Source organism: Podarcis vaucheri (assembly GCF_965113315.1).
Source record: "Podarcis vaucheri genome assembly, chromosome: 2".
Classification (NCBI taxonomy): domain Eukaryota; kingdom Metazoa; phylum Chordata; class Lepidosauria; order Squamata; family Lacertidae; genus Podarcis; species Podarcis vaucheri.
Genome location: NC_138760.1, coordinates 326,038 through 875,505, shown reverse-complemented (window position 1 = coordinate 875,505; position 549,468 = coordinate 326,038). Strand labels below are relative to the sequence as shown.

Genomic DNA, 549,468 nt, shown 5'->3' with positions numbered 1-549,468 from the left:
TGCCTGTTGTTTGGGAGAATAATATTCTGCAAGTGAAAATAGGACCTGCTCTCTATATTTTGGATAGCTGAGGATACATAATGTTCACTGGTGATCAGTCCATGCCCTGCCTTCCCCAACCCGGTGCCTTCCAGATATTGTTGGACTGCAACTCTCATCTGTCCCAGCCAGCCTGGCCAATGCTCTGTGTGTGTGTATGTGTGTGTGTGTGTGTGTGTGAGAGAGAGAGAGAGAGAGAGAGAGAGAGAGGTCACCAGGCTGGAGAAGGCTGTGCTAGACCCACAAAGACACCTGCCTGCTTGCAGTACCAGATTTAGGATAAGCTAAACAAGCTATAGCTTAGGGCCTCACTCATTTGGGGCCCCCCAAAAAACTCAGAAAACAAAACAAAACTGGATGTACATTTCCAAAATATGAGATAAAAATAAAATAAAACCTACATACAGCAACAGTGTTTTGTGTTGTGTAGGCTCCTGTGATGTAAGTAATGGGCCCCACCTGCTAGCCGGCTCCCTAAAATACCGCTGGTTTGTTGTTGATAAAGGACAGCTGGACATATAAAGGGCCCCATTACCTTCAGTAGCTGAAGCAGGCTTCCTCAACCTCGGCCCTCCAGATGTTTTTGGCCTACAACTCCCATGATCCCTAGCTAGCAGGACCAGTGGTCAGGGATGATGGGAATTGTAGTCTCAAAACATCTGGAGGGCTGAGGTTGAGGAAGCCTGGCTTAGGCCCTCATCAAACCTAAATCCGGCCCTGCCTGCCTAGATGTGTCCATGGAAGAAGAATCTGGCCAGGGAGAGTGAGAGAAAGAACCAGGAGGTTTTGGAGCTAGCTGGCAAGAAGAAGGCTGCTCTACCCTGCCTCTTCTTAACACTTGGGGGAAGTCGCTGGGGCCGGGGGGGGGGGGGTGGAGCATGAAGCAATACATTTTAGGTTTCAACCAGATTGCTGTGGTTGGGGGAGGTTGCTGACACATTGCCTGAGCACCCGCTGCTGTGCCAGCACAGATATCTGATCCTATGAACTCTGTGTAGATATTTCAGAAACCCATGCAGGCTGTGAGCCCATTCCTACCCTTGGGCTAGGGAGGGAGGGGAAGAAAAAATCTAGCTGTTTTCACATCTAACAGAACAGCACACTGTTAAGCGGAAGATCAAAACTTGATTGCAGCAATGACTTGCTCTATTAAAATGTATCATAACCTCCTCTAAGGTAAGAAGGTTCAGAGCCCAGGGAGTGATGGTGGGACAATAATGAGTAGCCAGAGGGAAAAGAGGGAGAAGACTGGGAAGAGACAGTGTCAGAAGCTGAAGAGTGAACAGGCCTTAATGAGCTGGAGAGACTGTGGCAGAGAGAAGTTCAGACTCAGAGGCAAAAGCTGAAGCAGGAGAGGAGGGAGGTCAAGAGGCAGAGATGAGTCTGGCTGGGGAAGAGTCACAGATGTCTCCACCTCCTACTGTGACAAGTGCCCCTTGCCCTGTCTCCCAGAACCAGAAGAGAGCTGAAATGAGCGGAGCAATGACAGGCTGAACACAGACACAGTCTCCAATCGCTTGGAAAAAGCTCTGGAGAGGAGGGGACTTAGGCAGCTGTGCGGAGGCAGTGACTTTTAGTCTCAGCAACTGATGCATGGAGTAAGACCTACCAGGGATGAGCTGCTATGCCCGTTAGGCCTGTCACTCTGCAAAATCTGTGAAGATCCTGGTTTTGCTAATAAAGAGTTGAGTCCAACTTTGAGCTGTGTGATTTACTGCTGGCTCTGTGACAGTAGGGGTTCCTGTGAGCAGGCTGCATGGACCCCAGAGGATCGGGGGGGGGGGGTGCAGACTCAGAAAAGAGGGAGATACAGGCACACTCCCCAAGATGGCCAAGTACTTAGTCCCTTTCCTGGTCCAGTAACATTTTGTCTACACTCATATAACATTTCCTTTTAAATAAGTACGACAGTTTTTTCATATTTTTTTAATGCTATACCCTTTTCACATAGTGGAGTGGGGATGATATACATAAACCACCTTTTCCCTGCTCACAGATAATCATGTCTCTACTGGATAATGAAATGAAAAGGAATTAAATTGTAGGGCAATAGTTCACATGGATACTGCTGAGGGAGCAGGGAGACCTATTTTCTAGTCCTGTGATGAATCACCTGCGCTTATACAAAATGGACAGGGGTATAATTAACAAGTGAATTCTTGCATGTCAGCACAACAGAAGAAAGTTCATTCTCAAGCTGAAGCCGGAAGCAGGCAACTGACCGAAGTACACAAACCTGTACATCTTGAATGCAGATCCACCCTCTTTCCTTGTGGGACCACACCTTTCCTCCAAAAACCTCTATAAATTGAATTAATATTTAAGCCATAGGGCAGTGTTTCCCAACTGGTGTTCCGCGGCACACTAGTGTGCCGTGAGACATTGGCTGGTGTGCCGTGGGAGGGAGGCGGGCGAGTCGGGCGGTGAGAGGCGGCGGCGGCGAGGATCCGCGTCGAGCTGGGGGCGGCCCCGCGGTGGTGGTGCCGAGGTTTCTCTCTCCATTCTCCCCTCACACACACACACAGGAAATAACACAGGATCAGCTGACAGGACCCAGCCAATGGGGCGGCGGCGGGGCAGCGCGTGCAAAAGGGAGGAGCGCGAGACAGCGGACGAGGAGGAGGCCGGCATGTCCGGGCAGCAGCAGCAACAACAGCAGCAGCAACTCCCGGCGGCGGCTCCTCAAGCCCCGGGCAACCCTACTCCCTCACCGGCCTCGGCCGCCCTCCTGCTCCACCCGCCGCCGCCTCCCCCGCCGCCGCCGACCACCTCGGCCCCGCCGCCGCCCCTCCTCTGCCCGCTATCGCCACCACCACCACAACAGCCGCCATCGCCTCAGCTGCCGCCGTTCCTCAGTCCCTCGCTCTGCTGCCTCCTCCCCCCCCACCCCCAAAGCTTGGAGGTTCCCCGGCAAGGGGGAGGGGAAAAAATTGAAAACTTTCACTTTCGTGCGTCCCTCCCGGCGTGACGCTGCGCGCTGACATCACGGGGCTGTAATGGTGGTGTGCCGTGAGATTTTTTTCATTAAACAGGTGTGCCGTTGCCCAAAAAAGGTTGGGAAACACTGCCATAGGGAAAGATTTTTGATGCAGAAAATGAGTGTACTTGGATTATTCCAGTAGTCCATGGCTTTGTGCTGGGCCATGGGACTCATTCTTATTTTTTAAAAAATAAATAAATACTACCTGCTGCTTAATTGCCCACTTTCTCTAGTTCCTTTTGTATGCTCCTGTTCCACGCAGGCAGTGTTAGTGTCACTATTGAGTAGGGGCTTAACATCACCAGAGATGATGGGATGCAGGAGCTCCCTGTGCAATTTGGGAATGTCTTCTGAAAATGTCTCTTCCCCGTCTGGCAAAGGAAGATACCAGACACATCTGATCAGATGCAGCTGCATAAATTAATGCTCATCTAATCCCACTGGACGTAATGAGCACACTGGATGCAGATGGGCTTGTCATTTCCCATTCAAGGCCACTAGGTGCCTGCAACAACTTGCAACTAGAGGTGGATCAAAGCACAGAGAGAGTGAAATTCAGCAAAGCAGGAATACCTGTGCTTTTGAGAATGTTCATGAAACTAAAAAATAAAATAAGATCCAGAACTTTAAAGCCGACATATTCCCACAATGACAATGCTTAACTATTCAAATAAACTTTTCTTACATTACAAAGTGTACACGGCATACATTTAAAGCAAATTATTTCCTCCAAGAATCCTGGTAACTCTAGTTTTCCCCTCACAGAGCTACAATTTCCAGCACCCTTAACCTCTGTCAGGATTATTTGGAGAAATTCATGGGGGGAGTTCAATGTAGCGCTCAGCAGATGGCCCCATCAGCGCAATCATTTCTGCTCGCCTGACAAAAAAAATCTGCCTTCTCCTCCCTTGTTTTGTTGACCCCTTCCAGAGCCAATTTGGGAGGTATGCACGGGGAAATGGGGAAAGGCGCTGTGCACTAGCAGAAGTCCTTGCATGGGCTTCTGTTGGCAGGACTAAGTAGTTGACCCCATCCCCATGTACTTTAAATGTGCGTTGTGTGTTCAGACTTTCTTGGGGGGACTTCTTCTCTCTACCTTTAGGGCTGAACCTATCTGAAGCTGCCTTATACCAAGTCAGCCTATAGTTCTTCATCTCGTCCAATATTGTCTGCTCTGTCTTGGCAGCGACTCTCAAAGGTTTCTGCGAGAGGTCTTTCATACCACCTTAGGACTACCTGGTCCTTTTAACTGAAGATGTCAGGAGCTGAGCTTGGGACTTTCTGTATACAGATAGTTCCTAAAGGGCCAAGATGCCATCCCCACTGTGACAATGTTTGCAGGGTTTTTAAACTCATGTTGCAGAATCAGGGGTAGCACTATCGCAGCATAACGGGGACAACGGTTAGAAAGCAATCCTCTAGGAAGGCTCTATGGATCCTTCACTTTGGTGCCCAGAACTGATAAAAGAATGACCACATCTTTCCCATGTACTCATCCTCAAGAATGTGATGAAGGGTTCAGCTAAAGCATCCACAAACTCTCTTTAATTACTGGATGAGTGTCTGGCTTTAGAAGCAGATAAATCTAGTTCTGTGTGCCCTTCCCAGATTATGTAAGACAAAAGCGTCATTTATTGAAAGAAAAATCAAGTAAGGTCAAAGGATTTTTATTTTTATTTTAAGTAATGCACGACAGCTCTTAGCTTCAACTTCTCTGTTTCTTAACAGGGGATGGGTTAGGGACAATCATTGGCAAGACAGCAAAAGAAGAAACACACATTCACCAGAAAATTCTATGATCTAAAGCCATCATACCCTGAACTGGTCTAGTCATAGCTGCCCAGAGTAGAACTGCCAACATTTGATGCGAAAAACACTGTCCCTTAGGCAGGAACTGGAGGCAGAGAAAGGACAGGAAGAAGTATAACTGAGATAGCCTCCAGATGACCTGTTTACTGAGGCTTCACATTTAATTATTTGCACAATGTTTGCAGGGAGGTTGATGCTGCAGCCTGATTACTGATTAGTTTGAGGGGAGCCATTACGATGCTGTGTCACCCAGTTGTTATCCTGTACCTTTCAGTGCTTTGGCCCCTCACTTTCTCATTGGAAAAAGTTGTGTTTGCTTGTTGTGCCCAAACTACTTTCAGCTGTGCAACCTGAATGTACCAGTACAGTATGTGATTGAATCCACCCCGAAATACCAACAGTCCTGGAAGTGCCCAGAACCTGTCAAGTCAGGTGAAGCCAATATGGAATCTGGTGGGTTGAGGGCAGAAATGGGGAGAACCTGGGGGTGGAGCCCAGCACAATCTGGGAAGTCAGGGTGGAGCTTCCTGGCTTTTCAGATCCCAGCACTGGCTAGCAAATAGAACTGATTGCACAGAAAAAATACTGCCTGGTTTGCAGCTTTGAAGTCAGAGGTTTCCAGATGCATGCGCGAAACAAGCTGGAGACTTTGAGCTCAGAATAAAAGAATATACTTAATGATCCCTTCCAAGCCATTTACATGAGGAGACTGAAGCACAGAGATGGCTCCAGGAGGCAGAGAGGAGGAGTGTGCCCACAGGAGACCCACCACCCAATTTGCCACCCTAGCTTTCAGTCAAGCAACATTGAATGTTGATGTTGGTATCTGTCTCGACAAACAGTGGAGTGAGCCTCTGTGTGCTGGTCTCGGGGGCTAACCGAGAGGCGAGGTCCGAGTCCAGTCCGAGGTCGATGGTGCAATATGAAGGCAGTCTGTAGAAGTTGAAGCTGGGTGCAGGGCAGGGTGTCGGGTGAGGTCAGGAGCTCCGGCAGGGAAGCAAGTCAGGGATCAGGCTGGAACCAACAACCAACGATGTTGCCCACAACTTGGGACTGGGGCTGGCTGGCTTTTATCTCCCCCGAGGCATAGGGCGGACCCGATCCTCAGGTGACTCGCCTCCCCTGGCCTGGAGGCGAGCACTCCTCCTGCAGGAACTTAGCTCCCTCCGCCTCTCTGCCCTGAGCCTCTGCAGCTCAGGAGAGGCTGGAGGGTTACTGGACCCAGAGGCAACCTCTGCTTCCTCTGACAGGGCTGAGGGTGGAGCACCTGCAGGCAATGGGTCCTCCATCCCCTCAGGAGCCAGAGCAGACTCAGCTGGTGCCTTCACCTGAGGATCCAGCACAGGTGAGGACCCTTCAGGCTCATGCCCCAGCCCCGGCTCAGCTGGTTCTGGAGGCAGGTAATCCTGTGCAGGCTGGGATTCCTCAGGTTCAGCCTCCGAATCAGATTCCCAGGCCATCACACTCTGGGGGTGAAGTTGAACTGCTCTGTTAGCAGCACCAAAATGACTTCCCTGGGGCACAAACCTGGGCAGTGTGTATGGAGCTCGTGGGCTGCCTAAACGACACGGCTCTCCTCTTGGCTTCCTAAATGTGGTCCAGAGGAAAGCAAAGCAAGATGTTGGGCACCAGCTTGGCTGCAGGAGTTGCCAGAAGGAGGCACACAAGGTGTCACCCAACCGCCTTAGGGACCCCACCCTGGATATGTGTAGGTTAGCCTTTTCTTCTCCTGAAGATGTCCCACGAGGCAGCAGAGGTTTAGGATCAGAGTTTTCCTTCTCCTAGACGGGCTGCCTTCCCAGCTTCATGAACCCCATGTGCCCCTCACTTCCCTCTACAGCAAGTGCAGAAACCGCCTTCTTGACCCTTGGACCCACTCTTGGTCTCATCTGCTCAGACCGCCAGAGCTTGTCTTTGCACACAGGAAAAGTCCCTAACTCACTGAGGGTTTCAGACCCATTGGCTACCCTAACCTGTTTTAGCCAGCCAGTCAAAGCCATTTCCCGGAATTGTGGCTGCTATCTCATGCTGACAGCTTCTCATGCTGACAGGTGAGAGCTGAGTGCAGGGCGGGGAGTTCCAAAGTCAGACAAACTGCCCCAGAAGGAGCACAATGTGCCCCCCACCAAAGGTACTGCCTGTCCCCTCGGCTAACATTCCATGCACCCCTGAATGAATTTACTGCCCTAATAATAGTCTTTACCCTCTGCTTCACTCCCACAAACTAGTCCCCAGCTTGTCCCAAAAAATATGACAGACACCCCTGCATTGGTAGTTGCTGTAAGATGAGAAAAATTAAGTGAAGTATTTACACTTTTTCAGAGTCACAACTAGTAGTCCAGCAATATCTGGTGGTTCCCCACCCCTAGACTAGCAACACTGCAATTACCTGGGGCCACACACAACGGGGAAACATTTCCAAGTGCAATGGATCTTCCTCTTCACTTCCTCATGAATTCCTCCTCTGTGCCCCCAAAATCTGATCTGGAGGGTTGGAGGACCAAATTTGTGGGTGCACAGGGCGGGGGCAAGAAGGGATAGTTGTGTCACACAAAGAAAGGTACATTGCACTTGCACATGGGCAGTGCTGGATTCAACCCCAAGTCTTAATCTGGAATCGATATGTGAAGTAGAACTGAAACTGAATTTGGAGAAACAATGAATTGGATCATAAATTTTCATCCTGCAAGTCAAACAATGCATAAAAGCAAGCTTTAATATCATCCATCCAAAATGTAGTTATGTAATCCTTCCCAATGAAATGCAGATTTTGCAATGGGGGGAACTGAAGCCACCTGAAGAGAAATCTGAATTTAAGGTTTTACATTTTCAATTTTGGAAAAAACTGAGAGACTTGTATTGTGTGACTCTTCCATTTGGCACTATGGTTATCCACCTGCTACTGGAGCAAGAATGGATTATTATGACCAAAAGTCATGGAGAGCAAATCCTAAACATTGTTTCTAATCTATCCTATCCACCCTGAGAGAATAAAGGCAGCTGCCTCTGGTTTATAGTTCAACAGTACTTGACTACCTTATCTACCAACAGGGTATCATTACGTTCCCCATAAAGTATGGAAAGATAACAGCTGCCAAAAGTAATTGTTCCCCCAACTGGTATTATAGTTCTTGTTTACTACTATGCATGCTTAGATGCTAGCACAGGGAAGGCCAGCAGGGTGAATGCAGGCTGGATCCAGCCCATGAAGCAAATTTGCCCAGCCTCTGGCAATCCTTCCAAATTGTAATCAATATAAACGTTTGCCTACAGCTTTGTTTTGTTTAAATAAAAATGTCTGTTTCAGCTTTACTTCGAATAAAAAAACCATTTTGCAAAAGTTGATAGCTGAAGATACTCCAAATTAGTGGTGCATCTCTCTTTGTGGCCAAATTCATATGCTTACTGAACTGTAATACTCTTCCAGCTAAGTAACACCGACTACATTGTAGAATTTGAGACAGTTTCATATCAAACAAACCATGAACTGGAGCCAAGGTTTGGGAGAAACAAATCAGGAGCTTGGTGCGACACCAAGCTAGACACTTTGCGAATTGTCCTGCTGGAGGAAGGAGCAAAGTGGGAGTGTTTAAGCTTAGGGCACAGACTGACTGGAGCGGACACCTCACGGTGTGTGAGCACGGTCATTATCTCCCTATTCCTTACAGCAGCAATGCAAAGTAGGTTGGTCTTATTCTTGCCATTATTGCAGGTGGAAGTGTGATGGGTTACTAGCTTGCCTAAGGCGACTTATTTCATTCATGACAGAGGTGATATTTGAGGACTTCCTCGCCCATGGCACACACTCCTAGAGGCTAACAAAATGTTATGGGGACGGACATGGCTGACAAAGAGCAGCGTCTCCTCAGTAAGTCTAGCAACAAAAATGCATGCTGTGATGTCATTGTGTTTTGCATTTCTTGACTCCAGTTCATGGCTTCCCACTTGCACAGAGCAAGGGAAATACAAGATGCCTTGCTGTGTCATATAGCACATGATTATTTCACTAGACATTGCCAAGGGACCATGCAGAAGACATGCAGGGCAGCGGAAGCCACACATTTCCCCGTAATGTCTAGTTAGGCCTATGCTGTACTAATTTTGGCCATCCTTGCTCTCATAAATGGAGGTTAAGTTATATATATATAGTTCTGAACGGAGCTACTCCTCTTTTATGCCAACACCACTGAATGTTGGATTGTTTCCAGGCTCAATTCAAAATGCTGTTTAGGAACAGGATTGTTAAAGAATCGTCTCCTCCCTTAGGATTCTGCCCATCCAGTGTGGCTGCGTACAGAGTAGTACCACTTTGGAAGCTGCAGCTAAACTGAGGTGCATTCATTTCAGGGCAGCTGTTGTGAAGCTGTTGACAGCATCAGTGAATTGCAGTTTGGTGCTGGAAAACTAGCCAGGTACTGGGCATAGGATGGAGACCTTCTGTGGGGTGAACAGAACGGCTGAGGTGTGCATAGCCTTAGATCAGTTGGAGAGTCATTTTTGCAAAGCCTCCCTCCATCTGAGATGTGGATGGAAGGAAGGCACAGAAACACATTCATCGGACAGGCTTAGACTGCTCCATTGGGCCGCCCTTTCTATCGAACACCAAATGAGATAAAATTGTTCCATTACATCTCTGGCGTATGTAGTTCTTGAATATTGTTATCCATCTGGCCACATCTGCATGTGACATTTAAAGCACTATTATCCCATTTTAACACCCATGGCTTCCTGGGAACTGTAGTTTGTGAAAGTGTTGCTGAGAATTGTTATGAGATGCTTATTCTCCTCATACAGCTTTATCTCTCAGAGTTTGCTGGGGACAGATGCTTAAACCACTCTGGAAATGTGAGGGGAATGGCGAGGGGTCCTCCTAGCGACTCTCAACAACCTTAACAAACAACCACAGTTCCCAGGATCTTTGGGGGGAAGCCATGATGGCTGCTTAAAGCAGTACAGTCGTACCTCCTCGGTTACATAAACTTTGGGATATGTAAGCCACAAACCCGGAAGTATATTTCCAGGTTTTTGCCGCACATGCATGTGCAGAAGCACTCTACCGCTGTGCGGGCGTGCGTGCACAGAAGCAGTCTCTCCAGGATCCGGCTGGACCTCTGGAAGGGATCCCATCTGCAACCGGAAGTACCACTGTATAATACTGCTCTAACTGTACAGTGCAGATGGGGCCTGAGATTGTCCATCTAGGTCAGTACTGCCTACTCTGACTGGCAGTGGCTTCCCATAGATTCAGGCAGGGGCCTCGCCCAACTCCTACCTGGAATCGCCAGAGACTGAACCTGGGACCTTCTGCATGCTGAGCTTGAGGCATCTGATCAAGGCCTGTATTTTAAAATGAGCTTAAAGATATATTTGCAAATGTTTGTATGTTTCATGCCAGGCATAAAGCAGCTGGCTGAGTACTCTGGCACTTGTTTATCTTCCTGCTCTCCTGGAAAGGGCCCCCCTGATTTATAGCAGTACCTCAAAGTTGTAAAAGGGAAATACAGGCTGCAAAGGTCACATTGACCCTACATATTACAGAAAACAATCAAGCTGCAAAAACACTAATTAAGAGTTGGTAAATAGTAAGACTTATTGTTTAACAGAAAATAATACCATGTGCCTCCCATTAGACTTGAGCCATATTTTCCTAAGGTTAAAGGGCAAGAGCTAATGGGGAAAGCAGCTGGCTGGAAAAGAGGGTTGTAAATTGAAGAGGCTGCTTTTGAAGCTGTTTTACTGAGTTCCTTTTTTTACTTTGAAAAGGCCTTTTCTTCTAAAAAGCTATCTATGTTAATGTATGAAATTTATTGGCTAAATGTAATTATGCAAAGGATTTAGAAAGTAAGAAATGTTAGATTCTTATTTCATTGATGGTGTGTGAGAAGGTGAACCCAAGATCTCTGTTTAAGACAAAATTTAAAACCATGAGCCATCTGTTTTAGCCATTTGTTTTTGGAATGCCAGGGGCAAAAGGGCAAAAGGTGATCTGGTAATTAAGGTGCCTTGTCGAGGCAAATGTAAGATATATGGCTACTTGTCTGCCATTTATGGATAGAAGGAAATATAGCTCTTTGTCTCCCCTAAAAGGTAATAGGAAGTGGGTGTATCTTTTGTGATTGGTTCTAGCAAACAGCCAATAGGAATTTCAACCAGGCTGATTGGACAGAGGCAGCCAAAGGAGGAGCAAGGGGGCTGGGCTGAGGAAATATAAGTGCTGGCCATCAGGGCTAGAGTGGGCAGAGCTTTGGTAACCATATACCACTGTGTCTCTCATTTATTTGTCTGACAAATAAATTATTATTTTAATTTCTCTATTGCTGCGTTGAATATTTCATTCCAGCTAAGCGTTAACCACAAGCAGGGTGCTACAAGCTCTGCCACTGAGAAGCAGCCCTTCCCTAAGTTAGGGCCCTCCTGTCAGCTGCAGCTGAGCTGCATTCAGGAGTGCCAGCTTGGCTCCACAATAGTGGGTGCCCGGGGTCGTGGGTGCCATGCAGCATGTATGGCTCTGATGCTAAAATTTGTGGGTGCCCAGTCCCTTCGTGGGGAATTTTGTGGGTGCTTGGACACCCTGGCACCTATGGCTGCGCTGGTCCACTGCAGAGCAGGAAGATAGGAGGGAGATCCAGCAACATGAAGCCCCATGACTCACCACAGGGGGCAGCTTCGCACAGACCCAAAAGCTCCCTGGTCCAGCTCTGCAAGGAGACCATTTGCAGCCTGCAAAAATGTCAAGCGAGAAGGAGATCGGAGGGTGGACCTCCAACGTTGCATCTCTTCTGGAGCAGCTCAATCAGGCTGTTTATAACAAAACACTCAACAGTTCACTTTGCACTTCTTCGTTTTAAGCAAAAAATAGCCCAGAGAAAAGTCAAAATGGTTCCTCGCCCAAGTAGCATATGTAATTTTGTTTTTAATTGTTTGCAAAATCGAACATTTGTGGATCGGGGACATTTCAAAGGCCAATTGCAACTGTAGGGATGAATATAGCCAGGGCTTTAGGGGGCAATGCTACACAAAATGGCAGGAAACTACTGTATAATCAGGGTAATCAGAAAAGACAGATTTGGATCTGCCTTGGAAAGGCCTTTCTGGCCATCAGAAGCAGCTTCCGGCTCTTGAGCTCCTGGGCTCCTGTCGCTCTGCGATTAGGACTGGCCGCCTGCACCCTGGCTGGCTGGCTTCCTCACCTGTACATTTTTAAAAAACAGTTTATTACAATTCTCACCAGGACTGTAAAGCTGTTGTTGGAACTGGGGGAAGCGGAGAGTGTGAAACAATAATTCAATACTCGCTCTTACTCAGTGGAAATTTCCCCTAATATATAACCCAAATCATCCTTTCTGCAACTTCAACCTTCGTACTCTTGTTCCACACTCATTGACAAGTGGGAACAATTCTTGTCGCTTTGCTTTATGGCAGCCTTGGCTAGCCATCGTGGGCCTCTTAATCTTCTTTACCCTATGCTAAAATGTATGGTTCTCTTGGCATTTCCTTATATGCAAGGCTCTGTGCATTCGCACTGTGAAAAGATTTAATTTCTGTATCCAGGGAATGAAGTAAATTGAAATAAATGAGACTTAGTTCTGAATAAACCTGGTTAGAATCAGGCTTCGGGTACCGTAATTTTCATCATATATATATATATATAATCTACGAAAGCAAATATATATATATATATATATATATATATATATATATATATATGTATATCTGACTTGCATTCTAAAACCAGCCTCAATCATCTTTGTTTCTCTCCTCGGAATCTCTAATTTCCTTTTGCTACTTTTGTGAATTCAGACAGATTACCATTTTCATCATCTGCAGAATTTTAATATGACCAGTATTAATCTTCCTATATGATGACAATGTGGTTTTATTGTCACAAACTCCCTCCGGGTTCAGTGACTTGCTAAAACAGATTTTGAGTAGGCAGTGCAAGAGATTAAATGAATCCCCTTCCCCAGCAGCGCTGATTCCCAAACGACATCCCCATGGGGTCTCGGCAACAGGCAGGTCCTCCTTGCACATTCCACAGGCGTGAGGCCAGACATTCTTCTAGTAAGTCATGCTAGCGCTGCACAGAACTCCTGACCTGCAGAGACATACCATGCCTGTGAGATCTGGGGATCCCCGGGGTGCCATCAGAAAAGAGCAGGGGGCGAGGCCCCAAACGCAGCAGAGATGGCTTGCAGCATTGTGGAGGGAGCGAAGCAACAACACATCCTAAAATAGTGCTGATTTTAAAGTGTTGTTGGAAGGGATGGGTGGATCCTAAAGAGGTGGGAGACAAGATCGGGGAGCTGGAGAAAGGCAACCAGAGCAGAGCCAGGGAGGTGTGAGAGATGGCAGAAGAAGACAGTGATCTAGAGAGTCAGGGGCTGAATCCTGGAAGAGGTTGTCGGAGAGGAGTCCCATGCCCAAGGGCCACTGCCAGCCCCTCCTGTCAGAGTCAGTCAGATTGCCAAGGACATGGAGATGCTGGCACCAACCCAAACAAACCTCACGGGCCCAACCCACTTGCAAAAGGGCCCCTTCGCTTGCCCAGAGCAGAAACGCTGGCCATTTGCCACACCAAGACTTAAGCCCACTCTGCTCTTCAAAAGGAAGGGTGGGGCGCCTTCAACCCTTGCCCTGCCTGTCTACTGCTCAGATTTATGCCAGAAAGAATGTGACAGGAACCCAAATCCCAAGTTCTTCAACTGGCAGCGAGGGCCAGGACACAAAGTCTAGAGAAGAGAGGGGCTCCCATAAGACCATTTAGCCCAGAGTCTAAAATTGCCAAACTGCACCACTAGGCTGCACTAGTACCATTGGTGCATAAATTGGCATGTTTGTGTAAGCAGATGAGCAAAAGCACAACCATGCCCCATCTCTTTGGCTATAATTACACAGCCTGTAAATCAGGGTTGGCTAGCCTGAAATTCAGGTGTCATAAATATCACAGGCGAAGAGTTTGTGGCAAGCCCAGGCAGCAACAGGAAGGCCTGCTGAGAGCATCACTTTAGACCTACTGTCACACCTGCTTCTCCCTTTCAGAATCAAAAGCAGCCTCTTGGGGCAAAGGGGGGCTATAGTGTTGTCCTTTGGACTAAACTGATCTCTATTCTATGGGATTCCTGAGGTCCCACCCGCACCATAGAGCACATGGCTCCCCCCAACCCCAAATCCAGGAACCGGTAGTTTGCTATAGATACTGGGCATTGTAACTCTGTGAGGGGTAAACTACAGTTCCCAGGATTCTTTGGAGAAAGTCAGGTGCTTTAAACATTTGGCGCAGCTGTGACCTATGGGGCTCAGAACTCAGGTGTACTGAATTATTCATGTCAGAAAGGAATTTTCCCCAGACCTGAGATATGCCATTGGGTTTTCCTACCTGCCACACCCATTTCTTCGGAGACATCAATAACTGTTTGCAGCATTGTGCTAGGAGTATGACTCAGGGTTCAAGTCCTGCCCCCATTATAAATTAGCTGCAACCTCTTCTCCTTTTCATCCTGGAGAAGAGTGACTAGTGGGGTGCCACAGGGTTCTGTCTTGGGCCCGGTCTTATTCAACATCTTTATCAACGACTTGGATGATGGACTCAAGGGCATCCTGATCAAATTTGCAGATGACACCAAACTGGGAGGGGTGGCTAACACCCCAGAGGACAGGATCACACTTCAAAACGACCTTGACAGATTAGAGAACTGGGCAAAAATAAACAAGATGAATTTTAACAGGGAGAAATGTAAAGTATTGCACTTGGGCAAAAAAAATGAGAGGCACAAATACAAGATGGGTGACACCTGGCTTGAGAGCAGTACATGTGAAAAGGATCTAGGAGTCTTGGTTGACCACAAACTTGACATGAGCCAACAGTGGGACGCGGCAGCTAAAAAAGCCAATGCAATTCTGGGCTGCATCAATAGGAGCATAGCATCTAGATCAAGGGAAGTAATAGTGCCACTGTATTCCGCTCTGGTCAGACCACACCTGGAGTACTGTGTCCAGTTCTGGGCACCACAATTCAAGAAGGACACTGACAAACTGGAACGTGTCCAGAGGAGGGCAACCAAAATGGCCAAAGGCCTGGAAACGATGCCTTATGAGGAACGGCTAAGGGAGCTGGGCATGTTTAGCCTGGAGAAGAGGAGGTTAAGGGGTGATATGATAGCCATGTTCAAATATATAAAAGGATGTCACATAGAGGAGGGAGAAAGGTTGTTTTCTGCTGCTCCAGAGAAGCGGACACGGAGCAATGGATCCAAACTACAAGAAAGAAGATTCCACCTAAGCATTAGGAAGAACTTCCTGACAGTAAGAGCTGTTTGACAGTGGAATTTGCTGCCAAGGAGTGTGGTGGAGTCTCCTAATTTGGAGGTCTTTAAGCAGAGGCTTGACAACCATATGTCAGGAGTGCTCTGATGGTGTTTCCTGCTTGGCAGGGGGTTGGACTCGATGGCCCTTGTGGTCTCTTCCAACTCTATGATTCTATGATTCAAGCTGGTGGGGAGGGATTGTGTTTGGAGGTTGAACTAGATGACCCTCAGGATCCCTTCCAACTCTACAATCCTTTGATCCTATAAGCCCAGTTCCACCAGCGTCCATGAGTCCTGCTTTACAGAGAAGATTCCTCTATTTCAGGGTAGAAGATATATTTTGATCAACCAGTGGATCTCTGGGTGATTTGCAGTCGACTGCCAAGAGGTTCTGACTCCCAATTTCTTAACAATGGCAGCAACACTTTCCCCCACCTAAATTAGGTTGCTAAAACAGGAACAGGTAGCTAGTTGGGAGTAAGCTGAAATTCATTTCAATTCTGGCAATGGAAACACATTTCTAGACCTCGAATGTGCTCAATGATCCTGTCTTTTGCACCTGGTTCTTGCTGGTAGCGCTTCATACAGCATCCACCCCCCTCTGTGCATTTGGATGTGCATCTGATTTACTTGGGCCCGTGGCAGCCAGCACTTGATCTAGCAGGCCATGGATGCAGGCAAGGGATCGTGTGGGGAAGGGAGGGTGCAAGGGGAGATCCAGGGATTGTCTCCCTTCTCTTCTTTTTTCTTGTTTAATAAAAACAAATGAAGGTAAGAGCCAAATACTGCATATAAAATTGGGTAAAGGTTCTTATAGCAACAACATCAACTGTTCAAGGACAAAACCCCTTAACCTTTAGCTTCCCTTTCCTTGTATCACGATTTGTATATTCCATACAGGAAGAGAATCTTATTAAAGATTCAAGCCACTCCATAAAGCTCCCCCACCCCCATTAGAGTGAGTGGCAGCTGTCAGTCTGTGTCTTCCCTCTGCAGATTGTTTTATCTGTGCCTGTTTTTCTTAATTCCCTGTTTGTGTCAATGGAGACACTCCCTTTGGTTCCAGTAAAAACAAATCACAGGCTGAGGGTTTTTTAAAAAATAAAAAAGGCTTTGTGTATTGGGACAAACCTTTAAAATGCTATCATGTCAGTGTAAGTTTTAAAATCTTAGTGGGAGAGGCACGTAACCGTCATTGGGCAAAGCTTAAACAAACAGGGCATGCAATGCTTCATTGCTAATATTTATTACAGGGTTGTCACTTGAAGATTGCTATAAATAAATGTGTTGTAAAATACAGAAGAGTGCACAGAGCTGTAGCAAGTTGTTAAATAAACACAGAAACTGCCATTTTTATTTCTTCAAATGCTGCTCTAGCATCACTCAGCAGCCTGAGCTCATAGATCTGCACATGATCCACACCTCTGTGGATTCCCAGGCCTTCCTCTCCCCTTTGAGCGATTCTGCACCATTTACAAAGTTTCAGACATGCACAGGATTGTGCCACAAAGCAGCTTTGCTAGGTACTTTTGAATGACACGGATGCTTTTTGATGGAAGGTTTTTTGAAAAGGTTTGCCTGCTTTCTTCATAGCCTGCTCCTGAGACTTTAACAGCAGCCTTGCTGACAGAAATCAAGCAACAATTCTGGTCTTGCCACAAGGAACAAATGTGAGGAGTTGGCTGCCTTTGTGTGTGAGCCAGAGTGCTGTTAAACACTCGGGAATAGTAGAAATAAAAGATAGCAGGCCTTGTTCAAAAGAACTGCCTTAGAATGGGCACACTGTTTACAAAAATTAGAGAGTGACAGGGAGTCTACTTCAGACTTATTCACTTTTATTTTAAAAGGGTATCTGGAATTGACAGGGGATATTACTGGGTCTGGAGGTAAGCCATCGATTTATGAATTACTTGAACAAAGAAGGGGAGGCAAAAGGGGGTGAAATTGCAGCCAGTTTAGTTAGAGCAAGGGTTCCTAAAGGGCAGTGCCTGGACCATCCAGGGCGCATGAGCTTCGTTCACGTGATCCATGGCATCTCTGTGGATTTGTGGTTGAAGCTGGAAGCTGGCACATCAATTGCATTAAATACTCATATTGCTTTTTATTATATTTTTATTTTATTACTTATATTGTGTTACAATTTAAATTCTATAGAATTCAAATTGTAATACAGTAACATACAATATTTAAGAAATAAAAGAAGCAAAAAAATAAGAGTTGGAAATCATGCAGCACCTAGCACCGTGCACTGCAATTGCTATAATGGGGGCAGAGAGGATTACGTGGTCTGCCAAGAAACCTTAGCAATTTTCAAGTGGTCTGGGGGAGGGAAGCGTGGGGACCACTGGTTTAGAGGGTAGTTTGAATGTTCAAAATAGTTTTCCATTTGAGAGGTGGACTGATAGCAACCAAATGAAATTCAATGAGGACTAACCTTAAATGTTTACACACAGGAAAAGAAAGCCAAGAAGAGAAGTATAAGATGCATCATTTGTTTTAATAGTACCTTAGAGCATATGCCTTTTCTGCTCAGAGCACTGGCCAGCAACCAGCAGGGTTGGATTTGTGCCAAGCAGCTATTTTCAGTGCCACTGCTGACCCGTGGGACATAAAAAGCAAGAAGACCTAACTCTGCCCACAAGCAAATGCAGAGTGCATCCCCCCACCCACCACAGAAAAACTACAATAAAGTTCCCATACAGCAGGGTGGGGGGGGGGCTTGGGAAGAAGTCGTGGGAGATCTTCCTGATCAGAGGATGGTGTTTCTCAATGGACCGGAGCCACAACGTGTGGTTTTTTTCTGGCAGTTAACCACAAGCATCCAGAGCACTTTTCAATAAATGTTTCACAATGGCAGCACTGTGCTGATCCTTCTAGTTTATCTGGGTTATCAGCAAGCAGTGTAGGGGGAAGTAAGGTGCCCCAGTTTTGAGTGTCAATGACCCACAAAATATGACACGTAGGAAAGCAGAAAGCAGCTTTCTAGCGAGTCAGCCCTTGGTCCATCTAGCTCTATATTGTCCCTAGTGGCTTCCTAGTTTCAGACAGACCTTCCTGGAGAAGCCAGGGATTGAACCTGGGACCTTCTGCATACAAAGCAGATGTTCTGCCCCTGCCCTACAGCCCACCCGGAAGTATCATTTGGATCTGAATGGAGAAATGCTGACTGATGAGCTGATGTGATCAAGAAGCAAAGAAGGAGGAAACAGGTAAGGGAATTCTACAGACAAGGTGGTGGGTAAAAGTCCCTCACGTCTCCCATGTGTTTCCGTAAATCCACATCTGGCATCATCTGCTGGTCTTGCTTGATATACAAGGTATCCTGACACCTATATCAGCTCTCTGTTTTCAGAGCTGGAACTGCATTTGGATATATTATTTAGAATCATAGAATCCCAGAGTTGGAAGAGACCACAAGGGCCATCGAGTCCAACCCCCTGCCAAGCAGGAAACACCATCAGAGCACTCCTGACATATGGTTGTCAAGCCTCTGCTTAAAGACCTCCAAAGTAGGAGACTCCACCACACTCCTTGGCAGCAAATTCCACTGTCGAACAGCTCTTACTGTCAGGAAGTTCTTCTTAATGTTTAGGTGGAATCTTCTTTCTTGTAGTTTGGATCCATTGCTCCGTGTCCGCTTCTCCGGAGCAGCAGAAAACAACCTTTCTCCCTCCTCTATGTGACATCCTTTTATCTATTTGAACATGGCTATCATATCACCCCTTAACCTCCTCTTCTCCAGGCTAAACATGCCCAGCTCCCTTTATGCCACTTCTTTTGGTCATAGAGCTATTGGGGTATGCAAATCATCCAGGAGGAAGCAGGGGACAACAGTTGCAGCCCTTTTACTCCCAAACCCAGTCTTCTTTATGAAATACAGTGGTACCTTGGGTTAAGAACATAATTAATTCTGGAGGTCTGTTCTTAACCCGAAACCGTTCTTAACCTGAAGCACCACTTTAGCTAATGGGGCCTCCTGCTGCCGCCATGCCACCGGAGCACGATTTCTGTTCTCATCCTGAAGCAAAGTTCTTAACCCGAGGTAATGTTTCTGGGTTAGCGGAGTCTGTAACCTGAAGCGTATGTAACCTGAAGCGTATGTAACCCAAGGTACCACTGTAAAGAGAAGCTGAGCTAAACAGAGCCTGTAGCTTTTGAAACCCCTGATTTATGTTCCAACAGCTCAAATGTTTCAAAAATTAGCATCCTGTAATGCCTAGGAAAAGGTGGGGCTGTGCGCAATTTGTGGGAAGGGTTGCCATAGAGAAGGTGTGCTGGCCAGTGTGGTGGGGAGCCTGTGCCTGCCAGATGTTGTTGAACTCCAGCTTCCATCAGCTGTGGCCAGCATGGCTGTTGGTGGGGGATGATAGGAGTTGTGGTTCTGCAACGTCTGGAGGGCCAGAGATTCCCCACCCCACCTCTGGTTCCACATCTGCAGCCCAACAGAGCAAGGGTGAGGTCAGAAGGCTCTTGGAGAGCTCTCCTTCTCCAGTCCCAGAAGCAATACAAACTGCTCATTGGACCCTCCTGAAAGCCAAGTGAGGTATTAGGGAGAGAAGAACGTAGCTCATCTCTCACTACAAGGATCCGTTCACAAACAGTGGAGAGCCATGGTTTAGGCAGCTGGTCATTTGGCTCTCCCACAAACAGCACACCCTTTAAAAGTGTCCACATGTCCTGTTAATAAATGAGGTAATCTGGAAAAGAAACACAAGAGACTTTCTAAAATCAGTTTGGCGTAATCAGCTTAATTTTTCCAAGGGTCATTTGGGGAAGCACCAAGCAACCTGTGCAGATTTGTCCCTGTGCACAACTGTCAAGCATCCATGACAGACTCTTGAGACTGAAGAAAACGCAGCCAGTTTCTTGTAAGCAGCTGTCCAGTTACCTTTATCCACATCCAGCTCTTACTTCCGTGCCAGAAAGCAAACTGGACTCCATTTTAAGCATCAAGCTGCACTAGTCCCCCAGCCATAGTTTCTGATAACTCCAGCCCTGCTTAAGCCCCAAACATTTGAGGGATTGAGGACTGGAAGGTGACTGGAGAGGCCACTTCACAATCAACTGGGAAGTTGTCCTGCACATGTCTAAACAGAAATGGAAGTGAACTGAACAAGACCAGCGATCCCATCCATCTCAGTGGGGTTTGCCCTGGGAGGAAATGCCAGTGGGTCATTTGCCCACGGGGCTGATCCGCCTGCTCTTAATGGTACCTAGACTCTACTCCAGCTCAGTTTTGGATTATCATTATTATATTTATTTAGTTATAGCCCACCTTTTCATCAGACGGGCTCAAGACAGCTTACAGATAGAAACAGCCAAAAACATAAGGGGGGGGGGTAGTAATTAAACAGCAGTTAAACACTAATAGAATCAAACCACCATAGCCTGATAGCAGTATTGCACAGCTCCTGTTCATTCTCGTGGGGCTTGTCTAGGAAATCCTCCTGCTCTGTTGCACCCAGTGTATGAATGATGGGACCTAAAATCTGGGGAGGGGCTGCAGCTCAGTGGTAAAACCTCTGCAGGTGGTCAGTCCCACGTCCCATCCCTGCCACCTCCAGTTAAAAGGCTAAAGCAGCAGATGAGGTACCCCTCATCTCTCATGCCTGAAACACAGACAAGCAGCCGCCAGTCAGCATAGTTGAGCTTAGATGGAGAGTCTGAGCAGGACAAAGGCAGTTCCCTCTGTTTGTGCTTTAAGTGAAATGGGGGCAAGGCAATAGCTTTGGGAACTGGTAGGAACCAACCGTCTCCCAAGGAGTATTCACAAGCAGAAGACACAGAGACTGAGAGGGACAGAGCTTGACTAAGCTAGGACAGTGTCAGGTGGTGGAACATTAATGTGCAAGGCAGCAGAGTGCTGTGCTGTCATGCATCTCCTTTGCCCTGTGCCATGTTCGATGTTGAGGAGCCCCTAGTGTTCTGCAGGCTCTCAGTGCAGTTCACCCATGTCATCTGCTGCCACAAGGCTGCCCTTCCTTCAGCGGCATCTTCTCCCCTCTGGCAAGTGCTGCTTCTTTCCCCATCCCTTTGCTAGCAATGCCTACCAGGGATGAGGGAAGCTCATGTGGTGTCGGATGGCAGCTGCCATCACCCCTGACCAAGCTGGCTGGGGAAGGAGGGCCACAGGCTCCCTATCCTTACAGGTGCAAGTGGTGGGGACGGAATCAGCTGCATTCCACCTGCACTACTTTACTGTCAAAGTGGGCCCTCCCTTTGTCTTGCCACTGCAGCCCAGCTCTCCCCCCCCCCGGCATTTGCCCTTTGTACTGGGTTTCAGTTCCACTGCTCCTTCGCCACGCTGGTGCCCTCCACATGCTGTTGGGACTACGAGGCTCACCTGGAGAGTACCAGGTTAAAAGGCTGCATTCTGTCCTTGTCTCCTGATGGAGAATTGTCAGCCCTCCCTTTCCCCTTTAACCATTTTGCCTCATTCACAAAAATATTTTGGGCAGGCTCTCTCACCAGTACCCTATGACAGAGCCAAGTGCTCAACCTACTTCCAGGGCCAACTGAAATGTAGTTTGTCATACAGTTTGCCTTGGAGTAACCGATTTCTCTTTAACAAATAGCTAGCACTGTTTGTTTGTTTGTTTGTTTGTTTGTGTGTGTGTGTGTGTGTGTGCGCGCGCTCCCAAGCTAAACCTTAGTGAGGGGGAACGGGGTATTTACAGAGGCTCACCCATCCAGCCCAGTTTGCAGCATGCTCTCCCCAAGGAAGCTCACCTGGCATTACTTAACTAACGTTACTCCAGTACCAGGCAAAGACTTTCCACTTCTCCCACACCTTTTGAATAAGCCTTTCAAATATAATAATAATAATAATAATAATAATAATAATAATAATAATAATAATAATAATGGGGACGCGGGTGGCGCTGTGGGTAAAAGCCTCAGCGCCTAGGGCTTGCCGATCGAAAGGTCGGCGGTTCGAATCCCCGCGGCGGGGTGCGCTCCCGCTGCTCGGTCCCAGCGCCTGCCAACCTAGCAGTTCGAAAGCACCCCCGGGTGCAAGTAGATAAATAGGAACCGCTTACCAGCGGGAAGGTAAACGGCGTTCCGTGTGCTGTGCTGGCTCGCCAGATGCAGCTTTGTCACGCTGGCCACGTGACCCGGAAGTGTCTCCAGACAGCGCTGGCCCCCGGCCTATAGATGTGAGATGGGTGCACAAACCCCAGAGTCTGTCAAGACTGGCCCGTTCGGGCAGGGGTACCTTTACCTTTACCTTTACTATCATGCTTCCTGTAAACTGATGCTTGGCTCATGTGTTCATTTTTTGAGTTACTCTGTTATATTGGATTGTTTTAAGATTGCATTGTACATCACCTAGAGGCTGCAGCAGCATTGGCAACCAACGTATGCAATAAAACACAGCTTTTATAAAACCCTTCCTGCTGCAGCTTTGGTAAGAATCACTGCCTCCTTCCACGCTGAAAAGTGGTGAGAATGAATGGTGGAGCCCATGACATTCTCTGCCCACCCTGAACAGCTTCTTCCAGTCACAACCACAGCAGGGACAAAACCTCCATAGTGCACCTGTGCATGCACAACATAAGACACTTGCTGACTTACACAATGGTCTAGGCTCACCATCCCTTTGGAGTGAGGACTGATCCTGTGCCTTTAACAGCAGCTTCTTCTGCAGACATTGACAGGGAACAGTCTTACCTCTATGCCATGAAAAGTGCCACCAGCTGATAGGTGCAGGGCAGGAGGAGAGGCCAGTTTCCCCCCTTCCCCTGCTTAGGTGGCAACATGAGCAGAAGGGAGAAGGACACCTTCGCATCAGTCCAGGCTAACCATATTATTCCAATCATTTTTGTCAGTCTACCAACATATTATTTTATTCTTGGCATATATGATATATTAAAAAACCCTTCACAGTTTTCCAGAGAAGGTGTTGGGGTGTGTGTGCATTACAAATTGTGATATTTACACAGTGGAAAAGAAGCATGGGTTCTTCCAACTCATATTTTTGCATGTTGATGGGCCAACTCAGAAGAGTGAATGCTTATAGGGGCTGCTGGCTTTGGGACACCTGGGTTCAACTGTGCACATCTGGAAGAAAAGCTGAAGCACAGTTAGCATCGTAATCTCCCTGAGGGGGTGGGCTGAGTTCAGCCACCAAACTTCTGCTTGCTATGCAATTATTCAAGGCACAGGAGCAAACCTGCTGACTGACTCTTCACCCAGTGACTCTAAAGCAACTCAAGGCCAAGCCTGTGGGGGGAAACAATGGCATTTTACAGACAAGACCTCATGATGGAACCAGCCCTCTAACTGGGCATCATGCCCATCATACCCCCATCATGCAGGGGGTCCATTTCCTACAGCAAATGAGTTGTGGGAGCAAACAAAGCCTGGGCAGAAGAATATGATACTTAGCAAGCTAAACTATTCAGTCATCAGCTGGTGGGTGGCCAACACAGGACCTTCCAGTTGTGAGACTACAAATCCCATCATCCCCAGTTAGCATGGGCAATGGGCAGGGATGATGGGAGCTGTAGTCCCACAACACCTGGAGGGCACCACACTATCTGAGTGTCAGCTAAGCTGCCAAACTCCACCTCTAAGCATCAGCCTTCAAAAAAAGAGAAAAGAATAATTGCTCTTGGCATGCTTCATTCTTGCCTATTGCTGCTGCGGTGTTTGTTCCTAGATAGAATGGGACCATTAATTCAACCTAATTGTTATTGTGGATGTTGCCAGAAGGACAGCTGGCAACTGGGCCATCTTGACCTGGAATCTCCAAGAGCATAAAACACAGAGGGGGGTAGAGGTTGTAACAGATTATTGGGGAGTTTGTGCAGTAGCAGAAGTCATGTGGGCTTTTGGGTCTCAGCCCTAGAATGGCTGTGCCAAGAAGGCAGTAATACTGAACAGGCTGGTGACAGAAAGTCCTTCACCCTACACAGAAACATTCTAGACGAGCACCTTGACATAGCAGGCAATGGCCCCCCTCAGGACACTGCACAAGAACAGAAAGGCAGGTATCCCGGTGGTTTCATTCCACCATTTTTCAAAGACTGTCCAAACATTTGTGTGCTTAAAAGAACTAGAAAAACAAGAGTCTGTCTTAAGAGCCCCCCCCCCAGTGTTAACAGACAGAGGGAGACTTGCTTGTTAGCTTGGGAAAGAAGCAGCTGTGGTACAAACCAGTTTTGAACAGGTTCTTAACACAACAGCATTTTAAGGTGCCTTTCAAGGTGTCATGCAAAGCAAGTGTGCTGATTCATTCCTTGGCTCTGTGAACAGTCACTGCATCCCAGATATGTGGTCTCTACAGTTACAATACAGCACCATCTGTCGGGGGGGGGCGCACATCCTCACAGTTGGGTGCTACAAACCAAGATGGCTGTCCTCATCCACAGATACAACAATGTCTCCTACAGACCCTGGCTGATAACCTTGGTCACAGCGCTTTCCCAGTCGCACCGCAGCCATGGTCTCTAGCCTCAAGACAGGCTGGTCTCCCATTGATTACCAAAAAGTTGGCTTCAGACAACCAGCATGAAGGAGCCTGAAAATGGCAGATTAGAGTGTGGAGTCCATCACTGGATGGCCATTCTGAGGCAATATCTTGTGCTCTGTGGTGCTGGACTTGACTGACGCAGGTGAGTACTTTGGCATCCTGTGACAGGCAAAGCAGAGAATCTTCCGGAAAGTGCTGCGCATCTCATTGTCCCGGTAGGAGTAGACAACGGCATTAATGAGTGAATTTATTTCAGCCAGAAGCAGGACATATTTCTCCACCGACAACACGTCACAGCTTTCACAGCCGAGGCCGTCCAACAGGAGCACCACCTGTCCAGGGGTCCAGCAGATAACAAAGGCACCTAAGAACAGGAGAGAGGAATCTCTTTAGAATTTGGAAGAGATCAGAGGCCTCCTGGTTCCAAGGGGTGGGACACTTCTTTGATATGCTCAGCACTTTTTAAAAAAATGTGGGAAATGCTTGCATGGTGGATGAGCACACACTTCTGCTCCCACACTGCTCTGAAAGCAGCAGGAGGAGCCGCCCTCAATGGTATTCCCCGGTTAAGAACAAGATTCTTGCATCAGTCATTCCATCAGAGTTCAGCACAGAGAAAGGGCACAGGACGACCCCATCAGCTCTGCTGCCAGGACCTCTGGCCATTCCTCTCTCAACTGATGCCTAGCCATTGCTGTTCCATAATAATAATAATACCTGCCCCTTCACCAGCAGGTCCCAGGGCAGGTTGCAATTTAAAATTCAGAATTAAAAAGATCTAGAGCATACTAGGCTACATGAACAATTTTCATCCCAGCTGGTTCTAATAAGAACTGTAACTTTTAAAAGAACTGCTACTTAAACTTGCATTTCTGCTTCTCTCCCCATCCCTTTTTCCTTTTGTGTCATGACTTTTGAGGGGGCTGCCTGACTACTGATCTTTGTGAGTTGTTCTGGGAGCCTTTTCAGCTGACGAGTGGAGTAAATATGCTTCAAAATGACAAAACCTGCAGAAATTCCCTCATCTACGTCATTATGAAAAGCTGCAGGAGCCTTGTCTTCTTCTCCTGGTGATCCTAGACAGCTGCTGGGTAAACTTTAAGAGGAAAAGGCTAGAATTCTCCATCTCTTCTCATGGCTATCAGACTTTCATGGTCTTTATAAAGAGATGCTTTTGCACTACTTTTTTATACAGTATATATATTTAGTGTTGAATCTATCTCAAAAATAGGGTCTGCAAAGTTGCACCCCTTATCCTCAGGTTGCCAACTGACCAGGGGAAAACATGTTCAAACCTGGATCTTGTGCCTCCACAAAAGTAGCCAGGAAACTTTTTGACCACATGAAAATAAGCATCACCATCCCTCAAAACCACAAACAATCTGCCCTGCTCCTCTAAACACAAATAAGTGTGCATGAAAAATATCCATGCAAGCCTCCCTGGTGATTCTTTTTCTACTCAAATCAAGGTTAATTACAGGACCCCACCCTGTTCTTAGCTGGAGCTCATTACAGCTGGAGCTCCCCTCTTGCTTCAGCCCACCCCCACACTGACCACTCAGTTTCCCCAGCAGAACTCATCCAAGGGTCCTTCATAACTCAGGCTTGCTAGAGAGGTTAAAAGCAACAAAAAGGGCTTTTATGGGTATGTTCGTAGCAAAAGGAAGAACAAAGAAACAGTGGGGTCACTCAGAGGAGAAGATGGGGAAATGCAAACAGGGGACACAGAAAGGGCTGAACTCCTCAATGCCTTCTTTGCCTCAGTCTTCTCTGATAAAGAAAACAATGCCCGACCTGAAGAATTTGGAGCAAATGATTCAGCAAAGGAAACACAGCCCAGAATAACTAAGGAGATAGTACAAGAATACTTGGCTAGTTTAGATGTATTCAAGTCTCCAGGGTCAGATGAACTGCATCCAAGAGTATTAAAAGAACTGGCAGATGTGATCTCAGAACCACTGGCAGTCATCTTTGAGAATTCCTGGAGAACAGGCGAAGTCCCGGCAGACTGGAGGAGGGCAAATGTTGTCCCTATTTTCAAAAAGGGGGAAAGAGAGGACCCAAATAATTACCGCCCAGTCAGTCTGACATCAATACCAGGGAAGATTCTGGAGCAGATCATTAAGCAAACAGTCTGTGAGCACCTAGAAAGGAATGCTGTGATCACCAATAGTCAGCATGGATTTCTGAAAAATAAGTCATGTCAGACTAACCTGATCTCGTTTTTTGACAGAATTACAAGCCTGGTAGATGAAGGGAACGCAGTGGATGTAGCCTACCTTGATTTCAGCAAGGCATTTGACAAGGTGCCCCATGATATTCTTGTAAAGAAGCTGGTAAAATGCGGTCTTGACTATGCTACCACTCAGTGGATTTGTAACTGGCTGACTGACCGAACCCAAAGGGTGCTCATCAATGGTTCCCCTTCATCCTGGAGAAGAGTGACTAGTGGGGTGCCACAGGGTTCTGTCTTGGGCCCGGTCTTATTCAACATCTTTATCAACGACTTGGATGATGGACCCAAGGGCATCCTGATCAAATTTGCAGATGACACCAAACTGGGAGGGGTGGCTAACACCCCAGAGGACAGGATCACACTTCAAAACGACCTTGACAGATTAGAGAACTGGGCAAAAACAAACAAGATGAACTTTAACAGGGAGAAATGTAAAGTATTGCACTTGGGCAAAAAAAATGAGAGGCACAAATACAAGATGGGTGACACCTGGCTTGAGAGCAGTACATGTGAAAAGGATCTAGGAGTCTTGGTTGACCACAAACTTGACATGAGCCAACAGTGTGACGCGGCAGCTAAAAATGCCAATGCAATTCTGGGCCGCATCAATAGGAGTATAGCATCTAGATCAAGGGAAGTAGTAGTGCCACTGTATTCTGCTCTGGTCAGACCACACCTGGAGTACTGTGTCCAGTTCTGGGCACCACAATTCAAGAAGGACACTGACAAACTGGAACGTGTCCAGAGGAGGGCAACCAAAATGGTCAAAGGCCTGGAAACGATGCCTTATGAGGAACGGTTAAGGGAGCTGGGCATGTTTAGCCTGGAGAAGAGGAGGTTAAGGGGTGATATGATAGCCATGTTCAAATATATAAAAGGATGTCACATAGAGGAGGGAGAAAGGTTGTTTTCTGCTGCTCCAGAGAAGCGGACACGGAGCAATGGATCCAAAAGGAGGGAGGGAGGGAGGGAGCCCAAAAAGGGTCAGCCCACACACCCCAAGGAGCATACGGAGTGCACCATAACAAACACATTCCTGCTCAAGAACATGTTATCTGCACTGAACCTCTCACACACAAATGCTTCCTCAGGACCCTCGGGATCTAAACCACTAATTTTCTAGGCACCAAGTACATAACTGTGCTGTCAACTGGCTAAAGGACTCTTAAGACAATTTCTCAGAAGAGTTTCAACTGGTGACAGCCTCAAGCTATAAACATGGGAAGTATCTACAAATTGGGGGAAGCCGCCAGGTTTCCAGAAGTACCAATACCAAACAAAAATTAAGGTGAGAAACTACCCCATGAGGACTGAGCATGGGTTTACAGCAGAGCTCAGCGAGGGCCAGTGCATGCCCAGGAGGAAGGAAGCAACCAGGGGGAAAGGGCAAAGGGGGCTTCAGGATGGAATGGCGTACGTATCCTGACAAGGACGTGGCTAGCTGGAACCCCAAGGGCAGCACTCTGCACTGAAACATACTCTTGCAAGATCCACTTGTGCTGGAAGGCAAACAGCAAGGGAGGCCTGTGACCCTCATGTCATCCTTGTGGTCTGTTCAGGGAGCTCAGGATCAGGTTCGCCAGATGAATCTGATTTCTCCAGCCCCCATTTCAGCTTTTGGAAAATGCTAATTTCAACAAGTCACCCACACCAAGTAATGCTTCCAAAACAAATAAAAACACACAATTTTTGTAACTGTATGGGAACTGTAGTGATCAGAATACTGACCCCTTTAATATTTTTAACTCTGATTATGAGGTGTATTTAACTAGAAGTCTGCTTAAAGCAGTGCACAAACTACTGTCATCCAGCAAAAGGTTTTATCTGAAAACATTCCACCCATCCTCTCCAGAAGAAAGGTCAAGATCATTCTTCCTTTGTGAAGTTCCTAGCTGCATGAGGTGTCTTAAAAGCTCATACAAACCCAGGCAGATAGAATTACACCATACATAACACCCCTCCCCCCCAAAAAAAAACCCTAGAGAAGGGATTCTTGTCACTGGTAGTACATCACAGAGAGTTTTATTGGTTTGAGAGAATGAATAAAGAATGACTAAAGAATGAATAAAGGTGCCTTTATTCATGCACCTTTAGCAGCACCTACATGTGACCCTGTAAGCAGGTACCATGACTATTTCTATACAGTAGAAAGTGCAACTTGCCAGTTACCCTACTATCCATCAAGAGGTTAAAAGAGGTTAATCTTCAAAATGGTTTACTGAAGCAAGACAATGAAGCAGCTGGCTTTAAAAAACCATAGATAAAATTAACAACAGTTGACAGTTTGGACATAATGGAACTGAAAATGGAAGCGGAGACTTCTGGCCTCTTTTTTGCAGCCTCTACTGCAGAAAGGATGTGTGTAGAGCAGCCATTCCCAACCCAGTGTGCCAGCCGCTTTGCACTACAACTCCCATCAGCAGGACACTGGGCTGGGCGAGACAGGTGTAGAGTCTCATCTATCTCAAAGACAGAAAACAGCTATACCATATTATACCATAATACCATGTTATGGAGCCAAACTGAATTTCTCCATCCATCCATCCATGAAGCTAGGCAAGCAGATTGTAAGACCATGCCCCCCCCCACTTAAAGGGCTTAGGATCCAGGATCCAAGGCAAGGGAAGAAACAACAGCACTAAAATAGTGATGGAAACCAGAGTGCACGAGGCAGTACCACCATCACATTCAGTTAATCAGTTCCAGCCGCCTCCACATTCGTCCTGGAAGCAAGTCCTCTCTGCAAGTGGCTTGTGGGATGAGGGAGGGATGGAGGGGCACAAACCCACTGGTTTCTTATGCCTGAGCACCATCATGCCAGGACTGTCTTCCTTCGAAACCTCCTCACTGTTCCCGATAAGTACTAGGTGTTCACCTACCCTAGGTGAAAATGAAGCTCCAGTATATATAACAGCACTTGTTTCATCCCCAGACAAAATGTGCATTATAAATTCCTGGGGAATCTTCTGCTTTTGCTGGTGGTGCAATGCAAAGCAAACAGCTGGCAGGCCACAGGCTTGATACACAGTACAGTAAACCTAGGGACGCAGGTGGTGCTGTGGTTTGAACCTTCTGATCGGAAGGTTGGTGTTTCAACTGCACATGACAGGGTGAGCTCCTGTTGCTCCATCCCAGCTTCTGCCAACCTATCAGTCCGAAAGCACACTAGTGCAAGTAGATAAATAGGTACCACTGCAGTGGGAAGGTAAACAGCATTTCTGTGCACTCTGGTTTCCATCACGGTGTTCTGTTGCACCAGAAGCGGTTTAGTCCTGCTGGCCACATGACCTGGAAAGATGTCTGTGGACAAACACCGGCTTCCTCGGCCTGAAGGTGAGATGAGTGCCACTCCTCATAGCCACCTTTGATTGGAATTAACCATCCAGGGGTCCTTTAGCTTTTTACAGAATCACAGAATCATAGAGTTGGAAGAGACCACAAGGGCCATCGAGTCCAACCCCCTGCCAAGCAGGAAACACCATCAGAGCACTCCTGACATATGGTTGTCAAGTCTCTGCTTAAAGACCTCCAAAGAAGGAGACTCCACCACACTCCTTGGCAGCAAATTCCACTGTCAAACAGCTCTTACTGTCAGGAAGTTCTTCCTAATGCTTAGGTGGAATCTTCTTTCTTGTAGTTTGGATCCATTGCTCCGTGTCCGCTTCTCTGGAGCAGCAGAAAACAACCTTTCTCCCTCCTCTATGTGACATCCTTTTATATATTTGAACATGGCTATCATATCACCCCTTAACCTCCTCTTCTCCAGGCTAAACATGCCCAGCTCCCTTAACCGTTCCTCATAAGGCATCGTTTCCAGGCCTTTGACCATTTTGGTTGCCCTCCTCTGGACACGTTCCAGTTTGTCAGTGTCCTTCTTGAATTGTGGTGCCCAGAACTGGACACAGTACTCCAGGTGAGGTCTGACCAGAGCAGAATACAGTGGCACTATTACTTCCCTTGATCTAGATGCTATACTCCTATTGATGCAGCCCAGAATTGCATTGACTTTTTTAGCTGCCGCATCACACTGTTGGCTCATGTCAAGTTTGTGGTCAACCAAGACTCCTAGATCCTTTTCACATGTACTGCTCTCAAGCCAGGTGTCACCCATCTTGTATTTGTGCCTCTCATTTTTTTTGCCCAAGTGCAATACTTTACATTTCTCCCTGTTAAAATTCATCTTGTTTGTTTTTGCCCAGTTCTCTAGTCTGTCAAGGTCGTTTTGAAGTGTGATCCTGTCCTCTGGGGTGTTAGCCACCCCTCCCAGTTTGGTGTCATCTGCAAATTTGATCAGGATGCCCTTGAGTCCATCATCCAAGTCGTTGATAAAGATGTTGAATAAGACCGGGCCCAAGACAGAACCCTGTGGCACCCCACTAGTCACTCTTCTCCAGGATGAAGAGGAACCATTGATGAGCACTCTTTGGGTTCGGTCAGTCAGCCAGTTACAAATCCACTTACTTTACAATAAGGCTGCAAATTACACACATTTAACTTGTACACATTCAGCTTTATGTGTGTGGCAAAAAAACCCAAACAAAACAAAACCCTAAGGGCAGAGCTTTGAGAAAAATGACTTTGGCAATCCCACCTGCCCTTGACCCAGTGGGTTTTGATTTTGGCTTTAGTTGTGATCCCCAGAAAGTAACCCTTGTGTAAGTTGTGGGCTTACTATACACTGATGGCACTAAATCCGATGACTATCCCCAGTTCCAGGGGCCTGGACATCATGTAACTAACATAATACAACTTTTGCATTACTTGAATATTTGAACTTCGCATTTCTCCTCCTGGTTAACTGCTCATTTTGGCTCTGGCTGCCTAGTTTAAAAAGTCCTGATTCCCCCCCCCCCGCCCCTTGGCCACCCTCATTGGCCACCCTCACTCTAAAGCAGCAATAGGAGCAAAGAACTGAATGAAGATATGGGACCACCACTCCGTCTGGCGGCACAAAAACCAGCAGGGCATGCTGCTCCTGCTGCCGTTGTCAATGAGGCTCATTTGGCGAGGAGTAGGGGTGGGGCCCTCTGGACTGGCTGGCACTACCAGGAGCAAGGCTGGCTCTGCTCCCAGTGTACAGCCAGACACAGCACCACAGCTTGGCTCATCCCAAACCTGGAGCCGGGCCTATGGACATCCTTAACTATTCAAAGGGGAAAGCTGCTAAAGCCAATATTCTCAAAGAATCAGCGTGGCTACAGAGTTTGGCTATCCGCTTCCTAAAGCTTTATCCTCTGAGGAAAAGCTATTCTGCATGAAGAATGAAATTCATTTCCCCTCTGGTGCTGTCATACATTCCTCAGATCATCATCATCTGGCATTCCAAGACCTCAGGGAGATCCTGTCACACATCCACACGCGCCAACACAGCCAAGATGCTGCATCCACACAGCAGGGGGCCTGGCAGCGTTCTCCTGACTCCCTCCAGGCTCTCGGGGAGCCAACTTTGGCAGACTTCTCTGGTGCAACCCTGTCAAGGCCTGGCTCAATTCCAGCCCTGCTTCCTTTGGGCAAAGTCAAATATTGTGTGCACCACCCCACCAGAAAAAAGAAGAAAAAGCTTAGCCACTTCTGGGGTGAATCATAGTAGCTGGCTCTTTCAATTCATGCTAACTTGGCTTTATGTCTTGAAAGTCACTAATTCAAAAGCCCACATCACCACAGATGCTTCCTGCTAGCTAGGGATAATGGGAGTTGTAGTCCAACAACAGCTGGGGACCCAACTCTGATGCAACATGGCCCCTGCACACTTAATCAATGGATGGCATGGATCCCACTTTACTTCTTAGCCCAGGCATTGCAAAGCCAGCCACTGCACACTTCAGTAGCCCTGTGAACTGGTCATCTTGGAGAATCATTTGGAGAAACACAAGCCAGCAGCTGATCACTACAAGGATAAACATGGAAAGAGGAGAGCACAAACTCAACCAAAGTCCAGTGGGGGACTCCATGCACACTTTCTGGAGGGCCATCAATACTCTTTTGAAGACCAAAAGGTTAAACAGAGATGAAAATAAGTAAGACCTTGATCATCCCAAGAGTATGCATGCAGACACATGGGAAGATCTAGGGTGGCATAATGTACACCTTCTGGAAGTCAGTCTTGAAATTATCAAACCAGTTAGTTGTCTGTGGAGAGTAAGAATTACCTCCTGGCAGGTAAGAGTTACAGAAGCAAGTTCTTCCACCACCATTTAAGCCCACAGAAAACTAAAGTAAGGGTGTAGTAGACTCAACTAAAATAAGGCTGGGTAGAGGAAGAAAAAGAAGTGTGGACTAGTACAATTTGTAATGCAAATCCCCCAGTAACCACCGTTATAAACTATCAAGGGTTAAACTATAGATTTCAAAGGGAGACTGCAAAGAGACAAAAAGATGGATAAGGACAGATAAAAAAATAATGTTTATATTCTCAGGACTGCTGTACATTCCAAGACAGTGGTCTGGGGGACAGAAGTGTATTTTGCCAGACAAAATGTCTGTTGCCTTGCAAAATAAACCCCTGGGTGTGCACGAGCCAGAGGTTCACTGAGGCATGTTTCAGATAATCTAGGTGACAATTTGGCATGAGTGACTATCTTGACATAATCTGCTAAAGGCATAAAACCTTGCCTTGGTTTGGAGATGAGTGGGTTCAAAGGGTGGCTTCCCTGAAGGCAGCCCTGTTTAGCAAAGCTTTTAACGTGTGACATTTTAATGTATCACAACGGTTGGGAGAAATGTTTTTGCCAAAAATCTCAGAAACCTCATCAGGAGGGCTTTAAACTGACTAATGTGGGGGAGGGAGACAGTGCTCCTGAAGGTAGGAGTCTATCAATTAATGAAGATGATCATCCAAATGTCATAGACCAAATGGAGCAAACAGCACGCGGACCTAGTGGTGGGAGGAAAAAATCCTTAAATAAGAGACACGGGGGAATGATTAATGGACTTCAATGTCTGTACACTAATGCGCAAAGCATGGGAAATAAACAAGATGAGCTTGAGCTCTTGGTACAGCAAACTAAATATGACATAATAGGCATCACTGAAACCTGGTGGGATAAGTCCCACGATTGGAATGTAATAATGGGGGGATACAATCTATTTCAGAGAAACAGACCAGACAAGAAAGGAGGAGGAGTGGCGTTATATGTCAGGGATGTGTATACCTGTGAAGAGATCCAAGATTTAGATCCTCAAAGCCAAAGTGAGAGCATTTGGGTCAAAATTAAGGGAGAGAAGAATAACAGAGACCTCATTGTGGGAGTTTACTATAGATCCCCAAGCCAAACGGAGGACATAGATGATGCCTTCCTGGAACAGATGGCCAAGCATGCAAAAGGAAGGGAGATAGTAGTAATGGGGGACTTCAATTACCCGGATATTTGTTGGACGTCAAACTCAGCCAAGAGCATAAGGTCAAACAGATTCCTCACTGGCCTTGCAGACAACTTCATTGTCCAGAAAGTGGGAGAAGCAACAAGAGGAACAGCCATTTTAGATCTGGTCCTAACCAATGTTGATGACCTGGTTAGTGGGGTAGAAGTGGAAGGATCATTAGGCGCGAGTGATCATGCTCTTCTGAAGTTTACTATACAGCGGAAAGGAGCAGCCAAGCATACTAGGACTCAATTTCTTGACTTTAAGAAAGCCGACTTCATAAAACTTAGGGAAGTGCTGGGTGAGATCCCAAGGACAACAATACTAAAAGGAAAGGGAGTTCATGATGGCTGGGAGTTTGTTAAGAGGGAGATACTAAAAGCACAACGTCAGGCAATACCAATGAGACGGAAACATGGAAGGTGCCTAAAGAAGCCAGGGTGGCTATCTAAAGAACTTTTAACTGAATTAAGATTAAAAAAGGATGTGTACAAAAAATGGAAAAGGGGGGAAACCACCAAAGAGGAATTCAAACAAATAGCCAGCACGTGTAGACACAAAGTCAGAAAAGCTAAAGCACAGAATGAACTCAGGCTTGCTAGAGAGGTTAAAAGCAACAAAAAAGGCTTTTATGGGTATGTTCGTAGCAAAAGGAAGAACAAAGAAACAATGGGGTCACTCAGAGGAGAAGATGGTAAAATGCAAACAGGGGACACAGAAAGGGCTGAACTCCTCAATGCCTTCTTTGCCTCAGTCTTCTCCGATAAAGAAAACAATGCCCGACCTGAAGAATTTGGAGCAAATGATTCAGCAAAGGAAACACAGCCCAGAATAACTAAGGAGATAGTACAAGAATATTTGGCTAGTTTAGATGTATTCAAGTCTCCAGGGCCAGATGAACTGCATCCAAGAGTATTAAAAGAACTGGCAGATGTGATCTCAGAACCACTGGCAGTCATCTTTGAGAATTCCTGGAGAACAGGCGAAGTCCCGGCAGACTGGAGGAGGGCAAATGTTGTCCCTATTTTCAAAAAGGGGAAAAGAGAGGACCCAAATAATTACCGCCCAGTCAGTCTGACATCAATACCAGGGAAGATTCTGGAGCAGATCATTAAGCAAACAGTCTGTGAACACCTAGAAAGGAATGCTGTGATCACCAATAGTCAGCATGGATTTCTGAAAAATAAGTCATGTCAGACTAACCTGATCTCGTTTTTTGACAGAATTACAAGCCTGGTAGATGAAGGGAACGCAGTGGATGTAGCCTACCTTGATTTCAGCAAGGCATTTGACAAGGTGCCCCATGATATTCTTGTAAAGAAGCTGGTAAAATGCGGTCTTGACTATGCTACCACTCAGTGGATTTGTAACTGGCTGACTGACCGAACCCAAAGGGTGCTCATCAATGGTTCCTCTTCATCCTGGAGAAGAGTGACTAGTGGGGTGCCACAGGGTTCTGTCTTGGGCCCGGTCTTATTCAACATCTTTATCAACAACTTGGATGATGGACTCAAGGGCATCCTGATCAAATTTGCAGATGACACCAAACTGGGAGGGGTGGCTAACACCCCAGAGGACAGGATCACACTTCAAAACGACCTTGACAGATTAGAGAACTGGGCAAAAATAAACAAGATGAATTTTAACAGGGAGAAATGTAAAGTATTGCACTTGGGCAAAAAAAATGAGAGGCACAAATACAAGATGGGTGACACCTGGCTTGAGAGCAGTACATGTGAAAAGGATCTAGGAGTCTTGGTTGACCACAAACTTGACATGAGCCAACAGTGTGATGCGGCAGCTAAAAAAGCCAATGCAATTCTGGGCTGCATCAATAGGAGTATAGCATCTAGATCAAGGGAAGTAATAGTGCCACTGTATTCCGCTCTGGTCAGACCACACCTGGAGTACTGTGTCCAGTTCTGGGCACCACAATTCAAGAAGGACACTGACAAACTGGAACGTGTCCAGAGGAGGGCAACCAAAATGGTCAAAGGCCTGGAAACGATGCCTTATGAGGAACGGCTAAGGGAGCTGGGCATGTTTAGCCTGGAGAAGAGGAGGTTAAGGGGTGATATGATAGCCATGTTCAAATATATAAAAGGATGTCATATAGAGGAGGGAGAAAGGTTGTTTTCTGCTGCTCCAGAGAAGCGGACACGGAGCAATGGATCCAAACTACAAGAAAGAAGATTCCACCTAAACATTAGGAAGAACTTCCTGACAGTAAGAGCTGTTGGACAGTGGAATTTGCTGCCAAGGGGTGTGGTGGAGTCTCCTACTTTGGAGGTCTTTAAGCAGAGGCTTGACAACCATATGTCAGGAGTGCTCTGATGGTGTTTCCTGCTTGGCAGGGGGTTGGACTCGATGGCCCTTGTGGTCTCTTCCAACTCTATGATTCTATGATTCTAAATCTTTGTTGGAAGTCACCCAGAGTGGCTGGGGAGACCCAGCCAGATGGGCGGTGTACAAATAATATATTTATTATTATTATTATTATTATTATTATTATTATTATTATTATTATTAAAGCCACATTCGAACGGGGATCATCTCTCATTTCTAGTTTATGGGCCACCAGAAGGCAATCCTTGGGATAGACCCACCGAAGGATCAACCTGGTGCATTATATGTTGAGATTGTAACCAACAGACCAAGCTAATCTCTGTCTAGAACAGAGATATCCTCCATTCATTTTCGTTCCTTGAAGCTGGCATTTCAAACAGCCAACAACAAGGGACACCTACCAATCCATAGCAAAGGAAGGTATCAGCAGCAGCAAGTAGTCTGCATCTGCATCTTTCCCAGAAAGAAATTCTTGACTGCAGAGAAACTGGAGGTCTGATGAGACATTTACTTACTGAGGATAATGATAACTGTCTTGATGAGATTGATCATGGTCTCCCTGTAACGCGGATGGAAGCTGGTGTGCCTGGACATGCGAGCCATCTTCCTCTTGACGTAGATGAAAATGTGAGTGTAGACGACCACCATGATGAGGAAGATGAAGAGGTTGGAGATGGCCCAAAAGGTCAAGTACCTTCGGCTGTAGAGCGGAGCCATCCTTGAGCAGTCCTTCAGGCTACACAGACAGTGCCAGCCGTACGAGGGGATGAGGCCAAGCAGCAGAGCTGTTAGCCAGATGCAGACAATGAGGATTATGACTCGCTGGTTGGACATCTTGCTATGGAGCTGCATGGTGAACACTGTCTGGTGTCGCTCCACCGCAATGGCCAGGAGGTTGACCACAGAGGCTGTCAGGCTGGTATCCAGGAGGCTCTGCCTGACAAACCAAGTCTTGAGAGAAAGCTGGGCTGTGTTGGGTCCCGTGTGGAACATCAGGAACAAATAAGCAATGCCGGCAAAGAGGTCGGCAGCAGCCAGATTCCCCAGCAGGTAATAGATCGGATAATGGAAGCGCTTGTTGATCGCAATGGCTGTAATGACCAGCAGGTTGGTGAGAAGCACAATGATGCTGACCGTCAGGCCCAGAACAACCACTAGAACATCCTTGTTCCTCCACACTCGGGACAGCTCCTTGCCACTGTTGTTGTAGAAGAACTCAATGGTCTCGTTGTAGTAACACCTGGTCATCTTTTCAAATCGTCGGTCCCTGTGGTAGAGAGAGAAACAAAAAGGAAACAAGTCTTCTGTTCAGCTTGCCTTTAACCTTGGAGAGAGGGCAGGGAGGCAGGGCCAGCTGGCATAACATTTCCTGCTCATCTGAGGCACAAATTGCTCTCCAGTTTCTCATCCCCAAGATAAGCACAAACTGAGTTCCCCCCAATCTGGCTGTCACCACAAGGCCTGGCTCATTTAAGATAAACTTGTGTATTGTATGGCTGCCAGCAGCGTTGGCCCAAGACATTTTGCCACTTGAGGCAAAACAGAAAATGGTGCCCCCTGCCTCCTCCTCCTGAGGCCACTGGATGCGGCCTGGGGAAGCCCTGGGGTGCTGGAAGGAGGCAGAGGAGGAAAACGGCCAGAGAGGCCAGATGGCAGCACCATCAAAGGTACTGGTGGGCACCCAGCCCCAACCTCCCCCCCCCCCGGGTGACATGCTGGCAATCCCTGCAGTTGCTTCATTCATTGTTTACTGCATACTTTCATCTTTCTCCAATTCCCCTTCTCACATGCTTAATTTTTTTTTAAGAAGAGAAAAAGAAAAGTACAGGAAACAACCACTTTGTGTGCATTCAAAGCATGTGTGATCATGCATGACTGCATTGCTGTGACCTCAAAGTGGCTGGAAAAGGGGGAAGAAGCAGAACGGGAGGGGGAGGGGGCAGAGTGGGCAGAGTGGACTCATGTAAGCTCCACCCACATCTGCAATGAACCGCAACACAACCCCCACGCAAATCAACCAACTGAAAGGCAAATAGTTTAATCTATTGCCCCCCCAAAAAAACCTGGAGCCTACCAGATGTTTTGTGCTACAATTCCGATCAGACCCAGCATAGTGCTGGCTGAGGCTGATGGAAGTTGCCGTCCAAAACATCCAGCGCGCACCCAATTGGGGAGGGAAGGCTGAGTTTCCTGTTCCCCAGAACTCTTCTATCTGGTGTCCAGGACATGTGCCACAGCCACTGAAGCCGTCCGCACATAGGACAGGATGCAGTTGTCACCGCCAAATCTGTTTCAAACACAAAAACCAGGATTAAACGCCAGCTAGTGAATGAGAGGTAAGTTTGGGAATCAAGCCTACATGCCTCTTCTGTTTCCAAAAGATACCCTTCTAAAACCAAACCTATTTTTTAAAAATACAAATTCAAACCTTTATCTCAGCAAGTTCACAATTCAAGCTTTGACATTTACCATTTGTGCTACAATTGTGCATACAAACAAAAAAGGAACAATCCCATGTATAAGCAAAATTATACAACTCCCTGGTATTCCATCACCCCTTTTGAATCTGTTCCACATAGATATGTGAGGAGAGGTTAGCTAGTAATCTTACAACTGCCCCCAACTATTTATTTATTTTTCAAAAAATGCTGACAAAAGAAGCAAAAAGAATTCTCTTTGGAGTAGCTAATGGAGTAAATTACCGTAGGTGCCTGTTTCATTAAAAAATGGGCAGAGGTTTTAAATAATACACCTCACTGGAAGTAACCTTATTATGGAAGGAATTTAGGACATTGTAAAAGAGTTGGCGTCTAGTTATATTAAGGCTGCCATCCACAGCATGGATTGGGCAAAGTTCCAACTGAATTTAGATGTCAGCATGCAACAGATCAAGTGTTTTGCATGTAATGTGTTTAACATCAGGTTCTGTCCCTGTACTCTTAGCAATGCATGAAGGAGGCTATTACATGAGATATTTAATAATGGAAATTAATCTCTTGTATTAATAGGATTAATTAGCTGTTTATGGACAAACTCCTCGTGGAACATTTGATCCCTAGGGCATGCATGTGCATGTCTATTACATTCCATTTAGTATTAGCTGAAGCAGTTACACAAAGGAATGCTATTTGGGGGGCTACATGGAATACTAAGTGTGCCGGGAAGGGGTGGGGACATAATAACTGTGCTTAGAATAAGCTGCACAACATTTGTATAACTGAAGTGTAGAAGCTGGGTGTTTGGAAGAATTGCAGATGTTTTGGCAGGGATACATAGTGAAGGCAAAGGGCAAGGAAGAGGAGACTCCAATGTCTTCGGCACGCAGAGAAAAAACTTGAAGCCTTAGCTAACACCTCTTGCGGCTTCCTAGCCGTGTTTGAAATTAGCCAGGCACATTTCAACAAACTCAGGATTATTTCAAAAGTTGTTTGAGGAACTATGAAACACACCCCACCAATTATCCAGGAATTGTTATTCAAGCATCTCACATCCCAGCTAGCTAGATCTTCCACCAGCCCATGGATCAGCCCAAACCTTCTCTCCACTTACATGGAAATGGGTGCAATTGGAGCACCAGGGCTGTTGTAAGGCTGCCCTTTAACAGGCATGGCTTACCCCAAAGAATCCTGGGAACAGGGATGGATTATGAAAACCATTCTGGGGTTGCTGTTCTGTGCAGAGAATAGGGCTCTCCTAAGAATGATCTGCAGTTTCCAGGAGTGTGATGGAAGCCACTATGTGGTATAAAAACACTTTCGATGTCTGGTGTAGGTGTGGTTAAGACTGCTCTCCCCACTTTGATAGGTTCTGCTCAAGTAGCAGATGGAAAGCAGGAGTAGATTCAACCGGTCACTGAAAGTGCTATTTGCTCCAATCCCTCATGAACTTCTAGCTGCTATAGGCCCATCCACTCTTTGAGAGAGGGAAACAAAAAGGAGCCTCCTATGCTAGGAGCCCAACTACAATTTGTACTTAAACATCTAATCTGTGTTAAGGGGAATAAACGGGATAAGAGTTTTCCACTTTGGGCCTAAATCCTTTCTAATCTTTTGCTAGAAGCCACCCAGAGTGGCTGGGGAAACCCAGCCAGATGGGCAGGGTAGAAATAATACATTATTATAATATTATTATTATCCTTGAACTTGGGGGGGGGGGAACAGTCCCACCCACCGAATGTGGCTTGCAGAAAATGAGAAGCCTGCAGAGGATGAGGAACGCCAGAGAGTCAGGCTTCAACCTTTGCTTCACCCACAGTTTTGCTGAAGAGGCAAAACTCTTGGGACAAGATAGAGGCCAAGCCTGGAAAATTTGCCCAGATCTGATAAGAAGAAAGCCTTCCTCAGGAATATTTCCTCCCCAAGTTGTGGGTGTGGGAGATGCTGCCGCCAACATTTTCTGTTGCCACAGCTGTTCTGCCTCAAAAAATTATCAAGCAGTAATGATCTGGGTTTGCTTATCTCTCCAGGGCCAAGCAGCAGTCCAAGGGCACTTTGCTGCCTAGGGGGCTTCAGCTGCAGGATTTTCTCTGGCGTTCATGGCAAGTGGCTGATTCCAGGACAGGCGCCTGCTAAAGAGCCCCCGGGAGGCAGAGAAGGCAGAAGAGAGAATGGGTGTTTCAGGGACAAGATACTGGGTGTTGGTCAGGGTTTCACCTACATCATCTCTACACAGATGTAGGAAAGCTATTATGAAATCTATTCTGTATTTTTCATTCTCTTCTTTAATTTTAAAAGAAGAAGCAGCTAATAAAACAAATGGATAAGTTCCTCTATTTGAAAAGTGTGCTTGTTTTAATTCTATTTTTGCAGAATTTTAATATTCTAACTGTATTTTATTGTAATTCCTAATTACATAAAAAGTTATATTACATAGGAAATTGGGATAAAGTTGTATGACGGGTCATATGCAAATATCTTCACACACCCACACACCCTTTATCAACCGTTAAAAAAGAACCCAGCACAGGTAATTTGCAAGGAGGACTGTAGCTAGGTAGCAGAGCACATGTGTTGTGTGCAAAAGGTCCCAGAGGGAGAAGAGTAGGGATGTACAGTAATCCTGCAACCTTCACACATTTAATTTGTGCACATTCAGCTTTACACGCTTGGCAAAACTTTAACAAATACTGTGGTACCTCGAGTTACAGATGCTGCAGATTACAGACGCTTCAGGTTACAGACTCCACTAACCCAGAAATAGTACCTCGGGTTAAGAACTTTGCTTCAGGATGAGAACATAAATTGTGCTCCGGCGGCGCAGCAGCAGCAGCAGGAGGCCCCATTAGCTAAAGTGGTACCTCAGGTTAAGAACAGTTTCAGGTTAAGAACGGACCTACAGAACAACTTAAGTATTTGACCCAAGGTACCACTGCAGATAAAAAGGGGGCACAAAGGAGGAAAAAACTTTGGCAATCCCATCCACCATTGCAGCCAATGAGTTTTGGCTATACATGATTTTGGCTTCAGGCGCAATGTTTGGCACACAACCCCTGCAAAGGTTGAGGGCTTCCTGTATGTTACTCATTATCAATTGCACCACAGTCATTATGCAAGAAGTGTCTCGACAGGAGCACTGCAGTAACTAACCTTGATTCCAGTTTTTGCTCTAGAGAAATCATATTGCTCAGTTCACAGGTTATAGTTCTGACTTAGTGGTGAAGTACCACAGGATTCAACTATAACTACAATGTTCATACTATTATCATAATGTACAAATACTTCTCAGAGCTTCTAAGGTAACTGTGGAGGTCTGGTCTTCCATGCCATGAATGGAAGATGGCCAAGTATACATTATTCTGTTCTGTATTTACATCTTCTGTTGAACCCATCCTCATGAGGTTCCTCAGCCCCCATATATCTTAAAGGTAAAGGGACCCCTGACCATTAGGTCCAGCCGTGGACGACTCTGGGGTTGCGGCGCTCATCTCGCTTTATTGGCTGAGGGAGCCGGTGTACAGCTTCCGGGTCATGTGGCCAGCATGACTAAGCCGCTTCTGGCGAACCAGAGCAGCGCAAGGAAACGCCGTTTACCTTCCCGGCGGAGCGGTACCTATTTGTCTACTTGCACTTTGACGTGCTTTCGAACTGCTAGGTGGGTAGGAGCTGGGACCGAGCAATGGGAGCTCACCCCGTTGCGGGGATTCGAACCGCCGACCTGATCAACAAGTCCTAGGCCCTGTGGTTTAACCCACAGCGCCACCTGCGTCTTAAGTCTCAGGAAATAGTGTAAAAAGGAGACTTTTGAATGCTGCTTGAGCACAAAACAATTTCTCTGATCCTGTACATGGATTCCAAACCGTGCTGAACAGTTGATTCCTTTTATCAGAAATACCACATATCATTTAGACTGATCAACAAAGCAGAAATATGAAAATGTGGGTGCAAGGGCTGCCCCCCCACTTGTAAATCAGTTTCGACCCAACTGGCTCAAAGCCAAGGATGCTGACTAAACCTATTTATGGATTGCTGTGATTCACCCCAAGTGTTTTGAGTTCTAGCATAGTGAGTCGTAACTCAGCTAAGCAGCCCTAACTATAAACACCCCCCAAAAAAGAAAGGAAAGGAAAAAAGATCATTTTGTGTTATGAGCATTTTATCTGGGCTTGACCATTCACAGATTGGCCATGGGCATTTACGTTAAAAAGAGACAAGAGAGAGGGGCCTCTAATTCTTGGGCTTTAAAGAAATCTATTCAATGTGATTAAAAAAACAACAACAATTAAGCACATCACAAGCCTTAACAGCTAGCAATACAAAACTCCTCATTCCAGTCTGTTAGAGTCAGTACTAATGTGTGGCATTTTAAATGCATCTGCAACTGCCCTAACTGGCAATGCAACGTCCATCATTCCGTCCAGGGTTAGCAGAATCGGAGAGAGCAAGCAAGGCCGCTGCTGGGGGTGTAGAATTCTAGCTGGATAAGTGTCTTAGACCCACATTTTAGTCTCTAGCTAGGCTTATGGATGAACTGGAGATTCTGTATACAGAGCATAGCAGTCAGGTCCAGATTAACTAATGTGGAGCAGAACTGGAATCCCAGTGAACTTTTTATAGTCTAAACTGCTATTATTTTGCTGCTGAGCATTCCATAATAATCCGGGAAGGGAGCCCAGTTCCAGTTTGCCTGGTCCCAATCCATGGCCTTGTCACAGAGAAGCCTTGGTCCTCAACTGCTGGGGTTTCCAAGGTCAGGGAATCAAATCCAGAATAGCCATCTGAGGGCACCCCTTTCTTTTTTCCTGATGCCACATGTGAAGGGGCCATCCGTGGTGACACCCTTGGGTGGAGGCACCCACTCCCACATGCCAATTGCCCACAGACACACACTTCAGCCCTCAAGGGGCGCACAACACCAGCCCCCCCCCCGCACTGCACACCTGTGGCAAGATGAGGGCCATGCTAATAATCTTCAACCACTTTTATCAAATGTACTGTAAGTGTTGGAAGAACTTCTCTCTCTCTCTCTCCCCCCCCCTCTCTCTCCACACACACACACACACACACACACACACACAGAGCTACCTTCACAGCAACCCTGTAAAATAGGTCAGTATCTCATCCTTACTTTTACTGTAAGATGCTGAAACGCACCCACAAGATAAGGCTTTAATTTTTAAAAAAACAACAGCTACTCTGAAGTAGCCTGCAGTTAATTCCTGAGGGCTGGTCTGTGTATGAACTACAAATTCTGGCAGACTGTATATGAACTACAAATTCAGTGATAACTAAATGCCTTCTGCACATGCGTAGAAGCATAAAGTTAAAGGTAAAGGACCCCTGACAATTAAGTCCAGTCACAGACGACTCTGGGGTTGCGGTGCTCATCTCGTTTTACAGGCCAAGGGAGCCAGTGTTTGTCCGCTCCACAGACAGTTTTTCTGGGTTTTGTGGCCAGCATGACTAAGCCGCTTCTGGCGTAATGGAACATCGAAATCAGAGCAGCGCTCGGAAATGCCATTTACCTTCCTGCTGGAGCAGTACCTATTTATCTACTTGTACTTTTTTGGGGGGTGCTTTCAAACTGCTAGGTTGGCAGGAGCTGGGACTGAGCAACGGGAGCTCACCCCATTGCAAGGATTCGAACCACTGACCTTCTGATCGGCAAGCCGTAGGCTCAGTGGTTTAGACCACAACACCACCCATGTCCCTTAATGCCTAGAAGCATACTTACCATATTCTAGGGCTGACATCTAGCAAGATCCTCAGAGGGACATATAACAATGATATGAGGCTGACATCACAAGAATGCCAGTTCCACCAATAACAAAGTTGGTAAATAAATCCCAAAGCTATTCTGAGAAAAGCACCAAGAAAGGATCGGCCCAGAATATGAGGGCTATCCCTGGGAACAGTTTAAACTCACACCAGATCTGAGAACTGAGAACTGAGAACTGAGAGCTGAGTTTTGCAGCTCTTGTTGGCTAGGCAGATAACATCCTTGCAGCAAACAACATCTGGGGCCAAATGGGATGAATAACTGAGTCTTTGTCCCTGGAGGATCAGTTAATCCCCTACCAGATAGAAATGACCTCTCCTCCAAATATCCCCAATGCAATAAGGGCAAGAAAGAGGCTTTTCTTATGGACAGTTGTGTCTACAGGCTGCCTGCCCCCTCCAGCCCTAGGACGGAGAGCAGGATCATGGAAGCCTCCATCCGACAAGAGAACAGCCAAATAAAAACCTTCACTCTTGGGCCCCATCTGTACTAAACCTTTAAAGCAGCATCATACCACTTTAAACAGCCATGGCTTCTCCCCAAGATTCCCAAGTTTGCTGACAACTCTCAGCAGCCTTAACCAACAACAGTCCCTGGAAAAGCCAGGACTCTTTTAAAGTGGCATGAAACTGCTTCAAAGGGATAGGGAAGACGGGGCCTTGTACAGTTAACTGTACTGAATGGGAGCGTAATGGCACAGCACTGCAGAACATGAGGAGCATCACCTGCTGAAACCCTCTCCAAGATGCGGGACTCTGTTCTTCCAGTCACCACGCCAACTACTCCAACAGCCACTCCCAAGGCACAGGGTGCCGACCTTAGCACACAGAGAGGGAACCTGCGGCCACCAGACATGATCAGATTCTGCTCCCATGAGCCTTGCCAGCCTTCTCAGTGGTCAGGGATGGAGCAGGCTGAAATCGGGCAACACCCGGCCTGCCACGAGGGTTAATTCTAGAGTTTATAGAGCGGAGATTGCCCCTGCCCTCAAGCTCACAATAGAAGAAGACATGGCATCCAGGGGAAAGGAGCAGGAGGGATGCTCACCTCCAAAATGTGAAAAGCTTCCTCTCCTGTTTTCCCTGCTAGGATCAGGAGCCTCTTCCAACCAGATCAGGAACTAATTGAACCAGGAACACAGTTGGGGCTGCCTAGTGGGTCAAAGTTTTGGGCAGGACTGGCTCCACATATTGAACAGGCAAAGGGCTCTTTAACTCCTTCCCTCCCATGGGAACAGCAGCAAGGAGCCGGGTGGTGCTATGTTGATAGAAACTCTTCTGCATGGTCACAAGTGAGGGGAAGAGAAGGAGTTAAAGCGTCCTTTCTGACAGAGTGAGGGTCCCAGTAAAGGGAGGCTTCTTCTAAAGGACTTTGTTTCTTTAATTGTGTTATTAAATTACTACCCCGCCTTTTCTCCAAAAGGAGCCCAGGTCTGCGAACACCAACAGAAAGCAACAATATAATTAAAACTAAGAATAAAAAAATACATTTAAGACATTTAAAAACAATTAAAGATAATTAAAAACAACTAAAAACATGTAAAATGTCCACATACACTTACAGCTCATAATTTCAAGATTGTCAGGAACAGAATCTGTTGTTTCAAGTGCCTCATGAAAGTGAATGATAGGGACCGATGCACCAGGGAGGACATTTTGCCAATGAGGAAATGCTACCTGGAGGGCCCTGTCATGAATTCACACCAACTGGGCAGCACCCAGAGCTTTTCTGATGGTTATTGGGGACACTGGGGCATGCACTCTTTTAGGTACTTGGTCCCAAGCAATTTAGGTCCTTGTATGCCAATATGAGCCCCTTGAATTGGGCCTGGCAGCTTACTGGCAGCCAGCGCTGAACTTTTGGGACTGGTGACACATGGTCCCATCAAGCTGCCCCATTTACCAACCTAGCAGCCAGTTTCTGCAGTAGCTGCAGCCTCTGAGGCATCTTCAAGGGCAGTCCCAAGTGGGGCACATGGCAGGAGTCTAGGAAGGAGGTCACCAGAGCAAGGACAGCTGAGGCCAAGGTGTCCGAATTCAGAACTGTCTGCAGCTCTTTCGAGACAGCGGCCATAACTCCCTCCTGTCGTGAGGCATGAACAGCTCCCTGGCCCAATCCTGAACCCACTTGTTGCTGTAGAAGACTGCTTGTGTGGAAGCTAAAATGAGCCCTTGGGTTGCCAATTGCTTACCCATTGCAGACAATTAAGTCCTAGAATGGTATCACTGCAGTCTACTATCTCAGCTGCTGAAACACTTGCAAAAGTGTATTCGCATTTACTGCAGTGGAAACTTACTTGTGAGAAAATAGGCTACCAATTTCTGTTTTCTTCTTGCTTGGTCTGAACAGAAACCTGAGCAGGACTGAGAAATCCATGAACACCCACAGTTTAGCTATGCGCTGCCTGAAATTCCCTCTCTACATGATGATGGCAGCATATGTACCATACCTTCAAAATGCATTTACAAATGCAGCTTGTTAAGGGTGCTGGGACGTGTACCTCTGTGAGGGGTACTCTGGTTCCCAGGATTCTCTGGTGTAGTCATGTGCTTTAAATGTAGGATGTCTTAAGTAAAGGGACCCCTGACCATTAGGTCCAGTTGTGACAGACTCTGGGGTTGCACTGCTCATCTCGCTTTATTGGCCGAGGGAGCCGGCGTACAGCTTCTGGGTCAAGATCCAGGAGCCTAGCAAAGTCCCTTGGAGCAGCCTTTCTCAACTTGTGGGTCCCCAGATGTTGTTGAACTACAACTCCCATCACCCCTAGCTAGCAAGGCCAGAGGTCAGGGATGATGGGAGTTGTAGTCCTGGGGACTGGGGACCCACAGGTTGAGAACCACTGCGGTCTGGGGACCCACAGGTTGAGAACCACTGCGGCTTGGAGTAAGGACAAACTGTTGTAATCTTCTCTCTCAACCCTGATGTGGTGCATTTGCGTCTTCCCTTTCTCTCCTCTGCCAGGGAGTCAAACGCATTCATGCTGAGTAACAGGAAACCCCTGAGAGGGCTTTGCCATCCCAAAGCCAGTGTTTGTTTGGTTGCAGATTATTTCCCTTGGCACCTGGCTTTCTCAGCCAAGTTGCTTGATGAACTAATTAGGTAGGCAAAGTACATTCTGTAACTGGGAAATAACACAAGACAGCAAACAAATGAGAGGAAGATCAAAAACGATGTGCCAAACCCAGCAGCTCCCTTCTTTCCATCTCCTAGTGAGATGTCGCATGTGCAAATTCAGTTCAGATATTTGTTTGTTTTCAACTGGTGCCTGGATACCAGTGTTTAGTGGTTTGGTTTCTAAACGATTTTCGAGACCTGCCCAGAAGTACACCGACTGGGAAGAGCTGACTTAAGAACACAAGAAAAGCCTACTGGATCAGGCCAGAGACCTAACTAGTCCAGCATCCTGTTCTCAGAGTTGCCAACCAGACGCCCAAGGGAAGCCTGAAAGCAGGATCTGAGCACAGCAGCAGCAACTCTACCCACTTGAGATTCCCAGCCACTGGCCTCCTTGAGGGGAGGCAGAACATAGCTGCCATTGAGAGGCTTCTCCTCCATGCATGTGTCTAATCCTCTTGCAAAGCCATCCAGCCTTGATTTCAGCCGTGGCTTTGTGGACTGCTCTTGAGCAAGTTCCTTTCCCTAACCAGAGAACCTAAACTGCATAATGAAAAGGATTTCCCGAGTCGCAGGATTCATTTGCTGCCAAGGAGTGTGGTGGAGTCTCCTTCTTTGGAGGTCTTTAAGCAGAGGCTTGACAACCATATGTCAGGAGTGCTCTGATGGTGTTTCCTGCCCTTGTGGTCTATTCCAACTCTATGATTCTATGATTCTATGAAATGCACGCTACTAGTTTATATTATGTATCCTTTATCATTGTAAGTCACATAGAAGCGAATGAATGCAAATAAATAAGAATTAGATTATACCATCCAAGGCTGGTCAAGTTATTTGGGGCCCTGAGGCAGCGAATCCCGCAACAGCTTTTCCCTGCTGGTCCTCCGGATAACATTGGACTGCAGCTGGTAGAGGCTGCTCCATCAGGGCACAGAGGGCACTGCTCCACCCCCCACAACCTGCCCTTAGCCAGCCTCTTCCTGGCTGCCCCAGGTTCAGGGGGCAGCACTGCCCGCCAGCTCCTTCCTCCTTCATTTCCACATTGCCCTGCAGAATTCAGGATGGGTGGGGGGCAAAACTCAAATGAGTGGCTGTGCCTGTTGTTGGTTCTGGTTCTCCCTAGGTCTGGAAACCAAGCCCCATGAAGAAAGATGCAGGGAGCTGGGTAGGTTTAGCCTGGAAGAGGGGAGTCTGAGAGAAGAGAGGAGAGCCATCTTCAAATATCTCAAGGGCTATCACGTGGAAGAGGGAATAAGCTTATTTTCTGCCGTTCCAGGGGGCAGGACCCAAAGCAATGGCTTCTTGGCTTACAAGAAAGGAGATTCCAACTCAACATCAGGAAGAACTTTCTGATGATAAGAGCTTCCGGGTTAGCGCCATCGGCTAATGGCGGATTCCCCCCAAGCTCCGGAGGGAATCGGCTCCGCAGGATTTGGGTCTAGCCGCTGCGGCGACACGGGGACCCTTAAAAATCACAGGCGGTGCAGCCTGTGAACCTGGTGACTCGGCGGGCACCATTTGCGCCCCCCCGACCCGCGAAGGCTTCGGAACAGGGGGCGGGGTGAGTGGTGCGGTGCTGAGAGTCGACTGCTTCTCCTGCAGAGTGAAGCTGCATGCCATGGTCGGAGAGCGCTGACTTCTTCTTGTGAACAATTGGATTTTAAAGCAGCAACCCGTGAGTAGTATGGAAATTGGATTTTTAAAGGAAAAAAAATTTTTTTAATTAGGCACGATTGGGGAAGGCGCAAACAGGAAGTCCGTCTCCCCGTCTTGTATATAATCTAAAGCAAGGACCAGCTAACTAAGGTCGAGAGGATTTTTTCTTTTTTATTGGGTAAAGACATTAATTTCACAATTTGGCAGTTTAAGTAATCTTACTGGAAGATAAGAGCTAATTTTGGGAGCTGAAGTGCCACCCCCCCGGACCCGGGAGTGATCCGTGAGAGAGCCTGTTGAAGAGATATTGAAGAGTTTGACAGCTGTCAAATTAGCTGTCAAGACGGGAAAAGAGAACTTTGTTTTCTATTTACAGATAGGTAGCCGCGTTGGTCTGCCATAGTCAAAATAAAAAGATTCCTTCCAGTAGCACCTTAAAGACCAACTAAGTTAGTTCTTGGTATGAGCTTTCGTGTGCATGCACACTTCTTCAGATACACATGTATCTGTTAAGTCCAGAGTTGCAACGTTAACAGATACATGTGTATCTGAAGAAGTGTGCATGCACACGAAAGTTCATACCAAGAACTAACTTAGTTGGTCTTTAAGGTGCTACTGGAAGGAATCTTTTTATTTTGTTTTCTATTGTCTCTGCTGGTTATATTCGTTACAATTTGGCTATATTTTGCCGAAAACAAGGAAAAACTGATACAAACTAACTTGATTTTTGGATTTGAACTGGAAGGAATACTAGTAACTAAGTAACCAAAATCCCTCTAGAGGGGGTTTTGGGACATTACAAGAATGACTGAAGGAGGGAAAATTCAAGCTAAATTGGACAGAGTTTTTTTTTCTCTTGGGAAAGTTACAAGGCCAAATTGATGTTTTGGCTACCAACGTTGCAACTCTGGACTTAACAGTAAACAAATTCATTGAATTTGATAAGGACTTGATCCAGGAAGTTCATGCAGCTGGACAAGAGGAGAAATTTGAGAACTTTGAGAGTGTGGAGAGATACATGTTGTTTCTGAGGAAAAGGAAGGAGGAGATGCAATGTTGCAGATGACAAAGGAGAGCCAGAGGCCTGACATGATGGTTATAAAGGAAAATAAGAACTTGATGATGAAAATCTGGTCTGAGTTGGAGATTGAAGAATGAAGAGATCTCCTTATGTGGAGATCTGAAGACCCAAGGATTACAAATTTGATTAAGGTGAAAGTTGGAGCTTTGGGGACATTTGGACTTGAAAAGAGTAAGAAACAAGATTTGGGCTCCACTTTTAAGTATGGAGGTCTGGCTGGAAGAAACATTGTCCCTATCGGGCCAGAGAGTCTCCGAGATTTGGTGTTTAATACTAAGGACTATCAAAAAAACCAGCAGAGAGGAACTGAGAGAGAATTAAGAGCCTCGGACGTGAGATCTCCAGGCTGATAGTAGATTAAGACTGATGGACATTTGTTGGGGATTGAAACCGGGAAAGGGGATGGGGTGGGGTTTGGGGATCCAAAGGGTGTATAATTATAATCCGTCTTTTTTCTTTTTATTCTGTTTTGTTATTAGTATGAAAAGTGGGGAATTCGTGGAAGGGAATTTGGGTTGACTTTAGAAAAAGGATTTAAGATTTAAGAATGAGCACTGATATATAAATTTTGATGTTGTAAAACTGGTTTTTTAAATTGAACTAAATATAAAAAGGTTAAAAATTGGGGATAAGAACTTGTTGAATTAACAATTTGAATTGGAATATAAGAAGGGGAGGTGTGGGGAAGTCAGGGAAATATGTTATAGAAAAATAAGGATTGTAAATTGTATATGTTTTCTTTTCTTTTTTGTTTTTTTCTTTTTGGTTTTTTAATGTATTAAAATGGAAAATTCTTAATAAATATCTATTAAAAAAGAGCTATTAGACAGTGAAACAGGCAGCAGCAGAGCAAGCCAATTGGGTGCCCAGGGTCAGGCCCAGGTGGGGCAGGATGCTCCACGGGGCCACGGAGGAGTCTCCCTGCCTCCACCCACTCAGCCGCCCTACAGCAGTGGGTGGGCTTTCTGGGCAGTACAGAGCCTGCGGGCACTCAAGCCACCACATCTCTCCCAGGATAGATGTGTGGTTCAGGTGTGCTGCAGGCCCCATGGTGTGTGCCGCTTGGCATTTTGTCACCCCCCTGAGTGGTGACACCCGGGGCATCCCCCCCCACACCCCTTCCTCCGCCCCTGGGAACAGGTTCCCTTGAAAGGTGGGAGATTCTCCTTCACGGGAGGTTTTTAAGCAGAAGTTGGATGGCCACGTGTCATGAATGCTTTGAGATTCCTGCATTGCAGAAGGTTGGCCTAGATGATCCCCAGGGTCCCTTCCAACTCTACAGTTCTGTGATTCTCTGTTGGTCTCCTTGCCTTTCACTCTTCCACTTCTAAAGGGCACCAGCCACCACTGCGACAGCTCACATTCTGGCTGTAGCTGATGGGAACTAGAGTCTGACAACCGTGGGCGCCACAGATTCCCCATCCTTGTTCCATAACATGAACAAGGCCACCTAAGGGCACAGGAGAAAGAAAGCAGAAGCCGCCTCCATCACCTGGGCCCAGAGAAGGGAGGCTCTGGCAAGTGCCACTGTTCTTCCTTGAAAAAAGAACACAGCTAGGCCTCTTCATCCCTGGCACCACTGAAGCATGGAGAAAGCCCACCAAACCTCGCCTTTCGGGTCACCGCTCAAATCCTTCACACCTTACACCAAACTACCGCTTGATGCACTCAGCTCACACCACCCATTTAAAGCACATTGCTTTCCACTGCCACCCAGAAATCCTGGGAAGTGTAGTTTATGGAAGGTGTTGGGGATTGCAGCCCTGCGAGAGGTAAACTGCTGCTCCCAGCCAGGGTTCTTTGGGGGAAGCCATGCGCTTGAGTTGTGTGGTGCAGACAACCTTGGAGTGCCAGGAAAGTAAAAAATAAGTAGAAAGGGCTGGATTCAACCATGAAACTCTCCCTTGCATGGGGCTGTGCTGGGAGCCCATAGGTAGGGTACAGGGCCCTGAGCCAACAGCTCCTTCCCTTAGCAACAGAGAAAAGAGGCTGCCATTGGTTCACTTCCCCGTGACATCATAACAATGGCAGCAGCAACAGCCAGCACAGCAGGGTCTGTCATGGAATGTGGAAAGAGCAGTTGGATGGGTGAGGTGGCTGCTCTGACCATCCAAGAACCGGGGATTGGTTTCCATAAACCACGTACCATCTGGCCTTCTTCTTAATCCCAATTATGCTTATTGGAGAGCTACTGTATGTTACAACCCTGAATGGAAGGAAGGACAGCTGGGTGAGTCAGATTTCTGCTCCCTAGTGTACAGTGGTACCCCGCAAGACGAATGCCTCGCAAGACGGAAAACCCGCAAGACGAAAGGGTTTTCTGTTTTGGAGGCGCTTCGCAAGACGAATTTCCCTATGGGCTTGCATCGCAAGACGAAAGCCCATAGGGAAATGCTGGCGGTCGGGAGCAAAGACTTTCGCCCACAGCCGGCCTTCAGAAGAGGACCTCTTCTGAAGGCCGGCGGGGGGCAAAAGTCTTTGCTCCCCCCCGCCTGCCTTCCCCCCCGCCTGCCCCGGGCGATCTTAAAATGCTGGCGGGCGGGAGCAAAGCGTTCGCTGCCGACCCCCAGCATTTTAAAATCTCCAAGGGACAGCAGAGAAGTCTCTGTCCCGGGGAGGTTTTAAAATGCTGGGGGTCGGGAGCGAAGCGCTGCCGACCCCCAGCATTTTAAAATCTCCCCGTGTCCCGGGGAGGTTTTAAAATGCTGGGGGTCGGGAGCGAAGCGCTGCCGAACCCCAGCATTTTAAAACGCTGTTCCGAAGGGGGGGGCGGGGACACCTGCCCCAGCCGCCCCACTTCGGAAAGCTGTTCCGAAGTGGGGCGGGGGGGCGGGGACACCTGCCCCAGCCGCCCCACTTCGGAAAGCTGTTCCGAAGTGGGGAGGGGGGGCGGGGACACCTGCCCCAGCCGCCCCACTTCGGAAAGCTGTTCCGAAGTGGGGCGGGGACACCTGCCCCAGCCGCCCCACTTGGGAAAGCTGTTCCGAAGTGGGGCGGGGGGCGGGAACACCTTCTGAAGGCGGGCAGGGGGCGAAAGTCTTTGTCCCCCCTGCCTGCCTTCCCAGGGGCTTTTAAATCGCCCCGGACAGCGGAGAAGTCCTCCGCTGTCCGGGGCGATTTTAAAATGCCGCCCGCCAGCATTTTAAGATCGCCCCGGACAGCGGAGAAGTCCTCCGCTGTCCCAGGGTTTTTTAAAATGCTGGGGGTGGGAAGAAAAGCCCTTGTCCCCCCCCCCAGCCTTCAGAAGAGGTCCGGGGACAGACTGTCCCTGGACCTGGTCTGAAGGCGGTTTCCCTAAGAACGCATTAATTGATTTTCAATGCATTCCTATGGGAAACCGTGCATCGCAAGACGAAAAAACCGCAAGACGAAGAGACTTGCGGAACGAATTAATTTCGTCTTGCGAGGCTCCACTGTATTTCCATCTGAAGAGGGATGGAGAAATAGCAGACCTTCAAGGCAACAATAAAATCCTTTTTCTGACTATGCCCTGTTTCATGGCCATGACTGATTTGACCCAACCATACTTTTCCTGTTCCAGCTGTGCAAGCTACAACCAGGTTTGCATGCAAGACTGAGCCAATCCATGGCCAAATGTGAATGTGCAAGTGTGAAGGTGTGCACAATAAAAATCATGTCTGCTCCATTCCTCCCCTTGTCCTGCTGCCACACTATCTAGAATTGCCATGGCTTGGCTTCGTGTTACATCTAAACCTGAGCTTAGGGTTTGTCTCACTCTATACAAGCCACAAGCTGCAGCCAAGGTTTGCTGTTGGCTTGCTACTTATGGTTTGTCTGGGGGAGACAAACTATGAGCTCGGGCTTGGAAGTAGCACTGAGCCAAACCATGGCTTAGTTTGGGGGGGGGGCACAGCAGCAGCTGTGGGGAGGAGGGAAGCTGAAAGATTTCCACTAGCAAAAAGGGGCTTCCTCCCCCATCCTCCAAATGAGCTCAGGGGAGGAGTTCAGGAGAACCTGCACATGGCAGGGGGAGAGGAGTAATCATTCTTGCACTGATGGAACAATTCCCATAGCACCATGCTGAATTTCTGCCTTTGTGTGTGAGAGAATGTGGGCAGATCTACAGTTTGAACAACAAATGTATTTGCTGAGTGTTTGCTGACCCCACAGCAAACGTGCATGTGTGTAGATAGAACTTCAAAAGCCCAAGTCTGTGGACCCTGGCCCAGCCATTGCTATAAACATATGCAGCTATGTAGCTCAGCCCCACTTTCCAGATGCTGGTGTAGAAGGGGGGGACCTCAGGCCTGGGGCCCCTTCAACTGTGGCCCTTCCCTGTCTGGTCTTCTGAACCTCTCAGGCCCACCCTCTCTCCCCAGGCCATGCCTCTTCCTGGCTTGACCCTCAAATTGCATGGTTTTGCCTGGCAGAAACACATCCATGAACTCTGACAGGGCCTATTTGCTTTTCTGGGTGGAGGATAGTGAGATGCTTGTGTTTGTGCAGAAATTGTTCCACCCACTACTGACATGTGGCCCCCCAAAAGGTCTCTCTGAAGGGAATGTGGCCCTTGGACTGATAAAAGTTTCCCCACCTCTCTGCTAGTAGAAATTCATCAGGCAAGTCTGCCACTTAAGGCTTTGGCTTGGGATATGTAGCCCACAGCTGATCGGCATCGGATCACATGGACCTCCAGTGCAAAAGAGGCTTCTTTGGCTGTCATGTGGCCAGGCTGGGCCAGGGACTCCTGAAGGCACATCCACACATTGCAGTTCCTTGTGTTGCCTTCAGATCCTGACATTACAACGGCAGAGTCCCTGAGCAGGTCTGGGTGTTTTACTTGACAGTCTCACCCAGGAAAGATGATCAAACATTCCAGATGCCAACTATTGCCATGGGATGGATGGAGTTCATTTTAATCGTTTCAGGGAAATAATAGTTCCACTCAGGACCTACCCATCACTAAGCAGTGAACGCAGCAGTCCTATAACGCACTAAGGGAGTGAACGCAGCAGTCCTATAATCTCACTCCTTATAATCAGTACCAGAAACTGTCATAGGGAGATATGAGGTGTGTGTTTTAAATAGTCATTGTATATTTGCCAAAGGTGATGACAATAGGTATTAGTAATTCAAAGTTGCCACTCAGGTTTTAAAAGAGGAAGTGTTTGAGCTCATTTCTGTTGCTACCTGCTGATTCCCCACCCCCAAAGTATACCCGAGAACAGCAGTCACTGCACAGATGCCTTTGTGAGTCCCATAACCCCACCTCCCACCCCCAAGAGCATCAGCACCTACTCTGGCGTGACACCCTGAGTAAACACCCATTTTTCTACAGAGCCTTCCTTGGTTCTCTCTGGGGATGGACTAGAGAGGGAAGGCTACACCATCACCACAGAAAGTCCCACGGCTTCTGCTTCTTACATTTCTCCCCCTCCCTTGCTTAGGAGGCAGAAACTCAGGTGGTGACCCCCACCAGGCTGCATTTGGTCCACAGGCCGTTGGTTACTGATCACGGCTCTATGTTTTCTTTCTCTGCTGCTTGTTATCAGCTTACACTCTCAGCTTCTCCTATGTCAAGGTCTCACCCTTAGGATTCTTCCTCCCCATTTCTGTGTATCAAGGAGAAAACCTAACTAGGGTTTTAATAAGGGTCTCACATTGCTCTGGGCTTAGTGATGTCTAAGAGGCTCATTGAAGGTCTGCCTGAGGAATGCTTGGGCAATGATCGGTGCAGACACATAAGACCGTATCCAGTGTTGGTCTTACTTAGAGTAGACACACTGAAATTAATGAACTTAACGTAGCCAGGTCCATTAGCTTCAATTGGTCTACTCTGAGCATTGATACAACTCATAGTCAGAATCCTCATCTGCTTGTCAAAAGTGTAACAATTGACTATGCAATCAAGTCATAACAGCCAAAATTCAATGTAGTGCTGAGTGGGGTATGTGCATGGAAAGTGAGTTTCACTCACACAGTGAGTTTCCTACTCTCTCCCTCATGCCTCCTGAGTGCCCCCTTAAACTCTCCTGGGGATCCTCCTCTAGAGTAGATCTAGGGAGTGCAGGGCCTGTACCAAAGTGGGGAGTCTTCAGTTGCCAGAAAAAAAGTGTTCAGCAGACGCTGAACGATGCCATCAAAAGGGATTCCGTCAAGGAGAGATTCAGAATTTGTAGAGGCCTCGGACCTCCTAGAACAGTGCTTTCTCCAGGTGGGGAGCTCTTGTTCTGACTCACAGATGCTCCAAAAGAAAGGCACCCATGACGGCCCTGCAGCCACTGCTCATGGCAACTCAGACTGGCAACGGAAAATGTCAGCTGTGAATGAAGTTGCTGTTTCCTAGTGTGGTGACATATGTGGCTTGATCACTGAGAAGATGATGAGATTTCCCACAAAACAAAAATTGGTACCAGCAGAAATGCTGCCTGAATCCCCCACTAAAAAGATGCTTGAGTCCCCCGCAATGACTATGGAGTGGATGTACACCACAAAAAACAAATACCCACCTGCCAGTTTTTCTCAGAAGTCCCCGTTTCCTCTTCTGTCCCCCCCCCCACAGTAGCTCTGCTCACATTCTCAAAGCATATTTAAAGTACTGTTATATCACTGTTAACGGTCATGGAGAATCCTGGGAACTGCACCTTCGAAAGGGTGCTGGCCTCATAGAGCTACAGTTCCCAGCACCCTTAACAAACTACAGCTCCCAGGATTCTCCAGGACTGCTCAAGTGGTATAAGAGTGCTTTAAATGTGTGATGTGGCTGAGACCTCTGTGCTTAAGGAAAATCTTTGCAACTAGATCAGCTGATATCCAAAGTCATTCAAGCACAAGAAAGCTCAGAATGAGATCAGGCTTGCAAAAGAGGCTAAGAACAACAACAATGGTTTCTTTAGCTAAGAGGAAGAACCAGCAAGTGGTAGGTCCTCTGCTTGGAGAAAGTGGAGAAATGTTTTTGGGTGACAGAGAGAAGGTTGAACTACTCAACACCTACTTTGCTTCTGTCTTCACCCAAAAGGAAAGCAATGCCTGACCGGGTGATAACAGAATAAATGATGGAAAGAGGGAGCTGCAGACCAAAATAGGAAAAGAGGTAGAAAGGGAACACCTAGCTACTTAAATGAATTAAAATCTCCAGGACCTGATGAGCTGTATCCAAGAGTTTTAAAGGAGTTTGCAGATGTAATTTCAGAGCCTTTGTCTATGATCTTTGAGAATTCTTTCAGAACAGGTGAGGTCCCTGCTGACTGGAGGTGGGCAAATGTTGTCCCCATCTTAAAAAAGGGGGAAAGGGAAGACCCAAGTAACTACTGACCAGTGAGCTTGACCCTGATACCAGGAAAGGTCCTAGAACAGATAATTCAACATTCGGTCTGTGAGCACTCAGAAAGGATGCTGTGATTACTAAGACCAGCATGGGTTTCTAAAAAACAAGTCATGTCAAACGAATCTCATTTTTTTTTTAAATGGAGTTACCAGCTGGGTGGATCACAGGAATGCTGTGGACATAGTGTACCTTGATTTCAGTAAGGATTTTGACGAAGTCCGCCATGATATTCTTGTGAGGATGCTGGTAAAATGTGGGTTGAAAGAGGTAACGGTTAGGTGAATTTGTAGCTGATCAAACCCAAAGAGTACTCATTAATGGTTCCTTGTCATCCTGGAAAAAAGTGACAAGTGGGGTGCCACAGGGTTCAGTCCTGGGCCTGTTGTTGTTCAACATCTTTATAAATGACTTGGATGAAGGAATTGATCAACTTTGCAGATGACACCAATCTGGGAGTGGTGGCTAATGCTGCAGAAGACAGAATCAGAATTCAAAATGACCTTAACAGATTAGAGAACTAGGCTCAGGCTAACAAAATGTATTTCAGTAGGGACAAATGTACGGTTCTGCACTTAGGCAGGAAGAACCAGATGTATGAATACGGTGGCACCTCGGGTTAAAAACGTAATTCGTTCTGGAGGTCTGTTCTTAACCTGAGGTACCACTTTAGCTAATGGGGCCTCCCGCTACTGCCACTGTGCAATTTCTGTTCTTATCCTGAAGCAAAGTTCTTAACCCGAGGTACTATTTTTGGGTTAGCAGAGTCTGTAACCTGAAGCGTCTGTAACCTGAAGCATCTGTAACCCGAGATACCACTGTATAAGATGAGGAACACCTGGCTTACTAGCAGTATATGTGAAAGAGATCTGGGGGTCTTGGTGGACCACAAAGCTTAACCTGAGTGAACAGTGTTATGCAGCAGCAAAAAATAGCTAATGCTATTCTAGGCTGCATCAACAGAAGTCTAGTGTTAAGATCCCACTCTTCTGCCTTGGTCAGACCACACCTGGAATACTGTGTCCTATTCTGGGCACCACAATATAAGGATATTGAGAGAGGGCAACCAAGATGATCATTGGTCTAGAAAGCAAGACTTTTGAGGAACGGTAGAAGGAGCTGGGTATGTTTAGCCTGGAAAAGAGGAGACTGGGAGGAGATATGACAGCCGTCTTCAAATACCTCAATACCGCAAATTTGTTTGCTCCTGCTCTGGCGGGCAGGACTTGAACCAATAGCTTCAAGTTACAAGAAAAAAGATTCCAACTAAACATCAGGAAAAACCTTCTGACAGTAGGAGTTGTTCAACAGTGAAACAGTCTCCCTCAGGAGGTTGTGAACTCTCTTTCCTTAGAGGTTTTTAAGCAGAGGTTGGAGGGCCATCTGTCATGGATGCTTTAGCAGAGATTCTTGCATTGCAGGGGGCTGGACTAAATGACTCTTGGGGTCCCTTCCAACTCTGTAATCCTATGATTCTATTATATTTTAAGGTGTTCAAAGGACAGAGGTAGGTCCATTTCCTCTATTTTGTCCATTTTAATACCACCTGACATTGTGCAAAGCTTATTTTGTTCGTTAGGACCTGAGAGCTTGCAAAGCTTATCTTTCGGGTTTTACAGTGCCATCCTTCACAGAAGGAAGAAATCCACCTGGGCTTACTCCCAGGTGAAGTTGTAAGGGACTGCAGCCTTAATCACCAGTGCCATATAATGCAATCCTAACCATGGTTACTCAGAAGAAAGAACAGGGAACCAACCCTTTCTCAAACCACTTTCAACTTTCTTTCAATAACAAACTATGGTCTATCTTCATCCACGGATAAAAACATCTAGGGTCTCACTTTATCCATTGATGGCAAGACAGACTTCACTTCCAGATACTTTGACTGCTCATATGGGCCCTGGTTTCCTCTGTATGAAAGCATGCATCCTATGTGGTGCCTTTGCTTTGTGCCCAGAGGATTGAAAAGGATCCCAGGGGCTGCATAAGCCAGCAGCTCAGCTGAGGAGAGGAACAATTGCAGGAGGGATAGTTACCACATCCCTTTGAAATGCAAGGAAGTGAAAGAGCGGGGTGGGGGTGGGGCAGCCTCAGTGCTGACAGGTAAATAATGCTTCCCTGGCTTTTGTCTGGCCTTGCTTTCAGTTGGGCAACATCTGACCTTGCAACTTAGCCTCAAGGGTGGAGGTGCTCACAAACAAGACTAGGAGACTCAACAATAAGGCTGCACAGCTGCTCCCTGGCTCTCAGGATAAGCCTACTGTTCAGGGTGGTGAAATCTGGGGCCGAAGTAAAGTGTGCCAACAACATCACCTCTATCAGTGCATCAAATCTGAGGCCAGCTCAAGATATTCTGGTCCCTGAGTTGTAAGATCCAAAAGGTCACTCCACCATCTCCAATTAGGATGGGACAGTCCACTTGGAATATCTCTCTCACAAAGCCTTGCTGAAATACATGAGACCAGCAATGATCTACCCCCTCCAACAGCATATGAATCCATATGGCTAATGTGACCCAACAACCCAGCCGGCTTCCCTCACACAGAGCTACTCCACAATCTACTAAACATGACTAACCAAGCTCAGAAACCCCTAACCTCTTGCAATATCAATAAAGAAAAAATAAAAACACAAAGGACCTACCCATGTGATGCTGACACAACCCCTCCCAAACACACCAAGAATAGGCAATAGAAGGAAAGAACAATCTTTCTCTCCACCTCTCCTTTCCCTCAACTGCAAGATGGCTATGACAAAAATGTCTCTCACCAAATGTAAATGAACTGTGAAAAACTATGAATTGAAAGTGGAGACATTCCCTGTTTATCTGTTTGCTTTGTAACACAAAACCCCCCAATAAAAACTAGTTTAGAAAAAAAATATCCATGAGACCAGGACTACTGAGCTTTTGCAGGGCTCACACTTACATTGCCAGGATTTGTTCAGGAGAAGTTGCTGACTGGCTGCACCCCCCTAGTGTCAGCTCTGTCTGTCACTCACCCTGCCACACTGAATGGAGAGAAAAAACAGACATCCCCCATTGCTCTTGGAAACACCCCTAAGGGCCAGCATGGCCAGCCGTGGCCCATCCCACTGGAGTATGCAGGCAGCTTTCCCACAACAACTTGGAATTGTTTGCTGCTGCTGCTGCTGCTGCTGCTGCTGCTGCTGACCTGGAGGCATTGGTTGCTCAAGTACCCCCCCCCCCACGCTATTAACCAAACCAAGCACTTCCCCATATTGGGCCAAACAGCTGTGCTAAAGTGCACTTGTGGGGTTTGTGCGCAGATATGGCAATAGGAGAAAGAGGCACACGCTCTTCCAAGAATGCTGAGGTTACACCCCAACTCCATTTTACACTTACTATATAAAGACAATCATGTACCCCACAATTTCTCTCTGGTATTGAAGCACAACTTTTTAAAACAATACACAGCAGACACCTATCAGTCCAGTCGCAAGTTCCATCAAGATCCTTCAGCCCTCCCCATTCCTCCTCATGATTCACAAGAAACAAATTGTTCCTTGTTCCCCTGAGAAGACCATTGAGGAGTTGAGAAAAAGGATTTATGGGCTCCATCTCCAGGGCTTCATGACTGGAAGAGTTAGGAGCACAGGTAGGAACCCAGGACTCCTAGCCAAGAAGCAGTTTGATTCAAAGGCTGCCTCCCAATCCGGAAGGCTAGAAACCTCCTCCTTGCCCCAAAGAAATGCTGAAATTGTTAGAATTCCAGCCAACTGGGAAGAAGCCAGCTCTGCTTATGTGTGATCACAATGCCTCCCTCCTTTATGGGCTGGACAAACCCAGCCCATTCTTTAAACACTGCTCTTAAACAAGTTCAGACTCCTTCTCCAAATGCAGCATTTTTCAAATACAGTAATCTCAAATTTCCATGCCCTTCCTGCAACTCCCTGCCCCCCATTAGAAAGATGCAACTCCAAGTAAAGAGAAAATGCTGCACATGGACACACTGACAACCACCGTCCCTCCTCTCAAACGGAGTCATTTGGAGTAATTCAGGAGCACCTTTCCACCAGGTCAGGCAGGAGAAGCCCACCCATGAGGCAAGGTGAGGCGACTGCCTCAGGCGAGAGGATTCACAGGGGCAGTAGATCCCAATGTAGATCTTTACCTCCTCCCTGTCCCTTTGTTCCTGATGTACAGTGAGGGGGGAAAGTATTTGATCCCCTGCTAAATTTGCCCGTTTGCCCTCTGACGAAGAAATGACCAGTCCATAATTTTAATGGTAGTTTTATTGTAGCTGTGAGAGACAGAATAACAACAGGAAAACCCCCAGAAACCCAGAAGACAAAAGTCAGAGATTGATGTGCATTATAATGAGTGAAATAAGTATTTGATCCCTTTGCAAAAGATGACTTACCATAATCTTCGCCCTATAGGACACACTTTTTCCCCTCCAAAAATGAAGGGGAAATGTGTGTGCGTCCTATGGGGCGAATGCAGGCTTTCGCTGAAGCCTGGAGAGCGAGGGGGGTCGGTACGCACCGACCCCTCTCGCTCTCCAGGCTTCAGGAAGCTCTGCACAACACTCGGGAGACCGGCTCCGAGGGTTGCGCAGAGCTGCCTGCCGTCCCGGGATCAGGGGGGCGGGGGCGAAGCTCCGCCCCGCTCCCGGTAGCCGCACAGAGCTGCCTGCAGTCCTGGGACCAGCGCAGCTCTGCGCTGCCATCCGGAGCGGGGCGCCCCGCTCTGGATGGTGGTGCAGAGCTGCCTGCCGTCCCGGGACCAGCGCAGCTTTGCGCGGCCACCGGGAGCCGGGGGCGAAGCTCTGCCCCGCTCCCGGTGGCCACGCAGAGCTGCCTGCCGTCCCGGGATCAGCGCAGCTCTGCGCGGCCACGGGAGCCGGGGGCGAAGCTCCGCCCCGCTCCCGGTGACCGCGCAGAGCTGCCTGCAGTCCTGGGATCAGCGCTGCTCTGCGCGGCCATTGGGAGCGGGGCGCGAACTTCTCCCCATCGCCAGCCCCACAAGCTCTGGGGACAGAGGGGAGGCAGAGCGTGCCTTCCCACTGTTCCCCAACCTGGTTCTTCCAGCCCCGCACCTGGGGGGGAAATAATTTTTCCCCCTTTATTTCCCCCCCAAAAAACTAGGTGCGTCCTATGGGCCGGAGCGTCCTATGGGGCGCAAAATATGGTAGTACATGGTGGCAAAACCCTTGTTGGCAATTACTGAGGTCAACCGTTCCTTGTAGGTGGCCACCAGGTTTGCACACATCTCAGGAGGTATTTTGTTTCACACACTGAGATGTGTGAAGTTGTTAAACTGCCACAGGGGCCAGATTAAACCGACCAGTGGGCCAGATTAGGTCCCCAAAACGGACTTTGGACATGCCTGCTCTAGGCCAGTGTTTCCCAACCACTGTTCCGTGGCACACTAGTGTGCCGCGAGATGTTGCCTGGTGTGCCGCGGGAAAAATTAAAAAAATTGAAAGATTTTTTTTTAAAAAAAAGTCAAATTTTCGATTGGGGCGCTATCACTAGATGACCCCTGGGGTTCCCTCCCTCCCTCCCGCTCTGCGCCTCCCTCCTCCTCCGGGGAGGCCCTTCCTGGCTCTCGGCCAAGGCTTGGCAGCTGCCACTCACTCACTCGCTCGCCCACCCGTCCCTCCATCCCTGCACCCGGCCTCTCCCCCTCCGTCCCCGGCACGGGGGCTGCTGGGATCCGTAGTCCCCTCGCCCTTGGGCTCCGTGGGGTGCGCGAACTATGTTTCCCAGCGTGGCCTGGCGGGCCGGGCGTTTTGTTTGAAGCGGTCTTCTCCCGGCCATGGAATGAGCGCAGCGGCGGCGGCTGGGCAGGCAGGGGCTCTTCCGCGCAGACCCCGCGCAGCCTGCCTGCGCCCCCGCAGAGATCGGACGGCAGGATGGAGCCCGGGGATCCCCGCGGAGGCGGAGCGGCGGAGGCGGAGGCTGCCCCCCAGGTAGGGCTGCGTCGGGGTGTTTTTATTTTTGCAATGCTGCATCCGCGCCAGAGGGGACGCATCGGACCGCGGGGAGACCCCTTGGCGGGCGTGCAAGGCAATGCATGCGTGCAGGCGTTGCATGGAGTGCAGTGCAATGCAATGGCAACGCGGCGCCCTGCATGCATGCATGCAACTTCCACCGGCGCTCCGGACTTGGCAGGTGAGGGGGGTCCCTAGTGGGCGGCAGAGAGAGCCGGGAGGGCGAAGGGGAGCCGGGGGAGAGCAGCGCTGCTCCCCGAGCTGAGCCCGGGGGGAAACTTCGGCATCGTTGCGCCGGGTGTTGGAAGTGGAGGCTGGCGGGGGCCCCTCACCTGCAAAACCTGGTCGCCTCTCATATATTTCGTGCATTGCATTCATCGCCCGCTTTCTCCTCCAAGGAGCTCCCGGGGGCACGCGTGGTTCTCCCCGTGTTATCCTCGCAACAACAGCCCTGCGAGGTGGGTCAGGCGAGTGGCCCAAGGGAGCACCCAGGGATTGTCCTGGCCAGGTGGGGTGATTTGAACCCTGCTCTCTGCCCGGTCTTCGTCCTCATTTAGCCCCCACATGTGCATGACTGTGCATGACTGAGGTTTTCCCCCCTCGTCTTGGCTATGGTGTGAGTCTGTGCTGTTAATTAATGGGGTTCTGCCTTCGGAGAAGATGAGCCAGCCCTCAAGGAGGTGATTATGTAATTTGCTAGCAATTCATGTCCCTCCCGGCGTGACGCTGCGCGCTGACGTCACGGGGCTGTAATGGTGGTGTGCCTCGAGATTTTTTTCATGAAACAAGTGTGCCTTTGCCCCAAAAAGGTTGGGAAACACTGCTCTAGGCTTTCTAGAACACTTGCAAACCGCTCTCTGGCTGCAGATCTGGTGAGGGTTCACCACAAGGTGCAGCTCCTACATGGAGCTGTTTTAAGCAGCCTGTACATCCGAGGCAAACGATAATAGTCAAGGAAAACAATTCCCTGGACTTTTGCCAGATCTGTCACTGTGGTTAATTAATAGCGGTTAATTAATAGTTAAGTCAAGGGTATCAAAAATGTATAAATTATTACTTGAGTGGCATACAAAGGATGAGGAAGTAAAATCAGTTATGATTCAGTGGGCCAAAGATTTCGGTTATAATATACAATTTGATGAGTGGATAAAATTGTGGAAAGAAGGAATGAAATTCACTGCATGCACTACAATAAAAGAAAATGTTATGAAAATGATGTATAGATGGTATGTAACACCAGTGAAACTTGGTAAGATGTATAAAGTTAGTAATAAATGTTGGAAATGTCAGGATAAAGAAGGAACATTTTATCACATGTGGTGGGAGTGTAAGAAAGTGAAAGGCTTCTGGGAAATGATTTATAATGAGATGAAGAAAATGTTGAAATATACTTTTGTTAAGAAACCAGAAGCATTTTTATTAGGAATATTAGGGAATGAAATCAAAAAGAAGGTTGTGAAATTATTTAGGTATGCAGTGACAGCAGCTAGAATTTGGATGGCTCAGAAATGGAAACAGGAAGAAATGCCGACGAGGGAAGAATGGAGAATGAAACTGATGGAATATGCAGAAATGGACAAATTAACCGGGAAAATTCGGAATCAACGTGATCAGAGATTCACCGAGGACTGAAATAAATTCACAGAGTATACCAAAAATATATGTGAGAAGCAAATAACGCTTGTTGGCTTTCAAGAAGCTCTGTGAAAACAATGGATAGAAATGTTGCTTAAAAGATATGATAAGATTAAGATTGTCAAAGCACAATATAAATTTAAGAAATGTGAGTAATTGTGATTATATGGAAAATTGTCAGATAGGCTGAGGAAAGCCTAGAAGATGTATATGTTAGAAATGGATGTTAAATATGGATGGAATGTATATTGGAAACTGAATAAAAATTATTATAAAAAAAAATAGTTAAGTCAAGGGTGATTTGAAGTTTGCTTCGCCCAAATTTGTCAATTACTTTTCTGCTGGAAAAACAGAGAAGTTTGAGCGATGTCACTCTAAGCTGTTTTTGTTTGTGCAAAAAGAACAACAGTTCTTTGAACTGTTGCGTGAGAGGACGGTGAAAGACCATTTGTTGGAAAGGAGGATTTCTGAATTTTTGCTTCATGTTAGCAAGATTACTCAGTTGCCACTGACTATGCTGATCCTGATATCGAGCAACATCTGTGCCGCTGCCATTTGGTAGCACATTATTTTTGCAAGACAGGTAATTTTCAGCAGTGACTGCTCTGAAGAAAAAATACAACCATATGAGGCGACTTACTGGCAAAATGCAATCTCTGGCACCCCACAGATACTTTCCCAAAAGGATATTATTGTGAACAAAACTACGGCAAATACTCACACTTAGTTCTATCTAACACAGCTTTAGCTCGTGAAGCGATAATAGGGTTGTTCTTAGATTCTCATGGAAGAAACAACCCGTGAATAACTTCTGTTGCATTTCTATCCCCGCCTTCCCTGCCAAGAGCTCGAGGTGGGGCGCGGAAGCCTGTCTTCCCACCAACTCCGCGTTCCGAGGACTGAGGAGAGAAGGTTTGCTTGGACCGCGCAGGCAGGCTCGCGGGGAGCCGGGGGCGGCCGAAGTCCGCGTCCCAGTGGGTCCCCTCCCCCGAAGTGGCCCTTCCCGGGAGCCGCCCGCCTTTGTTGCTTCCGCAACTCCTTCTCCCCCACCGAGGGCAAGAGCTCCGCAGTCCTTCCCCGCCGCCGCCGCCTTGCCTCCCGCTTCCCGCGCGGCCCCGAAGCCGAAAGGCAGCGCTTACCTGCGCGCCCCGAGCCCGCTGCTCTCCGCCCTCCGCCGCCGCCGCCGCCGCGCTCTAGTGGTGGGCGCCGCGCTCCCGCCGCGGCTGCTTCCTGGAGCGGCGCCCGGGAGGCATCGCGGAGCAGCGCCGGCCTGGCCGCTCTCGCGCGCGGAACAAAGCCGGAGCAAGAGGGAAGCGCCGCCTCGGCCCGCCAAGCGCCGACTGCGCCCCGGCCGGCGGGCGCGCCTCTCTCCGCCTCGGGCGGCCTCCTTGGGCCCGCCTTCCTCGCCTCGCCCTCGGAGCCACCCAGCCCGGCAAGCGGGCGCCTCCGAGAGGATTGCAGGGGGCGGCATCTCTGTGGCCCCCAGGAGGAAGACGCCTCTCGGGCCCCTGGCCGGCCACTTGCGGCCACGGCAGGTTTCGGCATCCCGGGGGGGGGGAGGAATGGGGGGGTCGCGGGATAAGGGGAGAGGGCGGGGGGCAGAAGAGGGACCCAGAGATTTCCCCCCTGCCCCAGTCTAGAGGGGCACAGGTTCCCAAGGGCGCACCTGAATGTGATACTCCGCTTAGGCGGGGCTGAGCTGCATCCCTCGCTATCAGGCCAGTGGCAGTGAGGGCAGGACGGGGTCCACAGCCACCGCCTCAGGCAGCAGATGTTGGGCGCAACTGAAGACCATGCATTTAAAGCACATGGCTACGCCCCAAAATCCTAGGAGATCTCATTTGCTCCTCATGGAGCTACAAGTCCCAACACATTTCACAAACTGTCATGCCCAGGATTTGGGAAGAAGTCATATGATTTAATTCATGGTATATACATAGCAAGGTGTGTGGGGGGTACCTCTGGTGACATGTTCCTTCCGGGGTTGTTTGTCCACCTTTGGTCCCCACCCTGCACTCCGCTCTCACCTGTGGTTCCTCTCACCTGTTGGCTGTTGTGAACAGAGTGCAAAGCTTGGAGACGTTCGGTTTACTGTTAGGCGAGTCAGTCAGTCATGTTGGGATATTGTGGTTCTTGCCTGGCCTGATGAAGCTATTGATTATGCAGGAGTATGGTTGCAGTCCTATGGCGGAAGCCCCACTGAATGCCGTGAAAGGCCATAAGGCAGAATAGAGGAGCCTGTAGCCCTCCAGCTGTCGAAGGACTCCATCCCACCAGTCCACCCCGCCAGCCCTAGCCCAGTGGTCTGGGATGCTGGAAGGGCAGCAACAACATCTGGAGGGTGTCGGGTTCCCCATCCCTGCCCTAAGGCCTGCAGCTCATGTTTACTCCCAGTTGCTTTTAAAAGAATGTGCAACCCAGTCCTGGGTCTGTTTACCTAGAAGGACGTCCCACTGTGCTCAGTGGAGCTCACATCCCAGTTTGTGTGCATAAGCAAATTGACTCGAAAGTCAGTGAAACCCCAGAGGTCAGTCGGCAGCCTTAGGATCTTTGACTTACCTCCGGATTAGAGGGGCTTTAGAGCAGTGGGTGTCTTGCCAACCAGGACAATCCAGTCCAGGGGTCAGCAAGGTTTACCTCACCTGGGGCGGTTCACTCCAGCAGAGATCCCTCCATGGGCTGGATCGCACATGGGCGCATGCGCCTGCCATTTCCAGCATCTGCATCTGTGCAGATGTGATTTCTAGTGACACGGAAGCAAGTCCCCACGTCACGCCAATTTAGCGCAGCGCGTGGGGACTCGCTGAGCGCGTGGCTCGGTTTGGGGGCAGCTCATAGGGTGGTTAAACCCCGTGGCCCATGGGCCTTGGGTTGCCGACCTCTGATCCAGTCTATCTGGGCGGTCACACACACAAACATGCAATTTAAAAAAACACCACTGTCCATGCATCCTCTGATCATACAGTTTAGCATTGATTGTTTTGGCCTGAGCAGAGTAGTTAGGGAAAGGGAACTCAGACTCTTGGATTCAGTCTTTCATTCACAGGAGATGGGGGGGGGAGGAGGAGGAAATGTTAATGTGTTTGGACGTGTACACATGTTAGATCACACTCTGATTGTAGGTTGGTTTTGGGGGAATAGGGGTGATAGATTCACTGCAAAGACACACCTGTACTTGTGTATAAAATGTTTGCAGATATCTGTATTACAGTCATGGCAGCTAGAAAAGTTAGGAGGTAACAAAACAAAGCTGACATTCCCTCCATTGCATAAAACGTTTGCCCCGAGGATGAATGCTTACGAGAGCGATCATAATAGAGGGGCAACATCAGGGACGCGGACTTATAAAAAATATTGGGGGGGCCCGGGAAAGCTCATGAATAATAAATAAGCTCATGAATATGCAAATAAAGTGGCGCCGCCTCCTCGTGAGCGAATAGGGGAGAGTGTGCTGCGCCTATTAATCAGCTCCGGAACAGCTGATATGCGGGAAACGTGGGGCTAGCCGGAGAAGAGAGGGCGAGCCCCCTCCGCTCCGGCCCTAAACCGCTGAAACCGCCAGGAGGAAGGAAATTTCCCCCGGCAGTGCCTTGGCAGTGGCGGTGGTGCTGCGAAGCAGCGAGGCAGGAGCCCCCGCCCCCGGGGATTCCCTAATCTCGCGGGGGACGGCCGGGGCTCTCCGACTAGGGCGCGCGGCTGGCTGGCTGGCGAGGGAGCAGGTGGGGAGGAGGCGGGGGACGGCGGCGGCGCTCTGCTGGAAGGGCGCCCGAGATTATTGGGGGGGCTGAGCCCCCCCAAAAAATTTTTTGAGGGGGCTCGAGCCCCCTCAGGCCCCATGGAGTTGGCGCCTATGGGCAACATTCTGGAAACATTCTGGGTGGTTGTAATCACTTCTGTCCATATCTGTAGGAAAGGCTTTAGTTTGGGGGCAAAACAGGGCCAGCAGAATGAGGCATCTGCAGTCTCTGGCTATTCCTCCTGAGTCCTCCCCGCCCATTCCCAGTGTTGGGGGGCAGAGCTGTGTGTGCCATATGGCTGGCCCTGCATCCCTTAAGCCAGACTCATACCCTCAGGTACAGGGCAGGGCACGACCCCAGTGCCGGGCTAAGTAAGACTGGGCTGCCATTCCTATCCACTTCTGTGCCTGAAAATGAGAGATTTCGTCATTCCTCCCAGGCAGCACGATATTTTGGCCCAGGCCTGAGGACAGTTTAAAGGATAATTGTGGAGTGAAACCAGGCCTTCCCTTACACCCTCTGGATGGCGGCTGCTACCTACACCCACTTCCAGATAGTGGTTCTCAGGCACAGAGACAATGGCGGCAAATCCGGAACTCAGCATTTCTTTTGCCCACTGGTTCCTTGTTGGTTCATTGCACACTTACACTGAGGCAAGTGCAGCTGGCATCTCCCTCCACTTCTTACCCTGGAGACACAGGATGGGTAAATGGGAACTGGCCTTCCCATCATGCCTGCAGTTTAACCTTTCCAATGATTGAGAATGTTGCTCCCTCAGCCTCTCTCTTGCCTCCTTAGTTGGTCATCACTTAGCATAGGTTTGATAGGGTTGCCTCCTTACTGTTGTCTTTACTTGAAGGTGACTGGTTTTTGCATCCAGAGAGAGCCTGCTGCAGCTCTGCTCATGTCCCCCACTACCACCTTTCTTCTTCTTTACTATCACATTTCTCTGTTGCTATTCAGCTCCTGGTAGAAACCGCAGCAGGAGTTTTTATTCTCCAGCTTACAAGTTTTCCGTTGCTGTCCCATCCCCCACCCTTTAACAAGCCAGTGAATTATGGCCCCCCTCCTGGCCAAAAATCTCTCCAGGGCAGGCAGGAAGTGGAATGGGGCTTTTCCATGAGGCCTTGAAGATGCTGGGGCTCCCCTCTCCGCTTCCCTACCTCCTCCCCGTTTTAGCCAGCTGTAGCAGAGAGAGTAATTTAAAACCAGCTTTCTTTAATCACTGCCACATGTGTGAGGCTCCGCCATTCATCTTGCCTTTGCAGGGTGTGAGTCACTCAGCTCCAGTGGGGGCTGACATGAAGAAGAGCTTCCTGAAAACAATAGCAATAACCAGAAGAGTGGCAGGTTTGCAGGTAGACCAGGGTAGGCTCCCAGATGGAAGGAGGGCCAGGGAGAATCATAGAATCATAGAGTTGGAAGAGACCACAAGGGCCATCGAGTCCAACCCCCTGCCAAGCAGGAAACACCATCAGAGCACTCCTGACATATGGTTGTCAAGCCTCTGCTTAAAGACTTCCAAAGTAGGAGACTCCACCACACTCCTTGGTAGCAAATTCCACTGTCGAACAGAGAAGATGCTCTGGCTTCCTAAGCACCAGCAAAACAATTATGTTTAGCCCCTTTATACTCTACCTTTCAGACCATCCCTGAGAAAGAATGAGATACAGATGCTTAGCAACGTACGAAGCACCCAATCCCTAGATGTCCAGGTTCTGATTTGGGATTCCTCAGCCCTCTGGTGCCTCATAGGGAATATACCACAGAATAAATAGTGACCTGTCCATGTTTAGATGAAAAGGACAAGGATAACAAGACATTCTGATGCCTGAGATGGAAAATCCTAACTGATCCTGCCTGCACTCACAGGGCCTGGAAAAGTTCTTCCAGGCAAGTCCTGTTGAAACCAATGCAAGCTGCGCAAGAGCATAGTGGCTTATTTCAGTGAAGCTTGTGCAGGAGAACTTCTCCATGGAATATATCGCACAGTTGGGTCACCTCAGTCTGCTACTCTTCTGGGCCTTCAAAATCTGCAGCCTGAGTTGGCCAACTCCCCTTGCCCAGCAGAAGGTCTGAGTGGGACAGTTGTGATTAACTGACAGATCACTCAATGTTTAATTTATGACCTCCCTTCCAATATGGTGCCCAGTGTGGCTTGCAACCAGCATCAGCCCCATCATAAAAGTAGACTAAACCCATTTTGTTAGTGAGGTGAGCATTCCTAAGTTATGGCTGCTCAGTGCCCATCACAAGGAGGCGGAGGGTGCATTGTTGGCAGAGATGCTGAACCTCAGGCAAAGGGGGTTGGAGATCCTTAGCCTTTCCCCAGACTAATCCCCTCTCCAGCCCTGTCTTGCCCCCTCCTTGATTGCTAAGCTTTGGCTGGGTGGAATATGTCCTTAGACGCCGACAATGCTACTTGTTCACCTGGAGGGGGAGACAGAGAAGGGTAGGGCTGTGTGCATAAAATAACCTGCTAGACCTCATTGCTGCAGGGGAGGTAAAATCTGCAGCCATTGCTCTGCCCACTTCTGCCCCTGACCCTGCCCACCCCTGGCATGTGCCCCTCCCTCAAAAAAGTTGGCCTACAGGAGAATGTGGCCCTTGGGCCGAAAAGCATTGCCCACCCACCCATGCCATGGATCACTTGATTGCATGAGCCTGATGCCCCGGCTGGCCTTGCACTTGCTGCAAGCCAAGACCCTCTTGGTCAGGACACACAGCACTGCAAGGGGCTCCGCCTGCTCCCCTGCAGCAATGAGGCACATCCACCCTGATCAGCACCAAGTTCTTCCACACCAACATCCACATGGCTCCCTCTGCTTCATTCACAGCCGTGACTGGAGGGCACTGCAGATTGTCTCAGGACAGTGATAACCATGTGCTGAAAGGCCCTGAATTCGGGGGGTGGGGGTGGGGGGGTGCTAGAGTGGCATGAATGAGCATGGGAAGGGGAGCAGAGTCTGTCAAGGATTAAGGCTGCAATCCTATCCAGGGTTTCTTAGGAATAAGCTCAATTGGACTCAGTGACACTTGGCATCAGAAGACTGTGCACACCCAAATACCTGCACCTCCCCACCTCAGAAGGAGGATGGGGAATCCCCAACATAGAAGCATATTACATTGCCAACCAAATACGCCATATAATCCCATATATACTAGAAGATGAGACAAAACAATGGGTACACCTAGAGAGGGACACAATTGAAAACACATGCACCACAACATACCCACTCCTCCCAAACAAACTAAAGAAAATTCCCACAACACTTAACAGGTACACACAGACCATGCTCAAAGCATGGAAAACACAAATAGGCAAACTATACCCAACTCCATCCCCACTAATCCCCCATTAATCCACCATGCAGCACAAAACCTCCAGATAAAAACCTGGCGAGCCAAAGGCTTATATCGCCTAATAGACTTTTATAAAAATATCAAACCCCTGTCAACACAAGAAATACAAGACAAACTAGAAGACACCCAAATGCCCTGGTTAACACAACACCAACTACATGCCCTCTTAAACAACCCAACAGTAAAATCAGCAGTAACTAGGCCCCTGACAACCTTCGAAAACCTTCTCCTAACAACAAAGGGAAATGGTAAAGGGACGGTATCCGCAATATACAAAATAATACTCCAAAATCCCGCAAATCCCCTAGACGCAATCAAAAAACAATGGGAGAATGACATAGGCTATGAGATTAACCCCACTCAATGGACCAGAATGTGGTCTAAACCACCCTTTAAATCCATATCAACGAAAAGAAAAGAACTCACACTGAAACTCACCTACAGGTGGTACCTAACACCAAGGAAACTAGCGCTAATACACCAGGAACCTCATCAAAATGCTGGAGAGGGTGCACCTCCACAGGCACATACCTCCACATGTGGTGGGAGTGCCCCAAAATCCAACTATTCTGGACAACAGCCATACAAGAAATATGTACAATAACTAAGCAAGTAATAGACATCACCCCAGAATTGGCCCTACTAAACATCTTCCAAGACAACAATGCCCATTTACACCACAAAGAACTCATAACCCACCTGCTCTCAGCAGCCAGAAATACCATAACCAGACACTGGAGAGACCTGTCAGGAGTAAGCATGGACCAATGGTACCAAATAGTATGGGAAACAGCCCTACTAGAAAAATTAACTAATAAACTGAAACTGACATGGGGACAAACAGAAGAAGACACCTTCACCCCGGTATGGCTCCCCTTTATTACACACACAGCCCAACAGGACATTGACAATAATCCACCAACAGCATACAAATCAATATGGCTAACCTGATCCAAAACACCCACCCACCTCACCCACCCACGAAAACAAAGATCACCACAGCCAATCACAAGCAAACAATCGCACCCTAGGCCAACCTCAACCTCTCTCACCACCAAAGGAACACAAGTGAACAACACAAACAACGCTGACACCAAACTCTACACATATTAAACATAATAGAAACACCGCCACCCGACCCCACCCCCATCCATCTTCCCTCTCTCCACCCCCCCTTTTCTTCTCTCTTTCTTTTTTCTTCTCCCCCTAATGCCTCAACAAATGAAATGGATTTGTAAAAATGTTACATGAAAAAAACAAACCAAAAACGAGGCACTACACTTCTGTAAAACAAGAAAATCCTTAATAAAATATTTTAAAAAAAGGAAGACTGTACACACCCATAGGATTGGGTTGCACACACAGTGGTACCTCGGGTTAAGAACTTAATTCTTTCCAGAGGTCCGTCCTTAACCTGAAACTGTTCTTAACCTGAGACACCACTTTAGCTAATGGGGCCTCCCACTGCCACTGTGCGATTTCTGTTCTCATCCTGAAGCAAAGTTCTTAACCCGAGGTACTATTTCTGGGTTAGTGGAGTCTGTAACCTGAAGCGTCTGTAACCTGAAGCATCTGTAACTCGAGGTACCACTGTATTTCAATGTTCTCCCTATTTTCAAAAAGGGGGAAAGAGAGGACCCAAATAATTACCGCCCAGTCAGTCTGACATCAATACCAGGGAAGATTCTGGAACAGATCATTAAGCAAACAGTCTGTGAGCACCTAGAAAGGAATGCTGTGATCACCAATAGTCAGCATGGATTTCTGAAAAATAAGTCATGTCAGACTAACCTGATCTCATTTTTTGACAGAATTACAAGCCTGGTAGATGAAGGGAATGCAGTGGATGTAGCCTACCTTGATTTCAGCAAGGCATTTGACAAGGTGCCCCATGATATTCTTGTAAAGAAGCTGGTAAAATGGGGTCTTGACTATGCTACCACTCAGTGGATTTGTAACTGGCTGACTGACCGAACCCAAAGGGTGCTCATCAATGGTTCCTCTTCATCCTGGAGAAGAGTGACTAGTGGGGTGCCACAGGGTTCTGTCTTGGGCCCGGTCTTATTCAACATCTTTATCAACGACTTGGATGATGGACTCAAGGGCATCCTGATCAAATTTGCAGATGACACCAAACTGGGAGGGGTGGCTAACACCCCAGAGGACAGGATCACACTTCAAAACGACCTTGACAGATTAGAGAACTGGGCCAAAACAAACAAGATGAACTTTAACAGGGAGAAATGTAAAGTATTGCACTTGGGCAAAAAAAAATGAGAGGCACAAATACAAGATGGGGAACACCTGGCTTGAGAGCAGTACATGTGAAAAGTCTTGGTTGACCACAAACTTGACAAGAGCCAACAGTGTGACGCGGCAGCTAAAAAAGCCGATGCAATTCTGCGCTGCATCAATAGGAGTATAGCATCTAGATCAAGGGAAGTAATAGTGCCACTGTATTCTGCTCTGGTCAGACCTCACCTGGAGTACTGTGTCCACTTCTGGGCACCACAATTCAAGAAGGACACTGACAAACTGGAACGTGTCCAGAGGAGGGCAACCAAAATGGTCAAAGGCCTGGAAACGATGCCTTATGAGGAATGGCTAAGGGAGCTGGGCATGTTTAGCCTGGAGAAGAGGAGGTTAAGGGGTGATATGATAGTCATGTTCAAATATATAAAAGGATGTCATATAGAGGAGGGAGAAAGGTTGTTTTCTGCTGCTCCAGAGAAGCGGACACGGAGCAATGGATCCAAACTACAAGAAAGAAGATTCCACCTAAACATTAGGAAGAACTTCCTGACAGTAAGAGCTGTTTGACAGTGGAATTTGCTGCCAAGGAGTGTGGTGGAGTCTCCTACTTTGGAGGTCTTTAAGCAGAGGCTTGACAACCATATGTCAGGAGTGCTCTGATGGTGTTTCCTGCTTGGCAGGGGGTTGGACTCGATGGCCCTTGTGATCTATTCCAACTCTATGATTCTATGATTCTCTGTGGCTACTGCCTGCTTGAGTTCAGTCTGATCACCTCTGCTTGGCTTTGTTGACTATCTGAATCCACCCATGCCGAGGGCTGGAATTTCAGGGGGTGTGCTCAGAAGACGGCCCCTCCCAGGTCCGGCTTATAGAAGACTACAAGGAAAACATGACTTGACTAAACCTGGGAGGAGTCAGAAATGGGGCTCCTGGGTTTTCTAAAGGACTCGCTATCTTTCTCCCCATAATCAAAGCACTGCCCAGCTGCCAAGAGCACTTGGGGATGGGAAGCCTTCCTGGTTGCAACTGAGGATAAGAGGCTTCCGAGAAGTTCTGGGGGTGTTTGACTGCAGGAAATACCTCCATCCCAGACTAGAAAATTCCAGTTATACCTGATCACTCGCATTGCACTGGCATGTGGTATAAGCAAGCATCTCTGTTAAAAAGGCATCTATGTTTTGATCTCAACACACACACACACACACACACACACACACACACACACACACCCCACCCTGGTCAGACTGCAACCATTGAAAAAGGACAGTTCCTCATTTTTAAAGGCAACTTGTTTGATTAGATCCTGGTTCTGCCTCCCACACAGGCAAGCTGACTGTAAACACATTTCCTTTGCAGTAAGTGCTGTCTGTTTCCCTGGACCTTGGATTGCATCCCTAAGGAGCTTTCCCTAGAGAGCCCAGATTACTTCCTTCTCTGGAGCTCATCCAATTTCACTCTGCACAGTTTGCATTCTTGCGCTTGAATCATTCCTGTAGCTCTCCTCTGCACAACAAGCTTTGAAGATCTTACAACAACATATGAAAAACATGAAAAACTGCCCTGTTGGATCAAGCCAAGGTCCATCTTGCCCAGAATGGTGTATCTGACAATAGGCAGCCCCTGCCTGATTCCTCCCCCACTGTGTGAAAACCAGTGTCTGGTGTTCTAAGGTAAACTGTTCCTATACAGGGAGGTTCCATTGAGGCTAAGAGTAGACCTAACGTCCTTTAAAAGTTGCAGTGAGAGGAGAGTAGTGAGAACTGCAATGTACACTACACCGTGTTGTGTTGTGGGGTCTACATTGTGAGATTATGGCATGGAGGGTATTTGCAGTATGCTGGCTCCTCCAAATGTGAGATTTCATTTGCTCTGGTGGCTATCATAATTTTCTTACATTTACACCCCAACTTTCCTTCACTGTGGAACCCAAGGTAATGCGAATTGGGCTTCCAAGGTGGTCTTCCTTCCAGGCACTAACCAGACTCAGACCTTGCATGTCTAAGAGCGTGTTGAGCATCCTTGCAGGCTGAAGGTGGGCGATATCTTTGCAATCAGCCGCTGAAGGAAGCTGGCAGTTCTTTCTCACTTGTCACTTCAAAGGCAGGCCTAGCATCTTGACTTCATGACGTGCAAATTGCTAGGAGGGTGGGATCAGAGATCATTCACATCCCCTTCCCCAGGGAACTGACTCTGATTCCAACTCCTCTGTTTATGAGGTTGCTTCTTTTTTGCCCATTTTCTGCAAAGACATCTGAGTTAACTGCAGCCAGCTTGCCTTGTGACCTTTTCTGTCTTTCAATAGCACTGTGCTGGGAATGACTGCAGTACTTACTGCTTGCAGTTTGGGAATATTCTAAAAGAAAGAAAAGAAAACACAAACACATACTCCAGCTCAGAGGTTTTGAGATTTCTCACCTGGAGTGGGCTCTTCTCCATATGGATTTGTTTCTAAAGCCAGTTCCTATCTGCAGGGCAGCCCAGGTATGTTAGAGTATGGCCACAGAGTATGGACCAAGAACAGGGCCGGATTGAGGTTTGATGAGGCCCTCAGCTCCTGAAGGTAATGGGGCCCTTTATATGTCCAATTTTTGTTGTTGTTTTTTTGTAAAATATTTATTGAGATTTTAAACAATAAAACCAACCTTCCAATCAAACCAAAAAGGAAACAACATTATCACACACAAAGCAAAACAGATAAATACAGTAAAAACATATAAAAAGTAAGAAACAAAGAGAAAAAGCATAAAAAAGACATAAAAATCCAAATTTTTACTTATTGTTTTCATAACCCTACTTCCTGACTTCCTCACATCTCCCTTTTCTGTGTTCCTTTTTTCACAAATCATATTCAGCAATATCTTACCCTCTTTCAAATCTTAGTCTATATTATGCATTTCAACCCATTGTGTCTCCAATTTTTCCCTTTATATCCTTTTGATTACGTTTGACACAGTGTATTCTAATTTTTTCACCCTTATCTTTTGAAACATTTGTTACATACTCCTTTTACTTATATCACTAATGCCACCTTGTCTTTATATCTTGCATCATTTTAGCATTCCAACATTTTAACATTCCAACATTTTACAATGTTTTTGCAAGTAGTCTTTAAACTTCTTCCAATCCTCTTCCACTAACTCTTCTCCCAGGTCTCGGATTCTGCCAGTCATTTCTGCCAACTCCATGTAGTCTATCACTTGCATCTGCCATTCTTCCAAGGTGGGCAAATCTTGTGTCTTCCAGTATTTTGCAATCAGTATTCTTGCTGCTGTTGTCGCATACATAAAGAAAGTTCTGTCCTTCTTTGGCACCATTTGGCCGACAATGCCCAAAAGGAAGGCCTCTGGTTTCTTAAGGAAGGTATATTTAAATACCTTTTTTAGTTCATTATAGATCATTTCCCAGAAGGCCTTAACCTTTGGGCATGTCCACCAAAGGTGAAAGAATGTTCCTTCAGTTTCCTTACATTTCCAACATTTATTATCAGGCAAATGATATACTTTTGCAAGCTTGACTGGGGTCATGTACCACCTATATATCATTTTCATAATATTTTCTTTTAAGGCATTACATGCCGTAAATTTCACACTGGTGGTCCATAACCGTTCCCAGTCAGCTAACATAATATTATAACCAATGTCTTGCACCCATTTAATCATAGCTGATTTGACCGTTTCATCCTGAGTGTTCCATTTTAACAGCAAGTTATACATTCTTGAAAGTACCTTAGTTTTAGGTTCTAACAATTCTGTTTCTAGTTTCAATTTTTCCACCTGGAAGCCTAGTTTTTTGTCCATATTAAAAACTTCTCTAATTTGATAATAATGTAACCAGTCTCGCACTTTGTCTTTAAGTTTCTCAAAACTCTGCAATCTCAAAGTGTCTCCATCTTGTTCTACTATCTCCCAATATTTTGACCACTTGGCCTCCATATTGAGTTTTTCCAGAGCCTTAGCTTCCATGGGTGACAACCACCTTGGGGTCTTGCTTTCTAATAAGTCTTTATATTTTGTCCAGACATTAAACACTGCTTTCCTGACAATATGGTTCTTGAATGCTTTATGAGCTGTAACCTTGTCGTACCACAGATATGCATGCCACCCAAACGCATTATTAAACCCTTCCAAATCCAAAATGTCAGTGTTTTCAAGAAGTAGCCAGTCTTTCAACCAGCAGAATGCTGCTGATTCATAGTACAACTTCATGTCTGGCAGGGCAAACCCCCCTCTTTCCTTAGCATCAGTCAATATTTTGAATTTTATTCTGGGCTTTTTGCCCTGCCAGACAAATTTAGAAATGTCTCTTTGCCACCCCCTGAAACAGTCCATCCTGTCAACAATCTGCAGAGTTTGAAACAGAAACAACATTTTTGGCAATACATTCATCTTTATAGCAGCAATTAGACCCAACAAGGAAAGCTTCAATTTTGACCAAATTTCTAAATCTTTTTTAACCCCTGACCAACATTTCTCATAGTTATCTTTAAACAAATTCAAATTTTTGGCCGTCATATTTATCCCTAGGTATTTCACTTTCTTTACCACATTTAAGTCTGTCTCCTTCTGAAACCTTTCTTTTTCCATTGTCAAATTTTTCTCCAAGACCTTAGTTTTCTGCTTATTTAATTTAAATCCTGCCACCTGACCAAATTCTTGAATCAGTTCTAAAACTCTTTTCGTACTAGGTTCCGGCTCCTGTAATGTCAAAACCAAGTCATCTGCAAAAGCCTTAAGCTTATATTGTTGAGCTCCGACCTGAATTCCTTTGATCAACGGGTCCCTCCTAATCATGTTCAAGAGCACCTCCAGAACCGAAATAAATAGCAATGGAGAGATAGGGCAACCCTGTCATGTTCCTTTTTCAATTTTAAACTCTTCTGACACCACATTATTAACTATCAATTTAGCTTTTTGTTCTGAATAGATTGCATCTATCCCATTTTCAAACCCCCGTCCCACTCTCATTCCCTTAAGATTTTTCTTCATAAAATTCCAAGAAATATTTTCAAAGTCCTTCTCCGCATCAATAAAAATCAAAATTGCTTTTGTGTTGATATTCGTTTGTAATAACTCCAAAATGTCAATGATGTTCCTTGTGTTATCAGCCAAATGTCTGCCTGGGAGAAAGCCTGCCTGATCTTTGTGTATCACTTCATTTAACACTCTTTTTAATCTGCTGGCTAAAATATCTGCAAAAATTTTGTAATCCACATTTAAAAGGGAAATGGGACGGTAGTTCTTAAGTTGTCTTTTCAGCTTCCGATTTTGGTATAAGAGTGATGAAAGCTTCTTTCCACGACTCCGGTGCCTTCTTCCCCTCCATAATCTCGTTGCACACCTCCTTTAGTGGTTGAATTAAATAGTCCTTCAAAGTCTTATAATATTTGGAGGTTAACCCGTCCGGCCCTGGAGATTTGCCCAGTTGCATGTTCTGAATGGCACCTTCAATCTCCTGTTCTGTTATCTTATGATTCAATATTGTCTTATTTTCTTGAGATAGTTCTTGTAGTCCATTAATTCTTAAAAACTGATCTATATCAGTCTCTTTCTGCAGCCCCTGGGTGTAGAGTTGTTTGAAATATCTCTGGAAGCATTTTCTAATCTCCACAGGATTCTGAATGTTTCTCCCTTGAACCTCAAGATTAGTGACCGTGTTCAGCTTCTGTCTTTTTTTCAACTGCCATGCCAGCAGTTTTCCACACTTATTAGCCGATTCAAAAGTCTTTTGTCTCATTTGTTTAATTTTCCATTCGACTTCCTGATTTATCAATTTCATATATTGTACTTGATATAATTTAATTTCTCTCAGAATCTCCTGTGACTTTGGTTTCGATCTTAATTTTTTCTCTCCTTTTATTTTTTCCAAAATTCTGTCTTTTTTCTCATTTTGAGTTCTCTTTTTTATTGCATTCTGCTGTATCAGAAACCCCCTCATCACCGCTTTGCTTGCATCCCAGATTATTCTTTTTTCCACTGTAGTTTTCAAGTTTACTTCAAAGTAGTCCCGTATGTTTTTTTTGGCCTTCTTAACAATCTCTTGATCTCTTAATAAGGTGTCATTCATCTTCCATCTGAAGGAGCCAGTTGAGATTAGTCTCATTTCCATCTTTACTGCATTATGGTCGGAGCAGGTTTTTGGGCAGATTTCCACCTTTCTAGTCTTAGGTGCCAGTCCTCTAGTTATCCATATTTGGTCAATTCTTGTCCATGTCATTTTGGCTTCAGAGAAGAATGTCCCTTCTCTTCCTAGGGGTTTTTTTATTCTCCAGATGTCAATCAGATCCATGTTGTCAGTTAGTTCAAAGAAAGTTTTTGGTAGCCTGCCCTCTTTTGTTATGCTTTGACTTTGCGCTTTGTCCATGTTCGTAGATACCACCCCATTCATGTCACCCATCATGATGATGTTGTTGTAGTCCATATAATCCAGCAATGTCTCATGCAGCTTCTTGTAAAATTCCGACTTCCCCTCATTTGGTGCATAAATTCCCAAAATCAAAAATTTTTCTCCTTGTATTTGAATTTCAATTGCCAAGATTCTTCCTTGTTCATCTTTGAAAAGAAACTTTGGTGATAGGCTTTCTATTGCGTAAATAACAATTCCTCTCTTCTTGACTCTATCAGATGAGATAAATTCTTGACCCAGTCTCTTATTAATTAAAACTTTCCTATGAAGCCTGATCACATGGGTTTCTTGTAGACAAATTAGATCTAATTGCTCCTTTTTTAGTAAATGGAAAATCTTCCTCCTTTTCTCAGGGGAGTTAAAGCCGTGAACATTCCAACTTAAAAGTTGCAGAGACATGTTGGAGTAGTTCTATTCTCCCTTTGGTGGTGGTATCACTTTCTCAGGCTCAACAGGACCCAAAGGTGTAGGTACAGAACCTAATGGTCCAGATCCTAAGGCTCTTGCTTCACCTTCAATCCCTTTCTGAAGGTCTTCTCCATAGTCACTCAAAAAATTTTCCTTGTCTTCAGCTGTTTTGATTTTGACTTTCTTCCCCCTAAACGTAAAAGATAGTCCCTGGGGGAACTCCCATCTAAAAATGATTCTGTTGCTTCTCAGTAGTTTCACCAAGTCTCCGTAGTTAGATCTAAGTTCCAATAAGTGTTTCGGAATGTCCTTGTAGATTTCCACTTTAAAATCCTGAGTTTCAAGGGTCTTTTGAAAATGTGCACTCAGTATCTTATCTCTTTCTGCCTTAGTTCTGAGGGAAATCAGGCAGTCTCTAGACTTAGCCTTCGTCCCTCCCTTTCCAAGTCTGAATGCACTTACAATTTTAAAATCTTTGTCTTCTTCCAAAGGCCAAAATTCTGCAAATTCTTTTGTCAAATATTCGATTAAATCTCCCTTTTCAAGTTCTGGGACTGACCTCAATCTCAAATTATTTTCCTTGCTTTTTAGTTCCACCATAGACAGATATGCCTGATGTTCACCAATCTGTTTACGCATGAGTTTTATTTCCTCTTGCACAGCCTCTGCTTTCTGTTTAGCCTCTTCAGCTATTTTACAATTCTCTGTGGTAGATTCCAACAGTTTCCCAATTGCTTGAGCATTTAAACTCACTTGTTGAGTCAAGTTGTTAACACTAGCCATGTTTTGATCAATCTTAGATGATTGTTCAGTCACTTGCTTACTCAGGCCATCCAATTTTGCAAAGATTTTATCTAATACTGAAGTAAAATCCCCTCCTGTGGCCATTCCTTCCGGCCTAGCCTGCTCTGGCTCTTCCTCTTGTGCCACAGAGACAATAGGAACAGATGATCTTCGCAGCTGTGAAGTTATAGTAGTTTGTTGTGTTTTGGCTTTGCCTGATCTTGTTTTGCCACTCATCCCACTTCTGTCTATGCGTCAAGGTCAGTCTCACGGTTTATAATTCCCATGGGAATCCGCAAGTCCAAAGATGGAAAGAAAGCCCCCAGTGATTGCAAATTTTCAGTAGTCCTCTAGAGAGAATTAAGTTTGTCTTAAAAGAGAAGGTTGCAATTTTTCCAAATTACTCAAGATCCCTTAAGCATTAAAAACAGTCTCAAACAGCGTCAAAGTCCCTTGCAGAGTTGATCCTAAAGTACTTACATTGTCTCTAGAAAGTTCAGGTTCAATGTAGCAGTTCAATGTAACAGTCCAATATAACAGCTCAATGTAACAATTCCAACAGCCTAGCAGTTCTAGTAGTCTGGCAGCCCGATTGCCGGGATTTCTCAGTGCTTTTTGTAAATCCACAAAAGAAGAGGTAAAACAAAATATCCACCGATCGAAAAGTAAATTCCACAAATAACAAGTTGCAATTCAGGTTTTCTTCCGGCACCTCAACTTAATTGATGCTCAGATTAGTTCCTTCTAAGATCGCAATTTCAAAGGCATTAGAAAGTACAACGTCCTTGCTTTAAGTCTTTAAACAGAGCCGGGAGACGGACTTCCTGGTTGCGTCTCCCGCTTCAGTGCCAAATTTTTAAATCAATTTAGTCCCGAATTCCATAAACTTCACCTACTCACGGGAAGTTGTTTTAAGCCGAATAGTCCCAGGAAAAGAGGTCAGCACTCACCGACAGCAGCTTTGTGGCTTCACTCCACAGAAAGAGCGATCGACTCACAGCACCGCGCCAGCCCTTTCACGCTCCGGAGCCCCTTACGAGGTCCCTTCAATGTTTCGAGGGGCACTTATGGTGCCCGCCGAGTCCCACAGCCACAGGCGATTGCTGCCTGTGGATTTCCAGCCTGGGTCTCCGCTTCGCTGTAGCGGACGACCCGTTTCTGCGGAGCTTCCCCTTCACAGATGGAAGGAGACCGCCATTGCCGTTCGCGCCGCCCCCGGAAGTCCGAATTTTAAATTTTTGTTGGGGGGTACCCATATTTCAAGTTCCGAAGGGGATCCAATCATCTTCTTGCTTCTTATTACTGCTTTAATGTCCACAAATCTGACCATATGATGTTCACAGTACTATCCAGTCCTTTCTTATTGTTTTTCCACATCTCTTCTTATTATTTTCATATATTTTTCCTTTCTCTTTGTGACCTCTGATAATCTCCACAAGCGGGTTAAAACAGTTTGTAATCCTGTGTGGATATTTTTTTTTATCCAAGAGCCATATCCAGACGTTTTCCATATAACATCACTTCCATAAATCAAAACAGTCTCAGCCTCGTTAATCTTCACAAATCTGTTGCCTTTCTCAACCTCTGAGGAGATTCACCAGGAAAGCAGTCCGAAAACAAATCCATTCCTCCTCCCGGTTATAAATCGGCAAAACCTGCCAAGATGGCGACTCTGTATTTTTTGCTGTGCCATTCCAAAAGCTCTTGTTCTTTACTCAATCTCCATAAAGCATACTTTTGGTTAAAATTCATTTCCACACAGTCCTTAATCATCCTGCTTGGGTCAGTTAACTGACGGTTCTAATGAGGAGGGGTTCTTGGTTCATCACATAGAAGAAAAGAAAAATTGTCCCCCCCCCAATCCAGGTCCGTTGCCGACATACCCAGCCTTTGATGTATCTTCTTCGTAAAATATTCCTGTTGCTCCAACCCGTCGTCTTCTTTCACAGAGGTCCCTTCTGTTAGCAGTCTTCACTCCCCTTCTCCTGAAGCAAAGTTCTTAGCCCAAGGTACTATTTCTGGGTTAGTGGAGTCTGTAACCTGAAGCATCTGTAACCTGAAGCGTATGTAACCTGAGGTACCACTGTAGGTATCTAAAGCCACTTGCGCATAACAAAATATGTATTTTATCAAAGTAATTGTTGAACTGAAACCAGTGATATTTTAGGGAGCAGGTGAGCAGGCGGGGCCCATTACTTACATCATAGGAGCCTACATGTACATCCAGTTTTTACCCCTTTACATTTTTTTTGGGGGGGGGGGCCCTTGGCACTAAACTGTAGCTTATGGCACTGACCAAGAGGCATTACATGTAAAGGAGTATAATGAATCTCTGACTGTGACAAATGAAAAGCAGCCCTAGGAGGCTATATTTTTTGGTGGGGTAGTTGTGGGGAGGATATGGCTATTTGTCCCTTTCCCTGCCAGTTGTATCTTCATTCAGAACTGTCCCCCAGCTGCCTTTCTTCCATGGGGTTCCCAATGCTGGTATGCATCTGTAGCCATGGGAGAGGAAGAGCAGGTAGGGAGGTGGCCTTAACTGGGAAACCATGGCTGCCTGGGAAAGGACTAATTATTCAGGGTGGTGCCCTGTAGACTTGAGGACTACAGCCCTAACCAGCATGGCCAGTGCTCAGGGATGATGGGGACCACATTGGCTACCCCTGGATTAAGCAGCCCCTGTCCTCTCACTGCTCCCTCCTGCCACTGTGTGCAAAAACCACATACTTCTTTTTTCAAACCCCCCCAAAAACATCAGATGACACACATCAGGACATCTAGCAGGGCTTGGACAGGAGACTTTCCTAGTGGATGATGGGGATCAAGCCTCTTATTAATCGGTGTGTGTGCAGGTGCCATTTATCGCTTCTGCCCCAGGCACCAAAATGGGCCCGGTTTTGCGCCTCAAGCATGGATTGGCAATAAAATCCAACTCACTTGCTTCTTGGGCTTTGCAGTTCTCCCTCGTTGGCACATAAAGGCGATGCATAGTGTTGGTGCCTCCCCTGTTTAGAACAAGAAGTCTGCTGCTTTTGCACACAGGAGAGTAGATAAACACAGCATCTTGCATGGGTCAATATTAGTTCCTGGCACAAAACAAGCCCCTATTGCAGCCCTAATAAAGGTGCCTGTGTGCCTGAGGAAGGATCAATAACTTGTCTTATCACCAAGTCAACAAGGGGCCTTCAGACTTCACAGCTGATCAAAACTCTGATTGGGTGAAACATGCTGACCTCTGGTGGAATTAGAACTTGGTTCAATCGCACTCCTTGCAGCAGGGCCTGAGCCACCAGCTGAGCTGCCCTGGCACTGCCAGTGTGCGACAGAAGGGCAGGCGCCTCCAGGCTGCGAAGACGCAGAGGAAATGAGACCTACCAAAACGGGGTCAGGACCCATGGCTGTGTCTGTGCGCACTTCGCCCTGCCGCTGCAACCTGCTTTTGATCCAGTGGCAGCTGATGGCTGAGGCTCCTTTCTCACAAACAGCAGATAAGAGGGCAGACCTCTTTTTCTGGAGTGAGCCACTTCAGGGCCAAAGGGCACCTGGGAGGTTAAAGGCATTTTGGCATCTAACCTGCAGGCTTAAAACAAAATGAAAAAAGCATCAGCTGTGGGGTAGGTGATAATTAATGGGATCAAAGTAGGTGTGGAGAAGGATTTAAGCTATTGTCGCCTCCTGAGGGGGGGGGGAATGCCTCATCTGAAAACAGGGATTTGGTTTGGCTTCAGGGAGGCATTTTCCCCACATCCCCAAAGTAAGTACAGTGGTACCTCTGGTTACGAACTTAATTCATTCTGGAGATCCGTTCTTAACGTGAAACTGTTCTTAAACTGAGGTACCACTTTAGTTTAACAGGGCCTCCCGCTGCCACCGCACGATTTCTGTTCTCATCCTGAGGTAAAGTTCTCATCTTGAGGTAAAGTTCTCAACCCAAGGTACTACTTCTGGGTTAGCGGAGTTTGTAACCTGAAGTGTTTGTAACCCGAGGTGCTGGTAACCCGAGGTACCACTGTAGTGGCTTCAAAAGAGGGATTTTGCTCAGGAGGTCAGCTGGTGAGGGTTAAATTCCCCCCATTCCATGCTCTTTTTCTCATTAATTATTAGACTCCTACCTGATATGATTAAATGCTTTCTTTATATATATAAAAAAAGCAGGTCAGATGCAAAGAGGCATTTTATGCCGAGGGTCCTTTGGCCCGCAGAGTGCAGAAGAGGGTAGATTCCAGATGACAAGGACATTCCATGTGGTGAAGAAGAAGAAGAAGAAGAAGAAGAAGAAGAAGAAGAAGAAGAAGAAGAAGAAGAGTAGTTTGGATTTGATATCCCGCCTTTCACTCCCCTTCAGGAGTCTCAAAGCGGCTAACAATCTCCTTTCCCTTCCTCCCCCACAACAAACACTCTGTGAGGTGAGTGGGGCTGAGAGACTTCACAGAAGTGTGACTGGCCCAAGGTCACCCAGCAGCTGCAGGTGGAGGAGCGGAGACGCGAACCCGGTTCCCCAGATTACGAGACTACCACTCTTAACCACTACACCACACTGGCTCTCGAGGGAAATGAATTTAGCCCAGCTTAGGGATGCTGATTGACTACTGAAGAATATTAATGTTAGAAAGAATAAGATGTAAATGGCATTTCCGTGTGCTGCTCTGGTTTGCCAGAAGCGGCTTAGTCATGCTGGCCACATGATCCGGAAGCTGTATGCCAACTCCCTCGGGCAATAAAGCGAGATGAGCGCCGCAACCCCAGAGTCGTCCACGGCTGGACCTAATGGTCAAGGGTCCCTTTACCTTTACAATTCATTCTTATATGCTGTCTTCCTATGCTGAATTGATTAATCAGTTGGAGACATTGATTTTTTTAAAAAATTGCTTGATAAAAAAGTGCTCTCAAGTCTTTGACTTTCCCTTTCCCCTTTCTCAGATGTAAGGGGATTCTTCTCCTAGATAGAGCCTGGAGCCCTTGGATTGTACGCTCCCAACTCTTTCCTCTGAAGTTGGATCACCTGACGTCATGGTGACGCCAGGTGTCTGTCAAAATGGTTCACAGGGAGGGAGGTGGCTCAAGATCTGGCCCCTCAGCCAGATCCTTTCCCAAACCCCTTCTATCCACCCCTCCTTGACAGAAAGCCCCATTGAGCACAGAGGGAATTTTTCTGAGTAAACATACTTTGGCTTGGACTCTATAAGTCATAGGATTAATACCAGCTGGTGCATTTTGAATTGGGTCGGAATGGGTCACAACAGCAGGAGGAGAGGCTTCCCCAGGTACCACTCCCCCCCCCTTGCCCACCGCAGGGGTTGTGAACTTGGCTAGGTGCAGATGCGGACAGGATTCTTCCAGCATCCTTCACAGCTACGTAGGAGGCAGTTCAGCAAGGGAAGCCAGCAGGACAAGCTGAAGCTGCTGAAATTCCCCTTTTGCCTGGCTATTAAAGGTCTTTTATTGCACCTGGTCTTACTACAGCAGGGCAACTTGGTTACAGTGAAGTTTTTTTGTTTGTTTTTTAAGGGGGACAGTTTTACACGAACCCTCCGGGACAGACTCTTTGTCTCTCTAGCCCAGCTATGTCTGTTTGGACTGGCAGAGGCTTTTGCTATCAGCTGTCACTTGATCCTTTTTAAATAGAGTTGCCAGGAATTGAACCAGGGATTTTTTGAATGCAAAACATCTTGCTCTACTGTTGACCTAAGTTCCTCCCCAGATGAGGCCTCCTTTCTCAGAGATACCACTGGGTTCATAATATGTGGTAGCATCATAACCCCGTTGCAGGTTATTCTGTCCTACTGATGCTGAATAACCCCTAGTTCTCCTTCCATGGGTTTTACCCCCATTTTATCCCTAAAACAGTCTGGTGGGGTAGGTAAGGCTGAGAGAGAGAGAGAGAGAGAGAGAGAGAGAGAGAGAGAGAGAATGACTGGCCCAAGGTCACCCAAATGCGCTCTAGAGCTAAATGAGGATTTGAACCTAAGTCCTTGTCTGGCACACTGACCTTATCCGATGATTCAAGCAGTCATGTTCTGAGTCTTGTGGCTCCTTTAGGGCAAGGGACAGAAACTTTTCCTGGATTTGTTTGGTTATGCTATGACAAATAAATGCCTTTATTTATATTAAAAAAATACTTGTACATCACAATGTCATTTAAAAATCATTTTATAACAGTAAAAATACACGCCCTACATTTTAAAATTACAGAGCAGCAGCTAATAACTATTGAAAATGTTTTTCTTAATTGGCTGCAAGAGTCTGACGATAGAAAGGTTTTATGGCAAACATGCTAAGGTTAATGTACAAGGCACCTGCCAAATCTCTCTGGGAAGAGGATTTCACAGGACTGGGCTGGTGACATTGAAGGTTTCAGTTTGTCAATTGAATCTCAACAACCACTGAGGCTCCTAGAGATGATCTCAGTGGTCAAGCTGGGATAGAAGAGATCTAGTAGTCCCTAAGATATCCTAGAGCTCAGGGCTTTGTAGATGTATTAATCTTTAAGTACTGTAAGTCTTGTGATGGTTTCTTTTTTTCTTTTTTCTTTCTGTTTTGCTGCAGAATGTCTAATGGAATTAGTTAGTTATTAAATTGACTGCTTGTCCACACTTTTGTGGAAATCTAAAGCAGGGTGGAGGCGGGGTGGGGGGTGTAGAGGAGGAGAGGCCCAGCCCAAGAGAGCAATGCTGCTGAAACAGCCAAGGTTCAGCTGAAAACATAATGTATGAACCCCAGGGCAGGACCCAGGAGAAGCTGCCGGCCGTTCCCTGCAAGGAATGTGGGCAGGTACTACCCTGTTCTGCAGTGTGCAAAAGGTGGCCCACACACCGGCCACGGCAGAGCACTGTCCTCTCCTTGAATGGTTGCTGGGTCCAAGTCTGCTTTAAAGATAAAAGATAAGAAGGGAGAGCCTTGAAGCTGCCCATAAAGAGAACCCGGATGTCAGATTGAGCAGGTCACCTGGAGCACAGTCTTCCCCAGCGTGATGGGATGCATGTTATTTCTGTTTAGATGATACACATTACTTCAAAGTGTGCATTAAGCCATATAAATTAGCAGATGCAAATTTGATGTAAAATGCTCTTAGAGTCAGGCCTTTGTTTCCCTTTCAGACTTAGCTGCAGGACTGACAGTCTAGTGTTCTCTTACACACACATGCGCACACACACACACACACACACACACACACACAGTGTGTACACCCTACCTACCTCGGGATCTCCTCTGGCTGCGCATGATTTCCAGCTGTTTGGTTTCTGGGGCAAGATGTTGCCCTGGCTTCCATTACAAAAGGGGATAGTACTTCACAGGCCTTGCAGAACTATTCACTTAACAAAAGGAAGGGTTTGATCATTTTAGTTGTCCTTTTCTGCAGGTCCCAGTCTGGAGGCAGGGAAGACCCTGAGGACATTCAGCCACAAGGCAGTCCAGTTGGGTGGCATCAACAAACAGAACAAAAAATACTTCATAGAATCCTAGAATCCTAGAGTTGGAATAGACCACAAGGGCCATCGAGTCCAACCCCCTGCCAAGCAGGAAACACCATCAGAGCACTCCTGACATATGGTTGTCAAGCCTCTGCTTAAAGACCTCCAAAGTAGGAGACTCCACCACACTCCTTCGTCAGAAAAGAGGTCGCAGATTTGATTGAAATGGGTATATGCTAATTGCAAATTGGGAAATAATTAACAGGGGGGAAATTTCACCCATATGTGCCTGATCCAGGTGCTGTCTTCTTCTGTTGTGCAGTCCAGGTGTTGGCTTCTTTATCTTTAATGTGGAGCACGTAGCCTTTCAAACAGAGGATATTTCCAAAGAGAGAGCTGTCCTCTGAAACCCCTTCCGAGAGAGGACACAGGGCCTCCCCAAACACCAACCAAGGCTTGGTTGGTGTGTGTGTGTGTGTGTGTGTGTGTGATAGAATCATAGAGAATCATAGAATCATAGAGTTGGAAGAGACCACAAGGGCCATCGAGTCCAACCCCCTGCCAAGCAGGAAACACCATCAGAGCACTCCTGACATATGGTTGTCAAGCCTCTGCTTAAAGACCTCCAAAGTAGGAGACTCCACCACACTCCTTGGCAGCAAATTCCACTGTCAAACAGCTCTTACTGTCAGGAAGTTCTTCCTAATGTTTAGGTGGAATCTTCTTTCTTGTAGTTTGGATCCATTGCTCCGTGTCCGCTTCTCCGGAGCAGCAGAAAACAACCTTTCTCCCTCCTCTATGTGACATCCTTTTATATATTTGAACATGGCTATCATATCACCCCTTAACCTCCTCTTCTCCAGGCTAAACATGCCCAGCTCCCTTAGCCGTTCCTCATAAGGCATCGTTTCCAGGCCTTTGACCATTTTGGTTGCCCTCCTCTGGACACGTTCCAGTTTGTCAGTGTCCTTCTTGAATTGTGGTGCCCAGAACTGGACACAGTACTCCAGGTGTGGTCTGACCAGAGCAGAATACAGTGGCACTATTACTTCCCTTGATCTAGATGCTATACTCCTATTGATGCAGCCCAGAATTGCATTGGCTTTTTTAGCTGCCGCGTCACACTGTTGGCTCATGTCAAGTTTGTGGTCAACCAAGACTCCTAGATCCTTTTCACATGTACTGCTCTCAAGCCAGGTGTCACCCATCTTGTATTTGTGCCTCTCATTTTTTTTACCCAAGTGCAATACTTTACATTTCTCCCTGTTAAAATTCATCTTGTTTATTTTTGCCCAGTTCTCTAATCTGTCAAGGTCGTTTTGAAGTGTGATCCTGTCCTCTGGAGTGTTAGCCACCCCTCCCAGTTTGGTGTCATCTGCAAATTTGATCAGGATGCCCTTGAGTCCATCATCCAAGTCGTTGATAAAGATGTTGAATAAGACCGGGCCCAATACAGAACCCTGTGGCACCCCACTAGTCACTCTTCTCCAGGATGAAGAGGAACCATTGATGAGCACCCTTTGGGTTCGGTCAGTCAGCCAGTTACAAATCCACTGAGTGGTAGCATAGTCAAGACTGCATTTTACCAGCTTCTTTACAAGAATATCATGGGGCACCTTGTCAAATGCCTTGCTGAAATCAAGGTAGGCTACATCCACTGCGTTCCCTTCATCTACCAGGCTTGTAATTCTGTCAAAAATCGAGATCAGGTTAGTCTGACATGACTTATTTTTCAGAAATCCATGCTGACTATTGGTGATCACAGCATTCCTTTCTAGGTGCTCACAGACTGTTTGCTTAATGATCTGCTCCAGAATCTTCCCTGCTATTGATGTCAGACTGACTGGGCGGTAATTATTTGGGTCCTCTCTTTTCCTCTTTTTGAAAATAGGGACAACATTTGCCCTCCTCCAGTCTGCCGGGACTTCACCTGTTCTCCAGGAATTCTCAAAGATGACTGCCAGTGGTTCTGAGATCACATCTGCCAGTTCTTTTAATACTCTTGGATGCAGTTCATCTGGCCCTGGAGACTTGAATACATCTAAACTAGCCAAATATTCTTGTACTATCTCCTTAGTTATTCTGGGCTGTGTTTCCTTTGCTGAATCATTTGCTCCAAATTCTTCAGGTCGGGCATTGTTTTCTTTATCGGAGAAGACTGAGGCAAAGAAGGCATTGAGTAGTTCAGCCCTTTCTGTGTCCCCTGTTTGCATTTCACCATCTTCTCCTCTGAGTGATCCCATTGTTTCTTTGTTCTTCCTTTTGCTACGAACATACCCATAAAAGCCTTTTTTGTTGCTTTTAACCTCTCTAGCAAGCCTGAGTTCATTCTGTGCTTTAGCTTTTCTGACTTTGTGTCTACACGTGCTGGCTATTTGTTTGAATTCCTCTTTGGTGGTTTCCCCCCTTTTCCATTTTTTGTACACATCCTTTTTTAATCTTAATTCAGTTAAAAGTTCTTTAGATAGCCACCCTGGCTTCTTTAGGCACCTTCCATGTTTCCGTCTCATTGGTATTGCCTGATGTTGTGCTTTTAGTATCTCCCTCTTAACAAACTCCCAGCCATCATGAACTCCCTTTCCTTTTAGTATTGTTGTCCATGGGATCTCACCCAGCACTTCCCTAAGTTTTATGAAGTCGGCTTTCTTAAAGTCAAGAAATTGAGTCCTAGTATGCTTGGCTGCTCCTTTCCGCTGTATAGTAAACTTCAGAAGAGCATGATCACTCGCGCCTAATGATCCTTCCACTTCTACCCCACTAACCAGGTCATCAACATTGGTTAGGACCAGATCTAAAATGGCTGTTCCTCTTGTTGCTTCTCCCACTTTCTGGACAATGAAGTTGTCTGCAAGGCCAGTGAGGAATCTGTTTGACCTTATGCTCTTGGCTGAGTTTGACGTCCAACAAATATCCGGGTAATTGAAGTCCCCCATTACTACTATCTCCCTTCCTTTTGCATGCTTGGCCATCTGTTCCAGGAAGGCATCATCTATGTCCTCCGTTTGGCTTGGGGATCTATAGTGTGTGTGTGTCGCCCTTCATCTGTAGAACTCAGGGCGGCTCAGCACATAAAAATACAATATAGAATCATAGAATCATGGAATCATAGAGATGGAAGAGACCACAAGGGCCATCGAGTCCAACCCCCTGCCAAGCAGGAAACACCATCAGAGCACTCCTGACATATGGTTGTCAAGCCTCTGCTTAAAGACCTCCAAAGTAGGAGACTCCACCACACTCCTTGGCAGCAAATTCCACTGTCAAACAGCTCTTACTGTCAGGAAGTTCTTCCTAATGTTTAGGTGGAATCTTCTTTCTTGTAGTTTGGATCCATTGCTCCGTGTCCGCTTCTCTGGAGCAGCAGAAAACAACCTTTCTCCCTCCTCTATGTGACATCCTTTTATATATTTGAACATGGCTATCATATCACCCCTTAACCTCCTCTTCTCCAGGCTAAACATGCCCAGCTCCCTTAGCCGTTCCTCATAAGGCATCGTTTCCAGGCCTTTGACCATTTTGGTTGCCCTCCTCTGGACACGTTCCAGTTTGTCAGTGTCCTTCTTGAACTGTGGTGCCCAGAACTGGACACAGTACTCCAGGTGAGGTCTGACCAGAGCAGAATACAGTGGCACTATTACTTCCCTTGATCTAGATGCTATACTCCTATTGATGCGGCCCAGAATTGCATTGGCTTTTTTAGCTGCCGCGTCACACTGTTGGCTCATGTCAAGTTTGTGGTCAACCAAGACTCCTAGATCCTTTTCACATGTACTGCTCTCAAGCCAGGTGTCACCCATCTTGTATTTGTGCCTCTCATTTTTTTTGCCCAAGTGCAATACTTTACATTTCTCCCTGTTAAAGTTCATCTTGTTTGTTTTTGCCCAGTTCTCTAATCTGTCAAGGTTGTTTTGAAGTGTGATCCTGTCCTCTGGGGTGTTAGCCACCCCTCCCAGTTTGGTGTCATCTGCAAATTTGATCAGGATGCCCTTGAGTCCATCATCCAAGTCGTTGATAAAGATGTTGAATAAGACCGGGCCCAAGACAGAACCCTGTGGCACCCCACTAGTCACTCTTCTCCAGGATGAAGAGGAACCATTGATGAGCACCCTTTGGGTTCGGTCAGTCAGCCAGTTACAAATCCACTGAGTGGTAACATAGTCAAAAACAAGAACAAAAAAACTGTACAAACCAATATCCCCTCCCACAACCACATCTAAAAGTGTTTTAAGATGTTAATCAGCCCAAGACCTGATGGAAGGGGAATGTTTTCGCCTGATACCTAAAGGTGTACAATGAAGGCTCCAGGCAAACCTCCCTGGGGAGAGCATTCCTCCAATGGGAGGCATGCAAAGAAGGGCTTCAGAAGATGATCTTGGGGTCTGCGTAGGCTTGGCAATGAGATAGGCTTTTCCTCTGGCATCTTGGGCAGACAGGTACCATGTGAGGCATTCCTTTAGATACTGGGACACCTGGAGTCTGCATTCAGAGGCAGCAGCTGCATCTGACCTAAAAGACTGAGGATGGTGCAAAAGTTATTGTTGTTGTTAGCAGCTATATTTTTACAGATGTCTACTGAGAAGGTCCATAAAAAGCAACTGTCCCAAAAAGGAATGATTGTGAAAATAAAAAATAGTTTGGGGGGCAAAAATTTTGCCTTGCTCAGGGCACCATATTACCAAAGTCCACCTCTTACTGGAGCCCTTTTGGGGTGATGGCAGCAGAGAGACGGGCAATAGTACTTATGGGAAACGCACGGAAACACTGTTTAGCAAGATGAGCACCACACCCCATAGTGGCCTTTGACTGGACTTAAGCGTCCAGGGACCTTTTTTAAAAAAACTACTTATGGAATGCTCTGCTAGGAAAGCTGCTGCATGCAGGTGGGGGTTCCAAAATCCCAGTCATTTCCACAGATTTGGCAACAGCTCCGCTTACAAATCTGGCACCTTTCCTTCCAGGCGAATGAGCCTGGCAAACTCTAATATTGAGCCAGAGCTGACAATAAGGCCTGGCACTCCCAGGAACAGGATTGTCAGATCCCGTGGGTTGATGGGTTTCTGCAGAAGCCATCGTCTGTCATTTCTGCCACAGATTTAGAAAATGCCCTTGGCTGTTGTTTGCTTCAGCGAAAACAAGTTGAGAGTGTGCTGAAGAGCAGATTTGGAGAGGATCAAGTTAGACGTCCTTTTCAACCAGCTGTTTGTGGTTGCTCCTTGCTCTATCATTTATTTTAAAAAAAGAACTTGCAAAGCTGCAATTCTGGCTTTGCTTAGGCAGCAGGTTTCAGATCGTTAGCAACAAGGGCCCTGGAGATGCACTGGCTTCAACAGACAACACTTTCAGAACAAATTTACCTTTCTCCGTACGTGTCAGATTAATGAATGCCGTTGACTTGTTTCTTGCTGCCGAGCAAAGGAGAGTGGCTGTTTGTCACAGGGAGACGCAGGGCTGCTGGAAGGCAAAAATCCATTTCAGAAATAAAAATGCAGAATGAAATCCTTCTCGCAAGAGCTGAATGATCTTGTGTGTGTGTTTAGATTGGCTTCTATTGGGCAGAGAAAAGAAAGTCTTTTAATCAAGGATACTTACAAGAATACTACAAAATAAAATGAATTATTATGAATGGCATCATTCAGATGTATGAGAGACCAGCAAGCATTCAGTGTGTTTCTGTGGCACAAGGGTCAGATGAACCGCACATTAAGAGTTTCAGTGCTTTCCTACCTGTAGCTGAAAACCCAAAGAGATAAAGTTTGAGTTGCAGCAAGACTGATGGGACCAGAATTGAAGTGAAGCCCTTGAGCACAGTCAGCGCGGTCCTCCGGGGGCAGAGTCAAGTCAGTTGAGGAGTCCTTCAAAGGAAGGCTGGAACAAGGATGGAGGCAGGCAGATGAGGGAGATGGCAAACAACTACAGAGCATGTGAGAAGGGAGAAAGAGGAGGAACCAAAACAAGCCAAGCCAGAGTCTGGCTGTGGCTGAAGCAAAGGAAAAACTTGACTTGAACCCTTTATAACCAAGCCAAGTTGTGAGGGATCAGTGAAGTTGCCTGGGGCAAGGGGGCCACCCCAGGAGCTGGGAGGATAATACCCATCCTTTACTCTGCAGCCTTGAGTAGGTCATCAGAAGATGCATCAGTTCATAGACCAGGGGGGCTCAAAGATCACGTTCCAGCTGAGCAGATTTTATCCTTGGAGATAAAATCCACATGGATATGTCTAGAAGCAGCCACTTTTCTTCTTGTGGCCTCCCCACCCACCCCAGGACAAGACTGGTGCCAGGGCTGAGGCACAAAGTGCCCTACACTGGAAGACCCTCCTGGGGGCTGTTGGTGGTGGGATCTGCAGCAGCATCCCATTTGGCTGGGGGGCTTTAAGCCGCCTGCCAGTTTCATGGCTCCCAATGCCTTTGACATAGCATTGCTTCAAGGTGGTGTTCTTTTAATGATGGTGGCTATTCTTTTAATGTTCCACAATGCTCTGGAGCGATTCTACATCAAGGGCATTGTAGGGAATTAAAATGGCAGGTGGCTTATAGACCCAGCCTCCCGGTGCCAGCTGCGGATGCAGCCATGGCTTGGAAGCCCCGGCAGCTGCTCCTTTTGCTGCCTGTTCTCTCCACAGCTGAGCACATCTAAAGCACATCTCCCTACTCACATGATCTTGTGAATGGTAGTTTGTTAAGGGTTCTGGAAAGTTTGGCTCTGGGAGGGGTAAGCTGCAGCTCCCAGGATTCTTGGGAGGAGGAAAATGTGCTTTAAATGTATGGTGTGAACATCCCAGGGCCCAGCTAGGAGAAATAGAAGCATCGAGGGAAAGAGGCTGAGTGGTGCAAGCAGCTGGTGGAGGGAGAGTTGCATGCCCCCCTGTGAGCAGTGATAATGTTGCTTTTTCACACAAGCTGCAACGGCTAGGCAACCACAAACGGCCTAGACTGCTTATACTCATAGTTAGAGCAGCTTGTGGCTAAGATGCTCGTTAATAGGACAGCTTGTGGCTGGAATATGATTTATTCATAGGCCTCAGTAGATACAAAAGTCGCTTACGCTTCTGACACCCCCTTTGCTCTTTTACATGGATTGCAGGGGCTTCTTTGCCTTGCGTTACCTGCAGACATGCTTTGGGCCTAAGCAAAGAGGGGCCTGGCTCTTTCCACCATGGGGGCCAGCGCTGCAGATTTGCCTGGAGGGCTGTTCTGCAGGAGACAACTTTGAAGGCCGTGAGTGGCGTCCGCAGCTGAGCCGAGCCAAGCGAGCATCTCAGTGTCCCATCATGCATTTTGGGAGGGAGGGAGACGTACTTATGCTTTAGCCCTCTGGCCACCGGATGCCACACACGGCCTGTTGTTTTTCTTTTACAGACATTAAGCAGAAAGGCACGCTAAATGACTTTTTAGGGCACTGCAGGCGTCTGACACTAAAGCTGATAGAGAGGGGGAGGGAAAGGCGGCTTTTGCAGACATAATTCTTGCAAAAGCGAACAGGCATGTGGAGTCTGGTGCCTCATATTGTTTCTTTTCTCCCTCCCAAAAAAATGGGAAGCCTCCACCCCACTGGATCTCAGCCATGGCCTGAGTGGTTTGAAGCTATGTGGGTTTGGGGAGGGCCGTATCCACCTAATTTTTGTTTTCATTGACAATAGCAAATGGAGCCAGAGAAAATGAACTCTCAATTGAAAAGAACTGTCCCGCATGTTACAATTTCACAAACACCACACTTCACCTCAAGGTGACTGCTGTGTCTCCACACAAAGCCATGGATCATGGGCTCCCTCATTTGAGCTGTCCAACACGGGCTTAATGGATGCAGTTACATCCACACCATCCATCCAAGAATGCTGGGAAGCAAAGTTTGTTAGGAATGCCAGGAACTGTAGTTCTGTGAGGAGTAAATTGCATTTCCCAGTCTCCAGTCTCCAAGGAAGGCGGCAGGAGCAGGAGCAAGCGCTGCATTCCTTGGAGGCTGGATCTGCTGCCCCTGCGGATCCTGCTGCCTGAGGCAGCCGCCTCACTTTGCTTCCTGGGTGGCTTTGCCTCTCGATTCTCTTGACTGCACCAAATGGCTCTGAATTCCTTGCTGCACAAGCCAGCTGCAAAGGAAACAAACAAACTGAAGGCTGCTTGCAGTGAGCTGTTTAGCCCTGAACCTTGAACAATGGCAAAGGGCTTGTTGCCAGAAGCATTTGTTTGGATATAGTCATAAAAGGACTGAGGATTATCTTGCCCAAGGCTGATATATCAAAGGTGGAGAGGAGGAGGAAGAATCTGTGTGCAAACTGCAGTATTCCCCTCCCCTGGTCTTGGAAATGCCCAATTTGTTGTACATGGCGCGTAATCCAGATGGACTTTGGGTGCTTCCATTCCATCATAATGCTCCCGATACATTATTTTCTGTTGTGTTGCCATTGGTTTTGTTCCACTTCACCCCACACTTCCTGATTCAGTGCTGTTCCCTTTGCCCTCTCACAAACTCTGTCTCCACAGTCATTCTTGAAAAGGCTAGAGCTGAGTGATGCAGGATTGGTATGTGGTCTCTGACCAAGTTCTTCTTTTTAATCTGACTTTCAAGTTTTGTGGAAATCCATATTGTGATGATTCATGCAGCATTGATCCTGGATCTTCTGTTCTGCCTCAAATGTCAAGAAGTACCAAAACCTCTCGGTTGCTCCAAATAACCCAGCTGCAGCAGCTACTACTGCCAGCTAGAGTCATTCTTTGCACAAAACCAAGAACTTGCTGACTTGCCTGCCCCCCCCCCAAGCCACAGACCCAGAGCATGATGTTTGCTCAGAGGAGTTTGAGATGCTGCTTTCCCCACCAAAGTGTAAATAAATGATCCCTTCGTAAAGGTACAGGAGCCCTCTTCTCTAATAATAATAATAATAATAATAATTTTATTTATAATTGTATTTTATTTATACTGCTTATGGCTCCTGTATTGCAGGAATGGGGAAATCTGTGGTCCTCCATCTGTTGCCTGACCAAAGGCTCCCCACCTCTGCCTCTGGGGCTACAGCTTCTTTCTTTGGGAAGCGAACCCCATCTGATACTTTAAAGAGGGACCTGAGGATGCTGTGCCTCTAAGCAAGTGAAGAGTACCCAAATATCGGGGGTCGGGGGCCGGCTGTGGCCGCATTGTCCTTCTGTATCTTTTAAGTTGTGCAGTGACTGCAATCTTTTAAAAAATACAGTTAAAATTGGCATTTTCCACACTGCTACAGCAGGGGAAGAAACCAGATGACATTTTTTCCCTCGCAGCCAAGTTTGATTCAGGAAAAACTCAGAATGGATATTTATTTGACCTGGCTCCCTAGAAACACACAGCAAGGTTGGGAGGAGGCAGACTGCCCCAAACACGAATCCAAATATTAAAAGGCGCCTACTTCCACATGTGCGCACTGTGGCCAAAAACTTAACACCTCCATCACCCAATCAGAGAGATGGGGGAATGACCAGTGCAAAATGAGAACATTTCCCTCTGAAAGGAAGGGGTGGGCGGGCACACATTGAACAACTAGAAGTTTGTTATAAAATCAAGCAAAGTTATGTTACGACTCTTGCAAAGCAATAATTCATTTAAGTGCTTATCCAACACTTCCTCTCTCTCTCTCTCTCTCTCTCTCTCTCTCTCTCTCTCACACACACACACACACACACACACACACACTTTCCCTCAGGGAAAACTGCTCTTTAACAGTTAGAGAAAACACCCTGGATTGCCACATGTTCCTAGAGAGGAGCCCTCAGTTAAGCTGCTATAGGACTACTTCCCGAGAGGCCTAACTCCTCATCCAGCAGCTTTAATTTGCCCAAAGGTTGTGAGGGTAACTTCACCATGCCTCTCCTCTAAGGTAGGCCATAGTTTTACTTTCAGGGGTGTCAGGTGAGTGGGGGAAGAATGCTTCACAAGTATGTGTGCCCCAGTATGGAAGAGTTTACAGCCTTGAAATAACGGAGTTGTCAGGGGTTCAGGAGCTGAGGCACAGGAAAGGGAGGAAACGGAGAGCGAAGGGGAGGAATACGAAGGAAACATGAGCGATGACGGCGGCCCAAGATCTCCGAGTCTTTCCAGTGAATCGGAAGATTCACAGAAAGGAGCGCCAGTGGTCAGAGCAAGGGGGGCGCCTAGGGGGACACCCCAGGAAGAAGGGACCAGAGGGGACTCAGAGAGCAGCAGTTGGAAATCGGGGCCAGCTTCCCCAACAGAGCGCAGTAGGGAGGAAGGGTCCCAGGTATTGGGATCCGGCGACTCGCCACAGGCGGGAGGGCTTGAGTCAGGATTGGCCACACCTCCGTCGGGGAGCGAGGAAACGGTCAAGAGGAAGGTGAAAAGTTGGGCGTGCGCGCCAAGTTCAAATGTGCAGGAAGGCGGCACAGTAAGCAGCCCGGAAAGGGAGCCAGGTCCTAAAGCCCGCCGCAAAGAGGGAGAAGGGTCCGGGGGGTCGGCGTCGGAAGAGTCTAGGAAGGAAGAGACCACGGGGGGCAGAGGGACCCAGAGAATGAAGGAGAGGCGGAAGAGGTGGAGTAAGGCTAGGGTATTAAGTTGGTGTACAGGAGGCGGGGACTCAGACGGAGCTTCGCCGGTCTAGCTTCTAAGACGTAGGGCTGCACGCTGCAGCCTGGAAATGGAAACTGTAACTCAATAAAGACTTTTATAAAGTGGACGCTGGCTAGCGTGATCCTCTGTGAGCTGGGATCTGGAAGCAGCTCTGACAGGAGTTAAAATGAAAAAGCAAACCCTGTACATTAATCTAACTTTCTTAATCAGGGAGTGCAGGCACATAAGCCCAAACAAAGCATGATGTGTGAGATGAACATGTTTTTCTTGTACAAAAAACAGCCCAGTTTGGATTTAGGACCCACCCTGGTGCAAAGCAGGATTTAGCCTTTTTCTGGCACCAATTCCTCAAGGCACCTCACCTCAAGCTGCAATTGACCACCGAGGAGAAATGATACAGGCACTTCCTTGATGAACTGACTATACACATAGGCGCCGACTCCATGGGGCTTGAGGGGGCTTGAGCCCCCTCAAAAAAATTTTTTGGGGGGCTCAGCCCCCCCAATAATCTCGGGCGCCGCCGCCGTCCCCCGCCTCCTCCCCACCTGCTCCCTCGCCAGCCAGCCAGCCAGCCGCGCGCCCTAGCCAGAGAGCCCCAGCCGTCCCCCGTGAGATTAGGGAATCCCCAGGGGCGGGGGCTCCAGCCTCTAGCCCCAGGTTTCCCGCCTATCAGCTGTTCCGGAGCTGATTAATAGGCAGCAGCACGCTCTCCCCTATTCGCTCACGAGGGGGCGGCGCCACTTTATTTGCATATTCATGAGCTTATTTGCATATTCATGAGCTTATTTACATTTCACGAGCTTTCCCGGGCCCCCCCAATATTTTTTATAAGTCCGCGTCCCTGCCTATACAAATGGGCAGGGGAAGAAGAAAGGGCATTCCCTGAAGATAAAGTTGCTTCTCCATGTCTTTCCTTTAAGTGTCTAAGAAACATACCAGGAGGACCTCATATGATCCTGATCCATGCCCTTCCCTTCTGGCGCCTTTAACCCTGGGCTGCACATCAGTAGGAACTGCCAGTCAAACAGTCTTAGGTTTTGTCTTAAGGTTGGTTGGAGAGGCCCAAACAGCTGCTCTCCTCTCCCCACCCCTGAACTGGCACTCAAGGCAACGGTGTCCTTTGCCCTGTTGGTGGCTGAGGCTCAACCAGGGTTAACCATGATTTTTTGACAGAATTACAAGCCTGGTAGATGAAGGGAACGCAGTGGATGTAGCCTGCCCCATGATATTCTTGTAAAGAAGCTGGTAAAATGCGGTCTTGACTATGCTACCACTCAGTGGATTTGTAACTGGCTGACTGACCGAACCCAAAGGGTGCTCATCAATGGTTCCTCTTCATCCTGGAGAAGAGTGACTAGTGGGGTGCCACAGGGTTCTGTCTTGGGCCCGGTCTTATTCAACATCTTTATCAACGACTTGGATGATGGACTCAAGGGCATCCTGATCAGATTTGCAGATGACACCAAACTGGGAGGGGTGGCTAACACCCCAGAGGACAGGATCACACTTCAAAACGACCTTGACAGATTAGAGAACTGGGCCAAAACAAACAAGATGAACTTTAACAGGGAGAAATGTAAAATATTGCACTTGGGCAAAAAAAAATGAGAGGCACAAATACAAGATGGGTGACACCTGGCTTGAGAGCAGTACATGTGAAAAGGATCTAGGAGTCTTGGTTGACCACAAACTTGACATGAGCCAACAGTGTGACGCGGCAGCTAAAAAAGCCAATGCAATTCTGCGCTGCATCAATAGGAGTATAGCATCTAGATCAAGGGAAGTAATAGTGCCACTGTATTCTGCTCTGGTCAGACCTCACCTGGAGTACTGTGTCCAGTTCTGGGCACCACAGTTCAAGAAGGTCACTGACAAACTGGAACGTGTCCAGAGGAGGGCAACCAAAATGGTCAAAGGTCTGGAAACGATGCCTTATGAGGAACGGCTAAGGGAGCTGGGCATGTTTAGCCTGGAGAAGAGGAGGTTAAGGGGTGATATGATAGTCATGTTCAAATATATAAAAGGATGTCATATAGAGGAGGGAGAAAGGTTGTTTTCTGCTGCTCCAGAGAAGCGGACACGGAGCAATGGATCCAAACTACAAGAAAGAAGATTCCACCTAAACATTAGGAAGAACTTCCTGACAGTAAGAGCTGTTTGACAGTGGAATTTGCTGCCAAGGAGTGTGGTGGAGTCTCCTGCTTTGGAGGTCTTTAAGCAGAGGCTTGACAACCATATGTCAGGAGTGCTCTGATGGTGTTTCCTGCTTGGCAGGGGGTTGGACTCGATGGCCCTTGTGGTCTATTCCAACTCTATGATAAATTCAGGTATTAACATTACATACAGGTTTAGCAGAGAATTTAAGAGATTGGGAGTCCAGGCAATCACAGGACTCTTCTACTTCCCCCCTTTTAATATTATATATAACTGCTAGGAAGGAATTTGTAACACTATCTTGATCCAACGTGAAGCTAGTTAAGTGTGAAACATGGAGATGGCCTGGGAGACACCCTGACAGAATGGAAAATATATGTACACACCCCACCCTCTGACTTTAGAGTTCTTGTGAGTCTGGGGCAGCTCCAGTTCAAGAAATAATTTTTAAGTCTACAGCCCTCCCTCCAGTGGTATATGTGTGGTGGTCAACATAACAAAGTTTGTTCAAAGCTGAAGGAAATCCATGCTACCTTGGCCAAGACATTGAGGGGAGCAACCAATGTCCCAATATTTACTACTTGATTTACATTTCTAGCTTGCTATATCCTTCAGGAAATGTGAGATAATAAGACCATTTGTTTCAGCACATTCACAGTATCACTATGCTCAACAGACAGTACACTTCTAAAAGATGAAGAAGCGATGGCATTGCACTGGAAAGAACATTACGACCATACCATACCAGCCTAAGTGGCCCAGAGTGCCTTCCTTCAGCTTTGGCTGTTGGCCCAACTACTGTTGTCAGGCAAGTCTTTAGCATATGCCAAGGGGCAAAGATCCTCCCAGTGCCCCCAAATTTAGTTGTGAGCACTGTCGTTGAGTCTGACAAGCACCACCGTTGTGAATGACAAGCACCACCACTGGAGCAGCACATCTTTGGTAAAAGAGTGCACAAAGTCGAAAGTCCTTTAGTGAAATAGTAGGTATACATTTTGGTAATACCTAGGTATATACAGTATGCATTTTTTCTAGCTTGATCAAAATTATTTATTATTTCATAATAGGTAGATAGTTAAGAGCTTAGGTGGCTTCAGCGGCGGGCGCCTGGCACCCCCCAGAATTTGGCGCCTGGGTACCCCGCACCCCAGGTAAAAACGGCCCTGACTGTTGTCTATGCTCTGGTAACCTCAAGGTTAGATTTACTGCAATGGTTCTACGTAGGGCTTTCTCTGAAGACGGTTCAGAAACTTCAGTTAGTGCAGAATTCAGTGGCCAGGTTGCTCACCGGAGCAAGATGGTTTGAGCATATTTCACCAATCCTGGTCTGATTGCACTGGCTACTGATTAGTTTCCGGGCCCAATTCAAAGTGCTGGTTTTGACCCATGAAGCCTCAAATGGCTCAGGACTGCAATACTTCAAGGACCGCCTCTTTCCATATGAACCTACCTGGACCCTGAGATCATCTTCTGAGGCCTTTTGTCATGTGCCTCCTCCTCAAGAGGTCCGGAGGGTGGCAACACGAGAATGGGCCTTCTCTGCAGTGGCTCCCCATCTGTGGAATGCTCTCCCCAGGGAAGTTCATTGGGGGGGGAGGGTTATTGGGTTGCTGTTTTTATTTTGATTATGTATTTTGTGGTTTTAGATTTAGATTTTATTCTGTGAACTGCCCTGAGACCTCCAGGTATAGGGTGGTATATAAATTCAATCAATCATCATCATCTCCTTAATTGCAACTCCCCTGTAGCTGCTGAGGTCCTCCTCTCAAAAATCCCGCAAAAACAAATGATAGATGGCCCTGCAATATCTCCAAATCTGGGAGAGCTATGTGCAGCTATTAACGAAATGAAAAACAACAAAGCCAGTGGACCTGATGGGATACCTGCCAAAGTTTTCAAAGTGGGCCGGATTAAATTTACACAACCACTTCACAAGCTCATCAAAAAAATCTGGGAGAGAGAGGAGATCCCGGCAGACTTTATGGATGCCAGAGTTATCAATCTTTTTTAAAAAAAGGTGATAGAACTGCAGAAATTATTGAGACATCTCTTTATTAGCTGCAGCCTGCAAACCTCTTGCAAGGATCTTAGCAAACTGTCTCTTAACAATATCTGGGGCGACCTTTCCTAAATCCCAAAATGGTTTTAGACCTTCTAGGACAGGCATCCCCAACCTGCGCCCCTCCAGATGTTTTGGCCTACAATTCCCATGATTCCTAGCTAACAGGACCAGTGGTGATTGGTAGTCCAAAAATCTGGAGGGCCAAAGGTTGGGGATGCCTGTTCTAGGGGGCAGTGGGCATGATTTTCACTGCTCGACAGCTTCAAGAAAAATGCAGCTAGCAAAACCAACCTCTGTATATGGCGTTTATTGACCTTACTAAGGCCTTCGACACTGTAAATCGTAATGCCCTGTGGACTGTTCTTCTGAAAATCGACGGTCCAGATATATTTGTGAACACCCTTTGGCTCCTCCATGATAATACGACAGCAACTATTGCGGATAACACTTGCTCTCAAAGTGAACCATTCACAGTGGAATTGGGCATTAAACAGGGATGTGTTATCGCCCTTCATTGCCATGATCCTACACATTGTCGAAGCGAAACTTCCCACCAGGGTAGAAATCATATATCAAACAGATGGAAAGTTCTTTAATCTGAGTAGGCTGAAAGCAAAGAGTAAAGTTACTGTAACTTCTGTCATAGAACTTCAATATGCTGATGACAACATAGTGTGTGCACACTCGGAGGATGACCTCCAAACCATCCTAAATATCTTCACAGAAGCTTACAAAAAGCTTGGCCTGTTGCTCAAAATCCAAAAAACCAAAGTGCTGCACCAACAAGCACAAAACAACCCTTCCGCAGCACCACAGATCCAACTCAATGGTGTAACTTTGGAAAGTGTCAATCACTTCTCCTACCTGGGCAGTTATCCTTCCACAAGGACCGACATTGATGCTGAAATCCAGCATCGCCTGAGCTCTGTGAGCGCAGCTATCTCCTGATTGAAGTGCAGAGCATTTGAGTAGTGGGACATTTGCAGGGAAACCAAAGCTATTGTACTACCAAGCTTGCTGTATGCTTGTCAAACATGGACCACTTATAAATGCCATCTCTGACTCCTTGAAAGATTTCATCAATGGTGTCTCCAAAATTTTTTACACATCACTTGGAAAGACAGGTGAACTAAGATCAGCAGTGTTGAAGCAATGATTCTTCAACATCAACTTCATTGGACTGGTCATGTTGTTTGGATGCCTCACTATCGTCTTCCAAAGCAACTACTCTATTCTGAACTCAAGAATGGAAAGTGAAATACTGATGGACAACAATCTAAAAGAATGTAACATAAGCACTGATAACTGGGCAACGCTGGCCTGTGAGCCTTTACCGAAGGTGTCATAGGCTTTGAAGAAGCGTGAACTCAGGGCAAAAGGGAGAAATGTGTTAAGAGGAAGGCACTCTTGGCAAATCCTCATCCTGATCAACTCCCGCCTGGAAACCTGTGTCTCCACTGTGGAAGGACGTGTGGATCCAGAACTGGCCTCCACAGTCACTTACGGTCTCACTGTTAAAACTGTGTTCATGGAAGACCATCTTAGTCGTCTACAAGTGATCTCCTGAGAAGAAAATGATGTTTGCATTAATTGATAAATATGTGTAACGCTAGCTATGCGCAGATGTGTAGCTGGCTGTGGCACCATTGCACCCTGACTGCATGTGGATTTAGACTGAAGGTGCAGGACGGGGGGGGGGGATGGCTGTTTTGAGATCTGCCTTGAGACCGGCATGACTTCAGCCCAAGGTTGCTTCCTGCCACTTTGTGAGCTACTCACAAGCCACCTCCTTTCTTCTCCTGCCTCCTGTTACCAGAATCCAGTGCCCCCTTTCTATTCCCAGTTACCACCACCTGCGGCTACACGGTTACGCCTTGAGAAAGATCCGTCCCGTCTCTTCAAATAAAGGCATCGTCGCCTACGGGCAAGATTGAAAGGGATCAGCTGTCCCACTTCAACATCCTTGCTCCACAGCGCCCCTAGTGGCTGGCTTCCTGGTACTGCAGCTATGGAACGTTCTGCAAGACTAAGAGCGGCAAAGTAGCACTCTCTCGAAACCAGAGCTTTCACTAGGAACTGCTCAGCTAAGAAAATGTCGCATCTCTCTTCGAAAAATTGTTTTTCTTCCTGTAACCTTGTGTAAAATCACTTGTAAAGGTATGATTTTGTTCCTAAACTGTAGACCAAGTGTGTTACGCCTTGCATCGTGGGAATCCTAATGCCATCCATAATCCCTAAAGTCACGCAGGCAGACTCTCCGGGGAAATCCCACCTTTAAGGGCTCTGGCAATTGTTTAACGATTACCACTCTTATCCAGGGGCTTTTGCATAATGGGGACCTCTGGGTGCTGTATTGTTGCCTTAATGGGTCACAGGAAAAACCTGTTTCTAGCCCAAACTCCAGAATGTAGCTTCTCCACCTGCAGGTGTGATGCATCTGTGACACTGACCCCATGGGACTTGGATGTTTGGGAAAGAAGAAGACTTAATTTTTTCTCCTCAATGTAAAGTTATAAAAAAAACATGCACACTTTCTCCAACTTTGGTTGACCAATAAACTGACCAAAGGCTTAATAGCCCGCTTTGCAGTGCATTACACCTGGTTGTCTCTTGTTTCTTCTCCGCTCTGATCGAGGAACCTAGCATCCAGCCGGGAGTCGCCTCAGGTGCTCTCTGGCAACACTAGAGACAATTGCTTCACTTGTGGCAAATTTCCCATTCTGCTAGCATTACACTCTGTGTCAGAAATGGCATGTAGCCAGCAGGCGCATACAAAGGCATGTACTTCAGGGCATGCATACAGGGCTGGAACTCCCAACTGGTAGCAGGTTCCCCTGCACATGAAGTAGCTTGCCAGCCTGCAACCAAGGCTTGAACCTTTACTTTACCTTTTGACCTGTGGGACAGACAAGGCAGACATGGATCTGCCCACTCCTTCACTGCCCACTTCTGCCATCCACAGAGGTCACACAGAGAGCCAGTGTGGTGTAGTGGTTAAGAGCGGTAGTCTCGTAATCTGGGGAACCAGGTTTGCGTCTCCGCTCCTCCACATGCAGCTGCTGGGTGACCTTGGGCCAGTCACACTTCTTTGAAGTCTCTCAGCCCCACTCACCTCACAGAGTGTTTGTTGTGGGGGAGGAAGGGAAAGGAGAATGTTAGCCACTTTGAGACTCCTTAAAGGGAGTGAAAGGCGGGATATCAAATCCAAACTCTTCCTCTTCTTCTTCTTCACCTGCTGTGGTGAGAGGACTCAAAGCAGGCAAGGAGGGGGGCTTACTACACTCCCCTTTCCTTTGCTCTTTCCAGGCATTGTCCACACTTTAAAGCTCTATGTCCGAGTGGTCTTTTTTCTATTTGGTCTGGAGCTCTGCCCACCAAAACCCACTCTTTAAAGTTCAATCAGAGCAAATGGAAATCCACAGAAAACCTGACTTGATGTTTGCTTCAACTGAGCGTGAAAGAGCGGGTTTTTTCAGGCAAAGCTGGGAAGGGGGGGGGGGGAGAGAGAGAGAACCACCATGCTGGGACATGGAGCTTTTAAGCATGGACTTGTGCCTGGAAAGAGAGGAGCTAAAGGTAAGTGTGTCTGAGCCCTAAGCATGGAGGACAGAACTGGGGAAGAAATGGTGGGAGGAGTCGCAGTCGCCTTGTTGTCTCCTACTCCATGGATGGCAGAAACATGCAGTACCTGCAACTTCCTGCAAGGAACTGAACAAAGGAATTCTATCATCTATGAAGCAGCCAAAGCTGCACAGAGAACCTAAATATAGATGAGTGCGATCAGGCTGATGTTGAAACACCCTAGCAGCACCTTCACCACCCACCTCTGCAGCAGGCAGCCTCCCAAGGACAGTAGCTGTCCTGCCTCCATGTGTCCTCTGCCAGTCACGCTTCCCTCCTCACTTATAGCATTGCAACTTACCTTTGCCCCAAACACTGCAATTCTAGGCAGGCACAGAAAATGACACTGCAAAGCTTTGCTTCCTGAGAATCTGTTCTCTTTTGTAAAAAAAAAAAAAAAAAAAAACAAAAAAAAACAAAAAACAGAACAAAAACAGTTTGTAGCTCTGAAGACTGCAAAGATGTGTTTGAATTTTTTGGGCAATACCCCCTGAAAGCTCAGAAGCAAGAGAGGTAGCTGTTACAAGATTTCCAAAGCTCAGGCAGTGGGGCTCCACTGCCCCCTCGGTATGAGCAGCAGTAGAATAAATAATGCACAAAAATGAGAAATAAAAATAATAGAAGTATGCAAAGTAAGAGAAGTTATGAAACTTTGCAAAATTTGCAAAATTTATATAGGTCACGGAACTCACCTTTCTCAATATTTTGGTATCTTTCAACCTGCATGTGGCAGTCTGGTCTGGTTGAGCCCCCCCCCCCCTCATGTAGTCTCAGCGTAATGTCATCACCTTTTCAAACCATACCCAGCCCAGGTGGAAAAACCACCCCTGAACCACCCTGGATTTTACTTGAACAGTCATGCCCTGCCCCCAAACACCCCAAATGTGTTTTATCCCCAACACGACCCCTGGAAAAACAGCCACCCCATGCTGACAAACGACTCCCCTGGGACCTCAAGCAACATCCTGCTATGCCTTAGGCTCTGCCCTTGACTCTTCTTCCCACCAAATGCTCCTGGCTGCCCCCTGGAAGTCACCCTTCAGCATCAGCCCCATTTCGAGAGACTGCACCAATGGCTTTGTAGCTTACAGCAACCCAGCAGCTCCGCACTGGCTCCTCGCCTCCATTGCAAAGGCATTGCAAAGCAAGAAATGCAACAGTTAAATCTGGAGGGGGCATCATCCCTCCTAGGTTTCTGTGAGATACACCCAGGGCTGTTTCTTCCCCAGTTCTCAAGTGTACTCTTAGGTGAACAGCAGTTTTTCCTGCTTTTGCAAAGTTAGGGTCTAGTTATTCCAAATTGTTCCTGGAACTAGAATTCAAGCCCTTTGTTTGGTTTGCTTCCTAAAAAATTAAAACAAAAACATTTAAGGCTCAAGATTCAGTCCTGCTTCCTCCCAATGCATCCACAGGCTCTCCCTCCAGTGGGTTTTCCAGCCCTGCAGGACAGCAGTCTTGGTTCCCATTCTGAGTCTGGAACTTGGAGACAATCCTGGCAGTCTCCGGAGTGATCTCAAAGTGCTTGCGCTGCCCTCGAGTGTCTGGCGAGTTGCTGCGGCTATTTGTACCTTGCTCCAGGAGACGGCCTCCTGCCTCTGAGCCAGACATGGTAGCAGCCAGCAGGGGCAGACTGGACACTATGGGGGTGACAGTGCGAGGGTGCTTCACAGGCATCCGGCTGAAGCGCCCCCTGGTCTGTGGGCTGACATTGGCAACTTCAGGGTCAAGTATAGCGTCATTCTGTTTGGTGCCATCACTGCTGTTCAACTCTGAGTGAGGAGAAGAGACATTATGGAGAATTAGGGAAGCAGACAACCTATTGAATGTATCATCCCAGGAAGCAACAAATCTTAACTTGAAAGATGTCCCAAATCTAAGGATTTAGATATCTTATGGCTAAAAATAAAGGAGAAATTCAAACAGAGTGAAATACATATGGAGAAAAAGCTAGGAGAGATGCATGAGTTGATAGACAAGAAAATAGAGGGAGTAGTAGGCAAACTGTCTAGTAAAATTAAAGACTTAACAGTTCGATCAAAGACTATGGAAGAAACAAACAAAAAAATACAAAAAGAAATGAAAGAACAAAGGAAGGAGACAGATAATAATAATAATAATATCTTTATTGTCATTGCCCCCTCTCGGGGACAACGAAATTACTTGGCTGCTCCATCCACCCAGGTAGGGCACTCCACACAAAATCAAAACAACTATAAAAACACTAATTAAAACAATACAGTATAAAATAGCAAGGAAGATTAGATGACTTTCAAAGTCCGGGCTTCCCATTCAGGGCCGAGATCGCTCTGGGGAAGAAGCTATTCTTAAGACGGCTCGTTCTTGTCTTCATCGTCCTGTATCTCCGTCCCGACGGCAGGAGCTCGAAGAGACAGTGACCAGGATGCGATGGATCTTTTACTATGTCCAGTGCCTTCCTATGGCACCTTGTGGCATAAATCTGCTCTAAGGTGGAGTGTGGGCAGCCAACAATGCTCTCTGCTGCCTTAACAACTCTGCACAACCCCAACCTGTCCCGGGTAGTACAGCTTCCGTACCACACACATAAGCCATAAGTGAGCACGCTCTCAATGGCACAGTGATAGAAGGCAAGCAGCAGTTTCTGCGGAAGATGGTTTTTCCTTAGAATTCTCAAAAAGTACAGTCTCTGCTGCGCCTTCTTCACAAGCCCCCTTGTGTTGACACTCCAGGACTGATCCTCTTGTAATTCAATGCCCAAAAATCTGAACGTTGTTACCCTCTCCACACAGACCCCATCAATCAAAAGTGGCTGGACGTTGCTCTTCTGTCTCCTGAAGTCCACCACAAGCTCCTTTGTCTTCCTTGTATTTATGAGCAAGTTGCTAGCTCTGCACCACTCTGTCAGCCGCTCCACCTCATCTCTATAGTCCATTTCACACTCCCTTTCAGAGATGAGCCCAATCACGGTTGTGTCATCTGCAAATTTGACAACCCTATTACTAGGGTGAGCAGCGACACAATCGTACGTGTAGAGAATATAAAGGAGCGGACTGAGTACGCATCCCTGTGGTGTTCCTGTGTTAGTCCTAAGCATACTAGAGGTATAAGGGCCCAACCGAACCCTCTGGGGGCGGTCTGACAAAAAGTCCAATATCCACCCACGAAGTGATAACAGAAGCCCCAGATCTTCCAGTTTAGACATCAGACGTTGTGGTAGAATGGTATTAAATGCCGAGCTGAAATCTAAAAAAAGCAGTCTGGCATAACCCCCCCGCTGCTCCAAATGTGCAAGAACGGCATGGAGGGCAATCGCCACAGCGTCCTCTGTCGATCTTTTCGTTTTATAAGCAAATTGGAATGTGTCCAGTCCCTCTGGTAGGCAGGCAATGACATAATTTCGTACCAGCTTTTCAAAGCACTTCATGATTATAGGTGTAGTGCTACTGGACGATAGGATAAAAGATGAAATAGGAGAACTGAATAGAAATCAAGATCAAGTTCTGGATAATTTAGCGATGATTGAAATGAAACAGAAAGAGCTAAACCTAAAGTTTAGAGGAGTAGGAGAAGAAGCAAATGAGAACATTAAAGAAAAAATGACTAAAGAACTAGCGAAATGGTTGGAATTGAAAGAAGAGGTCGCATATACGATGGAAAATGCTTTTAGAATAAAAATGAGGTCTAAAGAAGTAAAATCAAAAAAAGTTCCAGGAGACTGTTTAGTCATATTCAATTTGATAGAGATGAAAAATACAATATTAAGAACAAGCTATCAAAAGAAATTAATAATTGAAGGCAGACCAATTATCATTTTTAAAGAAATACCAACCAGACTCCTACGCAAAAGAGAAGGTTACAAACAGCTAGTAAGTGTTCTGAAAAAAAACGGCATACAACATAGATGGGAGTTCCCAGAAGGGATCTCCTTCTTCTATAAAGATAAAAGATTCAGGATTACCGAGACCCAAGAAGTGAAGAAATTTCTGTGGAGATATGAGAAAGATCTTGGAAAAGTAGAGGAGAGATATGGAGGAAGAAATGGAGATGTAGAGGAGAGAAGAAGAAAAAGAGAGAAAGGGAAAGAACAGGAAGATAAAGGAAGGGAAGAAGAAGTAGAAGAAGAGGAAGAAGAAGAGAGAGTAGTGGAAGAAGAGGAAGAGCATATAGAAAACAAAACCACTCGAATTTAAATTATTAGTTGTTTGTAGATTGGAAAGTAAGCATAATACAGTGGTGCCTCGCAAGACGAAATTAATTCGTTTCGCGAGTTTGTTCGTCTAGCGAAGCACGGTGTTAGAAAAGTTTTGGAAAAGCTTCAAAAATCACCAAAAACCTCAAAAAAGGCTACCACACCACGTTCAATGAGTTGCTCCTCGAAGTCAAGTCACAACTGTATTAACGGTGTTAAGAAAAAGAAAACAAACTTGCAAGACGTTTTGTCTTGCAAAGCAAGCCCATAGGGAAATTCGTCTTGCGAAGCAGCTCAAAAACCGCAAAACCCTTTCGTCTAGCGAGTTTTTTGTCTTGCGAGGCACTCGTTTTGCGGGGCACCACTGTAATGAATCTGAAAATTTTGTCATGGAATGTGAACGGTTTGAATGAAAAAACCAAAAGGAATAAAATTGTGAATGCCATGAAAAGAAAGAATCTTGATTTAATCTGTATACAGGAGACACACGTGACCAAAAAGCATAAACATATTTTGATAAACAAAAAACTGGGGGTTGAGTTTATAAATTCTATTGCGGGGGGGGGGGAGAGGGGTAGCGATATATGTCAAAGAAAAACGGGAACCCAAATTAATCTGTAAAGACAATGAAGGAAGGATTTTGGGGGTACAAATTAATTTCCAGGGTGAAAAATTTAACGTGATAAACATATATGCCCCGAATCTGAACAAATTTGATTTTTTTAAGAAACTGGAACAAATATTGCTAGAGTTAGAGTGTAACAAGACAATATTATTGGGAGTGCCGGCACCAGAAATAGATAGACAATCAGAAAAGAAAAACGTAACCAAGGGAAACTGCCAAGATCCTTTAATAACCTGGAGGAAAATTTAGATTTAATAGACATCTGGAGATACAAACACCCAATAAGGAAGCAATTCACCTTCTTTTCAGAACCACATAAGAGTTGGGGCAGAATTGATCAAATCTGGGTCTCAAGAGAACTAACATTAAGAACTCTGGCCCTGTAAAATCATAGGATCATAGAAAAGTCTTCAAGCTTTTTATGATGGAGGACCTCTGTAGCCACCCCCAACGACACGATCTCAAGATGGAAGGGGAGGGAACAGCTGCAGTCGCCTGCGATTCCTGCGCAATGTTTGCCATCTTGCCAAAGGTTGCAGGCAGCTTTACCTGCAGCAATTGCATGTTGATTGCCCTTTTAAAAGACAAAGTCCAGCAACTGGAGGAACGTGTAGCTACGCTCCAAAGAATTAGAGAGCTGGAGCTCTTCTTGGAAGCAACAGAGCACACCGTCCCCACCAAGGAGGAGACAGGGGACTCCCCTGAGAAGGAGGCTAGTTCACCAACACAGGAGCCAGATATATGGAGAAACGTGACTCAAAGAAGTAGGAGGCCCAGGGTTCACTCTGATTGTTTAGAAATACACAATCGCTTTGAGGTCCTCTCCCCTAGCATGGAAGACGAAGAGCAGACTCCATTTGAGGATCTCTCCCTCATTACAGTCGATCAGGTATATGAAGACGAGCAGCAAAGTCAGTCCTCAGGGAATGTGCAGGCGACCTTGGAACGGACAGCTCACGGAAGAACCCCGACCAAACCCAAGAGGAGGCGTGTAGTGGTGATAGGGGATTCCCTACTGAGGGGAACAGAAGCAGTGATCTGTGGGCCTGACAAGATGTCTTGGGAAGTGTGCTGTCTCCCCGGGGCTAATATCCAAGATGTAACTGAACGACTGCAAGGAATCATAAAACCCACTGACAAATACCCCTTCCTCTTGGTTCATGTGGGAACCAATGAAATTGCAAGCTATAGCCTCCAGAAGATCAAAAGAGACTACGAGGCTCTTGGAAGGAAATTGAAGCAACTAAATGCACAAATTGTCATCTCGTCTGTCCTCCCAGTTGAACGACGTGGCCCAGGGAGAGAGGGGAAAATAGTGGAAGTGAACAGCTGGCTTCGCAAATGGTGTAAACAGGAACGGTTTGGATTCTTAGATCACGGACTGCAGTTTCTTGAAGATGGACTTCTGGCAAGTGATGGGCTGCACCTCACAATGGTTGGGAGAAATGTTTTTGCCAAAAATCTCAGAAACCTCATCAGGAGGGCTTTAAACTGACTAATGTGGGGGAGGGAGACAGTGCTCCTGAAGGTAGGAGTCTATCAATTAATGAAGATGATCATCCAAATGTCATAGACCAAATGGAGCAAACAGCACGCAGTGGTGGGAGGAAAAAATCCTTAAATAAGAGACACGGGGGAATGATTAATGGACTTCAATGTCTGTACACTAATGCGCAAAGCATGGGAAATAAACAAGATGAGCTTGAGCTCTTGGTACAGCAAACTAAATATGACATAATAGGCATCACTGAAACCTGGTGGGATAAGTCCCACGATTGGAATGTAATAATGGGGGGATACAATCTATTTCAGAGAAACAGACCAGACAAGAAAGGAGGAGGAGTGGCGTTATATGTCAGGGATGTGTATACCTGTGAAGAGATCCAAGATTTAGAACCTCAAAGCCAAAGTGAGAGCATTTGGGTCAAAATTAAGGGAGAGAAGAATAACAGAGACCTCATTGTGGGAGTTTACTATAGATCCCCAAGCCAAACGGAGGACATAGATGATGCCTTCCTGGAACAGATGGCCAAGCATGCAAAAGGAAGGGAGATAGTAGTAATGGGGGACTTCAATTACCCGGATATTTGTTGGACATCAAACTCAGCCAAGAGCATAAGGTCAAACAGATTCCTCACTGGCCTTGCAGACAACTTCATTGTCCAGAAAGTGGGAGAAGCAACAAGAGGAACAGCCATTTTAGATCTGGTCCTAACCAATGTTGATGACCTGGTTAGTGGGGTAGAAGTGGAAGGATCATTAGGCGCGAGTGATCATGCTCTTCTGAAGTTTACTATACAGCGGAAAGGAGCAGCCAAGCATACTAGGACTCAATTTCTTGACTTTAAGAAAGCCGACTTCATAAAACTTAGGGAAGTGCTGGGTGAGATCCCATGGACAACAATACTAAAAGGAAAGGGAGTTCATGATGGCTGGGAGTTTGTTAAGAGGGAGATACTAAAAGCACAACATCAGGCAATACCAATGAGACGGAAACATGGAAGGTGCCTAAAGAAGCCAGGGTGGCTATCTAAAGAACTTTTAACTGAATTAAGATTAAAAAAGGATGTGTCAAAAAATGGAAAAGGGGGGAAACCACCAAAGAGGAATTCAAACAAATAGCCAGCACGTGTAGACACAAAGTCAGAAAAGCTAAAGCACAGAATGAACTCAGGCTTGCTAGAGAGGTTAAAAGCAACAAAAAAGGCTTTTATGGGTATGTTCGTAGCAAAAGGAAGAACAAAGAAACAATGGGATCACTCAGAGGAGAAGATGGTGAAATGCAAACAGGGGACACAGAAAGGGCTGAACTACTCAATGCCTTCTTTGCCTCAGTCTTCTCCGATAAAGAAAACAATGCCCAACCTGAAGAATTTGGAGCAAATGATTCAGCAAAGGAAACACAGCCCAGAATAACTAAGGAGATAGTACAAGAATATTTGGCTAGTTTAGATGTATTCAAGTCTCCAGGGCCAGATGAACTGCATCCAAGAGTATTAAAAGAACTGGCAGATGTGATCTCAGAACCACTGGCAGTCATCTTTGAGAATTCCTGGAGAACAGGCGAAGTCCCGGCAGACTGGAGGAGGGCAAATGTTGTCCCTATTTTCAAAAAGGGGGAAAGAGAGGACCCAAATAATTACCGCCCAGTCAGTCTGACATCAATACCAGGGAAGATTCTGGAGCAGATCATTAAGCAAACAGTCTGTGAGCACCTAGAAAGGAATGCTGTGATCACCAATAGTCAGCATGGATTTCTGAAAAATAAGTCATGTCAGACTAACCTGATCTCGTTTTTTGACAGAATTACAAGCCTGGTAGATGAAGGGAACGCAGTGGATGTAGCCTACCTTGATTTCAGCAAGGCATTTGACAAGGTGCCCCATGATATTCTTGTAAAGAAGCTGGTAAAATGTGGTCTTGACTATGCTACCACTCAGTGGATTTGTAACTGGCTGACTGACCGAACCCAAAGGGTGCTCATCAATGGTTCCTCTTCATCCTGCAGAAGAGTGACTAGTGGGGTGCCACAGGGTTCTGTCTTGGGCCCGGTCTTATTCAACATATTTATCAACGACTTGGATGATGGACTCAAGGGCATCCTGATCAAATTTGCAGATGACACCAAACTGGGAGGGGTGGCTAACACCCCAGAGGACAGGATCACACTTCAAAACGACCTTGACAGATTAGAGAACTGGGCCAAAACAAACAAGATGAATTTTAACAGGGAGAAATGTAAAGTATTGCACTTGGGCAAAAAAAATGAGAGGCACAAATACAAGATGGGTGACACCTGGCTTGAGAGCAGTACATGTGAAAAGGATCTAGGAGTCTTGGTTGACCACAAACTTGACATGAGCCAACAGTGTGACGCGGCAGCTAAAAAAGCCAATGCAATTCTGGGCTGCATCAATAGGAGTATAGCATCTTAGAATCATAGAATCATAGAATCATAGAATCATAGAGTTGGAAGAGACCACAAGGGCCATCGAGTCCAACCCCCTGCCAAGCAGGAAACACCATCAGAGCACTCCTGACATATGGTTGTCAAGCCTCTGCTTAAAGACCTCCAAAGTAGGAGACTCCACCACACTCCTTGGCAGCAAATTCCACCGTCGAACAGCTCTTACTGTCAGGAAGTTCTTCCTAATGTTTAGGTGGAATCTTCTTTCTTGTAGTTTGGCTCCATTGCTCCGTGTCCGCTTCTCTGGAGCAGCAGAAAACAACCTTTCTCCCTCCTCTATGTGACATCCTTTTATATATTTGAACATGGCTATCATATCACCCCTTAACCTCCTCTTCTCCAGGCTAAACATGCCCAGCTCCCTTAGCCGTTCCTCATAAGGCATCGTTTCCAGGCCTTTGACCATTTTGGTTGCCCTCCTCTGGACACGTTCCAGTTTGTCAGTGTCCTTCTTGAATTGTGGTGCCCAGAACTGGACACAGTACTCCAGGTGTGGTCTGACCAGAGCAGAATACAGTGGCACTATTACTTCATCTAGATCAAGGGAAGTAATAGTGCCACTGTATTCTGCTCTGGTCAGACCACACCTGGAGTACTGTGTCCAGTTCTGGGCACCACAATTCAAGAAGGACACTGACCACAATTTAATGACCACAAGGGCCATCGAGTCCAACCCCCTGCCAAGCAGGAAACACCATCAGAGCACTCCTGACATATGGATGTCAAGCCTCTGCTTAAAGACCTCCAAAGTAGGAGACTCCACCACACTCCTTGGCAGCAAATTCCACTGTCGAACAGCTCTTACTGTCAGGAAGTTCTTCCTAATGTTTAGGTGGAATCTTCTTTCTTGTAGTTTGGATCCATTGCTCCATGTCCGCTTCTCTGGAGCAGCAGAAAACAACCTTTCTCCCTCCTCTATGTGACATCCTTTTATATATTTGAACATGGCTATCATATCACCCCTTAACCTCCTCTTCTCCAGGCTAAACATGCCCAGCTCCCTTAGCCGTTCCTCATAAGGTATCGTTTCCAGGCCTTTGACCATTTTGGTTGCCCTCCTCTGTTCACGTTCCAGTTTGTCAGTGTCCTTCTTGAACTGTGGTGCCCAGAACTGAACACAGTGCTCCAGGTGAGGTCTGACCAGAGCAGAATACAGAGCAGAATACAGAATGAAATACCTGCAGCGCTGATTTTCATCGATGCTGAGAAGGCATTCAATAATGTTTCATGGCAGTTCCTACTAAAAAGCATGGAGAAAGCAGGCCTAGAGGGCGAATTCATGGAAGGAATAAAAGCGATTTATTCGAACCAATCTGCTAAATTGATTATAAACAACAATTTAACAAATTCATTCAAAATTGAAAAAGGAACAAGACAGGGATGCCCTCTATCCCCGCTTTTATTCATTATGGTATTGGAGGTAATCATGAACAAAAAAAGAGTAACACCAGAGATTCAATGGATCAAAGTAGGAACGAAAGAATACAAACTAAAAGCGTACACAGATGATTTGATGTTATCCTGAGAAGAGCCGCAAAAAAGTGTTAGTAAGGCTTTGGAAATACTAGAAGAGTATGGTAAACTATCTGGTTTTAAGTTAAATAAATTAAAGACAAAAATGTTGACCAAAAATTTGGGAAAAGATGAAAGAGAAAAATTAGAGATACAGAATGGAATCAAGTTGGTTAAAAAAATAAAGTATTTGGGAATTTGGCTAATTACAAAAAACATAAACTTAATTCAGGACAATTATTTTACAACATGGAAGGAAATTAAAAAAGATCTAGATACGTGGAACAGAGTAAAACTTTCGTGGTCGGGAAGGATGGCGGCAATAAAAATGAACATACTCCCAAAAATGTTATTTTTATTCCAAAACATTCCAGTGATTAGAGGTTCCACAATGTTTAAAGATTGGCAAAAAACTCTTTCGAAATTTATATGGCAAGGGAAAAGACCGAGAATTAGATTCAAATTACTCACAGATCGGAAAGAAAGAGGGGGATTCTCAGTGCCAAACCTGAAATTATATTTCGAAGCCTCCTGCCTTTGCTGGATCAAAGATTGGATTAATATGGAAAACACTGACCTGCTAGACCTAGAAGGCTTCAACAACAGATTCGGTTGGCATGCCTATTTGTGGCTAAATAAAGAAAAGGTACATAAAGGTTTTTCAAACCATATTATCAGAGGGCCACTATATGAAGTTTGGGAGAAAAATAAAAAACTTTTGGAATGGAAAACACCCTGGTGGCTATCACCAATTGACATCCTAACAACCAAAAAAGCAAACACGGAAGGAGAAAGGCTGACTTATGAAGACCTACTGATAAGATCAGAAAGCGGCTGGAAATTGAGAACATATGAGGAGTTGAAAGATAAATTAACAGGCTGGCTGCAATTTCATCAAATAAATGCAGTATGGAAGGAAGATAAAAAAGTAGGGATAAATGAGAAAAAAATCTAAATTTCAGAAATAATTGAAGGTAAAACCAAGTTATTATCTAAAATGTATAACATATTATTAGAATGGGACACTAAAGATGAAGAAATAAAGGACGTCATGACAAAATGGGCAATGGACTTGGGATACAATATAGAATATGATAAGTGGTTGAAATTATGGAGCAGTGCAATGAAATTCACAGCATGCGTTACGCTTAGAGAAAATTTGGAAAAAATTATGTATAGGTCATCACACCGGCAAAACTAGGGAAAATGTACAAAACAGGAAATAAGGCTTGCTGGAAGTGTAAAATCAAAGAAGGCAATTTCTACCATATGTGGTGGACCTGCGAAGAAATGAAGAAGTTCTGGGAACTTGTTTATAATGAGTTAAAAAAAATATTTAAATACACTTTCCCTAAAAGACCAGAAGCCTTCTTACTAGGAATAATTGGGGATGAAATTAAAAAAGAAGATAAGACACTATTCCAATACGCAACAGTAGCGGCTAGAATATTAATAGCACAAAATTGGAAAAGCCCAAACACCCCAACTATCAGAGATTGGCAAACAAAATTATTATTTGAATATGTTGAACTAGCAAAAATGACGCAAAAAAATAGAAACCAAAAAAATACAAAGTTTATTAGTGACTGGAATAAATTTATGGTATACATTGAAGGAAACTATAGAAACTTAAAAACTACAGCAGGTTTGATATAAATCTTACGATGCGCAAACCATTAACAATTAAAGCTGCAGAAAAAAGAAAGAAGTTTTATTCAGAAGCCCGAAATCGGGAGGGAAGGAGGTCAATAGGTATGTAGAGAAAAGATTTAAAGATTTAAAGATATAAAGATTTAAGGAAGAAGACAAAGAATTGTAATGGAAACTGATGCTATTTTTGTGTTATGTATGGATATTTCTTTTGAAATTGTTGATTTGTTTTTTCTTTTGGTTATTTAAGTGAAATTCAATAAAAAAAATTAAAAAAAATGTCCCAAAGCAATGCTTATTAAAAGTTAATGACGAGGAAAGCTCCTCTTTGATCACTTCCTTTGTTGGGCTTCCCCAAGCACTGGAGTTGAGGTGGAGAGACACTGGGAGGAAAATGGTGGTTTTAATCCATGGCAGAGATTTAAATAAAGCAGGAATGATGGGACAAGGAGTTGTTTTTTTTTTTTAAAAAAACAAAATAAAACCTAGTTTTATGATGGAAAAATAGCAGAGATGGATGCAACACAGAAACTAACACAACAGAGCCTTTCTAAACTTCCTTCTTGCTGTACTCAAACCTTGTTTTAATTTAAACTGCCACCCCCCCCGCAGTGTCACTTCTGCCTGCTCTATTCAAACCTCTGCCATTATTTAAAATCACCAGTGTTCCTCCATCCCTGCTTTATTGAAACCTCTGCCATTGTTTAAAACAACCACTTTTTTCCTCTCTGTGTGACTTTACTGCCCTGTTTCACTCATTTCTCTGCCATTGTTTAAAACTGCAATTTTCCTCTCAGTGTCTTTTATCTCCCTTTACTCAAAACTTCTGTCATTGTTCAGAACAGTCCCTTCCCCCTGCTTTCGGTGTATCTCCCTGTATCTCCAGTACGCAAACTTCTCCCTTTCCAATTCCCTAGCTGCCTCATGTGAGAGATATAAAATATGCAAGCTCTAAAATACTCCATAGTACTTTCATACAATGTTTTGACAATGAAGGTCCTTTAGTCAAACCTCTGCTGTGGTTTAAAATCACCATTTTTCTTTCAGCTCTCTCTATCTCTGCTTTACTCACATGTCTGCCATTTCTTTAACCACTTCCCCCCTCTCCCTGTCTCTCCCTTCCTACTCCTATGCCATGGCCTCTGCTGTTGCGCAACCTGCCTTCACTTTTGCACCCCCACAGCACCATGACTTCACGCCAAACCAGGAGTGATGTGGCAATACAAATCCTCCTATGGGGGGGGTCATACCTTTCTTATTATAGCGAGATATATCATTTGGGTTTGGCCATTCTAATACTAGAGCAGGCAAAATTTAGAATGCAGTGGCTTCTCGAAATGTTGCTATAGAAACATTATCTAGAGAGACAGGGTGTCTGGAAGTTATGAGGGAGACATTGTGGATCTTAATGGTTTGGAGGAAGTGTGGGGCACTGTTGAACCTGAAGAATACAATATTCTTTCCCCAAAATAGGAACCAATATTCTTTAAATGCCTGATCAGGATCTAGGAAAGAACTTTACCTATAGTTGCCCCACTTTCAGGAAAGGGGGTTTGCTCCATACACTGCTTCTGCCTGGCAGGATCCACAGCAGTGCTATTGTCTTCATCCAGATACGGCTTAGAGGAGGACTTCTGCTGGAAGGAAAAGCCATGTTTGTGAATCTGTGTATTGCGCTCCCCATATAGCCACACCTGTATGAAGGTGTGGCTGCTGCAAGAAAAGCAAACTTGCAAAAGGACTTTCAAAAAGTTAGAATCAGAGTCAGAGGGAAAGAATCCCATTACTGTGTGTGTATATAATCATTCAATTGCAGAATTTCATTTAAAAGTTTTAAATTCAAGTGCCACATTTTTTAAAAAAAATGTGGGGGGGGGAGTATTTTCATTATTTTATAAATATTTTTGTTTCAGAATCTTCCCTGTTGAAACATCCATTTTGCTCACATTTTGTTTTCAGAATTTGAAACTGGTCACTGCCATTTGTTGTATTATGTGCTTTTGAAATGTCAAAAAATGGATCTATTCTGATAAAGTGGAAATGTTGGCAAAATTTCGCTCCCCCCACCCCCATACACTGCTTGGCAATTTATTTTTTAAAATTGAGATCCTTGTAAAATGTAGAACATTGGTGTCTCCATCGCAGTTTGCACCACAGAGGTCAACCACATGCAGACTGACAAGCTCAGAGGAAAAGATGGAGGGAACAGAATATGAGAAATGAGGGATCCTTGTATGCCCAGTAATCATAAGGCCTGTTAATCATATTGGCAGTGGTCTTAGAACCAAGGTATGCGCTGAGCAGAAGGACGTGGATTCTACTGCGTCAAACTACAGATCAGGGACTGCATTTTGAATTTTCTCCCATAAAACACTGCTTGCATATATAAAGCTTAGGAGAAGAGTTCTAGGCTAATTTTTCCCTTGACATGTTAGGTTTTCATGTGCAAAAGGTCATGCATATGTGACTCAAACATGCAATTCCTTTACCTGTAGCAAAAAGGGGTTCAGTCCAAAACAAAACCATCATGTGATTCTTCCACAGCTCAGCTCTTACAGTAAATTCAGAAATGGTCCACATTACCTAGTACCATCAACCTTGACTAGTAACAGCTTGATATGTCTCAAAAAATAAAAAATAAAATAAAAATCACCAGAGATCCTTTAGCTATAGAAACCAATGGTAGCTGTCAGTGAGGTGCCCTGGCTCTCCCAGCTTCCAAGCACCATATGCCGCATGTACTTATGGAAGGAGCTTGGCCCTGGGCAATACAGTGGAGCCAGTCCATTGCTCTTGCCCTTCTGGGCCTGCACAGGGCTGAGCTCCCCGAGCTCCCTGGGCCTCAGCTGCCTCCCTCCAGGAAGCTGGGAGAGCAGCAGCATCTCAGCCCACCAACAGCGACTGGATACCAAGGACGGAACATGTGGCCACATGTAGGGAAGGCATTTGTACTATAACCTGGCCATTTTCACCCCTGTCCTGACCTTAGCAGCTACAGGACAACAACATGGTATGATCATTTTTCTCCTGACCTGGATACAGTCATGTTGTCCCACCAATGTCAAATACTCCTTTTATACATGATGATTTCTGTATTGAATCTGGCATCCTGTGTTTTTGCAATTACCATATTTTTCCATGTATAAGACAATGTTTTTGGCTAATTTTTAAAGTCATAAATTGGGGTTTGGTTTATACAGAGATGGGGGACGCGGGTGGCGCTGTGGGTAAAACCTCAGTGCCTAGGACTTGCCGATCGCATGGTCGGCGGTTCGAATCCCCGCGGCAGGGTGAGCTCTCGTCTTTCGGTCCCAGCTCCTGTCCACCTAGCAGTTTGAAAGCACCCCTAAGTGCAAGTAGATAAATAGATACAGCTTTATAGCGGGAAGGTAAACGGTGTTTCCGTGTGCTGCGCTGGTGCTGGCTCACCAGAGCAGCTTCGTCACGCTGGCCACGTGACCCGGAAGTGTCTTCGGACAGCGCTGGCCCCCGGCCTCTTAAGCGAGATGGGCGCACAACCCTAGAGTCGGACACGACTGACCCGTACGGGCAGGGGTACCTTTACCTTATACAGAGATGGTGAATGCACAGGAGTTTTAAGAAACACTACATACCTTCCTGCGGCTGCCATGAAAAAGCTGCCAGAACCAGTTCTGCCAGCCATTACAGGCTGATTGCCGGGAGGATCTTTAAATTTTCTAGCAAATGTCTGGGTTGGATTGTGTGTTTGGCGGGGGGACTGGGGGTTACACTTTGCCCACTTGGCCAAAAAAAGCTCAACAACCTTCTGCTGCCACCAATCATCCAGATTTTCACTTCTAGAGATATGGCAACCCTAAAATATCGATTTCTTAATTTTGGGTTCAAAAAAATAGGGGTCGTCTTCTACATGGGAGCATCTTATACACAGAAAAATACGGTACTTCCCCTATTCTTAGCACCACCATTTTGAGGGGTGCCCATGGAAGTATATCTGTAGAGGCAATGTGGGAAGGAGTAGGGAAATGAAGGGAAGCATGTGCTTGGGAATACCGCCCCCACTCCTACCTCAGAAGGCGCATCAACATCTCTTTCGCTGCTTGAAAGAGCTTCATTGGTAATTGCTTCTTTCAAAGAGTTTTCACGTTCACAAAGCACAGATGGAGGCAGGTCATCCATCCCAAAAATCCTTTCGTAGTTGAGGATGAGAAACTCAATCAGCTGGGACTGGTACCCTGAGTCCACGAGGCACGACATGGAAACTTCATTGCTCAAGGGAGGGTGGATTAGTGTGGGCCCAAATATGATCCCCAGGTTGTTGGGAGACATCTTGTTATCCTCATATCTCTCAGCCACTCTTGAGCGGGGAGGAGAGAGAATGAATCATCAAAGGTCTGAACCTAAACATTTTCCAGAAATGGGAGACACTGAGGTGCTTAGGCTACATTTTCAGTAAGGTAGGTAGTCATTTTCATTTTGTGACTTTGTGGATTCAGGGCTTCTCCACTTCATTCTGAAAAGCATCTCCATGGTTGGCATGCATGGGATGGGCCCTTCATCACTGGTGCCATTCAATAGGGGCTGTGACACTTAGGCAACTGAATTCCACATGGTACAGCAATGATGATAATGTCACAGAAGGGATCACATTTTCCCAGCAGTATAATATTGCTGCTTGAGTACTGGAAAAATACAATACCCCTTCAGGAGTGCTACCTTGAGGGAAGAGCCTAGACCCTACATAAAACATGAATAACCATTATAGCTTTATACTATTGGTGCAAAAGTAGTTGTGCTAACCTATCACCTGAGGCTCCCCTCACCTTGCAAGGATTTACTCTGGAGTTACCCTCTTCTCTTTTTTGTAGAAACACAGGAATCTTCCTTATACAAAGTCAGATTATTTGTCAATCTAGCCTAATATTGTCTACTTTGACTGGCAGCAGCTCTCCAGGCAGAGATCTTCTCCATCATCTGCTCCCCAATTGTTTGAACTAGAGATGCTGGGGATTGAAAACATGCGTTCTGCACATGAGCCTAGCCAGGATTTTTGTTGTGGGAGCAGTCAAAGTTGTTGAGCCCCCCTTGGCTATGCCCATGGTTCTGCAACTGAGCTGTGAATCTCCCTGCATAAGAATTCCCAAATCATTAGTTGCAGAACTTTAGCAAGATGGAGAGGTTTTTGTATGAGGTTTGGGGCTGACTGGGTCTCACGTGAATGGACTAAGTGGTCTGAATCCTATTCCATGACTGATCTTCTTATAGAGCAACCCCGGGGAAGCTTCTGAGGAACTTCAAGGATCACTGGATTCAGGTTGACCACCATTTCCCTAGAAGAAGATGCCACTAAGGTTGTGTGACATATGTTTGCATCAATGCGCAGCTCTGCCCTTAAGGAAGATGCAAACAGGTTTTTGTGGCTTGTAGAAGCTATTCTCAATTTTTGAATTCTTGATCAGATACCATTTTAAAAAGCATCTGGGGATGGAAAACATAAATTTCATACAGCACTATAGCTTCGGGGGTGGGGGCTAGCTAGGTTGAAGCCTCCACTGAGGCTCCCAGTCTACGTGTGTGTGAACATAAATGCACATGGGGTGTCAAACTGGGTCTGACTTGCATGAAATAAAGTCTAGCTTTGCCCCTGGTTTTATATGTTCTACTGGTAGCCTGAGCCCTTGGGAGAAAGCAGGACACCCAAGTATCATGCAGATAAACACAGGCAGTGGCGTAGGGAGCCCCAATGAGACCTGGGGTGGGTGGGCGCACACTGCTTCATAGGACCCTGGGCTTTCTAGGTATGAGTGGCTTTGTGTTTCCCCTGCAGCTTTCCCCTGCAAAACACTCTTTATTGCTGAATTGGAACAAATGGCAATCTGCAGAAAACCCAGTTGCCATTTGGTCCATTTCAGAAGGAAACAGCAGGTTTTCCCAGGGGAAAGTGGCAGGGCAAACAGAGGTGTGGACCAATGGATCTGTATTGAAACTGGATACCTAACTCTTAAGGATATTTATACCCCACTTTAGAGCTTTGCAAAGAGCATCCAAAGCGGCCCTTATTCCTACAAGAAAAGAGCTCAGGAGTCACTGCTGGTCTCCCTGTTACCTGTAGAGGTGAGCAATGAGGTGCCGTAATGTGTTATAATTTGTTGGTAGCAGTTTGCGCAGTAAATCCTTTGTACTCTTGATGGGATCTGCCAAGGTCTTGGCATCAGCCCCTGTTCTGTATTCCATTCTCTGCACGCTCCTGGAGAGAGCCATGAAATCATCATACAGCTCGTACGGGAGCACAGGACTGGAAAGCTGTAAAAAGAAGGGAGGAGAAGATTTAGAAACCCCCCCTTTACATGCGACTGCAAACGTTTTCAGAGAAATGAGCGAACCACTTCCAGCAGAAGGTAAAGGTAAAAGCTCTTGTTTTCAAATATACCTTCCTTTTATTTTAATTGTATTGTTTTATTGTGTCATCGTTTGCTGTCCTGGGCTCCTTTGGAAGAGCGAGATAGAAAATAATTAATTGATCATCACAATCTTGTGAAAAATGCTGGTCTCTCAGGAGAAGAGCCTTCCTCCCTCAGCCACAGATCTACCATAGCATCTGGAGAGCCTACAGCTGCTTTCGACAGTACAAAGTACAATGGAAAATTGAGAGCAGAGCAGATGCAACAGAACCACGGGCAGTCATGGGATGCCCTAACTACTCCAGGCAGGGGTCACCGACATTTTGGGGGGCCATTGGAAAATTGTTTTGGTCACCATAAACCCACACCCACATGCACAAACACTTCAACCAAACCCTAGAGATGGGAAGGGAAATTGATTCAGTTTGCATTTAAAGAAGAAGATACCTAATTCACACACTGTGAAAAAATGCAGGTTCTGGAACAGAGCCATGCTTCAAAATTCACACTTTTCTGTAATTAGCAGCACAGTTCTCCAGCCCTGCAATGTGCACAAAAATACATATAGTTGAGAAAAATGTGCGCAAAACTGCCTATATTAGAGAAAATCACAAGCAAAAATGCATTATATTAGAGGAAACAGCACAGCTCTGGGGGGAAATGTGCATAGTAGAAGTAAGATGGTATACAAGCACATGCATATGAGGAGAAGTTTGCCCTAAAACACTTATGATTTTTATGAGGACTTTAATTTTTTTAAAAAAAATTGCAAAGAAATGTGGAATTGTGGAGAACTGAATGTTGGAAAAATGTGAAACCGAAATTGCCCATTTTGCCCATTTCTACTAAGCACATACCACAACCTATTCTACTGGCCACAACAGAATGCTTCTTTCGAGCCTAATTTCAGTGAAAGCTGAGGATCCTGGTGACCCCTGAATTAAGGGTTACTGTGCACATACGCAATAAATAAAAATACCTAATAAAACTAGTTAGAAATATCAGGGAATAAAGGAACAGAAGGAGCAGAATAACTACAGATTGGGGCACGTGCTGTGCAACTCATGAGCAAGCAAGAAGGAGCAGCAATGCCACAATAAACAAGACTAATGTAGAGTGTCTAGGACTTGCCAATCAGAAGGTCGGCGGTTCGAATCCCTGTGACGGGGTGAGCTCCCGTTGCTCGGTCCCTGCCCCTGCCAACCTAGCAGTTTGAAAGCACGTCAAAGTGCAAGTATATAAATAGGTACTGCTCCGGCGGGAAGGTAAACGCTGTTTCCGTGTGCTGCTCTGGTTCGCCAGAAGCGGCTTAGTCATGCTGGCCACATGATCCAGAAGCTGTACGCCGGCTCCCTTGGCCAGTAAAGCGAGATGAGCGCCGCAACCCCAGAGTCAGCCACGACTGGATCTAATGGTCGGGGTCCCTTTACCTTTAACGTAGAGTGTGTGGGAGTTTTGTAGTCAAACCTAACAATGCATACCTGTGCTAGTTAGTATGTGAAGGGGTTAAGGACTACAGAGTTCCAAATTACTAGAGTAGACTCTGTGATGTCACATCCCCTTTCCTCCAAGGAGGGAGGAACTAAAGGTTTCATATTCCTTCCCCTCTCCCTTTAAACCATGTAAGTTGAGCAGATGTCTGAGCCTGGGACTTCAGACTCAGTCCACATGTTTGAGAATCACTTCTGCATTTTTGTAAGCAAGAATACCTTACTTGTGTTGTTTCTGCTATAGCATTGAACAACGCATGAGTGAGACCTGTGATTACTGAAATAAAGCATTTAAACTTACTAAAAGTTGTGGTCTATTAAGCTCAAGAGGGGCAGAGGCAGGGGAGAACTGTAAGCACTCATATTGGGACATTTAAAAGTCTAACGACCTATATTTCCCATGCTTTGTAAACGCAGTCTAGATCTGTGTTTTAAACTCTGCTGGGGGCTGCTTTGGCTGAAGTCAAGCCCCACACCCTATTTCTGAATTCATGCAGTCAGCTGTTTTTCTTTGTAGTTCCCCACACATCTGGGACTTCAGGATTTATTGGTATTCACCAGTTATTTCCCAACAGATTGAACCCAGTTGCATGTTTATTTTTTTATATTACATTTGTTTCCACCTTTAGATAAAATAGCACACGCACCCGAAAAGGGTTGGGGATGTGTAGCTTGATGAGTTCCCAGAGTCTGCTAAAGACATAAACTTTGGGAAACCACTCTCAGGTTTAGAGAAAGGAAATTCTAAGGATGTCTCCCCCTCCATTTCTTACCTCCTTAAGAAAATGTTTAAGGACTCCAGTGATGTCATGGGGTGAATGATCCGAGAGCTCCACCAGCCTCCAGCCACTCTCAAAGGCCTGACACAGCCTCTCCACCCGTGATTTGGCTCCACTGATGCGGTAAATGCCCTGCGTCAAGGACAAAAAAGAGACTGGGCCTGAGGCCACCACACATGATGTATGTGTCAGAAAGGGACCTGGGATTTCTCTCTGACTCCGCAGGGAGGCGGAAGTGTGTGTGCACGAGACTGGACTGCTAGCACATGAAACTGGGAAATCCACATGGACTGAAACTCTGAGGCAGCTCTTGAAGGCCATAAGCAGACGCCTTAGCTCACCAGGAAGTTAGGGCTACCGCGCAGAGTGAAAGAAAGAGTCTAGGGATGCCTCACAACTCTCTGACCCCCCTCCGCTGTTTCCACCCCCCACTTTCTACGCCTTCCCTGAACTGCTGCAATACAGACACGCAAAGAAGCAGGCAACCTGTCTTTTCTTCATAGGTAAGCACCTAGATCCTGCCACAGCGCAGTCTGCTCCTCATTAGAGGTGAGGCTGTTCATCACCTTAAAAATTCCCAATAACTGGGAACTCCCACCACTGTCTCCTTCTTACTGTGATAAGAGAATGGCGGATATAAAATGCTGCACCAGCAGAAAAGCTCAATTCTTCACCAGAAATCCTGTTCTGGTCCCTGCTTATTTGTGGGATTTCACCAGGCATGACTCACGCATTTCTTTAGGATTAATGTCTAGAATTTTTTTTGCTCTGGTTTGCTGCACTTGCACAGAACTGAGGAATACAAATGAGCCAATCATAGTCTAATAGTTACTCAATTAATTCAGCCTTTATGTTTGGGCAGCAGACATATGTTTATGTCTTTATGTTTTGCTGCTCACTCTGGGTTCTGAGAGGTATGCAGTTTGAGCACTGATGGATTTCTGCATGCAGGGACAAGTTACCTGCACTCCCAGGGCACGCCTTTCTATTTCCGAGGTACACTTTGCCACAATGAATGGCACTTCTTCTGGGAAATCCCGTGACACTTGAAGGAAGTCGATCCCAAAGAGCGATGCCCGTGCCGGCAGTTTCTGGTGACCACAGCTGATGAGGAGGCTCTCCAGGCATTTCTTGTGACAGGTCAGGCAGCACTGCAAATGGCCCAAAGATCCTGTGTTACTCTGGCTGAACTCTTTCCCAGCCCCAAAGGGGCCCCTTGCTAATTTCTCACATCTCAGTACTCTGAGGAAGGTGTAATGCACCAACAGCAGAGGAAAAGCATTTCCATTTGTGCTTCATTCTCTTTTCCAGGTTCCACATCCAGACACAGGGGGAGTCAGAGCACAAACTCCATCTTCTTTTGCATGTCTCATTCACAATGGCAATCAAATCTCATTGAAAAACATTCATCAAGTGGAGTTAACTTCACACAAGTGGAGTGTGTGAGGATATGGCGAATGTTCAGGACAGCCTGTCTCAGGGCAAAACACGGAACTAGATTAGTAAATTTACAGCAGCATCCTATTTATGTTCGCACAGAAGTAGTGCTAAGTATACATACAGTGGCGGAGGAAACCGCTTGGGCGCCTGGGGCGGCGTGCCCAGGGGCGAGGCAAGGGCGGGGCGCACTGTGGGGCCTCTAGAGTCTGCCTGCCTCCTCCCACTCAGCCCCCCTGCAGCTGGGGGGGGGCAGTGGGTGGAACTTTTGGGCAGTGCGGAGCCTGCGGGCGCTCAAGCCACCGCGTCTCTCTCAGGAAAGACACATGGCTCGGGCGGCCGACAGACCCCGCAGTGAGTGCTGCCTGGCATTTTGTCACCTACCTCAGTGGTGACACCTGGGGTGCACCACACCCCCCGCACCCCACTTCCTCTCCCCTTGTATACATACGATCGCAACCAAAATCCTAATTATTTCCAGACTTAAAAGTCTAAGAATCTGCCTCAGGGCTTTATGCTGTAAGCTGGGGCCAATTTGTGTGCCTCTCCCTTTCCAGTGCCCAAGTGGCAGCCTGCCTCTTCTTGTAGCAAAGCAGTTCCCTTTAATGCGCACTGACCTCTTCACATTCTACGCCTTTGACCACCACGTTCTCACATTCTCTGCATTTTGAAGGGCCCCTCAGCTTCCGCAGATGGTGGGTCTGAGCAGCACTGGACAGGTTGATGTTCTTAAAGTGGTAATGGGACAAGCCATTTTCAGAGGCAGCATCAGTGAGATCTGAAAAGAGGGTCAGGCATGTGACTGTTGTCCTCCGTTAGACTGCAGACATGGCTTCTAGATTAATAGTTAAACATGCACCTTCTACACAGAGAACAGATAGCAGAGGGTGGGAAGGACTAGAATACACAAAGGAAGGTTTCTTCAAACTCAGGCTCAAAAGGCTCTCAAGTGCCAGGGGGCTGGGAAAGCTGGAGAAGGTAAAGCAGGAACCTCGCCCCTTCTTAACCAGATACATGGAAGTGCAGCAGCCCCCTGGGCTGGCCCTCACACGGCGGGTTCACTCACATTTCCACTTGCCTCATGTCAAGAAAGTGATTCAAATGTGGTTAAATTTCTTGTGGCTTGACTTTCCATTCTGCTTTTTTGCTGTTGATTTCATTGTGATTAGGCCAAGAGACATTGCTACCTTGCAATTTGTCCCTCCAATCCTCTTCAGATATTGAGTCCACACAGAAATCCCAGCATCCATAAAGCCCCTTTAATTCTGGCATGGCAGAGGAGATCACGTGGTAAAATCGTTCCTGAACAGTACCATTACATGATCAAATTTCCCCCTCCCCTGTATGAAACATATTACCTTTCCGTAGAAAAATATGCATCAGAAAAAGGACACGAGCCCTTCATTCCCCCCAAAATGTAGGTTTTCTCCTGGGAGGCGTTTTTGCTTTTATGTGGGAACATTCAACATGCAGTCTTCAGTCTGCAGTCTAAAGCTGTACATGCCCAGAACTGATTAACCTCATGATCTGCCATTTGTCTAGCATTTGCAGTTATAGGACTCTTCCCTCCCTCGTTCATTTCCCCAGTCTGTGGCTTGTTTCTCACCATGGTCATAGGCTTGCATTAAATCTTTGCCTTCACAGTCCTCAGAGGACACAGTGCCTGTGGATGGAGCTTTCAACAACTTCTTGTGGCCTAGACATGAATAACAGATTAAAAACAGAAAAGGAAGCCACTTAAGAGCCAGAAACCAGTTAAATTCAAAGTCACACAGGATTCTGCTTAGGATGCTTCTTCTGTGAAAAAAGAAATTACTTCCTTGAAAAGGAAAGAGTGCTCTACAGTTTTAGGAACTGGGTTCAGTTTAACCTAGAGACAGCTTTGTTGAAAATTTAGACCATCTTTGTTTCACTGCAATATTAACAATTTGAAGTGGTTTTTCCCCTAATGCTCCAGCTACTTATCTCAAGGTAAATATAGAGATGCTCATGGTAACTGGCTCTAGAACTGGAAAAGTTAATTGGTGGAATTCAGCATTGAGTTACTACAGATGTTCCGTCTGTACAAACATCCCTCTTCTGTTCTGGGGTTCTCCTGCTCTCCCAGAGTGAATTGCGGGGGGGGGGGCACATGGAGTGAGGAGAGTGGAGGGAAAGCCAGTTGGACAAGCAAAAGCCCTTGTACATCCCACCCAACGAAAATGCCCATCCATTACAGTTCCTGAGTATAGGCTTTCTCCTGGATACAACCAGGAGAGCTTTCTTATCAGCTTCAGCATACAGTGGGCGCTCGGGTTGTGAATGTGATCCGTGCGGGATGCACGCTCACAACCTGCAGCGTTCGCAACCCGCAGCGGCGCGTCTGCGCATGTGCGGGTTGTGATTTGGTGCTTCTGCGCATGTGCGGCCGCCAAAACCCAGAAGTAACCCATTCCGGTACTTCTGGGTTTTGGCTGGTCCATAACCCCCAAAAAAGCAACCTGAAGCACCTGTAACCTGAGGCATGACCGTATTTCTTTGAGAGAAAGAGTGATGTTGACACTACCAAGCATACCCTGGCAAACTCTCAACGGGACCACTGCAATGCACGGTATTGAAGAAAGTTCAGAAACTTTTATTGGTCCAGATTTGTTTATTTACATTAAAGTTTATACCTGGATTTCCCTCTCCATACTAAAGAAGTGTAAAGCCACTAACATCAATTAAAGTAAATTTACACAAATAACCTAGTATTTAATCTTTTATTGTTTGCAACATAAGGAATGTTTTAAACAGAAAATCACAGTGTAGAACTTATGTAAGATGATGATGAAATAGACAAGTGGGAATTCCATGGGTGAGATTTGCCTAAGGAGCCCTGTCAGAGGAAGCCCTGAGTCAGGGTCTCCGCAGAGGGGCTTTCCGCTTCCTCCCCCCACCCCACCCCCAAAGTTGGGTCCCAGCTGGGGTGTCAGGAAAACCCCCAGAACAGTGCATGGAGGAGCGGAGATAGCTTTATCTGGCAAGCTTGCAGGGAGGCATTGTTTGCAAGAGATGACACTGAACTCCACCCCAAGTTTCTGGCACTGTCTAAGTTCAGAAAACAAAAGATATGCAATTCTGTATAGACATCAATTGTGACGTGGGGTGGTATTCAGCTAAGCTTTAATCATAGTAGATTCACTGAAACTAATGAACATGACTAATCTGAGGCCATTAATTACTCTTGAGTAAAATGAAGCTAAATACCATTCATGTTTTCCTGCCTGCTATTTTTACATATATTTTTATAGCTTACGTTTCAAGGATGGAGAGTGTGGGTGCTTAAAGCATTGCCCACCCCCAAAACAGAAAATGCATCACCCCCCCAAAAAAAAGGACAAAGGAAATGCATAAAATTTGCAGATGCTAATTTATATGTATAGACGCAAATTTAGAAATAATTGCTATAATATAAATAGACTCAGTGCCTTTGCTTTCCCTTCTTAGGGATCTTTATTTGTCAATTGGACTTGGGCTGCATAGACCTTCAAATTGCCCTCTGTAAAGCAGGACATGGGGCCACACTAAGAATGGGTTCCCAGTACCTGCGTGCTGCAGGCTTGTACGTCAGTCTCTGCAGGCAACATTTGCAGATCTGTGCTCTCTTTAATATCTTTTCCTTTAGATATGGATACTGCTGACATGAAATTAGAGTATCAATTCAGAATTTTGTTTTAATATTATGGGTATTTTATTTACAGCACACTCTTCCTGCAGACTCCTGGTGGTTTTCCATTCAGGTCCATAGTTACATAGCTGCAGTGAATCTGCGGCATCACTTCCTCCCAGACCATTCATGGGGCCTCCAATTCAGAATGTATTAATGCATTAATTCAATTTTTAAAAGATAATTTAGGGATTGCAAAGGAAGCACAAATTAAATTGCCATTCAGTTTTTTTAAAAGGCATATTTGAAATTCAAAGCCCACTTTTGAAAAACAAATTAAAACCTGGTATTTTAAAGTGATTTGTTTGCCCTTAATAGAAGAGGCACATTGCAAAAAAACAATCAAGCATGCAGATTTATATGTGCTGAAAAACAAAGTTATGTGGAAAAACTTGAAGGCCTCGTTTTAATGGATGTTTATTATTTTGCAACATTTCATACTTTCCTCTCACCTGGGCTGGAGGCAGGTGACTCTAAGGACTGGCCCTCAGTACTCCCTCCCAGACTCTCCGTGTCACTGTGGGAGGATTTGCTGCCACCTGGATAACAGATTGAAACAAAAGCTGTGTGCAGCTCATATTTTCACTGTGATGTAGGCAATATGAGAGCGCTGTCATCGCCCACAGTTTCAATTCATGCATGCAGCTCAAATGTGTTTTAAGGTTTCATAACCCAGTCAAACTGAACCTGTAAACATCCAATTCCCTTTGCTAATGAAGGAGGATTGGGGCCGGCACCACTGTAACAGACAGGGGTAAATCACTGGGGAAATGTGATGTCTTTACATAGTCAAAGAAATGAGGAGCAGCAGCCAGGAAGACTTGTCTGACTTAAAGGAAGCAGAGAACAGCTGCTGGACAGTTCACAGGTCAGAAGGCATGACGAAAACTGTTCACTTTGGCCAGTGCCTACACTACTTGGGAGAATTCAGTCTGACTTCTACTAGATTGAGGTAATTTCATTGCAGCAAGCTGCAGCAATCTTATAGAGGAGATGCCCTGTTGCGATTCAGTGGCGAATCTACCCTCTAGGCAGTTTCTCCAGAGTTAATCACCTTCTGTCTTTCAGGACAGTATGAAGTTACTTTTTCAGCCAAATAATATACCGTATTTTTCGCCCCATAAGATGCACCGGCCCATAAGATGCACCTAGTGTTTTGGGGGGGAAATAAAGGGGGGGAAAATTATTTCCCCCCCAGGTGCGCTGCGCTAATCCCGAAGCTTGGGGCGTGCGGAGCTCAGCACGCCCCAAGCTTCTGGGTGCCGGCAAGGTCTCCGCTAGCGTGGGAGAGCCGGGCGCCTCTCCCAGGGGTAGCGGACAGCTGCGCTAATCCTGAAGCTTGGGGCGTGCGGAGCTCAGCGCGCCCCAAGCTTCTGGGTGCCGGCAAGCAATCTGCTAGCCCTGGGAGAGCCGCGCGGCTCTCCCAGTGCTAGCGGATCGCTGCGCTACACCAGAAGCTTGGGGCGTGTGGAGCTCAGCGCGCCCCAAGCTTCTGGGTGCGGGCAAGCAGTCTGCTAGCCGTGGGAGATCCGCGCGGCTCTCCCATGGCTAGCGGAGCGCTGCACTAATCCTGAAGCTTGGGGCGTGCGGAGCTCAGCGCGCCCCAAGCTTCTCGGTGCAGGCAAGCTCTCCGCTAGCCCTGGGAGAGCTGGGTCTCCCACAGCTAGCGGATGGCTTCCTGAAGCCTGGAGAGTGAGAGGGGTCAGTGCGTACCGACCCCCCTCGCTCTCCAGGCTTCAGCGAAAGCCTGCATTCGCCCCATAGGACGCACACACATTTCCCCTTCATTTTTGGAGGGGAAAAAGTGCGTCTTATAGGGCGAAAAATACGGTAATAATATAACAATAGTTTGGGTGGGGGGAGAGGTGATATGGCTAGCTTTCAAATCTTTCATGAAGATAGGAAACAAAAGAAAACAAAAAATAGAATTGTAAAATGTTGGGTGAGGGTGTCTGAGGTAGACATTAGAAATTTTCAGCTGCTGATCCTTGTTCTGTCTCCACCTTATTTCCACTAAGGTCTGAAAGGAGCATCCAAGAAACAGGTCTAAGAAGTGAGGATCCAGGAGACGGAAAAGGAAGTCTGGGGGCTCCTGAAATGACTAGTTAGGACCTGGAACAGGCAGCTGGTGGCCCACAAGCTGGACTCAAGAAGCATTTTTGTGGCCCTGCCGACTCTCAGTCAAAGTATGTTTAAGACACTGATCTCTCAGTTTGACGTGCTAGGAAAATAAGATTTTCAAATGGTAACAAATAGAGATATCCTTCACTTTAAGAATACACCCCCTCTCTCATTTTTTATCTTTTTATGTGTGAAATCATATCTATAAGTTCTGCTAAATCTGAACTTTTATGTCCTCCTTAATATCCAAGCTGTTACTGTTAGAAGACGCCAGAGTTTTAAATGAAGTCGACCAATGCATGGAGAAGAGGGTTTTCCCTGATACTACAAAGTTGCCCCCCCCACCTCAAACTAGCAATCCCAAGGTAGAGTGACCACCTTGACCCCAGTCACTGAAGGGAGAGCATGGGGTTTGGGCAGCCCTGGTCTGTGCGTCGGGGCGCAGCGGTGGTGCCACCCTGTGAGCACTTGCGGTGCTGCGGATCCCTGGACAGGGCAAGGCCACAGTGAGGCCAGGGCATGACAGGAGCCCTGGACTGGCTCTGCACGAAAGCAGGCCCAACCTCAGCCCCGCCCTGCCCCTTCCAGGAAACCTGTGGTGATGCCAAGCTGGCCCCACCACACAGGCTGGTGCTGGGTTCTGGACGGGGTGGTCCTTGAAATGCGTCATTGTCTTTCCTTGGCCCTTCTCTCCACTCCAGCCCTGTGAGAACCATTCACGGATCTAGTTGGGCCATGGCAAGAATTATGGAACAAAACTGAAGGACAATAAAACAGAAAATTGACTTTAATGTAAACATAACTTACTTTGCTCACTGCCTGAGGACGATGGCTTTCCAGAGGCATCTTCTGAGGAGCTGCTGAGGTCAGCTGCAGATGATGAGATACGAGTATTGTGTGAAGCATTCTTTCTTCTGGCATTGGTGGGGGGTGACCTGAGAAAGCAATGCATCTGTCAAGCACTTCAGTTTTCTCAAAGGATGCAAACATTTAATGGTCAGTAAAGAACTTGTTCATGAGTTGGTGCGATGGTTCAATGGTTTTGCCACTGCAGGTGGCAGGCTGGTGCATTTGCTGCTCCCATCATGTGTAGGCACACTAGCCTTCATCAAGCAGCTAGCTGGAAGAAGATATTTCTTGTTTTAAAAGGACAGAAGAGCACCTCTACCTGTGGAGATGGTGCTGCACTTCCACCATTCTCCAACAAGCCAGACTATGTGCAGTAAGAAAAAGATGGAAGATGTACTGGCAAACCATAGGCAGACGGCAAATGGAGGACAGCTTTGTGTGGACCCTTCTAAGATATCCGTGAACCCTTGTTCCATACTCAGTGCCTGGTGTAGAAGCAGCTCTTGTCTCATAAGTTATTGTCCTGGGCCAGGGCGTAGCTAGCTGCTAGGGTGCCCGGTGCAGCGTGCGCGTCCTGGGGGTGGGGCACGCTGCATGGACCCTCTCCGCTGTCTCCCCCTCAGCTGTAGGAAGAGGCGGTGGGCAGACGCAAGCCCCACGCTGCCGTTTCAGGCAGCGCTGAGCCTGCAGGCGCTCAAGCCACCACGTCATTCCCAGGAGAGACGCGTGGCTCAAACACACTGCAGGCCCTGCCGTAAGTACCAGCCCCCATGGTGTGGCACCCAGTGCCAGTTGCGTTTCATTATGTTTGTTTCTAAAAAGTTTCGTGAGCCCATTTTTTTAAAAAAAGTTTTAACTAATATTTTTGTCATTTTGTCACACAACCCCCCCCCCCACTGATGACACCCGGGGCGGTTCACACACCCCTTCCTCTGTCACTGCCCTGGGCTATGACCACCCTAAATGAAGAAAGGTACCTACACAATCACTAACCATTACACAAGCATCACCTTCAACAAATGAAATGGATTCTCCTACAACCTGTGCCTACTTTATCAAGCAGTCTTTGACATCACCATTTCCCAGACAGTGGACCACTATGGGCCTCAGTCCACTTTCAGGTAGGTCTCCCTTTCAGCTCAGCGCCTCTTCCCTTGGGGTTGGATGGGTGCCAGCACCAGTGACTCCCCCCATACTGAGCAAAGGTGGCTGGGAGGGAGAGGAGAGAAGGAAGGTTTCCTTCCTGTGAGAGGAAAAGGCCAGAGGAAGGAGGGCTGAAGGAAATTAGAATAAGAGATAAAAAGTTAATTTTAAAAATAACAACAGCAACGATAACTTGGGAATAAAAATGACATTTATAGGAGGAATAAGTGAACATAATAGAAGCAGGGAGAAGGGATGAAAAACACTAGTAGTTCATCAGAGATAAGAAGTGTGAAAGGAGAAGAAATCACAGAGGGGGTAGGGAAAACATTAAAAAACAAAACTTCTCCACTTAAAACCCCTGTGACTGAGTCACCTTGCCTCCAGGGCTAATATCTGTACTTAGCTTGAGGAAAACTGAAGAATGAAACTCCTTGCCATGATAAAATTGCTCTGGCCAAGAATCTAGCAATTTCTAAAAAGTGCTATCAGCAGAAAATGCTGTCAGCAATTGTCAGCTGATTATGCTGAACTCTGCCTCCATCTGCCACCACTTTAGGACCCCCCCCCCCCCAATTTATGATGAGGGACAGCCATCGCTTTCAGCCCTGCCAAGTAGGCCTCTGGGGCAGAAAGTTTCAAAACTCTTGCTTGGCATGTTTCAGTTCACTCTGCTGGCCTGACTTGCCTCAGGGTTCTGGGCTCTGGCTAGGGACAAAATGATTCTAAAAATGGCCAGGGGTGGCCTTTGCAAAGGAGAATCTGCTGAATCTGTTTTCCTCATAACATGTAGTTTTGCTCTCAGGCTCTGTGAAAGGTCAATAGCAAATCTATGTTGAAGCAACTTAATTTCTTGCTTGGACATTTTATCTTAATTTAAATTTATTTATCCCCTCTCCAACCCCCAACACCCAGCAAATTCAGAGATGGCTGGAAAATAAAAATAATGCAATAGATAAAATAGGATGTATTGTAGTAAGATTTTCCCCATAGTACTAACTATATGACATAGTATTGACTTTGCGCCACTAGTAAAGATTTGGCAGTCTTTCTCATGCATCTTTGGCATATCCCGAACCTGTGGATTTTTCTGCATCTTGTGCTCCCATGGATAGTTGTTGTTTTTTAGCCCCAAAGGAATTCTGTTTTGTACACATGTGTAGGTGTGACATCCAAAGTCCGCGGCATTACATTGCTTGAGGTGTGGAGGAGGAGTAAGAAATGTGCTTCCTTACCTCTGCCCTGAGGATATAAACTCCTCAAATTTGTACACCTCCATCGGAAGCTCGTTTTTCTGCAGGTTCTGAATGAACTCCAGGTACTTTGCCCCAACCTTGTAGGGCTTGCAGATCTCAGTCAGGTTCTGGTATCCTGCAGGGATTCGCTCTGCCTGGGCTTTCTGGAACATGAACATCCTCAAGGTGACCTTAGGGAAACAAAATATGGCAATATGACCATAAATGACTTTTCGTCATTTGGAAGTTGAGATCTGGGATTTCTCCTAAATTCTCCTAAACAGTTAATTGATTAATAACTATTTTAAAAAGAACCCTAAATCTAGATATTATAGTTTTCATAAAAATGAAATTTAAATGTAATGTAAAGTTAGCTGAAAACTGCAGTCCTGGAGAAGGACCAAAGACACCTTTCTATTGGCTGCCACAATTATGGCATCACTTCTCTCGTTCCACACCTCCTGCTGATGAAGCTTATCGCTATTCCGTGCTTGTTTCACTCTCTTTTTTTTGCTTGAGAGCTCTGCTGTCAGCTGTTAGGGCTCAAAATCAGATTCCTACAACAAGCAAGGTGAATGATATTAGAGGGAAGGAAGATGTGGGCTCTGTTCCTCAGCTGCTGTGTGTTTGTCTCCTGCTTTTCTTGTTCACCTGCTTTTACTTTGTTTTTCATCTGGTGGAAGCTTGCACAAGGTGTCCGCACATGTCATTTACATTCCTCCCTTTCTCTCACCTCACTTCAGCTACTCAGTGGTGTTTTGAAGCTGCCAGGCTGCCATAGCTGTTCCTCCTCCCCACCAGCAAGCTTCTTCTGAGTCATTGGTGTTGCTGGGAAGGTGTTGCTGTTTCCTTGTGCCTACAGATGCTCTCCAACAGCCACAGGCAGGCCAGGACCAGCCAAGGGCAGTGAGGCCTCCTAAAGACAGGCACCCTCAGGAAGTACCCCATGACACCAATCCTTGAGGCTGGCCCCATCTATGATGACGGTTGTCACACACACATCATGAATAAGTGGAAGGAGGTTGAATCCATCCACCATCTCCATATCCCCACAACTCCTAGGCAGCCCAACTTCTGTCCACATCTCTTTTGAACACCCAGCCAAGGAGGTTTCCCCCTTGCAACTTCGGAGGTGGTCCAGACACCATACAGCACAGCTTCCATGGTCTCTCTTTCCACTTCAGTCTAGTTCTTTCCCTGGGTGCTGCTTTCTGTTTTCTGTTCTCCACCCCCCCCCCAAGCGAGCTCCCAAAGTCCTCCCCTCTAAAGTCTTCCTCATCTTGGGGCTTGGCTGTGGCAACTAGCAAAAGAAGACTAAAGGAGACTGAAACCCAAATAGAACAAGCTGCAAAATGTATCGAGATTGCTGGAGAAAGGGAACAGTGAAAATCATGTCAGCCAACAGGAGGTGTTTTCAATCTATTCTGTTGCTAGGCTCACTTTAAACTAAATGTTCTTGAAAACCATAGCAAGCAATGGTAATGATTCTTGTTCCTCCACCGACTGTGTAGTAATAGAATGCAATTCAGACTGATGCTGAAATCGGACAGTTGGAGGTGCCTGTTGTTTTTGAAAACTGCAAAATCCAACACAGGTTTTACCTGTTGGTTAATGATGGGAGCTGTAATTAAAATTCCAAAGCTCACAGGTGTCCATAGGCAAGCTGTTGTCTCTCACTCTCCCCCCGCCGCCCTCAAATACACAACAGGGGCAAAGCAGTGTTGATCATCAGTGTCACAGGGTAATACTTGCAAATTTATCTAAACACGCCAAAACCATGGTACAGTGGTACCTCTGGATGCAAATGGGATCCTTTTCAGAGCCCCGTTCACATCCTGAAGCGAACGCAACCCGTGTCTGTGTGTCTGCGTGTCACGATTCGCAGCTTCTGCCCAAGCGCGTGACATCATTTTGAGCATCTGCACATGCGCAAGCAGCGAAACCCGGAAGTAACGTGTTCCGTTACTTCCGGGTCACCGCGGAGCGCAACCTCAAGCAACTTTAACCCAAGGTATGACTGTACGTATACGTTGATGGGATGCTGTCTATGAGTGTTCTGAGGAATTCACCTAAATGCCCTTTGCTGCAATACAGATAATCAGCATTACTTTCCCCGATCATTTCTCTCAAGCCTGTGCATTTCTCCAACTGCAGCAGCTGTGCAAGTCTCTCAAAAGTATTTTCCATTGTGTCTCTGTGTTTGACCTGCCTGGCTCTTTAGTTCCGTTACTTATGTTGTTATTCCTCCTCCTTCCTGCTTTTTCTCTCCCTTTCACTTCTTCAACTGCCCTTTTCCAATTCCCCTTTTCCCTTCCAAACAAAGGCCCAAAGTTCTGTTCCGTCCCCTGTCTGCCTTGGCCTCTCATTGGAGAGCTGTGTCCCATCCTTCTCCAGACAGTTCCAGGTGAGGACTGAGAATCCAGCTTCATGGGGGCCAAACAAAAGGGATACATAGGACTCACCTTATTTTTGTGGTGTTAAGTTGCTTTAAACTGCTTCTTAATATTGTGTTTTAACTGCTGTGACCCGCCTTGGGACCTTAGGCCAAAGGCTAGGGTAATAATAATAAGTAGAATAATGTAAGATCAGCTTGCTGCATCAGACCAATGGTCCATCTTATTCAGCGTCCTGTTTAGAGCATCCCAGGGGTCAACAAGGGGCCTGTGGGAAATCTGCGGCAAGCTGGATGTGGGCACAACAACACTCTGCCCTGTCTGATTCCCAGCAACAGGCGTTCTGAGGCAGATGACCTCTGACAGGGGAGGGGGAACATTGCCAGGGGGCTGGTAGCCGTAGAAGCCTTGTCATCCATGGATTTGTCTAATCCTCTTTTAAAGGCATCCGGGTTGGTAGCCAACACTCCCTCCTGTGGGAGGGAGTTCCATAGTTTAACTGTGTGCTGCGTGAACAAGGACTTTCTTTTGTTTTCCAATATTCAGCTTCATTGGATGTTGATGAGTTCTAGTGTTATGAGAGAGGGAGAAAAACTTTCTCTCTCCACTTTCTCTATGCCATGCATAATTTTATAAACTTCTGTCATGTCACCTCTTACTTGCCTTTTCTCTAAGTCAAAAAGGCCCAACTGCCACAACCTTTTCTCAAGGGGAGTTGCCCTCTCCCCTTGATCATTTTATTGCCCTTTTCTGAGATTCTTCCAACAGAGCAGAACTGTACACAGTATTCCAAATGCGGTTGCACCATAGATTTGTAAAACCATTTACGTTAAATAGTGGACAGCCAGACAAGCAGCATAGTATTTAACGGAAACTGAACTGCAGCAGAATGGAAACAGTTATGACAAATGGAAATTGCTGCCTTCTGCACTCAAGTTTCCTGCCTCCCTTAATTGGTAGGTAATTAATTGGGGTGAGGCCTCCTTGAGTCACTTCTGTCTTTGCACCTGGAGAAGAGTAGGAAAGGGCCAGGGATATTCCCTCAGCACAGATCATGACTTACCCGCCTCAGCACCTCATCTCCTTGGTACACAAGTTTGCGAATGTGGGAGATGATTCTCTCCCTGACTTTCTCCAGTTCCTGCCGGTGGATGTTAGCATCATAGACACAGCTTCGATAGACAACTTCCAGTTCCTGAACCTGTGGGCAGTGAAATAAAAACTGAGGGAAGGAATGGAAAGTGCTGACTTGGAGATGCAAGAAGGGGGTACTTACACATTTCTGAGGGTACCTGAGGAAGTGCCCTATGTAGATACCTCTACCACAAAAGCCAAATTATGCACCCAAAATAAATTTTGTAAAATTTCCTTTAAAACTAAGCTGAAATCATACATGCAGTTTTAGTTTGAGGTTCATTGTCACATAAAAAAACGACGCCGTTTGTTGCAGCCTTCCTCTGATCCCTTTGTTAATTTCCTTTGGAGTTTCAAAGTCACTGGGCAAACCCCAAATTTCCTTCAATATCCACATTAGGCAATTGGCTTCTTGAGAGAGGTTACTCAGGGAGGTAGTTGATAAAAGTCTGACGAGAGCAGCCAGAAAGACATGCAGTAACCTTTTGGTTACACACAAGCTGAAATCTTCAAACAAAATAATAATAATAATAATAATAATAATAATAATAATAATAATAATAATAATAATTTATTATTATTATTATTATTATTATTATTATTATTATTATTATTATTATTTTGTTATTTGTACCCTGCCCATCTGACTGGGTTGCCCCAGCCACTCTAGGCAGCTTCCAACCAATATAAAAGCATAATAAAAACACCAAACATAAAAAACTTCCCTAAACAGCTCTGCCTTCAGGTGTCTTCTAAAAGTCAGATAGTTGTTTATTTCTTTGACATCTGGTGGGAGGGCCTTCAACAGGGTGGGCGCCACTACTGAGAAGGCCCTCTGCCTGGTTCCCTGCAACCTCACTTCTTGCAGTGAGGAACCAGCAGAAGACCCTCGGAGGAAGACTTCAGTGTCTGGGCTGAAGAATGGGGGTGGAGATGCTCCTCCAGATATACTGGGCCAAGGCTGTTTAGGGCTTTAACACTTTGAATTGTGCTTGGAAACTCCTCTTCAGAGGAAAGGCGAAACAAAATTCTTCTGGAGTGAAACTGCATATCTTATTGTTAGAGTGACCTGTATATCTTCTGAGTTGACTTTTCCATTGAAATGTGTTACCTAATGAATTATATAAAGTCTGCACATGTAAATAGCCACCCAGAGTACCGTATTTTTCGCTCTATAGGACGCACTTTTTCCCCTTCAAAAATGAAGGGGAAATGTGTGTGCGTCCTATGGAGCGAAGACGCCATAGCCCCGCGACCCTCTCCCAGCTGGAGAGATGACGCGCAGCTATGGCAGGAACCTCTACAGCCCCGTGTCACCTCTCCAGCCGGGAGAGCGCGCGCGGGGGGCTAAAGCAGCCCCCCGCGACCCTCTCCCGGCTGCAGAGGTGACGTGCGGCTATAGAGGCTCCTGCCATAGCCGCGCGTCACCTCTCCAGCCAGGAGAGCACTCGCGGGGCTAAAGCAGCCCCCCCCCGAAACCCTCTCCCAGCTGGAGAGGTGACGCGCGGCTATGGCAGGAGCCTCTCCGCTGCGCCTTTCCGCTGCTCCCTGACCTGCTCTTTGGGGCTGGTGGTGGGCTTCCTGAACCTGAAGCCTGGAGAGCAAGAGGGGTCTGTGCACACTGACCCCTCTCGCTCTCCAGGCTTCTAAGGTAGCCGCCTGAACGCACCTTAAACGACACCTTGTTTTAGAGCAGGAAAACAAGAGGGGGAAAGTTCTCCGCCTCTCTGTGCAGCGCCTCCTGCCGCTTCACTGAAGGGGCGCTGGGCAGAGAGGCGGAGAATTTTTTTTCTTGTTCTCCCCCCTCTAAAACAAAGTGCGTCCTATTGTCCGGTGCGTCCTATGGTGCGAAAAATACGGTAGCTGGGGAAACCCAGTCATCTATAAATTATATCTGGGTATAAATAATTTGTTGTTGTTGTTGTACTGGGAGCCCATCTAGATCCTTTAGGACCTGTGTTATATGGTCCCGGTGGCTACTCCCAGTCACCATTCTAGCTGCCACATTCTGGATTAGTTGTAGTTTTCAAATCACCTTCAAAGGTGATTGCAGTAGTCCAAGCGAGAGATAACTAGAACATGCACCACTCTGGTGAGACAGTCTGCGGACAGGGAGGGTCTCAGCCCGCATACCAGATGGAGCTGGTAGACAGCTGCCCTGGACATATAATTGACCTGGGCCTCCATGGACAGCACTTAATAAAAGAATACAATAGAGGAGGGAGAAAGGTTGTTTTCTGCTGCTCCAGAGAAGTGGACACGGAGCAATGGATCCAAACTACAAGAAAGAAGATTCCACCTAAACATTAGGAAGAACTTCCTGACAGTAAGAGCTGTTCGACAGTGGAATTTGCTGCCAAGGAGTGTGGTGGAGTCTCCTACTTTGGAGGTCTTTAAGCAGAGGCTTGACAACCATATGTCAGGAGTGCTCTGATGGTGTTTCCTGCTTGGCAGGGGGTTGGACTCGATGGCCCTCGTGGTCTCTTCCAACTCTATGATTCTATGATTCTATGATTCTATGATTCTATGATTCTATGAAATACTGGCATATTCTGAAGGGCCTTCTAGGCTTTGCAAACAAAACTGTTTATTACGGTCATAGATGTAGGGTGGAGTACAATCATTTAAAATCTATAAAACATTTTGGAGATCTAAAGAGAAGGTATATATAAAAGACTATAAAAATATAAAAGAAGCTAAAAGAAGGGTTAGGAGCATTAAATGGATAAGGGAAAGCATAAAGGTTTAGTATATAAAAGGCTATGACTACAAACAGACCAAAGATAATAGAGATTTTAACCAACTAATACACCCTGTCTTACCAGGGGTGACCAGACCAATAGGCCATCAACCTTTCTGTGTGAGTTGCTTTGCTGTCATTTGGTCTCCCATGCAGAGATCCTCCACACCCAGTTTTGTAGCCCACAAAAACTTGTCATTGGCCCTCTTTCCCATCTGAGTCTTTGCCACACATTTACAGGCTCTTCGTTAGGAGGACCTGAATTCCAAAATCCGAGGTCTGAACTAGACCCCAGATTGCAAATGACAAAGGGACAAACTGCATAGGCTTTAGGATCTCAGACTGATACCTTTGACTGCAGCTCATCACGACATCGACGCCGCTTCTCCAGTTGCTTGTTGCCGCTGCCTGCAGTGGTCTGCCATTCTTCTTCTGCTCTGGCACTTAGCACTTTAGCTTTCTCCAGATCCTCGCAGCGCTGGAGATAGTGGAGCCGTGCCTTCTGCATCGAGGACCTGGAATCATTCTGCAATTGAAGGAGGAGTTACAAGGGCATGTCTGACCAGCTGTGGCTCTGGGTCATTTTTTCATTTAGAAGCTCAGACCTGCATTAGGAGGCATCTAGGGAGCTTTTCTTTCCTTCCTGATTAAAGTGCTAAAACCAAATTGCAATAAACTTTGGGGGGGAAAGCACATTTTTGTGGATTTAAAGTGTGGTTCCCGGCTGTAACCCTTCTAAATCAGGCTTGAAAATAGCTATAGGCTTAGTGTCCTTAGCAAGTAAAATTTGCTTCCAGTTGATGGAGCAGGAGAAGTATCCTACAACTGGAAGCCCCCCAGAGTGTCATAAATGACGATGGGCTCCTTGCCCCACTGCTTCCCACCCCAAAGAAAACCGCTGAATCAAAGCAAATGTCAATGAAGTTTTCTCCAGATTAATGCTTGCTTTGATTTATGGCTAGAGAGTGGATTTTCTGGGGGAAAGGGGTGGGTGAAGAGCAAAACCACTCAGACCTATGACTAGTAAGCAGGGGACAAGCAAAGAAACCCTCGGACCTATGCTTTTTAAAGTGTCTTTTAAGAAGCACAAGTCTGGATGAGCCCTGAAGGAGGTATCTCTGGGAACTGGGCAAGCAAAACCTTTTGTGAGCTAGTAACTAATTAGTAAAAACAAAAGGCTACATTGGAAGTAGCTCAAGAGGGGGGGCCATCCAGCACTACTTGCAGATTCATTCTATATTTGTCACCGGCTTATAAGGCTTGGTTCCCCCCGTCCACACCATAGGAAACAGCAGCTGCACAAACAGCACCTCACAGGAGTTGCTCACATTGCACTTCTAATCACATTTAATAGACATGGAGGTAGAAGAGCAGCCGGAGAAGCAGGGGAAGTCAGTGCAATCTAAATACACTTTTCCTACATCTGTTTGCTAATAGTCTGGAGTTCTTCCCCCCATATTCGTAAAAGCGTTGTTTAGAATATAGGATGTTAATAATTGTTTTATTGATTTCTAGAAAGTTTATTTTCCTTCTTTTTTGTTCTATGAGTTTAAGGAGTTTTTTTTTGGCTTCTGTTTGTTTGTAGTGTGATGAGAGGGTTGTAATGTCTTGTTCGAATTTATCAATTTTTGAGGAGGTTTTTTTTTTAAAATGGATGCCCTCTTCTTTATGAAGGCTCCTCTGTTGACCGCTTTCATTGTGTCCCAAAGGAAGGGGGTTGTAATGTTAACCACATCATTGTCCTTAAAGCAGTTCTGGAGAGTTTTCAAGAGACTCTCTCTAGCTAGTTGGTTTGCGGTTAGGATGGGGCTGAAGGACCATGATGAGATAGTTTGTGCTTCTTCTCCTATTTTGAGGGTAGCTTCTACTGGGGCATGGTTTGTGATTTTAATGTTACCAATGTTTGCTGTTTCTACTGGGGGATCAGGCCTTGTGTGAGCAGAATGCTGTCCAATCTGGACATTGGGACAGGACGGGCCAGTCCCTCCCCCCATGGCAGCTGCAGCAGCATGGAGACCAGGCAAGCAGCACAGTTGGGGCTGGCGGTCCTCAGGAGCCCTGCGCAGCTGTGGCACTCGCCACCTTGCCCTGCTGGAAGTCAGCCATGTATGGCTTTTAATTAAAGTTGACAGAGAAAGGCATGTAATGCCTCTGAGAGCACCTCTGGCTACCGTCCTCGGGACGAAAAAGGATCACAGACCCTCCAAGTGTCTTTATTTTCCAGGGACATCCCTAATTTAGAGAAGCCATCCCGGTTTCTGATTTGATCCTGGTTGGAATGTCCCGCTTTTCCTTAGAATATCCCTATTTTCATTGGAGAACTATTGGGGGGTATGGAGTTATCCAACCCCCGAGCCACTGAAGGGAAGTTTTTTAATGTTTAGTGTTTTATTATATTTTTATATCTGTTGGAAGCTTCCCAGAGTGCTGGGGCAACCCCAGTAAGATGTGTGGGGTATAAATAGTTAAATAATCATTATGGAATGGGACATTCGTATTTTCTTTTTAAAAATTTTATTTATGCTTTCACAATATTCTTCTACATTATTCGACTTCCCCACACCCCCCACCCTCCATGGGTTCCTTTTTATTCTTAGTTGTGCTACATATCTTTATACCCCTTTTAACTGATTTAGCTGCTATTCATATATCTATTCCTACTTGGAGATTTATGTAACTGTTATACAGGTGAAACTCAGAAAATTAGAATATCGTGAAAAAGTTCATTTATTTCAGTAATTTAACTTAAAAGGTGAAACTAATATATGAGATAGACTCATGACATGCAAAGCAAGATATGTCAAGCCTTTATTTTTTATAATTGTGATGATCATGGCGTACAGCTGATGAAAACCCCAAATTAATAATCTCAGAAAATTAGAATATTAAATGAAATCAGCAAAACAAGGATTGCAAATATTGGACCTCTGAGAAGTAGAAGCATGCATATATACTCAGTACTTGGTTTGGGCCCCTTTTGCATCCATTACTGCCTCAATGCGGTGTGGCATGGATGCTATCAGCCTGTGGCACTGCTGAGGTGTAATGGAAGACCAGGATGCTTCAATAGCAGCCTTCAGCTCTACTACATTGCTCGGTCTCATGTCTCTCATCTTTCTCTTGGCAATGCCCCATAGATTCTCTATGGGGTTCAGGTCAGACGAGTTTGCTGGCCAATCAAGCACAGTAATCCCATGGGCATTGAACCAGGTGTTGGTACTTTTGGCAGTGTGGGCAGGTGCCAAAGTCCTGCTGGAAAATGAAGTCAGCATCCCCATAAAGCTCATCTGTGGAAGGAAGCATGAAGTGCTCCAAAATCTCCTGGTAGATGGCTGTGTTGACTGTTGACTCTGGACTTAATGAAGCACAGTGGACCAACACCAGCTGATGATATGGCTCCCCAAATCAACATAGACTGTGGAAATTTTACACTGGACTTCAAGCATCTGGCATTGTGTGCCTCCCCATTATTCCTCCAGACTCTGGGTCCTTGGTTTCCAAATGAGATGCAAAAGCTGCTCTCATCAGAAAAGAGATTTGAGTAGTTGATCATCACAATTATATTAGTTTCACCTTTTAAGCTGAATTACTGAAATAAATGAACTTTTCCACGATATTCTAATTTTCCGAGTTTCACCTGTAATTCTTTAAATATTCTCCAAAGTTTTCTCACTCGTCTCTTATGGTATGTTCATCCTGGCTTCTTATCTTTGGAGTCAATATTGCTAACGCCACATATTCTATTAACTTATTCTGCCAATCCTCTTTCATTGGTCTGTTTTATCCTTCCACATTTGTACATAGGCTATTCTGGCCGCAGCGGTTGCATAAAGAAAAAGATTTAATACATTCCTAGGTCTCTCAGCCTCTATTATACCCAAAAGGAACATCTCTGGGTCTTTTGGAAATGGCAACTTTAGCATTTTTAAAAATTTCTGTGTATATCTTCTCCCAATATTCCTTAGCTTTCTTACATCCCTACCACATGTGTATACATGTCCCCTCTGTTTCTTTGCATTTCTAACACCCTTTTATACATTTTGACCAATAGTTGGGGTGAGGCCCCCTTTTCTATTGGAGAAATATTGCAGGGTAAGGGATGACAGATAAGAAGACTTGAAAGTGTTGGTGAGACTGTCTTTCTTTGAGCACAGGGGTTACAGGGATGATGTGAACTTGCATGGAAGCCCTGGGACAAGCTCCTAGTCCAGGCATAGGCAAACTTGGCCCTCCAGATGTTTTGGGACTACAACTCCCATCATCCCTAGCTAACAGGACCAGTGGTCAGGGATGATGGGAGTTGTAGTCCCAAAACAGCTGGAGGACCGAGTTTGCCTATGCCTGTCCTAGTACTTCGTCAAGCTTCCACTTTCATATCAATCCCAGCATGCATTACCCAGGAACCAGCTGAGAAATACTGCGTGGCCCACACCCACCTGAAAGGGGACCTCCCAGTGATTGCAGCTTTTTCCCTCCCCCCCACCACCACGATCCTTTCCTAGATCTGCTCTTACCATCCTTTTCTGTTCCTTCTGCCACTGATCTTTGAATTCCTTCCGCCATTTCTCAATTTCATTCCTCTTCGCCCAAAGAGGCTGCAAGGCAAGGTGGGGTGCAGGAAGTGAGATCTCCAGCAGTAGGTTTCATTATTTACAAATCTATGGCATCCAGGAGACACCACGAGTGACCAAGGGACCTGGGCAAATCAGCAGAATGGATTGCAAGCCCAAGAGATATTTTAGTTGCTGCATTTGTAAAATGGTGTCTCATCTAAGCTGAGAAACACTGTACCTGATAGTATTCCTTCATTTGCAAAATCCCAGCCGTCTCTATGGCCAAGTTCCCTGCCCTGATGTCATGCTCCATGGTCATGGTGTACAGATTCTGTAAGGGCATACAAGTCTGAAAAGACAAAAACACAGAGCCAATGGGTTCTAGGACTGAGAGTGTTGGGACTGGAACAAGGATGTTTGGGTTCAAATCCCAGCTTACAGGGAATGCTCAGTCTCCCTATTAGCACAGCGATGAAAGAAGACCTCCTATCTCATGTATGTGGCACTGCTCTGCCGGTTTCGTTTGCTGGCTCAATGGCATATGAGAACAGCTCACCCCGTGGATCAGCCACGTCACGTGGCAAGTGTCCACATCAGCACTGCAACTGGCTTTCGAGACTCTTGAAGCACCAGAGCCAATCCACAAAACTAGCTGCATACCACACAGAAGTGGTTTTCAGCAACAACCCCTCTGCCTGCTTAAAGGAGAAAGCAGAGAATCAAGCTTTAGGAGTTCTAGCTGCAACTTAGCCCAGCCATATTAGAAGCTAGTGTCATGGCACTACGATACAGTCAAACCTCAATTGTCAAATGTAATCCACTCTGGAAGACCATTCGACTTCTGAAACGTCCAACAACCAAATATTGAAAGCAGAAGCCTCAATACAATAGGGAAACTCAAAACGGAAGCCGTGTCAGAAGTTCAGCTTCTGAAAATTGTTTGAAAACCAGAACAGTTACTTCCGGGTCTTTGGCATTTGGGAGCCAAAACATTTGAAAACGGAGCCATTTGAGAACAGAGGTTTGAGTGTACAACATAGAACAGGGACAGGGAACTGTGTGGTGCTCCAGATGTTGTTGGGCTCCAACTCTCATCAGCCCCCCCCCCCAGCATGGCCAATGGTGAAGGAAGGTGGGCGTCCCAATCCAGCAACACCTGAGGGTACCAGGTTGCCCATCCCTGACATACAGAGGATGCTGGTTGCTTCTCAGAGCTGCAGGAATGAAACAGACATGAAATTAATGCTAATAGCATGGTGTAATGCACATAAGAGTTAATTTTGCTCTGTCAAGTGGAGAGGCTAGCTTTCAAGTGTGTCATGTCCATTAACTAGCTGATGAGACCATAATACCAGAAAACAACAGTTGCCTTGGGGTGCCTGCATTATTGGAAGTGGCACCCTGGAACACTTGCCCTTGCCTGGGTGGATTCATCTTTATATGTACTGGGAAAATGGTACCTGTAAACGGGGGGGGGGGGGGGTTACACACACACCTTACAGATTTAGGCTCTGCATGGGAGAGACTAGCAAAGACCCTACAGATCAGACAATGTAGGGCAATACCGAAACTATTTCACACAGCCTGTGAAATGAAGTCCCAGAAGGGAGCAACTAGGAAACAATACCTGTGGGAAAATGGCACTCCTGCCAGCATCAGCAATCTTCAGGATGTTCTTTGCAAACTCAGTTTCTATGAACAGAAAACAACAATAGACTGAATTTCCAAAGGAAACATATAGTCGGAGCAGAGAGCTTCTTTCTATGTAGCCACAAAAACATGGGGTTTTGGAAAGCTGCTCCTACCTTGTGGCAAGATTCATCAAGGAGTTAAACACTGTGCTTATTGGGAATGCTGACTCAGCAGCATGTGATGACTAAGCATCATGGGGCATAGCCTAATTGATTCCTTGCCAGCTAGCATAAGGAGGCAAGGTTGTCTTCAGGTGATGGCTTCTCCCTGAATGTAATTCCACCTGTATCTTGTGTATCCTTAATGTACCAAGACTGCTTTACAATGCTGCAAGACTGCAACTGAATAAATCCAACTGGATTCCCGAATGCTTCTTGTGGGGCTCTTGTATGTCGCAACACTGTGTACCCATTCTAATGTCATCTTCTGCTGCTGTTTTGGCCAGGATTGCTTGTGGGGACATTTTTTATGGCTGCCTAATGTGGAAATATATCACCTGGATTTTAACTTAAAAGAGTCTGTGTTATAGGAGAGTTTGGAGGGTCTGATGGCCTGTTTAGGTCATGGATAATGCAAAACCAGCCTCACCATAATTCAGGCGTTTGTCAACCCAGGTCAAGAGTTCCTTGACGTATTTGCACCACATCTTGGCATAGCCTAGGGCTGCTTCCACGCCACCAGTGCACTTGATCAGCATCTCGTCGGCCTCTTCAGCTGAGAAAATTAATTTGCAGGTTTCAGGAAGCAGCTGCAAAAGTCGTCCCTGTGGCTGACCACCAGCACTCAGCGGCGTGAGGAGGCAAACAAGTCTCCATTGGTCAGGTCAAAGCCAGACTTGGTGTCTAGCCGCTCTGCTCATTGGACCACGGGAAGCCCATTGGCTTCCAGGAGACCAAACATCTTTACCAGCCTCTTGCTTTACTCTAACCCCCTCCTCCACTGATTGGTGATTGGCCTTTTCAATCCCTGTAGCTTCTCTTTCCTTGTAACATGCACTGCCATTGTAACAAAGTGCCCCGGGTGTGTGTCTCTTGCAGCACCTGCTCCATGTCTTCCGCCTTCCTGATGCTTGCCTTGCTCCTGAGCCAGACAAGGCTTTCTCTAGTTCACTAGCAGTGCTGCTACCTTCATCTCTTTGGGTACTTCCAGATGGAGCCCTAATATTGTAAATAGGTTATTCAGACATCATTAAAGGTGTTATTGGCAACAGGTTTGTTGTTCTTGATCCAAGTTAAATGGGGTGGTGAAATATGGATTGGTATTTTGGATGCCAACCAAAACAGAGAAGGTCCTCAATAATATAAGAAACAACAGACAAAATCACAGGAACCTCTGGAAAGAATGACAGGGGTATAAAATCTTATTTGTAAGTGTCCAGCAACATTGGGAGGGATTTTCATACTTAAGGAGCACCAATCCCCCAATGACTCATCCTTTGGACATGCCCTTCTTGTCATCTGTCTGTGCTACTGTCCTGGAACTAATGAGTTCTCCAACTTACAGTTTCATTTTTCTCCCTGGCAACTTGGTCCTTCAGCCAGGCTACCTAGCCAAAAAGACCAGTTCTCATAATGAGAGGCCTTTCTTCTGTAGGAGGGCAAAGGACCCCACCTGTGTGAGACATCACACTGAATGTCTGGCTTTTAAGAGTGTGTACATACTTAATAGTGACTGCTCTTAATTCCAGAGCACTTCCCTCTTTGACTCCCTTTTAAAGATAAAGGTACCCCTGCCCGTTCGGGCCAGTCTTGCCAGACTCTAGGGTTGGGCGCTCATCTCACTCTATAGGCCGGGAGCCAGCGCTGTCCACAGACACTTCCGGGTCACGTGGCCAGCGTGACAAAGCTGCATCTGGCGAGCCAGCGCAGCACACGGAATGCCGTTTACCTTCCCGCCGGAGCGGTACCTATTTATCTACTTGCACCCGGAGGTGCTTTCGAACTGCTAGGTTGGCAGGCGCTGGGACTGAACGACGGGAGCGCACCCCGCTGCGGGGATTCGAACTGCCGACCATGCGATCGGCAAGTCCTAGGCGCTGAGGTTTTACCCACAGCGCCACCCGCTTGACTCCCTTTTACGTATGTCTTTAATACAGTAATGCTTAAACGTGACTTTGATCCCATGAATCAGTGAGTAGGAATCTGTCATTTAGGGTGGAAAAATCACAAAACCTAAGCAAGTTCTTCCAAGGCAAGGTTTGTTCCAACACCTGACCTACATAATCACATGCCTCCCAGGATGGTCATCCTCATGTTGCCACCATTCAGCCATTAAACTGCCCCTAAACATTTCTGAAACTAGAGAAAGGGGAGAGGGAGTGCCAGCAATCTCCTCCCCCTTCCAGATGGAAGTAGTGATGGGGGAAGCAACCAAAGAATGTGTTTCCTCACAACAGGTTGTGGGTAGCCATGCTGTTAAGTGAAAATATAACCAGAGGGTGGGCTTTTGTAATAGTAATTAAAAAAAACCCATCATTTTATTGACACATCCTCCATGAATTCATCAGATCCCCTTTTCAAAGCCATCTAAGCTACTGGTTATCGCCACATTGTGTGATGGTGAACTCCATAAATTAATTGTGCATTTTGTGGAGAAGGACTTTCTTTTGTCTGGCCTGGATGTCCTGCCATTCATGATGCCAAAAACTTACAAGAGTCCTCAAGCCTAGCAGCAGATGTAAAATGACAGTGGCAATCCAAACTGAATTTGGCCACCTTTGTTTAACCTCCCTTGTCCTGTTACCTGACATGTTCCCTGGTTCTCCTGCTTCCGAACTTCCTTCACATTTATAGAAAGCTTCATCTGTCTGTGAAACAAAGAGATGATAACATTTTTGAGAATGTTTTTAAATGGGCGAATAACCCCCAAATGCACAGCCCCCCATTTTAAAGCTTCATTTGGTTTGTTTAACACAACTACAGTGCTTTAGGGCTCTTCCAGCTTCTGTTTGCTCCATTGCTTTCTCGAGAGGAAACCCATTCTTCACACTGAATCAGAACAAAGGTCAACCAGGTTTTCTCCAGGTGGACATTGGCTCCCATTTAGCACTTAAAGAGCAAGTTTTCCTGGGGAAGGCAGCAGGGCAAGGGGAAACCCAGTTGTGCTTTCTAGGAATGGGGCAGGTGGAAGTGTGGGCAAGCCCTTCATTTTGCCAAAGGGCACGAGGTGCAGACTGTGCACCTCAGACCACCCACCCACCCACCCACCCACATAATCTGCTTCTGATGCAGAAACTTGGGAAGGAGCAGATGGTCATAGCTGTCAACTTTTCCCTTTTCTTGCGAGGAATCCTATTCGGAATAAGGGAATTTCCCTTTTAAAAAAGGGAAATGTTGACAGCTATGCAGATGGTAGAAGGCAAGTGATAAAATCCAAAACCTCACAAGATAGCGGAAATATCCTGCAGTGTTGTCTCAGACACCTTTCACACCCTTTGAGCTAAAAAGTGATATTAAGCTAATTTCTCACTATTTGGGGATCCATAAGGATCTGTGCCTTGGATCCACAATTTTACACCATGGCAGCTCTAGACCAAAGCACAGGATCTGTGATGATTTTTGCAGTCTTGTCAATGAGACAGATATGATTTGTGATTTAATGGTAATTTGGGAAGGAGGAGAAAACTTCTTTAAAAAATTATGCCGTTTCCAGTGGATCTGTTTTGCTGGGTCTTTGCACATGTACACTGCCCCTTCTCTTCCTTCCACTCTCTCCAATTACCTTTTCTCTTTCTTGACCACTTTCTCCCCTAGCCCCTCCCCACAAGCTCCCAGAATCTTCCCTTTCTCCTGCTTTCAGCTTCAGTGCTGGTCTGAGCTTTGAAATGCACATGCAGCAGAAAAGAAGCAGATGAAGGTGAGAGCCTTCCAACTTTGTCCTCCAGCTGTACAGGACTTTTTGAGGGGAAGAAAGGCAGCCAGCCCCCTTCTCTCCTGTTAATGCAAGGGACAGTGAGTGGTGGGTGGAAGTTCTCAAGGGGGCTAGTTTTGTGGTATTAGACTTTGTGGGGGAGTTTATCATGCAAAGGAAGGGATTTGGTTACAGTGGTGCCCCACAAGACGAATGCCCCTTTTGTCTAGCGGGCTTTCCGTTTTGGAGGTGCTTCGCAAAACGAATTTCCTATGGGCTTGCTTAGCAAGACGACAATGTCTTGCGAGTTCCTGCTGGTTTTTTTCCCTTCCCCCCCTTTTTCTAAGCCACTAAGCCGCTTATCAGCTGATCCGATCAGCAGATAAGCCGCTAAAAGCCGCTAATAGCGCTAATCCGTCAATGGGCTTGCTTCGCAAGAGGAAAAAAAACGCTAGACGAAGAGAATCACAGAACGGATTCTTTTCGTCTTGCGAGGCACCACTGTACTTTTGAACTGTTGGAACAAATTAGCTTTTCACAAATGCACTAATAGTTTTTCACTCCATTTCAACGTACCTGTAGTTTTTCTGTCTGCAGGTTTGAGATTCCACTATCATTGTCATTAACATCATCAATGAACATATCAACTGCCCTGCAAATTCAAAAGAGCCAACAAGTAATATTACACACACAGCAGAAGTAAAGGTTCTCCACCAGAACCATACAACACAAAATGGGCCATACAACACAATATTATGCAGAATGGTGTAGCTGCCTTGAGTGGTAGATTTTAGGAGCCATTACTGAGTGGCATATCCTCCTTTATTTATTAGATTCTTATCTGGGAGAATGGTAGCATTTGGATTTTTCCACCCCAAAAACCAGAGTATTTGGGCTCATCCTGACAGAGCAAGATGTGCGCTGGCAAATTCATTTTTTTCTGGTAAAATGTACAACATATGTGCTCTCAATAGGGAGTCATAATCCATTGTGGCTCCCTGCTTATATGCACAAATGATGGCAATGACACACAGGTATTTGCCTTCCGGCAACATGAAGCAGTCCTCCATTGCTGCTTGTTCATCAGTTTGAAAGCCTTCCTTCTAAAATCTGCAATGGCAGCACACCAAGAAATGCAACTATTCCCTAAAGTTATGTCCATATAAACAAAAGTAGCTTGTCAGACAAGCTGGTTTGATAGAGACAAAAGTTGCATGAAACTCCAGAAACCTTGATTTTCTCTCTCCCCCAATGTCAAGCAAACCCAGCAGTAGCATCAACTGTGTGGGGCTGGTTGCATTTCCACAGAACAATTTTAGTTGATCCTGCTTCCATTGAAACTGCATTCCTTTGATTTGTTCCCAAAGTAAATTACTCCTGATGTCATTATTCTCTGCTGCAGAATTATCTATTGTCATCATCTTCATTAATCAATTAGTTTCTATAGCGTTACCTCAAGACAATGTGCAATGGAAACATCAATAAACAGTTGCTGGGGGTGGTGGGGGTGCCAGCAGTTGTATTTAAAACGAAACTAAAACCATACCAAAGCAAAAACCCATTTAGCCAACTGGAAAAGCCTATAAAGCCTCAGTTTGTTTCTGGAAAGTGTGGATATTGGGCACCTGTCGACATTGGGCATCTCAACAGGAACGCTCTTCCACAGAGCAGGGGCAGCCACACAAAAAGCCCTGCCCAGAGTTACCGCAGAGAAAACTTTGGAAACCTTTGGCACTGAAAGGGTAAATTCTCCTGCATGCATCTGCTGGGTGAGATATAAGGTGGTCTCTCAAGCTCCCTGGTCCTGAGCTATAGAGGGGCTTATATCTTCATACCTGCACCTTGAACTTGGACTGGAAGCAGCTTGGCAGCCAGAAAAAAAAAATCCCCCAAGTGGCGTGTTATATGCTGCCGGTGGTTTGTTCCCGCATTCTGCAGCGGCTGCAGCCTGTGGACCAACCCCAAGAGCAGCCCCATGGAGTGCACCAGAGTAGTGCAAACACGAGGTTACCAGTACATGGTCAAGTTATCCCAGTCCAAGAATGGCCACAGCTGTGTTACCAATCAAGCTGGTAAAAGGCCCAGTCAAGCTAGCAAAAATATACCATTTGCCTGACAATAAGTGTTGGAAATGTAAAGAAATTGAAGGTACCTTTTATCACCTTTGGTGGACGTGCCCAAAGATTAAGGCTTTCTGGGAAATGATATATAATGAAATGAAAAAGGTACTTAAATGTACTTTCCCTAAGAAGCCAGAGGCCTTTCTCTTGGGCATTGTCGGCCAATTGGTGCCAAAGAAGGACAGAACTTTTTTTATGTATGCTACGACGGCAGCAAGAATACTCATCGCAAAGTACTGGAAGACACAAGATCTACCCACCGTGGAAGAATGGCAGATGAAAGTGATGGACTATATGACACTGGCTGAAATGACTGGCAGAATCCAGGATCAGAGGAAAGAGACGGCGGAAGAGGATTGGAAGAAATTCAAAATTTATCTTAAGAACTATTATAAAATTGAAGAATGTTAAAATGTTGAGGTGCTGAGAGAAAAAGGGATACAGTGACATAAGTTAAAGTTAAAGAAAGGACTAAGAGGACATATATTTGAAAAATTGCTTAGAAGTTGCTGAAATAACTCTGTAAATTGGGATGCAGAAAGGGGAGGTATGGGGGAGTCCGAGAAAAGAGGATTATGGAAAAAAGGTTATGAAATTATACATGTTTGTTTGTCTTTTTATTTGTTTGTATTCTTTAAAAAATGTTGTAAAACCAATAAAAAAATTTATAAAAAAAAAACAAGCTGGTAAAAGGCACTCCTAGCCATGGAGGCACCTGCACCTCAAACTTTAAAAAACCAAAAACCAAAAATAACATAAAGTACATGTCTGCTACCAACACCTTAGGGCCGATCAGTTTGCTTGAAGGATCCCCTTACCCCAGTCAGCCATCTGGATCTGCCCAACTCGCACTGTTGCAGATGTGCCAGAATAGCTGTTCGGCATTTGTAAGGAACCCATATTTTGGTGTCACAGCTCCTAAACCCCAGAACTCCCTGCCCATTGACTTTAGGCAGGCTCCTTCCTGTATTTTTTCCAGTACCTGCTAAAAACTTTTCCATTTGGGCAAGCCTCCCCAGACATGTAAAGTTGATGGGTATTTAGCCCATAATGTTAGCTTAGAATGTATACTTTTAACTGTTGATTTTATTCATTTTGCTTCTTATAGCATGTTTCTAACACTGATTTTTATTGACAATTTAAATGTATGTTTTATATTATTTGAAAAGTGCTTAGAGGTTTTATTTCCATTTAAGCAGTATATAAATTTTGTTAAATAAATAAAAGAACCAGGCTAAATGCAAGAAGAATTCAGCTGAGTTATTTTTTCTGGCTTTGCACCCTCTGGTTCTGGCGAAAAGCATAACAACCTGGACAGGTCAGTAGAAATATTGTTCTGACAATTCTAAGCCATTTTCATGGTTGCAGTTGTGCTTTTTTCAGCAGCCACAGTTGATGGAGATGCTCATGCCTCATCTGCGTTGATCTTTCTCCTTTCAGTTCTGTACAACAGTATGGATAAATTTAGCGGTGGAGGTGAGCACTCTGTTAGGAGGATTGCTATGAAACCGATCTTGGATACATACGAATTTCCAATTGAAATTTCTATGGCATCCAGACTCCGGAAAATCTCACTGAAGCGTTTCTTGTTTTCAGTCCCTTTCACTTGGCTATTGAGATCTGGAAAGGAGGATAAAAGGGATAAAAGAGAAATCTCCGTGAGGCCTTGTGCAAACAATGAAAGATAGAATCTAGCCATGCATTCTGGCAAAATTATAGAGAAGTCTTGTCTTCCTTTCAAGCTAAAATCTATTGAAAACTATTTAAATAATTAACAATATGGATGTGTTTGAAATCTTATTGGGCTTAGTGAATGCTCAAACTGAAATAAAGACAGGCACAAGATTTGCAGAGCTGTCTTGAAACTCTCCTTAATACAAACATGCCATTTGCTCCTTAGGAAAAAACAACAGTGATGCTAGTTTGCAGGAAGATCTGGCTTGTCACAGCACTCGGTACTTTTCCTCTGGAGGTACTCAAGGCTATGCAGTACGGGCACCTCCCCCCCCCCAAAAAAAGTTAAAAGTGTGGCATTTACTGTAACAACTCATGGTGTCCGCCAAGACCCTTTTTCCTTAAAAAGAAAGAAAGGGGGGAAGCACTGACAGTACTAATTGGCTAGCACACATGACATCACCAAGGCATTAGTCCTGTGAGCAGTTTTGAAACTCTTTTAAACATATTTGCATTTTTAAAAACAGAACATGGAGGATGAAAGTATAAACAAACAAACAAACAAACAAACAAACAAACAAACAAACATACAGCATTGTGAAAAGTAAAACTTAAAGAAAGGCTGTAAACATAGGAGATAGTGGCAGAATTGATGGCCGACCCAGCATCTGACCTGATAAGATCCAGCAATTCTCATGTAAACTGAAAAGTTGTCAGGCTTGTACCACAGACCAATAACCAACTGTGGCTTCTCTTTAAACATTGTGTCTGTCATCCTCCCCCCCCCCCCCGATGACAAAAGCAATACTGGATGGGTCCCACTGTTAGTAATATCATATTCTGAATCCATGCAATTGATGGGGGTGGGGCTAGCTAGTTGAGAATATGATAAAGGGCAAGAGAAATCAGTGCTGTTGTGTTGGAAGAATATTTACAGGAGGACAAAGAAAAGTATCTTCACAGAAAAGCAAGGCACATTGTGTTCAAGGAGCTTTAAAGCTCAGTCAGAGCAAATGGCACTCTACAAATTGTTGTTTGCTCTGAGTCAGCTTTAAAGAGCCGCTTTTCTCAGGGAAAGCTCTGGAGCAAAAAATGGGGCACTTGGACATGGAGCTTTAAAGTGCAGACCTGTGCCTGGAAAGAGTGGGGCACAAGGTAAGTGTGGATAAGCCCTGACTGGCAGTGGCCTAACAGAATTTCAGGTCTTCCCAACACTTCCCCCCAGGGAAAACTACTCTTTAGTGCTCAATCGGAGCAAACAGCAATTGGGGTTTCTGTGGATTGCCATTTGTTCCGATTTAGAGCTAAAGAGTGGGTTTCCCTGGGAAAGGTGAGGGGAAAGGGGTAAAAGGCTCAGACCTGTGCTTCCAAGGCACAGGAGAAGCAGAAGTGTGGACAAGCCCTTAAGACATTCCCTGCCCTTCCTGGAGATGTTTGGGATTGAACTTGGGCCAGTGTTCTCTCTGAGGACATCACAACAGTCATTGCAGTGGAGAGCGCTCCATGGGACGTGGGGAACCAATTGTCTCTTTGGTGTGGTCCTGAATCCAGACTAATTCCAGGAGTCCTGTTAAACAAGATCCACCCAAGAAAACTGACCTTATTTTTTATTTACCCATTTCACACCAGTTGCCAGAAAAACGGGGGCAAGGATGATATTTCCCCAGCCAGTGTTCCACTATTTTTATAACGGTCCTGGTGAGATTGATAAGACAGCTGGGACTCAGCAAAAATCACTGAGCTCCACTTCTAGACTTGACAAAATTCAGGGGGCAGGAGCAACTTGCCTGTGGAGGGAAGCTGCACTGCCAGCTTTCAGGTAGCAGTGCCACTGCTGCTTTCCGAGAGGGAGAGGACAAGGTGGGAGGGAAGCCGGCTTGGCGCAGGCAAATGGGCAGGCTCCCCTTGGCACTCCCTCCCATGGGCCCACAAGATGCCCAGCTCTGTGACACCTTTCTGCTCTCCTTCCTGGCAAGTGGTCTGGCCACCACTGGGAGGAAGCAAGGATGTGTTCCATGCTGGCACCAGAGCTTCTGATGCCAAAGAGAGGCAGTCCTACCCATGGCCAGTGGAATCAGGGGCTGCTTGGGAAGTGACATGACAGGCACCAGTAGCATGGAATAAAGTGCCTTGCATTACTCTGCACTATTTTCAGCTGGATTCCAGCTAGGATATTCACAATCGAAACCTACTTGAGCCAGAACATTAAATGTCTTCTCCACGCATGCCCCATGCCATCACCAACTCTGCTTCAAAGGGTTGAGAGAATTCCAGTTTGGGGAGGCACACAGGGGTGAGAAGAGGGGCAGGACATTATGTAGCACAAGGAGAAATACTTGCACTGATGGACCACTGCTGCTCTGCAGAATTTCACCCCTTGGCTCTCCACTTGCAACGGGGGTTAAATTGTGCCAAAATTGCCTTTAAAAGCTCCAAAACCTCAAATTTTCTTGTAGCTTTTACTTAAAAAAAAAAAGCCCAACAACTTTCAGTGTGTCATGGTTTTTACTTTTTTAAATAGAATCATAGAATCATAGAGTTGGAAGAGACCACAAGGGCCATCGAGTCCAACCCCCTGCCAAGCAGGAAACACCATCAGAGCACTCCTGACATATGGTTGTCAAGCCTCTGCTTAAAGACCTCCAAAGTAGGAGACTCCACCACACTCCTTGGCAGCAAATTCCACTGTTGAACAGCTCTTACTGTCAGGAAGTTCTTCCTAATGTTTAGGTGGAATCTTCTTTCTTGTAGTTTGGATCCATTGCTCCGTGTCCGCTTCTCTGGAGCAGCAGAAAACAACCTTTCTCCCTCCTCTATGTGACATCCTTTTATATATTTGAACATGGCTATCATATCACCCCTTAACCTCCTCTTCTCCAGGCTAAACATGCCCAGCTCCCTTAGCCATTCCTCATAAGGCATCGTTTCCAGGCCTTTGACCATTTTGGTTGCCCTCCTCTGGACACGTTCCAGTTTGTCAGTGTCCTTTACATTTCTCCCTGTTAAAATTCATCTTGTTTGTTTTGGCCCAGTTCTCTAATTTGTCAAGGTCATTTTGAAGTGTGATCCTGTCCTCTGGGGTGTTAGCCACCCCTCCCAATTTGGTGTCATCTGCAAATTTGATCAGGATGCCCTTGGGTCCATCATCCAAGTCGTTGATAAAGATGTTGAATAAGACCGGGCCCAAGACAGAACCCTGTGGCACCCCACTAGTCACTCTTCTCCAGGGTGAAGAGGAAGCATTGATGAGTACCCTTTGGGTTCGGTCAGTCAGCCAGTTACAAATCCACTGAGTGGTAGCATAGTCAAGACCGCATTTGACCAGCTTCTTTACAAGAATATCATGGGGCACCTTGTCAAATGCCTTGCTGAAATCAAGGTAGGCTACATCCACTGCGTTCCCTTCATATGGCAATCCTACTTCTGGGGGAACTCTTTGATGGGCGGCTGAGGATTCTCAGCATTTCACTCAAGGTTACAATACCCAAGATCCATAACTGTTCAGCTGGCCTAAAGTCTATATTGGTTTGTAGTACTATAAACTCTCTTCCGATCTTTCCTTTTTCTGCTTATTCTTCTAGGGAAAAACTTGCTTTACTTTCCTACTAATTTTGGTCTGTTGCCGCCTCCTTTCCTGCTCAAAGGTGCTATTTAAAATTGGACAGAAGAGGGCAAAAATAGTTCAGTAGGGTTGCAGTCATCATTGGTGCAACCCAACCACATTATGACATCAATGCTGCCCAGCCAATCCCTATGAGAGGCTTTATCAGGGCCACCCCAAGACATTTTGGCACCTGGGCAAATGCCCCCCCCCAACAAGGAAGAATGGGTAAGGGAAGATCAGGAACCAGGGGGAAAGAAAGATCAACATCAGGATCTGCTGCCCCCGTGGATCCTGCCGCCTGAGCCGGTTGCCTCACCTTGCCTCATGGGTGGGCCAGCCCTGGCTTTACCACAAAGTCACTGAAAGACACGTGTATCCAGTCATGGTGCAGCAGCAGACCAGGCATGCTGGGGGTCCCTCAGGGCCCTTATTGGCCCCATAGTCCTCACCCATGGCTGCAGCACCGCACTCCAGCAGCCTCCTCATGGCCCGTGGGGCACAGCGGATGTGCTGAGCAACACAGGGAAAAGGGGCTGCCAAACTCCTCAGGACACTGCTGGGCGTCTGTTCCCCCTTGCGCCCCTGTGGGCACAGTGCACCAGCCGCCTCAGCATAATGATGGGGTGTGCCAAGGGTGAAGCAGCAAGCAGAGAGGAGCATGCATTGGCAGCACAAACCTGTGCCCCCCCCCCCTTCTAGGCTTCTCCCTAGAGTCTCACTAACGTCCAATTCTGTTTCCTGAAACAAACACATGGCCTGGCCTGACTGCTTGTGCAGAAGACTCAGGTGGGGGACCTGAAGTGGTGGAATCTAGACTTGAGCACTTCAGACTGCCAGGGGAAGAGGCCATTTTAGAATGCTTCCCCGTGGAAACCACCAAGCAACAATTTAAAAAGAAAACACCCTATATGCTCATAATAAACCTGGATATCAGGATGCAGCATGTGTAAAGATGGCCTAACTCTGGGTCAAAACCCTTTGCCAAACCTTTAAAACAAGGCATGTGCTTCTTCATACCACAAACAGAGCAAAATCTCTCTGCTCTCCTTCCCCCTCCTCCAGAAACAGGATGTGGTTGCCTTAAACTCAGGGGGTTGCTTCACTAAGCAGCAAGCGATGGGAGGAAAGGCTTGTTTGTCAGGCACAATTGAAAACGAAAAGAGCCAGCAATGTTGCTCCAAATCATTTTAACTCAGCTGGGTCTTGCACCTTCTTGCTTGCCTCACTACTGAACCACGCAGATTGCCCAGTTGAATTTTAATGGGAAGGCAGCCAATAGGGAGTTTAGTTTCATCCTGACAGTATTGGCTGACACACCTTGGCTGACCACGGAAATTGCACGGGTTGGAGGAAGAGGCTTTGCTGGCCTGTCTTTGTGGACAGCATGCATGCTAAGTGCAACAGAATCCAACCATCTCTGCAATCTGAGAATTCTGTGTCTCCAAACAGCACAAACCCCTCTGTGCTGTTGATACTGTTGTCAATGTGAAGGCACGCCTAGGAAGTTGGCTTTTGCCCTTTGGGGCATGATATGCAATGCTGTAGCCGGCTCTGTACATCTGCAGCAATAATCCTAGCTCTGCATAACAAAGTGGAGTGTGGGGTTCACCTTGCTAGTGCTGGGGGACGTGATGGTTAATGGGGAAGATTGGTTGCTAGGGATAGTCCGGGAAGTGACCCTTGGTTTTCATTTCTGGAGACATCTGCTTGAACTCTTGTAGCAGAACAGTGTAACCTCCTCCCAACATCCAAATATCTGTGTGTGCAAATTTTGGGCATTCAAAATGGCTTGACTAGATGGACAGGGAGGTGCAGACTGTTTGTTCTAATAGGTGTATCCTACATTCCTAGCTTAATGGGTTCTCCAAGTGGCTTGCAATCCATTTAAAAGAAAAACAATTCATACAGAACCCCCATCAGAAGAGAACCCTAGAAAATGGAGCAATGTAACAAGACCATAGAATATAGCAAACCAGCTGTCCGGGATACATAAAATAGGCACAATTCCACTAAAAACAGTTATGCTAAAATTAGCCTTTAACCCTCTCACAGTGCAGTGACAGCAATAAAATGCCAGCTCTCCAGGTGATTCTCTCTGGGTAGAGTCTCCAGAGGGAGGATGCCACTACGGAGAAGGCCCTGGACCTAGTAATTGCCTGCCACATTTCAGACAGTGGCTGAAATGAAGGGCACAGTCATGGGTGAAGCCAGGATTTCCCGCAGATCCAAGCTATCGGAGACGTGATTGATCAGTTAGTTAAGTATTTTTATTTACTTACTTGATTGGAGGGGCAGCTGCCCCCTGTGCGTCTGACTATGCTCATGGGCACAGCTAAAGTAGAGTAGGGATTTGTGATGGATATGCCTGGTGGTGATGACTTCAGCACTGTCCAGTGAGAGTCCATGTCTTATAGCACCTCCCGTCCAAAAGTAGCTATAGGCTGGTTCACACTTACCTTGGCTTCATGCTTTCTAGGCACAGGTCTGGGCTTTCCAGGTCCAGGTCTGAAGGGGGGGGGGTTATCCCAGCGCTTTCCCTGGGAAAACCTGCATTTTATTGCTAAATCAGAGCAAACAGTAATGTGCAGAAAACCATTTGTTCTGATTCAATGGTAAAATGCAGGTTTTCCTGGGGAAAACACTGATCCCAGAAAACCCCAAATCCAATAACAATACTGCCCAGACCTGTGCTTAGAACCATGCCACAAAAAGATGTGTGGATGAGCCCTAAGCTTGCCTGCCAGAGAGTCACTATAGCCAGCACTGTCAACGAGCCATTTAAGGGCTGTGAAACCGACCACATCAGTGCATACAAGGACCACACTGTCTGCTAGAAGAGTGAAACCAATGTGTGCCCTTCTTACAGGGTCCACACTCCACAAGACTTCTACAGCTTCTCCCCCCACACCCTCATATTTAATTTTGATATTCCTCCCTTCCTGGAAGTCAAAGCAAGTCTACTAAGGAGAGATCCCAAAGACACCCATGGTTGGATTTGCTTTATATCAATAATTGACATGTGCCATTTGACTGATATAACCATCTCTCTGAGCAGTAGACACTGAATCATATAAAAGTTGTAGGAAGACCAAACTTTGCACTGTCAGGCTATGCAGGGCTATATGTACTCTATGCTTTAAGTTGGCATGTACCAAGTTTATTTTAAAAAATCTGTGTCAAGTTGAAATCAACAGCTCTTATAAAAATTGATTGTATTTGCCTAATTTATTTTGCTTTGTCCACAGAAATCTTTGCAGGGCACTGAAACTCTGTTCACTCAGCACTGGAAATCTTTCCCAAAACACACACTGCCAATTTCACCTGGCAGTGCTCACATGTTCAAGCCTATTTTTGCAACCATGAGGACTAGACACCTGGTTTTTTAAAATGGAAGCTGAACAGACAGTATGCAGAATATTGTACTTAATACCAATTTTTACATCTGTACAATATGTGTTCAGAAGCCTAGAATATGCACAGTCATGAATGTATTTTATAACACTGATATCTATCTTAATATTAAGGAACTCTATAACTCAAGAACTCTTCCTAAAATTTAGCCTAAATGTCTTATTATATAAACATAATAAGCGTGCCTTGCTCATATCTAGGGATGGGCAAATCTGTCAATTCTAGTTCATTTCTCATTTTTTCAGTCTTAGTTCAGTTCTTCACATTCCACATTTGCAATTTTTTTATAAAAAACACAAGTCCCTCATGAAGATTAATTACATTTTAGTGCTATTTCCTAATATACACATTTTTTGCAACATAGTTTCTCCTTATATATTGCATTACATGCTATTTTCACTAATATATGCATTCATATCCTGTATAGTTAAAGCTATGGTTTTCCCAGTAGTGATGTATGGAAGTGAGAGCTGGACCATAAAGAAGGCTGATCGCCGAAGAATTGATGCTTTTGAATTATGGTGCTGGAGGAGACTCTTGAGAGTCCCATGGACTGCAAGAAGATCAAACCTCTCCATTCTGAAGGAAATCAGCCCTGAGTGCTCACTGGAAGGACAGATCGTGAAGCTGAGGCTCCAATACTTTGGCCACCTCATGAGAAGAGAAGACTCCCTGGAAAAGACCCTGATGTTGGGAAAGATGGAGGGCACAAGGAGAAGGGGATGACAGAGGATGAGATGGTGGGACAGTGTTTTTGAAGCTCCCGCATGAGTTTGACCAAACTGCGGGAGGCAGTGGAAGACAGGAGTGCCTGGCGTGCTCTGGTCCAGGGGGTCACAAAGAGTCGGACATGACTAAACAACTAAACAACAAACAATGCATTTATATGCACACTTTACCTCAGAATATACATTTTTGTACACCTTACTTGTCTGCAGAACAGCACTGCAAAAAGTAAAAATACACAATACCATAGCAACAACTTATCTCATGTGAAACCAGTTCGCTGAATGCCTGGTGGAATAAAAACATCCTATGATCACCTATATATCAGGGTGGGGTAGGCCTGGCGTATTTTCCTGGGGAGTTTCACTTTTTTACAATCTGTAATCACTACAGCAGTGTTACTAGCAAGAGTCAAGAAGTTGCCCTTTTCGAATGCCTTGGGCGTGCCTGGTGACTACTACGCAGGCTCATTTAATTGCTTATAATTCTAGTCACTCATACTAACAACTCATCTCAAGATCTCCAGGGGATGAAGTTTAGCTCTCAGAGGGAGAAAATAGTGGTGGTTCCAGACAACCTGTGTGTTGAACATTCACCCTGATTTGTTTGTAGAGAACTTAGATAACAATGGCTGTTGACTGAGCATTAATTCCAGATTATTTGCAGGGAAGTTAAACGATGTTGTGTCAAAGCAAGTGTCATCCTACACTTTCCCGTGCATTTTCCTTATTATAAAAGTCTGATCTTTTGCAGAAGCAACTTTGTTGAGACCTCTAAACCAACATTAATTGCACAACTTGAATTTGTGACAGAATTTCACCTGAAAACAGTTACTGTCTGGAAGTGCCTATAGCATGAAGACAGAAACCAGCGGATAGGCTATTTTCTGTTTGGCTTGAGTATTTTTGCTATTAGAGCCACTTGTGGCTATGAGGCTTTGCCCAGAAATTACTGGACACAGGCTCTGTTCCCAATGCTCCCAGGCAAAATCTCTGTCTATGGCCCAGGTTCTGTCCCTACGCTACCAAGGCCCACCCCTTATTTCTAAGGCTCTGCCCCATTAATCTTAGGGTGGGATTTAATTAATGAGGTGCATCCACGGAATTGGCTCTTGCTTGTACAGTGGCCTTCCCGCTCCTCCCCTTGAAGCCTGAAATTGGCTCTGAAGGGGTTGGGAGAACCCCAAAAAGTGCACTGGAGGAGGAGAGGGGGGAATTGTTCCATCTGTCAAGCCCAGGTGCTTGTCCTAATGGAATAATGGCCTTAGTGCAACGCTGAATTCCTTCCTCAATATCTTGTTTTTATGAAACCTGGGTAACTTTGTAAATCAGTGTGTAGAACTGCAGAACTGGCTGGACGGGATCCTGAAACATACCCCTCTCATTCTTAAATGGTGCCTCTAACTTCTGCCCAGAAATTAATGCAGAAACGCATGGATTCCCACATTCCTTTGCATGTGCGTGTCTTGTCCGGTGTGTGAATTTTGTATACATGGGGAACAGATCCTCCCCCTGTCCTCCAAATGCTTGCTTGTTAAGCAGTGTTGACATCTATTCTGTGTGTGCCAGGCCCAGGACCGGAAATAACGTTCTAATTGAGGCAGGGAAAGATGCTGAGTTGTTTTTTTGTTTTACTATTTGACACTTTCTGTGAAATGAGGTAAGAGGAGCACAAAGGGAAGTGGAACTTCTGCCTTCTTGCTGAGCACAAATGAGCTGTAAAAACATCCACCATGGAAAAAGAGAGCCAGTGCCTACGGAGCCTTGTCCTCACTGTCCGACAGAATGAGGCCTGATAAGGGATATGAACCATTCGCTTAGGTCATACAAGGGGGCTGTAGCGCAAGCTGAAACAGTGAATCAGAGGCACATAGGAACATGAACCCCTAAGAGTGCTTAGGAGACCCACACCCATCCAGTACTGAAAATGCCTTGTGGCTTTTCTCTGCGAGACTATGGACCGTAATTCCCTTCCAAAAGAGGCAATGGCGGCTTTTAAAAAGGATTAGGGAAATTCACTGAGATAATGTGTTTCAGTAACTCCTAACCTGGGTGGCTGTGTTCTCCCTCCCCTGTGGGAGGCAAGAGGTCTCTGAGCGCAGGTTGCTGGAAACAGCCAAGAGGGAGAGAGGGCTGCTCCTGCTCAGCTCCTGCTGACAGGCTTCCCAGAGGCGGGACTTGACTGGCCACTGGCCTAATGCAGCCAGCTCTTCTTATGACTGTCGTAGCAGACTCTGGGGCTTAGAAACTATTAGCCCTGGGCTCTGCTTGTAGCACAACATTGTGATCTATGGGGTGAGGTTCCTGTATCTGAGGATTGCTGGAAGATGAATATGGTGCATGTGAGACCAAGTCAGGGAGTCAGGTCACCTGACCTCTGTATCCTTCCCAGCTCTAAGATGCTCTGTGATTTTGTGTCCAATGTGTAGGTGTGTACGTACAGAAGGGCAGTTAGGCAAAAACAGCCAAGAAATGGAAATCTGTGCTGATCACAGCCCTGAGCATGGCTGGCAGGAGATGGACCATCCTGCAAGGGCTCCTCAGATGGCCTGAATAATTTCCACTCAAACATCTAGTGCAACAGCTGAAACAAATCTGGGGAGGAAAGTTTTCTAAAATTTCACATGTGTGTGTACATATAGAATTTCAAATCTGACATTTCTGCTACAAAACTTTAAAAGCATTAGTTTTAAAAGTTGCTTTTTTAAGTTTCAGGATTAGGGTTCCAATTAGTGTACCTAGTGCTGTGTGCACATGCCTTCAGTTTTCAGAGATATAACTTAAGGGTCAGCCTTTTAAAATAAGTTTTCAAGTAACAAATATATAATATATACGAATATATAACACCAACTACCTTTTGAGCCCTCTTCCCAACTGTGAATACAATAAGAATATAATAATGGTTTCTGAAGCAATTAATAACTGCTCCTGCTTTCTAAGTACTTCTGAAATGAACACTGCTATACTCAATCTGCCTAGTTTCATTTAGTTTCCTCTTTTTTTGCACCAGCCACAACCAAGGACTGCATACCCACAGGGGCTGTATTTGCACAGCTGAGGTGGTGTTGCCCATTGCAGTACCTCTTTGTCCCTTTTGCCTCAGGTTGTCTCTGGTCAAACAGGTTTTGCAGGCTGTTACTCCCCACATTTGGGGTGGAGGGAACTGTTAACTGCAGAGGACAGCTGGCTGAGTGTGTATATACACATGGTCTCTTTTGTGCTGTCTTCGGTTCCGAACAAAATCGTTGATCCCCTGGCCCTGAATAAACTGCTGATCTCATCCACTCAAGCTTTACTCTCAGAGATCCGGCCCCAAATAACAGTGAGAATTTTCCAGCAAGTGCACAACCACACCTTCAGTGCAGCCCCAGATTAGAAGCCCCAGGACCTGCCTCCTGACAGTGCACTAAGAATGAGCTTCATCCTTTTTGCTGAAATAGATCAGAAGATTGCTTCACCTACCAGCAGGTTCAGGGTCCGCCATGGTCAAGTCCTCAGCAGGAAACACAGGGGTGAATCCCAGCCCAAGTCCCCGGACGACTCAAAAGCCACAGGCTCTGGGAGGCGGCCCCATGGCTTCTGCCTACTTTGCAGAGCCTTGCTGGTCTGCCAGAGCCCGCAGCCGCTCAGAATTTGCTGCTTCCTGCCGACAAGCATTTCCGTGTGAGGAAACTTGTTTGTCCCTTTGATTTGCATACTTTTCTTCAGCTTGCAAGAAAGAGGGCCCTGTGGCAATCCTACTGGCTTTGCTATCTGCAGCTGCACAAGGCCGCTTGGCTTTGAGGTTTTCCGAGATTAACAAACCTCACTTTCTACTCCGGGGGAAAATAAAATAAGCATTGTAATATAATGCATTGCATGTGCTTTGCCATCTCTGAACCTGTGTTCAGTGTCTTGAGGACCTCCTGACAGAAATATGGCTGGTGGGGATGAGGTAAAAAAGGGCTACCCCCCCCCCGGAGGGGAGGGGAAGGAAAGGGTCTTCTGGCTGGCCCCTGCCCAGCTCACGTCAGCGGCTCCTCCCTTGGGCAACTGCCACCAGGGGGGCCTCTGAAGAACCCCAGATCCCACGGGGATGGAGAGGCAGCAGTTGCAGCTGCTGCTGCTTTAAAAAAAATATTCCATTGTTTTGTTAGCTTATGTTTCAATCGCTGCATATTGCTGTAATAACTTTATGTAAAGCACTTTGTGACGTCTGCCAGAAAAGCAGTATACAAATGAATGAATGAATGAATAAATAAATGTGTTTGCTCTGTAAGCCAACAACTATGCAGTAATTGCAGCAAGAGAAAGTAAAAATCCAAACATAAATAATGAAATGCATAAATTTTCTGAAACTGCTTAGACCCCCCTGGATCCTGGACACCATAAGCCATCGGCATTCATGGCACATGATTGCAGCCTTCCTAGAGTAGCTCTGCAAAGTGGACTAGTCCTGCTCACCCCATGTGACAGCTAAAGCTAAGAAAATACTGGCTTGCTTAAAAACACCTATGATGTCTGTAACTAAGGTAAGATTTGAATGAGGGGCTTCCGATTTTATGTTCTTAGCAGCTCTACTAAACTGTACTAGCTCAATCAAGTAAAACGGGAGATAAACTGGACTTTAAGAGAGAGCTGAAAACAATTTGTGAGAGACATCACTGGACTTCAACTGCTGGGTCAGGATGCATGGGCAAGGGGGGGATGGGGGGTAGCTGCCCCCCCAATCAAGGAAAACAATAGAAATACTTAACTAACTGACCAGTCATGTCAGTTCTGCCCCCCTAACAAAAGTCATGCCCCCCCTAATAAAAATACTGGCTATGCCCATGTCAGGATGGGACTTTGTACTGCAGGAGTGGTTCATCTATGCCCCCACCCCCATTCAGGGCTGATGGGAGCTAAGGCTTGACAATATATGGAGTTGCAAAAAGCAGTTCCACTGTTCAGGTACAAAGGAAGCAAATGAAGTGGGTCCCTAAATGCTTGTTTAGGTGAGGGTTAGGGCTCTGGGTCTGGAACTGTTGAAGGACTGCTGTCATAATGTTAAACCAGGGATGGGTCAGCTTCACTTTGGGTGGTCTTTATAAAAGAATCCCCAGGGCTCATTTCTGTGTTTTCACTTTGCAAAGGAAGAGTGCCAACTCAGGCTCTTTTACTGTTTAAAGCATAACCAATCCGAAGCTATTCTGAATATGCACTTTTCCTTCAGAACATAAAAAAGGGCTAGTATTAGTACAGGATTTAGCATTTTAAAATTAATGAACAATTCTACAAGGTACTAATTTGAATGGCCCACCCGACACTTTATGGCTCTTATCCCATATTGATGGCCTTTCAGCTGATTCCCTGGTGGCTCCCTGGAATGTAGAGTTAACCAAGGCTATTGACTGCCTGGCTCCAAAGCACCCTCTCTGATTGCATGGAGCCCAGACAGCCCCATGGTTTTCTCCAGGGCGGAGGGTGATGAAGCAATCACTGAGACAGCTAGAGCGCCAGTGGCAGAAAACTCATTCTGAATCGGACCAGACACAGGTTAGAGCTCAACGTCGAGCCTACCGAGTGGCGATAGCAACGGCAAAGAGGACCTTCTTCACTGCCTCTATTGCATCTGCAGAAAACAGTACCAGGAGACTCTTTCAGGCAGTCTGGAATCTAACAGATCCTTTTCACCACTGGGTTCTGGTGAGGACTCCCAAGATCTCCTGAAATGACTTTGCGAAGTTTTTTGCAGATTAAATAACTCAGATTTGGAAGGAGGTAGACTTTACCGTGGTAGCAGGGCCGGGGCAGGAGAGTGGCTCCCAGTACGTTTCCAAGCACAAGTCAAAGTGTAAGTGCTCACCTTTAAAGCCCTGCATACCTGAAGGAGCTTCCACTCCCATCTCTGAGGTCCAGCTCCAAGGGCCTTCTGGTGGTTCCCTCGCTGCAAGAAGTGAGGTTAAAGGCAGAGGGCCTTCTCAGTAGTGGCACCCTCCCTTCTGATGTTAAGGAGATAAGTAACCTCACAACCTTTAGAAGACATCTGAAGGCATCCCTATATAGAGAAGCTTTTAATGTCTGATGTTTTATTATGTTTCTGTATATTTGTGCAGACCAAGGATCAACCCAAGATCCTCCTAGTCTAGCATTCTTTGGCATCAAATAGTAAGCAATATGGAGTCCATCTGTGGACCACAGCCGACAATTGGGAAACACTGGCTTGCCAACACTCCAGCTGGAGAACAGCCTTTACCAAAGGTGTCATGGACATTGAAGATCCTTGAACTGAGGATGAAAGGGAGAAACTTGCTAAGAGGAAGGCATGTTTGGCAAATCCTCATCATGATCTACTCCCACCTGGAAACCTATGTCCCCACTGTGGAAGGACATGTGGATCCAGAATTGGCCTCCACAATCACTCACAGACTCACTGTTTGTTTTTTAATTGGGTTTTATAAACAAGAATAATGTTATAAAAACTCTGTTAAGACCATGTTCATGGAAGACAATCTTACTCAGCTACAAGTGATTGCCAAAGAAGAAAACTTTCTGCCTGCCTCTGGTATACAAAAAACTTTTCTGCGTGTGCCACAGTCACCTCTGATCAAACAGGTTTTGCAGGGTTTTGAAACAATATAAAAACCTGCAAGGCCTATTTGACAGAGGCAAATGCAAAATGAACATAAACCAAGAACATACACATCAACCTACCCTTTAAACCTCCTTCAACCTCCTTTCCTTTTTTTGTGGGAGCTGGGGTGCCCATCTTCAGCCTGTCTTTGAGGGCATCTCCCTATCTCCCCAAAAGTCAAAATAGGAACTGATTTACCAGGGACAAGTACCAGAAATTATGTGTGAAAAGCAAAGAACATTGAAACACATGAGACTTCACACCTATGTCCATTATTTCACATCTACCTGTGCAGCAATCATGATCAGAATTTTGCATTATTTTGGACTTCCGGGTTGGCGCCATCGCCGAATGGCGGACTCCCTCCGAGCTGCGGAGGGAGTCTGCTCGGCAGGGGCTGGGTCCTACCGCGCCGGCGACGCGGGGACCCTTAAAAACCACGGGCACGGAGCCCGTGGACATGGGTGACTCGGCTGGCACCGTTAGCGCCCTCCCGACTCGTGAAGGAGCCTTTTTAAAGGCTACGGATCGGGTGCCGGGGAGTAGCGTGGTGCTGTGAGTCCTCTGCTTTCCCTGCCGAGCGAAGCCGCATGCCATTCGACAGAGAGCGCTGACTTCTTCTATTGAAAATTCGGACTATTAACAACAACCCGTGAGTAATTCGGAAAACGGATTTAAAAGGAGAAAAAAAGGAATTTTTTTCGGATTTGGCACGAGCGGGGGAGATCCAAAAAGGAAGTCAGTCCCCCCCCCCTATCGTAAACATTCTAAAACAAGGACTGGGTAACCAAGGTCGAGAGAGAAGCGTATTTTTGACAAAAATTATTAATTCCACCATGGGAAATTATAAGAACTGTGCTGGAGGAGAAGAGTGGAGGGTGAGAAGGAAAATGTAACCACCCCTGGAAACCGGGGCGATTTGTGAGAGAGCCTGGTGAAGAGAGACGGAGACTTTGACAGCTGTCAAAGTAGCTGTCAAAGTTGGAGAATATAAAGAGGACTTTGCTATGAGGACTTTGCTGGTTAATTTTGTTACAATTTGCTACAATTTGGATATAAACTGTTGAAAATAAGGAACAACAATTGGACTTTTGGATCTGAGGAAACAAAGTTACTACAATCCCCCTAGAGGGGTTTCGAGACATTACAAGGACTGTCGTAAGTGGAAAAATACCCTTGGAATCGTACAGGACTTGTTATCTCCTGGGAAAGCTGCAAAACTGAAGCAGTATTTCGTCTACAGGGGTGTTTATATTAAAGGAGACAATAGAATTTTCTATTGAAGAAAGGAAGGGACTGGACGTAAGTTTTTGTTCCTGAACAACAATAATCCCTGTAGAGGTACCAAATTTCTGAATTAGAACGTTTTGCAGCGGAACAGGACAAGAAACCTGAGAAAGTAAGAAAAAAGAACAAAGGACTGACTACGACATGGAAAGAACAATGGGGGGAGCTTTAAAGACCAAGAAAACTAAAGGCCCTTTGGGTCTTTTTTAGATTGGATGTTTGAAGTTAAATATCATTAAAATAAATAAATTTTTAAAAAAACCGGCAAGGTGGAACTGGGGAAAAATCTGGCCATGGATTTGAGATTTTCAGGCTGACAGAAGATAGACTGATAGACATGGGGAATTCAAACCGGGGAAAGGGGGGGGGAGAGATTTGGAATCCAAAGGCTGTGTAACTATTTTTTGAATCTTTTTATATTTTTTATCTTTTTTATCTTTATATAGCTTCTTGTATATTATCTTATGCTGATTGGACGTGTTTATTAAAAAAAGGGAAATCGTGGAAGGAAACTGGGGCGGACCTCGGGGAAAAAACTTTTTTTTCTTTCTATTAATGATGAAGGATGCTGGAATGATTGTTTAATTTAAATTGAATAGTGGGTCAAACAAATTAAGTTTTAAATTGGGAGTGAGAGCTTGTAGAACCAAATTAATGAAAGGGGAATACGGTTGGGAGGGGGAGGGGGGAGTCCCAGAAAGTTGGTAATGAAAGTAAGGTTTTAAATGTATTTTATTTTTATTTTTTCTTTGTACTTTTATTTTTTGTATTTTGGAAACTTCAATAAATATGATTAAAAAAAAAAAAAGAATTTTGCATTATTTTGAAAATGCTTACTTCTATATTAATACCAGCTCTAGGGCCTTCATGGTGTGATGGCAGGACTGCAGGACTCCCCAAGGAGCCCTCTCTCACTCTCTTTCCAAACCGGTTTTGAACTTTCAACACTTATTGAAAACATGAATGTCACTGTAGGGCCAGGGTGTTATTTTAGCAGACTTTTACAAACAACTTTGCACTTCACTGTGCAATGATCACATCACCTTGTGGGATAAAAGTGAAAGTGATTCCGCCTGGGGTTTGTCAAAGCCAACGTATCTATACTGCATCTTGGCAAGACTGAACCTAAGACATAAAACGCTCAGAAGATATAAAGAACTGCAGGCTGATGTGGCAAAAGACGGAGTCAGGAGGACGTCATGGCACTTTCTGTCCCTACTTCTGCATTCTCAAAGCCACAGAAGACAACTCAGTAGCAACCCTCCCAAAGGCCATTTGCCAACAGACTGCTTATCTGCATAGCATTTGCGTTCTTTTTCTCCAAAAATTATATGGTGGGTGGAGTTGGGGGAACAAACCACATTCTGCATGGAAAGTTGCTGCAGCCCTGGACATTGCATGGCTGTGATCAGGGCCAGATTGAGGTTTGATGAGGCCCTCAGCTACTGAAGGTAATGGGGCCCTTTATATGTCCAGCTGTCAACAAATAATTGTCACTGTTTTTTTGTTGAATATATGCTATATGGTAATTGATGGACCTAATAGGTATCTAAAGCCATTTGCACATAACAAATAGGAACCGACACAACACAAAACACTGTTGCTGTATGTAGATCCTCATAGGCATCCTTGAGATGGGCACCTTCAGTTTGACATTTTCTCACTTCATGAGTGAACTAGATCTTTTTTGTCCTCTACATGAGTGTCCAGATTCCTTTCTTGCTTTCTGTTACTGGGAACTGTATTTTCCTACTCCTCACCTCTTACTGTGAACTTCACTAGCAGCTCACTTTGGCTGCCTGGCACTCCTCAACCACAATTTGCAACCATCCCTGCCAGGGAAAACTTTCAACTGTTTATTTTTGCTTGCTATTAAAGGCATAACATTTCTGCCTTTCCTGCATGTTTTCAGTGCAAGGCACTCCTTCCATAAACTTAACAAGCCCCTAATCTGTTTCAGGGCAGTGGTAGACCTTGGGATCACAAATTTCAGTGGTGTCCTATGCAATGCCAAAATTTGACATCTCTCTCTCACACACCCTTGCCTTCCTTTTAAAAAAAATAAATAACAATTTTTATTAACAAACCAATCAAATCACATTAATTCCAAATTACAGAGCCAAATTTTAATTTTTTGTTGGGGGTACCCATGTTTCAAGCTCCGAAAGGGATCCGGTCATCTTATTGCTGCTGCTTTGATGTTCACAATTCTGTCCAAATAATGTTCATAATTCTATCCATTCCTTCTTTGTTGTTTTCCTCATCTCTTCTTGTTTTTTTCGTATATTTTTCCTTTCTTTACTTTGTGACCTCTGATAATCTCCACAAGCGAGTTGAAAACAAGCATTTTTATAATCCTGTGTGGATTTTTCCATTCATCCAAGAGTCATATTCAGAGAGCAGACGCATTTCATCACTTCCATAAAAACAATCTTCATGTCTGCTCATTAATCTTCGCAGGCCTGTCACTCCCTTCTCAATTTTCTCAGGGGGTTCTGCCAAGAGTCCGATATAATAACAAAGCCAAGGCCTCCCCCCCTCTTAATCGTCAATCCTGGAGCAAAGCCTGCCAACATGGCGACTCTCTTTTTATAACTGTGCCATTCCAAAAGCCTTTGATTCTTTTCCAGATCTCCATAAACCATGCCTTTGGTTAGTAATTCATTTCCACACAGTTTCTTAATCATCCCGCTTATAGTCAATTGTGCAACGGTAACTTCTTGGGGAAGGATTGTTAGGTAATCACATAGAGAGAAAAAAGAAAAGTCCCCCCCCTTTCTGTCCCGTTCCGACATACCGACCCTTTGATGTATCTTCTTCTTGATATATTTTCCTGTTGAATCCAGCCCGTCGCTCAGCTTCACAGAGGTCACTTCAATTAGCAGTCTAAACTCCCGTTCTTCACTCGAAACATGTGCATTTGCTGCTCTCTCTAATTGTTATTTTGAGCTCCTGCAACCAGGTCGCGCAATCAGAGACGGCGTCGGGAGAGCTATCCCACATGAGTGCTGTGCGCCTAGTGCCCTCACCCCCTTCTTCTTTCGAACTCGGGGGTGATTTATGACAACCGCAGGTGAAGGCAGTGTTTCCCCCCATTCCCTGGGGAAACAAGGAAGGCTACATACTCCCATATTAGCCTCTTAATTGCCTCGTGTGAGACGAAGAGATGGTATTGTCGGCCATCTTCCAATGCGCCCTTAGTGGCCCCCACACACCCTTGCCTTCCATGCTACATCATAGTTGTGGAGTCCCCTGCGGCACTCCAGAGGCTCCATGTCCAGTGCGACTGAACCAGCCACACTCTCCTAAATCCGCCTCTGTTCAGGGCTACTTTGAGGTCTGAAGGGACCATGGCAAGAACGGACCTCCTCCTCCTCTGGTGGATGCCTCGTGATGATTTCCTAGAAAGCCTGGCTGTGACACTGTACCAGATGCTCCAGGGCATTGTGGGAAAATGAATGTGGCAAATGCTTCCTCCTTCCAGCTGCTTGCTGCAGGGGCTCCAGTGCTGCTTGAGGGTGCTAGCTGCTGAGGCTGGCCCTTATTCCCTGAATGTTAATTCCATGTTCATGGTGATCCAGTTCTCACATTTCCTTTGTGGTGCAACAGTTCCTGAGATGCTGATTTGTGTGGGGTCAGGATTGCATGGGGAGCCAGTTGTGTGTGGCAGCTCCCTGTGGGGAGGGGAAAGCAATTTTCACCATCATTTTCATGCAGTTGTGCTGATGAGGTCATCTAAAACAAACAGACTCCTGCTCTTACTCCATGATGGCACCTTTGAGAGCCAGAGAAAAGTGGCATATGTAGGCATTGGTGAGAAGGGCATTTTACAGGCTTTGGGGATGTGGCTAATGAATATAAATGGGGTGCGGGATCTTGGTGTAAACTTGCATCCCTGTTGAGATCACATGCTTTCACTTGCACACCTATCAGTAATAGGCTGAGGTGGGGGAAGGGTACCATAACAGTCCTATATGTGGCTGGTGTTTCAGTGGCTGCCGCCCAACAATATTGTTATGTCCTAAGCTTGGATCCTAGAAAAATAGGCAAGTAGGGTCCTAGAATGCAACAACTGATTGGCTTGCAGCAGCAGCCCAATCAGACCCCAGGAGGAAGCTAATCAGCAAATCAGACGGGACCCATTGTGTAAATAATGTATATAAAAGTCTGGGGTTTGGGGGGAAATTCAATCACTGTTTTACAAGCTGCAATAAAGAGCATGAAATCACTGCAGGACTCTGAGTATATTTCAAATATCAATATGAGAATTAGGCTGGAGAGGATTTAGAGGGGGAAGGAGCTGAAGAGTGTCTATTCCCAGCCCTGAAGAGAACTCCTGAGTCCCTACCCTTGTTCACATGAAGCCTCAATTCACCACAGACACTTTGACAACTTCCTCTTCAAAAATACAGTGGTACCTCGGGTTAAGAACTTAATTCGTTCTGGATGTCCGTTCTTAACCTGAAACTGTTCTTAACCTGAAGCACCACTTTAGCTAATGGGGCCTGCCGCTGCGCGATTTCTGTTCTCATCCTGAAGCAAAGTTCTTAACCTGAGCTACTATTTCTGGGTTAGCGGAGTCTGTAACCTGAAGCGTCTGTAACTTTAAGCGTCTATAACCCAAGGTACCACTGTAAAACAAAAAAACACACCAGAGGACAGCGTGGGCTGGCCTCCACTGACTTCTTTGGCGGCAATCCTCCCAAGTGAAGAAGGGAGCAGGTGATCCAGAGAGGGGTTTTCTTAAAATCTTGATGTTGAGCTCCTTTACATGGGTTTCCCACCCACTCCCAGTTTCTGCCTCACTTCTTAATTTCAACAAGGAGCAAGTTCCCCTCCCCCAGTTCCACTAAAAATAAGGCTAAATCTCCTACCTTGTATGCATAATTACACACATTATCCTATGCATAATAATAGATGCATATGCACTCCAGGTTTCTTAAACTGACCATATACCTAAAGGGATACATACAACAATGCATATGTATAACTATAAAAATGTGTACATATTAACATACTCATAACTGCAGAAATGTAGTACAGAAATACAACTCTTTTATGCATATTATATGAGTTGCCAAAATTGTAAGGGTATTAGTGGGTTGGGAAAGGAGAACCCTGATATTAGCAAGGGAGGCCAGCATGGGGCTTGGGATCACCACTGTTGAGGGACGAGGGAGGTATGGCGGTGGGAGCAAATATTATAAGTGAAGGGGTTTAAGATACAGATATGCTTGAACCTCTTCCAATCTGCACCCCACCTCAAGGGACGAGGGTAGGCTGAGCAGGGATTCCCCACCTCCATCACTGGTGCTGTGCAATGCCAGGTCTATAGGCAATAAAACTGCCACCCTGCAAGACTTCTTAATCTCGCAGGGGGCTGATCTGGCTTGTGTGACAGAGACCTGGGTGTGCGAAGGCGAAACAGTCGCCTTGTGCGAGATGGCACACCCAGGTTTCTCCATCCTCCACCAATTGCAGACTGGAGGGAGGGTGGTGCTGTTAATCTGGGATTGCCCTTTCAGGGCTCTGCCAGCGCCATCGATCTCCGGCATTGAATATGTTGGCCTGGTGTGGGGCACTGAGGAGAGCCTGGCTGTCTGGCTGCTGTACCGACCACCTAGTGCACTGGCAGCCACCCTGTCAGACCTACGGGAGGTAGCGGCAGGCTGGGCCCTGGAGTTCCCTAACCTATTAGTTTGGGGAGACTTCAACATCCACGCAGATGCTGCCTGGACCTGGTGTCTTCCATGGCACCACTAGGGCTCTCCCAGTTTGTTTCAGGCCCCACACATCAAGCAGGCCACACACTGGATTTGATCTTTGGCGTAGGTATAGTTGTGAGTATGTCCTCCCCTGTGGTCTGATCACTACACTCTGAAAGCCAGGATTGACTCCCCACCCCCACCCCCACTTGAGTGGCGAGCCTATTTGGCCCCGCCCATGGAGGCTGTTGGATCCTGATGGATTCCGTCAGGCCTTGCGGGACCCTGCCCCCCAGTGGCTCATTAGATTTAAAGGGGACTACCTCTCCTGGCATGCCCTGCGGAGGACCTTACGGTCCACAAATAATAACACCTTGGAGGTCCCAGGCCTCAAAGAGGTCAGACTGGCCTTGACCAGCCCTTTTCAGCCCTGGCCCCAGCCTGGTGGAATGCCTTGTCGCAAGAGACCAGGGCCCTGCGGGATCTGACATCTGTCCACAGGGCCTGCAAAACGGAGCTCTTCTGCCAGGCCTTTGGTCGGGGCCCAGTCTGACCCCCCCCCTCTTTTTATAAGACCCTGCATGTACAGTAAGTAGCCTCCCTAACTCCTCCCACTGACTCATATAAGATCAGCACAAATAATTGGGCCTGGGGAGCACTTAATAAACCCCTAGAGTTATAATTTGTGGGTTGCTATCTGATTTTATTCTGATCTTAATTTGATTTTAAGCTGTATTTTAATCGATTGGTTGACAATGTTTTTAATGTATTATACACTTTGATGTTAGCCGCCCTGAGCCTGGTCCTAACCGGGGAGGGCGGGGTATAAATCATCATCATCATTATCATCATCATTATCATTATTATCATTATTTGTATACTGTACATAATTATGTACCTAATTATGCTTTAAACCAAAAACCAAAAAAACACACCCAACAATGCATGAGTGGCTCACATATAAACAGAATAAAAAAATTCCTTCCAGTAGCACCAACTAAGTTAGTTCTTGGTATGAGCTTTCATGTGCATGCACACTTCTTCAGATACCATGGACTTCCATTTCATGCGGCTCAATGTGGTGCCTTCCATGGTTCCAGTTACAGATAGGTAGCCGTGTTGGTCTGCCATAGTCAAAATGAAAAAAATCCTTCCAGTAGCACCTTAAAGACCAACTAAGTTAGTTCTTGGTATGAGCTTTCGTGTGCATGCACACTTCTATCTGAAGAAGTGTGCATGCACACGAAAGCTCATACCAAGAACTAACTTAGTTGGTCTTTAAGGTGCTACTGGAAGGAATTTTTTCATTTTGACTATGGCAGACCAACACATATAAACAGGTTATTGATACAAGAGGCAGTCTGATGCAAGCAAATGTTGACCAGGTTGAAATCACCAAATTCCTTGTTGAAATCAGTTTAAAAGAGATTCCCCCTCCATCCCTACATGTGATTTTTGCTTAAAAGGAGAACAGGAAAGAGGTTTAGGGAAACCCAAGTAACCCTGATTTAAGTATCAACCCAACACTTGATTGCAAACGAATTTAATCCAGGTGATCCCTAGCTGCCACCATCACATCTACAGTACAAAGAATCTGGCACCTTGTGTAACATGGTGAAAGCATGAAGCCCTTCCATTCATTTGCATTTAGACAAGGCAGCAAGCCTTCTGGTGGTTGGAAGGGCTAAGAATCCAGTGACACAAAAGAACGCAACACTGGCATCTTGACTAAAATTAAGGTGAAGGAAATTGGCACCAGGTTTTACCAAGGGACGCGGGTGGCGCTGTGGGTAAAACCTCAGCGCCTAGGACTTGCCGATCGCATGGTCGGCGGTTCGAATCCCTGCGGCGGGGTGAGCTCCCGTCGTTTGGTCCCAGCTCCTGCCCACCTAGCAGTTCGAAAGCACCCTTAAGTGCAAGTAGATAAATAGGGACCGCTTACCAGCGGGAAGGTAAACGGCGTTCCGTGTGCTGCTCTGGTGCCGGTTCGCCGGAGCAGCTTCGTCACGCTGGCCACATGACCCGGAGGTGTTTGCGGACAGTGCTGGCTCCCGGCCTCTAGAGTAAGATGAGTGCACAACCCTAGAGTCTGGCAAGACTGGCCCGTACGGGCAGGGGTACCTTTACCTTTACCAATTCTAATGCCAGGATGGTGGTACTTGCAGAATTAATTATTTTGTGAATTCCAATATGAACTGACTTGACGCACACCTCCTAGACCAATGTACAGATCAGGACATTTGACATATAAAAATTGTAGTAATGTACATTTTGTGAGAAAATATGTTCAAATATATATATGCTTTCGTAGATTTTCACGGGTACAGGAATGCAGGTTTTGGTGTCTTCGGGTGTCTTCCCGTGTAAGAGTCGGGGTGTCTGGGCGACGTTTCGACGAGGTCTCACTCGTCATCTTCAGGCTGGTGCTTTCGGCTTCTTGTTACTGGAACAGAGCAGAATCTGGTGTTTGAGTTCCTATAAATACTGTTGAGGGGTGTGGTGTATAGCCTCCAACGTTCTGGGCAGAGAGGAAGTTCCTAGATTAGTGTGCCTTTTCTTCTTTTGTTCCTTAATTACTTGAGGGATATCTTGAGTGATTTCATGAGTGATATTCTGAATACCACTGGGTGGGTCATTAAGTGTAGATTAGTTGCTAAAGCTTTCGTGTCTTGACCTCTTGAGCTTGTGAAGAGTTTTTCTGAGAAGATGGCTGTGCTGCATTTAGTTGTGCTCTGGCTTGGCTTCGTGTATAGGGGCGAGCTGTAATTTTGTGCCTTGTGCCAGCCAGATCTGTGTAGGGATTGCAGGAAACAATCTGGAAATTAGCCCTCCCCACAAAAACCGACACCAGAACCAGAGGCACACAAAACGCCGTCACCAATCAACCACACCAGACCCAAACCCAGACCCTCTCCACAGACATATTACAGACTCCATCCAGTAGCCAAACTATACAGGACAGAACAAGCTTGTGAATGAACATAAATGAAACTGAAAAGGGAGTTACATCACAAAAAATTAACTTGTTCTCCAGGATTTCACATTGGCTGATTTTGACCTGGTTGGATTTTAAAACCCTATACATCATGGGATGACCCCCAGAGACCTTTAGAAGGAGTCTCCTGATTGCACCCCTGCAATCAGCTGCATTTGTTCTCCCATCCTTTTGGTTTTGTGACCCTAATAGGTCCACTTCTCTTACATTACTTTAGTTCACATCCTGAGAAAAATTATGATGCATCTTGACCCCAGCCCTGTTTTGACTACTCATCTGAAAGTTTGCAGAAATGCCTGTGTACATATTGTATCCGTGTTATTCAACATCAGCAATAAGTTCAATTAAATGCAGATTGGTCACATGTTTTGTCAGCCATTCTTTGTCATGGTGACAAGAAGGAAAGGCCACCCTTTTATAGATAAATATTTTTTATTAATTTCCAATTATTAAAATCCAATATAAACCACATTTTATCAATGTCAAATTACAATTCAGATTCAAATATACCGGTATATCAATTATAAAGCCAATTATACATTTTGTATGACTTCCCGCATGCTAGATTTCAAGGTGAGATGATTTTACTTCATCCTGCTTCCAAGTCTTAATTAATCCAATTACATTCATTCTTGATCTTAATCTCTCATCAACAGCTACAGTTCTGTTTTTTAATATATATATATATTTATTAAAGATTTCTTGGTTTACAAAAGTATGTGCAATGTTTCTTTTTTCAAGTTACATTTTCTACAGATCAGTTTCATTTGTTGAGACATTAGTGTTACATTAGGAAGAAAAGGGGGGAAGAGGTGGGGGGGAATGGGGGGTGGAGGTGGGGTCAGGCAGCAAGGCTTCTATTCTACTTAGTGTATGTGTGGGGTTTTGTGTCAGCATCACTTGTGTGGGTTCTCTTTACTATTTGCTTGTATTTCTTTGGTGGTGAGAGAAGTTGGGGTTGGCCTAGGGTGTGGTTGATTGCTTTTGATTGGCTGTGGTGAACTTTGTTTTTGTGTGTAAGTGGGATGTGTGATTGATTTGTATGCTGTCGGTGGATTCTTGTCGTTGTCTTGTTGGGCTGCGTATGTGATAAAGGGGAACCATATGGGGGTGAAGGCGTCTTCTTCTATTTGTCCCCGTGTCAGTTTCAGTTTATTGGTTAATTTTTCTAGTAGGGCTGTTTCCCATACTATTTGATACCTTTGGTCTATGCTTACTCCTGACAGGTCTCTCCAGTGTCTGGCTATAGTGCATCTGGCTGCTGAGAGTAGGTGAATTATGAGCTCTTTGTGTTGTGAGTAGGCATTATTGTCTTGGAAGATGTTTAGGAGGGCCAGTTCTGGGGTGACTTCTATTATTATTATTTTAATAATTTTTATTAACCGGCCAATCAAATCAAATTAAGTCACATCACATAAGTTCCGAATTACAAAGCCGAATTTTAAATTTTGTTGGGGGGACCCATATTTCAAGATCCGAAGGGGGATTCTGATCATCTTCTTACTACTGCATTAATGTCCAAAGCAGACCAAATCAGTCCAAACAGAGTTCATAATTCTATCCAGTCTTATCTTGCTGTTTCCACATCACATCTTGTTCATATATTTTCTCTTTTTTCTTTATGATCTCTTCTGATAGTCTCCTTAAGCAGATAAACACCAATATTAATCCTGTGTGAATTTTTCCGTTCTTCCAATCCTCAAATCAAGATGGTTTTCATATATCATCACCTTCATAGATAACATCACTCTTTCCATCATTATCTCACAAAACTGTCGCTCTTGAGTCCCTCTGAGGAGTTTCACCCACAGTATAAAAGCAGCTCTATTTCTCCTCCCAGACTCAAAACCTCCGACAGAACTTCCCAATATGGCGACGGCAATTTTAACTGCGTCATTCCAGAGCTCTTGTACATTCCACGCTCTTCTTAAAACATGCTTTGGTTCGAAAGTTTATCTCCACACAGTCTTAAATCCACAGCTTAAGTCCTTAAAACGACATTTATGACTCGTGAGGGGCGGGGATTCTTGTTTAATCACATAAGGAAAGAAGGGAAAGTTCCCCCCCTCCCCCATCAGTCATTTGCCATACCGTATCTTGGCGTATCTTCTCATGATTTATTCTTGTCTTGTTTTATCAGAGATCTCTTCTGTCAGCAGTCTTTACTCCCCCTTCTTCGTTGAAATATGTGCAATTAGCTTCATCCAAATTGTTTCTTTTGAAGTTCTTGCAGCTAGTGGTGCGGATCAGGGACGGTGTCCAGGAGTGCCGGAATCCCACAGGAGGGCTTTGTGCCTAGTGCCCCCACCCCCACAAATTCGGGGGTGGTATAGGGCACAGCAGGCAAGGGCAGCCCCCCCCCCCAGGATGGTGGGGGGTAAGGAGGCTAATTATCTGGGGTGACTTCTAATACTTGCTTAGTTATTTTGCATATTTCTTGTATGATTGATGTCCAGAAGAGTTGGATTTTAGGGCATTCCCAACACATGTGTAGGTATGTGCCTGTGTAGCTGCATCCTCTAGCATTTTGGTGAGGTTCCTGGGCATATTAGCTTTAGTTTCCATGGTGTTAGGTAACACTTGTAAGTGTTTTTCAGAGTGAGTTCTTTTCTTTTCGCTGATATGGATTTAAAGGGAGGTTTAGACCACATTCTGGTCCATTGGGTGGGGTTAATCTCATAGCCTATGTCATCCTCCCATTGTTTTTTGATTACATCTAGGGGGTTTGTGGGATTTTGGAGTAGTATTTTGTATATTGTGGATACTATCCCTTTGCTGTGCCCCTTTGTTGTTAGGGGGAGGTTTTCGAAGGTTGTCAAGGGCCTAGTTGCTGCTGATTTTACTACTGGATTATTTAAAAGGGCATGTAATTGGTAATATAATGTTAGCCAGGGCACTTGGGTGTCCCCTAGTTTGTTTTGTATTTCTTGTGTTGATATGGCAAGCCTTTGGTTTGCCAGGTTTTTATCTGGAGGTTTTATGTTGCAATAATGGAATAGTGCGTTTTGTGCCAGGGGACTTAGTGGGGATGGGGTTGGGGGCAGTTTACCTACGTCTTCTTTCCATGCTTTAAGCATGGTCTATGTTTAGTGTTGTGAGAATTTTCCTTAGTTTATTTGGGAGGAATGGGTATGCTGTGGTGCAGGTATTTTCAATTGTGTCCCTCTCCAGGTGTAACCATTGTTTTATCTCATCTTCTAGTATATACAGGATTATGGCGTACTTGGCTGGCGATGGAATATGCTTCTATGTTGGGGATTCCCCATCCTCCCTCGGAGGAGGGGAGGTGCAGGTATTTGGGACTTATTCTTGGTTTTTTGTGTGGGAAGATAAGTGAGTGTAGTTTTCTTCTGCCACTTGTGAAGTTGGGCTGGAGGAATCCAGATTGGGAGGGTTTTGAATAGGTAGGTTAGTTTTGGGTGATCATTTTGATCATGGTTATTTTGTCTGAGAGAGTGAAGTTGGTGTTGTTCCATCTCTTCAGACCTTTGTTGATTTGTCACCACAAGGCGTTGTAGTAGTGGAGGTATGATTTGTTGAGGTTTCTGGCTATTTGTACCCCTAGGTATCTGAACTTCGTGTGGCAAAGTTTTATCTTGGTGATGTTGGTAAATTCTTTTTGGGTATGAGGGGGCGTGTTGAAGCACATAGCTTCAGATTTTGCAAAATTTACCCATATGCCCAACACCATTGCAAATGTGTTGAGTTCTCTGATTAGGGAGGTTGCTGTGTTTATGGTGTCTGGTGTTGTGACCATTAGGTCGTATGCAAAAAGCCCTCATTTATAGGTTCTGCCTTTTATTTCCACTCCCTTGATGTCTGTGGCTGCTCAAATTCGGATTGCTAGAGGTTCCAGAGCCAGGATGAATAGGAAGGGAGACAGTGAATATCCTTGTTTTATGCTTCTTTGGATTACTATGGTATTAAGAGTCCATACTGTTAGTCCTGCATTTTGATGAGGCTCAGGAATATACCGTATTTTTCGCCCTATAGGACGCACCGTCCCATAAGGCGCAACTCTTCGCAAGCCGTGGGAGCCCAGCGCAGGGCTCCCGCGCCTTGCAGAGAGGTGTGCAAAGTCTGGGAGCGCTGGGCTCAGCGCACTCAGCCTTCGGCATGCAGGCAACTCTCCGCAAGCAGTGCAGGGCTCCCGCTGCTTGCGGAGATCTGCGCGAAGCCTGGAGAGCGAGAGGGGTTGGTGCGCACAGACCCCTCTCGCTCTCCAGGCTTCAGCGAAAGCCTGCATTCGCCCCATAGGACGCACCCACATTTCCCCTTCATTTTTGGAGGGGGGAAAGTGCGTCCTATGGGGCGAAAAATACGGTATTTCTTTTGGGAGTTTGTAAAAAGTTGGGACCAAATTTCATGTTACTTAGTACTGTTAATAGGTATTTCCACTATAAGCAATCAAAAGCTTTCAGGATGTCTAGAAACATAATTGTCAGTGGGAGTTTAGTTGCCTTGCTGTGTTCAATCAGATTCAGTAGTTTCCTGATGGGGTCTGTTATATTGCGACCAGGGATGAAGCCAGTCTGGTCTGGGACTATTAACTTGTGTAGGAAAATTGTTAGGTGGTTGGCAAGATTGATGTGAATATCTTGTAGTCTTGGTTTATTAATGAGATTGGGCGGTGTGATTCTACTTTGAGGCTCTCTTTCAGTAGTAGTAGTAGTAATAATAATAATAATAATAATTTATTTATTTATACCCCGCCCATCTGGCAGTGGTTTTGGGATAGAGACTATCTTGAAGGAGGCCCAGGTTTTAGGAATGGGCCCCCCTTTTATGATGTCACTGAATAGGCGGGTCATGTAGGGCAGCAGGGGTTCTCTGAATTTCCTATAGAATTCTGCTGTAAAACCATCTGGGCCTTCTGTGTGGCTTCAGGTTTTTGAGGACCTTATCTATTTCCTCTGGGGTGATAGGACTGTCCATGAATTCCTGTTCCTCATTGGTTAAGGTAGGCATGGTCAGCCCTGCTAGGAATTTTCTGATTTCCTCTGCAGGCAGGTTATGGAAGGTATATAGGTTGGAGTAAAAGAAGGAGGAGGAGGAAGGGGGAAGGGAGGGGAAATTAGAGTAAAATATAAAGAAGAAATAAAGGAGATAGAAAGAAAAAGGGAAGGAAAAGAGAGAGGAAAGAATAGTAATGATAAAAATTGAAGTGGCGGTCCAAGTTATAGCATGAGGTAGGTGGCCACAAAAGGGGGGGGGGTTACCACTGAAAATGGGTGGGTCTGTGATTTGTATTATTGTTATTATTATTATTTGTTGGGGGGAAGGAGAGGACAGAAAGGAGAGAGGAGGGAAGGGGATGGAGGGGGTAGGAGATTTCAGAGTTAACAAAGAAGGAAATTGAAAGCAAAAAAGAAAGAAAAAGAAAAAAGAAAGAAAAAGAAAAGAAAAATCTGAAGATGTTGAGATGGTGTGCTTAACAGTAGTGTGTGTGTGTGTGTGTGTGTGTGTGTGTGTGTGTGTGTAATGAGAAAAGTAAAAAATATATATGTAGAAAACCCTTTTGAGAGGGGAAAAATAAAATTGTGGGGGGGGTATTCTCTTTAAAGAGAAAAAGGAAAAAATGTGGGATGGGGGAAGGAGAGGAGAAGAAAGGGGGGAAGGGGGAGGAAGGGGGAAATAACAATAGCAATAACAGCAATATGGAGAAAAAGTTTTGTTTTAAAAGAGGATGGTGATAGTACAGTGATACCTCGGGTTACATAAGCTTCAGGTTACATACGCTTCAGGTTACAGACTCCGCTAACCCAGAAATAGTGCTTTAGGTTAAGAACTTTGCTTCAGGATGAGAACAGAAATCGAGGCCCCATTAGCTAAAGTGGTGCTTCAGGTTAAGAATTTTGCTTCAGGATGAGAACAGAAATTGCGCAGCAGCGGCGCGGCAGCAGCGGGAAGCCCCCTTAGCTAAAGTGGTGCTTCAGGTTAAGAACAGTTTCAGGTTAAAAACGGACCTCCGGAATGAATTAAGTACTTAACCAGAGGTACCACTGTAATGGATGGAATTGGCGGGGGGGGGGGAGGAAGGACTCCTCTTCAAACAAACAGGGGATTTTTATGTTATTCTTTTTTTCTATTTAATTTTAAAAAATGAGAGATAAAAATAAGAAAAGTAAAAATTAAAGAACAACAAAATTAAAAATAAATAAATAGAAAAGAACAGCAAGCCTGGGGCAAAGTGGCAATCCTCGGGAGTAGGCCTGTGTTGGTTCAGGGCGTTCTTCTGGGTGCCGCCATTTTAATTCTTAAGAAGTAATTTTTTCGGGTGGGAGGGAAAGAAAAAACATATTATTAAGAAATATTTTTTAAAAAAATTAAGGAGAGGGAATTAAGATTTGATAGATAAATAAATAAATAAATAAATAAATAAATAAATAAATAAAGATGGTTGTAGCGGCAGTGCCCCCCCCTCAAAAAAGGAAACGAAAAAAGAGAGAGGAGGTTTTGAATAATAATGAAAAATATTCTTCCCGTGGGGGAGGGGCCTTGCTGCGCTCTCTTTTCTTCGTCCCGCGGCCTCCCTCTGGTCTGCTCCTGGAGTGCTGGCCACTGGGGAGGTAGACTCGGCCTGGGCCAGGGCTTGGTCCCACCATTCTTCGTGGCCTCCCTGGCCCTCCTGGTGCTCTTTTCTACCTTTGGCGCTGGCGGCAGTGGTGGCAGCAGTAAGCTGGGGAGGTTGGGGCTTCTTCTTTTTTCTTGTCCCCCCCCCCCATGTTGGCTCCGGAGGCCTCCAGGGCCCAGAGCTCTGCTGGGCCGTTGGCCAGGTGTTCTTGGTTCCGGCTTGGCCAAAGTCGCTGGGGGGGGGGGTTCTTGGCGGCTCCCCTGGCTGACACACTGGGCGCCCCTGGTTCCTCTCTGGTGGCAGCATTGGTGGCGGCAGTCCTGGTGGCCTGGGAGCCAGCCAGGCAGCGCAGTTGATGCTGGCTGCCTTCAGGGGCTCCATGCCGCCATGGTGCTCGCCACTTTGCCTCGCTGGAAGTTAGGTATAGAGTTTTTGTCTTCCATTTGAATTAACACATTTAATAAAAAAAATCTCCTGCAAAAGGAGTTCTATATCCCAAATATTTCCTCTGTGTGATGTTTATCTTATCCATGTTGTTTCTTCATTCTTCCTGTTCTCTATCTGTCCTGCACAGCATCGCTACTTCTGCTCTTCCACTCTTCCCCTCTTTTTGTTCCCAGAAAATGAGGCAGAGACACGCCATTCCCAGAAAATGAGGCAGGGACACGCCCAATGACACTGCAAGCAATAGCCTCCAGAAGATCAAAAGAGACTACGAGGCTCTCGGAAGGAAATTGAAGCAACTAAATGCACAAATTGTCATCTCATCTGTCCTCCCAGTTGAACGACGTGGCCCAGGGAGAGAGGGGAAAATAGTGGAAGTGAACAGCTGGCTCCGCAAATGGTGTAGAATCATAGAATCATAGAATCATAGAATCATAGAGTTGGAAGAGACCACAAGGGCCATCGAGTCCAACCCCCTGCCAAGCAGGAAACACCATCAGAGCACTCCTGACATATGGTTGTCAAGCCTCTGCTTAAAGACCTCCAAAGTAGGAGACTCCACCACACTCCTTGGCAGCAAATTCCACTGTCGAACAGCTCTTACTGTCAGGAGGTTCTTCCTAATGTTTAGGTGGAATCTTCTTTCTTGTAGTTTGGATCCATTGCTCCGTGTCCGCTTCTCTGGAGCAGTAGAAAACAACCTTTCTCCCTCCTCTATGTGACATCCTTTTATATATTTGAACATGGCTATCATATCACCCCTTAACCTCCTCTTCTCCAGGCTAAACATGCCCAGCTCCCTTAGCCGTTCCTCATAAGGCATCGTTTCCAGGCCTTTGACCATTTTGGTTGCCCTCTTCTGGACACGTTCCAGTTTGTCAGTGTCCTTCTTGAATTGTGGTGCCCAGAACTGGACACAGTACTCCAGGTGTGGTCTGACCAGAGCAGAATACAGTGGCACTATTACTTCCCTTGATCTAGATGCTATACTCCTATTGATGCAGCCCAGAATTGCATTGGCTTTTTTAGCTGCCGCGTCACACTGTTGGCTCATGTCAAGTTTGTGGTCAACCAAGACTCCTAGATCCTTTTCACATGTACTGCTCTCAAGCCAGGTGTCACCCATCTTGTATTTGTGCCTCTCATTTTTTTTGCCCAAGTGCAATACTTTACATTTCTCCCTGTTAAAATTCATCTTGTTTGTTTTTGCCCAGTTCTCTAATCTGTCAAGGTCGTTTTGAAGTGTGATCCTGTCCTCTGGGGTGTTAGCCACCCCTCCCAGTTTGGTGTCATCTGCAAATTTGATCAGGATGCCCTTGAGTCCATCATCCAAGTCGTTGATAAAGATGTTGAATAAGACCGGGCCCAAGACAGAACCCTGTGGCACCCCACTAGTCACTCTTCTCCAGGATGAAGAGGAACCATTGATGAGCACCCTTTGGGTTCGGTCAGTCAGCCAGTTACAAATCCACTGAGTGGTAGCATAGTCAAGACCGCATTTTACCAGCTTCTTTACAAGAATATCATGGGGCACCTTGTCAAATGCTTTGCTGAAATCAAGGTAGGCTACATCCACTGCGTTCCCTTCATCTACCAGGCTTGTAATTCTGTCAAAAAACGAGATCAGGTTAGTCTGACATGACTTATTTTTCAGAAATCCATGCTGACTATTGGTGATCACAGCATTCCTTTCTAGGTGCTCACAGACTGTTTGCTTAATGATCTGCTCCAGAATCTTCCCTGCTATTGATGTCAGACTGACTGGGCGGTAATTATTTGGGTCCTCTCTTTTCCCCTTTTTGAAAATAGGAACATTTGCCCTCCTCCAGTCTGCCGGGACTTCGCCTGTTCTCCAGGAATTCTCAAAGATGACTGCCAGTGGTTCTGAGATCACATCTGCCAGTTCTTTTAATACTCTTGGATGCAGTTCATCTGGCCCTGGAGACTTGAATACATCTAATCTAGCCAAATATTCTTGTACTATCTCCTTAGTTATTCTGGGCTGTGTTTCCTTTGCTGAATCATTTGCTTCAAATTCTTCAGGTCGGGCATTGTCTTCTTTATCGGAGAAGACTGAGGCAAAGAAGGCATTGAGGAGTTCAGCCCTTTCTGTGTCCCCTGTTTGCATTTCACCATCTTCTCCTCTGAGTGACCCCACTGTTTCTTTGTTCTTCCTTTTGCTACGAACATACCCATAAAAGCCTTTTTTGTTGCTTTTAACCTCTCTAGCAAGCCTGAGTTCATTCTGTGCTTTAGCTTTTCTGACTTTGTGTCTACACGTGCTGGCTATTTGTTTGAATTCCTCTTTGGTGGTTTCCCCCCTTTTCCATTTTTTGTACACATCCTTTTTTAATCTTAATTCAGTTAAAAGTTCTTTAGATAGCCACCCTGGTTTCTTTAGGCACCTTCCATGTTTTCGTCTCATTGGTATTGCCTGACGTTGTGCTTTTACTATCTCCGTCTTAACAAACTCCCAGCCATCATGAACTCCCTTTCCTTTTAGTATTGCTGTCCATGGGATCTCACCCAGCACTTCCCTAAGTTTTATGAAGTCGGCTTTCTTAAAGTCAAGAAATTGAGTCCTAGTATGCTTGGCTGCTACTGTCCGCTGTATAGTAAACTTCAGAAGAGCATGATCACTCGCGCCTAATGATCCTTCCACATCTACCCCACTAACCAGGTCATCAACATTGGTTAGGACCAGGTCTAAAATGGCTGTTCCTCTTGTTGCTTCTCCCACTTTCTGGACAATGAAGTTGTCTGCAAGGCCAGTGAGGAATCTGTTTGACCTTATGCTCTTGGCTGAGTTTGACGTCCAACAAATATCCGGGTAATTGAAGTCCCCCATTACTACTATCTCCCTTCCTTTTGCATGCTTGGCCATCTGTTCCAGGAAGGCATCATCTATGTCCTCCGTTTGGCTTGGGGATCTATAGTAAACTCCCACAATGAGGTCTCTGTTATTCTTCTCTCCCTTAATTTTGACCCAAATGCTCTCACTTTGGCTTTGAGGTTCTAAATCTTGGATCTCTTCACAGGTATACACACCCCTGACATATAACGCCACTCCTCCTCCTTTCTTGTCTGGTCTGTTTCTCTGAAATAGATTGTATCCCTCCATTATTACATTCCAATCGTGGGACTTATCCCACCAGGTTTCAGTGATGCCTATTATGTCATATTTAGTTTGCTGTACCAAGAGCTCAAGCTCATCTTGTTTATTTCCCATGCTTTGCGCATTAGTGTACAGACATTGAAGTCCATTAATCATTCCCCCGTGTCTCTTATTTAAGGATTTTTTCCTCCCTCCACTAGGTCCGCGTGCTGTTTGCTCCATTTGGTCTATGACATTTGGATGATCATCTTCATTAATTGATAGACTCCTACCTTCAGGAGCACTGTCCCCCTCCCCCACATTAGTCAGTTTAAAGCCCTCCTGATGAGGTTTCTGAGATTTTTGGCAAAAACATTTCTCCCAACCGTTGTGAGGTGCAGCCCATCACTTGCCAGAAGTCCATCTTCAAGAAACTGCAGTCCGTGATCTAAGAATCCAAACCGTTCCTGTTTACACCATTTGCGAAGCCAGCTGTTCACTTCCACTATTTTCCCCTCTCTCCCTGGGCCACGTCGTTCAACTGGGAGGACAGACGAGATGACAATTTGTGCATTTAGTTGCTTCAATTTCCTGCCGAGAGCCTCGTAGTCTCTTTTGATCTTCTGGAGGCTATTGCTTGCAGTGTCATTGGTTCCCACATGAACCAAGAGGAAGGGGTATTCGTCAGTGGGTTTTATGATTCCTTGCAGTCGTTCAGTTACATCTTGGATCTTAGCCCCGGGGAGACAGCACACTTCCCGAGACATCTTGTCAGGCCCACAGATCACTGCTTCTGTTCCCCTCAGTAGGGAATCCCCTATCACCACTACACGCCTCCTCTTGGGTTTGGTCGGGGTTCTTCTGTGAGCTGTCCATTCCAAGGTCGCCTGCACATTCCCTGAGGACTGACTTTGCTGCTCGTCTTCATATACCTGATCGACTGTAATGAGGGAGAGATCCTCAAATGGAGTCTGCTCTTCGTCTTCCATGCTAGGGGAGAGGACCTCAAAGCGATTGTGTATTTCTAAACAATCAGAGTGAACCCTGGGCCTCCTACTTCTTTGAGTCACGTTTCTCCATATATCTGGTGTCAGGGGATGATTAGCTGCTTGTGCTTAAAATAGTGCCCCTTCAGAGTTTGTGCGACCCCACAAACCTCTGTGTGTGACAGAGCTCCTCAGACATGTCTGCTCTAGTCACTTGTAGAGTCCGACAGTGGCTGTCTGCGGAAGCGCTTCCAGCAAAGAAGTTCCTTAACGGAAACGCGTCTCCTGGACTCACGACGTGACAGCTTCCGGCGAAGCATAGGTCTCCCTGCAGTTGCTTCTGACACCTCCCCGCTATTTTCGCTCGAAGTGTCTCTCACCCCTTTCTCTCCCCTTCTGCTTCCTGCCTGGGCTGCTGCGTCTCTCTCAGCATTACTGAGATCCTCCTCCAGAGACCCCGCGCTCCCCCTGCTGGTCCCTGCTTTGGCTGTTGACTCTCTCCCAGTCTCTGGGAGCCCTACCACTTCCCTTTCCTCCGATGTCAGTTCCCTGACATCCACCTCCCCTCCAGGGCCCCCCTCTCCCCCGCCCCTACTCTCTCCTCTGGGCGGTGAGGAGCTGAAACCCCTAAAAGAATCCTCTTCATCTTCCGACGTCTCGAACATTTCCCTCCATCGGTCTTCGTTCCGACTCGCTGAATCCTCCTCCACCTCGGAATCAGCGAACCCCTCCAACTCTTCTTCTTCGTCGGTGGTGGCGAAGTATTCCCTCCGGAACCTCGCCACTGGCTGGGGTTTCCGAGGGAATCTCTGATGAAAAGTTTCAATCAAAACCTCGTCATCTACATCCTCTGCCCTGACCCAGGTGTTTTCCGACTCCGGCTCCCCTTCCCACATTACCAAATACTCTACTTGCTCTCCCCTCCACCTGGAATCGAGAATCTCCGCTACATGGTAGCTGTGTTCTTTTTCCTCCATAGCTGGTCCCCTATTGACCCTCCCCTCTCTGTCCCCTATATACGGTGACAGCAATGATCTGTGGAACACTGGGTGTAACTTCATGTGGTTAGGTAACCGGAGTCTGAAAGCCACTGGGTTGACCTGTTGCGTGACTTCAAATGGGCCCAGCCTTTTGGGTCTTAACTTCTTACAACCTCCTTTAAATGGTAACCCTTGGGTGGACAACCACACCTGGTCCCCCACCCTAATGCTTTCTCCTTCCCTTCTGGTTTTGTCTGCCTGCCTCTTATATTCCTCCTTCGCCCTGTTTAAATTAAGTTGGAGCTGGCGATGGATCGCTTCCATTTCTTCAACGAACTGTTCTGCGGCTGGAACGCTCCAGTTCTCCCCCTCCCCCCCTGGGAAGGCTCGGGGATGACACCCGTGATTGGCCAAAAAAGGGCTCATTCCCGTGGACACGTTCTCCGCATTGTTATAGGCAAATTCTGCCAACGCCAGCTTCTCCACCCAATCATTCTCTCTGTCATTCACATAACACCTCAAATATTGCTGGAGGACACCATTAGCTCTTTCCGCCTGCCCGTTGGTTTCTGGATGGCGGGCAGTGGAAAAATTCACCTCTACATGCAATAAGCTCATGAGCTTCCTCCAGAACCTGGAAGTAAATTGTTTCCCTCGGTCCGAAACCACCCTCAAGGGGGCACCATGCAATCTAAACACATTTTCCACAAACAATTTAGCGGTTTCTTCTGCTGTGACCGCATGTGAGCAGGCTATAAAGTGGGCCATCTTGGTTAACAGGTCTACCACAACCATAATGGCTGTCTTCCCTTTGGACCTGGGCAGATCAGTCATAAAATCTATTGCCACTGCCTCCCATGGTCTTTCCGGCGTGGGTAGTGGTTCTAATAAACCTGCCGGTGCCCGCCTCTCCCCCTTGGCTCGTTGACATCGGTCACACCCTCTCACATACTCCCGCACATCTTCCCTGACCTTGGGCCACCAGAATTCCCTGGTAACCAGCCACATGGTTTTGTGTTGCCCAAAATGCCCTGCTGTGGGGCTATCGTGCAGTTGCTTGAGTACCTTTTCCCTCAATTCTCCTTCAGGTACGTATAACGCTCCCTTGTAGTACAACGCCCCGTTTCTCTCCTCAAAACCCCCGGGTTTGTCTCCCTCCCTCCTGAGACCCCTGAGTTTGTCCTGGGCATATTCATCCTGCACCGTTCCCTCTATCAGTTCCCTTAGCCCCACCAATGCCGCCCCACACACCCAGCGATCCTCGGGAATGACATGGGTCTCTTCGGGTGCACCCTCTCCCTCCAAATATTCAGGTTTGCGTGAGAGAGCGTCCGCCCTAACGTTCTCCTGGCCTGGTACGTAACAAATCTCAAAGTTAAATTTGGAGAACTCCTGGGCCCATCTCAACTGCCGTTGGTTGAGCACTCGCGCAGTTCTCCAATACTCTAGATTCTTATGGTCCGTGCGCACTTGCACCTTCTGTTGTGCACCAATTAGTAGGTGCCTCCATCTCCGGAAGGCCTCATAAATCGCAAGAAGTTCCCGGTCGTACACCGTGTAGTTTCTCTCAGATTTGTTCAGCTTTCGCGAAAAGAAGGCACACGGTCGCCACTCGGACCCCTCCTTCCCCGGCTGCAGAAGAAGCACCGCCCCTATGGCTCTGTCAGAAGCGTCTGTTTCGACCCTCAGCTTTTTTTGTAAATCCACATGTAGAAGTTGTTCGTCAGAGGCGAAGGCCTTTTTCAGTTCCTCAAACGCTCGCTCCGCCTCCCCCGTCCAAACAAACTTCTTTTTGCTGCTGAGACAGTCCGTGATGGGCGCCGTCAGGTGAGCGAAGTTTCGGATGAACTTACGATAAAAGTTTCCAAACCCTAGGAACCTCTGCACATCCTTCTTAGTCTTGGGGGTTTTCCATTCCAGCACCGCTTGAACCTTGCCGGGGTCCATGGCCAACCCCTTGTCTGACAAGCGGTACCCCAGGAATTCCACCTCCTTGGTATGAAACTGACACTTCTCCAGTTTCACCCACAGTCTGTTGGCTTGCAGCCTGCTCAACACTTCTCTGACGTCTCTCACATGTTGCTCCTCATTCTCCGAATACACCAACACGTCATCTAAGAAGGCCACGCAATTCTTGTAGAGCAAAGGCCCCAGTACATGGTTCATAAAGGCTTGAAAACACGCGGAGCCTGCTTGTAATCCAAAAGGCATAACGAGATATTCAAATGCCCCCAAAGGGGTGAACATGGTGGTCTTCCATTCATCCCCTTTCCTTATACGTATCAGGTTGTACGCCCCCCTTAGGTCCAGCTTTGTAAAAATCTTTCCTTTTCGCACCCTGGTCAAAATATCATCAATCCTGGGCATAGGAAAAGCCACCGGCTCTGTCACTGCATTTAGGGCCCGAAAGTCACATACCAGTCTCGGCTTGTCCGTGTTCTTTTTATCCACAAAAAACACTGGGCTACCCCCCGCTGCCTTGGACTCTCTGATGAAGCCTCTCTTCAGGTTCTTGTCAATGAACGCTCGCAACTCCTGCATCTCCCTGTCTGACATGGCATACAACCTGCCTACAGGAAGCTGTGCTCCAGGGAGTAAATTGATCTGGCAATCAAAGGGCCTATGCGGGGGTAGTTGGTCAGCCTCCTTCTCGCTGAACACGTCGCTGAGATCAGCATACTGTGATGGCACCTTCCCCTTCTCCATCACTTCCGTCCCTGCTAGGGTGGCTTGGGCCCCTGCTGACCCCTTTTCCCCCCTGCAGTGTTCTAAGCAATGTGCGGAACCGAAGGAAACCACTCTTTGATGCCAGCCCACCAGCGGATCATGTAGGGCTAGCCAGCTCATTCCCAAAATAATGGGAGCGCCTCCCAAGGTGGCCACATTAAACGCTATCAGTTCTGTGTGCCTTGCCACCCTCATTATCATTGGGATGGTCTGCAAGCTGACGCCTCCTCCCAACAGTTCTCTGCCATCGATCGTGGTCACCTGCAGGGGGTTGCTTAAGGGGATAGTCTGTATCTGGTGTTCAGCAGCAAACTCCTTGCTCATGAAATTGCAGGAGCTGCCTGAGTCCAACAGCGCCTTTATTTTTAGGGGGTGTCCATTTTGCAACTCTAGCGACACTTCAATCACTAGAGCAGGTCGAGGAGCTTCTGGCACTGGCACTTGGGGAAGGGGCACTTTCACTGCTCTTTGGCCTGGCTGCAGTGCCCTGCTGGCAACCAGGCGTTGGCTTTTACCTGCTCCGTTTCTCCCTGCTCTTCCCCCTCAACAGTTCCCACCATCCCTTGCCATTCCTTCCTCTGGGGGCAGACTCTGGCAAAGTGGCCTGGCTGTTGGCAGAGATAGCATTTCCGGGGTCCCTTTCCCTCCTTCTTCGCCCCCTCACTGGGCTTTGAAACTGCGCGCGCGCGGGCTGTTCCGATTTCCATCGGCTCTGCCGGCGGGAAAGCTGGCTCAGGAATGTCTGGAATGCGTAACTCCTTCCAACGTTCCCCTCTCCCTTCCCGCCTCTCCAAGGCTCTTGCCTCCTGGCGCGCTCCAATGGTCAGCGCAGATTTGGTCAGCTGATCCATAGACACCGCCCTGGGGCTCCTGGCCAGCTCGTCTTTCACAGCTGAAGAAAGACCTTCTTCAAATAGCATCGGAATGGGTGCTGCCGATAAATCCCACCCCAATCTGTGAATCAGCATGGTAAATTCAGTCCAGTACTCACGGACAGATCTGCTTCCCTGCTTGCAAGCCATTAGCTGTCTGCGCACTACCCCCTCCTCAATATCGCTGGAGAACATGATATCCATTGCACGAAAGAATTTCATAGTGTCCTTCAGGATATCGTTGTGCGTTGCCATCAGGGGTCGAACCCAATCTCGCGCCCCCTTCTCAAGATGCCCAATTACGAAAGCAACTCGGGATTCCTCATCAGGGAACTCATCAAACTGCACATTCAGGGCATATTGCATTTCAGTCCTAAAGGCATGGTAATCCTTGGGGTCCCCCCCAAACTTCTGCACTAATCCTGGTACCTTTCTGGGGAACTGAGTGGTTCTCCCCTTCTTGTCTGCATCTTGAGCCCTCCTCTCCTCGAGCCTCGCCGTCTGCAGTGCAAGTTGGACCTCCAATGCTCGGTATCTGTCTTCCAAGCTTGGACCAGCTCCACCCCCTGCGGCTCCGGCTCCTGCTGGGTCGCTCATGATGCCTTCTCCTGCACAGGCAGCGTACAGAGACTGTCGGACTGCTGTCAGGGGATGATTAGCTGCTTGTGCTTAAAATAGTGCCCCTTCAGAGTTTGTGCGACCCCACAAACCTCTGTGTGTGACAGAGCTCCTCAGACATGTCTGCTCTAGTCACTTGTAGAGTCCGACAGTGGCTGTCTGCGGAAGCGCTTCCAGCAAAGAAGTTCCTTAACGGAAACGCGTCTCCTGGACTCACGACGTGACAGCTTCCGGCGAAGCATAGGTCTCCCTGCAGTTGCTTCTGACACCTCCCCGCTATTTTCGCTCGAAGTGTCTCTCACCCCTTTCTCTCCCCTTCTGCTTCCTGCCTGGGCTGCTGCGTCTCTCTCAGCATTACTGAGATCCTCCTCCAGAGACCCCGCGCTCCCCCTGCTGGTCCCTGCTTTGGCTGTTGACTCTCTCCCAGTCTCTGGGAGCCCTACCACTTCCCTTTCCTCCGATGTCAGTTCCCTGACATCTGGCTCCTGTGTTGGTGAACTAGCCTCCTTCTCAGGGGAGTCCCCTGTCTCCTCCCTGGTGGAGACGGTGTGCTCTGTTGCTTCCAAGAAGAGCTCCAGCTCTCTAATTCTTTGGAGCGTAGCTACACGTTCCTCCAGTTGCTGGACTTTGTCTTTTAAAAGGGCAATCAACATGCAATTGCTGCAGGTAAAGCTGCCTGCAACCTTTGGCAAGATGGCAAACATTGCGCAGGAATCACAGGCGACTGCAGCTGTTCCCTCCCCTTCCATCTTGAGATCGTGTCGTTGGGGGTGGCTACAGAGGTCCTCCATCATAAAAAGCTTGAGGACAGGACAAATAACTCCCCCCCCCACACAAAAAAAACCTAGGTCTCCCCCAACAAACGTTTGAAAGGAACGGTTTGGATTCTTAGATCACGGACTGCAGTTTCTTGAAGATGGACTTCTGGCAAGTGATGGGCTGCACCTCACAACGGTTGGGAGAAATGTTTTTGCCAAAAATCTCAGAAACCTCATCAGGAGGGCTTTAAACTGACTAATGTGGGGGAGGGAGACAGTGCTCCTGAAGGTAGGAGTCTATCAATTAATGAAGATGATCATCCAAATGTCATAGACCAAATGGAGCAAACAGCACGCGGACCTAGTGGTGGGAGGAAAAAATCCTTAAATAAGAGACACGGGGGAATGATTAATGGACTTCAATGTCTGTACACTAATGCACAAAGCATGGGAAATAAACAAGATGAGCTTGAGCTCTTGGTACAGCAAACTAAATATGACATAATAGGCATCACTGAAACCTGGTGGGATAAGTCCCACGATTGGAATGTAATAATGGGGGGATACAATCTATTTCAGAGAAACAGACCAGACAAGAAAGGAGGAGGAGTGGCGTTATATGTCAGGGATGTGTATACCTGTGAAGAGATCCAAGATTTAGATCCTCAAAGCAAAAGTGAGAGCATTTGGGTCAAAATTAAGGGAGAGAAGAATAACAGAGACCTCATTGTGGGAGTTTACTATAGATCCCCAAGCCAAACGGAGGACATAGATGATGCCTTCCTGGAACAGATGGCCAAGCATGCAAAAGGAAGGGAGATAGTAGTAATGGGGGACTTCAATTACCCGGACATTTGTTGGACGTCAAACTCAGCCAAGAGCATAAGGTCAAACAGATTCCTCACTGGCCTTGCAGACAACTTCATTGTCCAGAAAGTGGGAGAAGCAACAAGAGGAACAGCCATTTTAGATCTGGTCCTAACCAATGTTGATGACCTGGTTAGTGGGGTAGAAGTGGAAGGATCATTAGGCGCGAGTGATCATGCTCTTCTGAAGTTTACTATACAGCGGAAAGGAGCAGCCAAGCATATTAGGACTCAATTTCTTGACTTTAAGAAAGCCGACTTCATAAAACTTAGGGAAGTGCTGGGTGAGATCCCATGGACAGTAATACTAAAAGGAAAGGGAGTTCATGATGGCTGGGAGTTTGTTAAGAGGGAGATACTAAAAGCACAACGTCAGGCAATACCAATGAGACGGAAACATGGAAGGTGCCTAAAGAAGCCAGGGTGGCTATCTAAAGAACTTTTAACTGAATTAAGATTAAAAAAGGATGTGTACAAAAAATGGAAAAGGGGGGAAACCACCAAAGAGGAATTCAAACAAATAGCCAGCACGTGTAGACACAAAGTCAGAAAAGCTAAAGCACAGAATGAACTCAGGCTTGCTAGAGAGGTTAAAAGCAACAAAAAAGGCTTTTATGGGTATGTTCGTAGCAAAAGGAAGAACAAAGAAACAATGGGGTCACTCAGAGGAGAAGATGGTGAAATGCAAACAGGGGACACAGAAAGGGCTGAACTACTCAATGCCTTCTTTGCCTCAGTCTTCTCCGATAAAGAAAACAATGCCCGACCTGAAGAATTTGGAGCAAATGATTCAGCAAAGGAAACACAGCCCAGAATAACTAAGGAGATAGTACAAGAATATTTGGCTAGTTTAGATGTATTCAAGTCTCCAGGGCCAGATGAACTGCATCCAAGAGTATTAAAAGAACTGGCAGATGTGATCTCAGAACCACTGGCAGTCATCTTTGAGAATTCCTGGAGAACAGGCGAAGTCCCGGCAGACTGGAGGAGGGCAAATGTTGTCCCTATTTTCAAAAAGGGGAAAAGAGAGGACCCAAATAATTACCGCCCAGTCAGTCTGACATCAATAGCAGGGAAGATTCTGGAGCAGATCATTAAGCAAACAGTCTGTGAGCACCTAGAAAGGAATGCTGTGATCACCAATAGTCAGCATGGATTTCTGAAAAATAAGTCATGTCAGACTAACCTGATCTCGTTTTTTGACAGAATTACAAGCCTGGTAGATGAAGGGAACGCAGTGGATGTAGCCTACCTTGATTTCAGCAAGGCATTTGACAAGGTGCCCCATGATATTCTTGTAAAGAAGCTGGTAAAATGCGGTCTTGACTATGCTACCACTCAGTGGATTTGTAACTGGCTGATTGACCGAACCCAAAGGGTGCTCATCAATGGTTCCTCTTCATCCTGGAGAAGAGGGACTAGTGGGGTGCCACAGGGTTCTGTCTTGGGCCCGGTCTTATTCAACATCTTTATCAACGACTTGGATGATGGACTCAAGGGCATCCTGATCAAATTTGCAGATGACACCAAACTGGGAGGGGTGGCTAACACCCCAGAGGACAGGATCACACTTCAAAACGACCTTGACAGATTAGAGAACTGGGCAAAAATAAACAAGATGAATTTTAACAGGGAGAAATGTAAAGTATTGCACTTGGGCAAAAAAAATGAGAGGCACAAATACAAGATGGGCGACACCTGGCTCGAGAGCAGTACATGTGAAAAGGATCTAGGAGTCTTGGTTGACCACAAACTTGACATGAGCCAACAGTGTGACGCGGCAGCTAAAAAAGCCAATGCAATTCTGGGCTGCATCAATAGGAGTATAGCATCTAGATCAAGGGAAGTAATAGTGCCACTGTATTCTGCTCTGGTCAGACCACACCTGGAGTACTGTGTCCAGTTCTGGGCACCACAATTCAAGAAGGACACTGACAAACTGGAACGTGTCCAGAGGAGGGCAACCAAAATGGTCAAAGGCCTGGAAACGATGCCTTATGAGGAACGGCTAAGGGAGCTGGGCATGTTTAGCCTGGAGAAGAGGAGGTTAAGGGGTGATATGATAGCCATGTTCAAATATATAAAAGGATGTCACATGGAGGAGGGAGAAAGGTTGTTTTCTGCTGCTCCGGAGAAGCGGACACGGAGCAATGGATCCAAACTACAAGAAAGAAGATTCCACCTAAACATTAGGAAGAACTTCCTGACAGTGAGAGCTGTTCGACAGTGGAATTTGCTGCCAAGGAGTGTGGTGGAGTCTCCTACTTTGGAGGTCTTTAAGCAGAGGCTTGACATCCATATGTCAGGAGTGCTCTGATGGTGTTTCCTGCTTGGCAGGGGGTTGGACTCGATGGCCCTTGTGGTCTCTTCCAACTCTATGATTCTATGATTCTATGATTCTATGATCTTTTTTGTTGTTGTTATTGTTTGAGTCTAGATAGAGAATGAACTGGTGTCCTGCCAACGCTTTAACAAGACTCCGGTTTCTCCTTCTCTCTTTTTTTAATTTTTATTGGGTTTTCACAATTTATATAAACACACTCAATACAGACATACAAACACAAAAATAAACACGTATAGTTTCAAATCCTTAATTTCTTAACCACTTTCCCTGACTTCCCCACACCTCCCCTTCTTGCATCCCAATTCCATAATTAACTCAGCAAGTTCTTATCTCCTACTTTTACCTTATTAATATTTTACTTAATTCTTCTTAATTAACCAAATTTAACTTATAAACCTCAATTAAACAACAATACCCATCTTTTACCTCCTTTTCTGAGGTCGACCCAAGTTCCCTTCCACAAATTTCCCAATTTTTATATTAATTACAAAACAAAATAACAAAAAACAACATATAATTATACACCCTTTGGATTCCAAAGCTCTCACCCCCCCTTTCCCAGTTTCGATCCCCCAAAAATGTCCATCAGTCCATCAACTATCAGCCTGGAGATCTCACGTCCGAGGCTCTTAAATCTCTTTCAGTCCCTCTCTGCCGGTTTTGTTGGTAGTCCTTTATGATAAACATCAAATCTCGGAGAAGCTCTGTCCCAATGGGGTCTACGTTTCTTCCAACCAGACCTCCGTATTCAAAAGTGGAGCCCAAATCATATTTCTTCTTCCTTTTAAGTCCAAATGTCCCAAATGTCCCAAAAGCTCCAACTTTCACCTTGATCAAATTTGTAATCCATAGATCTTCCGATCTCCCCATAGGGGGATCTCTCCAATCATTCTCAAATTCAAGCCAAATTTTCACCATCCAGATCTTGTTTCCTTTATAATCCATTTTTTCAGGCCTCTGGTTGTCTTTTTTCACCTGCAATGTTTCAGCTTCTCCTTCCCACTCCTCTGAGTCTGCCCATATCTCTTCTTGTTCGGCTGCAAGATTTTCTTGAGTAAAGTCCTTGGCACCATCAACAAGATTATTTACTTCAGAATTCAAGGTCATAACATCTGTGGTCAGAGCTTCACTCTGATCTTGTAATTTTCCCAAGAGAAAGAACATTCTATCCAGCTCAGCCTGTAATTTTCCATCTGCAGCCATTGTAATGTCTCAGAACCCCCTCTAGAGGGGTTCTGGTTACTTAGTATTCTTTCTCCAACAGTCTGGTTACTTTGTTTTTATTTTTTCTTTATTTTCAAGCGACTTAAAGTCAAATGTATCAAAAATAACCAGCAGAAATAACAAAAAGCAATTTTTTCTAACTTTGACAGCTCGTTTGACAGCTGTCAGAGTCTTTGTATCTCCTCAACAGGCACTCTCACGGATCGCTCCCGGCTCCCGGGGGGTTGCACATCAGCTCCTTAAAATCAGATTTTATCCGCCAGCAAAATACTTATAGTGCCAAATCGTGGAATTAAAAACTTTTGTCTCACAAAGAGAGAGATGGTCTTTCGACCTTAGTTATCCGATTCTTGCTTTAAATTGTCTACAAGACGGGGGGCGGACTTCCTTTTAACGCATCCCCCGGTCGTGCTGAATTTAAAAATAGGATTTTTAAGTCCAATTTCCGTACTACTCACGGGTTGTTACTTTTGCAGTCCAAATGTTCAAAGGAAGAAGTCAGCGCTCTCCGGCCATGGCTCGCGGCTTCACTCCATAGAAGAAGCGGTCTACTCACAGCACCACGCCACTCTCCGTCACCCACTCCGAAGCCTTTAAAAAGGCTTCTTCGTGGGTCGGGGAGGGCGCAAATGGTGCCCACCGAGTCACCAAGTCCACAGGCTTCCGCGCCTGTGGTTTCTGAGGGTCCCCGCGTCGCCGTGGCGGCAGGACCCGTCTTCCACGAAGCCGATTCCCTCCGGAGCTCGGAGGGAATCCACCATTAGCCGATCGCGCTAACCCAGAAGTCCTCCCGGTTTCTCCTTCTCGGTCAACTCTCTCAATAATGATCTGGTGTCCCGCTAAAGCCTTGGCAGATCTTCAAAGTCCAGGTCTTCCCATAGCAGTACAGTGAAAGTTTGATGCTTTAAATCCATTTCCATTTTCTCAGTTATAATTTTCATTGTAATCCATAAATATAATTTGTTCTCTCTCTTCTTGCCTTTTATCAGTTTATTAGCATTCAAGGGATGGGTGGGTTGCGAAATCATTTATGTAGCAAACATGATATATATAAAGAAAGGGTAAAGGCTCCCCCCACATACCGTATTTTGCATCAAAGGAAGTCTTTTCAATTCAAGTCGTAACGGCTTTGTAGCTGTTCCAATTTAGCAGTTTGTGATTTTGTCCCATCTATTCCAGCATGTGTCTGTATATTAGTCCTAATTTCACTCCAATAAAGTGCCTTTGCTTCATTAATGGCTGAGTAGGGAGCTTACCGATGGGCGAAGTGCCCCAGGTCCTGTGGTGAGCTTGCAAGGACAATTACCCTCAAATAATCCTTATTTATTCTTTGCTAATGGTCTCCGCTACTGTGGGAGCAGCATCCATTAAGGCAGACAGGAACCAGAAGGAAAGGTCTCCTAGACCTTCAATAAAAGATGGCACTGTGCTTAGAATGCAAAACTAGGATTGCAGGAGCCCCAGGTTCAAATTCCTGCTCCGCCACCCAGTTGACTGGGTGAATCTTGCCGCCTGCTGAGGCTGAAATAGGGTAGGGAACCATGAAGGGCCCCTGAAGGGTGTGGGAGAAATGCAGCACATAAATATATAACGGTAGTGTGGAAGAGGGAACTATGGCAGACACCGCCTCTTATTACTGAGCCATGATATGTGATGCTTGCTAAATTTCCCCTGGATAAATAAGGTATTCTTATATTCTATATGTCGTTACCCCATCTTTTAAATTGTCTTTGGAAACATTGTTCAGGGTGGCTTGAAAGTACCTGGGGTTAGATACTCACCATTCACACAGGTGATGAGAGAGGCAATGGCTGGCTGAATGGCAGAACCGTTCAAGGCTGGGTACTTGCTGAGAAAGGATGAGGTGGCCTGGAGCAAGTCAGCCAGTCTAACCTCAATTGGATCTGAGAGGGCATCGCCTGCAAACAAAATAACAGCAGATAAACGTGTCTTATTATTTCTATCTCTGATTTTATTGGGTTGTCATAACATAACTTAATAAATAATAAACATTTAATTCATTAATTTTATTACATAAAATTTATATACCGCTTAATTGTAAAGAAAAAAGAAAAAACCTTCAAAGATAAATTTAAAAACATAATACTTTTAAATGTACTAAAGTTAAAATGCTAAAATATATTAAAATTCACATCAGCATTTCTAAGCATCAGGGTAGGCTTGCCAAAACGAATTCCTCCAGCAGGCAGCCAAGAGAATGAAGTGCAGGTGTCTGTTGAATAGCAACAGGCAGGGAGTTCCACAATGGAGGAGCTGCCACACTAAATGAGCGAGTTCTTATCAAGGCAAAGAGGATTCGTAGTGGTGTCAATTCCGCTGATGGAAGCAGTTGAGGGGGCACATTTGGGGGAAGGCAAACTCGTAGGCAAACGGGTCCCAAGTTGCATGCAGCACCTTCAACCTGGTGGCAGGTGGGCACAGGCATCCTGTGCGGACAAGGCCTCACTGCTTGACATTGAGAGTCTCAGGCTCTGCCTCCTGAGCTATCCCGTCCTTGTTCAATATTAAATCAATGCATAACCGTTGTTGTCTTTTCCCTTTCTTTACTGTGTTCCCTGTAGTAGAAATGGCTTTGTGCAGTGCTTTTTCTTTTTAGGTGCAACAGCCATGCAAGGGTGAGGCTGGGATTGAAGGACGCATGTCTGCTGCATCCTTCTTATGCCACCCTGCCAGCCCTGAGCTGCTTTGTGAGGCTGGGTCTGATCTGAATGACTCACACAACGAATCATTCAGATCAGATCCCAGCCTTGCAAAGTGGCACAGGACCGGTAAGGCAAGATGAGGAGCCAAACGCACAGTTCCCCCTCAAAAAATGCACCCAGGGCCATCAGCCTGGCAGCGTCCCCCCTCCCGGCACTATGCCCCTGACTTCTGATAGAGGAAGAGGCATTCCTCCAGGTATCTTAGTCCCAAGCATGGGTGTAGCTGGGGGGGGGGGAGGTGCCCCTCCTAAATCAAGTAAATAATTTTTTTTTTTTAATATGTGATATTTATTAAGTTTTCAAAGGGGAAAAAATTACATAAGTAAAAAGAATAGAGAAAAAGACAAAAAGAAAAAGAAAAAAAGAAAAATACAAAATACAGAAAAAAGATACAAAACATTTAAAAAGAAAACACATCAATCTTTCCATGTCATATATTCATATCCTTGCTTCCCTGACCTCCTCACACCTCCCTTTTTTGTATTCCAATTTAGTTAGTTGATTCAGCAATTTCTTTCCCTCTTTGTTTTTATCTTAATCCTTTAACTTAATATAATATAACTTTAAGTTCTCACCTGTTAATAATCCATTTTTCATACCCCTTTAAAACATTACTGCTTAAACCACTTAACTTCATTCTGACATCATTCTAACATTCATTAATTTTACAATATTTCTGTAAATAGTCTCTAAATTTCTTCCAATTTTCTTCCACCGACTCTTCTCCCTGGTCTCGGATTCTGCCAGTCATTTCCGCCAGTTCCATGTAGTCCATCACCTTCATCTGCCATTCTTCCAGGGTGGGTAGATCTTGCTTTGCAATAAGTATTATTGCTGCTGTTGTAGCATACATAAAGAAAGTTCTGTCCTTCTTTGGCACCATTTGGCCGACCATGCCCAGGAGAAAGGCCTCTGGTTTCTTCAGGAAGGTATATTTAAATACCCTTTTCAGTTCATTATAAATCATCTCCCAGAAAGCCTTAATCCTTGGGCATGTCCACCAAAGGTGAAAGAATGTACCTTCAGTCTCATTACATTTCCAACATTTATTATCGGGCAAATGATAGATTTTTGCAAGCTTGACTGGTGTCATGTACCACCTGTATATCATTTTCATAATATTCTCTCTTAAGGCATTGCATGCCGTAAACTTCATACCTGTGGCCTATAACTGTTCCCAGTCAGCCATCATTATGTTATGTCCAACATCTTGTGCCCATTTAATCATAGCAGATTTCACCGTTTCATCCTGTGTATTCCATTTCAACAGCAAGTTATACATTTTTGACAAAATCTTAGTTTTGGGTTCTAACAGTTCTGTTTCTAATTTTGATTTTTCCACCTGGAAGCCAATTTTCTTGTCCAAATTGTATGCCTCCATTATCTGATAATAATGAAGCCAGTCTCGCACTTTGTTTTTTAATTTCTCAAAACTCTGCAATTTCAGTCTATCTCCCTCTTGTTCCAGAATTTCCCAATATTTTGGCCATTTGACCTCCATATTGAGCTTTTTCTGAGCCTTCGCTTCCATCGGTGACAGCCACCTTGGGGTTTTATTTTCCAATAGGTCCTTATATCTTATCCAAACATTAAATAATGCTTTCCTGACAATATGGTTTTTAAATGCTTTATGTGCTTTGACCTTATCATACCACAAATATGCATGCCATCCAAATAGATTATTAAAACCTTCTAAATCCAAAATGTCTGCATTTTCCAGAAGTAGCCATTCTTTCAACCAGCAAAAAGCTGCTGATTCATAGTAAAGTTTAAGGTCTGGCAGGGCAAATCCACCTCTTTCCTTTGCATCTGTTAGTATTTTAAATTTAAATCAAATAAATAAATAAATAAATAAATAAATAAATAAATACTTAACTAACTGACCAATCACATCACAGATTACTCGGTTTTGCCCCCCCCAACAAAGAAACACACACCCCCAAATAAATCCTGGCTATGTCCATGGTCCCAAGTACCATAACTTAAGACTTTAAAGATACGCACCAGCACATTGAATCTCACAGAGGGGCATTAAGCTGCTTTCACTTTTCACGCCACATTTGTGTGTGTGTGTGGACCACCATCAGCAAAGGGAGATTGTCTCCTCTGCACGATATTCTCTGCACTTGGAACTTTACAATGGATTGCCTCCCACACTGCAGAAGCAGTATTCCACTCAGGCAACAGGACTTTCTGTTCTGCCCGTGCTTCCTCAAAATCTACCCTGGAGCATAGCTGTCAAGTGTCACTTATTTGAAGGGACAGTCCCTTATTCCAGCGCCATGTCCTGCTGCTGTCCCTTATTGATGGGTGTCCCTTAAATGTCCCTTAAATGATGTCCCTTAAATTTCAAAGGAAGCAGCTCCTCTCCCTCCCTCCCTGCCGGCCAGGGAGGAGGGAGGCTCCAACTCTGTTGCTTGGCTGTGTTGCTCACCCAATAAGAAGTCTAAGAACGACTGGGGGGTGGAGCTTGCATGCCTTGTGTGTGGCTAGTTAATGCGAGCTAAGGGGTTTTTTGAATGCTGGACGCCATTTTCTTGCATGTGCTACTGCAAACTTTGCAGTGCAAAGCCAGGCCGGGGAGCCATCTTAAGTTGAGGCTGCATAGGCCTTGTGGTGCATGTGTTTCAGATTCTATTCAGTTGAACCTCTGGTTACGAAGTTGGTTGGACAGTTTTCTCGAAGCTACCCAGCATGAGTTTGACCAGACTGCAGGAGGACAGGAAGACTGGAGTGCCTAGAACAGGTGAGGCTGCAGGTCCCTTATTTTGGCTGCTGGTCCCTTATTTTCAAATCTGTAAGTTGACAGCTATGCCCTGGAGGATCTCTTAGGGTTGCCATATGTCAGGAATTTCCCAGACATACCCAGGATTCAGTTGTTGGGAACAGCATCCAGGTGCAAATTGCTGCTATGTCCAGGAAAATCTGGATGCATGGCAACCTATATTGGAAGTGGCAATTTTTCCTAAAAATGAATTAGCCTAAACTAAGATTCTGAGGGTGCATGGGCGGGGCCTGGAGGTGAGATGAGTGGGAGTCTGCTGCATGAGTGGAGGAACAGCGTTGGCTACAACTCACTCTCTTTGTGAATTTGTGGTTTCCAGATGTCTGCTGGCCAAGATAACATGAATGCAGTGGGACAATTGTTGGGGAAGGAACCAGGACGAAGGGGTCCTCAATCATTTCCAAACCCAGAGATTATGGGAGACAAAACAGCCTTGGGATATTTCCAAGAGAGAATAGTTGGGGAGGAGAAACTAATCTCACAGCCTAATCATCGGAAATATGCTGCATTGTGGTCAATGGGTCTTACTTTCAGCTAGATGTGGATTGGATTATAGCCATAGAGATAATCCAACCAGGACACTGTGAAATGGCAAACCAAAGGCAGCTCAATGCAAAATAGGGGCTGCCCACAGATAGGCATGCAAATCATGGGATCTCCACAGTCATTTCCTCCTGGCCCCACATCTTCCTAGCAATAAATGGGGATCTTGGTCAGAGGTGCCACAGTCTTATGCAAAGTCAGAATGCAGCCTCATGTGCATTACACAAGGTTTGCAGCCGCTATGTGTACAAAGTAGGAATGAGTGAGGTCAAAGGTCAGATATTGCTTATGTTTGTGGTCAGGAGGACAGAATCTGAGCCTGCTATCTAGTCTTTAAACTAGAAATGCCAGCAACAACAAAAAACCTGGCTGTTTGGACTTCTGGACACATTAAGCAGAGGTTCTACTATTGAACTATGATCTTCCTTTGCAGATAAATATAATAAGTGTGGATGTAATCCAGCCTCCACACTTTAAAGCTGTGCTCAACTTGGCTCTGGATGTTCAGCCCAACTTAACAGGATGCTGGTTGAAGAGGATGCAAATTTGGTTAGTCTGGAAACAGGGTTCGCTGCTGCTGAGCGCCATCTGGTGAGTTTTCTCACAGGCTGCACCAGCCGCCTTGGTCCTCCCAAAGGAGGCATTCGAGAATGCACTTCTCTTTCAAAGCAGAAATACATAAATTGTTGGATTATTAGTTCATCATGTCACGGAAATAGCTAGGGCCCTCCATGTCTATTTAGGGTATCAATGTACTATATCAAGCACCTACTGACTCACCCATGCCTGCCATTTGCATTGGGGCAGCAGCAGGTCAGCTCCTGTTCACTCTCATGCACTCTGGATCAGAACTGCAGCAGGAGCAAAGGGCTGAAGCTCACACCAGGGTCCTGATTTGGATTGGGGTGGGAGGTGGGAATCATGCTTGCAATGCACTTTGAAAAAGTTATTCACACAATTCCCTGTTTAGCCTGGCCCTCGTGGGGGTTGCTGCTGGTGTTCCGCTGCAGCTTAGTATGTTTGTTGCAAAGATTGCATTGTGACTAAAGCAGTTCCTGGTTGACTGTGGAGCTTCAGATGAGGCGTAGAGGCAGCAGCAACCTATTATAACAGGCAGTGCTGTAGTTACAGGAGTGAGGAATAGCCGGAAGCTTTCAGAGGGGTGCCACTGAGGTTCCACGCTGTGTGTGTGTGTGTGTGTGTGTGTGTGTGTGTGTGTGTGTGTACGCAAATGTGCACGGGTGTGTGTACCAAACTGGGCCTATGATCCGAGTGAAATAAAGCCTAGTTTCACCCCTACATATTTAGACAAGGCTTTTCTGTCTTATGACCATTTCCTGAGTGTTAATGATCTGAGGTTGCAATCACTTACTTAATTGCTTCTTACCTGGGAGAAAGTTCCATTACAGGACTTACTTCTGAGTAGACCTGCATAGGACTGCACTGTTAAAGTCTAGCGCTCAGGGAACATGATGTTTTGGATTTCTCCCAGCACAAAGATTATGACTCTGTGAAGAGGAGTTGGGGGGGGGGGAGAGCAGCAAACGTGCCACAAAAACCACTTGTCTCTTGTACTGATTTGGGAATAATTCAACATGCCTTGAACAGTTCTGGCTGGGGTTCCTACCTGAATAAAATATGGGAGGGCGGGTCAGTAAGCCCTGCCCCACATAATTGATCACAAGATGTGGTGCACAAACACCATTTGAATGGCAATGCCCTTTGGGGGGAGGACTAGCCCCATCAAATATTTTATTGGGGGACTGAAGGGACCTTGTCCTCTGGGAGTTGGCTAAACATACCTTCAGTAAGTGGTTGCCCTCATTAGAGTCCCACCATAAGCTCAACAATCAATCTGGAAACATTTTTGTAGTGATCTTTGCCAATACTGCCTTAATATATTTTGTTGCTTAAGGGGAAAGATTCAAATGACACCCTTGACCCATTAATTAACATGGGGCACAATCCCAAAGAAGGTTACAGTACTTTTCAACAAACTTAATTTAAATCAATGGGGTGTCAGTGGCCGCAAGAGAGTAAAAATGACCAACAGTTGGCAGTGCTAATTCCTGGAATTCCTAGGCTAGGATTCAGGCATTAGAAGATGGGAGTTATACAGCAGTTGACCGCAACCCAATGCTCAGTTAAGTGCATTTAAGCCTATAGATTTTCATTGACTTAACTGCACTTAAGTTTGCATTGGCTTGCAGTGTAATTAAATTTTTAGCTGTTTTAACTAGACTTCATTCAAGAGAATATCTTGAGAGTGTGTTCTAACAACTGGTTACCACCCTTCAGAAATAGGGCAGGACAGCCACTTTAATTAATCATTATTACACATTAATACAGATGATTCAGAAGTCTCACATCTTTTCTGCATTCTGATAAATGCTCAGGGGTGTGAATAATTCTTGTGCTTGACTTTAAAAACAAACAAATTAGTATTAACTAGAGTCAGCATGCTGACCATGGGTATAGTGTTTAGCTTGATTGTGAGGACCAAATATTAAAATCTTCAGGGTGTGCAACCTCATTCATTCCCATTGCCTTGTACTGCATCAGCCACTACCGGTTAAAATGCATTTTCTAAAAGTTTAAATTTATAAAAGATATGAGAGAAAGTACTCACTGAAGATATATTTCCTTATGTGTATTACCATGTGTATTACCCTAGAGTGGAAGGTTAATAGGTGACTGACTAATCAATGTAAATACAAAAAAATGCATTTTGAGTGGGATTGCTGCATAGTTCAGTTTCTGGACCCAAATTTTGCACACTGTTTCCACCATCACTTCTCAGGCACTGTCCCCAGACTCAGCCCTGGCACACCTGTCCCTGGAGCCTGGTGCCAACTCACCAATCCATCACACACAAATCTCTTGAGTTTATGCTTATTGCCGCAGTCAGAATGTCAGTGGCTTCCCATTGGAAATCGGACTCACCTCCTTCCTAAGAGCAGCTAGTGAATGGGACATTGCGCTGTCAGAACACCTGACACACAAACAGAGAGTCCTAAGTGGTTCATCAAAAATAGACCACTTTTATGCAACTTAGCTTTTCTCCTATGTTAATTGATCCACACAGCCCACTAAATCCCCTGCTCCACAGATTACTATGTGGAGAGGCTTTATTGAGAACTAATTTGATTCACCTTTTTCTTCTTATATGTGATAATTGTATGTGGCATTGCATTCTCAGTTGTCTCCTGGTTTCCCTCTCCCCTCCATATTTTCATTTCCTTTTTCTATTTTTATTTTGTACATTCATTATTTTTACTGCATTTTGTATGTGCTTGTCAGTAACCATTCTATATGAAAAAATGACCATAATAATAATTAACAGATTGCCTCTACTAAACGTAACAGTTTTTAAAATAAAAAACAATATATTCCTCAAAAATTGTATTTTGAGATGAATGTTTGAAAACAAAGTCTGAAGATTCATTGCAGAAATGGAACAGAAACAGAAGTAAAAAAATCATGCAGAAAACGGCAGAGAAGGGAGGCAGATTCACCCCTCCCAAGCTTAGCTAACTCCCTGGCCCTTCCAAGTTACTTGGAGGAAGTGTGAGATGACTCACAAATAAATAAAATGCTTCCAATACTTGCCATCTTGCTGGAAAAGTTCCCGGAAATGCTGGAACTGTTTGTCCATTTCTCTGAGATGCGTAGTGACCTGAAGCAGCTGGTTGGGGCAGAGAGTCACACATCCCATGCCTTCCCCAGAGGTGGATGTCTGCACAGAAGCCCAAACAGCACTCAGGAAACCTGAATCACTGGCTAAGAGCCCATTGCCCAGTGGTGACTGGCTGCCATTGCAAGGGCAGGTGGAATCATTGTGGTCCCTGGCCTTATTCATGTTCACCCCTCAGAGCTTGGACACAGATGACAAGTACCACAAGCACAACTGCCTTCGGTGCTAGAGATTCCCCTGTCACGTGCCTCCCTTGAACAGCCCACAGGCTTCAGCATTTGTTGTAAGACCCCCCAGCATTTGTTGTAAGACCCCCAACTATTTCCTAGGCATCCATGGTCTTCATCCGTGAATTGTCCTCAGATTCTGAAGGCACACGACTGCTCTTTTCCAAGGGCTCAGCGGTTCTCCCAGTGAGTCAGAGTTCTTCAAGTGGGGCTGTTGCGAAGATGTCATGACTGGGAGGGGAGTTCCAGAGGCACTGATTGGGAACAGTTAAGGCACAGGTGCCTTAGAATAGTCGTAGAATCATGCCTTGGCATAGTCTTCGAAAGGTCCAGTCTGACAGTTCTGTGGAACACACACCCAGCACTAGAGAAGGCCCTTCATTTCCCAGAGACAGGTATTCATTCCTCTCTTGAAAATGGCAGGAGCGAAATGGTTTTCCTTTCTTTCTTCTTGGAGAGCTCTGTCAGATTCTCGAGCTAAGGTGTGCCCTAGATTGAGGAATGAGGTCAGGAGAAAGGATTCTCGTTCGCTGTTGGCCTCATCACACAAGAGGATGTACTAAAGTCATTGCCTGAAAGCTGTACCCCAGGAGAGTCTTATGCGTCCAGCGGAAGTCTGCGTCTCCTTTCGTTTAAACCAGGTCCAAGGACGCCAGACTCAGAAGTGCTGGTACATGTCACATGTCTGTGAGGAATCATGGATGAGCCATTTGGGTTACAGGGTGTCAGACAGGGCAGATTTTCCACATTCCATTTGCAGGAGTGATGACATTGGAGGCTTCCCGGAGTGTCTCTGCCCAACATAGGAGGAAGCAATCCTCCCACCTTTCTCTCTTTTATTAACTATTTCCTACCTGAAGGCCTTGTATATGTTTTCTAGGGAGTCTGATTCAAAGCCCCAAGAGGTGGAACACGAGCCTTCTCAACGAACGGAGGGTAATGGCATAGGGTTGCCTATTTCCACCCACCAGCCCTCAAGGCCCTATTCCTGTACCTTTAAAAGCAGCCTAGCAAGTATAAATTTAATGTGGCAGAGAAAAAAGTGAAGTGCCTAGGGCAAGATGGAAGTTGTGAATTAGGTAATCCCCTAGTTGAAATCAGCAATCTACTCTCTTTCAGCTTCAGGCCCTGTATCTCCAATATGGGGATAATACTACTGGCTTGTCTTACAAGGTTGTAATAATTTTTGTGGTTATATGTAAAGCACTTTGAACATTCTCAGGTACTAAGAAAATATTATGAATGCCAGTGTTTAAAGCTACACTAATAATACAAATGCTACTTTTCAGTATCTATAATCTTTGAGAATTCTTGGAGAACAGGTGAGGTTACCTGCGGACTGGAGTTGGGCAAATTTTGTCCCCATCAAAAAGGTGGGGGGGAAAGAAGACTCAAGTAACTACTGAGTCAGTAATCAATACCGGGAAAGGTCCTAAAACAGATAATTCAACAGTCGGTCTGTGAGCACTTAGAAAAGGATGCTGTGATTACTAAAACCCAGCATGGTCTTAGTGTATCTTAATAATAATAATAAATTTTTATTTATACCCCGCCCTCCCCAGCCAAGACCAGGCTCAGGGCGGCTAACAACCAATAATAAAAACAAGTTGATTAAAATACAATTTAAAAGATTAAGATACAACATTAAAACATTAGGGTGCAATCTCTTCATAGGAGGAGAAAGGAAAAAGGAAGAGGGGGAGGGAATCAAACTGATTCTAAGCCAAAGGCCAGGTGGAACAACTCTGTCTTACAGGCCCTGCGGAAAGAGATCAGACCACGCAGGGCCCTGGTCTCAAGAGACAGAGCATTCCACCAGGCTGGAGCCAGTGCTGAGAAGACCCTGGCTCTGGTTGAAACTAATCTAAGTTCCTTAGGGCCCGGGACCTCTAGGGTGTTGGTAAATATGGACCTTAAGGTCCTCCGTAGGGCATACCAGGAGAGGCAGTCCCGTAGGTATGAGGATCCTAGGCCGTGAAGGGCTTTAAAGGTCAAAACCAGCACCTTAAATCTGACCCTGTACTCCACCGCGAGCCAATGCAGCTGGAAAAGCACTGGGTGAATATGCTCCCGTGGCAGAGACCCTGTGCGGGGCCTCGCTGCAGCATTCTGCACCCTCTGGAGTTTCTGGGACAGCTTCAAGGGCAGCCCCGCGTAGAGCGAATTACAGTAGTCAAGCCTGGAGGTGACCATCGCATGGATCACTGTGGCCAGGTTGGGGCGGGAAAGGTAAGGGACCAACTGCTTGATACGGCAAAGGTGGAAAAACCTGCGCCTCCATGGAAAGGGAGGCATCAAGGATTACACCCAAACTCTTAACGGAAGGCAATGGCACTAATTGGGCCCCCACAAGAGAAGGGAGTTGGTCCCTCATCCCCATACCATCCCGACCCAGCCAGAGGACCTCTGTCTTCAAAGGATTTAGTTTCAATCGGCTCCCACGAAACCATCATAGAATCATAGAATCATAGAGTTAGAAGAGACCACAAGGGCCATTGAGTCCAACCCCCTGCCAAGCAGGAAACACCATCAGAGCACTCCTGACATATGGTTGTCAAGCCTCTGCTTAAAGACCTCCAAAGTAGGAGACTCCACCACACTCCTTGGCAGCAAATTCCACTGTCAAACAGCTCTTACTGTCAGGAAGTTCTTCCTAATGTTTAGGTGGAATCTTCTTTCTTGTAGTTTGGCTCCATTGCTCCGTGTCCGCTTCTCTGGAGCAGCAGAAAACAACCTTTCTCCCTCCTCTATGTGACATCCTTTTATATATTTGAACATGGCTATCATATCACCCCTTAACCTCCTCTTCTCCAGGCTAAACATGCCCAGCTCCCTTAGCCGTTCCTCATAAGGCATCGTTTCCAGGCCTTTGACCATTTTGGTTGCCCTCCTCTGGACACGTTCCAGCTGCCAAACATCTGGTCAGTGTGTCAGGGATCGAGTCGGTATGGCCATCCATCAGCAGATAGAGCTGAGTGTCATCAGCATATTGGTGACAACCCAGTCCAAAGCTCTGGATAATCTGGGCAAGGGGGCACATAAAGATGTTAAAAAGCTTCGGGGAGGGGATTGCGCCCTGCGGCACTCCACACACCAAGGGGTGACGTGATGACATCTCCCTCCCTAGTGCCACTCTGTCCCCGACTAGAGATAAAAGAGCACAGCCGTTTACGGGCTATGCCCTGTATCCCCCTCATCGGTGAGGCGGTGGTCCAAAAGATCATGATCAACCATGTCAAAGGCTGCTGACAAATCTAAGAGAACTAGCAGTCCCGACCCGCCTCGATCCAGTTGTCTGCGGAGATCATCTGTTAGGGCGACCAGAGCCGTCTCGGTCCCAAAACCAGGATGAAATCCAGACTGAAATGGATCTAAAGCCAATGTTTCCTCCAGAAACCTACCAAGCTGTTCAGCAACTGTTTTCTCAATTACCTTACCCAGATATGGGAGATTTGAAACTGGGCGGTAATTGGATAGATCTAAAGGATCTAGTGAAGTTTTATTTAAGAGCGGACACACCATTGCTTCCTTCAGCTCCCCTGGGAATATCCCTGTGCCAAGGGACAAATTGATAATTTCAACCAGGGGGGTCCGCGCAATATCTGGGCACGCCCTAATCAGCCAAGACGGGCACGGATCAAGGAGGCAGGTGGTGGGCCTACCAGCTTGGATGAGTCTATCCACATCAGCAGGGAGTATCCGATCGAAATGGTTTAACACTGGACCCAAAGACAGTCAAGGGGCCTCCAGTTCTGTCACTGTATCTAAATTGGCAGGGGGGTCACAGCGGAGCAACAGGACTTTCTCCGCAAAAAAGCTCGCAAATGCCTCACAGCTGTGGGTCAAATGCATTTACTAACAGCAGTTCTCCAAGGTTCAAGACACTCCCAGCCCTGTCTGGAGATGCCAGGGATTGAACCCAGGAGCATCTGCATGCAAAGCACAGTTACATAATTTTGTCACAACAGAGAGTGAGATGATTACCATAGTATTTGGTGGAAGATGAACTGCAGTGGAATGGATCCAGTACTGCATGTCACAAACACAGGGCGAAATAGAAAATGATGCCTTCTTACATCCCTTCTTAAAGTGTTCCTTTAAAAAAGATTTAGTGAGTACACCATTCTTAGTTTATACACTTCTTAGCATGCCCTCACTCCTTAGTCATCTTTTTTCTCTACCAACCAACAGTTGCAAACAACTTAGTGTCCCCTGTACCTGGTTCAGGAAAGCAAGAGAGAAATGGTCATAATAAATTAATAAAAACACATTCTTGTAAGGAGGATCTGCGCATGTCTGTGTGTGGTGCAACACAGAGCACCATGGCAAATCACATGTCTTCCATGAGCTATCAGAGGAAAGCCAGAGCGGAGTCATAGGTTGGCAGACGCCATGCCTCTCAAGCAATACTTTTCCCAATGTGGTACCCCCCAGAAGACTTTCTGGTCTACAACTGCCATCAGCCCAAACCCGCAGGGCCAACGGTCAGGGATGATGGGAAGTGTGGAAGGAGGGCACCAGGTGGGCCAAGACTGATGTTTGCCACATATTTCATCCTTGCACAGCTGCTTTGGTTTCAACAGCCAGCATATGGAAAGGGGCCAAGTCAGATGAGAGCCTTGGCAGGGGGTGAGCAGGGCTTTAGCACTTTGCTTCTGCTCAGATCCCAATTGGAATAGGAATACTCCCCACACTCCACCTGCTATTTGCTGAGGAATTAAAGCTCAGAAGCAAAACTAAACCACTGATCTTTCTTTTTTCATAAGCAGCATATGTTTGAAAATGTTCCCTTCTCCTTTTTATGCCTTCTTTGGTGATGCCGTATTTTGTTTGTGCACTTATCTATCATTTTTTTTTAAAAAAGTTTATATACCACCCACTCAGCTTCAAAGTCATTTAGGAGAATCGTAATTTCAAACAGAACCACAATAAGACAAAAGCTACAAAATCAGCAGTCGACCAATGACACAGTAGAAAATAAAACCTGACAAAGCAATGCCTGTTGAAAGCCATGGTATGTTTTTTACAGATTGATAAGAAGAACCTGAAGTTTCTAGTATGAATGTGTTCCACAAGGAAAATGCTACCACACAGAAGGCCTTGCACCAAGTGAATGTTAATTTGGCTTTACAGTAATTGTCTGAGCCTAAAGCAAGTTGTAACAGAATATTCCAGTGATGGAACAGGGAGAGCCATATGAAAGCAGACACTACTGTATATAGTAAGCAAAAAAAAGCACACCTGCATACATTTTTTTAAATTTATGCATTGATAACTTCCGTATTGGACTACTGTAATGCGCTCTGTGTAGTGCTGCCTTTGAATCATTAAAGTTTTATTATAATTAAGTGGTATATAAATGTTAGGAAATAAATAAAAGACAGTTCAGAAGCTGCAACACCCGTCCCCCAAATCCTGCACTGGTTGCCTATTTGCATCCAATACCAATTCAAGGTGCTTATGTTCATGTACAAAACCCGACATCATTTGGCTTCCCTGATAACTGAAGGAGCACCTGTAAGATCAACAGAGGAGGCTTTTCTGGTGGAGCTGGCACCCCTTAAAACTCACAGGGCAGTGGCACATAGGAAGGCTTTCTCTGTGGTTCCCTGCCCATTTAGGGACTCCCTCCCGTTGGAGGTGCATCTGGCACCACCATTGTACTTCTTTTGCCGATGAGTCAAGATACACCTCTTTGCCCAGGCTTTTGGGAGCAAATGAGTCATTTTTGACTGAGTAGTTCTGCTGCTTCTACACAGTAGCACTGTAATCCCTATTTTGCTTTAATTATGGTTTTAAGTGATGTTTTACTGACATTTAATATAAAAAAAATCCTTCCTGTAGCACCTTAAAGACCAACTAAGTTAGTTCTTGGTATAAGCTTTCGTGTGCATGCACACTTCTTCAGATACACAGATATTTTGACTATGGCAGACCAACACGGCTACCCATCTGTAACTGACATTTAATATGTTGCATTGAATGTATGAACATCCTGGCACGCTGCAGTCAAGGAAGGGTAGTAAATTCAAGCAAACAAATCCACATGGGCATCTTCTGCTATTCAAGTGGAAGGGGCAAATGCTAGACACAGTTCCCAGGAGCCACTGAAAATCTGCATGAACAACCCTCATCCACCAGACTCCCACAGTCTATGCTTTCACAAGATATTGTCCACACACTTTCATGACTATCTTCACAGTCATAAAGGCTAGAATTTTTTTTTTTAGAAAAGTAAAAGGCACTTAGATTTTCAGAAGCCTGAAATCTGTTCTCAGTAACAATTTCTGTGCTTGTAGGTAACAATCATTATCCTGCACACAGGCCATGGGTTGGGAAGAGTTAAGCTCACCTACAACAAAGCTACCATGAGAAGAATCATAGAATCATAGAGTTGGAAGAGACCACAAGGGCCATCGAGTCCAACCCCCTGCCAAGCAGGAAACACCATCAGAGCACTCCTGACATATGGTTGTCAAGCCTCTGCTTAAAGACCTCCAAAGTAGGAGACTCCACCACACTCCTTGGCAGCAAATCCCACTGTCGAACAGCTCTTACTGTCAGGAAGTTCTTCCTAATGTTTAGGTGGAATCTTCTTTCTTGTAGTTTGGATCCATTGCTCCGTGTCCGCTTCTCTGGAGCAGCAGAAAACAACCTTTCTCCCTCCTCTATGTGACATCTTTTTATATATTTGAACATGGCTATCATATCACCCCTTAACCTCCTCTTCTCCAGGCTAAACATGCCCAGCTCCCTTAGCCGTTCCTCATAAGGCATCGTTTCCAGGCCTTTGACCATTTTGGTTGCCCTCCTCTGGACACGTTCCAGTTTGTCAGTGTCCTTCTTGAATTGTGGTGCCCAGAAGTGGACACAGTACTCCAGGTGAGGTCTGACCAGAGCAGAATACAGTGGCACTATTACCCCCCTTGATCTAGATGCTATACTCCTGTCAGGAGAAATGTCCTGTCAGGAGAACACTTCTTCTTCATTGTCATCTTTGCTTCCCTTTCTGCTTTTGTTGCTTGCAAGCTTGTATTTGAGCCGGCGGATGGGATCCATGATGCTCCTCAGAGCCACGTTGTCAAAGTCCTGGGCCAGGAGGAAGTTCCTCTCCACCAGGTCAGCTGCCTCCTGCCAGTTCCTGAAGCACGCAGGGCCCACCTGCTTAATCTCCTCCACTGCATTTGCAGCAATGACTTCTCCGTTTGGTTTCAACACCACCACCACTGGGGGGTTTGTCACAGAAAATCTCAATTCCAGTTCCCTGGAAGTTAATACAGAAAGAGAGATAAAGCTCCAAGGTTTTGAATAAAAGTTTGAAGTCTGGAAAACAATGGGTTTTGCTTGTTAGTTAGTTAGTTAGTTAGTTAGTTTCAAAACCGAATTGCTTGCATGATGATTGCTCATTTCCTTTGCCCAGCTACTAACTCTGAGCATATCTGCACATTATATATCATGGGAATGCCACCAAAAACCTCTGTGTCAAGTTCTTTTCCCCTGCAACATATAGGATCACTTACTCAGTATTGTGAAATCATCACGTTATGCATTTTCCCACCTTCAGTAGTGGGAACAGTGATCTCCTCTTGGGAAAGTGGACTGGCAGTGGGCCCAGGTGACTCTGAAGGTGAAGCCAAGTCAGGAGGCAAGGGTGGAGCTTCAGGGAGACAGAACAGGTTACGGAAAGGCACCCCATTGGGATGCTCCCTGGGGAGGACCCTCCTCCCCTGAGGACTTTTGGTATTCCAAGACTCTGACGTGGTTGGTCCTATTCTGCTGCATCCCGCCCAGCGGTTGTCCTTGAGCAACTCCCCCCCCCCACCTCGTCCTGATCTGCCCAGCGGCCCAGGGGTCTGCAACCCGCGGCTCCGGAGCCGCATGTGGCTCTTTTACACCTTAGCCGCGGCTCCGGGGCGGATACTAGCGAGGGGAGGAGGCGCATTGTGCGCCCCGACACTCCCCACTGTGGCAGGCGCTGTACTGGCTGTGACGTCGCATGGGGGCGGTGTGTGCATTAGTCACGCACCGTCCCGACGTCACCTTCCCGCCTGCTATCAGATCGCGGCTCCGGAGATATATTTGTTTTAAATGTCGCAATGGTTTTGCGGCTCCCAGGGTTTTTTTCTTCGAAAACGGGTCCAAGTGGCTCTTTTTGTCTTAAAGGTTGCAGACCCCTGGCCCAGCCTATCCACACCTCCCGAAAACACAGTCCGAGGCATGAAGGTATTTCAGGGAGAAGCTACCCCTTGCAATTCAACAGTTCACCACATGGGTGTGCTGCACAACCATGCAGCAGCTCCTGGCAAAGGTCATAGAATCATAGAATCTTAGAGTTGGAAGGGACCCAAGGGTCATCTAGCCCAACCCCTGGCAATGCATAAACTATGCAAATATGCTTCTGGTGACTCACTTTGAATTTGGCCATTGTCTAAGCTGTCTAAGCACTGGAATCCCTACCTCCTGAATTCATCCTGGAAGGGCAAAAACAACCATCTCTTGGGCATGGTCTTCAGAAACTTGTCTTGCTTCTCCTCAGTCTCATCCAGTGAGACAAAGACCAGGACCAGCTGGGATGCTCTCTCCACATAAAATTCATCTGTGAGCCTCACAAAAAAATCTTTCAGGATGGGTGCAAACTCTTGGCATCGAAGGCATTCACCAGAGCCAAAATACAGAAGCATAATCTTGTTCTCCAAAGCTCGGGTTAGCTCACGTTCCAGCTCCAACTTATCCTTGTCCTTGTTGTTCACAATCAGGGTCTTGTTGGTAAAAATGGCAGCCATGGCTTTAGACTGATTGTTGTGCTAATGGTGCCATACACCAATTTTAAGACTGAAAAGGAACAATAAGGCAGTATCAGGGAAATTATTCTTTTTTTAGCTTCATCATGCATTCATAGAATTTATTTTTATTGAATTATTGATTCAAGTATGCAGGGTGGGGTGGGGGAGTGTTAGAATGGACTGTACTACTTCAGACTACAGGTGGGGAAGGCATAAAAAATATAGGTGGTGTAAAAAAAAGAGATCTGCACATAATAAAAACAAAATGGTTCCCCACATTCTACTACTGCCCAGCTCTGCCATTAGTTGTGAGGCCCCAAAATTAAGCAGAATGAACAGAATGTTGGACAGAGTTGACAAAAGGCCAGCTTCAAATCCCTGCTCAGCTATGAAGCAAAATGGGAGACTTAGGGTCACTTTCTGTCTAACCTACCTCTGATGGCAGCTAGCGAGGCTAGCCAAGGAGCAATAAATGGCTATTGCCCTTACCAGAAACCATTTCATGGCAAGCAATAGATATTGGTGTGACTTGGAAAGCACTACACAGACCTCCTCTGGCAAATCATTCCATTTGGAACTAGGTTTTCCCACAAAGATCTTGAGAAATAAGGCATTTCCGTTCAGGCTGGGGCTTTGCCAAGACTCCAGCAGTGACAACAACTACAAGAACAAAAAAACATTATTAAAGGTCTAGAGGGATCTTAAGAAAGTCTTGGGAATGCAATCTAGTCTGTACATGTTAATGATACAGTCAGATTGTTGTACCTTCCAGGTGTCACGTAGTGTCCTCCCAAGGATGGGGACTCCAGTCTTCTTCTAAGTAAAGAATACATCAATGTGGAGGGGAATCCTGGAGATAAAAATCACACAGAAACACTGTTTTGAGCTATCTCGCTTGCCAGAAGAACTCAGAGGCTGTGGAAAATAACGAGGATTAACATCAGAATGACTTATGTGAACTATCGGGAAAGATTATGAAAAGAAGTAGAAGTATGAGATGATCAGATCTCCCCCCCCCCGACCTCAGAGCATGGTGAAGTCCCCCTGAAAAATTATAATTTGGCATAATATTTTGACTGTTTGATTATTAAATAATATGTATAATTCGGAATATATGATGAGGTTTGATTGGATTGTTAAAATGGATATATATATATATATGCAGGTTTTGGTGTCTTCGGGTGTCTTCCCGTGTAAGAGTCGGGGTGTCTGGGCGACGTTTCGACGAGGTCTCACTCGTCATCTTCAGGCTGGTGCTTTCGGCTTCTTGTTACTGGAACAGAGCAGAATCTGGTGTTTGAGTTCCTATAAATACTGTTGAGGGGTGTGGTGTATAGCCTCCAACGTTCTGGGCAGAGAGGAAGTTCCTAGATTAGTGTGCCTTTTCTTCTTTTGTTCCTTAATTACTTGAGGGATATCTTGAGTGATTTCATGAGTGATATTCTGAATACCACTGGGTGGGTCATTAAGTGTAGATTAGTTGCTAAAGCTTTCGTGTCTTGACCTCTTGAGCTTGTGAAGAGTTTTTCTGAGAAGATGGCTGTGCTGCATTTAGTTGTGCTCTGGCTTGGCTTCGTGTATAGGGGCGAGCTGTGATTTTGTGCCTTGTGCCAGCCAGATCTGTGTAGGGATTGCAGGGGGGTGCAGCATCCGGAGGTGCCACTATAGTTTGGCTACTGGATGGAGTCTGTAATATGTCTGTGGAGAGGGTCTGGGTTTGGGTCTGGTGTGGTTGATTGGTGACGGCGTTCTGTGTGCCTCTGGTTCTGGTGTCGGTTTTTGTGGGGAGGGCTAATTTCCAGATGTCTGGCAGGCGGGACGTGTCGTCACGCTTGTTCATGTTGTGAGGGTGTTTCTCTATCTCGATGGCTTCCATGATTATTCTCTTGTGGTGATGTTCCATGTTAAAGAGCAATTTGGAATCTGCAAAATTAATTTCGTGTCCTGTTTCTTTCATGTGTTGGAAAAGAGAGGAAGTTTTTTCTTCTTTTTTGACGGCATTCTTGTGTTCTGCGATACGTGCATTTATTCGTCTGTTTGTTTGTCCAATGTACGTGGCTGGGCAGACTTTGCAGGGTATTTCATAGACCCCTTGGTTTTCCAGCTGGATTTTGTCTTTTGGCACCAGAACCAGAGGCACACAGAACGCCGTCACCAATCAACCACACCAGACCCAAACCCAGACCCTCTCCACAGACATATTACAGACTCCATCCAGTAGCCAAACTATAGTGGCACCTCCGGATGCTGCACCCCCCTGCAATCCCTACACAGATCTGGCTGGCACAAGGCACAAAATCACAGCTCGCCCCTATACACGAAGCCAAGCCAGAGCACAACTAAATGCAGCACAGCCATCTTCTCAGAAAAACTCTTCACAAGCTCAAGAGGTCAAGACACGAAAGCTTTAGCAACTAATCTACACTTAATGACCCACCCAGTGGTATTCAGAATATCACTCATGAAATCACTCAAGATATCCCTCAAGTAATTAAGGAACAAAAGAAGAAAAGGCACACTAATCTAGGAACTTCCTCTCTGCCCAGAACGTTAGAGGCTATACACCACACCCCTCAACAGTATTTATAGGAACTCAAACACCAGATTCTGCTCTGTTCCAGTAACAAGAAGCCGAAAGCACCAGCCTGAAGATGACGAGTGAGACCTCGTCGAAACGTCGCCCAGACACCCCGACTCTTACACGGGAAGACACCCGAAGACACCAAAACCTGCATTCCTGTACCCGTGAAAATCTACGAAAGCAAATATATATATATATATATATATATATATATATATATATATATATATATGCTTTCGTAGATTTTCACGGGTACAGGAATGCAGGTTTTGGTGTCTTCGGGTGTCTTCCCGTGTAAGAGTCGGGGTGTCTGTGCGACGTTTCGACGAGGTCTCACTCGTCATCTTCAGGCTGGTGCTTTCGGCTTCTTGTTACTGGAAGCCGAAAGCACCAGCCTGAAGATGACGAGTGAGACCTCGTCGAAACGTCGCACAGACACCCCGACTCTTACACGGGAAGACACCCGAAGACACCAAAACCTGCATATATATATATATATATATATATATATATATATATATATATATATGTATATGTATATGTATATATGTATACATCAATGTGATACAGTTCCATTTTTCTCACCTTGAAGACATCTCCATGCCCAGAATAAGAAGCCAGAGTTCTCACATTGTTCAGTGTTTTGTATCATTAGAAACCTCCTTCTGTCATTCCTTGTGCAGCTGAGATCCTCCTCTTCACATTTCAGTGTGACACTACCCTTGCCTTGCTGCTAGTTTGGATCACTGACGTGCATGACCTTTTATGCTGGATTTCACCTCCCTCCCTATTAATAGAATCCACAGCCAGTACCTTAATCTTCTTAAAGCAGACCTTTGGAGATAATATGACCCATGCACTGCTTGCCAGAAATCTGTTCGTTGTACTGATAGCTTCCTGGGCAGGTGATAATCCTGATCAAGTAAAAGAAAAAGAGTTACTTGATTGTGCTCTCTGTGTCATCCTATAATATTGTTTTTTCACAAGTGTGCACAGCTATGGTGACTTGTTGGCAAACAAATACATGTAGTAATTAAATTATTTCTACTCCACATTTCCATAAGATGTCCAAGGCAGCCTAAAACCCTTAAAGCTAATAAAATTAGAATACAAAAAACTGAGGTAAAAGATAAAAGATGATAAGGCAGGTAAAATACAAGACTGAACAACAAAAAATTGAAACACCCTGTGTGTGTCAAACGAAACATACAATCAGGGGAAAAAATAAAAGATTACCACAGCCCAAACATCTTTCTAAAGTAGAAAGGTTTTCACATGGCAGTGGAAGGTCACCAGGGGGAGTGAGAAACGTGGGCCTTCCAAAGCAAGGAGCTTCACAGACTGAATGCAGACAAAGAGAAAGAAGGCTCTCTACCTCATACCAAAGCCCCACTTTAGATGTTGGTGGGAACATAAAGGATGACCTCCATTGCTCCTCTAAAATAAGTCTCAAAACAAAAAACATATTCTCCTACATTGTGTAAGAAGCATGTAAAAAAAAAATTAGCCCCCTGCCCAGCTCAAAACACCTAAATTATCCATAAAAATAATAAATAGCAAACCAAACACCAAAATATAAGGGCAGAGTAAAATATCTCATAGCAAAACATAGAAGGGAATAGAAGACTGCATTGAGCTCTGCAACGATCCCTCTGATTTGGTTCATACATTGTTTTAAACCAAATCATACCTAAGCACGAAAGAGCATGTAGCATTTACAGCAAAAATTGCATTTGCTTTGGGGGCCCTGCAAGCCATGTTTTGACTTGTTGTTCAGGCTCGTGGTTTGCTGCGCTCTAGAAGCCTGTTGGAGTTTGGTGTACATATCAGTGAAGTGATATATGTGCTGTGAACAAACCTGAGATCTTCAAATGAAGAGCAGTTGTTGTTTAGTTGTGTCCGACTCTTTGTGACCCCCTGGACCAGAGCACGGCAGGCACTCCTGCTTCCACTGCCTCCCGCAGTTTGGTCAAACTCATGCTGGCAGCTTCGAAAACACTGTCCCACCATCTCGTCCTCTGTCGTCCCCTTCTCCTTGTGCCCTCCATCTTTCCCAACATCAGGGTCTTTTCCAGGGAGTCTTCTCTTCTCCTGAGGTGGCCTAAGTCTTGGAGCCTCAGCTTCAGGATCTGTCCTTCCAGTGAGCACTCAGGGCTGATTTCCTTCAGGATGGAAAGGTTTGATCTTCTTGCAGTCCATGGGACTCTCAAGAGTCTCTTCCAGCACCATAATTCAAAAGCATCAGTATAATAATAATAATAATAATAATTTTATTATTTATACCCTGCCTCTTCAGCTGGGTTGCCCCAGTCACCCTGATAATAAAAAAGTACAGAAGTAAATAATTTGGTAAAACTGCTGGTTGAAATAATAAAAAAAACCTGAAGTTCCCCCCCTGGCAAACAAAACCATTATTAATACAAGCTTACATGTGGATGAGGTTAGCAAATGAAGGTCCGATACCAACTGACTGAAGATGGAGGAAAGTAAAGCCTAGGGAAACACACTTTAATGACAGCAAGTCATTATTCAAGAAGGAATCAGTGAGAGAAGAACAGGTTGCCTTCCTTTTTTTATATATAAAATTTCTATTGGTTTTACAAAGTTTTTATAAACACAAACAAACACACAAACAAACATGTATAATTTCGTATCCTTTTTTTCCCCTTAAACCTTACTTCGACGACTTCCCCATACCTCCCCTTTCTTCATTCCAATTTCCAAAATTATTTCAGCAAACTTGATTTTATCAAATTTTTCCCTTATTCTTTTCTTTTACTTAATCTTTTACAGCTGTAACCCCCATTTTTCCCTAAAACCTCAGCATTTTAACATTCATTAATTTTGCAATGTTTCTTAAGATAAATTTTGAATTTCTTCCAATCTTCTTCCGCCGTCTCTTTCCCCTGGTCACGGATTCTGCCGGTCATTTCAGCCAGTCCCATATAGTCCATCACTTTCATCTGCCATTCTTCCAGAGTGGGTAAATCTTGAGTCTTCCAGTGCTTTGCGATGAGTACTCTTGCTGCTGTAGTAGCATACATAAAAAAAATTCTATCCTTCTTTGGCACCAATTGTCCGACAATGCCCAAGAGAAAGGCCTTTGGTTTCTTAGGAAAAGTACATTTAAGTACCTTTTTCATTTCATTATATATCATTTCCCAGAAAGCCTTAATCTTCAGGCACATACACCAAAGGTGATAAAAAGTACCTTCAGTTTCTTTGCATTTCCAACACTTATTATCAGGCAAATGGTAAATTTTTGCTAGCTTGACTGGGGTCATGTACCACCTATAAATCATTTTCATAATATTTTCCTTTAAGGCATTACATGCCGTAAATTTCAAACCGGTGGTCCACAACTGTTCCCAGTCAGCAAACATAATGTTATGATCAATGTCCTGTGCCCACTTAATCATGGCTGATTTAACTGTTTCATCTTGTGTATTCCATTTCAGAACAAGTTATACATTCTAGACAAATTCTTAGCATTGGGTTCTAACAATTCTGCTTCTAATTTTGATTTTTCCACCTGGAAGCCAATTTTCCTGTCTTGTTTATAAACCTCCATTATTTGATAATAATGGAGCCAATCTCGTACTTTGGTCTTCAATTTCTCATCACTCTGTAATTTCAATTTATCACCCTCTTGTTCCAAAATTTCCCAATATTTTGGCCATTTAGCCTCCATATTGAGTTTTCTCACAGCTTTAGCCTCCATTGGCGACAACCATCTAGGGGTTTTGTTTTCCAACAAATCTTTATATCTGGTCCAGACATTATATAATGCTTTCCTAACAATATGGTTTTTAAAGGCTTTGTGCGCTTTAACCTTATCATACCATAGATATGCATGCCATCCAAATACGTTATTAAAACCTTCCAAGTCCAAGATATCTGTATTCTCGAGGAGCATCCACTCTTTCATCCAGCAGAACGCTGTTGATTCATAATACAGTTTTAAGTCCGGCAGGGCAAATCCCCCTCTTTCCTTTGAATCCGTTAAAATCTTAAATTTTATTCTGGGTTTTTTGCCCTGCCAGACAAATTTTGAAATGTCCTTCTTCCACCTCTTGAAACAGTCCATCTTGTCAAGGATTTGCAATGTTTGAAACAAAAATAACATTCTAGGCAATACATTCATCTTTATAACTGCAATTCGGCCTAACAAGGAAAGCTTCAAATTTGACCATATTTCTAAATCCTTTTTGACTTCTGTCCAACATTTCTCATAGTTATCTTTGAATAGATTCACATTCTTAGATGTCATATTAACCCCTAAATATTTCACCTTCTTAACCACTGTCAAGCCTGTCATTCTGTCATTCTGAAACTTCTCCCTTTCCATGACTGTTAAGTTTTTCTCCAAAACTTTAGTTTTTTGTTTATTCAGTTTAAATCTGGCAACTTGACCAAATTCTTGAATTAACTCTAAAACCCTTTTAGTACTAGTGTCTGGCTCTTGTAAAGTAAGTACTAAATCATCTGCGAAAGCCCTTAACTTATACTGTTTAGCTCCGACCTGAACCCCTTTAACCAGCTGGTCACTTCTAATCATATTTAGCAAAACCTCCAGGACTGATATAAAAAGTAATGGGGAGATTGGGCACCCCTGTCGTGTCCCTTTTTCTATTTTAAATTCCTCAGTTATCACATTATTTACAATTAACTTAGCCTTTTGTTCAGAGTATATTGCACCCAAACCATTCTCAAATCTTTGGCCTACCCCCATCCCATGTAGATTCTTCTTCATAAAACTCCAAGAAATATTGTCAAAGGCTTTCTCCGCGTCCACAAATATCAGAACTGCTTTAGTGTTTATGTTCACCTCTAATAATTCCAAAATGTCTATTATGTTCCTCACATTGTCTGATAAATGCCTTCTTGGGAGAAAACCTGCTTGGTCCTTATGAATCTCATCCGCCAATACTTTTTTCAGTCATTTTACCAAAATATCTGCAAAAATTTTGTAATCCACATTAAGTAAAGATATAGGGCGGTAGTTTTTAAGCTGAGTCTTTTCAGTCTCTGTTTTCGGTATGAGTGTAATATACGCTTCTTGAACAGGTTGCCTTCCTGTCTATTGCTGCCACTGCCCCCCCTCCAGGTCAGGTAACTTATCACATGCATTATTGCCTTACTCCCACGTAACCAAGGTGTGTACTTTGGTTACCACTTGTGGTTTGTCCGGGGGGCGGGCAAACAACCCATGAGCCCTGGATTGGACATAACCCTAAGTCAAACACTGCTTAGCTCTGAGTAGCACAGCAACAGCAGCAGGACCTGGGTAGAAAATCATAGAATCATAGAATCATAGAGTTGGAAGAGACCACAAGGGCCATCGAGTCCAACCCCCTGCCAAGCAGGAAACACCATCAGAGCACTCCTGACATATGGTTGTCAAGCCTCTGCTTAAAGACCTCCAAAGTAGGAGACTCCACCACACTCCTTGGCAGCAAATTCCACTGTCGAACAGCTCTTACTGTCAGGAAGTTCTTCCTAATGTTTAGGTGGAATCTTCTTTCTTGTAGTTTGGATCCATTGCTCCGTGTCCGCTTCTCTGGAGCAGTAGAAAACAACCTTTCTCCCTCCTCTATGTGACATCCTTTTATATATTTGAACATGGCTATCATATCACCCCTTAACCTCCTCTTCTCCAGGCTAAACATGCCCAGCTCCCTTAGCCGTTCCTCATAAGGCATCGTTTCCAGGCCTTTGACCATTTTGGTTGCCCTCTTCTGGACACGTTCCAGTTTGTCAGTGTCCTTCTTGAATTGTGGTGCCCAGAAGTGGACACAGTACTCCAGGTGTGGTCTGACCAGAGCAGAATACAGTGGCACTATTACTTCCCTTGATCTAGATGCTATACTCCTATTGATGCAGCCCAGAATTGCATTGGCTTTTTTAGCTGCCGCGTCACACTGTTGGCTCATGTCAAGTTTGTGGTCAACCAAGACTCCTAGATCCTTTTCACATGTACTGCTCTCAAGCCAGGTGTCACCCATCTTGTATTTGTGCCTCTCATTTTTTTTGCCCAAGTGCAATACTTTACATTTCTCCCTGTTAAAATTCATCTTGTTTGTTTTTGCCCAGTTCTCTAATCTGTCAAGGTCGTTTTGAAGTGTGATCCTGTCCTCTGGGGTGTTAGCCACCCCTCCCAGTTTGGTGTCATCTGCAAATTTGATCAGGATGCCCTTGAGTCCATCATCCAAGTCGTTGATAAAGATGTTGAATAAGACAGAACCCTGTGGCACCCCACTAGTCACTCTTCTCCAGGATGAAGAGGAACCATTGATGAGCACCCTTTGGGTTCGGTCAGTCAGCCAGTTACAAATCCACTGAGTGGTAGCATAGTCAAGACCGCATTTTACCAGCTTCTTTACAAGAATATCATGGGGCACCTTGTCAAATGCTTTGCTGAAATCAAGGTAGGCTACATCCACTGCGTTCCCTTCATCTACCAGGCTTGTAATTCTGTCAAAAAACGAGATCAGGTTAGTCTGACATGACTTATTTTTCAGAAATCCATGCTGACTATTGGTGATCACAGCATTCCTTTCTAGGTGCTCACAGACTGTTTGCTTAATGATCTGCTCCAGAATCTTCCCTGCTATTGATGTCAGACTGACTGGGCGGTAATTATTTGGGTCCTCTCTTTTCCCCTTTTTGAAAATAGGAACAACATTTGCCCTCCTCCAGTTTGCCGGGACTTCGCCTGTTCTCCAGGAATTCTCAAAGATGACTGCCAGTGGTTCTGAGATCACATCTGCCAGTTCTTTTAATACTCTTGGATGCAGTTCATCTGGCCCTGGAGACTTGAATACATCTAATCTAGCCAAATATTCTTGTACTATCTCCTTAGTTATTCTGGGCTGTGTTTCCTTTGCTGAATCATTTGCTTCAAATTCTTCAGGTCGGGCATTGTCTTCTTTATCGGAGAAGACTGAGGCAAAGAAGGCATTGAGGAGTTCAGCCCTTTCTGTGTCCCCTGTTTGCATTTCACCATCTTCTCCTCTGAGTGACCCCACTGTTTCTTTGTTCTTCCTTTTGCTACGAACATACCCATAAAAGCCTTTTTTGTTGCTTTTAACCTCTCTAGCAAGCCTGAGTTCATTCTGTGCTTTAGCTTTTCTGACTTTGTGTCTACACGTGCTGGCTATTTGTTTGAATTCCTCTTTGGTGGTTTCCCCCCTTTTCCATTTTTTGTACACATCCTTTTTTAATCTTAATTCAGTTAAAAGTTCTTTAGATAGCCACCCTGGTTTCTTTAGGCACCTTCCATGTTTTCGTCTCATTGGTATTGCCTGACGTTGTGCTTTTACTATCTCCGTCTTAACAAACTCCCAGCCATCATGAACTCCCTTTCCTTTTAGTATTGCTGTCCATGGGATCTCACCCAGCACTTCCCTAAGTTTTATGAAGTCGGCTTTCTTAAAGTCAAGAAATTGAGTCCTAGTATGCTTGGCTGCTACTGTCCGCTGTATAGTAAACTTCAGAAGAGCATGATCACTCGCGCCTAATGATCCTTCCACATCTACCCCACTAACCAGGTCATCAACATTGGTTAGGACCAGGTCTAAAATGGCTGTTCCTCTTGTTGCTTCTCCCACTTTCTGGACAATGAAGTTGTCTGCAAGGCCAGTGAGGAATCTGTTTGACCTTATGCTCTTGGCTGAGTTTGACGTCCAACAAATATCCGGGTAATTGAAGTCCCCCATTACTACTATCTCCCTTCCTTTTGCATGCTTGGCCATCTGTTCCAGGAAGGCATCATCTATGTCCTCCGTTTGGCTTGGGGATCTATAGTAAACTCCCACAATGAGGTCTCTGTTATTCTTCTCTCCCTTAATTTTGACCCAAATGCTCTCACTTTGGCTTTGAGGTTCTAAATCTTGGATCTCTTCACAGGTATACACACCCCTGACATATAACGCCACTCCTCCTCCTTTCTTGTCTGGTCTGTTTCTCTGAAATAGATTGTATCCCTCCATTATTACATTCCAATCGTGGGACTTATCCCACCAGGTTTCAGTGATGCCTATTATGTCATATTTAGTTTGCTGTACCAAGAGCTCAAGCTCATCTTGTTTATTTCCCATGCTTTGCGCATTCCCCCGTGTCTCTTATTTAAGGATTTTTTCCTCCCTCCACTAGGTCCGCGTGCTGTTTGCTCCATTTGGTCTATGACATTTGGATGATCATCTTCATTAATTGAAGTCCATTAATCAAGAAAGTGGATGGATTATTATTTTTTGTGAATATCCACATGCTCACTTGTTCATCCACACTTAGCCATGAATTGGGAAACTGAGTCACACAATGGATCAAAATCTGGGAATTTCTTAATATGCCAGATAATTGGGAATTTGCTTGGCATACAACAATGTGTGTTATCCTCAGAACCAAATTCAAGAATAGCTGGAAAGGATGTTTTTACTATTAGTGTTATCTTTATTATTATTATTTTATTACTGTATCACTGTATTTTCTTCTTGTACATTATTCTTGTAAATCACTTTGTAATATTATGTTATGGTAAGTGATTTGTATTCAAGAAACTAAATAACCTGTTAGTGTCTTGTAATATGACTCTCTCTCTGTCTGTGTAGCTCTTGACTCACTTGATGCTACAGGAAACCCTCCCCCAGCGAACAGTTCATGTGAGTTCTCTAACAATAGGGTTCAGACAATACTATCAGATTCAGGAGTAATTCTGCTGATCTGGAAGTAGAGGAAAGGTCACTGGAACATCATGTACACAACAATTTCCATCATGATAGAAAGAGAAATTGAACATAATGTCCTATCAAGGTTTTGCAGCTGAACAATTTGTACCGATTAATTTATGAGAGAAAATATGTCTCTCAAATAAATCTACATTGCCCACTGGTTTTGAAAACAAATGCTTCTTCAAAAAATAATACTAACCAGAGGCGCTTCATTTTGAATAGCTGTTACATCTTCTAGAACATTGTGACTTTTAACACACAACAAATATTCCTCTTCTTTACATATGCCACAGTTCTATTTGTAATAATAAAAGGAAGTAACTTCAAGCAACACTACTTAATAGTGTTTCCTCACAAATCCTGTCTTAAGGGCACATTCAAGATATGAACATGGTGTGAGCCTGTGACCCAGATTCAGGAATTAAGTAGTTCTAATAACAAGAGTAGTCAAAATCCAAATCCAGATAATGCAATCAAGTAACTTGCCAGACAGGAGATAAACAACGCACTCGGATTTCTGTTGTAGACCACCTTTTCTGTGATGTATGTATGATGTTTCTAGGGGTGGTCTTAGACTCCAGGGCGGGCAATTTATAATGTCTATATAAGGGTGGGCACACCTTTGTTCTGGGTCCTCCTCCTCTCTCCTGCGTGTGGGGGAGCACCCTGTTGCAACAGTTAATAATGATCAGGCTTACTAGCTGCTTTTCTTCTCAATATTCTCTGGTTGGTCTCTGTTATTTTCTCCTACCGATAGAGAACCTACAAAAGGACTCTATATGGGCTCTTGGGTACCCCATAAGGGAGAAGGAGCAGTTTTTTTACTTATATCAGTTCTTTACCTGTATTAGAAATAATTTGGACAATAAATCTCCTATTGAAGTACTATGGCCATCTATTTTCATGAAAACAAATCAGTTGCAGATATCAGTGAGGAAGACAGCATAATCAGTTTGCCTCCAGTAATAGTCTACATTAGCAATTAGCATAGAAGTCATGACATTTAAGTACCTATGTGCAGTATTACAGGCACCAAAAAACTACCTTTTAATTTGGCAAATTATGGACAGACCAGCCATTCACTATGGGGCAAAATGATTAATTTGACTGATCTGATCCATGGTTTTTATTGCACTGTGAGCCATGACAGTTATACATACCCGCCAACATTTCTCCAATGAAAATAAGGATGCCCTATTCCAGTGTTTCCCAACCTTTTTTGGGCAAAGGCACACTTGTTTCATGGAAAAAATCTCGAGGCACACCACCATTAGAAAATGTTTTAAAAATTAACTCTGTGCCTATATTGACTATATATAAAGTAATTCTCTTTAATAGGAATCAAATAAACACAAAGAAAGTATTTTACATTGTCTGGTTTTGTTTTTAACAGAAATGATTGTGCGTGTTTTTGGTACTCAGATACCTGTTGGAGCACCCCTCCTGCTATGTGCCAGGCTGGCAGCTAAGATTTATGGAGGGGTCCCTCCTCCTGGTCCCACTCCTGTGCAGTGTGTGTGTGTGTGTGTGTGTGTGTGAGAGAGAGAGAGAGAGAGAGAGAGAGATTTTTATTTCTCTGCATTTTATTTTATATATTTTGTTATTAAGAAGATAATAAAAACTGAGGTATAAAAATGTCAGAATAAATGAATAAATACAAATCTTGAAGCTTGTCATTCTAAAACTTAAAATGGTCACTTTTTCCAATAGAACAATTCTTTCCACTCTTACTGTTTACTATTTACTGATCTAATGAAAATTCTCTCTGCTAATGAACAACCAAATGTCTCAAGAAGTACAATACAATGTATTCACCTCTCTTTTAGACCTCACAGTATATGAAGGGTTAGTAATCTATACCGTGTCCAGTTTAGAGTACCCTGCCGCTTCTTCACCATAGATCCAACATGTATACAATCCGTACAACTGCATACATGAATAGTTCAGGTGTACACTTGTAGTTATTAAAATATAACATTCAACTCACACCAACTGCATATCTTTATGCGCAACAGTGGAACTGTACAAAAATGATCAACGGCACACTTTCAGACAAACGTATACGCACGTATACACAGCTTGGAACGTTCAGCTTAACGTGTGAACAAGGTTCCAATGCGGAGATATCACGTGGTGCACACTCCGCGCAGTCCCAAAACTGCTAAGCAGCAGGCTGCCCTCTCTTGAGAGCCCTTGCCGTGGGATAATAATAATTGCTGGAGCCAGACAAGAGGCTCCACCAGCGGTATCTGAGAGCGGGAGGCATCGGCAAATCCTCCAGCGGCCATTACCCGCCCTTACAGCCGTCGGTGCGGAATTAAAATGGCTCCGCCGCCTCCCTCCAATAAGCACGCGGCGGAGGACGTTGCGAAGCCAGATCCTTCAACACCGGGAGCGAGGCCAATCAGCCCACGCTCTTAGGGACGAAGCGAGTGATTGGCTCGTTCCTTCAGAGGCAAAGGGAGCGCAGCGTCTCACGGCGGGGACCCTCCGAACCAACGTACCTTTTGGGAGGCCCGCGCATGCGAACGACCACGCCCCCCCTCGCGTGCATGGAGACACCTGAGCAGCCATGTGATCCCAGGAGGCGAAATGTTGGCGGCGCGAACGCCTTTCTTGGGCATGCGCGTCGCTAAAGGAGGGCTTGGGCTTCGCGCGCGCGAAGGGAGCCTCAGTGGCAGGCGCAGTGGAGGGAGGTTTGAATTCAAATTCTATATGAACCGTGTTGCCTGCGGTTAAGACAGTGTTTCCCAACCTTTTTTGGACTCGCCCGCCTCCCTCCAGGCAACATCTCGCGGCACACCAGGCAACATCTCACGGCACACTGGTGTACCGCGGAACACCGGTTGGGAAACACTGCCCTATTCAACAACAATATACTCCACTCATCTGACTGGGTTGCCCACTGTAGGTGGCTTCCAACATACATAAAAACACAATAAACCATTTTTAAAAACTTTGCTGTACAGGTCTGCCCTCATATGTCTTTTAAAGGTTGTATAGTTACTTATCTCCTTGGCTCAGGAGTCACTGCATACTCCCCCCCCCCCCCAATTCTGGGGTCAAATGAGAAACTGTGACGGCTTCTGTAAATCCAGGACTGTGCCTGGAAAATTGAGACACTTGGAGGGTCTAAGTTATTTGGATCACGGATTATGCTGTTTTCAAGTCACATTTTAATCAATGTTTTATATATATGTTTTATATTTGCTGTTAGCTGCCCTGAGCCCGGTTTTTAAATCAAAATCAAAATTTATTATTATTATTATTATCCAGCAGTAATATCATTTTCTCTTAACTATTAAGTAAATTTAATGCTTTGTTAAAGTCAGAACTGGAAAATGGACATGACTGCCAACCTATGAGTTGGGTTTATATATCTGCTCAGTGCTGAAGAGCACAGGATGACCTTGGACAAATTATTTGATTAACATTTCTCAGTTATTGAGGATAAAATGAGACATCCCATATGCATTCACTTGTGTTTGCTAGGAGGGAAGAATTTATCCACACATGGGATCCCATTATGATCCTATCAGCTGCACTGGGTTCTTCGCTCCCTCATCATCTAGCAGCAGCCATTTGATTGTCTGTGCTGGAAGATCAGTTCCCAGAAGGCTCCTCTGGTCCCTGGACTATGTAAGCCACTCTGTGGGCCTCTTTGATTACGGAGCAGAGTTAAAATCCTGTAAATATGTAATACAGTGGTACCTCGGGTTACATATGCTTCAGGTTACATACTCTGCTAACCCAGAAATAGTGCTTCAGGTTAAGAACTTTGCTTCAGGATGAGAACAGAAATCATGCTCTGGCAGCGCGGCGGCAGCGGGAGGCCCCATTAGCTAAAGTGGTGCTTCAGGTTAATAACAATTTCAGGTTAAGTACGGACCTCCGGAACGAATTAAATACTTAACCCGAGGTACCACTGTACACAGAAATTTGTTTTTCTTAACTGTGGATTATCAACAAACTGCATTACTTCTCTATGAGAGAAGTAACCCTTACTTGCTCCTGTATTTTGAATGCATACTCTGTTTACTTTTTACTACTTAGAAAAGCTGCCTTCCCCTGTATATGCAGCGGGGACTTGTGCTTGCTCAAACAATTTCTAATCATCTCCTGAAACATGAATTCTCCATTAAAAGTACCAACAGGTGGCAATGTTATGACCAACTATGAATCATAGAATCATAGAGTTGGAATAGACCACAAGGGCCATCGAGTCCAAACCCCTGCCAAGCAGGAAACACTATGATCTTTCTATAGGCCTGCATTAGATGTTTAATAGCCTGGAGTCTGGCTTATGAACTTTGCTTTCATAGACTTGAATCGGATAAGGCGGCCTACTGAAGTTAAAGTCATGTTCAAATACAGTACCTATGTCCAAAATGTAAGCAATATAACTTGAAACGGATTTCTCTTGTCGGAAGCAAATTTATGTAAGCGTTGACATGAAATTCTTTAGATTAGTAGCTTTAAGCCTTTTCAGACCTGCCATAAATGCCCAGGGAGGCCTTTCTTATCCCCCCCCCCCGCCGATATTTAAGAGAGGTGCTGCTGCAGCCCAGCTTAGATGGGGCTAAGCCCAGCGGCTGACTGCAGCCCTCCAGCTGAAGAGAGGGCTTCAGACGAGAGCAGACGTAAGAGAAAAGCAAGAGAACTGTCGAGTTGGAAGGGATCCCAACGGTCATCTAGTCCAACCCCCTGCAACTCACTGGGAGTCTGGAGTGCAAGCCTGCAGAGGCCAGGGCGGGAAGCGGGCCGCTTTCTGTCAGTTCGAGGGGGGGGGAGGTGTCTGTCGGGACAATAACCAAAACCACCCAGTCAGTTATCGAAAGAGTTGCGCTTGTGCGAGAGACAGACGGACCAGGAAGGCCGCACAACATTCCCGAGCGAGGTTCCTCCGCCGCCTTCGCAGCCCCTCCCATCGCCAAAGCTGAGCAGGAACCCCGCCCCCTCTTTCCGCCGCCTTCCCAGCATCCTCGCCTTCCGCCCTCCCCCGTTTTCTCTAGGCCTCCCGGGCTCGATGTCTCGGGGCGGGGCTTTCGCCTCCAGGCCCCGCCCCCGGGCCCTCCGGTGGAGTCGAGGGGCGGCGCTTCCTCTGAAGCGGCCGTCGGAGAGACGGACGGACGGGCGGAAGGTGGAAGAAGCCTCGCGAGCGAGCGAGCGGTGGGCGGTGGCGGCGCGAGGTACGGGAGCTGGTGCGTTGCCTTGACGACGGGGGCGCTGCCCTCGCCACGGTTCCTGAGGGGGCGGGGGGCGCCGTGCCATTGCCTGGCAGCGGAGGGGGAGAGCGGCGGGGAGGGGCGCGCGAGAAATGGGGCTCGGAGGGTCGCGGGAGGAAGCCTGGCGAGAAGCCCCCCCCCCCCGGAGCCGCGGGCTGGGTGGGGTGCCATCCCGGTGCCCCATAGGGATGTCATTTTACTGTATTGTAAAACTGCCTGTATAAATGAACCCTGGCACACGATGCATCCATGGCCACTGAAAAGACTAGCCAAACGGACAGAAGACGAGACAGGATAGCAAGAGGGAGCTAGCCAGCCAACATCTTGAGAGGTCCTGTGCTAGGAGAATGTCAGGAAATGCCATTGCATGCATATAATATGCCAGAAGAATCCGTCTGACCACTGCGGGAATCAGAATGCTGGACCAAATAGACATTTGATTCAATCCAGGAAGGCTCATCTTCCATACTTGCAGAAAAAAGATGAAAAATATTTCTAAAATCACCTGTTCCAGGTCTGATCACCAATAAACCAAGAATCAAGCTGATGCTCATATTTCTACGCAGGCACGTTTTTACCAGAAGGTAATATTTACAACAGAACCAAACTGGTGCTGGTTATGACTCAGATGTATCATACCTGCTTTTAGTCACTACACTTTAAAAGGGGGAGAGGAGGAGAAAAACAAATCCAGAGAGCATGTTGGATAGCAACGCATACAACTAGATACAACAAAGAGTCCAGAATTTATGACATAAGGAAAAGTTGGTGGAACTGTGCTTGTTTAGCTTAGAGAAATGAAGATTAAAGCACTACATGATATCAGTTGACAAATATCTAGACTGCAATAAAGATCACATGGAGCTGTTCACCTGAGTCACAAGGAAAGGGCAAGACTCAAGTTGAGACACAGCAGATTTAGGCAGGATAACAGAAAAAGCTTTTGAAACTTAAGCACAGTTAGGTGATGTAGGGAATTTTGAGAGTCATAACCACCCACCCAAAATGTTTTTGACAAGAGATGAGCAGACAGAGGAATCCCTGCAAATTCAGTAGACAATCTGCAAGGCACTGAAGGCCAGTCTTCAAATCCCTCCAGGTGATAATAATAATAATAATAAATTTTATTTATATCCCACCCTCCCCAGCCGAAGCCGGGCTCAGGGCGGCTAACAACACTAAAATAGTGCAACATTATAAAAACATCATAAGAATTAATTAAAATCAAAATTGATGGCAACCATAAACTAAAGTATTGTAAAGATTGCCAAAGGAGGGAGTCAGGCTGTGCCCTAACCAAAGGCCTGGTGGAACAGCTCTGTCTTGCAGGCCCTGCGGAAAGATGTCAAGTCCTGCAGGGCCCTTGTCTCTTGTGACAGAGCGTTCCACCAGGTTGGAGCCGCAGCCGAAAAAGCCCTGGCTCTAGTTGAGGCCAGCCTAACCTCTCTGTGGCCTGGGACCTTCAAGATGTTTTTATTTGAGGACTGTAAGTTCCTCTGTGGGGCATACCAGGAGAGGCGGTCCCGTAGATACGAGGGTCCTAGGCCGTATAGGGCTTTGAAGGTTAAAACCAGCACCTTAAACCTGATCCTGTACTCCACCGGGAGCCAGTGATGTGGTTATCTCAGTCCTAAATTCACACTCACCAGTTCATCACATAAAAAGAGCGTGGGGAGAAAGCTCACCATGCTTATATTGTCACACATTATGCTAAAGCAGCCATAAGTTATGTTAAATCAGTACACACAGTTAAGTCTCACGGCAACCTTCAGTGCCATCAACCTAGGAAGATACCTGACTAGACTTTCCAAAACTTAAAATAGTTTGACTAAGCTGGCAGTTGGCAAAGGAATCTCAACATGTCAAAACATTTTCTTACCCTAAGGCTACTGCCTTCCACAGATAACATGCCACCAAACACTGTCTCCTGAAGCTCTATTCCCAAGGCACTCTTTTTGAGGGATTCCCAAAGCCGACAGTAAACCTGGCAAGATCTTTAAGTCCTCTTCCTAATGTTGCCAACTGTCCAGAAAAAAGAGTGGGGGCGGGCTTATTTCTAGCCTTCTCTTGTGAAGAAATGAAATGGGGAAGCCACTTTCCTTGCTCAGTCGAGAGAGCATGAAACTCTTAAGAGATTCTTAATCCCACAGTCACGGTGTTGAGCCTCACATTGTGTGAAAGATTCTTGCACTGCAGGAGGAGGTTGGATTTAGGTGAGCCTTGTGGTCCCTCCCAGTTCTACAATTCTATGAAATAAACTTCTATCTAGAAATGAAGCGGCCCTGTGGGCGAAAGGGGCAGCCCAGCTGAAACAGGCATTGCTGCTGGAGGTTTGCTTTCATGCGACCCTCTTCTGTGCATGACATGGAGAGCTATATCTGAACCTATTACCAATTAATCTCTCTTTGCACAGAATTGTTAATTTTCTGACAGGGCATTTAAAATTTAGTTTCTAAAGTTGAAGTTTTTGTACATGGAATTAAACATTTTCTTCCAGTCTCTGTGGGAGACTGGTTATTAACTTTGAATACAGAAGCCAGTGTGGTCAAACTCTAATATAATAAAGATCAAACATGGATTGCCAAATTGAGGAATAGGAAATAATACATGGATTTACCAACCCAGATGAATAGGGCATGTGTGATTATTGACAGCAATAGGCCTGTGTGTTATATTTTTATCCTGCCCCTTCTATAAAGAGCTCAGCGTGGTGTGTATAGGGGTTATCTTATTTTATCCTTGTAACAGCCCTATGACATAAACCGGGTCAAGAGTTTGTGACTGGCCCTGTATCACTCATAGCTTCATGACTACAGAGGAGTATGATCTTGGGTTTTCCCTGCCTGTGTCCAACTATCTGGCTGCTACATTACATTGACTTCTTGACTAGTGACTGTACAAAGCACAACCTTATTAACTCTGTGTAGGGCTGTATGTACACTACACCCCCCCCCAAAAAAAAATGTGCCAGGAAAAATTCTGCTTGTAGAATGAATTGTAGGGATCAAATATATAAAACATTGGACTGCTTTGTAGAGTTGTTTTACTCCCTTAAACCCCCAACCCCCAAGGGTGATTGGAGGGACCTCAGTTCACCCTGATTTCACTGAGTGGGTCAAGAAGATCCTTAGCAGAGCTATAAGAGCTGAGGTGGACTGAGGTGTGCCAGAGGCTGCTGCCAGAAGTGCCTGGACAGCCGTTTAAATGAAGCCTTGAAGTCTCTTCCTCACACTCTTCTAGTCCTGCTTCATAGATGCTATAGGGCATCATCCCCTTCAAGACTCTCAAAGAAAAAGCCTGGATTGTGAGTAGGGGCATGCTTCTGAAAACTTGGTTTGGGAGTTAACATACCACAGATGTGAAAAGAAGGGAAAGGCAGTTCTTGAAGCCCAAGAGCTGGCAAACTGGCTTGCAGGATGTCATCCTGGTGATGATAGAGCTCCCATCATCCACAATCCAGGAGGAGGAAAGGCTTAATGATCTGATGATCTTTTGTGTAAGGATAACACAGACATTTTAGTCCTTACTTTGGACAGAGAGGATGGCAAATGGTCCAAGGTTGGGCTTTTTACATCTTAACTATAGGTGTAGCTGTTTTAGAAGTAGTTCAAGGGGTTGGTTCTGTTCCTCAGAAAGACTTTGATCTTAGAGTAGTTCAGGAGATTCTCCCCAAATCCCGGGGGCAAAACCAAATTACACCTTTCCTTGTGGCACTCAGCAATACTCTCATTGTGGAATTGGAAACAAGGGGGAGAAAAATATATGAATGAATAAGGAGACTTACAACAGAAAATGTTACGTGTTACCTGCTTCAAGATGCCATTCATGAATTTACTTGTTGCTGTTGAACTTTGAGCATGGTGGTGACAGTTCTCTGTGGGATCAGGGCAACAAGAAAGCAGATACCTACTGCCTCATGCAACCTGTACAAGGCATTTGGGCATCACACACAACTTTTATAGTTGCAGAATGAATTGCATTTCCTGAATACTGTAAATTGGTGTAGTGAGTTTTTGCTTCTAAGACTGGAATTTTAAAAGAATTTGGCAAGAAGTGGAATTCCAGAGAAGAAAGGGAATATTAGATTTTATTGTTGATGCAAGAAGGAATAGCAACTATGCGAGAAAACACTGGGAACCCTTTTGGGATAGTAAAACCTTGTTTCCTAACCATTGGAAGACTGCCTTGTGCCCTTGAGTTTTAAGAGTCTTGCATGTAACTACTGTATTCTGCATATAGTGCCCACTGCAGTTTTGACGGGAGCAGCTGGTGTGGTGGGAGGGTGCTACTGAGTTGTCCTCCTGACACTGACTGGTGTAGCTGCAGCTTACCAGGAGGGTGGGGCAGGGCAGAGGTGAGGTGAGGTCAGTGCTTATGGGTGCAATGACAAGAGTGCAAGATTGGCCCTGCCCGTGCATTCCTGCAGCCCTTTCCTTGATCCTGCCTGACCCTGTCCTTGTAAGCTGCAGTGGCACTCCACAGCAGTGTTTCACCACCCCACCTGCTCCTAGTTTTCAAGACTAGAAACATCTTTTAAAAAATGGACAGTGGAAGCTAAGGTTTTAGGGATGGTATTCTGTTTTTTCTTTAAATAATATTTATTAATTTTCCAACAAATTAAACACAACACTACAAAAAACAAAAAAAAAAAAACATACAACAATACAATACAGTACAAAAAACACTACAAAACACTAACACATACAACTAACAAAACAAAACAAAAGCCATTTAAAACACAGTCCAATTTCAATATCTTATCTTTCTTTCACTTATTTCCACGACCTCCTCACACCTTCCTTTTTGTATTCCACTTCTATTAATTGTTTCAGCAATTCCTTTCCATCTTCCTCTGTTTTCTATCCTATAATTATCTTAACACATTCTAATCTTATTTCCCCCCCTTTAATACTCTATTAATCTATTTATACTTAATTCCTTATAACATTTCTACTAAAGCCATATAACTTCATTCCAACATTTTTCTAACATTCATTAATTTTACAGTATTTCTGTAAGTAATCTTTAAACTTTTCCAGTCTTCTTCCACCAATTCTTCTCCCTGGTCTCGGATTCTGCCAGTCATTTCCACCATTTCCATATAGTCCATCAACTTCATCTGCCATTCTTCCCGGGTGGGTAAATCTTGTGTCTTCCAGTACTTCGTCGTGAGTATTCTTGCTGCTGTTGTTGCATACATAAAGAAAATTCTATCCTTCTTTGGCACCATTTGGCCGACCATGCCCAGGAGAAAGGCCTCTGGTTTCTTCAAAAAAGTATATTTAAATATCTTTTTCATTTCGTTATAATTCATCTCCCAGATTGTCTTAATCCTTGGGCACGTCCACCAAAGGTGAAAGAATGTACCTTCAGTCTCATTACATTTCCAACATTTATTGTCGGGCAAATGGTAAATTTTTGCAAGCTTGACTGGTGTCATGTACCACCTGTAAATCATTTTCATTAGATTTTCTCTTAAGGCATTACATGCCGTGAATTTCATACCTGTGGTCCATAACTGTTCCCAGTCAGCCATCATTATGTTATGTCCAACATCTTGTGCCCATTTAATAATAGCTGATTTCACCGTTTCATCCTGAGTGTTCCATTTCAACAGCAAGTTATACATTCTTGACAAGTTCTTAATTTTTCGATCCAGCAATTCTGTTTCCAATTTTGATTTTTCCACCTGGAAACCAACTTTTTTGTCCAAATTATATGCCTCCATTATTTGGTAATAATGGAGCCAATCTCGCACTTTGTTTTTCAATTTTTCAAATCTCTGCAATTTTATTCTGTCTCCATCTTGTTCCAAAATTTCCCAATATTTCGGCCATTTGGCCTCCATATTGAGTTTTTTCTGTGCCTTCGCTTCCATTGGTGACAGCCATCTTGGAGTTCTCTTTTCTAACAAATCCTTATATCTTATCCAAACGTTAAACAGTGCTTTTCTAACAATATGGTTTTTAAACGCTTTATGTACTTTTATGTACTCTCTTTTAAGGGAGAGAAGAATAACAGAGACCTCATTGTGGGAGTTTACTATAGATCCCCAAGCCAAACGGAGGACATAGATGATGCCTTCCTGGAACAGATGGCCAAGCATGCAAAAGGAAGGGAGATAGTAGTAATGGGGGACTTCAATTACCCGGATATTTGTTGGACGTCAAACTCAGCCAAGAGCATAAGGTCAAACAGATTCCTCACTGGCCTTGCAGACAACTTCATTGTCCAGAAAGTGGGAGAAGCAACAAGAGGAACAGCCATTTTAGACCTGGTCCTAACCAATGTTGATGACCTGGTTAGTGGGGTAGATGTGGAAGGATCATTAGGCGCGAGTGATCATGCTCTTCTGAAGTTTACTATACAGCGGACAGTAGCAGCCAAGCATACTAGGACTCAATTTCTTGACTTTAAGAAAGCCGACTTCATAAAACTTAGGGAAGTGCTGGGTGAGATCCCATGGACAGCAATACTAAAAGGAAAGGGAGTTCATGATGGCTGGGAGTTTGTTAAGACGGAGATAGTAAAAGCACAACGTCAGGCAATACCAATGAGACGAAAACATGGAAGGTGCCTAAAGAAACCAGGATGGCTATCTAAAGAACTTTTAACTGAATTAAGATTAAAAAAGGATGTGTACAAAAAATGGAAAAGGGGGGAAACCACCAAAGAGGAATTCAAACAAATAGCCAGCACGTGTAGACACAAAGTCAGAAAAGCTAAAGCACAGAATGAACTCAGGCTTGCTAGAGAGGTTAAAAGCAACAAAAAAGGCTTTTATGGGTATGTTCGTAGCAAAAGGAAGAACAAAGAAACAGTGGGGTCACTCAGAGGAGAAGATGGTGAAATGCAAACAGGGGACACAGAAAGGGCTGAACTCCTCAATGCCTTCTTTGCCTCAGTCTTCTCCGATAAAGAAGACAATGCCCGACCTGAAGAATTTGAAGCAAATGATTCAGCAAAGGAAACACAGCCCAGAATAACTAAGGAGATAGTACAAGAATATTTGGCTAGATTAGATGTATTCAAGTCTCCAGGGCCAGATGAACTGCATCCAAGAGTATTAAAAGAACTGGCAGATGTGATCTCAGAACCACTGGCAGTCATCTTTGAGAATTCCTGGAGAACAGGCGAAGTCCCGGCAGACTGGAGGAGGGCAAATGTTGTTCCTATTTTCAAAAAGGGGAAAAGAGAGGACCCAAATAATTACCGCCCAGTCAGTCTGACATCAATAGCAGGGAAGATTCTGGAGCAGATCATTAAGCAAACAGTCTGTGAGCACCTAGAAAGGAATGCTGTGATCACCAATAGTCAGCATGGATTTCTGAAAAATAAGTCATGTCAGACTAACCTGATCTCGTTTTTTGACAGAATTACAAGCCTGGTAGATGAAGGGAACGCAGTGGATGTAGCCTACCTTGATTTCAGCAAAGCATTTGACAAGGTGCCCCATGATATTCTTGTAAAGAAGCTGGTAAAATGCGGTCTTGACTATGCTACCACTCAGTGGATTTGTAACTGGCTGACTGACCGAACCCAAAGGGTGCTCATCAATGGTTCCTCTTCATCCTGGAGAAGAGTGACTAGTGGGGTGCCACAGGGTTCTGTCTTATTCAACATCTTTATCAACGACTTGGATGATGGACTCAAGGGCATCCTGATCAAATTTGCAGATGACACCAAACTGGGAGGGGTGGCTAACACCCCAGAGGACAGGATCACACTTCAAAACGACCTTGACAGATTAGAGAACTGGGCAAAAACAAACAAGATGAATTTTAACAGGGAGAAATGTAAAGTATTGCACTTGGGCAAAAAAAATGAGAGGCACAAATACAAGATGGGTGACACCTGGCTTGAGAGCAGTACATGTGAAAAGGATCTAGGAGTCTTGGTTGACCACAAACTTGACATGAGCCAACAGTGTGACGCGGCAGCTAAAAAAGCCAATGCAATTCTGGGCTGCATCAATAGGAGTATAGCATCTAGATCAAGGGAAGTAATAGTGCCACTGTATTCTGCTCTGGTCAGACCACACCTGGAGTACTGTGTCCACTTCTGGGCACCACAGTTCAAGAAGGACACTGACAAACTGGAACGTGTCCAGAAGAGGGCAACCAAAATGGTCAAAGGCCTGGAAACGATGCCTTATGAGGAACGGCTAAGGGAGCTGGGCATGTTTAGCCTGGAGAAGAGGAGGTTAAGGGGTGATATGATAGCCATGTTCAAATATATAAAAGGATGTCACATAGAGGAGGGAGAAAGGTTGTTTTCTACTGCTCCAGAGAAGCGGACACGGAGCAATGGATCCAAACTACAAGAAAGAAGATTCCACCTAAACATTAGGAAGAACTTCCTGACAGTAAGAGCTGTTCGACAGTGGAATTTGCTGCCAAGGAGTGTGGTGGAGTCTCCTTCTTTGGAGGTCTTTAAGCAGAGGCTTGACAACCATATGTCAGGAGTGCTCTGATGGTGTTTCCTGCTTGGCAGGGGGTTGGACTCGATGGCCCTTGTGGTCTCTTCCAACTCTATGATTCTATGATTCTATGATTCTATGCATGCGGGGAAGCGGCAAAACACGACCCACGCACGCGCAGACATGCACATGATGTCATTTTGAGCATCTGCACATGCGCGAGTGGTGAAATCCGGAAACGCGCTCCATTACTTCTGGCACTCAACCTGAAGCACATTCAACCCGAGGTATGACTGTATCTTGGGGCAGAAGTTTCTGGCCCTACTTAGCAGAATGAGCAGAAGGACCTTGAAACAGCAGGAGTGGCTTTATCACTTTTTGAAGTAAACAAAGCACATAATACACACTCCCATCTAAAAAGGCTGGACATGATATTGGAAGACAGTCAAGTCCAGAGTCTAAAATTACCCAACTACCCTTCTGTTTGAACTAAAGTACACCCTGATGGTTATATAAGCAGCGATGAAAATTCATCAGGTAAATTTTGCACTTGCCCATTGGCCACCTGCCAACAAGTGAGGATGCCTGGGCACCAGGAGGGGGCCTGACTCTCCACCATCTGCAGGGGCCTGCCTGGGGATCCTGGGGTCTTGACTGTTTTCACACACGAGCAACATGTCCTGTAGAACTGTATCAGTTCTTCTGCACAATCAGAATGAATTTCAGGAACCAACAAGCTGTATTGAAAAACATGGCTTTCGAGCCGGACGGCCTCAAAATGGCATCTAGGCATTCTGTTTTGGCAACTGTAACCCTGGCTGAGTTTCTAACACTGTATATAAGATGCTAGGTTTACTGGCTTTAGAATTAATATTCCTTTTTGTTATTACAATAATTATAAAGAATTCAATCCAAATATCTGTATTGAAATATTTTTACTTTTTTTTAAAAAAGAACTCCTCTCACCCCCTTAGCATGTGCTATAATTTTTGCCCTTTGGCATTTTTTTCCATTTCACACTTGATCTTAGCCAAAAGGCTGAGCAATGTGTGTTCCTGAATGAACCTTGAGGAATTCAGGAGCACACATTGCTACGCCTTGCCCAGGTTTGTGTAAAACAACATTGTAAACATGTTGCTCATATTTTAACTCATAATGGTTTAGAACTTCCTAGTTCAGTTGTTTGGCTGTAGCAACCAGTACTGAAGTTGAAAGTTACCTTAAAAGTCAAAGGCTGCAATCTTAATGGATGTTTACTACGCTGAACATGGAACATACAGTGGTGCCTCGCAAGACGAAAATAATTCGTTCCGCGAGTCTTTTCGTCTTGCGATGTTTTTCGTCTTGCGAAGCATGGTCCGTTGCAACTGCGCCTCTTCAAGCGGCTTTTAAAAAAAGCGCAAGACGTTTTCGTCTTGCAAAGCAAGCCCATAGGGAAATTCGTCTAGCGAAGCAACGCAAAACCGAAAAACCCTTTCGTCTAGCGAGTTTTTCGTCTTGCAAGGCATTCGTCTTGCGGGGCATCACTGTACACCAGAGTAGGCATGCATAGTACAGTATTGAACTGTTTGTCTGTTATCCAAAGAATCTGCTTCAGGAAATCTCTCTCCTCAATATCCATTTTGTGAATTTTATTGATAGCATTTGGCTTTAACAGTAATAATATAACTTGCCCTTCAATCCCCAAATATACCAGGCTGAGGTGTGGCAGGATGCAGAATACAGTACACCCACAAGCACATAACACACACAGTAGAGGAGAGGTCTCACTGGTGAAAAACACTCCCTTCAGCATGGGATTTGAAAAGGTGGTCCCAGCATATGGCTGGTGGGCGTGAATCAGTTTGCTTCCCCATTGCTTGGATTGCTCTGCCAAATTAAAATCAGTCTAAACAATAGAAAATATCAAAATACCCACCGATCTCAATGAACATGTGTTTGTGAGCTGTAATCATGCTCTCACCATAGACACTGATGATATCAGAGCCCATGGCAGAGGCAATCCTTCAAGTATGCAGGAGCTGAAATCTGGTTAGGGCTTTAAATGTCAAACAGATGCTTTGATCAGAGTTGGATTTGTTAGAAGATCCAGACTCTGTCTTTGAAATTCTCTATATGGCATTAGTCATCCTCCCTGCAAGTAGTGCTGCTATTTCATCTACCCTAAAATGCTAGGGAGTTGCATTTTATTTTGAAGCTGAAATGGGATGAATGATTGATGTTGTTTTTTGAAGCCAGATTATTATTATTATTATTATTATTATTATTATTATTATTGCTATTTAGTTAATGTAAGATTGTTTTAAAACAAAAGAAAAAAAGTGAAATCTGAATTTAATAGAAACAGGCTAAAACAAGGACTACAATTGTTATCTTTTTAATCTGAATCCATGACTGTATCAAATACATGATCCTAGTATAAAACACATTGAGGAAGCTGTACTTAAAGAAGGAACCCTAGGAAGATTATATTTTCAGGTACAGATTATAAATGTGCACAACTGACACGCAGTATATTTATTATTAGGTTGAAAATTGTAACTAAGGACAAGCAAGTCAGTGTCCTCACAAGCCTTGGGATCTAGCTCCTGACTTTAGGAGAGACAATCTTTTATCTTATCTAAATAATGTTCCTTGCCTATCATGGTGATTTTGTTTTTACTTTTTATGTCATTTAACTAGGTAAATAATGCAGTTTTCTTGGTGCATAAGCAGCAATTGCACCCTGCACCCTGACAGACTGTTGCTAACTATGTTATGGTGGGATTGTATTTGAGTCTAGTCAAAGGAGTGTGTGTTGCAAGACAGTGTGCAAGACAGAAAATCAGCTAAATGAAAGTGTTGGAGTGTGCAGCTTTGTAGCAAAAACAACACTGATTCTCCTTTGTTCCCTTTTGCCACTCCTGTCTTTGTACCCTTCTAGCATGCCGTTCCCCACTTCTGGAACAAGTTGCTCCTTTCTATTCGCCAAGTAACTTACTTGCTCATCCTGTTTCAAATCCTTCATTAAGCTTTCATTCACTCGTTCATAAAATGTGCTCTTTCTCCAAGCTTGAAGACTCAGGACTAAAAATGGATTTAAGTATAATCAGTGTGAAAGTTCTTTGGAGGTCTTTAAGCAGAGGCTTGACAACCATATGTCAGGAGTGCTCTGATGGTGTTTCCTGCTTGGCAGGGGGTTGGACTCGATGGCCCTTGTGGTCTCTTCCAACTCTAGGATTCTATGATTCTATGATTCTCACCTTGGCTGCCTTAGCCTTCACTAAGTAAAAAAATGAAATGAGCATTTGTAACTTTTTGGAATGATACTCAGGCTTGTGCGGACAGCCTTTCTGTTCATTACTTGCATCAGAACATAGTGTGTGGATGGCATTGTTAAATACCCATTTGTTGATCTTGGCGTTCACAAGAGAAGGAGGCAGTCTCCCTTGTCTTCAAGGTTTCTCAGTCAAGCCCAGCACCTTGAATTGTACCTAGGAAACATTACAGTCTTTTGAGAGGTGCTACATACGGGATCAGAGAAAGTTTCCAGGCAGTGTTCAGTGGCAATCTAAAAAAAATAAAATGGTTTGATGTACTCATAATTGAATATAATGCATAATTTTACATACTTTTAATCTTTTTCTTGCTAGGTCTTATTTCCTTACATGTCAGCATTTAAAGTTTCTGACTGATTTTTTTTTAGATTGATTTCATGATATAGCCAATTTTCGTAGTTTTAAATACCCCAAAACTGAAAACAAGTCTGCACTTTTGAAAAAACAACAACAACCCTGTAATCACCAATATTATTTTAGATTTTAAGATGAACTTTGTTTCATTATTTTTTTCTTTTACAGCTATGGATTGTAGGAAAGTTGTACCCAGTAGCCACCCCCCCCATGATGTCCAAAAAATGTAAAGTTTTGTTACAAGACATAAGAGAACCATAAATTTTATTCTTTGTTGAGAAAGAGCATGACTTTGCAATAATTTTCGCCATCAAAAACTTTTGATTGCATCGTGCCCTAACGCTGAAAATTTAGGTTTCCTAAACCTAGTTTTTCCACCAGAAAAGCTACATTTATACATTTTTTAAAGGCATTTATAAGATCTTTTGAGTGCTGGTGTATTTTTTCCTGAAATCCTCATCATGTTATTGATCTCTGTGTAAAAATTCAAAGAGATCTGATCATTGGTTATGGAGAAAAACAATAAAATGCACATAAGGCCGAGGATCTCAAGAGGGACAGAAACACAGATTTCACGAAATTTTGAAGTGCTATAAAATTAAAACTGTTTGAGATGGGGGGGGGATTAAGGGGGTTTCTTTCAACCATAAGGGAAGGGTGTACGCCAAGTTTCATCAAAATCCGAGAAAGTGGGTGGCGTGACCATGTTGAACCGACGTGGAATGACCCCCGGCTAATCCTGGTTTAAGGAGCCATTTGGCGTCTAGCTTATATATCTTGAGTTTCTAACACTGCTCAACTGCATACTTAATAAAATGTTGATGCAAAACAAATGAACTTACTGGTTAACACTGCAGCCTATCTCTTTCTCTAGAATGCGTATGATTGGCGTTTGCACTGCCTCGCTTGGTTCTCTTGGCCTGATGCGTTTTTTTGGCTTGGCCTGGTCATGGAGTATTGCAGTTGCTCTGGGTATTTACATTGGCACTGGTGGCTGGACATTTCTCCGGATCATCTTTAAAACAGCCTTGAGAGATCTCCTGTAAGTACAGCTTCCTCTTGCATCGTAATGTGCTCGTTTGTTGTTTACATCAATCAGGGGTGGCCAACTTGTGGCACAGATCTGGCCCCTCATGCCGTGAGAAGTGGCCCACCAGCCCTCTGATCAGGAAATTAAACAAAAGTGCACATAGAGGGTTTTTCTTTCTGATCTTTGCACTGAGCACCATAGAACTAAGATTGGAGCCTGATCTTTAAGAGTATAAAACACAACATTTCCAGACACTCTCATCCCAGCACTGGAGTGGTGAGGGTTGGCAATGCTGCGTGTGCACATGAGTGTGGAGAATGAGAGAGAAGGATGAGTGTACTTTGTGGTTACATGTCTGGTGAAAAAACTGTGTGTTGTGAATGTGCTTGTGTAGCAAGTGCATGTGTGCTGCCTGTGTTGTGTTGTGCTGGATGCAGTCACAGGAAGCTCTGCACAGGGCATTAGATTAGCTGTGTTGCTGAGCCAAAAACCATGTTGAGTTCCATGCTGCCTTGTCTTTTCCTCTCTCCCTTTTGGTATCAGCAGTGACACACGATGTTGGAGAGGTGGAAGAGCAATGCAGCCTCAGCCATGCTAGCTACTACTGGCTGTATTTGTAGTGAGCCTGTACGCACACATATCCTTTGGCCATGCCCAATGCTGCTTGGACAGGTGGCTGACGCTCAGTGTGGCCCTCAGGCTGAAAAGGGTTTGCCACTTGTGCCATAAATAATAAAGGTGTTCTCACACCCGATAGACCTGTACATGGCTCAGTGTGCTAAGGACTTCAGTGGAAGTGGAACTTGTGCTAAATTGGATTTATTGCTGCTGATAAATCCAAAGATGATCAAGGTACAACATTCTAAATCTTCTGTTTATTCAGCCTTGTGTACTGTACTTATGAGGAACGCGACCCAAGGTTAGTTTATCTGGGGACAAAGCTACGTTGAATGGGTCACCCACATGAATGGAAATACTCTTACTGTGAAATGAAACAGTGTGTGAAGCATTTGCTAGATTGCTTCAGAAGCAAAGTACCATACCATTCGTATACAGTGGTACCTCGGGTTAAGAACTTGGTTTGTTCCGGAGGTCTGTTCTTAACCTGAAACTGTTCTTAACCTGAAGCACCACTTTAGCTAATGTGGCCTCCTGCTGCTGCTGCGCGATTTCTGTTCTCATCCTGAAGCAAAGTTCTTAACCCGAGGTACTATTTCTGGGTTATTGGAGTCTGTAACCTGAAGCGTATGTAACCCGAGGTACCACTGTACATCTGAAAGAGACAGCTCTCACTTCCTAAGACTCTAAGCTGTTGATATGGAAATACACAGTTAAAAGCAGATAAAATATTATTGATAAAATTCCATTCCTCAGCTGTTGTAACTGAGTGGTTAGAGGTAGATTTGGGGCTGAACTAAACATTGTGAAAATCATTTTTCTGATTCCATTTTGAAAGGAAATGCTCCCACAGGAGGCTGCGACCTTGAAGGGAGAACTAATTTGTGGTGGGTAGCAGGTGGGAGAGAAGGTTGCTTAAAGTTTTGTTAGCTATTTGTCTGCTCAAAACCATAAATGGTGTTAATGTGAAGAATCCTGAAACTACACATAATGAGAAATGTTGAGAAATTCTACTCACCCATGAAGCTTGGGGCCCGGTCATCGGCGTAGCCAGGATCTTTGTTGGGGCGCAGGACTTTTGAAAGGGGGGCAGAGCCAATGTGATTGGTCAGTTAGTTAAGTATTTATATTGCTTTACTTGGTCGGGGGGGGGCAGCTCCCCCTTGGCTACATCCATGGGCCAGGTACTAATTCTTGGTCCAATGTACATCATGCTATTGTTGTGATAATAAAAGGAGATAAATCTCATTTGTATGCTTCAGAATCCAAATTAGATAAATTAAAAGTTTGAAAGGGGAAATAATTTTAAAGCCAAATTCAAATTCCTACTTGGAAATAACTTACACCTAGAAATTAACATGAATTCTGTGTGGAGTTTATGTGTATATATGGGTTTCTTGATCTTTGTTTTATTATTATTCAAAATATTTTCAATCTGCTCGCCACTGCAGGGTGGGGTGCTATAATATAAATGAAAAACCACCAATGCAACCATATAAAAGAACAAATGCAGTTGTACCTCGGGTTAAGAACTTAATTCGTTCTGGAGGTCAGTTCTTAACCTGAAACTGTTCTTAACCTGAGGTACCACTTTGGCTACTGGGGCCTCCCGCTGCTGCCGCGCCACTGCTGCGCGATTTCTGTTCTCATCCTGAAGTAAAGTTCTTAACCCGAGGTACTGTTTCTGGGTTAGCGGAGTCTGTAACCTGAAGCGTCTGTAACCCGAGGTACCACTGTACAAAAGAATCACAAGAGTGGCAGTAACAAGAAGAATCATCTAAACAACCATAGATGAGCTTTCTTGGTTGAAGATATAAACTGTGTGTTAGATCCATACTGCTCTCCTGTGTGCCTTGCTCTGTACCGTAATTGAAATTGACACCTATTTTCTTCAAGATTATATATCCTTGAGATTCCTGTGTTGTTAATGGATTTAGGGCCGCTGCATTCTCAAAGACTGCTTCACTTCTTACAGTGGTTTTCAGTGTCCTCTGGATCTCTGCTTCCTCTCATTGCATGGCAAGTGAGAAATAACAGGAGAGAATAAAGCCCCCTTAAGAATGTGGAAAGTGCAGCTAAAGCTTGCAAAGACTCTTCTGTTTCTTTCCTGGCAGAGCTGAGGGCAGGGTCATTGTGACAGGCAAGCCTTGTTTGGTGAAATGCCAACAGCCTATTACTAAACCAGTCTCTCTTCTCCCCAGTCCCTCAAGGCTCCTGCTTCACTCAGGAGGGATGTGTAGGATTTTTTTTTTTAATGTTATTGATTTGTATTGGCGGTCTAATCCTCTGGGCAGTCTTCCTTAGATCAACAGCAAATGACATTTTTGGTACAGAATGTGTTTAGTGCAGCCCTGTTAGTCATGTCTTGATGCTGTGGCACTTTTTATTATCTTCCTGATGAGTCTAAAAGGAATTCCTACTTCAAAATTGATCATAATTGTCCATTACAGTGGCACCTTGGTTCTCAAACGGCTTAGTTGTTGAACAAATCGGCTCCCAAAGACCGCAAACCCAGAAGTAAGTGTTCCAGTTTGCGAACGTTTTTCGGATACTGGATGTCCGATGCAGCTTCCTCTGCAGGAAGCTCCTGCAGCCAATTGGAAGCCACACCTTAGTTTTCAGACTGTTTCGGGAGTCGAACAGACTCCTGGAGTGGATTAAGTTCGAGAACCAAGGTCCCACTCTACAATGGAAGATGTTTTAAATTATCAAAAAAACCAGAAAGATCAGTTACCCACACCAAAAAGTTGCTTTCAGTGTCTGGTATAGACTAAAAGTCAGGATAGCAGATAATTAACGCAGCAGTCCTGAGTACAATTATGAAGCAGTGAGCTTCATTTAATTTGGAGGGGTTACCTTCTGATTAAGCATGCATTGTGCAGCAGTCTTAAAATACAATCCTATTCATACTTACTTTTAAACTCTGTTGGTTTACTCATAAGCAAATATCCCCTAAGGTTGTGCTGCTAGTGGTGGTGTTCATCTTTTATCCAATTTTTGTCAATATAATTCTTAATGTCTCATAACCCTGACTGGATGGGGTGTATGCAATATAATTTGCTTTGAGTCATCTTTAAGAGCCCTTCTACAAATGAGTTAATTTTGCTTGCTCCTTGTTGCTTTCAGACACAAATTGAACCTGAAAATACAGCATTTAAATTGCAAAGTGTTCCTCCTTTCTCCACTCCCTTTTGTTCCCTTTCTGATTCACCTTGCCCATTCATCAAAATGGGCACAAACTACAGGAAAACTTTCTGTAATAAAGTAAATGAAAATTAGTAGTGATTTTTTTCTGTGAAATGCTGTAGTTCCAGCATATGTTACAATTTTTAATCAAATGTTTTGAACACAGCACTTGATTTTTAAAATGAAGTATTGGGGCTCAGGTCTGTTTGGGTGCTCTACCATGTCCACTGCAATGAGACATTTTTACTTTAGTTGCACTAGTTGACTGACATGTTTTAATACATTATGAAGCTGTTTTATACTCTAACTTGTTGCAGCTCCCTGATTTCTTGGGCAGAGGTAATGCTTTTGATCAAGGGATTGAACCTGCACCTTCTGAGTGCACATTGTGTCCCGGGGTCTCCATGCTTGGTTGGGAATGAAGGGCATTCTGTAAATGATTTTCTCTGTTGTATATTATTTCATATATACTATTTACAAATTGGGACAAAGCCACAGAAGGGAGGGTTTGGTGCCAAGTGGACCTTGTTAAAAGATGCTGGAAGTGTTGTCAGGCTGTAATACTAAGACCAACAGCATCTACAGTCCCCCTTCCACCTAATGCACCAATGGAGGCTTGCAATGACATGCACAACTTAATTCTGTGCATGGCAGCTGCACGTTGCAGGCCAGAAACCAATGCGTACCTTGTTTCAAGGGGCTACTATGAGCCTAATTCTTGTGCCCTAAGATTATAAGAGAATCTAATGAAAAATTTGCAAGTGTTAAAATCTCAGTTTTCAAGCTTTCAGATGCAGAGACGTTTTTTTAAAATATACAGGCCCAGTGTTTAGGGGTTGGAATTTTGTGCTCTTTTGCTTCTTTTATAGCCTCTTGCCCTATTCCTATCTCCCCTCCTCTTTTGCCACTTGTTTAGTCATTTTCCTCTTTCTGTCATAGCACATGTCTAAAGACATTCCAGACTGCAAATCTGAAAACATTAGACTCGGAATGAAGTGGCAGTTTCATTCAAAATATGAACATTTGTATGCAGTTTCTTTTTCACAGGATTATAGCCAGTGTTAGTTCTACTCAAAGTGGATCCATTGAAATTAATGAACAGGACCAATTTAAGCCTACTATAGGTGGATACAACCCATGGTTTCCCCCCCTGAAACCCCCCCCCCCCGGTTCTATATGTAAACAACTCTAAGATGTAGGCATAGAGAAGCGAAGGACTGGCCTGACCATGGAGTGATGTGTGGACTTACGAATGACTGTTCTATCCTGTTCTGTCCTGACGTCACATATGACATTGTGAGGAGCCAGGGGGCAGAGCCAAATGCCCTCTGAAAATGGAGGAGGCCCAGCCCCCTCAAAAATACATTCAGGGGGCCAAAACTGCCTCGGCCCCTATGGTTTTATCTCCATCCTTGGTTCTGCAAAGAGCTATATGGACCGAGAGATCTAGGGAATCATACATGTCTGCTTGTATATATTCTGCACTAATCTGATGGGTGAGAAATTCCCATGTCAATTAGGAGTTTAGTTTCCTTTGGATGAGAGAGAACCAGACACTTAGTGTCCTTTTGTAACCACTTGCTTCATTTACACATATACAAGCAGACCATGATAGAGGCAGGAACATTCCTAGAAACAGACAGCACAGCTGAAATAGGAACTGTTTCAGCCAGATCCAAGGCTTGGCTCTTGTTAATTTTAACGTCAACTACAGTTCACCTAGAAGCCAGCTCCCAGGGACCGAGGACTCTTCAGCCCCCCCTAAAATATTTAAGGCAGCCAGGCCCACCCAAAGTTGATGGGCATTGTCATTCAAATGGTGTGGGTGCACTGCATCTTGTGATCAAATATATGGGGCAGGGCATACTTGGCCCCCCTCCCCAATGTTTTATGCAAGTTGACACTCCTGACAGCTCAAAATATTTTTTTTTCAAATTCAAAACTACATATTGGCTCCAAATGCTCTCTGTTCCTTCCCATTAGCTGGAGATTGTTACCTTCTGAACTCTAAGGGTGTATAACCATTCGAAGGTATAAAAAAACATTCCCAGCTATCACAGAACTAGAAGTCTTTTGTTTTAAATCCCTAACCTCCAAATGCAACACTTCATTAAAACAATTCACAGTAAGATAACCAAACTTGAAACAATTTATCTGGAAGATGTTGTTGTAGAATTTTTTTTCCTGAGTTTCCCAAATCTCCCACGTAACACTTGGCATTAAATAGGCAGTGTGGGATACCACAGACCATTGCTTCTCAGTACTCCAAAATGTGAGTTAAGCAGGAAGCAGCAAAGAGGCAGCTATACATTATCTCACAGTGAATGAAAAAACAAACAAACAAACTTTATTTGCATGTACTTGTGTAAGAAATACTTAACATTCAGTATGTCTTTTTGGTTTGTAGAGTGCCCCTCCTCAACTTTGGCTAGAACCAGATTTTAATTTCAATACAGGGACGTCCAACTCCCAAGAGACTGCGATCTACTCCCAGAATAAAAAACTGGCAGTGATCTACCCATGGGGGGGGGGGAGAGACCCAAAGTTGGTGAGCTTTTTTTAGGCGGGAAACCAAAAGCTTGCCATAAATCACTAACCAAACAATAAACCGGCCAGCAAAAACTCTGTCTTCTGTTTTTGCAATTGTGTGCAAATGAAGGGCAGGATGTTCTTTTTCCCCCGCGGAGGAAATTGAGCCGGCGGTCGACCGCTATCAACTGGAGATCGACCTGTTGATTGCGGTCGATCATTTGGGCATCCCTGCAATAGAAAAATGCCTTTCTGCATTGACAACAGACTCTGTTTCATGCAGAGAATTTTGAACCATTGGTGCTTATAAGCTAAGATATCAGGAGCTATAATATCTAAGGGTTCAGCCTTTGAAAACCTTGAGTATTGGGAATTGTTAACTGAGGGTAGATTGTGGCACAAGTTCCCAGTACAGTAGTTTAAATTGTTGCTTCCTTTGAAGCATCAAGTGCCAGTAGCTGTCAAGACATAAATATACTTGGTTAGATGAACTGAGGATATTTATGTCTGTATGCTGCAGCTGAGGGCAGAACAAGTCCAGAACGTGATATTGGACATAAAAGTCAGCTTCCTCAAAAATACTGGCTTTTTAAAAACAAAAACAAATTTCTAGCCCTTATGACTGAAGATGTGATTGAAGATGTGTGGATGACACTTGATGAAATCTCAAGAAGTCAGGGAGGTGTGTGACTACATTTTTCACTGGTTGGGAAAGTTTGTATGCTCTGACTAGCTCTTTGCCTCTCCCTCTCCACAGGCCTATTAAAGTCTAAAATGTGCAAAATAGTGAAAACAAACTTGTATTATTAAGTTCTCAAAGTAAGGAGGGTGAATGCATACTTAGCTGGGTGCAGAATTTAGATTGCTTAGATGCAGAAATTTTATTTATTATTTTTTTTATGAAGTAATTCCGGCATGGAACTGACTGTGGGTCAGGCACAATATAAGTAGCTCCTTAAATGAAGTTAATATCTGTGAAGTCTGTATCTTGAAGAATGAGTATCTGGACAAGACGATACTCTGGTATATTACTGCCTTTCCCTCTGAACAGGGAGCATTGTGTTAAGTGCTATTGTAACTAGATTTTCCTTGTTGCAGGGGGCTGTCGGTGCTCATACAGGTTAAATATAAATTGTACTGGCACCGGAAAGCCAAGAGCAATGTCCCCAAGATATTCCAGGATGTGGTCCGCCGACATCCAGAAAAAGTGGCCTTTATCTATGAAGCTACTGATGAGAAATGGACTTTCCGGCATCTGGATGAATATTCTAATGCTGTGGCCAACTTCTTCTACCAGCAAGGCTTTCGAGTTGGTGATGTCATTGCCATCTTTATGGAGAGTCGACCTGAGTTTGTAGGCTTCTGGCTAGGGATGGCCAAAGTGGGCATCGAGGCAGCCCTCATCAACTTCAACTTGCGTCTTGATTCTCTGACTTACTGTGTGAAAACATCAGGGGCAAAAGCCATCATCTTTGGCGGAGAGCTGTCAACAGGTGGGATTCCATTTGGTTTGCTGCTCCTTAAGCACTTCTTGTTGCACTCAGAGGAACTACACTTTTGTTTTGTGAGGAGGGGGAGAAGATTGATTTCTCTGGAGGAAATACTTGAAAGCTGCTCACTTCCTCCGGTGTCCAACTGAAGATCTTCAATTGCACAGTGGTAATTTGGCTCTTAGTAATATTTGCCAAGGTTGAATTGGTTGATCTGTTACGGAATGGGTCATCTCAAGGCAGTGCTAACATGTCCATCATTTCCTTGGTGCCAGAAGTGGGAGCAGGTTTCTCTTGCTCTTTCCTCTGTGTGTCCTGTGCAGAAGCCAGTGTGGTCTGGAAGTAGAGGCAGAATGGTAGATTGGTGTCAAGGGGCTTCTCAGACCCTAATCCTCCACTTCATACCAATCACCCACCTGGCCCCCAAAATGGACATTTAGCTTCAGTCTTCTGCTAGGAGGAGCACAACTATATTCATTAATATTTTAAATATGTTGACATTTTCTATGCACCCTTCAGTAAAACACACAGGGCAGTGTACAACCAGAACAGTACATATATAGAAACACTATTAGAATAAAATGGCTTATATAAAGGATACCTCAAAAACTTTCCACACAAGCCTGTTTAGGTTTTAAGATCCTCACCAGAAGAATCCCTACTGTTGTCCCTACATCATGTGAGGCAATATGCCTGTAAAAAGGCATTTTTGGTTGTGGTTCCTTGTCTTTGGATTTCACCCCTCAGGGAATCTCACCTAGTCCCATCTCTGATATCTTTCCAATCTTTTTACAGGTTGTTTAGTTTGACTGATGCATTTATTGGGCTCTTAAAATGCTCTTCTGTTGTATTGTATCAATCTTTATTGATGCTATATTGTTTATGAATGCTGCAAATTGTTTTGGGAGGTTTTATACTTTAAAAGCTGCAATTTAAAAAGAATCCCCCATCAGCATTGGTAGAAAGATCTCTAGTGCAAATGGCAGGATACAAATACTTTAGTATATCTTCCGTATATCTGCAGCAGGTGGGTTTGTATGCCTGTGGCCTTTGTTGCAGGGAGTAGGTCTGTCTCTGTGTGTGTGTGTGTGTATGTATGTGTGTGTGTACCATTCCTAGATAATGGTAGCAAGAACATGCTAGGTGTGGTTCCAGGGAATTGCTGTTGGGAAGGCTAGCCTGCATCTTTTCTTGCATGCAATTAGCATAATTTGAATATCATTATTGTAAGCATGGCATGAAAATTTACATTTGGGTTTATTGTTCTTTTGACATAAACAGAATTCCCACAAGCTGTAGTTTGGCATCTTCTCAAAATTAGATTCTGAAAACTCTTTGCCCTTGGGTACCTACTGTTTTGAGCTTCTTGTAAGGCTGACTATGTTTTGCAGCAATATCTGAAGTGAATGGGACATTGGGGAAAAATATGGTCAAGTTCTGCTCTGGAGACTTCAAACCTGAATTGGTTCCTCCAGGCACCAAACACCTGGACCCTCTTCTGGCTAAGGCATCAACATCTCCTCCAGCTCAGGTTCCAGCCAAAGGATTAGATGGTATGTTTCCATACAACCACACGCCTTTCCCTAATGAATCAGATTATCCTGCATAGTCCAGCAGGAGCGTCTGACAGACACTGATTCACGGGACCTTTCGTCATGTTACTAGATGTCTCAACCAGCACCTGTCCTAGTTCAGGAAGGCATGGAAATTGAAAGCTTATAACCTCAGGGCTGTTTGCTGGGTCAAAAGAACATAACTGCATCTTGCAGCCTGGGCTGTGGGCCACCACAGGTCACTTTTACTGGCACAGAAGCCCTTCTGCTTATTGTTCTGTTCTGTTTTTTTCAGAACAGCTGTCTCAGAGACAGGTAGTTTGCCAAGGTAGATTATAATGATGATGATGATGATAATTTATTATTTATACCCTGCCCATCTGGCTGAGTTTCCCCAGCCACTTGGGGCAGCTCCCAGTCAAGTGTTAAAAACAGTACAGCATCAGACATTAAAAACTTCCCTAAAGAGGGCTGCCTTCAGTTGTCTTTTAAAAGTAAAATAGGATATTCACCTCCTTCACTGGTTCTGATTTAAAAGAGAGGTAGAGCTGGGTGTCATCTGCATACTGAAAAACACCAAGCCCCCCCCCCCGATGATCTCTCCCAGCGGCTTCATATAGATATTAAAAAGCATGGGGGAGGGGACGGAACCCTGAGGCACCCCACAATTGAGAGCCCAGGGGTCTGAACACTCATCCCCCAACACCACTTTCTGGACACGGCCCAGGAGAAAGGAGCGGAACCACTGTATAACAGTGCCCCCAGCTCCCAGCCCCTCTAGACGGTCCAGAAGGATGTTATGGTTGATGGTGTCAAAGGCCGCTGAGAGATCCAGCAGAACTAGGAAACAGCTCTCATCTTTGTCCCTAACCCACCGGAGATCATCCCTTGGTGAGGCTTGAATCCCGACTGGAAGGGATCCAAATGGTCTGCATCCTCCAGGCATGCTTGGAGTTGTTCAGCAACCACCCGCTCAATCACCTTGCCCAGGAATGGTAGATTTGAGACTGGGCAATAGTTGGCCATACTGGCCGGGTCTAAAGATGTTTTTTTAAGAAGTGGTTTAATGACCGCCTCTTTCAGCAGGTCTGGGAAGGCTGCCTCGCAGAGGGAAGCATTCACCACACCGTAGAGCCCATCACCCAGCCCTTCCTGGCTCACTTTTATTAGCCAGGATGGGCAAGGATCAAGGAGACAAAAGCTGAATGTCTCACTCATGCTCCACTTCTGTATTTTCTTCCTAGATCGGCTGTTCTACATCTACACTTCTGGCACAACTGGAATGCCCAAGGCTGCCATTGTGGTGCATAGCAGGTGAGGAGCATCAACGTGACTGTCCTGGGAACTTAGTCTGCCAATGTTCAGTATGGTTTTTAATTTATGATTATTATTTTTTAATATGTACACAAATATCCAAGAAGCACTACTGGACAGTAGGTTGCCAGACACTTGTCTTTACAGCTGTCTTCTTGGAAGAAGGCATAACATTTCCTTCCTGTCTTTGAATAATTGAGAGGAGGCAGCAGGAGCAATGAAATGCAGCTTGTGCAGCTTTCTGATATTGTTGGGCCCATTGCACCAGATGTGTGTTGCATCTCCTCCCCACTTCCCATTGTATACATAGTCACCCTTAGGATAGTGACCCTGTGCCTAATCACATATACAAATGTAGGAAGCTGTGTTATATCAAGCCAGACCATTGGTTTGATTATGGACTGCAGTTCCTTCACAGAGAAAAAGTAAGAAACGCTGAGGGCCAGGTGGAAATGAATTCCATAATAATATAAAACACTGAGAGTGTTATCTATGGAAACAGGGCTACGTGGGAGAATTTGATTTCTCTTCTTGTAGTGTGTGGATGTGGGGGGACTATTTTGGATCTTATGGATAGAAATCATGCAGGAGCCTTCATCATGGGGTTAGTACCTTCTGCAACTTTTTCCTAGATGTACCTGTGAACAAGAAATAGGATCCTGAAAATAGGTGGACTTCCAGGTTAGCGCCAGCGGCGAATGGTGGAGTTTCTCTAAGCGGAGGAACTGGCTCCGTGAAAACTGGGTCGCCCGCTGCGGCGAAGGTGGGGACCCGCTAGAAATCCCAGGTGGAGGAAGCCTGGGAATGTGGGGGTTCGGCAGGGCACCAGGAGCGCCTCCCCTACTTGCGGGGAATCCCATTTAGGGACTCCGGAGCGAAGTGGGGTGAGCGGCGCGGTGCTGCGAACTGACTGCTACTTTCACGGAGTGAAGCTGCACAGCTATTGCCAGAGAGCGCTGACTTTTTCCTGTGGACATTTGGATTTAAAGTAATTGCCTGTGAGTAAAGTGAAGAAATTGGATCTTTAAAAGCTGAATTAGGCTATGAACGGGGGAGGTGTAAAACAGGAAGTCCACCTTCCTCTTTTTGTAAATAGTTGGAAACAAAGAGGTTTAAACTAAAGCCTGAAAGACTGTGTTTAATGTTTAAATTTCCAGTATAAAAATAGCGAACCCCCCCTTGGAAGCAGGGGAAAAGGGGGAGGATTCTTGGACGTTATTTGCCTGCAGAAAAAGAGGGAAAAGTTAACTTTTCACCACTCGAAACCTGGGAATGGCAGCCATTAAAATCACTGCACTGCGGAGCTCCGCATTGACTGTGAATAGACTATTTGACTGTCAGTGAGTGAAACATTGTTTCAACTATTTTCTCCTGGTTTAAAAGTTTCAACTATTTCTTTCTGAACTAAAGTTAAGGCTTGATACTAATTACATTGGTGCAACTTGCTATTGCAATTCAAAAAAAGAAAAGAAAAAGAAAAAGGACACTTTGGACTAATACAAGATAAACAATAACTATTTCCCTCTAGAGGAGGACTTTGAAACTGCTACAAGGAGTGGAATTTTCCAGTCTTAAAGATAAAACTCTGGGACTGTACCTGACCTTGAGGGCCTTGAGTGTTATGGCAGATGGGAAAGAAAAAATAGATCCTTCTTTACAAGAAAAGACAACAAGGTCTGAGGTCGCTTTGAGGTCCTCTCCCCTAGCATGGAAGACGAAGAGCAGACTCCATTTGAGGATCTCTCCCTCATTACAGTCGATCAGGTATATGAAGACGAGCAGCAAAGTCAGTCCTCAGGGAATGTGCAGGCGACCTTGGAACGGACAGCTCACGGAAGAACCCCGACCAAACCTAAGAGGAGGCGTGTAGTGGTGATAGGGGATTCCCTTCTGAGGGGAACAGAAGCAGTGATCTGTGGGCCTGACAAGATGTCTCGGGAAGTGTGCTGTCTCCCCGGGGCTAAGATCCAAGATGTAACTGAACGACTGCAAGGAATCATAAAACCCACTGACAAATACCCCTTCCTCTTGGTTCATGTGGGAACCAATGACACTGCAAGCAATAGCCTCCAGAAGATCAAAAGAGACTACGAGGCTCTTGGCAGGAAATTGAAGCAACTAAATGCACAAATTGTCATCTCATCTGTCCTCCCAGTTGAACGACGTGGCCCAGGGAGAGAGGGAAAAATAGTGGAAGTGAACAGCTGGCTTCGCAAATGGTGTAAACAGGAACAGTTTGGATTCTTAGATCACGGACTGCAGTTTCTTGAAGATGGACTTCTGGCAAGCGATGGGCTGCACCTCACAACGGTTGGGAGAAATGTTTTTGCCAAAAATCTCAGAAACCTCATCAGGAGGGCTTTAAACTGACTAATGTGGGGGAGGGAGACAGTGCTCCTGAAGGTAGGAGTCTATCAATTGATGAAGATGACCATCCAAATGTCATAGACCAAATGGAGCAAACAGCATGCAGACCTAGTGGTGGGAGGAAAAAATCCTTAAATAAGAGACACGGGGGAATGATTAATGGACTTCAGTGTCTGTACACTAATGGGCAAAGCATGGGAAATAAACAAGATGAGCTTGAGCTCTTGGTACAGCAGACTAAATATGACATAATAGGCATCACTGAAACCTGGTGGGATAAGTCCCACGATTGGAATGTAATAATGGGGGGATACAATCTATTTCAGAGAAACAGACCAGAGAAGAAAGGAGGAGGAGTGGCGTTATATGTCAAGGATGTGTATACCTGTGAAGAGATCCAAGATTTAGAACCTCAAAGCCAAAGTGAGAGCATTTGGGTCAAAATTAAGGGAGAGAAGAATAACAGAGACCTCATTGTGGGAGTTTAATATAGATCCCCAAGCCAAACGGAGGACATAGATGATGCCTTCCTGGAACAGATGGCCAAGCATGCAAAAGGAAGGGAGATAGTAGTAATGGGGGACTTCAATTACCCGGATATTTGTTGGATGTCAAACTCAGCCAAGAGCATAAGGTCAAACAGATTCCTCACTGGCCTTGCAGACAACTTCATTGTCCAGAAAGTGGGAGAAGCAACAAGAGGAACAGCCATTTTAGATTTGGTCCTAACCAATGTTGATGACCTGGTTAGTGGGGTAGAAGTGGAAGGATCATTAGGCGCGAGTGATCATGCTCTTCTGAAGTTTACTATACAGCGGAAAGGAGCAGCCAAGCATACTAGGACTCAATTTCTTGACTTTAAGAAAGCCGACTTCATAAAACTTAGGGAAGTGCTGAGTGAGATCCCATGGACAGTAATACTAAAAGGAAAGGGAGTTCATGATGGCTGGGAGTTTGTTAAGAGGGAGATAGTAAAAGCACAACATCAGGCAATACCAATGAGACGGAAACATGGAAGGTGCTTAAAGAAGCCAGGGTGGCTATCTAAAGAACTTTTAACTGAGTTAAGATTAAAAAAGGATGTGTACAAAAAATGGATAAGGGGGGAAACCACCAAAGAGGAATTCAAACAAATAGCCAGCACGTGTAGACACAAAGTCAGAAAAGCTAAAGCACAGAATGAACTCAGGCTTGCTAGAGAGGTTAAAAGCAACAAAAAAGGCTTTTATGGGTATGTTCGTAGCAAAAGGAAGAACAAAGAAACAGTGGGGTCACTCAGAGGAGAAGATGGTGAAATGCAAACAGGGGACACAGAAAGGGCTGAACTCCTCAATGCCTTCTTTGCCTCAGTCTTCTCCGATAAAGAAAACAATGCCCGACCTGAAGAATTTGGAGCAAATGATTCAGCAAAGGAAACACAGCCCAGAATAACTAAGGAGATTGTACAAGAATACTTGGCTCGTTTAGATGTATTCAAGTCTCCAGGGCCAGATGAACTGCATCCAAGAGTATTAAAAGAACTGGCAGATGTGATCTCAGAACCACTGGCAGTCATCTTTGAGAATTCCTGGAGAACAGGCGAAGTCCCGGCAGACTGGAGGAGGGCAAATGTTGTCCCTATTTTCAAAAAGGGGAAAAGAGAGGACCCAAATAATTACCGCCCAGTCAGTCTGACATCAATACCAGGGAAGATTCTGGAGCAGATCATTAAGCAAACAGTCTGTGACAAGGTGCCCCATGATATTCTTGTAAAGAAGCTGGTAAAATGCGGTCTTGACTATGCTACCACTCAGTGGATTTGTAACTGGCTGTCTGACCGAATCCAAAGGGTTCTCATCAATGGTTCCTCTTCATCCTGGAGAAGAGTGACTAGTGGGGTGCCACAGGGTTCTGTCTTGGGCCCGGTCTTAGTCAACATCTTTATCAACGACTTGGATGATGGACTCAAGGGCATCCTGATCAAATTTGCAGATGACACCAAACTGGGAGGGGTGGCTAACACCCCAGAGGACAGGATCACACTTCAAAACGACCTTGACAGATTAGAGAACTGGGCAAAAACAAACAAGATGAATTTTAACAGGGAGAAATGTAAAGTATTGCACTTGGGCAAAAAAAATGAGAGGCACAAATACAAGATGGGTGACACCTGGCTTGAGAGCAGTACATGTGAAAAGGATCTAGGAGTCTTGGTTGACCATAAACTTGACATGAGCCAACAGTGTGACACGGCAGCTAAAAAAGCCAATGCAATTCTGGGCTGCATCAATAGGAGTATAGCATCTAGATCAAGGGAAGTAATAGTGCCACTGTATTCTGCTCTGGTCAGACCTCACCTGGAGTACTGTGTCCAGTTCTGGGCACCACAATTCAAGAAGGACACTGACAAACTGGAACGTGTCCAGAGGAGGGCAACCAAAATGGTCAAAGGCCTGGAAACGATGCCTTATAAGGAACGGCTAAGGGAGCTGGGCATGTTTAGCCTGGAGAAGAGGAGGTTAAGGGGTGATATGATAGCCATGTTCAAATATATAAAAGGATGTCACATAGAGGAGGGAGAAAGGTTGTTTTCTGCTGCTCCAGAGAAGCGGACACGGAGCAATGGATCCAAACTACAAGAAAGAAGATTCCACCTAAACATTAGGAAGAACTTCCTGACAGTAAGAGCTGTTCGACAGTGGAATTTGCTGCCAAGGAGTGTGGTGGAGTCTCCTACTTTGGAGGTCTTTAAGCAGAGGCTTGACAACCATATGTCAGGAGTGCTCTGATGGTGTTTCCTGCTTGGCAGGGGGTTGGACTCGATGGCCCTTGTTGTCTCTTCCAACTCTATGATTCTATGATTCTAAGTTTCTAAGTCTTTTCAGAGAGCTTCTACATCTGGCCCTCCTGCTTCCTCTGCAGCTGCATCAATGCATACTAAACCAAAAGGAGGAATGCTTTCGGAAGAAGATTGGGCACTTGTTTTGAGTAAAATTAACAATTCCTTGGAACAAATGAATAAAAAATTGGATCAAAACTCACAAAAATTGGACCAAAACACACAAAGCATAAAAAGCTTGGAACAAAAGGTTAATTCTAATACAGAAGCTATAGAGACATTAGTTAAGGAGTCTAACTCAACTAGACAGACTGCAGAGGAAGTTAAGGAAAAGATTGTTACTGTTGAAGCGAAGGTAGCACAACTGGAAACAGAGGTCCCAGATGTGCGGAAACAAGTACAAGACCAGAAGTTGATGCTTTCTATGTTTGAGCTCAAGGAGAAACAGACAAATTTGAGAATTTGGGGAGTACCTAAACTAGAAAAAGACTCTTTGATAGACTATCTTACAGAGGAATTTGCAGCCTATTAGAACCAAGATCTGCAAAAAGAGGAGTTTAAAATTGTGAGAGCTTTCAGACTTGGAAGAGGAGGGAAGAAGGAGAAGAACAGAATAAGAGACTGTTTGATTACACTCCAATCTAAAGAAGAGAGGGATAAAATCTTGAGTTGGCATTACGAGGAGGCCTTGGCAATACACCAATTTAGAGTGGAGATATTTAAAGATATCCCTAAATATCTTTTAGATTTGAGATTTAACTTCAGAGATCTGGTTGAACTGTTGAGAAGGAACAAAATCAACTTTCGGTGGGAATTTCCTCAAGGCTTATCCTTTAGTTTTAAAGGAAGGAAAATAAAGATAAGATCAGTAGAAGATAAAACAAAGTTCTTGTATAACCACGAAGAAGACTTACAGAAGGGAATTGGAAAAGAGCCAATAATACCGGAAAGAGGATCACCAGACAGAGGATTGGAGCAAAGAGTACGGAGAGAGCATCACCAAGAAAGGGTACCCTGGACATTTCAGCATTGTCTTTTGGACTGGACTCCCCTGTTAACGAACCAGCGTTACCACCAACAGAAGAGGAGCAAGCTCTGGGGGCAGTTGGGGGAGCATCAAAGTAGCCACAGGATGGCACTGCAGGCCTTGAGTTGGAATGTTAATGGCCTCAACAGTTTGGAAAAAAGGCGAAGAGTGTTTCATTTATTGAAAAAAGAGCAATTGGACTTGATTTGTTTATAAGAAACGCATGTGACAAGGTTACACAGGAAATTATTAAGTAATAAAAAATTAGGCCAAGAATTTATCTCATCGGATAAAGTTTAAAAAAGAGGAGTGGTTCTTTATGCAAAGGAGAGCCTATCACCTAAATTTATTTTTAAAGATGAACAAGGAAGATTTGTAGCAATTGAAATCCAAACACAAGGAGATAAATTTTTGATAATAGGTATTTATGCACCAAATGAAGGGAAATCGGAATTCTTTAAAAAGCTACATGAAATCTTGATGGACTATTTGGACTACAATATGATTCTGATGGGAGATATGAATGGTGTTGTATCCACAAACATGGATAAGGTGCAAAGACAAATAATTACTAATGATGGAAGACTACCAAAAACATTTTATGACATGACTGAAAATATGGACTTAATTGACATTTGGAGAATGAAGAACCCTCTGGGAAGAGAGGGAACTTTCTTCTCTGAGGCTAAAATGACATGGACAAGAATTGACCAAATCTGGGTAACTAGAGGACTGGCTCCAAAGATTAGCAAAGTTGAAATTTGCCCCAAGACCAGCTCTGATCATAATGCTGTGAAGCTGGAAATGAAATTAATGCCAACTGGTTCCTTTAGATGGAGGATGAATGACTCTTTGTTCAGGAATGATGAATTTACTAAAAAGGCCCAAAAAACTTTGAGAGATTACTTTGAGATAAACATGAACACTATAGTGGAAAAAAGAGTAATCTGGGATGCAAGTAAAGACGTCATGAGAGGATTTTTGATACAACAGAACGCAATTAAGAAGAGAATGCAAAATGAGAAAAAAGATAAAATTTACGAAAAAATAAAGGAAGGAGAGAAGAAACTGAGGGCGAAACCAAAGTCTCAGGAGATTTTGAAAGAAATAAAGTTATATCAAGTACAATATATGAAAATGATGAATCAGGAAATAGAATGGAAGATTAAACAGATGAGACAAAAGACATTTGAATCGGCAAATAAGTGTGGGAAATTGTTGGCTTGGCAGTTGAAAAAAAGACAAAAATTAAATACTATTACGAATTTGGAAGTGGAAGGAAAGAATATACAGAATCCAGTGGAAATTAGAAAGTGTTTTCAGAGGTATTTCAAACAACTATATACGCAGGAAAAGCAGAATGAAATGGACATTGATAAATTTTTGAAAATAAATGGACTACAAAAAATTTCCCAAGAAAATAAATTAATGCTGGATTACAAAATAACGGATCAGGAAGTAGAAGGGGCCATTCAGAATATGCAATTGGGTAAATCTCCAGGACCGGATGGACTGACTTCTAGATATTACAGAACTTTGAAAGAATGGTTAATACAACCATTAAAGGAAGTCTGTAATGAAATATTGGAAGGGAAAAGGGCACCCGAGTCGTGGAAGGAAGCATACATTACACTTATACCAAAATCAGAGTCTGAAAAGACGCAACTTAAGAACTACCGTCCCATATCACTGCTTAACGTGGATTATAAAGTTTTTGCAGACATTTTGGCTGAAAGATTAAAAAAGGTGTTAGCAGAAGAAATTCATAAAGATCAAGCGGGTTTTCTCCCGGGCAGACATTTGTCTGATAATACGAGGAATATAATTAACATCTTAGAAAAGTTACAAGTGAAGATTAATACTAAAGCAGTTCTGATTTTTGTGGACGCGGAGAAAGCCTTTGACAATATTTCCTGGAGTTTTTTGAAGAAGAATCTATTGGGGATGGGGGTCGGTAAAGGTTTTGGAAATGGTATAGGTGCAATCTACTCAGAACAAAAGGCTAAATTAATTGTGAATAATGTAGTGACAGAAGACTTTAAGATTGAGAAAGGAACACGACAAGGTTGCCCAATCTCTCCATTGCTTTTTATATCAGTCCTGGAGGTTTTATTAAATATGATTAGAAGGGACCAATTGGTAAAAGGTATCCAAGTGGGAACCAAACAGTATAAGTTGAAAGCATTTGCCGATGATTTGGTATTGACTTTACAGGAGCCAGAATCAAGCACTAAAAGAGTATTAGAATTGATTCAAGAATTTGGTCAGGTAGCAGGTTTTAAGTTGAATAAGATGAAAACTAAAGTTTTAGAGAAAAATCTAAATGAGATTGAGAGAGACAAGTTCCAGAAGGAGACAGGATTGACATTGGTTAAGAAAGTGAAATATTTAGGGGTAAATATGACTGCTAAGAATGTGAATTTATTTAAGGATAACTATGAAAAATGTTGGACGGAAGTGAAAAAGGATTTAGAAATATGGTCAAATTTGAAGCTATCATTCCTAGGTCGAATTGCTGTGATTAAAATGAATGTATTGCCAAGAATATTATTTTTGTTTCAAACATTGCAATTTTTGGACAAGATGGACTGTTTCAAGAAGTGGCAGAGAGATATCTCTAGATTTGTCTGGCAGGGCAAGAAGCCTCGTATAAAATTTAAAATATTAACAGATGCTAAAGAAAGAGGTGGATTTGCCCTGCCAGACCTTAAACTTTATTATGAATCAGCCACATTTTGTTGGCTGAGAGAATGGATGCTTCTTGAAAATACGGATGTGTTGGATTTGGAAGGTTTCAATAATGTATTTGGTTGGCATGCATATTTGTGGTATGACAAGGTTAAAGCACATAAAGCGTTCAAAATCCATATTGTTAGAAAAGCACTGTTTAATGTTTGGGTAAGATATAAGGATTTGCTAGAAAGTAAAACCCCAAGATGGCTGTCACCAATGGAAACAAAAGCTCAGAAAAAAACTCAATATGGAGGCCAAATGGCCGAAGTATTGTGAAATTTTGGAACAAGAGGGAGACAGATTAAAATTGCAGAGCTTTGAAAAACTAAAAAATAAAGTGCGAGACTGGCTCCATTATTATCAAATAATGGAGGTATATAATGTGGATAAAAAAATAGGCTTCCAAGTGGAAAAATCAAAATTGGAAACAGAATTGTTAGACTCTAAAGTTAAGAATTTGTCAAGAATGTATAACTTGCTGTTGAAATGGAATACTCAAGATGAAACGGTGAAATCTGCTATGATTTAAATGGGCACAAGATGTGGGACATAACATTATGATGGCTGACTGGGAACAGTTATGGACCACAGGTATGAAGTTTACGGCATGTAATGCCTTAAAAGAGAACTTAATGAAAATTATTTATAGGTGGTACATAACACCAGTCAAGCTTGCAAAAATCTATCATTTGCCTGATAATAAATGTTGGAAATGTAAGGAGACTGAAGGTACTTTCTTTCACCTTTGGTGGACATGCCCAAAGATTAAGGCTTTCTGGGAAATGATCTATAATGAAATGAAAAAGGTATTTAAATATACCTTATTGAAGAAACCAGAGGCCTTTCTCCTGGGCATGGTCGGCCAATTGGTGCCAAAGAAGGATAGAATTTTTTTTTATGTATGCTACGACAGCAGCAAGAATTCTCATTGCAAAGTACTGGAAGACACAAGATCTACCTACCCGGGAAGAATGGCAGATGAAGCTGATGGACTGCATGGAGTTGGCAGAAATGACTGGCAGAATCCGAGACCAGGGAGAAGAGTCGGTGGAAGAAGACTGGAAAAAAATTTAAAGTATATTTACAGAAATATTGTAAAATTAATGAATGTTAGAAGGATGCTGGAAAGAAGTTATATGACTTTAGCAGAAATGTTATAAAGAATTAAGTATGAATAGATTGACAATGGGTAAAGGTGCAAAACTTAAGGCTAAATTGCGTTAAGACAAATTATGGAACTAAATTTGAGAAAGAGGGAAAGGATTTGCTGGAATAAATAATTGAACTAGAATACAAAAAAAGGAGGTGTGAGGAAGTCGAGGAAATAAGCAAATGAAAGATAAGGACATGAAAATACGGGGTTTTTTCTTTTTCTTTTTCTTCTTTTTTTAAATGTTTGTGTTTTTTAAATGTTTGTGTTTTTTCTTTTTTAATGTTTTGATGTACTGTTGTTGTTTTGTTTTATTGTATTTTCTTTTGTTTTTGAGGTTTTGTAACCGTTCATTGTTTGCTTTTCTTTTTTTGTAATTCTTAAACTCTAATAAATATCTTTTAAAAAAAAGAAATAGGATCCTGAAAATAGTCTCCTTTGTTACATTGCCTGCATGTTCTTGTGTTGTTGCTTTAGAAAGTCTGCTTATGTGAGCTGAAATTGTCCTTTTTACCAAATACTTACTTTCTTCTTGCTACTGCTAGATAGTATTAAGTGACCTAAATTCATACATGCTTTTTGTTTCCTTGCAGATATTACCGAATAGCAGCTTTTGGTTATTATGCCTACAGAATGACCCCCAATGACATAATCTATAACTGTCTACCACTGTATCACTCAGCAGGTAGGCCATAGTTCCTGCTGCTTGTTTTAGTTATGGAGGCTTGCTCTGGCATTGCTGGGGGCACTCTGTTGTTTAAAGATGATGCTGTCCTCCAGGTTCATGGCAAACCCGCCATGCTGACAACCTTTCTCTCTTTCTCTTAGGGAATATCATGGGTGCTGGCCAGTGTGTGATCCATGGCCTGACTGTAGTGATTAGGAAGAAATTTTCTGCCAGTCGCTTCTGGGATGACTGTGTGAAATACAAGTGCACAGTAAGGAGAGCCCCAAACTCTGCTTGTAGGCACCAGAGTTTGTAGGAGGTGGGAGCAAATGCATTTGTGGGGAGGGTCTGCTTGGAAAGAAAGCTCCAGCTCAAAAAGATCAAGAAGACCCTTTAACAGGAATGAAATCAGAAATTACCTTGAGGTAAATGGGGTACTCCAAATGATATGTGTGCACTAGTTCCTTGCAAATCCCTGTTTCAGCTGGATTTATAAGATCCCAAAGCTGTTTCAGTCACTGAAGGGCAATTGGTATTAACACATTAAACATTGTGGATGTTCCTGTGATCCAGAGTACTTGGGTTCTCCTGAGCAGAAATAATTAGGAAGGGTTCCCATCCAAATATTGAGATCTGTACCCACCCTAAACCTTTGCAGGTGCCTGTTGGATAGCTAAAGCTAGTTTTTCTTGCCAAGAGACGCCCATGGACAGGCAGGAGTCATTCAAACCCTGGTGGTTTGTAGGTGCTAAAGTGAATTAGTTACACACCCAAGTCATGATGAGGCTGTGGTGGAAAGTCCAACTATCCTCCTTCCTGCATCTCAGTGGATTATGTCTCTCTGTCTCGCTCTGCCACTCCTAATGGCACTTGGGGATCTGCTACCTGAGGCAGCCACTTCACTTTGCCTCATGAATAGCCACCTCTGAATAGAGATGGACAGTCTCTTGTCCCTTTATTGGAGGTGTGGCAATGAATTAAGTCGAATACATAGCTGCTGGCCCTTGTCTTCCAGAACTGCATTTGACGCCAGTGCCTGGCTAGCAGCTTCATGTGCTTCTTGCTTTCAGAATTTCCTTGCAAAGGAAGATTCCAGCAGGGAATCCCTTGACCGTTTGCCCTCCCATTCCAGATACAGTGGTACCTCCAGTTGCTGATGGGATCCATTCCAGATGTCCGACCAGATCCTGAGGTTTTTGCAACCGGAGAGACTGCTTCCGTGCATGCACGCTCGGCAAAAACCCGGAAATATACTTCTGGGTTTGCCGCTTACGTATCCCGAAGTTTACGTAACCGGAAGGATACGTAAGCGGAGGTACGACTGTGTAGCTATATTGGGTAACACGGAGAGGCTTACATAGTGAGAAAGCTAATCCCAGTTCTAACACTCTTGCTGCTGCCAGTGTCTTGTGTGACACTCATCAAGGAAAGTGCTGGATTGATTTTTCCTCTCCCCTGTTGCATTGATCAAGAACTGGTTCTTTAAGATGACCTCATCTCCTAGCATTTCCTTGTAGTGCTAGGCTTCACTTATTCTTTGAAGTGCTGTGCATATTTATTGATTTATAAAAAATATTTGTAGACTGCCCCACCGTATAGAATTCCAAGGTCACCACCAGGCATAACACTGGACCGGGTGAAATGTCTGACTTCCTTGTAGTACTGTGTCAGAATTGTGTCTGAGCAATAGGTAACTTTTGTGGCTATTTCCAAGACAATCTTGCATTATATGGTTGCATTACTATGGATTTGGTTTGAATGTGCCCTTGCATGTGAACATGTAGCAACACTTATGCTTCCTGCTCTGATTCTCTTAGTTTTACTGTAGGCCAAGTGGTTAGAATAACTTTACTAAATCTTACTAGTCAATCACATTTTCATTAATAGATTTTATATTCATATGAATTAAAATATTGCTCTGAAGACAAAAGCATTCCTTAATCTTATGATACACGGACGTATTGCAGCAGGACCTGTCTCAGAAGAGTCATATGTTCATGTGTGAGAGAAGAAGGGGAATGCCTTGTATTCTTAGAAAGAGCAGCAGCCCATGGTTTGTAAATGCCATGGCACCTTTCTAAATAATAAAAATAGAATAAAATACAGGATCAAAATAAGTAAAAACAACAAGAGCAAAACAATACTCCCACAGATACTAATCAGCAAAAAGCCTGGTTGAAGAAGAGTGTTTTTCCTGGCACTTAACAATATATAATGAAGGGGCCAGGCAAACCTCCCTGAGGAGAGTATTTCACAAATGGGGAGCCACTTCAGAGGAGACCTGTTCTTGTGTTGCCACCTCTTGACCTCTCGTGGAGGAGGCGCATGAAGAGGGCCTCAGATGATGAACACAGAGTCTGGGGTGGTTTATATGAAAACTAATCAATTAAAGCTTTCAGTCATTCAACCATGCAGTATTTTCTGGACGAATGGACTCGTAATACATCCCCCCCCATACTTAAAGTAGTAAAAATATTTTTTATATACAGATCAACTTATGCCCATTTTCTCTTGAAAGTAATCAGAAAAACAGATATCCTTCCTCCGTCTCTTCAAAAGTTCTGGAAATGTTGCATTTTGACCTAATTTTCTAAAGGGTTTAGTAATCTTTCAAATCTAGTCTGTCTTGTTCTTCTTAGATTATCCAGTATATTGGGGAGATCTGCAGGTATCTGCTGAACCAACCGGTGCGGGAGGCAGAGAAACACCACCAAGTGCGACTGGCAATAGGAAATGGTTTGAGGCCTACCATATGGGAAGACTTCACCCAACGCTTCCAAATTAAACAGATTGGGGAATTTTATGGGGCTACAGAGTGTAACTGTAGCATTGCTAATTTGGATGGAAAGGTATGTTAAAGGGCTGCCATGGCAATATATATTTGGGAGGCGTCTGTAATTTATTCTTTATTTTGAAATAGTTTTAGGCTGCTTTTTTGGGCTATTCCTGTCCAGACTGGCTTACAGTCATAAAACAACAACAAAGAAATGGTAATATAATATTGGGGGGGGACCAATCTCCTCAAAAGAATAACTAGGTCAGGATAACATAATTCTATGTAGCCACAGTCTAATTAAAGTGACTCCTAGAAAGCCATTTGAAAGAGAGATTTTCAAGGCCTTCTGAGATCCCTGCAGGAAGCAGACTCAGTGAGGCATATATGTGTGATATATATTGGTTTGTGTTAATTGGCCTGAACAACAATTCTTACTCATGCAGGATGGGAGTGGGCAACATGGCTTGATGTCAAGTGGGGGTCGGGGTGGAGTGCCTGGAGGGAGAGAAGGAAGCTGTGAATAGAAAAATGGAGGGTGGGGAACGCAAGATGGAGGAAGTGGTGGAAGGAGGGGCAGGGAAGGCAAGTGATTAATTCAGATCTCTGGCAAGTGTAATCCATCCCTCTCCTTCCATCCATCCCTCTCCCTCTCCATTGGGAGGAAAGGAAGGAAGAGGGGAAGAGAGGGGGAAGGCCTCCCCTGGCCTCGGCCTCAGGCACTGACAGCAGGTGGTCCCTGGCAATGACCCTCAAGGGAAGGTGGCCCTTGACAGAAAAAAGATCCTGCCCCCTTACGTTGGGGCTGGATAGTGCCTAGCCCACTTGTGGCATAGGCTCACAGAGCCTAATCTCTGCAGACCCTTCCATGTGCAAGCTCCGTTTCTGAAGAGTGTTAATTGGAAGCAACTCTCTTCCCCACCCAATACACAAACAGCTGCAACTTTTTATGTAGCTCCAACCATCTGCCAGAAGAAACGCAGCCCCATTTTAGCACAGGGCTACATGCAAAGTCATATCAAGTTGCTGTGAACCATGCAGCAAGATGAATATGCAGTGGTTTAAGTAACCCAAGAAATGACTGGCTTAGTGGGGAAATCCCTTCACACAGCAGGTCATTGCTAGATGTGACAGCAGTTTGTAGACTGACGTCAGAAAGGACAATTTTACTGATATGCTCTGCTTACCACTGTCAGGACTGGTCGTTGTCCTCTTCAGATCACCACACAAACGCTTCTTGTTCTTTTATAACTTTTTATTGTGTATTAACAAAGAAACTTTTAAACGCTCCTTATCTTTAACTATTCTTCCTCAGAGTCACTTATTTCAGATACCTTCTGAGCTCTGCTTCTCTGTGACCAGCCACCTTCAAAATGGCGAAGGTGCCCTTCCCTTCACTTTCCTGCTCTTTTTTCCTACCCTCCTGGCTAGAGCTGGCTTGTATCTCCCCTCCTCCCAATCTGAGCTAGAACTGAACCCTTGCCTTTCCTGGGAACAGCCGGTCCCTCCCTCTTGTTCCTCTTGCTCTCTTCTGCTCCCCCCCCCTTGGGGAAAACATTCTCCCTCTGGGAAACTGGAAACTTCTAACTCTAACTCTTCCCTGACAACCACCAGGTCCAGATTAACAACTTCACTCTATTAATTCCTCATTGATGTACACTATTACCAGTTTTCAGTTTTCATTTATAGATTGTGGGTGGCGCTGTGGTCTAAGCCACTGAGCCTCTTGGGCTTGTTGATCAGAATCCCCGCAATGGGGTGAGCGCCCGTTGCTTGGTCCCAGGTCCTGCCAACCTAGCAGTTCGAAAGCACGCCAAAAAGTGCAAGTAGATAAATAGGTAAACGGCACTTTCATGCGCTGCTCTGGTTTCGCCAGAAGCGGCTTAGTCATGCTGGCCAAATGACACGGAAAAACTGTCCGTGGACAAATGTCAGCTCCCTCTGCCAGTAAAGCGAGATGAGCACTGCAACCCCAGAGTCGTCTGCGACTGGACTTAACTGTCAGGGGTCCTTGACCTTGACCTTTTTAATTGCATCCCAATTTCCTAAGAGGACTGTTCCTCCTTGGGGTTCCTGCCAGCCTAGAACAGGAACCTTAGACTGTTCTGTGGAGGGGGCTGGGTGAAGTAGAAGCTTCAGGACTGGGGGAAGGACATTTTGTGAGGCACTAAAGATATTGCTTGAACCTGAACATTTTACTACCGTATGTAAAGTGTGTATTATAGCAGTGGAGGTCCTGGAAAGGGGAAAAGAGAAAGAGACAATTTTCTTCCTGAAACATTCCTGTATAAGGCAAGGAGACTATCAATTTAAAAGCAAACAAACTGGTGGGACATATCTCTCTCTTCCCCACATCCCTAGCAATACCACACTCCAGGATACTTGCTACAGTATAGGGGGGTTGAGCAGGTCCTCCTCCCCTGTTTCCTTTTGTTTGTTTCTGTTCTCCTCAGCTGATTGTTCTTCAGGGATCTGTATACACTGGAAGCTCTCTGGCTGTTCCTTGCTGGTTAATCATGGCAAATGACTCAGGGTAGCCTCCACCATCTTTTAAACTTTGCTTTATCTTTTGTCAGGTTGGTGCCTGTGGCTTCAACAGCCGGATTTTGCCAAATGTGTATCCTATTCGCTTGGTAAAAGTAAATGAGGATACCATGGAATTGATAAGGAAAGAGAATGGACTATGCATCACCTGCCGCCCAGGTAAATGTCACTGTGATTGCCATATGATATTGCTGTGTGTTAGGAGCATCCCTAGCCATCTTCTGACCTGAATGGTGTTACCTCCCAGGGCTGATTGTGGGGAGGATCGTGGACAGACACTTCTAGGGCAGGGTTGTTCATTGCTTCACCAGGGAGAGCAAGATGGCCAGAAGCAGAGTAGACATCAAGTGTCAGGTGAAGGAGTCCACGGTCTTGTGAAGGGCTTCACTGCCGCTAATCTAAACATGCTTGTAAGACACACTGAATACCTAAAAGGTGGAAGGGTGGGATATAAATTAGTTGAATAAATAAATATGCAGAGCAAGGGAAGGGAGGGAGGAGCATAGAACCCTGGAACAGAGCAACAGGCTGAAAAGTTAATTGGTGGCAATTGGAAGCGGAAGAAGAAGTTGAAGAGAAATGTAAGAGGATGAAGAGAGAGAAAGAAGGGGGTAGATAAAAAGATAGCCATACAAGAAAGGTAAGCACAGACACACAGTGGGGTAGCGGAACCTGGGACTCTCCAGAAGTTGCTGGCCTACAGCTTTAATCATCCCTGGCCATGCTAGGTGGGGATGATGGGAGTTGGAGTGCAACAACATCTGGAGGGCCATAGCTTAGCTACTCCTGATATAAAGTAGCAGAGTTGATAGATTCAAATGAATCTTTTAGGACAAGGATTGGCAGCCGTCCCAAAAAGTGACAGCCAACTGATGATTGTTTACATGTACATAACCAACGGTGGTTTGAGGCTGAATTATTTATGGGTGTACTTCTGTTTGTTGTAATTGGTTAACTGGTCTCAATTTATATTGTGAAATATTGATCTGGTTTGGGTGATCAGTTTGTGGCTTAATAAGCCATGATATGCACAAGCTGTGTACACCTGATGCAACTCCTTTGCAGCTAATTTGTTCTTCCCAGGTTGCTGAACAAATCAAGAAGACAGGGTGAACCGCGGCTCCCTGTTACATCTGAACTGGCAAAATATGGTCACTAGCTTCCAGAAAGCCAGAATCTGGAAGTCAGCTAGCTTCAGATCCTGTTTGGAAGCTCTTACGTTTGGGTCCCTGGCACTTGTATATATCCCGGCTCCTTAAGTGACAATTAAAATCTTTATTAATTCCCCACATAGACATATATACATAAATAACAAATCATACAAAGCAAAAGTGTGTGAGTGTCTGGAGGCGGTTGGAGGATGGATGGTGGCTAATGGATTGAGGTTGAATCCTGACAAGATAGAAGTACTGTTTTGGGGGGACGGGGTGGGTGGGTGGGACTCCCTTGTCCTGAATGGGGTAACTGTGCCCCTGAATGACCAGGTGCACAGCCTGGGAGCCATTTTGAACCCACAGCTGTCCATGGAGGCGCAGGTTAATTCTGTGTCCAGGGCGGCTGTCTACCAGCTCCATCTGGTATGCAGGATGAGACCCTCCCTGCCTGCGGACTGTCTCGCCAAAGTGGTGCATGCTCTAGTTATCTCCTGCTTGGACTACTGCAATGCACTCTATGTGGGGCTACCTTTGAAGGTGTTTCGGAAACTGCTATTAATCCAGAATGCGGCAGCTAGACTGGTGACTGGGAGTGGCCGCCGTGACCATGTAACATCGGTCCTGAGAGATCTTCATTGGCTCTCAGTACGTTTCTGAGCACAATTCAAAGTGTTGGTGCTGACCTTTAAAGCCCTAAATGACCTCAGTCCAGTATACCTGAAGGAGCGTCTTCACTCCCATCGTTCTGCCCGGACACTGAGGTCCAGCGCTGAGGGCCTTCTGGTGGTTCCCTCGCTGTGAGAAGTGAGGTTACAGGGAACCAGGCAGAGGCCTTCTCGGTGGTGGCGCCTGCCCTGTGGAACGCCCTCCCAGCAGATGTCAAGGCAATAAACAACTATTTTACTTTTAAAAGACAACTGTGTCAGGGAAGAGTTAGAGGTAGAAGTTTCCAGTTTCCCAGAGGGAGAAAGCATTCCCCAAGGGGGGGGGAGCAGAAGAGAGCAAGAGGAACAAGAGGGAGGGACTGGCTGTTCCCAGGAAAGGCAAGGGTTCAGTTCTAGCTCAGATTGGGAGAAGGGGAGATACAAGCCAGCTCTAGCCAGGAGGGTAGGAAAAAGAGTGGGAAAGCGAAGGAAAGGGCACCTTCGCCATTTTGAAGGTGGCTGGTCACGGAGAAGCAGAGCTCAGAAGGTATCTGAAATAAGTGACTCTGAAAAGAATAGTTAAAGATAAGGAGCGTTTAAAAGTTTGTTTGTTAATACACAATAAAAAGTTATAAAAGAACAAGAAGCGTTTGTGTGGTGATCGGAAGAGGACAACAACCAGTACTGACACCCTGTTTAGGGAAGTTTTTAATGTCTGATGCTGTATTGTTTTTAATATTCAGTTGGAAGCCGCCCAGAGTGGCTGGGGAAACCCAACCAGATTCTCCGCTCCTCCACCTGCAGCTGCTGGGTGACCTTGGGCCAGTCACACTTCTCTGAAGTCTCTCAGCCTCACTCACCTCACAGGGTGTCTGTTGTGGGGGAGGAAGGGAAAGGAGAATGTTAGCCGCTTTGAGACTCCTGAAGGGGAGTGAAAGGCGGGATATTAAATCCAAATCCAAACCAGATGGGCGGGGTATAAATAATTTATTATTATATTTTTTAAAAGCAATACAAGTAAAGAAAAAATAGAAGAAAAGGGGGGAAGAAAAGAAAAAATACACTATATTACAATTAAATAACAGGTTAAAATGTAAAACTTCCAATAATTCTTATTATACTGCTTATACTGTCTGTATTTTCTTGCACAGATTTATGTTATTTCATTACACACACACACACACACACACACACACACACACATTCCAGTATAATATCTAATACACTTTTTGCTTATCAATCTAGTTCTGCAAGTATCTTATTGTTTGTACAATGCAATTTTAGATATTCTTTGAATATTTTCCATTCTCTGTATACTTTCTGGTTTGACACTCCTCTGATTCTTCCCATCAGTTTTGCTAGTTGGTTGCAGGTATTCTATCATAAGAGTCTGCTACTCTGTAATCGTTGGTGGGATTTCATTTTTCCAGTTTCTTGCCACTATTATTCTGGCGGCCGTGATTGCATACATAGACAATGGTCTTATATTTTTTAAAAATTCTATTGGTAGTATACCTAATAGGAAGTTTTCTGGTCTTTTTTAAAATGTAAATTTGAATAGTTTTTAAAGTTCACTACAGTGGTACCTCGGGTTAAGAACTTAATTCGTTCTGGAGGTCCTTTCTTAACCTGAAACTGTTCTAAACCTGAAGCACCACTTTAGCTAATGGGGCTTCCCACTGCTGCCACGCCGCTGCTGCGCAATTTCTGTTCTCATCCTGAAGCAAAGTTCTTAACTCAAGGTACTATTTCTGGGTTAGCGGAGTCTGTAACATGAAGCGTCTGTAACCCGAGGTACCACTGTATAGATGTTATTCCAAAATTCATGGATAACCACAGTTCCACCACATATGAAATACGACCCTGTCCTTTTTGCATTTCCAGCATGTTGGCGACCTGTCTTTATACATTTTAGGGGTGTGGTGCCATCTGTATTGCATCGCCATAGTGTTTTCCCTAAGGTTTTAGCATGCCGTGAATTTAATATCTGGCCTCTATAATCTTTCCCATTGTTCCATGTAGATATTGTATCCAAGGTCCTGCACCCACCTTACCATTACTACTTTAATTTGTTCCTCTTTTACTTCCCATTCTAATAGTCGTAAATTCGTCGTAAATTCGTGATATGTTTTTTCCTTTATTGTGGGTTAACTCTTTTTCGAATTTGAATGTTTCTTTTGCAAGACCTTCTTTCTTATCTATATACAGTCTTTGATTTAACTGAAAATATTGGAGCCAGTCTGACAGGTGGTTTTTGATTTCATCATATTTCTTCAAAGTTGGCTCATCTTTATCCACATCTAGTAATAATTGGGACGTGGGCCACTCTCCCTTCATATTCCTCCTTTTAACTGCTATGGCTTCTGCGGGTGAGGTCTTAAGGGACAAATTGGCTGTCCCAATAGGGCCATTGTTCCTAATCATTAGATCTGAGTCCTTGCTAATTTGCTTTTGCTCTTTGTCATAGTCAAACCTGCAGTTAGTATGACTTCAAGAGCAGATTGGAGATTTTGTGGCACCTTAGATAACTAGGGCCCATGTTTCCTGCTTGGCAGGGGGTTGGACTCGATGGCCCTTGTGGTCTCTTCCAACTCTATGATTCTATGATTCTACTTATTGTGTAGTGATCTGAAACCACATATACATTAGATGGAAGCTAGGCAAATGCAGGCTTCCTCAAGGGAACTGAATTGCTACCTCATGAACATATAAACTGGGCCTCTCTGTCTGACTGCATTGCTACTGTCCCATGTACTACTAACCCATTTTAACTAAATGTGAATTAAAGACATATTTTGCCAGCAGCATCTGTGTGAGGAACATGTGCTGTCCTGAACTGATATAGATTAACAGGACAACTCAATGTATGGTCCTATATTTGAAGCTAAGCATGGAGCTGAACTACATGTGATTGTCACTTATGAAGAACGATTGTCTTTTCCCCCTTTTCTTGGCCATCCTCCCTTCCCCAGTTGTTCACTCCCTTGCACCAAAGTTGATGTATGCAGCTAGGTGAGCCGGTTCTCTCTCTCTCTTGTGCTTCTCTTTAATGGTATCATAATGTTGCATGATGGTATCACTCTGCAGCATGCATGAATTTTGTCAGGCAAAAATACTGTAGATGAAAGTGCACAAAATGGTGTAATGGTTAGAGTGTTAGACTATGACCTGAGAGACCAGGGTTTAAATCCCAACTCACTGGGTGCCCTTGGGCCAGTCACCATCTCTTAGCCTAACACACCTCACAGGGGTGTTGTGAGGATGAACTAGGGAAGAGGAGAACCATGAGCTCCTTGGAGGAAAAGGTGGCATATAAATGTAATAAATAAATAATAAAATAGTTGGAATATCTGTAGAACAGACCTCCACAGGCTGCAGTCTTTTACACACCTAACTGGGGAGTAGAGACCCACTAACTTCATACATGAGTAAGACAGGGCTACATGTCTCATTGGATGTCTGGTTTTATAGGGCTGTGAACAAATCAGTCTACTTTTCTTGGGATGTTGCGGCAGAAACATGGAAACTTCGGATGCAAACAAATTCTATCCAGCTGCATTTCTAGTGGTTACTTTGGAATAATCTTTGCAGAAGTATCTTGATTTCTATTTTTTCCATCTGGAATTATTATTTTCAGGAGAACCAGGACTACTTGTGGGTCGAATAAACCAGGAGGATCCTTTGCGTAGGTTTGATGGCTATGTCAATGAGAATGCGACCAACAAGAAGATTGCTTACAATGTCTTCCAGAAAGGGGACCAGGCTTACCTTTCAGGTACTCTTCAGGCCATCATCTTGTTCTTTGGTGGCTAGGGATATTTACAGTTGTGGCCTAGAAGATTGATCTTGCTCAGACTAAACGCAGCAAACCCTGCCCTCAGTTGCTCTACCTCTAAGGACAGGTTCAAATATTTGATATTTTTTCCCTTGGGAGCAGCCCTGTACTGGCAGTTGAGTGGAGGAAGGAACATCTGACTGAATTTCTATAGTTAAAAATGCCATGGGTTCCCAGTAGTGACTCATGCAAGTGAGTGCCACTGCTCTCATGTGACTTGGCTTTAGGAAGCAGCACTTCCTAAGCATGGATGTGCGAAGTCAGACTGCTCTGTGTATCACATTTGTCTAAAAGATGTGTACCCTGCCTTTCTGTTAACCAGAATTGAGAAGACGGCTTAACTATAGTATAATCTGGAAGTACAATATAAGCTTAGACAAAAAAAAAAAGAAAAAAGACTTAAATAATTGGGGGGTGGGGGTGGATGCCTATGTGTTGCCTTCATTGCCTTTTCTATGTCTTTTTTCAATAGAGCACTGCTCCATGTGCAGGGGATTTCAAGTGGTTATGGTTCTTGTCCTAAGCCTTCTGGTTTGATTTTGTTACCTGTTGTGATGGAATCGTTTTACCATAGGGAATTATTCATTCTTACCCAGCCTCTGAGCCTTTATCTGCTTGTTTGGCTCTTGAGTCATTCCATTAGCGGCTGGAGAGCAACAACGTCACTTTATTTTGGTCTTCTGTTACTGGATCCCCAATTGTAGAGGCAGAGACAACTACGTTCATCAATAATTAGCCAATCGCAATTATTTTTAGCCTGTCTTGCAGGATACAAATTTCCTTCCAAGGAAATTTACCAGTAAAATAATTATTTAAAACTACAATTAAGAAAGTCAACATAGAAAAGCATCAGGATCATTCTCACAGTGGTAGGCCAGGTCTGCATTGATGAGAAATGTGTCCTCCAGATGTTGGGATCCCAACTCCCATCAGCCTGGCCAGCTTGGCCAGTTGTCAAGAAGGATGGGAGCTGCAGTCCAACAATAACTGAAAGGCTGCATATTTCTCATCCCTGCTGCAGAGGAAGGGAACAGCCACCTGGAACAGGGGCGGGCATGTGATGTTCTTGCCTCCTTCCCTTGCTGTTGTGGGATCCTTCCTCCAGGGCAGTAGGTAGTAGATACCCGGTGATCCCCAAAAGCAGGCAATTCTGCTGTTTGTTTGGGTATTGTCGTTTCTTTAATTCCAGGAGATGTACTAGTGATGGATGAACTTGGCTACATGTATTTCAAAGACCGGAGTGGGGACACGTTCCGTTGGCGTGGGGAGAATGTCTCTACCACAGAGGTTGAAGGAATCCTGAGCCACATCCTCAGCAAGACAGATGTTGCTGTTTATGGAGTTGAAGTGCCAGGTAAATGGAACAATGCAATTGCAGGGAATGCAATTTGGACCAGTGAGTAGGCATAATAATAATAATAATAATAATAATAATAATAATAATAATAATTTTATTTATACCCCGCCCATCTGGCTGTTTAGTTTCCCAGAATAGTTAGAAATCAGTATTTGCTTTTGGGATTGGGGTCCTGCAAGCAAGCTGATGAGAAAGGAGAGTAAATCATACAGAAATAGGATTCACCTAGCAGAGGTACATTCACCACTAGAGAGGAAGTAAATACAAATGAACAATCAGAGTGTAATCCTCTAAAAACATCATCAGAATGTCTTTAGTGCAGTGGTTTTCAACCAGTCTGCCATGGCATCCTGGGGTGCCTTGAATGGTGGTCAGGGGTGCCTTGGGCAACACTGGCCTCTGTCCCTCTTTCCTTCCCTCCCTCCTTTGATACCCTCTTGCATTTCTGGCTCCCAAAGGCTTGCACAGCTGTTTGTTGCAGCAGCCCTGGTTACAAGCTCTGCAGGCAAATGATGCCTCTGGGGCTGGTCAGGGAGTGCTGGTTGTCAGAAGCTGAGGTGGCATCGGAGGAAGCAAGCAAGTGGGTGAGGGAGCCCAGCCAGCCAGCCAGCCAGCCAGCCCTTGCTGTTGGGAATGGAGAGACAAGTCCCAGGCCCCTGTGGGGCAGTGTGAGGAGACTTTTGAAACTGACAACAGAGATATCTGCCTGAACAGAGGTAAAGTAGATAGAAAAGGACAATCTACAGTGACCATTAAAATAATGTGATGACAAAGGTCTTCCTCTAGTTAAAGGAGAGGAAGACTTATAGACTGGGCTTATTTCCTTCTGCCAAAGAACTCCTCTTGGTCACTGTTAGTGGCATAGCCCAGATTTCTGGCATGGATTGTTGGAGCAGAACAAAACATCCTTTATGCAGAGTCACTGAATAATAGCTGGTGACTGAAATGAAAGGAGCAGAGTGAAGAGTTAATGTGAGCAAGAGGGCAGAAATTGTCTTTTGATTCAGAAAGTCTACTGTCCTTTCAGTTATCTACACTAGTAGCCAATATTGTGGAAACGTTTTGGAGAAAGTGTATTTCCGAGGTTTATTGGGTCTAACACTACTTGTTTTTGTAGTAATAGAAAGATAATTTAATGAAGAATGGAATGCCACAACGTGTGTTCAGTTATCTGTATTCTATCAAAGGTTATGGCCAAATAACCAGAAAAGGAGTGTTTAGAGGGCCAATTAGGTGTTACCTTGGTTCATAACACCACTTTTTCTTTGAGTAAAACCATAAAATTATATATCAATGGAAAGATAATTTAATGAAGAATGGAATGCAATAACTTTTATGAAGGCTTATTTATTACAACAAAAATAAGGAGGACATTTGTCAGTGTGTTATGTGATTGCTATCAAGTTTGTTGGTGTTTTTTTTTTGTTCTTTCATTTAGTGAGCTTGTAAAACATAAAAAAATTAAAGAAATGGTGCAAAGTTGACTGATCACCCAGGAAGTGATGTAAAATAGTATCATTAAGTGAACAAGGTTACAGTTATGAAGAAATTAGAAGAAAAATTGGTAGAAACTTAACCAAAAGTGGCATTTCTAAATTTTTGAAGAGGTATAAGAAGGCTCAGTCACTACAAAATCAAACTGGTAAAGGCAGGAAAAGGTGCACAACAGCAAGTGACGGTGGAAGAATTGAGAGACTGTGCCTAAATGACAGAAGAAAATCATCTGGATGTATACAAGATGACATGGCGCAATATAATGTGAAGTTGAGTGCAAGGACTGCTGGCGCAGACTGCAGGAATATGGTCTATATGCTAGAATTCCAAGGAAAAAGCCATTGTTATCTCTCAAACAAAGGTTGAAAAGATTAAACTGGGCTAAAACCCATGTTAACTGGACAGCGGAACAAGGGACTATCTCCTTGCTTGATAGTGATGGCATGAAATATGTGAAGAGGAAAATCGGAGAAGATTTACATCCCACTTGTATTACACCTACCGTGAAACACCCAGTTAGTGTTATGATCTGGGGTTGTATGACAGCAAAACGTGTGGGCAGAATTTGCATCATTAATGGGAATGTAAATGCCCAAAAATGCATAGCCCAGACCAAAACCCAATCAAAAATCTATGGAGAAAGTTGTTAGTCAGAAGCAACCCAGCAATAAAACCCAAATAAAAGAGGCAATAATTCAATCTTGGTTTCACATTATTATTGCTGCAGAACTAAAAACCTTGGTTCACTCCATGGGAAGGCTAAAGGTTGCCCAACTAAGTATTAACTGACATGTGGAGAATTTTTGTATACTAATTTTTTTCTATGTGTTTCATGTTCTTTTCTTTATGACTGCTGTTGTAATAAATAATCCTTCATAAAAGCTATTGCATTCCATTCTTCATTAGATTATCATTCCATTAATATATAATTTTATATATTAATATATATAATTTATATACAGTGGTACCTCAGGTTAAGAATTTAATTTGTTCCGGAGGTTCGTTCTTAACCTGAAACTATTCTTAACCTGAGGTACCACTTTAGCTAATTGGGCCTCCCGCTGCTGTGCAATTTCTGTTCTCATCCTGAAGCAAAGTTCTTAACCCGAGGTACTATTTCTGGGTTAGCGGAGTCTGTAACCTGAAGCGTCTGTAATCTGAAGTGTCTGTAACCCAAGGTACCACTGTATTACTAAAAAAATTGGTGTTATGAGCCATCATTGCCAAAACAAGATGACACATGATTGGCCCTCTAAACACTCCTTTTTCTGGTTATTTGCCCATAACTTTTGGTAGAATACAGATAAATGAACAAACTTTGTTGCATTACATTCTTCATTAAATTATCTTTCCATTGATATATAATTTTGTGGTATTACTCCAAAAACAAGTGGTGTTATGAGCCATCAAACCTTGGAAATACACTTTCTCCAAAAGGTTTCCACAATTTTGGCCACTAGTGTAGTTTATTATATTGTTTCCTCCACTGACTCCAAAATGGCTCGCAGCAATTCACTATACAATTCACTATACAATGTTGATGCAGGGCAGAAAGCTGTACATAATTAAAAATGAGATATGAGCCCTGCCTTTGGATCTTCAAACTAAAAAACTAGAGGTTAAATGAGGGGAGGGGGGAAGATGCGATTGATGCTGCTGGAACAAATTGGTGAGTTGGAATTGGCATTTTCCTCTGGTGTTCCTTTGTTCATAGGGAGGGGAGCAACTAGCAACAACTCCCTCTCCAGAGACAGAGGCTAGAGTAGGCATGACCAAACTTGGCCCCCCAGCTGTTTTGGGGCTACAACTCCCATCATCCCTAGCTAACAGGACCAGTGGTCAGGGATGATGGGAATTGTAGTCCCAAAACAGCTGGAGGGCCAAGTCTGGCCATGCCTGCGCTAGAGTGACATTCCTGGTGCAGTCACAGGGCAAGTAACAGTTCTTTCCTATGGGAAGGCAGCAGGCAACCTCTCTGGCTAGGCTGTTTTTTATCCTTTGCTGTGAAGTTATTTGTGGGAGGGAGGAGTGAAACCTGATTTGAATTCCAGCTGTGGATTTTGCTAGGTTGGGTCTAATTGATCCTTTGCAGTGTAAGATTGTGTCCCTTCCTGTGTTTTTTGTTTTGATTTCAGGAGTAGAAGGCAAGGCAGGAATGGCAGCCATTGCTGATCCTGAAGCCAAGTTAAACCCTAACGTGCTGTACCTAGAGATGCAGAAAGTACTGCCCCCTTATGCACGACCCATCTTCCTCCGGCTCTTGCCCCAGGTTGACACTACAGGTAATGGCACATTTGCAGCAAGATCCTCTCTTGGCCCCCGGCCCAGGTTGCCTGTTTGCTGTCAGACTCTATGCTGGAATATTTGGTCTCAGTCACTTGTGTGGTTTGTACAGCTGCTTGAGATTGCTGAACTCCTGACCATCAAGCATGGTAACTGTTGATGCTGATATCTTCCAAAAAGTGGAGAATGGTTGTGGAAATTGACCCACAAGCACATAAAACTCACTCACATTCTCTTCATGAAGCAGCTGAGCTAACCCCAGAGAATTCTCTCTTTTTTTGGAGAGCAACAGGATGTGTTCTAAGCAGGTTTCTTCAAACAGCTCAGATTAACAAGTAGGCTGTTGGTCAAGTTTGTTGCTAAAGAATTCATTGTCTGCACCCACAAAGAAACTGCCTGTTTGCTTCAGCATCTTGGCATTCTTGCTTACACTCCCTTATGTTGGAATTAAGAGCCTTTTTACGATTGGCACAGGCTTTAAAATATCCTGTTTTTGCTTTGAAGAAGTGAGAAACTCTGTCTCTTTTAGCAAACTGAGCCAGATTTAAATGACAGGAACAAAACCAGCATTTGATGCAGATTGCGTAATGGAGAACTAAATGTATCAAGTGGTAACTTTCATTATGTGAAAGAGTTTCTGCTTGATCTTTCACAACTAAATAGTAACTATTAACTGGGCATAGCAGGCTGGAAGATTTGTGGCTTTTTGTTTGAAATATTTAAGACTGACCTCATTAACTTACATTAATTGACACCAGATTTCACCCATGGACTTCTGCTCTGCTGCCTTTGCTTCAATATTCTGGCAACAGACAGTTTATGCACCTTGCCAGAAGGTGAAAGGGTGACCTTCTCTGTAATTTAGAGGAAGAGCTGGACATAAAGGGAATTTGTAACCTAGAAGTGAGAGAGAATTAATAGCTGTAACTTAGATGAATCATTTCAGATTGCAGATATGCCTGCCATGATGCATGGAAGGGCACCCTGAGAGTGTAACAGAATAATTCTTCTAAGGCAGCTTAAATATTTAAAATAAGAATGCATCAGCTGTAATAGAAATCCCCAAAGAACAATGTGAATAACAAGTACAATAAAGCATTGTTGATATTGGATCAAGAGACAATGGAGTGTGCCTCCAGGGGTGAAGTCAAACTGCCAGAGAATCATAGTGCCTGCTGTGGCTGCGAAGACATTGACTCATAACTGTTGCCTCCTACGTTATTTAGTAAACTTTCTGGGGCACAAGCCTGGGCAGTATGGAGGTCCTGGGCTCCATCCCCCTCTCAGCCTGGCTGATGTGGTCCAAAGGAAAGCAGAGCAATGTATTTGGCACCAGCTGGACTGTAGGAGTTGCCTGAAGGAGGCGTACAAGAAGCCATCTTAGGGACTCTGGATTTGTGTGGGGTTTACTCCTTAGCCAACTCTTCTCCTAAATATGTCCCACAAGGCAGCAGATATGATTTCCCCCCTCAGTTTTTCAGACCCATCAGCTACCCTCACCTGATTTAGCCAGCCAATCGAAGCCAATGTGTTTGCTGTTGCCTGCTGACAGCTTCTAGGAGTTACAGGTGAGAGCTGAGTGCAGGGTGGGGACCCAAGGGGGATAAACTACCCCAGAAGGAGTACAATGTGTTCCCCACCAGAGTTATCACCTCTCCCCTAAAACTCCATATATCCCACAATAAAACATAGTTAATAAAAGCATTGGTAAAAACATCCCCACAGCTTGGCGGGGGCAGACCATCCGAATTGGTCCCACCTCCCTGCAAAGGGGAAGGGTTGCGGAGAAATCCAGTTGCACCAGGAAGTGATCTGACCATGGCACTTCTTTTGTTTCACTTTTACTTAGTGTCAGATCACCCACGTCACTAGAGGTGAACACCAGGTCTAAGGCATGTCCATGACTATGAGTTGGGCCCAACTTATTCAGGGACAGCCCCATGGAGGCCATGCTTTCCACGAAGTCCCAAGCGGCCCCTTGTAAGGTCGTGGTCGGCATGGATGTTAAAATCCCCTAGGAGAACCAAACTAGGTGTCTCCAGGAGAACATCCGCCATGACCTGAAGCAGCTCGGACTGGGAATCCTTGGTGCAGTGGGGAAGTCGGGACACCAAAAGGAATCCTGTACTACCCCTATTGCCCAACTTCCAGAACATGCACTCAGAAAACTGGGTCTTCCCAGCAGGATGCCTGATGCAAGCTAATGACTTCCTAAAAATCACTGCAACCCCCCCCCCCCGCCCACATGACCTGGGTTGCTGTGCGTAAGAGAAACCTGGTGGGCAAGCAGCGGCAAGGACAGGCCCATCTGTTTCATCCAACCAGGTCTCTGTCACACATGCCAGGTCAAATCCACCATCCACAATCAGGTCGTGGATGGCAGTGGTTTTATTCATCATTGACCTGGCATTACACAGCAACACCTTCGGGTCGTGTGGGTTTCCCCTGTTGATCCATCTGGACAAGGCCAGACCCGGAGGCAGTCTTCAAACAACGACTAAACCTGCCTCCTCGGTAATGACACGGTCTGGTCTTAGCGTAACTCCTCCTCCTGCCCATGATCACCGAGATCGGATGTCCCAGTGCCTCCCCCCCTGTGGAACTTGTCCCAGCCATTGTGTTGGCTGGGGCCCCACTCCCAGGCAGCCCTGATCCCGCCCCTTAAAAACAAAACACAAACTATACACAACCAATAAAACAACAAAAAACAAAAACAGAACAATTATACTAAAATTAATCCCCAACCAAATATCCATCCCACCCACCCCCAACAAAGCAAAAAAGCAAAAAAAGGGGGGAAAAGAAATAAAAATTTAAAATGCCACCGACTGCTTGAGGACATTTTAAAACACATAAACCACTTCGAATAGGGAAGCAATAGCAGAACAACTTCCTGCACTTCCCCAAAAGTTTGTTCCAAATAAGGGCCTGGGCCAGTTGGAGAAGGCCCTGGAAGGGAGCAGGCCCTGCAGTCCTCACCACAGCCAGAGGTTTTCTTACTACTGAAAGCCCATTAAGTAAAATAATCTGTCAGCCTGTACCCACTGGTATGGAAGCTGGTGAGCACTCTCTCTCTCTCTCTCTCTCTCTCTCTCTCTCTCTCTCTCTGTGCTTTGGTCATGGTCTCTATTGCCACACTTTGTTCCTCATCTGAGCAAAACCTAGCCCCAGAGCTTTTCAAAGTGTGTGTCGTGACACATTAGTGTGTCAGCTGGTGTGTAGGTGTGTCGCACAAACGTTCCCTGTGCTCCTCCTGGGGCTAGAAAGGTGTTAGTTTAACCGAATTACTGTGTCACAAAATGATGTCTGTCTAAAAAGTGTGCCACCAACATGAAAAGTTTGGAAAGCCCTGACATAGTCATTTGCTCTGGCAGCTCAACCAATATGCCTCTGCCCGTTTCTACCAATAGCCACATGCTGGCAGCAAATGCTGAAATTCCAATATGGTTCAAAGGAACTTTTCTCTCAACATCTCAACACATGTAGGGGATTAACTTGGAGACTGTAATTACAATATATAGATTAGTATTTTTATTTCTATCTTTTTTCAGACTCTAGGTATTGCTAAATATCAATCTTGTGCAAGATATCCGTATTAAAACAAAACCCAAATGCAAATGAATGATGTACTCAGCCACACACACACAACCCCAAGCATAACCTGTGGTTGGCAGGGGAGGAGTGGATGAGAGTTCGGGCCAGAAAACATAGCACAGAAACATTTCATCAAGGGCCACCTACTGATGGGGATGGGAAGCAGCAGAATACCGACGAAAAATATAAGCCTAAAAAATGGAGCATGTGCACAGTTGCATGCCAGTTGTGCACAGAGAAAAAACTTATTCTAAACCACCTGTTTGTGACATCAAGCTCCTATCTAGAAGCATCCAAAATGGCAAGATGACCGATTCAACGTATTCTGTATTGTAACAATCATTACTTTTTAGTAATTTCTGTCTCTACCTTTTCACCCTTCTTATTAGTTATTGTTAGCATCTTGAGGTTGTTGCTTTGTTGGTGATTGCTATATTTTTAACTGTGTCTTTGAATTTATTTTGTAAATCGCCCAGAGGCTATTTTTGTATTTCGTGACTAACGCATATACCGTATTTCCCGCCCTATAGGAGACACTTTCCCCCCTCCAAAAATGAAGGGGAAATGTGTGTGCGTCCTATGGGGCAAATGCAGGCTTTCCCGGGCTTCCTGCAGCTCTGCGCCACCCTCCGGATCCCGGTGCGAAGCCGCACGGGGCTCTGGAGGGTGGCGCAGAGCTGCCTGCGCTCCCAGGCTTCCTGCAGCTCTGCACCACCCTCCGGATCCCGGTGCGAAGCCGCGCGGGGCTCCGGAGGGTAGCACAGAGCTGCCTGCACTCCCGGGCTTCCTGCAGCTCTGCGCCACCCTCCAGAGCCCAGCGTGAAGCTGCACCCGGCTCCGGATGGTGGCGCAGAGCTGCCTGCATTCCGAAGCCTGGTGCGCGCTGAAGAGTGCGCCCGGGCTTCACGCACTTCTCCGCAAGCCTGGGGAGACCGGCGCGGCTCCCTAGGCTTGCGGATAGCAGGCTGTTCTGGGGGCTGGGGTCGGGGAAGCTCGGGCTTCTTCCGCGCCTGCCCCGTGCCTGGGGGGGGAAATAAATTAGGTGCGTCCTATGGGGCGAAAAATACGGTAACAATACCAACAACTTGCCTCGCAGAAATAACCAGTCTTCCTCCTGAATCTAGCTGAAGTTTGAGCTGTGTTCACATCTGACCATGACATGCTTGCTTTGAAGAAGAGAGCAGGGCAATTCCTTCAGCCAATCGTCTCCCTTCAATCTGCAGTATAGCTGTTTCTTGCCACTGCCCTTGTCCTCCTCCCGCCATTATTCTGACTTCTTTTCTTCCAACAGGCACTTTCAAAATTCAGAAAACACGTTTGCAAAGGGAAAGCTACAACCCACACCAGACATCTGATCGATTATATTTCTTGGATGTAAAACTTGGCAAGTACCTACCTGTGGATGAGTGTGTATTTGAGAGGATCCAGGCTGGAAAAGTGTCTCTGTGATTTCATCAGCAAAAGCCACTAGTGAAGAGTTTGCCACTGGAGGGCTTTGCTTGGCTATAGAAACAAACTTGGCTAAACAAGTGAAGCAAGGTTTCCATTCAGAACATCTGCAGTAGGGACAAAAACTAGCAAGGCACAGGGAGTAGAGTGGCCACCATCTTTTTAAAAAGCGCATTAACTGTTTCTTGAGCAAAGGTGGTGGCCCCTTTCTACTGTTCAGTCTTTAGAATGGTTTTTCTTCCCCTTCCTCTATGTAACCATTGCATTTTAAGACACTGTGTGAAGCAAGACAGATTTATGGTCCCCATTATTACATTGTTAAGCCCTCAATACGTTGGTGTGACTGAGCCTGCAATAGCACTGGTGGACTTGCCTTCTGCCATGTGTCTCAGGTGGATTTTCCTTACTTAAGGCAATAGCACAATTGTTGTGGCGCGTCTTCAGTTGTTTTGGGATTTCCAGCTTCCTAATCTACACATTTATAGTCCCTCCAGTTGTCATCACTCTGAAATGTACCCATGTTTAGGTAGAACTTTAATGGACTGACTTTCAAAATGCAATATCATTTTATCTGCAGGGACTTTGATCTTAAAAATAAAATGACTAATTTGATGAAGTAACAATAAAGTTGGTATTAAAAATGTTATATTAAAGCAAAAACAAATTTGGGCTGAAAAATGCACAGGAAACACCCTTCTAATCCATTGTGGTGCTTGAAAGCTTCCACACAATGACAGAAGATTAATAAAATACTTTGTATCCTTGTAGGGGAAGCCATTGTGCTTTGGTTTACATGTCCACTTTTGAACATTGCAACATTTCAGATTACTTGACGTTGATCCAGAATCTTGGAAAACAGGGTGATAATCCTGAGAACAAAGTCTGGTAACATTTGTTTTGGTTTCTCTGATCCACACTGCTCTCTGTAGGAAGTGTGGCAGCTTCTCAAAGCAAGTTGCAACATAATCCTAACATTCACCTTCCATCAGTACACAACTGTGGGTATTACTAACTCTACTGCTTTTTCTAGTGCAATTTCTGTAGATGGCACAAAGCATTTTATTTAAAACAAGGAAGACAGAAGGGATACTGAGACTTGTGAGTGACCATACCTTCAAAGTTGCTGTGATTCTTTCTTGTGATTATGTTGCTGTGGAAGACCTGTACCACTAATGCAGCTATTCCAAGGATATCCTAGTTAACTTCTATGGAATTGATTATTTTACTGGGATGTTCCCGTACTCTTCTTTCTGTGCCCTTTTCCCTTTAATAACCCTTCTTCTCTTTCATAAAAATGTAACTTTGCACAAAACCATTTTACAAAGACTTCTGTGCAGTGTTAGGTTGTATAATAGAGCACCATACAGTACTAGTAGGGCCATTGTTAAGTAATGGTTCTGAAACCAGTGGAATGTGTGCTTTCCCTTTTTTATTAGACCCAGAATGTGCCTTTCATCAGAGCCAGACAGAACAGGTTAACATTTGTAATAAATTTAGCTTTGTTATTAATCCTCAGAGAAAGGCACCTACAGCTAACTGAGCCCTGTTGTTTGGAGAAAAGCACATAGTTTTTTTTAAGGCTATATAGTTCATGGTTTGAACAGAAATCATGTACTAACAGTTACAATTTCAGATGGCGTCACTATTGTCAAAGTATAACTTTGTTTTGAAAATAAAAAATGAAGAAAGCTTAAGAGTTTGTCTTGCTCTTTTTTGTCTCTGTCTCTCTTTGATGTATGCAGCTGCATGTCATTTCAGTCAAATGCAGAGACCAGTTTTACTCTTTGTTGCCCTCTGTTCTGTCAAGCTTTATTAAACCAATGGATGTAGCTAGTCAAGCAAAAGACTTTTGTGGATGGAGACCACTTAGCATTGAATCATCTCCTGTGTCTCTTCATCATATCTGCATAAGCCGTTATCACAAGCAAGTCTGATTTGGATTAGTAACTAGGGTTGCCTGTATGCATATTGGAGGGGGCTGGCACGCAGTATGTATTCTGTAAATTATGTTAATAGGTTCCCTTTGTTCTAAGAATACAACCCATATAAAGGATGTACTTAAGACAAACACCTGATCCATGGTCATGCCTCACTTTTTATTACCGTATTTTTCGCACTATAGGACGCACTTTTTCCCCTCCAAAAATGAAGGGGAAATGTGTGTGCGTCCTATGGTGCGAATGCAGGCTTTTGCTGAAGCCTGGAGAGCGAGAGGGGTCTGTGCGCACCGACCCCTCTCGCTCTCCAGGCTTCAGGAAGCTATCCCAAGTCTTGCAAGCCCGGCGGGATGTCCCGCGGGCTCGCAAGGCTTGCGGGCAGCAGCCTGCACCCAAAAGCTGGGGACAGCGGGGAGGCGCAGAGCCGCCACCCCGCTATTCCCCGACCTGATCTGGAGGCTGGCGGGGGGAGAAGCAAGCCTGCTTCTCCCCCCCACCATCCCCACAACCTCCAGATCAGGTCGGGGAAAAGCGGGATGGCGGCGCTCCGCCATCCAGCTATTCCCCGACCTGATCTGGAGGCTGGGGGAGGGAGAAGCAAGCCTGCTTCTCCCCCCCACCATCCCCACAACCTCCAGATCAGGTTGGGGAAAAGCGGGATGGCGGCGCTCCGCCATCCAGCTATTCCCCGACCTGATCTGGAGGCTGGGGGGGGGGGGAGAAGCAAGCCTGCTTCTCCCCCCCACCATCCCCACAACCTCCAGATCAGGTCGGGGAAAAGCGGGATGGCGGCGCTCCGCCATCCCGCTATTCCCCGACCTGATCTGGAGGCTGGGGGGGGGAGCCTCCAGGCTTCAGGAGAGCCCCACCGCCAGCCCCACAAGCTCGGGGGACAGCGGGAGAGGCGCAGCGCGCCTTTGCCGCTGTCCCCCGATTTGTCTAGAAGACTGGCGGGGGGAGAAGCCTGCTCCTCCCCATCGCCAGCCCCGCAAACTCGGGGGACAGCGGGAGAGGCGCAGCGCGCCTTTGCCGCTGTACCCCGACTTGTCTAGAAGGCTGGCGGGGGAAGAAGCCTGCTCCTCCCCGTCGCCAGCCCTGCAAACTCGGGGGACAGCGGGAGAGGCGCAGCGCGCCATCCCGCTGTCTCCCGACATGGTTTGGAGGCTGGCGGAGGGCTTCCTCCTCCCCCAGCCCCGCAAGTTCCCAGAGCGATGCCAAAGCTGCACGCAGCTTCGGCATGGCTCTGGGTCCCGTTCTGGGGGAGGGGGAAGCTCGGGCTTCCCCGCCCCAGCCCCGCGCCTGGCGGGGGGGGGATAAATTTTTTTTGCCTATATTTCCCCCCCCAAATCTAGGTGCGTCCTATGGACCGGTGCGTCCAATAGTCCGAAAAATACGGTATATCAGAAGTTTTCAGAAGGAAAACCCAAAAAGGATCCCAAGCATCCTTCAGTCCTTGAAATTTAACTTCATTGGAACCAATGAACCTTACTTCCAAATCAAACTCTTACCTCAGCCTTTTGTGAGACGAGGCATGTCTCGCAAGTTGGACTTTCTACTCTTCCTGTGTCTTCCCTCAAGGCAGTGCCTTTTGTTGTAATAATGCATTTTCTGAGCATCTAAAGTGTCCCCTGGTAGGGCATGTGCTGATAGTTTCTTCCATGCTGTTTTGTGGTCATATACTTCCCTCCCCTACAAGAAATTGCTCCTGTTGTAGACGCTCGACCTCATTGGCCATAGCAGGATAGAAGACCATTATTTATGGGCCCTCTGCACACATTAACATTCATTCCTGCAGGTGTCTCTTGAACTAGAACCTCAGGACATCTAATACAGCTAATCATTGGAAGATTCAGGGAAGACAAAAAGAGCTACTTTACGCCATGCATTATTTTTAGTGGAGGATTGGATATGAACTCCTGTGCAGGAGACATGCAGCAAAGTAGGAAGACAGTCTCTACATTAAAAGGGGTGGGGGATTATTCCAAAGGGTTGGAGAATAGCATAGGCAGCTAGGCAATCATGCTCAAGAAACAAATTTTCAAGATGCCTCTAGCTAAAAAGGTGGAGGTTTCATTTCATGTTAATTTGTGCCTGTATCTTCAATAAAGAGCCCTGTCCCTGAGATTTAGAATCTAACTAATGAGAGATGTGTGGCTGTCACCAATCTACATTTCAGGACCACTGAAATAGGACACTAATTTCTTCACCTGCTGCGTTTTGGTCTGTTAAAGGCAAAGGAGGAGGAGGCCTTCTAAGGACCAGGCTTTACCTGTGCCTTAGCCACCTACTTCTGGGACTTCCCCTGTGCCTGGTGGGACAGAGGCAGCCAACACAACGCCCTCCAGACTTTGCTGAGGAGGTGTGGCATCTGAATATAGACTGCATTTTTAATCAAGGCATATATTGGCTTATATCTTGATCAGGTTCCTAAATTAAATGGGCTTAGATTTTCAAAAGTATTCATGCCAGGCAGACCAGCTGCTTAAGAAAACACTGACAGTGTTTTCCTCCCAGACAAAGGGCCCCCCCTTGATTTATAGCAGAAAACAATTCTCAAAGTCGTAAAAGCTGGAATTACAGACTGAGTGAGGACACTGACCCTACATGTTATAAAAAGGGCAGAGACCAAACATAATTAGGAATGGGTAAAGTAAAATAAAACCATTAAACTTGAGCCACAGGACAAAAGGCCAAGGGCACATGGGAAAAGGGGAAGAGGCTTTTTCTCCTATTTTATTTTGAGGCTGTAAACTGTTTCTTCCTTTTTACTTTGAGGAAGTTTATCCTTTTAAAAGGCTACCTATGTTATGTATTAAATATATTGTCTTAAATGTAATTATGCAAAGGATTTAAGAAATGCTAGATTTCATATAGTTGTATTTAGCCCCCCTTGTCAGACAAGAGACGCCAAACGAGCCCTCATGACAGATGGCTGTCAGACCTTTGTTTAAAGACCTCCAAAAGGAGATATTTCATTGATGATGCATGAGAATATGAACCCAAGGTCTCTGACATCTGTTCAAGATAAAATTTTAAAATTATTAACCATCTGTTTTGGAGGGCAAGGAAGACAAGAGGTGAGCTGGTAATTAAGATTCCTTGTTGAGACACATGTAAGATATATTACTACTTATTTGTCATTTATAGATGTAACAATATATAGCTCTTTGTGTTCCATATAAGGACAGGAGGATATGGGTGTATCTCTTAGAATTAATTATAGCAATCAGCCAATAGGAAATCCAACCAGGCTGATTGAACAGAGGCAGCCACAGGAGGAGCAAAGGGGGCTGGATTAAGGGAATATAAGTGCTGGCCATTATGGCAGGAGGCCAGGCCAGAGCTTGGTAACCATATACCACTGTGCCTCTTATTTATTTGTCTGACAAATAAATTATTTTTTTTAATTTCTCTGTTGCTGCGTTGAATATTTCATTCCAGCTAAGCGTTAACCACAAGCAGGGTGCTACAGAGGAAGGCACTCAAAAAGCAGGCGCAAAGGCCAAAGCTGCTCTTGCTGGACGTGGGAAACGTGGTTTCGTTGATCGCTTCTAGTTCCTGACTTCCAGCTTGCCCCCTGGCTGAGTCTGAGGGCCAGTTGCCGAGGCGGGCAGCCAGAGATGCGCCTCCGGCCGCGGGGCGGCGCTGCGGGGCCGTCCGGAGCAGCGAGGGCTTCCGAGGTCGCCGCCGGACTTCCGGTGCCTCCTGGGCGGGGGCGGGCTGCGCTGAGCTGCGCTGCGCTTCCTTCCGGCGCCTCTTCCGCCCGTGCTCCCTCGGCTACCTCCCGGTCTTCCGCCCGGCCGCGCTCGCAGCTTTCATGGGTCCCCCCGGCTCCCTCGCCGCGCGGCCCTTCCGTTCCGCCCGCCGGCTCCCTCTCTGCCTCGCCCGCCATGCCCGGCTCCTCGTCGTCCCGGCGCGGCCCGGCGGCCTCGGCGCCGCACGTCTCGGTGTTCCCTTCCCCGCAAGAGCTGGGCTCGGCGCTGGCGCAGCTGGTGGCGCAGCGCGAGGCGCAGTGCGGGCCGGCCGGCCGCTTCTCGCTGGGCCTGGCCGGAGGCAGCCTGGTGCGCGTCCTGGCCCAGGAGCTGCCCGCCGCCGCCGCCTGCCCGGCCCGCTGGCTCCTGGCCTTCGCCGACGAGCGCCGCGTCCCGCTCAGCGACCCCGAGAGCAACTACGGCGCCTACCAGGTGGCCCTCCGGGGGGGGGGGCCCGAGGGGGAGGCTCTTTCGGGGGGCGGCGGGGTCCCGGGGGCAGCGGACCCCGCCTTGGGGGGTTCGCCGCACCGGCCCAAACAGATCGGGCTGGCCCTCCGGGATATAGAAATGAAATAGTCCTCTTGTTTTTACTAATTATATAGTGCCGTTGATGTACTTTACAGAATATTATAGATAAGCTAAAAAGAAACCAGCCCCTGCCCCGAGGGGCTTACAATCTAAATTTCAACAAGGGAGGAAAAAGAGGCAATTTATATGATGCTTTCATCACCTAGTACAAAAGTTGGAAAGAACCACCATAGATGGTTTTGTTGTTATGTGACCTGTGGTTACCTATTTCAGACGTACCTCCTTTCTAAAATTGCTGTACCTGAGGACCAAATTGTTGTTATCAACCCTTCGCTACCAGTGGAAGAGGCAGCTGCAGATTATGCAGCAAAACTGAAAGAGGTACAGTTATGTGTTTTTTTTAGACAAGGTCCCATGTTGGGACAAAAAATCCTTGTGTGTTGAGAGTTAATGGACTGAGCTTATTTACCATTCATTGCTTAACCCAACATCCTAAATTTTGAGTTCCTGGCTAGAGCTCTTCCTAGTCTGCTCTGCTGCTCTGCATTAAATGGGCTGAGGGTCTTCTCAGTGGTGGCACCCCAGTTTTGGAATGCTCTCCCCAAAGAGCCATGCCTGGTGCCTATGTTAGGATTTTTTTGGTGCTAGGTGAAAACCTTATTTTTCTCACTTTTCAAATTCAATTCTTTTTAGTTCTTAGAACTATTCTGCTTTCTTCCTATTGGTTTATAATTCTGTTTTTATTATTTGTGTGAGAGTTTTTTATGCGGTTGAATGGGTTTTTTATCCTTTTTGTTCATTTTGACCTGGTCCAACTTTTATATATGGATTAATATTTTGATTGAATTTGTAGTTTACTGATTTCAGTTTTTGAACTGTGCCCAGAAGATACAGTTTGTTGGGTCATCTGGAAACGCTAAATTAAAACAACCAAATAAAGTCACAGACCACCTAGTGGAATTTTTGATGAGCCAATAACATTGATTGTGATTAATTGGGTGGTGTGTGGAGCCTGGTGATCAACTTGTTCGCTTCTAGTTTCTCCTTGGCCCCATTTCAAAGCCACACCCTTTTTCTAAGAAATATTGGGGTGGCAGGAAAGTGACGCTTCATGCAACACTGAGGTCAGTCAACAAGATGCAGAAGATGACCTCAAAAGGGAGGCTAGTGCTGCAGCAAAACCGAAGGTTGCAAGGGCTGTGTGTGTTGGCCAAGGGAGTTATTTGTTTCTCCCACGCTCGAATCAAGCCTTGTTCGGAGTTTTGGGCTGGGTTGCCATCAGTATGCCGATGACACCCAACTCTGTTGATGGATGGCCATCCTGACTCGGCCCCAGACACACTGACCAGATGTTTGGAAGCTGTGGCTGGATGGTGGGAGCCGGTTGAAGCTAAATCCTTTGAAGACAGAGGTCCTGTGGCTGGGACGGGGCGATATGGGATTGAGGGGGGCAACTCCCATCTCTTGCGGGGGCGCTATTAGTGCCAGCACTGTCTGTTAAGAGTTTGGGTGTAATCTTCGACACTTCCCTTTCCATGGAGGCGCAGATTGCAGCTATAACAAAGGCGGCATTTTTCCATCTCCGCCAAGCTAAGCAGTTGGCTCCTTACCTCTCTCGCCCTGACCTAGCCACTGTGATCCATGCGACGGTCACCTCCAGACTGGATTATTGTAACTCGCTCTACGTGGGGCTGCCCTTGAGACTGACCCAGAAACTCCAGCAGGTGCAGAATGCTGCAGCGAGACTCCTTACGAGGTCTTCGCTGCGAGATCACATTCATCCGGTGCTATACCAGCTGCACTGGCTCCCGGTGGAGTACAGGATCAGGTTTAAGGTGCTGGTTTTAACCTTTAAAGCCCTATACGGCCTAGGACCCTCGTACCTACGGGACCGCCTCTCCTGGTATGCCCCACAGAGAAACTTACGGTCTTCAAATAAAAACATCTTGAAGGTCCCAGGCCACAGAGAAGTTAGGCTGGCCTCAACTAGAGCCAGGGCTTTTTCGGCTGTGACTCCGATCTGGTGGAACACTCTGTCACAAGAGACCAGGGCCCTGCAGGACTTGACATCTTTCCGCAGGGCCTGCAAGACAGAGCTGTTCCACCAGGCCTTTGGCCAGGGCACAGCCTGACTCCCTCCCTCGGCAATCTTCGCGGAGCTCTGGCCCAATGGGTGCCAGTGGCTTGAATTAATTAATTTTATAATGAATGATTTTAGAGTGTTGTTTATGCTGTACTTTTGTACTGTTTTATTGTTGTTAGCCGCCCTGAGTCTGGCTTCAGCTGGGGAGGGCGGGATATAAATAAAATTTATTATTATTATATTATTATTAGAGGGATCTTTTAGTAATAGTCAGAAATATGCATCTCTCCTTGCTAAATGAATTGGGTCTCCCCCCCCTTGGCCCCCCTGACAGCTTGACAGCTTGAAGACTGAAAGCACTTTGGAAAATTGCTGGTGGGAGGCAAGGTCTTCCCTCTAATGCATTTGAAGGTCGGCTGTCCCTGACTTGGACACACCAAGGAATTGGCTGCCTGGCACTAAGGCATTTTGGTGCCAGTCAAATACCTTTTCCCAGGCTTATTATCATCTTCCGATGATATTATCATGGCTTCTTCTTTTTTCCTGCCATTAGGATTGCGATGCTGTTCCATTGCATTTTTACTTTTATTTTAAGCTCTGTAAAGCACAGTGATAATTGTATATTGAAGGGCAGTACTGAAAATGTGGTTAATAAATGTGTGTTCTCCCATTCTGTGTAGGCCTTCCAAGGCGAGGATATGCCTGTGTTTGACCTCTTGATCTTGGGAGTGGGCCCAGATGGGCACACTTGCTCACTCTTTCCGGATCATTCTCTCTTGCAGGTGAGCCAGGGTGTGGAGCCGCAGTGAACTTTGATCATATAAAACATGGGTTGGCAAACTAAGGCCCGGGGGCCGGATCCAGCCCACCAGGCTCGTAAATCTGGTCTGCGGACTCTGCTGCCCGCTCAGTCAGTCTCCGTGTGCTGATCTACGCCAGTGCGGTGCAGCATTTCCTTCAGAAGAAGCCATGGACGCCTCGCCGCGCGGGGACTGACTTCCGCGATGCTGGCATGCCTTTGGCTCCTGCAGCCAATCTGAAGCCACGGACACCTCTGCGCAATGCCCCTTCTTTGCCACTGAGGCGGCCACATATGGCCAAGAGCCGAGTGGAAGGAAGCGGCAGCGGCAGGGAGGCTGCCTCCGCCACCCAGGCCAGTGGCATGGGCTCTGCACCCCTGGCCGAGGCTGAGGACGACAACAGCGACGCTGCCAAATACGAAGCAGCGGTGGCTGTGACGAGCGAGATGGACTCACAGAGCTCATTGGGCAGCCGCCACGGCAGCTCCAATGGCGAGCGCTGTGTCGACAAGTTCGGCTTCCTCGTCTCCAACAGCAGAGACGGAGCAGAGCAGGAGGCGTGGGTGTTGCGCACTGGGCGCGCTTGCTATGGGCAGGGGCACTCTTGCCAGTTTCGTGAGAGGGTGGGTATAGGCTCACCTCGAGCCCGGGATTGGCTGGCCAGAATCAGGAGGCAAGTGGTATCGGTCCCCACCCCCCACCCCACTTTGTAGTAGCCTCAAGTGCTGCAGAGGTGCTCTCGCCATGCACAGGGGCACTGTTGCCATTCCGGGGATTGGCCTGTCTCTGTTCTTGGCATAGGTTCCTTTGTCGCCCTCCCAAAAAAAATGAGGGAGCCACCCCCCAAAAAAAGTTGATGGACGTTGCCTTTTGGTGTGCACGTGTAAAGCACAATGCAATCGATTATACAGGGTGGGGCTTATTTGCCTCTCCCAATATTTTATTCAAGGTGGCACCCCATATTCTTGGGGAGGGGGGTAGGTGGAAGTTTCTGTCTCACACACACTCAGCAGGGCACTCTTCCCATGGTCAGGAGGCACACTCTGTGCCAAGAATGATGAGCTGTGGTAGGAAAAGGTACCCTTCCCTGTTTGGGAGCTGGCTTGTGTCACTTTTTTGGGGGGGGGGGTAGGTGGTTGAGGGTGAATAGCTGGTGACTAAGTTTCTGTAACACACAAAACACATATACACCCCCCCCATGGAAAACGGACGGAGAGCGGGATTAAAATCGTTCTTCATTTTAAATATTGTATTGTTTTTCCTATTTTTGTGCACTACAAATACAATATGTGCAGCGTGCATAGGAATTCGTTTGTTTCCCCCCCTCAAAATGTAGTCCGGCCCCCACAAGGCCTGAGGGACAGTGGACTGGCCCCCTGTTGAAAAGGTTTGCTGACCCCTGTCATAGAATCACAGAATTGGGGGGGGGGACCCCAAGGGTCCTGCAATGCAAGAATCTCAACACATGGTCCCTCACCCAGTTTGAAACCAAATGTGCCTGCAGGTTTATTGCCGCTCCTCCCTTGACTGGGGAGCCTCAGGCTCAGGACCCAATGCAGCCCCCCAGGTCTCTCTCCAGGCTGCGCCCCTCACTGGCCCTCCCTCCTTGAGTTTATGCTTGTGTCCTTGAACAGGATCCTGCCTCTTGCTTGCCTGGGTGCAGGATAGAGGGGTATGCATGACTGAGTGAGTAGCGCAGAAGCTAGACTCCTCTTCCAAAGCAGCATTCACATTTGTTGAGTCACACTCAGCCTGAAAAGGGTTCTCCACCCCTGTGTGAGCCATGTTCCTTTCAGAGGTCATGCCTCACAGCGTCTGAATAAGGATGAGGAAGTAGAAGGGGCTGCTGTCTATCTAGCTGGCTATTTTAAACTGCTGAGGGGAATTGGATTAAGGCTTACTGGTGTCTTGCTTTGTCCTGAAGGCAGGCTGCCTGACACATGTAAATTGGATTTTGTTCTGGCAGTGCCAAGTGGGAATTCATTGGGCAGCTGGATCTTTGAGAGTGATGCTCTCCCACACTCGGAGCTGGCTACCCACTGAGCTTCTAGGTCAGGTGTGGGGATACTTTCTGAGCCCAAGGACTACACTCCCTTCTGAGAAACCTTACAGTGCTTGGCAGGGCCAGAAGCAAAAGGGGGCTGAGTAATAAATGTGCATGCTACTTTTGTGCAGTAAGCACTTTGGGCCAAATTTAGTTAACCAATCTCGCTAGCAGAAGTCTGCACAAGGACTTTCCCCACTTCTCCTCTCCCACTGCCCAGTTGGTTAAGTGGGTTGGGCAGGAGAACCTCCAGAACAGCACACAAGGGGAGGAGAGGGGAGATCGCTCCATCAGACAAGCAGAAAGGCTTGCTCTCATAGAGTTGAAGTCCTCTTTCTGTGTCCTCCATCCAGGACACAAGACACATGATGAGGGTTCTAGCCAGGCAAAAGCACCCAAAGAGGGTGCAGAGCTGGGCTGGTGAGGGGTGTGACTTGACACCCAGTCCCTCGGTTCCCCATTCCTGCTCTGTGTTAGCCTCCAGGTGTTGTTGGAGGACTCCGGCTCCCGTCAGCTCCAGCGGTTGTGGCCAGTGGAGATGGGAGCTGAGAGAGGTGGTCCCACGACCCCTGTAGGTTCCCCACCACCACCACCACTGTAGGTGGCTGCAAGGCATGACAAACTGATTGCCAGGGGAACAGATCTGGCAGGTGGTTAAACTGAATATTCTGGACACTTTCTTGTTATGTTATCTCAGATTTTGACCAGGTGTTTGCTCTCCTCCCCTTTCTCTTTGCCTTGCATCATCTGCTTTCATCGGACGGTGACTCTTGACTCCACCCCTTTTCCTCTTATTCAACTACCTTTACTCAAACAATTCCCTTAGGATATTTGAAGTTTTTTGAAACTTATCTTTAGGGACTATCAATCAATTTAAAGATGAGTTATTTAACCATCTGCCTCCTAACTGATCAATATATTAAATTAAATTTAAATACATTTGTATTGTATCAAAACGTCAATAGAGGTTGCTGTTTGAGATGTTGGAGAAACCACAAGGGGACTTTTCAGTTTAATAAATGGAGCTACCTGTCGGCTATTAGAAGGGAGAGCCATAATATTTTCTTTTTCATTCCTTATTGCAATAACACACAAGAACCCAAATAACTTTAGAAATTAAACAGTGCAAACTCACAGCCTCTCAGATTAAAATTGCCCCCAACATTGAATCAGCTTAAGTTTTAATTGCTTAAATGTCTAGTTCAAACTTGCTGTTCTAGTGTTTGTGTACTAGTGTGTGTATCAGTGAAAATCTTGATCTATTTTTTAAAAAAGAAATCTCATCAAAGATGCATTTGTTTTCCAACCTTTTGAAGTTTGGGAAAGTAAGAAAATAGCAAGTTTGGATATGGTTTTAAATGTACCTTGTAAATGTTGAAGTACATTAAATAGTCAACTCAAAAATATGTTTCGGCAGCCATAGGCAGTTGAAACACTCCAAAGTGGAATGAAATGGTTTCTAAACACTTCCTGTGTTTTGCTTTTGCTTCTGTTGAAACCCGTTTTAAAAAAGGAAATGGCATCACTTGCCTAGCAGAGATAGAAGTACCAGAGCTGTTAGGTTCCAGCCTTGCATGTCCCTGAAATAATGTCTGATGAGGTGTCAGCATTATACTTCCAGGGGCCGGGACCACTTGCGTCTCCCCCATTTAGGGCATGTTGATATTACTGCTTACAGCACTACTGCTTCAGGTAAGTAAAGCTGATGTGAGTAAAGGGTGAGAAATCTCTTCTCTCTAATTGGGTTTTATACTGTGCCCTATCCCTGAGAGACTTAGGAGTCAAACAGGATTGCTTGTATGTAACAGTTAAATGCTTGAGTAACTCCTTTTCCAAATGGAGTATTTCAGAAGCTTTTGCAACAAGAACGACTCAAAAATATGCAGAAACATTTCACCAAATTCAATATTAAACAAACCCCTAGCTGTTTAAACCATCTTGCTCATCCCAGGGCACTTCCTTGCAGATTTCTTGGGGGGGGGGGATTATGGATGCACTCATTTAGTTTATCAAGCCTGCAAGCCACTCCCCATCTAAGCCTGTTCTGCAGATGTGCCACACACACACACACACACACACACACACACGGTGTTGTTGCAGCACTTCCCCTCTTGGCTGTCCTCTCCCTTTGTTCCTGTGCCCATTTCTGTCTGTTCAGACAGCATGTATTTGGAGAAGCAAGAAAATATCAAACGTAGCTGGAATCAGTATCAATCTTTTAGGTGCCAGCCCCCCTTTCCCAAGTTGACAAATATTCCCAATTCCTAGCTGCAATTGTTGCTGCATCTAAGTGCATAGGCAACCAGATTCCAGGGCCTTCTCGAGTCTGGAGTGCTCCCAGGACTTCCATCTGCTGTGAAGTGCTTATGGCTACATATATAGTCATGTCAAATTTCCTCTTTTGCACTTGTGTTTAAATCTCACTCAACCTTTCTGTGTACCCGGCCACCTTGCTTCATTTCTGGGTGAAGATATAAATTTGCATGCATTCTTCACATTCTTTAAAGATGACTGGCCGGCTGGCTCTCAAGACTGGTTGCTCTGCATTGATGCTATGGAGGCTTGAATACCAGTGTCTGCCCAGTTAAAATATCTAGGCTTGCTCTTCAGAACAGGTGCTTGGCTGATGCCACAGATTGCCAGTAATGTGCCTGAGAATAGCTTTGTGGAGATCCTTTTCAATTATGGGCCTGGCACAATATGGTGTAGGCAGGGCTGTGACAGAACACCCCTAATCTCCCCTCCCTCCCTCTTTCCTGTGGCAGGAGCGGGAGAAAATAGTGGCTGCCATTAGCGATTCTCCAAAGCCACCTCCGGAGCGCATTACGCTGACCCTCCCAGTGTTGAACGCGGCTCGCAGCGTGGTGTTTGTGGCCACTGGGGACAGCAAGGCTGCCGTGATTAAGGTAACATGCATCCTGTGGCTTCTTTCTCACAGGTTTGGAGGTGCGCTGGATTCCACCCTGGGAAAGAAGAGAATGGATTTCTTGTGGGGGGTGGGTCAGGAATACCCAGAGCTAGGAAACTCAGTACTGGTAGGTTTTTACCTGGGGTGGGGTACCTGTGGTCCTGAGTCCATTTTTGGATTACAGCTTCTAGCATCCCTGGACATTGGCCATTCCAGCTGGGGTTGATGGGATTTGGAGTCCCAACAAGGTCTGGAGAGCTTCAGCTTCTCCTGCCCTGGTTTATCTGTGGAGGAGTTAAACAGAAGTGTTTCAGAGTTAAATCAGATTTTTGACTGAATCAAACATTAACCTCCTAAAGATGCAACATGTTGAGTGTTTTAGAATTTACCTGTCTTAGAATTCCCCAGGAAAAGAATACACATCATCCTTGACAGAGCAATTGCATGAGGATGGTGAGGCTGTTGGGAACACACCTCTTGGCTTTTTCTGGGTTCCTAGAGAAGCAGCAGTGGAGCCACATGGCAGCAGCCTCTTCTTAAAGCAACACTGGCTTGTTTCTTCCAGCATTAGCTGCTTTTGTCTGGGAGAGGAGAACAGCTTCAACCTCATTAAATGCTTGAAAGAGGTGTTCTAAGCCAGCCTGGCATGTGGCCTGATAGGAGTAATCAAGTTAGTACTGTCCACACCTGCAGCAGGGAACTGGCGGCCCTCCCGGCATTGCTGGACTGTCTCCCACCATCCCTGACCCTTAGCCAGGCTGCCTGGGACTGGTGGCACTTGAGAGGCCAGTAACATCTGGATGGGTGCAGGATTCCCACCCTTAGCATACAGCGGCTGCAGCAGCTCTCCGGGGATTTGGACGAGATGCCAGGAATGGAAGGAGGGGCTTTTCTGCATGTAAAGCACGTGCTTCATTATTAAGCTATGGCTCTCTATTTTATAATGGTTTTTTTTAAAAAAGTAAATCTCTTTAAGATGTTTTCATGGGAAATAATTCACAAAATAATAAATAATACTTTGCCCCGCAATTTCATGTTCTCTCTCCCCACTCTGATTATTCAAATTCATTAACTTCTGCAGGCTGGATTCATTTTGTGTAATTCTGTTTCTGTTAGTTTTGGGGCCGAGGGAGCTTATGGAGAGAACCGGAGGGCCAGCCCTCGCCACTGGGTGTCTTACCTTTCCAGAAGCATTTAGAGTTTAAAAACACCCCTTTTGTTCAAACTGCTGCCTCTGCTACACCCTACCAACCTACCTGGTTTCCAAAGGCATGTCTGATTCAGTAGATATCAAGGCTGCTAATCATGCAGTTTTGGGTTTGAATTCTGATTCTTATCTTTTGTTGGAGATGTGGTGAGGGAAATCTCTGTAACGTCTACATTTTGAGTACTGTGCTAATCATTAAGTTCCAAGTGATTAGCTTCTAACATCCTGTTTTTTGGGACAGCGTATTTTGGAAGGTGATGAAGAGAACCCACTGCCAGCTGCCCTGGTCCAACCCCACACTGGGAAGCTGTATTGGTTTCTGGATGAGCCAGCTGCCAAGGAGTTGACAATTCCCTTTGAGAAGCACTCCATCTTGTAGAAGCTCATGTTTCAGGTTGGGGAGAGCCCATCAAATGCAGGTTGTGGGGCAGAGCCCAGCCTGCCAACATTCCAGGTCACGGTCTCCACATCTGGTCGTAGCGCTCAGGAGCGGCACTAAACTAACACTGTCCCCCCCCCTTCCTTCCTCCTCTTAAAAAAATTAATGAAGTGATACATTTGTGGAGCACTGTGTAACCAATATAATTATTTCTTTAGCCAGGACAAAGTGTGAAATGGGGGTGGGGGGACGCTTGGGTCCAGCTACTAGTTGTAAACAGTTGCAGGGAACAGCGTTACAGTCTTTTATCATGTGAACAGTCTAATGTGGTGTAAAGTGAGTGCACAATTAAAGATGTAAAGTACAGCCGCTCCATGTTGGCACTGTGTGTTCCTCTCTTCCTTGTGTGATTTTTCTTTAATATGGGGACAAGAGTGAAGTCTCTTCTGCATTGACACTCATTATATATGGATGCTGGATCAGTGCACATTTAACATACAGGGTACTAGCAGAATTTATATGGCCCTTGGTTGCAGTGTATTTGCAGGGCAGTTGGGGTCAACTTTGGCTGGCAAGACTTAGTTGAAAACATGTAGATGGGAGAGGTAGAGAGGACGTGAAATGCAATGGAACCAACTCACCAAAGCTTTGCAGTGACATCTAAAGTCTACAAGCTTCTAAACGGAGATAAAGAATGTACAGGAGCATCTTGAGAGGTTGACAGAAAAGCACAGCCAGATGACTGCAAGCCATGTCCACATTTGGCTGGCACTGCTGCTTACAGCTATCAAAGGAAAAGATGTTCCATAGCCCTTCCCTGTGGGAGGAGGCTGAGCAACCCAATGGCCTGCACAAGAGGGGGAGCACAGGAGCTCATCATGTTAGCCTCCCAGTGACACCCCCAAGGAAAGAAAAAGCAAAAAAAAAGGCAGGCAGCTTTGTTGCTCCATTATTTACATATCCCAGAGAACAGCAGTCTTTGTGGTGTCAGTCATAGAATAGTGAAACAGGTGGATAAGCAGGTAAGTACATTGCTTGGAAGTCCTGGGTTCACATCCCTGATCAGCCATGAAGGTCCTCTGGGCCAGTCACTGTTTGAACCTAGCCTAACTAAGGTCGCAACTGCACCTTGCTTTTAAAGCAGCATTATACTACTTTAACCGTCATGGCTTTCCCCAAAGAATCCTTGGAACTGTAGTTTAATCCCCTGAGTCCTTATGTCTAGTGCTTTCCAGCCTTATAGGGTTTTTTGCGGGGGGGGGGGTGAGTGAGTGAGAGAGAGAATCCTAGGGATCCAGACTTCTATACAAAAGAAAAAGGCCCACTTCACAGTGAAAGGCAAGTCCTGGTCCCACTCTATTCTAACTGGGTCAGACCACACCTGGAGACCTGGGTCCAGTTCTGGACCCCACAATTTAAGATTTGTGCAGAGAAGGGTGACCAAGATTACCAGGCATCTGCAATCCAAGCCTTATGAGAAATAGTTGAAGAAGCTGGTGTGTTTAGTCTGGAAAAGAGGAGGCTGAGAAGAGATATGAGAGCCATCTTCAAATCTTTTCAGGGAAATCTGTCCCATGGAAGAGGCAGCAAGCTTGTTTGCTCCTGCTGGAGGGTAGGACTCGAACCCATGGCTTCAAATTGCCAGAAAGGAGATTCCAGCTAACTTTCTGACGGTAAGAGCTGTTTGACAGAGGAGCGGTCTCCCTTGGGAGGTTGTGGACTCTCCTTTCTTGGAGGTTTTTAAGCAGAGGTTGATAGGTGTGGGGTGCTCTTGGATTTTTTCATAGAGGATGGATGCAATGTGTGCAACAATGCAGTTCTCCCCTTATTTACTCAGAAGGGGGTAGGGAAATCCACTGTTGAAAGTGGCTTTCATTATTATTATTATTCCCTGCCCATCTGACTGGGTTTCCCAAGCCACTATGGGCGGGTTACAGCATATATAAAAGCATAATAAACATCACACATTAAAAGGCTTCCCTCTACAGGGCTGCCTTCAGATGTCTTCTAAAAGTGTATCTCCTTGACATCTGATGGGATGGTGTTCCACAGGGAGGGTGCTACTGCCAAAAGGAAAGTGCAAGTTCCATGCATCACACAAGTTCTAGATGGCCATTTGCCACGGTTGCTTCAGTTGAGATCCCTGCATTGCAGGGGTTGGACCACATGACCCTCAGGGTCCCTTCCAACTCTACCATTCCGTGAGTCTATGATCCTATGAGTTATGCAGTTAACTGAGATACAGTGTGCAAGACTTTCCCCCTGCTTTGCCCCCTTGACCTTTATCCTGCTCTTCCTGCTCTGGCAAAGCTTTTCTCCATCGTTTTGCCACATTTAGCTTCAGCTGCTTCATTGTTGACCAGCTCAGCTGCTGCTGAATGCACAGGCATATCGACAGCAAAAAGAGAGAGAGAAGGCTTGTAGGACATTCTAGTATATATTAGGTAAAGGGACCCCTGACCATTAGGTCCAGTCGTGGCTGACTCTGGGGTTGCGGCGCTCATCTCGATTTATTGGCCAAGGGAGCCGGCGTACAGCTTCCGGGTCATGTGGCCAGCATGACTAAGCCGCTTCTGGCAAACCAGACCAGTGCACAGAAACGCCGTTTACCTTCCCGCCGGAGCGGTACCTGTTTATCTACTTGCATTTTGACGTGCTTTCGAACTGCTAGGTTGGCAGGAGCAGGGACCGAGCAACGGGAGCTTACCCCGTTGCGGGGATTCGAACCACCGACCTTCTGATCGGCAAGCCCTAGGCTCTGTGGTTTAACCCACAGTGCCATCCGCATCCCTCCTAGTATATATTACTCATTTATTTTTAAAAAAATTATATGCTGCGATTCATAAAAAAAGGGACGCAGGTCGCACTGTGGGTTAAACCACAGAGCCTAGGACTTGCTGGTCAGAAGGTCAGCGGTTCGAATCCCCGTGGCGGGGTGAGCTCCCATGTATAGACTCCTTTTAGAATGGGAGGTGAAAGATGAGGAGGTAAAAGAGATAATGATTAAGTGGGTGAAAGATATTGGTAGGAACATCCAATTATCAGCATGGGAAAGATTGTGGAACAAAACATGGAAATACACGGCCTGTTGTACACTAAAGGAAAATATTTTGAAGATGTTCTACAGGTGGTATATAACTCCCAGCAAACTCCAAAAAGTATAAAATGAGATCGTAACACTTGCTGGAGGTCTGGTGGGATTGAAAAAAAAAGGGGGGATTTTTGGGATATTATATAAGAGGAGCTGAAGAATTTGTTTTGTTTTGTTTTAATAATTTTTCATTAAACTTCCAATTTATAACAAATCAAAACATAATCCAATTCAAAATAATAACAAATTAAATAAAAATTTAAAAAACAAATTACAATCCGAATTATTAAATTTCAAACGGACTTCCCATATTCTAGACCTCTGAAGAACTGTGAAGAATATGTTTAAGCAAACCTTTATATATAAAAAAAAACCCCAGAAGCTTTCTTGTTGCGTATTTTGGACTCTGATATACCAAACGAAAAAAAGAGAATATTCTTATATGCCACAACGGCAGGTAGAATATTAATAGCTAGGCATTGGAAAAGTGGAAAAGTACCAACAAAAAAGGAATGGCAGGATACGCTATTTGAATATCTCGAGTTGGCAACAATGACAGATGTGATTAGGAGACAACCTAACCAAAAATTCCAAAAGGAATGGGGAATATATAGAGATTATGTGAAAAACCAGTGTCCCCAAGTAAAAACTTGGATTTGCTTTGATTAACTTTTGCAAACCACAGTATGAATTATTAGTATAGTATGTGGAAAACAGTAGAAATGAAGAAAGGATAATAGGAGCAGTTTAACAAATAGATAAAATAGACCTGTTTAGAGGAAGATGGAAGTCTTATTTGAGAAGAAAAGGAATGAAGATTAAAGAATATGGTGACATAAGTCAATATGCAAGACTGATGGATTTATGGTTGCATGTATGTATTTGGTATGTTTTATCTTATTTTCTTTTCTCTCTTTTTGCTTTTTTATTTCTATATCTTCTTTTGTTTGTAGTCATTATTTTGGTGATTTTATTGTGTATGTTTGTAGTAATAAAATTAATAAAAAGCAATTTTTAAAAAATGTGTTCCTAATCACCTGCATAAACCTGGCGGTACAGAAAACATTTCAGCATGGAAGTAGAGGGCAGCAGCTGCTGAATCTCTCTTGCAACAATATTCCACAATACCAGAATGTGATTTGTTTTGAGGTACAAAGCTTCTCCGTCTTAGGATGGGCAAACAGGTCACAGAATTTCTTTTCCTGGCCCTTTTTCTGCCCTCCTCCTTTCTTTTCAGCAACACAAGTGAAGAGGGGGAAAGCCTTTTCCCTTTCCTTCTAGACCACCTTCTGGACTGAGCGAGAGGCAAATGTGCGGGAAGAAGAGGGCAGCCAAGACCTCTGGGCACCTGAGGCAGACCCCAAGATGGCACCTTCTCCCTGCCTGGGAAGAAGGGCTGAGGGAAGATCTGCATCAGGAACAGGCGGGAAGGAAAGACTTGTCAGGATCAGCTTCCCCGGTGGATCCTGGCCCCTGAGGGAGGCACCCTCCCCTTGCCTCCTGCCCCTCACTGAAGTCTTATCTTTGTCCAGGGGGTGAACTTCTCCACAAAGCCGCCTCGCTGTCCTCCATCCAGGCAAGGCGGAGGCCTGACCCAGCCGGGCCAATGCCCTCAGGGAGGTGTTGATGCACTGGAGAACCTTTATCTGTTGATGCTGCCATGCAAACAAACAACATTGCTTCTTGTACTATTAAAGTCTTAACATAAAAATAGTCATAGAATAGAATCATAGAGTTGGAATAGACCACAAGGGCCATTGAGTCCAACCCCCTGCCAAGCAGGAAACACCATCAGAGCACTCCTGACATATGGTTGTCAAGCCTCTGCTTAAAGACCTCCAAAGAAGGAGACTCCAGTGTGGTGTAGTGGTTAAGAGCGGTAGTCACGTAATCTGGGTAACCGGGTTCGCGTCTCCGCTCCTCCACATGCAGCTGCTGGGTGACCTTGGGCCAGTCACACTTCTGTGAAGTCTCTCAGCCCCACTCACCTCACAGAGTGTTTGTTGTGGGGGAGGAAGGGAAAGGAGAATGTTAGCCGCTTTGAGACTCCTGAAGGGGAGTGAAAGGCGGGATATCAAATCCAAACTCTTCTTCTTCTTCTTCTACTCCACCACACTCCTTGGCAGCAAATCCCACTGTCGAACAGCTCTTACTGTCAGGAAGTTCTTCCTAATGTTTAGGTAGAATCTTCTTTCTTGTAGTTTGGATCCATTGCTCCGTGTCCGCTTCTCTGGAGCGGCAGAAAACAACCTTTCTCCCTCCTCTATATGACATCCTTTTATATATTTGAACATGGCTATCATATCACCCTTAACCTCCTCTTCTCCAGGCTAAACATGCCCAGCTCCCTTAGCCGTTCCTCATAAGGCATCGTTTCCAGGCCTTTGACCATTCTGGTTGCCCTCCTCTGGACACATTCCAGTTTGTCAGTGTCCTTCTTGAACTGTGGTGCCCAGAACTGGACACAGTACTCCAGGTGAGGTCTGACCAGAGCAGAATACAGTGGCACTATTACTTCCCTTGATCTAGATGCTATACTCCTATTGATGCAGCGCAGAATTGCATTGACTTTTTTAGCTGCCGCGTCACACTGTTGGCTCATGTCAAGTTTGTGGTCAACCAAGAATCATAGTATCATAGAATCATAGAGTTGGAAGAGACCACAAGGGCCATCGAGTCCAACCCCCTGCCAAGCAGGAAACACCATCAGAGCACTCCTGACATATGGTTGTCAAGCCTCTGCTTAAAGACCTCCAAACTAGGAGACTCCACCACACTCCTTGGCAGCAAATTCCACTGTCGAAGACTCCTAGATCCTTTTCACATGTACTGCTCTCAAGCCAGGTGTCACCCATCTTGTATTTGTGCCTCTCATTTTTTTTGCCCAAGTGCAATACTTTACATTTCTCCCTGTTAAAGTTCATCTTGTTTGTTTTGGCCCAGTTTTCTAATCTGTCAAGGTCGTTTTGAAGTGTGATCCTGTCCTCTGGGGTGTTAGCCACCCCTCCCAGTTTGGTGTCATCTGCAAATCTGATCAGGATGCCCTTGAGTCCATCATCCAAGTTGTTGATAAAGATGTTGAATAAGACCGGGCCCAAGAGAGAACCCTGTGGCACCCCACTAGTCACTCTTCTCCAGGATGAAGAGGAACCATTGATGAGCACCCTTTGGGTTCGGTCAGTCAGCCAGTTACAAATCCACTGAGTGGTAGCATAGTCAAGACCCCATTTTACCAGCTTCTTTACAAGAATATCATGGGGCACCTTGTCAAATGCCTTGCTGAAATCAAGGTAGGCTACATCCACTGCGTTCTCTTCATCTACCAGGCTTGTAATTCTGTCAAAAAACGAGATCAGGTTAGTCTGACATGACTTATTTTTCATAGTCTGTGCTTTTTTTCTGGTGGAATGCACCGGAACCCAGTTCTGGGATGGTTTTTTGGTCAATCTACTCACCTTCTCTATCTCCCGAAGCTGTCACACTGCAGGATTTGAAGTCCAGCAGATCGGAAGGGCCACGGGTGCTGCATCCCTGATCTACACCAGCAGACCTTCCACCTGGCTGCAGCCGTGGCACCATGGGAGTCACCTGTTGGACTGGGGAGAGAACTCTGAACAAGAGACCTACCTTTGCTGCCAGTGCTGTTGTGAAAGAGCAGAACCAAGAGCCAAGGAGGCTGGCTTAGAGAAGAGGCAACGCTGTGCACTTATCTTGGAGCAAGTCTGTGGGACTGCTGAATGGGTTTGCATAGGATTGGGCTGCACAGCAGCACTCCTATGCAGACCTACTTGGGAGTAAGCCCCACTGAATTCTTATTCTTAATGGGTTTAATATTAAATCCAGTGATCGCCTTTCAAGGCAATGTACAAACATCATCTGAAATCAAACCATACAAACTATACCATCAAACCAACAATGGCAATAACGTTTAAACTATCACTAGTGATAGAACAGTGACATCACACTCAAAAGCTACTTAAAACTGAGTAGCACTTCTAAGTAAACACACAAAGGCAAGCCCCTGCCTTTCCACACTATTTAGAGGGACAAACAACACCCACTATTTGCTGGGACAAACAGTAGCAAACTTTCCAGCTGTTGGTAGTTGTGTGTGTTTAAACACACCTGGATCACCACTATGGGGACTGAATAAAGCAGGCTTTCAGTTGGGTTATGCAAAGAGACTGTTGTGTTCAAACATCCCCCCGGGACAGAAGATGTGTGCTTGGATCACAGTCTTGTTCTGATGCAACTCCAGATGTTCTAATGCAGCTGGCTGTGACTATTTCCTACAGAACATACTATGTGCAGATGCATTTGCAGCATCCCTGGCTGCAAGGAGTGTGTGTGGGGGGGTGCTGGGGGGGAGGTTATCTTGGGACACAGAGCTGCAGCTGCACTTCCTGCCACTCCACTAAATAATTCAAAGAAACAAACCTGGATCTTGTGAGTGTCCAGCTGGCAAATCTGGACAGGCCAGATGCTGGAAGACACCCAAAATGGCTGATAGGAGGACGCTGTGTCAACATTTTTTCATAGTGTTGGTGGGAGCCTTGCAGATAATCTCATCAACCCAGAGCTAGAGTGAGACACCTGCCCCCCCTCTAGGTTGATTGTCCAGTTGCTCCTTTCTCCCAAAGATCAACTGAAATGCCCTCTGGGACAGCAGAGAATCATAGAATCATAGAGTTGGAAGAGACCACAAGGGCCATCGAGTCCAACCCCCTGCCAAGCAGGAAACACCATCAGAGCACTCCTGACATATGGTTGTCAAGCCTCTGCTTAAAGACCTCCAAAGGAGGAGACTCCACCACACTCCTTGGCAGCAAATCCCACTGTCGAACAGCTCTTACTGTCAGGAAGTTCTTCCTAATGTTTAGGTGGAATCTTCTTTCTTGTAGTTTGGATCCATTGCTCCGTGTCCGCTTCTCTGGAGCAGCAGAAAACAACCTTTCTCCCTCCTCTATGTGACATCCTTTTATATATTTGAACATGGCTATCATATCACCCCTTAACCTCCTCTTCTCCAGTCTTTGCCTTGAACTGTGTGGTGGTGTAGTGTGGGAGGGACCACAGGGCGGCTGCCCCAGGCGCAAAATTGTTGGGGGCGCAGTTTCAATGCTTGGTGCTGTCTCAATACAGCTTTGCGCATCTGTCACAGGGATCCATTGAAAATGGTGTCTCCGTGTGAATCAAGAAGTGACCTCTCCTGACAATGGAACAAGTCTTCTTATCTCTGCACCTGTGGATCTCTTGGATGATGCTCTTAGATGAATGTGCATACGCACTCCATCCGTTTCCCTCCCTCCACATGGCCCTGGGCACTGGCAACCCACACTATGTCACTGGTTCTGTGTGGCCATCCTGCAGAGCTGAAGAGCATCATCACATCTCCAACGCCAGTCCTTTGATCCTTTTCTCATGGGACTTTCTCACCTTATCCCTGTCTCTCTTTACTGATCTCAGCTTCCTTGTATCATGCTGTACTTCTTAATATGTAGCACCCAGAAGTGCCCTACTGATTTCATCTGCGTTTTAATTAATTTTAAGTGTATTCATTCCTTTGTGGGATTTTTTTTTTGGGGGGTGTCTTTAAGTTGTTTTTATTTACATTTTAATTTTATGCACTGTTGTAGAGAGTTGCTTAAGTGGTTTATAAATCTGTCTCTATAGATATACCGCCCCGCCCCCGCTATGTAGTCCGGATTTGCCCTTGCGGAGGAAGATCAAGTATTCAAAAAACCAAAAAGCCGTTGTCCCCAACCGTCTCTGCCCGCCTAAGCAAAGCAGCCCCCTTCTGCGAAGCGCCTCTGCGGCCGGGGATGCCTTCGCCGGCCGCGTGGCTCGCTCGCTGCTGGGAGCGCGCAGCCCGGGCGCGTCCTCCTGGAAGGAGCGAGGCGCGCCGCCGCCGCCCCGCCGGCCTGGCCTTGGTGTCGGAGGGCCGCCTTCGGGGGCGGCTGCTTCCTGCCGGGAAGGCGGCGCTTGGTGCTCCGGGCGAGGCGATGGCGGCGGCGGCGGGGCCGCGCCGGGGTGCGTGGCTGGCGCTGGCGGCGCTGCTGGCGTGGAGCGGCGGGCGGGCGCGCGGCTACTTCCCGGAGGAGCGCTGGGTGCCCGAGTCTCCGGCGCGGCCGCCGCGCGTCCTGCTGGCCTTGCTGGCGCGCAACGCGGCGCACTCGCTGCCCGCCGCGCTCGGCTGCCTGGAGAGGCTGCGCCATCCCAAGGACCGCCTGGCGCTTTGGTGAGTGAGCGAGCGAGGGCGGCCCAGTCCCAGGAGCCGCTTCCCATCGCGCAGTTCCCGCGCAGCCTCGCCCGCCGCCAAAGCCCAGCGCGCTCGCCGCGCAGCTTGCTCGCGAGGAGGCCGCTCCGAGCCGCGGCACCCGGATGATGGCTGTGCGGCTGCCACGCGCATGTTTCGCCCGGAATCCTAGCAGTGTAGAGAGGGGAGGGTACCGAGGGTCATCTAGTCCAACCCCCTGCCATGCAGGAAACTCAGCTCAAGCAAGCAGGGCCAATGGCCATCCGGAACTTGTGGAGCGGCGCGTCCACGCTCCACTCCCCACTTTCAACAGAGTGAGCCCCCCCCCTTTTTAGGGTAAAGGTAAAGGGACCCCTGACCATTAGGTCCAGTCGTGACCGACTCTGGGGTTGCGGCGCTCATCTCGCTTTATTGGCCGAGGGAGCCGGCGTACAGCTTCCGGGTCATTTGGCCAGCATGACTAAGCCGCTTCTGGCAAACCAGAGCAGCGCACGGAAACGCCGTTTACCTTCCCGCCAGAGCGGTACCTATTTATCTACTTGCACTTTGACGTGCTTTCGAACTGCTAGGTTGGCAGGAGCTGGGACTGAGCAACAGGAGCTCACCCCGTCGCAGGGATTCGAACCGCCAACCTTCTGATCGGCAAGTCCTAGGCTCTGTGGTTTAACCCACAGCGCCACCCGCGTCCCTTGATTTTTTAGTTCCCAGTAAATATGGGTAGAGCCGTGTTGCTGCGACGATTGAGTCCATACTCGGGGAAAGAAAACAACCACCTCCAGCCACCACCCAGTATGCCTCTGTGCATGCATGCATTTGGCGGGCTTTGGCCCATGTAGTCCGGCATCCAGTGGAAGCAGAACTCAGGTGCAAGAGCAGCTCCCCGCTTGTGACTCAGAAAGTGGCTTGAGGCTGCAGAACTTCGCCTTCCCATCTACTCCATGAAAGATTAGAAAGCAGCTTTGGGAATGAGCACATGAAAATTACTAGTCTTCAAAAAATAGAGCAAAAACGGTTTGCGCACAGAGTAGCCAGCTGGAGGAAGGGGAGAGGAAATGTCAGTGCAGGACAGTTTACAAAAGTTTACCTGCCTGTTTGCCAAGATTACTGTACAGTGGTGCCTCGCAAGACGAAATTAATTCGTTCTGCGAGTTTTTTTGTCTAGCGAATTTTTCGTCTTGCGAAGCACGGTGTCGGAAAAGTTTTGGAAAAACTTCAAAAATCACCAAAAACCTCAAAAAAGGCTACCACACCACGTTCAATGAGTTGCTCCTCGAAGTCAAGTCGCAACTGTATTAACGGTGTTAAGAAAAGGGAAACAAACTTGCAAAAAAGCAAGCCCATAGGGAAATTTGTCTTGCGAAGCAGCTCAAAACCCGCAAAACCCTTTCGTCTAGCGAGTTTTTCGTCTTGCGAGGCATTCGTCTTGCGGGGCACCACTGCACATGAGTGGCTTGGGCTGAAGTTGTTTTGCAGCCAATTCCATCCTCAGACTGGAATTCAAAAGTGAATTTTCATTTTATTTTCAATATTTATCAAAATACTGTATTTCTTTGGATTTAATAAGCAGCTTTTAAAAAATGTGAATTATATCAGCAGTAGTGGCTGATAATTGATCCCTCCCTTGATGGTGGTCCTGAATAAAATCCCTCTTCTGAAGCTGACAGTCACTTTGGCACCAAAATGCCCGCCACCCAAACAGATACTGTATCACAGTAAGGAAGGGCAGGGTTAATTTTCCCCTTCCTTGTCTGCTTTGATACTTTTTAAAACACACCCAGCAAGTAGATACGTTTAATATCATATATTAATTTTGTGTGGTTTTTGAGGCTGTGCCTAGTTTTTGGCACAGCCAAAAACTGTGGACCCAAAATCGTCGTTCACTGTGAAATTGGTTTGCAAGCCTTTGGGCACCAACATTGCTCTCCATAATGGCTGGCAGCCTAAGTTAGAATCCATTTCAAAAAGATGTAATATGGTACCTCAGAACATGTGCAAAGTGCCCCCCCAAAGGCACCAACATTTCATTACTGGAACATAGAATCATAGAATCATAGAGTTGGAAGAGACCACAAGGGCCATCGAGTCCAACCCCCTGCCAAGCAGGAAACACCATCAGAGCACTCCTGACATATGGTTGTCAAGCCTCTGCTTAAAGACCTCCAAAGTAGGAGACTCCACCACACTCCTTGGCAGCAAATTCCACTGTCGAACAGCTCTTACTGTCAGGAAGTTCTTCCTAATGTTTAGGTGGAATCTTCTTTCTTGTAGTTTGGATCCATTGCTCCGTGTCCGCTTCTCCGGAGCAGCAGAAAACAACCTTTCTCCCTCCTCTATGTGACATCCTTTTATATATTTGAACATGGCTATCATATCACCCCTTAACCTCCTCTTCTCCAGGCTAAATATGCCCAGCTCCCTTAGCCGTTCCTCATAAGGCATCGTTTCCAGGCCTTTGACCATTTTGGTTGCCCTCCTCTGGACACGTTCCAGTTTGTCAGTGTCCTTCTTGAATTGTGGTGCCCAGAACTGGACACAGTACTCCAGGTGTGGTCTGACCAGAGCAGAATACAGTGGCACTATTACTTCCCTTGATCTAGATGCTATACTCCTATTGATGCAGCCCAGAATTGCATTGGCTTTTTTAGCTGCCGCGTCACACTGTTGGCTCATGTCAAGTTTGTGGTCAACCAAGACTCCTAGATCCTTTTCACATGTACTGCTCTCAAGCCAGGTGTCACCCATCTTGTATTTGTGCCTCTCATTTATTTTGCCCAAGTGCAATACTTTACATTTCTCCCTGTTAAAATTCATCTTGTTTATTTTTGCCCAGTTCTCTAATCTGTCAAGGTCGTTTTGAAGTGTGATCCTGTCCTCTGGGGTGTTAGCCACCCCTCCCAGTTTGGTGTCATCTGCAAATTTGATCAGGATGCCCTTGAGTCCATCATCCAAGTCGTTGATAAAGATGTTGAATAAGACCGGGCCCAAGAGAGAACCCTGTGGCACCCCACTAGTCACTCTTCTCCAGGATGAAGAGGAACCATTGATGAGCACCCTTTGGGTTCGGTCAGTCAGCCAGTTACAAATCCACTGAGTGGTAGCATAGTCAAGACCGCATTTTACCAGCTTCTTTACAAGAATATCATGGGGCACCTTGTCAAATGCCTTGCTGAAATCAAGGTAGGCTACATCCACTGCGTTCCCTTCATCTACCAGGCTTGTAATTCTGTCAAAAAACGAGATCAGGTTAGTCTGACATGACTTATTTTTCAGAAATCCATGCTGACTATTGGTGATCACAGCATTCCTTTCTAGGTGCTCACAGACTGTTTGCTTAATGATCTGCTCCAGAATCTTCCCTGCTATTGATGTCAGACTGACTGGGCGGTAATTATTTGGGTCCTCTCTTTTCCCCTTTTTGAAAATAGGGACAACATTTGCCCTCCTCCAGTCTGCCGGGACTTCGCCTGTTCTCCAGGAATTCTCAAAGATGACTGCCAGTGGTTCTGAGATAACACCTGCCAGTTCTTTTAATACTCTTGGATGCAGTTCATCTGGCCCTGGAGACTTGAATACATCTAAACTAGCCAAATATTCTTGTACTATCTCCTTAGTTATTCTGGGCTGTGTTTCCTTTGCTGAATCATTTGCTCCAAATTCTTCAGGTCGGGCATTGTTTTCTTTATCGGAGAAGACTGAGGCAAAGAAGGCATTGAGTAGTTCAGCCCTTTCTGTGTCCCCTGTTTGCATTTCACCATCTTCTCCTCTGAGTGACCCCATTGTTTCTTTGTTCTTCCTTTTGCTACGAACATACCCATAAAAGCCTTTTTTGTTGCTTTTAACCTCTCTAGCAAGCCTGAGTTCATTCTGTGCTTTAGCTTTTCTGACTTTGTGTCTACACATGCTGGCTATTTGTTTGAATTCCTCTTTGGTGGTTTCCCCCCTTTTCCATTTTTTGTACACATCCTTTTTTAATCTTAATTCAGTTAAAAGTTCTTTAGATAGCCACCCTGGCTTCTTTAGGCACCTTCCATGTTTCCGTCTCATTGGTATTGCCTGACGTTGTGCTTTTAGTATCTCCCTCTTAACAAACTCCCAGCCATCATGAACTCCCTTTCCTTTTAGTATTGTTGTCCATGGGATCTCACCCAGCACTTCCCTAAGTTTTATGAAGTCGGCTTTCTTAAAGTCAAGAAATTGAGTCCTAGTATGCTTGGCTGCTCCTTTCCGCTGTATAGTAAACTTCAGAAGAGCATGATCACTCGCGCCTAATGATCCTTCCACTTCTAGCCAACTAACCAGGTCATCAACATTGGTTAGGACCAAATCTAAAATGGCTGTTCCTCTTGTTGCTTCTCCCACTTTCTGGACAATGAAGTTGTCTGCAAGGCCAGTGAGGAATCTGTTTGACCTTATGCTCTTGGCTGAGTTTGACGTCCAACAAATATCCGGGTAATTGAAGTCCCCCATTACTACTATCTCCCTTCCTTTTGCATGCTTGGCCATCTGTTCCAGGAAGGCATCATCTATGTCCTCCGTTTGGCTTGGGGATCTATAGTAAACTCCCACAATGAGGTCTCTGTTATTCTTCTCTCCCTTAATTTTGACCCAAATGCTCTCACTTTGGCTTTGAGGTTCTAAATCTTGGATCTCTTCACAGGTATACACATCCCTGACATATAACGCCACTCCTCCTCCTTTCTTGTCTGGTCTGTTTCTCTGAAATAGATTGTATCCCCCCATTATTACATTCCAATCGTGGGACTTATCCCACCAGGTTTCAGTGATGCCTATTATGTCATATTTAGTTTGCTGTACCAAGAGCTCAAGCTCATCTTGTTTATTTCCCATGCTTTGCGCATTAGTGTACAGACATTGAAGTCCATTTATCATTCCCCCGTGTCTCTTATTTAAGGATTTTTTCCTCCCACCACTAGGTCCGCGTGCTGTTTGCTCCATTTGGTCTATGACATTTGGATGATCATCTTCATTAATTGATAGACTCCTACCTTCAGGAGCACTGTCTCCCTCCCCCACATTAGTCAGTTTAAAGCCCTCCTGATGAGGTTTCTGAGATTTTTGGCAAAAACATTCCTCCCAACCGTTGTGAGGTGCAGCCCATCACTTGCCAGAAGTCCATCTTCAAGAAACTGCAGTCCGTGATCTAAGAATCCAAACCGTTCCTGTTTGCACCATTTGCGAAGCCAGCTGTTCACTTCCACTATTTTCCCCTCTCTCCCTGGGCCACGTCGTTCAACTGGGAGGACAGATGAGATGACAATTTGTGCATTTAGTTGCTTCAATTTCCTGCCGAGAGCCTCGTAGTCTCTTTTGATCTTCTGGAGGCTATTGCTTGCAGTGTCATTGGTTCCCACATGAACCAAGAGGAAGGGGTATTTGTCAGTGGGTTTGCAGCTATGGAAAGTGTGGTAAAAGGAAACACTGGCCGCCTTCTGTCTCCCCCTCTCCTGTTCTGGCAGCTGGCCAGGAGGATCTGAGTGGCTTGACAGCCCCAAGAGGCCCTGATCTGATGGGGCGGTGGCTCATCCTAATGAAGAATGGAGGCAGAGTAATAGGTGGCAATTTGTCAGGTTTAGGGAGATGTAAGGATCATGATGCACATAAGAATAAGAAACATACTCATTGTAAGTAGCAAGGTTTGGGAGGAGGTTAGTTACAGTCAACAAATTAATCTGCAAGAAACGTGATCCTCAACATACATGGCCTGAAGAACTGTGAGATCGGCTCACACAGATCTCCACACTGACTGGGGCTGACAGGAGTTTCTAAAATATCAGATGCTATGGGCTTAGGATGTCTCATCCTGGCTCGGAATGAGGAGTGCTGTCTGATCTTTTAAAAAGATGGTGGGGTAATCATAGCTGGGGCACTCACGGGTGGTGGGTGGGAGCTGGAGCTGGGCAGGACATCCTTTGTTCTCTTGCTCCCCCCCCCCCCCGCCGCATGGAGCCAAGTGCAGTTATTGGTCCACAGGATTCCCATTGCTGCTTTGGGCCTTCAGGACAAGGCTGTCCAAAGAGGCAGCAGATTTGCTGACCCACAGATAAAATCCACGTGGGGGAATGGATGCAGGGGGAAGGGAGAGGACCAGGCTCCATGGCTTGAGAGTGGTACAGTGGGAGGGAGGCAGAGAAGGCGTGGGAACTCTAGAGCCATTTCTGGAAACTTGCCTTTGTGTGGGCCTTTTCTTCTCTGAAGGGAATTGCTTTCCTAAGCCAGGAAGGGCTCTTGATGGTGCTGCACATCCCTGCATGCTGTGACTCGAGCATCTGCTTTTGACGTTGCAGCACCAGTTCTCTGAGATCCTCCTCCCCTGAGTGAAGCAGACCCCAACTTTGTTGTGTTTTTACATTTGTCAAAAGTGTTTCTCCCAAACTTTCCCAAGTTAGTCAGCTCTGTTCCTGCAGCTTGAGTTTTCTTTCACTCTTTTATGTTCTGTTTCTTGTACTTCACTTTCTATGCTTGTTTTTTCTTTAGCTGAACTGTAATTTTGTACATTTTTTTAATCATAGAATCATAGAATCATAGAATCATAGAGTTGGAAGAGACCACAAGGGCCATCGAGTCCAACCCCCTGCCAAGCAGGAAACACCATCAGAGCACTCCTGACATATGGTTGTCAAGCCTCTGCTTAAAGACCTCCAAAGTAGGAGACTCCACCACACTCCTTGGCAGCAAATTCCACTGTCGAACAGCTCTTACTGTCAGGAAGTTCTTCCTAATGTTTAGGTGGAATCTTCTTTCTTGTAGTTTGGATCCATTGCTCCGTGTCCGCTTCTCTGGAGCAGCAGAAAACAACCTTTCTCCCTCCTCTATGTGACATCCTTTTATATATTTGAACATGGCTATCATATCACCCCTTAACCTCCTCTTCTCCAGGCTAAACATGCCCAGCTCCCTTAGCCGTTCCTCATAAGGCATCGTTTCCAGGCCTTTGACCATTTTGGTTGCCCTCTTCTGGACACGTTCCAGTTTGTCAGTGTCCTTCTTGAATTGTGGTGCCCAGAACTGGACACAGTACTCCAGGTGTGGTCTGACCAGAGCAGAATACAGTGGCACTATTACTTCCCTTGATCTAGATGCTATACTCCTATTGATGCAGCCCAGAATTGCATTGGCTTTTTTAGCTGCCGCGTCACACTGTTGGCTCATGTCAAGTTTGTGGTCAACCAAGACTCCTAGATCCTTTTCACATGTACTGCTCTCAAGCCAGGTGTCACCCATCTTGTATTTGTGCCTCTCATTTTTTTTGCCCAAGTGCAATACTTTACATTTCTCCCTGTTAAAATTCATCTTGTTTGTTTTTGCCCAGTTCTCTAATCTGTCAAGGTCGTTTTGAAGTGTGATCCTGTCCTCTGGGGTGTTAGCCACCCCTCCCAGTTTGGTGTCATCTGCAAATTTGATCAGGATGCCCTTGAGTCCATCATCCAAGTCGTTGATAAAGATGTTGAATAAGACCGGGCCCAAGACAGAACCCTGTGGCACCCCACTAGTCACTCTTCTCCAGGATGAAGAGGAACCATTGATGAGCACCCTTTGGGTTCGGTCAGTCAGCCAGTTACAAATCCACTGAGTGGTAGCATAGTCAAGTGGGGTTGGTTTTTCTTGGAGACTGTAAGCTGTGCTCTGGAAGAAATTATTCAAAGTGTGGGGTATACATTTTCAAATGAAGTTTGTGCCCAGTTAGAAACCTGTGCAGATGCTAAAATACTGGTGTCCTACATTTTGGGTAACCTTGGCAAGTGCCTGTTTGCAAGCCTGGAAGTGTGAGGTGGGGAGGAATGAAGCTTCCAAATCCATTGCCTTGCGTGTCTTTTAGGGTGGCAACTGATCACAACGTGGACAACACGACAGCTGTGCTTCGGGAATGGCTGATGAATGTACAGAACATGTATCACTCGGTGGAGTGGCGGCCCATGGAGCAACCCAGGTGAGCAAACCAGCATTGTGGGGAAGGGAGGAGAGAAAAGGGGCTCCAGTATTTGTGGGGAGAGGTGAAGAGAAGGGAAAAGAAAACAGAAACTTGATTTGAAGAGGGATCCAATTCCCAAGGAGAGAGTGAGAACACAGAGACTGCTCTGTGGCTGAGTTCCACAAACTTGTTTTTTTGCCTTATGTTTTGCAGACATAGCCTTGTTGATGGGCAGCTTGTAGAAAAGGGTGGGTGGATTGCATAAGCAAGTCAACTTGGGTAGCCCCACCCCGTTCCCCTGGACGGCTCTGTTCAGCAAGGCAGGGTATTCACCTCGGACACTGCACCGCAGGCACATCAAAACTGCACATTGTGGCCATGGATGAATGGCCCAAACAAGGCTTCTGGCGAATGATACCCTGTGGCCAGGCTGTGTTTACTCTGCATTTAAAAATAAAATGAATTCAATAATAAATACTTTAAACTTAAAATATAATTAATTGAAAGTACAAAAAACGCATGAAACAGGGTAACAATTTGCTGTTATTTTATTGTAAAGAATGCAGGGTGGGGAAGATGTGGGGAAGTCCGGTAGGTCATGGAAAATTGGTTTGGAAAGATGATTTTCTCTTTAACTTTTTCTTTTTCTTTTTCTGTAAAGTCGCTTTTGTTGAACATATGATGATAAATTTGTACCTGGAAAGAAGCAATAAAAAATATTTTTAAAAAATAAATAAAAATAAAATGAATTCAAATTCTGTGCAAGGAAAAGCAGCTTCTGCTTCTAGTATAAACTATGCAAATTGAACAGAGTTGTGTAGTTTCCTCTTGTTTTACACAATTCTGCAATTTGAACTAAATCTACTTTACTAGTTGGGAGGAAAGGCAAGATTATTTGCAGTGCCAAGACACTGGAAACCTTTACACTGTAATCCAGTCTACGTCTACTCAGAAATAAGTCCTACCAGATTCCATGGCACTTGCTCACAGGGAAGTGTGTAAAGGACCTTAGCAGCCTCCTCTCCCTGTTTTTCAAGCTTATCTGTGTCATAAGGATAAGAGCCAACTGATGAAGGTCACAAAATCCCTTGGGGTAGCAAAATGCTTCCACTAGTGCAATGGCACTCCCCCCATCTGTTCTGGGGGGGCTCTCTCAACCCTCCAGAGCAGATCTGGAGAGGGCATGGGGATGCATGGGAATGGGAGAGGGAGACGTTCTGGAGAAAACCTTGTGCTGGCTGAAGCACTTTGTTGGGTAGCCCCCATCCGTTGGCATTTAGCACATCTAGATTCCTCTGTTGGGGCAGGTAGGGTGGGGAAGAAGGTGATTTCTTTATGTGACCTCACCCTGAGCCGCACTGTCCCTGGCAGGTCCTATCTGGATGAGGAAGGTCCCAAGCACTGGTCCAATTCCCGTTATGAACATGTCATGAAGCTTCGCCAGGCAGCGCTGCAGTCTGCCCGGGACATGTGGGCTGACTACATCCTGGTAAGGAGAGGCTTGGGAGGGAAGCCAGGGTGGGGGAGCTGCATTTCTAAGATCTGATGGCTGACTTCCAGGGATCTTCATTTAGGGCATGACTGTATGCTGTGTGGCAGCCCAGCAGTCTGCACATCCAGGAGGGCTTTCAGCGCATGCTAGTGCCCTGCTCAGCCGCACAGCTGAGAGAGATAATCTGGAAACCAGTGTGGGCTGCGCAGTTTTAATTCCCATGACTGGGAAACAAGCCTGACTTTTCTAGGGATACTTCAGTAAACAACTGTGTCATTTAATGGTTATAGTGTTTGGGTTGGGAATGACTCCTTTCAAACCAGCACCACTTTTTGCTTCTGTCAGATTGTCAGCTGTTCCTTTCCCTGTGGTTCATTCCCTGCGTTAATTGTAGGTGGGAAGGATGTTTTTGAATTTTGGGTTTATATTTTTTTAAAAAAATAATATTTATTAGTAGTTTTCAGAATTATAAGAAGAAGAAAAAAACATTAAAAAACAACACTATAATAGACAAAAAAACCCAACCAATACAACAATACAACAAAAAGATAAAAAGAAAAAAGAAAACAACACAAATCCCAGATTACATATCTAAAACTTCCATTTGCTTGTTTCATTGACTTCCTCACACCTCCCTTTTTGTATTCTAGTTTAGAATAGAATAGAATAGAATCATAGAGTTGGAAGAGACCACAAGGGCCATCGAGTCCAACCCCCTGCCAAGCAGGAAACACCATCAGAGCACTCCTGACATATGGTTGTCAAGCCTCTGCTTAAAGACCTCCAAAGTAGGAGACTCCACCACACTCCTTGGCAGCAAATTCCACTGTCGAACAGCTCTTACTGTCAGGAAGTTCTTCCTAATGTTTAGGTGGAATCTTCTTTCTTGTAGTTTGGATCCATTGCTCCGTGTCCACTTCTCTGGAGCAGCAGAAAACAACCTTTCTCCCTCCTCTATGTGACATCCTTTTATATATTTGAACATGGCTATCATATCACCCCTTAACCTCCTCTTCTCCAGGCTAAACATGCCCAGCTCCCTTAGCCGTTCCTCATAAGGCATCGTTTCCAGGCCTTTGACCATTTTGGTTGCCCTCTTCTGGACACGTTCCAGTTTGTCAGTGTCCTTCTTGAATTGTGGTGCCCAGAACTGGACACAGTACTCCAGGTGTGGTCTGACCAGAGCAGAATACAGTGGCACTATTACTTCCCTTGATCTAGATGCTATACTCCTATTGATGCAGCCCAGAATTGCATTGGCTTTTTTAGCTGCCGCGTCACACTGTTGGCTCATGTCAAGTTTGTGGTCAACCAAGACTCCTAGATCCTTTTCACATGTACTGCTCTCAAGCCAGGTGTCACCCATCTTGTATTTGTGCCTCTCATTTTTTTTGCCCAAGTGCAATACTTTACATTTCTCCCTGTTAAAATTCATCTTGTTTGTTTTTGCCCAGTTCTCTAATCTGTCAAGGTCGTTTTGAAGTGTGATCCTGTCCTCTGGGGTGTTAGCCACCCCTCCCAGTTTGGTGTCATCTGCAAATTTGATCAGGATGCCCTTGAGTCCATCATCCAAGTCGTTGATAAAGATGTTGAATAAGACCGGGCTCAAGACAGAACCCTGTGGCACCCCACTAGTCACTCTTCTCCACGATGAAGAGGAACCATTGATGAGCACCCTTTGGGTTCGGTCAGTCAGCCAGTTACAAATCCACTGAGTGGTAGCATAGTCAAGACCGCATTTTACCAGCTTCTTTACAAGAATATCATGGGGCACCTTGTCAAATGCTTTGCTGAAATCAAGGTAGGCTACATCCACTGCGTTCCCTTCATCTACCAGGCTTGTAATTCTGTCAAAAAACGAGATCAGGTTAGTCTGACATGACTTATTTTTCAGAAATCCATGCTGACTATTGGTGATCACAGCATTCCTTTCTAGGTGCTCACAGACTGTTTGCTTAATGATCTGCTCCAGAATCTTCCCTGCTATTGATGTCAGACTGACTGGACGGTAATTATTTGGGTCCTCTCTTTTCCCCTTTTTGAAAATAGGAACAACATTTGCCCTCCTCCAGTCTGCCGGGACTTCGCCTGTTCTCCAGGAATTCTCAAAGATGACTGCCAGTGGTTCTGAGATCACATCTGCCAGTTCTTTTAATACTCTTGGATGCAGTTCATCTGGCCCTGGAGACTTGAATACATCTAATCTAGCCAAATATTCTTGTACTATCTCCTTAGTTATTCTGGGTTGTGTTTCCTTTGCTGAATCATTTGCTTCAAATTCTTCAGGTCGGGCATTGTCTTCTTTATCGGAGAAGACTGAGGCAAAGAAGGCATTGAGGAGTTCAGCCCTTTCTGTGTCCCCTGTTTGCATTTCACCATCTTCTCCTCTGAGTGACCCCACTGTTTCTTTGTTCTTCCTTTTGCTACGAACATACCCATAAAAGCCTTTTTTGTTGCTTTTAACCTCTCTAGCAAGCCTGAGTTCATTCAGTTTAATTAGTTATTTCAGCAAATTCTTTCCATCTTTCTCAATTTTTGTTAAAAAATTTATCCTAACCTAATTTAATCTAATAATTAACTCAACCAATCCTTTCCATCTTTCCCCATATTCTATTATTCACATTACCTTAATTAATTTAACCTTATCTTAACCTAAAACACCTTAAAGCTTGAATCTTAGTTATCAAATATACTTTACTCCTGATATCATTTCTGCTAAAGTCATAGAATCATAGAATCATAGAGTTGGAAGAGACCACAAGGGCCATCGAGTCATATAGTTTCATTCATATAGTTTCATTCAGTCATATAGTTTCATTCCAACATTTTCCCTAATATTCATTAATTTTTAGCCAATTCCCCAAATAGAAAATTTTCTTCCAATCTTCATCCAACGTCCCTTCTTCCTGGTCTCGGATCGTGTCAGTCCTTACTGTCCATTCCATCTAGTCCATCAACCTGGAAGCCTTATGTCCGAGGCCCTTAAGTCTCTTCCATGTCCCTTCTGCAATTCTTCTTCTTCTTGTTTATACTTGCCCTTTTCCTTGTCTTTTGTTGGTTTCTTAGTTTCTTTCCTTTCTCATTGAGGGGTAGGCCTCTGAGGGATTCCAAGCCAAAATTGTCTCCATCTCCCTTCATCAAACCCGCCCATTCCCCACAGTCCCACTCCCCACAATCCTCAATATAGTCCAAAAAGTATTTAAAAGCATATTCCAAGGTCTCTCCAACGTTGGGAACCTCCTCAACTTCAGACACCCCCTGGCCCACTCCAACTTCAATCTTCAATAACAACGGCTCATACTCCTGTAGAGCCTTGGGACTCTCCATTTGTATTATTTGGGGTGCAACTGCATCCTCCTCCATTATCTTCTGCACTTGCCCAGTCAGTACAGATTCATGAGTTGGTCCCTGGATAATTTCTGTATCAATATTTCCTATTTGCCCACAGTTATTAACTGCAACAGTCAAATCCATTTTCTCATTCATCAAGTCCATCTTCTCATGCATCTGTTCCAGCAGGGCACTTGTCTTGCATAAGGCAAGCACCCATTCTTCTTTCCAACTCATCTTTAGTCAAGGTCAGAAAAGCCTGTTCCCACGGTCTTAATCTCACATCTGTTGAGCCCTCAAATGTACTGCAGCAACAATTTGACAAGCTCCCTCTAGAGGAGGCAATTTCTATTTGTATCCATTTTTTTTAGGCAAGTCCAACAAAGGAAAATTACTTTCGTTTTTCAGATATTTTTCAGATATTTTGTTTCTTTAGGATGCAAAAGGCAACATTGAAATCAGCTTGTTTCTCTTCTTTAGCTATCTGTCAAAATATTCCATTGACAGTCAATGAACCTCTCCAACAATTTCTGTCTCTGACACCCCGTTCCCAGGTTAGAGACGGTGGAAACTTATCCTTCTTCACTTCCTCTCCTGCTAGGGTTGAACAAAGTTCCCCCCCTTTTCTCCTGCTTCCAAGGGGGTTTCCGTAATTCTAAATGAAGGAAATTTAGACTTTTTTGACAGCTTTCCAGGCTTTAGCTTACAAAGTTTTTGCTTTAGTCTATATACAAAAAGCGGAAGGCAGACTTCCTGTTTTGAACCTTCCCGCTTCGTTACCAAATTAAGAAATTTCTTGATCCAATTTTCCGTTTCTACTCACGGGTACTTGTTTTAAATCCAATTGTCCACAGGAAAAAGTCAGCGCTCTCCTGCAATGGCTGTGCGGCTTCACTCCGTGAAAGTAGCAGTCAGTTCGCAGCACCGCGCTTCTCACCCTACTTCGCTCCGGAGCCCCTAAATGGGATTCCCTGCGAGTAGGGGGGCGCTCCTGGTGCCCTGCCGAACCCCACATTCCCAGGCTTCCTCCGCCTGGGATTTCTAGCGGGTCCCCACCTTCGCCGCGGCGGGAAGACCCAGTTTCCACGGAGCCTGTTCCTCCGAACGGAGGAACTCCGCCATTCACTGATGGCGCTGACCCGGAAGTCCCCCGGATTTTGGGTTTATAGGGTTGTTGTAGGGATTACGGAGAATGATGTGAAGCTCTTTGTGAATAATTTGCCTAAGCGCTGAGGATTGTTTTTGTTACATCCCCTACCTCCCAAGGAAATTTGGGAGAAGTGAGCAGACTTGTTTCCAAGCTTTCAATACATTCTGAACCAGGGCCTCCCCTTTGACCTGGGAAGTAGCTTTGGCCAAGCCAAAGGCCCCTGACGTTGCACAGAGAAGGGAAGGATGCGTGTGCCACCAAGGGCCCTAGGGCAGAGGTTGCTAAGATTACGCCTGTGGGTGCAAAGGTGCCCTCACGGCATTTCCCCTGTTCCTACCAAGCCTCTGAGCCCCGCACCCATGGTCTTCCTCCTGAGTCATGAAGTGATGAAGTCACCCATCTCTCCTCAGAAAAGCACATAGAACTGAAAGCGGAAGTTGGTGGAGCAACACTTGACTTCATTTTCTCTTTCCTCTTTCCCAAACCTCTGGATAATTCTGCTGCATCTGACTTTTAACGAGATCCCTTGGGAAAGTGAAGCATGTATGTTTGCACTTTTCTCTCTTCCTTTCCCGGGGGGGAGGGAGAGAAGTGAAGTGCGGGGGGTGGGGGAACAGTTGCTGTGACCACTGGCTGAAAAGCTTGGTGGTCCCTCCATTAGAGATCTCAAGTCACAGCCCTTGGACTCTCCATAGGGAAAGGCAGCCTTTCTGCCCCCCGCCCCAGCCCTGCAGTGGGGAAAGACCTCTTCTCAAAACCAAATGTGGTATTTGGTCAGAACCCTCAATTTCTTGTAATAAGATTTTGGTTGAGGACAAAAGTAACAGAAGAAGAGAGCTCACGGCAGGCCCTTCATTTCTGGGGTGAGACTGGCTTTGCCACGGCAGTGCCTTGTCCATTGATCTTATCCAGCTCTTTTCTTCTGCCACTTTGCTGTTCTGCAAATACTGCCAAATCTGGCATTAAAAGGAAACTATCCAATGCAGATCACAGCAGGTGATGCCCTGCCTTGCCTCACCTGATTCTTCTAGTACAGAGTGGAATATCTTTGGGGGCGATGATGCCACTTCCCTGTCTCCAATGCCCCTTCGTGCCCCCTGACCTCCTCAGCCTCGCCTCGCTGGGGGCGCAGCTGACATTCTTATGTGGGCTGCTCTTTCCCTTGGTGCTTTTCAGTCCTGGGCAAGCACAACTGGGGTGGGATTTGGGGATGGAGTGGTAGAAGTCCAGCTGTTCTCACTGGGAGCCAGCCCCCTTGGCTTGTCATGCCTTGTACTTCTGTTCTGGAATTAGGTGCTGGCCTGCAGCCCAGAATTGCTGGCAGGGAGTGACTTGTGTGTCTCTGTGCCTCTTGCTAGGGCTGGAGGGAGCTGCCCTGCTCATGAAAAGCAGAGGCACCTGTTTGTTTGTGGAGACGTCATCAAGTTTCTTTTAATCCTAGCAGTACCTTGGCTCTTAGGAGATAAGCCCACAATGGACCTCAGTTCCTGCACAGTTCCTCGAAGGATTTCTTATGGAAGGAGTGTCCTCGCATGCTTAAGCTGGCTTTTCTTGTAGTTGTCCTCAAAGCCAAGCATACCTCCTTCTGTTTCACAGATGAAAAAAGGGACACACTCTGTCATTTGTTTTTACAGCAATCTGAGTGGCGTCCTCCTTGTGTTACATGTGCAGAAAAGGGCCTCCTCCACTTTCTGTATTTTAATGGCCTCACAATATACTGTCCTATGCTGTTTTAGAAGCTAAGATGGTGCTGGTGCTTTTAGTTAAAAGGAAAAGCAAACGGGTGCCTCGCACTGCAGACCAAAATAAATATTGCCAGCTGGAAAATGGCAGGCTGTGAATTCCACGGAGCCTTAGTGCTCTTGTGCTCACACATTCACGTCTCTGCCTCCTGCATAGGAATGACTAGTAGCTTGAATGTTCTAGCTTCTTGTGCTACAATGGTGGTTATCCCCAAAGCTGCCCTTGCAAGCAAAATACGGACAAGAATTTACCAGGAACAGGTACCAGAATATCAAAGCCTTGGTCCCTACTAAATAGTGACCATGAGAAGGTACATATAATGCCCCTTAGAAAAGCAGCTGCCATCCGAGTTTGGGGTCCCTTCCTTCTGAGAAGGTATAGGGGGCAATAAGAAAGGTGTGGGGGGGGGCAACATGTCTTTCCTTTGCCAAGCAGATGGGTGACTCCTCACCATCCTTATTTTTCCCTTTCACTGACATCACAGCTGTCGCCTCTCATTTTCATACCTGTCCTTCCTTTCTGAAAAGTTATTTTTCTGGCAATTGGATCTCAAGGCTGCATCTGCTGGACCAAAATCTCCTGGGTCCAGATTTGGCCCAGCAGCTGCCAGTTTTAAAATGTTGGCGTATCATAAGCATAGGTTAGAAGTTGAGGTCCTAAGACAGGGGCACAGTAATTTGTTGGCTAAGGTTTCTTGCTCACCAGCAACCTTGGACCTTGGGGATTCACAACATTTAAACTGGAACAGCTGCTGTAGAACTGACCTTTCTCTTCTTTTTCTTGCTGCATAATTCTGCAGTTTGTGGATGCAGACAATCTCCTGACGAACCCTGACACTCTGGGCCTTTTGATAGCTGAGAACAAGACTGTGGTGGCTCCGATGCTGGACTCACGGGCAGCCTATTCAAACTTTTGGTGTGGGATGACCTCTCAGGTAGGTGGATCCCAGCCTCTGGTTTAACTCTGTTCTTGCCATGTGTGCTTGAGACCACAGCCAAAGACTATGATTGAGGCAGTAGGCATGAAGGACTTGGTATATCCATGGCTAAGCACATTGTCAGCTGACATGACCTCAACGGTCTTCTGTCCTTCAACAAATTCAACACAGAGAAATATCTACCAGGCATATTCTCTGCAACTTCCTTGCCTCCTAGCCAATACAGTTCTCACTTTTTCAGAATCTCTCTTTGTGTGTGGATCAAGGATGATGAGCATCTGCACTCATTCATTGAAAAAATGTTTATTTAAGAAAAGGATATGTTCTTCAAATTAAGAATCAAGCACCTAGAGCAGATAATGAGGTATTTAAACACAAGTTAAAATTAAATCCATGCTTGCACATTTCCTTGAAATATTCTCTGCTATAGATATGCAAGATAATGAGGTTATGCATTTTGTTGCAACAGCTATGACATGAACCAAGAAAGCAAGTTCTGACTTTACCCTATTGGAAAAGTGTAAACATCAATTGATTTCAAAACATTATGTGTCTATGGTGTGTTTTTGGAAACAGTGGCTTCTTTTTACAGTACATGGTAAAAGAGGACCAATATCTTCTGAATTAATTTTGCTATCTTTTTTCTTTAGATCTAATACAATGTGTTTTCTCTAAAATAATGAGTTAGTTTAACTATTGAGGCAAGTCTTTTAAAAACCGTGCAGCTAGAGCTCTTAAGTGCTGTCATCATGTATGAGACTGTTTTTTTATGCTCCTGCCTTAAAGGTAAAGAGACCCCTGAACGTTAAGTCCAGTTGCAGACAACTCTGGGCTTGTGGTGCTTATCTTGCTCTATAGGCCGAGGGAGCCGGCGTTTGTCCGCAGACAGCTTCTGGGTCATGTGGCCAGCATGACTAAGTCGCTTCTGGCGAACCAGAGCAGCACACGGAAACGCCGTTTCTCCTGCCTTACTGTTCATATAATTCAGCACAAAGACTCATTTTGCACATGATGCTGAAGTGTTGCAAGTTTTCCTAGGCTGGGCTCTATTCCTGCTTCTTTTTGCAGGAAATCTCATGTGGAATTTCCCTTCTGCTTCTCCTAGGGCTATTACAAGCGCACACCTGCTTACATCCCCATCAGGAAGCGAGACCGCCAGGGCTGCTTTGCTGTTCCCATGGTGCACTCCACCTTTCTTATCAACCTGCAGAAAGAGGCCACTCGGAGCCTTGTCTTCTACCCACCCCATCCGGATTACACCTGGGCATTCGATGACATCATCGTCTTTGCCTTTGCCTGCAGGCAGGCAGGTGAGTCAAAGCCCTATCTTTGCTCACAGAGAAGGATGCCGTCTTGGTTTGTGTGTGTTGGCCTTGCAGAGGCATCTGTTTGTGAGGATCTCCAAGATTAATTGAGATGGTTTTTCTTTGTTGAGCTGCCTTGCAGACAATTCTTCAGCATAGCTGCATACTTTCCCTTATTTTGCCTTGGAAAATAGGGACGCAGGAAGCTGCCTTACGCCTAGTCATACTGTGATTTCATCATTGCAGGAGGTTGGAGCAGATGGTCCTTGTGGTCCCTCCCAACATTGCGTCTCTCTGATTCTATGAAACTATTCGCCAGTCTAATTCAGCATTATCAATAGTGACTGGCTACAGCTCTCCGAGGTTTCAGGCAAAGTCCCTCGTAGCCCTGCCTGGAAACACCCAGGATTGGACCTCAGGGATTTTGCTTGCACCATTGAGCTCCACCATTGAGCCACAGTATTTCTTCAGTCCCCAACTTGTTGCCTGCTAGAAACACTCCATTCTCATCACATACAACTGCTGCTCTTTGAAGCCAGGAGAAGAAGATTGGATAGCCCCATGCTGCTCCCTGCTGTTAGGAAATAGCACCCTGTGGAAATTATTACTCCAGAGGTGGGGAACATCTGGCCAGGGGGTCAGTCTTACCTTCCCTGGGGATGCAGTTTGGCCCATGAGGCCATTTCCCCCCCCCCAACCACACCCTCTGATCAATCAGCTGGCATCACTCGTGGCAAGGGACAAGAGTGTAGAGTTCAAGGGATGTCTCTCCCAGGCAGCTTCTGTTTCCAAAAGGCCCATTGCCTGCACGTGGGACTCAAAGCAGGAGGGGTGGGGATTGTGCTGGACTCCAGTTCCCTTCATCCCGGACTGTTGGCTGTCATGATGGAATGGTTGGGAATTGTACTCCCACAACATCTGGAGGACCACAGGTTCCCCATCTCCGCTTTAAATATTGCTGCACCTGGGATAGTGTTGCCATGGAATGGGCAACCAGGTGGCAGCATGGGCAAGGAGAAGCAGATCTACTTGGCTACCTGCCTGCTTGCTTGGGGCCAGTTCAGTTCAGCTGAGGCAAGTGCCTTCTGAACAGAAGCACAAATCCATGAATCCAAGGAGGCATTCTTGGGATTTCCAGGCACAACCAGTTCTACTTTGATCTTTGCTCCTCACCGTAACTAGGGCTATATGTTTTCCTTGCTAGCAACAACTAAAAACAAAAAATAGATGTGGATTTCTGCAAGCTATATAAATGGTGCCTCTTGAGGGGGGGGGGAATCACAAATTGGTCTTATTTTGCATACTTTGTTCTTCTGTGTTTTAATATTTTGAATTTTTTGTTCTGGGTTTGTTGGTCATGGGAGAGGCAAGGGTGCCGAAGCTGTGCCCCAACCACAGAAAATTTCGTTCAGGCACCTCTTTTGCTATTGAGAATTAACATAAGGTCTAGAAGCTTTGAAAAAGAAGAAAAGCTTCCCGAGAGTCCTGGGAAGCTGACTTCAGCACCCCTTCCTACATTTTGAGCTCCTGTAGAATTGCATGTAGCCCAAATAGTGCAGATTCCTTGGGCTGGTTCTCTACCTAGTTTTACATCTTTGAACAGGGTACTGGAGCATTTTGTGGGCTGCCAAGTGTACCATCAGAATTTATTTTAATCACCAATCAGCCCAACTTCATGCATATGGAGGTGAAACGTAACCGTGGCCATGACTCCTTGACTTGGAAAGGATACAGAGAGGGGTCTGTCTTCTGCTGCCCAATGACATCTTGATTTTATGTGCTCCCTTTTGTGGTTCCTCCCCGCTTTGTTTAGAAGTTCAGATGTACGTGTGCAACAAAGAGGTGTATGGCTTCCTTCCCGTGCCTCTGCGATCCCACAGCACCCTCCGCGATGAGGTGGAGAGTTTCATGCATGTGCAGTTGGAGGTGATGGGTGAGTTCTATGTGACTCTTGGCCAAAAGTTAGCAAGGCCTTTGCAAGTTGTTGTTTTAAACCAAAGAGGAAATTTTTATAAACAGACACCAGATTTTACCTTGTGTAAGGGTTAGGAGGAGGGTTGGAAAACTACCCTGGGGGTGGGGGCTGTGCATATCATTGAATACATCATGATAAGAGTTTCAGCAAGGCGCTGTGTTTCCTGCTTTGTTTGCTCTCTCCCTCCTTCCTCCTAAGCGGATCTAGGGTTACCATATTTCAAAAAGCAAAGACCAGGACACCCCAAAACTTTCTGAGCTTTTTTTTTTTTAAAGAAACCACTGGAATTGTTGAGCTTAGGAACTCTATCGGCTTCACTGGAGTCTTTCCAGTGATTCAGTGGCAAAATATACAAAGAATATAAATAAAGCACTGGAAAGCTCTTCTTTCTTCCTCACACTCACCCCCACCTGTGGAAAAAAAGAGGGGGAAGAGTTTTCGTTTTTATTTTCTGGGGGTGTTTATGTTGTTGGTTCCCCCTAAATAGCTTTCCACCATATTAAAAAGGAAGGGTTTTTTTGTTTTTAAGGAGACTATCTTTTTGCTTGTTTGCCCTCCCTGCCTGCATTTGATAAAAAGAGAGAGAGATTGGTGGGATGAGGGCTTTTGGGGGGGCCTTCTGGGGGGGGGTGGAGGGGAAAAGATTTAGTTGGCTGCCTTATGCTGAAATGGGAGGTTGGGTACTATGTGAGCATGATGCTAAGGGTGTTTGTTGGTAAGCAGTGCAAGCTAATGTGTGTCTACTCACAAATAAGTCCTACTGAATTCAATGAGGCTTACTCCCAGGAAAGGAAAAGTAAGTTTAGTTGAATTCAGTGGGGCTTATGCACGCAAATATTCCACTTAGACCTCTGAGTGGGAAAACAGATGCAACTTGACTAATAAATCACAAACTACCGTATTTTTCGTCCCATAGGACGCTCCGTCCCATAGGACGCACCTAGTTATTTCCCCCCCAAAAGCAGGTCGGGGAGACCGAACCAGGTCGAGGAACAGCAGGATGGCAGCACTGCGCCTCCCTGCTGTCCCCCGAGCTTGTGGGGCTGGCCGATGTCTGCCCGGTGCGAGGGGCGCTCTGCTTCAGGGTGCCCCGCGTGCCGGGCGGCAGGCTGCTATCCGCAGTGTGGGGAGCCCTGCGGGGAACTCCTGCTGGGCTCCCCACGCTGCGGATGTCTGCCCGGCGCGAGGGGCCCTCTGCTCCTCCCGCAGGCCTGCCTAGGCTATGGATGTCTTCCTGAAGCCTAGAGAGCAAGAGGGGTCGGTGCGCACCAACCCCTCTCGATCTCCAAGCTTCAGCAAAAGCCTGCATTCGCCCCATAGGACGCACCCAGATTTCCCCAGATTTTTAGAGGGGAAAAAGTGCGTCCTATAGGGCGAAAAATACGGTACTCTTTAAATTGGTTGAAAATATATTAAATATATTATATGGAAGTTTATTTCATATTTTCATCTACTACCTCCTTGCATTTTAAGGCCCTCCACCGCTGCTGGGAACCTCAAGGTCCTCGGCGGCTGTGGGGGAAGTGAGGCGCACCCTCCACTGTTCTGGGGCCCCCCAGCAAGGCCCTCTGCCGCTGCAGATATATTGAGATATTGTGATATTTAGCTGGTGATATATTGTGATGTTGAAAACCAGATATCACCCAGCCCTACTTAGGGGAGAGCGAGGATGGCTTACTTTTGGCAGAGCTTTTTACATCTTCACTGGTGGTTTGCTATAGGAAGGGCTCTGCATGTTTCTGGGCTATTAGCTAATCAGTTAATCAATTAATTTTGGCACCTGGGCAATCCCTGGTTGTGGGCTGATAAAGGCAAAGTTATGTGACCCAGATACATGTATGCACTTTGAGCAAAGTTGCATGCTTTTTCCTGTTTTGCAATTCTGCCTTGGACAATCACGGAGAGACTGAAGGGCTGAACAGGACCCTCAGCTCCTAAGCCATGTGGCTATTTGGTTTGGTCGTCTGATCTGTTGTGCACATTTCTAGGAGTAGAGAAAAGTTTATGTAGATGCATAATGAAACTGGGGGTGATGTCATCCATTTGTGGGGAGTACAAAACCAACTTGCAGTTTAAGAGCCTGGCATAATAATAATAATAATAATAATAATAATAATAAGTTTCCTCAGCCACTCTGGGCGGCTCCCAATCAAGTGTTAAAAACAGTACAGTGTTACATATTAAAAACTTCCCTGAACAGGGCTGCCTTAAGATGTCTTCTGAATGTCAGGTTGTTGTTTATCTCTTTGACATCTGATGGGAGGGCGTTCCACAGGGCGGGCGCCACTACCTCTTCTTCCTTATGTCTGGTAGCTAAGCGGACCCTCCGGGTTCAGAGACAGAGACTGCTGGGGGAAGTGGGCACTGGCCGTGGGGCAGGGGCTTTCCAGAGGTGTCTGTCTGGCGATTGCTGGATGCAGGTCACTGGGAGTCCTGGACTTGATGGGCCTCAGTGCCATACGCAAGAGCTCTTCTGAAGCTCTCTTCTGACGCAGAATCATTCTGCAGAATCACCTCAGAAAGGATGCTGTAGAGTTGGAAAGGATTCAGAAAAGAGCTGCCAACGTGATCCAGGGGATGGAGCGACTCCCCGAGGAAGAAAGGTTGCAGCATTGGGGATGTTTTAGAGCAGGGGTCCTCAAACTATGGTCCAAGGGCCAGATCCGGCCCGCCAGGGTCCTGAACCCACCCTGCCTGGCAGGGGCAAACAAAGGGGGGTGGGGGGAGGCGGCCTACAGCGAGCAGCAAAGCGGCGGCAAAGCGTTCTGACTGAACGCAACGAAAGCATTTGTCTACAACTCCGTGCTTGGCCTAATCATACTCTCTGGCTGCATTGCATGCTGGGATTCGTAGTTTCCTGCTAAGGCAGAGGGGTGTCTCTTCCTCCCTCCCTCCTCCTGCATTTCAAGCGTTCTGCGGAACTTTGCTCCTGACCCCTCTGCCTTCCTATAGTTGCCCACTCCCCGCTAAGGCAGAGGCGCCAGCCGGGGAATGGTACTGCGGACCCTCTGGCTCTGGACTCTCCGTTTCGCAGGCACAGCATCGCCGCTTAGTCCTCAGAGCCCCCTTGCGGAGAGGCAGGGGGCCGCATGGTGCGGCTTGAGAGCGCTCTCCTCCCCGCAGGGCCGGATTCCATGGGCTGGAGGCGGAGGCCCCAGGCGAAGCCGGAGCGAATGGGCAGCCTCTCCCAACAAGCAGCCAGCTCTTGCAACAGGAGGAGGAGGAGAAAGAGGCCTTATACCGAGCCAGAGCATTGCTCAGTTTTGTCTACCCTGGCTGGCAGCAGCACTCTGGGGTTTCATGCAGGAGGCTCTCCCAACCCCATCTGGGGATGCCAGGGGTTGAATTTGGGACTGCCACTGAGGTTTTATTTATTTATTTATTGACTTTATATACTGCCCTATAGGGACGCGGGTGGCGCTGTGGGTAAAAGCCTCAGCGCCTAGGACTTGCCGATCACATGGTCGGCGGTTCGAATCCCCGCGGCGGGGTGCGCTCCCGTCGTTCGGTCCCAGCGCCTGCCAACCTAGCAGTTCGAAAGTACCCCCGGGTGCAAGTAGATAAATAGGGACCGCTTACCAGCGGGAAGGTAAACGGCGTTCCGTGTGCTGCGCTGGCTCGCCAGATGCAGCTTGTCACGCTGGCCACGTGACCCGGAAGTGTCTCCGGACAGCGCTGGCCCCCGGCCTATAGAGTGAGATGAGCGGACAACCCTAGAGTCTGTCAAGACTGGCCCGTACGGGCAGGGGTACCTTTACCTTTACCTTTATACTGCCCTATACTCAGAGGTCTCAGGGCAGTTCACAGAACATAATCTAAAACCACAATTATATATATAAGCAAAATAATAACAACCCAATAACATCTCCCTCCCCCCAAAAAAAGAACCACATTTAAAAGGGGCATAGGATGTCAATCAAATCAACCCAAAGCCTGGCTAAATTGAAACGTTTTTGCCTGGCGCCTAAAGGTGTATAATGAAGGCACCATTTTTTTCAAACTATAGTCCGGCTCCCAACAGAGTCTGAGGGACAGTGAACTGGCCCCCTGTTTAAAAAGTTTGAGGATGCCTGTTTTAGAGAAAAGGTGAGTCTCCTATCGTGGAGAGAGGAAAGTTGAAGCTGAATGTTGGAAGGTTTAGGGCAACTAAAAGAAAGTCCTTCTTCCCACAACACACTGTCAAACTTGCTACTCCCAGAGACAGCCATATCACTGACTTGGATGGCTTTGAAAGAGGATTAGGCCCATTCATGGAGGAGGAGGGGGGGGGGGAGAGGGCTGTTGATGGCTCCTAGCCAGGATGGCCATTCTGGAGGCAGCGAGGCTGCCAAATAGCAGTTGAGCTCATGTTCTGCTTCCTGGTTTCCCTCAATGGGCATCTGGTTGGCTGCTGTGAGACCAGGATGCTGGACTAGATATTGTTGGCCTGATCCAGCCGGCTCTCTGTGCTTCCTGATGCTGCCTTGGGCAAAGCTTTGCTTCTCAGCCTGTGTTCCCTGGCCGTCAAAGGGGAAATGTATTTGGCCCACCTCCCAGGGGTCGCTGTGAAGGCAGCATATAAAGGTACAAAAGCAACTTAAGCTGAAGCTTCTATAGCTGGGAGTAAACCTCACTAAATCATCAGTCTATTATTATTATTATTATTAATAATAATAATAATAATTAATTAATTAAAGTTATATTCTGCCCTTCATCTGAGCATCACAGGGCAGTTTACAGTATAAAAACAGAAAAAATAAAAGTGTAACAGACAAAACAACCCCAGCCCAGACACAAAGTTTGAAAGGCACGAATGTGCCAGGCAAACCTCCCCGGGGCAGCCTTCCTCAAATGGGGAGCCACTGCAGAAAAGCCCCTGTTCTTATGTGGCTGCCATCCTCTCGCAGAGGAGCACATGAAGAAGGGTCTCCAATGATAATCAACATGGCTTCCTTTTGCATAGGGATGCAGAGGATCATGCTGCAAAAAGTGCCACTGAAATTGCAGGACGTTGGACCAGAGCCTTTCTGCCCTGGCTCATGCTTTCTGCTTCTCCAGTTCAAGGCAGCCTGACCAGCCCCGCATGGCCTGTGTGAAGCCTCTCAGAGCAGCCTCTGCCATCAATGGTGCTTGTGTTTAGCAGTCACCCCTCCTTTGGCTTCTGGAGGAGTTTGCTAGACTCCGTCCCTTGGGGATGATTCACAGTCGCTCTTTGTACAGGGCTGCAGCTACACAAAGGTCCTTTCACTAAATTTGACTGCCCTTAAAGGCAAAATGGTCACCTCTTTGAGAAGGTGACTGAGGTGGAAGGTAGGAGAGTTCCGTGTGCACCCTCTTTTCATTAATAACTGCTTGTTTTTCGCTAACCGAAAGGGCATTCTCTGTGCTGACCTTCCCTTGGGAGATTTCTTCGAAGGCAAAACTTCTGCAAGTAGCAGATGGCTTGTGGGCCCCAAGAGCCCATTCAAGGGTGCTGCTTTTGAGGTGGACTGTACCGCCTCAGAATGTACAGGCTTGGCTGCCGTGCCAAAAGCCTTTCTGCATGTGGAAAGGTACTGTGTCGGGGAGAAAACATTTAGTTTCTCAACATTTGCCTTTACCAGTGGAGTGGGATTTGTTTCAGGCATGTTTCTGCTGCTATGGACAACTGGTTTCGGTTCTTTAAAGTTGCATCCTCTTTGTGTTGAAACATGGGGGTTGATTTTTGTTTTTTGTTTGGCAACACACAGCACTGGTTATTTCATGGGCAAAATAGCAGTGCCTGGTGTCTGAATATAGAAGCCTTCTAAAAACAAGACTTTGGAGGGTAAAGAGACATTCCTGCCCCCCCAACTCCCACCCAGCTGCTCCTTCAGATCTTTTCCTTTGGCAGGGCAGGATCTCGTCTTCTGTGCTTCCATGGAATGCAAATGTGCAAAAGCACATTCATGTAAGAAGAAGAAGACCTTGCCTTTTCTGTCAGGCACACTTTCATCCTTGTGGAATGTATCTGTGAGGAGTCGGACAGTCAAGTCTGTTGAAAATAGTGGTTGAAAAAGGTTGTGTGGAGGAAGATTTTTCTTTTTTTAAAAAGGGAGAACTTGGAGTTAGAGGAAGATATGTCATCGAAGCTTCTAGCCCACACTGAGAGCCAGCCTTGTGCCCAAACCCCCTCACCCGCCCTCCAGGAAACGGCCAAGGGCACATTTCAACTTAGCCTTGAATCTGACTAGAAGATATTTGGGGTAATCTTGAACCCAAGCTACAGTGATAAAATATTGGCCAGGGGATGAGAAAAGAAAACCATGAAACCTTAGATATGTAATGAAATAAATTTAAAAGGACTTTAGTCTCCCCCCCACCCCCATATGCTTGTCATTTGCAGCCAGAGGGCAAGGGGCAGGGACTTTCTGAAATGCCCTTGCCTGGTTTCCTGGAGATCTATTTACAAAATTAGTGTAAACTCAGAGGGAGTGAACTGTCTTCCTAGGGCTCTTGAGAAGTCAAAATTGCATTTTGCTAAGGCTAGACTGGCCCTCCAGATGTTGCTGAACTACAATTCCCACCAGCCCCTACCAGCACTGCCAGGGGTCAGGGATGAAGGGGGTTCTAGCCCGGCCACATCTGGAGGGCCACAAGATCCCCATCCTTGGGCTAAGAAGAAAATCCATTTTAAAAATCCACCTAGACACCTCAGTGGTTCTCAGAGGGTGTGGCAGAGAGGAAGGCAAGTGTGGCAGGAAGATTCAAGGACAAACAAAGAAAGAGTTAAACATTTCAGTATAGTATAGTATTAAAATATTTTTTATATCTATCCGTGCCTCTCTTCAAGAGTATAGCTGTTTTTCTACAGTTCTCTGCAACATATTGTTGTGAACAGGGATTGTCAGCTCTGACAAATATGAAAGATCAGAAAAGAGAAAGGCTTCTTTGTGCTGATGAGGAGATAAGCTTGTTTGTATCAAATAAGATCCAATATAAATAAGTTTACCAGGCAAAAGCAAGTTCACACCTCTCTTTGAGTTTGTATCCATACTTATATTTTGGGAATGATTTGTGTTCTTATGTGGCTGCATTGTTTTATGCTTTCTAGATTCCGCCTGATCATATTATAAAGTAGTTGTGTTCTCTGTTATAATCAAGCACTTTTTGTTTTCCAATGTATTTCTTATCAATAAAAACATCAGTGTGGTGTGAGCAATTTCCCCCCTGAAAGTTTGGGAGACTCAGTGCTGCAGGACTGGGGAACAATTTATGTATGTGCCTCCACATCAAAATTTAGGGTGCAGATTTATTAATGTGGCTTAGAAATGTCTTCGCGGACCAGAGGCAGCTCTTGGGGGATTCAGAATGGGAGTCTTTTCCAGCCCTGCTTGGAGTTGGCAGGGAGTGAACCTGGGATCTTCCGTGTGTCAGACAAGCTCTGCCACTGAACAATGGCCCTTTCCAGCATCTGACACGAGGCCAAGAATCTGGGGGGAGCTTGTCATAAAATGCATCTCTGCTCTTCTTTTCGTTAAATGAAAACCTGGTGACAGGTCACGTGACCCACCACATGACCCAGTTTTGTCTTTCCCTACAGTTAAAAACCCTCCAGTGGAATCTTCTCGATACCTATCTGTGCCTCCTAAAATCCCGGACAAGATGGGATTTGATGAGGTGAGGAAAAACAAGCAGACCTGTGTGAATGTGCTTGAACGGCATAATCTAAGTCACAAGATTTAAGCAGAGAACAGAATTTGACTGACCCTTCATTGTCATCATCTCCACCATCATGTACATCTGCTTCCATGGGGTCTGGGCAATTTCCTTTGGGTTTGGCCTAGTAGAGGGCAGTTTGAGGGACTTTTTCATTGGTGGGCTGTGATGCTGCTGCCTTCAGTCACCCTGCCTTCTGAAAGCCAAGTTGCAGACTTCCCTAGTTCTCTGACTTCTGGAGCCTTCTTTGTTCAGCTCTGCAGATAGATCTTAGAGTGTAGTGCCATAGGGGAAATGTCTAGACATGAGAGAGCTGGTGCCAGAATCCCAAGGGGATGAGAGTGGACTGTACCACTTCAGACTACAGGTGTGTGTTGCAAGTGTGGAGAGGAATATCACCTTTTATAATGCCCCCTGCATAAAAGAAAACTTCCTGCAAGCAAAAAGGTTGCAGCCCAGCTTATTTCCTGCTTTGCTCCTTGGCCATTTGCAGGGAGCTCAGCATCTTCTGCCTACACTCTGAAGCAATGCAGAGTCCATTCTGACTCTCTCCTCAAAGCTCCGCTATGTCCTTCGGTTGCCTGCATAGCTATGGCAAAGCCTGGGGCGCTGCTTTGCTCCCTCCTCTGCCTTTCTGCCACGGTGGGCCATCGCTCTGCATTCTTGACGCCGCAATGCTTCCTTTCCCAGGTCTTCATGATTAACCTGAAGCGTCGGACCGACCGCCGGGAGCGGATGCTGCGGGCGCTTTATGAGCAGGAGATAGACTGCAAAGTGGTTGAAGCTGTGGATGGCAAGTGAGTGCCCGCCTGGGACAAAGACAAAAAGGGCGAGTGTTCAGGGTGGAATAGGGTGCTTGACCTTAGCCATGCCAATATCCTGTGTACTTAGGGGCCCAATGGTGTTGTAGTGGAATGGGCTCACACTCACCATATCTAAAAGGAGGGGCTGTAGCTCAGGGTTGGAGCCCCTGCTTTGCATCCTGCAGAAGGTCTTGGATCTGCAGTCAAAAAGGCTCTAAGGCAACAGGTTTGACATGAAGGGTCTTCTGCCTGGGACCCCCAAGATCTCCGGCCAGTCATGGCCAAAGCAGAAACTAATCTGCCCAAAGACAACACCCTGTGCTCTTTATCTTCCTTGTTTAATCTTCGCTTGCACGGAGCAAAAGATGTTGCTGCCAAATTGCTCACAGAAAGTAAGAAATAATAGGGGAAGTGAAATCTTGTGTTGGAGAAACTTCAGCGGCTGTAGAAAGAAGTAGGCAAGCTTTGGAGTGGCACACAACCCTGCTTCTTGGGCTTGACTGTTCTGTTCAGTGAAGAACTCTGTGCTGGCTAGAAGCTTCTGCACCAACAGAAGTTGATCCAAGGAAAGAGAATTGTTTCTTCTTTCTGCATTATTTTTCACCCTAGATCACACAGCCATATATCTTTGGCATGTATCTCTGCCGCTCTCTTCATGAATAGCTTGTGTTCTACTGACTGTCCTTTATTCTTTCATTCCATCTGTCCTCACTGAGAGCCAGTGTGGTGTAGTGGTTAAGAGCGGTAGTCTCATAATCTGGGGAACCGGGTTCGCGTCTCCGCTCCTCTACCTGCAGCTGCTGGGTGACCTTGGGCCAGTCACACTTCTGTGAAGTCTCTCAGCCCCACTCACCTCACAGAGTGTTTGTTGTGGGGGAGGAAGGGAAAGGAGAATGTCAGCCGCTTGGAGACTCCTTAGGGTAGTGATAAAGTGGGATATAAAATCCAAACTCTTCTTCTTCTTCTTCTTCTTCTTCTCTCAGAGCAATGAACACCAGCCAGGTGGAAGCCTTGGGCATTAAGATGTTGCCAGGTTACAAGGACCCATACCATGGGCGTCCACTCACCAAGGGGGAATTGGGTTGCTTCCTCAGCCACTATAAGGTTTGGCAAGAGGTAAGTGATGCTCATCATGTCAAACAGCAGCCATTTTTTTATTATTTATTCAGGGGCGGTTCCAAGATGGCAACAGCTTAGCAAGCAGGCTTCGAAGCTCCGCAGATAACAGGACTGTAATTAGCGCTGGTTGCTACCCAGGGAAGTAATATTTTCTCTTTTTTTTTTTTTTTACTTCTGTACTTTTAAACTTACCAACCTATTGGGATTCTATCAGCACCCTCTTATCTATGCTATGAGAAACACCTTGGGCAAGTTCTGTGAAGCATCCTGGGCAGGCCGCCAGCTGCTAGATATTAACCGCCAGCTCCCTTTTCTACTTTGTTCCTGGAACTCCTGGCAGTCACCTCACAGTGAAGCTCTTAAATTGAACAAACTGAGCACTTTCTATTTTTTCTCTCTTCTTCGGTTAAGGAAACCTCTCCTTGTTTACTCCCCACCGCAACACTATGCCTGCTAGTAAACGCTACAGGGGCCCAGAGGAAGCAGCTCTCTCACCAATTTAATTAGATTCCAAACAATCTAAAATCGAGGACTTTTTAAAACAAATCTGCATTTACAGTTCCAACAAAAAAATGATTTTCTCTCCTTAAAGATGATTATGAATATGGGGAGCCATGAGCCAACAGTGTGACGCGGCAGCTAAAAAAGCCAATGCAATTCTGGGCTGCATCAATAGGAGTATAGCATCTAGATCAAGGGAAGTAATAGTGCCACTGTATTCTGCTCTGGTCAGACCACACCTGGAGTACTGTGTCCAGTTCTGGGCACCACAATTCAAGAGGGACACTGACAAACTGGAACGTGTCCAGAGGAGGGCAACCAAAATGGTCAAAGGCCTGGAAACGATGCCTTATGAGGAACGGCTAAGGGAGCTGGGCATGTTTAGCCTGCAGAAGAGGAGGTTAAGGGGTGATATGATAGCCATGTTCAAATATATAAAAGGATGTCACATAGAGGAGGGAGAAAGGTTGTTTTCTGCTGCTCCAGAGAAGCGGACACGGAGCAATGGATCCAAACTACAAGAAAGAAGATTCCACCTAAACATTAGGAAGAACTTCCTGACAGTAAGAGCTGTTCGACAGTGGAATTTGCTGCCAAGGAGTGTGGTGGAGTCTCCTACTTTGGAGGTCTTTAAGCAGAGGCTTGACAACCATATGTCAGGAGTGCTCTGATGGTGTTTCCTGCTTGGCAGGGGGTTGGACTCGATGGCCCTTGTGGTCTCTTCCAACTCTATGATTCTATGATTCTATGATTCTATGGGGAGAATACTGGATCCAACAATGGGGCAAGTTGACCCTGTGCCTCTAAGAGAGGAAGGAATAACAAGTAGGGAGAGCACCCAATTAACTCCAAATTCAAGAACGGTTGAGCATATCTTTCAACAAATTAGAGGTATTGCCTCTCAAATAACCCAGTTATCCAAAGAGGTCCACAGTTTATCAGTTAATAACAAGCAGGCACTAACAGAACACCATAGTACCAAAGTGAAATGGCAACAAGAACTAAGTTCGACATAGAACGCGCAGAGGCTCTTAAAACAAACTCTTATTATTTAATCTTCCAACCAAAAAAGATCTGCATGACAGTTTGTGGAAGGCCAGATCAAACTCCTAACTGGAAAGGTGCCTAGCGTTCCAAACGACATTTATCAGGCTTACTTGGCATTGGACTTACAGAGATCGACTTAGTTGGGACTGAACTCTTGAATACCACAAACCAAATCCAAAAATTATGTTTATGTCAAACAGCAAGGCATAGTCTGTCTTTTCAGGAGATTAGGTCATCTGTTCCCAACCATGAAACTTTCAAAACAGGTGTATATGTGTGGTTCTGCACAAGCAGTTAAGGACTGCAAGACACAGTACTTGGCACAGAATCCAGTTCCCAAAGAATCTCCCCTTTCATTGGGGGAGTAGGAAAGCTTCCAATCCTCCTAGCTAGGCTTCAAAGTTTGTGGCCCATGGGGTTGAGAGATCTCTCTGTAGGACCGGGATGAGGAACATGTGGCTCTGGGGTGATGATGGGCTACAAGTTCCATAATCCATTTCCTCATGTTGACTGGGACTGCTGGGAATCTGGAGGGCCACAGGTTTCCCATCCCCACTATAAGATTTCCAGAAAGTGTGTGGGGCTTGTGTACCATTCCATGCCTAATTTACATAATTCACACAGGTTGCAGAATTCAGCATTTTGTGTTGCAGAATGTGGGTTAATGTGGCACGGGATTTCAGTGAGTGGATGTTTTAAAATGGTAGTTGGTAAACACAGTGCCTTCTCTGGCCTTCTTGCATACTGAAGAGCTCACGTAAGTGGCTTCCTTCTGTGTGGAGCCTATTGAATGCTGCAGATTAGCTTTCTGGAAGTGACTAAGATCTGGAAACAGAAATGCCTTTCTACAGATGCAGATCTGCAACCTTCCATTGGTCTCCTCATCCTTTTTGAAATGGGTGAAAATGGTTCAGTTTAGGCAACAATTGTATTATTGGCCCAAGATACAGATATAAAAGGAGATGAAGCAATATGCATTGGACCAAGTTCCATCAGTGGAGAAACATGGGGGCTTTAGTGTTACACAGAATTCCAGAGCGGTCCCTGTTGTGCTGGCACAAGTGGAATGCTGGCCTTATTTTGGCACAAGAGCCAGACTTGGGGTCTGCTGTGTGGCCTTGCTTGCTTGCAGTCTTGCCAAAGGTTGCAGGCAGCTTTACCTGTAGCAATTGTATGTTGATTGCCCTCTTAGAAGACAAAGTCCAGCAATTGGAGGAACGTGTAGCTACGCTCCAAAGAATTAGAGAGCTGGAGCTCTTCTTGGAAGCAACAGAGCACACCGTCTCCACCAAGAAGGAGACAGGTGACTCCCCTGAGAAGGAGGCTAGTTCACCAACACAGGAGCCAGATATATGGAGAAACGTGACTCAAAGAAGTAGGAGGCCCAGGGGTCGCTCTCATTGTTTAGAAATACTCAATCGCTTTGAGGTCCTCTCCCCTAGCATGGAAGATGAAGAGCAGACTCCATTTGAGGATCTCTCCCTCATTACAGTCAATCAGGTATATGAAGACGAGCAGCAAAGTCAGTCCTCAGGGAATGTGCAGGCGACCTTGGAACGCACAGCTCATGGAAGAACCCCGACCAAACCTAAGAGGAGGCGTGTAGTGGTGATAGGGGATTCCCTACTGAGGGGAAAAGAAGCAGTGATCTGTGGGCCTGACAAGATGTCTCGGGAGGTGTGCTGTCTCCCCGGGGCTAAGATCCAAGATGTAACTTAACGACTGCAAGGAATCATAAAACCCACTGACAAATACCCCTTCCTCTTGGTTCATGTGGGAACCAATGACACTGCAAGCAATAGCCTCCAGAAGATCAAAAGAGACTACGAGGCTCTGGGCAGGAAATTGAAGCAATTAAATGCACAAATTGTCATCTCATCTGTCCTCCCAGTTGAACGTCGTGGCCCAGGGAGAGAGGGAAAAATAGTGGAAGTGAACAGCTGGCTTCGCAAATGGTGTAAACAGGAACGGTTTGGATTCTTAGATCACGGACTGCAGTTTCTTGAAGATGGACTTCTGGCAAGCGATGGGCTGTACCTCACAACGGTTGGGAGAAATGTTTTTGCCAAAAATCTCAGAAACCTCATCAGGAGGGCTTTAAACTGACTAATGTGGGGGAGGGAGACAGTGCTCCTGAAGGTAGGAGTCTATCAATTAATGAAGATGATCATCCAAATGTCATAGACCAAATGGAGCAAACAGCACGTGGACCTAGTGGTGGGAGGAAAAAATCCTTAAATAAGAGACACGGGGGAATGATTAATGGACTTCAATGTCTGTACACTAATGCGCAAAGCATGGGAAATAAACAAGATGAGCTTGAGCTCTTGGTACAGCAAACTAAATATGACATAATAGGCATCACTGAAACCTGGTGGGATAAGTCCCACGATTGGAATGTAATAATGGAGGGATACAATCTATTTCAGAGAAACAGACCAGACAAGAAAGGAGGAGGAGTGGCATTATATGTCAGGGATGTGTATACCTGTGAAGAGATCTAAGATTTAGAACCTCAAAGCCAAAGTGAGAGCATTTGGGTCAAAATTAAGGGAGAGAAGAATAACAGAGACCTCATTGTGGGAGTTTACTATAGATCCCCAAGTCAAACGGAGGACATAGATGATGCCTCCCTGGAACAGATGGCCAAGCATGTAAAAGGAAGGGAGATAGTAGTAACGGGGGACTTCAATTACCCGGATATTTGTTGGATGTCAAACTCAGCCAAGAGCATAAGGTCAAACAGATTCCTCACTGGCCTTGCAGACAACTTCATTGTCCAGAAAGTGGGAGAAGCAACAAGAGGAACAGCCATTTTAGATCTGGTCCTAACCAATGTTGATGACCTGGTTAGTGGGGTAGAAGTGGAAGGATCATTAGGCACGAGTGATCATGCTCTTCTGAAGTTTACTATACAGCGGAAAGGAGCAGCCAAGCATACTAGGACTCAATTTCTTGACTTTAAGAAAGCCGACTTCATAAAACTTAGGGAAGTGCTGGGTGAGATCCCATGGACAGTAATACTAAAAGGAAAGGGAGTTCATGATGGCTGGGAGTTTGTTAAGAGGGAGATAGTAAAAGCACAACGTCAGGCAATACCAATGGATGTGTACAAAAAATGGAAAAGGGGGGAACCACCAAAGAAGAATTCAAACAAATAGCCAGCACGTGTAGACACAAAGTCAGAAAAGCTAAAGCACAGAATGAACTCAGGCTTGCTAGAGAGGTTAAAAGCAACAAAAAAGGCTTTTATGGGTATGTTCGTAGCAAAAGGAAGAACAAAGAAACACTCAGAGGAGAAGATGGTGAAATGCAAACAGGGGACACAGAAAGGGCTGAACTCCTCAATGCCTTCTTTGCCTCAGTCTTCTCTGATAAAGAAAACAATGCCCGACCTGAAGAATTTGGAGCAAATGATTCAGCAGAGGAAACACAGCCCAGAATAACTAAGGAGATAGTACAAGAATACTTGGCTAGTTTAGATGTATTCAAGTCTCCAGGGCCAGATGAACTGCATCCAAGAGTATTAAAAGAACTGGCAGATGTGATCTCACAACCACTGGCAGTCATCTTTGAGAATTCCTGGAGAACAGGCGAAGTCCCGGCAGATTGGAGGAGGGCAAATGTTGTCCCTATTTTCAAAAAGGGGAAAAGAGAGGACCCAAATAATTATCGCCCAGTCAGTCTGACATCAATAGCAGGGAAGATTCTGGAGCAGATCATTAAGCAAACAGTCTGTGAGCACCTAGAAAGGAATGCTGTGATCACCAATAGTCAGCATGGATTTCTAAAAAATAAGTCATGTCAGACTAACCTGATCTCGTTTTTTGACAGAATTACAAGCCTGGTAGATGAAGGGAACACAGTGGATGTAGCCTACCTTGATTTCAGCAAGTCATTTGACAAGGTGCCCCATGATATTCTTGTAAAGAAGCTGGTAAAATGCGGTCTTGACTATGCTACCACTCAGTGGATTTGTAATTGGCTGACTGACCGAACCCAAAGGGTGCTCATCAATGGTTCCTCTTCATCCTGGAGAAGAGTGACTAGTGGGGTGCCACAGGGTTCTGTCTTGGGCCCGGTCTTATTCAACATCTTTATCAACGACTTGGATGATGGACTCAAGGGCATCCTGATCAAATTTGCAGATGACACCAAACTGGGAGGGGTGGCTAACACCCCAGAGGACAGGATCACACTTCAAAACAACCTTGACAGATTAGAGAACTGGGCCAAAACAAACAAGATGAACTTTAACAGGGAGAAATGTAAAGTATTGCACTTGGGCAAAAAAAACGAGAGGCACAAATACAAGATGGGTGACACCTGGCTTGAGAGCAGTACATGTGAAAAGGATCTAGGAGTCTTGGTTGACCACAAACTTGACATGAGCCAACAGTGTGACGCGACAGCTAAAAAAGCCAATGCAATTCTGGGCTGCATCAATAGGAGTATAGCATCTAGATCGAGGGAAGTAATAGTGCCACTGTATTCTGTTCTGGTCAGACCTCACCTGGAGTACTGTGTCCAGTTCTGGGCACCACAATTCAAGAAGGACACTGACAAACTGGAATATGTCCAGAGGAGGGCAACCGAAATGGTCAAAGGCCTGGAAACGATGCCTTATGAGGAACGGCTAAGGGAGCTGGGCATGTTTAGCCGGGAGAAGAGGAGGTTAAGGGGTGATATGATGTTGTTGTTGTTGTTGTTGTTTAGTCGTTTAGTCGTGTCCGACTCTTCGTGACCCCCTGGACCAGAGCACGCCAGGCACTTCTGTCCTCCACTGCCTCCCGCAGTTTGATCAAACTCATGCTAGTAGCTTCAAGGACACCATCCAACCATCTCATTCTCTGTCGTCCCCTTCTCCTTGTGCCCTCCATCTTTCCCAACATCAGGGTCTTTTCCAGGGAGTCTTCTCTTCTCATGAGGTGGCCAAAGTATTGGAGCCTCAGCTTCACGATCTGTCCTTCCAGTGAGCGCTCAGGGCTGATTTCCTTCAGAATGGAGAGGTTTGATCTTCTTGCAGTCCATGGGACTCTCAAGAGTCTCCTCCAGCACCATAATTCAAAAGCATCAATTCTTCGGCGATCAGCCTTCTTTATGGTCCAGCTCTCACTTCCATACATCACTACTGGGAAAACCATGGCTTTTACTATACGGACCTTTGTTGGCAAGGTGATGTCTCTGCTTTTTAAGATGTTGTCTAGGTTTGCCATCGCCTTTCTCCCAAGGAGCAGGCGTCTTTTAATTTCATGACTGCTGTCACCATCTGCACTGATCATGGAGCCCAAGAAAGTAAAATCTCTCACTGCCTCCATTTCTTCCCCATCTATTTGCCAGGAGGTGATGGGCCCAGTGGCCATGATCTTCGTTTTTTTGATGTTGAGCTTCAGACCATATTTTGCGCTCTCCTCTTTCACCCTCATTAAAAGGTTCTTTAATTCCTCTTCACTTTCTGCCATCAAGGTTGTGTCATCTGCATATCTGAGGTTGTTGATATTTCTTCCGACAATCTTAATTCCGGCTTGGGATTCATCCAGCCCAGCCTTTCGCATGATGAATTCTGCATATAAGTTAAATAAGCAGGGAGACAATATACAGCCTTGCCGTACTCCTTTCCCAATTTGGAACCAATCAGTTGTTCCATATCCAGTTCTAACTGTAGCTTCTTGTCCCACATAGAGATTTCGCAGGAGACAGATGAGGTGATCAGGCACTCCCATTTCTTTAAGAACTTGCCATAGTTTGCTGTGGTCAACACAGTCAAAGGCTTTTGCATAGTCAATGAAGCAGAAGTAGATGTCTTTCTGGAACTCTCTAGCTTTCTCCATAATCCAGCGCATGTTTGCAATTTGGTCTCTGGTTCCTCTGCCTCTTCTAAATCCAGCTTGCACTTCTGGGAGTTCTCGGTCCACATACTGCTTGAGCCTTCCTTGTAGAATTTTAAGCATAACCTTGCTAGCATGTGAAATGAGTGAAATTGTGCGGTAGTTGGAGCATTCTTTGGCACTGCCTTTCTTTGGGATTGGGATGTAGACTGATCTTCTCCAATCCTCTGGCCACTGCTGAGTTTTCCAAACTTGCTGGCATATTGAGTGTAGCACCTTAACAGCATCATCTTTTAAAATTTTAAACAGTTCAGCTGGAATACCATCACTTCCACTGGCCTTGTTATTAGCAGTGCTTTCTAAGGCCCATTTGACTTCACTCTCCAGGATGTCTGGCTCAAGGTCAGCAACCACACTATCTGGGGTGTACGAGACATCCATATCTTTCTGGTATAATTCCTCTGTGTATTCTTGCCACCTCTTCTTGATGTCTTCTGCTTCTGTTAGATCTTTACCACTTTTGTCCTTTATTATGGTAATCTTTGTACGAAATGTTCTTTTCATATTTCCGATTTTCTTGAACAGATCTCTGGTTCTTCCCATTCTGTTGCTTTCCTCTATTTCTTTGCATTGCTCGTTTAAGAAGGCCTTCTTGTCTCTCCTTGCTATTCTTTGGAAGTCTGCATTCAATTTCCTGTATCTTTCACTATCTCCCTCGCATTTTGCTTGCCTTCTCTCCCCCGCTATTTGTAAGGCCTCGTTGGACAGCCACTTTGCTTTCTTGCATTTCTTTTTCATTGGGATGGTTTTAGTTGCTGCCTCCTGTATAATGTTGCGAGCCTCCACCCATAGTTCTTCAGGCACTCTGTCCAGCAAATCTAAATCCTTAAACCTGTTCCTCACTTCCACTGTGTATTCATAAGGGATTTGGTTTAGATTGTATCTTACCTGTCCAGTGGTTTTTCCTACTTTCTTCAGTTTAAGCTTGAATTTTGCTATAAGGAGCTGATGATCTGAGCCACAGTCAGCTCCAGGTCTTGTTTTTGCTGACTGTATAGAGCTTCTCCATCTTTGGCTGCAGAGAATATAATCAATCTGATTTCGATGTTGCCCATCTGGGGATGTCCATGTGTAGAGTCGTCTCTTGTGTTGTTGGAAGAGCGTGTTTGTGATGACCAGTTTGTTCTCTTGACAGAACTCTATTAGCCTTTGCCCTGCTTCGTTTTGATCTCCAAGGCCAAACTTGCCAGTTGTTCCTTTTATCTCTTGATTCCCTACTTTAGCATTCCAATCCCCTATAATGAGCAGAACATCCTTCTTTGGTGTCACTTCTATAAGGTCTTGTAAGTCTTCATAGAATTGGTCAATTTCAGTTTCTTCAGCACCAGTAGTTGGTGCATAAACTTGGATTACTGTGATGTTAAAAGGTCTGCCTTGGATTCGTATCGAGATCATTCTATCATTTTTGAGACTGCATCCCAGTACAGCTTTCGCCACTCTTTTGTTGACTATGAGGGCCACTCCATTTCTCTTACGGGTTTCTTGCCCACAGTAGTAGATATGATAGTCATCCGAACTGAATTCGCCCATTCCCGTCCATTTTAGCTCACTGATGCCCAGGATGTCAATATTTATTCTTGCCATCTCATTTTTGACCACATCCAACTTACCCAGGTTCATGGTTCTTACATTCCAGGTTCCTATGCAATATTTTTCTTTACAGCATTGGACTTTCCTTTCGCTTCCATGCATATCCACAACTGAGCGTCCTTTCGGCTTTGGCCCAGCCGCTTCATCAGCTCTGGATCTACTTGTACTTGTCCTCCGCTCTTCCCCAGTAGCATGTTGGACGCCTTCCGACCTGAGGGGCTCATCTTCCGGCGTCATAACTTTTATATGCCTGTTGTCTTTGTCCATGGAGTTTTCTTGGCAGGGATACTGGAGTGGCTTGCCGGTTCCTACTCCAGGTGGATCACGTTTGGTCAAAACTCTCCACTATGACCTGTTCATCTTGGGTGCCCTGCTCGGCGTAGTTCATAGCTTCTCTGAGTTCTTCAAGCCCCTTCGCCACGGCAAGGCAGTGATCCATGAAGGGGGGTGATATGATAGCCATGTTCAAATATATAAAAGGATGTCACATAGAGGAGGGAGAAAGGTTGTTTTCTGCTGCTCCAGAGAAGCGGACACGGAGCAATGGATCCAAACTACAAGAAAGAAGATTCCACCTAAACATTAGGAAGAACTTCCTGACAGTAAGAGCTGTTCGACAGTGGAATTTGCTGCCAAGGAGTGTGGTGGAGTCTCCTACTTTGGAGGTCTTTAAGCAGAGGCTTGACAACCATATGTCAGGAGTGCTCTGATGGTGTTTCCTGCTTGGCAGGGGGTTGGACTCGATGGCCCTTGTGGTCTATTCCAACTCTATGATTCTATGATTCTTCCAAAGCAGCAGGAAGGAATCCCTTAGAACCGGATTTCTCGGCATTTTTAGTATGTGCTGCCACCTCTTGGGCACATTGGATTATTACATCAGCTAGAATATGGAAAACATTCATGGTGTGATGATCTAGAAAGGAAAGGGACCTTTAGGGGATATTTGCCACTCAAAATCTGAATGCCAGTTTTGTTTCCCTGCTCTGGGAGGCAGAGCTACATACAATCTTACAGGGCTTTGTATATGCTGTGGTTCTGAAAGACTGAAGAAAAAGAGTGCCGAAGGTGGCATTGAGAATACCATCCGCCTTCTGAGTATACAAGCTTTCATTTTTAAAAATAAAAAAGCAAGTTTCTAGACCAGCCTTCCCAATCCTTGTGTCTTCCAGGTGTTGTGCTGATGGGACTGATGAGAGTTGAAGTATCTGAAAGACAAAAGGCTGGGAAAGGCTGGTCCAGACCCAGCAGAGCTACCAGTTGCTGGGGGGGGGGGTCTCATCAGTCCCCTGCATGACTTCTTGCCCCTCTCTGTGACCATCAAACTCAAGCCAAGCAGCCAAAAATAACTTGGTCCAAGAAAGAACAGATTTAACCCCTTGAGCACCTTAGTGGAAAAACAGGATGGAAATATTTTCATTAAATAAATGAATCAATAAACAGTGACGTGTGCTGATTTTTGCTAGGTTGTTGAGAGAGGCCTGGAGAAGTCGGTGGTGTTTGAGGATGACCTGCGCTTCGAGATCTTTTTTAAGCGACGCATGATGAACCTCATCTATGACTTAGAAGAGGAGGGCCTGGACTGGGATTTGATGTAAGTATGGAAGTGCTGACTCGGGCAGCGGGAAGTCTTGGCAAAAGCATCCTTCAGTGGGGAACCTCGTATGGCAGAGTTGGGCAACATTTTTGCTTCTGGGGGATTCATGTGGGCAGGAGCGGGTAGTTAAGGGACCAACACCTCCCTGCTCCCTTTCACATTTACACGAGTTGGGTGGCCATATGTCATGGATGCTTAAGTTGAGGTTCCTGCATTGCATTGGTCCCTCAGGGTCCCCTCCAACTCTAAGATTCTATGATACCTGCCCTGCCATTCACACTCATAGGCACCTAGTTCCCCCCATGCCTTTCACTCCTGTTCACCTGCCTCACACACTCACCCTTTAATCTCTGCAGCACTGTCTGCCAGGAGCCCCATTAGCAGTGCAGGGACAGCAACCGTTTCCCTGCTGATGGCTGGTGGCTGAGCAGCCGGGGGGGGGGGGCGCCCTGGGGCTTGGTGGGCTGCATGGAGAGCAGTGGAGCTCTGCCTGCCGGCTGCCCCCATGTGATTCAAAGGGAAGGAGTGTCATGATCTCAATCTCTGCTTGCCTTTAGTTACATTGGCCGGAAGCGCATGCAAGTGGAGCATCCTGAGAAAGCCGTGCCCCATGTCCGCAATCTGGTGGAAGCGGACTACTCCTACTGGACCCTGGCCTACATCCTCTCCCTTCGGGGGGCCCAGAAGCTCCTGGACGCCCGGCCCCTCTCCAAGATGCTGCCTGTGGACGAGTTCCTACCTGTCATGTTTGACAAACACCCTGTGTAAGGCTGGGGCTGGGAGGGGAAGAGGGGCCGGTGGCCTTGGGCAGGAAGGAGCAGGGTGCTTTGATCATTAACACACCCTTGGCACATGAGATGTAGCTTCTTAAAAGAGGGAGATAGAGAGGAGTCCCTTGCTGTTTTCTGTTGGATAGAAGTTGTTGGCATTCATCTGTCTCAAGACAATGGAAGTCAAATGGGCAGGGCCTGCTCTAGCTGCAGAGTCTTGCGACTTGTAACTGCTGCCTCCTGCATTGCTTTTGCTATATTAGCAGCACCGAAGTGACCTCCCTGGGACACACCTGGGCAGTGTGTATGAAGGACCTGGGATGCCCAGGCCACAAGACCTCTTGGCCTCGCTGATGTGGTCCAAAGGAAAGCAGATCAAGACATTTGGCACCAGCTGGACTGCAGTAGTTGTTGGAAGGAGTCATACAAGGCGCCATCCAGTACACTCCACTCCAGATTTGTGTAGGGTTTACTCCTGAGCCTTTTCTTCTCCCAAATATGCATCACAAGGCAGCAGGTAATAGTTGTAGGCCCTCCTGATTTACAGAAGGATTTTAAGTGGCAGCCTGTTGGGCCACAGTCCTGTCGCACACCTCCTCTTTAGTTTGGCATGGACACATTTGCTTTTGTCTCATCTGTAGGTTCTGTCCTGGCATGTATTTCTTGCTTGGAAAATGGTTTTTGCACTCTTGCTCCCTTGCCTTGTTCCAAGTTGGTTTCTATCTTCTTTGGCCATGCCATCTATCTGAAGCCAAGAACACTGGACAGCTGGTGGATTTCCCTCAGTGTGGTTAGATCGGGGGGGGGGGGTAGCCAGTTCAAGAGGTTGCTGGACTGCAACTTCCATTGTCCCTGACTGTTGGCCAGGCTGGCTGGGGCTGATGGGAGCCAGAGTCCAAGCATCTGAAGAGCAACTGCATTAGCAACTCCTGGGCTAGATGATTGTACTCTTTGAGAAGGTAGGAATCAATTCTCTGTGGAATCTTATGTAGCTTTTGCCTAGGTAGCCTTTACTCTAGGTAGGGTTCACTCTCTTTTCTAAACAATGTTCAAAACTCCCATTGTTCTAGGCACATTTTGAGATACAGAATTTCATCAGCACAAGCAGTTTCTGAGCTCTGGGCACAGTACTGCACCTAAGATTTCAGATTAGGACTGCAGAGTGGAAGGAAAGGAGGACCTTTTTCTGCCTCCCTCTTTCCAGCTACTCTCTGACCCTCTTAAGAATATTGGGGCGGGGGGGGCGGGCGGGCAGGGGAAGGACTAGACCATGTGAAAAATGAACATAATATTTTAGTTGCAGTTCATTCATTTTCAGCTATGTATTCTTGTTATAAAAAAGCACACTTAGGCATTCCGTTGTTGTGCCCATAACCGACCTTTAAGGTGCAATTTAGCTCTTAGCTTTCATATCACAGCTTCTAATATGTTTCTGCTGGAAGAATCTAGAGTGTTCTAGAACATAACAGCTGCCCAAGGAGCTGATTCTCTCACAGGAAGACAAGAATGTGAAAAAATATCTAACACTGAGGAAACCTGGTCCAAATAAGCAAGATGAGTGGAGAAAGTTATATTAGCAGAAGATATTTGTGCAGTAGACCCTTGTATTCACCGAGAAGTGAAATTATGAAGTTTCATCTTTCTAGCTCGTCAGAAACCTAAGACAAACTTAGCTAGTGAGGAGAAGGCATTCCTTCTCTTCAAAGGGGGTTCATGGTTTGCCTCATGTAACTCCAGGAGTCATACTTTTGTGCAGTTAGTTGTTTGACTGATTTACACGTGTGGCAGAGATGTATCTCCAGAAGCAGCTCTTTTCATGTGATGTTTGTTCTCCTACAGTTCTGAGTATATGGAGCACTTTGAGAACCGGAACTTGCTGGCCTTCTCTGTAGAACCGCTGCTAGTCTTCCCAACGCACTACACAGGAGACGATGGTTACATCAGCGACACGGAAACCTCTGTGGTGTGGAACAATGAGAACATCAAAACTGACTGGGACCGGGCCAAGTCCCAGAAGATGAAGGAGCAGCAGGAGCTGAGCAGTGAAGCCAAGAACTCTAATGTGCTCCAGTCCCCTCTGGACAGCACAGCCCGTGATGAACTATGACCCTGCTGGGGCACAGATGAAGGGGGCTGAGCAGGAGGGCATGGTGTAGCATGAGGCGGGGAGGGCTTTCCCCTTTCTCAGGGTTTATGGGTTGCTTCCCTCGCTTTCATCACATCTTGTGGCAAAGCAATAATGGCAAGCTCCACTCCCTCTGCCATGCAGAGCCTGCAACAGAAATCGTTGGGTTTACATAGCTGTGCCATCCCCCACCTCTCCCACCCTCTGTTTTGGAAGTGGTGTGGGTGAGATCTTTCCATACTCAGTTGTGTAAGAGAAGTTTTATTCTTTGAAGAATTGGTACTGGCTCCTACAGGGAGCCCTATATGTTCTGGAAGAAGCAAGAGTGGTTAGTCCTTGAAAAAATGCAGGCCAGACTTGCAGACTACAGCACAATGATTCTCTGTGTCAGACAAACCATTTATCTTGGTGTACGTTTCAAACCTTTCCAGTTATTTTTATATAATTTTTTTACTGGTGACAGTTTCAGATCTCATTTTTGTGGAATCCTGATTCCCCTCCCCTCCCCTTTCTTTGTGCCTTGTCTGTGCTGAGATTGCAATGCCCAGTTTCGATGTGGAAAGTCAGAAATGTCCTCGTTTCCCTTGGGCTGATGAATGTTTTTCCTACCATGTCTCTTGATTTGCTCTGTTGAGACACAAAGTGCCTTGGTAGGTTGTAGCTTTCACTCCCCAGTGGCCAGAGATGCATGGTGGGAGGTGCCATCCATCGTGGGAGGCATAGTTGGAACCACATTTCCCTTCATACATTGTGACAAGCAAATATAAAGCATTGCCCTTCAACTTGTGGGACAGCATTTCAAGGCGGGTTGCGCCTGCAGCACTCCACCATTATTATTATTTTTGTTCGTTTTCAAAATAAAAAATGTGGGGCTGGGGAAGAGAGGGTAAGATATAGTTAATTAAAATGAGCCTCATGTTGCAGATCAGAGTTAAAAAGGTGGGCCCCAGATCTGCATGCTGAAGACTATTAGTCCAAGGGCTCCTGAAGTTTGGAGAACTCTGTGCTGAAACATTGGAACAAGTCAGTGGGGTGAAGAAAGGGGAGAGGAGGAAGAGGCTTGCAAGGTAGTGTTAGCGATCCTGTAAGGAACATTGGAAGGTTCTAAAAGACACAGCTCAATGTCAGCCTTGTTGCAGTTTCACCCATCCTGGAAGGACATACCACCATGATGCCCCTTCTGGTGACAGCAGAGGTGCCTCAGAAAGCATGGTTGTGGCATGCTAGCAAGCATCATCCAACTCTGAAGCAGATGGTGTGTGATGCATCATGTCACCAGGTGGAGGGGTTGCAGCTGGATGGGATGGGAGATCCCCAGCAGAGCTCTTCCATCACATCAGGATGGCGAGACTGTGGAAGTTCTGCCCCCAGACCTCTGTGTATTCACTTACTCACAAGATGCACAAAATCAAAACAATTCACAAAATCAAGTGCCTTGCTACTTCTTGCTACATGAGATTATACTACATGAGAATTTCCTGCACAGCCCTATAGTTAGCTGCATTCTCTCACTGCACCCTCCACTTCTCAGCAGGCATTTTGCATCTGATACTCTCCTCTTTCAGAGGTGTATATTCTTCAGCACATGGTACTTGGAACAACCTTGGACTACACATTTCTTCTGCTGATTGGAGTTGGATTGGCAGAACTACACCTGTGTTGCAATTTGAGCAGCTTTATTTAATATCCATAGGCAGACTTGTGGTTGGTGTGATGTATATAGGACACACATAATTTAGGATGTGTGTAGCAAGATGCTACAGATGTTGCTTGGAGAGGAAGGCAGTGATGGAGTGAAGAAGAACCTCATACTGGTCTTTCCTCTTGAGTCATTTTGGATGGGGCAGTATGTGCTGACCTCACCCTTATCTCTGTTGCACAGGGAGGCCAAAAAATGGAACCAGCCCAGAGGTAGAATGTGGCTTGTGGGGATCAAATGCAGTGAGAAAGCACACCCCCCCCTTCTGGATGCACAATTGGGTTGCAATCCACCAGCAAGTGGGCCATAAGCTTGTTTGAAGCTCCCATTACTTTCAGTAGGGCTTAAACAGAAGATTAGCAATACAGTAGATGGTACCCTTAAATAACAGTAATAAACCCTCAAAGATGCAAGTGACTATTATGTCTGTTAAGCAAAAGCAGAAATGAAGCTGGCTAAGCAGAGATTTGAACCCACTTCCTGCAGGTCCAAGAGCAGCACCAGCCCAGAGTGATCAATATTGTTTAAGCCTTATTAGAATCAGCTTTCCTGGGTGAACGTCTAGTCCCCATGACGGCTGAGGTGGGTTTGCAAATTGGATTGTACCAACACACTTATGAGGGTAGAAAAGTAGGCATAAGTAAAGAAACCATCGCTTCCATTTTGCTGTTCATCTTAATGACACTTGTAGGCCAAAGCTTTTTTTCAAGTTATCATGTTTGAGATGCAGAACCTTGAAGCAAAAGAACTAACACATTAGGGTTTTATTTTTGTGACCATGAAATGATGCGCAAGTTGTATTAATACAACTAAAATAGAGCTGTATGTTATTTGTTTCATCTCCTTTGAGCAATCAGTACACTAAAATGATTTGGCTGTTGTGTAGTCCCTATCTGCCTTTTCTTCATTATATGTCTGTGATGGTGATGAGATTTTTTTTTTTTTTTTGGGGGGGGGGGTCATTATATACTGTACTTATTTGAAAGTCAGTTTGTCCAGCATCATTGGTCTTCTCTAGCAGTCTGTTGCCACAGGAAAGTATTGGATATGTTTTAGGGTGCATGCTTAGTTCATGGCACCTGCGAGGTGCATCAGCATTGCTCAGCATGAATGAAGTGTTTGCCTAGAGCAGGGATGAGGACTAGTGGCCTTCTGGATGTTGCTGGACTACAGTGCCCATCCCTGACCATTGACCAGGCTGACAGTGGTGTCTGGAGGGCCATAGGCTCCCTGTCATTGGCTTAGTTTCGGTTCACAAACAATGGAATTTGGAAAGAGTTAATTGAAGGTAAAAGGTTTGAAAATGCTGTATTAGATGCATACGTGCCATGACCTATGTTTTTCATTTTTGCCTTCGATGCTACATTATTACCTCCATTAGAAAGAAGAAGGGCCATACAGTGATCAGTGGCTTGAGCAGTCCCAGTTAACAGAGACTCTCCTAGGTTTCAGGCTGAGCCAGCCTGAGATCCTTTTTGACAGATGCTGGAGATTGAACCTGGGGGACCTCTGCAGGCAAAAGCCCCACTTTCCCATATGTAGAGGCAAGGATTTCAATATTGTCACCTCTGCCTCCACCATGTGTTGAAGCCTTTCCCAATCTGGTGCAATCCAGATGTGGCTGGTATTCAGCTCCTATCATCCCTGATCACAGGCCATGCTGCCTGGGGCTGATGGAGAGTTTTAGTCCAAAGTATCTGGAAAGCACTAGATTATTGAAAGCTGGTCTGTTGCATGAGCTAAGCATATATCATAAAACAGAGCTTTCCAAACTCTGTGTTGCAACATGTTAGCGTGTTGGTTGCAGTGTGCAGGTGTGTTGTAAAAACACTCCCTGCACTCCTGGGACTGGAAAAGGGTTAGTTTACCTCCAGTTAGTTAGTAAAACTGAATTACTGTGTTGTGAAATGATGCATGTCTAAAAAGTGTGTCATCAACATGGAAAGTATGGAAAGCTCTTTCATAGAATCGTAGAGCGGGAAGGGACCCCAAGGGTCATCCAGTCCAACCCCCTGCAATGCAGGAGTCTCAACTAAAGCATCCATGAGAGATGGCCGTCCAACCTCTGCTTAAAAACCTCCAACGAAGGAGAGTCCACCACCTTCTGAGGAAGTCCGTTCCACTGTCATGCTGAGAGAGTCAAAAAAGAAAAGGAAGAGAAAAATAAGCCCACGTTTCAAAAACATCTGCAGATAGCCATCTTATGAGTCACTCCTGCTACGGATGGGGGAGGGTGTCTAAATTTATTACACAAATATAAATCCCTGCTGCTCTAGAGCAGAAATGTGTGTCACGAACTTTTCATAACGTGCTGGTGCAGAGCAGTTTATACATCCCTTTCCTGTTTTGCACGCTCCACCCCCTGAGGCTGCTTCTTTTTGGGTGCTGAGTCAGAACTTTTCTGCATTTTCAGCACAAATGGAGATAACAACACGCTGGTGGCTGCTTGCCTTAGGAACAGCAACTGGGAGAGGGAAATTGGGAGCCAGGGTATATGCATGCTTGACCTGTTTCCTACCAGCTGCTTTTCTTGCCATCATATTTATTCTCATGGCTTCTCTTTTATGTCTCCCTAAAGCTCCATAAGCTTTCTAGCTCATATATGACTATTTCATCTACACACCAACTAATTTTGCAACATTGTTCCTTAATTCATAAATCTTGTGTCTTGCTATTTTGCCTCATAAAATGCCTAAAAGGTCCAGCCCCAAAGCAGATTTCAGAAGTGACAAGGTGGCTGGTACTTCTTCCCCATTTGATACAGCCTGATTCATGTCCATTAATTGTTAGTTTTGTTTTGGTAATTGTCATTCAGAAAATCTGTATTAATTAAGCTTCCCTAAAGTTGAAGCTCTTAAGACAATCTAAAAGAAATTGCACCATCAAAAGCCTTTTTGGTGCTTCAAAAACTCAGTGAGATTTGTGATGTTTTGTTTTCAGGAGACTGAAAATTGTACAATATTAAATGTTTTTTGTTAGAGGGTGTAATTTGAGAATATATAAGCACCTTTTTGACACTCTGTTTTCTTTTTTTCTTTTTTTTATTAATTTTCTTTTTATTTTTATTTAAGAAAGATACACTCTTTACATCGTTATTCAGATATATACACACATAAAAGTTTCCATCATAGGAAGAAGTAAGAAAAAAAGAAAAAAGAGAAGAAGAGAAAAGAAAAACAAAAAAGAAAGAAAGAAAGAAAGATAACATACAATAATACAAATGCAATACTTCCGTCCGACTCGGTTTTGGAATTACATAATCTTACATTAATTTGCAGTATTACTAAAACGTTATACGTCAATGCTTTTAATTATCGTCGATTGATAAATTATTTATTCCCTGGCTGCTTTCAAAATAAATTAGAAATTTGTTCCATTCGTCTTTAAATTTAACTATTTTGTTTTGTCTTATTTTTTGGGTTAATCTCGCTAGTTCAATATATTGGTATAACCTCATTTGCCACTCTCCAACCGTGGGTAAATCAGGGGTTTTCCATTTTTGTGCAATTTGAATTCTCGCCGCTGCCATGGCATATTGAACGAAGGTTTGATCTATTTTCTTTATTTCTTTACCAATCATTCCTAAAAGAAACAACTCAGGGGTTTTAGGGAAATTATATCTCAAATTTTTTTTCAATTCGTCATGTATTTGCTTCCAGAATTCCTTCACCACATCACAGGTCCACCAAATATGGAAAAAGGTCCCGACCTTGTCCCTACATCTCCAGCAGGTGTTATCAACATTATTATACATCTTTCCTAGCTTTACTGGGTCAAATACCAGCGATATATCATTTTCTCTAGATTTTCGCGAAGGGCTACGCATGCTGTGAATTTTACACCTTTTGTCCACAATATCTGCCAGTTTTTATACTCTATGTTGTGACCAAGGTCTTTTTCCCATTTTACCAACGCTCCCTTCACCAGATCTTCCTTAGTGTCCCATTCCAATAATTGTTTATACATTTTGGAGAGAAGTTTTTCATTACTCTCCAAAATTTCCACCTGAAACCTTGATTTTTTTCCACTAAAACCCACTCTCTTATGTTCGCCCCATAAAGCATTAATCTGATGAAAAAGCAGCCACTCTTTTATTTTGTCTTTCAGCTGCTCATAGGGCTTCACCTTCCATCCTGCTTCTGTCTTCACTAAGAGGTCCTCATATGTACATCTTTCATCAGCCATATTTATTTTCTTGCTTTTAATAATATCAGTTGGAGACAGCCACCCTGGGATGCCTTTTTCGATCAATTTTTTATACCTCTTCCACACCTCTAGTAATGGGCCTCTAATTATATGGTTGGAGAAGCCTCTATGAACTTCCCCTTTCTCTTGCCAAAGGTAGGCGTGCCACCCGAATCTAATATTAAAGCCCTCCAAGTCCAATAAATCTGTATTTTGGAGGGTGGCCCACTCCTTTATCCAACATAGGCAGGATGCTTCATAATAGAGCCTGATATTCGGGGCTGCAAAACCACACCTCTCTCTTGAATCTGTCAGGTATTTAAACTTTATTCTGGCTCTCTTACCCTGGCAGATGTACTTGGTCAGGGTTTTTTGCCAGTTCTTAAGGAGGGAGGTACCTTTAATAATCGGAATATTTTGAAACAAAAATAATAGTCTCGGAAGGATACACATCTTAATAGCAGACATTCTCCCTGTCCATGATAGTTTCAGTCTGTGCCAGGTGTCCATATCTTTTTTGATATCCTGCCAGGCCTTACTATAATTGTCCTCGACCAAATTTATGTTTTTTGGTGAGAGCCAAATTCCCAAATATTTGACTTTGTTCACAATTTTAATACCACTTTTTTCTTCTAGTTGGGTTTTATCCTGTTCAGTCATATTCTTTATTAGAATCTTTGTTTTTTTCCTGTTTAATCTAAAGCCCGACAGTCTACCAAATTCCTCTAGAAGTTCTATTACCCTACTTGTACTGTCCACTGGATTCTCCACGGACAGGACCAAGTCATCGGCGTAGGCTTTAAGCTTAAATTCTTTCTTTCCAATTTTTATCCCCCTCACATTTACCGCCTCTCTTATTCTATTTGCAATTACTTCCAATATCATTATAAATAACAAGGGGGACAAAGGACAGCCCTGCCTTGTACCTTTCTTGATCTTAAAGGGTTTAGTCAAATTATCATTTATGATCAGCCTGGCCTGCTGCTCTGAATATATTGCCCTGATACCTTTCATGTAGGGACCTTCAATACCTGCCTTCTCCAGACATTGTAATAAAAATTCCCAGGAGACATTATCAAAAGCCTTTTCGGCGTCTATAAAGATTAATGCTGCAGGGACGTCTATTCTCATATCTAGATATTCAATGATGTTTAGTATGTGGCGAACATTTTCTTTCTGGTGTCTGTTAGGGAGAAATCCTGCTTGGTCTTTGTGTATATACTTTGTTAAGAGCTTCTTAAGTCTACCAGCCATGATATCGGCAAAGATCTTATAATCGTTATTAAGTAAAGAGATTGGTCTATAATTTTTTACATCTGTTTTTTCTTTCTCTGATTTTGGGATCAAGGTTATATAAGCCATTTTCCACAACTCCGGGATCTTCTAGTTTAGATGTATTCAAGTCTCCAGGGCCAGATGAACTGGATCCAAGAGTATTAAAAGAACTGGCAGATGTGATCTCACAACCACTGGCAGTCATCTTTGAGAATTCCTGGAGAACAGGTGAAGTCCCGGCAGACTGGAGGAGGGCAAATGTTGTCCCTATTTTCAAAAAGGGGAAAAGAGAGGACCCAAATAATTACCGCCCAATCAGTCTGACATCAATACCAGGGAAGATTCTGGAGCAGATCATTAAGCAAACAGTCTGTGAGCACCTAGAAAGGAATGCTGTGATCACCAATAGTCAGCATGGATTTCTGAAAAATAAGTCATGTCAGACTAACCTGATCTCGTTTTTTGACAGAATTACAAGCCTGGTAGATGAAGGGAATGCAGTGGATGTAGCCTACCTTGATTTCAGCAAGGCATTTGACAAGGTGCCCCATGATATTCTTGTAAAGAAGCTGGTAAAATGCGGTCTTGACTATGCTACCACTTAGTGGATTTGTAACTGGCTGACTGACCGAACCCAAAGGGTGCTCATCAATGGTTCCTCTTCATCGTGGAGAAGAGTGACTAGTGGGGTGCCACAGGGTTCTGTCTTGAGCCCGGTCTTATTCAACATCTTTATCAACGACTTGGATGATGGACTCAAGGGCATCCTGATCAAATTTGCAGATGACACCAAACTGGGAGGGGTGGCTAACACCCCAGAGGACAGCTTCACACTTCAAAACAACCTTGACAGATTAGAGAACTGGGCCAAAACAAACAAGATGAACTTTAACAGGGAGAAATGTAAAGTATTGCACTTGGGCAAAAAAAATGAGAGGCACAAATACAAGATGGGTGACACCTGGCTTGAGAGCAGTACATGTGAAAAGGATCTAGGAGTCTTGGTTGACCACAAACTTGACATGAGCCAACAGTGTGACGCGGCAGCTAAAAAAGCCAATGCAATTCTGGGCTGCATCAATAGGAGTATAGCATCTAGATCAAGGGGAGTAATAGTGCCACTGTATTCTGCTCTGGTCAGACCTCACCTGGAGTACTGTGTCCAGTTCTGCGCACCACAATTCAAGGAGGACACTGACAAACTGGAACGTGTCCAGTTCTGGGCACCACAATTCAAGAAGGACACTGACAAACTGGAACGTGTCCAGAGGAGGGCAACCAAAATGGTCAAAGGCCTGGAAACGATGCCTTATGAGGAACGGCTAAGGGAGCTGGGCATGTTTAGCCTGGAGAAGAGGAGGTTAAGGGGTGATATGATAGCCATGTTCACATATATAAAAGGATGTCACATAGAGGAGGGAGAAAGGTTGTTTTCTGCTGCTCCAGAGAAGTGGACACGGAGCAATGGATCCAAACTACAAGAAAGAAGATTCCAGCTAAACATTAGGAAGAACTTCCTGACAGTAAGAGCTGTTCGACAGTGGAATTTGCAGAGGCTTGACAACCATATGTCAGGAGTGCTCTGATGGTGTTTCCTGCTTGGCAGGGGGTTGGACTCGATGGCCCTTGTGGTCTCTTCCAACTCTATGATTCTGTGATTCTGTGCTCCTCTCATGTCTTGCAATTAGACATACACCTACTGGGTAAAGGTAAAGGACCCCTGGACAGTTAGGTTCAGTCAAAATCAACTAGGGAGGGCAGCACTCATCTTCACTTGCAGTCCAAGGGTGCTGGAGTTTGTCTGCAGAGCTTTTCTGGGTCATGTGGCCAGCTTGACTAAGCCACTTCTGGTACAACGGGACACCGTGACGAGTGCCAGAGTGCACGGAAATGCTGTTTACCTTCCCACCACAGTGGTATGTTCATGCTCGCACTGTTCATGCTTCCAGATAGTCTCTCCTGCTCTTTTGCAGGATATTGCATCATATTTCCCCCCATCAGACAGCATTCCCTGCCCACTGAACATGCTGAGTCGTCATTGGGCTTTTTTTGAGTGATGTGGTGGTATTTTGTTTTTTTCTTTTGCTTCTTAGGACTTTCCCACCTTGGAGTTGCCCCTGAATCTGCTACCACCATCTTCTGCTTAGTACCTGAGTTCACTATCTGATGATAAGCTAAATCAGTGTTTCCCAACCTTTTTTGGGCAAAGGCACACTTGTTTCATGAAAAAAATCTCGAGGCACACCACCATTACAGCCCCGTGACGTCAGCGCGCAGCGTCACGCCGGGAGGGACGCACGAAAGTGTAAGTTTCAATTTTTCCCCTCCCCCTTGCCTTCCTTCTGTGCCAACCGCCAAAAAGCCAAGAAAAAAGCCAAGACCTTAGGGCAGCAGGTCGACACGGAAGAAGCTCCTACCTAAGGACAGGTGCGACAGCCGTGTCCTCTTCTGCCACACTTGGCAGCCCTGCCTCACGGTCGTGACTCCCACCCTGATTTCTCCCCGCAGGTCGAGCGGCACAGGCAGCCCAATGTGTCCAGCCCAGACACAAGCCCCGCTTCCCCACTCTAGATCCTGAATGCGACCAAGTGCTCTGGACTCCCGAGCAGGGTGGGAAAGAGGACTCGCATCTGGTAGCCTCCGGGCTCCTCGCCTGCTCGAGGGATGGCATTGCAGGCAAGCTGCCGGCCGTCGCCATCGCCGCCCCCTCATGCGAGTGGACCTGCCCGGAGTGGTGGGCCGGGGGAGGCTCGCTCTCTGTGGGGATGTGGCCCGCACGCGCGGCCCCGCTTCCTCCTGCCCAGGGCTGAGCTCCTTACCCGCGATCTCGGTCTCGCGCACGCGGATCCCACTTATTCCGAAGCTCGCGCCACTAGCCGGGGCTCTCACACCGTGCCAGGGCGAGGCGGCGCGGCCCACTGACGTCATCGCGGCTCGCCGCCGCCCTCGACTTCCCTGTTCCCTCCCCTCCCTCGGGTCGCCGTGGTTACCGAGGACTGCAAGCTGCTCGGGCGAGCGTGGGGCATTAAGTGGGAGAAGGAAAATTAAAATTAAAACTCGCCTGAAGGCCGCCTCTCCGGATATGAAGCTATCTTTCGAATTTTTTAATTTTCCCCGCAGCACACCAGGCAACATCTCGCGGCACACTAGTGTGCCGCGGAACAGTGGTTGGGAAACACTGAGCTAAATTTACAAAGGGCAGGTCTATAAGTGGCTACCAGACACATTATTGGCACTAAGCCACTGAATATCAGTTGTTGAGGAGCAGCAGGAGAGGGGAAGAAGACTGGAAAAAGTTTAAAGACTATTTACAGAAACATTGTAAAATTAATGAATGCTAGAAGAATGTTGGAATGAAGTGATATGGCTTTAGTAGAAATCTTATAAGGAATTAAGTATAAATAGATTAATAGAGTATTAAAGGAAAAATAAGGTTAAAATATGTTAAGATAATTATAGGATAGAAAACGGGAAGATGGAAAGGAATTGCTGAAATAATTAATAGAAGTGGAATACAAAAAGGGAGGTGTTAGGAGGTCGTGGAAATATGTGAAAGAAAGATAAGATATTGAATTTTTTTCCTTTTTTTAATGTGTTTTTAAATTGTTTTTGTTTTGTCTTGTTAGTTTAATGTTTTAGTGTTGTGTGGTGTTTTTGTATTGTAATGTGCTGTTTTTTCTTTGTTTTTTGTGGTGTTTGGGTTGTAATAAATATTATTTAAAAAAAAGAGAGAGGGGGGGTGTTGCCCTACAAGCCTTGCTTGCAGTCATCCTTGAACCATTTGGTTGCCCATGCTGAGAAAAAGAATGGTAAAATCTTGTAGCTGGAGGGGATTTGGGAGGTCATCCTGAATGTAGGATTGGCAATGCAGGCTGTTTCTACAGCATCCATGAACCTGCTGTTTCTACTCATTGTTTCTAGTTCTGCTCTCACATGGAACTATGTTCAATCCTTCAGATATGTGAAGAAAGCTATCAAGTTTTTCCTTAAACTTCGCTCGGCTAAGCATATCTATCTCTTTGAACTGTTCATCATCACACGACTTGGTTTTAAGACCACTCACCTTCTTGGTCAACTTCCTCTGGATGTATTAAAAGTAGTAAATCTTCTCCTTAAAATATTGCACCCAGAACAGGACACAGGGGTGCTGACTTGGGCCCCAGATTATGGATGCCCAGTGGCACACAACCTAATATAACATGAAATCATGAAGACTTCCGGTCAGCGCCAGCAACAAATGGCGGATTCCCTCCGAGCTCTGGAGGGAATCGGCTTCGTGGGGACTGGGTCTGGCCGCTGCGGCAAAGCGGGGACCCGAAGAAATCGCAGGCGGTGAAGCCTGAGAACTTGGAGACTCGGCGGGCTCCATTTGCGCCCCCCCTGCAAAGGAGCCTTTTTTAAGGCTCCGGAATGGAACGGGGGTGTGTGGCGCGGAGCTGAGAGTCGTCTACCTCCTCTGCAGAGTGAAGCCGCAAGCCATAGCCGGAGAGCGCTGATTCCTTTCTGGATAATTGGAAGCTAAAGCAACTACTCGTGAGTAGGATTAAGCAAGTAATTGGAAGATTTTTTTTAAGCAAATTTGGCACTGAAACGGGAAAGGTACAAACAGGAAGTCTGCCTTTTCCGACTTGTAAATAGACTAAAGCAAAGAGACTGCAAAGCTGTAACTTTAAAAGACAATCCTGAAAAGGTTTAAAATCCAGCACCAAAAAAATAAAAAGCGCCCCCCCCCTGTTTGCAGGAGTGGAGGGGAGAAAATTGAGCATTATCTACCTGCAAGAAAAGAGGGAGTAAAGATATATCTGCTGCCTCGGAAATCCGGGAATGGACTGCCTATCACAGAGAAAGTTGATCAGTGGGAAGAACTGTTTGCACGTTAAGGATAAAGAATTTTGATACTGTGTGAAAGATACAGTGTTTTTAGATTTGCCTTCGGTTATAAAGTAATTTTTAAGGACACTGAAATTGTTGCTTTTGAGGGATATTGGGACTCTTAAGAACCATATTCGCTTTAACAGTTGCATAGTGAAGCCTGAAGGGTGTCCCCCTAGAGGAGACTATGTTGTAACAACTATTTTGCCACTAAATTACCAAGCTCTGGAAAATTACTCTGCAACACAAATTCGCCAAGCGTGTGACTGACCTTGGGCCTGTTATGGCAGATGGGAAAGGGAAGATAGAGTCGGTACAGGAAAAAACTACCAGGTCCGGCAGACAATACAAGATTGATACTATATTTCAGAGAAGGGCTTCATCTGGAGCAGCAGGTATAGCAGGAGCTGCTGCTTCGGAAGTAAAACCAAAAGCTATCTGAAGAGTTACTGGCTCAGGCACTTAGTAAAATTGATGCATCTTTGGAAAAACTAGCCAAACAGGTTGCAGAGACAAATAAAAAAGTAGATGAGGCCTCAGCAAAAATTGATTTGAACACTACAAGTATTAATGAATTGGGGAACAAGGTGAACTCTAATACACAGTCCATTGGAAAACTACTAGAGGAATCGGCCTCGACTCGACAGATTGCAGAGGAAGCTAAGGAAATTGCAACTGCTGTTCAAGAGAAGATACCACCAGTATATAAGAAATTAGAGGACCACGACTTGACACTGTCTATGATTGAATTGCAAAGAAAGGAGAGAAACTTAAGAATCAGAGCAGTACCTGAAAGTGAGAAAGATATTTTGGTTTGCTCCCTCTAGAGGGTTGAGAAGTAACAGTTGCAGAGCAACGGATTAAAACAGTGGGATTTTCCATCAGGAAACTGCTCCTGTGAGAACGTCCTTGGGACATAAGCGGCCCAGCAGATGAGATAACAACTAGAGCTAAAGCAAAACGACAACAAAAGAAAAGAGGCTCAATATCAAGCCTAACACCGACTGGAGCAGCTGGGCAAGAAAAAGTGACAGCTGTTTCCATGGATTCAATGACACAGGCGTTACTCAAGATAAATCAATCTTTAGAAGCTTTGACAAAGCAGAGTACAGAAAATTCACAAAAATTAACAGAATTAACAGCAAGGTTGGACTTGAATACGAAAAGTGTGACATCTAATACAGAATCTATAAATAAGCTGATTGAAGAAAACTCTGCAACACGTAAAATTGCAGAGGACGCCAGAAATATTGCTGAAGAGACACAGGAAAAATTAGAACCGATCTCCCAAAAAGTGAATGAACATGATGCGGCCTTGTCTTTGTTGGAATTACAGAGAAAGGAGAGAAACTTGAAATTAAGATTAGTTCCTGAAAGTGAAGGGGACAGCCTTGTGGAGTTCCTCACACAAGAGTTTTCTGACTTTTGGCAGGAAGAATTGGAGGAGGAAGAATTCAAGATAACAACAGCATTCAGATTGGGCAGGAGACAGAATAGAAAGACTCCGAGGGATTGCCTGATTACTTTTAGATCCAAGGAAGAAAGAGACAAAATATTAAAACTACATTACCAAAAGGCCTTGGAAATTGAAAATTCCCATATACAAATCTTTAAGGACATCCCTAAATATATTCTCGAGGTGAGAACCTTCTACAAAGATCTGGTCTACCTGCTGAAAAGGAACAACATACTTTTTAGGTGGGAGTTTCCACAAGGACTGTCCTTCAACTACAAGGGAAAGAAGGTGAAAATAAAAACAATTCAAGACAAAGAGAAGTTCTTGGAGAAAAACCACGAGGATTTGCAGAAGGGAACGGTAGACCCAGTCTCAGAGGTAAAAGGAGCAGTTGACATCCTGAATCTATCGTTCGGACTTAAACCACCATCAGAGGAAGAGCAGCAACTTGGAGCGGTAGGAGGAGTAAATGACAAATAACAAGATGGCCCTGCAATTCCTTAGTTGGAATTGTAATGGGCTGAACATGCCCACGAAAAGATGCCAAGTTTTTCATATTTTGAAAAGAGAACAATTGGATTTGATCTGTTTACAAGAAACTCATGTGACCAGTGTACACAGGAAATTACTTATAAATAAAAGATTAGGACAAGAATTCATCTCATCGGATAAAGTCAAGAAAAGAGGAGTGGTGATTTATGCAAAAGAGAAATTGGCCCCAAAAATGATGTTTAAAGATGAACAAGGAAGATACTTGGCAATCGAAATACAAATACAAGGAGAAAAATTGTTAATAGTTGGAATCTACGCACCAAATGAAGGGAAAGCGGAATTTTTTAAGAAGCTGCATGAAACTCTGATGGACTATTTGGACTACAATGTAGTAATCATGGGAGATATGAATGGTGTGGTTTCTACAAATATGGACAAGGCACAAAGACAGATAATCTCCAAGGAAGGGAGACTTCTGAAGACCTTCTTTGAAATGACTGAAAATGTGGACCTAATAGATATTTGGAGAACAAGGAACCCTCTCGAGAGAGAGGGAACTTTCTTCTCTCAAGCAATGATGACCTGGACCAGAATCGACCAAATCTGGATTATTAGTGGGCTGGCTCCAAAGATCAAGAAAATAGAAATCTGCCCAAAGACTTGCTCTGACCATAACGCTGTGAAGATGGAGATGAAATTTATAACAACTGATCAATTCAGATGGAGGATGAATGACACCCTGTTTCGGGATGAGGAGATCCACAGAAAGGCCCAAAAAACTTTAAAGAACTATTTTGAAATAAATTTAAGAACTGATGTAGAAAAAAGAGTGATCTGGGACGCAAGTAAAGCTGTGATGTGAGGATTTCTAATTCAACAAAATTCAGTAAAAAAGAGAAAGCAAAATGAGAAGAAGGAAAAGATCTTGGAAAAGATAAAAGAAGGAGAGAAGAAATTGAGATCAAACCCAAAGTCCCAGGAGATTTTGAGAGAGATTAAGTTATATCAGACACAATATATGGAATTGATGAATCAAGAGATTGAGTGGAAGATAAAGCAAATGAGACAAAAGACATTTGAATCTGCAGATAAATGTGGTAAACTTCTGGCTTGGCAATTGAAGAAAAGACAGAAACTAAATACAGTTACAAACCTAGAAGTGGATGGAAAGAACATATCCGAACCCAACGAGATTAGAAACTGTTTCTTGAGTTATTTTAAAAAATTATACTCACAAGGATCGCAGAATGAAGAGGATATAGATGAATTCCTTAAAAAATATGGATTACAAAAAATCTCTCATCAAAGTAAGGTGGATCTAAATCAGAGAATAACAGAACAAGAGATAGAGGGTGCCATTCAGAACATGCAACTGGGCAAATCTCCAGGACCAGATGGACTGACTTCCAGATACTATAAAGCTTTGAAGGAGTGGTTGGTACAACCGTTAAAGGAAGTCTGTAACAAAATTTTAGAGGGGAAAAGGGCGCCAGAATCGTGGAAAGAAGCTTATATTACACTCATACCAAAGACAGAGACTGAAAAGACTCAACTTAAGAACTACCGCCCAATATCATTACTTAATGTGGATTACAAAATTTTTGCAGACATTTTGGCAAAAAGATTGAAAAGAGTGCTGATGGAGAAGATTCATAAGGACCAAGCAGGCTTTCTCCCAAAAAGGCATTTATCAGATAACGTGAGGAACATAATAGACATTTTGGAACTATTGGAGGTGAATATAAACACTAAAGCAGTGCTGATATTTGTGGATGCGGAGAAAGCCTTTGATAATATTTCTTGGAGTTTTATGAAACAGAATCTTCATGGGATGGGGGTAGGCCAAGGATTTGAGAATGGTATGGGTGCGATATATTCTGAACAAAAAGCTAAGTTGATTGTAAATAATGTGATAACTGAAGAATTTAAGATAGAAAAAGGGACACGACAGGGGTGCCCAATTTCCCCATTACTTTTTATCTCTGTTCTGGAGGTGTTGCTAAATATGATTAGAGATGACCAGCAGGTTAAAGGTGTACAGGTCGGAGCAAAACATTACAAGTTAAGAGCCTTTGCAGATGATTTGGTACTTACTTTACAAGAGCCAGATACTAGTACAAAAAGGGTGTTGGAGATAATTCAAGAATTTGGTCAGCTGGCCGGATTCAAACTGAACAAACAAAAGACTAAAGTTTTGGGGAAAAATTTAACAGTCATGGAGAGGGAGAAATTCCAGAATGAAACAGGTTTGACAGTGGTTAAGAAGGTGAAATACCTAGGGGTTCATCTGACATCTAAAAATTTGAACTTGTATAAAGACAATTATGAAAAATGTTGGTCAGAAATAAAAAAAGATCTAGAAATATGGTCAAATTTGAAATTGTCAATGTTAGGCTGAATTGCAGTTATCAAGATGAATGTATTGCCTAGAATGTTATTTTTGTTTCAAACTTTGCAGATTCTTGACAAGATGGACTGTTTCAAGAGGTGGCAGAAAGACATTTCGAAATTTGTCTGGCAGGGCAAAAAGCCCAGAATAAAATTTAAAATACTGACAGATGTAAAAGAAAGAGGGGGATTTGCCCTGCCAGACTTAAAATTGTACTACGAAGCAGCAGCGTTTTGCTGGCTGAAAGAGTGGATGCTCCTCGAGAATACAGATATCTTGGATTTAGAAGGTTTCAATAATACATTTGGTTGGCATGCATATCTATGGTATGATAAAATTAAAGTGCATAGGGCTTTCAAAAGCCATATTGTCAGAAAAGCATTATATAATGTTTGGATAAGATATAAAGACTTGTTGGAAAACAAAACCCCTAGATGGTTGTCACCCTTGGAGGCTAAGGCATTGAAAAAGCTCAATATGGAGGCCGAATGGCCAAAGTATTGGGAAATCTTGGAACAAGATGGAGATAAATTGAAGTTACAGAGTCATGAGAAATTGAAACCCAAAGTACGAGATTGGCTCCATTATTATCAAATAATGGAGGTGTACAAACAAGATAGGAAAATTGGCTTCCAGGTGGAGAAATCAAAATTAGAAACTGAACTGTTAGAACCCAATACTAAGAACTTGTCAAGAATGTATAATTTGCTGCTGAAATGGAATACACAAGATGAAACAGTTAAATCAGCTATGATTAGGTGGGCACAGGACATTGGTCATAACATTATGTTTGCTGACTGGGAATGGTTGTGGAACACCGGGATAAAATTTACGGCATGCAATGCCTTAAAGGAAAATATTATGAAAATGATCTATAGGTGGTACACGACCCCAGTCAAGCTAGCAAAGATTTACCATTTGCCTGATAATAAGTGCTGGAAATGCAAAGAATCTGAAGGTACTTTCTACCACCTTTGGTGGACGTGCCCAAAGATTAAGGCCTTCTGGGAGATGATATATAATGAAATGAAAAAAGTACTTAAATGTACCTTCCCTAAGAAACCAGAGGCCTTTCTCTTGGGCATTGTCGGCCAATTGGTGCTAAAGAAAGATAGAACTTTCTTTATGTATGCTACGACAGCAGCAACAATACTTATGGCAAAGTATTGGGAGACACAAGATCTACCCACCTTGGAAGAATGGCAGATGAAAGTGATGGACTACATGACACTGGCTGAGATGACCGGCAGAATCCGTGATCAGAGGAAAGGGACGGCGGAAGAGGATTGGAAGAAATTCAAAATTTATCTTAAGAACTATTATAAAATTGATGAATGCTAAAATGTCGAGGTGTTGAGAAAGAAAAAGGGATTACAGTGACATAAGATTAAGTTGAAGAAAAGACTAAGAGGACACATATTTGATAAAATTATTTAGAAGCTGCTGAAATAATTTTGGAAATTGGGATGCAGAAAGGGGAGGTATGGGGGAGTCCGAGAAGTGAGGGTTATGAAAAAAAGGTTATGAAATTATACATGTTTGTTTGTCTTTTTATTTGTTTGTATTGTATAAAAAATGCTGTAAAACCAATAAAAAAATTTATATAAAAAAAATGAAAGTGAGAAAGATAGACTTCCGGGTCAAGGGCCATCGACTAATGGCGGATTCCCTCTGAGCTCCGGAGGGAATCGGCTCTGTAGAGGATGGGTCCTGCCGCGGCGGCGACGCGGGGACCCTCAGAAACCACAGGCGCTGAAGCCTGTTGACTTGGTGACTTGGCGGGCACCATTTACACCCCCCAACCCGCGAAGGAGCCTTTTTAAAGGCTGCGGAGCGGGGGACGGGGAGTGGCATGGTGCTGAGAGTAGACCGCTTCTTCTACGGAGTGAAGCCGCAAGCCATGGCCGGAGAGCGCTGACTTCTTCCTTTGATTATTTGGACTCTAAAAGCAATACCCCGTGAGTAATATGGAAATTGGAACTAAAAATCTTTTTCCTTTGAATTTGGCACGACCGGGGGAGACGCTAAAAGGAAATCCGTCTCCCCTGCATGTAGACAAATTAAAGCAAGAGCCGGATAACTAAGGTCGAGAGATTTTTCTTTTCCAGGGGATAAAAGTTATTAATTTCACGGATTGCCATTATAAGTATTTGTGCTGGAGGATAAGATTAGACGTTAAGTGCTGAAGTGCTACCCCCGGGATCCGGGAGCGATCCGCGAGAAAGCCTGTTGAGGAAATACAGTTTGACAGCTGTCAAATGAGCTGTCAAAGTTGGAAAATTTGGAAAAATTGGTTTCTGTGATTTCTGCTGGTTATTTTTGTTGTATGTGGATTTTAACTGTTGAAAACAAAGAAGAAACAGAAACAAATTAACTTGACTGTTGGATTAAATTTGGAAGGAACACTAAGTCAGTGTTTCCCAACCTTTTTTGGGCAGGCACACTTGTTTCATGAAAAAAAATCTCGAGGCACACCACCATTACAGCCCCGTGACGTCAGCACGCAGCGTCACGCCGGGAGGGACATGAATTGCTAGCAAATTACATAATCACCTCCTTGAGGGCTGGCTCATCTTCTCCGAAGGCAGAACCCCATTAATTAACAGCACAGACTCACACCATAGCCAAGACGAGGGGGGGAAACCTCAGTCATGCACAGTCATGCACATGTGGGGGCTAAATGAGGACGAAGACCGGGCAGAGAGCAGGGTTCAAATCACCCCACCTGGCCAGGACAATCCCTGGGTGCTCCCTTGGGCCACTCGCCTGACCCACCTCGCAGGGCTGTTGTTGCGAGGATAACACGGGGAGAACCACGCGCGCCCCCGGGAGCTCCTTGGAGGAGAAAGAGGGCGATGAATGCAATGCACGGAATATATGAGAGGCGACCAGGTTTTGCAGGTGAGGGGCCCCCGCCAGCCTCCGCCTCCAACACCTGGCGCAACGACGCCGAAGTTCCCCCCCGGGCTCGGCTCGGGGAGCAGCGGTGCTCCCCCCCGGCTCCCCTTCGCCCTCCCGGCTCTCTCTGCCGCTGGGGACCCCCCTCACCTGCCAAGTCCGGAGCGCCGGTGGAAGTTGCATGCATGCATGCAGGGCGTCGCGTTGCCATTGCATTGCACTGCACTCCATGCAACGCCTGCATGCATGCATTGCCTTGCACACCTGCCAAGGGGTCTCCCCGCGGTCCGATGCGTCCCCTCTGGCGCGGATGCAGCATTGCAAAAATAAAAAACCCCCGACGCAGCCCTACCTGGGGGGCAGCCTCCGCCTCCGCCGCTCCGCCTCCGCAGGGATCCCCGGGTTCCATCCTGCCGCCCAATCTCCGCGGGGGCGCAGGCAGGCTTTGCGGGGTCTGCGCGGAAGAGCCCCTGCCCGCCCGGCCGCTGCCGCCGCGCTCATTCCATGGCCAGGAGAAGAGCGCTTCAAACAAAACGCCCGGCCCGCCAGGCCACGCTGGGAAACGTAGTTTGCGCACCCCGTGCGGGTGCGGAGCCCAAGGGCGAGGGGACTACGGATCCCGGCAGCCCCCGCGCCGGGGATGGAGGGGGAGAGGCCGGGTGCAGGGATGGAGGGACGGGTGGGTGAGCGAGTGAGTGAGTGGCAGCCGCCAAGCCTTGGCCGAGAGCCAGGAAGGGCCTCCCCGGAGGAGGAGGAGGAGGGAGGCGCAGAGCGGGAGGGAGGGAGGGAACCCCAGGGGTCATCTAGTGACGGCGCCCCAATCGAAAATTTGACTTTAAAAAAAAAATCTTTCGAATTTTTTAATTTTTCCCGCGGCACACCAGGCAACATCTCGCGGCACACTAGTGTGCCGCGGAACAGTGGTTGGGAAACACTGCACTAAGTAACTAGAATCCCTCTAGAGGGAGTCTTGAGACATTACAATGGCTGCAGGTGGAAAAATACAGGCTGAGCTGGATAGAATGTTTTTTCTCTTGGGAAAATTACAAGGTCAGAGTGAAGCTTTGGCTACAAATGTTACAACTTTGAATTTGAAAGTAAACAAACTGGTTGATTGTGCCAAGGACTTGACGCAAGAAACCTACGCAGCTGAAAAAGAAGAGCTATGCGCTGTTTCAGAGGAGTGGGAAGGAGGAGCTGAATCGCCGCAGATAAAAAAGGAGAGCCAGAGGCCTGCAAAGATGGATTTGAAGAACAAGACCTGGATGATGAGAATTTGGTTCGAAGTAGAGAAGGAAAACTGGAGGGATCTCCCTATGGGGAGATCTGAAGACCTATGGATTACAAATTTGACCAAGGTGAAAGTTGGAGCTTTTGGGACATTTGGGACATTTAGACTCAAAAGTAATAAGAAACAAGATTTGGGCTCCACTTTTGAATATGGAGGTCTGGTTGGAAGAAACATGGATCTTTTTGAGACAGAGCTTCTCCGAAACCCGACGGCTAACACAAAGGGCTACCAACAAAACTGGCAGAGAGGGACTGAGAGAGATTTGAGGGCCTCGGATGTGAGATCTCCAGGCTGATGCTGATAGACTGAAAATTATTTTTGGGATCGAAGCCGGGAAAGGGGGGGTGAGGGCTTTGGAATCCAAAGGTTGTATAATTATATGTTTTCTTTTTGTTATTTTGTTTTGTAATTATTATAAAAATTGGGAAATTTGTGAAAGGGAATTTGGGTCAACCTTAGAAAAGGGTGTAAAGGATGAGCATTGTGGTTCAAATTGAGGTCTATAAGTTAAAATTGGCTAATTAAGAAGAATTAAGTATAATATTAACAAGGTAAAAGTTGGGGATGAAAAAAGAACTTGCTGAGCTAATTTTCGGAATTGGGATACAAGAAGGGGAGGTGTGGGGAAGTCACTGAAAGAAGTTAAGAAAATAAGGATTTGAAACTATACTTGTTATTTGTGTTGTGTTGTGTTATGTATGTCTATGTTTGTGTGTTTGTCTTAAAATTTGTGAAAATCCAATAATTTTTTTTAAAAAAAAAAGAAAGTGAGAAAGATAACCTGGCAGACTTCCTTACAAAGAAATTTACGGATTTTTTGCAACAAGACCTGGGGAAAGACAAATTTAAGATAGTGAGTGCATTTAGACTTGGAAAAAGACAAGGAAAGAACAAAGCAAGAGACTGTCTGATTACCTTAAGAACAAAAGAAGAAAGAGACAAAATCTTGAATCTGCACTACCAAAGAACCTTGGAAATTGAAGACTCATTTGTTGAGCTCTTCAAGGACATACCTAAACACATTTTGGATGTAAGGACTTACTATAAAGATCTTGTTGGCCTATAGAGAAGAAATAAAATACTTTTCAGGTGGGAATTCCCCCAAGGTTTATCTTTTAAATACAAAGGAAGGAAAATAAGAATAAGGACAGTGAATGATAAAGACAAGTTTTTGAAAGACCACGAGGAGGACTTACAGAAGGAAGTGGAATCAGGAGAGGAGCTGATTGCATCAGGAAGAGGAATTTTAGACATAGCAAACTTATCATTCGGACTTCCTGGCCCAGGGAAAGATACACCACCGACAGAAGAAGAACAACAACTCGGCGCAGTTGGAGGGAAAGCTAAGTAACCCACCATGGCTCTGCAACTCTTAAGCTGGAATTGTAATGGACTGAATTCCCCTTGAAAGAGAAAATGTGTCTTCCATGCACTAAGGAAAGAACAATTGGACTTGATTTGCTTACAAGAAACACATGTAATAAGGCTACACAGGAAAATACTCATTAATAAGAGATTGGGACAAGAATTTATTTCGTCTGACAAAGTTAAAAAGAGAGGTGTGGTGATATATGCAAAGGAGAAATTGATACCGAAATTTATCTTTAAAGATGAACAAGGAAGATATTTGGCAATTGAAATTCAACTGCAAGGAGAGAAATTTTTGATTGTAGGGGTGTATGCACCGAACAAAGGGAAATCTGAATTCTTTAAGAAGTTGCATGAGATTTTGTTGGACTATATGGACTATAATATTATCTTGATGGGCAACATGAATGGAGTAGTATCTACAAATATGGATAAGGCACAAAAACAGGTAGTCACCAAAGACGGTAGACTACCTAAAACTTTCTTTGAACTAACTGACAACATAGACTTGATTGACATCTGGAGAACTAAGAACCCTCTGGGGAGAGAGGGAACTTTTTTCTCTGAAGCTAAGATGACTTGGACTAGAATTGACCAAATTTGGATTACTAGAGGAATGGCACCAAAGATAAAGAAAGTGGAAATCTGCCCAAAAAATTACTCTGACCATAATGCTGTAAAGATGGAGATGAACCAGATAACAACCGGTTCTTTTAGATGGAGGATGAATGACACCCTTTTTAGAGATGAAGAAGTTTACAAAAAGGCCCAAAAAACTTTGAAAGATTATTTTGAAATAAATATGGCTACCAACGTTGAAAAAAGAGTAATCTGGGATGCAAGCAAAGCCATGATGAGAGGGTTTTTGATACAACAGAATGCACTAAAGAAGAGAAGTCGAAATGAGAAAAAAGATACAATTTTGGAGAAAATAAAAGAAGGGGAGAAAAAATTGAGAGTAAAGCCAAAGTCACAGGAGATTTTGAGAGAAATAAAATTATACCAAGTACAGTATATGGAATTGATGAATCAGGAAATAGAATGGAAAATTAAACAAATGAGACAGAAGACATTTGAATCAGCGAATAAATGTGGAAAATTACTGGCTTGGCAATTGAAAAAGAGACAAAAACTAAATACCATCACAAATTTGGACGTAGATGGAAAAGAGGTACACAATCCAATTGAAATTAGAAATTGCTTCCAGAAGTACTTTAAACAATTGTATGCACAAGGGCCACAGAATGAAATGGACATTGACCGTTTTCTGGAAACAAATGGATTACAAAAAATTTCACAAGAAAGTAAGCTAATGTTGAACTGTAAAATATCTGATCAGGAGATAGAAGGGGCCATTCAAAACATCCAATTGGGCAAATCTCCAGGGCCGGATGGGCTGACTTCCAGATATTATAGATCTTTGAAGGACTGGCTAATACAACCTTTGAAGGAAGTCTGTAATGAAATTTTGGAGGGGAAAAGGGCACCTGAAACGTGGAAAGAGGCTTACATTACACTTATACTGAAAACAGAGACTGAAAAGACTCAACTTAAGAACTACCATCCCATATCCTTATTAAATGTGGATTACAAATTTTTTGCTGATATTTTGGCTAAGAGGCTGAAAAAAGTATTGATTGAAGAGATTCATAAGGACCAAGTGGGCTTTCTCCCGGGAAGACATTTATCTGATAATCTGAGGAATGTAATTGACATTTTGGAAAAGCTAGAAGTGAACATAAATACCAAAGCAGTTTTGATATTTGTGGATGCGGAGAAAGCCTTTGACAATATATCTTGGAGTTTTATGAAAAAGAACTTACAGGGTATGGGGGTAGGCCAAAGCTTTGAAAATGGTATAGGTGCAATATATTCTGAACAAAAGGCTAAATTAATTGTAAATAATGTGGTCACAGAACAATTCAAGATAGAAAAAGGGACACGACAGGGGTGCCCAATTTCCCCACTGCTTTTTATATCGGTCCTGGAGGTTCTGCTGAATATGATTACAAGAGACCGGTTGGTTAAAGGTATACAGGTCGGAACTAAACAGTATAAATTGAGAGCATTTGCAGATGATTTAGTTTTGACGTTACAGGAGCCAGAACCTAGTACTAAAAGAGTGTTAGAATTAATTCACGAGTTTGGTCAGGTGGCAGGATTCAAATTGAACAAGCTAAAAACTAAGGTTTTAGAGAAGAATTTAACATCGATGGAAAGAGAGAAGTTTCAGAATGAAACAGGTTTGATTGTGGTTAAGAAAGTGAAATACCTGGGGATTAATATGACAGCAAAAAATGGAAATTTGTTTAAAGATAACTATGAAAAATGCTGGACGGAAGTTTAAAAATATTTGGAAATCTGGTCAAATTTGAAGCTCTCCTTGTTGAGTCGAATTGCAGCCATAAAAATGAATGTTCTGCCCAGAATGTTGTTTTTGTTTCAGACATTACAAATTGTGGACAAAATGGACTGTTTCAAGAAGTGGCAGAAAGATATTTGGCAGGGCAAGAAGCCGAGAATAAAATTTAAGATTTTAACTGATGCAAAGGAAAGGGGTGGATTTGCCCTGCCAGACTTTAAACTTTATTATGAATCAGCAGCGTTTTGCTGGCTGAAAGATTGGCTGCTACTTGAGAATACAGACATTTTGGATCTAGAAGGTTTTAACAATGTTTTTGGGTGGCACGCATACTTGTGGTATGACAAGGTTAAAGCGCATAAAGCATTTAAAAATCATATTGTCAGGAAAGCATTGTTTAATGTTTGGATAAGATATAAGGATCTATTGGAAAATAAAACCCCAAGGTGGTTGTCACCGATGGAAGCGAAAGCTTTGAAAAGGCTTAATATGGAGGCCAATTGGCCGAAATATTGGGAAATTCTGGAACAAGAAGGAGATAATTTGAAACTGCAGAGTTTTGAGAAATTAAAAAATAAAGTGAGAGATTGGCTTCATTATTATCAGATAATGGAGGCATACAATTTGGATAAGAAAGTTGGCTTCCAGGTGGAAAAATCTAAATTGGAAACAGAACTGTTAGAACCTAAAACTAAGATTTTGTCAAAAATGTATAACTTGCTGTTGAAATGGAACACTCAGGATGAGACGGTTAAATCTGTCATGATTAAATGGGCACAAGATGTTGGACATAATATTATGTTTGCTGACTGGGAACAGTTGTGGACCACCGGGATGAAATTTACGGCATGCAATGCCTTAAGAAAAAATATTATGAAAATGATATATAGGTGGTACATGACCCCAGTCAAGCTGGCAAAAATTTATCATTTCATAGAATCATAGAATCATAGAGTTGGAAGAGACCACAAGGGCCATCGAGTCCAACCCCCTGCCAAGCAGGAAACGCCATCAGAGCACTCCTGACATATGGTTGTCAAGCCTCTGCTTAAAGACCTCCAAAGTAGGAGACTCCACCACACTCCTTGGCAGCAAATTCCACTGTCAAACAGCTCTTGCTGTCAGGAAGTTCTTCCTAATGTTTAGGTGGAATCTTCTTTCTTGTAGTTTGGATCCATTGCTCCGTGTCCGCTTCTCTGGAGCAGCAGAAAACAACCTTTCTCCCTCCTCTATGTGACATCCTTTTATATATTTGAACATGGCTATCATATCACCCCTTAACCTCCTCTTCTCCAGGCTAAACATGCCCAGCTCCCTTAGCCGTTCCTCATAAGGCATCGTTTCCAGGCCTTTGACCATTTTGGTTGCCCTCCTCTGGACACATTCCAGTTTGTCAGTGTCCTTCTTGAATTGTGGTGCCCAGAACTGGACACAGTACTCCAGGTGTGGTCTGACCAGAGCAGAATACAGTGGCACTATTACTTCCCGATAACAAATGTTGGAAATGTAAAGAAACTGAAGGTACATTCTTTCACCTTTGGTGGACGTGCCCAAAGATTAAGGCTTTCTGGGAAATGATATATAATGAATTGAAAAAGGTATTTAAATATACCTTCCTGAAGAAACCAGAGGCCTTTCTCCTGGGCATTGTCGGCCAATTGGTGTCAAAGAAGGATAGAACTTTCTTTTTGTATGCAACGACAGCAGCAAGAATACTTATTGCAAAGTATTCGAAGACGCAAGATTCGCCCACTTTGGAAGAATGGCAGATGAAGCTGATTGACTGTATGGGACTGGCAGAAATGACTGGCAGAATCCGCGACCAGGGTGAAGAGTCGGCAGAAGAAGACTGGAAAAAATTTAAGGACTATTTACAAAAATACTGTAAAATTAAGGAATGTTGAATGATGTTGGATTAAAATTAAGTGGTTTCTAGCTGTAATGGTATAAAGGAACACGATAAAATGGTTTTCTTTTTATAAGTAAGAATTTAAAGTTATAATAACCTAAGATGTTGGAGAGAAAATGTGTTTTCTTTTTTCTTTTTTTTAAGCTGTAATGCTTTGAGATAAGGATTTGCTGCATAAATAATTTGAATTGGGTACAAGAAGGGGAGGTATGGGGAGGTCAGGGAAATATGTTATGAGAAAATAAGCTGTGAAATTTATGTGTTTTTAATGCTCTTTTATGTTTTTTTTCTTTTTGATTATAAAAAATTGGAAACTCTAATAAATATTATATTAAAAAAAAATGAAGTTGCACACGAGGCCCCACGAGGCCTTGGACATTTAGAAGACATCTGAAGGCAGCCCTGTTTAGAGAAGTTTTTAATGACTGATGTTTTAATGTATTTTAAACCTTCTGTTGGAAGCCGCCCAGAGACGGGCAGAGTAGATAATAATAATAATAATAATAATAATAATAATAATAATAATAATAATAATTTATTTATTTAACACCATCTCTGAGGCCTTTAAAGCCTCAGATACCACCTCTGATGTCCCCATGAAGCCTCAGACATGACTTCTGGTGCCTCTGAGAAGCTGCCATTTAAGAGTGGAACGATGGGCCAATCTGGAGCTGGAGTGGTTAGCATTGGTTCCATTATTTATATCAGATGGGAGGAACCTTTTTTCCAACCCAAGGCCACATTCCCTTGTGGAGAACAGGGGCCTCATGCTGCTTTGGGTGGGCTGACTGCAATGGATGTGACTCTTATTGGTCTAAGTATTGATAAGCTCTGTCCCAGCCATGCAGTTTCCATTCTCCAATTTAACCTTTAACCTCCAGCACCAGGAAAGCGGTGATAATTAAGAGGCTGGTGAGGGTTTTGCCCTTGGGAAGAGATGTGGCACCAGAAGAGTCCAGAGGGCTGGATAGAGAACCCTAGAGGGCCACATTTGGCAACCCCAGACATGAGGTTCCTCCCTCTGGCTGTGGACCTCCGGCTATTTTCAGCTGTGGACCATTATTTATATGATTGAATTAGAATTTCCTGAAAAATTCTATAACACCAAATGCTATTCTACATATTTTCTCAGGGATGTCTGTTTCCAGAGAATTTGCTATATATGGTTGTTCAATCCAGCAGAAGGAGGTAGAAGAACATGATTAAATGTGGCAGTGAGGTTTCTTTAAAAGAATACAAATAAAATGAACTCTCTATGTGGAATGGGGAAGGGAATTAACCATTGGGATTGGCTTCCCATGAAAGAAATTAATTCCCAGTGTTTTCCAAATATATCAGCATTAGCCTCCCTATTAAAAAATATATATACTGGACCAAATAAAATTTTACAGTTTAATAGAGTTAGTAGTAACCGGAGGTGGTTGCTCTTTGGGAACCTATTAACCTGCAGATCAGTGAAATTTGATACTTCAGATTGGGGTGCCAATTTGAGAACTGGTTTCATTTATTTGCAATTGCATTCTTGTCAATGCAAATGAGAGATCCTTGTTACTAAAAAGAAAAGTTTCTTGGATTGTGACTCTTCCAGCTCATTAAATCAGCCTCCTTTCTAGTGTCCTGTGGGGCTTGGCTGCCTATTTCCAAAACACATCTCTCTCCCGTGAGCTTCCGTTGCAGTAAGGGAGTCTACAAATAAGTTGGCAAATAGGTTCCTCCCTGTTCCCACTGCATTATAAACTTTTGCAGACTTTTAATAAGGCCCCTATATGCTGTTGTGCAAAGTATATTTTTTAAAGCAACTTGTCATTAGCAAACTTTGCAAATGGCAATACCCTAGATAGGCAATTATTTTTGTTATGAAGTGCAAGAAACTTCCACACTCTACTGCTTTCTGATGGAGCTGGTTGGAGAGTTATGGCTGAATAAACCAAGAGCAGTCAATGTACTGCCCTCCAGCCGATGACCACAGTGGCTGGGGCAGATGGGAGTTGTGGTCCAAAACATCTGGAGAGCACTACATTGGCAGGAGTGGGGAACCTGTGGCCCTCCAGATGTTGCTGGACTACAACTCGCATCACCATGGGCCACTCTGGCTGGAGCTGATGGGAGTTGTAAACCAACATCTGGTTCTCCATCCCTGTTCTAAAGCCACAGCTCCCTGATGTCTTTTACTAAGGGACACTTCACATAAAACCACCTCAGATAGTGGTGCCATGGGTGAGGAACTGGTAGGGTCAACATCAGGACTTAGTAGCGTTTGGCACTTTAAAGGCCCATGGTCCAGCAGGGGGCTAACTGCACAGCCTCCTGGCCCTGCTCTTGCTCCTATTTGCTCTGGCTGCCTTTTCACCTGCCTTCTCCCTGGATAATGGTGCCAATCGGGTGCCAATCGGGTGTCAAGTGGGCAGAAAAGCAGAGTGACAGTGATGACATGGACATGGAGGTGGGACTGCTTGGGGAGGCCGCCTCCAAGGGCCTCTTTCTCAGGAACGCACTAAAATCTGGAGCCTACCCATGGCTATTGGACACCAACATTGTTGCATGATTATTTGGCTTCACTGAAAACAGTTAGTGTGTTCACTCAAGGACCTGCTCTATAGGGAGCTGGCTTCAGGCACTAGGCCCATTGGCAGACCAACTCTGTCTTAGAATCATAGAATCATAGAGTTGGAAGAGACCATAAGGGCCATCGAGTCCAACCCCCTGCCAAGCAGGAAACACCATCAGAGCACTCCTGACATATGGTTGTCAAGCCTCTGCTTAAAGACCTCCAAAGAAGGAGACTCCACCACACTCCTTGGCAGCAAATTCCACTGTCTTTTTTTTAAAAAAAATAATCTTTATTAAAGTTTCAAAAGGTTACAAAAAAACAAAACAGAAAAATAAAAGAAAACACAAAAAACAACAAAAAAGATTCCACCTTTTAGGTCTCATTTTCAATAACTTCTTTTCATGACTTCCCCACGCCTCCCCTTATTGTATTCCAACTCCAGTTGTTTGTTCAAACAAGTTTTTATCCTTAGTGTCCTAACCATAATTTGTTAATTTGCTTAACCATAATTTGTTAATATAATTCTATAGTAAGTTTAGACCTTAATTCATTATTATCCTTATCCTTAATTTAGTTTATTCAGCAATTTTTAAAGTATATACCTTAATCATATATGAAAAAAGAAAAGAGAGATATAAAAACAAGAGAAAAGATGCCTTTCTTAAAGTTGTCCCTAAATCCCATCCACGGATTCCCCATTCTTATAATAATAAAGAACATATAATTTTTACACTGCAAAGTAAGAATCAGGCCGCCTTTGGACTTCTAAACCCCCACCCTTCTCTCCCCGGTTTCAGTCCCAAACCAAAGTCCAGTTAGTCCATCTTTTTAGCCTGGTGACCTTACGTCCGAGGCTCTCAAATCTCTCTCAGTCCCTTTCAGCCGGCTTCTTCGGAGGTCTCTCATGCTAAACATCCAAAGTCGAAGAGGTACCTTCTCAATGCTGACCCTGTTTCTTCCAGCCATGCCTACTTGTTTAAAGGTGGAGCTCCAGCTCTGCTTCTTGAGTCTATATGTCCCAAATAGTCCAGCTTTCACCTTGGTCGAATTAGAGTTCATCTTGGCAGGTCTCCAGCTCTCTTTTATCTTCTGTAACATTTCAGCCACCCCTTCTTTCTGCTCCTCCTGTTCAGCAGGTGTCTTTTCCTCCTCTTCAATTTTTGGTTTCTTTTCTTGTCCAGCTGCCTGTGTTTTGAGCATCAAGTCCCTTTCCAACTCAGTAGGTATATTTTCTGTTAACTTCGGTTTTGTAGGGCTTGTAGACAAAACATGGCCTTGCTCGCTCATCTCTCGCAGCTTTCCCACGAGAAAAATAAGCTCTTGCAAGTCAGCTCGTATTTCCCGACCTAGTTCCATTCTTGTAATGTCCAAGAATCCCCTCTAGAGGGATTCTAGTTACTTTGTATTCTTTTCCCTTCCGATCCAAAAGTCAGATTTATTTGTATCAGTCTTTCTTTACTTTCAATATTTTGTAACAATATAGCCGGTTAAAATTTTAGCTTTCGGTTTTTCCCAACTTTGACAGCTAATCTGACAGCTGTCAAAAGTTTTCTGTAGATCCTCAGCAGGCTCTTTTCACGGGTTACTCCCGGGCTTGAGAAAAAGTGGCACTTAATCCAAACAAATAAACTCTTGTCCTCCAGCACATTAGCTTAGTCCTTTAAATCCGTGGAATTTATATTTTTTATCCAATCACAACAATTCTTCTCGCAACCTTAGTTGACAGATCCTTGCTTTAAACTGTTTACAATAGGGGGGAGGCGGACTTCCCTTTTTTTTTCACCTCCCCCGCTCGTGCCAAATCCAAAACCGAATTATTTGTAATCCAATTTCCAAATTACTCACGGGTTGTTGCTCTTGATTTTAAGTCCAAATTTTAGCAGGAAGAAGTCAGCGCTCTCCGACAAATGGCATGCGGCTTCGCTCGGCAGGGGAAGCAGAAGACTCACAGCACCACGCCGCTCCCCGGCACCCGTTCCGTAGCCTTTAAAAAGGCTCCTTCACGAGTCGGGAGGGCGCTAACGGTGCTCACCGAGTCACCATGTCCACGGGCTCCGTGCCCGTGGTTTTTAAGGGTCCCCGTGTCGCCGGCACGGCAAGACCCAGCCCCCTGTCAAGCCGATTCCCTCCGGAGCTTGGAGGGAATCCGCCATTAGCTGATCGCGCTAACCCGGAAGTCCCAGCAAATTCCACTGTCGAACAGCTCTTACTGTCAGGAAGTTCTTCCTAATGTTTAGGTGGAATCTTCTTTCTTGTAGTTTGGATCCATTGTTCCGTGTCCACTTATCTGGAGCAGCAGAAAACAACCTTTCTCCCTCCTCTATATGACATCCTTTTATATATTTGAACATGGCTATCATATCACCCCTTAACCTCCTCTTCTCCAGGCTAAACATGCCCAGCTCCCTTAGCCGTTCCTCATAAGGCATCATTTCCAGGTCTTTGACCATTTTGGTTGCCCTCCTCTGGACACGTTCCAGTTTGTCAGTGTCCTTCTTGAACTGTGGCGCCCAGAACTGGACACAGTACTCCAGGTGAGGTCTGACCAGAGCAGAATACAGTGACACTATTACTTCCCTTGATCTAGATGCTATACTCCTATTGATGCAGCCCAGAACTGCATTGGCCTTTTTAGCTGCCGCGTCACACTGTTGGCTCATGTCAAGTTTGTGGTCAACCAAGACTCCTAGATCCTTTTCACATGTACTGCTCTCAAGCCAGGTGTCCCCCATCTTGTATTTGTGCCTCTCATTTTTTTTGCCCAAGTGCAATACTTTACATTTCTCCCTGTTAAAGTTCATCTTGTTTGTTTTGGCCCAGTTCTCTAATCTGTCAAGGTTGTTTTGAAGTGTGAAGCTGTCCTCTGGGGTGTTAGCCACCCCTCCCAGTTTGGTGTCATCTGCAAATTTGATCAGGATGCCCTTGAGTCCATCATCCAAGTCGTTAATAAAGATGTTGAATATGACCGGGCCCAAGACAGAACCCTGTGGCACCCCACTAGTCACTCTTCTCCAGGATGAAGAGGAACCATTGATAAGCACCCTTTGGGTTCGGTCAGTCAGCCAGTTACAAATCCACTGAGTGGTAGCAGAGTCAAGACCACATTTTACCAGCTTCTTTACAAGAATATCATGGGGCACCTTGTCGAATGCCTTGCTGAAATCAAGGTAGGCTACATCCACTGCGTTCCCTTCATCTACCAGGCTTGTAATTCTGTCAAAAAACAAGATCAGGTTAGTCTGACATGACTTATTTTTCAGAAATCCATGCTGACTATTGGTGATCACAGCATTCCTTTCTAGGTGCTCACAGACTGTTTGCTTAATGATCTGCTCCAGAATCTTCCCTGGTATTGATGTCAGACTGACTGGGCGGTAATTATTTGGGTACTCTCTTTCCCCCTTTTTGAAAATAGGGACACCATTTGTCCTCATCCAGTCTGCCGGGACTTCGCCTGTTCTCCAGGAATTCTCAAAGATGACTGCCAGTGGTTCTGAGATCACCTCTGCCAGTTCTTTTAATACTCTTGGATGCAGTTCATCTGGCCCTGGAGACTTGAATATATCTAAACTAGCCAAGTATTCTTGTACTATCTCCTTAGTTATTCTGGGCTGTGTTTCCTCTGCTGAATCATTTGCTCCAAATTCTTCAGGTTGGTCATTGTTTTCTTTATCGGAGAAGACTGAGGCAAAGAAGGCATTGAGCTTTATTTATTTATTTATTTATTTATTTATTTATTTATTTATTTATTTACGGCTATTAGCCCATAAAGTATGTACAGAAGGCATTGAGGAGTTCAGCCCTTTCTGTGTCCCCTGTTTGCATTTCACCATCTTCTCCTCTGAGTGACCCCACTGTTTCTTTGTTCTTCCTTTTGCTACGGACATACCCATAAAAGCCTTTTTTGTTGCTTTTATCCTCTCTAGCAAGCCTGAGTTCATTCTGTGCTTTAGCTTTTCTGACTTTGTGTCTACATGTGCTGGCTATTTGTTTGAATCCTTCCACTAGTCAAACAGTAATTTGCGCCCTCTAACCCGTGGATTTGCGCCCCTAACCTGTGGATTTGCGCCCCCTAACCCTAACCCCCAGATGTTGCGCCCGGTGCAGCCGGCCCCCCCTGCACCCCCCACGCTATGCCACTGATCTGTCGTGGACCTTCTGGGTCTAAAGCCCGCTTGTTCTATTGCCAGAATATCTTCATTCTCTAGCCATTCTGTAAACTTATTAAGGAGGTGCTTTGAGTAGAGTTTACTAATCACACTTAATAAGCTAATCGGGCTATAATTCATTGGGTCACCTCTGTTGTCCTTTTTATAGATTGGGACTATTATGGCTGTTCCCCATTCCCTTGGGATGCGGCCAGTGTCATCTATGTAAGTGAAGAGGGTGGCTAAGAAAGGTGCCCACCAATCCGCCTGTGCTTTTATCATTTCTGGTGTAATGCCGTCTGAGCTTGGGGCTTTGGCCATTTTCAGTTGGTTTATATGTGATTTCACTTCAGTTACTGAAACAGGCGGCCATTTAGCCAGTTGTTCTATATTATAATTCCGTAGTGGAGGTTCAGTGTCCTCATACAAAGATTGGAAGAATGAGACCCACAGGCTAGGGGGAATTTGTGAGGGTAAGGGGGAAATAGCTTTATGGGTGCCAGAAGTTACCAGTTTCCAGAATAGTGTCTGATCTTTTGCTTTTGCCGCACTAATTAATTCTAGCCAACATTTTCTGGTATAGGCATTCTTTTGGTGGCGTATTAGGTCTTTATACTCTTTTTTTAGGGCACGGACGGCAAGATAGGCTTGGTGTCTGACAGAATTTTTGGCTGTCAGGGAGGCTTTGTACGCATTTTGCAGGGCTTTCTTTGCCTCAGAGCAGGTGTGATCAAACCAGGGTTTGTTTGATGTTATTGGTTTAGTTGGCCTTTTCTCTGTGATATTAAAAAGATGGGGTTTTAATTGTTGGAGCAGGCTCTCATACTTGGAAACTGGGTCCTCAGGCCTAGGATTATTCCCAAAGCCAGTTAAAATTGTATGGAGTTTTTCAGAGGTTAGAATCTTCTTCAGTTTGGGGTCAAGTGCAGGGGTCCATTTGACTCGGCAACCAGGTTGCTCTAATGCAGTGATCTCTGCAGGGTATAACTGTTCTCAGGAAGGGTGACTTGTTGAACGGAGACACCTGGAGGTGCAAAGGGAAATGGTCCCCCTCTATGAATGGGAGCACTTTTAAGTTCACTATTTTTGTTAGCAATTCACTGTCCGCCAACATATAATCAATTGTGCTGGATCTTACCCCAGACATGAATGTATATTCCCCGGGGATGTCGCCCCTGGTGCACCCATTTAGGATATGAAGACTTAGCTGCCTAGAGAATTTGAGGAGGCAGGCTCCAGCAAAATTTGAATGTTGATCCTTTGACTGCCTTGGTAGTTGCAAGGCCTCCGTGCCAAAGTCGTCAGGGTACCCTATTTTTGGCCTGTATTTGGTTTCTAAACTGGGGTCATCAGGACCTAGCCTTGCGTTTAGGTCACCCACCAGCAGGACATTTGCTCCCAGATAGTCTGTTAGCAGTAACCTGACATAAGAGTCCAGTCTATTCCAGATGCCCTCAATATCGTTTTGTTTTTGTTTTTGTTTTGTTTGTTTTTTGCTTGTTGGGGGATATAAGCGTTGATAATTAGTAAACTGCAGTTTCCCCAGGATATGAGTAGGGCCACTGCTAGGTGGTCTACAGGGGACAGTTCCATACAGGGGGCGTTTAGGCAGAGTGAGATTAGGATGCATAACGCCCCCCCCTTGAGCCTCCCTGGTCCTCTGCCTGCAACTGCTCTCACTGCATATGTATAGTATCCTTCCAGTGATGGATTTTCAGCCGCCCACGTCTCCTGGAGAGCGATGATATTAAAGTTTTGACGGTAGAAGGGAATGTCTGCAGAATGGGAGAGGCATCTGGACCAGCCGGCAACATTCCAGGAGATGATGTTTAGAGCAGTAGTTGATTCTTGGGTTTTTAGATTCCAGGCACTCATACTGTTTTCTGCCGCTGATTCCTCGGATCCTTTGAGTTTGGCTTGATTGAGCGGCGATGCGGAGGAATGGGGGAGCCTTTTGAGGGAAAGACTAATTTGGGGGTATTAATTTGTCTGTCCAGGCAGTCACCCGCTAAGACCTTATTTCATTCCTCTGCAAGAATAGCTTCTAGGATTCCCTGGCAGTCCATGAAGACTGAGCCAATTCCCGGCGCTGGCACTACTAGTTTGGCACTACGCTACGCCACTGCGACAGATCACTGCCTAACGCTACAACATCTCATTGACAAATGCAAATCTGGAGGGCAGGCCTCACTATATGCTGCCTTGGTCGACCTAAAAGCAGCTTTTGATACGGTCTCCAGAACCAGACTCTGGGACAGTCTACAGGGTACCAATATAGATAGAAGGCTACTGCTCTTAATTCAGGTACTGCATGCAAACACGGCTCTTAGAGTCAGGTGCAGCCGCCTAGGACACCTAACGGACCCTATTAAAACCTTCAAAGGAGTCAGGCAAGGGTGCCTATTGGCCCCTCTACTATTTAATTTCTATCTAAATAACTTAGTATCTGCACTCAATGACTCAGAGCTCCACCTGCTGAAGCTTGCAAATTGGCATATTTAGGTCCTGCTATATGCCGATGATGCGGTAATTCTATCCAGAACCCCCATTGGACTCAAAAGAGCACTAAGAAAGCTCGCAACATACTGTGAATCTGAATGTCTCAAAATCAACTATCAAAAGACCAAGATACTTGCTTTTGGGGAAAAAACCAAAGCTTAGAAGCTGGGAACTCCAAGGCCATAAATTAGAACAAGTTACAAACTACAAGTATCTAGGAATGGTGGTACAGGCCTCAGGAACCATCAAACTACAAATAAACTCCATCGGGAGTTCAGCGGAAAAAAACGCAAATTGTATCCTCAAATTCTTCAGAGCACAAGGGGGCTTCTTCGTCCCCGCAGCTCTAAAATTATACAAGGCCAAAACTATGGCACAACTCCCCTATGATTCCTTTTTGGGCCCGCCTTCCTCTGCTTTCTCCCCACTTGAGAGAGTTCAATCTAGATTTCTTAGAGCTCTCCTCCAAGTCCCCAGATGTGTCTCAAACGCATGGGTTAGATTGGAAACGGGGATGATGAGAGTGGAGGCTAGCATCTGCCTAACATCAATCTACAAATGGCTGACATTGAACCTGCTCCCCCGAGGGATAGTAGCCCCATTGATCCTCTGTGACCAATTCCAGTTGGGCTGGCAGACTGCAGTCCTGAACACCCTCCAGAAACTGGGTTTTGCCCCTCCAGCCCTTCTAAGTCTGGGCTTGGGCCAGGCAAAAGCTGTGCAGGACTGTGCAAGGTGCCCCGACTTTAGAATTGGAGAAATCGAGAGATATATAGCCGCACCGGCAGTATATCTCTTCTTTCTCGTATCTAGGGATGCAAGAAGGGCCTTGACACTCGCCAGAAGGTTGGCTCTTCCCTCGCTGGTCCTGGATGGAGCCTTTAGAAGGGTCCCGTATGCTCAGAGACTTTGCACCTGTCCAGATAGGAAGCCAAGAACACTTGTTCTTTAGATGTCCCTTTTATGAAGAGGCACGTAGTAAGATCTTGGATCCCCTACTGGTGAGGCTCGCCAACCTCCCACGAAAGCAAAAATTTGACCTTTTGCTATTAGGCAAAGATCAGAAGATGACCTAGATGGTCGCCAGATTCTGTGTACAGATCTGTAGGCGCAGACCATCGCCCAACTCAAAACAGTCCGGCATGGAAAGCCCCAAACACGGATCCATGGGTGATTCTGAGTCAACTCCCTGGGACAGTTTATTGTTGTACATTGTTGCTAAATTTAGTGTTGTACATTGTTTTAATTGTCTGTTTTAACCACATCTGCACAGCAGTTTCTAATGTTGTGAGTGTCCTCTATTTCAGAGGCTTCTACTCTGCAGCCTCTTATAGTTGTTTTAACTGCGAGCCTTTTAGTTCTTATGCTCTTACAGTTGTTTTAACTGCGTGTCCTTGTTTGTTTTTAGTTCTTATCTGTTTTAATTATCAGTTTTTTATCCATCCATTATCCGTGTTTAATCTTGTATTTTAACCATACGTTTTATCCTATGTCTGTTTCCTTGTCCTCATTTGCTCTAGCAATTATCGGTTAAAAAAAATCCTAACTGCTATTTTATCTATGTGCTTTTTTAATCCTGGTCTGAGACCGTAATAAAGTTCATTCATTCATTCATTCATTCATTCAATAGAATTATAGAGTTGGAAGGGACCCCAAGAGTCATCCAGTCCAACCTCCTGCAGTGCAGGAATCTCAACTAGATCATACATGACAGATGACCATTCAACCTCTACTTAAAAACCTCCAAGGAAGGAGAGTGGATCACCTCTCATGGGAGTCAATCAAACAGCTCTTACTGTCAGAAAGTTCTTCCTGATGTTGAATCAAAATCTTCTTTATTGTAACTTGAAGACATTGGTTTCAGTCCTACTCTTCAGAGCAGAAGAAAACAAGCTTGCTGTATCTTCCATGGGACAGCCTTTGAGATATTGGAAGATAGCTCTCATATCTCCTCTCAGTCTTCTCCAAGCTAAACATATCCAGCTCCCTCAACTGTTCCTCATAAGGTTTGGTTCCTAGACCCTTGATGATTCTGGTCTCCCTCCTCTGCACATGTTCCAGCTTGTCAAGATTCTTCTTAATTTGTGGTGCCTAGAAGTGGACACGGTACTCCAGGTGTGGTCTGACCAAGGCAGAATAGAGTGGGACTATGATTTCCCTTGATCAGGAACAACAACAACCCCACCCATTGAACTGGGTTGCCCCAGCCACCCCCAGCCTCCCAACATAATATAAAAAACATAACGCATTAAAAACTTTCCAAAACTACCTTCAATTTTTTCCGAAAAGGCATGTATTTGGTTCTCTCTTTGACATGGGATGGGAGGGCATTCCACAGCTTCTGCTGATGTAGCTTAGAATAGCATTAGCTTTTTTTGCTACTGCATCACACTGTTGGCTCATGTTCAGCTTGTGGTCAACTAAAATCCCTAAATCCTTTTCACATGTACTACTGGCAAGTCATGTGTCCCAAATGTTGTATTTATTTAGCTGGTTCTTCCTGCCTAAATGTAGAACCTTATATTTGCCCCATTGAGATTCCTAGAAAGGAATGCTGTGATCACCAATAGTCAGCATGGATTTCTGAAAAATAAGTCATGTCAGACTAACCTGATCTCATTTTTTGACAGAATTACAAGCCTGGTAGATGAAGGGAACGCAGTGGATGTAGCCTACCTTGATTTCAGCAAGGCATTTGACAAGGTGCCCCATGATATTCTTGTAAAGAAGCTGGTAAAATGCGGTCTTGACTATGCTACCACTCAGTGGATTTGTAACTGGCTGACTGACCGAACCCAAAGGGTGCTCATCAATGGTTCCTCTTCATCCTGGAGAAGAGTGACTAGTGGGGTGCCACAGGGTTCTGTCTTGGGCCCGGTCTTATTCAACATCTTTATCAACAACTTGGATGATGGACTCAAGGGCATCCTGATCAAATTTGCAGATGACACCAAACTGGGAGGGGTGGCTAACACCCCAGAGGACAGGATCACACTTCAAAACGACCTTGACAGATTAGAGAACTGGGCAAAAATAAACAAGATGAATTTTAACAGGGAGAAATGTAAAGTATTGCACTTGGGCAAAAAAAATGAGAGGCACAAATACAAGATGGGTGACACCTGGCTTGAGAGCAGTACATGTGAAAAGGATCTAGGAATCTTGGTTGACCACAAACTTGACATGAGCCAACAGTGTGACGCGGCAGCTAAAAAAGCCAATGCAATTCTGGGCTGCATCAATAGGAGTATAGCATCTAGATCAAGGGAAGTAATAGTGCCACTGTATTCTGCTCTGGTCAGACCACACCTGGAGTACTGTGTCCAGTTCTGGGCACCACAATTCAAGAAGGACACTGACAAACTGGAACGTGTCCAGAGGAGGGCAACCAAAATGGTCAAAGGCCTGGAAACGATGCCTTATGAGGAACGGCTAAGGGAGCTGGGCATGTTTAGCCTGGAGAAGAGGAGGTTAAGGGGTGATATGATAGCCATGTTCAAATATATAAAAGGATGTCACATAGAGGAGGGAGAAAGGTTGTTTTCTGCTGCTCCAGAGAAGCGGACACGGAGCAATGGATCCAAACTACAAGAAAGAAGATTCCACCTAAACATTAGGAAGAACTTCCTGAGAGTAAGAGCTGTTCGACAGTGGAATTTGCTGCCAAGGAGTGTGGTGGAGTCTCCTACTTTGGAGGTCTTTAAGCAGAGGCTTGACAACCATATGTCAGGAGTGCTCTGATGGTGTTTCCTGCTTGGCAGGGGGTTGGACTCGATGGCCCTTGTGGTCTCTTCCAACTCTATGATTCTATGATTCTATGATTCTATGATTCTATGAGATTCGTTTTGTTAGTTTGGGCCCAGTTCTCCAATATGTTAAGGTCATCTTGAATCCCAATTCTGTTTTCTGTGGCATTGACTACCCCTTCCAATTTGGTGTCAGCTGCAAATTTAATGAGCATCCCCTTAATATATTCATGCAAGCTTGATGTCATGTCTTATTGCTGCAAAGTGTGAGGCTCTTATGAATTACAATTGTGAATTACAATTGTTCTCAGGATGCTTGCTGCCCTGAGAAAGGCAAGGAGTAATGCTCAGCCAATTGCCAGACGATGTACCAGTGACCACTGGCTAAAGCTATGTCAGAGCATCCAACTTGCTACTGACACTGGCAACACTCACAAAATGTATGAAGGCATGAAGAAAGCCTTTGGACCAACAGTCAGGCAAACAGCACCACTGAAAACCATTTTGGGAGAGATCATCGCAGACTGCAGTAAGCAGATGAAGCAAGCAATGGGCAGAGTACTATCAAGAACTGTACTTATGAGAAAACATGGTCTCTGACACAGCAGTTGATGGTATCCAGACTCTGTCTTTCTTAAAAGACCTGGATGTCCCTCCCTCCCTTGATGAATTGAAGAATGCCTTCAACTTGGTCCATCCAGCTCAATATGGGCTACTGAGGGGCAACGGCTGCCATGGGTTTCTGAGAGGGGTCTTTGCCAGCTGTACCTGGAGGTGCTGGGGGTTGAACCTGGGACCTTCTGCCCTTCCACTAAGTTATGCCTGATCCTCAAAGAAACATAGGCTTCGCATTAAGAGTATAGTTGATGCAAAATGGCTCCTCAGGGCCAACCATGGGGTCCTAATGGAAGAGGCTTTAACTGAGCATCTATATACGGACTCCCTTTTGCTGGACAGCTGCACCCAAGGATGGGGGAGGGATTGGGCCTCTGGTTTTGCATTTTTATTTGTTTGCATGCATTCTCGCCTCGGTGATAAATTTTGCACATGCTTACATTAAAATGTATTTATTAAGTCAAGGAACATTGGCTGCTTTCCTCCCATCTCCTCCTCTGCAAGGTCTTTTTAAATCCATAGTTTATGTCTTGTTTTTCTGGCACCTACTTCTAACCTTGAGTGTGTGTGTCCATTGCAATGCACCCATGTCTGTGGTTTCATCCACAGATCCACCAGCCCTGACTCTACAGAGGATCAGAATGTGACCATAGTGAAAACATTCATCCTCCTGGGCTTTACTGAGAACCCTAAACTGGGCCCACTCTTCTCTGGCATCTTCCTTCTCTATGTGTTCACAGTGTTAGGCAATCCCTGGATGGTCACCTTGATCGGAATGGAACAGTGTCTGCATACCCCACATATTTCCTCCTCAGTATTTCCTCTCTTCTGGATCTTTGCTATTCCTCAGTCATTGCACCCAAGGCCCTGGACATCCAGCTGCAATGTGGCAGAGCTTCCATCTCCCTGTCAGCTTGCGTTGCTCAGATGTTCTGCTTCTCCACACTGGTGACTGCAGAGTGTTTCCTCCTGGCAGCCATGGCGTACGACCAGTTCCTAGCCTGGGAGCTTTATGCATGCGGCCTAATGGGCTCCATCATCCAGACTAGCAGTGACTTCTAGCTCCTTTGGAATGTCCTCAGGGTCCATTCCAGCCAATGGCAGCAAAAAGCCTTGTCTACTTGCACTTCCCACCTCACCACACTTGGTCTCTTCTACAGCACTGCCATATTCATGTATGCCCAGACCTGGACCAAGGAGGGATCTCAAGACCAAGACAAATTGGTCTCCATGTTTTACACACTTGTCATCCCCATGCTCAATCCATTGATCTACATCTTGAGGAACAAGGATGTGAAGAAAGCCATGAAGCATCTGATGAGTAAGAGCAGGCTTAGCCATTTATTAGCTTTTAATTTAAGTTCGCAATGGTCATGTTCTGAAGGAAATATAATGTAGAGACAACCCTTTAATTATACTCAGCCTAAATGTCTACTCAGTCTATACCCATCTCTATTTGTGCCTGGGCAAATGCAATCCTGTGACAAGAGAAATAAGGCCTTTTTTGCATGCAAAACATCCCAGGTTCAATCCCTGGCATCTTCAGGTACGGCTCCTGCCTGGAACCCTGGAGAGCCTCTGCCAGTCAATTCAGACCAATTTAGACCTGCTGGACTTAAGACCATATTACGAGGCATCATGTTTTGCTGGCTAAAGGAATGAATATCATTTAAAAATTCTGATGTTTTAGATCTTGAAGGTCATGACAATAGATATGGCTGGCACACATGCAGTATCTGTGGTATGCGAAGGTTAAAGTACACAGAGCTTTCCTAAACCATGAAGTAAGGAAAGTGGTTTATGAAGTATGGGAAAAATATAAATATTTATTAGAACAAAAAACACCATGGTGGCTCTCTCCACTGGAGGTGATATCTCTTAAAAACAAACAAACATGAGAAATGACTGGGTATCTTATAAAGAACTATTAATAGAAGTAGATCATGAGTTGAAATTAAAGAGGTATAAGAGGATTACTAACCGATTAGTTACAATACCATCAACTCAATGATATATTTAAGATGGACCAAAAGAAAGGTTTCTTTAATGAGCTGTTAGAAAACAAGACTAAATTACTTTCAAAAATGTATTATTGTTAGAATGGCATATGAAAGGTCAAATCAGTAATGATACACTGGGCTAGGGATATAACATACAATTAGCAACATGAGAGAGGTTATGAGACTTAAAGTTTACAGCATGCTATACAGTGGTACCTCGGGTTACAGATGCTTCAGGTTACAGACTCTGCTAACCCAGAAATAGTACCTCAGGTTAAGAACTTTGCTTCAGGAGGAGAACAGAAATCGTGCTCTGGTGGCATGGCGGCAGCGGGAGGCTGCCACTAGTTAAAGTGGTGCTTCAGGTTAAGAACAGCTTCAGGTTAGGAACGGACCTCCAGAACGAATTAAGTACTTAACCCAAGGTACCACTGTACTTTGAAAGAAAATTATATGAAAATTATGTACTGCTGGTATTTAACCCCTAGCAAATTAGCTAAAATGTATAAAGCAAGATCAAATTTCAGGCAGATTAGCTGTTTTCCCTGTGTAAAGGTCAGAGGGGGCAGGGTTTCTGTTGAGGCAGGGGATTAGCTGTGGGAGGAGCTTATCAGAGTTTGCAGGGCAGCGGCGCGCGCAGTTAGATCCATCTTTTAGATTTAGGGGAGCTAGTCTCAAACGTTTGTTGGGGGAGATCTAGGTGTTTTTTTCTGGGGGGGAAGTTATTTGTCCTGTCTTCAAGCTTTTTATGATGGAGGACCTCTGTAGCCAACCCCAACGACACGATCTCAAGATGGAAGGGGAGGGAACAGCTGCAGTCGCCTGCGATTCCTGCGCAATGTTTGCCATCTTGCCAAAGGTTGCAGGCAGCTTTACCTGCAGCAATTGCATGTTGATTGCCCTCTTAAAAGACAAAGTCCAGCAACTGGAGGAACGTGTAGCTACGCTCCAAAGAATTAGAGAGCTGGAGCTCTTCTTGGAAGCAACAGAGCACACCGTCTCCACCAAGGAGGAGACAGGGGACTCCCCTGAGAAGGAGTCTAGTTCACCAACACAGGAGCCAGATATATGGAAAAACGTGACTCAAAGAAGTAGGAGGCCCAGGGTTCACTCTGATTGCTTAGAAATACACAATCGCTTTGAGGTCCTCTCCCCTAGCATGGAAGACGAAGAGCAGACTCCATTTGAGGATCTCTCCCTCATTACAGTCGATCAGGTATATGAAGACGAGCAGCAAAGTCAGTCCTCAGGGAATGTGCAGGCGACCTTGGAACGGACAGCTCACGGAAGAACCCCGACCAAACCCAAGAGGAGGCGTGTAGTGGTGATAGGGGATTCCCTACTGAGGGGAACAGAAGCAGTGATCTGTGGGCCTGACAAGATGTCTCGGGAAGTGTGCTGTCTCCCCGGGGCTAAGATCCAAGATGTAACTGAACGACTGCAAGGAATCATAAAACCCACTGACAAATACCCCTTCCTCTTGGTTCATGTGGGAACCAATGACACTGCAAGCAATAGCCTCCAGAAGATCAAAAGAGACTACGAGGCTCTTGGCAGGAAATTGAAGCAACTAAATGCACAAATTGTCATCTCGTCTGTCCTCCCAGTTGAACGACGTGGCCCAGGGAGAGAGGGGAAAATAGTGGAAGTGAACAGCTGGCTTCGCAAATGGTGTAAACAGGAACGGTTTGGATTCTTAGATCACGGACTGCAGTTTCTTGAAGATGGACTTCTGGCAAGTGATGGGCTGCACCTCACAACGGTTGGGAGAAATGTTTTTGCCAAAAATCTCAGAAACCTCATCAGGAGGGCTTTAAACTGACTAATGTGGGGGAGGGAGACAGTGCTCCTGAAGGTAGGGGTCTATCAATTAATGAAGATGATCATCCAAATGTCATAGACCAAATGGAGCAAACAGCACGCGGACCTAGTGGTGGGAGGAAAAAATCCTTAAATAAGAGACACGGGGGAATGATTAATGGACTTCAATGTCTGTACACTAATGCACAAAGCATGGGAAATAAACAAGATGAGCTTGAGCTCTTGGTACAGCAAACTAAATATGACATAATAGGCATCACTGAAACCTGGTGGGATAAGTCCCACGATTGGAATGTAATAATGGGGGGATACAATCTATTTCAGAGAAACAGACCAGACAAGAAAGGAGGAGGAGTGACGTTATATGTCAGGGATGTGTATACCTGTGAAGAGATCCAAGATTTAGATCCTCAAAGCCAAAGTGAGAGCATTTGGATCAAAATTAAGGGAGAGAAGAATAACAGAGACCTCATTGTGGGAGTTTACTATAGATCCCCAAGCCAAACGGAGGACATAGATGATGCCTTCCTGGAACAGATGGCCAAGCATGCAAAAGGAAGGGAGATAGTAGTAATGGGGGACTTCAATTACCCGGATATTTGTTGGACGTCAAACTCAGCCAAGAGCATAAGGTCAAACAGATTCCTCACTGGCCTTGCAGACAACTTCATTGTCCAGAAAGTGGGAGAAGCAACAAGAGGAACAGCCATTTTAGATCTGGTCCTAACCAATGTTGATGACCTGGTTAGTGGGGTAGAAGTGGAAGGATCATTAGGCGCGAGTGATCATGCTCTTCTGAAGTTTACTATACAGCGGAAAGGAGCAGCCAAGCATACTAGGACTCAATTTCTTGACTTTAAGAAAGCCGACTTCATAAAACTTAGGGAAGTGCTGGGTGAGATCCCATGGACAACAATACTAAAAGGAAAGGGAGTTCATGATGGCTGGGAGTTTGTTAAGAGGGAGATACTAAAAGCACAACGTCAGGCAATACCAATGAGACGGAAACATGGAAGGTGCCTAAAGAAGCCAGGGTGGCTATCTAAAGAACTTTTAACTGAATTAAGATTAAAAAAGGATGTGTACAAAAAATGGAAAAGGGGGGAAACCACCAAAGAGGAATTCAAACAAATAGCCAGCACGTGTAGACACAAAGTCAGAAAAGCTAAAGCACAGAATGAACTCAGGCTTGCTAGAGAGGTTAAAAGCAACAAAAAAGGCTTTTATGGGTATGTTCGTAGCCAAAGGAAGAACAAAGAAACAATGGGGTCACTCAGAGGAGAAGATGGTGAAATGCAAACAGGGGACACAGAAAGGGCTGAACTCCTCAATGCCTTCTTTGCCTCAGTCTTCTCCGATAAAGAAGACAATGCCCGACCTGAAGAATTTGAAGCAAATGATTCAGCAAAGGAAACACAACCCAGGATAACTAAGGAGATAGTACAAGAATATTTGGCTAGATTAGATGTATTCAAGTCTCCAGGGCCAGATGAACTGCATCCAAGAGTATTAAAAGAACTGGCAGATGTGATCTCAGAACCACTGGCAGTCATCTTTGAGAATTCCTGGAGAACAGGCGATGTCCCGGCAGACTGGAGGAGGGCAAATGTTGTTCCTATTTTCAAAAAGGGGAAAAGAGAGGACCCAAATAATTACCGTCCAGTCAGTCTGACATCAATAGCAGGGAAGATTCTGGAGCAGATCATTAAGCAAACAGTCTGTGAGCACCTAGAAAGGAATGCTGTGATCACCAATAGTCAGCATGGATTTCTGAAAAATAAGTCATGTCAGACTAACCTGATCTCGTTTTTTGACAGAATTACAAGCCTGGTAGATGAAGGGAACGCAGTGGATGTAGCCTACCTTGATTTCAGCAAAGCATTTGACAAGGTGCCCCATGATATTCTTGTAAAGAAGCTGGTAAAATGCGGTCTTGACTATGCTACCACTCAGTGGATTTGTAACTGGCTGACTGACCGAACCCAAAGGGTGCTCATCAATGGTTCCTCTTCATCCTGGAGAAGAGTGACTAGTGGGGTGCCACAGGGTTCTGTCTTGGGCCCGGTCTTATTCAACATCTTTATCAACGACTTGGATGATGGACTCAAGGGCATCCTGATCAAATTTGCAGATGACACCAAACTGGGAGGGGTGGCTAACACCCCAGAGGACAGGATCACACTTCAAAACGACCTTGACAGATTAGAGAACTGGGCAAAAACAAACAAGATGAATTTTAACAGGGAGAAATGTAAAGTATTGCACTTGGGCAAAAAAAATGAGAGGCACAAATACAAGATGGGTGACACCTGGCTTGAGAGCAGTACATGTGAAAAGGATCTAGGAGTCTTGGTTGACCACAAACTTGACATGAGCCAACAGTGTGACGCGGCAGCTAAAAAAGCCAATGCAATTCTGGGCTGCATCAATAGGAGTATAGCATCTAGATCAAGGGAAGTAATAGTGCCACTGTATTCTGCTCTGGTCAGACCACACCTGGAGTACTGTGTCCAGTTCTGGGCACCACAATTCAAGAAGGACACTGACAAACTGGAACGTGTCCAGAAGAGGGCAACCAAAATGGTCAAAGGCCTGGAAACGATGCCTTATGAGGAACGGCTAAGGGAGCTGGGCATGTTTAGCCTGGAGAAGAGGAGGTTAAGGGGTGATATGATAGCCATGTTCAAATATATAAAAGGATGTCACATAGAGGAGGGAGAAAGGTTGTTTTCTACTGCTCCAGAGAAGCGGACACGGAGCAATGGATCCAAACTACAAGAAAGAAGATTCCACCTAAACATTAGGAAGAACTTCCTGACAGTAAGAGCTGTTCGACAGTGGAATTTGCTGCCAAGGAGTGTGGTGGAGTCTCCTACTTTGGAGGTCTTTAAGCAGAGGCTTGACAACCATATGTCAGGAGTGCTCTGATGGTGTTTCCTGCTTGGCAGGGGGTTGGACTCGATGGCCCTTGTGGTCTCTTCCAACTCTATGATTCTATGATTCTATGATTCTATGAAATACATGCTAGAAATGTAAGGAAAAAGAGGGCACCTTCCATCATAATGTGGTGGACTTGTAAAGTAGTAAAATAATTGTTTAAATGTTTAAAATAACATTTTAAGAAACCAGAAGCTAAGAAACCAGAAGCTTTTCTTTTAGGAATTGAAGGTGCCAAAAATTCCAAGTGATCAGAAGAGACTTTTCATATATGCGACTACTGCTGCCCAGAAACTATTAGCTCAGAGATGGAAAGAAAGCACAGTCCCTACCAAAGAAGAATGGCAGATTAAACCAATGGACTATGCATAAATGACAAAACTGACCGGAAGTATTAGGAATCAGGAAGACCAAAATTTCAATAAAGAATTGGGAAAATATGTAATTTACCTAAAAAATCATTGTAAATAATAAAAATTATTACTAGGAATGGAATGCAGTTAAGCATTGGACTATGGTTTTATCAGAGATTTAATAAAACTGGATTAACATTATCACAGGTCCACCACATGTGATAAAAGTCTCCATCTGCCTCTTTGCATTTAGGAGACTTCTGGTTGGCTCGCCCGATCATGGCGGACAGGAGCCTTTTCATGGAAAGGGCGCTGGTGCTATGAAGGCAGGGGAGAACCACTAGAGCACTGCGGTACCCCGAAAAACCCTCAGATTGAGCATTCTGAGGACCTGGTGTTCCTGCAGGTGCCTGGAACGGCTCCCCCGCTCCCCGGTAAGCTCTAAAAAGAGCGCCGAGTGTGAGCGGGGTTGGAGACAGTGGCACTTGGGAATCGACTCACTTTCGCTTCCTTCAGTGCACGGAGGTCTGAGTCCGGCAATCGTGAGCAGCCAATACCTCCAAGGAAAATTTGATTCAAAACTCGTGAGTAAAAGGATACAAATTTGATTTGCGTATCAAGTCCCCTCCCCCCCCCATGTGAAATGAAAACACCGGACACATTATTTAAGGTTAATGGGCGTAAAAGGCCACAACTTTATTGATTACAGGAATTAGAAGGTATTGGCCTTAGGCCAATCGACTACCCGGCATGGAGACTGGGAAGGGTTATCCACCAGCCGTGGGAGTCCTGTTGAAGTACACCAACTAGGATCCCACGGGTGTCAGCGCTCGGGGGTGTGCCGGAGGCCCTCACCTCCCTGGGTTTCAGACAAGGCAATGCCCCCTAGAGTCCTTTAGCGGACTACCCTTTTCCATTGGTGGAAGGTGATGGTGTTTCCTTCCCCCTTCATTTGCATAACAATTACCCCTGCCAATGCCTAACCGCCAATACTGAGGAAGTTGTGACGTTTACTACGAGGTAGGCGAAAAAACCAAATGGCTGGAAGTGCGCCAAGTGGAAAAATTCCTACCAGGCCCCTTTCGGCGACCAACCGGAGTCCATAGCAAGGTCAAAGCTAGCTAAGCCTAAAGGGTGGGTGGGATGGGAAAACCGGGCAGCTGGAACGGGGCAAAGAGGGCAGTGCCCGGGCGCACCTGGCCTTAAATGGACTAGGCCACGCCTCCCCAGTCCGATTGGTGGGCAGGGTCGCAGGCATGCCTGGGGATTCCCTCGTTCTCGTGGGGGCTAAAGGCCAGCCCCCGCGGGTGTGGGAGGGGGTGGGCCCGCAACCCCACCTCCTCCCAAGCTCGGAAGTGGCTCTGTCAATTTGGAAGGAAAGGGATTAAAAAATGGAGGTCGATCCCTTCCGCTGAATGAAAAATGAAAGCAGCTAATGTAACCAAAAGCCGCAACCTTAAACTCTTTGCTTTTAGAAAACTTTCAAGTAAACTTAGACCCCCCCTTCTAGTAGGGGGAAGGGGGTAAAAAGACTAAAAATTAATTTCCCTGCAGAAGACTGTTTGAAGTGTTGTATCTTCTTTGTGGAAGCGGACCACCCGGTGGGGGAAGGCTAGACTCTATTGTGACGTCATAAAGGAATCGGATACTTTCAACTTTCGTTTTCCCCTTTGGGAAAAACAAAGTAATTCCAGCGGCTGATTTCCTCGTTTATAATCATTGAGTATTGTGTTTGTAATGTTTTGATTGCCTGTTTTACTGCCTCTTTGTTTGCTTTGTTTGGCAGCTGTTTCTCCTTTTTCATAATTTCCTCTAATATTTCTTTTTTTCTCTCAATTTCCTTTTAAATGAATTTTGTTGTATAAAGAGTCCTCTCATTACAGCCTTGCTTGCATCCCAGACCGTCTGTAACTTTGTTAGCCCTTGACTATTTATTTCAAAATAATCCCTCAAGGTCTTTTTTGCTTTTTCAACAAATTTGTGATCATCTAATAAATCAACTTTAAAAGGTTAAGTCCATTTGTAATTATTGCCTGAACAAATTGTACTTTGTTTATATCACACAAGATAATTCTATAGTAAATCAAGTAATATGTGTTTTATGTTATTAAGGTAACAAAGTAACCTGTCAGGGAAAAAGGCAGAATAAATAATATAACAACATAATATTTTGCATTTTCCACCCCCCAAATTCTCACCCTCTGACTTCAAAAGTGCAATGCCAGGTCAGTGATTCACAAGTTGGCTATCATCCACAACTTGACCTGGCATGTGTAACACAGACTTGGTTGGAGCAAATGGGGCTGTCCTTGCCGCTGCTTGTCCACCAGGTTTCTCTTACGCACAGCAACCCAGGTCATATGGTCGGGGGGTGGTGCAGTGATTTTTACACCAGGCGTCCTATTGGGGAGACCCAGTTCTCTGAGTGCATGCTCTGGAAGTTGGACATTAGGGGCAGTACAGGATTCCTTTTGGTGTACCGACCTCCCCACTGCACAAAGGATTCCCTGTCTGAGCTGCTTCAGGTCATGGCGGATGTTCTCCTGGAGACACCTAGTTTGGTTGTCCTAGGGAATTTTAACATCCATGCCATCACAACCTTACAAAGGGCCGCTTGGGACTTCGTGGAAAGCATGGCCTCCATGGGGCTGTCCCTGAATAAGTTTGGCCCAACTCAGTCGCGGACATGCCTTAGACCTGTTGTTCACATCTATGGATGTGGGTGACACCAAGTAAAAGTGAAACAAAAGAAGTGCCATGGTCGGATCACTTCCTGGTGCCACTGGACTTCTGCGCAACTCTTCCCCTCTGAAGGGAGGTGGGACCGATTCGGATGGCCCATCCCTGCCACTTAATGGATACAAATGGTTTCCAGAGAGTGGTAGGAAATGTTTTATCCCATGAGATGGCCTTTCAGCTGATTCCATGGTGGCCCACTGGAATGCAGAGTTAACCAGGGCTATCGACTGTCTGGCTCCGAAGCACCCTCTCTGATTGCATGGAGCCCAGACAGCCTTGTGGTTTTCCCCAGAGCTGACAGCGATGAAAGAATTGCTGAGATTGCTAGAGCACCAGTGGCAGAAAACTCATTCTGAATCGGACCAGACGCAGGTTAGAGCTCAACGTCAAGTCTACCAAGTGGCGATAGCAAAGGCGAAGAGGACCTTCTTCACTGCCTCTATTGCATCTGCAGAAAACAGCAGCAGAAGACTCTTTCGGGTGGTTCGCAATCCAACGGAACCACCTTTGCCACGGGGCCTGGTAAGGACCCCAAGAACTCCTGCAATGATTTTGCTAAGTTTTTTTTGCAGATAAAGTTGCTCAGACCCACTGAAAGAGGCTGTTATTAAACCGCTTCTTTAAAAAACATCTTTAGACCCGGCCAATATGGCCAACTATTGCCCAGTCTCAAATCTTCCATTCTTGGGCAAGGTGATTGAGCAGGTGGTTACTGAACAACTCCAAGCATGCCTGGAGGATGCGGACCATTTGGATCCCTTCCCGTTGGGATTCAGGCCTCATCATAGGACTGAATCTACCTTGGTTGCGCTGGTTTATGATCTCGGGCGGGCTAGGGACAAAGGTGAAATCTGTTTCCTAGTTTTGCTGGATCTCTCAGCGGCCTTTTATACCATCTACCATAACATCCTTCTGGAGCGTTTAGAGGGGCTGGGAGCTGGGGGCACTGCTATACAGTGGTTCCGCTCCTTCCTCCTGGGCCGTGTCCAGAAAGTGGTGTTGGGGGATGAGTGTTCAGACCCCTCTCCCTCATGCTTTCTAACATCTATATGTTATATGGAGGAGTTTGGGAGGCTGATTACTCCCATCTCAGCCTCTAATTGTGCACGTGTGCTTAGGGAAGTTTTTAATGATGTTTTAGCGTGTTTTTAATATTCTGTTGGGAGCTGCCCAGAGTGGCTGCAGAAACTCAGCCAGATGGGCAGAGTATAAATAAATAATAATAATAATAATAATAATAATAATAATAATAATATTGAAATACTGAAGTGTAAATTGTGATGTATGATTTAAGCAGGTGTGCTGCCTTGCCCTGCACATTGCAGGGTGTGCTGACGTCCCAAGACATAAGTGGCCTTTTTTCAGCTGCACTGACTAAAATGGACAGTCAGGAACTTCAATTAAAGCTTTAGTTAGTCAATCTATTAATTAACATTAGCAGCCCTAATTTTATGTGTTTGAATTTTGATGCTGCATTTAAGTGCTGGCTCCTAAGTTTTTTTTAATAATTTATATTTTGAGCTGGCTGGACGCAATAAGGAGGAAAAATGGAAACAAAATCTAAAGAACACATATTATTTTGGAGTGGTATTTCAAGCTATAACTAACATTTTAACATGTAATCATTACACTACAAAACTTTAAAACCTTTTAAATAATTTTAATGAATATATAAATAAGAATTAAACACATTTACAGCTTTAGAAATATCACCAACACCATAATTGTTTCATAAAAAATAGCATACTTTTTGATTCATGAATCAAATAAAATGCAATTGGAAGTCAAGTCCACAGGTTTTCCCAAGCCTTGTTTGCTGAATATTGTTTTGACATTTCTTTGCTAGCTCACTTTGCTTCTCAGCATTTGCATTATCCACTGAAATACCTATTTTTGCTTGAGATCTACCCAGTGACAAGACAGCTATGAATAGGAGCTTGAAAGAAAAGTGCTGGATCAGAATATTGGACTGTATGTTCAATTTATCTGAATGGGATGTACCAGTCAGATCCTATGCAGATAACTTGAGCGTACAGTCTAATATTGAGCACTTTTCTTTCAAGCTCATATTCATAACTGTCTTGTCTCTGGGTAGATCTCATGCAGAAAAGATTTGTGCTAACACAATACGAATTACTGGGAGGCCACCAGGTGGCGCGTTGGAAGATGGCCGACAATAACATCTCTCTGACCCATACGAGGTACTAAGGGGCTGCTATGGGAAGTATGCAGCCTTCCTGAACTCCTCCAGGATGTGGAGAACTGTCCTGCCAGCGGTGTTCACAATGCACCCCCTGAAACGAGTGATGGGGGTGCCGAACACTTGGCACAGGCCCTCGGTGAAGTCAGACCTTCCTGACGCCGATTCCAATCAGTGCGTGCTGGTTGCTTCAGCTTGGAATTATAATTGGAAACATAAGATTGGAAATGAAGCTGAAAGCACATACATCAAGTAAAGCTCGAAGATAAGACTGCTGATTAATGGATCTCTGCGACCAGGAGTGACAGATGGATAAGTAAATCTTCTGATGAATCACCATAAGGAGACTGTATGTTTGGAACGAAGGGGGGGGGGGGTTGGAGGAAAAAACTCTTTTTTTCTTTGCATGATGTGACATTAATAACCCTTCACCCCAGATAGAAAAAAGATCGTCGCGTTTCTATGAATCACAGGCAGGATTTTAAGAACTATGTGGGATGAGTATAACAGGAAAGAAGACTGCAGAACAGTGAGAAAAGAAGAAATTTTTTATGACGCAGTTAAAAAATGGCGTCTCGCCATGACAGGTTTGCCGAGGAAGAAGGACTGGGGGAGGAGAATCAGGATTGTTTGAAAGAGAAGGAATGCTGGAATGTAAGTTTGACCTGACAGAACCCCCAGACTCATTTGTTATTTGGTAAGCCTGAGAAAAATAAAGGACAGATCGGAGATTAATTTTGTTTATGGAAGCGTTGTGCAGAGGCTGTCCCGGATCGATATTTTTGGAAAAGTACAAAATCCACATAGAATGCCAGCTGTTAACCTGCTTGTGAAAATCATCAGAGATCGCAAAGAAAGGAATTTATGATAACAACAAGAGAAAAGAAGTAACAAAGGACTTTCCGGATCAAACTGGAGAGAACTGTCTAATTAAAGCAGTAAGATAAGTAATGCTGTTTTGGACTCGAGCTGAGCTTGATGTATGGGTACCCCCAACAAAATTTAAAATTTGGCTGTATAATTTGGAACCAATGTGATAATGTGATGATTGGCCTGTTAATAATTTTTTTTTTTTTTTAAACACACAATACGAATTACTGCTCCCTAGATCTGCTCTGGAGGGTTCAGGGAACCCTCAGAACAGATTTAGGGATGCATGAGGGGAGGAGAGGGAGAGAACATTTCACTGTACAAGGTGAAGTCTTACTGCAAAACAAATAAATCCATGAAAATATCAGAAAGCTTCACTTAGTAGCATTCAGCCGAAGATAGTTAGACTTTTACTTGAAGCACCAGAGCTCAGCTATGGCTAATATACCAGGCAGATTCCTGTACAGGCCCCTCCTCCACAATCTGTAGGCCACTTCACACAAGGCTTTCTCTAAAAAGGTGTGTGCCAACATTTCCAAACCTGGTCCCCTCTAGGTGTCTTGGGACTTTCTCTTCATCATCCCTGAGAACTGGCCACACTGCCTGGGGCTGATGGGGACTGTAGTCCAAAACCTGCACAGGAGACACAAGTTTGGTGAAGGCTGGTGTACCTCGTGCGAATGGAGATCATGTGAACATGTATTGTGCCCTCTTGGGAACTTGTAAGTGACTGCTGTAACACAGCTTTGAAGCACAGCAGAAAATTCCGGGGTGGTAGATAATATTTGAGTCCTGTTCATTATTACATTCCTTTTTTCAACCTGTGTAGAAAAAGCATCCCTTATTCATTTTCACCCATGAGAGTTGAATAACATTCCATTTTTCCCTTGAGCCATAAGCAGAAATTCAACATAAAAAAGAAATCACAATCTTCTTTGGTATAGGACTAGGAAGAGATTGCCAGGTTCCCAGCGCCAGCTCAGATTGTTACATGTCTGAAAGCTTGACAGCTCAGTCCTGCCAGGGTTGCAAATATTTCCTGTGTCACAGAAACGCCTAGAAGGGTATAATCTTTGGTCCAAATGATGGTGACAGACCCACTGTTTTCAGACATGGGTATCCCAATCACACATTTTATAGATACTGACAGGAGCAAACCAGTTATGGCTGGTTTTCAGCCACATTCCTAAAGAGGCAGTTAGCCCAGAAGGGATCTGATCAGTACCTTCAAAGCAGTAAGTAAACAAGCACTTGAGGGGATCTTATTTTAATGCGTGACAGGAAAAGAAGACTTGTACCAAGAACAGATCTCCCATAGATCAAGGCACAGAGGAGAGTGACCCCATAAGCAGCACCCTCCCTCCATAGATGTGCTTTAAAATCTTTAGTGAGCATTGCACAGCAGTGAAAATCAAATATTTGTCCTTCTGGTAACCAGCAGTGCTAGTCAAAATGGCTGCCATGGGAGGTGTGGCGGTTTGTCCCATTACCATGGAGACACAGAGGAATGGTTTCAAGTTAACAGGCAAGGCAAGGCAGTAGTGCTTGAGGGGCACCTTCTGGCGGAAAGGAAGAACAGGAAAGACTGGGTTTGGGGAATGATGACACCCTCTGCCACCAGATCATCTAGGAAACAAGACCCTCGCCCCTTATTTTGCCTGCCCAAGGGCATGTATATCTGCATTTTCCAGCACATAAACCTTCTGGCCCTCCTTTCCTGGCATCACCACATGATTCAGCATTGCCTGCGCCACAGTCACTGTTGGGACAGAAAGGGCTGTGGGAAAGACAAGGGCTACCACTCCTAGGAATTTCTGGGCCATCCACTCTGCCGGCCGAGACTCCTGGCGATCACACAGCAGCACTCTGTAGGAGACAGAAGGAGAAAACCACTTCCTTTCAGTTGTCTGATGTCACCAGGTATCACGGCTGCTCAGAATGGTGACTTCAGGAAGGCAACAGATAACACACTGGATACCTTTTAGAGTACAAGCAAGCAGGGAGGGGGAAGCTGCATCTATCACGGGCATTTCTGGAGACAGCAAAATCAGTGAATCATATAAAAGACCAAGTGTATTGGATTCAGGACAGTGAATACAGTAATTTTTCAAACAGGGCATATTAAGTATCTGCCTCAGGCCCCAACATGGAAGCTACAGTGGTTCCAGCGTAGGGGGCCGTTCACTCCTGCTGAAACAGCAACCCAGTTTATAGAGGTGGGAGCTACTGGTTTGGGGGTTATTATTTACTTATATTTATCTGTCACTTACTACAAAGAAATTGTCTCCAAGTGACTTGCTTTTATTTTTAAAAAGCAATAGAAGATTAAACTTCAAATACTTCAGAAGATAGAACATTATCAACTAAAAGTGTTCATTCTGCAACAACATGAAAAGGCACATCCCACCTGTCAGGGCTGCTACCCAGTCCCAGCTCACATAGGACCACGTTAGCCAGCGTTCACGTTAAAAGAGTCTTTATTGGGTTACAGGTTCCATTTCCAAACTGCAATGTGCAGCCCTACGTCTTCTATGTCAGACCGGCGAAGACCCGTCTGAGTCTCCGCCTCTAGCACACCAGCTTAATACCCTAGCCTTGCTCCACCTCCTGCGCCTTTCCTTCCGTCTCTGGGTCCTTCTGCCCCCCGGGGTCTCTTCTTTCCTACTCTCTTCTGACGCGGACCCCCCTGACCCTTCCGCCTCCTTGCGGCGGGCTTTGCGACCTGGCTCACTCTCCGGGCTGCTTACTGCGCCAGCTTCCGCTGCATTTGAACTTGGCGCGCGCGCCCAACTCTCTACCTTCCTCTTGATAGTTTCGTCGCTCCCCGAGGTGGGCGTGACTACTCCTGACTCATGCCCTCCCTCCTGCTGAAAGCCTCCGGAACCCGATGTCTGGTCCCCTTTCTCCCCGCTGCTCCCGGCTGGGCACGTGGGTCCCGATCTCCAACTGCTGCTCTCTGATCCCTCTCTGGACCCTTCTTCCTGGGGTGTCCCCCTGCTTTCCCCCCTTGCTCTGACCACTGGCGCTCCCTTCTGGGAATCCTCGGACTCACTGGACAGGCTCGGTGATCTCGGGTCGTCATCCCCACTCATCCTTCCTTCGTATTCCTCCCCCTCGCTCTCTGTCTCCTCCCTTCTCTGCGTCTCTGCTCCTGAACCCCTGACATCCATCCCCCCCTCGAAGCCCCCCCTTCCCCCCTCCCCGCTTTCAGGTGTGGGTGCTGGGTGCTCCATCATCACGGGAGTGAATGCCGGATACAGTTCGCTCCCCGTCGCTGGCCGCCAACTGAAGACCTCCGAGTCTTCCTCCTCGCGTTCGTCAACGTTGATCTGCTCCGCCTCCATTTCAGTGCCGCCGTGCTCGAACCCAAGATCCTCCCCGAACACGTCCATGTCAGTCTCTGCGTCGGTCGCTCGACCTGGCATCTCCAGCCACCTCCGGCGCCACTGCTCCTCTGGTCGATCGTCCCACCAATACGAGGTGTCTGACGCCGAACCCTCCGGTGACCCCTCTGGGGAACGGGTGCCCGGTGCGGGCTCCCCGTCCGAGTCGAATCCATGGAACGTGCTGGAGGAAAGTGTGGGCGTGAACAGCCAGTCGTCGAAGAAGCCTGCTGGCATGGGTCTGTGTGGGAAAAGGGCATGAAACTCGTCCTTGAGCAGGGGTTCCTCCAAAGCGTAGTCTGGCACCCAGCCATTAGCACTGGCCCGGGTGCCCTCTCTGGCTAGGAGGTATTCTACTCCCTCTTCCCCCCATCTGGAGTCCAAAATCTCCGTGACTTCGTTGATGGGGTCCTGCTGTGGCAATCTCCCCGCCTCCGTCCGCTCCTGAGACGGACTCGGTGCCGTTCCTGGTTCCTGGAATCTGTGAGGTGCCTTGTAGGGAGTGAGCACCGACCTGTGGAACACCGGATGCATCCTGGAACCCTCCGGCAGCACCAGCTGGAAAGCTACTGGGTTGATCTGTGCTTCGACTTGGTATGGACCGAGTTGCTTGTGCCCCAACTTCTTCTTGGCTAACGATCTGGTGGGCACTGCGTGGGCTGCCAACCAAACCCAGTCTCCCACTCGGAGCTCTTCGCCAACCCGCCTGTGCTTGTCAGCTTGCACCTTGTATGCGTGCTTCGCTAGCTCCAGCTGCCGTCGGAGTTGATCGTGGACCTCCTGCAACTCAGACGCGAAAGCGTCCGCCGTCTGCGGTTCCCCTTCCCCCACTCTCTCCAGTCCCGGGAAGGTTCTGGGATTCCTCCCATTGTTGGCGAAGAACGGCGTCACCCCTGTGGACACGTGCTTCGTGTTGTTGTAGGCGAACTCGGCGAGCGGCAGGTAATCCACCCACGTCGCAGGCTGTTGATTGGCATAGCATCTCAGGTACTGCTGCATGATGGCATTGACCCTCTCCGCTTGCCCGTTGGTCTGCGGGTGTCTCGCTGATGTCAGGTTGATCTTGACGTTCAGGAAGCCCATCAGCTTCTGCCAGAAATTCGAGATGAACTGGCGTCCGCGGTTGGACAGTATAGACCGCGGCAGCCCGTGCACTTTGAACACGTGATCTATGAACAGTTTGGCTTTTTGTTCCGCCGTGGCCACCTTCGCACACGGTATGAAATGTGCCATCTTGGTGAACAAGTCCACCACCACTAGTACAGCTGTCTTGCCTCTCGAGCTGGGTAGATCCGTGACAAAGTCCAGGGCCACCCTCTCCCACGGTTCAAACGGCGTTTGCAGCGGTTCCAGCAGTCCCGCCGGTGGTTTGTGCACCGGCTTGGCCCTCTGGCAGGTGTCGCACCTCGCGACGTAGTCCGCAACTTCCCCTCTCAGTCTGGGCCACCAAAAGTCCCTTGCGACTAATTCCACCGTTTTTTCTGTGCCAAAGTGTCCGGCCGTGGGTGCGCCGTGCAACTGTTGCAGTACCTTGGCGCGAAGTTCGTCTCCCGGCACGTAGATGGCCCCTTTACGTAAGAGCAAGCCGTCTCGTATCTGGAACTCGTCGCTCTTCGCCGTGCCCTTGTGCACCTCGGCCATCTTCGCCTGCGCGAATGAGTCGTCCTGCAACGCCCGCCGCACCGCATCCAGGTCTACTGTGGCTGAAGCACACGCCCACGCTGTTGGCGCGAAGATGTGCATGGCTGCCGCTGGCGTCGCCTCTTCGAGGTATTGCGGTTTTCGGGACAGTGCATCCGCCATGATGTTGGTGTCGCCTGGGACGTACTCTATTCGGAAATCGAAGTCAGCAAAGAACTCTGCCCAACGTATCTGCCTCTGGTTCAGGAACTGCGCCGTGCGCCAGTGCTCCAGATTCTTGTGGTCCGTGCAGACTTGCACTGTGTGCTTGGCGCCGATCAGGAAATGCCTCCACGCTTTGAACGCTGCATGAATGGCCAGCAACTCCCTGTCCCAGATGGTGTAGTTCTGCTCCGATTTGCTGAGCTTTCTGGAGTAGAACGCTCCCGGCCTCCAGACCCCCTGCGGGTCTCTCTGCAGCAGGACAGCTCCCACGGCTCTATCGGACGCGTCTGTCTCTACCCGCATCGGTCTGCTGGGGTCGATATGCAGCAGTTGCTCTTCCGACGCGAAGAGACGCTTGAGTGCCTGAAAGGACTGCTCCGCCTGCTCCGTCCAGATGAATTTCTTTTTCTTGGAGCTTAGCGTGTCCGTAATAGCCGCCGTCTGCATCGCGAACCCCTTGATAAACTTGCGATAGAAGTTGGCGAAGCCCACAAACCGCTGGACCTCCTTCCGGTTGCGCGGGCTCTTCCAATCCAACACCGCGCGAACCTTGGCGCTGTCCATGGCTAGCCCCTTTTCCGACAACTTGTAGCCCAAGAAATCCACCTCCGTCGTGTCGAACTGGCACTTCTCCAGTTTGGCGTACAGTCTATGCTGCTGCAGCCTCTTCAGCACCTCCCGAACGTCTTGGTCATGTGCTTGCTGCGATTCGGAGAATATCAGGATGTCATCCAGGAAGCAGACGCACTTCTTGTAGAGGAGTCCCGCCAACACATGATGCATGAAAGCTTGAAAACAGTGAGAACCGTTTTGCAATCCAAACGGCATCACTCTGTATTCGTAGGTGCCCAGAGGCGTGAACATGGCTGTCTTCCACTCATCGCCTTCCCTCATGCGGATGAGATTGTACGCCCCTCGCAGGTCCAACTTGGTGAACACGCGCCCCTTGCACACCGTCGCTAGGAGGTCGTCAATCCTGGGCATGGGGAAATCAGAGGGCTTGGTCATCTTGTTCAAGAGGCGAAAATCAACTACAAGTCTTTTTGGGGGCGTGTCTTTCTTCTTCACGAAGAAAACCGGACTGCCCCCCACTGCCTTGGACTCCCGGATGAAACCGCGCTGCAAATTGTGATCTATGAACTGTTTGAGTTCCTGTAGTTCGTCCTCAGACATGGAATACAGCTTCCCTTTCGGCAGCGTCGCCCCTGGTAGGAGGTCAATCTTGCAGTCATACTGCCTGTGAGGGGGTAGCTTGTCTGCCTCCTTCTCGCAGAAGACCTCCAGAAAGTCTGCGTATTTGTGGGGGACTGCTTGCAACGTTCCCAACTGCAGCTGTGATTCCTCCTCCTCTCCCTCCTGTCTGGGCAGGATGCAGTGCTCGGCACAATAAGAAGAGCCGAAGATCAGCTGTCGCTGGTACCAAGCCAGTGTCGGACTGTGCCTGTCCAGCCAACTCATGCCCAACACAATGGGTGTGTCCGACAGTCGGGTGACATTAAAACTGATGACTTCCCTGTGGTTACCAAGTCGCATCACCATTGGCGGCGTCTGCTTCACCACCTGCCCCCCCCAGCAACTCTCTGCCATCCACTGTGACGACTTGCAGGGGCAGAGTGGCAGGCAGTAGCTGTATAGCGTGCTGCTCCACAAAATCCTGCGCTATAAAGTCTGCGTTACTTCCAGAATCCACAGAAAGTGGCACGTCTATAGTGATGCCATCGGGTAGCTGGAGAGATGCGGTGAGCTGCACTACTGGTTTGGGTGGGAGGGGGTCTGTGGGTTGCAAGATCGCTGGGGACTGCTTCACTGATTCGTCTGGCTGGGCCCCAGTGCCTCTGCCTCCAGCCAGACATCGTCGTTTCCCTGCTGGGGTTCGCTGTGCTGCGTGGCTGCTATCACCGTTGCGGAGGCTGCAGTGTGCTTGGAGTTCCTCTGGGGACACTCTCTCGCCAAGTGTTGAGGGCTGTCCCATATGTAACACTTCCGGGTCCCTCTAGGAGGCTTAGTCTTGACTGCTCCTGGTGCAGGGGCTCTGGTAGCTGACTGAGCCCTGGCGCCTCCCACCTCCATATGTTCCACTCCCCCTCCTGGCGGAGGTGTGGATTGCGCACGCGCAGCTTCCCTGGGAACGAAAGAGAAACTTCTCGCTGCTTCGCGCCCTCCACGTCCTTCGTCTCTGCACCATGGACGTTCTTCTAGCCTCACCCCCACAGTCAGCGCCCTTTGGACCACCTCCTGCGTGCTCCGGGGCCTCTCCCCCCTCGCAATTTCGTCTTTAACAGCACTGCTCAGACCCTCCCAGAACAGGTCTCTGACTGGAGGTGAATCCCGGTCCCATTCCAAGGCACTGACCAGCGCAAAAAAGCGGGCGTGATACTGCCGTACGCTCGCCCTCCCTTGTCTCAGTCCATGTATCTCCCGTCGGGCAAGATCCACATCAATGGTAGATAAAAAGCACGCATCCATCGCTTTGATAAAGGCATCTGCACTCTGAAGCGCCGGATCTTTATCCCTCCACAAATTGCGCAGCCACGCTTTAGCATCCCCATGCAAATGGGATAGTATAAACCCCACTTTCTCTTCCTCATCTCTAAAGTCTTTTGCCAGCAGTTGCAGTGCGCACATTACGTCTGCTCGAAAATTGGGGTACTGTTGCAAATTCCCATCGAAGTGAGCCACAAGCCCTCCTGCTCTCCGTGCCAACCCAACCCCCTCCGGTCTGGGTCCCGGTTGCCCTTGCTTAACCAACGCTTCAAACCTGGCGTGGAGATCTCTGTAGGCGGCCGCAGCATCCTGCTCCCTTTTCTTGGATGCCAGTACCTCTGCGTTCAATTGGGTCACTGCCTGTTGCAGCGCTGCAATTTTTTCTGCTTCCGTCATCTCTGCCAACCTTTGTGAGCTTGCTCCCAAACACCAATTGCCTCCTCTCGCTGCTTCTGCCTCCGCTGCGAGGTATCAGGTGTCCGAAGCTATGTGAGACGGGTCTTACTGTCAGGGCTGCTACCCAGTCCCAGCTCACATAGGACCACGTTAGCCAGCGTTCACGTTAAAAGAGTCTTTATTGGGTTACAGGTTCCATTTCCAAACTGCAATGTGCAGCCCTACGTCTTCTATGTCAGACCGGCGAAGACCCGTCTGAGTCTCCGCCTCTAGCACACCAGCTTAATACCCTAGCCTTGCTCCACCTCCTGCGCCTTTCCTTCCGTCTCTGGGTCCTTCTGCCCCCCGGGGTCTCTTCTTTCCTACTCTCTTCTGACGCGGACCCCCCTGACCCTTCCGCCTCCTTGCGGCGGGCTTTGGGACCTGGCTCACTCTCCGGGCTGCTTACTGCGCCAGCTTCCGCTGCATTTGAACTTGGCGCGCGCGCCCAACTCTCTACCTTCCTCTTGATAGTTTCGTCGCTCCCCGAGGTGGGCGTGACTACTCCTGACTCATGCCCTCCCTCCTGCTGAAAGCCTCCGGAACCCGATGTCTGGTCCCTTTTCTCCCCGCTGCTCCCGGCTGGGCACGTGGGTCCCGATCTCCAACTGCTGCTCTCTGATCCCTCTCTGGACCCTTCTTCCTGGGGTGTCCCCCTGTTTCCCCCCTTGCTCTGACCACTGGCGCTCCCTTCTGGGAATCCTCGGACTCACTGGACAGGCTCGGTGATCTCGGGTCGTCATCCCCACTCATCCTTCCTTCGTATTCCTCCCCCTCGCTCTCTGTCTCCTCCCTTCTCTGCGTCTCTGCTCCTGAACCCCTGACACCACCTAATGAAATAATAACTCCAATTAAGAGAGAAATACCTGAGTGAATAGGAATGTCTTCACCTGGTGCCTAAAGGTTAACAGTGAAGGCACTAGGTGCATCTCTCTGGGGAGAGAATTCCAGAGTCAGGGAGCCATCACTGAGAAGGCCTGGTCTTGTGTTGCCACCCTCCACACCCCAGATAATGAATGCAGGGTCTAGGCAGGTTAATGAAGGAAAAGGGGCAGCCCCGCAGGTAAGTCAATGCACTGGCATAATCTAACCAGGAGGTAGACAACGGAAGCTAGGCTCTCTTTCTCCAGATGAAGTCGCAGCTGGGCCACCAGCTGGAACTTATGGAAGGAACTCCATGCCACCAAGGTCACTTTGCCTCCAGTGATAGGAGTGGATCCAGAAGTAACTCCTCCACGATGTGCATCTGCTTCTATAGGGGGAGTGCAACCCCATCCATAACAGGTTGAACCCCACCTATTCAGTCCAAGGAACCTCCATTAACAGTGATTCCATCTTATCTGAATTAAACTTCAGTTTACTGGGTCTCATCCTGGTCTAGAACATCCACTTCTACACCTGCAGAAATAGAGTTGCAAATCACCTGCAAATTAATGGCAATATACTCCACATTCCCTTCCAGTGGTTTCATGCAGATTTTAAACAGCATGGAAGATGTGGCACCTCACATCTCCTGAGCACAACCCTCTGGAGATGGCCATACAAACAAGACCAGAACCACTGTCAAGTGCCACCACCTACTGCCAATCCAGCTGCTCCAGAAGACTGAAAGAGATGAAAGAGAACCAACCGAGTCACATTCTCCTGCCTCTGTCCTGACAAAGATAATCAAACAGGATGACCAAGGCAGTTTCAGTCTAAACCAGGCCTAAACACAGGTGGAAATTGGTCTCATCCAAGAGAGCCTGGATCTGGTTAGTGACAACTCCCTCAAGAAGAGCTGGAACACCCAACAGAATGTTGTCATAATGCACACTTAGCCACTGTTGGGAGTAAAATGATGCCAAGCGACCTGTTGCAAACAAGAGCCAGTGTTATGTGGGAGGGCTGAACTTGGAACTGATTCAAATATCTGTTCAGTCATAAAACCCACTGGGGAGGCCTCTGGTAAGTCAGTATCTTGGATTCCAACTGGCTTCACAGGTTGAGCGGATTATGCTATAACCTCAAAGCTGTGATCCTGGGTTTCCTTTGAGATGGAAAGATAAATAGGATGGATTACATCAAGCCAAACTGCCCTTGGAAGGGTGGAGCCATAACCACTATTGTACCAATTTCTTTAATAATACCTATACCAAAGGGTGGTTAAAGGGTAACCAAGCCAGGGCAACTGAACTGGCATTATATACCCCCTGAGACCAAACTGGAACAGTCCTCTTCTACTACAAACTCTTAAGATACTGGAACCAAATTTTTCAAAATGGTTCCTGGGAACAAGGAACATCTTTTTAACTATGTGTGGCTACAATGGGGTACCATTCTGAATCAAGATGGCAGGCTGAACTTTTCAAAACTCAGCTGCTTTTGGCCACTGATTATTATTACCATATTTTTCGCTCCATAGGGCGCACCTGACCATAGGGCGCACCTAGTTTTCAGAGGGGGAAATCAAGGGGGAAAAATATGATCTCCCCCCCCCCCAGCTCTGGGAGCAGCGGACAGGCTGCAGGCAGCCTGTGCACTTCTCCCAGACCTTCTCCCTGCTTTTGTGGGAGGTGGGGGAATTCCCCCATCTCCCGCAAAAGCCCACAGGAGCCACGCACCCTTTAAGGAGTGCACGGCTCCTGCGGGCTTTTCTACGAGGAGGGAGAAGGGACTGATGCGGCCAGTCAGTCCCTTGTCTCTCGGGGAAAAGCCATCAAGGGTGGCGCGCTCTTTAAAGGGTGCGCGGCTCCTGCGGGCTTTTCTACAAGGGTGGGGAATTCCCCCACCTCCCGCAGAAGCCACATGCTCTTTAAAGGGGCTGTGCCGCTACTGCTGGCTTTTCTAGGAGGTGGGGGAATTCCCCCACCTCCCACAAAAGCCTGCAGAAGCCGTGCGCTCTTTAAAGGGTGCGTGGCTCCTGTGGGCTTTTCTACGAGGTGGGAGAAGGGCCTGGTGCGGCCAGTCAGTCCCTTCTCCCTCCTGGGGAAAAGCCCGCAAGAGCCGCATGGAGCTTGTGTGCGGCTCTTGAGGACATTTCCCGCCTGCCTCCCCCGTGCATAGGACGCACACACATTTCCCCTTGCTTTTTAGGAGGGAAAAGTGTGTCCTATAGAGCGGAAAATAAGGTATTTTTTGTTTCACTGTGTGCAGGGCTGCTCGTGTCTTATCCACAGGTTACGTTGGACTGAAGCCTCCTCACATCCACACACTGTGCTTTGGGACCTGCTCCCGAGTAGACAACAAGATGCGAGTTGACTACTTCGTGCCTGTTGGGAGGAGAAGGTTTAAATACATAGATCTGCAGGGGTGGGTCGGTCAATGCACAGAAGTGTAACCCGCCCCCAAGCGCTACTGTGATGTGCCCATCAACCACTCATCATCCCCACAACGGCCGTCAATAGTTGAGTGCTTTTCCTTCTATCCCACCCACACATCCCCAATCTACACACAGACACACAAACAAACAAACAAACAAACAAACACACACACACTTTGCATTACTTACGCTGGTCTAAAAATGGAGCAACGGTCAAAGCCAACTGCTTGGACCCTGTCCTCTGCTTCACCCTGTAGGGGAAGAGGAAATGAAATATCAGATCTCTCACACACACATTTATTTACATACAAAAGTTTTATCCTGCACTTTTAACATAGATTCATTTTTCTAGGGTAGTTAACACAGTAATAAGAAACAAGAGGTACAATTTAAAATATTACTGTTATTATACAATGAAACTAAGTCAGCAAATTAAAAACCATCTGAAACATCAACAGCCAATTTAAAGAGTGTAAAATCAAGTTGCTCCAAGTTTTAAAATATTTCACTTTTTAAGAGACTGGGAAAACAACTTGTTTGGATTTTTATCTGGGACCTAAAATGTATTAGAATTTAGGGATTAAAACAAATATTTTGAATTGAACCTGAAAACTCACTGAGAGTTGTTTCTATGGAGGCAAGATATGATCTTTTTGCCTGATTCCTGTTCACAACCTAGCTGCAGTATTCCATACTGTCTTCAAAGGCAGCCCCATGAAAAGTGCACTGCAGTAATCCAGCTTCAAAACTACCAGGGCAGGGGCAGCTGATGAAGCAATCCCACACAGAAGCAAAACACCGTAAAGTACACCAGATCCAAACTCTGTTCAGGAGTGCAGCTTCTCCTGTCGGAGCTGGCCTAAGCCTGGCAGAAGAAAAGTGAGCCTTTAAAACAGGGTTTGAGTAACACTTCCCTTTTCATCAGTGTAACTTACACTGGATTACCAGGTCATGAAACTGGGCTGCATGGGTTGAGGATCGCACCCAAGCCCCCCCCCACTCTTGCCCCACCACATCCCTTTATTAGGGCTTACATTGGCTTCGCATCTACAGCACACCATATTATGGCAGGGATATTGATCTTGACCTCTTCATTTTGAACCACAAACACTGTGTTGCTTCTGGGTTGTTTGTGTGTGTGCGCATGCTCGTGTGTGTAGTGCTGATAGTGTCAGGCCAAGACTGGGGAGACCCAGGTTCAAATTATTCCTCAGCTATGAAAGCCAAGTGATAATCATGGACCAGTTACTAATCTCTCTCAGCTAACAAACCCCAGAGGGCTTTTGTGAAAGTTTAATGGTCTGGGGGAGGGAGAGAAAACCTTGTATACCACCTTGGAGGAAAGGCAATTATTATTATTATTATTATTATTATTATTATTATTATTATTAGCTTCTGCTAATATCCAGAATAGCAGTAGAATGAAGAGAAATGTAACAGGGAGAAATGTAAAGTATTGCACTTGGGCAAAAAAAATGAGAGGCACAAATACAAGATGGGTGACACCTGGCTTGAGAGCAGTACATGTGAAAAGGATCTAGGAGTCTTGGTTGACCACAAACTTGACATGAGCCAACAGTGTGACGCGGCAGCTAAAAAAGCCAATGCAATTCTGGGCTGCATCAATAGGAGTATAGCATCTAGATCAAGGGAAGTAATAGTGCCACTGTATTCTGCTCTGGTCAGACCACACCTGGAGTACTGTGTCCAGTTCTGGGCACCACAATTCAAGATGGACACTGACAAACTGGAACGTGTCCAGAAGAGGGCAACCAAAATGGTCAAAGGCCTGGAAACGATGCCTTATGAGGAACGGCTAAGGGAGCTGGGCATGTTTAGCCTGGAGAAGAGGAGGTTAAGGGGTGATATGATAGCCATGTTCAAATATATAAAAGGATGTCACATAGAGGAGGGAGAAAGGTTGTTTTCTGCTGCTCCAGAGAAGCGGACACGGAGCAATGGATCCAAACTACAAGAAAGAAGATTCCACCTAAACATTAGGAAGAACTTCCTGACAGTAAGAGCTGTTCGACAGTGGAATTTGCTGCCAAGGAGTGTGGTGGAGTCTCCTATTTTGGAGGTCTTTAAGCAGAGGCTTGACAACCATATGTCAGGAGTGCTCTGATGGTGTTTCCTGCTTGGCAGGGGGTTGGACTCGATGGCCCTTGTGGTCTCTTCCAACTCTATGATTCTATGATTCTATGATATGATAGCCATGTTCAAATATATAAAAGGATGTCACATAGAGGAGGGAGAAAGGTTGTTTTCTGCTGCTCCAGAGAAGCGGACACGGAGCAATGGATCCAAACTACAAGAAAGAAGATTCCACCTAAACATTAGGAAGAACTTCCTGACAGTAAGAGCTGTTTGACAGTGGAATTTGCTGCCAAGGAGTGTGGTGGAGTCTCCTACTTTGGAGGTCTTTAAGCAGAGGCTTGACAACCATATGTCAGGAGTGCTCTGATGGTGTTTCCTGCTTGGCAGGGGGTTGGACTCGATGGCCCTTGTGGTCTTTTCCAGCTCTATGATTCTATGAAGAGTAGAGCCTAGAGCCACAGCCATCTGTACATAAAATTAAAACCTAGAACTTGGCATTTAAGGACAGAATTCAGAACAGCTCAGAAAACTGGTGTCTCCTCCCATACATTGATTACTTTGTTTTGAAAGACAATTCAAGACCTGGGGAACCTGTGGCTCACCCAATGTTGCTGGACTGCAACTTGCAGCTGATGAGTACTGGAGTCTGGCAACATCTGGAGGGCCAGAGGGTTTGCACCCCAGGACTAGGCTCTCTCCAACAAGACACACCTTAACCCGGAGGTAGAAGAAGCGGCTCGAGCTATTGGCCCCTTTGCCCGACTGCAGGACAAAGTGGTGACAGCCACCAGCTTTGGCGAGTCTCGCAGAGTGCTCAACGTAGTCACGGTCGACCCGCACAAATCCATCCTGCAGGCCAGAGAAAGTAACATTTACTTGGAAATCCTCTCTATTCCAAAGGGTAAGGGTGACTCAAGCCATAGTTAAATACCAATAATTTTCACTCAGTAGGTTGAACTAGCAGGTGACAGCTAGTGCAGGGCAAAACTTGGACTGGAAAGACCTGTGTTCCAGTTGGGCAAGCTAGTCTTTCTCTCAGTCCAGTGTACCTCACAGGGTTGTTGTGAACAAATAATTAGATAACCTCATGCAACTTGGAAGAAATGTTGTGCATATGTAATAAATGAACAACTCCTATTGCATCCTCTGCCAAGGTCCCAATGCTCCCATTTCACCCTCACAGCTCTCAGACACAAAGGAAAAGAAAGCAAACATTAGGCCACACCAAAGTGCTTGGGTGGCTGCTTCATGCAGCTCCCATTTCCTTTTACTCCGGAGACAGGGAGCCACTTTTCCTTTGAGAAACCTTCCAGGGATCACATGCCAGTGGCAAAAATGTGCGGAACAAGAGATGTGAATTTTACATTTGCATACTAGGCTAGTTTCTTCACAGGCCACTCTCCATCCTCCATGCAGGCAAGCAAGAAGCATCACCAGGAGATGTGGCTGAGGGAAGAGGAGGGCGGCAGCTGTGGAGGGTGTGTGGCGTGGGGAGATGGTCACGGAACCAACACAGGTGCTTGAATGGCTCCTGACCTGAGGCTCCCCATGGCTGTGTGGGCCTTGCCATCTTCCTCAGTTCCTCCCACCCACAAAATACTGCCCCGCCCTCCTGCTGGCATTGGTTGCTCACCACTCCGGCTTTGGCCTTTGTTGTCCCCAGGCAGCAAAACCCAACATCATGGCCTTGGAAGGCAGCCACCGATTCATCCAGTTTCTCAAAGTCAACAACTTCTTGTGACTGGGATGCAGAGCACGAGAGGAGCCAAAAGGAGGAGAAAACAACATGCAAATCTTCAAATTAAAAAAATGACCCACGTGGAGGAATGGAGCTTCAAACAAATAAGTAAACTCACTTCTAGTTGAGTTTGCAGGGCATCAGTTGAAGAAGGAGCAAAAAGGGTTTTCTTGTGTGTGTGTGTTTCTTGGTGGCTGATTAGCTGTTTTCCCTGTGTAAAGGTCAGAGGGGGCAGGGTTTCTGTTGAGGCAGGGGATTAGCTGTGGGAGGAGCTTATCAGAGTTTGCAGGGCATCAGTTGAAGAAGGAGCAAAAAGGGTTTTCTTGTGTGTGTGTGTTTCTTGGTGGCTGATTAGCTGTTTTCCCTGTGTAAAGCTCAGAGGGGGCAGGGTTTCTGTTGAGGCAGGGGATTAGCTGTGGGAGGAGCTTATCAGAGTTTGCAGGGCATCAGTTGAAGAAGGAGCAAAAAGGGTTTTCTTGTGTGTGTGTGTTTCTTGGTGGCTGATTAGCTGTTTTCCCTGTGTAAAGGTCAGAGGGGGCAGGGTTTCTGTTGAGGCAGGGGATTAGCTGTGGGAGGAGCTTATCAGAGTTTGCAGGGCATCAGTTGAAGAAGGAGCAAAAAGGGTTTTCTTGTGTGTGTGTGTTTCTTGGTGGCTGATTAGCTGTTTTCCCTGTGTAAAGGTCAGAGGGGGCAGGGTTTCTGTTGAGGCAGGGGATTAGCTGTGGGAGGAGCTTATCAGAGTTTGCAGGGCATCAGTTGAAGAAGGAGCAAAAAGGGTTTTCTTGTGTGTGTGTGTTTCTTGGTGGCTGATTAGCTGTTTTCCCTGTGTAAAGGTCAGAGGGGGCAGGGTTTCTGTTGAGGCAGGGGATTAGCTGTGGGAGGAGCTTATCAGAGTTTGCAGGGCAGCGGCGCGCGCAGTTAGATCCATCTTTTAGATTTAGGGGAGCTAGTCTCAAACGTTTGTTGGGGGAGATCTAGGTGTTTTTTTGTGGGGGGGAAGTTATTTGTCCTGTCTTCAAGCTTTTTATGATGGAGGACCTCTGTAGCCAACCCCAACGACACGATCTCAAGATGGAAGGGGAGGGAACAGCTGCAGTCGCCTGCGATTCCTGCGCAATGTTTGCCATCCTGCCAAAGGTTGCAGGCAGCTTTACCTGCAGCAATTGCATGTTGATTGCCCTCTTAAAAGACAAAGTCCAGCAACTGGAGGAACGTGTAGCTACGCTCCAAAGAATTAGAGAGCTGGATCTCTTCTTGGAAGCAACAGAGCACACCGTCTCCACCAAGGAGGAGACAGGGGACTCCCCTGAGAAGGAGTCTAGTTCACCAACACAGGAGCCAGATATATGGAGAAACGTGACTCAAAGAAGTAGGAGGCCCAGGGTTCACTTTGATTGCTTAGAAATACACAATCGCTTTGAGGTCCTCTCCCCTAGCATGGAAGACGAAGAGCAGACTCCATTTGAGGATCTCTCCCTCATTACAGTCGATCAGGTATATGAAGACGAGCAGCAAAGTCAGTCCTCAGGGAATGTGCAGGCGACCTTGGAACGGACAGCTCACGGAAGAACCCCGACCAAACCCAAGAGGAGGCGTGTAGTGGTGATAGGGGATTCCCTACTGAGGGGAACAGAAGCAGTGATCTGTGGGCCTGACAAGATGTCTCGGGAAGTGTGCTGTCTCCCCGGGGCTAAGATCCAAGATGTAACTGAACGACTGCAAGGAATCATAAAACCCACTGACAAATACCCCTTCCTCTTGGTTCATGTGGGAACCAATGACACTGCAAGCAATAGCCTCCAGAAGATCAAAAGAGACTACGAGGCTCTCGGCAGGAAATTGAAGCAACTAAATGCACAAATTGTCATCTCATCTGTCCTCCCAGTTGAACGACGTGGCCCAGGGAGAGAGGGGAAAATAGTGGAAGTGAACAGCTGGCTTCGCAAATGGTGTAAACAGGAACGGTTTGGATTCTTAGATCACGGACTGCAGTTTCTTGAAGATGGACTTCTGGCAAGTGATGGGCTGCACCTCACAACGGTTGGGAGAAATGTTTTTGCCAAAAATCTCAGAAACCTCATGAGGAGGGCTTTAAACTGACTAATGTGGGGGAGGGAGACAGTGCTCCTGAAGGTAGGAGTCTATCAATTAATGAAGATGATCATCCAAATGTCATAGACCAAATGGAGCAAACAGCACGCGGACCTAGTGGTGGGAGGAAAAAATCCTTAAATAAGAGACACGGGGGAATGATTAATGGACTTCAATGTCTGTACACTAATGCGCAAAGCATGGGAAATAAACAAGATGAGCTTGAGCTCTTGGTACAGCAAACTAAATATGACATAATAGGCATCACTGAAACCTGGTGGGATAAGTCCTACGATTGGAATGTAATAATGGGGGGATACAATCTATTTCAGAGAAACAGACCAGACAAGAAAGGAGGAGGAGTGGCGTTATATGTCAGGGATGTGTATACCTGTGAAGAGATCCAAGATTTAGATCCTCAAAGCCAAAGTGAGAGCATTTGGGTCAAAATTAAGGGAGAGAAGAATAACAGAGACCTCATTGTGGGAGTTTACTATAGATCCCCAAGCCAAACGAAGGACATAGATGATGCCTTCCTGGAACAGATGGCCAAGCATGCAAAAGGAAGGGAGATAGTAGTAATGGGGGACTTCAATTACCCGGATATTTGTTGGACGTCAAACTCAGCCAAGACCATAAGGTCAAACAGATTCCTCACTGGCCTTGCAGACAACTTCATTGTCCAGAAAGTGGGAGAAGCAACAAGAGGAACAGCCATTTTAGATCTGGTCCTAACCAATGTTGATGACCTGGTTAGTGGGGTAGAAGTGGAAGGATCATTAGGCGCGAGTGATCATGCTCTTCTGAAGTTTACTATACAGCGGAAAGGAGCAGCCAAGCATACTAGGACTCAATTTCTTGACTTTAAGAAAGCCGACTTCATAAAACTTAGGGAAGTGCTGGGTGAGATCCCATGGACAGCAATACTAAAAGGAAAGGGAGTTCATGATGGCTGGGAGTTTGTTAAGAGGGAGATAGTAAAAGCACAACGTCAGGCAATACCAATGAGACGGAAACATGGAAGGTGCCTAAAGAAGCCAGGGTGGCTATCTAAAGAACTTTTAACTGAATTAAGATTTAAAAAGGATGTGTACAAAAAATGGAAAAGGGGGGAAACCACCAAAGAGGAATTCAAACAAATAGCCAGCACGTGTAGACACAAAGTCAGAAAAGCTAAAGCACAGAATGAACTCAGGCTTGCTAGAGAGGTTAAAAGCAACAAAAAAGGCTTTTATGGGTATGTTCGTAGCAAAAGGAAGAACAAAGAAACAATGGGGTCACTCAGAGGAGAAGATGGTGAAATGCAAACAGGGGACACAGAAAGGGCTGAACTACTCAATGCCTTCTTTGCCTCAGTCTTCTCCGATAAAGAAAACAATGCCCGACCTGAAGAATTTGGAGCAAATGATTCAGCAAAGGAAACACAGCCCAGAATAACTAAGGAGATAGTACAAGAATATTTGGCTAGTTTAGATGTATTCAAGTCTCCAGGGCCAGATGAACTGCATCCAAGAGTATTAAAAGAACTGGCAGATGTGATCTCAGAACCACTGGCAGTCATCTTTGAGAATTCCTGGAGAACAGGCGAAGTCCCGGCAGACTGGAGGAGGGCAAATGTTGTCCCTATTTTCAAAAAGGGGAAAAGAGAGGACCCAAATAATTACCGCCCAGTCAGTCTGACATCAATAGCAGGGAAGATTCTGGAGCAGATCATTAAGCAAACAGTCTGTGAGCACCTAGAAAGGAATGCTGTGATCACCAATAGTCAGCATGGATTTCTGAAAAATAAGTCATGTCAGACTAACCTGATCTCGTTTTTTGACAGAATTACAAGCCTGGTAGATGAAGGGAACGCAGTGGATGTAGCCTACCTTGATTTCAGCAAGGCATTTGACAAGGTGCCCCATGATATTCTTGTAAAGAAGCTGGTAAAATGTGGTCTTGACTATGCTACCACTCAGTGGATTTGTAACTGGCTGACTGACCGAACCCAAAGGGTGCTCATCAATGGTTCCTCTTCATCCTGGAGAAGAATGACTAGTGGGGTGCCACAGGGTTCTGTCTTGGGCCCGGTCTTATTCAACATCTTTATCAACGACTTGGATGATGGACTCAAGGGCATCCTGATCAAATTTGCAGATGACACCAAACTGGGAGGGGTGGCTAACACCCCAGAGGACAGGATCACACTTCAAAACGACCTTGACAGATTAGAGAACTGGGCAAAAATAAACAAGATGAATTTTAACAGGGAGAAATGTAAAGTATTGCACTTGGGCAAAAAAAATGAGAGGCACAAATACAAGATGGGTGACACCTGGCTTGAGAGCAGTACATGTGAAAAGGATCTTGGAGTCTTGGTTGACCACAAACTTGACATGAGCCAACAGTGTGACGCGGCAGCTAAAAAAGCCAATGCAATTCTGGGCTGCATCAATAGGAGTATAGCATCTAGATCAAGGGAAGTAATAGTGCCACTGTATTCTGCTCTGGTCAGACCACACCTGGAGTACTGTGTCCAGTTCTGGGCACCACAATTCAAGAAGGACACTGACAAACTGGAACGTGTCCAGAGGAGGGCAACCAAAATGGTCAAAGGCCTGGAAACGATGCCTTATGAGGAACGGCTAAGGGAGCTGGGCATGTTTAGCCTGGAGAAGAGGAGGTTAAGGGGTGATATGATAGCCATGTTCAAATATATAAAAGGATGTCACATAGAGGAGGGAGAAAGGTTGTTTTCTGCTGCTCCGGAGAAGCGGACACGGAGCAATGGATCCAAACTACAAGAAAGAAGATTCCACCTAAACATTAGGAAGAACTTCCTGACAGTAAGAGCTGTTCGACAGTGGAATTTGCTGCCAAGGAGTGTAGTGGAGTCTCCTACTTTGGAGGTCTTTAAGCAGAGGCTTGACAACCATATGTCAGGAGTGCTCTGATGGTGTTTCCTGCTTGGCAGGGGGTTGGACTCGATGGCCCTTGTGGTCTCTTCCAACTCTATGATTCTATGATTCTATGATTCTATCTCCTGGTGTAGCTGTCATCACACTCCCTAGAAGCCTCCACACATGTGGAAGTCAAGCACAGAAGCACAGCTACTTATGTGTGTATGGGGGGGGGATACATATGTTAAGCGGTGTTGTAACCCCATCTCTCATCCGCTGGCTCTGCCATTCTTTCCTAAAGAGCAGAAATCTACAATTTCTCCAAGGATTGTTTGGCCAACCCACACCTCTCTGCTCCAGACCTCCTGCCAGCCAGTGTGGGGGATTCTTGCAGGGCAGAGCTGGGCAGCTTGTCTGCTGCCCCATACCACATTCTGTGTTGCCCCCAATGCTTCCTGAAGCATCCCATAAGAGTGTCTTCTTTGTTGTTCTTTTGGTTATAAGTTTTACCTATAATATTAATTAATTGATTCCACCTGTGCGTTTTGTGTAACATTCTGAATACTGTTGGCTCTATTTGGAGAGCAACTTTTATCAGCCAAGCCCACCGTCTTGAGAGATGTCTCTGTGGTTTCTGACAGAGAAATCCAGCAGCAACATCTTGGCGTGAAAGCCGAGTTATTAAAGAAACACAAAGGAGCATCTTGTTGTATGAAACAGTGTTAATTGGCCGGCACTGCTCAGAAACAGGAAAAATGGACTCAGTGCACCCTGAGATTGTGTTTCCAGATGGGGAGAGAAGCCAGGCATGTTGCAGGCAGTGGGCTGCCCACCACAAGGAGGATTCAACACAGGTAGTCATCCTTTTGGGGTCTTCCCTTCTGGGGGTGAAGGACTGCACCCAAATGGAAGTAGCAGACCCTAGATGAGAGGCAGGGAAGTGACGATCTCCCAGGATGAGACACTGGGAGAGGAAAGGGAAGATCTCTGGCGAGAGCTCCATCCACCAAAGTAGGATGGTGCATGACTAGCCCAAGAGCATCATGAGCACAAATCCAACATGAATGAGCCCTAAATAGGATGCCTGGAGGAACCCTGGTGTGGTCTAGTGGTGGAAAAGTCAGACTAGGCTTGGAGGAGACCCAGGTTTGAATCCCCAGGAAGCTCAGGGGCTTACCTATCTCTTAGCTTAGTAAACAAAACTGTGCACTCTGGCACTTGTCAAGGTGACCGGTTGCACCAGAAGCAGTTTAGTCCTGCTGGCCACATGACCCAGAAAGCTGCCTGTGGACAAACAACAGCTTCCTTGGCCTGAAGCAAGATGAGCGCCACACCCCATAGTTGCCTTTGACTGGACAACCGTCCAGGGGTCCTTTACCCTTACCTTACCATAGCTTACCCTACCTCACAGCGTTGGTGGGAGGACAAAAAGGGGGTGAGGGAAAGAGAATCTGGATCTATGTTTAAAAATCAACAATGACTTAAGGAACATTTGCTTTCATTACCACATTGCTGTAAAGTGATCCTTCCAACTTCCGGCGGCCAATGAGGGTAATCTTGGAGAAAAGCTGTCGCCTCAAGAGCTCAGCTAGGAGTTCCTTCCCAGTTTCACCAGAAGCACCCAAGATGAAACAGGTTTGGTTCTTCTCCTGGAAACTCTTCCAGAAGCTCTTCATTTCTTCTGTGCTGGGGACAGTCATGCTGTTGGTAGGTCAACAGAGGTGGCGGAGAAGGGACCACAATCCTATGTAAACTATACACTTACCTGGGGATAAGTCATAAGAGAGTCAGTATGGTATAGTGGTTAGAGGGTTGAGCTCAGACCTGAGAGGCCGGGGTTGAAATCCCTGTTCAGTCATGAAACTCACTGAGTGATCTTGGGTAACTCACAGTCTCTTAGCCGAACCTAATTCACAGGGTTGTTGTGAGGATTAAAGATGAACATACTTCAAGGGACACAGGTGGCGCTGTGGGTTAAACCACAGAGCCTAGGACTTGCTGATCAGAAGGTCGGCGGTTCGAATCCCCGCGACGGGGTGAGCTCCCGTTGCTCGGTCCCTGCTCCTGCCAACCTAGCAGTTCGAAAGCACATCAAAGTGCAAGTAGATAAATAGGTAACGCTCCGGCGGGAAGGTAAACGGCGTTTCTGTGCGCTGCTCTGGTTCGCCAGAAGCGGCTTAGTCATGCTGGCCACATGACCCAGAAGCTGTACGCCGGCTCCCTCGGCCAATAAAGCGAGATGAGCACCGCAACCCCAGAGTCGGCCACAACTGGACCTAATGGTCAGGGGTCCCTTTACCTTTACTTCAAGGGAAGTCATAGCACTGCTCTATTCTGCCTTGGTCACACCAGGAGTCCTGTGTACCACAATTTAAGAAGGATATTGACAAGCTGGAATGTGTGCAGAGGAGGGCAACCAACATGGCCAAGGGTCTGGAAACCAAGCCTTATGACGAATGGTTGAAGGAGTTGGTAATGTTTAGCCTGGAAAAGAGGAGACTGAGAGGAGATAGGAGAGCCCAGAGGGGCAGTGGCCCTGGGCAGGGATTTTTGAGGGGGGCATGAATCAGATGCCCCCCACAGGTGCCCTTGGTGCAGCGCAGCCCGGTCAGAGGAACCAACGTTTGCGGAGAGGAGCACTGGGCCTCATGGGGGGCATCTGTGTGGGAGCGCCTGGTTCACACCCACAAGTGCAATGTCAGCTGGCTGTGTTCCCCGCTGTGCAGCAGGTAGGTGGCGCAGCGCAACCCTGCTTGGATCTGGGGCGGGGTCACTCTGGCAGGGTTGACGGTAAGGGCTGGGGTGCCATGGTGGGCTCCTTCGTGCTCCCCCCTGCCTTGCACACATCCCTCCAGCTCACATGTGCCTCCCCAGGCGCCATGAGAACCACCATTTTTTTAAACCTGTCAAGAAAACGGGACAGTCAATTGCAAGGTATTTAATTTTCTTTCTTTTCTTTTTTTAAAAGAGCATTCTTTTGAAAGCCTCTATCAATATACTGCATGACTTTTGCATCTCCGGCAGGCAATCCTGTCATCCTATCCCAGCATGGAGGAAACTTTGCTCCTCCAGATGAAGGCTGAACTCCCACTGCCATTCCTGCCCACTGGGGCTGATGAGAGTGGGAGTCCCCCCTCACCTGCACTTCCCACCCCTTTGCTACCTTACCATGTACACCACCTGGAGCTCCTTGGAGGAAAAAGCTGCAATATAGATGCAACAAACAAGCAAACATGCAAGCAAACAATGACATCATTGGAAGCCCCACCTACTTCTAAGCGACTTAGATCCTGGTTTAAGAACAGACATGATTTCAAACCAGATACCAGTGCTGGTTCATAGAACTGCAGCGTTGGAAGGGATCCCCGAGAGTCATCTAGTCCAACCCCTCAGCTCCTAGATTCTAGAAGCTGTCAGTATGCGACAGTGGCCCCACCCCAGAACAGCTAAACCAGGTGAAGGTAGCCAATGGGTCTCAGACCCTTGATGAGTTACGGAGTTCCCCTGCACGTGAAGACAGGCTCTGGGCGGAAGATATCAAGAGTGGGTCCAACCCTCAAGCCCCTGCATGTGCAGTAGAGGGAAGTGGGGGGGGGGGTCTATGGGGCTCCTCAGCCTGGGAAGGTCCTAAACCTCTGCTGCCATGAGGGTTATCTTTGGAGGAAGGAAAGGTTAAGGAGTAAATCCTACACAAATCCTGAGGGGCGTCCCCAAGACGGTGAAATGGTGCCTCCTGCCAGCAACTCCTGCGGGTGCCAAACACATGGCTCTGCTTCCCTTGGCACATCTTTCGGCTGAGAGAGGCGCCTTGTTCTCCCGACAAGCCCTGGCCCTCCGCCCACACTGACGGGGACACGGGCGCTGCTAACACAGCGCTTTGGCTTCACCCTCAGAGGCGCACTCCATTGCCCAGCCCCCGCCCTCTTCCGCCTCCCCAGCTCCGCCCTCCGTCGCCAGGTGCGGCCGCGCATTGATCGCCCTTGGGGGCAAAGGGCGCCGGGGATCGGGGCCCCTGGGCAGCCCCGGCTCCTGCCCGCAGACCCCCCCCCAAGGGCGCCCCCTCGGGCTCCTCTCCGGGGGCAGCTTCGCTCCCCAAACCTCTTCCCGCCCCCTTCCCGGGGCTGCGCAGCCGGAGAGCGGCGAGCCGAGCGGCCCGCTGCCTCCCCGCGCGCCCCGCCGCCTCCCGCCACTCACCGGCCGAGAGCAGACAAACCGCCGCCGCTCTTCCCTTTCTCCGCCGGGACGAAGCGCTCGGGGACGCATGCGCACGGGCGCGCCTCGCGCTCTCCGCCTCCCGAGCGGGATTGGAGAGCGGCGAGGGGCGCCCCGGGGCCATCTAGTCCACCCCCGCAAAGCCAGGAAAATGTTTCGCAGCGAAGATTCAGGATGAGCTGCGCATTTCCCCCCTGCTTCAACCGCCCCGTCGTGTTAATCTCGCGACGTCTTTGGGCTGATGCGTGTTCGCTTTTATTTGGGGTTTATTCTTCCTTTATCGTTTGACTGGTCCCGGAAACGTATTTGCATCGGAGAATGAAATCTTAACAAAATGATCGCAAGCCTTTGCCCCCTCCCAAGGAACTTTTTTTTTGGGGGGGAGGGCAGGGCGAGGCCGAAGGGGGGGCAGCAGGGCAGCTCCCCCCATCCACAAATATTGTTGAAGAGCATTGAAAGTACTCAATTATCTGAGGTTCTCTGCCCCCCCCCCAGCAGAAGCCTGCCCCCCCCCGCAATATCCTTTTTGCGGGGTATTTATACTAAGGTTACCAGATTTTTTTCAAAGAATTCGGGACACTTTTTAAAAAAGAGAGAGAAAAAAAGTTCGTTTGAAAAAATCATTTTTAAAGAAAATTAAGAAGTAATATCTTTTCTTCTGTGGTCTCCTCTGTCGCGCAGCCTTCCTCTGGGCCTGATCTCTTGGAGTGCTATCGGCTGTGGAATAGGCGCAGGCTGGGCCTGGGCTCGGCCACATGTCCTTGCCCTCCCGTGCTCTCCGACCTCTCTTCCGCGGGGGCAGAGCAGCAAGGTCAGGGCTCCCCTCTGTGTTCTTCTTCCTTCTCCTTCTCCTCTCCTCCTTCTCCCTGTGTTGGCTCCAGGGTTTTTACTGGCCCTGGAGCGCCGCTGGGCAGTTGGCTGGGTGGCCAGACGCTTTCACTCCCGGCTTGATTTGGGTCTGTGGTTCCCCCAGTTGGCGTTCCAGGTGTCCCTGGTTCTGCCTTGGCAGCGGCAACCTCACCAGCTTGGAGCCAGCCTGGTAGTGCAGTTGGCTCTGGCTGGCTTCAGGAGCTGCTCGCTGCCATGGTGCCCACCATTTTGCCTCGCCAGAAGTCCCCATATGATGTGTCTTGTGCCGTTGAACCAATCACGCAACACTCATTCCCTACTAATAAATCTACAACACTTAAAATATAAATCCGGGGACATTAAATGAAATCCGGGGACATTCTGGGGACGGATTTTGTCCGGGGACTGTCCCTGGGAAACGGGGACATCTGGTAACCATAATTTATACCCCCCCACAAAAATCCCCCTTAAATCTGACCTTAAATCAGAAATACAGAAAAGTGAGAAAAATATTGAGACAAAATTGGAGCAAATGGATAAAAAAATAGATGTGACAGTGAAAAAAATGGATGAAACAGTTAATGAAATAAAGGGACAGATGAAAGAAATGACAAAAAGGATGCAAAATCTGGAAGAAGGGGCGAAAAGGACTAAAATTGAAATTAAAGAAATTAAGAGGGAGGAAGAAAAAATTAAAGCAGAGGTGTCAGAAGTTTCCCTTTTTTTCGCTCTATAACACGCACCTGACCATAACACGCACATCGTTTTTAGAGGAGGAAAACAAGGGAAAAAATATTCTGAATGAAACAGTGGACGTATCATTTTTGTGCTTCATGCTGTGGCCACAGACATGTGATCTGATGGTGAATTTGGGGTGACCCAATGCAAAAATCCTGAGAATCCCTTTGGATCCATGCTTTGTAACCACGTTTTTGCACCATTGCAGCCCCAGGCAACAGTGGGTGTGTGATTTTGGGGGGGCAGGCTGTAGCCATGGACATGCTGTGTGCTCTGATGGTGAATTTGGGGTGACCCAATGCAAAGATCCCGAGGATCCATGTGGATCCATGCTTTGTAACCACATTTTAAGTGGGGAGGGAAGGAAAAACACAGAAGGCTAAGAATGCAGGAGAGGGCTATAACGTGAGGAAAGGAAGGCAAGTTTTTCCCCACCCACCCACACAAGCCAGCCAGCGTGCTCTCTCTCTCTCTCTCTCTCTCCCTCTCCCTCTCCCTCTCCCTCCCACCTGCATGTTTTCCAGCTGCCTGATATATACGTGTTTTTTTTAACTGCCTTGACAGAAGAAAGCATTTTAACTGCATTAAGAACTATTTAGCAGCGAAACCTAAGCTTTGCCATCCCTTAAGAGGTACAAACACTGTAATCTTCCAGATCGCATGAATTTACAGGCAAAACACTGTTTAAGGATTTCATCCTTTTAAATGGAAGAAAGCATATTTGAATGCTGTGTGTCTCCAAAAACAAAAAGCAGGAAGTCAAATCAGAATTTTAAGCCGAACCTGTAATCTCTCTTCCCTTCACAAACATTGTTCCCTCCGGAGCAGGGAGAGGAGTTAGAAGGACGCTCTGCTTTTCCCCTCTTCTTGCCTGGAGGGGAGGGGCTTTCCCTGCTCTTTGTTCCGTTTGAGCAAACACAGCAACGAAACAGAGAGGGAGGGCAGTAAGACCCTGAGGCAGAATGCAGGAAAGCAGCCACTTCCTCTTTTCAGGTTTCCCTTCTCCCTGAAGCGCGGTTTGATTTTTGCCTGATTTTTCGGCTCCAGGGACCACACATTCGCTCCATAACACGCACAGACATTTCCCCTTCCTTTTTAGGAGAAAAAATCTGCGTGTTATAGAGTGAAAAATACGGTAATAAGACTCCAGAGGACATGTGGGATGCATTAGCGATGAATGAACTGAGACAGAGGGAAAATAATTTGAGATTTAGATTGGTGCCAGAGGCTCACGGAGAAGAAATAAAGGAGAAACTGATTAAAGAAATTGCTACTTGCTTAGAGATGCAAGAAGAGGACGTCGCAAAGACAATACAAAACGCTTTTAGAATTAAAGTAAGATCAAATAAGCAAAGAAGTTCCCAGGAGACTGTTTGATTATATTTAAAGATAGAGAAATGAGAAACTTAATTTTACAAAAGAATAGGGAGAAGATTGAATATTGGCGGGAACTATATAAATATTTTTAAAGACGTCCCACTTCGTTTGCTGAAAAAACGCAACCAATACCAACAACTGGCGCAAGCTTTGAGGAAAAACAAAATTGAATTCAGATGGGAGTTCCCAGAAGGACTATCTTTTGCATACAAAGGGAAAAGACACAGAATAACAAGACCAGATGAATTGGACAAATTTCTGAGAAGATATAAAGAAATGGGAAGAGAAGAAGCAGCATCAATTGAAGAAGGAGCTGAAGGAGGAGGCTCTCAAGACTCAGAAGAAGATAGAGCAGAGGAAGAGGAAAAATAAAATTAAGGACTATTATAAAAAATTAATTAGAAACTATCACGGCGTTGAAATTATGGACTTGGAATGTTAATGGGATGAATGAGGAAAAAAACGAAATAAAATTCAACAATATTTGAAAAAACAAAATTTGGACATTATTTGTTTACAGGAGACACATGTGATGAGGAAACACAGAAAAATCTTAATAAACAAAAAATTAGGAAATGAATTTATTTCATTGGATAAAACTAAAAAGAGAGGTGTGGTTCTATGTGTTAAAAATAAAATAGAGGCTCAACAGATTTTTAAAGATGAGGAAGGTAGAATTGTGTCGGTACAAGTCAAATGGCAAGGTGAAAAAATAATAATCGTCGGAGTGTATGCACCCAATGAAAACAAAATGGACTTCTTTAAGGATTTAGAAGAAAAATTATTTTAATATTTAGATCAAAAGATTATAATAATGGGTGATATGGACGCAGTTGTGTCAATGGAGATGGACAGACAGAGCAACAGGTAGATGGAGATGGACAGACAGAGCAACAGGTAAATCAAAAGAGGGGAAACTGCCAAAAACTTTCTTTTCAATGGTGGAGAACTGCAATCTAATTGATATCTGGAGACTGAAACACCCATTAGAAAAATAATTCACTTACCAGTCAGAGCCAAATCAATCAATGTCAAGAATAGATCAAATATGGATAACTAATGAGCTTACAATAAGAATTCTAAAGATCGAAATTCAACCTAGGACACTTTCGGACCATAACCCAATAAAATGTATTTTGAAAGGATTTGAAGAAAAATCTTTCTGGTGGAGAATAAATGAAAATCTTTTTGATGATCAAAAAGTGGTAGAGGATGCACAAAAATGTTTGAAGTATTATTTTAGAAACAATATTGTCAGGGCTGCCACCCAGTCCCAGCTCACATAGGACCAAGTCCGCCAGCGTTCACTTTATAAGAGTCTTTATTAAGTTACAGGTTTCATTTCCGAACTGCAGCGTGCAGCTCTACACCTTCTGCCCTAGGTCGGCGAAGACCCGTCTGAGTCCCCGCCTCTTGCACACCAGCTTAATACCCTAGCCTTGCTCCACCTCCTTCGCCTCTCCCTACGTCTCTGGGTCCTTCTGCCCCCCTGGGCCTCCTCCCTTCTACTCTCCTCTGACGCTGACCCCCCTGATCCTTCTGCCTCCTTGCGGCGGGCTTTAGGACCTGGCTCACTCTCCGGGCTGCTTACTGCTCCAGCTTCCGCTGCATTTGAACTTGGCGCGCGCGCCCAACTCTCTACTTTCCTCTTAACCGTTGCCTCGCTCTCTGAGGAGGGCGTGACCACCCCTGACTCGTGCCCTCCCTCCTGCTGACAGCCTCCGGAACCCGATGCCTGGCTACCTTCCTCCCTGCTGCTCTCAGTCTTGAGCGTGGGTCCCGACTTCCAGCTGCTGCCGCCCTCAGTTATGAGCGTGGGTCCCGACTTCCAGCTGCTACTCTCTGAATCTCCTCTGTTCCCTTCCTCCTGGGGTGTCCCCCCGGATCCCCCCCTTGCTCTGCTCACTGGGGCTCCCTTTTGGGAGTCCTCTGACTCACTGCTTAGGCTTGGAGATCTCGGGTCGTCATCATCACTCATTTTCCCTTCGGATTCCTCCCCCTCGCTCTCTGCTTCCTCCCTTCTCTGCGTCTCTGCTCCTGAACCCCTGACATCCATCCCCCCCTCGAAGCCCCCCCTTCCCCCCTCCCCGCTTTCAGGTGTGGGTGCTGGGTGCTCCATCATCATGGGAGGGAATGCCGGATACAGTTCGCTCCCCGTGGTTGGCCGCCAACTGAAGACCTCCGAGTCTTCCTCCTCGCGGTCGCCGACGTTGACCTGTTCCGCTTCCATCTCTGTACCGCCGTGCTCGAACCCAAGGTCCTCCCCGAACACGTCCATGTCAGTCTCTGCGTCGGTCGCTCGACCTGGCATCTCCAGCCACTTCCGGCGCCATTGCTCCTCCGGTCGATCGTCCCACCAATACGAGGTGTCTGACGCCGAACCCGCCGGCGATCCTTCTGGGGAACGGGTGCTCAGTGCGGGTTCCCCGTCCGAGTCGAATCCATGGAACGTGCTGGAAGAAAGTGTGGGCGTGAACAGCCAGTCGTCGAAGAAGCTCGCTGGCATGGGTCTGTGTGGGAAAAGGGCATGAAACTCGTCCTTGAGCAGGGGTTCCTCCAAAGCGTAGTCTGGCACCCAGCTATTGGCGCTGGCCCGGGTGCCCTCTCTGGCTAGGAGGTATTCGACTCCCTCTTCCCCCCATCTGGAGTCCAAAATCTCCGTGACCTCGTTGATGGGGTCTTGCTGCGTCACCCCTCGCGTCTCCGTCCGCTCCCGGAACGGACTCGGTGCCGTCCCTGGCTCCTGGAATCTGTGAGGTGCCTTGTAGGGAGTGAGCACCGACCTGTGGAACACCGGATGCATTCTGGAACCCTCCGGCAGCGCCAGTCGGAAGGCTACCGGGTTGATCTGTGCTTCGACTTGGTACGGACCAATTTGCTTGTGCCCCAACTTCTTCTTGGCTAGTGACCTGGTCGGCACTGCGTGGGCTGCCAACCAGACCCAGTCTCCCACTTGGATCTCTTCGCCAACCCGCCTGTGCTTGTCAGCTTGCACCTTGTAGGCGTGCTTAGCTAGCTCCAGCTGCCGTCTGAGTTGATCGTGTACCGCCTGCAACTCTGACGCGAACGCGTCCGCCGTCTGTGGTTCTCCGTCCCCCATTCTCTCCCGTCCCGGGAAGGTTCTGGGATTCCTCCCATTGTTGGCGAAGAACGGCGTCACCCCTGTGGACACGTGCTTCGTGTTGTTGTAAGCGAACTCGGCGAGCGGCAGGTAATCCACCCAGGTCGCAGGTTGTTGATTGGCATAGCATCTGAGGTACTGCTGCATGATGGCATTGACCCTCTCTGCTTGCCCGTTGGTCTGCGGGTGTCTTGCTGATGCCAGATCGACCTTGACATTTAGAAAACTCATCAGCTTCTGCCAGAAATTCGAGACGAACTGGCGCCCGCGGTCGGACAGGATAGACCGCGGCAGACCATGCACTTTGAACACGTGATCTATGAACAGTTTGGCGGTTTGTTCCGCCGTGGCCACCTTCGCACACGGAATGAAATGTGCCATCTTGGTGAACAAGTCCACCACCACTAGTACAGCTGTCTTGCCTCTCGAGCTGGGTAGATCCGTAACAAAGTCCAGGGCCACTCTCTCCCACGGTTCAAACGGCGTTTGCAGCGGTTCCAGCAGTCCCGCCGGTGGTTTGTGCACCGGTTTGGCCCTCTGGCAGGTGTCGCACCTCGCAACGTAGTCCGCGACCTCCCCTCTCAGTCTGGGCCACCAAAAGTCCCTTGCGACTAATTCCACCGTTTTTTCCGTGCCAAAGTGCCCGGCCGTGGGTGCGTCGTGCAGCTGCTGCAGTACCCTGGCGCGAAGTTCGTCTCCCGGCACGTAGATGGCCCCTTTACGTAAGAGCAAGCCGTCTCGTATCTGGAACTCGTCGCCCTTCGCCGTGTCCTTGTGCACCTCTGCCATCTTCGCCTGCGCGAAGGAGTCGTCCTGCAACGCCCGCCGCACCGCATCCAGGTCTACTGTGGCTGAAGCGCACGCCCACGCTGTTGGCGCGAAGATGTGCATGGCTGCCGCTGGCGTCGCCTCTTCGAGGTATTGCGGTTTGCGGGACAGTGCATCCGCCATGACGTTGGTGTCGCCTGGGACGTACTCTATTCGGAAATTGAAGTCAGCAAAGAACTCCGCCCAACGTATCTGCCTCTGGTTCAGGAACTGAGCCGTGCGCCAGTGCTCCAGATTCTTGTGATCCGTGCAGACCTGCACCGTGTGCTTGGCGCCGATCAGGAAGTGCCTCCACGCCTTGAAAGCTGCATGAATGGCCAGCAACTCCCTGTCCCAGATGGTGTAGTTCTGCTCCGACTTGCTGAGCTTTCTGGAGTAGAACGCTCCCGGCCTCCAGACCCCCTGTGGGTCCCTTTGCAGCAGGACAGCTCCCACTGCTCTATCGGACGCGTCTGTCTCCACCCGCATCGGTCTGCTGGGGTCGATATGCAGCAGTTGCTCTTCCGACGCGAAGAGACGCTTGAGTGCCTGAAAGGACTGCTCCGCCTGCTCCGTCCAGATGAATTTCTTTTTCTTGGAGCTTAGCGTGTCCGTAATGGCCGCCGTCTGCATCGCGAACCCCTTGATAAACTTGCGATAGAAGTTGGCGAAGCCGACAAACCGCTGGACCTCCTTCCGGTTGCGCGGGCTCTTCCAATCCAACACCGCACGAACCTTGGCGCTGTCCATGGCTAGCCCCTTGTCCGACAACTTGTAACCCAAGAAATCCACCTCCGTCGTGTCGAACTGGCACTTCTCCAGTTTGGCGTACAGTCTATGCTGCTGCAGCCTCTTCAGCACCTCCCGAACATCTTGGTCATGGGCTTGCTGCGATTCGGAGAATATCAGGATGTCATCCAGAAAGCAGACGCACTTCTTGTAAAGGAGTCCCGCCAACACATGATGCATGAAAGCTTGGAAACAGTGAGAACCGTTTTGCAATCCAAACGGCATCACTCTGTATTCGTAGGTGCCCAGAGGCGTGAACATGGCTGTCTTCCACTCATCGCCCTCCCTCATGCGGATGAGATTGTACGCACCTCGCAGGTCCAACTTGGTGAACACGCGTCCCTTGCGCACCGTCGCTAGTAGGTCGTCAATCCTGGGCATGGGGAAATCAGAAGGCTTGGTCATCTTGTTTAAGAGGCGAAAATCCACCACCAGTCTTTTTTGGGGCGTGTCTTTCTTCTTCACGAAGAAAACAGGACTGCCCCCTACTGCCCTGGACTCCCGGATGAAACCGCGCTGCAAATTGTGATCTATGAACTGTTTGAGTTCCTGTAATTCGTCCTCAGACATGGAATACAGCTTCCCTTTCGGCAGCGTCGCCCCTGGTAGGAGGTCAATCTTGCAGTCATATTGCCTGTGCGGTGGTAGCTTGTCCGCCTCTTTCTCGCAGAAGACCTCCAGAAAGTCTGCGTATTTGTGGGGGACTGCTTGCAACGTTCCCAACTGCAGTTGTGATTCCTCCTCCTCTCCCTCCTGTCTGGGCAGGATGCAGTGTTCTGCGCAATAAGAGGAGCCGAAGATCAGCTGTCTCTGGTACCAAGCCAGTGTCGGACTGTGCCTGTCCAGCCAACTCATGCCCAACACAATGGGCGTGTCCGACAGTTGGGTGACATTAAAACTGATGACTTCCCTGTGGTTGCCAAGGCGCATCACCATCGGTGGCGTTTGCTTCACCACCTGCCCCCCTAGCAACTCTCTGCCATCCACTGTGACGACTTGCAGGGGCAGAGTGGCAGGCAGTAGCTGTATAGCGTGCTGCTCCACAAAATCCTGCGCTATAAAGTCTGCGTTGCTTCCAGAATCCACAGAAAGCGGCACTTCGACAGTGACGCCATCGGGTAGCTGGAGAGATGCTGTGAGCTGCACTACTGGTTTGGGTGGGAGGGGGTCCGTGGGTTGCAAGATCGCTGGGGACTGCTCCACTGATGCGTCTGGCTGGGCCCCAGTGCCTCTGTCTCCAGCCAGACATCGTCGTTTCCCTGCTGTGGTTCTCCTTGCTGCGTTGCTGCAGTCACCATTGCTGAGGCTGCAGTGTGCTTGTGGAGCCTCCGGGGACACTCTTTCGCCAAATGGCCTGGATCCTCGCAGATGTAACACTTCCTGTTCCCTCTAGGAGGCTTCGCTTTCACTGCTGTCGGTGCTTGGGCTCTGGCTGCTGACTGAGCCCTTGCACCTCCAACCTCCATCGGTTCCCCTCCCCCTCCAGGCGGAGGTGTGGATTGCGCACGCGCTGCTTCTCTTGGAACGAAAGAGAAACTTCTCGCTGCTTCGCGCCCTCCACGTCCTTCATCTCTGCACCATGGACGTTCTTCCAGCCTCACCCCCACAGTCAGCGCCCTTTGGACCACCTCCTGCGTGCTTCGGGGCCTCTCCCCCCTTGCAATTTCATCCTTGACCGCAGAGCTTAGACCCTCCCAGAACAGGTCTCTGACAGGGGGCGAATCCCGGTCCCACTCTAAGGCACTGACCAGCGCAAAAAAGCGGGCGTGGTACTGCCGGACGCTTGCCCTCCCTTGTTTTAGTCCATGAATCTCCCGTCGGGCAAGATCCACATCAATAGTAGACAAAAAACACGCATCCATCGCTTTGATAAAGGCATCTGCATTCTGAAGCGCCGGATCTTTATCCCTCCACAAATTGCGTAGCCACGCTTTAGCATCCCCATGCAAATGGGATAGTATGAACCCCACTTTCTCTTCCTCATCTCTAAAGTCTTTTGCCAGCAGTTGCAGTGCGCACATTACGTCTGCTCGAAAATTGGGGTACTGTTGTAAATTCCCATCGAAGTGAGCCACAAGCCCTCCTGCTCTCCGTGCCAACCCAACCCCCTCCGGTCTGGGTCCTGGCTGCCCGTGTTTAACCCATGCTTCAAACCTGGCGTGGAGATCTCTGTAGGCGGCTGCCGCATCCTCCTCCCTCTTCTTGGATGCCAGTACCTCCGCGTTCAATTGGGTAACTGCCTGTTGCAGCGCTGCAACTGTCTCTGCTTCCGTCATCTCTGCTAACCGTCGTGAGCTTGCTCCCAAACACCGATCCCCTCCTCCAGCTGCCTCTCTCTCCGCTGCGAGATATCAGGTGTCCGAAGCTTTTGAGAGACGGGTCTTACTGTCCGGGCTGCCACCCAGTCCCAGCTCACATAGGACCAAGTCCGCCAGCGTTCACTTTATAAGAGTCTTTATTAAGTTACAGGTTTCATTTCCGAACTGCAGCGTGCAGCTCTACACCTTCTGCCCTAGGTCGGCGAAGACCCGTCTGAGTCCCCGCCTCTTGCACACCAGCTTAATACCCTAGCCTTGCTCCACCTCCTTCGCCTCTCCCTACGTCTCTGGGTCCTTCTGCCCCCCTGGGCCTCCTCCCTTCTACTCTCCTCTGACGCTGACCCCCCTGATCCTTCTGCCACCTTGCGGCGGGCTTTAGGACCTGGCTCACTCTCCGGGCTGCTTACTGCTCCAGCTTCCGCTGCATTTGAACTTGGCGCGCGCGCCCAACTCTCTACTTTCCTCTTAACCGTTGCCTCGCTCTCTGAGGAGGGCGTGACCACCCCTGACTCGTGCCCTCCCTCCTGCTGACAGCCTCCGGAACCCGATGCCTGGCTACCTTCCTCCCTGCTGCTCTCAGTCTTGAGCGTGGGTCCCGACTTCCAGCTGCTGCCGCCCTCAGTTATGAGCGTGGGTCCCGACTTCCAGCTGCTACTCTCTGAATCTCCTCTGTTCCCTTCCTCCTGGGGTGTCCCCCCGGATCCCCCCCTTGCTCTGCTCACTGGGGCTCCCTTTTGGGAGTCCTCTGACTCACTGCTTAGGCTTGGAGATCTCGGGTCGTCATCATCACTCATTTTCCCTTCGGATTCCTCCCCCTCGCTCTCTGCTTCCTCCCTTCTCTGCGTCTCTGCTCCTGAACCCCTGACAAATATGAATCAAGGAACAAAAACAAGTATAGTCTGGGATGCTGGCAAAGCAGTAATGAGAGGTTTCTTTATTCAACAGAACACAATTAAAAATAAATATAGAGAAAAAGGGAAAAAAGAAATCTTAAAACAAATACTGGAGAATGAGAAGAAACTTGTTGCCAGACCCGATGATAAAAAATTGAAGTTGAATATAAAAACATTACAAGCTCAATTTTCTATGATAATAAATAAAGAAGTAGAATGGAATATCAAAAGGATGAGGCAAAGGAATTTCGAGTTTGCTAATAAATCTGGGAAACTATTGGCTTGGCAGATTAAAAAAAGGAAAGAGCAAAACACTATACACAAAATAGTTGTTGAAGATAAAGAGATTGAAGATCCGAAAGGAATAAGAAAAGGATTTGTCGATTATATAAAAGGAAAGAGAAAGGGAATGAGGAAAAAATAGAAGACTACTTCAAAGAAAAAGGGGTGCAGAAGATTCCGACGAAAGAGAAAAATAAATTAAGCGAGATGATAGAAATAGAAGAAATAAGAAATGCAATCAAAGAATTAAAAAGTGGAAAGACACCAGGACCAGATGGATTTAGCGCAAGATTTTATAAAGAAATGAAAGACATTCTAATTGTACCATTGAAAGAAGTAATGAACAACATATTAACAAAAAGAGAAATACCAGGGAAGCGGATTTCCAAGATGGCGAACGGCACTTAGTCAGCATGAGTGTGAGCTCCCTGATTTATCTTTTAACATTGTTTTAATGAGTATAGAAACCTTTTAACTTTTAACTTTAGTTTTTAGTTTTTAGTCTTAGTTTTAAATTAGTAAGTAGGAGGATGCCTTTTTCTATCGGGGAGACAACCATTAACCTTGAAACTGGGGCGGTTGCATGAAGAGAGAAATGACTAAGCAACTATACAGCCCTGCTTGTGGGAGAGGAACTGAGAAACGTACCAGAGATTCCAGAGATATAGACGACACAGAGGAACTGAGATGCCTGCCTCTTGCTAAACAAACAAAAAATAGCGAATCTGAAAGTACAAAGGATATTGTTAATATCCCGGTTTCAAACTCTTTCACACTGCTAGCAGAGATGAATGACGAGGAAACCAGTGTGAAAGAACCTTTTGATAACCTGCCTACTAAACCTTCAAGCAATAATAATACTGGCATCCACTCGAATGGTTGCACTAGAGCCCGTGAAAGCTGCATTGATGCGATACTATTTGAACACTCAACTACTTTAGACCTGGTTGCTAGAACAGTGGACTATATCTTTAAATACATAAAACAGTGTTTCCCAACCTTTTTTGGGCAAAGGCACACTTGTTTGATGAAAAAAATCTCGAGGCACACCACCATTACAGCCCCGTGATGTCAGCGCACAGCGTCACGCCGGGAGGGACGCACGAAAGTGTAAGTTTCAATTTTTTCCCCTCCCCTCCTGTGTAAAGGGGAATGCACTCTGCTAAGTAAAGGCACTTGCCACAGCAGCGTCAACGCCACAGCACCCACCGGCACCCAAGAGAGAAGGGGTCTCAGCAGCCCTTTTGCCAGGAAGAGGAGCAAGAACGAGAGGAGGAGGAGGAAGAGGAAGAGTCCCCCCCCAAAAAAATTCTCCTTTTGCTCTTCCTTATTTGCAATTCCTCATTGCAAAACAGCGGTTGATATACAGCTGATTTTTTTGTTATTACAGTCCCCACCCCCTCACCTAGAAAAACACCACCTGTCAATTTATTATTATTATTATTATTATTATTATTATTATTATTATTATTATTATTATTATTCCCTGCCACTCTGGGAGGCTGAAGCCCTTTAAGGCTTCCTTCTGTCCACTCTCTGTGAATTACCTGCCCGGAGCGGGTTTTTTTGGGGGGCGCTGCTGCCGGTGTCCTCCCCGTCGAGTCTCGCCTTGCCCGGCGCGTGGCGGCCGCCCTTTCCCACACTCTGCCAGCTGCGCTGCCAAGCCCCGCGGCTCAGCCTGTCAGCGTTACCGGGCTCGGCGGGTGGTAATTCCCGAAGAAAGCCAGCGGCGCTTGAAGACCTGGCAAGCCCCCATTTGCATGTCTGTTTTCCGCAGCCCTTGGAGAGGATTAAGTTCCCTCCTTCCTGCCGGGGAACCTCCAAGCTTTGGGGGTGGGGGGGAGGAGGCAGCAAAGCGAGGCAGGAAGGAGAGCGCGGCTTGGCTCCTCGCCGCCGCTGCCCCGCCTCTCGCTGCCGGACTCGCCCGCCTCCCTCCAGGCAACATCTCGCGGCACACCAGGCAACATCTCGCGGCACACTAGTGTGCCGCGGAACAGTGGTTGGGAAACACTGACATAAAAGACATCTGAGGATCCTTGGAGCAGATTATCTCGCTTGTATCCCTAACAGGTAAAGACAGTTCCCCTGATGTACCACCTGAGATGAAGCCCTTACAAATGCCCAGAGCACCCGTTTTACCTCATACCTCCTGTATAATTCCTCAAGCTGCTGGCAATCAGAAAAGTGAGCAAGGTGAGCAAAATAAGAAGGAACAACACTCTGCACTTCCTCACAAACTGCTGCTGCAAGCTACCAAAATCTGCCTAACGGTTTGCCCCTTTAGAGGCAAGGTGATAAACTGGCATTATAAAAGTGATATAAGGAGACACCTAGCGGAGCTTCTGAGGGTAACCCCTAGCTCTATTGACCTGAAGCATATTGATCATATTAGCAGCAGACCTCAGAGGCAGAGAGTGCTGCTCTCCTTTAAAACCAAAAAGCTCCCTGCACTTATTATGTCCTCAAGAAGCCTTCTAATTAACTATGGAATCCTTGCTACAAGAGTCTTTACCAATACCAAGATCTGCCCCCTCTTACCAAACTGCTTGTTCAAAAAGAAAGCAGATAAGTCTGAGGGTCCGCCAACTGCCACGACCCCAACTCCCCTGGCTGCAGATCTAATCAGCTGGATTGACGCCCCCCTGCCTCCACTGACAAAGGCTATACATCTGGAGAATTCTATGGAGCGTGAGTTACTTCTATCCTTCTCCCAATTGCCGAAACTGGAGCGGACAGAGATAACGGACAGATTGGACGAGTTGCTACTCTGTCTCCGTAACTCAGAAGATCATGCTCATGTAAATAAGATGAATTCCTCACCAATTGTAGATCAGTCTACACAAGCCCAAGTGGTACCTGCTTTAACGACCTTTGATCTGCAACCTGGCTGTACACAGCCTCGGGATGTCAAGCCCGGGCAGGACACAGTGGAAGATTCGACAACCCTCTGGTCAAACTCGGAAGCTGTGGCAAGACTGAATGCTCTTTTGGAGGCAAACCGAAAAGGATGCCTTCCACCTGCCTTACACTGCATGTTTCCTACGGCAACCGCAGATCTAAAAGGCCCACCCTCCTCAATCTTAGAGCATACTTTAAATGTAGAGTCTGTGGACCTGTCGTTAAGTGATAATCCCGTGCACCAGAATCCATCCCTGCAGCTACCAATAATTAAGCCTCAAACCATGGCGGCTGCTGCTGCGGTAAGTGGTGCTCGGAAATTGCCTGGTAAGCAAGCTACAATTACTTCCTTCTTCCAGTCTATTGTCCCCCCTCGCCGCATGCATTCCCAGGTGGATTCTGCCGTGCTGGTTCCGCAAGGCCCAGCATGACTCGAAGGGGTGACCAGGAGATTACTTACTTTCTTATCCTGGAATGTAGCTGGCATTAAATCTAAGCTGATGGATCCATCCTTTGTCGCCTACATAAAAGGCAGTCATATTCTTTTGCTGCAAGAGACCTGGGCTTGTGAGGGCTTCTCCCTATCAGGGTATAAGGGCTTCTACCTGAATGCACAACAGAATTTACTATCACCTGGCAGACCACAAGGTGGGTTGGCTACCCTAGTTTCTTTGGCCTTAAACCTGCAGGTGGAACAAATCGACATCCAGTCGTCATCCATGCTGGGTGTAAAGCTACAAACAGCGGAGGAAGTGTTTGTGGTGATTAATGTTTATTTGCACCCAATCTATAAGAAAAACCTGGTGGACCAAAGATGGAGGGAAATTCAACAGACTCTTGAAACTCTCCTAGAGAAATACCCTGAAGCCACCTTCCTAGTTGCAGGAGATTTCAATGGCCGATTGTCTCACTCTGATAAATCATTATTTGCTAAATATAATAAATATCCCTCACTACCCATTTTAACCTCAGACCTTTTACCCAGGAATTTTAAAGACAGTGTTGCTACATATGCAGGTTTTAAATGTAGACAAACCTTGATGGCTCTTAATTTTCACCTTCTAAACGGAGCTCTCAGTTCTGATTACCCTGCCGAATTTACCTTCTGGTCAGGCTCCCGAGACTCTACCATAGACTTTATTTGGACATCAGTAGACCTAATTCCCAAAATTTCCAACTTTAGGGTGGTAACGAGGCTGGAAAGTGACATTTTCCATTAGAACTTTCTCTGACCCTGGATGGAGAATTGGCTACCTATCCCTGTGTGCCTATTACAAATAACCAGCTTCAGATGAGGCCCACTGCCTTAAAATGGACCGATAATATGGCTCAATGGATAAACAAACTCCTTTGGTCTGACCAACTGCAAGAGACAAGGGACTCCCTTATCCAGGCAGTTGAGCCACTGCCAATATATGACAATTTAGTAAAACTGCTAAAACCTTCATTGGCTAAGACCCCGCTAATGAATAGTAACCATTTCTCTCATAAAAAGTGGTTTGACGAGGAATGTAGGCACTTCAAGAACAACCTATATAATGAATTCTTGGCATATAGGGCATCAAATGACCCCGCACCTAGCAGTCACCTTATGAACCTCAAGAGAAGGTATAAAGCACTATTAAAGGAAAAGAAGCTCGGGGCAGAAAGAAATGATTGGAAAAGTTGCAGAAAATAGAAATCCCTCCTCCTTTTGGCACCAAATTTCCAGATACCTGGGTAGACCGTTGTCAAGAATAGAACCCCAAATTTCAGCTGACACCTGGGAAAGCTTCTCCGTTTTATATGCAGCTCATGCAGCCAGCGGAGGAAGGTTAGATTTGGCCCCCTTGCCAGAGTGGGATCCTGTTACCTGCTCTGAAGTGGAAACACTTATAGGCCAATTTGAGGCGGGCAAGGCACCCGGAGACGATCTTATTTCCATAGATGTTATTAAAGCCAATAAGGATTGGTGGTGTCCACCCCTAGCAGCTCTTTTTACTTATATAAACAAAACAGCACAATTCCTCCAAGCTGGAACTCTGCACTGATTGTGTTAATTCACAAGAAAGGGCCGCGCACAGACCTGGCCAATTTTAGACCAATTAGCCTGCTAAATGTTATCGGGAAGATCTATTCAAGATTTCTACTTAACAAATTAACGACCTGGGTGGAAAGCAACAATATCATCGCAGAGGAACAGGCGGGTTTCCGCCCCGGAAGATCAACAACAGACCAAATCTTAATCCTAAATCACTTGGCCACCAAGTACGCTGGCAATGGCCTAAAAGCCCTCCATGTCGCCTTTATAGACTTTAAGCAGGCCTTTGATTCCCAGGAACCAGCTATGGACAAAATTGGCAGCGACATATATTGACCGCCGCCTTCTCCTGCTGATTATTAATTTGCATACAAATACCCTCCTGAGGATTAGGATAGATAGTAAGGGGCTAGTCTCCAATCAGGTTGCCACCACTAGTGGGGTAAGACAGGGCTGTTTGCTTGCCCCTGCTCTGTTTAACTTCTATATTAATTCGCTAGTGGTGCATATGGCAAATGCTGATTTCCATCCACCAAAACTGGCAGGACGAGCCTTGAATGTCCTACTGTATGCGGACGATGCCGCCCTATTAGCTACCTCCCCCATCGGATTAAGGAGGATGCTTCGAGCTCTTCATGAATATGAGACCCAACACGAGCTCCAACTAAATTATGCCAAGACCAAAATAATGGTCTTTGCTGCTCGACTGAAACCTAATTTATGGTCTATTAATGGTATTCCTTTAGAGCAGGTTAGTTGCTTTAAATACCTGGGTCAGGTTGTAAGATCAAATAGGTCCTTCCTGGCGCACAGAGAATACATAGCCTCGAACGCATCCAAAGCAGCCCTGGTGATTAGAACCCTGTACTCCAAGAAACAGGCACAAACTGTCAATGTTGCCTTACGACTCTTTAAAATGAAAGTCCTCCCTCTTCTGCTGGTGGGCATTGCTTTGGGCTCACGTAGGGATTTTGAAAAATTGGAATCTATCCAAACCCAATTCCTCAGGGCCATACTCAGGATCCCCCCCTCTGTGGCAGGTGCGATCATGAGACTGGAAACCGGTTATCAAGCCTTTAGGTATGTGGCCCTGAAAGCGAAGTTATGGCTATGGCTCAAGCTCTGTTTCAGACCGGTGGGTTTGGCCCCCTTGATTCTGAGGGATAACTTTAAATCTCCATGGGAAGGGGAGATAGTGGAGGAAGTGCAGAAGTGCGGGTTATCCTCCCTTTATATAGAGTCCATGACATATAGCCACGCAAAGGCGGTGATCGCGCAAAGATTAAGGGATATTGCCAGACAGGAGGACATAGCCCGTGTGAAACCTGGGTTGTTTCTGGGGGAGCAGTTGTATCGGGCTGCTCCAGCTCGCTACCTGGCGGATATCCAAAAATTTTAAATTAAAAACAACAACAAAAAAACAAAAAAACAAAAAGAGAAATACCAGAAACTTGGAAAGAAGCATATATTACTTTGATACCCAAACAAGACTCTGATTTATCTCGTTAAAAATTATAGGCCAATTTCGCTTTTGAATAATGATTATAAGCTGTTTGCAAGCATATTAGCAAATAGGATGAAAAATGTATTGAAGGGGTTGATACATAAAGACCAAGCGGGTTTTCTTCCAGGCAGACAAAGAGGAGAAATGGATCACTGTATGTCTCTGACAGCTTAGCTAAACTTAAGAACCATCAATAAGTGCCAGAAGTAAGACGCATACCCCCCAAAATCTGATGGATCTGAATTGCGGTTTACATAGAGGGAGCTTATTGTGTATAGTGTTTACTTAACTGAAGTAAAATTGGTTTTATATGGGTGTTTTAACTTGGAACTGTTTAAATTGTATTGTTTATGCATAAATTCTGATGTATTGTTGTCGATATGGGCCAATGGTCGTAATCTATCATCTATCTATCTATCTATCTATCTATCTATCTTCCAGGCAGACAAATGAAAGATAATATTAGAAATGTAATTAATATTATGGAATACCTAACTGCCAGGAATGATAAACAAGCTATGTTGATATTTGTGGACGCGGAAAAGGCCTTTGATAACATTTGTTGGGAATTTATGTTAAAAAAATTTGAGATGATGGATATAGGACAAGGGTTTCTGAATGGTATTAAAGCAATATATAAGGACCAAAGTGCAAAACTAAGTTAATAATGTGATTACAGAAAACATAAAGATAACTAAAGGTACAAGACAAGGATGTCCACTTTCACCATTGTTATTCATCATGGTCCTGGAGGTCTTTTTAAGGGCATTAAGAAGTAATGATCAGATAAAAGGGGTTACAGTTGGTTGTAAAGAATATAAAGTTAAGGCCTTTGCTGATGACTTAGTAATAACGTTGGAAAATACTACAAATACTGTAACAGAAGTCTTGAAAGAATTAGACCAGTTTGGTCAATTGGCGGGTGTCAGGGGTACAGGGACAGAGGCACAGGGAAGGCAGGAAATGGAGAGCGATGGAGAGGAATCCCAGGACAGCGAGGAAGAGGATAGCAATGACACAAGGGATTCCATGAGTCTCTCCAGCAAATCAGAGGATTCCCAGAAGGGGGCGCCTGTGGTCAGGGCAAGGGGAGCCCCAGGGGGAAAGTGTCAGGAGCGGGGGGCCAGCAGGGGACCCCAAAGCAGCAGCTGGGAATCAGGGCCAGCCTCCCCACCAGAGCGCAGCGAAGGGGGGGGGGAGGTTCCAGTGTGTCAGGGGAAACAGCTCCGGCGGCAGAGAAGGAGGAGGGGTCAGAGCAAGCCATTCTCCCGGAAGGGGAGGAGGGCAGTGAGGGGAGTAGCATAACTGTCAAAAGGAAGGTTAGAGGTTGGGCGCGCGCGCCAAGTTCAAATGAGGAGGCGCGCGGAAGAACAGGGAGCCCGGAGGAGGAGCCAGGTCCCAAAGCCCGCAGGAGGGGGGAAGAGCAGTCTGGAGAATCCGCGTCAGGAGAATCCAGGAGGGGCGGAACCCCGGCGGGCAGAAAGACCCTGCGGAAAAGGAAAGAGAAAAAGGTGGAGCAGCGTAAGCTTATTAAACTGGTGTAGGGGAGGGACCGATTCAGAGAGGACTTCTACCGTCTAAGGTTAACAGACGTGGGGGCTGCGCGCCTCGGTTGTGGAACTTACTATGAACTGCAATAAACGTCCTTGTATATAAGAAGAACTTGGTGTTGGTCTTTCGTGAGCTGAGACCTGAGGCAGCCCTGACAGTAAGTCCCCTCTCAAAAGAACGCAAATTTTTTTTTTGCAAAGCTCACGAAGTTTGGCGGCCATGAGTATGGAGGAGCAGATAACAGCCCTGTGCAACGCAGTCTCCGAGCTTTCCACTGCGGTAGTGGTCTCCCAGAAGAAGGGGGAAGAAGCAGAAAAGCGATGCCAGGATCTGCAAGCCAGGTGGGATCATGCATGCCAAGTGGGGTTCCCGGGGTCCAGATCTGCAGGAATAGGACTGGGCCGAAGGGGGGGCAGTTTAGTAGCCCACTTCGATGGGAACCTGAAGCAGTACCCCAGTTTTTGAGCAGACGTCGTGTATGCGCTGCATTTGCTTCGCGAGGACTTTAAAGATGAGGAGGAAAAAGTGGGTTTCATTGTGTCCCACTTGCATGGGGAAGCGAGAGCTTGGCTGCGCAATTTATGGCGCGAAGATGGTCCTGCTCGAAGGGACTCTGATGAATTTATCAAAGCCATGGACGCTTGCTTCCAATCTACTGTGGATGTGGATGTGGCACGCAGAGAGATGCATGGATTACGGCAGGACAAGGCTACCGTACGTCAGTACCATTCTCGCTTTTTCGCATTGCTGAATGTGCTGGGGTGGGAGAAAGACTCCCTGGCAATCAGAGACTTGTTCTGGGAGGGGCTCTCTGGCTCTGTAAAAGATGAATTGGCTAGGGGGGACAGACCTCAAACCCTAGCAGAAGTTGTGCAGCGGGCGCTCGCAATAGGAGTGCGCCATGAAGAACGCCCTTGGCGCAATGAGGAGGGTCGCCAGGTCCGCGCACCAGCTAGAGTGCCTCCTTTTATTCCCCGGGACCTGGGACGTACGCATCCCTCACCTCAGCTGAAAGAGGGGGAGGAACCGATGGAACTTGGTGGTGCAAAGGCTCAGGCAGCTGATGGAGCCCCAGCATCCGGAGCAGTCAAGACGAAGCCTCCTAGAGGGAGCAGGAAGTGTTACATCTGTGACAGTGCAAAGCACATGGCCAGAGAGTGTCCCCAGAGGCTCCAGAAGCACACTGCAGCCTTAGCAACAGTAACAGGAACAGCGCTCCACGAAGAGCAGTTTCAGGGAAACGACAATGCCTGGCTGGAAGCAGAGATGCTGGGGTTCCACCAGGCGAATCAATAGAGCAATCCCCAGCACTTTTGCAGCCTACAGATCCTTTACCACCCAAGTTTACTGCAACTCTCCGGCTACCCAATGGACGCACCCTGGAAGTCCCCATTACAATTGACAGTGGGAGCAACGCAGACTTCGTGGGGATGCAGTTTGTCAAACAGCATCGCATACAGCTTCTACCAGCCACGCTGCCCCTGAACGTCGTCACAGTAGATGACAGGAAGTTGCTAGGTGGGCAAGTGGTACAGCAGACGCCGCCCATGATGATGCAGATTGGGAATCATCGCGAGGTCATCAGTTTTAACGTCACCCGCCTGTCAGACACGCCTATAGTGTTAGGCATGAGTTGGCTGGATAGGCACAGCCCTGCCATGGTGTGGTACCAGCGGCAGCTCACCTTTTGCTCGTCCTACTGCGCGCAGCATTGCATCCAGACCGGTCAGGAGGAGGAGGGCCAAGAGGAGGGGCAGCAGCTACATCTCAGCATGGCGCAAGCAGTACCCCTCAAGTACAAGGGGTTTTTGGAGGTCTTTTGCGAAAAGGAGGCTGACCAGTTGCCACCCCACCGGCCCTACGACTGCGCAATTGATCTCTTGCCAGGGACAATGCTGCCGACTGCGAAGCTGTATTCCATGTCCGAGGATGAGATGCAGGAGCTCAGGGAGTTCATAGATCACAACCTGCAGCGGGGATTCATCCGGGAATCCAAGGCAGTAGGGGGCAGTCCTGTGTTTTTCGTGAAGAAGAAAGACACGCCCCAAAAAAGGCTGATCGTAGACTATAGGTTCATAAACTCGAAGACAAAGCCCACGGCCTTTCCCATGCCCAGGATTGACGACCTGCTCGCGACGGTGAGGAAGGGGAGGATCTTCACCAAGTTGGATCTGTGCGGCGCATACAATCTCATACGCATGCGAGAGGGTGATGAGTGGAAGACGGCCATGTTCACGCCGTTGGGCACCTATGAATACAGAGTTATGCCGTTTGGTCTCCAAAATGGCTCCCACTGTTTCCAAGCATTCATGCACCACGTGCTAGCGGGACTCCTCTACAAGAAGTGCGTATGCTTCCTCGACGACATCCTCATCTTCTCGGAATCGCAGGAGGCTCACGAGAGTGACGTAAAGGAAGTCCTGCAGAGGCTACGGGAGCACAGGCTCTACGCCAAGCTGGAGAAGTGCCAATTCGACGTGACGGAGGTGGATTTCCTGGGCTATAGGCTGTCCGACAAGGGACTAGCCATGGACAGCGCCAAGGTCCGCGCGGTGTTGGACTGGAAGAGCCCGCGAAATCGGAAGGAGGTCCAGAGGTTCGGCGGCTTCGCCAACTTTTACCGCAAGTTCATCAGGGGTTTCGCCAAGGAGACGGCAGCCATCACGGACACCCTCAGCTCCAAGAAGAAGAAGTTCACCTGGACGGACCAGGCGGAGCAGTCCTTCAGGAGGCTCAAGAGCCTCTTCGCGTCCGAAGAACAGCTGCTTCACGTGAATCCCGGCAGGCCCATGAGGGTTGAGACTGACGCATCTGACAGAGCGGTGGGGGCCGTCCTCTTACAGGAAGACCCGCAGGGGAACTGGAGGCCCTGCACTTTCTACTCCCGGAAGCTCAGCAAGTCGGAACAGAACTACACCATCTGGGACAGGGAGTTGCTGGCCATCCACGCAGCTTTCAAGGCGTGGAGGCACTTCCTCATCGGAGCCAAGCACACCGTGCAGGTCCGCACGGACCACAAGAACCAAGAGTATTGGCGCACGGCGAAGCTCCAGAGCCAGAGGCACATACGCTGGGCAGAGTTCTTTGCGGATTTCGATTTCAGGATAGAGTACATCCCAGGCGACAACAATGTCATAGCAGATGCGCTCTCCAGGAAACCGCAGTATCTCGAGGAAGCGGCGCCTGTGGCAGCCAAGCACATTTTCGCACCGCAGGCGTGGGCGTGCGCTTCAGCCGCTGTGGACCTGGAGGCGGTGCGTCGCACGCTGCAGACGGATCCGTTCGCACAGTCCAAGATGGAAGAGGTGCAAAGAGGCGCGGCGAAGGACGACGAGTTCCAGATACGCGACGGCCTGCTAACCCATAAAGGTGCTCTCTACGTTCCGGGGGCCGATCTCCACGCGAAGGTCCTGCAGCAGTTGCACGACGCACCCAGCGTGGGTCACTTCGGCAAGGAAAAGACGGCGGAATTAGTAGCCAGAGACTTTTGGTGGCCCCAGATGCGAGGGGAGGTCGCGGATTACGTCGCCAGGTGTGACACTTGCCAGAGGTCCAAGCCAGTGCACCAGAAGCCAGCGGGACTGCTGGAACCGTTGGAGACGCCACTACAACCGTGGGAGAGGGTGGCGCTGGACTTTGTTACTGATCTACCCAGTTCGCGAGGCAAGACGGCGGTGCTTGTGGTTGTAGACCTGTTCACCAAGATGGCGCATTTCATTCCTTGCGCGAAGGTGGCGACAGCGGAGCAGACCGCCAAGCTGTTCATAGACCACGTGTTCAGAGTGCACGGCTTGCCATGGTCCATCCTGTCCGACCGCGGTCGCCAGTTCGTTTCCAGTTTCTAGCAGAAGCTCCTGGGTATCCTGAACGTCAAGATCAACTTAGCGTCGGCGAGACACCCGCAGACCAACGGCCAAGCGGAGAGGGTCAACGCCATCATGCAGCAGTACCTGCGATGTTATGCCAATCAACAGCCTGCAACTTGGGTGGACTACTTACCGATGGCCGAGTTTGCCTACAACAACACGAAGCACGCGTCCACGGGGGTGACACCGTTCTTCGCCAACAATGGGTGGCATCCCAGAACCTTTCCGGGATTGGAGACGACGGCGCAGGGAGAGACGCAGGGAGCTGAGCATTTGGCGGCAGAATTGCAGGAGGTCCACGAGGAACTCCGACGGCACTTAGAGCTAGCTAAACACGCCCACAAAGTGCAGGCAGACAGGCACAGGAGGGCAGGAGAAGACATACAGGTGGGGGACTGGGTATGGTTAGCAGCCCAGGCGGTGCCGGCTAAGTCATTAGCTAAGAAGAAGCTAGGACACAAACAGCTGGGGCCATACCAAGTTGAGGCCAAAATCAATCCCGTAGCTTATCGGTTGACCCTCCCAGAAGGTTCCAGAATGCACCTGGTCTTTCATAGGTTGGTGCTTACGCCCTACAAAGCCCCACACAGGTTTCAGGAGCCAGGGACGGCACCAGACCCATGCAGGAAGTCACCAGGGGGGTGGAAGTCACCGAGGGCCGAGACACTCAACGAGGTCACGGAGATTCTGGACTCGAGATGGGGGGAGGAGGGAGTGGAATACCTCCTCGCCGGAGAGGGTACCCCAGCCAGTGCCAATAGTTGGGTGCCGGACTATGCTCTGGAGGAACCTCTTTTTAAGGATGAGTTCCATGCACTCTTCCCACACAGGCCCATGCCAGCGGAGTATTTCGACGACTGGCTTTTTACGCCCACACTTTCAGGCAGCACTTTCCGGGGGTTCTCCTCCGCAGAAGAGACCACGCCAGAATCGAGCCCTCCAAGGGGATCGTGCTTGGGGGTGGACACGGACCGCTCTTACTGGTGGGACGACCAACCGGAAGAGGAGTGGCGCAGGAGATGGCTGAGAGGGCCCTGGCAAACAGCGTCGTCCGAAGTAACAGGGGGAGGGGAGGACATGGATGTGGTGGGAGAGGACCTCGGTTTCGAGCACACATACACTGAACTGGAAGCAGAGGAGATCGACGTCGACGAACTGTATCCAAAATCTACCCCAGCAACTGTGGAGCTTCCGGAACCTGCACCCGAGCAGCGGAAGGGGGGAAGGGGGGGCTTCGAGGGGGGGATGGATGTCAGGGGTACAGGGACAGAGGCACAGGGAAGGCAGGAAATGGAGAGCGATGGAGAGGAATCCCAGGACAGCGAGGAAGAGGATAGCAATGACGCAAGGGATTCCATGAGTCTCTCCAGCGAATCAGAGGATTCCCAGAAGGGGGCGCCTGTGGTCAGGGCAAGGGGAGCCCCAGGGGGAAAGTGTCAGGAGCGGGGGGCCAGCAGGGGACCCCAAAGCGGCAGCTGGGAATCAGGGCCAGCCTCCCCACCAGAGCGCAGCGAAGGGGGGGGGAGGTTCCAGTGTGTCGGGGGAAACAGCTCCGGCGGCAGAGAAGGAGGAGGGGTCAGAGCAAGCCATTCTCCCGGAAGGGGAGGAGGGCAGTGAGGAGAGTAGCATAACTGTCAAAAGGAAGGTTAGAGGTTGGGCGCGCGCGCCAAGTTCAAATGAGGAGGCGCGCGGAAGAACAGGGAGCCCGGAGGAGGAGCCAGGTCCCAAAGCCCGCAGGAGGGGGGAAGAGCAGTCTGGAGAATCCGCGTCAGGAGAATCTAGGAGGGGCGGAACCCCGGCGGGCAGAAAGACCCTGCGGAAAAGGAAAGAGAGAAAAAGGTGGAGCAGCGTAAGCTTATTAAACTGGTGTAGGGGAGGGACCGATTCAGAGGGGACTTCTACCGTCTAAGGTTAACAGACGTGGGGGCTGCGCGCCTCGGTTGTGGAACTTACTATGAACTGCAATAAACGTCCTTGTATATAAGAAGAACTTGGCGTTGGTCTTTCGTTAGCTGAGACCTGAGGCAGCCCTGACAGCGGGATTTAATCTGAATAAGAAAAAAACAAAAATAATTACCAAAAATATGGATCAGGAAACAGTAGATAAAATGCAGCAACAATTAGAGATAGAAGTGGTAAAGAAAGTTAAATATTTAGGAGTATGGTTAACCCCCAGGAGTATTGATTTATTTCATAATAATTACACTCCAACTTGGAATGAGATTAAAAGAGACTTGGAAGTGTGGGGGAGAATGAAATTGTCATTTTGGGGAAGAATTGCAACGATAAAAATGAACGTGCTACCGAAGATGTTATTCTTATTCCAAACCATTCCAGTAATCAAGGGGGCAGCAATCTTTAAAAATTGGCAAAAAGAGATTTCAAGGTTTATCTGGCAGGGTAAGAAGCCGAGAATAAAGTTTAAATTATTGACAGATGCGAAAGAAATAGGAGGCTTCGCCCCGCCAGACTTGAAACTATATTATGAAGCATCCTGCCTCTGTTGGTTAAAGGAATGGATGAAATTAGAAAATACTGATTTGTTAGATCTGGAAGGGTTCGATAATAGGTTTGGGTGGCACGCATATTTGTGGTATGACAAAAAACGAGTACATAAAGGTTTTGAAAACCACACCATAAGAAGGTCTCTGATTGAAGTTTGGGAAAGGTATAAAAACTTGTTGGAACCAAAAATTCTGTATTGGCTTTCGCCATTGGAGGCGATGAGTGTGAAAAAAATTAATATGAAAGGGGGATGGGTGACATATCAGAGGTTAATACTGAAAACAGAAGGTAAATGGAAAATGAAACCATTTGAAGAGGTTAAGGAATATGTTAATGACTGGCTGCATTATTTCCAAATTAATGAAATGTTTAAAAAAGATTTGATTTCAAGAGGTTTTGATGATAAAGAATCAAAAGAGAAATAATAAATAATGACTTTAAAGTTTTGGCAAGAATGTATAAGCTATTATTAGAATGGTGTACAAAGGATGAAGAGGTAAAATCGGTTATGATTGACTGGGCCAAAGATTTTGGACATAACATACAAATGGAGGATTGGGGGTAGATTATGGAAAGAAGGTTTAAAATTTACTGCATGCACAACAATAAAAGAAAATGTGATGAAAATGATGTATCGATGGTATGTAACACCGGTGAAATTAGCAAAGATGTATAAGATATGTAATAAATGTTGGAAATGTAAAGAAAAAGAAGGTACATTTTATCATATGTGGTGCGAATGTAAGAAAGTAAAAAGCTTTTGGGAAATGATATATAATGAATTGAAGAAAATGTTGAAATATACATTTGTTAAGAAACCAGAAGCTTTTTTACTTGGTATTATAGGGAATGAAATAAATAAGAAAGAAAAGAAGTTATTTTTATACACAGTGACAGCAGCAAGAATATTGATGGCCCAGAAGTGGAAACAAGAGGAGCTACCTACGTTAGAAGAATGGAGAATGAAAATGATGGACTATGCAGAGCTTGACAGAATGACTGGAAGGATCCGAAATCGACAAGACCAGAGATTTACAGAAGATTGGAAAAAATTTATAGAATATATGCAAACATTGTGATAATCGGATAGAGAAGATGTGAGAAGAAAGGTTAGAATATCACAAAAAACAATGTTTAATATACAACAATAATAGAAGTATGGCTTTAGGAATGTGGAAGAAGTAAAAATGTGACGGAGTGTCACTCAGGTTGAGGGAAGTCAAAAAAGAGAACGGGGATATTACTAAGATAGAATCATAGAGTTGGAAGAGACCACAAGGGCCATTGAGTCCAACCCCCTGCCAAGCAGGAAACACCATCAGAGCACTCCTGACATATGGTTGTCAAGCCTCTGCTTAAAGACCTCCAAAGAAGGAGACTCCACCACACTCCTTGGCAGCAAATTCCACTGTCGAACAGCTCTTACTGTCAGGAAGTTCTTCCTAATGTTTAGGTGGAATCTTCTTTCTTGTAGTTTGGATCCATTGCTCCGTGTCCGCTTCTCTGGAGCAGCAGAAAACAACCTTTCTCCTTCCTCTATATGACATCCTTTTATATATTTGAACATGGCTATCATATCACCTCTTAACCTCCTCTGCTCCAGGCTAAACATGCCCAGCTCCCTTAGCCGTTCCTCATAAGGCATCGTTTCCAGGCCTTTGACCATCTTGGTTGCCCTCCTCTGGACACGTTCCAGTTTGTCAGTGTCCTTCTTGAATTGTGGTGCCCAGAACTGGACACAGTACTCCAGGTGAGGTCTGACCAGAGCAGAATACAGAGGTCTGACCTGAGCAGAATACACTATTACTTCCCTTGATCTAGATGCTATACTCCTATTGATGCAGCCCAGAATTGCATTGGCTTTTTTAGCTGCCGCGTCACACTGTTGGCTCATGTCAAGTTTGTGGTCAACGAAGACTCCTAGATCCTTTTCACATGTACTGCTCTCAAGCAAGTTCCAGTTGAACTTGTGCAACAACTTCACAAGCTCATCAGAAAAATCTGGGAGAGTGAGGAGATCTCAAAAGACTTTAGGGATGCCAAAATTATCAATCTATTTTAAAAAGGTGACAGAATGGATTGTGGAAACTATCGAGGCATCTCTTTATTAGCTGCAGCCAGCAAAATTATTGCAAGGGTCGTAGCAAACTTCCTCTTAACAATATCTGAGGCAACCCTTCCTGAATCCCAAAATGGTTTTAGACCTTCTAGGGGGACAGTGGACATGATTTTCACTGCTCGACAGCTTCAAGAAAATTGCAGAGAGCAAAACCAATCCCTGTATATGGTGTTCATTGTCCTGACTAAGGCCTTAAACACTGTAAATCGTAATGCCCTGTGGACTGTCCTTCTGAAAATTGGCTGCTCCAGATAAATTTGTGAACACCCTTCAGCTCCTCCATGATGATATGACAGCAGCAATCACAGATGACAATGGCTCTCAAAGTGAACCATTCACAGTGGGATCGTGCCCTTTTAAAAGACAAAGTCCAGCAACTGGAGGAACGTGTAGCTACGCTCCAAAGAATTAGAGAGCTGGAGCTCTTCTTGGAAGCAACAGAGCACACCGTCCCCACCAAGGAGGAGACAGGGGACTCCCCTGAGAAGGAGGCTTGTTCACCAACACAGGAGCCAGATATATGGAGAAACGTGACTCAAAGAAGTAGGAGGCCCAGGGTTCACTCTGATTGTTTAGAAATACACAATCGCTTTGAGGTCCTCTCCCCTAGCATGGAAGACGAAGAGCAGACTCCATTTGAGGATCTCTCCCTCATTACAGTCGATCAGGTATATGAAGACGAGCAGCAAAGTCAGTCCTCAGGGAATGTGCAGGTGACCTTGGAACGGACAGCTCACGGAAGAACCCCGACCAAACCCAAGAGGAGGCGTGTAGTGGTGATAGGGGATTCCCTACTGCGGGGAACAGAAGCAGTGATCTGTGGGCCTGACAAGATGTCTCGGGAAGTGTGCTGTCTCCCCGGGGCTAAGATCCAAGATGTAACTGAACGACTGCAAGGAATCATAAAACCCACTGACGAATACCCCTTCCTCTTGGTTCATGTGGGAACCAATGACACTGCAAGCAATAGCCTCCAGAAGATCAAAAGAGACTACGAGGCTCTCGGCAGGAAATTGAAGCAACTAAATGCACAAATTGTCATCTCGTCTGTCCTCCCAGTTGAACGACGTGGACCAGGGAGAGAGGGGAAAATAGTGGAAGTGAACAGCTGGCTTCGCAAATGGTGTAAACAGGAACGGTTTGGATTCTTAGATCACGGACTGCAGTTTCTTGAAGATGGACTTCTGGCAAGTGATGGGCTGCACCTCACAACGGTTGGGAGAAATGTTTTTGCCAAAAATCTCAGAAACCTCATGAGGAGGGCTTTAAACTGACTAATGTGGGGGAGGGAGACAGTGCTCCTGAAGGTAGGAGTCTATCAATTAATGAAGATGATCATCCAAATGTCATAGACCAAATGGAGCAAACAGCACGCGGACCTAGTGGTGGGAGGAAAAAATCCTTAAATAAGAGACACGGGGGAATGATTAATGGACTTCAATGTCTCTACACTAATGCGCAAAGCATGGGAAATAAACAAGATGAGCTTGAGCTCTTGGTACAGCAAACTAAATATGACATAATAGGCATCACTGAAACCTGGTGGGATAAGTCCCACGATTGGAATGTAATAATGGGGGGATACAATCTATTTCAGAGAAACAGACCAGACAAGAAAGGAGGAGGAGTGGCGTTATATGTCAGGGATGTGTATACCTGTGAAGAGATCCAAGATTTAGAACCTCAAAGCCAAAGTGAGAGCATTTGGGTCAAAATTAAGGGAGAGAAGAATAACAGAGACCTCATTGTGGGAGTTTACTATAGATCCCCAAGCCAAACGGAGGACATAGATGATGCCTTCCTGGAACAGATGGCCAAGCATGCAAAAGGAAGGGAGATAGTAGTAATGGGGGACTTCAATTACCCGGATGTTTGTTGGACGTCAAACTCAGCCAAGAGCATAAGGTCAAACAGATTCCTCACTGGCCTTGCAGACAACTTCATTGTCCAGAAAGTGGGAGAAGCAACAAGAGGAACAGCCATTTTAGATCTGGTCCTAACCAATGTTGATGACCTGGTTAGTGGGGTAGATGTGGAAGGATCATTAGGCGCGAGTGATCATGCTCTTCTGAAGTTTACTATACAGCGGAAAGGAGCAGCCAAGCATACTAGGACTCAATTTCTTGACTTTAAGAAAGCCGACTTCATAAAACTTAGGGAAGTGCTGGGTGAGATCCCATGGACAGCAATACTAAAAGGAAAGGGAGTTCATGATGGCTGGGAGTTTGTTAAGAGGGAGATAGTAAAAGCACAACGACAGGCAATACCAATGAGACGGAAACGTGGAAGGTGCCTAAAGAAGCCAGGGTGGCTATCTAAAGAACTTTTAACTGAATTAAGATTAAAAAAGGATGTGTACAAAAAATGGAAAAGGGGGGAAACCACCAAAGAGGAATTCAAACAAATAGCCAGCACGTGTAGACACAAAGTCAGAAAAGCTAAAGCACAGAATGAACTCAGGCTTGCTAGAGAGGTTAAAAGCAACAAAAAAGGCTTTTATGGGTATGTTCGTAGCAAAAGGAAGAACAAAGAAACAGTGGGGTCACTCAGAGGAGAAGATGGTGAAATGCAAACAGGGGACACAGAAAGGGCTGAACTCCTCAATGCCTTCTTTGCCTCAGTCTTCTCCGATAAAGAAAACAATGCCCGACCTGAAGAATTTGGAGCAAATGATTCAGCAAAGGAAACACAGCCCAGAATAACTAAGGAGATAGTACAAGAATATTTGGCTAGTTTAGATGTATTCAAGTCTCCAGGGCCAGATGAACTGCATCCAAGAGTATTAAAAGAACTGGCAGATGTGATCTCAGAACCACTGGCAGTCATCTTTGAGAATTCCTGGAGAACAGGCGAAGTCCCGGCAGACTGGAGGAGGGCAAATGTTGTCCCTATTTTCAAAAAGGGGAAAAGAGAGGACCCAAATAATTACCGCCCAGTCAGTCTGACATCAATACCAGGGAAGATTCTGGAGCAGATCATTAAGCAAACAGTCTGTGAGCACCTAGAAAGGAATGCTGTGATCACTAATAGTCAGCATGGATTTCTGAAAAATAAGTCATGTCAGACTAACCTGATCTCGTTTTTTGACAGAATTACAAGCCTGGTAGATGAAGGGAACGCAGTGGATGTAGCCTACCTTGATTTCAGCAAGGCATTTGACAAGGTGCCCCATGATATTCTTGTAAAGAAGCTGGTAAAATGCGGTCTTGACTATGCTACCACTCAGTGGATTTGTAACTGGCTGACTGACCGAACCCAAAGGGTGCTCATCAATGGTTCCTCTTCATCCTGGAGAAGAGTGACTAGTGGGGTGCCACAGGGTTCTGTCTTGGGCCCGGTCTTATTCAACATCTTTATCAACGACTTGGATGATGGACTCAAGGGCATCCTGATCAAATTTGCAGATGACACCAAACTGGGAGGGGTGGCTAACACCCCAGAGGACAGGATCACACTTCAAAACGACCTTGACAGATTAGAGAACTGGGCCAAAACAAACAAGATGAATTTTAACAGGGAGAAATGTAAAGTATTGCACTTGGGCAAAAAAAATGAGAGGCACAAATACAAGATGGGTGACACCTGGCTTGAGAGCAGTACATGTGAAAAGGATCTAGGAGTCTTGGTTGACCACAAACTTGACATGAGCCAACAGTGTGACGCGGCAGCTAAAAAAGCCAATGCAATTCTGGGCTGCATCAATAGGAGTATAGCATCTAGATCAAGGGAAGTAATAGTGCCACTGTATTCTGCTCTGGTCAGACCACACCTGGAGTACTGTGTCCAGTTCTGGGCACCACAATTCAAGAAGGACACTGACAAACTGGAACGTGTCCAGAGGAGGGCAACCAAAATGGTCAAAGGCCTGGAAATGATGCCTTATGAGGAACGGCTAAGGGAGCTGGGCATGTTTAGCCTGGAGAAGAGGAGGTTAAGGGGTGATATGATAGCCATGTTCAAATATATAAAAGGATGTCACATAGAGGAGGGAGAAAGGTTGTTTTCTGCTGCTCCAGAGAAGCGGACACGGAGCAATGGATCCAAACTACAAGAAAGAAGATTCCACCTAAACATTCGGAAGAACTTCCTGACAGTAAGAGCTGTTCGACAATGGAATTTGCTGCCAAGGAGTGTGGTGGAGTCTCCTACTTTGGAGGTCTTTAAGCAGAGGCTTGACAACCATATGTCAGGAGTGCTCTGATGGTGTTTCCTGCTTGGCAGGGGGTTGGACTCGATGGCCCTTGTGGTCTCTTCCAACTCTATGATTCTATGATTCTATGATTCTATGATTCTATGATTCTATGTGTGTAAAACAGGGCTGTGTTGCCCCAACTCTTATCTATTATTTTCATTGCCATGATCCTTTGTCAAAGGGAAACTGCCCATCAGAGTCAAAATCATATATCAAACAGATAGAACACTCTTTAATCTGAGTAGACTGAAAGCAAAGAGTAAGGTTACCATAACTTCCATCAGAGAGCTTCAATATGCTGATGACAACGTTGTGTGTGCACACTCAGAGGATGACCTCCAAACCATCCTAAATATCTTTGCAGAAGCTTACAAAAAGCTTGGCCTATTGCTCAACATCCAAAAAACCAAAGCACAAAACACCCCATCTACAGCACTACAAATCCAACTCAATGGTGTAACGTTGGAAAGTGTGGATCATTTCTCCTACCTGAGTAGTTATCTTTCCACAAGGCCGACATTGATACTGAAATCCAGCATTGCCTAAGCTCTGCAAGAGCAGCTATCTCCTAATTGAAGTGCAGAGTGTTGAGGACCAGGACATTCACAGGGGAAGCAAAGTGCTTGTTTACAAATCTATTATACTACCAACCTTACTGTATGCTTGTGAAACATGGTCTGCTTATAAACACTATCTCCAGCTTCTCAAAAGATTCAATCAACGGTGTCTATAAAAATTACACATCACTTGGGAAGACAGGCGAACTAATTCCAGTGTACTGGAAGAAAAAAACATTAGCAGTGTCGAAGCAATTATTCTTCAACATCAACTTCGTTGGACTGGTCATGCTGTGCAGATGCCTGATTATCGTCTTCCAAAGCAACTACTCTATTCCGAGCTTATAAATGGAAAGCGTAATGCTGTCTCAAGGCAAATCTGACAACTGGGAAACACTGACAACTGGGAAACACTGGCCTGCAAGCGCTCCAATTGGAGAATAGCCTTTACCAAAGGTGTCATGGACTTTGAAGACACTCAAACTCAGGACAAAAGGGAGAAACATGCTAAGAGGAAGGCATGCTTGGCAAACGCTTACCGGGATCAGCTCCCACCCGGAAACCTATGTCCCCACTGTGGAAGGACGTGTAGATCCAGAATTGGCCTCCACTGTCACTTACGGACTCACTGTTAAAACCATGTTCATGGAAGACCATCTTACTCGGCTACGAGTGAATGCCAGAGAAGAAGAAGATGACCTTTGAGTACCCCCAGAAAAAAGCACTGGATGGCTTTAATAATTCACATTTAAGTGAGAACATAATAATTATTGAAGGGAACTCTAGGAAAATTAAATTGAACCTTCTCTTTTAAAATGTTTCAATTCTTATCAGACCATAATATTTATAAAATAAAATACTTCCATGACAGTGGAAGGGAGATTTATTTTCTTTCACATTCAATTTATGGTATTTGAGAAAGTCAGATCATGCATTGAGAATTCAGAAGCAATTGTGTTCCTTTGGAAGTATTTCCTTTGGTTATAAATATCTGCTCAGAAGTAGGACCCATTGAACCCAGGTTAGTGGATATAGGATTGTGGCCTCATTCACTTAGATTACAGATTACAGATTACAACCACTCTGAAATTATTTAAACCAAACCTAATTGTTTTAAGATGGGCCTGTAACAATGGGCCTGTAATCACTGCACTACAAATAACTACTTGCACTACATGAACAATATTGGCAAGCTTATTAACCTTCAGCTGTTATTTAATAAACATCCTATTCCCTGTTAGCATTTATTGCATGGGCCAAGCGCATAAGGCATACTGTGTGCCAATGGGGATTTGATAGTGAAAATAAGACACAGAAGACTATGGGGTGGGTTAGATTAGGCCACAACTTTATAGATTTCAGATGTAAGCCGTTTTGGCATCAGGCGTTGGATAAGCATCCGCCATCCACCCTTAACCAGACCACGTGCTGGTTGAACTTAATAATAATCATCGTCATCATTATCATTATTGTCAGGGGTTCAGGAGCAGAGGCGAGGGCAAGGGAGGAAACAGAGAGTGAAGGGGAGGAGTCCGAAGGAAAGATGAGCGATGACGACGACCCGAGATCTCCGAGTCTTTCCAGTGAATCGGAAGATTCACAGAAAGGAGCGTCAGTGACCAGAGCAAGGGGGGAAGAAGGGACAAAAGGGGGTTCAGAGAGCAGCAGTTGGAAATCGGGGCCAACATCCCCAACAGAGCGCAGTGGGGGAGAAGGGCGCCAGGCATCGGGATCAGGCGGCTCGCTGCAGGGGGGAGGACATGAGTCAGGAGTGGCCACACCTCCATCGGAGAGAGAAGAAACGGTCAAACGGAAAGTGGAAGGGTGGGCGCGCGCGCCAAGTTCAAATGCACAGGAAGGTGGCACAGTAAGCAGCCCGGAAAGGGAGCCAGGTCCTAAAGCCCGCCGCAAGGAGACAGAAGGGTCCGGGGGGTCAGCGTCAGAAGAGTCCCGGAAGGAAGAGACCACGGGGGGCAGAGGGACCCAGAGAAGAACGGTCAGGAGGAAAAGGTGGAGTAAGGCTAGGGTATTAAGTTGGTGTACAGGAGGCGGAGACTCAGACAGAGCTTCGCCGGTCTAGCTTATAAGACGTAGAGTTGCGCACTACAGCTTGAAAATGGAAACTGTAAATCAATAAAGACTTTTATACAGTGAGTGCTGGCTAGCGTGATCTGTGAGCTCTGTGAGCTCGGATCTGGAAGCAGCTCTGACAATTATTATTTATTATTTTATTTATACCCTGCCCATCTGGCTGCATTTCCCCAGTCACTCTGGGTGGCTTACAGAATATATAAAACATAGTAAAATATCAAACATTAAAAACTTCCCAATACAGGGCTGCCTTCAGATATCTTCTAAAAGTTGTATAATTCTTTATCTCCTTGACATCTGAAGGGAGGGCATTCCACAGGGAGGGCACCACTACCAAGAAGGCTCTCTGCGTGGTTCCCTGTAACCTCAGTGTCCAGACTGGATGATGGGGTTGGAGATGCTCCTTCAGGTATACTGGGCCAAGGTCGTTTAGGTAGGGCTGCCAAACGTCCAGACTTTACCGGGATTTCAAAGGCTGAATTGATGTCTGGGGGGAATTTCAGAAAGGCAGCACTTTGTCCTGGATCTTCGGGTTTTCCCTACTTTAGGGCTTTAAAGGTCAGCACCAACATTTTGCATTGTGCTTGGAAATATCCTGGGAGCCAATGTAGGTCTTTCAAGACCGGTGTTATATGGTCTCGGCGACCACTCCCAGTCACCAGTCTAGTTGCCGCATTCTGGATTAATTGTGGTTTGCGGGTCGCCTTCAAAGGTGGCCCCACGTAGAGTGCATTGCAGTAGTCCAAGTGGGAGATAACCAGAGCATGCACCACTCTGGCAAGACAGACAGTGGGCAGGTAGGGTCTCAGCCTGCGTACCAAGTGGAACTGTAAACAGCTGCCCTGGACACAGAATTGTCCTGGGCTTCCATGGACAGCACTTAACGAAATAATACAATAAAATACTGGTGTGTTCTGAAGGGCCTTCTAGGCTTTCAGAAACTGCTTGGACCCATGTTTCCTAGGCGCAAGTGCAAGTCTGGATGAGCCCATAGTGCAAAGGGCACATGTGAAATGTGTCAAGAGCAGTGCACCAGCTCAAGTAACTTTGGCAGCCCAGCCCAGCCCAGGTGAAGCTGGTGAAGATTGACTAAATGAGGGAGGTGCTTGGCATGATGTTCAAGATTGGTTGATAAAGCCCTGTCAGATCTGCAAACGAGGCTTAAGCAGGCGCTCAAACCTGTCTTTCCTGCCTGTTGAGTAAGGTGACATCCACAAACTGATGAAATATTAATCTGTTTGTAACATTTTAGCAATTAAATCTGAACTCTAAAGTGAGAGAGGCAGGAGAGGATCATGATTTCCAAAACAAGTAAATGGATCTGGGGCAGAAGAGTTGCTTAAACCATAGAACAAAGGGGACCTGTACCCAAAATGTTCCACTATGCAGCGCTCCCTATCCACCCTTTGATTCTTTCCAGCACTTTGTTTTCTCTATTTTCCTCAGTTATCATTTCTTGCCTACTGAGCATGTTCAGTCCTCGTCAGCTTGCTTCTTTTCCTTTTTGTTCTTTGACAAAGGGGTTTCCCAGAACACAATGGAGCAGTTCCCTTATTGGGGAAACGTTTCACTGTTCTGAGCTTTTTAGTTTAAGGAAAATGCGATGAGGGACTCATACCTGCTTCCTTTTGCACCATGCTTTCCTAGCACAAGTCCGGGCTGCTTTTCCTGGAAAAACCCACATTTCACTGTGGAATTGGAGCAAATGGCAATCTGTGGAAAACCTGACTGACAAAATATGCTTGGACACAGTAAAACCCAGACCTGTGCCTAGAAATGCAGCACAGAAGGCAGTCTGGAGGAGCACTTCAAGGCAACATGATAGAAGAGTGTAAAATTATCCATGGCTTAGAGAAATTGGGCAGAGAAAAGCTCCCCATCCCCATAGCACTATGTGAACTTGTGAACATCCAATGAAGCTGAATGTTGAGGGATTCAGGGCAGGTAAAAGAAAGTCCTTCATGCAGCCCAGTGTTAAACTGTGGAATGTTCTCCCTTAGGAGGCAAGGATGGCCACTAACGTGAATGGCTTCAGAAGAGGGTTAGACCAATTCATGGAGGAGAAGGCTTTTGGTGACTACTAGCCACAATGGTTGGAGGCAGCAGGTCTCTGAATGTCAGTTGCTCTTGTGCGCAGTGGCTGCTTGGGTACTTCCCACAGCTATCTTGTTGGCCACTGTAAGAGCAGGACACTGGACTTGGTGGGCCACTGGTCTGATCCAGCAGACTCTTCCAGTGCTCTTAAGCTGATACAATACCCTCTTGTGTATGCCATTTTGGCTACGAAAGGACCAGTGGTCAGAGAACTGAGACCTGCAACAGAATGTTGTAGTGCAGGGTGTTAAGGATTCCAAGCATTCCATTATTGCCTGTAGGTTTCCTGTTTCTCTTCCCAGCAGTGCATGAGCATTCAATGCCACTAAGCATGCTCAGTCCAACTTCCCTCAGAGCTGCTTTTTTTTTGGGGGGGTGTCCAGAGGCGGAGCTAGTGGCTCTGGCACCTGGAACGGCACACATGCTGTGCACCCAGGGGCGGGATGAGAATCCCAGGGGGACGCCGCAGTGATGTCACCCCTCCTCAGGGATGACACCCGGGGTTGGCCACATACACTGCACACCCCTTCCTCTGCCAGTGGGGGGTCCCTTCCCATGAGGGTTTCTTCCCCTAAAGATTAGTTGTACTTCTGCAAAACTTAGGGTATCTTGAGTCAGTGGTGTATTGGGGGGCACAACCAGGGCCCCCCGCTACAGGCTCCTTGCCAAGCTCCTACTGCCTTCCAGAGCTGTGAAGAGGCAATTCATGCCCAGCCTGATATTCAGATGCATTAGTGCCTCCAAGCATGAAGACGGATCAACCATACTGACCATTTTTACGCAATTCAAACTCCAGCAAATCCTCCTAAAGGAGGTGTTCTGAAAATCAAGGGGTTGGGTTTTGAAAGGTCGGGGTTTTTCACATTAAAAATATGAGCACTAACTTCGCCAAACAGAAGATAAGTGCACCTGTGTGTTGAAAGTGGGCTGCTCTTCTGAAGAACTGGGATTCAGTTGTGGTGCTTCTGTAGCAAAAGTCCTTCCATATGCCTTTAAATCCACCAATGACAGATGAGGCAGCCACAGCTCCTCTTGCCCCATCCCTTGCTGATCCTTCCATCCACCCCCTTCCCTCACCCAGTGCTGCTGGGCAGAGAGGGGGAGGACATTCAAATCTAGAAGGGAATGGGTGGGGGAAACTCTGGATGCCTCTTCCTCTGCTACCTTGAGAGATTTAAATATGCCTAAGTTCATGGGGTTATTCACCCATGCACCTACCCATCAACCTCCCAGATATAAATGAGGAAGAGGGCATTTATGTGGTGGTGGACGTGCTCTGCAATGGCCTACCCACTGGAAATAAGGGGTGCACCAACTTTTATACAATATCAGTGTATGCTGAAAACTTCCTTGTTCATCTTGGTCTTTGCTAGCTGTTGATGCTAGCTGCTGTAGAATTGTTAATGAGAGCTTGTTGGGACTTGATTGTAACTGTATATTTTAAAAATTGTATTTGTACTGTTTATAAGATAATACAACACACTGAATAACTTGAATTTGGTATGTACGCGTATATTCTCTCTGTGTGTATGTTGTTGTTTTTATGTAGACACACAGAGACAGACAGAGACATTCGTTTCTCAAGTTCTCAGCTGCCTCATATTACTACAGGAAGTGGTAAAGCTACGATGTTTTCTATCCCTTGCAGGAAAGTTCATTTTCACCATGGAGACTGAAAATCATGAGCAGACAGAGGCATTTGACAACACTCCATGGCCCACTGTTACCCTCCCTTACTGGATGTCAGATATGACAGTTTGATTCCCTCCCCCTCTTTCTTTTTCTTTTTCCTTTCCCCTCCTGTGAAGAGGCTGCATCCTAATGTTTTAATGTTGTATCTTAAGCTTTTAAATTGTATTTTAATCAACTTGTTTTTATTATTGGTTGTTAGCCGCCCTGACTTGGCTGGGGAGGGTGGGAAACAAACAAACAAACAAACAAACAAACAAACAAACAAACAAACAAACTTCTCCTTTCCAGAGTCTCAATCCCTGGTACCCGTGATTCCATGAGTCTCCTTGGTGACTTGAAGATCCACTGTCAGAGCTGGCCTCTCGAAGCTCAGCTGGCTGCTGGCATGCGCTTTCTGGACATCCGCTGCAAACTAGAAGGTGGCCATTTTCTTATCTACCATGTCAACACTTTCCAGAAGGCTGATTTTTCTGAAGTTCTGAACAAGACATTGAGCTTCCTCAGGGACCACCCACAGGAGACTGTACTTATGAGGGTCAAAGAGGAACTCCCAATTATTCCCAAAGAAGACTTCGCCCCCTGTTTGCAGCAGTATTTGGATGAAGAAGGCCAGGGCTGTGTTTGGACAAAGGAGGCCATTCCCACCTTAGGCCAGGCATGAGGCAAGGTGGTCCTCTTGGAGGAACTGGAGAAAGAGGTGTTGGGAGTGCTGTATGAGGAACTAAGTGTTGGTGATGCCTGGGACGTTTTCTCTGCGGAGCGCAAATGGGACTGGGTTAAGGAACACCTTAATGCAGCAGCCAATGGTGACCAAGCTGTCATACACCTTACCTATTGCTCTGGTAATGGGCTTTTCACCAACCCTGAGGAACTAGCCAAATAAATCAATCCACTCTGCTATGAACACCTGAGGGCTCAGGCTGTGGAAGTTGTGTGTTGGGGTGTGGTGATAATGGATTTTTCTGGTACAGGACTGATTCGCACCATTGTGGAGAGTAATTTGGAGATGGGGAGTGGCCACACAACCACTTAGCTTGGTAGAGGTTAGTTTTTGTTAAGAGATGTACTAAGGAAGCCAAGTTAAGGAGAGCCTAATCTATAATCACAGATATTTGTAGGCAGGTTGTTATCACCTAGTGGTGTCCAGAATCACTTTGTTTTGTCCATTATTCCTTTACTACTGACTAGACCATTTGCCTTTGTTCTGTTTGCCAGCATGAAGTTCAGTGAAGTGTTTCAAGAGGAGTGAGACCAGAGCTCAGTGATAGTCCTTGCTTTGCATGGAGATGTTATCAGGTTCAATCTCTGGCATTTCCAGGCAGAGTCCAGAAAGAGCCCTGTCTGTTAAAAAGAAATGCACATGAAAAGTCATATTTCTATACATATAATAACAATCTAAGAATGTTGTCACACTGCAGTTCACTTGGCCAATGACAGAGGGTGTTACTCAGCAGTAACAGCAGGGAGGACGGGGGGGGGGGCTTTCTCCTCTTCATTTCACTCTCCCCCACTGATGACATGCTGATCCTTTCAATCTTAGACATCAGAAATTAAAATATTGACTCCAAGGTGGATGAGACCTTCCCCTTTCCACCTCATGCTGCTGCCACTGTCACTCCAGAGCCAGTGGTTGGCTGTCACTTCTGGGTGCTTTCCATGTCCCTTTCCATCTCATACCATTGTGGCCTATGGCGGGGGTGGGGAATGAGGGACAGAAAGTCTTTCCTCACATTCACCACCCCATCACTTCTGAGCTGCCTTTCTGCTGCAGTTAGCAGCACCAAGTTGTCTGTGGTCAAGCGGAGTGCAGTGTGGTGACATTCTTAGTTTTTTATTATATGCAGTGCTTTTTATTGGGGGGGGATGCAGGGGTACGCATACTCCTAAACATTTTGTGAATCTTTGTATTTTTGTCCATTTGTTCAGTGGTGTAGGTAGCCACTTGAGTGCTGGGGGCGGTGCGCGTGTTCTGCAGCTGGGGATGGGGCGTGCTGCGTGGAGCCTCTCTGCCGCCCCCCCCTCAGCTGTAGGGCAGATGGGCAGATGCAAACACCACGTTGCAGGCCCCCTTTTTTAAAAAAAACCAACACACTCAGATTTTTGTCACTTTGTCACCCCCCTCAAGTTTGGGTTTTTTGTTTTTTTTACAAGTTAATGAAGAAACTGGACAGAATGCATTTAGGAATATATGCATGAAAAAGTGGCATGGATCAGAAATGGTCTGATGCCGTATTATTCACTCTGCTCTAGCCAATCTAGGGAGTCGGTTGGGCCAGTTAAAGTGCAGAAGGTTACAGGGCTTTCTAATGAAGGTAATCAGTGGTGGGGGGATAGATATTCATGGAGTGATAGGGGTGAAGTTAAAAGGAAGGGGGCATTGGCTTACTTGGTTTGCTTGCTTCCCTCCTCTCTCATAGTGCAGGCTACAGTCCACATTGTAAGAAACTCAATGGGACATGTATAGGGTTGTGCAGTTAGTCTCCCATTTACTCCCAATTTATTTTGCTGCATATGTACTTGTAGTCCAGGTTTAAGATATTAGCTGAGGCTAGGGATGGACCAGTTTATCCCCCCACTCCCCCACCCTGACCTTGAAACAAGATTTGTTTTTACTTAAGATTTTCATAATGCAACAAGTTAAGCAGTTTTTGAGTAAATTATATAAAACAACTAGTTTTACAGCATCCCATAAGAGAGAAGAAAGCAGGACTTGAACCTGCTATGCTACATTCTTACTACCATATAATACTGAGTCATGCTCAAGGTTCTCGTATTAATTTACAAGGCCCTTAACAACTTGGGTTCAGGAGACCTTGAAGACCACTTGATTTCTCACAGCTTGCCTCCACGAGGAGCTGTGTTTGGTACTGTGGACCCAATTCTGTGGAATTCTCTCCCACCCGAGACCAGACAGGTTGATCTGCTGGCATGTGATGAACATCTTTTTTTTTTTCTCAGCAGGCATTTAAAGCAAATTTTATGATTTTATAGTTAGTTTTATTTTTCTTTGTTTCTTTTTAACATCAGAGAGCGGCTGTGGTGTTAAGCAGTAAATGAATTGTTGAAATAGAATAAAATAATTCTTTTGGCGAGAGAGACATTTTATCTCAACCTAAGTTATTCACCTTCAGCAGCATGCATCCTGTTCCTATTTTCCTTCTGGACTTCTGGTGGAAAAGGCTGGCAAGATCTCCCTGAGGACCAAACAAATCTATAAATGGCTCAGATAGCTATTCCATCTCTGCAGCAGCCAGCACCTCCTGCTAGTGATGCATGTTCAGATTACAGCAAGCCTTCCTATCTGACCACCTAGACTTATGAATAAACATATTCAGCATGAGAAGAAAAGTTTGTAGTTGCTGATTCTTGATCGAAAAAATGTCCAAACTTCTCAGGAAAAGAATAACGAAACAAATCAGACTTCTGACAGGTAAGGAATTGCAGGGTTTTAAAGTTCTAAAGCAGGACAATGTTTCACAGGAACATAGGAAAGGCCAGAGCATACAGAGCCAGACCATTAGCCCATCTACTTCAGTACTGTAGCCACTGATTGGCAGCAGTTCTCTAGCATTTCAGGCAGGGTTCTCTCCCAGTCCTTCCTGGATGTGTTGGGGACTATTCTGGGACATTTCAGATTCAAAGCAGATGCTCTACTAATGAGCTACAATCCTTCCGCTTTTCAGCTGCAGGAGTTGAGAATCATAAGCTACAGCTAGACTTTGCAGAGACCATTTTTCAGAATGGTCCTTTTTTGAGCCTCTCTTACTTTACTATGTTAAACTCTTCTGATAGTTGCCTGGAAGGGAAAGCAGAGAAAAAATGTGTTTGTATTGCAAACTCAGTTGAAGCAAGATCCACTTTGTGAAAATGCCTGAAAGATATTCAAGGCAGCCTTTCCCAGCTTGAGGCCAACCAAATGTTTTGGACACCAGGTTGGGGGAGCTGGGGCTAAGGATTTGCATAGCCAAGCAACAATGGTGGGAATGGAAAGGGAACGCAGGAGTATACAGTTCCAAGAATTTCTTTTCAGAGCCAGTGTAACTGATGGACTCTCCTTCCTCTGGCAAGTGAATGTGGTGCAAATAAAGTTTTCAAGTTTGTTTGTGACAGATTTGCATAGAGGAAGCTGAAGAATGAGGACAATAAACAGAAGCTGGATGGGGGGTTCCTACATCTACACTTTAAATGTCAAAACTTTGCAAGATTGCTTCCATTTCTAATTAAAAGCTGAAGGCTGCTCTTTATCTGGATGAAGAGTTAGCTGGACCTTTGTAGCAGTTTTGTGACAGTCATCCTAATGAACTGGATATTATGCTATGGTGTCCTGATGCTCTTTGAGGAAGCTGCATGTTCTATAATGAAATATATAGAACACTTAACTAAAAAAACCCCCTCTGGGTGGGTTACACACATGCAGATGTACATGCACACACTTGTGTGTGTATGTAATAAATGCAAAAAATAAACAAAGCTGCCTGCGTTTTTGGACTTTCCTTGGAGACATGGCTAGGGAACTTCTTTTGCAGGCACCTCTCTGTGACACACTTCAAAACTGACCACTGCATAGATCTATAACACCTGCCATACCTCTCCACTGGTTATTTATTTATTTATGTATTTACATTTATATCTCACCTTTCTTCCAAGGAGCTCAAGGTGGGGAACAGGCTTCTCCCTCTCTCCATTCTTGCATCACAGCCACTCATTGAAGCAGGTTATGCTGAGAGATAGTGGGAGCAGTAAGCTTGCTACAACCTGCAATAATCAACCACTTCTTTAAAAAATTAATCCAAAAACATGCAGCCCCTACTCTGTTGTTGTGGGGATCTCATACATCCTACTTAAACAAACGTCCAAATGTGTAGGTGAGTTATTTTTATAGGACAGGAATATAGGAAGTTGTCTTCTACTGAGTCAGACAAGTACTGTTTACAGCAGGGCTTCTCAAACTGAGGTCTGTTGACCACCAGCCATCTATGAGCTTCATTCAGATATTCTGTGACATATCTGTAAAGATACAATTAAAAAACTATACCACATCTAGTAGAATACATTACAATTGCCATAATGGGCAGAAAAATAATTAAGGCTCTATGGGGATAAATGTGTACAACTTTGGTTGGTGTGGCTCTCCAAAGTTTCAGGCAGGTGTCTTGCCTAGCCTTAACTGCAGATGCCAGGGATTTCAACTGGGATCTTCTGCATTTAAAGCAGATGCTCTACCAACTAGTGCTTTTGTTTCAGAAGAACCACTTCCAGATTCTGTGTACAGGGGGATTCCCTTTGCATTGAGGCCATGAAGAAACATAGGAAGCTGGCTTGTACTGAGTCACACCATTGGTCCATCTAGCTTGGCATCACCCACTCTGGCTGGCAGCAGCTCTCGAGAGTTTCAGAGAGCAGACATTCTTAGCCCCATCTGGAGAATGAGCATTGAATCTTCTGCTTGCAGAGCAGATGCTCTACCACTCAGCAAAGAGTCACATGATCTGGTGCTAAGCTCCCGGTCTAGGTCAGGGTGCCATGCTAGCGTCCTGCTCCAAATCCACCCCCATCCCAGCTTTTATTTGGCCTATAGGATGCTGTTTGCAGTAAAGAAGTACTGCCAACCAACTCATACTGTTGTTTGTTATTTTAGTGGGGTTTTTTGCAACACTGTGTTTTTAGTCTGTATAGTGCAATATCTTATATAAAAATGCATATTCAAAGGAAGGAAGGAAGGAAGGAAGGAAGGAAGGAAGGAAGGAAGGAAGGAGCAGGGGAAGGGAAGTGATTTTTGGCAGGAAACAGTTGTGGGTTCCAATCCGGGTTGTGTTTCCCATTAACAGAGGTGTCCGACAGGGTTGTATATTGGCTCCATTCCTGTTCAACTTGTTCATAAGCGATATGAGGACTCCCCTAGTAGAGGCTCAAGAAAGGATTCATGCACCCCGCCTAGCACTTTATCGCTGCCCTTTGTTACTATATGTGGATGACGCAGTCATCCTTTCCTTTTCTAGAGTAGGTCTCAGGAGGGCCTTAAATTTTTTTGGATCATACTGTAACGCAAATTCCCTTACAATTAATTATGGAAAATCTAAGATCCTAATTTTCTCAAAGAGCCGGAAACTCCATAATTGGAGAATTGATGGGAGAGTCATCGAACAAGTCTATAGATTCCAATACTTGGGAGTTTGGTTACAACATAATCTCAGATGGAAGGCCCATGTAGCCTATGTTACAGAGCCAAAGCTATCTCCTTGGCGATCTTGCGATTCTTCTTCACCGATGGGGCCCTTCATATCCCATCGGCGTTGAAAGTCTTCAAGGCCAAGGTGATCCCGACAATTGCCTATGCCATCTCAATTTGGGGGACGTTTGTCAATCTATCTCACCTAGAGGTTATTCAAAATCAGTTTTTAAGAGGGATATTGAAACTGCCCAACTGTGTAAGTAATACAGCGTTACGCATGGAACTTAATACTGTATCCCTGGAAAACGCTCTGTGGAAGCACATACTTTGTCACTGGTTATCTCTATGGCACAATCTCCCAAACTTGTACTTGATACAATGTATGTGGAGAGATGATTTCCAGAGCCCATGGGTAAAAAATTTACAGCTGAAAATTACGGCAATGGGAATCTCCCCATCCAAATTACTAGAGCAGGACATAGTTCCAGCTAAAAGAACAGTAACCTGTAAACTAGAGGAGATGGACTTGCAGCAGAAAATGGTCCTGGGCAATGGTACCTGCTCACCTCTAAACCTTGGTTTATCACCCCTCTTAAGGCTCCCAAACTATTTGAATTCCTTAACTTCTTCGGCTCATAGATATGCCTTTGTAAAGGCAAGATTCAACACCTTCCCATCGAACGTGCTGAGAAATAGATTCTTCAATGGACAGATATCGCTCTTATGTGATTGTAATTGTGGCGCACCGGAATCGTTGCATCACATAATCTTTGATTGTGCTTTTCACTCATTGACCAGGAGCAAGTTTCTTGATCCATATCTAAAGGGAATTGCCGATGATACGAATGAAGCCAAACTGAGATATCTATTAAATGATGATGATCCCCTAAGATCACTCACGGTTGCCAGATTCTTGATCAGCGTCCTATCCCTAAAGAAGAGAAATGGACTCCTGTGCAGCTCGGAAAATCCCTTTTAAACCATGATCTATGTTTTAGGATGTAACTAGGTGAATCACCACTGATGTCTTCTATTAATTTATGAGCAGAGGGTGATGCTTATGTTACAAATTTATTGTAATGTATGATGTTGGTCTTTTGTTTTTGTTCTGCTTTGGTTCTTGTCTGTTTTTTGTAAGTTTTGACGGTTTTAAATTTGGAGGTTCAAGTACATTATGTTGGTACGGGAAACTGTCGTGTGACGGGCCAATGGCTGTAATAAAGATCAATCCAATCCAATCTGGGTTGTGAGCATGGTAGTAGGTCAGGGTTCCAGTTGGCTGATTTCCCTTCAAAATAAGTGACCAGTTTAAGCTCCCCCCACCACCCCGCTTTAGGTTTGAATAATATCACATACCATTTGGTACATGATTTTCCTCTCTGCCCTCCAAAAACCACTACCACCACCAAAAACCCCAAACTGGCTTCCAAATTGCAAAAAGGGGAAAGCGTATGTAAACATTGTAGCAACTGATGATCTGGATGCCTCTGCTAGGGCTGTCACCCAATGATAATGAAATCTTACCTGACTCATCAAATTTGTCTTAACTGATCAATTAAAACTGCATACATTTACTTTTGACTAAAAGAGTAGTTTCGAAGGCAATCTTTTCATCTTTGCCTGTTGCCTCTTGCTAATATTATCCTGTCTTTATTTTATTTTTGTTTCACTCTTGTACAGACTGACAGCAAGCACTGCCTGACAACTATGTAACCTAGGATGGAGCAACATGGGCAGAACAAAAGCCTGGGTGCTGATTTTTTCATGCTGGGATTCAGCACCAATGCAACTTTGCAGTCTCTGTTTTTTGCCTTGTTCCTTGCCATGCATCTTATCACTCTGTCGGGACACTTGGCCATTGTGGTCATAACCTTAGTTGACCCTGCCCTCTACACCCCCATGTATTTTTTCCTGCGCAACCTGTCTTTCATTGAGGTCTGCTACACTCTGGTCATTGTACCCAAAATGTTGGCCAACCTCTTGGCCAAGAGCAGAAGAGTCCCATTGACTGCGTGTGCTGCTCAGATGTATTTCTTCATTGCCCTGGGGGGCACTGAGTGTTTTCTGTTGGCCGTGATGTCCTATGACAGATATGTGGCCATATGCAACCCATTGCGCTACACTCTCATCATGAGCAGGAATCTCTGCATGCGACTCTTGGTGGTAGCCTGCACCAGTGGATTCACAATCTCACTGGGACTTACCATGCTGATTTTCAGCCTACCCTTCTGTGGCTCACATGATATCAACCACTTCTTCTGTGATATCCCACCTGTGCTGTACCTGGCCTGTAGTGACACACATTTCAATGAAGTGGCTGTGTTCCTTGTTTGCATGATGATCTTGCTCATTCCATTCCTGCTTATTCTCATTTCCTATGCATTCATAGCCAATTCCATCTTCAGGATCAAATGTTCTGAAGGCCGGAAGAAGGCCTTCTCCACCTGTTTTGCTCACCTGATTGTGGCTGTGCTCCACTATGGCTGTGCCATCTTCATTTACATCCGCCCTAAAGCTAGCTACTCCCTAGAGCAGGACAAGGTGGTCTCTTTGATCTACACCAATGTCACGCCCATGCTGTACCCCATGATTTACAGCCTCAGAAACAAGGAGGTCAGGGGAGCATTCTGGAGAATATGGGAAAGGAAATTTCCTTCCACTAAAAACTAATGGGGCGTATGCATCTTCACTTTGAAAGATTGCATGGAAGGGTTAGGGAACTGTATGGGATAGGTCCATCCAGTGCTATTGCTGTGACCCACAGCCATGCTCTCACCCAGTTCCCACATGTCTAACTCATATCTGACGATGTGTGCTGTTGCATGTCTTCATCCCCATCTTTCAGCCCAGACACTGAGGTCCAGCTCTGAGGGCCTCTGGTAATTCCCTCATGGCAAGAAGTGAAGTTACAGGGAACCAGGCAGAGGGCCTTCTTGGTAGTGACACCCTCCCTGTGGAATGTCATTCCACCAGATCTTAAGGAGATGAGTAAAATAAAACCCTGGATTTGTTGCGCCAGAGCAAAAGAGTGTTTTAGTCCACTTTCATTATGTAAACCTAAATTTCTGTTATGCATTTGAATCCCTCCCCCCAAATACTCCCAATTGGGAGGCGGCCACTATCAGTACATGGATCTAGGTAGCTGATCTTTACATGCCAAACCTGCCATTTAGGATTAGGAAATTTTAACCTTTTCACATTTCCTTCCCCTTGAGGCTTATGAGATAGAATGATAGAATCATGGAAGGCACCCCAAGTGTAATCTAGCCCAACCCCCTGTAATACAGGAATCTGAGCTTAAGCATTCATGTCAGATGGCCATCCAACCTCAGTTTAATAACGTCCAAGAAGGGAGAGTCCACGACCTCTCATGGGAGTCTGTTCCACTGCTGAACAACTCTTACTGTCAGAAGGTTTTTCTGAATGTTTAGTTGGAATCTCCTTTCTTGCAACTTGAAGCCATTGGTTTGAGTCCTACCCTCTGTCAGGGATTGGACTCCAGGGAACAAAATGGAGGAGGAATGGTGACCACCACCACCCGTTCTCCTGACACTGCAGAAGAAGAGGAATGCAGCAGGGGTTTGAGGAGGGTCACACCTCAGAGTTCGTAAAAAAAAAGAGTTGGAAAGTGTTAGGAGAAGGGGAGGGGGGCAGCCAGCTGACACATTGTCGCTGGAGAGTATTGTTGGAATTCATAGTCCATGTGCAGCTTGGCAAGTGAGCAATTAGTGTCTCAACAGCAGGCTAGGGAGACGGAGCACGGAAGAAATCTGCCTAAAGATAAGAGGACCCAGTAACAGCTCTGTGATTGGCTGAGGTCTCTCATATAGGCAGCATGACCTATGACACTAGTTGTGAGTGGTGTGTGCTGGTGTGTTAGTAGTATTCTGAGTGCTTGGAGAGTTAAGAAGTCGTGTTTGTATCTAGTAAATTGTATATAGCTTGTGAGTTTACTGCTGTGTAAATAAACTACAAGAATCAAGTTACTAGTCATCAGTCTTTGTTCCTGATCATCATTCCTGACTGAGCAATCTCAAGAGTTGTCTAAGAAAAGCTGCAATACTCTGCTAAGCTCTGCTAACAAGAGAAAGCACTTCACCAGTTCGCAGGCTTTAAAGTTTTTGTGGGAATGTTCAGGGATGCAGGAGAGGATATATTGTGTGATCATATCTGTAGTGGTTGGGAGTTACTCGTGCGTAATCCTGCTCCGTTTGAGCATCGGATTGCCTGGTTAAACCCTCCGGACTACGCAGCCCATATTAGCGTGGCTGCCCTTAGTCACTTGTAGAATCTGTCTGTGGGAGTTTCTTAAAGCGTTGCCAACATAAGAGTTGTTTGACGCCCAATCATTTCCGCCTCTCACTGCGCGGGAGTCTCCTGCGCAGGGTGGGCATGGGCAGCGGGGTGCTTAGGCTCTCCTTGCTAACTTCCAATGAAGAGTCCTGGAGCCCCTGCACCTCCCTGTCCCGTTGCTCTCCTGGATCCCTGGTGTTACACTCATTCTCTTCCCCTTCTTCCCGGCTGAGTCTCCCTCTAGCGCTTGGACCTTCCCCTGCAGAATCAGAGACCCTCTCCTTCTCCCGTGCCTCTGATGGCAGTTCCCTGACAATATCCTTATCCAACTTGTGTTAAAAAGTTCCTAATATCAGCAGAGTAAAACATTTCCTTAATCTTAAGTTTGCAACGGTAGCGTTTGCTCAGGTTTGCTAGAACCTCTATAATAATCCCTCTGATAATTTCCCCTTTATTCCCTCTTAGAATCATAGAATCATAGAGTTGGAAGAGACCACAAGGGCCATCGAGTCCAACCCCCTGCCAAGCAGGAAACACCATCAGAGCACTCCTGATATATGGTTGTCAAGCCTCTGCTTAAAGACCTCCAAAGTAGGAGACTCCACCACACTCCTTGGCAGCAAATTCCACTGTCGAACAGCTCTTACTGTCAGGAAGTTCTTCCTAATGTTTAGGTGGAATCTTCTTTCTTGTAGTTTGGATCCATTGCTCCGTGTCCGCTTCTCTGGAGCAGCAGAAAACAACCTTTCTCCCTCCTCTATGTGACATCCTTTTACATATTTGAACATGGCTATCATATCACCCCTTAACCTCCTCTACTCCAGGCTAAACATGCCCAGCTCCCTTAGCCGTTCCTCATAAGGCATCGTTTCCAGGCCTTTGACCATTTTGGTTGCCCTCCTCTGGACACGTTCCAGTTTGTCAGTGTCCTTCTTGAACCGTAGTGCCCAGAACTGGACACAGTACTTCAGGTGAGGTCTGACCAGAGCAGAATACAGTGGCACTATTACTTCCCTTGATCTAGATGCTATACTCCTATTGATGCAGCCCAGAATTGCATTGGCCTTTTTAGCTGCCGCGTCACACTGTTGGCTCATGTCAAGTTTGTGGTCAACCAAGACTCCTAGATCCTTTTCACATGTACTGCTCTCAAGCCAGGTGTCACCCATCTTGTATTTGTGCCTCTCATTTTTTTTTGCCCAAGTGCAATACTTTACATTTCTCCCTGTTAAAATTCATCTTGTTTGTTTTTGCCCAGTTCTCTAATCTGTTAAGGTCGTTTTGAAGTGTGATCCTGTCCTCTGGGGTGTTAGCCCCCCCTCCCAGTTTGGTGTTGTCAGGGTTGCTTCCAGATCCTAGCTCACAGAGGATCACGCCAGCCAGCGATCATTAAATAAAAGTCTTTATTGAGTTACAGTCTCCATTCTCAAGCTGCTGCGCGCAACTCTACGTCTTATGCTTAGATCGGCGAAGCTCCGTCTGAGTCTCCGCCCCTTGTGCACCAACTTAATATCCTAGCCCTGCTCCACCTTTTCCGCCTGACAGTTCTCCTCTGGGTCCCTCTGCCCCCCGGGGTCTCTTCCTTCCGGGATTCTTCTGACGCTGACCCCCCGGACCCTTCTGTCTCCTTGCGCCGGGCTTTAGGACCTGGCTCCCTTTCCGGGCTGCCTACTGCGCCACCTTCCTGTGCATTTGAACTTGGCGCGCACGCCCAACCTTCCACTTTCCGTCTAACCGTCTCTTCGCTCCCCGATGGAGGTGTGGCCACTCCTGACTCGTGCCCTCCCTCCTGTTGTGAGCTGCCAGCGCTTGATCCCTGGCGCCCTTCCTCATCCCTGCTCTCTGGCGGTGACGCTGGTCCCGATTTCCAACTGCTCCCCTCTGAGTCCCCTCTGGCTCTATCTTCCTGGGGTGTCCCCCTAGTCTCCCCCCTTGCCCTGGCCACTGGTGCTCCTTTTTGTGAATCTTCTGATTCACTGGAAAGACTCGGAGATCTCGGGTCGTCGTCATCACTCATCTTTTCTTCTGCCTCCTCCCCCTCGCTCTCTGTTTCCTCCCTTGCCCTCGCCTCTGCTCCTGAACCCCTGACAGGTGTCATCTGCAAATTTGATCAGGATGCCCTTGAGTCCATCATCCAAGTCGTTGATAAAGATGTTGAATAAGATCGGGCCCAAGACAGAACCCTGTGGCACCCCACTAGTCACTCTCCTCCAGGATGAAGAGGAACCATAGATGAGCACCCTTTGGGTTCGGTCAGTAAGCCAGTTACAAATCCACTGAGTGGTAGCATAGTCAAGACCGCATTTTACCAGTTTCTTTACAAGAATATCATGGGGCACCTTGTTAAATGCCTTGCTGAAATCAAGGTAGGCTACATCCACTGCGTTCCCTTCATCTACCAGGCTTGTAATTCTGTCAAAAAACGAGATCAGGTTAGTCTGACATGACTTATTTTTCAGAAATCCATGCTGACTTTTGGTGAGCACAGCATTCCTTTCTAGGTGCTCACAGACTGTTTGCTTAATGATCTGCTCCAGAATCTTCCCTGGTATTGATGTCAGACTGACTGGGCGGTAATTATTTGGGTCCTCTCTTTTCCCCTTTTTGAAAATAGGGACAACATTCGCCCTCCTCCAGTCTGCCGGGACTGCGCCTGATCTCCAGGAATTCTCAAAGATGACTGCCAGTGGTTCTGAGATCACATCTGCCAGTTCTTTTAATACTCTTGGATGCAGTTCATCTGGCCCTGGAGACTTGAATACATCTAAACTAGCCAAGTATTCTTGTACTATCTCCTTAGTTATTCTGGGCTGTGTTTCCTTTGCTGAATCATTTGCTCCAAATTCTTCAGGTCGGGCATTGTTTTCTTTATCGGAGAAGGCTGAGGCAAAGAAGGCATTGAGGAGTTCAGCCCTTTCTGTGTCCCCTGTTTGCATTTCACCATCTTCTCCTCTGAGTGACCCCACTGTTTCTTTGTTCTTCCTTTTGCTACGAACATACCTGTCAGGGAACTGACATCAGAGGGAAAGGAGGTGATAGGGCTCCCAGAGACGGGGAGAGACTCAACAACCAAAGCAGGGACCAGCAGGGGGAGCGCGGGGTCTCTGGAGGAGGATCTCAGTAATACTGAGAGAGACGCAGCAACGCAGGCAGGAAGCAGGGGAGAGAAAGGGGTGAGAGACACGTCCAGCGAAAATAGTGGGGAGGTGTCAGAAGCAACTGCAGGGAGACCCATGCTTCGTCGGAAGCTGTCACGTCGTGAGTCCAGGAGACGTGTTTCCGTTAAGGAACTTCTTTGTTGGAGGCGTTTCCGCAAACAGCCACTGTCGGACTCTAATAGTGACTAGAGCAGACATGTCTGAGGAGCTCTGTCACACACAGAGGTTTGTGGGGCCGCACAAACTCTGAAGGGGCACCATTTTAAGCACAAGCAGCTAATCATCCCCTGATAGCAGTCCGACAGTCTCTGTACGCTGCCTGTGCAGGAGAAAGCATCATGAGCGACCCAGCCGGAGCAGCAGGGGGAGGAGCTGATCCAAGCTTGGAAGAAAGATACCGAGCATTGGAGGTCCAACTGGCGCTGCAGACGGCGAGGCTCGAGGAGAGGAGGGCTCAAGATGCAGACAAGAAGGGGAGAACCACTCAGTTCCCCAGAAAGGTACCAGGATTGGTGCAGAAGTTTGGGGGGGACCCCAAGGATTACCATGCCTTTAGGACTGAAATGCAATATGCCCTGAATGTCCAGTTTGATGAGTTCCCTGATGAGGAATCTCGAGTTGCTTTTGTAATTGGGCATCTTGAGAAGGGCGCGCGAGACTGGGTTCGACCCCTGATGGCAACGCACAACGATATCCTAAAGGACACTATGAAATTCTTTCGTGCAATGGATATCATGTTTTCCAGCGACATTGAGGAAGGGGTGGTGCGCAGACAGTTAATGGCTTGCAAGCAGGGAAGCAGATCTGTCCGTGAGTACTGGACTGAATTTACCATGCTGATTCACAGATTGGGGTGGGATTTATCGGCAGCACCCATTCAGATGCTATTTGAAGAAGGTCTTTCTTCAGCTGTGAAAGACGAGCTGGCCAGGAGCCCCAGGGCGGTGTCTATGGATCAGCTGACCAAATCTGCGCTGACCATTGGAGCGCGCCAGGAGGCAAGAGCCTTGGAGAGGCGGGAAGGGAGAGGGGAACGTTGGAAGGAGTTACGCATTCCAGACATTCCTGAGCCAGCTTTCCCGCCGGCAGAGCCGATGGAAATCGGAACAGCCCGCGCGCGCGCAGTTTCAAAGCCCAGTGAGGGGGCGAAGAAGGAGGGAAAGGGAGCCCGGAAATGCTATCTCTGCCAACAGCCAGGCCACTTTGCCAGAGTCTGCCCCCAGAGGAAGGAATGGCAAGGAATGGTGGGAGCTGTTGAGGGGGAAGAGCAGGGAGAAACGGAGCAGGTAAAAGCCAACGCCTGGTTGCCATCAGGGCACTGCAGCCAGGCCAAAGAGCAGTGAAAGTGCCCCTTCCCCAAGTGCCAGTGCCAGAAGCTCCTCGACCTGCTCTAGTGATTGAAGTGTCGCTAGAGCTGCAAAATGGACACCCCCTAAAAATAAAGGCACTGTTGGACTCAGGCAGCTCCTGCAATTTTATGAGCAAGGAGTTTGCTGCTGAACACCAGATACAGACTATCCCTTTAAGCAACCCCCTGCAGGTGACCACGATCGATGGCAGGGAACTGTTGGGAGGAGGAGTCAGCTTGCAGACCATCCCAATGATAATGAGGGTGGCAAGGCACACAGAACTGATAGCGTTTAATGTGGCCACCTTGGGAGGTGCTCCCATTATTTTGGGAATGAGCTGGCTAGCCCTACATGATCCGCTGGTGGGCTGGCATCAAAGAGTGGTTTCCTTCGGTTCCGCACATTGCTTAGAACACTGCAGGGGGAAAAAGGGGTCAGCAGGGGCCCAAGCCACCCTGGCAGGGACTGAAGTAATGGAGAAGGGGAAGGTGCCACCACAGTATGCTGATCTCAGCGACGTGTTCAGCGAGAAGGAAGCTGACCAACTACCTCCGCATAGACCCTTTGATTGCCAGATCAATTTACTCCCCGGAGCACAGCTTCCTGTAGGCAAGTTGTATGCCATGTCAGACAGGGAAATGCAGGAGTTGCGAGCGTTCATTGACAAGAACCTGAAGAGAGGCTTCATCAGAGAGTCCAAGGCAGCGGGGGGTAGCCCAGTGTTTTTTGTGGACAAAAAACACACGGACAAGCCGAGGCTGGTATGTGACTTTCGGGCCTTAAATGCAGTGACCGAGCCGGCGGCTTTTCCTATGCCCAGGATTGATGATATTTTGACCAGGGTGCGGAAGGGAAAGATTTTTACAAAGCTGGACCTAAGGGGGGCGTACAACCTGATACGTATAAGGAAAGGGGATGAATGGAAGACCACCATGTTCACCCCTTTGGGGGCATTTGAATACTTAGTTATGCCTTTTGGATTACAAACAGGCTCCGCGTGTTTTCAAGCTTTCATGAACCACGTACTGGGGCCTTTGCTCTACAAGAATTGCGTGGCCTTCTTAGATGACGTGTTGGTGTATTCGGAGAATGAGGAGCAACATGTGAGAGACGTCAGAGAAGTGTTGAGCAGGCTGCAAGCCAACAGACTGTGGGTGAAACTGGAGAAGTGTCAGTTTCATACCAAGGAGGTGGAATTCCTGGGGTACCGCTTGTCAGATAAGGGGTTGGCCATGGACCCCGGCAAGGTTCAAGCGGTGCTGGAATGGAAAACACCCAAGACCAAGAAGGATGTGCAGAGGTTCCTAGGGTTTGGAAACTTTTATCGTAAGTTCATCCGAAACTTCGCCCACCTGACGGCGCCCATCACGGACTGTCTCAGCAGCAAAAAGAAGTTTGTTTGGACGGGGGAGGCGGAGCGAGCGTTTGAGGAACTGAAAAGGGCCTTCGCCTCTGACGAACAACTTCTACATGTGGATTTACAAAAAAAGCTGAGGGTCGAAACAGACGCGTCGGACAGAGCCATAGGGGCGGTGCTTCTTCTGCAGCCGGGGAAGGAGGGGTCAGAGTGGCGACCGTGTGCCTTCTTTTCGCGAAAGCTGAACAAGTCTGAGAGGAACTACACGGTGTACGACCGGGAACTTCTTGCAATTTATGAGGCCTTCCGGAGATGGAGGCACCTACTAATTGGTGCACAACAGAAGGTGCAAGTGTGCACGGACCATAAGAATCTAGAGTATTGGAGAACTGCGCGAGTGCTCAACCAACGGCAGTTGAGATGGGCCCAGGAGTTCTCCAAATTTAACTTTGAGATTTGTTACGTACCAGGCCCGGAGAACGTTAGGGCGGACGCTCTCTCACGCAAACCTGAATATTTGGAGGGAGAGGGTGCACCCGAAGAGACCCATGTCATTCCCGAGGACCGCTGGGTGTGTGGGGCGGCATTGGTGGGGCAAAGGGAACTGGTAGAGGGAACGGGGCAGGATGAATACGCCCAGGACAAACTCAGGAGTCTTAGGAGGGAGGGAGACAAACCCGGGGGTTTTGAGGAGAGAAATGGGGCGTTGTACTACAAGGGAGCGTTATACATACCTGAAGGGGAATTGAGGGAAAAGGTACTCAAGCAACTGCACGATAACCCCACAGCAGGGCATTTTGGGCAACACAAAACCATGTGGCTGGTTACCAGGGAATTCTGGTGGCCCAAGGTTAGGGAAGATGTACGGGAGTATGTGAGAGGGTGTGACCGATGCCAACGAGCCAAGGGGGAGAGGCGGGCGCCGGCAGGTTTATTAGAACCACTACCCACGCCGGAAAGACCGTGGGAGGCAGTGGCAATAGATTTCATGACTGATCTGCCCAGGTCCAAAGGGAAAACAGCCATTATGGTGGTGGTAGATCTGTTAACCAAGATGGCACACTTTATAGCCTGCTCACATGCGGTCACAGCAGAAGAAACCGCCAAATTGTTTGTGGAAAATGTGTTTAGGTTGCATGGCGCCCCCTTGAGGGTGGTTTCGGACCGAGGGAAACAATTTACTTCCAGGTTCTGGAGGAAGCTCATGAGCTTACTGCATGTAGAGGTTAATTTCTCTACTGCCCGTCATCCAGAAACCAACGGGCAGGCGGAAAGAGCTAATGGTGTCCTCCAGCAATATTTGAGGTGTTATGTTAATGACAGAGAGAATGATTGGGTGGAGAAGCTGGCGTTGGCAGAATTTGCTTACAACAATGCAGAGAACGTGTCCACGGGGATGAGCCCTTTTTTGGCCAATCACGGGTGTCATCCCCGAGCCTTCCCAGGGGGGGAGGGGGAGAACTGGAGCGTTCCAGCAGCAGAACAGTTCGTTGAAGAAATGGAAGCGATCCATCGCCAACTCCAACTTAATTTAAACCGGGCGAAGGAGGAATATAAGAGGCAGGCAGACAAAACCAGAAGGGAAGGGGAAAGCATTAGGGTGGGAGACCAGGTGTGGCTGTCCACCCAAGGGTTACCATTTAAAGGAGGTTGTAAGAAGTTAAGACCCAAAAGACTGGGTCCATTTGAAGTCACGCAACAGGTCAACCCAGTGGCTTTCAGACTCCGGTTACCGAACCACATGAAGTTGCACCCAGTGTTCCACAGATCGTTGCTGTCACCGTATATAGGGGACAGAGAGGGGAGGGTCAATAGGGGACCAGCGATGGAGGAAAAAGAACACAGCTACCATGTAGCGGAGATTCTAGATTCCAGGTGGAAGGGAGAGCAAGTAGAGTATTTGGTAATGTGGGAAGGGGAAACGGAGTCGGAAAACACCTGGGTCAGGGCAGAGGATGTAGATGACGAGGTTCTAATTGAAACTTTTCATCAGAGATTCCCTTGTAAACCCCAGCCAGTGGCGAGGTTCCGGAGGGAATACTTCGCCACCACCGACGAAGAAGAGGAGTTGGAGGGGTTCTCTGATTCCGAGGTGGAGGAGGATTCAGCGAGTCGGAACGAAGACCGATGGAGGGAAATGTTCGAGACGTCTGAAGATGAAGAGGATTCGTTTCGGGGTTTCAGCTCCTCACCGCCCAGAGGAGAGGGAGGGGGCGGGGGGGAAGGGGGCCCTGGAGGGGAGGTGGATGTCAGGGAACTGACATCAGAGGGAAAGGAGGTGATAGGGCTCCCAGAGACGGGGAGAGACTCAACAGCCAAAGCAGGGACCAGCAGGGGGAGCGCGGGGTCTCTGGAGGAGGATCTCAGTAATACTGAGAGAGACGCAGCAACGCAGGCAGGAAGCAGGGGAGAGAAAGGGGTGAGAGACACGTCCAGCGAAAATAGTGGGGAGGTGTCAGAAGCAACTGCAGGGAGACCCATGCTTCGTCGGAAGCTGTCACGTCGTGAGTCCAGGAGACGTGTTTCCGTTAAGGAACTTCTTTGTTGGAGGCGTTTCCGCAAACAGCCACTGTCGGACTCTAATAGTGACTAGAGCAGACATGTCTGAGGAGCTCTGTCACACACAGAGGTTTGTGGGGCCGCACAAACTCTGAAGGGGCACCATTTTAAGCACAAGCAGCTAATCATCCCCTGATAATACCCATAAAAGCTTTTTGTTGCTTTTAACCTCTCTAGCAAGCCTGAGTTCATTCTGTGCTTTAGCTTTTCTGGCTTTGTGTCTACATGTGCTGGCTATTTGTTTGAATTCCTCTTTGGTGGTTTCCCCCCTTTTCCATTTTTTGTACACATCCTTTTTTAATCTTAACTCAGTTAAAAGTTCTTTAGATAGCCACCCTGGCTTCTTTAGGCACCTTTCATGTTTCCGTCTCATTGGTATTGCCTGAAGTTGTGCTTTTACTATCTCCCTCTTAACAGACTCCCAGCCATCATGAACTCCCTTTCCTTTTAGTATTACTGTCCATGGGATCTCACCCAGCACTTCCCTAAGTTTTATGAAGTCGGCTTTCTTAAAATCAAGAAATTGAGTCCTAGTATGCTTGGCTGCTCCTTTCCGCTGTATAGTAAACTTCAGAAGAGCATGATCACTCGCGCCTAATGATCCTTCCACTTCTACCCCACTAACCAGGTCATCAACATTGGTTAGGACCAGATCTAAATGGCTGTTCCTCTTGTTGCTTCTCCCACTTTCTGGACAATGAAGTTGTTTGCAAGGCCAGTGAGGAATCTGTTTGACCTTATGCTCTTGGCTGAGTTTGACATCCAACAAATATCCGGGTAATTGAATTCCCCCATTACTACTATCTCCCTTCCTTTTGCATGTTTGGCCATCTGTTCCAGGAAGGCATAATCTATGTCCTCCGTTTGGCTTGGGGATCTATAGTAAACTCCCACAATGTTGTTGTTGTTTAGTCGTTTAGTCGTGTCCGACTCTTCGTGACCCCATGGACCAGAGCACGCCAGGCACTTCTGTCCTCCACTGCCTCCCGCAGTTTGATCAAACTCATGCTGGTAGCTTCAAGAACACCATCCAACCATCTCATTCTCTGTTGTCCCCTTCTCCTTGTGCCCTCCATCTTTCCCAACATCAGGGTCTTTTCCAGGGAGTCTTCTCTTCTCATGAGGTGGCCAAAGTATTGGAGCCTCAGCTTCACGATCTGTCCTTCCAGTGAGCGCTCAGGGCTGATTTCCTTCAGAATGGAGAGGTTTGATCTTCTTGCAGTCCATGGGACTCTCAAGAGTCTCCTCCAGCACCATAATTCAAAAGCATGAATTCTTCGGCGATCAGCCTTCTTTATGGTCCAGCTCTCACTTCCATACATCACTACTGGGAAAACCATGGCTTTTACTATACGGACCTTTGTTGGCAAGGTGATGTCTCTGCTTTTTAAGATTTTGTCTAGGTTTGCCATCGCCTTTCTCCCAAGGAGCAGGCGTCTTTTAATTTCGTGACTGCTGTCACCATCTGCACTGATCATGGAGCCCAAGAAAGTAAAATCTCTCACTGCCTCCATTTCTTCCCCTTCTATTTGCCAGGAGGTGATGGGCCCAGTGGCCATGATCTTCGTTTTTTTGATGTTGAGCTTCAGACCATATTTTGCGCTCTCCTCTTTCACCCTCATTAAAAGGTTCTTTAATTCCTCTTCACTTTCTGCCATCAAGGTTGTGTCATCTGCATATCTGAGGTTGTTGATATTTCTTCCGGCAATCTTAATTCCGGCTTGGGATTCATCCAGCCCAGCCTTTCGCATGATGAATTCTGCATATAAGTTAAATAAGCAGGGAGACAATATACAGCCTTGCCGTACTCCTTTCCCAATTTGGAACCAATCAGTTGTTCCATATCCAGTTCTAACTGTAGCTTCTTGTCCCACATAGAGATTTCGCAGGAGACAGATGAGGTGATCAGGCACTCCCATTTCTTTAAGAACTTGCCATAGTTTGCTGTGGTCAACACAGTCAAAGGCTTTTGCATAGTCAATGAAGCAGAAGTAGATGTCTTTCTGGAACTCTCTAGCTTTCTCCATTATCCAGCGCATGTTTGCAATTTGGTCTCTGGTTCCTCTGCCTCTTCTAAATCCAGCTTGCACTTCTGGGAGTTCTCGGTCCACATACTGCTTGAGCCTTCCTTGTAGAATTTTAAGCATAACCTTGCTAGCGTGTGAAATGAGTGCAATTGTGCGGTAGTTGGAGCATTCTTTGGCACTGCCTTTCTTTGGGATTGGGATGTAGACTGATCTTCTCCAATCCTCTGGCCACTGCTGAGTTTTCCAAACTTGCTGGCATATTGAGTGTAGCACCTTAACAGCATCATCTTTTAAAATTTTAAACAGTTCAGCTGGAATACCATCACTTCCACTGGCCTTGTTATTTGCAGTGCTTTCTAAGGCCCATTTGACTTCACTCTCCAGGATGTCTGGCTCAAGGTCAGCAACCACACTACCTGGGGTGTACGAGACATCCATATCTTTCTGGTATAATTCCTTTGTGTATTCTTGCCACCTCTTCTTGATGTCTTCTGCTTCAGTTAGGTCTTTACCACTTTTGTCCTTTATTATGGTAATCTTTGTACGAAATGTTCCTTTCATATTTCCGATTTTCTTGAACAGATCTCTGGTTCTCCCCATTCTGTTGCTTTCCTCTATTTCTTTGCATTGCTCGTTTAAGAAGGCCTTCTTGTCTCTCCTTGCTATTCTTTGGAAATCTGCATTCAATTTCTTGTATCTTTCATTATCTCCCTCACATTTTGCTTGCCTTCTCTCCTCCGCTATTTGTAAGGCCTTGTTGGACAGCCACTTTGCTTTCTTGCATTTCTTTTTCATTGGGATGGTTTTAGTTGCTGCCTCCTGTATAATGTTGCGAGCCTCCACCCATAGTTCTTCAGGCACTCTGTCCAGCAAATCTAAATCCTTAAACCTGTTCCTCACTTCCACTGTGTATTCATAAGGGATTTGGTTTAGATTGTATCTTACCTGTCCAGTGGTTTTTCCTACTTTCTTCAGTTTAAGCTCAAATTTTGCTATAAGAAGCTGATGATCTGAGCCACAGTCAGCTCCAGGTCTTGTTTTTGCTGACTGTATAGAGCTTCTCCATCTTTGGCTGCAGAGAATATAATCAATCTGATTTCGATGTTGCCCATCTGGGGATGTCCATGTGTAGAGTCGTCTCTTGTGTTGTTGGAAAAGCGTGTTTGTGATGACCAGCTTGTTCTCTTGGCAGAACTCTATTAGCCTTTGCCCTGCTTCGTTTTGATCTCCAAGGCCAAACTTGCCAGTTGTTCCTTTTATCTCTTGATTCCCTACTTTAGCATTCCAATCCCCTATAATGAGCAGAACATCCTTCTTTGGTGTCACTTCTATAAGGTCTTGTAAGTCTTCATAGAATTGGTCAATTTCAGTTTCTTCAGCACCAGTAGTTGGTGCATAAACTTGGATTACTGTGATGTTAAAAGGTCTGCCTTGGATTCGTATCGAGATCATTCTATCATTTTTGAGACTGCATCCCAGTACAGCTTTCGCCACTCTTTTGTTGACTATGAGGGCCACTCCATTTCTCTTACGGGTTTCTTGCCCACAGTAGTAGATATGATAGTCATCCGAACTGAATTCGCCCATTCCCGTCCATTTTAGCTCACTGATGCCCAGGATGTCAATATTTATTCTTGCCATCTCATTTTTGACCACATCCAACTTACCCAGGTTCATGGTTCTTACATTCCAGGTTCCTATGCAATATTTTTCTTTACAGTATTGGACTTTCCTTTTGCTTCCATGCATATCTGCAACTGAGCATCCTTTCGGCTTTGGCCCAGCCGCTTCATCAGCTCTGGATCTACTTGTACTTGTCCTCCGCTGTTCCCCAGTAGCATGTTGGACACCTTCCGACCTGAGGGGCTCATCTTCCAGCGTCATAACTTTTATATGCCTGTTGTCTTTGTCCATGGAGTTTTCTTGGCAGGGATACTGGAGTGGCTTGCCGGTTCCTACTCCAGGTGGATCACGTTTGGTCAAAACTCTCCACTATGACCTGTTCATCTTGGGTGCCCTGCTCGGCATAGTTCATAGCTTCTCTGAGTTCTTCAAGCCCCTTCGCCACGGCAAGGCAGTGATCCATTAAGGGGATCACTCCCACAATGAACTCCCACAATGAGGTCTCTGTTATTCTTCTCTCCCTTAATTTTGACCCAAATGCTCTCACTTTGGCTTTGAGGTTCTAAATCTTGGATCTCTTCACAGGTATACACATCCCTGACATATAACGCCACTCCTCCTCCTTTCTTGTCTGGTCTGTTTCTCTGAAATAGATTGTATCCCCCCATTATTACATTCCAATCGTGGGACTTATCCCACCAGGTTTCAGTGATGCCTATTATGTCATATTTAGTTTGCTGTACCAAGAGCTCAAGCTCATCTTGTTTATTTCCCATGCTTTGCGCATTAGTGTACAGACATTGAAGTCCATTAATCATTCCCCCGTGTCTCTTATTTAAGGATTTTTCCTCCCACCACTAGGTCTGCGTGCTGTTTGCTCCATTTGGTCTATGACATTTGGATGATCATCTTCATCAATTGATAGACTCCTACCTTCAGGAGCACTGTCTCCCTCCCCCACATTAGTCAGTTTAAAGCCCTCCTGTTGAGATTTCTGGTAAAAACATTTCTCCCAACCGTTGTGAGGTGCAGCCCATCACTTGCCAGAAGTCCATCTTCAAGAAACTGCAGTCCGTGATCTAAGAATCCAAACTGTTCTTGTTTACACCATTTGCGAAGCCAGCTGTTCACTTCCACTATTTTCCCCACTCTCCCTGGGTCACGTCGTTCAACTGGGAGGACAGATGATATGACAATTTGTGCATTTAATTGCTTCAATTTCATGCCCAGAGTCTCGTAGTCTCTTTTGATCTTCTGGAGGCTATTGCTTGCAGTGTCATTGGTTCCCACATGAACCAAGAGGAAGGGGTATTTGTCATTTCTATGACAAATAATTTCTATACCTCTTAAAATACAAGACATGACACAGTCTTTTACAAAAGTATAAAAAGAGTTTACTCACATTCTGTTCACATCAGATCTCAGAAAGGCAGACAGCTTGATAAAGTAATATACATTTGGATTCTATCTTATAAAAAGATAGTCCCTTTGTCCTCTCTTGGCTGGGAGCCAAGAGGGCATCTTTAGATGTTGCTTCTTCGAAGGAAGAGAAGAGAGAGATAGAGATGGCTGCCCCTGCCCTGTGCTTTTGTCATTACCTGCACTGGTGAGGCCACACCCACCTCTAGTCACATGCGGAGGAAGTCTGTCCCAGGAAGTTTACCTGCTGGCTGGACAAACATCCCTCCCCATGTCTAAACATGAACACTCTAGGAATGTTGTAATTGACTGCTCCTGTGTTTTACACCCCAAAGTTTTAACAAGTATTTCTGACCCCCCCCTTCTCCCAGAACTCAGTGTTCGTTGAGAGTGCAGGAACAAAGGACTCAGAGACAACTGAGCTCGAGTGGCCACCGTAAGGGGAACTGCTGTTGCTAGGAAGGAGGGAGGAGGAGCTCAGTTGGAGAAACGCCATGATTAGGGTAGATGGCGTTCTTTTGCCTCTTGTTGTTATGAATGAACAAAATCTTGTTCTTGTTTACTCTGTTTGTTGCTGCCACTGGGGAAGGAATAGAATTCCTGAAGCCCTGATACCCTCCAGAGCAGGAGAAAACAAGTATGCTCCCTCCTCCATGTGATAGCCCTTAAGATATTTGAAGATGGCAATCTCATTTCCTCTCAGTCCTCTTTTCCAGGCTAAACATACCCAGCTCCTTCAAGCACACCTCCTAAGGCTTGGTTTCCAGACCCTTGATCATTTTGGTTGCCCTCCTCTGCATATGCTCCCGCTTGTCAACATCCTTCTTAAATTGTGGTGCCCAGAATTGGACACAGTATTCCAGGTGGGGTCTGACTAAGGCAAAATAGAGTGGTACTATTACTTCCCTTGGGGACGCGGGTGGCGCTGTGGGTTAAACCACAGAGCCTAGGACTTGCCGATCAGAAGGTTGGCGGTTTGAATCCCCGCGATGGGGTGAGCTCCCATTGCTCAGTCCCTGCTCCTGCCAACATTCAAAAGCACATCAAAGTGCAAGTCGATAAATAGGTACCGCTCCAGCGGGAAGGTAAACGGCGTTTCCGTGCGCTGCTCTGGTTCGCCAGAAGTGGCTTAGTCATGCTGTACACTGGTTCCCTCGGCCAATAAAGCAAGATGAGCGCCACAACCCCAGAGTCAGTCATGACTGGACCTAATGGTCAGGGGTCCCTTTACCTTTACCTTTAGTACTTCCCTTGATCTGGATACTAGACACTAGCATTCACTTTTTTCTTTTTTTCTTTTCTTTTTGCTGCTGCTTTGACAATCACTTATAGCTGTGTAAAATTATCTTCCATAAACATGGTTTTAACAGTGAGTCTGTAAGTGACTGTGGAAGCGAATTCTGGATCCACACATCCTTCCACAGTGGGGACATAGGTTTCCAGGTGGGAGTTGATCATGGTGAGGGTTTGCCAAGAGTGCCTTCCTCTTAGCATGTTTCTCCCTTTTGTCCTGAGTTCGAGTGTCTTCAAAACCCATGACACCTATGGTAAAGGCTGTTCTCCAATTGGAGAGCTTGCAGGTCAATGTTTCCCAGTTGTCGGTGTAAACAAACAAACAAACAAACAAACAAATGTTATTGAAGTTTCTCAAAAGAATACAGCAAAATAAAAACAGTCTCCTCATAGGAGTATTACAAAGCATGTCCATCTTAAAACGCAGAATAGACCAGTTACAGATAGGTAGCCGTGTTGGTCTGCCATAGTCAAAATAAAAAAATTCCTTCCAGTAGCACCTTAAAGACCAACTAAGTTAGTTCTTGGTATGAGCTTTCGTGTGCATGCACACTTCTTCAGATACACATTTCGTGCAGGGTCTGCAGGGTTATGGATACATATTAGGTACCCTGTACATAGTTTCTGCCTCTTCTACAATGCTTCTTTGTCTTTTTATGCCCACTAACCATGGGCAGCACCAGAGGGAAAGAGGCAAGGACCTCCCCAACAATGAGCTCACCCAACCATTGTTGGACTCCTGTCACTACATACACAGCTATTTCCCTTTTAAAGAACAACCCCCTAAAAATATACTTTGCTTCTTCTGTGCCCACCCTAGACCCCCCCCTCCAGTGCCATCACTGTCCCTTTGGTCTGCTAAGATTTCTTTCAGTCCTGCTATCTGAGATCCTTTTAATGGGAGTTTTAACCTTATTTATTTATTTAATTTCTATACCGCTTTACATTTTTAATAAAATCCTCAAAGTGGTTTACAGCATATTAAATCAATAAAACAATAAAACAGTAGCCAGACAATGTTCCTTCAGCCTCACGAGGAGCCTCTTTCTTTTGTATCTGTAAGTATCTTATGCTTTATCCTTGGCCTTTTGCCCCCCCCAGATAAACTTGGAAATTTCCTTCTGCCATCTTTTGAGGCAGTCACCTTTCACCATTACTGGGACTGTCTGGAAAAGAAAGAGCATTTTTGGCAGAACATTCATTTTTACCGCTGCAATATTTCCTAGTAGGGAAAGGTTCATTCTACTCCATATTTCTAAATTTATTTTTATCTCAAGCCACACTTTTTCATAATTATCTTTATAGATATTTATATTTTTTGGTGTTAACTATATCTCTAAATAGTTTACCTTTTTATGGACTTCTATCTCAATACTTTGCTCCAACTCTTTTTTTCTCTTCTTCCTTCAGATTTTTAACTAATAACGTGGTTTTATTTCTGTTTAATTTAAATCCTGACACTTCCCCAAATTTTTGAATCTTTTCTATAACTCTAGGGAGAGAGTTTTTTGGATCTTCCACTGTAATCACTAGATCATCAGCATATACTTTCACTTTAAACTCACTTTTTATCCCAGGGATCTCCTTGTCTGCTCTGATATTTCTGGCAAGCGCCTCCAGGACCGGTGATAGTGGGGAACCTTGCCTAGTTCCTTTTTGTATTTTACAGTCTTCCATTATCAGCTGATTTACAATTAATTTGGCTTTTTGTTCTGAATATATTGCTTGTATTCCTTTTAAAAATTTGGGTCCGCAATTAATTTCTTCGAGTAATTTTGTCATGAAATTCCAAGAGACGCTATCAAAGGCTTTTTCAGCATCTATAAACATCATTGCTGCTTTCTTTTCATTTTTGACCTCCAGGTATTCAGAATATTTATTATATTCTCTTTCATTTGTCTATCTGGAAGGAATCCTGCCTGATCTTGATGTATATACTCATTTAATTTTTTTTTCATTCTGTTAGCTAAAATGTTTGCAAATAATTTATAACCATTATTTAACAATGAGATAGGCCTATAATTTTTAATTTGCAGCAAATCTGAACCTTGTTTTGGAATTACTGTAATGTAAGCCTCTTTCCATGTTTCTGGAATTTCACCTGTATTTAAAATCTCATTCATAACATCTTTCAATGCTTCTGATCCATTGATATCATTTGGAATTCAGTTAGTCATGGCTGAGGGCTTATCCACACTTACCTTTTGTACTGCCCTATCCAGGCACAGGTCTACACTTATTAATATTATTTTGCCCCAGAGCTTCTTCTGCAAAAACCCACTCTTTAGCACTCAATCAGGGGAATGTCAGTTCAGGTTTTCCATATATTGTTCCGATTGAGCTTTAAAGGGTGACTTTTCATGGGGAAAGCTCTGGCAGGGAAAAAGGTGCTTGGGCAAGGTGCTTTAAAGCACAGATTGTGCCTGGAAAGAGTGGAGGAATGGTAACTGTGACTAAGCCCTAACCTACCCCCCCCATGATTCAACGAGGTTGCAGCGTGCCTGCTGTAGCCTGGATCCATCCCAGTACTATAAGTTGGAGGGTTATGCCTTTAGCAGCAGCTTGAACCACAGAAATTAGCAGTGGATGCCTTTCACTGTAACATCAGTGTTACCATCTGCTATTGTGTGTGGCTCAAGCTGTGTTAAAGGTGTGAAAAATGGCAGCCCCAGACACATCTACAGAATTGCTGGGAAATCAAAACCAGCAATCAGGAGCTGGATGTCTAATGAACAATTCAGTTTAACATGTGCATATCCACTTGAAAAATGAATTGACTCACACACTAAAGGTTGCATGGACCAAACATTAAAGAATTTGGTGTGATTGAAGACAGGTAGGAACATAAGAAGATGCCTGCTAGATCAAACAAAGTTCTATCTAGTCCCGCATCCTGTTCCCCACAGTGGCTAAGAAGATGACTGTTGGAGACCTGTGAAGAGAACACATGGGCAACTGTTCCACAGTGACTGGAATTCAATGTAGAGGTAGGAGACACGGGTGGCGCTGTGGTCTAAACCACTGAGCCTCTTGGGCTTGCCAATCAGAAGGTCGGTGGTTTGAATCCCCGACACAGGGTGAGCTCCCATTGCTCAGTCCCAGCTCCTGTCAACCTAGCAGTTTGAAAGCACACCAAAAAGTGCAAGTAGATAAATAGGTGCAGCTCTGGCAGGAAGGTAAATGGTGTTTCTGTGCGCTGCTCTGGTTTCAGTGTTCCGTTGCACCAGAAGCGGCTTAATCATGCTGGCCACACAACCCAGAAAAACTGTCTGTGGACAAATGCCGGCTCCCTCAGCCTGTAAAGCGAGATGAGCGCCGCAAACCCACAGTTGTCTACGACTGGACTTAACTGTCAGGAGTCCTTTACGTTTTTAGATATTTCTTAGAAACTTGGTGTCAGGGTTACTTCCAGATCCTAGCTCACAGAGGATCACGCTAGCCAGCGATCGTTAAATAAAAGTCTTTATTGAGTTACAGTCTCCATTCTCGAGCTGCTGCGTGCAACCCTACGTCTCATGCTTAGATCGGCGAAGCTCCGTCTGAGTCTCCGCCCCTTGCGCACCAACTTAATATCCTAGCCCTGCTCCACCTTTTCTGCCTGACAGTTCTCCTCTGGGTCCCTCTGCCCCCCTGGGTCTCTTCCTTCCGGGATTCTTCTGACGCTGACCCCCCTGACTCTCCTGTCTCCTTGCGCCGGGCTTTAGGACCTGGCTCCCTTTCCGGGCTGCCTACTGCGCCACCTTCCTGTGCATTTGAACTTGGCGCGCACGCCCAACCTTCCACTTTCCGTCTAACCGTCACTTCGCTCCCCGATGAAGGTGTGGCCACTCCTGACTCGTGCCCTCCCTCCTGTTGCGAGCTGCCAGCGCTTGCTCCCTGGCGCTCTTCCTCTTTCCTACTCTCTGGCGGTGACGTTGGTCCCGATCTCCAACTGCTCCCCTCTGAGTCCCCTCTGGCTCTTTCTTCCTGGGGTGTCCCCCTAGTCTCCCCCCTTGCCCTGGCCACTGGTGCTCCTTTTTGTGAATCTTCTGATTCACTGGAAAGACTCGGAGATCTCGGGTCGTCGTCATCACTCATCCTTTCTTCTGCCTCCTCCCCCTCGCTCTCTGTTTCCTCCCTTGCCCTCGCCTCTGCTCCTGAATCCCTGACACTTGGTGTCAGGGTTGCTTCCAGATCCTAGCTCACAGAGGATCACGCCAGCCAGCGATCATTAAATAAAAGTCTTTATTGAGTTACAGTCTCCATTCTCAAGCTGCTGCGCGCAACTCTACGTCTTATGCTTAGATCGGCGAAGCTCCGTCTGAGTCTCCGCCCCTTGTGCACCAACTTAATATCCTAGCCCTGCTCCACCTTTTCCGCCTGACAGTTCTCCTCTGGGTCCCTCTGCCCCCCGGGGTCTCTTCCTTCCGGGATTCTTCTGACGCTGACCCCCCGGACCCTTCTGTCTCCTTGCGCCGGGCTTTAGGACCTGGCTCCCTTTCCGGGCTGCCTACTGCGCCACCTTCCTGTGCATTTGAACTTGGCGCGCGCGCCCAACCTTCCACTTTCCGTCTAACCGTCACTTCGCTCCCCGATGAAGGTGTGGCCACTCCTGACTCGTGCCCTCCCTCCTGTTGCGAGCTGCCAGCGCTTGCTCCCTGGCGCTCTTCCTCTTTCCTACTCTCTGGCGGTGACGTTGGTCCCGATCTCCAACTGCTCCCCTCTGAGTCCCCTCTGGCTCTTTCTTCCTGGGGTGTCCCCCTAGTCTCCCCCCTTGCCCTGGCCACTGGTGCTCCTTTTTGTGAATCTTCTGATTCACTGGAAAGACTCGGAGATCTCGGGTCGTCGTCATCACTCATCTTTTCTTCTGCCTCCTCCCCCTCGCTCTCTGTTTCCTCCCTTGCCCTCGCCTCTGCTCCTGAACCCCTGACATCCATCCCCCCCTCGAAGCCCCCTCTTCCCCCCTCCCCGCCTTCCGGTGCGGAAGCTGGGTGCTGCCGTGTCAAGGGGACGAATGTCGGGTACAGTTCGCTTCCCGTGGCGGGCCTCCATCTGAAGTCTTCCGGTTCTTCCTCCCTGCTCTCGTCGACGACGGTCACCTCTGCTTCCATCTCTGTGCCGCCGTGCTCGAAACCCTGGTCGTCCCCGAAAACGTCCATGTCCGTCTCTCCCTCGCTTCCTTCTGGAGGCGTTGCTCGTCCTGGACCCTCCAGCCACTTTCTGCGCCACTGCTCCTCTGGTCGATCATCCCACCAATACGAGGGTTCTGAAGCAGACCCCGAGGGCGACCCCTCCGGGGAACTGGCGTCTCGTGTCGGTTCCTCATCCGAGTCGAACCCCCGGAACGTGCTGGCTGAAAGCGTGGGCGTGAAAAGCCAGTCGTCGAAAAAGTCCGCTGGCATTGGCCTATGTGGGAAGAGGGCATGAAACTCTTCCTTGAGCAGAGGTTCGTCTAAAGCGTAGCCCGGCACCCAGCTGTTGGCACTGGCCGGGGTGCCCTCCTTAGCGAGAAGGTATTCTACCCCCTCTTCCCCCCATCTGGAGTCCAAAATTTCCGTGACTTCGTTGATGCGCACCTCCTGTGCCACTCCCCGTTGCCCGGTTCCCTCTCGGAGCGGACTCGGCGCCGTTCCTGGTTCCTGAAACCTGTGCGGTGCCTTGTAGGGAGTGAGCACCGATCTGTGGAACACCGGATGCATCCTGGAACCCTCCGGAAGCGCCAGCCTGAAAGCCACCGGGTTGACCTGCTCTTCGACTTGGTAGGGCCCCAGTTGCTTATGCCCTAGTTTCTTCTTGGCCAACGACCTGGCCGGCACTGCGTGGGCTGCTAACCAGACCCAGTCTCCCACATGGATCTCTTCGCCAACCCTTCTGTGTTTGTCTGCCTGCACCTTGTATGCATGTTTGGCCAGCTCCAGGTGCCGCCGCAGCTGATCGTGGACCTCCTGCAACTCCGACGCGAACGCATCTGCTGTCTGCGGCTCCCCCTCCACCAGTCTTTCCAGTCCCGGGAAGGTTCTGGGGTGCCTCCCGTTGTTGGCAAAGAACGGTGTGACCCCCGTGGACACGTGCTTCGTGTTGTTGTAGGCGAACTCGGCGAGCGGCAGGTAATCCACCCACGTCGCAGGCTGTTGATTCGCATAGCATCTCAGGTACTGCTGCATGATGGCATTGACCCGCTCCGCTTGCCCGTTGGTCTGCGGGTGTCTCGCCGACGCCAGGTTGATCTTGACGTTTAGGAAGCCCATCAGCTTCTGCCAGAAATTCGAGATGAACTGCCGCCCGCGGTCGGACAGAATAGACCGTGGCAGACCGTGAACCTTGAACACGTGGTCTATGAACAGTTTGGCGGTTTGTTCCGCCGTGGCCACCTTCGCACACGGGATGAAATGTGCCATCTTGGAGAACACGTCCACCACCACCAGCACGGCCGTCTTGCCCCTCGAGCTGGGCAGATCCGTGACGAAATCCAGGGCGACTCTCTCCCATGGTTCGACCGGAGTTTGCAGCGGTTCCAACAGTCCGGCCGGCGGTCTGTGCACTGGTTTGGCCCTCTGGCAGGTGTCGCACCTCGCCACGTAGTCCGCGACCTCCCCTCTCATTCCGGGCCACCAGAAATCCCTGGCGACTAATTCCACCGTCTTCTCCTTGCCAAAGTGCCCGGCAGTGGGCGCGTCGTGCAGCTGATGCAGTACCTTGGCGCGAAGTTCTTCTCCCGGCACGTAGATGGCCCCTTTACGGATGAGCAATCCATCTCTCAGCTGGAACCCATCGGTCGCCGCCGTGCCCCTTTGCATCTCTGCCATCTTTGCTTGCGCGAAGGAGTCATTCTGCAACGCTCGTCGCACCGCCTCCAGGTCCACTGTCGCCGCAGCGCACGCCCACACTGTTGGTGCGAAGATGTGCATGGCGGCCGCTGGCGTGGCGTCCTCCAGATACTGTGGCTTACGGGAGAGCGCGTCCGCCATGATGTTGGTGTCCCCCGGGACATACTCTATTCGGAAGTCGAAGTTCGCAAAGAACTCAGCCCAACGTATCTGCCTCTGGTTCAGGAACTGTGCCGTGCGCCAGTGCTCCAGATTCTTGTGGTCCGTGCAGACCTGCACCGTGTGCTTGGCGCCGATCAGGAAGTGCCTCCACGCTTTGAATGCTGCATGAATGGCCAGCAACTCCCTGTCCCAGATAGTGTAGTTCTGTTAGGACTTGCTGAGCTTCCTGGAGTAAAACGCCCCCAGCCGCCAAACCCCCTGCGGGTCTCTCTGCAGCAGGACTGCTCCCACGGCTCTGTCCGAGGCGTCTGTCTCGACCCTCATCGGCCTGCTGGGGTCGACATGCAGCAGCTGCTCTTCCGACGCGAAGAGACGTTTGAGTGCCTGAAAGGACCGCTCCGCCTGCTCCGTCCAGATGAACTTCTTTTTCTTGGAGCTAAGCGTGTCCGTGATGGCCGCTGTCTGCATAGCGAAGCCTTTGATGAACTTGCGATAGAAATTCGCGAAGCCGACAAATCGTTGGACCTCCTTCCGGTTGCGTGGGCTTTTCCAATCCAACACCGCTCGAACCTTGGCGCTGTCCATGGCGAGCCCCTTGTCAGACAACTTGTAGCCCAGGAAATCCACCTCCGTTACGTCGAATTGGCACTTCTCCAGCTTGGCGTAGAGCCTATGTTGCTGTAGCCTGCTCAGCACTTCCCTGACGTGTCTGTCATGCTCCTGCTGCGATTCCGAAAAGATCAGGATGTCATCCAAGAAACAGACGCACGTCTTGTAGAGGAGCCCCGCCAGCACGTGATGCATGAAAGCTTGAAAAACGTGGGAGCCATTTTGCAATCCAAAAGGCATAACTCTATATTCGTAGGTGCCCAGGGGCGTGAACATGGCTGTCTTCCACTCATCTCCTTCCCGCATGCGAATGAGGTTGTACGCCCCTCGCAGGTCCAACTTGGTGAACACGCTGCCCTTGCGTACTTTTGCGAGTAGGTCGTCTATTCGTGGCATGGGGAAGTCCGATGGCTTGGTCACACTGTTCAAAATGCGGTAGTCCACCACGAGTCTTTTTTGGGGCGTGTCTCGCTTCTTAACAAAGAATACCGGACTGCCCCCCGCTGCCCTGGACTCTCGGATGAAACCGCGCTCCAAATTATGATCTATGAACTCTTTGAGTTCCTGCAGTTCGTCCTCAGACATGGAATACAGCTTCCCTTTGGGCAGCGCTGCCCCCGGCAGCAGGTCAATCTTGCAGTCATATGGTCTGTGGGGGGGTAGCCTGTCTGCCTCCTTCTCGCAGAAAACCTCCAAAAATTCTGCGTACTTGTGGGGAATCGCTTGCAGCGTGCCTAGCAGCAGCTGTGACTCCTCTTGCTCCCCTTCCTGCCGGGGCATGATGCAGTGTTCAGCACAAAAGGAAGAGCCGAAGGTCAGCTGCCTCTGGTACCAAGCCAGCGTCGGGCTGTGCTTGTCCAGCCAACTCATGCCCAATACAATAGGCGTGTCCGACAGTTGAGTGACGTTGAAGCTGATGATTTCCTTGTGATTTCCAAGCCGCAGCACCATAGGTGGCGTCTGCTTCACCACTTGCCCCCCTAGCAGCTCCCTGCCATCCACCGTGACAACCTGCAGGGGCAGCGTGGCAGGCAGCAACTGTATAGCGTGCCGGTCGACAAAGTCCTGCCCTATGAAGTCTGCATTGCTTCCCGAGTCGACGGTGATTGGCACGTCCATGGTGATTCCATTGGGTAGCTGGAGCGATGCGGTGAGCCTCACTACTGGCTTGGGCGGGAGGGGGTCCATGGGCGGTAAAATCCCTGGGGACTGCTTCACTGACACGTCTGGCTGGGCCCCAGTGCCTCTTCCTCCAGCCAGACATCGTCGTTTCCCTGCTGTGGTTCTCCTTGCTGCGTTGCTGCAGTCACCATTGCCGAAGCTGCAGTGTGCTTGTGGAGCCTCCGGGGACACTCTTTCGCCATATGCCCTGGATCCTCGCAGATATAACACTTCCTGTTCCCTCTAGGAGGCTTCGCTTTCACTGCTGCCGGTGCTAGGGCTCTGGCTGCTGACTGAGCCCTTGCACTCCCAACCTCCATCGGTTCCACCCCTCCCCCTGTTGGAGGCGTGGATTGCGCACGCTCTGCTTCTCTGAGAAGGAAGGAGGAGCCCCTGGCTGGTTCGCGCCCGCTGCGCCCTTCTTCCCTGCTCCACGGACGTTCTTCCAGCCGCACCCCCACCGCCAGCGCCCTCTGAACGATCTCCTGCGTGGTCCGGGGTCTCTCCCCCCTCGCAATCTCATCTTTAACCGAGCTGTGCAAGCCCTCCCAAAAAAGGTCTCTGACAGGAGCCGAATCTCTGTCCCATTCCAGGGCACTGACCAAAGCGAAAAAGCGGGCGTGGTACTGCCTTACGCTGGCCCTCCCTTGCCTTAGTCCATGCACCTCCTTCCGGGCAAGATCCACGTCAATGCTTGATAAAAAACACCCATCCATCGCTTTAACAAAGGCGTCCGCATTTTGGAGCGCAGGATCCTTATCTCTCCACAAATTGCGCAGCCATGCTTTTGCGTCTCCATGCAAATGGGACATGATGAACCCCACTTTCTCTTGTTCATCTCTAAAGTCTTTGTACAGTAGTTGCAGTGCACACATTACGTCTGCTCTAAAGTTGGGGTACTGTTGCAAATTCCCATCGAAGTGAGAGACCAGACCGCCTGTGCGTCTCCCCAACCCAATCCCCTCTGGTTTGGGTGTCTGTTGCCCTTGCTTCGTAAGCACGTCCAACCTGACCTGGAGATCCCTGTAGGCGGCAGCTGCATCCTCCTCTCTCTTCCGGGATGCCAGCGCCTTGGCATTCAGTCGTGACACTGCTTCTCTGAGTTCCTATTTGCTGTTCAGCCGTCATATTGTCTGCCGTTCGTGAGCTCGCTTGTAGGCACCCGCTTTCTCTCCTCTCCGCGAGGCCGTGGATGCCCACAATTTGAAGGGACGGAGCTTACTGTCAGGGTTGCTTCCAGATCCTAGCTCACAGAGGATCACGCCAGCCAGCGATCATTAAATAAAAGTCTTTATTGAGTTACAGTCTCCATTCTCAAGCTGCTGCGCGCAACTCTACGTCTTATGCTTAGATCGGCGAAGCTCCGTCTCGGAGATCTCGGGTCGTCGTCATCACTCATCTTTTCTTCTGCCTCCTCCCCCTCGCTCTCTGTTTCCTCCCTTGCCCTCGCCTCTGCTCCTGAACCCCTGAAACTTGGCAAGACATGAACAAATCAGTTTAGATTTCGGAGGGTCTCTTATTCTGGGAACTTCCTCCTAAGCAGTTTCTTCAGGGCACATTTGACATCTTTGTTCCTCAGGCTGTATATCACAGGGTTCAGCTTGGGAGTCACTGCTCCATAGAAAACAGAGATCACCTTGTCCTTGTCTGTAGTATGTTTAGATTTTGGTTGAAGGTAAATGAACATAGCTGAGCCATAGAAGATGCCAACTACAACCAGATGGGAGCTACAAGTGGGAAAGGCCTTACTTTGATCCTGAGCAGAATGGATCCACCACACAGAAAAAGAAGAAGAAGAGTTTGGATTTGATATCCCGCTTTATCACTACCCGAAGGAGTCTCAAAGCGGCTAACATTCTCCTTTCCCTTCCTCCCCCACAACAAACACTCTGTGTGGTGAGTGGAGCTGAGAGACTTCAGAGAAGTGTGACTAGCCCAAGGTCACCCAGCAGCTGCATGTGGAGGAGCAGGGAAGCGAACCCGGTTCACCAGATTACAAGTTCACCACACTGGCTCTCCCACACAGCCAAGCCAATGCGTAAGTACATCATCAAGATGAATAAAAAGGGGGCAATGAGAACAGTCACAGTGTTTATAAAAGAGATGATGTCGTTGAGATGGGTGTTGGCACAGTGCACTTTGCAAATGGTCTGTGCCTCACAGGTGAAGTGATTGATGATGTTGGAGTCACATAACTTTTCCTGACCAATTGCAGTGAGGATGAGAGTCAATATCAGGCCACTGCCCCGTGTTCCAGCTGCTCGTTGGACATACACTTTCCAGTTCATAATCAGAGTGCAGTGCAAAGTCATATACCATAACAGCCAGGAGGATACATTCAGTCATGCCAAAATATAGGCTAATGTGGATTTGGGCCATGCAGCCCATGAAAGAAATGGTGGTTTTCTCAGTGGTACAGGGGACCAAGGCCTGGGGGACACTGCTACTGGTATAGTTAATGTCCAGTAATGTTGCTGAAGGAAAAGTACAAGGGTGTGTGTAGGTGGGGATCAGTTATGATCAGCACCACCATCAGCCCATTCCCAACTAGGTTGATAAGGTAGACCAGGCTTCCTCAACCTTGGCCTTCCAGATGTTTTTGGCCTACAACTCCCATGATCCCTCGCTAGCAGGAACAGTGGTCAGGGATGATGGAAATTGTAGTCTCAAAATATCTGGAGGGCCAAGGCTGAGGAAGCTTGAGGTAGACTGCCAAGAGGATCCAGAAGAATACAACCTGATCCAAGGGATGGTTGGAGAGACCAAGCAAAATAAATTCAGTCACCACTGCATCACTGCTGTTACCCATGGTCTTGGCATCTCCTGGGAAAAGCTCTGACTTCTGGGCTGGGAAAAGATGAAAGGATGGTGACTTTTTCTTTAGCAGGCTGTTTGATGAGTGAAGACCATCTGAGTCATTTAAAATCATAAGCCTAGCAAGACCCTGACTAGAGTTTACATGCAAAATAAAGCTATTTGAAGGCTGTGACAACCTCCTTCATCCTTTCCTCTTCTTCATTTGCTTATATATTATCTCCCTCTTTCTTTCCCCCCTAAATTTCACAGGATGAAGGGTAAATGTTAAGCAAAGTCTACCATAAATTTTAGACAGCATCTTAAAAAGCAATCCTTATTTTTCAATAACATATTTCCCTGACTTCCCCACACCTCCCCTTCTTATATTCCAATTCAAATTGTTAATTCAACAAGTTCTTATCCCCAATTTTTTAACCTTTTTATATTTAATTCATTATAAAAAACCAATTTTATCTTATAAACATCAAAATTTATACATCAATACTCATTCTTAAATCCTTTTTCTAAAGTCGACCCAAATTCCCTTCCACGAATTCCCCACTTTTCATGCAAATAACAAAACAGAATAAAAATAAAAAGACGAATTATAATTATACACCCTTTGGATCCCCAAACCCCACCCCGTCCCCTTTCCCGGTTTCAATCCCCAACAAATGTCCATCAGTCTTAATCTACTATCAGCCTGGGGATCTCACGTCCGAGGCTCTTAATTGTCTCTCAGTTCCTCTCTGCCGGTTTTTTTGATAGTCCTTAATATTAAGCACCAGATCTTGGAGATGCTCTGGCCCAATAGGGACAATGTTTCTTCCAGCCAGACCTCCATACTTAAAAGTGGAGCCCAAATCTTGTTTCTTACTCCTTTCAAGTCCAAATGTCCCCAAAGCTCCAACTTTCACCTTAATCAACTTTGTAATCCTTGGGTCTTCAGATCTCCACAAAGGGAGATCTCTCCATTCTTCAATCTCCAATTCGGACCAGATTTTCATCATCAAGTTCTTATTTTCCTTTATCTCCATCATGTCAGGCCTCTGGCTCTCCTTTGTCATCTGGAACTTTACATCTCCTCCTTCCTTTTCATCAAAAACAACATGTGTCTCTTTCTCCACACTCTCAAAGTTCTCAAATTTCTCCTCTTGTCCAGCTGCATGAGCTTCCTGGATTAAATCCTTATCAAATTCAGTGAACTTATTTACTGTTAAGTCCAGAGTTGCAACGTTGGTAGCCAAAACATCAATTTGGCCTTGTAACTTTCCCAAGAGAAAGAAAACTCTGTCCAATTTAGCTTGAGTTTTCCCTCCTTCAGCCATTCTTGTAATGTCCCAAAACCCCCTCTAGAGGGATTTTGGTTACTTAGTATTCCTTCCAGTTCAAATCCAACAATCAAGTTAGTTTGTGTCAGTTCTTCCTTGTTTTCAACAAAGTATAGCCAAATTGTAACAAATATTACCAGCAGAGACAATAGAAAACAAAGTTCGCTTTTTCCGTCTTGACAGCTAATTTAACAGCTGGCAAACTCTTCAATATCTCTCCAACAGGCTCTCTCACGGATCACTCCCGGGTCCAGGGGGATGGCACCTCAGCTCCGAAAATTAGCTCTTATCCTCCAGTAAAATTGCTTAAACTGCCAAATCGTGAAATTAATATCTTTTACCCAATAAAGAAGAAAAAATCCTCTCGACCTTAGTTAGCTAGTCCTTGCTTTAGATTATTTACAAGACGGGGAGACGGACTTCCTGTTTGCGCCTTCCCCGATCGTGCCTAATTAAAAAAAATTTTTCTTTAGAAATCCAATTTCCGTACTACTCACGGGTTGCTGCTTTAAGATCCAATTGTTCACAAGAAGAAGTCAGCGCTCTCTGACCATGGCATGTGGCTTCACTCCGCAGGAGAAGCAGTCGACTCTCAGCACCGCGCCACTCACCCCGTCCCCCGTTCCGAAGCCTTTAAAAAGGCTCCTTCACGGGTCGGGGGGGGTGCAAATGGTGCCCGCCGAGTCACCAGGTTCACAGGCTTCCCCGCCTGTGATTTTTAAGGGTCCCCGCGTTGCCGCAGCGGCAAGACCCAAATCCTGCGGAGCTTATTCCCTCTGGAGCTCGGAGAGAATCCGCCATTAGCCGATGGCGCTAACCCGGAAGTCTCCAAACCTATCCATTCTTAAGGAAATCAGCCCTGAGTGCTCACTGGAAGGACAGATTGTGAAGCTGAGACTCCAATATTTGGCCACCTCATGAGAAGAGGAGACTCCCTGGAAAAGACCCTGATATTGGGAAAGATGGAGGGCACAAGGAGAAGGGGATGACAGAGGACGAGATGGTTGGACAGTGTTCTTGAAGCTACCAGCATGAGTTTGACCAAACTGTGGGAGGCAGTGGAAGACAGGAGTGCCTGGCGTGCTCTGCTCCATGGGGTCATGAAGAGTCGGACATGACTAAACAACAACAACACCATAAATTTGTGGGATGTGAAACACATAGCAGTCAAGTACAACATGAGTGGACATAAGGAGGAATGTTTGCACCAGCCAGTAGGTAAACTTCCTATTTCCTCCTGGGCTGGGGCAAACTTCTTCTGCATGTGACTAGAGGTGGGTGTGACCTTACCTGCCCAGGTGACACAGCCCTCTCTCTCTGACTCCATTCTTCGAAGAAGCAACATCTCTTCAGCTAGGGACAAAGGAACTAACTCGCTTATGGGACAGTTCCACATGTATATATACTTTTGTAACCTAAATCTGCCTTCAGGGATCCAATTGTGAACTGATGATACTGTGAGTAAACTTTCTTTTACTGACTTTAAATAAGATTGTCATGTCAAAACAATGAGGAAGCCTGAGCAAAAGCATTGCAGACATGGGCAAAGCTTGCAACAGTAATCCTGTATCTTCAAAAATTAGTATTCAGTGCACTGTAGTTTGTCAAGTACACTATAGATACTTTCTCAACATAGTTGTGGAACAAATCCTGTAGATTAAGAAGCATAATCCTTGATTCCGGGTTAGCTGAAGTGTTGAATTCCCTGTTATCAATACACACAAAGTAATTTTGTTTTGGACACACAGTCCCTCAGTTACACACAATTACTGGGAAAGCATCTTTTCAGCTTTATAATCTGTGTGCCTGACACTCAGGACTTTATACAGGGTGAGTCCTTTAAAAGAGGCCCCGTGGATATAGAGTACATATGCAGAAAGTTGCATAGAAAATCATCACAGGAAGCTACTGAATTCAGAGGCAAGCTCCACTCTAGACAAGAACACGATGAATTTTGTAGGCACTATGTTGAATTAATAAACCCTTAAAACCTCCCAATCAGGGCTGGTGTTATGGCTTGGTCTCTCCCACACAGGGGCGCCGACTTATAAAAAATATTGGGGGGGGCCATACCGGGGTCCTGCCCCAGGAAGTTTTCTAAATTTTAGGTGAAAATTAGTGAGTTTTAAAGTTTTTTAAAAGTATTCACTAAAGTCGGAACGCTAAACACGTCTGCAGCATGCACTGAACAAAACTATCCACACTGAATGACTGCGCCAGCAGGGTGGGCTTTATATAGCTGCGGCGGCGTAATGTCTCGAAGCGTCAAGGCGACGCGAGGTGGAGGATTCCAGGCGCTTCTGCTCCAGTCCTTTTGATGTCGCCGCGGCCGCAGCGCTGGCCTGCCAAACTTTACATGAAGGTTCGCGCACCGGGACAAATTCTAAGTGTGCCCGCAGCACCGTAACCCTATCATGATTCACTATGACATTATGTTTGCTGACTGGGAACAGTTATGGACCACCGGTGTTAAGTTCACGGCATGTAATGCCTTAAGAGAAAATATCATGAAAATGATTTACAGGTGGTACATGACCCCAGTTAAGCTTGCAAAAATTTATCATTTGCCCAATAACAAATGTTGGAAATGTAATGAGGCTGAAGGTACTTTCTACCACCTTTGGTGGACCTGTCCGAAGATTAAAGTCTTTTGGGAAATGATCTATAATGAAATTAAGAAAGTCCTTAAAAGGACTTTTCCTAAGAAACCTGAGGCTTTTCTCTTGGGCATGGTGGGCCAATTGGTGTTAAGGAAGGATAGGACGTTTTTTATGTATGCTACCACGGCAGCAAGGATACTTTTAGCAAAGTATTGGAAGACGCAAGAACTACCCACGCTGGAAGAATGGCAGATGAAGGTGATTGACTATATGGGACTGGCGGAGATGACTGGCAGAATCCGTGACCAGGGGAAAGAGACAGTGGAAGAAGACTGGAAGAAATTTAAAATATATCTTAAAAACTGTTGTAAAATTGAGGAGTGATAAGATGTCAAGGAATAGGGAAATAGAGAATTGCAGCTGTAATCAATAAGTTAAAGAAGAACTTAAAAGAAATTGAATTGAATAATTAGTTAATTGGAGGAGTTGCTGAAGAAATGTAAAACAAGGAAGCAGAAAAAGGGAGGTATGGGGAAGTCCGGGAAGTAAGGTGTATGAAAACAAGTGTATGAAATTATACATGTTTATATGTTTGTATGTCTGTGTATTGTGCATTGTTTGTTTTTATTTTGTGTTTGGAAAACCAATAAAAATTTATTAAAAAAAAAAAACACTATCATGATTCACACCACTCTTTTCAGTTAACCTGCTTACTACTGTAATAATTGTTTTAACTCATTACTGAATGTATTTTAAAAGGTAACTATCGTCAAACAAGGAAAATAAAAAATACCAACATAATTTTGTGATTTTACAAAGCATAATATAACTAATAATTTTCTTAAATTATTGGGGGGGAGTGGAGGGCGAAGTATAATGGGGGGGGGGGTGACTTAGTCTCCCAAGTAAGACAAATGCTGAAAACAGCTAATATAACGATAAATGCAAGGCAAATAAAACTATAAAATAAAGGCACAACCGACAACAATAGGACGGAAGGTCAATATGAGCCAGAAGGGAGCCGCAGCACAGGGAAGGGCAAAACTATAAATTAAAGGCACAGCCAGCAACCATAAGGGGGGAGGGGGTTGGTAAAGGAAATCAGAGCCAGGAGGGAGCCGAAGCACAGGGAAGGATAAATACTATAAAATAAAGGCACATAAATAAGAGGACAAACAGCCACCCTAGGGAAGAGGGGGTTGGCAAAGGAAAGCAGAGATAAAACTATAAAATAAAGGCACAACATGCAAGGATAAAAACTATAAAGCAGAGATAAAAACTATAAACTAAAGGCACAACCAGCAAGGATAAAAACTATAAATAAAAGGACAAACAGCAACCCTAGGGAAAAGGGGGTTGGCAGAGGAAAGCAGAGATAAAAGCTGTAAAGTAAAGGCACAACCAGCAACAAGACGGAGCAGAGGGTTGGTAAGGGAAATCAGAGTCAGGAGGGAGCCACGATGGGGGCGGAGGGTGCCTGTGGGGGTAAACAAAGCACGGAGAGAGACACAAGGGGTTTGAAGGACAATGGAGGCTTGGGTCCGTGTAAGGTAAGCAGCCTCAATGTAATGTCTGCAAAGAGATGCCCACCTTCAGCCATTTTAAGCACAATTTCAATGCCTGCACCCCCAACCAATGCTAAGACAGCTCAAAATCAGCAGCTTGAGGAGCAGTTTAAAGAGACAAGCATTGCTTCCGGGAAGGGAAAAACTTCCGGAGGTACACACAGACCCGGTGGGCAAATATACCCCCCCACGAACTCTGCACACACACCAGCAGATTCAAAGTAAAGCGTTTCTGCAATCGCACAAACACTCAATATATCCACACACAGTCTCAGGACACACCCCACAGATTTAAACAATCGCTTCTGCAAACCCACAGACTCTCCAATTAAGGAAAGCCTTTAGCAGTAAGAGGGGTAATATTAGCAGAGTAGAATTAGCACTCACAAAAACGTAGCAGTGAAAGCTCCCCCGCTTTTTTCCCCAAACAGCGCAGCAACGTTGAAGACACACACACACTCCAAATTAGCTAAACAAGGAGGCTAGATGGGATGTACAAAGAGACTCCCCAGATAGAGCAAATCAACACACACACACTCCACTTGCACACACAGAGGCACTCAACCCTCCCAAATCAACTATCGTAGAGAAAAGGTAAGGCAAAACTTCTCTGTTAAAGCTTCTCTTCTTAGTCAGATCCACGTGGTCGTCGCTGCTGGGAACGAACGGGGAACTATCCTGACTCGCTGCGGGACGACGACGACTGAGGAGGAGGCGGAGCTGGCCCCGCAGCATTAAGCTGCTAAACACGCCCACCGGAGACACCTGGTTGGCTGCCTCCGGTGGGCGTGGGTGCCAGCCCAGGTGAGGAGGGGCGCGGGCTAAGGCCCCCGGCCAGGAGGCGGAGCTCGGGCTCCCGCCCACAACCACTTCCCTCTCTTCCAGGGAGGAGAGTCTTAATAATTTTCTTAAATTATTGGGGGGGCAGAGCCCCCCCAAACGAATTATTGAGGGGGCTCGGGCCCCCTCAGGCCCCATGGAATCGGCGCCTATGCTCCCACAAATGCGAGACAACTCTGGCTGTTAATTATTTCAGATTTATTGCTAAAACAATGAACTAGGATGGAGCTCCTCTACTCATCGTCCTCCCCAGAAGATGAAGTTGTCCAGACTGAGCTCCTCCCCCTTCCCCAGCATGGAAGCCCCCACCTTCTCTTCCAGTATCGTGTCTTGGCCACATTTGAGATCCTATGAGATTTGGGAGAGAATGTTTCCTGCATTCCAACGTCTGGCTCACTTTTGGAGCTCTCATACTGTCACTCTGTCACTCTGTCCCTGTTTTTCTTCTCCCCTTTGTTTAGAGCTCAGATTACAGCTGCTCTCCCCCTGTTGGGATTCGCAGGATGATAAGTAAGTCTGCAGGCTTCAACAGGCTGGTGCAATACTCTGTGAAGTGCTGGGTCAGAGTGACTCAGCAGGAATGTGATTGGCTATCACCTGTTTTAAAAGGAAAGCCTGTTCAACAGTAATTGTGGTGGTTGTGGTGTGGTTGTGCTGTGGTGTTGTGGTGGAGAGTATTTGTTTGCCTTAAGGTGCAGATACTCTGTATGAACTGCTTTTGTAAATACTTGTATATAGCTCACATTAAAAAGACTGCACTAAAAAAGAAACCTGGGACTATGAGCATTTCGCTAAAAGCGCAGTGAGGAATTCGCGACAGGGTTATGGGCCCAGCACGCTTCCGCTGCGCAAGAGTACAGGTGGCAATTATCTAGCCCGTGGGTGCTGGAGGTGAGCTGCAGGGATGGAGCCGTCCAGAACTGGCGTGTTGCTGGAGAAGCTGACGGCCACAAACTACAGCACCTGGTCGGTCCGCATGCAACACTTCCTCAAGCGTGAGGGCCAGTGAAGGTGGTGGAAACTACACCGCAGCCCCCTGAGTGGGATGAGGACGACAATGAAAAGCTGGCACTAGCAGAGGCCCAGCTAGAAAAGGATGAGAAAGCTTTGGCTACGATCATCCTTGGAGTGGACGACAGCCACCTAGTCTACGTAGCTGATAAGGTGATGGCAAGTGAGGCGTGGAATGCGCTCAAGGCTGTCCATGTGCGAGAGACAGCTGGCTCACTGATAACACTGACCAGGAGACTGTACCGGTGTCGGAAGAAACCGGGGGAGTCCCTGGTGAACCACCTAAAATTCCTAACAGGCTGTTTCCAGGAGCTAGCCTTAAGAGGGAGGCCTGTGGGGGAAGAGGACAAAGTCTTTATAGTCCTGAGTTCCCTTGATGACAGCTATGATATGCTGGTCAACTCCCTCTAGTCGGTAGAGACTGATAAGCTGACTCTGGAATACGTTACCGGACGGTTGTATGCAGAGGAAGACAGGCGTGCAGAGTGAAAGATGACCTCAGCCCAGCTGTTGGAGCATCCCAGAGGGAACAACAGCCGGGAAGAGCAGAGGTGTCGGGAGCCAGAGAAACAGCCAGGAGGAGCTGCTGTTACCTAGTAAAAAGGTGTTTTTGCTGCAAGTCCAGTGGACACCTGCTGCGGGACTGCCCGAGAAAACAACAAAAACAGCAGAAGCACAAGAGGCAGCAGAGGGAGTCTACCGCTTGGGTGTCTGCAGATGATCAAGAAAATGAAGAGCTGTGGACTCTGGACAGTGGAGTTTCTCAAACCTTTTGTAAAAGAAAAGGATTGCTAACTGATGCTAGGGCTTCAAACAAAAAACATGTAAGTCTTGCTACGGGCCAGAAAGCTAATGTGGTCTGTGAGGGGGAGGTTGTGTTCCCACAACTGGGACACACATTCAGGAATGTGTTGTGTGTGCCTAGTTTGCAAAACAATCTCCTGAGCATTCCTGACTGGGCAAAAGCAGGCTTTGAAGTAAACTTTGTGGGAGATCAGTGCCAGATAAAGCAAAATGGGCAGTGTTGGCAAATGCTAACCTTAGAACTAATATGTATGTACTGCAGCGTGAGTCTAAGGTTGCGAATGTGCAAAATGTCCCGACCCATGATATGTGTATTCATCTCCTGCACAGGTGTCTGGCTCATGCTAGCTTTAAGGTGCTAAACAAAACATTGGAGTTGTGTGGGGGGATGAAAAACATAAAAAGTCGTGATAATTACTTAGACTGTAATATCTGCAAGGAGGTTAAAGGCAGGGCTTGCCCAGTAGCAAGAGCAAGCCAGAGAGAAACCAAAAAAACCACTGGAGTTGATTCATGCTGATGTAACTGGTCCTTTTCCACCAAGTGTCTCCTATAACAAGTACTGTTTGATCCTAGTGGGTGACTATTCTAGATTTGACTGGGTCTATCCATTAAAGCAAAAGTATGACGTTGCCCAAACTTTGAGGTTCTGGGTAAGAAGGGTACAAAGGCAACTTGGCAAAAAGGTGTGCTCTATTCAGACAGACAGGGGAGGAGAGTTTATGGCAAGCTCCCTAAGAAACTGGTTGCGTTCCCAAGGGATTAAACATAGGCTTACCAATGTGGCGACGCCTCAGGAGAACGGAGTAGCAGAATGTAGGGGAGGTGTCTTGCAGACACAAATGAAAGCATTGTTAGCAGATGCAAATCTTCCAATTAAATACTGGGCTGAGAGTATTAAGACCACAAATTATATTGGGAATCGCTTATGGTCAAGGGTACTAGATGACATACCCTATAAAATTCTCTATAACAAAAGTCCCAGTTTGCAACATTTGAGAATCTTTGGGACAAAGGTGTGGGTTGACATACCTGTAAAGAACCGAAGAAAAGGTGGGAAAAGGGCACAGCAGTTGCTATTTCTTGGGTATGAAAGTGGTACAAAAGCCTACAGGTTTGAAGATGATAAAAATCTTTTGAGTTATAGTCGATCAGCCAGCTTTAATGAGCAAAGAAATTGGCCCAAGATACATGCAAACCTGCTGCCAGAAAAAGTTTTACTGCTGAACGTACCTGATAAGGCAGTTGAAACAAAGCTAAGAATTGGCAGCTCTCCCAGAGAAACTGAAAGGGAGGAGGTAAAGGTTGAGCATTTTTCTCCAGCTGCTAGCATGGAGCAGGGGAGAGAAGAAAGTGCAACAGGGACAGGAGGAGGTAGATCTACAGAGTCAATCCACCCCAAAAGCAGTCCAGGGGGTGAGATTAATGAACCAAGGAGGTCTGCAAGAAGTAATAAAGGTCAACCTCCAGACCGTTATGGGTTCCCAGCCACCATAAACCAGGTTTGTGTAACTGAGCCAGAAAATTTTTAAGTGCAAGAGTTACCTACTCTAGAGAAAGAGGCATGGTTAAAGGCAATGAAGGCAGAGTATAACTCTCTGCTAAACAACAATGTGTTTGTACCTACAGAATTACCTGAAGGAAAAAAGCCCATAAGCTGTAAGTGGGTTTTTAAAGTGAAAAAGCTGGCTGATGGTAGTTGTCAGAGGAAAGCCAGGTTGGTTGCAAGGGGCTTTACACAAAGAAAAATGATACATTATGCTGAAGTGTTTGCCCCAACAGCAAAGGCTGAAACAGTAAAATCAGTTTTAGCAATGGCAAGTCTGAGAGAGTTAAAAGTTAATCATTTTGATGTTGCCTCAGCATATTTAAATGCTCCTATTGACACCGAGGTGTATTTACAGCAAATACCAGGTTATGAGCTGGAAAAAGACAGCATGGTGTTAAAGCTGCAAAGGGCACTATACGGTTTACACCAAAGTGCACGTCTATGGCATGAATGCATAGACACAACTTTGAAAAAGATGGGATTCAAACAAAGCCTGGCTGATTCCTGTTTATATTCAGCAATGGTGCAAGGAAGTGTTTGTTATTTACTTTTGTATGTTGACGATATCTGTCTAATAACAACTGCACAAAAGCAAGTGTCTTGGTTTATAAACAGCCTAGGTAACAAACTGAAGTATTTGGGAGAGATTCAGAATTACTTAGAAGTAGAGGTTCAGAGAAATGAAGAGGGCGTCTACTCTCTGAGTCAGAAGGAAAAAATCGAAAAGTTACTGAAGACATATGGAATGGAGAGGGCAAATGAGGTTGACACTGCCATAACTATCCAGTACAAAAATGAACCAGAAGGACAAAAATGTGAGAATGCAACAGCGTTTCATTCTCTGTTGGGTTCACTGTTATATTTAAGTTGTTGGACAAGACCCGACATAACATTGGCAGTGCACATGTTAAGCCAACGAAGTGCAGACCCGGCTCAGAGAGATTGGGTAACACTTAAACGAATCCTAAGGTATCTGAAAGGCACAAAAGATTACAAACTGGTCTGGATACAGGATATGATCAGCAAGTGTATGCATACTCTGATGCCAGTTGGGGGGACAGAGAAAATGGAAAGTCTACCACTGGCTATGCCATATGTATTGGAAATGCCCTGGTTCAGTGGAAATCCCAGAAACAAGCATTTGTTGCCACAAGTACTTGTGAAGCAGAGTACTCAGCCATAAGCGAATGTGTGTCACAAATAGAGTGGTTTGCTTGTCTAACAAAAGAACTTGGAATACCTTCTGAAATGCCAATCACTGTGCTAAGTGACAACATGGCTGCACAACAGCTTGCTAACCAACAGAACTTTAAGAGCAAGAGTAAACATATTGTTATAAGATACGGGAATGTGAAAAATGCTTTGGAAAGAAATGTGTTAAAGGTACAGCACTGTAACACAAAATGTAATGTGGTGGATTTGTATACAAAATGTTTGGATGCTCCTAAATTTCGAGACTTATGAGAATTATTAGGTCGCAAGCCTTTGACTTAAGGAGGAGTGTTGGGATTCGCAGGATGATAAGTAAGTCTGCAGGCTTCAACAGGCTGATGCAATACTCTGTGAAGTGCTGGGTCAGAGTGACTCAGCAGGAATGTGATTGGCTATCACCTGTTTTAAAAGGAAAGCCTGTTCAACAGTAATTGTGGTGGTTGTGGTGTGGTGTGGTGCTGCTGCTGTGGTGGAGAGTATTCGTTTGCCTTAAGGTGCAGATACTCTGTATGAACTGCTTTTGTAAATACTTGTATATAGCTCACATTAAAAAGACTGCACTAAAAAAGAAACCTGGGACTATGAGCATTTCGCCAAAAGCGTCGCGAGGAATTCGCGATACCCCCTCCTCTCTGTCTTCTGCTGCTAACTGTCCTCTCCCTATGCCTACTTCTCCTCCTGTCAGCATCTGAGCTTCGCTGACATCACCCCCTCCTCTAAGCCCCCCTTCCTCCTCCTCCTTGGTGTCACTGCCAGCTACGGAGGGCTCTCTCTCTCTTTTTTGTTAAATCATTTTTATTAATTTTCCAAATAAAAAACATCCAATTAACATATCAAATCATAATCCAATTAAAATAAAAAAATACCAAATTATAATCCAAATTATAATTATTAATTTTTCGGGACTTCCCATAGCCTGGACCTTGAAGCATAGCTCCAAATCTCAATCCTGCCACTCCTCGCTGTTTCCATATTTCCACATCTATAGATGGCAGTTTGTCCTCCACCCCCGCCCAATGTGACAGTTTTGGCTGGGATGCCCCCACTTGTGGCTCTCCAGAGGTTGTTGGACTCCAGCTCCCATCCCTCGAGCCAGCATGGTCAAGGGTCAGGGGGTGATGGTAGCTGTAGTACAACAGCTTTTGAAGGTCCACAAGTCATCCCCCATACTGTTTTAAGCAGTCCTAGTGTATAGGTCATTGGTGGCCACCCTAAGTCATCGGTGTCATAGATGGCACAGGATTTATCACATGCTTGGATATGTGCAAAAGGACCCTTGGGCCAATGCATGGTCAGGACTGGTGCATCATCATCATCATCATTGCCTGTCCTCATTGCAAAGCTGCCTTCAAAGTCTGGCCAGTGAACTAGAGGCAAAACACCATTAAATGAGAGGTGTGTGTGTTCTATTACAGGTCATTTCCAGCTTATGGAATACAAGCTGGAAAAGACTGGCCACCACTGATTTAGGATCTCTGGCCATGAAGTCTTGGTCAACAACATTGGAACTCTGTATGCTGACCACTCCGTATGGTTTCCCCCCTCTATGTATGTTTTATATTGTACAAGACCTCATTGTCTTGTACATGAAGGGATAAGTTATAGCCAAGAACATAATAAAGAGTCATTTAGGCTGGAGGCCATAGATTTCAATCGATTCATATGCACATATCTTTTTTTTTTTTGGATGGCCTGATCTATATTTTGTACCTGGGAAAATACAAGACTTCTCCCAGGAATTGTCCTTGTTGCCATCATTAATTGGAATGTGGAATGTACATGCATTGCACAAACATTTCCAGCGCTTACATACATTTCAGACCTATCACTCAAATTGCTTTTGAACCCCTATCCCACTGTTGGTGTGCATGTAAGAAAGACAGAAATATCACTTTATAGGAACTTTGTAAGAATTAAGGTCCATAAGGTCCATTTTTCTCATTGGGAAAAGATGACATTACTGTCACATTTTAGCCTTCATGTTGTTAGGGTGTGAAACCTAAGACGCTGGCAAGTTAGCAATGTCATGTGACTTTAAGTAGTCAAGCTCGTTAAGTTGTTAAGTTGCTCAGTATATAAAGAGTGTTTGTTTTCTCTGCGTTGTGTGTGTGGGGCGTGCAGCAAAAATGTCCGAAAGCTCCAGAGGTGTTTCTGTTCTCTTTCTGCAATAAACCTGTCTTTGGAAAGACAGGCTTCCCTGTGTCGTTATTTCTTTGCTGCTGAGACTCTGAAGCTTGTACTGCAACAAGAATCTCTGCACTGGACTTAATTAATGCTCTGCAAAGAGAGCTGTTGCTGGTGGCGCAGCGGAAGCGTTTACTGGACCAGTACACAAACTCTCTTACATGTTGTTGTTTTTGTGTATGTGTGTCTCCTATAAATTGTGGTGCCATATCTGAAGCACATTTTTGTCAGTCACCCACATTGAATTACATGCATTTGGGAATGGCTATTTTTGCTGTTTGACCTCTCTCCTTACCTATAAAGGGGCAGCCTGTGGTTCATAGAGGAACATATGCCTACAATCTATCATGCCATATAACCTGTAGCCTATAATGAGAAGGAATCCTTGACTTGCAAACCATCATTTGAACCTGATAATACTTGAATCACATTGGGTGGGGTTAATCATATTGTCAATTTCTCTTTCTGTATGAGCTAAGAGATGCATGGACCAAGACACTGAAAAGATGGGAACCAGAGTTCTGTAGTCCTTCCACACCCTCCTTTTGTCCCACTGCTTTCCTCTGGGGAAAACTGTGCTTTAGTGCTCAATTGGAACAAAAGGCAATTCAGATTTTCTCTGGATTGATGTTTGCTCTGAATTAGCACTAAAGAGTGGGTTTTCCATGGGAAATGAGGAGGACAATAGGAAAAACACTCAGACCTTACCTAGAAAGCATGGGTCATGTGGAAAACCATTCAGACTCCTTGCTTTCTAGGCAGGAGTGCCAACTTGACCACATGACTGTAGGTGCCTGGGGCCGTGGGTGTCATGCAGCGTATATGGCCCTGGCAACAAAATTTGTGGGTGCCCGGCCTCTTCATGGGGAATTTTGTGCTCAGGCACCCAGAGAGCCAGCACCTATGTTTCTAGGAGTGGGACAAGTGGAAGTGTGGGCGATCCCTACGACTGCAAAAAACACCCTAGAACAGTGGCTCCCAATTAGGGGCTTGGGGACCCCTGGGAGTCCGCAGAACACACCCCGGGGGTCTGCAGCACCCTGCCAGGGACTCACTTATCTTGTTAATTGCACAGTGAAAGTCACAATGATGATCCACAGATCACCCAGCCTCTGCTCATGAGCAGGGTCTGCTTGGTGGCAGGGGGAAAACATGTAAAAGATTTGCTGGGTGGCAAGTGAGCAGGGATTGGGCAAAAACCTCAGACACAGTTTCATTGGGCTCTTGTGATTGGAGGGGAGAGAGAGTATGTGCAAACGGCTTGCTCCATGTGGCAGGTTCACATGCTTGTCATTTAAAAAATAATAAAGTAAGGTAGCCCTTCCCCTTGCTCTCTGCTTTTTAACTGAAAATAACTTCTAATTGCTTTCAACGACTATCAAGCTTAGAGGACTCTCCCACTGCTTGTAGGTAGGGTTTTCAGTGAATTTTGCCTTATGACTTTGGGATTCAGGTCTCATTCAGGTATGCAAAAATATACGGATCCAACATGAAATAGTTTATTTAAAGAGCCAGGACAGAAGGCTACACTAGAAGAAAGGAAGGAAAGAAGCATTGGCATATACAAAAACTTCATGATAATCTTCCATCAAAAACAGATATATTTATTCTGGTGGATTCTTCCCAATCAATCTGTACACAGCCCCCTTTACATCTTTGTTTCTCAAACTGTAAATCATGGGATTTAGCATAGGGGTCAGTGCCCCATACAGTACAGAGATCAGCTTGTCCCGATCAGAAGAGGGTCTACCATGTGGCTGAAGATACATGGACATAGCTGAGCCATAGAATATACTGACCACAATCAAGTGGGAGCCACAGGTGGAGAACGCTTTGCTTCGACCTTGTGCTGATCGGATTTTCAGCACTGCCTGGCCAATGCGAATGTAAGTCACCATGATGAAAAGAAAGGGAACAACAAGCACTGGAATAGCCCGAGCAATTGAGAAGATCTCATTGATGCGGGCATTGGAACAGCCCAATTTAAGGACTGCCTGGGCTTCACAAGAAAAATGATTGATTATATTAGGGCCACAAAAGCTTACTGGTATGAAAAATACAGGGACCACAGCCAGCAGAAAAGCAATAATCCAGGATGAGGCTACTAAACTGATACAGAGCCTACTGTTCATGATTAAGGTGTAATGAAGGGGATGACACACAGCAGCAAAACGGTCATATGCCATGACAGCCAGAAGAAAGCACTCAGTCATCCCAAGGAAGAGTCCACAGTACATTTGGGTCAAACAATTTGTAACAGGAATGGTAGCTCTAGCAATGAAGCAATTGACTAAAATCTGTGGTACACTGCTGGAGATGTAGAAAATATCTATTGAAGAGAGATTGCTGAGGAAGAAGTACATAGGAGTGTGGAGGTGTGAGTCAGCAATAATTACCACCACCATCAGACCATTCCCAAAGAGGGTAATGAAATAGACAACCAGAAGTAGGCAGAAGAGGACCTTCTGAGCTCTGGGGTGATCCGAGAGTCCTATCAAAATGAATTCGGTTACCATTGTATCATTTTCATCTCTCATAGTCTTCTAGAGCTATTATCTGTGAGGCAGAAATAGAAACGATATATTATGATATGCCTATAGGCTAGAATGAGGCAGATCAGAAACCAAAAAAATGAGTGCGCAACCATATCATAAATCAAATACACTCCTGATAGCTAACTCAGCTAGTAGGTTCCAACATGACTGTAGGCAAAATGGACAAAACAAAGGTTTCCCCCACAGAATTGAAAGCTTCACCTACGGGGGAGAACTTGTGCCTTCCAAATGCTGTTGGACTCCAAATTTCATTGAGCCCAGCCAGTTCTTTTCTTCTAGAATAAAAGGTGTGAGTATGCATTCCCTTGAGTACCCCCAGAAAAAAAGCACTGGGCCTGACCCATATGGCCAATGGCCAGGGATGATGGGAATTGGAGTCCAGCAACATCTGGAGGATCACACCCTCATCATCCCTGATGTAGTTGTATCCTTGCAACTATCCTGTAAACATAGGAGCCAACTCCTAGGGGCTGAGATCCCTTCATCCCCCAAATAAAATATCTGAAAGGGCCACCCTTCATGGTGTGCATGCATGACATTTTGTGTTCAGTTATGTGGGGTGGGGCTTACCTGCCCCCTGCACAATATTTTATTCAAGTTGGCACCCCACCTGGAAAATATTACTCCCCATATTGCAGAGATCATGTGGCTTTCCTAAGTTCATGGTGGAGCTGAGATTCAAACTAGGCACTGGTGTATCTCATTCTTAGTCATTGTGTTACACCAGATCTCAAAAATAATTTTCATGAGACAGATTTTGCACTTTCACAGTGCACCTCTTTTCATATGCTGTATATAACACCCAGTCATGGCCAAAAAGTTAGCATTGGGAATTAACTATGGTACCATGTCATGCTGACTTTCATTGAGACCCTGACCTGGTTTGCAGGGGTTTGGGCGAAATATACTGCTCATCCCTGGACTGCTGCATGGAAAATCTAGTGCCCCCATCTGCTGATGCAGAAGTTGGCCATCTGCATACTGCAGTTTAGCCTATTACACAGAGGGAATAATCAGGGCTCTTAATTCAAAAGCTGTAGTTGGAAACAGGTATTCCTTCAAAGTTTATAACTGAAGGATTTTGCCCCCACCCTGTTATCTCTCACACTACCGTGTCATTCAACATGTGGTGGGGAATCTGGATCTGATCTCATAGCCCATTCATGTTAAACTTGCATTTTGAGATCTGTAGGATTTAAAGACCAGAAATTTTTTAAAAATGAACCTCCTGCCTCAAAATACTTGCAGTGGTAATTTCAGAGAGACAGTGGTGAGTACCAAGAGGCTAAGATATCCTAGCAGTGCTATAAGATAAAAACTGGGATTTACCAAAACTTGACAAATGTTTTCTCCCCCTGTTTAAAGCTCCCAGTGTAGGAGGGCCTCACTCTATTCTCATGGTTTTTGTTTTTTCATTAAAAAAAAAAAGACTTACATGGAAGTAATGTGGGGTTAAGCTGTCTGTTATGGACTTGAGTGTCAACATGGATCTAATTTAAAAGTCTTTTTGAAATCACTCATCTGTCCCCAATAAGATCAAAGTAGTTAATATAATGAACACTGGAGAAGAGGATAGCAAACAAATGTGTTACCTCAATTAATGAATATTGTTCTTCCATATTGTTCCATTTTTTATATTAGAGCCTTCCATCTGTACCACTGCTGAGCTTGCATATATAGGAATATCACACAGTAGAGGTTCTGTCTTCTAAAGCAGTCTCAATCCCTCTCGAGCCATTACCTCTACAGTGATAGGTCCCTTTGGTGTGAGAGCAGCAAATTTGCTATTGCTTCACTCTAGGGATTCCTCCACTTTGGATCAGGATCACTGATGCACTGCATCCTAACATCCTTATAAATCCTTAAAAATAAGTACCTAGAAGAACAAAAGAGAGCACCATCCCACCTTTTTTCTCTAAGGAGCTTGAGGTGGAGCACATGGTTCCCCACCTCCTCCTTTGATCCTCACAACAACCCTGTAAATATTTTGCTTGCCATCAGCTTTCATGATTACAACTCCCCACACTATTACATTTATGCTCTTGTATTATCATTTCGCATTCCATGAGTCATAGTATTTTGTTTAAAAAAAAAAACACCTATACACTCCAAAACAAAATAGTATTTTCTTCAGTTTTTATTTGACTTCCCCTCCCGTTTTCCACAGTGTTATGTCCTGAAGTTCTCACCCTGGGCCAGCAGGGGGATGCTGTAGATAGTTCAGGTCCACATATGCAAATAAGGGATCGAAAGTGACGTTCAGTGATTGGATAGTTACAGAAAATGGTTACTGTTGCGTTCTAGTGGGGCTCTATATAAGCAGGCTGGCTGAACCCTTCAGTTCTGTTCTGGTCTGGCCTGTGAATAAACAAGAGCTGTCTGAAGAATCACTGTGTCGTCTGATATGTTCACCCACAACTTAACACACAGGGTTTTTAATTTCTCCCCCTTGCTGCACCCTGTCTTCTCTCTCTCTCTCTCCATACAATAATCTCTAATTCCTTCTGTTATTTATACGGTAGTTCAAATCCTGCTCGCAAATTCATCATACTATACTATTTCCCACACATTCATGTCATAGAATCATAGAATCATAGAATCATAGAATCATAGAATCATAGAATCATAGAATCATAAGAGTTGGAAGAGACCACAAGGGCCATCGAGTCCAACCCCCTGCCAAGCAGGAAACACCATCAGAGCACTCCTGACATATGGTTGTCAAGCCTCTGCTTAAAGACCTCCAAAGTAGGAGACTCCACCACACTCCTTGGCAGCAAATTCCACTGTCGAACAGCTCTTACTGTCAGGAAGTTCTTCCGAATGTTTAGGTGGAATCTTCTTTCTTGTAGTTTGGATCCATTGCTCCGTGTCCGCTTCTCTGGAGCAGCAGAAAACAACCTTTCTCCCTCCTCTATGTGACATCCTTTTATATATTTGAACATGGCTATCATATCACCCCTTAACCTCCTCTTCTCCAGGCTAAACATGCCCAGCTCCCTTGGCCGTTCCTCATAAGGCATCGTTTCTAGGCCTTTGACCATTTTGGTTACCCTCCTCTGGACACGTTCCAGTTTGTCAGTGTCCTTCTTGAATTGTGGTGCCCAGAACTGGACACAGTACTCCAGGTGTGGTCTGACCAGAGCAGAATACAGTGGCACTATTACTTCCCTTGATCTAGATCTAGATCAATGTCATTACCAAGGAGGCAGGTTTAGTTGTTATTTGAGGACTATCCTTGGTATGGTTTTGTCTGGACAAATACTGGAATCAGCAAGAGATACTCACATGACCTGAAGATGCTGCTGTGCAATGCCAGGTCAATGATTCATAGGACCACTGCCGTCCATGACTTGATTGTGGATGAGGACTTGACCTGGCATGTGTAACAGAGACTTGGTTGGATGAAGCAGACAGGCCTGTTCTTGTGTGTCTAGACCCCGCAACCACCCCTCGTTGAGGAATAAAACACACGAGGACACAGATATTAGGTTAATGTTATTGGGCAAATTTAGGCCACAACTTTATTGATTACAGAATGTGAGTGGTAATTGGCTTAGGCATTGAATGGACCTGACTATATCTGACTCCTGCCTGCTGCCGGTAAGGGTAAATCACCAGAAGGGGGGAGCCCCGGTAATAATAATAATAATTAATAATAATTTATTATTTGTACCCCGCCCATCTGGCTGGGTTTCCCCAGCCACTCTGGGCGGCTTCCACAGAAACCAAAAAACACTAAAATATCATACATTAAAAGCTTCCCTGAATAGGGCCGCCTTTAGATGTCTTCTGAATGTCAGGTAGTAGTCCATCACCTTGACATCCGATGGGAGGGCATTCCACAGGGCGGGCGCCACCACCGAAAAGGCCCTCTGCCTGGTTCCCTGTAGCTTCGCTTCTCGCAATGAGGGAACCGCCAGAAGGCCTTCGGCGCTGGACCTCAGTGTCCGGGCAGAACGATGGGCGTGGAGACGCTCCTTCAGGTATACTGGGCCGAAGCCATTTAGGGCTTTAAAGGTCAACACCAGCACTTTGAATTGTGCTCGGAAACGTACTGGGAGCCAATGTAGGTCTTTCAAGACCGGTGTTATGTGGTCTCGGCGGCTGCCCCCAGTCACCAGTCTAGCTGCCGCATTCTGGATTAGCTGTAGTTTCCGAGTCACCTTCAAAGGTAGCCCCACGTAGAGCGCATTGCAGTAGTCCAAGCGGGAGATAACTAGAGCATGCACCACTCTGGCCAGACAGTCCGCGGGCAGGTAGGGTCTCAGCCTGCGTACCAGGTGGAGTTGGTAGACAGCTGCCCTGGATACAGAATTGACCTGCGCCTCCATGGACAGCTGTGAGTCCAAAATGACTCCCAGGCTACGCACCTAGTCCTTCAGGGGTACAGTTACCCTATTCAGGACCAGGGAGTCCTCCACACCAGCCCGCCCCCTGTCCCCCAAAAACAGTACTTCTGTCTTGTCAGGATTCAACTTCAATCCATTAGCCGCCATCCATCCTCCAACCGCCTCCAGGCACTCACACAGGACCTTCACCGCCTTCACTGGTTCTGATTTGAAAGAAAGGTAGAGCTGGGTATCATCTGCATATTAATGGACACCCAGTCCAAACCCCCTGATGATCTCTCCCAGCGGCTTCATATAGATGTTAAAAAGCATGGGGGAGAGGACGGAACCCTGAGGCACCCCACAAGTGAGAGTCTGAAGGGCAACAGTTGAAGAAGGAGAAAAAGGGTTTTCTTGTGTGTGTGTGTTTCTTTGTGGCTGGTTAGCTGTTTTCCCTGTGTAAAGGTCAGAGGGGGCAGGGTTTCTGTTGAGGCAGGGGATTAGCTGTGGGAGGAGCTTATCAGAGTCTGAAGGGCAGCAGTTGAAGAAGGAGCAAAAAGGGTTTTCTTGTGTGTGTGTGTGTGTGTGTGTGTGTGTTCTTTGTGGCTGGTTAGCTGTTTTCCCTGTGTAAAGGTCAGAGGGGGCAACAGAGCAGTTATACCCATCTTTTAGATTTAGGGGAGCTAGTCTCAAACGTTTGTTGGGGGAGACCTAGGTTTTTTTTGTGTGGGGGGGAAGTTATTTGTCCTGTCCTCAAGCTTTTTATGATGGAGGACCTCTGTAGCCACCCCCAACGACACGATCTCAAGATGGAAGGGGAGGGAACAGCTGCAGTCGCCTGCGATTCCTGCGCAATGTTTGCCATCTTGCCAAAGGTTGCAGGCAGCTTTACCTGCAGCAATTGCATGTTGATTGCCCTCTTAAAAGACAAAGTCCAGCAACTGGAGGAACGTGTAGCTACGCTCCAAAGAATTAGAGAGCTGGAGCTCTTCTTGGAAGCAACAGAGCACACCGTCTCCACCAGGGAGGAGACAGGGGACTCCCCTGAGAAGGAGGCTAGTTCACCAACACAGGAGCCAGATATATGGAGAAACGTGACTCAAAGAAGTAGGAGGCCCAGGGTTCACTCTGATTGTTTAGAAATACACAATCGCTTTGAGGTCCTCTCCCCTAGCATGGAAGACGAAGAGCAGACTCCATTTGAGGATCTCTCCCTCATTACAGTCGATCAGGTATATGAAGACGAGCAGCAAAGTCAGTCCTCAGGGAATGTGCAGGCAACCTTGGAACGGACAGCTCACGGAAGAACCCCGACCAAACCCAAGAGGAGGCGTGTAGTGGTGATAGGGGATTCCCTACTGAGGGGAACAGAAGCAGTGATCTGTGGGCCTGACAAGATGTCTCGGGAAGTGTGCTGTCTCCCCGGGGCTAAGATCCAAGATGTAACTGAACGACTGCAAGGAATCATAAAACCCACTGACGAATACCCCTTCCTGTTGGTTCATGTGGGAACCAATGACACTGCAAGCAATAGCCTCCAGAAGATCAAAAGAGACTACGAGGCTCTCGGCAGGAAATTGAAGCAACTAAATGCACAAATTGTCATCTCGTCTGTCCTCCCAGTTGAACGACGTGGCCCAGGGAGAGAGGGGAAAATAGTGGAAGTGAACAGCTGGCTTCGCAAATGGTGTAAACAGGAACGGTTTGGATTCTTAGATCACGGACTGCAGTTTCTTGAAGATGGACTTCTGGCAAGTGATGGGCTGCACCTCACAACGGTTGGGAGAAATGTTTTTGCCAAAAATCTCAGAAACCTCATCAGGAGGGCTTTAAACTGACTAATGTGGGGGAGGGAGACAGTGCTCCTGAAGGTAGGAGTCTATCAATTAATGAAGATGATCATCCAAATGTCATAGACCAAATGGAGCAAACAGCACGCGGACCTAGTGGAGGGAGGAAAAAATCCTTAAATAAGAGACACGGGGGAATGATTAATGGACTTCAATGTCTGTACACTAATGCGCAAAGCATGGGAAATAAACAAGATGAGCTTGAGCTCTTGGTACAGCAAACTAAATATGACATAATAGGCATCACTGAAACCTGGTGGGATAAGTCCCACGATTGGAATGTAATAATGGAGGGATACAATCTATTTCAGAGAAACAGACCAGACAAGAAAGGAGGAGGAGTGGCGTTATATGTCAGGGGTGTGTATACCTGTGAAGAGATCCAAGATTTAGAACCTCAAAGCCAAAGTGAGAGCATTTGGGTCAAAATTCAGGGAGAGAAGAATAACAGAGACCTCATTGTGGGAGTTTACTATAGAGCCCCAAGCCAAACGGAGGACATAGATGATGCCTTCCTGGAACAGATGGCCAAGCATGCAAAAGGAAGGGAGATAGTAGTAATGGGGGACTTCAATTACCCGGATATTTGTTGGACGTCAAACTCAGCCAAGAGCATAAGGTCAAACAGATTCCTCACTGGCCTTGCAGACAACTTCATTGTCCAGAAAGTGGGAGAAGCAACAAGAGGAACAGCCATTTTAGACCTGGTCCTAACCAATGTTGATGACCTGGTTAGTGGGGTAGATGTGGAAGGATCATTAGGCGCGAGTGATCATGCTCTTCTGAAGTTTACTATACAGCGGAAAGTAGCAGCCAAGCATACTAGGACTCAATTTCTTGACTTTAAGAAAGCCGACTTCATAAAACTTAGGGAAGTGCTGGGTGAGATCCCATGGACAGCAATACTAAAAGGAAAGGGAGTTCATGATGGCTGGGAGTTTGTTAAGACGGAGATAGTAAAAGCACAACGTCAGGCAATACCAATGAGACGGAAACATGGAAGGTGCCTAAAGAAACCAGGGTGGCTATCTAAAGAACTTTTAACTGAATTAAGATTAAAAAAGGATGTGTACAAAAAATGGAAAAGGGGGGAAACCACCAAAGAGGAATTCAAACAAATAGCCAGCACATATAGACACAAAGTCAGAAAAGCTAAAGCACAGAATGAACTCAGGCTTGCTAGAGAGGTTAAAAGCAACAAAAAAGGCTTTTATGGGTATGTTCGTAGCAAAAGGAAGAACAAAGAAACAGTGGGGTCACTCAGAGGAGAAGATGGTGAAATGCAAACAGGGGACACAGAAAGGGCTGAACTCCTCAATGCCTTCTTTGCCTCAGTCTTCTCCGATAAAGAAGACAATGCCCGACCTGAAGAATTTGAAGCAAATGATTCAGCAAAGGAAACACAGCCCAGAATAACTAAGGAGATAGTACAAGAATATTTGGCTAGATTAGATGTATTCAAGTCTCCAGGGCCAGATGAACTGCATCCAAGAGTATTGAAAGAACTGGCAGATGTGATCTCAGAACCACTGGCAGTCATCTTTGAGAATTCCTGGAGAACAGGCGAAGTCCCGGCAGACTGGAGGAGGGCAAATGTTGTCCCTATTTTCAAAAAGGGGAAAAGAGAGGACCCAAATAATTACCGCCCAGTCAGTCTGACATCAATAGCAGGGAAGATTCTGGAGCAGATCATTAAGCAAACAGTCTGTGATCACCAATAGTCAGCATGGATTTCTGAAAAATAAGTCATGTCAGACTAACCTGATCTCGTTTTTTGACAGAATTACAAGCCTGGTAGATGAAGGGAATGCAGTGGATGTAGCCTACCTTGATTTCAGCAAGGCATTTGACAAGGTGCCCCATGATATTCTTGTAAAGAAGCTGGTAAAATGCGGTCTTGACTATGCTACCACTCAGTGGATTTGTAACTGGCTGACTGACCGAACCCAAAGGGTGCTCATCAATGGTTCCTCTTCATCCTGGAGAAGAGTGACTAGTGGGGTGCCACAGGGTTCTGTCTTGGGCCCGGTCTTATTCAACATCTTTATCAACGACTTGGATGATGGACTCAAGGGCATCCTGATCAAATTTGCAGATGACACCAAACTGGGAGGGGTGGCTAACACCCCAGAGGACAGGATCACACTTCAAAACGACCTTGACAGATTAGAGAACTGGGCCAAAACAAACAAGATGAATTTTAACAGGGAGAAATGTAAAGTATTGCACTTGGGCAAAAAAAATGAGAGGCACAAATACAAGATGGGGGACACCTGGCTTGAGAGCAGTACATGTGAAAAGGATCTAGGAGTCTTGGTGGACCACAAACTTGACATGAGCCAACAGTGTGACGCGGCAGCTAAAAAAGCCAATGCAATTCTGGGCTGCATCAATAGGAGTATAGCATCTAGATCAAGGGAAGTAATAGTGCCACTGTATTCTGCTCTGGTCAGACCTCACCTGGAGTACTGTGTCCAGTTCTGGGCACCACAGTTCAAGAAGGACACTGACAAGCTGGAACGTGTCCAGAGGAGGGCAACCAAAATGGTCAAAGGCCTGGAAACGATGCCTTATGAGGAACGGCTAAGGGAGCTGGGCATGTTTAGCCTGGAGAAGAGGAGGTTAAGGGGTGATATGATAGCCATGTTCAAATATATAAAAGGATGTCACATAGAGGAGGGAGAAAGGTTGTTTTCTGCTGCTCCAGAGAAGCGGACACGGAGCAATGGATCCAAACTACAAGAAAGAAGATTCCACCTAAACATTCGGAAGAACTTCCTGACAGTAAGAGCTGTTCGACAGTGGAATTTGCTGCCAAGGAGTGTGGTGGAGTCTCCTACTTTGGAGGTCTTTAAGCAGAGGCTTGACAACCATATGTCAGGAGTGCTCTGATGGTGTTTCCTGCTTGGCAGGGGGTTGGACTCGATGGCCCTTGTGGTCTCTTCCAACTCTATGATTCTATGATTCTATTCTATGATTCTAGGGTCTGAACACTCATCCCCCACCACCACTTTCTGAACACGGCCCAGGAGGAAGGAGCGAAACCACTGTATAACAGTGCCCCCAGCTCCTAACCCCTCTAGACGGTCCAGAAGGATGTTATGGTCGATTGTATCAAAGGCCGCTGAGACATCCAGCAGAACTAGGAAACAACTCTCACCTTTGTCCCTAGCTCGCCGGAGATCATCAACCAGTGCGACCAAGGCAGTTTCAGTCCCATGATGAGGCCTGAACCCTGATTGGAAGGGATCCAAACGGTCCGCATCCTCCAGGTAAGGGTAAATCACCAGAGGGGGGAGCCCTGTCAATGCAAACCAACTCGAGCTCCCCCAGGTGTTCATGACGGGGCCGTGTCATGGCCCTAGCCCCGCCTTGGGCTTTGGACAAGATCCACACGCCCGGATTCCTTTAACAGAAATACCCTTAAGCTTGGAGGGGCAGGTGATGGCCACACCTCCCCTCCCCTTTCCTTGCTTGTACCCAAGTTGCGTCAGCATTTTATGCAACTTTTGGTTCTAAGCTCTAGCAGCCTGCTTAAGTCCGTAAAGTCCCCTTTGCAGTTTGCATACTAAATGTGCCTTATGTGGTTTTACAAAACCTTGGGGCTGTTTCATATAAATTTCCTCGGAAATCTGTCCGTGAAAAAAAGCAGTAGCAATGTCAATGTGTTTCACCCTCATTTGCTTGGAGGCTGCAATGCTCAAAAGCATTCTTACGCTGCTGTACTTCACGGTTGGTGCAAAAACTTCATGATAGTCTTCACCAAAACGTTGTGAAAATCCCTGTGCTACAAGTCTATAACACTGGAAGGCAGATTAGTACTTTGTGGGGTTTCAGAAGGGAAGTATACAAATTCTTGAGTCCTTTCTGACTCCTTGGAAAAAATCCACAAGACTGTTCTTAGTGTCAGCTTTGCCATGTTCATCAAAATAAATTGCATGTTGCACATTTGTCTTACCAGTTTGTAAATCCACGATTCTGTATCCTTTGCCTCCAGAAGCATATCCCACAAAGATACCTGCTTGTGCCCTGGAGTCAAGCTTGTGTCTGTGTTCTTTGGGGACGTGGAAGTAACACAGACTTCAGAACACACGTATGTGTGACAAATTGGGAACTTTCCCATGCCAAATTTTAAATGGTGTGCACTCTGCCCCTTTGGTTGGCGATCTGTTCTGCAAATAAATTGCTTTGTCTGCCGCATCTGCCCACAGCTTCTGTGGCAAGGATGCATCTCTTAGCATGCATCTTGTCATATCCATAATGGATCTAAACTTTCTCTCTGCTATGGCATTCTGCTGTGGCATGTAGGGAATTGTGGTTACGCGTGCAATTCCTTCCTTGGCCAGGAGAGCCTGCATTTCACTTGAGCAGTACTCACTTCCATTGTGGCTCATTAACACAGCTGGAGCTCTTTGGAACTTGTTCTTGACCATGGCAATGTAGTCCTGGAACATGTCCACTGTCTTACTCTTTTCTTTGATGAAATATTCAACACAGTACTTTGAAAAATCATCAACAAATATTAGTATGTATCTATTCTTTCCCAGTGAAGGAACATTCATGGGTCCACATAAGTTAGTGTGCACAATGTCAAGCACTTTGGTGCTTCTGTGTTCTGTACAACGTGGGAATGAAGGTTTTACAGCCTTTTCAGTAACACAGCTTATAGACTTTACTGGAGCTCTGTTGCTCTCTGTTACCTACAGAGAAGAGATCTTGCAAACAATATTTCTTCTCTGTAGATCCAGAATAACGCTGGTGTCAATGTGTCCAAGCCTTCTGTGCCAGAGGTCCAGGTCTGCCTCATCCTTCTGGCTGGAATGTGCTACTTTTGCAGACTGGTTCTCTGAAAGATCAATCTCATATACACCATTTACTAGCTTGGCTTGAACAAACATATTAGGGGATGATTAGCTGCTTGTGCTTAAAATGGTGCCCCTTCAGAGTTTGTGCGGCCCCACAAACCTCTGTGTGTGACAGAGCTCCTCAGACATGTCTGCTCTAGTCACTGTTAGAGTCCGACAGTGGCTGTTTGCGGAAACGCCTCCAACAAAGAAGTTCCTTAACGGAAACACGTCTCCTGGACTCACGACGTGACAGCTTCCGACGAAGCATGGGTCTCCCTGCAATTGCTTCTGACACCTCCCCACTATTTTCACTGGACGTGTCTCTCACCCCTTTCTCCCCCCTGCTTCCTGCCTGCGCTGCTGCATCTCTCTCAGTATCCCTGAGATCCTCCTCCAGAGACCCCGCGCTCCCCCTGCTGGTCCCTGCTTTGGCTGTTGAGTCTCTCCCAGTCTCTGGGAGCCCTATCACCTCCTTTCCCTCTGAGGTCAGTTCCCTGACATCCACCTCCCCTCCAGGGCCCCCTTCCCCCCCGCCCCCTCCCTCTCCTCTGGGCGGTGAGGAGCTGAAACCCCGAAACGAATCCTCTTCATCTTCCGACGTCTCGAACATCTCCCTCCATCGGTCTTTGTTCCGACTCGCTGAATCCTCCTCCACCTCGGAATCAGAGAACCCCTCCAACTCCTCTTCTTCGTCTGTGGTGGCGAAGTATTCCCTCCGGAACCTCGCCACTGGCTGGGGTTTTCGAGGGAATCTCTGATGAAAAGTTTCAATTAGAACCTCGTCATCTACATCCTCTGCCCTGACCCAGGTGTTTTCCGACTCCGGTTCCCCTTCCCACATTACCAAATACTCTACTTGCTCTCCTTTCCACCTGGAATCTAGGATCTCCGCTGCATGGTAGCTGTGTTCTTTTTCCTCCATCGCTGGTCCCCTATTGACCCTCCCCTCTCTGTCCCCTATATACGGTGACAGCAACGATCTGTGGAACACTGGGTGCAACTTCATGTGGTTCGGTAACCGGAGTCTGAAAGCCACTGGGTTGACCTGTTGCGTGACTTCAAATGGGCCCAGTCTTTTGGGTCTTAACTTCTTACAACCTCCTTTAAATGGTAAGCCTTGGGTGGACAGCCACACCTGGTCTCCCACCCTAAGGCTTTCCCCTTCCCTTCTGGTTTTGTCTGCCTGCCTCTTATATTCCTCCTTCGCCCGGTTTAAATTAAGTTGGAGTTGGCGATGGATCGCTTCCATTTCTTCAACGAACTGTTCTGCTGCTGGAACGCTCCAGTTCTCCCCCTCCCCCCCTGGGAAGGCTCGGGGATGACACCCGTGATTGGCCAAAAAAGGGCTCATTCCCGTGGACACGTTCTCTGCATTGTTGTAAGCAAATTCTGCCAACGCCAGCTTCTCCACCCAATCATTCTCTCTGTCATTAACATAACACCTCAAATATTGCTGGAGGACACCATTAGCTCTTTCCGCCTGCCCGTTGGTTTCTGGATGACGGGCAGTAGAGAAATTAACCTCTACATGCAGTAAGCTCATGAGCTTCCTCCAGAACCTGGAAGTAAATTGTTTCCCTCGGTCCGAAACCACCCTCAAGGGGGCGCCATGCAACCTAAACACATTTTCCACAAACAATTTGGCGGTTTCTTCTGCTGTGACCGCATGTGAGCAGGCTATAAAGTGTGCCATCTTGGTTAACAGATCTACCACCACCATAATGGCTGTTTTCCCTTTGGACCTGGGCAGATCAGTCATAAAATCTATTGCCACTGCCTCCCACGGTCTTTCCGGCGTGGGTAGTGGTTCTAATAAACCTGCCGGTGCCCGCCTCTCCCCCTTGGCTCGTTGGCAACGGTCACACCCTCTCACATATTCACGCACATCTTCCCTGACCTTGGGCCACCAGAATTCCCTGGTAACCAGCCACATGGTTTTGTGTTGCCCAAAATGCCCTGCTGTGGGGTTATCGTGCAGTTGCTTGAGTACCTTTTCCCTCAATTCCCCTTCAGGTATGTATAACGCTCCCTTGTAGTACAACGCCCCATTTCTCTCCTCAAAACCCCCGGGTTTGTCTCCCTCCCTCCTAAGACTCCTGAGTTTGTCCTGGGCGTATACATCCTGCCCCGTTCCCTCTACCAGTTCCCTTTGCCCCACCAATGCCGCCCCACACACCCAGCGGTCCTCGGGAATGACATGGGTCTCTTCGGGTACACCCTCTCCCTCCAAATATTCAGGTTTGCGTGAGAGAGCGTCCGCCCTAACGTTCTCCGGGCCTGGTACGTAACAAATCTCAAAGTTAAATTTGGAGAACTCCTGGGCCCATCTCAACTGCCGTTGGTTGAGCACTCGCGCAGTTCTCCAATACTCTAGATTCTTATGGTCCGTGCACACTTGCACCTTCTGTTGTGCACCAATTAGTAGGTGCCTCCATCTCCGGAAGGCCTCATAAATTGCAAGAAGTTCCCGGTCGTACACCGTGTAGTTCCTCTCAGACTTGTTCAGCTTCCGCGAAAAGAAGGCACACGGTCGCCACTCCGACCCCTCCTTCCCCGGCTGCAGAAGAAGCACCGCCCCTATGGCTCGGTCCGACGCGTCTGTTTCGACCCTCAGCTTTTTTTGTAAATCCACATGTAGAAGTTGTTCGCCAGAGGCGAAGGCCCTTTTCAGTTCCTCAAACGCTCGCTCCGCCTCCCCCGTCCAAACAAACTTCTTTTTGCTGCTGAGACAGTCCGTGATGGGCGCCGTCAGGTGGGCGAAGTTGCGGATGAACTTACGATAAAAGTTTCCAAACCCTAGGAACCTCTGCACATCCTTCTTGGTCTTGGGTGTTTTCCATTCCAGCACCGCTTGAACCTTGCCGGGGTCCATGGCCAACCCTTTGTCTGACAAGCGGTACCCCAGGAATTCCACCTCCTTGGTATGAAACTGACACTTCTCCAGTTTCACCCACAGTCGGTTGGCTTGCAGCCTGCTCAACACTTCTCTGACGTCTCTCACATGTTGCTCCTCATTCTCCGAATACACCAACACGTCATCTAAGAAGGCCACGCAATTCTTGTAGAGCAAAGGCCCCAGTACGTGGTTCATGAAAGCTTGAAAACACGCGGAGCCTGTTTGTAATCCAAAAGGCATAACTAAGTATTCAAATGCCCCCAAAGGGGTGAACATGGTGGTCTTCCATTCATCCCCTTTCCTTATACGTATCAGGTTGTACGCCCCCCTTAGGTCCAGCTTTGTAAAAATCTTTCCCTTCCGCACCCTGGTCAAAATATCATCAATCCTGGGCATAGGAAAAGCCGCCGGCTCTGTCACTGCATTTAGGGCCCGAAAGTCACATACCAGCCTCGGCTTGTCCGTGTTTTTTTTTGTCCACAAAAAACACTGGGCTACCCCCCGCTGCCTTGGACTCTCTGATGAAGCCCCTCTTCAGGTTCTTGTCAATGAACGCTCGCAACTCCTGCATTTCCCTGTCTGACATGGCATACAACTTGCCTACAGGAAGCTGTGCTCCAGGGAGTAAATTGATCTGGCAATCAAAGGGTCTATGCGGAGGTAGTTGGTCAGCTTCCTTCTCGCTGAACACGTCGCTGAGATCAGCATACTGTGGTGGCACCTTCCCCTTCTCCACTACTTCAGTCCCTGCCAGGGTGGCTTGGGCGCCTGCTGACCCCTTTTCCCCCCTGCAGTGTTCTAAGCAATGTGCGGAACCGAAGGAAACCACTCTTTGATGCCAGCCCACCAGCGGATCATGTAGGGCTAGCCAGCTCATTCCCAAAATAATGGGAGCACCTCCCAAGGTGGCCACATTAAACGCTATCAGTTCTGTGTGCCTTGCCACCCTCATTATCATTGGGATGGTCTGCAAGCTGACTCCTCCTCCCAACAGTTCCCTGCCATCGATCGTGGTCACCTGCAGGGGGTTGCTTAAAGGGATAGTCTGTATCTGGTGTTCAGCAGCAAACTCCTTGCTCATAAAATTGCAGGAGCTGCCTGAGTCCAACAGTGCCTTTATTTTTAGGGGGTGTCCATTTTGCAGCTCTAGCGACACTTCAATCACTAGAGCCGGTCGAGGAGCTTCTGGCACTGGCACTTGGGGAAGGGGCACTTTCACTGCTCTTTGGCCTGGCTGCAGTGCCCTGATGGCAACCAGGCGTTGGCTTTTACCTGCTCCGTTTCTCCCTGCTCTTCCCCCTCAACAGTTCCCACCATCCCTTGCCATTCCTTCCTCTGGGGGCAGACTCTGGCAAAGTGGCCTGGCTGTTGGCAGAGATAGCATTTCCGGGCTCCCTTTCCCTCCTTCTTCGCCCCCTCACTGGGCTTTGAAACTGCGCGCGCGCGGGCTGTTCCGATTTCCATCGGCTCTGCCGGCGGGAAAGCTGGCTCAGGAATGTCTGGAATGCGTAACTCCTTCCAACGTCGCTGGAAAACATGATATCCATTGCACGAAAAAATTTCATAGTGTCCTTTAGGATATCGTTGTGCGTTGCCATCAGGGGTCGAACCCAGTCTCGCGCGCCCTTCTCAAGATGCCCAATTACAAAAGCAACTCGAGATTCCTCATCAGGGAACTCATCAAACTGGACATTCAGGGCATATTGCATTTCAGTCCTAAAGGCATGGTAATCCTTGGGGTCCCCCCCAAACTTCTGCACCAATCCTGGTACCTTTCTGGGGAACTGAGTGGTTCTCCCCTTCTTGTCTGCATCTTGAGCCCTCCTCTCCTCGAGCCTCGCCGTCTGCAGCGCCAGTTGGACCTCCAATGCTCGGCATCTTTCTTCCAAGCTTGGATCAGCTCCTCCCCCTGCTCCGGCTGGGTCGCTCATGATGCTTTCTCCTGCACAGGCAGCGTACAGAGACTGTCGGACTGCTATTAGGGGATGATTAGCTGCTTGTGCTTAAAATGGTGCCCCTTCAGAGTTTGTGCGGCCCCACAAACCTCTGTGTGTGACAGAGCTCCTCAGACATGTCTGCTCTAGTCACTGTTAGAGTCCGACAGTGGCTGTTTGCGGAAACGCCTCCAACAAAGAAGTTCCTTAACGGAAACACGTCTCCTGGACTCACGACGTGACAGCTTCCGACGAAGCATGGGTCTCCCTGCAATTGCTTCTGACACCTCCCCACTATTTTCACTGGACGTGTCTCTCACCCCTTTCTCCCCCCTGCTTCCTGCCTGCGCTGCTGCATCTCTCTCAGTATCCCTGAGATCCTCCTCCAGAGACCCCGCGCTCCCCCTGCTGGTCCCTGCTTTGGCTGTTGAGTCTCTCCCAGTCTCTGGGAGCCCTATCACCTCCTTTCCCTCTGAGGTCAGTTCCCTGACAAAACACTTTACCATTTTTGGTCACATTACATTCTCCATTTCCAAACGTAATCTGTTTGGAAATCCTTTTCTGTCCAAAATGGACATGAAAAGGATCTAGGAGTCTTGGTTGACCACAAACTTGACATGAGCCAACAGTGTGACGCGGCAGCTAAAAAAGCCAATGCAATTCTGGGCTGCATCAATAGGAGTATAGCATCTAGATCAAGGGAAGTAATAGTGCCACTGTATTCTGCTCTGGTCAGACCACACCTGGAGTACTGTGTCCAGTTCTGGGCACCACAGTTCAAGAAGGACACTGACAAACTGGAACGTGTCCAGAGGAGGGTAACCAAAATGGTCAAAGGCCTGGAAACGATGCCTTATGAGGAACGGCTAAGGGAGCTGGGCATGTTTAGCCTGGAGAAGAGGAGGTTAAGGGGTGATATGATAGCCATGTTCAAATATATAAAGGGATGTCACATGGAGGAGGGAGAAAGGTTGTTTTCTGCTGCTCCAGACAAGCGGACACGGAGCAATGGATCCAAACTACAAGAAAGAAGATTCCACCTAAACATTAGAAAGAACTTCCTGACAGTAAGAGCTGTTTCACAGTGGAATTTGCTGCCAAGGAGTGTGGTGGAGTCTCGTCCTTTGGAGGTCTTTAAGCAGAGGCTTGACAACCATATGTCAGGAGTGCTCTGATGGTGTTTCCTGCTTGGCAGGGGGTTGGACTCGATGGCCCTTGTGGTCTCTTCCAACTCTATGATTCTATGATTCTATGACACGCTGAGTAAATTGCAGCTCAGTACATACAAAACTCTAGAAACTGTGGATTCAGTAGATTCATTGTTTATATTGAATTTCAGGTGCATGGAACCTGCACCTTTTGCTTTAACAATGTTGCCATCTGCAATCTCAATTTCAGATCCTTCATCATCATTTATCTCATTAAAATGTTGTTGTTTAGTTGTTTAGTCGTGTCCAACCCTTCATGACCCCATGGACCAGAGCACGCCAGGCACTCCTGTCTTCCACTGCCTCCCACAGTTTGGTCAAATCTCATTAAAATAGTCCTTTTCAAATGAGAAATGTGAGCTTGCCCCAGAATCAATAATCCA

The 549,468-nt window shown here is 46.0% G+C and overlaps 9 protein-coding genes, 6 long non-coding RNA genes and 2 pseudogenes across 37 annotated transcripts; 8 read left to right on the top strand and 9 right to left on the bottom strand.

Moving 5' to 3' along the window:
* Window positions 1-22,951: 22,951 nt before the first annotated feature.
* On the bottom strand, window positions 22,952-66,779 carry LPAR2 (lysophosphatidic acid receptor 2). Of its 2 annotated transcripts, none has more exons than XM_082208831.1 (3): window positions 66,633-66,779; window positions 37,067-37,818; window positions 22,952-24,971 (listed from the first exon to the last, which is right to left on the bottom strand). In XM_082208831.1, exons 2-3 carry the CDS (start codon window positions 37,797-37,799, stop codon window positions 24,670-24,672), a joined length of 1,035 nt encoding a protein of 344 aa, XP_082064957.1. In that variant the 5' UTR covers window positions 37,800-37,818; window positions 66,633-66,779; the 3' UTR covers window positions 22,952-24,669. The 2 variants fall into 2 exon arrangements, with proteins under 2 accessions (XP_082064957.1, XP_082064956.1); XM_082208830.1 differs by lacking the exon at window positions 66,633-66,779 and adding an exon at window positions 66,215-66,343.
* LOC309524536 lies at window positions 37,487-41,322 on the top strand. 2 transcript variants are annotated; one of them, XR_014215982.1, is made up of 2 exons: window positions 37,487-37,601; window positions 41,017-41,322. It is a non-coding gene; the product is annotated as an uncharacterized lncRNA (long non-coding RNA). The 2 variants fall into 2 exon arrangements; XR_014215983.1 differs by lacking the exon at window positions 37,487-37,601 and adding an exon at window positions 40,204-40,322.
* Window positions 66,780-74,563: 7,784 nt separating the features above from the next.
* On the bottom strand, window positions 74,564-95,871 carry LOC309524523. 3 transcript variants are annotated; one of them, XR_014215964.1, is made up of 5 exons: window positions 95,576-95,871; window positions 95,206-95,302; window positions 89,636-89,825; window positions 88,429-88,518; window positions 74,564-74,797 (listed from the first exon to the last, which is right to left on the bottom strand). It is a non-coding gene; the product is annotated as an uncharacterized lncRNA (long non-coding RNA). The 3 variants fall into 3 exon arrangements; XR_014215965.1 differs by lacking the exon at window positions 74,564-74,797 and adding an exon at window positions 83,675-84,479; XR_014215966.1 differs by lacking the exon at window positions 74,564-74,797 and adding an exon at window positions 85,340-86,019.
* Window positions 95,872-108,693: 12,822 nt separating this feature from the next.
* On the bottom strand, window positions 108,694-217,484 carry GMIP (GEM interacting protein). 5 transcript variants are annotated; one of them, XM_082207891.1, is made up of 22 exons: window positions 214,911-217,484; window positions 207,032-207,169; window positions 159,294-159,387; window positions 156,224-156,299; window positions 154,541-154,604; window positions 152,387-152,512; window positions 151,734-151,798; window positions 150,345-150,455; window positions 150,068-150,148; window positions 145,903-146,079; window positions 142,743-142,880; window positions 139,287-139,477; window positions 136,867-136,994; window positions 134,391-134,477; window positions 131,857-131,946; window positions 130,868-131,028; window positions 129,776-129,964; window positions 128,808-128,945; window positions 126,250-126,446; window positions 124,212-124,500; window positions 121,687-121,798; window positions 108,694-110,011 (listed from the first exon to the last, which is right to left on the bottom strand). In XM_082207891.1, the coding sequence occupies exons 1-22, from the start codon at window positions 215,158-215,160 to the stop codon at window positions 109,617-109,619; spliced, it is 3,297 nt and encodes a 1,098-aa protein (XP_082064017.1). In that variant the 5' UTR covers window positions 215,161-217,484; the 3' UTR covers window positions 108,694-109,616. The 5 variants fall into 5 exon arrangements, with proteins under 5 accessions (XP_082064017.1, XP_082064018.1, XP_082064019.1 ...); XM_082207892.1 differs by lacking the exon at window positions 207,032-207,169; XM_082207893.1 differs by lacking the exons at window positions 207,032-207,169; window positions 214,911-217,484 and adding an exon at window positions 170,644-171,198.
* On the bottom strand, window positions 177,124-180,008 carry LOC309524548. Its single transcript, XR_014215996.1, has 2 exons — window positions 179,938-180,008; window positions 177,124-178,737 (listed from the first exon to the last, which is right to left on the bottom strand). It is a non-coding gene; the product is annotated as an uncharacterized lncRNA (long non-coding RNA).
* Window positions 217,485-222,182: 4,698 nt separating the features above from the next.
* Window positions 222,183-244,493, bottom strand: NXNL1 (nucleoredoxin like 1). 6 transcript variants are annotated; one of them, XM_082209048.1, is made up of 6 exons: window positions 242,420-244,493; window positions 227,400-227,500; window positions 224,771-224,920; window positions 224,439-224,665; window positions 223,680-224,054; window positions 222,183-222,486 (listed from the first exon to the last, which is right to left on the bottom strand). In XM_082209048.1, exons 5-6 carry the CDS (start codon window positions 224,003-224,005, stop codon window positions 222,189-222,191), a joined length of 624 nt encoding a protein of 207 aa, XP_082065174.1. In that variant the 5' UTR covers window positions 224,006-224,054; window positions 224,439-224,665; window positions 224,771-224,920; window positions 227,400-227,500; window positions 242,420-244,493; the 3' UTR covers window positions 222,183-222,188. The 6 variants fall into 6 exon arrangements, with proteins under 6 accessions (XP_082065174.1, XP_082065173.1, XP_082065176.1 ...); XM_082209047.1 differs by lacking the exon at window positions 242,420-244,493 and adding an exon at window positions 228,445-228,544; XM_082209050.1 differs by lacking the exon at window positions 242,420-244,493 and having other exon boundaries at window positions 224,495-224,665.
* SLC27A1 (solute carrier family 27 member 1) lies at window positions 240,367-297,933 on the top strand. 4 transcript variants are annotated; one of them, XM_082208319.1, is made up of 13 exons: window positions 240,367-240,516; window positions 253,505-253,672; window positions 261,092-261,486; window positions 262,875-263,036; window positions 264,281-264,350; window positions 275,039-275,130; window positions 275,274-275,383; window positions 277,752-277,961; window positions 280,462-280,588; window positions 285,865-286,002; window positions 287,252-287,416; window positions 291,049-291,195; window positions 296,082-297,933. In XM_082208319.1, the coding sequence occupies exons 2-13, from the start codon at window positions 253,506-253,508 to the stop codon at window positions 296,237-296,239; spliced, it is 1,941 nt and encodes a 646-aa protein (XP_082064445.1). In that variant the 5' UTR covers window positions 240,367-240,516; window position 253,505; the 3' UTR covers window positions 296,240-297,933. The 4 variants fall into 4 exon arrangements, with proteins under 4 accessions (XP_082064445.1, XP_082064444.1, XP_082064443.1 ...); XM_082208318.1 differs by having other exon boundaries at window positions 240,368-240,504; XM_082208317.1 differs by lacking the exon at window positions 240,367-240,516 and adding an exon at window positions 240,672-241,124.
* A 3,848-nt stretch (window positions 297,934-301,781) lies between these two features.
* On the top strand, window positions 301,782-312,246 carry PGLS (6-phosphogluconolactonase). The gene is made up of 5 exons (XM_082213737.1): window positions 301,782-302,360; window positions 302,730-302,837; window positions 305,220-305,321; window positions 310,149-310,289; window positions 311,740-312,246. Exons 1-5 carry the CDS (start codon window positions 301,797-301,799, stop codon window positions 311,875-311,877), a joined length of 1,053 nt encoding a protein of 350 aa, XP_082069863.1. The 5' UTR covers window positions 301,782-301,796; the 3' UTR covers window positions 311,878-312,246.
* Window positions 312,247-320,955: 8,709 nt separating this feature from the next.
* COLGALT1 (collagen beta(1-O)galactosyltransferase 1) lies at window positions 320,956-366,758 on the top strand. Its single transcript, XM_082208375.1, has 12 exons — window positions 320,956-321,206; window positions 329,062-329,172; window positions 330,526-330,643; window positions 337,669-337,803; window positions 338,912-339,116; window positions 340,924-341,043; window positions 348,626-348,702; window positions 349,432-349,538; window positions 350,528-350,660; window positions 361,153-361,280; window positions 361,841-362,047; window positions 363,893-366,758. The coding sequence occupies exons 1-12, from the start codon at window positions 320,971-320,973 to the stop codon at window positions 364,158-364,160; spliced, it is 1,845 nt and encodes a 614-aa protein (XP_082064501.1). The 5' UTR covers window positions 320,956-320,970; the 3' UTR covers window positions 364,161-366,758.
* On the top strand, window positions 345,891-348,240 carry LOC309524551. Its single transcript, XR_014215999.1, has 2 exons — window positions 345,891-346,233; window positions 346,534-348,240. It is a non-coding gene; the product is annotated as an uncharacterized lncRNA (long non-coding RNA).
* Window positions 366,759-415,428: 48,670 nt separating the features above from the next.
* HTATIP2 (HIV-1 Tat interactive protein 2) lies at window positions 415,429-441,423 on the bottom strand. 5 transcript variants are annotated; one of them, XM_082208969.1, is made up of 6 exons: window positions 441,304-441,423; window positions 438,615-438,874; window positions 432,032-432,139; window positions 431,110-431,247; window positions 428,491-428,552; window positions 415,429-418,719 (listed from the first exon to the last, which is right to left on the bottom strand). In XM_082208969.1, exons 2-6 carry the CDS (start codon window positions 438,807-438,809, stop codon window positions 418,503-418,505), a joined length of 720 nt encoding a protein of 239 aa, XP_082065095.1. In that variant the 5' UTR covers window positions 438,810-438,874; window positions 441,304-441,423; the 3' UTR covers window positions 415,429-418,502. The 5 variants fall into 5 exon arrangements, 4 of the variants coding, with proteins under 4 accessions (XP_082065095.1, XP_082065096.1, XP_082065098.1 ...); XM_082208970.1 differs by lacking the exon at window positions 441,304-441,423 and adding an exon at window positions 440,800-441,032; XR_014215882.1 differs by lacking the exon at window positions 441,304-441,423 and adding an exon at window positions 429,054-429,166 and having other exon boundaries at window positions 418,663-418,719; window positions 431,001-431,247; window positions 438,615-440,760.
* Window positions 425,834-432,254, top strand: LOC309524524. The gene is made up of 2 exons (XR_014215967.1): window positions 425,834-426,947; window positions 432,062-432,254. It is a non-coding gene; the product is annotated as an uncharacterized lncRNA (long non-coding RNA).
* Window positions 441,424-479,542: 38,119 nt separating the features above from the next.
* Window positions 479,543-480,879, top strand: LOC309527598 (1-phosphatidylinositol phosphodiesterase-like; annotated as a pseudogene). Its single transcript has 2 exons — window positions 479,543-479,649; window positions 479,873-480,879. The product of its transcript is annotated as a 1-phosphatidylinositol phosphodiesterase-like (transcript).
* Window positions 480,880-482,962: 2,083 nt separating this feature from the next.
* On the top strand, window positions 482,963-489,387 carry LOC309524323 (olfactory receptor 10K2-like). Its single transcript, XM_082208884.1, has 2 exons — window positions 482,963-483,014; window positions 487,437-489,387. Exon 2 carries the CDS (start codon window positions 487,476-487,478, stop codon window positions 488,424-488,426), a length of 951 nt encoding a protein of 316 aa, XP_082065010.1. The 5' UTR covers window positions 482,963-483,014; window positions 487,437-487,475; the 3' UTR covers window positions 488,427-489,387.
* LOC309524531 lies at window positions 483,013-503,877 on the bottom strand. Its single transcript, XR_014215974.1, has 3 exons — window positions 503,525-503,877; window positions 484,220-484,339; window positions 483,013-483,380 (listed from the first exon to the last, which is right to left on the bottom strand). It is a non-coding gene; the product is annotated as an uncharacterized lncRNA (long non-coding RNA).
* An 11,211-nt stretch (window positions 503,878-515,088) lies between these two features.
* On the bottom strand, window positions 515,089-516,381 carry LOC309527597 (olfactory receptor 13H1-like; annotated as a pseudogene). The gene is made up of 3 exons: window positions 516,283-516,381; window positions 515,597-516,138; window positions 515,089-515,352 (listed from the first exon to the last, which is right to left on the bottom strand). The product of its transcript is annotated as an olfactory receptor 13H1-like (transcript).
* Window positions 516,382-531,068: 14,687 nt separating this feature from the next.
* Window positions 531,069-532,001, bottom strand: LOC309523643 (olfactory receptor 13H1-like; the record flags this gene model as incomplete). Its single annotated transcript, XM_082207636.1, has 1 exon — window positions 531,069-532,001. The coding sequence occupies one exon, from the start codon at window positions 531,999-532,001 to the stop codon at window positions 531,069-531,071; it is 933 nt and encodes a 310-aa protein (XP_082063762.1).
* Between the last annotated feature and the right edge of the window lie 17,467 nt (window positions 532,002-549,468).

Coding starts and splice junctions, on each gene's coding strand:
- PGLS (XM_082213737.1), top strand. CDS start 301,797: ATGCGCCTCCGGCCGCGGGGCGGCGCTGCGGGGCCGTCCGGAGCAGCG. Junction 302,361..302,729: donor GCAACTACGGCGCCTACCAG/GTGGCCCTCCGG, acceptor TACCTATTTCAG/ACGTACCTCCTTTCTAAAAT. Junction 302,838..305,219: donor ATGCAGCAAAACTGAAAGAG/GTACAGTTATGT, acceptor CATTCTGTGTAG/GCCTTCCAAGGCGAGGATAT.
- LOC309524323 (XM_082208884.1), top strand. CDS start 487,476: ATGGAGCAACATGGGCAGAACAAAAGCCTGGGTGCTGATTTTTTCATG.
- HTATIP2 (XM_082208969.1), bottom strand. CDS start 438,809: ATGACTGTCCCCAGCACAGAAGAAATGAAGAGCTTCTGGAAGAGTTTC. Junction 431,248..432,031: donor CAAAGGCCAAAGCCGGAGTG/GTGAGCAACCAA, acceptor TCTGGCCTGCAG/GATGGATTTGTGCGGGTCGA. Junction 418,720..428,490: donor TGCTCCATTTTTAGACCAGC/GTAAGTAATGCA, acceptor TGTCTCCTACAG/AGTGCTGCTGTGTGATCGCC.
- GMIP (XM_082207891.1), bottom strand. CDS start 215,160: ATGAATAAGGCCAGGGACCACAATGATTCCACCTGCCCTTGCAATGGC. Junction 126,447..128,807: donor TTAAACATTTTCTTAAGGAG/GTAAGAAATGGA, acceptor TTCTTTTTACAG/CTTTCCAGTCCTGTGCTCCC. Junction 121,799..124,211: donor ATGTTGATGCGCCTTCTGAG/GTAGGAGTGGGG, acceptor TCCTTCCAGCAG/AAGTCCTCCTCTAAGCCGTA.
- LPAR2 (XM_082208831.1), bottom strand. CDS start 37,799: ATGACCAGGTGTTACTACAACGAGACCATTGAGTTCTTCTACAACAAC. Junction 24,972..37,066: donor GACAGTTATCATTATCCTCA/GTAAGTAAATGT, acceptor TCCTGTTCTTAG/GTGCCTTTGTTATCTGCTGG.
- COLGALT1 (XM_082208375.1), top strand. CDS start 320,971: ATGGCGGCGGCGGCGGGGCCGCGCCGGGGTGCGTGGCTGGCGCTGGCG. Junction 329,173..330,525: donor CGGCCCATGGAGCAACCCAG/GTGAGCAAACCA, acceptor TGTCCCTGGCAG/GTCCTATCTGGATGAGGAAG. Junction 350,661..361,152: donor ACTATAAGGTTTGGCAAGAG/GTAAGTGATGCT, acceptor GATTTTTGCTAG/GTTGTTGAGAGAGGCCTGGA.
- NXNL1 (XM_082209048.1), bottom strand. CDS start 224,005: ATGGCTGCCATTTTTACCAACAAGACCCTGATTGTGAACAACAAGGAC. Junction 222,487..223,679: donor TTCCAGGATGAATTCAGGAG/GTAGGGATTCCA, acceptor ATTAACTTCCAG/GGAACTGGAATTGAGATTTT.
- SLC27A1 (XM_082208317.1), top strand. CDS start 241,087: ATGCTCATATTTCTACGCAGGCACGTTTTTACCAGAAG. Junction 275,131..275,273: donor ACCACTGTATCACTCAGCAG/GTAGGCCATAGT, acceptor TCTTTCTCTTAG/GGAATATCATGGGTGCTGGC. Junction 275,384..277,751: donor GTGTGAAATACAAGTGCACA/GTAAGGAGAGCC, acceptor TGTTCTTCTTAG/ATTATCCAGTATATTGGGGA.